Below are 576,716 nucleotides of genomic sequence, written 5' to 3'. Positions count from 1 at the left end.
AAGCTCTCAAGATGATTGGATTCTTATTGGCTGTCAATGTTTTTATCATTCATCAGCTAGAAAAAAATCATTTTGAAAGCGATTCCAATATTATCGTTCCTCCGTGTCGTTTTTTACCATTATAGCTGTGGTGTGGACTTCCATAGAATAATAACAATTATTAAAACATTTATTAGCTGTAGTTATTGTCCTTGGTGTGAACGGGCCTTTAGAGCACCATTCCATTATTTTCAAGTTGGAAATGGGAAAATTCCTTGATCCTAATGTTTCTGGAACAGCATTATAACTGACATGAGTGTAGCCGATTAGCCATATTTTATCGTAAAGAATAGCTGAGGTGGATAGGTCTGCGAATCCCAAGCCTTGACCTCTGACCCCTATCTATTTATTTGAATGTGTCAAAGTATCATAGGCAAGCGAAACACATTTATACTTGGAGTTGAAAAGGAGGGTGTAAATAATCTGCTCCAAGCAATCTCAGGGCATCTGTCACATCAATCTGAACCGGAATCGGGTGAGATGAAATAGGTGGCTATGAATGGAGGATGTTTTATTCTTTTTGTTCTTGTGTTGGAGAGCGGCCTTGAATTATTATGAGATATGAGCACAGACACTTAAGCACATGCTTAAAGTATACACACACACACACACCTGCATTTGATACAAAATAGGGTAATGTGAATATGATTATGTGTGTGTGGGTCTGGTTTTGATTACATTGTGGGGGCCAAATTTAACCGCAAGGATAGTAAAATCTGCATTAAGCCTATTCTAAATAATGACTTAATGATTGTTAAAATATGTTAACTGGTTTCTTTGAATGGTATAGGATGGGGTAGTGTGTATGTGTGGTCTTCGGGTTAGGGTTAGGTGTTGAAAATGACAACAACTCCACCCTGTCTAGAACTCATCTAGGGAGGTTTTTAATAGGGATACTGAGGAAAAGGGCAGGGGCCGACGCATATTAGACTATAACATACTCCTGACTAGGAGATTCTCCCAAATGGGAATCAGGCCCAGAGTAAAAGGCATTCAAATGAAGAGAACTCAGTTCCCAATCCATGGGGCTAATATGGGTAGGTTTAGGAGAACAATTGGTATGGAATTAGATCCAAGCTGATCCAAAAATATAAAAACTAGGGCTGGGAACCAACCGGCTAAGAAATCTAGGTTACCAGCAATCTTGAAGACCTTGATTAGCTTGTTCAGGTGTGTTTTATTGGGGTTGGAACTAAACGCTGCAGGAAAGTGGATCGTGGGGGCCAGAGTTGAGAACCCCTGGTCTAGGGCATGTTATAGTCCAGATTAGAATGTAAAAATGTTTACGTTTAAAAATAAATAGCCTATTAAGTCTTTAAGTATTTGGTGCTCAGATAACCATTGCCAGGACAAAAAATCAAAATGGCTATTTAAAACACTGAAGAATTGCTCAGAAACAGAAAGTACAGCACCAGGGAAATGGCTGCATTTGGTTTCTGCTGTTCCATAAGCGCCATCTGCTGTCAGAGAGTGAATGTGCATTTTAATTCAGCGCACCTCCTTCACTCGTTCTGCCATGTGCTTTTCATCCATGTAGTGTTGGCCTATCTGACCGTCAAGCATATTTCGTCACTAAAGAGAACTGAATTCATGATCACATGCTGTATGTAAGACATACAGGTACATTTGCAACACTTTTTGCTTCAGTTTCTGTAACTCACTGAAAAAAAAAAAGAAAAAAAAAAGAAGAGTGCTCAAACTTTGATACAAGGTACCCACATTTGTTTACTACAAAAAAAAAAAACAAGAGTAAGAGTGTAACAGCCCTCATGAATTGATGTCAAATACATGGTGTGCCTTTGTTATAATGTACCCCGCTGCTGGGGTATGCTGTAACACATGCTGAGGTGAGTTGTAACAATTAGTAAAAGAAGCAAAAACAGAGGCCACACCATGCAATATGCTTCAAAAACAAGTTCATTGAAACAATACAAAAGAACAATACAAAACTACGTCTCTCTTTCTGTGATGATAAAAAAAAAAAAAAAAAGAGTATTGTGATTGTCAAACCTTCTGGTAACTAAACAGAATTTTATTAAGCTAAGTGACAACATGTAACAATGTTTACATGATACAATGAGGCTATTGATTTTATTATTGGTTGACACAAATTTCACGATTTCTTGTGATTTGATTCCGATTTTGATTCAATATCGATTCATTTGGATAAATTACAGTAGATATAGGCCTACATGTTAATTTTTTTCAAGAAAAAAAAAAACTCACCTAATGCTGTAAACATACAGAAAGCCCTGTCAGCTGGTATTATTATTAAAGGTTAAAAATAACAACTCAAATGAAATATGATCCGTTTTTTTATTTTATTATAATAACTACGTAATTATATTTTAATGATATAGCCTAAGTAAAATTATAATAAATATGTAATATAGTGCACATATTTAGTAAAATACTCCTCTCTATAGCTAATTTTTTCTAGCCAACTAACGTGCTACGGTCATTAAAGGGCTTTCCTGAGGTAATAACGTTACATGTAACGTTATGTGACATAGCCTATTAGTTCTCCAGCTGTTTCATTGACCAGGTTTCTGACTGATTAGTCGATATTATGTATGAGGCATATTCATTTTGGTAAGTTTTAATGTATCTTTCAACATAGGCCTGCCTACCTATTGTTCATTCGTGTTTATATACTATTAACTAGTAGTAGAGTAAAAGATAATCGGTTCACCTGCCGCTTGAACTGAGGCGCTACAGCGATCTGTCACGTCCCATTTATACAAGCGCCAAAACGGTATTTTATTATTTGAATTTCGTAATTAAATTGACAGAATCTGAGAGCTGAGAATTTGTTTCATATCAAAAGTAACCAGCTCTGTCTTGTCTGTCGGTGTCAGTGTCCTCTTTGCTTCGCGATTTTTCTCTGCGTGAGAAAATGGATGTATGGCGTGGGAGCCTGTGAAAAGTGTCAATTGCGAGAGTCTCACGCTCAGTGCGTGAGAGTTGACAGCCCTGTGTTTGGTCACGGCAGAAGGTTCTCAAAGTCTTACCCGGTTCAAGGAGCACCTTTCTCACAGCCACTCTGTCCAGCACATTGACAGATGACTGCGAGTTCACCCGACTACTTTGTAAATTTCCAATTCTCACTAAACCCACTTTCTCCTCAGCAGTGACCTGCTATGGTGTCGTACATCATACACTATTTTGCCAAAAGTATTGGGACACCCCTCCAAATCATCGAATTCAGGTGTTCCAATCACTTCCATGGCCACGGTTGTATAAAATCAAGCACCTAGGCATGCAGACTGCTTCTACAAACATTTGTGAAAGAATGGGTCACTCTCAGGAGCTCACTGAATTCAAGTGTAGTACAGTGGTAGGTTGCCACCTGTGCAATAAGTCCATTCGTGAAATTTCTTAGCTGCTAAATATTCCACGGTCAACTGTTAGTGGTATTATAACAAAGTGAAAGCAATTGGGAATAACAGCAACTCAGCAATTAAGTGGTAGGCCACATAAAATCACAGAGTGGGGTCAGCGCATACTGAGGCGCACAGTGGGCAGAAGTTGCCAACTTTCTGCTGTGTCAATAGCTACAGACCTCCAAACTTCATGTGGCCTTCAGATTTGCTCAAGAACAGTGCATAGAGAGCTTCATGGAATGGGTTTCCATGGCCGAGCAGCTGCATCCAAGCCTTGAATTACACTTCTCTGTCTGGCAATCCGATGGACGAGTCTGGGTTTGGCAGTTGCCAGGAGAACAGTACTTGCCTGACTGCATTGTGCCAAGTGTAAATTTTGGTGGAGGGGGGATTATGGTGTGGGGATGGCCCCTTCCTGTTCCAACATGATTGCGCACCAGTCCACAAAGCAAAGTCCATAAAGACATGGCTGAGGCGAGTCCTGACCTCAACCTAATAGAACACCTTTGGGATGAATGAGAGTGGAGACTGCAAGCCAGGCCTTCTCGTCCAACATCATTGCCTGACCTCACAAATGTGCTTCTAGAAGAATGGTCATAAATTCCCATAAACACACTCCTAAACCTTGTGGAAAACCTTCCCAGAAGAGTTTCAAGCTGTTATAGCTCCATATTAAATAGGGATGCACCGAAATGAAAATTCTTGGCCGAAACCGAAAACCGAAAAAGAGGACACCAAGGCCGAAAACCGAAAACCGAAACACCGAAAGAAATTATGCCAATTATTGTTAGTACCATTGCATTTATGGCTATGACTGTGTACTAAGTTTACTAAAATCAAGGCATTGCAATTGCATAAATTAATATTAAAGTTTCAAAGAATAAATCCATTAAAATTTTATGCAAATATTTATTTAGCATTTGCAAAGTATAAAATTAAATGTTTAACTTGACCCCACTCATGTGTACATTAAATAATAATGTAAAAGCCTACTGGCCTGGAGAAAGGTTTAAAAATGAAATGTTCTCTCATAAAAACAAAGTGCATTTAGGTCAATACTGCCATAGCCCAAAATTATATCTGCAGTTATATGCTCATGGACGTGAGTTGCAAAAACCATAAACAGCTCAGGTAAACCTCTGAGAAATGACGGCTGCTCTGCACACACACGCAAAGGTCTCTCGCTCCCTCTCTCTGCCGCGCGCGCTACGTATGCGCGCTCATGCTCGCTCGCGATTCCGGGAGATTTAAACTAATTTGCGGGCATTAGGGAGCCGGTATCAATACGCGGGAGACTCCCGGAACTTCCGGAAGACTTGGGATGTCTGTGTTTTGAAAATCGCTGTCCGTGGGTCACTCTTAGATATATTTAAATACGTCCACACCACAGATATGTAATGTTGCTTCAGACAAGCACGTGCAGGTCGCGGTGTCTGCTGTTTGCGTCATCACAACATTTCGGCCGTATTGTTTCGGTGATAAAAGTCTTTCGGCCGTAAACCGAAAATGCACTTTTGGGCCATTTTCGGCCGAAAAATTTCGGTGGCCGAATATTCGGTGCATCCCTAATATTAAACACTACGGATTAAGAACGGGATGTCATTTAAATGTATCTCTACATCCCAGAAACAGGTTCATGCCTGGGCCCGTCGATTAGATCCAGTGAAATTGGCAGTTGCCATGGCCGAGTTTGCTAGCATGGAAAACTAGGTATAGTGCGACTCTTTAACAGTCCTTGGGCCTCACCCCTAAACATAGTCCTCAACGGCAGTTACTGCTCATGTGGAGATCTCAATGACATCGCCACACCTGACCGATTACAAGTTCCACACATTCAGGATTTTTCAGCCTGGCTGGCTGGGAAAAATATTTTCTTGAAAGTGGACCTTATTTGATAAAACCATCAGGTGCCAGTCTATCATGAGGACATCCCAGTGATAACTCCATTTAGACTTTTTGAATTTTTGTGGATGCCTTTTGGACTCATGGACTCACTTTTGGAAATATAGCACAAACCTTTCAGAGCATGATGGACTCAATCCTACTAGACCTGGAGTTTTTTATTTGTGTACTTGGACAACATCGTAGTTTCCAGTGCCTCCAGGAAAGAGCACCTAGCTCATCTGCGATTACTGTTCGGGTGGGTGCTGTACACAAACAGCTGGTAAATGGTATTTGGCAACACCTTGCATTTTTCAGTTGCCAGCTTCGCTCATGTGAGCAGAAGTACAGCTCAAATGACAGAGAGTTGCTCGCACTGTACCTGGCAGTAAGACACTTTTGTTTCTTTTTAGAAGGATGTGTTTTCACAGCGTTTGTGGGTCATAAACCCTTGGTTCATACTATATCTAAAGTTTCTGAGCCCTGGTCATAATGACAATAACGCCACCTGGCCTTCATATCAGAGATCATGATGGATATCTTGCACATAGACGGAAAAAAACAATATCGTGGCAGATTTCCAGGGCCACTGCGCAAGCAGAATGAGTATGGATTTTGTCCAGTTAGCAGCTGACCAGCAATCCGACCCCGAGGTACAGGCTTACAGAACAGCTATCTCAAGTTTGAAAATAGTTGGCGTCCTTTTTACAAAGCAGGAGTTAAGCCGATGTGTGATGTCTCCGAAAGCAACCCTCGTACTCGTCTCGTCAAAGTTGTGTGGCATGGATCGAAAAAGGATGTTTGAAACTGGGTTTCAGCTTGTGTGTCATGTCAGCGGGCTAAAGTGAAGAGATACATCAAAGCGCCACTGGAAACTTCTATGGTACCAGAGCGATGTTATGACCATGTTAACATCAACCTGGTGGGTCCACTGTTCCCCTCCCCGGGGTTTACTCACCTTCTAACTAATGTGGATCGAACCACCAGGTGGCCGAAAGCAGTATCATTGGCCTCAACGAAAATGGCGGTTGGTGTACGGTCAGGGGGGCAGCATTTCATATTATGTTGAAGCTTCCCCGGGCGCCGCCATTGGCTATCAGACCATCACCTGCTGTTAGCATCCCATTGACTCCCATTCATTTTGGCGTCACTTTGACAGCGAATAACTTTACATCTGAGGCGTTTAAAGACTCCATTTGTCCATTATTTATTTCTAAAGAAACACGAAAATGTATAAAAGGCTCCATTACCTTGTATCTTACGTTATGGCCCCGTAGAAGCAGTTTTTGTAAAAATAGGCTAACGATTGCGTCATACCAACGCGACTCTCTGTCGCACAGTAGAGAGATTACCGTATGGACAGGAGGAGAAGCTCGCTCGCAATCGGGGGGACGTGGAGGCAAAATGGCAAAGTAATTAATCAGAATACTTAGCAAAAGTTTCTCCTGCTCCAGCTCATGGACACCTCCTACTCACACTCTCCGTCTCTGCAAGTTTCGGAAGGGAATGATTCAGATTTCGCTTGGCACAGCTACTAGAAAACAGACGGGTTGCTCACGTCACATCTACGTCGTCAAGCTCAGTGTGAGTCTGCGCAGTACGCTCGACCATCAGGAAGTTTGTGCTTCTAATTGACTTCACTTGCCTCCGTTGAATCCAATGGGGTCGCTGTGTCCAGTTTATATACTGTCTATGTGTACGGTCAGACTCTGCGTGTCCCGGGAGATTTAATTCCAGACAGCACAAAGCCCTGGAGTCTATCTTCTGAATGCTCTGCCCTCTTGGACAGAATTAATGCTTTCAAACCCATTCCTACCTCTAAGCATGGACTGATGGTAGCTTGGATGCCCAAAGGCTCTCAAAGTATCTCTACGGCTGAGTTTGTTTTTATCCATCATGATGCTGGCGCTGGTTCTTAGGAGGGGTCATCCAGCCACCAACAATGGGACAAACTCCAGGGAGAAATCTCAGACTGCTAAGAATAGAATAGAATAGAATATTTATTTGTCATTGTAACAGGTACAACGAAATTAAGTACAGCCCTTGTCAAGTGCCAAACATCTAAAAATACAAAAATACTACTACTACATTAATACTAAAAACACATAGGAGACACAACCATGCAGACATCCACATTTAAAAATTGCACATGGCCCTTTTGACACAGATCAGTGGTGAGGACTATAATTTAGCAGCATTATTTAATGTACTTATGGCTGTTGGATAAAAGCTGTTTTGTAGTCTATTTGTTCTTGTTTTCATGGACCTACCTGACGGCAGTAGTCTGAACAGTGTGTGACCGGGGTGTGATGAGTCCTGTATGATGGTTTTGGCCTTTTTGATGCAGCGGGAGCTGTGAAGTTCTTCCAGAGAGGGGAAGGGGCAACCAGTGATTTTCTGTGCTGCCTTTATGACACCCTGGAGCTTTTTCCTCTGTGCCACAGTGCAGCTTGGAAACCACACAGAGAGACAGTATGACAGAATGCTCTCAATTGAGCAGCGATAGAAGGACACCAGCAGTTTTTTGGGGATGTTGTTCCTCCTGAGAACTCTTAGAAAGTAGAGTCTCTGCTGGGTCTTCTTCACTAGCTCAGTGGTGTGGACGGCGCAGGTCAGGTCCTCCATGATGTTGACTCCCAGGAAGCAGAAGTCAGAGACCCTCTCTACACAGGTTCCGCCTATGAACAGCGGCTGGATAACCATTTTCTTCCTCCTGAAGTCCACAATGAGTTCCTTGGTCTTTGATGTATTGAGGAGCAAGTTGTTAACTCTGCACCACCCCACCAATTTCTCCACCTCGTCTCAGTAATTGGACTCATCCCCCCTTGTGATGAGCCCCACTACTGTGGTATCATCAGCAAATTTGACAAAGGTGTTGCTCTGATGAGCAGGGGTGGGACAGTGGGACTGCTCCAGGTGGGACAGTGCAGCATGGAGGGCTGTAGCCACAACATCCTCAGTCGATCTGTTCGCCCTGTAAGCAAACTGGTGTGGGTCAAAGTTAGAAGGATGAAAAGACATGATGTGACTACGGACCAGTTTCTCAAAGCACTTCATCACCACAGGGGTGAGTGCTACTGGCCGGTAGTCGTTGAGAGTGGCTATATAATTTTTTTGGGCAGGGGGACAATTATGGAGGACTTCAGGCAGGATGGGACAGTGAGCTGGAAGAGTGACTGGTTGAAGATCTTAGTAAAGACCCCCACCAGCTGGTCCACACAGTCCTTTAATACGCGTCCGCAGATGCCATCAGGGCCGGCCGCCTTCCGCGGGTTGATTGCCCGCAGCGTACACCTCACCTCATGCTCTTTTACCATGAGGACGGTGTCGCTGTGAGCTAATGGATGTGGTGTGGCTGACTCTGGTGGCTGAACCTCAAAACAGGCAAAGAAGTGGTTTAACTCCTCCGCCAGTGAGGCATCCCCTTCCACAGCCCCGGCGTTGGTCCTATAATTGGTGATGTGCTGGATTCCCTGCCACACCTGCCTGCTGTTGTTGCTGTCCAAGTGGTCCTCGATCCTCCTCCTGTAGTCAGACTTGGCCTTTCGAATGCCCCTCTTCAGATTAGTACGTGCTGCACTGTAGAGAGCCTCGTCACCTGATCTGAAAGCAGTGTTCCTCGCCTTTAACAGATGCTGGACCTCCCTTGACATCCAGGGCTTCTGGTTGGGGTAGACCTGGATGCGTTTGTGACAATGTGTATGCAGTATTTAATATAACACAGAACACTGTCTGTAAACATATCCAGATCTGGGTGTTCAAAAGTGTCCCAACAGGTCCTGTCAAAGAAGTCCTGCAGCTGCTGGGAGGCTCCATCAGGCCACGTTTTAACAGTCTTTGTGATGATAGGAGTGGTTTTCCTAATGGGGGTGTATGCCGGGACTGACAGCAGTGACAGGTGGTCAGACTGGGCCAGGAGTGGATTGGATGGATTGACCTTGTAGCCCTGCTTGATTTTTGAGTAGACCTTGTCCAATGTATTGGCCCCTCTGGTTGCACACTTTACGTGCTGATGGAATTTTGGGAGCACTGCTTTTAATTCTGCGTGGTTGAAATCCCCCGCAACAATACACACTGCATCAGGATACCTACTCTGCTGATTGCTAACGCTGCCACTTAAAAGTACGAGAGCTGAGTTAGCATTAGCATCCGCTAATGCATTAGCATTAGCATCCATAGTCGGAATATAAACAGCAGTAATCAGGACAACAGTAAACTCTCTAGGGAGATAAATGCGACGACATTTGATAGTCACATACTCCAAATCTGGGGAGCAATGCCTGTCTAATATCACTATGTTAGTTCACCAGCAGTTGTTGACATACACACACAGCCCCCCTCCTCTGCTCTTACCAGAGTTACTTGTCCTGTCCTGGCGCTGTGCTGTGTAGCCTGCTAGCTGGATAGCTAAATCCGGGATGAGTGAGTGGAGGATGCAACTGTTCTTGATGGCATTATTTGTTGCAACCTGAAGCCTCAGTTCATCCATTTTATTAACAAGCAATCTTGCATTGGAGAGGAAGATGCTGGGAAGCAGTGGTTTGTGTGGCTTCCTTCGTAGCCTTGCTAGCACGCCAGCCCTGCAGCCCCGCTTTTGTTTCCTCTCCTTGCGCCGCCTTCTCCGCCTGCCCGCTGGGATGATAATCCATGGAGAACCAGGGCACCTTCGCGATGTCCAGAGGAATGTTGTGTGAGCGGTGAAAATCAGTGGAAATGGTCTGTTTGCTACAAATGCCAAACTTCCATAGATCATGTTGGCTGTAAGTGTTGTTTGTACAATAAAAAGACTGGATACAGAACACCATACACACACACATTCGTAAAAAGTACCAACAGGGAAAGCACTGAGCCGCTGCAACTGTGTGCGCCGCCATCTTGGATATGCCTAAGGAGGTTTAACCTGCTGCAGTCTCACGTTACTGCACTCGTTCAGGAAGACAAGTTTGAGCTCTAAGCAAGCTGATGTTGCCTGTCTGTGAAACCACAACATTTTCATGCTTTTCTCCATCATATTTAAAAATACAGAAAGTGAGGTCAGTCTGTACCAAAACAGTGCCAATGCATGGTAATATCTCAAACACTAGATGGAGCCAAACGGCCTTTTACAGCCAAGTATGGGACCCTTCTACTCATGTTTCATATACATTTAGGTATATGAAATATATTTGGTTTGGAAAATTGGGTCACATGGAAGTAGAAATATATAATCCATAGGCTAATTTTTATGGATTTGGTGCTTCTGCAGATATCTGTTTTCACGCCTTGTTGAATATTTTGCTAATATTGAGTGTTTGTTTATATTTTATTGATGAATAGTTAATTGTCCAGACTGAGAATGTGTATATATATGACTGTGTGCATGTGTGTGTATTCATGATAATAATGCTTATTATTATTATTATCATCATCATCATCATCATTATTATTTTCAGAAGTCAATAATGACACTGAAAAAATGATTGTATAGGCTCGACTGTTTAACGTAACACATTAGCTATATTTCCATGGGTAGATTATGCCTATAGTAATAAAAACACAATCAAACAGAGAGTTTAGCAAAGACTATTTATGAATTTAATCAATCATACACAATAAATAATCATATAAAAGAAGCCAGTAAATGACAGTGATAATTAAAAAGTTTAATAACGCAATAAATAGTTTACTCAGTAAACAGAGTTCTCAATATTATATTTTGGTTTGTTGAGCTGTAGAGATCCCTTTGAAGGTTTCATTTTTAAAATGAATAACACTACCTGAGAGAAAGTTTAACACTTAATACAGCCTCTTTTTTGAATGCATTTATTCAGGAAACATGACTCTCCATTTGTAGTCAGACTGTCAGATCTGCAAGAAGGAGCTCATTCACTGTCAGACTCGTCTTGTGTCTGTACGGTGTCTCGTAGGGCAGCATACTGTGCCATGTTAGGCAATCCTGATGCTACACAACAGCTCAGAGCACTGCGGGAAATGGCCATTTCATTTGCATCAAACCTGTATAGAAAACAGATGCAAGGAATGCAATGAAATATAGTCTGTATTAGACTTAAAGACTTATATTTATATCTAATGCAGCGTGAAATGATCTGTGAGATTTAGTGTTTGTGGAAGTTACCATTCATCTGTCTTCTCATCGTAGCACTCCACTTCAGAGGTGGTGCTGAATCCATTAAAGCCTCCGACAGCAAACAATTGACCATTAACTACCTGGATTTTGAGGAAGGTAAAAAGGAAAATAAATAATGTACAGCTAATGTCTTTAACTTTACATTAATAAATCTTATTATAGATGCAACACTTAATTGAAACATAGTTAGAATGTTTTGATACACATTGATCATTGAAGCCTTCTACAATTTTAGGGTGCAACTTTCCAATTATTCTTAATATGGAACCAAAACAAAATTCCCCCATATTCATTATCATCAAATCATTATTGTAATGTTATTTCATAGTTTCACCAGAGACAGATATTAACTGTCCACATCTCACCTCAATGCCAAAGTTGCTGCGTGGGTTGTACATTGATGCAACATCACTCCAGATGTTAGTCAGCGGATTGTAGGCCTCCCCACACCGCAAACGACTGGCACCATCAAAACCACCAACCTTTAAATAAATACACTTTTTATTTATGTATTCTGTGCATTTGTAAATGCACATCCATGCATTTGCATAAGTGCAACCTTTAAACTGTGATTGTTCCATATTTCTGTATTTGTGTCATGGTTATCATAGTTAATTAAAACTATAACACTGATATGTGCTTAATACTCACAGCATACACTAGATCTGCATAAGCGATCACACCAACACCACTGCGGCGGCTACTCATGGGAGCGATGAGAGTCCACTGGTTCGTTTCAGGGTTGAAGCTCTCAGCAGAGAAGAGACACTCGTTCCCAGTAAAACCACCACAGATATAAATCTGACAAACACAAAAATAGCATGCATGATGTTTGTGCACAATCATCACAGATTGATCAGAAAACCAGTGTTTAAAACACTGTTTAAATTGTATGATATTCCTTTCCATATTAACACTTTTCCTTATGGCATATCTCTATTTCCCCTTTCCTTCATGCTTTACAGGCATTAAGAGTCTCCAGCAGAAGAGTGTGGAATCATGGGTAAGTGCTCTTACCCTGCCCTGCAGTGAGGTGGCACTGGCGTCACTCCTTTGTTCATTCATGGGTGCCATCATTGTCCACTGATTGGTGTTTGGATTGTAGCGCTCTACTGTTTTAAGCCGTTGTTGTCCATCAAAACCACCAATGGCATAAATGAGCCCGTCCAGAACAGCAACACTAATATAGCAGCGGCGTTCATACATGGGGGCCACCTACAACACACCAAATACATCAGTGTGCGAACACACATCAATACACCATCTCATTGGTTCTCTCCTATTAGTTGCAAATAAATACAATAATGCTATTATTATTTTTCTTAATGGTATTTTTTTGACAAAATCTTGATGGTAACTCTGGTGTATTATATTATATTATATTATATTATATTATATTATATTATATTATATTATATTATATTATATTATATTATATTATATTATATAAAGCGACAACAATTGCTGGAACACACAAACAAAAATGTATCATGGTTTTACCACTTTTTAGACATGTAATATGGTAATACAGTGGTATTCTTTGAAGTTATGTGGAGTACAGCACATCATTCAGCACTATGGTCCATATCAAAGTACAATCCGGTACCATCACTGTACCACAATACTGTTTTGTGCTAAATTAAAGTTACATGTTGACCTACAGCATTACTCACCTCGTGCCAAGTCTGAGTGATAAGACTGAATTTCCTCACGCTGTTGACATACTCCACATAGTCAAAACCACCAATACAGTAGACAAACTCATCCAGGACTGCTGTACCATGATAGGCTCTGGGATGCTCATCCTCTTGAGTCACACTGACCCAGCAGTCTGCCTTCACATCATATGCCTCAATCGCATTGGTGGGATTGCCGCTGCTCCATCCTCCGATGGCCAATAGGATCGATGAGGGCAGACGTGGACGTGTCAGTTGACGCATGAGTTCTGAGTTGGTGGGTTCATCCATGTTGAGGTCAAACAAAGTCTTCATTGCATTGATGATAACTGGCATGCAGGCTTCATTCTCCATCACTAGTGCATTGCACTTTACATTATTGATGAAGTAGGCTGATGTTATCAACCCCAATCGAACCTGAAGCACAAGGGAGAGTTTAGACTTTCAGAGACTGTTGCAAGACAGACTAAGCAGTTATATATGTGGAAAAATCCAAAATGGCAAAACCACAAAACAAAATTTCTAACATTTAACTAACATTAAAATAATAGCAGAAAATGTATCTCGATTTTAAGAGTTTTAAGATATTTGTATTAAAAAAAAGACAAAGATCTCTGTTTTACCTTTGGCAGAAGCACGGCAATGTGTTGCCTCCTGTTTTCTGGTGCATGATTAATCCAGTGGAGGACAGCTTCAAAAACCACCTCCTCCTGTTTGACATTCAGCTCATCCTCATCAATGATCTCCTCAAGCTGTTCCAGGGAGAGCTCCAAGAACTCCTCAGATACGTGCAGAACCTCCTCAAAGTGCTGCAGGATGTAGTGCTTTGCTTTACAGCGGAGCTTTGAGCAGGAGTAAAAGTCCTCTGTAAACTTACAGATGCCAATGCAGTTCTCTGGGCATAAATGTGACTCCAAGAACTGACAGCAGGCATCTACAAGACCTGACACTAAGATCATTTCAGCCGCCACCAAGAGCTCCAACACATTCTCTTGAGTAATGAGCACAGATCTTGTGTACGCATACTGGATAATGAGAGGCATGATGTCTCTGGATATTCCTTGAATTTCACAGAAATGTTGTGCTGGGCTGCTCCAGTTGTTGGAGAAAAGAGCCCTGTGAACAAATTTGACAAATAAATACAGGTATTAATAATGAGCATATATAAAATAACTTTTTGTTATTTACATTTTAATTTCAGTCAAATTTACTTAGAAAAACAGATTAGTTTCCTATATTAAATTTGAAATGCTGGGTAAAACTTCATTCATAGCCACTTCCAGAATCAAATTTCAAGAATAGTTTTTCCTACTGTAGATATCATAGTTACACTCATTCATTTTCATGCATTTATATATTTGGACTTAGGCAGTTTCAACAGTATAATGTTAGCAGTGGAAATTATGTATATAATTATAATCATTTATAGGTAATTTGCCCACAATTGCAGTTCAAATGCTTCTTCTCACCTAAAGTAGGAGCTGCAGCCACACATGATGATCTTGTGCACTTGAAATTCTCTGTCATTTGACTTGATGATCATGTCAGTGTGTTCACCCAGTAAACGTGCTTCATCAAACACGTCAAAGGCTGTTGCTCTTATGTTCTCCATGTTCTCTCAGGACTGTAAATGTATTCAGTCTTCTCACCTCAAACTCTGATTAAAGTCACCTCAGGATTTTGTCTTTGTGGGGACTTTTGCTCAGGAGAGTTCTATAGAATGTCTTTGTGACATCATAGATGTAGAGCTTGAATATCTTTTCAGTTTGTGTCTTGGCCACATAATTATTATAGAGTTTTGTTTTATCGATTCCTTTTGAATGAAACATCTTCACAGTAACAAAGATATTAAAATTTATATTAAAAAAAATTAACTCAGTGACAAATAAAATAAAGCATGGGATAATTAGTCATTTGAATATGCAATCATCCATTTTTGACAACATACACACTAGTGAGTTTTTGACAGTAGAACAGATTTTTCTTGCATGGTGTGAATGTGACCCCAAACAAGTTTACCAGAGGCCTGTATGAAGAGGATTGTTCTTCACGGATGTCATATTCCCATTCCATTTCAAGGCCACATCATGAGTGTAATGTCTTGCTTTTTTTGGTTAAATCTGTAAATTCAGAATTACTGCCATTATAAGTAAAATTACAAATAAATGGGCAAGCTGATTTTTTTTTTTTACAACTGGAAATATTCAACAAACAAGACTTTGAACAGTCACTAAGACACTACGGCTGTATCTGAATTTGTCCCTTATACTGTACCAGCAGTTCTCAACTGGTTTGGCCATGGGACCCACATTTTCCCATGGACATTAAGCCGTGACCCAATTATTATTATTATTGTTTGTTTTTTTTTATTAGGAATTTGACCTAATATAGGCTATATGGTATCATCACGATATTGAAATAAGCGTTTTCAAACAATAACAGGTTTTATATATTTTTTTAACAAAAATAACTTATTTATATCCAATAAAGCAATACACACAAAAACTATAAAGTAAACAAATGTTTTAAACTATTTCAAGTGTTATAAAGAATTATAAATAACAATAGGTAACACTTTACATTAATGTAAAGTCAGTTAATGCATTAACCAACATTAACAATGAGCAAAAGCTACATTTGTTACCATGGTTATTCTTTGTTAACATTAGTTTAAAAAAAATACAGCTGATCATTGTTAGTTCATGTTAGCTCTGGTCCATTAAATCCTTCTGAAATTAATATTGTGTTATGAAATGTTGAAATTAACATTAACCAAGATTAACAACTGCTTTAGAAGTATTGTCCATTGTCAGTTTGTTAATAGTGAATTAACTAATAAAGCCTTATTGTAAAGTGTTACCTGTTACAGAATGCAGATCCAGACACAAAGAAATACATTGAAATGTGAGCTTTATTAACAGCACTGAGCAGAATGGAGAATACGGATGAGTATGCAGTTCAAATAGACTTTGAAGAATGAGTAAAGCTTAGTAATGAAGACCTTCCTTGTTTTACAGGTGCAGGAGATCATGGATAGCTGGACGGATGCTGGATGGACGCACACACTGCTTTGTGTTTGGTGAATATGCAGGATAATGATAGGAGAAGAGAGGAACACGCTGGAGAACAGGTAAGCAGTCCACTTCATAGAAACAAGACCGGACAATGATGTGAGACGAGGTGTGTGCTTTTGTAGCTGGCTTGATGATGGTGCAGATGAGGTGCAGGTGTGAGTGTTTCGTACTCTGGTGAAGGTGTGCTGTGTGAATGGCTGATGTGACAGCCTGGCAGATCCGTGACATTACCGAACAATAATAAAGAATCAGACCATTTGCAATCAATGTGTAGTGCAGGGATTCTCAACTCTGGTCCTCGAGGTCTATTTTCCTGCAGAGTTTAGCACCAACCTTGATCAAACTCACCTGTTTATTGATCTTATGGGGACATTTTTTTGGTCCCTACAAGGAAAACAGCTTATAAATCATACTAAATGTGTGTTGTTGTTGTTTTTGTTTGTTTTTTAACCATAAAAATGCAGAATGTTTTCTGTAATGGTAGGTTTCAGATTAGGGGATATAATTTGTACAGTAAAACAAATCATTATTTCTATGGAAAGTCCCCATAAAACATGAAACTCTAAACTCTCCCTTGTGTGTGTGTGTGTGTGTGTGTGTGTGTGTGTGTGTGTGTGCGTGTGTGTGTAAATTAGTCTTTTAACCCTAGAGTGCAGGCTTGGTGGGCCTAAAGACTGCATTTTACCCACACTTTTGCAGTGCGTTTCTGTATTTGGTTGTGTTGTGAATATTTGGAGCACACATGTGTTGTGAAAGTGATGAAGATGTTTTCTTAATTTGCGGGTGTTTTTCTATTTGCATGTGTTTTCTTCAGTTGCAGCGTGTTGAGCTCTCTCGGTCACTGTAGTAAACTCTGTATATTTGTGCAGTGTGCGTATATGACAAAAAATCTATTCTGATTTGAAGCTTGCAACATAAGCGTGCACATCAACTTGATCACTTGTTTAGCATTCATGTAAACACTACATTCAGATTCATCAATCGGAATGGATTCAGGGTGTCATCAACACTCAAAACGTCCCTCAGCAACATTTACTAAGGGACTTACCCTGACTAAAGTTTTTTTAAGGTTGACCAGTAGTCATTCATTTAAGCCATTAATCGACTAAAAGCTTGCCGCAAGGCACCGGTAAAAGTAATGATTATGAATGTGTCAACAACAACAACAAAAAAATAGCAGGGAGATATTTTAATCATTTATTAATAAACTAGTGTTAAACTAGAATAAATCAACTTATTTGGGTTTAATAAAAACTTGAGAGACTCAATGATGACAATTTTAATTTTTGGGGGAATTCTTTCCCCTTAATGTTAATAAAACAACAAAAAACTAAGAAAATCACTCAATGTTCTGAACACTTTAATAATAGCTTCAATTCATGAGTTCACACGTACATTAAATCAGATGTAGTAATTTATGTGTATTTGGCGTGCTGTCCGGGAGAGGCCTCCGAGCTCGGAATTTGGCCCAAACCCAGAGTACTTTGACTGGGATAGAAAACCAGCCAAGAGTGAGGTGCTGGGGTGGTGGAGGGATGCTGTGAAGTCAAATTCAAATTTGTCAAAAAGTCAAATTCACGCTTTCTGCCGTCTTACGTCCGTGCCGGTGACCGTGGTGTCGGTGTCCGTGCCGGAGATGTTGGTGTCCATGTCAGAAACGGTGGTGTCCGTTTCCATCCCAGAGACGGTGGTTTCGGTGTCCGTGCCGGAGACGGTGATGCCCATGCCGGAGACGTTGGTGTCCGTGGTCAGGCGCAATTACTTGCCTTTTGTTATTCTTATTGCTGGTTATTATTGCACTTAAGTGGCGTACTGTCCCGCATTAGTTTTGATTTGAGAAGAACCAGGTATTTAAGTCACCAGAAGAATTGTCAGCAGTCAGCAGTCAACATAGCTGACTTCATTCCAGCCTTTGCAACTCAATCTACTCTCAATATCTTGGGCTTGACTGAGACCTGATTCGTCCAGAAGATGCAGCAACCTCCGCTGTTCTCTCTAACAACTTCTCTTTCTATCACACTCCTCTCCAGTCTGGGAGGGGTGGGGGCACAGCTCTTCTAATTTCTAACAATTGGAAATACTCAACCCACTCTTCTCTATGCAATAAAAATTAATTAGAATTTCATGCTATTACAGTTACAACTCCTATTAAAATCCACACTGTAGTAATTTATCGCCTCCAAGGTCAATTGGGCACCTTTGCTGAGGAGCTGGATGTGCTGCTGTCCTCATTCCCTGAGGATGGCAGTCCACTTGTACTCTTTGGCAATTTTAACATGCATCTAGAGAAGCCTTATACTACAGACCTCCTCTCTCTCCTAGCATAATTTGATCTCAAACGGCTCATCACCACAATTACTTACAAATCAGGCAACCAACTTGACCTAATTTTCACATGCAACTGCATCCCAGACAACATTCTGGTGAAACCTCTGAACATTACTGATCATTTCTTCATTACTTTTAATCTACAACTTACTACGTCTGCACCAACAACCCCTCTACCAGTTACTTTCAGACGAAACCTGTGCTCACTTTCTCCTTCCCATCTTTCCTCTCTTGTGTCATCCTCTCTTCCTTCACCCACACAATTCTCATTTCTTGAAGTGAATACCGCAACGGACACTTAATGTTCAACTTTAACTTCTTGCCTTGACAATATCTGTCTTCTCTCCTCTAGGCCAGCAAGTGCTACTCCCTCTAACCCCAGGTTATCTGATGTTCTTTGTGAACACTGGACCAAACTCAGGGCAGCAGAGATTAAATGGCGCAAATCAAAAGACCCATCTGACCTGAGTATGTATCAGTCTCTGATCTCATCCTTTTCTGTTGAAGGTCATGCTGCTAAATCTTCATATTTCCACAATATGATACACAGTGCTTCAAACACACGCACACTTTTCAAAACATTCAACTCTCTCCTCTGTCCCCCTCTGCCACCACCTCTTTAACTGCTGATGATTATGCTCATTTCTTCACTGACAAAACAACAACCATCAGCAGTCAGTTCTCAGCTCCAGAAATCTTCTCTCCTCCTTCTCTCCCTTCACTGAGGCAGAAGTATCCAAACTTCTCCTCTCCAGTCATACTACCACCTGCCCACTAGATCCCATCCCCTCACACCTTCTACAAGCCATCTCTCCTACACTTTTACCAGCACTCACACAGATCATCAACTCATCTCGCCATACTGGCATGTTCCCTAACGCATTTAAGCAGGCTCGGGTAACCCCACTGCTTAATCTGAGGAGAGTCTCCGCATGAAAGACCCGCGACTGCAGATCAACATGCTACTGCATTTCTCTCCGATACGGTAGGAAATTTTATTCAATTAAATGTGGAGGATTTTATCTTTGACAAGATGATTGACATGTCAGTTTACATGACAGGATGCATGTAACTAAGCGACAGAGAGCAACCAGTAAAGATGCTATTTTAGTAGTAAAAAGTAGTACAAGTATGCGAATTGAGACGCAGCACATATTTAAAATATTTAAAATACAGGAAGTGACGTCAGTCTTAACCAAAACAATGCCAATGCACTGTAATATCTCAAACGCTAGATGGCGCAGCCAAGTATGACTCTTCTACTCATGTTTCATATACATTTAGGTAGATATCTATCTATTTATAAATTACAGAAACGTCTGTCTGTCTGTCTGTCTGTCTGTCTGTCTGTCTGTCTGTCTGTCTGTCTGTGTGTCTGTGTGTGTGTGTGTCTGTTCCTCGCATATCTCTCGAACCGTTAGTCCGATTGACTTCAAACTCGACAGGTGTCTCGCCACGGGCACGAGTAAGTGCAGTGCCAAGTTTGACATTGTTTGGATGAGAAATGCAAAAGATATCGTTAAAAATAGTCTCGCCACGGGCACGAGTAAGTGCAGTGCCAAGTTTGACATTGTTTGGATGAGAAATGCAAAAGATATCGTTAAAAATATCATTTTTAAAAGGTTGTGGTTTAAAAATAAACAGAGAGTTGTATCGGTCAAAGAAGCCCCAAGAAGGTTGTGGTTTAAAAATAAACATTCTGACAATCTGTCAGCTACACTGTTTACTTATGAATATTAGAGTTTGGTTCCAAAACGTGATAAATCCATTTTGATTAATTTGAGTAAAAATGTGTTTTCTTTACCAAGAAAGTGGCAAGATGAAAACCACTATTTTCTGTTTCAAACTTTCACATAGCGTCTTTAGGTTATAATATCATAAAAAATTCAAATCCGGATTTGGATTTTCAAAGATTTATTATAAAAACTGATTATTTTTCCCCAAAAATGCAATAAATTCATGACACTTTTTTCTTCAAAATGCTATCATATTGAAACTGTTGAAATCAGCCGTCGCTAAGAAATATCTCCTGAACTTTTTTGACGGCGATCAGCTCACAAAAACTGATTTTGCACGGGCACTTTGCACTGCTCCCTGAATCGCGACGTGCTTATTCATTTGTGGATGTAAACTGAATCTATAAGTCAGCTATGCTGTTTACTTCTGAATATTATATTTCATTCTGGTGCGCTTAACGTTATCGCTACTGTGTAATAGTAGCCTATGCTATTCACCAGCTAAACATATCCTATTCAATGCGTTCACAGTCTCTTTCACGGGCATCATTTGTAGTTGCCTTTTCACAAACTGTTTGCTCAAGCATAGTGTTTTCTCGGAGTTCACTGTGTGCTTTCTACCATGCACAAATAAAAATGTCACTGAACTTTTGCTGTGTAATTGTAACAATGAGCATTCAATCACACCAAACCAACAATTACTAAAAACACACACAAAAACTGATTTTGCACGGGTATTTTGCACTAGTTAAATATAATTGGCATGAAAAATTGGGTCACATGGATGTAGAAATATTATAACCCATATGCTAATTACGATGGATTTGGTGCTTCTGCAGATCTGTAATTCACACCTTGAATATTTTGCTAATATTAAGTGTTTGTTAATACTTTATTGATAAATAGTGATTGTTCAGACTGAGAATGTATATATGACTGTGTGCATATCTATAATTATAATTATTATTATTTTCAGAAGTCAATAATGACACTGCAAAAATGATTGTATAGGCTCGACTGTTTAACGTAACACAAAAGTTATATTTCCATGTGCAGATTATGCCTATAGTAATAAAAACATAACATAATCAATGCTTCTTTAGCAAAGACTATCTATGAGTTAAATCAATCATACACAATGTATAAACATATAAAAGAAGCCAGTAAATTACAGTAATTCATACAAAGTTTAATAAAGCAATAAATAGTTTACTCAGTAAAAATAATTCTCAATATTATATGTTGGTTTGTTGAGCTGTAGAGATCCCTTGCAAGGTTTCATTTTTTAAATGAACAACACTACCTGAGAGAAAGTTTAACACGTAGAATACAGCCTCTTTTTTGAATGCATTTATTCAGGAAACATGACTCTCCATTTGTAGTCAGACTGTCAGATCTGCAAGAAGGAGCTCATTCACTGTCAGACTCGTCTTGTGTCTGTACGGTGTCTCGTAGGGCAGCATACTGTGCCATGTTAGGCAATCCTGATGCTACACAACAGCTCAGAGCACTGCGGGAAATGGCCATTTCATTTGCATCAAACCTGTATAGAAAACAGATGCAAGGAATGCAATGAAATATAGTCTGTATTAGACTTATAGACTTATATTTATATCTAATGCAGTGTAAAATGATCTGAAAGATTTAGTGTTTGTGAAAGTTACCATTCATCTGTCTTCTCATCGTAGCACTCCACTTCAGAGGTGGTGCTGAATCCATTAAAGCCTCCGACAGCAAACAACTGACCATTAACTACCTGGATTTTGAGGAAGGTAAAAAGGAAAATAAATAATGTACAGCTAATGTCTTTAACTTTACATTAATAAATCTTCTTATAGATGCGACACTTAATTGAAACATAGTTAGAATGTTTTGATACACATTGATCATTGAAGCCTTCTACAATTTTAGGGTGCAACTTTCCAAATATTCTCAATATGGAACCAAAACAAAATTCCCCCATATTCATTATCATCAAATCATTATTGTAATGTTATTTCATAGTTTCACCAGAGACAGATATTAACTGTCCACATCTCACCTCAATGCCAAAGTTGCTGCGTGGGTTGTACATTGATGCAACATCACTCCAGATGTTAGTCAGCGGATTGTAGGCCTCCGCACTCCACAAACGACTGGCACCATCAAAACCACCAACCTTTAAATAAATACACTTTTTATTTATGTATTCTGTGCATTTGTATATGCACATCCATGCATGCATTTGCATAAGTGCAACCTTTAAACTGTGACTGTTCCATATTTCTGTATTTGTGTCATGGTTATCATTTAATTAAAACTATAACACTGATATGTGTGTTTAATACTCACAGCATACACTAGATCTGCATAAGCGATCACACCAACACCACTGCGGCGGCTACTCATGGGAGCGATGAGAGTCCACTGGTTTGTTTCAGGGTTGAAACTCTCAGCAGAGAAGAGACACTCGTTCCCAGTAAAACCACCACAGATATAAATCTGACAAACACAAAAATAACATGCATGATGTTTGTGCACAATCATCACAGATTGATCAGAAAAGCAGTTATTAAAACACTCAGTAAATTTTATGATATTCCTTTCCATATTAACACTTTTCCTTATGGCATATCTCTAGTTCCCCTTTCCTTCATGCTTTACAGGGATTAAGAGTCTCCAGCAGAAGAGTGTGGAATCATGGGTAAGTGCTCTTACCCTGCCCTGCAGTGAGGTGGCACTGGCGTCACTCCTTCGTTCATTCATGGGTGCCATCATTGTCCACTGATTGGTGTTTGGATTGTAGCGCTCTACTGTTTTAAGCCGTTGTTGTCCATCAAAACCACCAATGGCATAAATGAGCCCGTCCAGAACAGCAACACTAATATAGCAGCGGCGTTCATACATGGGGGCCACCTACAACACACCAAATACATCAGTGTGCGAACACACATCAATACACCATCTCATTGGTTCTGTCCTATCAGTTGCAAATAAATACAATAATACTATTATTATTATTTTTCTTAATGGTATTTTTTGACAAAATCATGATGAATTATATCTGGTGTATTATATTATATTATATTATATTATATTATATTATATTATATTATATTATATTATATTATATTATATTATATTATATTATATTATACAAAGCTACAGCAATTGCTGGAACACACACACACAAAAAAAATTATCATGGTTTTACCACTTTTTAGACATGTAATATGGTAATACAGTGGTATTCTTTGAAGTTATGTGGAGTACAGCACATCATTCAGCACTATGGTCCATATCAAAGTACAATACGGTACCATCACTGTACCACAATACTGTTTTGTGCTAAATTAAAGTTACATGTTGACCTACAGCATTACTCACCTCATGCCAAGTCTGAGTGATAAGACTGAATTTCCTCACGCTATTGAAATACTCCACACCATCAAAACCACCAATACAGTACACAAACTCATCCAGGACTGCTGTACCATGATAGGCTCTGGGATGCTCATCCTCTTGAGTCACACTGACCCAGCAGTCTGCCTTCACATCATATGCCTCAATCTCATTGGTGGGATTGCCGCTGCTCCATCCTCCGATGGCCAATAGGATCGATGAGGGCAGACGTGGACGTGTCAGTTGACGCATGAGTTCTGAGTTGGTGGGTTCATCCATGTTGAGGTCAAACAAAGTCTTCATTGCATTAATGATAACTGGCATGCAGGCTTCATTCTCCATCACTAGTGCATTGCACTTTACATTATTGATGAAGTAGGCTGATGTTATCAACCCCAATCGAACCTGAAGCACAAGGGAGAGTTAGACTTTCAGAGACTGTTGCAAGACTGTTACTTAGCAGTTATATATTTGGAAAAATCCAAAATGACAAAACCACAAAACAAAATTTCTAACATTTAACTAACATTAAAATAATAGCAGAAAATGTATCTCGATTTTAAGAGTTTTAAGATATTTGTAATAAAAAAAAAGACTAAAATCTCTGTTTTACCTTTGGCAGAAGCACGGCAATGTGTTGCCTCCTGTTTTCTGGTGCATGATTAATCCAGTGGAGGACAGCTTCAAAAACCACCTCCTCCTGTTTGACATTCAGCTCATCCTCATCAATGATCTCCTCAAGCTGTTCCAGGGAGAGCTCCAAGAACTCCTCAGATACGTGCAGAACCTCCTCAAAGTGCTGCAGGATGTAGTGCTTTGCTTTACAGCGGAGCTTTGAGCAAGAGTAAAAGTCCTCTGTAAACTTACAGATGCCAATGCAGTTCTCTGGGCATAAATGTGACTCCAAGAACTGACAGCAGGCATCTACAAGACCTGACACTAAGATCATTTCAGCCGCCACCAAGAGCTCCAACACATTCTCTTGAGTAATGAGCACAGATCTTGTGTACGCATACTGGATAATGAGAGGCATGATGTCTCTGGATATTCCTTGAATTTCACAGAAATGTTGTGCTGGGCTGCTCCAGTTGTTGGAGAAAAGAGCCCTGTGAACAAATTTGACAAATAAATACAGGTATTAATAATGAGCATATATAAAATAACTTTTTGTTATTTACATTTTAATTTCAGCCTAATTTACTTAGAGAAACAGATTAGTTTCCTATATTAAATTTGAAATGCTGGGTAAAACTTCATTCATAGCCACTTCCAGAATCAAATTTCAAGAATGGTTTTTCCTAGATATCATAGTTACATTCATTTTTCTGGCAATACACTCATTAATTTTCATGCATTTATATATTTGGACTTAGGCAGTTTCAACAGTATAATGTTGGCAGTGGAAATTATGTATATAATTATAATCATTTCTAGGTAATTTGCCCACAATTGCAGTTCAAATGCTTCTTCTCACCTAAAGTAGGAGCTGCAGCCACACATGATGATCTTGTGCACTTGAAATTCTCTGTCATTTGACTTGATGATCATGTCAGTGTGTTCACCCAGTAAACGTGCTTCATCAAACACGTCAAAGGCTGTTGCTCTTATGTTCTCCATGTTCTCTCAGGACTGTAAATGTATTCAGTCTTCTCACCTCAAACTCTGATTAAAGTCACCTCAGGATTTTGTCTTTGTGGGGACTTTTGCTCAGGAGAGTTCTATAGAATGTCTTTGTGACATCATAGATGTAGAGCTTGAATATCTTTTCAGTTTGTGTCTTGGCCACATAATTATTATAGAGTTTTGTTTTATCAATTCCTTTTGAATAAAACATCTTCACAGTAACGAAGATATTAAAATTAATTAAAAAAATTAACTCAGTGACAAATAAAATAAAGCATGGGATAATTAGTCATTTGAATATGCAATCATCCATTTTTGGCAACATACACACTGAGTTTTTGACAGTAGAACAGATTTTTCTTGCATGGTGTGACTGTGACCCCAAACAAGTTTACCAGAGGCCTGTATGAAGAGGATTGTTTTTCACGGATGTCATATTCCCATTCCATTTCAAGGTCACGCAGCATTAGGCCACATCATGAGTGCAATGTCTTGCTTTTTTTGGTTAAATCTGTAAATTCAGAATTACTGCCATTATAAGTAAAATTACAAATAAATGGGCAAGCTGATTTTTTTTTTTTACAACTGGAAATATTCAACAAACAAGGCTTTGAACAGTCACTAAGACACTACGGCTGTATCTGAATTTGTCCCTTATACTGTACCAGCAGTTCTCAACTGGTTTGGCCATGGGACCCACATTTTCCCATGGACATTAAGCCGTGACCCAATTATTATTATTGTTTTTTTTAGGAATTTGACCTAATATAGGCTATATGGTATCATCACGATATTGAAATAAGCATTTTCAAACAATAACAGGTTTTATATATTTTTCTTAAAAAGAACTCTAAATTATATTTAAATCCAATAAAGCAATACACACAAAAACTACATAAAGTAAACAAATGTTTTAAACTGATTCAAGTGTTATAAAGAATTATAAAGAACAATATAGGTAACACTTTACAATAAAGTAAAGTCAGTTAATGCATTAACCAACATTAACAATGAGCAAAAGCTACATTTGTTACCATGGTTATTCTTTGTTAACATTAGTTTAAAAAAAAAACAGCTGCTCATTGTTAGTTCATGTTAGCTCTGGTCCATTTAATCCTTCTGAAATTAATATTGTGTTATTAAATGTTGAAATTAACATTAACCAAGATTAACAACTGCTTTAGAAGTGAACTAGTGAATTAACTAATAAAGCCTTATTGTAAAGTGTTACCTGTTACAGAATGCAGATCCAGACACAAAGAAATACATTGAAATGTGAGCTTTATTAACAGCACTGAGCAGAAGGGAGAATACGGATGAGCATGCAGTTCAAATAGACTTTGAAGAATGAGTAAAGTTTAGTAATGAAGACCTTCCTTGTTTTACAGGTGCAGGAGATCATGGATAGCTGGACAGATGGCTGGATGGATGCACACACCTCTTCATGTCTGGTGAATATGCAGGATGATGACAGGAGAGGAATACTCTGGAGTACCAATGCTGGAGAACAGGTAAGCAGTCCACTCCATAGAAACAAGACCGGACAATGATGTGAGACGAGGTGTGTGCTTTTGTAGCTGGCTTGATGATGGTGCAGATGAGGTGCAGGTGTGAGTGTTTAGTACTCTGGTGAAGGTGTGCTGTGTGAATGGCTGATGTGACAGCCTGGCAGATCCGTGACATTACCGAACAATAATAAAGAATCAGACCATTTGCAATCAATGTGTAGGGCAGGGATTCTCAACTCTGGTTCTTGAGGTCTATTTTCCTGCAGAGTTTAGCACCAACCTTGATCAAACTCACCTGTTTATTGATCTTATGGGGACATTTTTTTGGTCCCTACAAGGAAAGCAGCTTATAAATCATACTAAATGTGTGTGTTTTTTTGTTGTTGTTTTTTTTACGTAAAAATGCAGGACATTTTCTGTGGTGGTAGATTAAAGATTAGGGGATATAATTTGTACAGTAAAACAAATCATTATTTCTATGGAAAATCCCCATAAAACATGAAACCACAACGTGTGTGTGTGTGTATGTGTGTGTGTGTGTGTGTGTGTGTGTGTGTGTGTGTGTGTGTGTGTGTGTGTGTGTGTGTGTGTGTGTGTGTGTGTGTGTGTGTGTGTGTGTGTGTGTGTGTGTGTGTGTGTGTGTAAATGAGTCTACTACAAACTTCCTTAACAGTATTTATGCTTAAAGAACACTCAACAGCATTGTACCAATGTAAAGAACATGTACTGTAGGTCTAACAAAAAACAACGTCAATGTGTGCGTGAGATTGTGTGTCTATGTGTGAATATTCTCAATCAAACAAATGGTGAAAAATCAATACTTTTAACCCTAGAGTGCAGGCTTGGTGGGCCTAGAGACTGCATTTTTCCCACACTTCCTTTGGCTTTAAGTTACCAAATGGTTCCATATAGACAACACAAACGTTTTAACTGTCTGAGGTCTCAGAATCCTCACGACTGGCTTTCAACATTTTCTTCGCAACTGCTCTGACTGTCCTGCCCTTCTTTGAAACCTCAACAGTTCATTTTTATTAAAACACTGGCCGGGACACATCCATCTGCCTTTATTTTCCACTGTCTAGGCATTCAGTAAAATTATAAAAAATAAATCAGCAACCAACATGCAGAACCCAAAGTACTTTGACTGGGATAGAAAACCAGCCAAGAGTGAGGTGCTGGGGTGGTGGAGGGATGCTGTGAAGTCAAATTCAAATTTGTCAAAAAGTCTAATTCACGTTTTCTGCCGTCTTACGTCCGTGCCGGTGACCGTGTCCATGCCGGAGACGGTGGTGTCGGAGTCTGTGCCAGAGACCGTGGTGTCAGTGTCCGTGCCGGACACGGTGGTGTTGGTGTTGGTGTCCGTGCCGGAGATGGTGGTGTCCGTTTCCATCCCGGAGACGGTGGTTTCGGTGTCCGTGCCAGAGACGGTGGTGTCCGTGTATTTGCTTTTTGTTACTCTTATTACTGGTTATTATTGCACTTAAGTGGCGTACTGTCCCGCATTAGTTTTGATTTGAGAAGAACCAGGTATTTAAGTCAGCAGAAGAATTGTCAGCAGTCAGCAGTCAACATAGCTGACTTCATTCCAGCCATTACAACTCAATCTACTCTCAATATCTTGGGCTTGACTGAGACCTGATTCGTCCAGAAGATTCAGCAACCTCCGCTGTTCTCTCTAATAACTTCTCTTTCTATCACACTCCTCTCCAGTCTGGGAGGGGTGGGGGCACAGCTCTTCTAATTTCTCACAATTGGAAATACTCAACCCACTCTTCTCTATGCAATAAAAATGTATTAGAATTTCATGCTATTACAGTTACAACTCCTATTAAAATCCACATTGTAGTAATTTATCGCCTCCAAGGTCAATTGGGCACCTTTGCTGAGGAGCTGGATGTGCTGCTGTCTTCATTCCCTGAGGATGGCAGTCCACTTGTACTCTTTGGCGATTTTAACATGCATCTAGAGAAGCCTTATACTACAGACCTCCTCTCTCTCCTAGCATAATTTGATCTCAAACGGCTCATCACCACAATTACTTACAAATCAGGCAACCAACTTGACCTAATTTTCACATGCAACTGTATCCCAGACAACATTCTGGTGAAACCTCTGCACATTACTGATCATTTCTTCATTACTTTCAGTCTACAACTTATTACGTCTGCACCAACAACCCCTCTACCAGTTACTTTCAGACGAAACCTGTGCTCACTTTCTCCTTCCCATCTTTCCTCTGTTGTGTCATCCTCTCTTCCTTCACCGACACAATTGTCATCTCTTGATGTGAATACCGCAACGGACACTTTATGTTCAACTTTAACTTCTTGCCTTGACAATATCTGTCCTCTCTCCTCTAGGCCAGCAAGTGCTACTCCCTCTAACCCCAGGTTATCTGATGTTCTTTGTGAACACTGGACCAAACTCAGGGCAGCAGAGATTAAATGGCGCAAATCAAAAGACCCATCTGACTGATGTATCAGTCTCTGATCTCATCCTTTTCTGTTGAAGTTCATGCTGCTAAATCTTCATATTTCCACAACATGATACACAGTGCTTCAAACACATGCACACTTTTCAAAACATTCAACTCTCTCCTCTGTCCCCCTCCACCACCACCTCTTTAACTGCTGATGATTTTGCTCATTTCTTCACTGACAAAACAACAACCATCAGCAGTCAGTTCTCAGCTCCAGAAATCTTCTCTCCTCCTTCTCTCCCCTCACTGAGGCAGAAGTATCCAAACTTCTCCTCTCCAGTCATCCTACCACCTGCCCACTAGATCCCATCCCCTCACACCTTCTACAAGCCATCTCTCCTACACTTTTACCAGCACTCACACAGATCATCAACTCATCTCGCCACAGTGGTATGTTCCCTACCGCATTTAAGCAGGCTCGGGTAACCCAACTGCTTAAAAACCCCACATTAAACACGTCACTTGTAGACAGTTACCAGCTGGACATCAACCAATCTGGTTTCAAGAATGGCCGTTCAACCAAGACTGCATTACTGTCGGTCACTGAAGACCTGCGGTTTGCATCAGTTCTCATTCTTGTCAATCTATCTGCTGCCTTTGACACTGTGAATCATCAGATCCTTCTGTCCACCCTCTTATCACTGGGCATCACAGGAACTCCACTTTACTGGGTTGAATCTTATCTCACAGGTATGTCTTTAAGGGTTGCCTGGAGAGAGGAGGTATCCAAATCACATTAACTGATCACAGGGTTTCCTCAGTGTTCAGTTCTTGGACCCATCCTCTTCTCCATTTACACTACATTAAGTTTCTCTTATCACCATTGTTATGCTGATGACACACAGCTCTACCTTTCATTTCAACCAGAAGATCCCACAGAATCTCAAGCTGTCTGGCGAACATCTTGGCATGGACGACAGAACATCACTTGCAGCTCAACCTGGCCAAGACTGAGCTTCTCATTTTCCCTGCCAATCAGTCTCTACAGCACGATTTCACCATCCAGCTAAGTACATCATCTATTACACCATCAAGGTCAGCTAGAAATCTTGGAGTTATCTTTCAGGTCCAACTGACCTTCAAAGACCACATTGCAAAGACAGCTCGGTCATGCAGGTTTGCTCTACACAACATCAGGAAGATCCAGTCTTTCCTAACTGAGCATGCAACACAACTTCTCGTCCAGGCCCTGGTAATTTATTGTCTGGATTACTGTAATGCTCTTCTGCCTGGACTTTGTGGTAGATTTTTCCCTAAACCTAACTATCTATTAGTAGACTATTTGTAGATGAGGAGGTCTCGTCTACAAATCGACGTCCCCGAACGGAGGAGATTCTGCGGAGATTCCCCGAGCAGTTCTCAGGAAATCTCTCCCAAGAAGCAAGGCCGGAGGATTTCAGACAAATTCCATTGAGAATCCCACCAGAAAACACGGACACAACAGTTTTAATAGAATCAAGAAAACAAATAAGACTAACATGTCACCTTCAATATGATTAGTTCAATTGGTTCAAAAGCCCCACCCTTTTCCCTCTGTCACTGGCACAAGCAAACTCTGTTTTTGTGATTACTTTTCTCAAGGTTTGAGAACTGTCATCTGTCTAGTTTCACTTCCCCTAATTGTTTTTTATACACACACACACACACACACACACACACACACACAAAGTCACAAGTTTTCCCCAAAGAGTTTGGAAACATTTAAAAGCATATGAATGTCGTTCCTGCAAGAAAAACAAATGTTAGTTGATTAATTAAAGTTGATTAATTAAAAAATCCATCACAACTTCCATCGTCTGCAATCAAACCTCTACAAATGATCCAGAACGCAGGGCCCACGTCACACCTATTTCGTGATCTCTCTGCACTGGCTAAAACTCGCTGCTCGCATCAAGTTCAAGGAATTGACACTTGCTTTCAGACCACAGGCTCAGTACCTTCCTACTTCCACTCGCTCTTACGAGTCTACATCCCTACCAGAAGCCAACGATCGGTAAATGCGCGGCGACTGGTGGTACCATCACAGAGAGGCACAAAATCAATCTCCAGAACATTTTTGTTCACTGTTCGATGTCCCCCGCTTTCATCTGGAATGCAGAATACCTGACAACATTCAAAAGACAGCTGAGTACTTAACCTCATCATCATAAAAAAATATATGCCTTTACTTTCCTTTAATCCATCCCTATTCTATCTTCTGCTACTTTAAGCAATGTCTAAAACTTTGTATTTTTCTTGCATTTGTTTGCCTCTTCACGATGAATCGCTTGCAGTATTCCTCATTTATAAGTCGCTTTGGATAAAAGCGTCTGCAAAATGAGTAAATGTAAATGTAAATTAATTTATTTAATTCAATTAATGTAAGCTTAGCGTTAAGTTCTGCCAGGAAGACTCAATCAGCGCGTTATGAATTAACTCACTTCTAACCAATCATGTGTTAACACTCTCAGTATAAAAGAATGGTACTTACATCCGTCTGAGTTCGCAGATACTGACGGCGCCAATTACCTCCATCCTCCCCAACCACCTCCAAGATGGTCCTTTCCCTCCATCCTCCCCACCACCACCAGGATGGTCCCTTCCTTTACCTCCAGGGGGTCGGCTGCGCCCCTGCCTTCATCTTCAGGCGGGATTTGCAGATTCCGTTACCCTCGCATTGCTTGCTAAGGACGGGGCCTACGCCAAAGACTATGCTTGCTGAGCTATTAATAAATTTACTCTTGTTATATCATTTTATCTCCCGAGTCTTTCTGGTAGAAATACTTTTCAAACCCATTCCTTCCACTCAGCATGGACTGACGGTAGCTTGGATGCCCAAAGGCTCTCAAAAGCTGAGTTTGTTTTCATCCGTCATGACACTCACCGAAATACTTTGCCGCCCTCGTACGGTGGGCCATTTCAAGTCGTCAAAACGTTCCTGGTCGACATCACAGGCTGTCCAGAATGAGTCACTGCCGATCGACTTAAATCAGCTCATGGAGAGCTAGGTCAGCGATGGTTCCAGTGCTGGTTCCTAGGGGGGGTCGTCCAGCCACCAGCAATGGGACAAACCCCAGCGAGAAATCTCAAACTGTGAAGGAGGTTTAACCTCACGTCACTGCACATGTTCAGGAAGACAAGTTTGAGCACCAAGCAAGCTGATGTTGCTGGTGTTGGTGAATTCTGGCAGGACCTGTAGGGGCAGATATAAGCAACCCACACATCACTGATCCATAATTCACACTTAATTAACACATCATCGACATAGACACACACATGCATATTTGACAGTCCCCTTTAAGAAGCGGGAGAGTTTGAGAGTTTTGTTGATGTGTTGTTTCAACGCAGAAGTTGAGAATAAAAACACAATTGTTTTGGTCTCATGCAGCAATCCTGCCCCTGTGGATTTTTGATGGCTTGAAAAGCTACATCACTGCCATTGTTTATAAGACAACATGTTTATAAAAGCTTTTTGCTAATTGCTAAAAGCTAATTGTCCTAATTGAACTAAGGTCTAATCCTGGCTTAATCTAAGCCCTGTCTTTGAAACCAGCCCTGCATCTCAATGTCCATACTATCCATCCTAAACAGTATGTGAGATTAAAATAAGTGTTGCAAAGCATTGTATGTTGAAAAGACAAGAGTATGCCAGAAGTCCCCGGATGGTCTACTATTTCCGGTGGATTTTTGGAAGTGTGGATCCGTGCTCACCACAACAGCTAATATTGCCCATAATCCAATGCTTTGGAGGAGGATCAAGTTCAGAATTACAAACATAAGTAAAAAGTGTTCAGAAAACTACAAAATATGGCAGATGTGCATGACTGACGGTTAAGTAGAGAGGTTTGGATAAAGGGGTTTGAGTGACTAATAATCAACATTTAAGTTGATGTTATCCGTGTTATATTTCATCTGCAACAACAACGTGAACTTTTATAAAGATCCGTTATTTAGACATTTGGCATCGTTATGCATGAATATGAGGAGAGTCTCCGCATGAAAGACCCGCGACTGCAGATCAACATGCTACTGCATTTCTCTCCGATACAGTAGGAAATTGAATTAAATTAAATGTGGAGGATTTTATCTTTGACAAGATGATTGACATGTCAGTTTACGTGACAGGATGCATGTAACTAAGCGACAGAGAGCAACCAGTAAAGACGCTATTTTAGTAGTAAAAGTAGTAGGCTTACAAGTAGGCGAATAGAGACGCAGCACAGGACATTTTCATGCGTTTCTCCGCCATATTTAAAATACAGGAAGTGACGTCAGTCTTGACCAAAACAATGCCAATGCATTGTAATATCTCAAACGCTAGATGGCGCTAAACAGGCTTTTATAGCCAGGTATGGGACCCTTCTACTCATGTTTCATATACATTTAGGTAGATATTAAATATAATTGGCATGAAAAATTGTGTCACATGGATGTAGAAATATTATAACCCATATGCTAATTATGATGGATTTGGTGCTTCTGCAGATCTGTAATTCACGCCTTGAATATGTCTTGAAAGTTGTGTTAAGACTATCTATGAGTTAAATCAATCATACACAGTGTATAATCCTATAAAAGAAGATAGTAAATTACAGTAATTCATACAAAGTTTAATAAAGCAATAAATAGTTTACTCAGTAAACAGAATTCTCTATATTATATGTTGGTTTGTTGAGCTGTAGAGATCCCTTGCAAGGTTTAATTTTTTAAATGAACAACACTACCTGAGAGAAAGTTTAACACTTAGAATACAGCCTCTTTTTTGAATGCATTTATTCAGGAAACATGACTCTCCATTTGTAGTCAGACTGTCGGATCTGCAAGGAGATCATTCACTGTCAGACTCGTCTTGTGTCTGTACGGTGTCTCGTAGGGCAGCATACTGTGCCATGTTAGGCAATCCTGATGCTACACAACAGCTCAGAGCACTGCGGGAAATGGCCATTTCATTTGCATCAAGCCTGTATAGAAAACAGATGCAAGGAATGCAATGAAATATAGTCTGTATTAGACTTATAGACTTATATTTATATCTAATGCAGTGTAAAATGATCTGTAAGATTTAGCGTTTGTGGAAGTTACCATTCATCTGTCTTCTCATCGTAGCACTCCACTTCAGAGGTGGTGCTGAATCCATTAAAGCCTCCGACAGCAAACAACTGACCATTAACTACCTGGATTTTGAGGAAGGTAAAAAGGAAAATAAATAATGTACAGCTAATGTCTTTAACTTTACATTAATAAATCTTATTATAGATGCAACACTTAATTTAAACAGAATGTTTTGACACACATTGATCATTGAAGCCTTCTACAATTTTAGGGTGCAACTTTCCAATTATTCTCAATATGGAACCAAAGAAAAACAATCCCCCATATTCATTATCATCAAATCATTATTGTAATGTTATTTCATAGTTTCACCAGATACAGATTTTAACTGTCCACATCTCACCTCAATGCCAAAGTTGCTGCGTGGGTTGTACATTGATGCAACATCACTCCAGATGTTAGTCAGCGGATTGTAGGCCTCCGCACTCCGCAAACGACTGGCACCATCAAAACCACCAACCTTTAAATAAATACACTTTTTATTTATGTATTCTGTGCATTTGTATATGCACATCCATGCATGCATTTACATAAGTGCAACCTTTAAACTGTGATTGTTCCATATTTCTGTATTTGTGTCATGGTTATCATAGTTAATTAAAACTATAACACTGATATGTGTGTTTAATACTCACAGCATACACTAGATCTGCATAAGCGATCACACCAACACCACTGCGGCGGCTACTCATGGGAGCGATGAGAGTCCACTGGTTTGTTTCAGGGTTGAAACTCTCAGCAGAGAAGAGACACTCGTTCCCAGTAAAACCACCACAGATATAAATCTGACAAACACAAAAATAACATGCATGATGTTTGTGCACAATCATCACAGATTGATCAGAAAACGTCTCCGTTACGTATGTAACCCTCGTTCCCTGAGTAGGGAACGGAGACGTTACGTCGGATGACGACGAATGGGGTTTCGCTTAGAAATCCTATCATCTTCGAGTATATAAAACGAGCCAATGGCAAGGAAATGCCATGGGTCTGCGGAATTTGCATAGCGTAACTCCGCCCCACCCTGGGAGTATATAAGGAAGTACGCTGGCAACATGCAGATATGTCTTCGCTGAGGAGCCGAGACTGAACTCAGGCGTTTCCAGCGGTACAGCGGAAGTGGCAGGGAGACGTAACGTCTCCGTTCCCTACTCAGGGAACGAGGGTTACATACGTAACCGAGACGTTCCCTTTCGTTGTCACTCCGAGTTACGTCGGATGACGACGAATGGGGTTCCCAGTGTAATCATGCCACCTCTCGACTGTCTTCCAGTGCCCTGTGTAAGTCTGAGCTCCCTGTCGTGAGACTAGCACGGACGAAGGAGTCCTACTTAACACAGGAATACCAAGGTACACTGGGAAGCATATCTCAGTGGAAATATGCAATCATGCCCAACCCGAAGTGGGGGACTTGGAATACACATATGACCCCGAAGGGCTGCATACGGAATAACACTGGGGTGTCCAGCCGCAGGTGGAATATTTCAACCCCAGGGGTGGCAAGGTGGCTTGCCAAGGGAAAGACACATGCTCAAAGAGGCTTACAGTGGAATACACATGTGGGGGTCACCCGGAGGGGGAACCATGCACATGGAGGCACCTGGCCAAGCGCGAAAGCTGCCGGTGGCATAACTCTGGTGTTGACGTCGTCAGTGCTGGAGGAGACTCAGGGCTTATTAGGCTCACCTGAGGAGAATATCGCACGTATCCCGTCCGTGGAGAGGAATGGCGAGCAAGCGAAGACACCTGAGCAGAATCTATTACCGGCTAGTTGAAGCGAGTACATGAGAAGAAACTGGCTCCACTCGGAGATTGTAGAATCTCGCGAATGTGTTAGGTGTCGCCCAGCCTGCAGCTCTGCAGATGTCTGTTAGCGAGGCGCCATACGCTAGAGCCCAAGAGGATGCCACACTCCGAGTGGAGTGGGCCGTCACACCAAGGGGACACGGTCGACCTTGCTGCTGGTATGCCAAAGCAATGGCGTCCACTATCCAGTGAGACAACCTTTGCTTGGAGAGAGCCTTTCCCTTCAGCTTCCCACCATGACAGACAAAGAGCTGGTCTGAGGTCCTGAAACACTGCGTTCTGTCGACGTAGGCACGGAGTGCGCGTACTGGACAGAGCAGTGCCAAGGCTGGGTCTGCCTCCTCCGAGGGCAGCGCTTGCAGGTTCACCACCTGGTCTCGAAAGGGAGTGGTGGGAACCTTGGGCACATATCCAGGCCGGGGTCTCAGGATCACGTGAGAGTTAGCCGGCCCGAATTCCAGGCACGCTTCGTCAACCGAAAATGCCTGCAGGTCCCCTACCCTCTTGATGGAGGCCAATGCAACCAGGAGCGCTGTCTTCATTGACAGGAACTTAAGCTTCACTGATTGCAGAGGCTCAAAGGGAGCACTCTGCAGGGCAGTTAAAACCACTGAGAGGTCCCAAGAGGGTACGAGGGGAGGACGAGGAGGATTCAGTCTCCTGGCTCCCCTCAGGAACCTGACGATCAGGTCGTCCTTTCCCAAGGACTTACCATCAACTGCGTCGTGATGTGCGGCAATGGCGGCAACATACACTTTCAGGGTGGAGGGAGACAGCCTTCGCTCCAACCCTTCTTGCAGGAAGAAAGCACGACACTGATGGGGCATTTCGTGGGTTCTAGATTTTTAGAAGAACACCAGTTGACGAAGAAGTTCCACTTCAACGCATAGACATGTCTCGTGGACGATGCTCTAGCGGAAGTGATGGTAGCCACCACCGCTGGTGGTAGGGTACTCAAACCTGCCTCGTCCCGTCCAGGAGCCACACGTGGAGGTTCCAAAGATCGGGACGAGGGTGCCATAAGGTGCCCCGTCCCTGAGAAAGCAGGTCCTTCCTCAGAGGAATTGGCCAGGGAGGAGCTGTCGCGAGGAGTACTAGTTCTGAGAACCAGGTGCGGTTGGGCCAATACGGGGCAACCAAAATTACCTGCTCCTCGTCCTCCCTGATCTTGCGCAAAGTCTGCGCAAGAAGGCTCACTGGGGGAAACGCATATTTGCGGAGGCCCCACGGCCAGCTGTGCGCCAGTGCATCCGTGCCGAGCGTGCCCTCGGTCAGGTAATAAAACAGGCCGCAGTGGGACGAGTCGTGGGAGGCAAACAGGTCTACCTGTGCGTCCCCGAACTGATCCCAAATCAGCTGAACCGCCTGGGGATGGAGTCGCCAATCTCCAGCGAGAGGCCGAAGCCGAGACAGCTCGTCGGCACCCTGGTTCAGGTCTCCCGGGATATAAATGGCTCGAAGCGACCTCAGATGCTTCTGACTCCATATAAGGAGGTGGCGGGCGAGTTGTGACATATGGCGGGAGCGCAGACCACCTTGACGGTTGATGTACACTACAGTCGCGGTATTGTCCGATCGGACTAGTACGTGTTGACCCCTGAGCAACGCATGGAAGCGGTGCAGGGCCAGGCGTACAGCCAACAACTCGAGGCAATTGACATGCCAAAAGCGCTGGGGTCCTGTCCAGGAGCCCGCGGCAGCATATCCATTGCACATGGCGCCCCAGCCCGTGGTGGAGGCATCTGTTGATACAACAACATGCCTGGAAACTCGTTCCAAGGGCACTCCGGCCCGAAGAAAACTGAGGTTCGACCACGGGGTGAAGGTCTGACGGCAGGTCGGAGTCACTGGGACTCGGAGCGTGCCGTGATGCCATGCCCACCTCGGGACTCGATCGCGAAGCCAAAGCTGAAGTGGTCTCATATGAAGCAACCCGAGCGGCGTGACTGTGGCTGCGGATGCCATATGCCCCAGGAGCCTCTGATATAGTTTCAGTGGAACCACACTCTTGCCCTCGAACTGACGAAGGCAAGTCAGCAGTGACTGCGCGCGCTCGCTCGTAAGCTGCGCGCACATGGCGACCGAGTCGATCTCCATACCGAGAAAAGAGATCCTCTGCACTGGGCAGAATTTGCTCTTCTCCCAGTTGACCCGAAGGCCCAGACGAGCTAGGTGCCGGAGCACTAGGTCCCTGTGTTCGCAAACCTGATCTCGAGAGTGAGCTAGAATCAGCCAGTCGTCGAGGCAATCAACGGTCTGTGTCGAGGAAGAATGGAGACATGGAAGTAGGCGTCCTTCAGGTCGATCACTGCAAACCAATCCTGCGGCCGTATGCACTCGAAAATGCGTTTGGCCGTGAGCATCTTGAACGGCATCCTGTGAAGGGAGCGGTTCAAGACGCGCAAGTCGAGGATTGGTCGTAACCCACCGGATTTCTTCGGTACAATGAAGTAGGGGCTGTAAAAGCCGGACCTCATTTCGGCTGGAGGGACAGTCTCGATCGCACCCTTCGCCAGTAAGGTAGCGACCTCCGCTCTCATAACCAGGGCATTGCCAGCGACCAAAGTGAAGCGGACTCCCCTGAAGCGGGGAGGAGACCGCGCGAACTGAATCGCGTAGCCGAGCCTGATGGTCCTCGCGACCCAGCGGGACAGCCTGGGAAGCTCTAACCAGGCTTCCAGGAACTGTACCAGCGGGGTCATGCGGACCACAGACGTACCCTCGGTGGTGCAGCGAGGCGGAATGACCGGCCCAGGCGTGGGTGGCATAGCGGCCCGGTGCGGGGGCACGGTCATTAGCCGCGTCCTGCCAGAGGAGGCCAGAGGAGGACCAGCGTCCCACGGGGGCGTGCTCTGGCAGGGAACTGGCGACAGAGGGGGACGAGAGTGGCGCGCACTGTCATCCGGACACTCTGTGTGCTCAGAGATGGGGAAGTGAGTTCTTTCTTTAACCACATTAGGGTGCTGCCCGTCGTGGGACGAGCAGCGGGGTGGGGAAAACCAAGGATTCTCCCCCGGCCCTCCACCGGGGGAAGGAGCGGCCCTGCTACCGTCTCCTGGGAAGAACTCAACGCCATCTCTGAGCAGCCCGTCTCAGGAGCGCCGCTTGGCCTGGCGTTTAGCGGGGCACGGGGCGGGAGAGGGCTGTGGCGCCTTCCTACGACGTCCTCCACAACGCGACCCGGATGGAGGCTGCTGCTGGGGCCGTGCGGGAGGGGCGGGAGCCGTAGAAGGGCGCCCTCGGCGGCGAGCAGACTGAGGCACCTGTGCCGACGGCTGGGTGGAGGCAGCAGCTGGCCGTCGGGGCAGGATGTGTTTGAGAGCTTCAGTCTGCTTCTGGGCGGTCGAGAACTGCTGGGCAAAGTCCTCAACCGCACCGCCGAAGAGGCCAGCCTGGGATATGGGAGTGTTGAGGAACCGGGTCCGCTCGGCCTCACGCATATCAGCCAGGTTGAGCCACAGATGTCTCTCCTGGACCACGCAAGTGGACATCACCTGACCCAGGGAGCGTGCGGTCACCTTTGTCGCTCGGAGAGCAAGGTCGGTGGCGGCACGCAGCTCATCAAAGAGTCCTGGGTCAGTCCTCCCCTCGTGCATGTCACGCAACATCTGGGCCTGGTAGACCTGGAGTGTCGCCATGGCATGCAGTGAGGAGGCCGCCAGCCCCGCAGCTCTATAGGCCTTCGCCACAAGGGTGGAAGAGAACCTACAGGCTTTGGAGGGGTGCTTTGGGTTGCCGCGGGAAGAAGCACTCTGAAGACACAGTTGCATCGCAACAGAGCGTTCAACCTGGGGAACCCCAGTGTACCCTTTGGCGGCCGCCTGATCGAGAGGAGGCAGGGCGGAGGAGGTCGCCGAGCGATCACGAGAAGACAATGGTGCCTTCCAGGACCTCGTGACCTCCTCATGCACATCCGGGAAGAAAGGCATTGGGGACGCGCGCTGACGAGGATCAGTGGCGGCACCCAAAAACCAATCATCCAGCCGCGAGCGCACCGGACCAGGTGGCGGGGACCACTGAAGCCCGATGGCCGCGGCTGCCCGGGAAAGCATGGCAGTCATCTCGGGATCAGACTCGGGCAATGCTGGCACACCCGAAGGTGGCAGCACAGCCGAATCCTCACTTCCCAAGGACTCTTGCCCACCCTGTGATGCAGCGATCGACATCGAATCTTCCTCTGGAGCGCCAAATGAGACCCGCGGCAAGTCAGAGGACTGTACGGCGGGCTCATTTGAAACACTCGCGGGTTGCACGGCACTAGAGGACGGTGTGGAGCATGGAATAGTCGGCGCTTTGTCCCACACCGTAATCCTCAGGTCACCCTGGCCGCCAGCCAAAGTACTAGCTCTCACGGAGCCCGTAGATCGGGGTGCGGATGAGGGGACTCTCACATGAAGATCATTGAGTCTAGACCGCAACCGTGCGATGGGCATGTTCCCGCAATGGGAACATGACTCATCCACAAACGCTGCCTTAGCGTGCTCAATACCCAGACACACAAGACAGCGATTGTGCCCATCAGAGTCAGAAATGAGAAGACCGCAACCAGAAGTGCACGGGCGAGGCATCTTTAAAAAGACGTGCCGCGTGCAAGCTCTTTTAGAAAGGAGATTTCTCCACAAATGCTGAAGCGACCAGGGAGAGAACACACAAACACTGGCAAATCACTGCACAGATAAGCAGGGAATGTGCACTCGCTGGAACTCGCTGTCACACCAACACTTGGAGAGAGGCTCGTCTCGAAGAGAAATGAAGAGATGAATCTCAGGATTGGCTGTGGAGTGAAGTACATCAACTTGGCTCCGAAGCGAAAACATATCTGCATGTTGCCAGCGTACTTCCTTATATACTCCCAGGGTGGGGCGGAGTTACGCTATGCAAATTCCGCAGACCCATGGCATTTCCTTGCCATTGGCTCGTTTTATATACTCGAAGATGATAGGATTTCTAAGCGAAACCCCATTCGTCGTCATCCGACGTAACTCGGAGTGACAACGAAAGGGAACCAGTGTTTAAAACACTCAGTAAATTTTATGATATTCCTTTCCATATTAACACTTTTCCTTATGGCATATCTCTATTTCCCCTTTCCTTCATGCAATACAGGCATTAAGAGTCTCCAGCAGAAGAGTGTGGAATCATGGGTAAGTGCTCTTACCCTGCCCTGCAGTGAGGTGGCACTGGCGTCACTCCTTTGTTCATTCATGGGTGCCATCATTGTCCACTGATTGGTGTTTGGATTGTAGCGCTCTACTGTTTTAAGCCGTTGTTGTCCATCAAAACCACCAATGGCATAAATGAGCCCGTCCAGAACAGCAACACTAATATAGCAGCGGCGTTCATACATGGGGGCCACCTACAACACACCAAATACATCAGTGTGCGAACACACATCAATACACCATCTCATTGGTTCTGTCCTATCAGTTGCAAATAAATACAATAATACTATTATTATTTTTCTTAATGGTATTTTTTGACAAAATCATGATGGTAACTCTGGTGTATTATATTATATTATATTATATTATATTATATTATATTATATTATATTATATTATATTATATTATATTATATTATAACAATTGCTGGAACACACAAAAAAAATGTATCAAGTTATGTGGAGTACAGCACATCATTCAGCACTATGGTCCATATCAAAGTACAATACTCACTGTACCACAATACTGTTTTGTGCTAAATTAAAGTTACATGTTGACCTACAGCATTACTCACCTCATGCCAAGTCTGAGTGATAAGACTGAATTTCCTCACGCTGTTGACATACTCCACATGGTCAAAACCACCAATACAGTAGACAAACTCATCCAGGACTGCTGTACCATGATAGGCTCTGGGATGCTCATCCTCTTGAGTCACACTGACCCAGCAGTCTGCCTTCACATCATATGCCTCAATCTCATTGGTGGGATTGACGTCGCTCCATCCTCCGATGGCCAATAGGATCGATGAGGGCAGACGTGGACGTGTCAGTTGATGTATGAGTTCTGAGTTGGTGGGTTCATCCATGTTGAGGTCAAACAAAGTCTTCATTGCATTGATGATAACAGGCATGCAGGCTTCATTCTCCATCATTAGTGCATTGCACTTTACATTATTGATGAAGTAGGCTGATGCTATCAACCCCAATCGAACCTGAAGCACAAGGGAGAGTTAGACTTTCAGAGACTGTTGCAAGACTGTTACTAAGCAGTTATAAGGTGTTCAAAAATGGAAAAGGATTTCCAATGTTAATGCTTGAAACAAGAAAAAAAAAAACTTGTTTGCCCTTTGAATTAAGTTGAATTTTCTTACACCATGCCAGGATTATTGTAGTTAAACTAAAATTAAAACCCTAAAATTAAAATAAAATCAACTTTAACTGAAATAAAATATTTAAAAACGTAATCTTAAATAGTTGTCAAGGCAAGTTTCTCATTTTCATTTTTATTTCATTTCAAACTGAAATAAAATTAGTAAATTCTAGACACATTTAAACAAAAAAGAAATGTAAATGACAAAATCACAACTCAAAATTTTAAATTATAGCAGATGATGTATCTTGATTTAAGAGTTTTAATAAATTTGTAATGAAAAAAAAGACAAAAATCTCTGTTTTACCTTTGGCAGAAGCACGGCAGTGTGTTGCCTCCTGTTTTCTGGTGCATGATTAATCCAGTGGAGGACGGCTTCAAAAACCACCTCCTCCTGTTTGACATTCAGCTCATCCTCATCAATGATCTCCTCAAGCTGTTCCAGGGAGAGCTCCAGGAACTCCTCAGATACGTGCAGAACCTCCTCAAAGTGCTGCAGGATGTAGTGCTTTGCTTTACAGCGGAGCTTTGAGCAAGAGTAAAAGTCCTCTGTAAACTTGCAGATGCCAATGCAGTTCTCTGGGCATAAATGTGACTCCAAGAACTGACAGCAGGCATCTACAAGACCTGACACTAAGATCATTTCAGCCGCCACCAAGAGCTCCAACACATTCTCTTGAGTAATGAGCACAGATCTTGTGTACGCATACTGGATAATGAGAGGCATGATGTCTCTGGATATTCCTTGAATTTCACAGAAATGTTGTGCTGGGCTGCTCCAGTTGTTGGAGAAAAGAGCCCTGTGCACAAAATTTGACAAATAAATACAGGCATTAATAATGAGCATATATAAAATAACTTTTTGTTATTTACATTTTAATTTCAGCCAAATTTACTTAGAGAAACAGATTAGTTTCCTATATTAAATTTGAAATGCTGGGTAAAACTTCATTCATAGCCACTTCCAGAATCAAATTTCAAGAATAGTTTTTCCTAGATATCATAGTTACATTCATTTTTCTGGCAATACACTCATTCATTTTCATGCATTTATATATTTGGACTTAGGCAGTTTCAACAGTATAATGTTGGCAGTGGAAATGATGTATATAATTATATGTCATGGTTCTGCCTTCTTGTCTCTGATTTTTCCCTGGTCTTGAGGCAGGATCATGACAGGCCCATGTTTTATGTGCAGCACATGGCCATTTGTTTGGCCATGTGCTTGCGTTGTCTCGTCACGTAACCCCGCCCCCTTGTTACCCTTGTTGAGTCTTCATTATTACTTCACCAGTGTCACCTGTTGTGTTATCATTAGTTCCCTATTTAATCCCCTTGTGTTTGCTGTCCTGTGCTGGTTCATTGTTAATCAATGTGAGATCTGTCCGTGAGTAAATCTGTTGAGAGTCTTGTCTAAGTAGATGTTTGATCCTGTTTCTGTTATAGTCTAGTTTGTCTAGTGTTAGTCTAGTTAAGTCATCCCTCGTCTGTCTTGCCCTTGTTTTGCCCCCTCGTGGGTTTTGTTTTCCCTGTTTTTCTGTAATAAACCCTTGATGTCTGCAAATGGTCTGCGATTGGGTTCTCTTGTTCTAAACCATAACATTATAATCATTTCTAGGTAATTTGCCCACAATTGCAGTTCAAATGCTTCTTCTCACCTAAAGTAGGAGCTGCAGCCACACATGATGATCTTGTGCACTTGAAATTCTCTGTCATTTGACTTGATGATCATGTCAGTGTGTTCACCCAGTAAACGTGCTTCATCAAACACGTCAAAGGCTGTTGCTCTTATGTTCTCCATGTTCTCTCAGGACTGTAAATGTATTCAGTCTTCTCACCTCAAACTCTGATTAAAGTCACCTCAGGATTTTGTCTTTGTGGGGACTTTTGCTCAGGAGAGTTCTATAGAATGTCTTTGTGACATCATAGTTGTACAGCTTGAATATCTTTTCAGTTTGTGTCTTGGCCACATAATTATTATAGAGTTTTGTTTTATCGATTCCTTTTGAATGAAACATCTTCACAGTAACAAAGATACTACAATTTATAAAAAAAAAAAATTCACTCAGTGACAAAAAAAAAGCATGGGATAATTAGTCATTTGAATATGCAATCATCCATTTTTGACAACATACACACTAGTGAGTTTTTGACAGTAGAACAGATTTTTCTTGCATGGTGTGACTGTGACCCCAAACAAGTTTACCAGAGGCCTGTATGAAGAGGATTGTTTTTCACAGATGTCATATTCCCATTCCATTTCAAGGTCACGCAGCATTAGGCCACATCATGAGTGCAATGTCTTGCTTTTTTGGTTAAATCTGTAAATTCAGAATAACTGCCATTATAAGTAAAATTACAAATAAATGGGCAAGCTGATTTTTTTTTTTTTTTTACAACTGGAAATATTCAACAAACAAGGCTTTGAACAGTCACTAAGACACTATGGCTGTATCTGAATTTGTCCCTTATACTGTACCAGCAGTTCTCAACTGGTTTGGCCATGGGACCCACATTTTCCCATGGACATTAAGCCATGAGGTCTCAGAATCCTCACGACTGGCTTTCTAAATTTTCTTTGCAACTGCTCTGACTGTCCTGCCCTTCTTTGAAACCTCATCAGTTCCTTTTTATTAAAACACTGGCCGGGACACATCCATCTGCCTTCATTTTCCACTGTCTAGGCATTCAGTAAAATTATTAAAAAGAAATCAGCAACCAACATGCAGCATCCCATGCTGGGACTAGCCGTCTTAACTGAAAGCAACTTGCACTGAAACACCGTAAAGGGGTATTATTATGCCCTATTACAAAGTCTTTATGTTGCGAACTTTTGCAGTGCGTTTCTGTATTTGGTTGTGTTGTGAATATTTGGAGCACACATGTGTTGTGAAAGTGATGAAGATGTTTTCTTAATTTGCGGGTGTTTTTCTATTTGCATGTGTTTTCTTCAGTTGCAGCGTGTTGAGCTCTCTCGGTCACCGTAGTAAACTCTGTATATTTGTGCAGTGTGCGTATATGACAAAAAATCTATTCTGATTTGAAGCTTGCAACATAAGCGTGCACATCAACTTGATCACTTGTTTAGCATTCATGTAAACACTACATTCAGATTCATCAATCGGAATGGATTCAGGGTGTCATCAACACTCAAAACGTCCCTCAGCAACATTTACTAAGGGACTTACCCTGACTAAAGTTTTTTTAAGGTTGACCAGTAGTCATTCATTTAAGCCATTAATCGACTAAAAGCTTGCCGCAAGGCACCGGTAAAAGTAATGATTATGAATGTGCCAACAACAACAACAACAAAATAGCAGGGAGATATTTTAATCATTTATTAATAAACTAGTGTTAAACTAGAATAAATAAACTTATTTGGGTTTAATAAAAACTTGAGAGACTCAATGATGACAATTTTCATTTTTGGGGGAACTTTCCCTTTAATGTTAATAAAACAACAAAAAACTAAGAAAATCACTCAATGTTCTGAAAACTTTAATAATAGCTTCAATTCATGAGTTCACACGTACATTAAATCAGATGTAGTAATTTATGTGTATTTGGCATGCTGTCCGGGAGAGGCCTCCGAGCTCGGAATTTGGCCCAAACCCAGAGTACTTTGACTGGGATAGAAAACCAGCCAAGAGTGAGGTGCTGGGGTGGTGGAGGGATGCTGTGAAGTCAAATTCAAATTTGTCAAAAAGTCAAATTCACGCTTTCTGCCGTCTTATGTCCGTGCCGGTGTCCGTGCCGGTGACAGTGTCTGTTCTGGTGTCTGTGCCGGAGACGGTGGTGTCGGAGTCCGTGCTGGAGATGTTGGTGTCCATGTCGGAGACGGTGGTGTCCGTTTACATCCCAGAGACGGTGGTTTCGGTGTCCGTGCCGGAGACGGTGATTTCGGTGTCCGTGCCGGAGACGTTGGTGTCCGTGGTCAGGCGCAATTACTTGCCTTTTGTTACTCTTATCGCTAGTTATTATTGCACTTAAGTGGCGTACTGTCCCGCATTAGTTTTGATTTGAGAAGAACCAGGTATTTAAGTCAGCAGAAGAATTGTCAGCAGTCAGCAGTCAACATAGCTGACTTCATTCCAGCCATTACAACTCAATCTACTCTCAATATCTTGGGCTTGACTGAGACCTGATTCGTCCAGAAGATTCAGCAACCTCCGCTGTTCTCTCTAACAACTTCTCTTTCTATCACACTCCTCTCCAGTCTGGGAGGGGTGGGGGCACAGCTCTTCTAATTACTAACAATTGGAAATACTCAACCCACTCTTCTCTATGCAATAATTCATTTGAATTTCATGCTATTACAGTTACAACTCCTATTAAAATCCACATTGTAGTAATTTATTGCCTCCAAGGTCAATTGGGCACCTTTGCTGAGGAGCTGGATGTTCTGCTGTCTTCATTCCCTGAGGATGGCAGTCCACTTGTACTCTTTGGCGATTTTAACATGCATCTAGAGAAGCCTTATACTACAGACCTCCTCTCTCTCCTAGCATAATTTGATCTCAAACGGCTTATCACCACAATTACTTACAAATCAGGCAACCAACTTGACCTAATTTTCATGCAACTGCATCCCAGACAACATTCTGGTGAAACCTCTGCACATTACTGATCATTTCTTCATTACTTTTAATCTACAACTCACTACGTCTGCACCAACAACCCCTCTACCAGTTACTTTCAGACGAAACCTGTGCTCACTTTCTCCTTCCCATCTTTCCTCTGTTGTGTCATCCTCTCTTCCTTCACCCATACAATTCTCATTTCTTGATGTGAATACCGCAACGGACACTTAATTTTCAACTTTAACTTCTTGCCTTGACAATATCTGTCCTCTCTCCTCTAGGCCAGCAAGTGCTACTCCCTCTAACCCCAGGTTATCTGATGTTCTTTGTGAACACTGGACCAAACTCAGGGCAGCAGAGATTAAATGGCGCAAATCAAAAGACCCATCTGACCTGAGCATGTATCAGTCTCTGATCTCATCCTTTTCTGTTGAAGGTCATGCTGCTAAATCTTCATATTTCCACAATATGATACACAGTGCTTCAAACACACGCACTTTTCAAAACATTCAACTCTCTCCTCTGTCCCCCTCCGCCACCACCTCTTTAACTGCTGATGATTTTGCTAATTTCTTCACTGACAAAACAACAACCATCAGCAGTCAGTTCTCAGCTCCAGAAATCTTCTCTCCTCCTTCTCTCCCCTCACTGAGGCAGAAGTATCCAAACTTCTCCTCTCCAGTCATCTTACCACCTGCCCACTAGATCCCATCCCCTCACACCTTCTACAAGCCATCTCTCCTACACTTTTCCCAGCACTCACACAGATCATCAACTCATCTCGCCATACTGGCATGTTCCCTACCGCATTTAAGCAGGCTCGGGTAACCCCACTGCTTAATATGAGGAGAGTCTCCGCATGAAAGACCCGCGACTGCAGATCAACATGCTACTGCATTTCTCTCCGATACGGTAGGAAATTTAATTAAATTAAATGTGGAGGATTTTATCTTTGACAAGATGATTGACATGTCAGTTTACGTGACAGGACGCATGTAACTAAGCGACAGAGAGCAACCGGTAAAGACGCTATTTTAGTAGTAAAAAGTTGTACAAGTAGGCGAATTGAGACGCAGCACATATTTAAAATATTTAAAATACAGGAAGTGACGTCAGTCTTAACCAAAACAACGCCAATGCACTGTAATATCTCAAACGCTAGATGGCACAGCCAAGTATGGGACTCTCCTACTCATGTTTCATATACATTTAGGTAGATATTAAATATAATTGGCATGAAAAATTGGGTCACATGGATGTAGAAATATTATAACCCATATGCTAATTACGATGGATTTGGTGCTTCTGCAGATCTGTAATTCACACCTTGAATATTTTGCTAATATTAAGTGTTTGTTTATACTTTATTGATAAATAGTGATTGTTCAGACTGAGAATGTATATATGACTGTGTGCATATCTATAATTATAATAATAATTATTTTCAGAAGTCAATAATGACACTGCAAAAATGATTGTATAGGCTCGACTGTTTAACGTAACACAAAAGTTATATTTCCATGTGCAGATTATGCCTATAGTAATAAAAACATAACATAATCAATGCTTCTTTAGCAAAGACTATCTATGAGTTAAATCAATCATACACAATGTATAAACATATAAAAGAAGCCAGTCAATTACAGTAATTCATACAAAGTTTAATAAAGCAATAAATAGTTTACTCAGTAAAAATAATTCTCAATATTATATGTTGGTTTGTTGAGCTGTAGAGATCCCTTGCAAGGTTTCATTTTTTAAATGAATAACACTACCTGAGAGAAATTTTAACACTTAGAATACAGCCTCTTTTTTGAATGCATTTATTCAGGAAACATGACTCTCCATTTGTAGTCAGACTGTCAGATCTGCAAGAAGGAGCTCATTCACTGTCAGACTCGTCTTGTGTCTGTACGGTGTCTCGTAGGGCAGCATACTGTGCCATGTTAGGCAATCCTGATGCTACACAACAGCTCAGAGCACTGCGGGAAATGGCCAGTTCATTTGCATCAAACCTGTATAGAAAACAGATGCAAGGAATGCAATGAAATATAGTCTGTATTAGACTTATAGACTTATATTTATATCTAATGCAGCGTGAAATGATCTGAAAGATTTAGTGTTTGTGGAAGTTACCATTCATCTGTCTTCTCATCATAGCACTCCACTTCAGAGGTGGTGCTGAATCCATTAAAGCCTCCGACAGCAAACAATTGACCATTAACTACCTGGATTTTGAGGAAGGTAAAAAGGAAAATAAATAATGTACAGCTAATGTCTTTAACTTTACATTAATAAATCTTATTATAGATGCGACACTTAATTTAAACATAGTTAGAATGTTTTGACACACATTGATCATTGAAGCCTTCTACAATTTTAGGGTGCAACTTTCCAATTATTCTCAATATGGAACCAAAACAAAATTCCCCCATATTCATTATCATAAAATCATTATTGTATATTTCTGTATTGTATTGTATTGGTATTTCATAGTTTCACCAGTGACAGATATTAACTGTCCACATCTCACCTCAATGCCAAAGTTGCTGCGTGGGTTGTACATTGATGCAACATCACTCCAGATGTTAGTCAGCGGATTGTAGGCCTCCGCACTCCGCAAACGACTGGCACCATCAAAACCACCAACCTTTAAATAAATACACTTTGTATTTATGTATTCTGTGCATTTGTAAATGACATCCATGCATTTGCATAAGTGCAACCTTTAAACTGTGATTGTTCCATATTTCTGTATTTGTGTCATGGTTATCATAGTTAATTAAAACTATAAAACTGATATGTGTGTTTAATACTCACAGCATACACTAGATCTGCAAAAGCGATCACACCAACACCACTGCGGCGGCTACTCATGGGAGCGATGAGAGTCCACTGGTTTGTTTCAGGGTTGAAACTCTCAGCAGAGAAGAGACACTCGTTCCCAGTAAAACCACCACAGATATAAATCTGACAAACACAAAAATAACATGCATGATGTTTGTGCACAATCATCACAGATTGATCAGAAAACCAGTGTTTAAAACACTCTTTAAAATATTTTATGATATTCCTTTCCATATTAACACTTTTCCTTATGGCATATCTCTATTTCCCCTTTCCTTCATGCTTTACAGGCATTAAGAGTCTCCAGCAGAAGAGTGTGGAATCATGGGTAAGTGCTCTTACCCTGCCCTGCAGTGAGGTGGCGCTGGCGTCACTCCTTCGTTCATTCATGGGTGCCATCATTGTCCACTGATTGGTGTTTGGATCGTAGCGCTCTACTGTTTTAAGCCGTTGTTGTCCATCAAAACCACCAATGGCATAAATGAGCCCGTCCAGAACAGCAACACTAATATAGCAGCGGCGTTCATACATGGGGGCCACCTACAACACACCAAATACATCAGTGTGCGAACACACATCAATACACCATCTCATTGGTTCTGTCCTATCAGTTGCAAATAAATACAATAGTACTATTATTATTTTTCTTAATGGTATTTTGTGACAAAATCATGATGGTAACTCTGGTGTATTATATTATATTATATTATATTATATTATATTATATTATATTATATTATATTATATTATATTATATTATATTATATTATATTATATTATACAAAGCTACAACAAATGCTGGAACACACACAAAAAAAAAAATTATCATGGTTTTACCACTTTTTAGACATGTAATATGGTAATACAGTGGTATTCTTTGAAGTTATGTGGAGTACAGCACATCATTCAGCACTATGGTCCATATCAAAGTACAATCCGGTACCATCACTGTACCACAATACTGTTTTGTGCTAAATTAAAGTTACATGTTGACCTACAGCATTACTCACCTCATGCCAAGTCTGAGTGATAAGACTGAATTTCCTCACGCTATTGAAATACTCCACACCATCAAAACCACCAATACAGTAGACAAACTCATCCAGGACTGCTGTACCATGATAGGCTCTGGGATGCTCATCCTCTTGAGTCACACTGACCCAGCAGTCTGCCTTCACATCATATGCCTCAATCTCATTGGTGGGATTGCCGCTGCTCCATCCTCCGATGGCCAATAGGATCGATGAGGGCAGACGTGGACGTGTCAGTTGACGCATGAGTTCTGAGTTGGTGGGTTCATCCATGTTGAAGTCAAACAAAGTCTTCATTGCATTGATGATAACTGGCATGCAGGCTTCATTCTCCATCACTAGTGCATTGCACTTTACATTATTGATGAAGTAGGCTGATGTTATCAACCCCAATCGAACCTGAAGCACAAGGGAGAGTTAGACTTTCAGAGACTGTTGCAAGACTGTTACTAAGCAGTTATGAGGTGTTCAAAAATGGAAAAGGATTTCCAATGTTAATGTTTCATTTCAAACTGAAATAAAATTAGTAAATTATAGACAAAAAAGAAATGTAAATGACAAAATCACAACACTAAATTTTTAATTATAGCAGAAAATGTATCTTGATTTAAGAGTTTTAATAAATTTGTAATGAAAACCAAGACAAAAATCTCTGTTTTACCTTTGGCAGAAGCACGGCAATGTGTTGCCTCCTGTTTTCTGGTGCATGATTAATCCAGTGGAGGACAGCTTCAAAAACCACCTCCTCCTGTTTGACATTCAGCTCATCCTCATCAATGATCTCCTCAAGCTGTTCCAGGGAGAGCTCCAGGAACTCCTCAGATACGTGCAGAACCTCCTCAAAGTGCTGCAGGATGTAGTGCTTTGCTTTACAGCGGAGCTTTGAGCAAGAGTAAAAGTCCTCTGTAAACTTACAGATGCCAATGCAGTTCTCTGGGCATAAATGTGACTCCAAGAACTGACAGCAGGCATCTACAAGACCTGACACTAAGATCATTTCAGCCGCCACCAAGAGCTCCAACACATTCTCTTGAGTAATGAGCACAGATCTTGTGTACGCATACTGGATAATGAGAGGCATGATGTCTCTGGATATTCCTTGAATTTCACAGAAATGTTGTGCTGGGCTGCTCCAGTTGTTGGAGAAAAGAGCCCTGTGAACAAATTTGACAAATAAATACAGGCATTAATAATGAGCATATATAAAATAACTTTTTGTTATTTACATTTTAATTTCAGCCAAATTTACTTAGAGAAACCGATTAGTTTCCTATATTAAATTTGAAATGCTGGGTAAAACTTCATTCATAGCCACTTCCAGAATCAAATTTCAAGAATGTTTTTTCCTAGATATCATAGTTACATTCATTTTTCTGGCAATACACTCATTCATTTTCATGAATTTATATATTTGGACTTATATATTTGGCAGTTTCAACAGTATAATGTTGGCAGTGGAAATTATGTATATAATTATAATCATTTATAGGTAATTTGCCCACAATTGCAGTTCAAATGCTTCTTCTCACCTAAAGTAGGAGCTGCAGCCACACATGATGATCTTGTGCACTTGAAATTCTCTGTCATTTGACTTGATGATCATGTCAGTGTGTTCACCCAGTAAACGTGCTTCATCAAACACGTCAAAGGCTGTTGCTCTTATGTTCTCCATGTTCTCTCAGGACTGTAAATGTATTCAGTCTTCTCACCTCAAACTCTGATTAAAGTCACCTCAGGATTTTGTCTTTGTGGGGACTTTTGCTCAGGAGAGTTCTATAGAATGTCTTTGTGACATCATAGATGTAGAGCTTGAATATCTTTTCAGTTTGTGTCTTGGCCACATAATTATTATAGAGTTTTGTTTTATCGATTCCTTTTGAATGAAACATCTTCACAGTAACAAAGATATTACTTTTATAAAGCAAATAAAATAAAGCATGGGATAATTAGTCATTTGAATATGCAATCATCCATTTTGATTGCACAACATACACACTATGACTTTTTTTTTTTTCTTTTTTTTTTGAAACTGGAAATATTCAACAAACAAGACTTTGAACAGTCACTAAGACACTACAGCTGTATCTGAAATTGTCCCTTATACTGTACTAGCAGTTCTCAACTGGTTTGGCCATGGGACCCACATTTTCCCATGGACATTAAGCCGTGACCCAATTATTATTATTATTGTTTGGTTTTTTTTATTAGGAATTTGACCTAATATAGGCTATATGGTATTATCACGATATTGAAATAAGCGTTTTCAAACAATAACAGGTTTTATATATTTTTATTAAAACAAAAAGAACTTGGATTGAATTGGATATTTAAATCCAATAAAGCAATACACACAAAAAACTACATAAAGTAAACAAATGTTTTAAACTGATTCAAGTGTTATAAAGAATTATAAATAACAATAGGTAACACTTTACAATAAGGTAAAGTCAGTTAATGCATTAACCAACATTAACAATGAGCAAAAGCTACATTTGTTACCATGGTTATTCTTTGTTAACATTAGTTTAAAAAAATACAGCTGATCATTGTTAGTTCATGTTAGCTCTGGTCCATTAAACCCTTCTGAAATTAATAATGTGTTCTCTTACGAGAGGTCTCTCGTACTGCGTAAGATATCTTACGCTAGGGGAAAATCCTTTTCCGCGAGATATTGAAGCCAAAAATTATCCTTAATTTTGTAATAATGCAAAACGCGTTGCAGCAGCAATGCAGACATAGGCGAGACAGCTCGCGCGCCTATTGGCTGCTCTGCGGCAACTGCAGCAGCCTATCGAGCGAGGCCTGGCGTGACGTCAGACCCAATCAGGGCACTTCGCGCCCGCTGCGTCACGTCCCGCCGAAATGGGCGTGGTCTAGGCCTATAAATATCGCTCGCAGGCAGCTATTATCTGATTTTTCATCCTTCAAGCGAAGCACACGCATCGCTGGAGCTGGATTAGAAGCCGCGCCGTCGAGAGAGAGCACCTTCAGCGGGACGAGTCACTGAAGTCGCTGGCCGCGCCGCCTTCCTGCCTTCCTGCTGCGCTTTCCGGCGCTTATATCCTTCTCTTTTATTACACTGTATTTCTGTGTGTGTGTGTCGCCGCCGCGACACACATTTCTAAAAGAGCTAGCGTCTTTTAAAGATGCCTTCCTGCGGCTCGTGCAGAGCCACACTCAGCGACGGGGACCGCCACGTGATCTGCTTTTCCTGCCTGGGTGAGGAACATGCAGCTCTCGCGCTCGCTGACGGCGGATGCCCTCACTGCGAGCTGATGGCAATGGCGACTCTGAGGACTCGCCTAGCCGTCTTCACCGAGACTGCTCCCCCGCCCGCCGCGGCGTCGCGCCGTAAAAAGCGCCGTGCCCAGCGGGCCCCGGAACCCTCCCTCAGCCGCCAAAGCTCGCCGGTTCGCCCGCTTGCTTCCCCGGCTTCTTCTGTTTCGCTTCCTGACGGACAGCGGCCGCCGTCTGCCGCCGCTTCCGTTGATATCGCGGATGAGGAAGCCCTGCTGGGAGAGGATGATTCCTGCTCTGTCCTGGCGTCAGGCAGTGAGGATTGGGCGGGCTCTGAGGACCCCGCACCCCCTGCCCGCACATCGTCAGGCAAGAGAGCTTCCATTGAGACGGAACTCATGCGAGTACTCGCACAGGCCGCGGCGAGCCTCTGCCTCGAGTGGTCTTCGCCTGAGCAGCCCGCTCACAACCGGCTGGATGGATTTTTCCTGCCTGGGGAGCGCGCTTCGCCTGTGTCCAGACCGGCGCCCTTTCTTCCTGAGTTACACGAAGAAGTCGCCAAGTCCTGGAGCGCCCCCTATTCTGCTAGAGTGCGTCCTGCTGTTTCTTTGGCATTCTCCGCCGTTGACGATGCCAAGAACAAAGGATACCTCTCGCTGCCGCCGGTTGAAGAGGCGATAGCGGCCCACTTATGCCCGCCCTCCGCTGGACGGCGCGCTAAGCCGGCCCTACCCTCTAAAGCTTGCCGCACGACGTCAAGCTTGCTCCACCGCGCTTTCTACGCCGCCGGGCAAGCTGCGTCAGCGTTGCACACCATGGCAACGCTCCAGATCTTCCAGGCCGATCTCCTCCGTAAGCTGGACGAGGAAGGACCTGACGCGATCTGCGTGCCGGACTTAAGGAGTGCCACGGACCTCGCTCTTCGTGCTACTAAGTCCGCAGCACAAGCCATTGGACGGACTATGGCTTCTCTCACCGTGTCTGAGAGACATCTCTGCTGACGCTCTCGGAGATGGCCGAGTCTGAACGCACCGCGTTCCTCGACGCCCCGCTTTCCGCTACAGGCCTCTTTGGATCCTCCGTCAAGGATTTCGCGGAGAGATTCGCAGAGGTACAGAAAGCGTCTCAGGCTATGAAGCACTTCCTCCCGAAGCGCTCCAGCTCTGCAGCAGGCCGTGCGAAACCGTCTGCTCAGAGCTCACAGCCACAGCCACCGTCCACTGCCTCCACTTCACAGCGCCGCCAGGCCAGAGGCGCGAGACCGCGCTCCCGCTCATCCGGTCGCCGCCCCGCAGGACGCGGCTCGCGACCTAGGATCACGGTGAAGCCCGAGGCCCCGAAGTCGTCCTAGCACAGCTAGGAAAACGACGGTGTTCCAGTCCCGCTGCGGCCAGACTCACACCAAAGCTATTCGCTCGTCCAGTTCCAGAAAATGTGACTGTTCCAGTGTTTTCTGCAGCCAACAAGTCGGTTCTGTCACCCGCTTGCCTGCACACAAATGCCGTTTTCACGGCTACCCAGATAAATCCCCAAAAGAGTGTATTTTCTGGTGTCCCGGCCACGGCCGATGGTGTTTCGTGTGTAGTAAGAATGCCCACTGCCCAGTGCCCATCCCTACACATAAGCACAGCCTGTCACACAGGGCTCGCGCACATAAAACCGACTCAGATCGGTTGCGCTTCAAACATGGTGAGCGTGCCCACTACCCAGTGCCCACTAACACCACGTTATGCATGTCTCACGGTTTCTGTAAAAACGAAACCAACGTGCACTCGCTTCACGCAAGCGAACGATGCTTTCGGTGTGATAAATGTGCCCGCTGTCCCGCGCCCACATCCACACATAGACATGACAGTTCCCACGGGAACCGCCCAGCCCTCCCCCTCGCGGTTAACCACCGCAGAGGAGTCGAGCGCAGGCAATCTGCCCGCTGTCATCAGCGCGCCCCATGCCTCAAATGTCACGAGCGACACGCTTGTGTTACAGCACACCGAAGCTTCTCCATCGCTGAGCGAGCGGAGCGCGCTTCGTATTCGACCCCTAGCTATCCATGCAGACGCATGGGCAAAGCTACCCGGGGTCTCGAAGTGGGTGCTGAACATTATAGAAAGAGGCTATTCGCTGCAGTTTCGCCGACGCCCTCGCCGCTATGTGGCGCGTGTCGAGACCACGGTAAAAACAGAAGTAGCACATCTACTTCGAGCCGAAGTGACGAAACTATTGAGCAAAGGGGCCATAGAACCTCTCTCTCAAGATCAGAGCGAGGGAGGGCTATACAGCAGATACTTCCTGGTACCGAAAAAAGACGGGGGTCTCAGACCCATACTAGATCTAAGGCAACTGAACAAAGTGCTTGTGAAGCGACAGTTCAGGATGCTCACGACCAGGCAAATCCTTGTGCAGATTCGCCAAGGAGATTGGTTTGTGTCAATAGATCTGAAAGACGCATATTTTCAAATACAGATAGCGTCACGTCACAGGCGATATTTGAGATTCGCCTTCGAGGGCCAGGCATATCAGTACACAGTCCTGCCGTTCGGTTTGTCCCTAGCACCCCGTACATTTACGAAGTGCATGGATGCGGCGCTCGCACCCCTCAGAATGAGAGGCATGCGAGTGCTGAACTATTTGGACGATTGGCTGATTCTAGCGCAATCTCGCGCAGTGCTCATAGAACACACGACCATTTTACTCGATCACCTCGAGGATTTGGGTCTGAGTGTCAATTGGGCAAAGAGCTCCCTGTCACCCAGTCAGAAAATATCTTTCCTGGGCACAGAACTGGACTCACTATCCATGATAGCGCGACTATCACAACAGCGCGCGGTAGACATTCGACGCACAGCGAACTCTTTTCGCTGCGGCGCGTTTGTCCCGCTCAAGAAATTTCAGAAGATGCTAGGTCTCATGGCCTCAGCATCGTCAGTGCTCCAGCTGGGTCTGCTCCGCATGCGCCCGCTGCAGTTTTGGCTGAAAGCGCGAGTCCCACGCGAAGCGTGGGCACCCGGTTTGCTTCGCCTCAGGGTCAATCAGAAATGCGTTACAGCTCTGAAACCCTGGAAAGCGAACGACTGGTACCAATCAGGTGTAAGCCTGGGGACTTCCTCGAGGGTGAAAGTGGTGTCCACGGACGCGTCCACCTCGGGATGGGGAGCGCTGCTCGAGGGCAGACCGTTCTTCGGCCAGTGGTCAGAACGGGAGAAGCTCCTGCACATAAACTGCCTCGAAATGCTGGCAGTAGACAACGCGCTGACGCGTTTTTGTCCCCAAATAAAAGGTCACCACGTCTTGGTCCGTTCGGACAACATGTCTGTGGTGTCCTACATAAATCGCCAGGGCGGCATCAGATCCGAGAAACTGTACAGGCTGGCAGAACGCCTCCTGGTATGGGCTCAGTGCAACCTGCGCTCGCTCAGAGCAGCGCACGTGCCAGGGATCTTGAATTTAGGACCGGACAGACTGTCCAGGAACAATGTTCCGGCAGGCGAATGGTCTCTACACCCACAGACAGTCCAACTGCTGTGGAAGAAATTCGGCAGAGCGGAAGTGGACCTGTTTGCGTCTCAAGAAAACGCTCACTGTCAAGAATTTTTCTCCAAGAGCAGGAGAATTTTTTTTTGCTGGCTCTCGCTTCAGTGAAGCGCATAGGGGATCTGCACACGCTCTCTGTGAGCGCGGCGTGCATGGAGTTTGGGCCCAATGACTCAAAAGTTATACTCAAACCTAAGCACGGTTATGTTCCAAAATCCCTCAACACACCGTTTAGGGCGCAGATTATCTCTCTGTCAGCCCTGCCGGTCCCTGATGAGGAAAGAGACGCGAGCCTCCTTTGCCCAGTCAGGGCATTACGAGCTTATGTGTCTCGCTCGTCTGTTTTCAGACAGACGGAACAGCTCTTTGTTTCGTTTAGCGGACGTTCTAAGGGACTAGCCGCGTCGAAACAGAGCCTATCCAGATGGATAGTTGATGCTATAGCGCTGGCATACGCCTCCAAGGGCATGCAGTGCCCTTTGGGTGTCAGAGCGCACTCCACGAGAGGCATGGCCTCTTCGTGGGCCTGGTCAAGTGGGATTGCCTTGCAAGATATTTGTATGGCGGCAGGCTGGGCCTCCCCGTCTACATTTATAAGGTTTTATGACCTAGAGGTTCCCGCCCTGCAGGCCAGGCTGCTGTCGGTCTAAACTACCAGTATTATCTGACCTGATGCGTTCAGCTCAGAATGCTGCATTTGCTGAGCACAGCTCAGCGTTCGACAGTATAAAGCTGGGCAAACTGTGTAAGACCCACATTTTTCCCCATCAGTTCAGGCCGTACCCCGCCCTGACTGTATGATGAAATTCGCGTCCCATCGACGCTACTTTATGTGGAAAAGTGAGGCTGCACCCCTCCTTCTTCCCGGACTCCCTGTGAGTTCACTGAGTGATTGTGCACTATATGTACCCCGGGCTTTCGCCCTTGGGTCTTTGGTGTCAGATCTCAGCATGCACGGCGTTTTACATTGGGTCCCCTAGCGTAAGATATCTTACGCAGTACGAGAGACCTCTCGTAAGAGAACGTACTCGGTTACTAACGTAACCTCGGTTCTCTCTAGAAGAGGGAACGAGTACTGCGTTTCTTGCCGTGCATGCACACGCTCTGGTTGCTTCGATGATGAAAAACCAGATAATAGCTGCCTGCGAGCGATATTTATAGGCCTAGACCACGCCCATTTCGGCGGGACGTGACGCAGCGGGCGCGAAGTGCCCTGATTGGGTCTGACGTCACGCCAGGCCTCGCTCGATAGGCTGCTGCAGTTGCCGCAGAGCAGCCAATAGGCGCGCGAGCTGTCTCGCCTATGTCTGCATTGCTGCTGCAACGCGTTTTGCATTATTACAAAATTAAGGATAATTTTTGGCTTCAATATCTCGCGGAAAAGGATTTTCCCCTAGCGTAAGATATCTTACGCAGTACTCGTTCCCTCTTCTAGAGAGAACCGAGGTTACGTTAGTAACCGAGTACGTTATTAAATGTTGAAATTAACATTAACCAAGATTAACAACTGCTTTAGAAGTATTGTCCATTGTCAGTTTATGTTAACTAGTGAATTAACTAATAAAGCCTTATTATAAAGTGTTACCTGTTACAGAATGCAGATCCAGACACAAAGAAATACATTGAAATGTGAGCTTTATTAACAACACTGAGCAGAATGGAGAATACGGATGAGTATGCAGTTCAAATAGACTTTGAAGAATGAGTAAAGCTTAGTAATGAAGACCTTCCTTGTTTTACAGGTGCAGGAGATCATAGCTGGACGGATGCTGGATGGAAGCACACACCTCTTTGTGTTTGGTGAGTATGCAGGATAATGATAGGAGAAAAGAGGAAACACAAGGGAGAGGAACACGCTGGAGAGGAATACACTGGCGTACAAATGCTGGAGAACAGGTAAGCAGTCCACTTCATAGAAACAAGACCGGACAATGATGTGAGACGAGGTGTGTGCTTTTGTAGCTGGCTTGATGATGGTGCAGATGAGGTGCAGGTGTGAGTGTTTAGTACTCTGGTGAAGGTGTGCTGTGTGAATGGCTGATGTGACAGCCTGGCAGATCCGTGACATTACCGAACAATAATAAAGAATCAGACCATTTGCAATCAATGTGTAGAGCAGGGATTCTCAACTCTGGTTCTCGAGGTCTATTTTCCTGCAGAGTTTAGCACCAACCTTGATCAAACTCACCTGTTTATTGATCTTATGGGGACATTTTTTTGGTCCCTACAAGGAAAACAGCTTGTAAATCATACTAAATGTGTGTGTTGTTTTTTTGTTTTTTTTTTAAACGTAAAAATGCAGAACATTTTCTGTAATGGTAGATTTAAGATTAGGGGATATAATTTGTACAGTAAAACAAATCATTATTTCTATGGAAAATCCCCATAAAACATGAAAACACAACGTGTGTGTGTGTGTGTGTGTGTGTGTGTGTGTGTGTGTGTGTGTGTGTGTGTGTGTGTGTGTGTGTGTGTGTGTGTGTGTGTGTGTGTGTGTGTGTGTGTGTGTGTGTGTGTGTGTGTAAATTAGTCTACTATAAACTTCCTTAACAGTATTTATGCTTAAAGAACACTCAACAGCATTGTACCAATGTAAAGAACATGTACTGTAGGTCTCACAAAAAACAATGTCAATGTGTGCGTGAATATTCTCAATCAAACAAATGGTGAAAAATCAATACTTTTAACCCTAGAGTGCAGGCTTGGTGGGCCTAGAGACTGCATTTTTCCCACACTTCCTTTGGCTTTAAGTTACCAAATGGCTCCATATAGACAACACAAACGTTTTAACTGTCTGAGGTCTCAGAATCCTCACGACTGGCTTTCGACATTTTCTTCGCAACTGCTCTGACTGTCCTGCCCTTCTTTGAAACCTCATCAGTTCATTTATATTAAAACACTGGCCGGGACACATCCATCTGCCTTTATTTTCCACTGTCTAGGCATTCAGTAAAATTATTAAAAAGAAATCAGCAACCAACATGCAGCATCCCATGCTGGGACTAGCCGTCTTAACTGAAAGCAACTTGCACTGAAACACCTTAAAGGGGTATTATTATGCCCTTTTACAAAGTCTTGATGTTGCGAACTTTTGCAGTGCGTTTCTGTATTTGGTTGTGTTGTGAATATTTGGAGCACACATGTGTTGTGAAAGTGATGAAGATGTTTACATAATTTGCGGGTGTTTTTCTATTTGCATGTGTTTTCTTCAGTTGCAGCGTGTTGAGCTCTCTCGGTCACCGTAGTAAACTCTGTGCGTATGTCAAAAAATCTATTCTGATTTGAAGCTTGCAACATAAGTGTGCACATCAACCTGATCACTTGTTTAGCATTCATGTCCCTCAAAAACGTCCCTCGGCAACATTTACTGAGGCTGCCTCTGACTAAAGTTTTTTTAAGGTTGACCAGTAGTCATTCATTTAAGCCATTAATCGACTAAAATCTTGCCGCAAGGCACCGGTAAAAGTAATGATTAAGAAAAAAATTAATAAATAGCAGTGAGATATTTTAATTATTTATTAATAAACTAGTGTTAAACTAGAAGAAAGAAACTTATTTGGGTTTTAAAAAAAAAACCTGAGAGACTAAATTATGACAATTTTCATTTCTGGGGGGGACCATCCCTTTAATGTTAATAAAACAACAAAAAACTGAGAAAATCACTCACTGTTCTGAAAACTTTAAAAATAGCTTCAAATCACGAATTTATGTGTATTTGGCATGCTGTCCGGGAGAGGGCTCCGAGCTCGGAATATTGTCCGAACCCAGAGTACTCCCCCCTTTTGACTGGGATAGAAAACCAGCCAAGAGTGAGGTGATGGGGTGGTGGAGGGATGCTGTGAAACTGTCATGGTACAGAGGCGAGGGAAGGCTATATTTATACCGACTTCCTCTTGTGCTGATTGGTTGATTACCTGAACATGCTCCTCCCGAACTTTGTTACGTAAAACTTAATTAAGTAACAATGTATAATTTATACAGTGAAGTCTATAGATAGACCGTATGTAGCCCTGCCACTTTTCAGCGCTGCGCTCGTTGTCTTTTGTGTTCCGGTCTGTATTTTCACAGTGATCTTGCGTCTTCTGTGATCTAAAATCTTCCCTATCTACTGGCATTTGTTAAGACATCTGCTTTAAACATTACAATCCTCATGATAACTTTTGTTAACTTTACATTAAGTAAATACACGTCACCAGCTAATTACTCCTCGACAGCGATGCCATAGAGATATACAGAGCGACTGCAAAAACGAAAGTTCAAAGACAATATTCTAAAGACAGCTGCGCGCTTGTTTCTCTGGCGCATAAGGTCTAGTGTTTTATTTTTATATTTGTTCAATTAATTTCTTTCTTGAATGTTTCTGTCAAATACACCTACTGTAGCTGAAAAAATAAAGCACTGTTTATTTCATTATATGTTGTGTAAATGTGTATCTTTGTTCCTATCTTTTAATAACAAAGAAAATAATGACAAAGAATTTGTCGCTATATGATATTTTTGCCATATCGCCCATCCCTATAGTGTCATATTCTTACTGGCTGATCGTCTTGATTGTTCACAGGTGTTTCTTGTTAGTCATTAGTCTTAGGGTATAAATAGCCCTCATGTTTCCATTGTATATTATCTAGTTTTGTTTGTGTAACCGCTGTTGATGAGTCTCATGTAACAAAGTCAAATTAAGTTTTATGCCATCTTATGTCCGTGCCTGTGCTGGTGTCCGTGCCTGTGCCTGTGCCTGTGCTGGTGTCCGTGTCTGTGTCCATTTCCGGAGACCGTGGTGTCCGTGTCTGTGTCGGAGACTGTGGTGTCCGTGTCTGTGCCGGAGACCGTGCCGGAGACCGTGGTGTCTGTGTCGAAGACGGTGGAGTCCATATCCGTGTCGGAGATGGTGGTCCGGCGCGATTACTTGCCTTTTGTTATTCTTATTGCTTGTTGTTATTGCACTTAAGTGGTGTACTGTCCCGCATTATTTTTGATTTGAGAAGAACCAGGTATTTAAGTCAGCAGAAGAATTGTCAGCAGTCAGCAGTCAACATAGCTGACTTCATTCCAGCCTTTGCAACTCAATCTACTCTCAATATCTTGGGCTTGACTGAGACCTGATTCGTCCAGAAGATTCAGCAACCTCCGCTGTTCTCTCTAACAACTTCTCTTTCTATCACACTCCTCTCCAGTCTGGGAGGGGTGGGGGCACAGCTCTTCTAATTACTAACAATTGGAAATACTCAACTCTCTATGCAATAAAAATTTATTTGAATTTCATGCTATTACAGTTACAACTCCTATTAAAATCCACATTGTAGTAATTTATCGCCTCCAAGGTCAATTGGGTACCTTTGCTGAGGAGCTGGATGTGCTGCTGTCTTCATTCCCTGAGGATGGCAGTCCACTTGTACTCTTTGGCAATTTTAACATACATCTAGAGAAGCCTTATACTACAGACCTCTCTCTCCTAGCATAATTTGATCTCAAACGGCTCATCACTACAATTACTTACAAATCAGGCAACCAACTTGACCTAATTTTCACATGCAACTGCATCCCAGACAACATTTTGGTGAAACCTCTGCATATTTCCGATCATTTCTTCATTACTTTTAATCTACAACTTACTTTAAACACAGTGCTTCAAACACACGCACACTTTTCAAAACATTCAACTCTCTCCTCTGTCCCCCTCCACCACCACCTCTTTAACTGCTGATGATTTTGCTAATTTCTTCATTGACAAAACAACAACCATTAGCATGCAGTTCTCAGCTCCAGAAATCTTCTCTCCTCCTTCTCTCCCCTCACTGAGGCAGAAGTATCTAAACTTCTCCTCTCCAGTCATCCTACCACCTGCCCAGTAGATCCCATCCCCTCACACCTTCTACAAGCCATCTCTCCTACACTTTTACCAGCACTCACACAGATCATCAACTCATCTCGCCATACTGGCATGTTCCCTACCGCATTTAAGCAGGCTCGGGTAACCCCACTGCTTAAAAATCCCACATTAAACACGTCACTTGTAGACAGTTACAGACTTGTCTCTCTCCTACCATTAATAGCGAAAACACTTGAACGAGTTGTTTTCAACCAGATATCATCTTTCCTCTCACAGAACAACCTTCTGGACGTCAACCAATCTGGAACTCCACTTCACTGGGTTGAATCTTATCTCACAGGTATGTCTTTCAGTGTTGCCTGGAGAGAAGAGGTATCCAAATCACATCAACTGATCACAGGGTTTCCTCAGTGTTCAGTTCTTGGACCCATCCTCTTCTCCATTTACACTACATTAAGTTTATCTTACCATTACAATGCTGATGACACACAGCTTTAATTTCAACCAGTTGATCCCACAGTATAGCTGCACGAATCTCAAGCTGTCAGGCGGACATCTTGGCATGGATGACAGAACATCACTTGCAGCTCAACCTGGCCAAGACTGAGCTTCTCGTTTTCCGTGCCAATCAGTCTCTACAGAACGATTTCACCATCCAGCTAAGTACATCATCTATTACACCATCAAGGTCAGCTAGAAATCTTGGAGTAATCTTTGAAGTCCAACTGACCTTCAAAGACCACATTGCAAAGACAGCTTGTCATGCAGGTTTGCTCTACACAACATCAGGAAGATCAGGCCTTTCCTAACTGAGCATGCAACACAACTTCTCGTCCAGGCCCTGGTAATTTATTGGCTGGGTTACTGTAATGCTCTTCTGCCTGGACTTCCACCGTGTGCAATCAAACCTCTACAAACAATCCAGAACGCAGGGCCCACGTCACACCTATTTCGTGATCTCTCTGCACTGGCTAAAACTCGCTGCTCGCATCAAGTTCAAGGAATTGACACTTGCTTTTAGACCACAGGCTCAGTACCTTCCTACTTCCACTCGCTCTTACGAGTCTACATCCCTACCAGAAGCCAACGATCGGTAAATGAGCGGCGACTGGTGGTACCATCACAGAGAGGCACAAAATCAATCTCCAGAACATTTTTGTTCACTGTTCGATGTCCCCCGCTTTCATCTGGAATGCAGAATACCTGACAACATTCAAAAGACAGCTGAGTACTTAACCTCATCATCATAAAAAAATATATGCCTTTACTTTCCTTTAATCCATCCCTATTCTATCTTCTGCTACTTTAAGCATTGTCTAAAACTTTGTATTTTTCTTGCATTTGTTTGCCTCTTCACGATGAATCGCTTGCAGTATTCCTCATTTGTAAGTCGCTTTGGATAAAAGCGTCTGCAAAATGAGTAAATGTAAATTAATTAATTTAATTCAATTAATACTTTCAAACCCATTCCTTCCTCTCAGCATGGACTGATGGTAGCTTGGATGCCCAAAGGCCCAAAAGCTGAGTTTGTTTTCATCTGTCATGACGCTCACCGAACTTTGCCGCCCTCGTACGATGGACCGTTTCAAGTCAAGCTGATGTTGCTGGTGTTGGTGAATTCTGGCGGGACCTGTAGGGGCAGATATAAGCAACCCACACATCACTGATCCATAACTCACACATAATTAACACATCATCGACATAGACACACACATACATATTTGACAGTCCCCTTTAAGAAGCGGGAGAGTTTGAGAGTTTTGTTGATGCGTTGTTTCAACGCAGAAGTTGAGAATAAAAACACAATTGTTTTGGTCTCATGCAGCAATCCTGCCCCTGTGAATTTTTTGATGGCTTGAAAAGCTACATCACTGCCATTGTTTATAAGACAACATGTTTATAAAAGCTACTTAATTGTCCTAATTGAACTAAGGTCTAATCCTGGCTTAATCTAAGCCCTGTCTTTGAAACCAGCCCTGCATCTGAATGTACATCCATCCTAAACAGTATGTGAGATTAAAATAAGTGTTGCAAAGCATTGTATGTTGAAAAGAGTATGCCAGAAGTCCCCGGATGGTCTACTATTTCTGGTGGATTTTTGGAAGTGTGGATCCGTGCTCACCATAACAGCTAATATTGCCCATAATTCAATGCTTTGGAGGAGGATCAAGTTCAGAACTACAAACACAGGTAAAAAGTGTTCAGAAAATGTCTCGGTTACATATGGTAACCCTCGTTCCCTGAGGGAGGGAACAGAGACGTACGTCGTGAAAGAATGACAGATAGGAATCCTATCTGTCGGTCACGACGTACGTCGAGAGTGACCTACCGATAAGGGAACTACAAAATATGGCAGATGTGCGTGACCGACGGTTAAGTAGAGAGGTTTGGATAAAGGGGTTTGAGTGACTAATAATCAACATTTAAGTTGATGTTATCCGTGTTATATTTCATCTGCAACAACAACGTGAACTTTTATAAAGATCCGTTATTTAGCCATTTGGCATCGTTATGCATGAATATGAGGAGAGTCTCCGCATGAAAGACCCGCGACTGCAGATCAACATGCTACTGCATTTCTCTCCGATACGGTAGGAAATTGAATTAAATTAAATGTGGAGGATTTTATCTTTGACAAGATATTGACGTCAGTTTACGTGACAGGATGTGTAACTAAGTGACAGAGAGCAACCGGTAAAGACGCTATTTTAGTAGTAAAAAGTAGTACAAGTAGGCGAATTGAGACGCAGCACATATTTAAAAAATAGGAAGTGACATCAGTCTTAACCAAAACAATGCTAATGCACTGTAATATCTCAAACGCTAGATGGCGCTAAACAAGCTTTAACAGCCAAGTATGGGATTCTTCTACTCATGTTTCATATACATTTAGGTAGATATTAAATATAATTGGCATGAAAAATTGGGTCACATGGATGTAGAAATATTACAACCCATATGCTAATTATGATGGATTTGGTGCTTCTGCAGATCTGTAATTCACGCCTTGAATATTTTGCTAATATTAAGTGTTTGTTTATACTTTTATTGATATAGTGATTGTTCAGACTGAGAATGTATATATGAATGTGTGCATGTGTGCATATCTATAATAATAATTATTATTATTTTCAGAAGTCAGTAATGACACTGCAAAAATTACTGTTTAACGTAACACAAAAGTTATATTTCCATGTGTAGATTATGCCTATAGTAATAAAAACATAACATAATCAATGATTCTTTAGCAAAGATTATCTATGAGTTAAATCAATCATACACAATGTATAATCATATAAAAGAAGCCAGTAAATTACAGTAATTCATACAAAGTTTAATAAAGCAAAACAGTTTTTTACAATCAATTTGTTACTATTTTCAGAACCTTGATGTCATTTTTCACAACTCTAGACACAAAACTCACAACCAATGATCAAAATGCACATTTTTCAAAACTCTAACCCTTTCCTCAATTGCTTGGATACAATACACATAAAACTTAGATCATTTGTTCATTCAACAAAATTCACCTGTTCAATATGACACAACTTAACATCAAAGTACTACTATTTCAAAAGGCAATTCACACATTACATGTCTATTAATTTCCTTACAATGATCTAACTATCAATTGATACAACTGCTCAAAATGATAAGTAACTGTTGCTTTACTCTTAATGCATAGTTGTATGGAAACAGACAAACAACTTCCATATTTAAATCATAAAAGTTTCAAGATAACGAGATTCATTGTCACCAATTAGCATGGAGCATGAACCAATTAGACTACATTATCCATGGATGTAGCATTTTATCATAATGCTTCATCAGACACTGTGTCTATGGTCCCAAATACTGTACCACCTTTTCAGACTATTTACAGTATTGACAGTACTGCACTGTATAAATGCAGGCCCTTGTAATAGGTTGTCCAATTCTGCCAAGTTGAGGAGCACTACATTTGATGTTTTACGGTACTGTCTTTTCTTTTCTATTTCAATTATTTTTGCTTTGATTCAAATAAACCTATGTTGTGTTTGTACTGTAGTGTTTTGCATCAATATATTACAAACTTTGTTCAATGATTCCAATGTGTCTGTAGTATTCTCTCTACTGCAGTACTTTTACAGAGATGTATTTACTGTACATGTAATGAAACCTATATCACCTATTTTGTTCTACAATATTTAATGAACAATGACACAGTGAAACTATCGGTTGCTTGTGTGTGGGCGATCTATAGTTATGTTTCAATGGTATTTCACAGTAAATTCGTTTTTTGAACCAATGATTGTGCAAGTGCAAGATTTCTTTAAAGGTGTGAATGCACAATGCAATGTTTTGAACATTAGACAGCCTGTGTTACAAGTGATAACCGTTTTGAGTTTTGTGTCTAGAGTTTTGAAAAATGACATCAAGGTTCTGAAAATAGTAGCAAAGTGATTGTAAAAAACTGTAAATAGTTTACTCAGTAAAAATAATTCTCAATATTATATGTTGGTTTGTTGAGCTGTAGAGATCCCTTGCACGGTTTAATTTTTTTAATGAACAACACTACCTGAGAGAAAGTTTAACACTTAGAATACAGCCTCTTTTTTGAATGCATTTATTCAGGAAACATGACTCTCCATTTGTAGTCAGACTGTCAGATCTGCAAGAAGGAGCTCATTCACTGTGTGTCTCGTAGGGCAGCATACTGTGCCATGTTAGGCAATCCTGATGCTACACAACAGCTCAGAGCACTGCGGGAAATGGCCATTTCATTTGCATCAAGCCTGTATAGAAAACAGATGCAAGGAATGCAATGAAATATAGTCTGTATTAGACTTATAGACTTATATTTATATCTAATGCAGTGTAAAATAGTCTGTAAAATTTAGTGTTTGTGGAAGTTACCATTCATCTGTCTTCTCATCGTAGCACTCCACTTCAGAGGTGGTGCTGAATCCATTAAAGCCTCCGACAGCAAACAATTGACCATTAACTACCTGGATTTTGAGGAAGGTAAAAAGGAAAATAAATAATGTACAGCTAATGTCTTTAACTTTACATTAATAAATCTTTTTATAGATGCACCACTTCAATTAAACATAGTATCATGTACTGTATATGTATATTTAGGATGCAACTTTCCACTTATTGTCAATATGGGACCAAAAAAAAGATACAGTGAAATCTTTCACCAGATACAGATATTAACTGTCCACATCTCACCTCAATGCCAAAGTTGCTGCGTAGGATGGACATTGATGCAACATCACTCCAGATGTTAGTCAGCGGATTGTAGGCCTCCCCACACCGCAAACGACTGGCACCATCAAAACCACCAACCTTTAAATAAATACACTTTTTATTTATGTATTCTGTGCATTTGTATATGCACATCCATGCATGCATTTACAGAAGTGCAACCTTTAAACTGTGATTGTTCCATATTTCTGTATTTGTGTCATGGTTATCATAGTTAATTAAAACTATAACACTGATATGTGCTTAATACTCACAGCATACACTAGATCTGCATAAGCGATCACACCAACACCACTGCGGCGGCTACTCATGGGAGCGATGAGAGTCCACTGGTTTGTTTCAGGGTTGAAACTCTCAGCAGAGAAGAGACACTCGTTCCCAGTAAAACCACCACAGATATAAATCTGACAAACACAAAAATAACATGCATGATGTTTGTGCACAATCATCACAGATTGATCAGAAAAGCAGTTATTAAAACACAGTAAATTTTATGATATTCCTTTCCATATTTAAACTATTCCCATACTATATCTCCATTTCACATTTTTTTCATGCTTCTCCAGCAGAAGAGTGTGGAATCATGGGTAAGTGCTCTTACCCTGCCCTGTAGTGAGGTGGCGCTGGCGTCACTCCTTCGTTCATTCATGGGTGCCATCATTGTCCACTGATTGGTGTTTGGATCGTAGCGCTCTACTGTTTTAAGCCGTTGTTGTCCATCAAAACCACCAATGGCATAAATGAGCCTGTCCAGAACAGCAACACTAATATAGCAGCGGCGTTCATACATGGGGGCCACCTACAACACACCAAATACATCAGTGTGCGAACACACATCAATACACCATCTCATTGGTTCTGTCCTATCAGTTGCAAATAAATACAATAATACAATGACAGTCATGATGGTGACTCTGGTGTATTATATTATATTATATTATATTATATTATATTATATTATATTATATTATATTATATTATATTATAATATATTATATTATATTATATTATATTATATTATATTATATTAATTATATTATATTATATTATATTATATTATATTATATTATATTATATTATATTATATTATATTATATTATTAAGCTACAACAATTTAAACTTTTTAGTAATACAGTGGTATTCTTTGAAGTAATGTACAGCATATCATTCAGCACTATGGTCCATATCAAAATACAATCCGGTACCATCACTGTACCACAATACTGTTTTGTAAACTAAGCTAAATTAAAGTTACATGTTGACCTACAGCATTACTCACCTCATGCCAAGTCTGAGTGATAAGACTGAATTTCCTCACGCTGTTGAAATACTCCACACCATCAAAACCACCAATACAGTAGACAAACTCATCCAGGACTGCTGTACCATGATAGGCTCTGGGATGCTCATCCTCTTGAGTCACACTGACCCAGCAGTCTGCCTTCACATCATATGCCTCAATCTCATTGGTGGGATTGCCGCTGCTCCATCCTCCGATGGCCAATAGGATCGATGAGGGCAGACGTGGACGTGTCAGTTGACGCATGAGTTCTGAGTTGGTGGGTTCATCCATGTTGAGGTCAAACAAAGTCTTCATTGCATTGATGATAACTGGCATGCAGGCTTCATTCTCCATCACTAGTGCATTGCACTTTACATTATTGATGAAGTAGGCTGATGTTATCAACCCCAATCGAACCTGAAGCACAAGGGAGAGTTTAGACTTTCAGAGACTGTTGCAAGACTGTTACTAAGCAGTTATAAGGTGTTCAAAAATGTAAAAGGATTTCCAATGTTAATGTTTCATTTCAAACTGAAATAAAATTAGTAAATTATAGACAAAAAAGAAATGTAAATGACAAAATCACAACACTAAATTTTAAATTATAGCAGAAAATGTATCTTGATTTAAGAGTTTTAATCAATTTGTAATGAAAAAAAAGACAAAAATCTCTGTTTTACCTTTGGCAGAAGCACGGCAATGTGTTGCCTCCTGTTTTCTGGTGCATGATTAATCCAGTGGAGGACAGCTTCAAAAACCACCTCCTCCTGTTTGACATTCAGCTCATCCTCATCAATGATCTCCTCAAGCTGTTCCAGGGAGAGCTCCAGGAACTCCTCAGATACGTGCAGAACCTCCTCAAAGTGCTGCAGGATGTAGTGCTTTGCTTTACAGCGGAGCTTTGAGCAAGAGTAAAAGTCCTCTGTAAACTTGCAGATGCCAATGCAGTTCTCTGGGCATAAATGTGACTCCAAGAACTGACAGCAGGCATCTACAAGACCTGACACTAAGATCATTTCAGCCGCCACCAAGAGCTCCAACACATTCTCTTGAGTAATGAGCACAGATCTTGTGTACGCATACTGGATAATGAGAGGCATGATGTCTCTGGATATTCCTTGAATTTCACAGAAATGTTGTGCTGGGCTGCTCCAGTTGTTGGAGAAAAGAGCCCTGTGAACAATTTTGACAAATAAATACAGGCATTAATAATGAGCATAATATAAAATAACTTTTTGTTATTTACATTTTAATTTCAGCCAAATTTACTTAGAGAAACAAATTAGTTTCCTATATTAAATTTGAAATGCTGGGTAAAACTTCATTCATAGCCACTTCCAGAATCAAATTTCAAAAAAAGTTTTTTCCTAGATATCATAGTTACATTCATTTTTTCTGGCAATACACTCATTCATTTTCATGCATTTATATATTTGGACTTAAATATTTGGCAGTTTCAACAGTATAATGTTGGCAGTGGAAATTATGTATATAATTATAATCATTTCTAGGTAATTTGCACACAATTGCAGTTCAAATGCTTCTTCTCACCTAAAGTAGGAGCTGCAGCCACACATGATGATCTTGTGCACTTGAAATTCTCTGTCATTTGACTTGATGATCATGTCAGTGTGTTCACCCAGTAAACGTGCTTCATCAAACACGTCAAAGGCTGTTGCTCTTATGTTCTCCATGTTCTCTCAGGACTGTAAATGTATTCAGTCTTCTCACCTCAAACTCTGATTAAAGTCACCTCAGGATTTTGTCTTTGTGGGGACTTTTGCTCAGGAGAGTTCTATAGAATGTCTTTGTGACATCATAGATGGAGAGCTTGAATATCTTTTCAGTTTGTGTCTTGGCCACATAATTATTATAGAGTTGTGTTTTATCGATTCCTTTTAAATGAAACATCTTCACAGTAACAAAGATATTAAAATTAATTTAGAAAAACTCAGTGACAAATAAAATAAAGCATGGGATAATTAGTCATTTAAATATGCAATCATCCATTTTTGATTACACAACATACACACTATGAGTTTTTGACCCCAAACAAGTTTACCAGAGGCCTGTATGAAGAGGATTGTTCTTCACGGATGTCATATTCCCATTCCATTTCAAGGTCACGCAGCATTAGGCCACATCATGAGTGCAATGTCTTGCTTTTATTGGTTAAATCTGTAAATTATACTGCCATTGTAAGTAAAATTACAAATAAATGGGCAAGCTGACTTTTTTTTTTCTACAATATTTACAACTGGAAATATTCAACAAACAAGACTTTGAACAGTCACTAAGACACTACAGCTGTATCTGAATTTGTCCCTTATACTGTACCAGCAGTTCTCAACTGGTTTGGCCATGGGACCCACATTTTCCCATGGACATTAAGCCGTGACCCAATTATTATTGTTTTTTGTTTTTTTAGGAATTTTACCTAATATACATGATATTATCACAATATTGAAATAAGCATTTTCAAACAATAACAGGTTCTATATTCTTTTAAAACAAAAATAACTCTAAATTATATTTAAATCCAATAAAGCAATACACACAAAAACTACATAAAGTAAACAAATGTTTTAAACTGATTCAAGTGTTATAAAGAACAATAGGTAACGCTTTACAATAAGGTAAAGTCAGTTAATGCATTAACCAACATTAACAATGAGCAAAAGCTACATTTGTTACCATGGTTATTCTTAGTTAACATAAGTTTTAACAAAAAAAATACAGCTGATCATTGTTAGTTCATGTTAGCTCTGGTCCATTCAATCTTTTGAATTTAATAATGTGTTATTAAATGTTGAAATTAACATTAACCAAGATTAATAACTGCTTTAGAAGTATTGTCCATTGTCAGTTTATGTTAACTAGTGAATTAACTAATAAAGCCTTATTGTAAAGTGTTACCTGTTACAGAATGCAGATCCAGACACAAAGAAATACATTGAAACTTTATTAACAGCACTGAGCAGAATGGAAAATACGGATGAGTATGCAGTTCAAATAGACTTTGAAGAATGAGTAAAGCTTAGTAATGAAGACCTTCCTTGTTCCTGTAGGTGCAGGAGATCATGGATAGCTGGACAGATGGCTGGATGGATGCACACACCTCTTCATGTCTGGTGAATATGCAGGATGATGACAGGAGAGGAATACTCTGGAGTACCAATGCTGGAGAACAGGTAAGCAGTCCACTTCATAGAAACAAGACCGGACAATGATGTGAGACGAGGTGTGTGCTTTTGTAGCTGGCTTGATGATGGTGCAGATGAGGTGCAGGTGTGAGTGTTTAGTACTCTGGTGAAGGTGTGCTGTGTGAATGGCTGATGTGACAGCCTGGCAGATCCGTGACATTACCGAACAATAATAAAGAATCAGACCATTTGCAATCAATGTGTAGGGCAGGGATTCTCAACTCTGGTCCTCGAGGTCTATTTTCCTGCAGAGTTTAGCACCAACCTTGATCAAACTCACCTGTTTATTGATCTTATGGGGACATTTTTTTGGTCCCTACAAGGAAAACAGCTTATAAATCATACTAAATGTGTGTTGTTGTTGTTTTTGTTTGTTTGTTACTCGTTAAAATGCAGAACGTTTTCTGCAGTGGTATAGGTTTCAGATTAGGGGATATAATTTGTACAGTAAAACAAATCATTATTTCTAGGGAAAGTCCCCATAAACATGAAAACACAACGTGTGTGTGTGTGTGTGTGTGTGTGTGTGTGTGTGTGTGTGTGTGTGTGTGTGTGTGTGTGTGTGTGTGTGTGTGTGTGTGTGTGTGTGTGTGTGTGTGTGTGTGTGTGTGTGTGTGTGTGTGTGTGTGTGTGTGTGTGTGTGTGTGTGTGTGTGTGTGTGTGTGTGTGTGTGTGTGTGTGAGAGAGCAATAAAGCCAGAGGTGTCACAAAGAGCAAGAGCAGGGGAGATTGATTTGACGCCCCGGTTGGTGTCCTGCTTTCAATTGTTGGTTTCAGGGTTCAGATGATTCAAAAGCAGGCCAGTGGCTGCTGGGGCATGAAGTAATTGAACAAGCTGAACTCTCACACCTCTCTTTAAGTGATCATCTTTAAATATTTACACATCTAATTCTTCCCTGGTTTTAGGTTTGAGCATTGACATTAATAATATGACACAAAAATGCTGATTATATTAATAAGCATCCATTCAGACTAAATAGATAGTGTTCATTAAATGAAGATGATGATGAATGATGATAATGGCCTCATTAAAGTATGCATCACTGATTAAATCCCTTTCACCAAAAATGAAAGCTTTAGCATAAGTTCTGCCGGGAAGACTCAATTACTACGTCACCTATTGCCTTCACTTCTATCCAATCATATTCTTATGCTCATTGTATAAAAGCTTGGTACTTGTACTTACACATGTTTGAGTTCGCAGATACTGAAGCGACGATTACCCCCATCCTCCCCACCACCACCAGGATGGTCCTGTCCAGTGTCCATACCTCCCAGGGGGGTCGGCTGCGCCCCTGCCTTCGTCTTCAGGCAGGAATTGCAGATCCGATACCCTCGGATTATGCACTACGGACGGGGCCTACGCCAAATGACTTTGTATATTATCAGCTTGCTGAGCTGTCAATAAATGTACGGTTTATTGAAATAATTCTCCCGAGTCTTTCTGGTAGAACTTCTACCATTGATTATCTTTGACATGGTATTTCAGCTTTTCAGACCCAGAAACCACTACTCAAATTCTCAGCCATCTGAAAGATTTCATATAATAACTTTAAGTAAAATATCAACATTATTACAGTATAATTCTTATCAGATCATAAGCAATTTTCTGTAATAATTAGGGCATGGGAAATCATAAATGAAACATTTATTATATCTTGGTTAATTTTTTTTTTTATATATATACTATTGTTCATTGTTGATTCATTTTCATAATGTATATTAGCTACTGTAAGTCTAGACATTTGAAATTTGTATAGGAACTTAGAAATAAGGCAAATGTATAAATTGATAAAATACAAATTTTGTACCCTATGAGTATTGTTTAATAGTATGCCTAAAATGTATTATGATATCGAATTTGTACACCTTACAGTACCTTTGCAGACCCCTAGGGGTCCACAGACACCTAGTAAATCCTGGATTAGAGTTTATCCAGAAAATGTGGATCTAGAAAGGCTTCATCAAAAGTATATTTAGTGTCCAAATGACTGACTGACTGACTGACTGACTGAGATATACAGGTTTGGAAACACATGTAAATGATGAAAAGATTTTTTGGTACCCCTCTAAGTTTATCCAATAGCTCCAAGATATCAACAATATCTTAACAAACATCCACCAGAGAACAGCTGAGTCCATGCTGAGAGAAGGCCCTGATTTATGTTCCAATAAAAACAATTCAGCAAGCAGTGGGAGCTGATCTCAGGTCAGCCTTTTTATTCAACATGTGAATTTTAAATGAAAAAGAGAATTACTAAGCATAATTCATTAATACATTTTTCTTTCTCGCTTGCAAAAAAAAAAATCTCTCTCTGATTTTTCTCTCCATTTTTTTTTGTCTCTCAGATACACGCAAGAACTGTGAGTCAGGCTGTATGAAGTGAGTGTAGGCGGAGGTGAGAGCGTATTGTAAAGGGAAAGACGCTGCAGAAGCTCACTGTATTGTATGCAGCATGGACACCTAATATTCAGTAGAGCAATACAGATTGGTTACTACGCTACCATTTTATGTGTGGACCAAAAGCCACAAAACTCTCATTTTGATTTCACAGGGTATTTTCTTAAGTGTGTTACAGACTGCTCATGTGCACAGTATCACCACAGTCAACCATGACAGCTGCAACAGCACAAAAAAACTACTTTTATTATGACATCACCAATACAAATAACCTCTAAAATGCCAGCAATCACTTTGCCTTCCAAAACAGCACTAAATATAAAACACGACTAAAATGCAGAGATTTGTAGACTTGAATTATTTGACTGCTGCAAAAAAAACATTAGAAAGTTTTATTTTCAGTTCGAACAGAGCTTAATTACAGTCATGAGATGTCATGATGACATTAAAAGCATCTCCAGAACAGATCATCGGAATTTAACAGAGCTGAATGGGAACACTAGAGTCAACAGTTTGTGTGTATGGGAGTGTATGTCTCAAGAATAAACAGCAGCGATTATGCAAGATCCTCAAGGGGAAACTGTCCAGATGTGCCTAACTTGAGACATGAGACTTTTTACTCTCTTTTCTGTCCTTTATATGTATACTTCAGTTCTGTGACATCTGGAAACTCAAAAATATAGAAGCAGTCACCCTCAGATCTTACAAATGTTAAGCACTTAGTTTATGGACCTGCATCCCATCCTGTTTTGATGACAAGAGTTCGGGACAGGGGTCATGAGTGTTATGGAGCACAACATAGTTATGCCTAAATTGTATTTGCCATTTTCATAAGGTCAGAGGTGGAACAATATGCACATGGGACTGAATAATGTCAGCCAAGTCTTTCTTTCCAACTCCATCATCCTAAACGGGTTGTTATAAACAAAATACAAACAGTAATAATTCAAATTCAAGCAAGTTTTCTAAAACTGAAACCTACTATATGTAACTCCCATAAGTAACTTAAGTATCAAGTATCTTCTACACTGACCCTAAAACAACACAATACATACACACACACACCAAGAATGATTCCTTTATCCATACATTTGTAGGGGACATGTATAAGCAGATTCCTCCTATTAATTTAATGGCAAATCTTATTTGTGCCGTTTATAATTGGGAATCACATACCAGGGGTTTTCAACCTTTAGAGACCCAAGGACCATCACCAAGACACTTATCAATTCCAGAGATCCCAGAATAAAAAGAAATAGCATTAAAAATGAATTTAGATGTTTTATATATTTTCTCCATTCACCCCTTGGAGTATTTTCAGGGACCCTTGACATAAACTATTTTGTAAATTTATACAAATTCAAAATTCTAATTTCATCTAGCAATGGAGGACATTCTCATGGCGACCAAACTAAAGCAGGTGTTCATGTGTGTGATGATGTGAAGAATAATGAATCATTGTTTGTCATTTGTTTGCTCAGGTATTGAAGTAATTAGTGTAATTATCCACATTCAAACACAAAAAAGGGGGCAGGATGGCCACAGAGTGCTGGCGTGTGCAGGGTTAAATGATTTACTGAACGCATGGTGGGTGAAAAAGAACAGAACCAGTCATGAGAGATGTCAGATCCGGGAGGCTAAAAGGCAGTTATGACACATATATGGTGTGTTATGTGATATAAAGTGTGCACATGTGTGAGGCTGAAAGTGTAAGAAATAGAAATCATGAAAAAGAGACAACTACAACTTCACTTTGTTTTCTTATTCTATCCTTATCTTTGGGAGTTCTTGCAGACCCCTTGAGAGTTCTTGCTGAGAGTTTGGAGCTAAACCAACTAGTTTCAGAACAATGTGTGTTTGGGGATGAAGTCCTAGTGCTTTTTTATGTGGTGTAGGCCTATTTAAAATCCTGTAGATCATGCAATAGTTGGATGATGTCAACATTTAATAAAAGCTTTAGAATTATTTTTACTCACTCTCAAACAGTTGCAAACAGGCCTAAGGTCAGTTTATATGTGCGACATAAAAATAATAGCCTTTTTATAGGGAATATGAAATATATTACATATACATGTTCGTTATTTATAGATGTTTAAGAGAACAGATGCTATAAAGCTGCCAAACATCCCAGAGTCAGCAAGGTTGTATTAATGTGTGTTTGATGTCTAACATCTGGCTCGTATCTTCACGTTTGTATAAACTAGTCTCCTCTGTGTGTTTGAAAGATAAGGCTCGAGGAGGTCGTGGTGGCCCTGCCAAGGAGCGAGGCTGCGAGCATTAGTGGGCGGACAGGACTAGTCACGTGATCCTTTCACCAAGTTCCCACGCAAAACACTCCTCACACATCCACGCGCGCTCGCGCTTTCGCTGCGCGCTCACGGCCCTGATCGCAACACAGTCCTACGGTTCTTGAGAGAAGAAACTGAGACTTGAGGGGGAAATAGACTTGGATTCATCTGATGTGCTGTTGTTAGGTTTCCTGGCCGAACTGATTTGTAGAGTTATGTTTCCTGCTGCAGCTCAGGGAATAAACTTAAGCTGAGACCGAGAAAAGTGAGTATAGCCATAACTCCTTTATATCTACTACTCATGGACTTGTTTGGATTTGGACAGACGCAAAATATTTGATAAAGTGCGTCTGCACAGCAGCAACTTGGTTATCTTAAAATACAACATGAGTGTTCGATCTTAAAGAATTCTTATCTTTATGAATGTTAAATTAGTGTCAGTTAAATTTCATGTTTAGTTATAGGCTATAACGCAGCAACTACACAATGTTAGTGCATCAAACTTGGTGAACTGCCGACCTAGACAGCATTTCGGAGCATTAAATTCGTGCGTAGTTCTGTGGCAAACTGATTCGTAACGCGCAAATAAACCATTCGTGCGCCCCTTTTGCCCCCCCAAAAAATATGTGTGCGCCTATGACGCCGAAAAATGATGAACATAATGCCAATAAATGCTGTCTAGGTAGCTGCTAGGCAGCTCACTAAGTTTTAAGACAGCTAATTGCTTTTAACCGTTCAGGCTGCGGTCGCGAGACGCGCGTCAATGATGAGGGAGATTCAGGAGCTTTTCTTTGCGTAAAAGACATTAATGCAGATTCAAAACAAGTTATATAAATATAAATTAAATTAAATGTAAACAAAATAAATTCAGATGCAAAAACTTGTGTGGGGGTGCGGGGTAATTTCAGGCTATCAGGGTGGAGGAGGGGGGGGGGGGGGGGGCACTAAAGGTGTGAATTGTTCTCTGTGGGGTGCGTGCAGATATGCATGACTTGTATAGGATGTCAGCTGGAGAGCAGACACACAGGAGTTGTGTGAATGCATGTTTATTTGTATGTGTGTGTACAGACAATTAATTTGTAATCCAAAGTGCCCTGGCCTTTTTGTATTCAAGCAGCAATTGTGAACACTGCTTCAAGTGGATCAGAAAAAAAATAGCCTACCCTATTTTTTTCTCTCCCTCTCTCTCTCTCTCTCTCTCTCTCTCTGAAGCAGAAGGTTGTGTGTTGTGTTTATGTATGAGCGAGGGTGAGTGTGTTGAGATGATTGCGGGCGATGAAGAGAGCGGATTACGCATCCACCCCCCATCCAGTCTAAATGTGAAGAAGGTCTACAGCGAGAGCGCAGAAGAACTCCAGTCCCCAGAGGTTCTGAGGAGCAACGCTATGTCACCTGACCTGAGGCAGGACTTCAACATGATGGAGCAAAGAAAGAGAGTCACACAGATTCTGCATAGTCCAGTAAGACGTCACTCCCACACACACTCGCACCAAAGTGAGAATTTACATGCTCTCTCTCTCTCTCTCTCTCCCTCCCTGTGCATTTTATGGAGCCCACGCTTGTGTTTGATTGCATAACAACCAACAAGTGGAGACCCGTTGCCATTAGTAACCATGCACATATCACCAGAAATGCTGGGAATGAGTGAATTAAATAAAGAACCTGAAGTGATTTCTGTGTATCATGTTTTTGCAGTATATTTTCAGGACAGTTAGTCTAGGCGCGCTTCCTGATGTCTTAGATGAAGCTCATCTCTTATGTGATTATAGCTTTATCTAGTTTTAATTTCTAAGTAATTTAAGTAATTTGCAGTGGTATAATCAACAAAACTGCATGATGATAATGCCCGAAATATACAGCAAATTATTGATGTTAAAATATGTCCATGATTGTTTTAAAACCAACATCATGATTTTAAGTTTAAAGGTAGCCTATATAAAGTGTAGGCCTATATATTTTTATCCTGTAACAAGTAGGTATGTATTTTGTTAAATAATGCTAATACATTTTTTGCCTTACTAGTGAATTTTTAGTAGTACAAATGGTCCTGTGGTGTGACAAAATAATTTGTTATCAAATTAAAAAGCACAGATATTCCATGCAGTCTCTCAATTTATATGAGACCATAAAAGCTGCATGCATGATAGCCTAATTATAAAACGCATAAAATGCTGTTTAAAATAATATTAAATGAAGTATAGCATGTCTCACCGCAGGACATGTCATTGTCAACTTCCCAGAACTATTTCACAGTAAAGGCACTTATGACTGGACCTTCTGTTTACTGAACTTTCTCTTAAAGCCTGTTTTGTTGTCAGTGATTATTCATTACCATGAAATAATAAGCTATGAACAAATCAGAAATGTCCTATATTTAAGGAAAGTATTTCCACACTTAAGCCACACTTTAAATCAATTTCATTGGATACACATACCATACAAAAGTTTAGGCTTGGTTAGATTTATTTTAAGAAGTCTCTCATGCTCATCAAGGCTGCATTTATTTGATCAAAAATACAGTAAAAAACTGTAATATTGTGAAATATTACAGCAATTTAAAATAGCTCAATATATTCCTGTGATTTTAGTCCATTAATCTAGTCTTCAGTGTCACATGATCCTTCAGAAATCATTCTAATAATATGCTGATTTGGTGCTCAAGAAACATTTCTTATTATTATCAAGGTTGATTTTGATTGCTAAAAAATCTTTTTGAGCCCAAACTTTTGATTGGTGGTTTAGAATAAAATATTCAGTAGATATGCAAGCAATGTATGCTAAACCTTTTCTTAGATCTACATCTTAGAAATACAAAGTTCTGTCACAAAACTCTAGATGGTGCAGGCTGATAGGTCCTATAATCTGCTTGTAATCACATCATTCTCAATAGGGCACAGCTGATTGGTTCCTGGTGTATCAGTAGCCAATGAGCTTGCTGCTTAACCCCTTCAAATACTGGTCACAGTATTTTGTAGCTATATGTTTCATGTATGCTATATTGTACGTCTTACTTGCTCACATCAAGCGTGTTGTGTATGTATTAGTCGTAGCAAGTCCCATACTTGCTCTGCAGCAGCAACAATAACCAACAGCAGCAGCAATAACAGCAGCATCAGCAGCATAGTAGATCTATTCCGCCAAGACCAAACATATCAACATTGTCATATCCATTACCATGCTAAACACTCAGAGAGTTGTCTTGACAGAACTAACTTTCTTGAATTTCTCGCAATTACATTTCCAACTGGTCATTTTAGTCACCATATAAAGTCAATATGTATTAAACGGACAGCATATCTATAATTTTAGAAAATGTTTTGCTTAAAAAACGAGTGTTACTTTAACATAATTGCCACTTGGTTTGATATTTGTGTGTTGCAGGACTTTAAGGAGGAGTTGGAGTGTATGGTAAAAGAGCAGTGCTCTAAAGGCAGTAACTCCGGTGGTTTATTTGGTCACATCGCACACCTCATCATCAGCAACACACTTAGCAACACTGGAGTGTACAGTCCCAGCAGTGAGTGCACACACATAAACACTTTTATTAACACTTTATACTTTCCCATTGAAGATATTTTTTTGCCATGGTCAACAGATGGCAGGCATATAATTCTGAAATTATCGCCAGATATTTATTTTTGTTGTGTCGCTGTGTTTGTGTGTTTCCAGGTGCAGGGTCTATCAGTCCGGTGAATGATCTGTGTGGTATGGAGTGGTTTAATTGTTCTAAAGCTGAGAGGCAGGGCCGCTGTAAACTCGCCTGCTTGTATCGACTTCTGGACCTGTACGGACACACCCACTTCCCAAATACATATATAACTGTGAGTACTCACATTCATTACACACTTTTTTCCACCTCAGCACACAAATTGACTGTTCTCTCTGTCATTTTGCATGCAATAAAATTGGATGCTTTTGTTCAGACAACATTGGTTGTCATAGTGATGGCTTAAGTGTCAGAACAATGCAGAGAGAGAAGAGAATAGCTGCCATTGTGGAAAAAATAGACAAAAAACTGTTCATTCTGCCTCTATTCTATCATGACATGTCACCGTGATGCTATAGTCATCGAACAACCAAAGCATCTGATGGATTACTGTGCTTTACACAATCATGCATATGTGCCGTCTCAGTCACCATTCATTTCATAGCGAACGGCACATGTGAGTGCAAATGAGTGAATTGAGAGCTATAGTCACTAGTGCACTTTGTGTAGGATGTCAAACTCATTTGCACCCTTAATGATATACAATTGAAATCTTATTTGCCATTCAGAATTCATTCTGATTCACAAAGCATTTTTTTGCGGTTTATCAGTGTTGGGAAGCTACTCTGAAACTGTGGCTTGACAAGCTACAAGCTACTCATAAGTTAAATTAGTTAAGATACAGTCAGGCTACCCTTCTGAAAAAGTAGTTAGCTACACTACAAGTTACTATCAAAAAGTAGTTAGCTACATTAAAACTACTTTGAATTTTATATTACAAATAGAAATAAATGAATAATTGTTAATGAAGAATGTTTTAAAATATTTGGGGTTTAAAACAATGAAATATAATACAATTATTAATTCAAAGAGTATTGTTTTATTTTGTACACTATCCAAAGACACGCACAATACACAAACTGGCTGTCAAAGTGCAAAATTGCTACAAATGCAAGAACAAAATGTATGCAACATAAACTGGATACACAGGTGTAGTCGAAAATGCTGGTTAAACTCACAGCACATGTAGTGATGGAGCTCATGAGCTGCTTGCATTGAACACAGTGGGCTTCGCTCTGAAACCCGCCGCAACTTATTTAATTAGATCACGGTTTTCCGTTTGATTGACAGATGCTTTGGCAAAGCAATGGCGCAAAACGCGTTTGTGAACTTTTAGGTTCATTACAAAACTGTGATGGGACAGATTAAGCTATTAAGCCACCTATTAAGATTAAGTCATCATAAAATCAAAAATAGACATTTGATATAGAGTGCAGTAAAGCTCTACAATTAATCAACTTAAAAAGCCTATTGTTCAACTGTATGTGCTTGAGGTCTTCAACGTAGACAACGTTTTAATTTTTGGTTTGCATAATTTACATACTATAGTGTAACCTTTATTAGTTGATTCATGTGAAATATCAACACACTACTACTTTCACATAATCATCAGACGATCTCTTCTCAGTGAACTGTAAAGCCACAAGATGTTTGATGAAACAGTAGATAGTGGTAATGCACAATTTTTGTTTGGGATCTAATAAGAATTTTAGATGCTGCGCTGCTTGAATGTATTGTTCATCAAAACGCAAAACAGAATGTAGTTTTTGGTTGCGCTACGTGCTGGAAAAAGTAGGTAGCTACTTGAAAGGCTACACTGTTTTAGAAGCAACTGAACTACTGTCAAGCTAATGAAAAATGTACTTAAGTTAATAGTATCGCTACTTGTAGTTAGCTACTCCCCAACACTGCTTTTTAGATAGTCAGATGTCTGAACATAGTCCGATCCTCATTTTAGCTTATTCTGGCCAAATGCCGCCCACTTAAAAAGGAAGAGGCCACCTGTGCTGTTTTTTACATGCTGTTTAACTGTGGAGCTTGCTGTTTAAGATAACTAGCTTACTTGCTACTAATCCCTCAATCCAATTGCACAAAAGCAGCCAATCAAATTGGAATTGGTGATTTCCAATGCATCTGAAGTTCTTGTCTTTTTCTATTTGATACCAGAATATACTATAATGTTCTCTCTCCCTCTCTCTCTCTCTCTCTCTCTCTCTCTCTATTACAATTTCTCTGTCATTTTCTTCTTCAGTTGCGCATCAACAAAGAGCAAGATCATATTCTTATTCTTCCTAGAGGACTGTCATTCTCCGAGGCCACAGCAGCTAGTCTGGTACATACACCCCCACACATTTTGAACATTTATTTATAAGATTTATAAGGTTGGGAACCATGCACATTAGCAGTTGAATGTAAATTCCATATTGTATATAAAATATGGAAAAATACTGTACAAGAAATGTTCATCTGTTACTTGTATCATGTGTTGTTCACAGGTGAAGGTGAATCTGATTGGTGAGGTGGTTGATCAAGGAGCGACTGCACTCCCTGTGGACGTTTTGGGATTCAAACCACATTCTGCAGTGTATTCTGCCCGACCAGATGCCAAATGTGTTATACATACATACACACCAACTACAGCTGCAGTGAGTATACACGCAAACACACACACACACACACACACACACTCATTTGCATTTCAGGTCTCCCACATTCCCACAAGTCAATGGAACGAAAAGTGTGTTAACTCTTTCCCTGCCATTGATAGAATTTTCCGTCTTTCCATGTTTTCACTGTTATATGATAGGGGGCACTATTATGCGTCTTCGTAAAGAGTAGAGAATCTCCGGATCAAAACACAGGCAAAAAAGTAGCAGAAACAAGCGATAAAAGCATTAAGCATTGCAGTATATTAATTAAAGTCATCCTGCGGCTGAGGCACCCTAGTGCAAGTGTGTCTGACTGCATCCCGCAGTACTACAAACCATGACCACTATTACGCCCCCTATCTCAAGTTATGCCCCCTATAATGAAACAGCTATTCGTGATGTCATCAGAGTCCCTCCCTCTGAAATCACTGATGTCGTCACTACTGCTCTTCTTCTACTTCACATTCCTCGCTTTTTAAGCTTTTTGAAAATCTACAGTACATTTTTATTTTATGGAAAGGGCAGCTTTAGGGTAAGGTATAGGTTTGGTTTTAGCTATTATTACCATGATTCTGGATTCATTTGATCTTTATAAGATTCAAAAGCAATATAAGATTTCATACATAAAACATTAAAAAAATTACTTCAAAAGATGGTTTTAGTTAATGACATCCATGCTCGTTTCTTCGCGGGAGGCGTAACTTGTTGTAGAGGCGTGGTTTGTAGTACTGCAGGACGCAGACAGACCCTTCTCCCCTTGTGGGCCCTGGCACCTTGGTTAAAAACCACTAGCACAGACACAGTATTCACTCTGCCTGTAATATGTCCTTTCTGTGTGTCCTGTAGGTCTCTTCTATGAAATGTGGCATCTTACCCATTTCTCATGAAGCTTTGCTGCTGGGAGAGGTGTCTTATTTTAGCTACCATGGTGATTTAGCTGACGAGCAGGAGAGGATGGAACTTCAGAAAGCTCTGGGTCCCACTGCCAAGGTGACTGTCTGTGAATTCTGCCACTCGTTGGCATGACAACCCTTAGTAATTCACTATAGTACAGCATGGAAAAGCTTAAGCAGGGAAAAATAGAAGGTTATAATCATTGGCACATTAAAAGATTTGTTGATATTTGTTCATTTTTGTTTAGTCAATGCTAATGTTACATTTATAGCCGTTAAATAATATTTAAAGTATCATATTTATAATATTATTTTGTGCATAACTGGGATGCGTTACGGTGGATTCGCAAATCTGATGCAATTCTGCTTGTTTTTAGGTTTTGGTCCTGAGGAATCAAGGTTTTCTGGCATTTGGAGAGACGACAGAGGAAGCTTTTCACTACCTGTTTCACACCCACCAAGCCTGTGAGATACAGGTAAACACACACACACACAATCAAAAGGAAATGTGCATATATGTGGATGAATAAACACATATGAAAATAAACTTTGAAGAAGTGAATACTAAATGGAAAAGGAATATATGTACTGGATCAAAGTACACAGAAAATGGAATGGATTGACAAATCAATTTTTTTTTCTTCTTCTTTTTTCTTTTTCTTTTGTGGAATCGAAGGCCCAGATAATTTCAGCTCAATTCTAACTATCAGTACCTAAATGTTAACAGACAGGCTGCGTCCGAAATCACATACTCTCTTGAGTAGGTACTTATTTTGAATAAGTTATTACTTCACGATCGCTAAATAAGAATGTTATATATACATGTATGTATATATATATACATATATAGATAGATAGATAGATATAGATATAGTATATGTGTGTGTAGCATGAATGTAATCCTGACATACAAAATTTTGCCATGCTGTCATTATCATTACCAGATCCTCAACAGTGGCCTCATCTGGGTACTTTTTGCCTACTCTTTTATGAGTACTGTGAATACGGACATACTACTTTTGTTTTTCACCTACTATGTAGTAGGGAAGTATGTGATTTCGGATGCAGCCCAATGGAGTGGTTAGACTTTCATTCAACATCATCTCTGTCTTTCTGCCTTTGTTTCTCCTCAGGTTAGCGCTCTGCTATGTGCGGGTGGTGTTGATAACCTTTGCGTGTTAGACAGAGCAAGTCTGAAAACAGCTCCTACGAAAAATCCCAGTGGACAAATACCAGACGGACAAATCAGATGGAGGGTTGGAGAGGCAGAATTTGAGTCGCTTATGAGAATGTTAGATAACTTAGTGAGTGGCCTGTGAGCTAATCTATGCCAGATGTGTTTGCAATGTTTAAATGTTGTCTTTTGATGGCATGGAGCATGTATTATTATACATTTAACAGTAAAAAAAAACAATAGTGCCTACTAACATGCCACCTTTTGCATTTTCAGGGTTACAGAACCGGTTACACTTACCGCCATCCCATAGTTAAAGAGAAACCTCGACATCATAACGATGTGGAGATCCCAGCAACCGTCACAGGGGTGGCACTAGAGGAAAAGGATGTCTTTCCACAGAGTCCATTGCACTTCCTGGCACAGAAGCGGGACAGAGAGAGGATACGATGGCTAAACTCTCCGAACAGCTACTTAAAGGTCAATGTACCTGAGGAGTCCTTCAACGGGACATGCAGCCCTCGGTCCAAAACTACGGTATCTTTGAATAGTGTGCTAATTTACAAACATGCCCAAACACAACATGCTAATATTGAGGGTTTCATACAGTTATGCATTAGTACTATTCATAAATTCACTTCAGCAACATAACGAGTCATATTTCAGTGTGGTTAATCATGGATCAGGATCAGTATGGAAGCATGTTTCCACCAAAGACCGGAATGAAAATGAGGCCGTGAGTTATAGAAGTAAAGTGTGTTCAATGGATTTGTACTGTAGTTGAACAACTTTGCCAATTGTTTAGCTGACAAAACATCTTCCCAAATAATCTTTCAGTAGACAAAAACGCCAACAGCTTTGAAAGTTGTGGGTTTTGAAAATCATGTGATCTAATACATTTATATAGTAAATACCATTGTAAAGACTGTAATCTATCGTACACTGCATTGTTTTCATCCACACAAATTCAATATGGTGTCTGGTCTGACTAAGGTCTATTGTGAGATCAATTTTAAAGTAAGAAATAATAACATAATATACACAATTACAAGAAATAGTGACAAATTTGCACTATTACAAATCTTTCTTCTTTTATTATGCCAGGGGAAAATGAGCTTCCATAGATCAGAAACTTTGAAAGAAAAATTAATATGTATGTATGTGTATTAAGCATGTATGTGCTTAATATTCACTGTTTTATTAAATTCATTATTTTCTTTATCTTTTTAGTGGATGAAGTCAGAAAATTCAGGCAGCTGCAAGGACACTCCAATTAGGATTGAGGACCCCAACCAGTTTGTCCCTCTTAATACTAACCCCAGTGAAGTACTGGAAAAAAGAAATAAGGTGAGTGAGTGAGTGTACAGACTGAACAGACTGTGTCCACAGATTGTGTTCACTACACTAAAGCACTGCTTTGTTTGTGGTGGCTTAGATTCGAGAGCAGAACAGAGTAGATCTGATGACATCTGGACCGAAGTCTCAGCTGCTGGCAGACATCGTTATAGACAAGCCTTCTGGACCAGTGCGTAGCTACACTAACACAAATACTAAATAACAACCTTTGAAAGGCCACTAAATAACTTTTTCTTCTGTAATAATACTTTTGACAGGTATGCTTAAAATGACTTTTCTTTCCTTCCTTACAGTATACCAAAAATGTTCCTTCCTTCCTTCCTTCTTTCTTTCTTTCTTTCCAGTACTCATTTCTTTTTTCCTTTCTCCTTCCTTTTTCTTTAGTTCTTCCAGCATACCAACAAATTCTTCCTTCCTTAATACCTTCCTTTCCTCCCTCCCTCCCTCCCTCCGTCCTTCCGTCCTTCCTTCCTTCCTTACATACCAACAATTTCTTTCTTTCTTACTTCTTATTTTTTCTCTCTGATGTAGAAACATGATTTCATAGATAGATGTCAGTATAAAGTCCAAAACCAGTGTCCTTGCAAAACATAAACAAAAATTACATAACAGACACACAAGTGTCAGTCAATCCCTTTGCCATTATTATTTTCAGGCATTCATTTATGAGGATGAGGAACAGGCAGCTGTTCTACCACCCAACCCTTTCAACCAATCAGAGGCAGAACTACAGGAATACACACAAACTGTGGAGAATAAGAGCAGCCAATCAGGTACAAGCACACTCTCCATACAGAGGGTGCTTCTCAATTCTTATTTGTGCATCCTCGCTTCCTTTCCTCGCGTCTCTGTAGGATGTAATACTTGATCACTCGAGCGTCACTTCACAGCATCATCAGCAGCGCTCAAAGGATCTGCCCTTATGTTGTTAAAGTTTGGTTATTTAAGAAATTCATAATAAATAATAATAAAGCAACATACCCTGTTGAAATATGTGAGATGTGTGGTTTATTTAAACTGCAAAGGTAAAGCATAAATTAAAATTATTGTGACCGATGTGAAGGGGGAGGAGAATTGATAATGTGCGGCACGTTTAGTCGGTAAAACTCCTCCGCAAAGGATCCACCTGTGTATCCTCGCTCATAGAAGTTTGAAGTTTTATTCACATACATACACATACATATATTCATATGCACTTGAGATAAAACAAAGAACAAAGAAATGATCATGCATGTGAACTGGTCCCCAAAGAAGCTATCTAAAGCTTATACTAGGGGGCCATGAGAAACAAGGAAAAAAGAAAGATGAAAAACTCCTCATGACTCCTCTGGAAGCCTCCTCGCTCCTCGATCCTCGATCCTCAATTGAGATGTCCTTCAAGATGACTAAGCTCGATCGGTTTCCGGGTCATAGGATGGAGGACGGAGGAGCGAGGAGACGAGGAGGGATATTGAGAAGCACCCAAAGACACAGAATGACACTACCATTCAAAGGCTTAGGGTCAGTTAGAGTTTTGAAAGAAATTAATACTTTTATTCAGTATGGACGCATTAAATGGATTAGAAGTGACAGTAAAGGCATTTATAATCTTAAAAAATATTTATTTTTAAATGCTGTTCTTTTGAACTTTTAATTCATTAAAGAATCCTGAAAAAAATGTCTCCGCTAAAATATTACACAGCACAACTGTTTTCAGCATTAACCATCTCTATTTAGCAAGATTGTAAGGCTTCGCTTAACCTTGTTTGTTAAAATGTGTTTTCTTGACATAAGCTCTTCAGTCAGAGGCCGATGAGGAGTTCACAGACGGAGAAATGACCACATATGACGGCTCCACAGTGTCCCTGTCGATCTCACCTCTCATGAGCCCTGAAAGAGGAGGTCAAGATTCTCTCATATAATCTCATGTAGTTTCGTATAAACTGTTGGCTGGGATTGTATGAGCATATTATCACGCTGGTATTTGATAACCAAATTAGTTGCTGTTTTATGGTTTCCACCTGGATGACCTCATGCTGAAAAGTCTCTTCCTTTCATCCTCAGACTGTCTCTCAGCTCTACTGCAGAGCAGTGACGGCGATGACCTGACGCAGGATGATGACCTCACTCTACAGGTCACGGAGCTCAGCATCACTAAAGAGATGCAGGTCTCCATAACTACCACTGTCGCCAACAACATTTCAGTCACCAGCTCTTCTGATAGTCAGCCAAAGTCACCAAAAAAGAAGAAAAAGAAATTTCGTACTCCTTCCTTCCTGCGAATGACGAAAAAGAAAGAAAGAAGAGAAAAGGAGAAAGGAAAAGACAAAGAGGAGAAAGAGAAGGAGCAAGAAAAGGAGATTGAGGAAGAAAAGGAATGCAAAAAGGACTGAGTGAACGAGTCTGTTAGACACATGCTGTGCAGGGGCTAGTGGGTAAAGTAGTTTCAGGAGGGTCCAATGATAAATGTGATGACTAGCACAGATATGGATATTAGCGTTAAAGCAATGACTTGTATGTATTGTTCTTAAACGGAAAATTTCAGAATACTTTTCTTACAGCCATAAGCCATATTAATAACTAGAGCAAAAAGTCTAAATAGCCTAAGAATATCCACCTACACTTTTATAAACTGTACATAAAAGCACACAATTCTAGTTCTGATCTGCAACTCTAAACTCTGAATTTGAGAAGTATCAGAATCATTTTGATGGCTCTGCATTTTGTTTGTAAATGAATTGATGTTTTGTGCTGATATAATCAGGTGACAGTGAATTGTATGAAAGACTGTGCATCTGGATTCCTGCATATTAGGAATATTAAAGAAATGGGAAGCTGGCCATTCAGTGTGATATGAAGCTTTTTTGATTTGCTGGTTTTATAAATGAAGAGATGTGGTTGATAACATTGTTATTCTGCTTCTAGTTTTATTGACTGATTATATACAGATTATGTTGTACTCACTATATGTTGATTATATTAAGCTGTTATCGCTATACTATCAAATACACCGTTTTTAATCAAAATCTTATGCTGTATTTATGTTAATAGTGACGTATTTTTGTGCTCACAGAGGTATTTGTCTTCCATGGTCAAATACTGCTTTTGTAATTTGCAGTGTCTCATGGTCACATGTGTAAATGTAATGTAACCGCTGTGAAATAAAAGTGTGCTGCAATTTACTATGAAGACATTTTTTTATAACACAGATCTAAGCTGTCATTTGGAAAACAACTTGAATAAAAAGTCAAATTAAAATAAACCACAAATTCTTTTAAGAATGTCAAGAAATCAATGTTTATTCCTCTCAAATATGTAAATATACAAAACTGAAAAGCAAATGTAACAACAAATGGACTGCAGCAGAATGCTTATTAGACACAGAGGTGAAGACAGCAAAACAATCTGTTAATCTGTTCAACAACACCAGTCAAATGTGTATGAGGGCGGCCAGAGCTTTCCATATACATTTGTTCAACACGTCATAAAAACTATAGAGCAGTTTCCATCCTCAGCAGCTCGTGCAGAGACTCGACCTGAGAGCATGAGGAGAACCAGTAAAACTAAACAGGAGCTGTCCTTCACTGAGGACTGATGAACATCCAGAGACTCGGTTCAGTACAGAACAGCTCCAACATCCACATACTAAATACCCACTATTACTGCAAATAAAACAGGGGGGAAATGTGTTACTATATTCATATCATATCCAATCCGATTTGTTTATGACTTCTAAGTGGGTTTCAGTTTGTTTCATTTTTTATGGTGGATGATTACAGATGGTCACAGACACAAGGGAGATCACTGGGGCATTAGATGCCTGACATTATACTTTGAAGTATCATTGTACTGGGTCATGGGTTTATCTGCGATACCACACGTGCCGACGCCAACCTTTCCATTCACACTCTCTGGAGATGCAAATATACTCCTCTTCACCTGCAGAGGAAGATCATACAACATGAACAATACAACAGGGTTTTTTTTAAAAAGAGCATTTAAGAGAACATTGCAAACTTAATGAGGCTTTATTCTTATATACACACCTGTCCTTTCTTATTTTTTGAATAGGCTTTATTGTTAAACTGCTGCCATTTGGACTTCTGAACTTCTCTCTCTTGCTCCAGCTCCTTCATGCGCAGCACCTTCTTCTGGGCCTTTTTCTTCTTATATTCCCTCTGTTCTGCCAGCAGCTCTTTTCTAAGAGAAAACACACAAAAGGAAAGATTCGTAAAAAAAAAAAAAAAATAAAAAATCAATCTAAACTGTTGAAGTGTATAATGTCTGTGCCACTGATGAAAAGTTGTATATAAAAAGTATACATATACACTTTTTAATACACACACACACATACATACATATATATATATATATACGTAAATATTATTTAGATTTACATCATTCAGTTAATAGGAATACATATTTGAAATATACATTTTAAATTGTAGTATTAACAACTGTGCTCATTTACAACTTTTAAATCATATTATACCTTATAAAGATATGTTGCTCTGTTTAGACACTATGGGCCTGTTTAGACCTGGTCACTTCATGCATTTTCTCTGAAAAGACCAGGTGTAAATGCCCTCCGAAACGCTTTTGAGACGGATTTAAATCTGATCACTCAAACCACTTCAGGAGGTGGTTTGAGACGCATTCCAAACTAAACTGGACAAGTGTAAATGCACCTGGTTATTGAAAACACATATGTAAAGTTTACTCCTCCCAAAATGATAACAAAACAAAAAAAACGTGAGAGAGCGTGTTATAGGCTATATGACATGTTATAGCCATATATAAAAGTAAGTCGCAGACGCTCAACACACAATCATCTTCATTAAAAGTGAGACTAAATGATCTTACCAGTGCTGATGCCGCTCTCTCTCCTATTGCGGCCTGATCTTGAAATAAGCTGATGATAAATAAAATGCAGCTCATACATGTTGCATTTGTTGACGTGACCTCCGTTAAACTTGCATATAGAGCGGGAATTGAAGATCGGATTTATATTCGTTTTGTGGAGACATATTTACGAGGCCCAGTGTAAATGAAAAACGTGATAACACATTAGATTAGACAAATGAACAAATCGGAAAAGTAAAAACAACTCAAGTGACCAGGTGTAAACAGGCCCTATATGAAAACAGACTTATAAGTTATATTCACGTCTACTTACTTGGATTTCGGCTTGCCGTCCTTCTCTTCCCTGCTCCTGCCCTCCTCCACTTCTTTGAGCACATGAAGTGGCAAAACCTCTGCGTTGCCGTAGCCAGCGAAGGTGATGGCTGCCGTGCCATTCTCGCTGTCAATCTCTTCAATTTCCGCCTCATACAACCTGCCAATCACACACCACTGTAAGCAGGTGAGTACGGATATTTACACGAATCCCTCTTCCAAATGTAGCCGAACACAATCCCTATATACCTCCCAGTACTGTGTTGGTGTGTGATACTCACTGTCCGTCCTGGCTCCAGGTGGCCATGCAATGGTCTCCGACCCTCCAGCTGTGAGTGGGAGCGACTGTCTCTGAGCTTTTGGTACTGGTCGTACCTTCCACAGGCTGTGATGTCAACAGATCTTTTGTCAACTCAATCACCTCCTATATAGTGACACATAACAGCAATGTTTTGATGAACATACTTGCATAGAAAGGCACTTTTTCTAGTCAGAGGCTATCAAGCGTCAAAAACTGGACCCCTGAAAAACATGACAGACCGCTGAAAGACTGGTCTCATCAATGTAAACACATAATAAAAAAAAGCAGAAGATAATTGTGCCCCAAACCTGGAGATCCTTCTGCAGTTTACGCAGATCTTCATTATCTGGATCTGTAGAGAGCGCCGCCTCCACCTGCTGCAGCTGAGCTTTATAGTTGCTCAATTGCTTTACCAACTCTTCAGACATCTGAAAAATGACATAGCATACCTTTCAATAAAAGAGTGAAAACACACCCACCCTTGCCTTACATATATGACCATCAAATTTATGTTCTCTAGAACAGGAATCCCAAATGTGTGTTATCTGAATCCGACCTAAAACTATTTTTTGGAATTAACGTTACTCCCCAATTTGATCGTTTTAATTATAAATGCTTTCTTTATTTAATACAGTATTAGCATTCGTTCAAATCGCGTCTCACGAAGCCTTGTTTTGACTCAGTTAAACAATACAAAAGCGATGTGGGGAGTCATAAATAGAGCGCAAGGCCGCACGCTCGGCAGAAGACATGTTTATATCTATAAACACAGTATACGCGAATCATCCTTTACCATGCGTCTTACCTTTAAATATTCCCAATATAACAATTATATGAAAAAGTGTTTAATTAATGTGTTAAGTGTCCCATGTACGATGATATTTTCGTGAAAAAAACGGCCGATCCTTCTACGTTTGTATCTCTTCGTGGTATCGTTTTTCGACCTTTTCCCGGATGTGACGCCACAGTCTCGCGTGATAAAACTGTTGTCGCGATGTTGTCGCGCCCTCCTGTGGCAGAGAGGAAAGGTAAGTAAAATGAACACTACTGAAACACTTTTTTCGTTTTTGAAATAAAGTTTGATTTTGAATCTTATTTTATACTTAAGGCTTTTATAGCTCATATAGGCTAGTGAAAATAAGTAGTTCCGCTACCTACTAGAGTGCGGAACTACTTATTTTCACTAATAAGTAGAGTGACTCTAGGAGGACATTTTTTAAAACCTATTATGAAATTCTGATAGTTTCTAGTGTAAATTAATTAGATCTTTATAACAGCAAAGCAGACTACTTACATACAATTTAGGTAAATATCACTCTATATTTCCTAATAATATGTCTTATAAGGATATGTTTAAATTCTTAATAGTTTTATAAAAGCTATAAAAGCTCTAGTTTTCAACTTTTTTTATTATAGTGGAAAAGCATAGGCCTATAATGGAATGCAATACAGAGATGATTGAGCGAAAGCCTGATGTAGGCTATCCTATTCGATGCTTACATTTTAAATGATTATTCTTTTTTCTTCTTCTTCTTCTTTTATGTATGGATAATTAAGAAAACCTATCTGCTTACGTATGTTCGTCCTGAAATATAACTAACATTATTTGTCGTTTTGCAACTTTCTGCATAATAAGTAGGCTACTTTAATAAAACTGTCAGTTCGTAATTTGAACATATAGTAGGCTACCACATTTTATTTAATGTCCAACAAAGGAAAGTCAAAATTGCTGCCTGTGATTGTGAATGTATGTTTGCAGATATGTCTCGAGACCCAGGCGCACCTCTTCAAGGCACCTACATTAGATATCACACTTCTTTACAAAAACAAACATATGCACTACAAAATATGTGCAAATGTACAACTACTAATTACATCGATGGGTTTGGTTTAACGACTACTCAGTAGAGGTAAAAGTTAACTCCAACTCCAGAATTAATAAGTGCTGACTCAAATTGGTCAACTTATTATTACAACCTTACAATAGTCTAAAAACTGAACTAATCAAAGTTACAATATACATTTTCACTGATTACTGCTTTTATTTTTATTTTTTACGGTGAATTTGACTAGTCTTGTGTGCATCAGTACATCAGTTACCAAAAAGAAAACCTTTATTATAACAATAAACAGAAATCAGTATATTTTCTTGTATTTTAATAACACTCAACAACACTTTGGTATAGTGTGTTCGCGCCAAAGTTCAATCGCTCGACTCACGTAGGTTGAGATGATTGGTCTAACGTCTGTCCAATCAGAGCGCGGTGTCTGTCTGTAAACAAAAGATTTCGTCAGTGTTTTCCAAGAGCGCTTTCGTCAGTGTTTTCCCGTATGTTTCTAAGGGCGAGCAACCTTTATATTTTGGTCCACAGACAAACAAACAAAATTTAGGACACAGACATTTAGAAGCAAAATTACAAGCAACAGCAATGTCAACGCAAAAACTTATAACTCAGGAGGAAAGTCTGCACGGTAAGTTGTACAATTTGGCTCGCTCGATTAAACAACGTACTTACATCGACAGCTAATGAAAACAATAAGATTATTAATAGTAACAGTAAATTGTGTAACAGTAAATTATTTATTAACATTCCTGGGTTTAATACCAATGTTCATCATGGTTTTCTTTTATAAATCTGTACAATGCAGAGATTGCAAACAAGGATTTGTGTTCAAATCCGGTCATACTGCCAAGTCAGCAACTACTTGTTTGCTAAAAAAAAACATTTGGTCTATTTTTGTTGATAACGGACAAGAGGCATTTACAATGACCTAATTTTGTACTGATTATGTTAGTATTCATTTACTAACATCCAAACATGTTCATGGTTACATATTTGGAGTTTGAACCCTTTTTGGTTCAGTTACTGTTAGAGTGTTTTTTGTAAAATGTATGAGAAAGACCAAAGCAAACATTCAGCACTTCTAAAAAGGAGAAACTGCTTTCAGTAATCATTTCTAAATACTTTGATGTACTTTTGTCCATCAGACTCATGGGTGGAGCTCCACTTTGATTCATGTAGTGAACATAGTGAGGACACACCATCCCTGTCTGATATCACAGACCTGGAGAAAATGCTTCTGGAAGCACAGCGGGAATCCAGCAGTAGTTCACGGACAAGCTCTCACTGCAGCAGGTGTGTGTACAAACCACTTCAAGAGATCTGTGTGTACAGGCAAGACAAGAACTTGTATGATTATTCTAACCAGTAACCACATGTATTTGCTCCTAGTCCTCGACATGTCCAGACACCTCCACTCATCAGTGCAGCCTCCTTCAACACACAGCCTCCTTCGACACACACCAATGCACAGGTAATTTATTTTTTTACGTTATTTGCATAAGCTTGCATTTAATACGAATTTAAACAAAAATCACAAAACTTGAAGTCAGGAACAGTGGGTTTAAGTGCATTAATTACTTATCATGCCCAGCCATATATGTAAAATCATGAATTCTTGGAGCAACCTCTATTTTTTTATAAGATTCCAATATGATATATACATGCAGGTTTTTCTCACAACCAGACCTCGCTGCAATATGGGCATATGGAGATCTAATTTAACCGACATATGTATGCTGATTCTTATAGCACCACTATAAACATGCAATTTTTGACTGCATTACAGACTTGCAGAGCTTACATGACTAAACTAGATCTTTCACCTGCTCTTTCACTTCCAGGGGGAAGTTGTGCCAGAGAGCAAACAGGAAGTTGAGACTGTCGCAAGGATCTGTGACTGGTCCAGCCGGCCAGAGAATGTACCACCACCAGCACTGATTATTAAACGGCCAAAGCGGAACAGATTGTGCAGCAGAAACTCAGACAAAAACGACAAAGAAATGAACACAAACTTGCTGAAGTTACTGTTACCCTCCCTAGTTTTGACACACATCCTCATGCTTGGGTTGGGGTAAGACACTCGTGAATTTACAAAGTCTGACTTTTTGCTTGCTGCTCTTTTGTTCATTGTTTGACTATTTTTAATCTCTCTCTGCAGGATCTGTATTGGACGGCGCCTCTCCACTCAATGCTCTGTTATCTGAGTCATAGCAGATGAATGCGTGTGTGTCAGAATGTTGTGTGTCAGTGTCACTCTGGGATAGTCTCTAGAAAGATCCCGACAGCCTTTTGCTGGAACACTTTTGTTTTCCTCCTGGAGAAATGCAGGACTATGTAAGAGGACACTGTGAAAATAAGATGAGAGACAGAAACTCTCAGCATTGTTTTTTCTTTGGTTCTCCTGCGGGGATTTTGGCACAGAATTAATAAAGATGCATCCAGTTGTGTATGGATATCAGGAAATATGCCTAATAGATTTCAGCTTTTTGCTTGAAATTAAAAATATTTGTTAAATGCATCAGCATGAATATTGTTTTACTGACCAGGTCACATTGTAGTCCTTCAGCTGACCTGTTTTTGTACAGCATTCCGAATCATTATTTAAAAAAAAAATACAAATGTATGTTTGAGAGAAAATTCAGAGCCATATAAATGCATATTCTGACATATATTCGAATGTGACATGCGATGGAAAAATAATAAACTGTACTGCAAAAATTATAATCATCTTCAAATTTATTTGTTAAAAAAACACTTTCAAATATTTTGCATCCATCCTATCAGGTCAATAAAAATACTTCATTTATTATCGATAATCAGTGAGCTTTTATGTTTTACTCATTGGTGTTATAAGCAAACATTTTCGGGTACAGCAGGAAAAATTTATATATTTTACAGAACATAAACTGTTTCACTTGCTGCCAAACTCCTCTAGAATCGTCTTATATTTTGTACTGGCATTTCTGGGACAGCAGGTGGCGGTATGATCCTGTTTTCTGGGACTTTCAGTCTGTTTGATTCTAGTTTGGAACTAGCTTTCTCTAAAATGTAACAAATTAACGTAATTAATTCAAACAACCGATCAGTGACTGACAATTATATGATTATTGGCAACATCAGGTTTTGTTACTTAAGTATCTTTGTAACTGAAGTACTCCAAAAAATGGATAACTGTACTTATTCAGCATAACAATTCAATCTGAAATATATAATTAAACGTAACTAAAGAAGAAACTGCTTAATGAGAAACCATCAGAACTATTTTAATTATCAATGACATGGCCTATAGAATAAGTAATTGTGTGACAGTACCCTTGATTAAATTATTTTGATTTAAATTATTTTGGGAATATTATGTAGAACAGTTTCTATTTCCACTCATCTCTTGCTGTTTTCTTTTTATGTTTTCCTTTTCACTTAGGCCTATTTATTTTTTATTTAACCAAAGATGGCCTTTTTGTTTTGGAGGGAGAAAAAAAAAAGAGCATATGAAATTGAGGACTTGATGATTTGACATTATGAATAGCATGAGGTTTCATTAATGCCTTTCTTATGTGTTATCATTTAAAAAAAATATATATATTTTTTAAACTAATTAATTATGCTAAATTCGCAATTAGTCACTCTTCAGCATCAAACTATTATTAAATTCATGATGTTCGAAAGTGTATTTGGATTATTTATTCATTCTGAAGATATATTTGTATTAATACTTGAAAATTACATTTTGAATATAGGCTGAGTTATGGATGGCTTAATTAGCCTATATTTAGTGTTTAATGCAAACAAAAAATTACAGTTGTATATAGCCTACACCGTCACGGATGATTTTTTAATGGCATATATATATGGCATAGAATAAAACAAACAATAAAAAAAAAATCCTCCATGATCATCAGTAGCAGGTGAAGAATGAAAGAACCTATGGAAAGAACTCATTCCACGTCATTGATAGGGATGCAGCAGCGCGCGCTGCACGGTTTCCAACTTCCAAAGTGCTTTACAGCGTGACTGTTTTACGTTTCTGCGCGTCACAGCCACGCCCATACAACACATTATTACACCTGACCTAGCGGTTTGGGTTGTCTACAGACGGCAGTCCTGAGGGAGAAGGAACTTTGTTGTCAGCTGTTCTCTTCCATCCCTGTGGACTTGGAGTGATGAAGCAAGAGGTCATGTCTGCTCTGGGCTCAGCTCTCCTCGGGCTGGCAGAGGGCAACCTTTCTGCTCAGAGGTAAGCAGGTGCATCCAATTATCTTCTGTCCATTTCTTAATCCAGTCAACTTTAATGTCATTTTTTTATGTGTAAGATGGATAAAGCTAGCGTACAGCATTCGTAAGCATAATTATGGAAAGTTTTGAATTAAGCTACTTACTTATTTCATTCTATAAAAATTAGGTCCCACTTTATATTAAGTGTCTTTACTATGTACGTAAGTAAAAAAAAAATTGTTAGGTATAATATACTTACTGTGTTCATGTTCTTGCTAATGAGGTGGGATACACTTAAGGTTAGGGACAGGTTTGGTATGAGTAGATTACATGGTATGCATGTAATTACTGCAATTAATTACAAATGCAATTACATGCAGGAATTACTAAAAATATGTAAAAAAGTTATTTGTATAAAATTATTATTTTGTATTTAAAAATATCTGCAAGGCATTTATAGAAGTAGTTAATTAATGACATCTATACACTGTTGACCCTTGCTTTACCACTTAACCCACCCTTAAACCTACCCATAAACTAAACCTGTCCCTAACCTTACCCGTATCCTCATTAGCAGTAAAAGTGTTTTTCAACACAACATGAACAACACAATAAGCACAATGTACCTAACAATTTTTTTTTGATGTAAGTACATAGTAGTTAAAGACACCTAATATAAAGTATACCTAATTTGCTATACATCGTTTGCTTTAATGGCAGCAGCACTCAAGTACTTTATTTTAAACTGCAAATAACTGGTTGCTCTCTTTCCAACAGAGGTGTTGGTCTTGCCCGGGCGCACTTCGAGAAACAGCCGCCCGCCAACCTGCGCAAGTCAAACTTCTTTCACTTCGTGTTGGCTTTATATGACGGTCAAGGTCAGTCTGTGGAGACCGAGCACACTGCATTTGTGGACTTTGTTGAAAAGGAGAAGGTGAGGAGCAGAGGTGGACAGTAACAAAGTACATTTACTTGAGGATTATTTTTTCTGGAAACTTTTTACTTTAACTTCACTACATTTGAAAGACAAATATCATACTTTTTTCTCCACTACATTTCTGTCAAGGTCCTTGAGTAGAAAGTAGTAACGTCAGTCAGGGGAAGATTTTGGTTGCAGGGATTGCATTTTGGTTGCAAATCGGGTTGACGTCTAAGAACCCGACGGAGAGACGTTGGATTTTGTTTGGAAATTAAAGTTGGGTTGACCTCAGATACACAATACAACGTCTGTCCAACGTTGGAGATTAACGTCAATCTGACGCTGGATTCTGACATCAACCTGATTTTCATTTTCAACGTTGGGTTTCATCTTCTAAATGCGAATTTTGTCATTGTTTTGGAGCACACTAGCTTATAGATAACAGTAAGGCTAACATATTCATCCTAGAAGCCAAAAAACGTTAAATAGGACACTATTTGAGGGAACAGCCATTTGGGTATCTGAAACCATTGTGGACGTTATTGAGTGCACTTATTCAATCTCACATTCAATCCCACTACTGGAACTGTGTTCTAGAAATAAATTTGATATTGATATGAGGGTATAGGGACGATTTCAGACACAACCAATAACTGATTAACGTGAATATTATTACTAGTCTTCTCGACTAGATGTCATCCTTTTTTTAACCTTGTAGGATGTTACAGCAGGGTCCCTGAGGAGAAATGTGGAATATATGAAACATTGGGTTTATTGGGTTTGATTAGATTAGAAGTTATGATGCCATGTAAGACAAAGCATATATTTGATTTTTCTGTTTGATTTAGGAGCCAGTAAGTGAAAAAACAAACAATGGAATCCATTACAAACTCCAGTTACTGTACAACAATGGTGAGCAATGCCTGCATTACAAATAGTCTACTATTACTATAGAAATACACTTACTTTGAGCTGTCATTTGTATGTCGTTTTGTACTGATGTTGTGCTATTCATTTTCCTGTCATTTAGGTGTCAGAACAGAGCAAGATCTGTACATCCGTTTGATAGACTCTGTGACCAAACAGGTAAAACAATTTCGGCACTTTCATGTTATTTGCAAGAATGTGGTATGCTTCTTAGCATTGAAAGTTCGCTTCAGTCAAGATTAAATGTTTAATAAAACGTGCTTTGTCCACAGTGCTAAGATGATATTTGAAATACTCATAGATGTTATCATGATACGGTTTATATATTTAATTATGCATAACATTAACCTGCCATTTGCCTACATTACCTCTACTATGTCAGGCAATTATGTTTGAAGGTCAAGATAAAAACCCTGAAATGCGTCGTGTTCTTCTCACTCATGAAACAATGTGCAGGTAACTTTTGTCAAACTGCACTATTACACACTAATAGACAAAATCCCATGCATGCTGCAAACAAACACGTATACTCATAAAATATTCTTTAAAATGTTTGCTTTAATTGCAATATGCAGGTTACTTTAAAAAAAAGTTGATGCAGTGGTAATTGTGTGTGTCTTTATATGTGAATATTACAGCCGATGTTGTGATAAGAAAAGTTGTGGAAACAGGAATGAAACGCCTTCAGACCCCGTCATTATTGACAGGTAGGACAATCAGTTACATTGTATAACATTTTAATTGAGTAATGAAATGTATGTACTGTAATGTGTGTAAGAGAAAAATGAGGGAGAGAAAAAGTTTATTGTTTAATGAGCTATTCATTCCAAAAATTTGGATTTATCAGCATTGCGGATAAAATCACACAGACACTTTTTACTCTTTCATCTCTCCAATTCTCAGTTTCTAAACTTACATCATTCTCTCAGTGATTCTTTTTCTCCATTCCCTGATCCACACATATGGTACCTTCACATGTTTGCAGAGGAAAGGTATTAGTCTTCCAAATTATGCCCTTTTCTTTTTATTTTATACTTAGGTTCTTCCTGAAATTTTTTCTCAAATGTAATCAAAATTGCCTGAAGAACGCAGGGAACCCACGAGACACACGTCGTTTCCAGGTACACACAAAAAGTTCAATAATCATATTACTGATGTCCTTTCTGTGTCTGATAATAGATTGGTAACACTTTACAATAATACTAACATGAACAATGTGCAATATATTTTTACTGCTTTTATTAACCTTTTTTACTGTTAGCTAATACAAATGTTAGTTCAGTGCATTAACTACTGTTAACATACTTAATGTATTAGTAATTGTTGAGATTAACATTAACATTAAGATTAAAAGTATTGTTTTCATCTTAAAAGTATTGTTCATTGAAAGTTCACATTAACTAATGTTGCTGTTAACAAATGAAACCTTATTGTAAAGTGTAACAAAAAAAGAAACATCAAAATATTATTTCGTGTGCTACATTTCCTGCACTACACTAAAATGTCCTGTGCATTGCAGGTGCTGGTCTCTACCACAGTCTCCGTTAAGGGCCACATTCTAGCCATTTCTGATAACATATTTGTCCATAACAATTCTAAGCATGGCAGAAGACGATTTGAGTTAAGTGAAGGTACAGTAATTTTTTTAATAATTTAGCAAAATTACACCATAAGAACAGTGTTGGTGCTGGATCATAGAGAGAGAGAGAGAGAGAGAGAGAGAGAGAGAGGAAATACAGTTAATCAGTACAGTTAAGAACCGATGACAGTTAACAGTTAACAGTTCCTGCACTTGCCTTCCATACTATATTGTACCAAAATACTCTAATTATAGCAACATTTATTTAGCGGCACCTCTACACCGTTATTGAATCAACAGCGTGACACATATGTGACAAGTGTAGTCTGATTCGCGAAAGAATGACTCTTATGAAGTAGTTCAGAAACATACACAGCGACCGGTGTATTTTGATTCTATAATGAATGACTCTGATGAGTCAGTTCCTTTTAGTGAATCAAAAACATATAGAGCAATGAATGTAGTCCGAATTAGAGACAAATGACTCTAATGAATCAGTTCTGAATCAAACGCACACCTAACTATGCAATCATATGGCAATGAGTAGTTAAATATAGTAGTTTATATAGTTAGAAGAAATGTATTTGTATTTGTTGTTTAATATAGGCCTATTGTTTCAAATAGTTAAGGCCAATTATTAGATTGCATTTATGCTGTCTCTGAAAAAAACATAAAAAAGTCTCTTTTTATACACATTTACATTTAAAAAAAAGTTACTGTAACTCTGTATCTGTAATGTGCAATACTGTTACTGAGTGTATTGAGCTAATATATGTGTGTGTGAATGTAGCAGAGATCCCCTGCATCAAGGCCATCAGTCCGAGTGAAGGTTGGACTTCAGGTGGAGCCTCAGTGGTTATTATTGGAGATCAGTTCTTCGATGGTCTGCAGGTGGTTTTCGGAACAGTGCTGGTCTGGAGTGAGGTGTGTAACAGTCTCAAGCTCTGTTGCCAATCAAAGAATTACTATAAATACATTTTTGTGTTTCATCTTTAGCCTCATCATTCCAGTTGTTCTTTTCTTTGGTCAAATCTAACCCATCCATCCGCCACCACAGATCTCCCACAAATCTTTGCGAATTTTGCAAGGTGTGAAATACATTTTTCCCGATGAATTTGATGGGGAAGTTAATCAGAATTTCTATACTTCCTGATTACTTTTTCTGTTTTGTGACAGGTCATCACACCACATGCGATTCGTGTACAGACTCCACCTCGTCACATCCCTGGCGTTGTGGAAGTTACGCTGTCCTACAGATCCAAACGGCTGTGCAGGGGACCTCCAGGTCGTTTTGTTTACACTGGTGAGAATTATGAGTTTGCGAGAATTAAAAAAAGAAGGAAAAAAAACGTTGCAATTTACTGTAACCGAAGTTATACAATATTTTTTAAGAATATGTGAAAGCGTATTATGTTACATAATGCCTTTTTGGACATTTAGAGATTCTCATTTGTTATGTTGCTGGCAGATGTATTAGAATTTAACTGAGAAATTTGTTTCTCTGTTTAAGCTTTAAATGAGCCAACCATTGACTGTGGGTTCCAGCGGCTGCAGAAGGTCATTTCTCATCATCCTGGTGATGTGGAAAGACTTCCAAAAGTGAGCCAGAAATACTAAGTTGACTTCCCATTTCTCAATTTACATTTTATTTCTTCACAAATTCTGTTTTCTGTTTTAAAGGCACACTATTCAGTTTCCGTTTTTTCTCAAACAGTGACCCCTAGAGTCGCTGTGGAGTACTTGTATTTAACGTTACTGTCGTAAATATCACTCACGCAGAGCCGTCTCTGTACTGTTCCGACCGCGCTTTCTTCGTTTCCTTCGCCGACTCTGCCATGATTCACGTCTGAAATGCGTGCTAGTGTCTTCCATAGAGGCTGCTTCATATGTTGTTGATGTATGTGACGTCGTGCCGTAAAGCAAGTCGTAATTCTCGCGAGATTTGTCGGGGCGCCACCTCTCAAACTTGCATTGCTGGTTTTGCCAGTGGCAAATAGCTGTATTTATTTTATTTTATTTTTGATTGACAGGAGGTCTTACTGAAGAGAGCAGCTGATCTGATAGAGACGTTTTATGGAATGCCTCACAACAACCAGGTGAACAGCATTTTTGATATCAACATTAAAAATGTTTTTACTCAGGCTTGCTACCCAAATTAACAAAGGCTTGTTACCCAAATAAACAATAGCGAATAGTAATAAGAACATTTTTTGTCCGAGAGTGTGTCAAAAATACTATGGGTGCATATTAAAAAACATAATTTTTTAATATCTGCTTTTGTAGCCCTGCAAATAAATGTATTTTAATACTTAAAATCTATGCGAGTGCCTGGATGTGGACTTGTGACTCTTGTGACATTAAGAAGGATCCACTTATAATTGTAAACAATATTGATTGCTGCTGAAATCCAGATTGGGAAGTGATGTAATTTCTGTGCTTCTATATGTGCCTGACTATAGGAGATGATTCTGAAGCGTGCATCCGACATAGCCGAGGCACTCCATGGGAGCCCACGAAACCCATCCCACACAAATTCACACAGGATAATGGGTGTAAACTCTTTTAATGGACAGTTAACTGCGAACACAGAGGTTTCACATGATGTAGAACGAGGTATGCAGTATGTGTGCATGTGCGTGTGGTACATATGCCCCACAACAGTGTTTTAATAAATGAATGTCTCTTTCAGTGGGATTCAGTCGGAGTTCAAACACTGGCTTTGTTTTAGGCAGCACATCCCAACAGTCTGATTTCACTAATATCAACACATGCGTGAATGGACACGCACATTCGCACCTTCACTCAAACATGCCAAGGCACACACACTCAAACGCACACCCATCCATGGCCGGGCACACACAAACGCACGGACGCCAAACTTCCTCTTTGCCAAACTTCTCCTTGGCTGCCACACAAGCATTCTTAGATAGTCCCACAGAGGACACACAACACTACATCGGTAAGAACACGTCTTTCTCTTCTATATCAACTGGCTTAATTATTTTTTCTCAAAAAAAGCCAACATTAAAAATGTATCTTAACAAATTTTGCTTTTCTAATTTTGCTTGCATTTCATGACATTATTAAACTGAATCATGGTCAAACTGCATATGTAATGATCATAAGCAATTATTTACACTCCTGAAGACTATATATTTTGGTGGTTTCACATGTTTATTTAATCCTTCCTTGTCTTCTTTCTCTTTCTTGTGGTTCTATAGTGAAGCAAAAAAGTGCATTTGCTCCAGTTCTGAAGATGCAGTCTTCAACAGCAAGTTCAAGTCTTCCCATTTGCACAGTGAGAGCACAACACACATACACAACTCCTCTCTTGTCCACCTCTACATTGTCCCCCTATACACACACACACACACACACTGCCTTAGGGAGTGCATACACATATAAATTTGTGGAGTGTGAACATTTGACAGACTCATGTCTATTCTCTGTCTTTTACAGCCTTGCATGGACTAGTGACACCAGTCGCTCTCTCACATGGACCAACTCAGAAGTGAAGGAATCTCTTTGTGGTGGGGGAACAACAACATCTATTTTGCATTTTGAATGTTTTCTCAGTGCAAGCAATACAAAAACAAGAAACTATATGTTAAATCGTGTTGGTTGTTGATAAAGCAATTTGTTGGTTCTGTGTCTAAACAGTATGCACCTGTCTTAGTGTGTTTGTATTATGTGTGGCCAAGACATTCAATATTTACTTGATATATATGTATTTGATATAATAATGTGAAATATTATTTCAATTGAAAATAACTGTTTTCGTAATTTTTTCCTGTGATGGCAAGGCTGTTTTATTCTTGTGATTTTCAGCATCATTATTACAGTCTTCAGTGTCACATGATGATCCTTCAGTAATCATTCTAATATGCTGATTTGGTGCTCAAAACATTTATTTTTATCTGTGTTGAAAATTATTGTGCTGCTTAATATTTTTGTGGAACAAGTGGTGTTTTCCTGTCACATTTTGTAAATCTTTTGTCCTTGTTGAAAAAAACCTTTGAACGGTATTGTATGAGGAAATCTTTTCCCATCACTCTGTACTTCTTACACTCTTACAAGAACATTTGTCTTCAAAAAACGTATTACTATTTAAGGGAAAGAAAATGGTAAAAACACTGGACATAGATTCATATTTGACTAACTGTTAACAATGACAATAGTTATTTTCTAGTGAAGATTCATTGAAGCCCAGGCTCCACATGGCCCCTATCTCGACAAGTCTATTCTTCATGTCTCATTAAATTCTCATATTTGTTGAGAATTGCTCGTGTCATGGGAGGCAGCTCCGCTTGTTTTCTGTAAGATACTTCACTGAATTCTCAGATAAGCCCTCCATCAACCATCAAGTTTTACTATGAGGAGGAGGCATCAGAAATAAAATCAAATGCTGAATATGGAGTTTGTCTCTCATAAATCTGAGTGTGTCCTCCCTGTGCATTAGGAGGCTGCACACTCATAAAACAACAAAGAACACAATTGTGTGATAACTGTGTCATGACCACAATTATCCACTGTTGTCGATGTTCAAAATCCTTTACAACACAGTGTACACACACACAAGACACATTTGTCTTGTCCTTTATGAAATTATGTGCAAAATGAGAAGTATAAACTGTCTATTGAAATCCCCTTTATTTTAACTAATAAGAGTTGATATATGATTCAAGATTATTGGCTTTTTTCTGTTATTAAGACTTGCTAGACCAACATTATGTCAATTATGGATATTAAATACAGTATCATGCATACCGCTACTGGCCCCCTTTCGGCGGACTGCATCAGTGAGGCTGGCTGAGAGCAATATTGTCCAATCACAGAACTGAGCACAAACATGCTGTGCTGTGATTGGTCAGTTCTCCTGATTTGTTTAGTACATTTTCTAAGCAGGAAGTGAATTTTTTCTGTCATGTTCCAAAGACATAAAAGAAAACCTGTCGTCGTTGTAATCGTGTAGGTATTCTTTTACTGCTCACAACTGCAATAAAAGAATGTCATCTTGCATTAACTGTCGGTGATATTTAACTGTGACATTTTACCTGTGCGCAAAAAACTAACTCACTGTTGATATTTTGTGTGCACGTGCGGGATTATGATGCGTGACCATAGACTGTGTGTGACAGCTGGTTGTCATGGCTGTATGCGTTACACATGACTTTAGTATATATTGCATGTGTTTGACGGCGTTTTGACAACAGATTGCTTGCTGTGTGCAGTTTGTGATGACTGACAGCGGTCATTGTGTGCTGCGTGATGTGATTCTCTGCTCGCCAGTGGGGGAGATCCTGCTGAGCGGCTGTGAGAAGGGAGTCCACACCATTAATATCAAACTGGGAACAGATAAGGAGGAGAGGTAACTTTCACAAACATGCACACAAATTGAGTCAGCAGCACCCAATAACAACATGTAAACCACACTTAAAGTCCAGTTATGGGAACAACGAAGCTCTAAATCAAGTTAAGCAATTTATAAGATGATGTACATTTCTGTTTTAAACCCTCCTGAATGCCTTGCCATATAGACTTATTAAATTCCATTAGTGCAGTTTTTTTACAAACTGAAAAATAAATGTATGAGTCAACATTCTGTGGTGATTAAATGCATGCCACAGGTTCTGTAAATTGATGGTATTATACAACTGGTATTATAATAATAACCTAGGGGATGTCGTTTGTGAATTAAATTCCTTGGTTTTAATTGTTAAAGATGTTCACATACATCGCCTGAAAATAGTCCCCAGCTCAGTAACTTCCAACGTGACCGGGACTAAGTTTGTCTAACCTATTAGACCTATTTTCAGGCGCTGCGTCATATCATTACGCCTGCTGGACTCATGGTACGGCAGCAAAGTTTCTTGATTATTACGTAGGAATGAGAGTATAGTTCCTAGCCATATCAGCCTAGAAAATCGCAACTTTTCATTTTCCGTCGGTCTTAGTACATGATGTAACTACAGAAGAGTCAAGTTTTAAATTGGAAAAATATCGAAATTCTTTGGTCATTTTTTTGAGAGAGATGCTAATGGTCTTGTCCGATTCAATGATCTATGCTAAGCTATGCTAAAAGTGGTACTGCCAGACCCGGAGATCGGTTGAATGGATTAGAAAACGGTAAAACTCAACTATTTAACTCTGGGGGAGTTGTAAAATGAGCCTATTTCCAAAAAAAGTGGAGTATCCCTTTAAGTGAAGTCAAAATTGACAATTCTTATTTTTTTATTGAATTTTGCAGTATTTAATATAAATTATTTATCCGTGCACATCATTATTATTATTTTTAAATTCATGTGCCCTCGCAAAATAACTTTCACCCCACACTTTTTGCCAATAACATCTCTTCTCTTATGACATGTTTACTGGCGTGAGGATGGGACAACCTGTCACTTGCATGAGATCAAAGCAATAGCAAATTACAAAAATCCAATGACCCAATTAATTTTCGATGGTCAAAATCAAGTCCCGTCCTACATTTTTCCTTGTTCGCGATGCCGTTTCACTCAGGTATACGTCACTATAGGGAAGCAACTTCCGTTTCATGCTGACTTTAAGTGTATCCTGTTGTAGTGTACGCCCCGTTGGCCAGTCAGAAATGAGCCCTGAGTTACAGTGCTGTGTTGACTGGCTTCAGTGCTACTTCATGAAACCCGAGTCCATCAGCACTCTTCCTCTGCCTGCCATACACCATCCACAAATGCAGAGCGGTTAGTCACATACGCACATTACCCAACTTCACCTCTGACTCATTTATGCCTGGTTTCACAGGCAAGGCTTAAGCCTAGTCCCAGCCTAAAATGAATGTTTGAGCTGTTTTAACTGAAAGCAACTTGCACTGACATATCTTAAAATATGTCAGTGCCATTGTTTTTTTCTCAAGATGCACACCAGTAATGTTTTTTTTTTCTAAGCACGTTTATAAAAGCTACTTAAATGTCCTAATTGAAGGTCTAATGCTGGCTTAATCTAAGCCCTGTCTGTGAAACCAGACCTTAAAGTAATAACCAGGGCTGCGTTTCTCAAAAACATCTTAAGCCTAAGTAGATCATAGAACCATCGTCTCTATGATCAACTCGGCTCACGATGCTTTTGAGAAACACTGCCACTGTTTTTCACTGCTTTTCTCCCTGTCTCTCTTTATAAGATTCTTTTAAAGCGCATGTGCTGTGGACTCTGTTGAAGGAAGTGGGGCTTGGGAAAACGGTCTCGTACAAGCAGCTTGCTGAAATGATTGGGAATCCAAATGCTGTGCGAGCCGTGGGCTCAGCCATGAAGAAAAACCCTGTGAGTTTTGTTGGAATGATCATCATGACAGATTGATTTATCTCATCTGATGCACAAACTCTGTTGTTCTCTCAGATTCCACTGATAGTGCCGTGCCACCGGGTGCTGCGCAGTTCAGGGGACAGTGGATCATACATGGGAGGAAAGGGAGATGATATTAAAGTTTGGTTGCTCACTCATGAGAAAAAAGCATTGGAGCTCAATGCTTCAAAGAGTGAATAATCCATCGGATGGACCCCAAAATCTTCATGCTGCTTTTTTTTTTTTTTTTATGAAGTCTGAGTTTGAAAAACATTATGACAGATTTTTGATTGTTTGGAGAAATGATATTCCAATTGAGAGGACAAACTCTTTGTTATAATCCATATTGTGTATAGTTTTAGAGGAATCTGTTTGGAATTGTGTTTTTGAGAGCAGGTGGTGTTATGGTTGTCAGTGTTACATTGACATTGTTAAATGTGATTTGAAAAATCATTTTATAAACAAGATGTTTAATCCAAAGGATTACAGAAAATTATTTTAAATAAATTGTCATTTCTTTTTTTATTGTTGCATATTTTGTAATCTTTTATTCCTGAAATTAATATGTGATATTTTTTGCAGCAAGTTATGCTTATATAAGTTATGCTAACTAGAGTTTTATAATAATTTTTTAAGCAAATAAACAGCTCTATAAAGCAAATTAGATGTTTATTAATGGTGGATCAATTATCTACACTACCGGTCAAAAGCGTGAAATATTAAATAAATATTTTTTAATGTTTTTGAAAAAAGTCTCTTATGGCCACCAAAACTATTTGATAAAAAAATACAGTAATATTGTGAAATATTGTTAGAGCTCAAAATAACTGTTTATTTTATTATTATTAAGTTGGCTTGAGAAAGCCAACTTACTGATATTGTACTTAAACTTATTATTAAGTTGGCTTGAGAGAGCCAACATATTGAAATCCTATTTAAACTTATTAAGTTGGCTTGAGAGAGCCAACATATTGAAATCCTATTTAAACTTATTAAGTTGGCTTGAGAGAGCCAACATATTGAAATCCTATTTAAACTTATTATTATTATTATTATTAAGTTGGCTTGAGAAAGCCAACATATTGAAATCCTATTTAAACTTATTAAGTTGGCTTGAGAGAGCCAACATATTGAAATCCTATTTAAACTTATTATTAAGTTGGCTTGAGAGAGCCAACATATTGAAATCCTATTTAAACTTATTATTAAGTTGGCTTGAGAGAGCCAACATATTGAAATCCTATTTAAACTTATTATTATTATTATTATTATTATTATTATTCCGAGACTAAAATTTCTATATGAAACTCGTCCTAGAGCTTTAACTCTACATACTCCAAACTCGGCTCAGACACTCAAACTGTTCTGACTCGCGTTGCTTTATCTTTTCAGACTGATCGGACTTACGGTTTTCCTACAAATGACGATCAAAACTCGGAAAAACTCCCATTGACTTACAATGGGGAGTTCTAAAAAAATTCAAACTCACCAACCGACAAAAATTTAAATCTAAATCCCTTGAAAACTAATTCAAACTGCCATTCTATATATATTAGCCAATGAAACTCATTTAAACTAATAAACTCTAATCTCATACACTTATAAACTAATTAACTTAAATTTAATAGCTAATTAACTAATAAACTCATGAATTCATAGACTTATGAACTCTTAAACTCATAAATTAATAAACTCTGAACTCTAAACTCATTTAAACTTATAAACTCTAAACTCAAAAACTCGTACACTTATAAACTCTAAACTCATAAACTCTGAGTGTGTGTGTGTTTGTGTCTGAGTGAGTGTGTGAGCGAGGTAGTCTGAGTGTGTGTGTGTGTGTGTGTGTGTGTGTGTGTGTGTGTGTGTGTGTTTGTGTGTATCTATCTAACTTATTTATATATCTATCATAAACTTCAAACTACTTTAAACTACTTTAAACTTCAAACCACTTTAAACTTCTTTAGTTTAATGCTTCCAGCTCCCAAGCAACTCCATAGCAACCAAACTTGAGTACCCTAGCAACCGTTTTGCAAGACCTATATCTCTGTATCAGAACATCGTATAGAGATGAGTTTTGGCTCTTTTGACTCATGCTAGCAAACAGCACTTCCAACATGCTACACATGCTAGCAGTGAATAGCTACATGCTAATAGCAATTAGTTAAGTGTTGAATCATGCCAAGATCATGCTAAGAACTCTATAAAAACTCCATAGTAACCATCTGTGACAACTACCAACCAGCTAGTAACACCATATCAACCGCCCTGAATACCATAGCAACCACCCAGAACACCCTAGCAACCGCCTAGCAACCACCCAGAACACCCTAGCAACCACCCAAAATACCTTAGAACACCCTAGCAACACCATAGCAACCACTCAGAACACCCTAGCAACCACCCAAAATACCTTAGAACACCCTAGCAACACCATAGCAACCACTCAGAACACCCTAGCAACTGCCTAACAACCACCCAGAACACCCTAGCAACCACCCAAAATACCTTAGAACACCTTAGCAACACCATAGCAACCACCCAGAACACCCTAGCAACCACCCAAAATACCTTAGAACACCATAGCAACACCATAGCAACCACTAAGAACACCCTAGCAACCACCCAAAATACCTTAGGACACCCTAGCAACACCATAGCAACCACTCAGAACACCCTAGCAACTGCCTAACAACCACCCAGAACACCCTAGCAACCACCCAAAATACCTTAGAACACCCTAGCAACACCATAGCAACCACTCAGAACACCGTAGCAACTGCCTAACAACCACCCAGAACACCCTAGCAACCACTCAAAATACCTTAGAACACCCTAGCAACACCATAGCAACCACTCAGAACACCCTAGCAACCACCCAAAATACCTTAGAACACCCTAGCAACACCATAGCAACCACTCAGAACACCCTAGCAACTGCCTAACAACCACCCAGAACACCCTAGCAACCACCCAAAATACCTTAGAACACCCTAGCAACACCATAGCAACCACCCAGAACACCCTAGCAACCACCCAAAATACCTTAGAACACCATAGCAACACCATAGCAACCACTCAGAACACCCTAGCAACCACCCAAAATACCTTATGACACCCTAGCAACACCATAGCAACCACTCAGAACACCCTAGCAACTGCCTAACAACCACCCAGAACACCCTAGCAACCACCAAAAATACCTTAGAACACCCTAGCAACACCATAGCAACCACTCAGAACACCGTAGCAACTGCCTAACAACCACCCAGAACACCCTAGCAACCACCCAAAATACCTTAGGACACCCTAGCAACTCCATAGCAACCACTCAGAACACCGTAGCAACTGCCTAACAACCACCCAGAACACTCTAGCAATCACCCAAAATACCCTAGCAACCGCCTAGCAACCACCCAGAACACCCTAGCAACCACCCAAAATACCCTAGCAACCGCCTAGCAACCACCCAAAAGACCCTAGCAACCACCCAAAATATCTTAGCAACCACCCAAAACACCCTAGCAACCACCCATAACACCCTAGCAACTGCCTAGCAACCACCCAGAACACCCTAGTAACCACCCAAAATACCCTAGCAACCGCCTAGCAACCACGCAAAAGACCCTAGCAACCACCCAAAAGACCCTAGCAACCACCTAGAACACCCTAGTAACCACCCAAAATACCCTAGCAACACCCTAGCAACCACCCAAAACATCCTAGTAACCACTCATAACACCCTAGCAACCGCCTAGCAACCACCCAGAACACCCTAGCAACCGCCCAAAATACCCTAGCAACACCATAGCATCCACCCATAACATCCTAGCAACCACCTAGCAAAAAAGTTTCTGCTCCAAACTTTCTCAAGCCAACTTAAAGTTTGTCTCGACGAACTTTCGCATCTAGTTATTATTATTATTCCGAGACTAAAATTTCTATATGAAACTCGTCCTAGAGCTTTAACTCTACATACTCCAAACTCGGCTCAGACACTCAAACTGTTCTGACTCGCGTTGCTTTATCTTTTCAGACTGATCGGACTTACGGTTTTCCTACAAATGACGATCAAAACTCGGAAAAACTCCCATTGACTTACAATGGGGAGTTCTAAAAAATTCAAATCCAGATTCAAACTCACCAACCGACAAAAATTTAAATCTAAACACCTTGAAGACTAAACCAAACTGCCATTCTATATATATTAGCCAATGAAACTCATTTAAACTAATAAACTCTAATCTCATACATTTATAAACTAATTAACTTAAATTTAATAGCTAATTAACTAATAAACTCATGAATTCATAGACTTATGAACTCTTAAACTCATAAATTAATAAACTCTGAACTCTAAACTCATTTAAACTTATAAACTCTAAACTCAAAAACTCGTACACATATAAACTCTAAACTCATAAACTCTGAGTGTGTGTGTGTGTGTCTGAGTGAGGTAGTCTGAGTGTGTGTGTGTGTGTGTGTGTGTGTGTGTGTGTGTGTGTGTGTGTGTTTGTGTGTATCTATCTAACTTATTTATATATCTATCATAAACTTCAAACTACTTTAAACTACTTTAAACTTCAAACCACTTTAAACTTCTTTAGTTTAATGCTTCCAGCTCCCAAGCAACTCCATAGCAACCAAACTTGAGTACCCTAGCAACCGTTTTGCAAGACCTATATCTCTGTATCAGAACATCGTATAGAGATGAGTTTTGGCTCTTTTGACTCATGCTAGCAAACAGCACTTCCAACATGCTACACATGCTAGCAGTGAATAGCTACATGCTAATAGCAATTAGTTAAGTGTTGAATCATGCCAAGATCATGCTAAGAACTCTATAAAAACTCCATAGTAACCATCTGTGACAACTACCAACCACCTAGTAACACCATATCAACCGCCCTGAATACCATAGCAACCACCCAGAACACCCTAGCAACCGCCTAGCAACCACCCAGAACACCCTAGCAACCACCCAAAATACCTTAGAACACCCTAGCAACACCCTAGCAACCACTCAGAACACCCTAGCAACCACCCAAAATACCTTAGAACACCCTAGCAACATCCTAGCAACCACTCAGAACACCCTAGCAACTGCCTAACAACCACCCAGAACACCCTAGCAACCACCCAAAATACCTTAGAACACCCTAGCAACACCATAGCAACCACCCAGAACACCCTAGCAACCACCCAAAATACCTTAGAACACCATAGCAACACCATAGCAACCACTCAGAACACCCTAGCAACCACCCAAAATACCTTAGGACACCCTAGCAACACCATAGCAACCACCCAAAACACCCTAGCAACCGCCTAGCAACCACTCAAAAGACCCTAGCAACCACCCAAAAGACCCTAGCAACCGCCTAGCAACCACCCAGAACACCCTAGCAACCACCCAAAAGACCCTAGCAACCGCCTAGCAACCACCCAAAAGACCCTAGCAACCACCCAAAAGACCCTAGCAACCGCCTAGCAACCACCCAAAATATCCTAGCAACCACCCAAAACACCCTAGCAACCGCCTAGCAACCACCCAAAATATCCTAGCAACCACCCAAAACACCCTAGCAACCACCCAAAACACCCTAGCAACCGCCTAGCAACCACCCAAAAGACCCTAGCAACCGCCTAGCAACCACCAAAAAGACCCTAGCAACCACCAAAAATATCCTAGCAACCACCCAGAACACCCTAGCAACCACCTAGCAACCGCCTAGCAACCACACAAAAGACCCTAGCAACCGCCTAGCAACCACCCAAAACACCCTAGCAACCACCCAAAACACCCTAGCAACCACCCAAAATACCCTAGCAACCGCCTAGCAACCACCCAGAATACCTTAGCAACCACCTAGCAACACCATAGCGACTACCCATAACATCCTAACAACCGCCTAGCAAAAAACGTTCTGGTCCAAACTTTCTCAAGCCAACTTAAAGTTTGTCTCGACGAACTTTCGCATCTAGTTATTATTATTATTCCGAGACTAAAATTTCTATATGAAACTCGTCCTAGAGCTTTAACTCTACATACTCCAAACTCGGCTCAGACACTCAAACTGTTCTGACTCGCGTTGCTTTATCTTTTCAGACTGATCGGACTTACGGTTTTCCTACAAATGACGATCAAAACTCGGAAAAACTCCCATTGACTTACAATGGGGAGTTCTAAAAAATTCAAATCCAGATTCAAACTCACCAACCGACAAAAATTTAAATCTAAACACCTTGAAGACTAAACCAAACTGCCGTTCTATATATATTAGCCAATGAAACTCATTTAAACTAATAAACTCTAATCTCATACATTTATAAACTAATTAACTTAAATTTAATAGCTAATTAACTAATAAACTCATGAATTCATAGACTTATGAACTCTTAAACTCATAAATTAATAAACTCTGAACTCTAAACTCATTTAAACTTATAAACTCTAAACTCAAAAACTCGTACACTTATAAACTCTAAACTCATAAACTCTGAGTGTGTGTGTGTGTGTCTGAGTGAGTGTGTGAGCGAGGTAGTCTGAGTGAGTGAGTGTGTGTGTGTGTGTGTGTGTGTGTGTGTGTGTGTGTGTGTGTGTGTGTGTTTGTGTGTGTGTATCTATCTAACTTATTTATATATCTATCATAAACTTCAAACCACTTTAAACTTCTTAAGTTTAATGCTTCCAGCTCCCAAGCAACTCCATAGCAACCAAACTTGAGTACCCTAGCAACTGTTTTGCAAGACCTATATCTCTGTATCAGAACATCGTATAGAGGTGAGTTTCGGCTCTTTTGACTCATGCTAGCAAACAGCACTTCCAACATGCTACACATGCTAGCAGTGAATAGCTACATGCTAATAGCAATTAGTTAAGTGTTAAATCATGCCAAGATCATGCTAAGAACTCTATAAAAACTCCATAGTAACCATCTGTGACAACTACCAACCACCTAGTAACACCATATCAACTGCCCTGAATACCATAGCAACCACCCAGAACACCCTAGCAACCGCCTAGCAACCACCCAGAGCACCCTAGCAACCACCCAAAAGACCCTAGCAACCACCCAAAATATCCTAGCAACCACCCAAAACACCCTAGCAACCGCCTAGCAACCACCCAAAAGACCCTAGCAACCACCTAGCAACCACCCAAAATATCCTAGCAACCACCCAAAACACCCTAGCAACCGCCTAGCAACCACCCAAAAGACCCTAGCAACCACCCAGAACACCCTAGCAAGAGCCTAGCAACCACCCAGAACACCCTAGCAACCACCCAAAAGACCCTAGCAACCACCCAAAAGACCCTAGCAACCACCCAAAAGACCCTAGCAACCACCCAAAACACCCTAGCAACCACCCAAAACACCCTAGCAACCGCCTAGCAACCACCCAAAAGACCCTAGTAACCACCAAAAATATCCTAGCAACCACCCAAAATACCCTAGCAACCGCCTAGCAACCACCCAAAAGACCCTAGCAACCACCGAAAATATCCTAGCAACTGCCTAGCAACTACCCAAAAGACCCTAGCAACCACCCAGAACACCCTAGCAACCACCCAAAAGACCCTAGCAACCACCCAAAATATCCTAGCAACCACCCAAAACACCCTAGCAACGCCTAGCAACCACCCAAAAGACCCTAGCAACCACCGAGAACACCCTAGCAACCACCCAAAATACCCTAGCAACCACCCAAAAGACCCTAGCAACCACCCAAAAGACCCTAGCAACCGCCTAGCAACCACCCAAAATATCCTAGCAACCACCCAAAACACCCTAGCAACCGCCTAGCAACCACCCAAAAGACCCTAGCAACCACCCAAAACATCCTAGCAACCACCCAGCAAACCACCCAAAAGACCCTAGCAACCACCTAGCAACCACCCAAAAGACCCTAGCAACCACCTAAAATATCCTAGCAACCGCCTAGCAACCGCCCAAAAGACCCTAGCAACCATCAGAAATATCCTAGCAACCGCCTAGCAACCACCCAGAATAACCTAGCAACCACCCAAAACAGCCTAGCAACCACCCAGAAAACCCTAGCAACCGCCTAGCAACCACCCAGAATACCCTAGCAACCACCCAAAATACCCTAGCAACCACCCAAAAGACCTTAGCAACCACCCAGGACACCCTAGCAACCACCCAGAACACCCTAGCAACCGCCCAAAATACCAAAGCAACACCATAGCAACCACCCATAACATCCTAGCAACTGCCTAGCAAAAAACGTTCTGCTCCAAACTTTTCTCAAGCCAACTTAAAGTTTGTCTCGACGAACTTTCGCATCTAGTTATTATTATTCTTCTGACCCTAAAAAAATCTATATCAAACTCGTCCTAGAGCTTTAACCCTACATACTCCAAACTCGGCTCAGACACTCAAACTGATCTGACTCGGTATGCTATATCTTTTCAGACTGATCGGACTTACGGTTTTCCTAAAAATGACGATCAAAACTCGAAAAAACTCATTCAAAAACTCCATTGACTTACATTGGGGAGTTCTAAAAAATTCAAACCGACAAAAATTTAAATCTAAACACCTTGAAGACTAAACCAAACTGCCGTTCTATATACTATATGAGCCATTGAGACTAATTTAAACTAATAAACTCTAAACTATAAACACTTATAAACTAATTAACTTATAAACTCATGAATTCATAAACTTATGAACTCTTAAACTCATAAATTAATAAACTCTGAACTCTTAATCTCATTTAAACTTATAAACTCTAAACTGATTTAAACTTATAAACTCAAAACTCAAGAACTCATACACTTATAAACTCATCAATTTATACACTTATAAACTCTAAACTCAGACACACACACTGAGTTTATGAGTGAGTGTGTGAGCGAGTTAGTGTGTGTGTGTGTGTGTGTGTGTGTGTGTGTGTTTGTGTGTGTGTGTGTGTGTGTGTGTGTCTATCTAACTTATTTATCTATCTGTCAAACTTCAAACTACTGTAAACCACTGTAAACTTCAAACCACTATAAACTTCTTAAGTTTAAATCTTCCAGCTCCCAAGCAACTCCATAGCAACCAAACTCGAGTACCCTAGCAACCGTTTTGTAAGACCTATATCTCTGTATCAGAACATCGTATAGAGATGAGGTTTGGCTCTTTTGACTCATGCTAGCAAACAGCACTTCCAACATACTACACATGCTAGCAGTGAATAGCTACATGCTAATAGTGATTAGTTAAGTGTTAAATCATGCCAAGATCATGCTAAGAACTCTATAAAAACTCCATAGTAACCATCTGTGACAACTACCAGCCACCTAGTAACACCATATCAACCGCCCTGAATACCTTAGCAACCGCCTAGCAACACCATAGCAACCACCCATAACACCCTAGCAACCGCCTAGCAACCACCCAGAACAGCCTAGCAACCACCCATAACACCCTAGCAACCACCTAGCAACCACCCTAGCAACCACCCAAAAGACCCTAGCAACCGCCTAGCAACCACCCAAAAGACCCTAGCAACCACCGAAATATCCTAGCAACCGCCTAGCAACCACCCAAAATACCCTAGCAACTACCCAAAATATCCTAGCAACCGCCTAGCAACTACCCAAAAGACCCTAGCAACCACCCAGAACACCCTAGCAACCGCCTAGCAACAACCCAGAACACCCTAGCAACCACCCAAAAGACCCTAGCAACCACCCAAAATATCCTAGCAACCACCCAAAACACCCTAGCAACGCCTAGCAACCACCCAAAAGACCCTAGCAACCACCGAGAACACCCTAGCAACCACCCAAAATACCCTAGCAACCACCCAAAACACCCTAGCAACCACCCAAAACACCCTAGCAACCGCCTAGCAACCACCCAAAAGACCCTAGCAACCACCCAAAATATCCTAGCAACCACCCAAAACACCCTAGCAACCGCCTAGCAACCACCCAAAACACCCTAGCAACCACCCAAAACATCCTAGCAACCACCCAAAAGACCCTAGCAACCACCTAGCAACCACCCAAAAGACCCTAGCAACCACCTAAAATATCCTAGCAACCGCCTAGCAACCACCCAAAAGACCCTAGCAACCATCAGAAATATCCTAGCAACCGCCTAGCAACCACCCAGAATACCCTAGCAACCACCCAAAACAGCCTAGCAACCACCCAGAAAACCCTAGCAACCGCCTAGCAACCACCCAGAATACCCTAGCAACCACCTAGAACACCCTAGCAACCACCCAAAATACCCTAGCAACCACCCAAAAGACCTTAGCAACCACCCAGGACACCCTAGCAACCACCCAGAACACCCTAGCAACCACCCAAAATACCCTAGCAACACCATAGCAACCACCCATAACATCCTAGCAAAAAACGTTCTGCTCCAAACTTTTCTCAAGCCAACTTAAAGTTTGTCTCGACGAACTTTCGCATCTAGTTAAGTTGGCTTGAGAAAGCCAACATATTGAAATCCTATTTAAACTTATTATTATTATTATTATTATTATTCTTCTTACCAAAAAATTACACTCAATCTCCTCCTAGAGCTTTAACTCTACATACTCCAAACTCGGCTCAGACACTCAAACTGTTCTGACTCGAGTTGCTTTATCTTTTCAGACTGATCGGACTTACGGTTTTCCTACAAATGATGATCAAAACTCGGAAAAACTCCCATTGACTTGCATTGGGGAGTTCTAAAAAATTCAAATCCAGATTCAAACTGACCAACCGACAAAAATTCAAATCTAAATACCTTGAAGACTAAACCAAACTGCCGTTCTATATATATTAGCCAATGAAACTCATTTAAACTAATAAACTCTAATCTCATACATTTATAAACTAATTAACTTAAATTTAATAACTAATTAACTAATAAACTCATGAATTCATAGACTTATGAACTCTTAAACTCATAAATTAATAAACTCTGAACTCTAAACTCATTTAAACTTATAAACTCTAAACTCAAAAACTCATACACTTATAAACTCATCAGTTTATACACTTATAAACTCTAAACTCATAAACTCTGAGTGTGTGTGTGTGTGTGTGTCTGAGTGAGTGTGTGAGTGAGGTAGTCTGTGTGAGTGTGTGTGTGTGTGTGTGTGTGTGTGTGTATCTATCTAACTTATTTATCTATCTATCTCTCTGTCATAAACTTCAAACTACTTTAAACTTTAAACCAATTTAAACTTCTTAAGTTTAAAGCTCCCAGCTCCCAAGCAACTCCATAGCAACCAAACTTGAGTACCCTAGCAACCATTTTGCAAGACCTATATCTCTGTATCAGAACATCGTATAGAGATGAGGTTTGGCTCTTTTGACTCATGCTAGCAAACAGCACTTCCAACATGCTACATATGCTAGCAGTGAATAGCTACATGCTAATAGCGATTAGTTAAGTGTTAAATCATGCCAAGATCATGCTAAGAACTCTATAAAAACTCCATAGTAACCATCTGTGACAACTACCAACCACCTAGTAACACCATATCAATCGCCCTGAATACCATAGCAACCCCCCAGAACACCCTAGCAACCGCCTAGCAACCACCCAAAACACCCTAGCAACCCCCCAGAAACCCTAGCAACCGCCTAGCAACCACCCAAAACACCCTAGCAACCACCCAAAACACCCTAGCAACCGCCTAGCAACCACCCAAAAGACCCTAGCAACCACCCAAAACACCCTAGCAACCGCCTAGCAACCACCCAAAAGACCCTAGCAACCACCCAAAATATCCTAGCAACTGCCTAGCAACCACCCAAAAGACCCTAGCAACCACCAGAAATATCCTAGCAACCGCCTAGCAACCACCCAGAATATCCTAGCAACAACCCAAAACAGCCTAGCAACAACCCAGAACACCCTAGCAACCGCCTAGCAACCACCCAAAACACCCTAACAACCACCCAAAACACCCTAGCAACCGCCTAGCAACCACCCAAAAGACCCTAGCAACCACCCAAAACACCCTAGCAACCGCCTAGCAACCACCCAAAAGACCCTAGCAACCACCCAAAATATCCTAGCAACTGCCTAGCAACCACCCAAAAGACCCTAGCAACCACCAGAAATATCCTAGCAACCGCCTAGCAACCACCCAGAATATCCTAGCAACCACCCAAAACAGCCTAGCAACAACCCAGAACACCCTAGCAACCGCCTAGCAACCACCCAGAACACCCTAGCAACCACCCAAAAGACCCTAGCAACCACCCAAAATACCCTAGCAACCGCCTAGCAACCACCCAAAAGACCCTAGCAACCATCCAAAAGACCCTAGCAACCGCCTAGCAACCACCCAAAATATCCTAGCAACCACCCAAAAGACCCTAGCAACCACCCAAAACAGCCTAGCAACCACCCAGAACACCCTAGCCACCACCTAGCAACCTCCCAGAATACCTTAGCAACGCCTAGGAACACCATAGCAACCACCCATAACACCCTTGCAACTGCCTAGCAACCACCCAGAACACCCTAGCAACCACCAAAAACACCTTAGCAACCGCCTAGCAACACCATAGCAACCACCCATAACACCCTAGCAACCGCCTAGCAACCACCCAAAATACCCTAGCAACCACCCAAAATATCCTAGCAACCACCCAAAACACCCTAGCAACCGCCTAGCAACCACCCAAAAGACCCTAGCAACCGCCTAGCAACCACCCAAAAGACCCTAGCAACCACCAAAAATATCCTAGCAACCACCCAGAACACCCTAGCAACCGCCTAGCAACCACACAAAAGACCCTAGCAACCACCCAAAACACCCTAGCAACCACCCAGAACACCCTAGCAACCACCCAAAATACCCTAGCAACCACCTAGCAACCACCCAGAATACCTTAGCAACCGCCTAGCAACACCATAGCGACCATCCATAACATCCTAACAACCGCCTAGCAAAAAACTTTCCGGTCCAAACTTTCTCAAGCCAACTTAAAGTTTGTCTCGACGAACTTTCGCATCTAGTTATTATTATTATTCCGAGACTAAAATTTCTATATGAAACTCGTCCTAGAGCTTTAACTCTACATACTCCAAACTCGGCTCAGACACTCAAACTGTTCTGACTCGCGTTGCTTTATCTTTTCAGACTGATCGGACTTACGGTTTTCCTACAAATGACGATCAAAACTCGGAAAAACTCCCATTGACTTACAATGGGGAGTTCTAAAAAAATTCAAACTCACCAACCGACAAAAATTTAAATCTAAATCCCTTGAAAACTAATTCAAACTGCCATTCTATATATATTAGCCAATGAAACTCATTTAAACTAATAAACTCTAATCTCATACACTTATAAACTAATTAACTTAAATTTAATAGCTAATTAACTAATAAACTCATGAATTCATAGACTTATGAACTCTTAAACTCATAAATTAATAAACTCTGAACTCTAAACTCATTTAAACTTATAAACTCTAAACTCAAAAACTCGTACACTTATAAACTCTAAACTCATAAACTCTGAGTGTGTGTGTGTTTGTGTCTGAGTGAGTGTGTGAGCGAGGTAGTCTGAGTGTGTGTGTGTGTGTGTGTGTGTGTGTTTGTGTGTATCTATCTAACTTATTTATATATCTATCATAAACTTCAAACTACTTTAAACTACTTTAAACTTCAAACCACTTTAAACTTCTTTAGTTTAATGCTTCCAGCTCCCAAGCAACTCCATAGCAACCAAACTTGAGTACCCTAGCAACCGTTTTGCAAGACCTATATCTCTGTATCAGAACATCGTATAGAGATGAGTTTTGGCTCTTTTGACTCATGCTAGCAAACAGCACTTCCAACATGTTACACATGCTAGCAGTGAATAGCTACATGCTAATAGCAATTAGTTAAGTGTTGAATCATGCCAAGATCATGCTAAGAACTCTATAAAAACTCCATAGTAACCATCTGTGACAACTACCAACCAGCTAGTAACACCATATCAACCGCCCTGAATACCATAGCAACCACCCAGAACACCCTAGCAACCGCCTAGCAACCACCCAGAACACCCTAGCAACCACCCAAAATACCTTAGAACACCCTAGCAACACCATAGCAACCACTCAGAACACCCTAGCAACCACCCAAAATACCTTAGAACACCCTAGCAACACCATAGCAACCACTCAGAACACCCTAGCAACTGCCTAACAACCACCCAGAACACCCTAGCAACCACCCAAAATACCTTAGAACACCCTAGCAACACCATAGCAACCACCCAGAACACCCTAGCAACCACCCAAAATACCTTAGAACACCATAGCAACACCATAGCAACCACTAAGAACACCCTAGCAACCACCCAAGATACCTTAGGACACCCTAGCAACACCATAGCAACCACTCAGAACACCCTAGCAACTGCCTAACAACCACCCAGAACACCCTAGCAACCACCCAAAATACCTTAGAACACCCTAGCAACACCATAGCAACCACTCAGAACACCGTAGCAACTGCCTAACAACCACCCAGAACACCCTAGCAACCACTCAAAATACCTTAGAACACCCTAGCAACACCATAGCAACCACTCAGAACACCCTAGCAACCACCCAAAATACCTTAGAACACCCTAGCAACACCATAGCAACCACTCAGAACACCCTAGCAACTGCCTAACAACCACCCAGAACACCCTAGCAACCACCCAAAATACCTTAGAACACCCTAGCAACACCATAGCAACCACCCAGAACACCCTAGCAACCACCCAAAATACCTTAGAACACCATAGCAACACCATAGCAACCACTCAGAACACCCTAGCAACCACCCAAAATACCTTAGGACACCCTAGCAACACCATAGCAACCACTCAGAACACCCTAGCAACTGCCTAACAACCACCCAGAACACCCTAGCAACCACCCAAAATACCTTAGAACACCCTAGCAACACCATAGCAACCACTCAGAACACCGTAGCAACTGCCTAACAACCACCCAGAACACCCTAGCAACCACCCAAAATACCTTAGGACACCCTAGCAACTCCATAGCAACCACTCAGAACACCGTAGCAACTGCCTAACAACCACCCAGAACACTCTAGCAACCACCCAAAATACCCTAGCAACCGCCTAGCAACCACCCAGAACACCCTAGCAACCACCCAAAATACCCTAGCAACCACCTAGCAACCACCCAAAAGACCCTAGCAACCACCCAAAATATCTTAGCAACCACCCAAAACACCCTAGCAACCACCCATAACACCCTAGCAACTGCCTAGCAACCACCCAGAACACCCTAGTAACCACCCAAAATACCCTAGCAACCGCCTAGCAACCACCCAAAAGACCCTAGCAACCACCCAAAAGACCCTAGCAACCGCCTAGCAACCACCCAAAAGACCCTAGCAACCACCAAAAATATCCTAGCAACCACCCAGAACACCCTAGCAACCACCTAGCAACCCCCTAGCAACCACACAAAAGACCCTAGCAACCGCCTAGCAACCACCCAAAACACCCTAGCAACCGCCTAGCAACCACCCAGAATACCTTAGCAACCACGTAGCAACACCATAGCGACCACCCATAACATCCTAACAACCGCCTAGCAAAAAACTTTCCGGTCCAAACTTTCTCAAGCCAACTTAAAGTTTGTCTCGACGAACTTTCGCATCTAGTTATTATTATTATTCTGAGACTAAAATTTCTATATTAAACTCCTCCTAGAGCTTTAACTCTACATACTCCAAACTCGGCTCAGACACTCAAACTTTTCTGACTAAGTGTGCTATCTATTTTCAGACTGATCGGACTTACGGTTTTCCTACAAATGACGATCAAAACTCGGAAAAACTCCCATTGACTTAACATTGGGCATTCTAAAAAAATTCAAACTCACCAACCGACAAAAATTTAAATCTAAATCCCTTGAAAACTAATTCAAACTGCCATTCTATATATATTAGCCAATGAAACTCATTTAAACTAATAAACTCTAATCTCATACACTTATAAACTAATTAACTTAAATTGAATAACTAATTAACTAATAAACTCATGAATTCATAGACTTATGAACTCTTAAACTCATAAATTAATAAATTCTGAACTCTAAACTCATTTAAACTTATAAACTCTAAACTCAAAAACTTGTACACTTATAAACTCTAAACTCATAAACTCTGAGTGTGTGTGTGTGTGTGTGTGTGTGTCTGAGTGAGTGTGTGAGCGAGGTAGTCTGTGTGAGTGTGTGAGTGTGTGTGTGTGTGTGTGTGTGTGTGTGTGTGTTTGTTTGTATCTATCTAACTTATTTATATATCTATCATAAACTTCAAACTACTTTAAACTACTTTAAACTTCAAACCAATTTAAACTTCTTAAGTTTAAAGCTCCCAGCTCCCAAGCAACTCCATAGCAACCAAACTTGAGTACCCTAGCAACCGTTTTGCAAGACCTATATCTCTGTATCAGAACATCGTATAGAGATGAGGTTTGGCTCTTTTGACTCATGCTAGCAAACAGCACTTCCAACATACTACACATGCTAGCAGTAAATAGCTACATGCTAATAGTGATTAGTTAAGTGTTAAATCATGCCAAGATCATGCTAAGAACTCTATAAAAACTCCATAGTAACCATCTGTGACAACTACCAGCCACCTATTAACACCATATCAACCGCCCTGAATACCTTAGCAACCGCCTAGCAACACCATAGCAACCACCCATAACACCCTAGCAACCGCCTATCAACCACCCAGAACAGCCTAGCAATCACCCATAACACCCTAGCAACCGCCTAGCAACCACCCTAGCAACCACCCAGAAGACCCTAGCAACCACCCAAAACATCCTAGCAACCGCCTAGCAACCACCCAAAACACCCTAGCAACCACCCAGAACACCCTAGCAACACCCTAGAAACCACCCAGAATACCCTAGTAACCGCCTAGCAACCACCCAAAACACCCTAGCAACCACCCAAAACACCCTAGCAACCACCCAGAATACCCTAGCAACTGCCTAGCAACCACCCAAAAGACCCTAGCAACCACCCAAAACAGCCTAGCAACCACCCAGAACACCCTAGCCACCACCTAGCAACCACCCAGAATACCTTAGCAACGCCTAGCAACACCATAGCAACCACCCATAACACCCTAGCAACCGCCTAGCAACCACCGAGAATACCCTAGCAACCACCCAGAAACCCTAGCAACCGCCTAGCAACCACCCAAAAGACCCTATCAACCGCCTAGCAACCACCCAGAACACCCTAGCAACCACCCAAAATACCCTAGCAACCACCCAAAAGACCCTAGCAACCGCCTAGCAACCACCCAAAAGACCCTAGCAACCACCCAAAAGACCCTAGCAACCGCCTAGCAACCACCCAAAAGACCCTAGCAACCACCAAAAATATCCTAGCAACCACCCAGAACACCCTAGCAACTGCCTAGCAACCACCCAGAACACCCTAGCAACCACCCAAAATACCCTAGCAACTGCCTAGCAACCACCTAAAAGACCCTAGCAACCACCAAAAATACCCTAGCAACTGCCTAGCAACCACCCAAAAGACCATAGCAACCACCCAAAATACCCTAGCAACCGCCTAGCAACCACCCAACAGACCCTAGCAACCACCCAAAATATCCTAGCAACCGCCTAGCAACCACCCAGAATACCCTAGCAACCACCCAAAACAGCCTAGCAACCACCCAAAATATCCTAGCAACCGCCTAGCAACCACCCAGAACACCCTAGCAACCGCCCAAAAGACCCTAGCAACCACCCAAAATATCCTAGCAACCGCCTAGCAACCACCCAGAACACCCTAGCAACCACCTAAAATACCCTAGCAACCGCCTAGCAACCACCCAGAACACCATAGTAACCACCCAAAATACCCTAGCAACCACCCAAAACATCCTAGTAACCACTCATAACACCCTAGCAACCACCCAGAACACCCTAGCAACCGCCCAAAATACCCTAGCAACACCATAGCAACCACCCATAACATCCTAGCAACCACCTAGCAAAAAAGATTCTGCTCCAAACTTTCTCAAGCCAACTTAAAGTTTGTCTCGACGAACTTTCGCATCTAGTTATTATTATTATTCTGAGACTAAAATTTCTATATTAAACTCCTCCTAGAGCTTTAACTCTACATACTCCAAACTCGGCTCAGACACTCAAACTTTTCTGACTAAGTGTGCTATCTATTTTCAGACTGATCGGACTTACGGTTTTCCTACAAATGACGATCAAAACTCGGAAAAACTCCCATTGACTTAACATTGGGCATTCTAAAAAAATTCAAACTCACCAACCGACAAAAATTTAAATCTAAATCCCTTGAAAACTAATTCAAACTGCCATTCTATATATATTAGCCAATGAAACTCATTTAAACTAATAAACTCTAATCTCATACACTTATAAACTAATTAACTTAAATTGAATAACTAATTAACTAATAAACTCATGAATTCATAGACTTATGAACTCTTAAACTCATAAATTAATAAATTCTGAACTCTAAACTCATTTAAACTTATAAACTCTAAACTCAAAAACTTGTACACTTATAAACTCTAAACTCATAAACTCTGAGTGTGTGTGTGTGTGTGTGTGTGTGTGTGTCTGAGTGAGTGTGTGAGCGAGGTAGTCTGTGTGAGTGTGTGTGTGTGTGTGTGTGTGTGTGTGTGTGTGTGTGTGTGTGTGTGTGTGTTTGTTTGTATCTATCTAACTTATTTATATATCTATCATAAACTTCAAACTACTTTAAACTACTTTAAACTTCAAACCAATTTAAACTTCTTAAGTTTAAAGCTCCCAGCTCCCAAGCAACTCCATAGCAACCAAACTTGAGTACCCTAGCAACCGTTTTGCAAGACCTATATCTCTGTATCAGAACATCGTATAGAGATGAGGTTTGGCTCTTTTGACTCATGCTAGCAAACAGCACTTCCAACATACTACACATGCTAGCAGTAAATAGCTACATGCTAATAGTGATTAGTTAAGTGTTAAATCATGCCAAGATCATGCTAAGAACTCTATAAAAACTCCATAGTAACCATCTGTGACAACTACCAGCCACCTATTAACACCATATCAACCGCCCTGAATACCTTAGCAACCGCCTAGCAACACCATAGCAACCACCCATAACACCCTAGCAACCGCCTATCAACCACCCAGAACAGCCTAGCAATCACCCATAACACCCTAGCAACCACCCTAGCAACCACCCAGAAGACCCTAGCAACCACCCAAAACATCCTAGCAACCGCCTAGCAACCACCCAAAACACCCTAGCAACCACCCAGAACACCCTAGCAACACCCTAGAAACCACCCAGAATACCCTAGCAACCGCCTAGCAACCACCCAAAACACCCTAGCAACCACCCAAAACACCCTAGCAACCACCCAGAATACCCTAGCAACTGCCTAGCAACCACCCAAAAGACCCTAGCAACCACCCAAAACAGCCTAGCAACCACCCAGAACACCCTAGCCACCACCTAGCAACCACCCAGAATACCTTAGCAACGCCTAGCAACACCATAGCAACCACCCATAACACCCTAGCAACCGCCTAGCAACCACCGAGAATACCCTAGCAACCACCCAGAAACCCTAGCAACCGCCTAGCAACCACCCAAAAGACCCTATCAACCGCCTAGCAACCACCCAGAACACCCTAGCAACCACCCAAAATACCCTAGCAACCACCCAAAAGACCCTAGCAACCGCCTAGCAACCACCCAAAAGACCCTAGCAACCACCCAAAAGACCCTAGCAACCGCCTAGCAACCACCCAAAAGACCCTAGCAACCACCAAAAATATCCTAGCAACCACCCAGAACACCCTAGCAACTGCCTAGCAACCACCCAGAACACCCTAGCAACCACCCAAAATACCCTAGCAACTGCCTAGCAACCACCTAAAAGACCCTAGCAACCACCAAAAATACCCTAGCAACTGCCTAGCAACCACCCAAAAGACCATAGCAACCACCCAAAATACCCTAGCAACCGCCTAGCAACCACCCAACAGACCCTAGCAACCACCCAAAATATCCTAGCAACCGCCTAGCAACCACCCAGAATACCCTAGCAACCACCCAAAACAGCCTAGCAACCACCCAAAATATCCTAGCAACCGCCTAGCAACCACCCAGAACACCCTAGCAACCGCCCAAAAGACCCTAGCAACCACCCAAAATATCCTAGCAACCGCCTAGCAACCACCCAGAACACCATAGTAACCACCCAAAATACCCTAGCAACCACCCAAAACATCCTAGTAACCACTCATAACACCCTAGCAACCACCCAGAACACCCTAGCAACCGCCCAAAATACCCTAGCAACACCATAGCAACCACCCATAACATCCTAGCAACCACCTAGCAAAAAAGATTCTGCTCCAAACTTTCTCAAGCCAACTTAAAGTTTGTCTCGACGAACTTTCGCATCTAGTTATTATTATTATTCTTCTGAGACTAAAAAATTCTATATGTAACTCCTCCTAGAGCTTTAACTCTACATACTCCAAACTCGGCTCAGACACTCAAACTTTTCTGACTAAGTGTGCTATCTATTTTCAGACTGATCGGACTTACGGTTTTCCTAAAAATGACGATCAAAACTCGAAAAAACTCATTCAAAAACTCCCATTGACTTACATTGGGGAGTTCTAAAAAATTCAAACCGACAAAAATTTAAATCTAAACACCTTGAAGACTAAACCAAACTGCCGTTCTATATACTATATGAGCCATTGAGACTCATTTAAACAAATAAACTCATCCATCTATCTACTTCAAACTACTTTAAACTATCTATCTATCTCTTTTTAACTAATCCATCTTTCTTTCTAACTTATCCATCTTTCTTTCTAATTAATCTATCTTTCTTTCTAACTAATCCATCTTTCTTTCTTTCTTTCTTTCTTTCTAATCTATCTATCTTTCTTTCTAACTTATTCATCTTTCTTTCTCTCTAATTAATCTATCTTTCTAACTAATCCATCTTTCTTTCTTTCTTTCTTTCTTTCTTTCTTTCTTTCTTTCTTTCTTTCTAACTAACTAATATTTCCTTCATTCTTTCTAACTAATCTATCTTTCTTTCTTTCTTTCTAACTACTCTCTTTCTTTCTTTCTTTCTTTCTTTCTTTCTTTCTTTCTAACTAATCTTTCTTTCTAACCTTTTTATCTTTCTAACCTATCTTTCTTTCTTTCTTTCTAACTAATCTTTCCTTCATTCTTTTCTAACTGATCTTTCTTTCTTTCTTTCTTTCTTACTACTCTTTTTCTTTCTCTTTCTTTCTTTCTTTCTTTCTTTCTTTCTTTCTTTCTTTCTAACTTATCCATCTTTCTTTCTTTCTAATTAATCTATCTTTCTTTCTAACTAATCCATCTTTCTTTCTTTTGTTCTTTCTTTCTTTCTTTCTTTCTTTCTTTCTTTCTTTCTTTCTTTCTAACCTTTTTATCTTTCTAACCTATCTTTCTTTCTTTCTTACTAATCTTTCCTTCATTCTTTCTAACTAATCTTTCTCTTTCTTTCTTTTTCTTTCTTTCTTTCTTTCTTTCTTTCTAACTACTCTTTTTCTTTCTTTCTTTCTCTTTCTTTCTTTCTTTCTTTCTTTCTTTCTTTCTTTCTTTCTTTCTTTCTAACTATCTAATCTTTCCTTCATTCTTTCTAACTAATCTTTCTCTCTTTCTTTCTTTCGAACTAATCTTTCTTTCTAACCTTTTTATCTTTCTAACCTATCTTTCTTTCTTTCTTTGTGTTAAATAATGCCAAGATCATGCTAAGAACTCTATAAAAACTCCATAGTAACCATCTGTGACAACTAACCAACCACTCAAAATACTTTAAACTACTTTTAAATACTTTAAACTTCAAACTACTTTAAACTTCAAACTACTTTAAACTTCAAACTACTTCAAACTAATTTAAACTTCAAACTAATTTAAACTTCAAACTTCTTCAAACTTTCTGGTCCGACTTTATCAAGCCAACTTAAAGTTTGTCTCGACGAACTTTCGCATCTAGTTATTATTATTACCTTTATTTAACCAGAAAAAAAACTCACTGAGATTAAAAATCTCTTTTCCAAGAGTGTCCTGGCCAAGACAGGCAGCAGCACAATTAACAAGGTTGCAGACATAAAAACATATAGGGATGTTCGCCGGAGTCAAATGTGACGTCACGATATGGGCGTGGCCGCGAACTGGTTGGCAGAAAGAACCAACAAGTCACAGCAGTCTACCTGTGTTTTGTCAGCATAATATTAATTATTTGTCCGAAGAAGCTAAAAAGAGATATAATTAAGCTTTTATAACCACCAGGGTTCATGTTCTCTGCCTGATCCATATCACCTGAGTGAGAATTTTTTGTTGTTCTTTGACTAACGAAGTCAGCAAATTCGTTGGATTTACAGCTAAAAAAATGTGGCGGCACATTAGTAAAGAAAGCATCTGTGAAAGCAGCGCAGTTTGAGTGTTTCGGAACGTATGTGATCGGAGAGAAAGATGAGGCCCTTCTCTGACTGCGTTTGAATGTGTGAGTTAAGTATTAAACTGTTGGTGAGATGAGATGAGATAATGCAACGCTGACATAGGCTACAGTACAATGACAGTTGCACAGATGTTGGGAGTTGGGAACCGGTGAGAAAATGTCCGGTAGCCTACCCGGTAACTTTACCAGTAATATTAATTTAGTTCTGCTTAACGGTTCCTGAACGCTGTAACGCTGTAACTTTCCAAGAAGTGGCGCAACTGATTTACAAATATCGCGATAAATATGTACAGGAATTGAGGCAGTAGCCAATGACAGCACTAGGAGTAAAAGCTGCAGGATTGTGTACGAGCATGCGCGTAATTTGCACGGGGGTTACGGGGGTCATGACCCCCTCAAAAATCAGATCCAGCTAATATAACCCCCCCAATATCATCACATCATTCAGATTAAAATAATAATATGAAATATTCAGAATGAATACTTTTATTCGTTTTCTTTATTAATTTCATTTGCCAGCAAGATAGTATCATATTTTAAATAATCTGTCATGTAAAGGCAACCGTTATTTAGATCGTAGTATCACTTTATGGTTCCCATGGAGACGCGTCATTCATTGCTTGTCACACCGCAGCCACAATAGCGCTGAATGACTGATGATCTGCTTTTATTTCCTTTTTTATTCAAAATTTCACAAATTAGCTATAGCCGGAAATATATGATATTCCGATTGTCAAATATGTGCAAGTGGATGTGTTTTGTTGTTCAAACACCTTTATAATGATCGCGTTAGTTGAGCTGTAACGTATAGGCTATGCGCAACGTAGCCTATTTTAGGTAGGCTATCTTATTAAAATACCTAAAATACGTATACATTATTAGGAATTTACCACCTCCGGCTTTTTTTGTTCTTTTTGCATGCAGTTTGCGAAGTGACAAAATGAATCAAAGCACAACTAGTCCACACTTGTATTTTCTCAGTTTCTGAATTTGATGTTATCAGAGGCTCAATGCAAACACTTTTTTTTTTATCTACTTGAGTCTTATTTCATGCAAAGTGATAATATAATTGCACTTTCATTTTCTTTATTTGAAAGTTTTTAATGCTGTTATTTGATGTTAAGTTATTAAAATGTGATGTTAATAAAATACATTTTAACAGTTATTTTTTCATAAGATATTGAACACACAAAAAATCAATTAAGTGGAAGCTGCCACTGCTGGCTACTGCTTAAACACTTAATTTAACTACTGTGTCATTATGGCATAAATAGTCAAGTGAACAGCTGCATTTACGTTAAGTAGCCTAATACAGGAACGGCAAATTAGCATGTTACCTTTTACACAAGAAAATGATTCAATAAATAAATTAATAAATATGCCGCGAGTTTAACCCCCCCAATGGTAGACCCAAAGTTACGCCCTTGTGTACGAGTATACAAATATGTACGAGCACGGGCGTAATTTCCTATGGGGACAGGGGGGACATGTCCCCCCCACTTTTCAAAATCGCGTTTGTGTCCCCCCCACTTTCCAAATCGTTATGATGATTATTTTTATTTTTTTCGCACACCGTCATCGCCACGGAGGAGCAGGACAAAGAAAGCCTGTGCCGATGCGAGCTGCCGCGTCCAGGAACGTCGCGTCCACACTCTAAAAATAGCTCAATGAAAGTTCTAATGAGCAGGGAGCGCTCCTGACACACGCACACGACGCACAGACAGCGCGCCAGAATCGAATTACTGCATAATTCGATTATGCAGGTGCATCCACGCGGGTTCACGCAGGGGCGTAATTCGTGAAATGCACTCCCGCTGGTTGAGCGCGGTAAAGTTCGTTTTGGGTTCGATATTAGCAGGACATTTGTTCTACAGGGTCGGTAGTCTAACAAAGATATCAATAGCAAGATTAGTTTTAACATTATGTGACCATTGTATATCGACATGATGAAAATATTCATTCAAAATCATTCGTGCATTAATGCTGCATAATTGATAATGCTTTGACGCGTTTCCACAGCACACAATGCTTAAGGGAATGTCTGCCAATTCCACCAACTGCGTTAAACGTAGCCTATAATGTCTATTATTTAAAATTACTTTTAACATTTAAAAACAGATGTTTTCAAATTCCAAAGCTTGCAGAAGGTTCCTAATGGCAATACTGACTTAGGCTACAGGTAGCCTTGAGTAAATTAACTTGTCTAAGAAAATGATTCATAAAACGTATAAATATCAGTTGAGCCTATGTTTACTTTCGTCACTGACACAGACGGAAATGAAAAGACTATCAGTCTAAGTTCAGCTTTAGGAGGGGAAGAAATAGGCCAGGATAAGAATACTGAGAGAATAAGAAATATGAAGATGAGGAGAGAGCAGGTATTGACAAATAATCTAATGACAAGGTTTTAAATAGCCTATTTCTTATAATTTTTTGGCCTTCAAAAGTCCTAAATTACACATATGTAGGTCAAAGAAATCCAAATTTTCTCGGGGGAGCATGCCCCCGAACCCCCCTAACTATGGGGGCCTTGAGTCTTGATGCCCAGCAGGGCACAGGAAAATGTTAATCCGGCCCTGGGTAAATATGACATTTATTATGGGTTTAAGTGAGGATTGTTTAAAGTTCACTTAAATTAAGTTGTTATATTTTTGAAGCCTAATAAATATTTAAAATTTGGGGGAAAAAATAATTTTCATCGAGACATCGGCAGCTATATTAATATCAGTGATACAGGCCTTCATTCATAAAAATATGCTATTAAACAATTATTTAAAATATACTGTCTTTATGTTGTTTCTACATTACAGTGGAAATTGAGTCTCACTTTATTTCAATTTTATTTACACACAAAACATTAATAGTGAACATTTTTGACTTTATAAAATGATTCTCTCACGTCTTGGCAATCGGCCCCTATTGAACAATAAAAAAGTAAGACATCTTTTTGTTATACATAGTTTAGTAGCCTACTATTCTTTTTGGCAGAATTTATCATTTTAATCAACTTAATTATTTTCAAAATTATTATTATTAATTATTTTGTATCACCATAGTCCCTAAATGTATGTAAATGCAGGAAATGGGATTCAAATAGAAAAAATGTTCCCCCGTTTTGTGTCCCCCCCACTTCTCAAACCAAAGTTACACCCTTGTACGAGTATCGTACGAATTTGACAACTTGTTAAATCTTGTGAATTATTAAGACTTTCAGACTATGTTTGTACTGATTGGGCTATGGGTTTTGTGAGAAAAGTTTTAAGAAACAACAAATGCTTGATAAAATGTTTGATTTAGGGTTAAAACCAACACATACATACCATTGCGAATATTTGCCTTTGCAGCTGTCCGTCTCCTCCGTTTACTTCTCCTCCAACAATAATGGAACGACTGAGTCCGAAAGGCCCTTTTGGTCTTTTCAGCTGAAAAAAGAGAAAAGAAAATATCATTATGTATAATATATAGGATTATTTAAAGTCCGCGTGAACCGGAAGTTGCAAACGACTTTTCTCCAGTGCTGTGACGTATTTCCCAGTGAAAAGGAATATTGAACAGAGGGCAGGGTTTTACTCTAGTGCTCCTCCTCTCCATCTCTCGCTCATTACAGACTAACGATTTGAGGGGAGTGGTTAAGCGTTTCTCAACCCAAGCCGTCAAGCATACGTCATCAGGGAAGGTCCTCCAATGCAGAGAGGAGGGGCATTTTCAGATTTTGATTAAAGATTACGAAGCCAAAACATTTTTTTCCGTGTTTTAACTTGCACGGATTAATTGTTCACCACAAGACTAGTAATATGCGCTAACAAAGTAAATAGGGTCCATTTTGATTTCAGTTGGACTTTAAAGGGAAAAGTACTGATTTACCTTACAAATATTGGATGTTACATTATAAAGCCTTACAAGCAGGGCAAGTGTTGTGGTTAATATGCATTTACAACAAATATCACTTTAAAACTATCAATACTGAGGTAAAAGCATGGTAAGTTTTGTGATTACTGTCCTTACTAAACCAATCACAGTAAAACTAAGGTTACTGAGGTTTAAAGCATGGTAAGTTTTGTGGTTACTGTCCTTTTACCACACCTATCACAGTAAAACTATGGTTACTGTGGTAAAAGCATGGTAAGTGTTGTGGTTACTGTGCATTTACAATAAGTACCACATTAAAACTACAAATAGTGTGGTAAAAGCATGGTAAGTTTTGTGATTACTGTCCTTTTACCACACCTATCACAGTAAAACTATGGTTACTGTGGTAAAAGCATGGTAAGTGTTGTGGTTACTGTGCATTTACAATAAGTACCACATTAAAACTACAAATAGTGTGGTAAAAGCATGGTAAGTTTTGTGATTACTGTCTTTTTACTACACTTATCACAGTAAAACTAATGTTACTGTGGTAAAAGCATGGTAAGTGTTGTTTTTACAGTGCTTCTACTACAAATACAACTTTGGAACTAATTGTACTATTTTTAATCTGATATGAATATCTAAGCCTATAGCACGTCACGTGACAGGCAGTGTTAATCACCCTGTTTTGAATTAGAAAGCAATGAAACGCAAAGTCTCCGTGGAGATGGCAGATATAATGGCAGATTAATATCGACAAACAGAAAAGACATGATATCACACATTATTAGGACAGCGTATTTAGGTATTTACTTACCAACATCTGACACACGTGAACTGATGCCAAATATCGCGATGTGTTCGGAACGAGACTTCTTCAGCGCGATTTCCTACTGATAAAATATAATTTTAAAAATATCAATAAACAGCAAAGCAATCCAGCTTCCCTGGCAATAAGACCGAAATAATAACATTAAAAAAAATACATAAAAACACATAAGATCTCGTGAAAAAAATGTTGATTAAACAGCTTCTCTGCTGCAGCCGACAGGCAGAAAGAATCGTGCTGTTATCACGAAAGACGCTTCCCATTGAAAATGCAATAGTTTAAAAAAACGTGCTGGTATTACGAAAATAACGAAATAAACGTGTCCGTGGCACGAATCAATAGATTAAATTACGTGACCATATCACGAACTGCCGTGCGTTGTTAAACTCACCGCTGAATGATCACGTGCGTTGTTAAACTTACCGCTGAACGCGCTAAACCTTTGTGGGGACTTTGATATCAGATTGCGAGGGGTTTTAAACATCAAAAACCAGTTGGAGGGCCAGATAAAAATTATCTGGGTGCCGCCATTTGACTCGCCCTGGCATAGATAATATTTTGTAGCCCAATGAGAAAAAAGGGAGTAAATAATTAAAACAAAATGAGCTGCTACGTGTGAAAAGAAACCTGCTTTGGATGTATTATGTTCAGGACAAACGTAATAGCACTGCAATAGATTGGCTATATTAGGTTAAGGACCAACGTAATAGCACTGCTTATATGTTGGCATGTAACGTAATTGCGATTTGCAAAATAGTTTCCTCAGAACGTATTTCATGTGATACAGGGTTGCGATAAATATACCAGCAAATGTGTACCAGACGTTAGTATTTTTTTATTATCAGTGGTGTTCCTCCATAATGTGTCATAATGAAAAATCATTTATTTTCTCAAGCACAATTATCAAAGATTTCCCCTACCAATATCTGAGTGTTTTTATTTTTTTACATAAAGCATTTAATTTCATTCCACAACTTTTCAAATGCATGCTGCATATGGCCGAGGGTCAGATAGTCACGTATTTCAAAAGATATCTTAGTTCCTCTGGATGTCAAACACACAGTTGTGATCTCTTTAATGGGAGGATGAAAGAAGGGCGTCCCTGGTGAGATATCCACAGTCAGTAGTGTGCTACTGCATTATATTGTGTTTGATCATATGTGACATGAGCTGCATCCACTGCCTCAGGCTGTGCTGATCTCTCACTAAGTCTTCACATACGGCATCATGCCACCTTACAGAACAGCAATTTGTGCCTGACAGAAAAACAGTTGGATCGTGCTCAGTGAACACAAACCCTCCCTGTAATTTCACATCATTCAGTGAAGTGTGGGAGCTGTTATCATAACTCTGTAGACTCTGTGTGAAAGGTGTGTCTTAATCTATATCTGTATTAATTTCCTGTGACATTTTCCATGAGAAGGAGTCTGAAACTCTTTTATTTTCTTCTTTTCAGTACATGATCAGAATTTTTTTTTTTTTTTTTTTTACCAGAACTGTTTTGTTTTTGTTGTTAAAACCCTGAGTAATGTGTCATTTTGTACAATAAACATGAAAATGCATGAAATAATATTTTTAAAAAGATTGGGTAACGTGTGTATATATGTAATTTGTATTTATATTAAATTTGTTCCTTTATGCTATACAATAATGTAACAGGACACTAAATTTGAGGAAATTAATAGCAGTATGTTTAAATGAAAAACAAAACATAAAGTCTGTCTTTCTTTGTTTTTAAACGGTTAATTGCCTTTTTTTTTAAGACCAAACTTCTGGGATAGGGAGCCCATATAAACTGCATGAAACTTATAGAAACATTGTGTAAAAATGAAGCAATGTTGGGTGATGCTTTTTTTAAATGTCATGACAGCAGAGATGGAAAGCTAATCTGCTGAGGATAAGACCACATACTAACAAATGAGTTAAAACTGTTAAATCCATGTAAGGTATAAGATTTTACATTTAGATTTAACATTATATTACCATGATACACTTGAACAAGGGAAACCATCTAGGGGAGTATCCGTGTAATTAGTCTACTGTAAGTCATTTGTCAGGGTAAGACGTGATCAAACTGGATTAATGGTTCAGAATGAGAATAAACTCTGATTAAAGTCTAAAGATTCTCTTTTGATTGACAGAATGATGGTGATTTACAATATGATCCCTGTGCTGCATTAGTCCCATGCTGGTGTTTTAATCTTCAAAGCATTTAATGTGTCAGGACACATCATTCATATGGGTTACTTAAAGAAATGCTTCAGACTTTATTTTATTTTTTAAATCTTCATGAGCAGCTTTTTGCTCCACCTCAACTAACCCTCAACTTTGACAACTGATTCTCAGATTTTCAGTTTGTTTCTGTCAAATGTGAACGTATGGTGCTGCATTGCTCTTTACGCTCTCAGGTGATAATGTCTTGCACTTAAATTTGATTAATATGTCTCACACCATTGTGCAGTTTAGAGGCAATGCCAGATCTCACCTCACACATTCACCTCTGACACTCACATATGAATTTCCTTCATTTTATGAACTATGTGGAGCCATCAGTCATCACTAGGCTATCAAAGGTGTCAAGCTGACTCAGTCAGAATCCAAATTTAGAAGACCTTTTGGAGAAGGACTACATGTTCAATTGCTAAAAGGTAAATGTTTTTTTTACCAGCTGCTGAGTCAAAGATTGCTTGCACTTTTATTGAGAATGGTAATTGCTTTACTGAAAGTTAATGCTGAAGTCAGTTAAACAGACAGACTGTTGTGTTTGTTTCTCGCATTAGCCTATAGCCTACTTGATTCAGTTTTCGTAGTTTGCAACGCATGATTCAAACCACAAATCTAATATGCAGTTTTTATCATATTATCGATCAGGTGTCCATAGCCGTTAACAAATGCAACAAGATAACTGATAATGTGGGGAGACCGCGGGGATGCTATATAGACCGTATGTAGCCCCGCCCCTTTTCAGCGTTGCGCTTGTTGTCTTTTGACTTCCGGTCTGTATTTTCACAGCGATCTTGCGTATTTATGAATGAACGGCTCGTTTTAAAATCTTCCCGGTCTACTGACATTTGTTAAGACATCTGCTTTAAACATTACAATCCTCATGATAACTTTCGTTAACTTTACATTAATTAAATCTACTTCAAAAGCTAATTACTCCTGGACAGCAATGCCATAGAAATATACAGAGCTAAACGAAAGTTCAAAGACAATATTCTAAAGATGGCGGCGCCCTCGTTTCTCTGGTGCATAATGGTCTATATCTCTTAAAATTTGATACATGGTAGCTACATTTGTCTGCTTCAAATATAACCCACTTGGGCGTGTACAACACTCACAGATTTTGTGCGTTAATGTCAAACACGTTACCCCACCACTGAGGTGAGTTGTAACACTAACGGGGGATTGATGTAACAAAAGAGAGGTTTGCTGAAATAAGATCCACACAATCTACATTTGCCGAGATGCGCATTATTTCAAAAATGTGCACTAAAAAATCGAATGCGCTCATAATGTTTTTATCTGATAAGAAGACATGCGCATAAACTATGCTGGAAACATATTTAGGCCTAGTACCTATCATAAATCCCTCATTGCGCAACAAAAAAACTCACATGATTTTGTCTTAACAGGGCAGGCATAATTTAGCTTTGAAGTTAGCATGAATGCAAAGCTAGAGAACTGTCTGTACAACACTCCCAGGTCTCCCCCTCAACATTTATGATATATTTATTGGCCACAACACATTTAATAGGCTATAGCAAATATCAGCAAATAACTAATCTCCAAAGTACACAAATTATAAATGTCACAAATCTTTTGTGAAATCACTGTATAAACATGGATACAAGAGCGCCACGACGTGGAAGCACAGTTGGGATGTAAAGCCTTGCCTAAATGTTTGTCTGTATTTTGAGGGGGGAAAAGGCATTTGGTGCTACTCTCGCTTCAGCTCTCAAAACATTTAGCCTAATGTCTAATAATAAATGAGCCAGGGTTGATTTTGAACAAATATGCACCTCTAGTGCAGTATAGGCTTTTTATTAAAACCATGAGGAGGATATTTCATCAGGACTTCATAAAACATGTTGTTCCCATGGAATAACACAAAATTGTATTATCATTGGCTCCAAGGGTTCATCTTCATCTTTTATGCTTTTACATTCTTCCTCGTCTGTTGGGAAATCTCTGTTCTTTTAGAGGGAAACCTTCAGCGTCCACTTCATTCATCTGTAATCACAATAGACGAGAGATCACTGATCAAGTACAGTTTCACACTGGGAAATGAAGCTACTGATGTTTTACAATAAGAAAGAGGAACAGTCATACTCTTACGATGTGTATAGGTGAAAGCTGCTCCATTGGAGTGTCCGCAGGAATAGACAGCAATGTGTCACCACCATCCATCATCTGACAGAGACAGATTTTTACTGTAGTCACACATCTTAATACTTTTAATATTCGTAGGTTTTGATGTCCACCCCGTGTTACTCCCGGTCTCCCATACTTGATGATTTTTTTTTTTTTTTTTTTAAATGACAGCAGACAGAAGAGGATAATCTCACCCTGATTGTTGCCTCCACTTCACCAACACTTCTCTTTCCGCCAGGAAGCCAACCGTATGACCAGTGCTGGCAAAGACTAACCTCCAACACACACACTAGCATTAACAACTGGACCAGCACCCTTCCTTTCCACTCCATGCTAAAACTGAAACAAAAACATTTAATAGGCAAAATTGTAATCTCATGTAAACTTTCATATAAAATATATGAAAATTATTTAGTTGTTGATAGCCCAAAAAAAAATCCAATCCAATTCTTTTGTTTTATAAATCTATTGGAAAAAAATTATTGCTTACTAATATTAATCCAATCCAATCAAATTTTATTTATAAAGCACATTTTAAAATCAACCTGGGTTGACCAAAGTGCTGTACAAGAAAGTAAAAGTAAAAATAAAAACAAGAAAAATGGAAGAATTACAGAAGATTAAAAGTGCTGTTTAATTTAAATTCTGTTTTAACATAAAAATACTGATATATCACTATCTATATTGATATGAGTACAGCTCAAACTTATTGAGTCTGAGGCGAAAAATGTATTGTCAAAGTACAACGTAATGACATTCAACCCCAGTTTCTAACAATTTACGCAACAGCTCAACATAACCATTCAAAACATGCACAGAAATACTAGCCTGTTTTCTCTAGTAAACTATAAATATCTATAAATGGAATTCAAGTCTATTTAAGAGGTGAAAGCAGTGGGTACAAGATACAGCAATTAAATACAAGTTGCTGTAACTTCAAATATAAACAGGTTACAATCTGTCATTTCTTTAAATGAGTTACTTAAATCTTAAGTTTAAAAAACACTACACTGAAAAAAATTATTGTTGGTTGAACTTAAAAAAGTTACCTGGTTGCCATAACATTTTGAGTTCATTGAAATAACAGAAATAAGTTAATACAATGAAGGAGATTAATAAATAAAAATGCGAAATATTATGTTATCTGAACCACATTAATTTGACAAAAGATAAATGTTGTGATAACAAATCATGAAAATCATTTTTTACAGTGATACAGAATTTTAAAGTCTTACCTGTTGTCTTTGTTCAAGATGAAGTGTGTTGTTCTTGGTCTCCTTTATACAGTCCTCTTAAAATGAGTTGCAATGCTCTTTCGTCATTGGGAGTCTTGTGACCACAGGGCAGGTGCAGGTTTCTCTCTAATGCACACTCTAATGCACACTTGGGGCTGGATTTCCAAAATTGATAAAGAGCTTTAAAGGGGACCTAGCTAATGGACCTGTTTAAAGTGTAAGATTTATTAAATAATGTGTTTAAATGGTCCAAAGAGACACTCTGATGGCCAGATCAACACACAGGGGAAAGATGAGACATAAAGGCCAAAAGAGGTATGGCTCTGTCAGAGACACGGACTGAATCATCTGACTGCCAATCAAGCATTTGCTTGGGATTGGTTTTAAATACACCTATAAATTATGTTCCTAACTAACTAACTAACTAACTAACCAGCTGTTACATTTGGTAACTGTTTGCTCACAAACCTTTCCTTGTGTTCTAGTGTCTAACTTTGATATAACCAACCAACCAATTAATAAAATTTTATTTGTATACACTATCATTACAAGATTTGGGTTCAGTTTGAGTTAGAGTTTTTGTTATTATGTTTTTTAAAGAAGGCTATGCTAACCAAGGCTGCACTTATATGATAAAAACACACTAAAAACAGTAATATTGTGAAATTGTGAAAATTTCAGTCTTCAGTGTCACACGATTCTTCAGAAATCATTGTAATATGATGATTTTCTGCTCAAGAAACATTTTTTCTTTTCAGGATTCTTTGATGAACAGAAAGTTCAAAAGAGCATAATTTATTTGTCATAAAAATATTTTGTAATATTATAAATGTTTCACTGTGACTTTTTATCAATTTAATGCATCCTTGCTGAATAGAACTATTATAACTAACGTTACTTAATTTAATTTAGCATTTATGGTATGGTATGGTATGGTATGGTATGGTATGGTATGGTATGGTATGGTATGGTATGGTATGGTATGGTATACTTTATTGTCCCAATGGGAAATTTGTTTTAGGCTCACAAATACAGCCACTGCATCGCCACACATATAAAACAAACACAATACATAAACAGAGAAGAAAAATACACATTTACACTCAAGTAATTGACCTCACGCTACTGTATACACTGAAAAGTGATTTACATCATGCCACTCTTTACACTTGAAAGTAATTGGTATTTATTTATCAGTTTTAACCTTAGAGATGGATTTTGCTAAATTGTTATTTTAGTTTGTTTTACTAAAATAAGAGGAATAAATACATACACTGAATGTAAAATATAACCACATTTATTTATTACACATTCATATTTTGTGTTAACCTCAAAAGGTCAAATGGCTCAAAAGGACCTTTATTTTGAACTGAGGACCAGTATCCTTAACTACGACACTTCCGGGGCGTGTAAGGAAAATCCCGCGAGCTCAGACTCAAAACAAGTCAAGATGTCCACATGACCGTCATTCTCAGCAGTTTTTTATTTATTATCAAGCTATAGTATAATTTATCCGCCGTAAAACAAGAAGAAGAGGAAGAACTAATAAACTCTCACAGGTAATATCCAGACTTGTATCTAACGTTACATGAACAAAAATCTGATGCTGTTGAAACCGTAATAATGTATGGCGTCTGCACGTTACATTAACCTCGAACCAAATCAGTGACGTTATCTGTGCTGCTTCCCTCAGCTTTTATGGTATAATGAGACATGAACATGGATGTTTTGAGAAGACCTGCCATTCCCGAAGACGCGGTCCAGTATCAGCTGTTTCTGGCTCACCCTGACCCATCAGACGCAGAAGCCAATGAGAAATCCCTTAAACAGATCCTGCAGAACATCCTCGCTGAGATCGCCCCTCTTCTGGTGCCGTACATCTGGCAACATCAGCCCTTCAATATAAGATATCACCCTGAGAAAGGTAAGAGTAATACACACATATATGTGTGTGTGTGTGTGTGTGTGTGTGTGTGTGAAAGAGTATAATAGAGTATAATTTCTGCCATTCTTTTTGTGGTAGTCATGAATGTTGGCATTTATAAACAGTTCACTTCTATTTTTTTCATTTTCACTCCATAGGTGATGTGCCCGCACACCTGGGTGGTGTTACTGAGTTTGGTGATAATGTGGAGGATGAATGGTTCATCGTTTATCTGCTAAAAGAGATCACGCGCACCTTTAGTGATGTAGCTGTTGTCGTCTATGATAATGATGGACAGTTTATTCTGATTGAAGCCGCTGAACACCTGCCGAAGTGGCTGGACCCAGACAGCAGTGAAAACAGGGTTTGTATTGGAATAAATACTAGTGCCATGATATTATCATGATTTTTGGACCATGGTATTCTTTGAAGTACATGCAAATGCCACTGATGTGCATCAATATAATAATCATTTTGATGCAGCAATCTGTACGATTTGTTGTATTCCTGTGGACCGCTATTATATATGAGGATGAGTTGAACTCGAATAACATCCAATATTGCAGTAACTTGTTTATTAACTGCAAACAAAAATATGACACTGTCAAAAAAACTACCCAATCCTACATTACGTTAAACGGTAATTGCAGTAAATGACGTCGCCATCATTAAGCAATATTAATTTTCAAGTTTTCAGAAATATTATGATACACTTTATTCACAATTATTTATTCCACATCTTTATAAAAAAATAAGTAACTTGTGGCTCTTACACATTTAGGACCATTGTAGTAACATTTGTTCCCAGCACTGTCACCACAGTTTGTATTAATCACTGATGGATGGTTATCATAATTTGCAGGAAAAAAATATTATACAAATCTCTCTCTCTCTTTTAGAAGTAAGGCTGTTCTTGTTATCGTTGCGTATATATTGCATATATAGTCTGTTCCCCTTGGCTTATGACTTGTAATTGTGTTTCTCAGGTGTTCCTGTACCAGGGAGAGCTGCACATATTACCCAACCGTACACGTTCTGGAGAGGTTGGCTGGCCTAGAGACTCAGTGCCTGCTGTGGGTCAGGCTCTAGAGGTGCTGCACTCACACACTGAGAGCTGTTTAGCCAAACAGCCCATACGCTCCGCTCTGGCCAGGAGGCTGGATGGGTGAGAGTGATGTCATTGTTTAAAATGCCCCTATTATGCTCTTTCAGATATTACCTTTCATGTAGTGTAATATAGCTGTTTGTGAATGTTAAAGGACTGCAAAGTTTCAGAGATCAAAGTGCACGATAAATGGAGAAATTGTCTCCCAAAAGACAGAACCGATTCAGAACTGCCTGAAACAAGCCGTCAGTAATTTCAGCCTCACTTCCTGCACAAACTTGTGTAGGTTTGTAACATTTGCATAATGCCAGTCTATGGTCTTCATTGGCTGCCCCTGAGCAATGTCGACTTTAATCCGCCCTCAAACACTGTAGTTGAAGTTGAGGCCTGGAAGAGTTTGGTTCGTGTTGTCGACAAGTTTTCTGCGTGGGAAAGCAAATCCACTTTGCATCATGCATGCACTTCCAAAGGATGAGGACTCGTGCTCGGATTGATATGGTAAAACCGACTCCATTGTTACTGTTCGTATCACTGTGTATACAAGTGTGGAGGAGGCCTCCGGAGCTAAAATTCGAATATGGTAATGAACGTTACATTTCTGATACACACCGTTTCAGATACTGTGAGAAAAGAGGTGGTGCTGCAATGTACCTTGGATGCATGTAAACCTATTATAGGAGACCTTTAAAAATAGCATGATAGGGGCACTTTCAAATAAGCAATTCAGTTGTTTCTGTTACTCATTTTTACAAACTCAGTTGTTTGTGTATGTGTGCAGGTATCCAGATAAAATCCAGCAGAATTTCCACCGTGCCCACTGTTACGTGCCTGCGGGCATCGCTGTGGTGTTGTCTAGGAGGCCTGACCTCATAGCCCCGGCTGTGTCTGCTTTCTATTTGCGTGACCCTGTTGACCTCCAGGCCTGCCGAACTTTCCGCACCTTTCCTCCTGACACCAGAGTTATGACATCAGTAAGAAGCAGTCAAAATTGTTCTTGTTCTGAATTTATCTTTATGTGGGAAAGTACTTGCTGAATTCTGTCACATACACTCTACCGGTGGGGTCCAAATAAAAAAAATAGATAAAAAATGAATTAATACTTACATACAGCAAGGATGTAAATATTTTTTTTTTATTTTTTTTTTTTATAAATTAATAAAATGTATATATTTATTTATGAGCATTTAATTATGTTCTTTTGAACTGTCTATTCATCAAAAAATCTTGAAATAAAATGTCACAGCTTCCACAAAAGTTAAGCAGCACAACTGTTTTCAAGAAATGTTTCTTTAGCACAAAATCAGCATACTAGAATGATTTCTGAAGGATCATGTGACACTGAAGACTGGAGTAATGATGCTGAAAATTCAGCTTTGCCATCACAGGAATAAATTACTTTTTAACTCCAAACTTTTAAACAGTTATATATTTATTGAGAACTCCTCCAGTTACTACAAACCTGTTCCCTTCCCCCTTTCCTGTAGATGAAGTTTACTCGATGCTTGTACGCACAGCTGCAACAACAGAGTTTTGTTCCAGATCGGCGGAGTGGTTTCACGCTTCCCGCCCGCTCTCATCCCCAGTACAGAGCTCACGAGCTGGGAATGAAACTGGTGAGTGAGTCGTGTACAGAGAAAGCTGACTATTAAAATGCAGGTCTCATTTCATAGAGATTGTGTTTTTCTCCAAAAATTGTGCCATTGGAATGAATTTTTCATATGCTCAGAAATACATTTTGTAACCAGAGTACATGGTGCTAATGTATTCTACCTTCTGTTCATGCCTAAGGCCCATGGCTTTGAAATCATGTGCTCCAAAAGCGGTCAGTCTTCATCAGAGCAAGAGACTTCAGTCAGCAGTAACCCATTATGGAGAGGCTTTTTAGATAGCCTTAAAAAGAATGGATACTTTAAGGTAGGAAAGAGTTTCCGTGTTGAAAATACTTGAAGCAGATAATGCAAAGAGAGATACATTTGATCTGTGTGTGTGGATATAGATTTTGCTGATGTGTTTGACTATTTCTGTGAACCCAGAGTGAACTAGAAGGATCTGCTCGATACAAAGACTTATTGACATCAGCAGAAAGTTTCTTCAGGCAGTCGGTAACCAGCGCTCATCGGTGAGAGTGGCTTTTTTTATTTATAGTTTACTGTCACAGAGTTAATTTTACTTTCTCTGTGTGGCAAAGTAGTTTACATTTCCAAGCATTCCTTTTGCCATTAATTGTAATAATCCAGTGAGATTTTTGTATGCACTAGGAGTCTGACAACAGCTGGTATGATCTGATCTCACCATCATCAAGTCTGTCTGTGATTACATAAAGAAACAGAAAAAACTGAGATGGACTAAATCCAGAAGAACTGCGGGAACGTCTCCAAGACGCTTGAAGAAACCGACCTGCAAAGCTACAGTACTATGAAAAGTTTTAGACACTTGTGTAAAAATGCTGTAAAGTGAAGATTCTTTCAAAAATCATGTAATAAATAGATTTTATTTATCAATTAACTTTTATTAAATATATCAAATCAATGTTTGGTGTGACCACCCTTAGTTACACTTGCACATAGTTTTAACATAGCATAGCTTTGCAGGTCAGTTTCTTCAAGTATCTTGGAGACGTTCCCGCAGTTCTTCTGGATTTAGTTTGACTCAGTTTTTTCTGTTTCTTCATGTAATCGCAGACGGACTCGATGATGGTGAGATCAGATCATATCGGCTGTTGTCAGACTCCTTGTGCATACAAAAATCTCACTGGATTATTACACTTAATGGCAAAAGGAATGCTTGGAAATGTAAACTGATATTTCCTACTGACACACTACAGAAAAATATATAAATAACTGACTTTAAACCTTTTTTTATTTTTTTTATGAAAATACTAGTACATTTTGTTTTATCATTTAACAGAAATAATACATTCAATTGATCAAAATTGGCAATAAAGACTTCTGCATTGTTATAAAATTATTTTGAACTTTCTATTCATCAAATAATCTTTTCAACATTTTTGCCATTAATATAAGTTAGAATAATATAATATGAGTCGCAATAAATTATATATATTTTTTTTTACTGTATTTTGATTAAATGTATCCTTGGTGAACATTAGAAAATCTTACTGAGTCCAAACTTTTAAATAACATTGGCATATATCATTTTAATCTTTCTCAAGCCCTGATATTCATAATCCTGGCGATGAGGTGTTGAAAGTTTTGGAGGGCTCCTCCTTCAGTTTGGAAGACCTCAAAAACCAAGAGGCACATCTACCACCAGAGGACAGTATGTACCAGTTTTTCTCCTATTTAAAAGAGGATTGTTTTCTCTTTGGCCTGCGCATATCGAGTCTTTTCTCTGCTTATGCTGAAAGTGAATCTAGCCTGTGAATTGAGCCTTTCTTAATCGAGCCTTTTCTTAATCAAGTATTGTCCTCTCAATCTCCCCCTGTAGGTGATGCGTGGTTGGACATCTCACCTCAGGAGCTGGAGAGGCTGCTTGAGGAGAAAGGAAGTCGAAGGGTGAGTGATGGCACTCGTAAGACGGCACAGCCTCATGAGGAGGTGCAGGAGGAAGAAGCTGGCTACAGTCTGATAGCTGTAACGCAAGGCATGAAGAACTTCATTAATGCCATGTCTTCTCATGAAGGTGCTGAAATACCCAGGTAATGATACTCCATCTGAATAATTGTCAATACTTCAGTTATTATTATAGTGCCATGATAATAATTTGACTTTCTTTTCCTGAAATTGTGTTTCAGGTCTTGCTTGGTTGAGCCCTTCAGTTTTGATCCAGATGCAGTAACCAGTGCTCTTGATAGATTGCTAGGTGAGTTTGACTTTCTGTGATATTAATGAATCCTAGTGCTCTAAAATCTTTTAGTGGTCGACCGATATATATATTTTGGATATAATTATGTCATTTTTTTTCAATTATCGATACGTTTTTCTGTTTGTCCAGTGTGTCTGGACCAGGACTTTTATTGTGACAGCACTTATATCTATTTGGCCACTTTTGTCACATTTGTGGATATTGTAGATATCCACACATGGATTGTAGCTACATTGTTTACTTCTGAATATTATATTTTATTCTGGTGCGCTTAACGTTATCGCTACTGTGTAATAGTAGCCTATGCTACTCACCAACTAAACATATCCTATTCAATGGGTTCACAGTCTCTTTCACGGCCATCATTTATAGTAGCCTATTCACAAACTGTTTGCTCAAGCATAGCCTGGTCTCAATGCTAATGCAAAGTTATTACTGTGTCATGCGTGCTGAAGTTAGCCATTAATGTTGAATATGCTCTGTTAAATAGTTGTCCTGCCTATTCAACAGGATAGCTCATGTCAGCTATGCAGGCTTAAATTAGGTTAACTCTCCTCTTACCGATCGTGACGGCAAATCCCCATATCCTTACTGTACACCATTCCACTTCATTAACTGTATACTACTGTCTACACTGCACTATATGTCATATACTGTCTATACTGTTCACATTGCACTTTTCTGCATTTTTGCACTTCTGGTTAGACGCTAACTGCCTTTCATTGTCTCTATAATTGTAATCTGCACAATGACAACAAAGTTGAAACTAATGTAAATCTAATCTAATCTAAACTCCTGCCACCTGTGAACAGATACCTGTGAAACATGTCACCTAATATCACTATTATAATATATCACTATTATATGGTTTTGCAACCATGTAGTTCAATTTTCCATATTTATTGTATGTCATTGTCAGTATCAGTATTTGCTTTCTACCAAGCACAAATAAAAAATATCACTGAACTTTTGCTGTGTAATTGTAACAATGAGCACTCAAACACAACCATTACTCAAAACACACACAAAAACTGATTTTGCATGGGCACTGCACTAGTGTATTTCTAATTTATTAAATATTATACAATTTGTTTTAATGGTACTATACGGTTATCTTGACCACACGTGACCACAACCGCTCTTGGTTGGTCGTAACCCCAGTGACGGGTAGGTTTAGGGGCGGGGTTGGGGTAGGTCATCACATGTGGTCCGGATAACCTTATAGTACCGTTTTAATTTAATTACAGAATGTGTTTTTACTATCTTTAAATTAAATAGTCTGATACCGATATTTTTGATGGCCGATATAATACTTATAATTTTATGCTTGAATTATCTATATTACAGAAAATCACTAATAATTAGCACTTCCTGTTTTACAGGAACTAAGGATGATGAGTTAGACTCTGACGACTTTGATGATGATGATGATGACGACGAAGATGACAATGATAATGATGTGGATGAGAATGAAGAAGTGCAGAATGGTGGCTTTCAGGAGCAGGCAGGTTCAGAGGAGCTGGAGAATCTGAAGAAGTACATGGATGAAATGGACCAGGAACTGCAAAGCACAAATATTGGCCAAAGCTTTACACAGAATAACAGAGTAAGTATCCACTGATGTTGTTTATCCTGTGCCCATAACTTTGTAAAAGCTTTTGATTATTTTTATTTTCTGCTTCCTTGTAGGCCAGTAATAAAGCAGATGCATTTAAAAGCTCATCAGCCACCTCGGGCTCAGAGCCTGTTGAGGAAGAAATCCAGCCGCTTGATGTGGATCTCAACCTGGTTACAAATTTACTTGAATCTCTCGCTTCTCAGGCGGGCCTAGCTGGGCCTGCCTCTAATCTACTGCAGAGTCTAGGCATCCACATCCCACCTGACGCAGATCAGCCCTGATAAGCCAAACTGAAATGGAAAAATCAACTCACAGAGACTTATCACACACTTATCATGCACTCAGCGTTCCTTCACCTTGTAAACTTCAGCTGTTGCTCTATCAGCTGACTATATTTAAATTTATGGTGTTCTTTTCCACACCTAGTACTGAATTGTGAATTATTACCTCCAACATTGATATATTCTTCAAAACAGAGCACTTCCATTAAAATTGACTGGGAATTTCTTCCTTCACAAAATCTGAGAAATTGTTTATCATGTTGTTAGTAATTATAATGTATTTGACTCCCTCTTTTTGAATAAAAATAATATTTTCTGAGATGTTTCCAATTACAATTATTGTAATTTTGTTGGATATTAATAAAAACTATTGTTATGCTCTACAACAGAAAATATCAGCTACAGCCAGGGCTAGGCGGTATGACGGTATATATCGTTACCGCGGTAGAAAATGTCAACGGTAACAGATTTTTATTTATTTATTCCGTGTATACCGCAACATGTAAATAAGTGGGCGTGGTTAACTCACGTGCAGCGTGCGTGAGACTGAGTCTGAGACAAATTTGCCAAAGAAACATGGAGAAAACGGATCAAGAGGATCCACGAAGGAATTATGTTTTCTAAAGGGTGGTTGTTAATGTAATATTTTCGGGAAAAAATGCGCAGCAGTCAACTAGAGCAGTGCAGCACCCGTAGGCTACAGTTTAGAGGAGTGCGCGTTCACAACGGGGAAAGCATTAAGCTTACTTGACAACAACAGTTCATAAATCAATATCGTAACGAATAGAAATAACCTTGAATAATGTATAGTTATCTGGATCTTTCCGTCTCGTATATAGTTACTTTTTAAACACGAAAATCGCATTCAGCATGACGCAAGCGCGGTTGTCGTTGTAATGAACAACCTGCTTGTTAAAGCGAATATAATCCTGTATCTGAGGCAAAATGACTAAATATGCAGCGCGAGTTATATATTTCTAACTCAAAACAATTGGCCACTGAACCAGCTGATCAAATCTTCCTTTGATTCGATGATAACAACTTGACACCAGAGAATGTCTAATATGGCGAGAAGTTTCACTCTCACTACACTTCCGGCTTCTGAACTGGTTGCAGTTCCACTCTGATTCCATATGAGGGCGCTCACAGAACGAGTGCAGAATGAATGGAGATCAATGGCGGTATCCACAACTTTCCTGCGAGTCTTAATGGGCGTCGCCATGACACTCGATACTTCCTGTTGCCGGTATCTCAGTTCCGGTTTAGCGTAACGCTCAATGAAGCTTGCACACAAGGGATACTTGCGTCGCGGTACAAACGGGTGAAACTGATTACTGACAAGTAGTAATGCTGACAGATAAGCAATGGCTCCTTGTGGCTCAACGTGTACCGTTGTCAGGTGCACAAACAACACGCGAAAACTGAAGGATTTTATGAATGGGAGTTGTTTCCAACATAAACGGACCCTCTACGCAGAAAGAGTGTTTCTTGTAACTCTACTTAGAAAAAACTGCAGTACAACTGTATATATTTTTAAGTGGTATGTTTATTGTTTTCAATAATGTGAAAATTAATTCGAGAATTAACTTGAATGTGCAGCAATTTGTACAAATAGAGAGTATGTAGGCCTACTATATTTGTTGTAGCCATTAAATAAGAGCATTTAGTTTCATATTTGTTCAAATATTATAATGTAATTTTTTCCATCTATGTTGATTATGAAAAGTGAACACCATGATCATCTTCATCTTTGCAGCAGACACTGACAGAAAACACTAGTTTATTAATAAAAATCAATGCACGCGTGTCACTGGATTTACAAATGCACATCTTGCTTATTGCACGCACACTCGGCACACATTTGATGTCGAAATAACGAGATATTGTGTTGAAATAACATTATTAATAATAAATCTTTAATAATATTTGATTGAATGCCGAATGTTGTGCTTGTTCAATTTAATAAAATTAATACTTTAATTGTGATCATTAAAATAATTGAATATTAAATATTAAGTGGCCAATTTTTGCTCATTTATTAAAAGTATTTATATATATAATATATATAGCACCCCCTCAGCACACGTTAAAAAATTATCTGGCGCCGCCCCTGGTTATAACGGCCAACGTATTAAAAATGATTGGGTCTAAATTGGGCTCGGCTCATGTGTCGGGCCGGGCTCGGACACAACGGGCTCAGGTACGGTCGGGCTTGATTTTTTTGGGCCCGATCTAAGCTCTACTCCTCATTATCCAAGCAAATTGTTTGGGCTTGTTGAGGCTCTCTGTTAGCGGTATCAGAGAATGTCTAATATGGCGAGAAGTTTCACTCTCACTACACTTCCGGCTTCTGAACTGGTTGCAGTTCCACTCTGATTCCATATGAGGGCGCTCACAGGACGAGTGCAGAATGAATGGAGGTCAATGGCGGTATACCCCTCAAAATCCACTTTTCTCAGGATATAATTTTTTGTCTAGTAATTTGAATGTTGTATTCGAAAGGAGATGCAAAGAAATGACACATTGCTGGGTGTTAGATTTTTTAGAGTCACTTATTTGCTTTAAAAAAGTCTTTCAAAATGTCAATGACGTCAGAATGCTGACGTCATTAGCAGAATGCTAGCGTGTTATGGGCAACAACAACTCAACCTGTAAGAAATCAAAACGACATAAGTACTCGTTCATTCAACTTTCGACCTAAAACCCATGTTGAACTTGCAAAACCTACAATCAAATCTGAGATTTCTCAACGGCAATCGGGGGAAAGAGACAAATTTAGCCGTCTAGCCCCATTGACTCCCATTCATTTTGCACTCATGGCGAGCGCCCCCCAGTGGAACTCTGGTGGTACTACAACCACAATTCGGTACAATAGGGCTTAATAGGGAGTGGACAGGCTCTCCGTAGACGGGCTCTGGCGGTATCTTCAGGATAACGTAAACCGGAAGTTCGTTACCGGCTTGTTCTGCGTTGCCATAGCGATCACGGGAAAGGTCAGAGTTCGGGAAAGTCGTGGATACCCCTCAAAATCCACTTTTCTCAGGATATAATTTTTTGTCTAGTAATTTGAATGTTGTATTCGAAAGGAGATGCAAAGAAATTACACATTGCTGGGTGTTAGATTTTTTAGAGTCACTTATTTGCTTTAAAAAAGTCTTTCAAAATGTCAATGACGTCAGAATGCTGACGTCATTAGCAGAATGCTAGCGTGTTATGGGCAACAACAACTCAACCTGTAAGAAATCAAAACGACAAAAGTACTCGTTCATTCAACTTTCGACCTATAACCCATGTTGAACTTGCAAAATCTACAATCAGATCTGAGATTTCTCAACGGCAATCGGGTGAAAGAGACACATTTAGCCATCTAGCCCCATTGACTCCCATTCATTTTGCACTCATGGCGAGCGCCCCCAGTGGAACTCTGGTGGTACTACAACCAAAATTCGGTACAATAGGGCTTAATAGGGAGTGGACAGGCTCTCCGTAGACGGGCTCTGTTGACACTCAAATTAACCGATCGCATTTTACTGATGGAAAAGACGCGCGCACAGTGTTCACCGGGCTATTGTAAAATAATGACGCAGTTACAAGGTGTATACTTTAAACTACTTAGTCAACACTAACAGACAGTAGCTGCTGTTCGGTTTTCATACTGCTGCTCTCCGTTCTAGTCACTTCTGAACTTCTCTTGATTAAAGCTCCTGGTGACGGGTTGCCAGATATCACAAAAAGAGCAAAACAAGCCCCTTAAAAACGCAGTAGGCCTATAATAAGCAGATACTGGGGAACACATTTAAACATAACTAGTATTACTAATATCCTACAAAATTAAAAGTAAGCAACTAATTTATTATGAATAGAATAGTTCAATATAAAATATTCAGATATTATAAACTAGTAATGAAGTTTAATTTAAATTAGATGAAGTAAAGCAATAACATGAGATAGAAAAATTATTCAGCAACACTTTATTTAAAGTTTAATTGCATCTATGAGTTGTATTTAATATCAGTCAGTTGGGGGAAGTTCATCTAAAAGTTGCTTTGTTTACTATATTTAGCTATCAAAATAGTTTACCAAAGAAATAATTTACCAAATAAAAGAAAAAGAATTTCTAAAGAATTTCTTTTCATTTCTAAAGTATTTGGGTTTATTTATTATACAAAGCCCTCTTTGTCGATTTTTAGAGAATAACTACATAATATAAATAACTATATTGTGAAATATATCGTTACCGTGAAATAAACTGAGTCATATCGTGAAACAGAATTTTGGTCATATACCGCCCACCCATCAGCTATCAGTCAGAGAAAGGGAAGGGGAATGTTTCCCTGTGCTTATCTACGCTGATTAACTAAACACACTGCATGCTCGTTTAACATTAACCTAAAGTCTAAACAGATAAATCAATCATTCCTGATTAGAAGCAAAGCCACACAGCACCGATGGTGAACCATTTTAACCTCTTGATTCTCGCTTGGAAAGACTTTGGCCTATGCTGGTAACAACACTAACGAGTTATAGGATTTCTGGTGGTCTACATTTGTGCATTACGTACTGCTTCCGTCATTAAGAAAATATGCAGGAAATGTAATACATAAGATTTATACAAGAAATGACAAGAAAGAATTTTGTTTGCATGTGAGAAAACCTCAATATGTTTTATTTGCTCCATACTTTAACAATAATACTGTAGTCTGTACTGTAAATTAGGAGCTAAATAAATACATGAGTCACTGGTTTTCTATTTAAATAATATATATTACTATATTAGTCTTAAATTGTTGTATTGCTTATGGCTGTGATTTCTACAAACCATGCATTTTTTACCAATGTGAAAGGCTCTGTTGTGAGTGTAAGGTTACTTGTAAGATTAAGCTCTTACTTTAGTATAATATACTTGGGTGAATCTCACAAAGCATGTCAAGAACATACTTAGATCATTTTTCACCTTCAGAATATATAAAAAAAAAGTATATTTTGCATAAAAAAAGGCTTATTTTTAAGACCATTAAGGCTTAGTTAAGCACATTCTCCATTATCATTACCGTAATGCATTCAGATGCTAGTTTGTCATTTTCATTACTAATACAGTAAAGAACATCTTCCTGTCTAACTTTAAAAAACAATAAAAGCACAAAATAAAGGCATAAATTAAAACCAATACAACAATAACTTAATTTTTGCATTGAGGTAATAGGAATGATTTTTTTTTACTATGGAATGGAGGAATTGTGGTGAAACTATCATGCAAATTACATTACAATGCAATAACCCCTAAAGGTCCTAAAAGGGCTTGATTTTCTTTATGCAAAATATAATTTGTTATTTTCATTCTCAGAACTTCCAGCTGACAAATAGAAAATAATGGGTAATTCTAACTCAGAATAATATAGTCTGTACAAAACAAAGCTGGTTTGAGATGTCTAAGAAACCTGTATTTTGTATTTACAATTGAATTCCAGAACTTATTAGCTCCTTCATGAAAACACCTAAGTCGTAGTTTCAGTGCAAGCAAAGAAAGAAGTCGCACGTCAGTGCTTGCTGGTAGTGTAACCATATGAAATTAATTAATTAGAGTTATCTTTACACAAGGTCATCACACCTATAAATTAAGTTTTAATACTGTTATCATCAATCATGTATTTGATTGATCAGGTATTTGATTGGTTATTCTACATAGACTTTTGCTCCTCAGAATGATCTACACTCTGACTGGTCCGTATGTCCTATAGCAAACTGAACAAGGGCAGTACGAGCCCTCTGGTCGCATGCAGCACGGCTGCTGGGAGAGCAGATAAATACAGCGCCGTTACATCCACAAAAAAAAGCTGCACCATACCCAGCAGCAACATCCCGAGCATGTATCCCAGAAACAGCAGACTGTGCCAGTTGCCATCAATCAGTGCCTTTGGGCCGTCAGGGTGCAAAACACACAGGAACCCTAATACGAGGGTACGTGACACTGTCAGAGTGTAGTAAAGGTCAAAGGTTGAGGCATGGCTTCGCTCCGTTTGGGAGACTTTAGCCAGCCAGGCAAGAGACAGGCTGTGGAGGACCAGGCTGAGAGGAGAGTAGACGTACTCCAGCGGCTCCATCACATGCAGTCCTTCACAGGCTGGAAAGAGAAAAATGCGATTAAAAATGGAATTACTGTTTTTAACAATCACAAGGACCCATTTCTCAATCGTGGCATCAAAACTCTTCACACAGTGAGCACAACAGCAATCTGTGTGGGCTAAACTGCGGATAATTTACAGTCATGGCCAAAATGGCAGTGACATAAAAAAAATTGTGTTTCGCAAAGTTTGCTGCTTCAATATTTGTAGTTTTTTTTTTTGTCTTATGTTTCTATGGTATACTGGAAAACAATAAAACTTATGAAATGCTTAAAGGCTTTTAAAACATTCAATGTATGCTGAGTCAACATCTACAGTGTTGCCCCTTCTTCTTCATAACCTCTGCAATTCACTCCAGCATCCTGGATATCAGCTTCTGGGCCAAATCCATTCTCACCTTATTAGTGCTCAGTTAATCACAATTTGTGGACTTAACTCGCCTTTTACGGATTTACTACAGGTTCTCTAGTAAGTCTATAGGATTAAAACCCAGGGAGTTGCCTGGCCACAAATCCAAAATTTCAATGTAATGATCTCCATGCCACTTCATTATCCCTCTTGCATGCATCTGATCACCTTGCACAATAATCTAAGAACTATGTGAATCCGCACCACAACAACTAAAGCAGCAAACTTTGCAAAACACAAAATTGATGTCACTGCCAAAAGTTTTGGCCATGACTGTATCATTGATCAGACACAACCACCATCAAAACTCTATGTACCTACAGAACAATTTGCAAAACTGAGTAAGATATCACATTTTTACATTTCTACGGTAACACCATATTCAAATATTTTCCAAATCTAAAAAATGAAACCATCAAAACAATTTGATGTTAAGATGTTAAGGCCCGTTCACACCAACGACGATAGCTATAACGATAAAGATATCGTTTTAAAAATCGTTCCAAATGTAAAAGAATAGCAGAGTCCACACCATAACTATAACGGCACAGAGGAATGATATTGTTGGAATCACTTTCACAAGGATTTTTTTTTGACATTGACAGCCAATCAGAATCCAACAGACTTTAAAGAGCTCGAGCATTTAAAGCGGCAGATGACATATTTGCAGCGCGTGCTTATAATAAACAGAATGTTATCTTGTGTTGGTGTGGATGCTAATATAGTTTCCATTAGTTACTGTATCTTTATAGTTATCATTCTTGTGCTGAACGAGTCTTTAGTCTCTCCGTTATACAAAAGACAACTTAGGAATCATTTTGTACTGTAATGTAACCATGGACCATGTAACATATATTGCATTTTGGATTTGAAATTCACTGCTGTGCCAAGCGGAAAGTTGGGTAGGAGAGCTATGTGAAGAGTTTTAGGGGGAAAAAAATATTGAGAAATGTGTCCCAGTGAAACGTCCCATATTTGAAGCCATCATACCTGTCACGCTGACGGAGGCGAAGGTGAGAACTGTCAGAAGGCAGGAGACATGGATGGAGCCTGGCATATTCAGTGCAAACAGGTGACCCAAGCTCACACTGACCATTGGGAGGAAGCGAGCGATTAGAGGGTACAGGCCAGAGTGGGAACAGCCTTCAGCCCATACGGCCAGAACACACTGGATGCTCCCGCAAACCGCCGGCACAAACAAACGCTCGGCTAGCCTCAGTGAAAAAGGTTTCAAGTGGATCAGACCCACACCATGCAAAGCTAGCAGCACCATGAGATTCAGAAGTACCTGGAGGGAACAAAGCAGGAGTAAGAGGAAGTTCAATGCACCTAAAAACGACACATAAATGCCAGGAGAGTCATACTGCAAACTTTTCATTGTGTACCTAAAAACACTAAAGCCAATTTTAGAGGAAATGATAAACATAACGGATGATAATGTTACATGAAAAGCAGTAACAGCTGCTGTATCAAACTATTTTAAAGAACATTTTATAAATCATTACATGCCGTTTAATGATCACATTTAATACACTGAATATTGTATTGGTGTATAGTTTAAAAAGGTTTAGGTCATTTTACACACCACAAGTCTACAAACTGTGAATTTATAAGAACTTTAACCAGTCACAGCACACACATCTACACTTTCCTACAGTACAGTGGGGTCCAAAAGTCAGAGATTACATAGCAAATCCCAGAAATAAACAAGGTTTTTAAAAGAAACAAAGACACGTGAATGTAATACAAACTATTTAAAATTCTGCTTTGTTTCTAGGTCACTAATCAAATCATTTGTGACACGGATCATGTGACTTGGCTTACATTCAAATTACTTGTTTCCACGGTCGTAAAGTTTACTTCTTCAAAAGAAGCACTTACTCTAGAGAGTGTGAATTTTCATATACATTTTTTAAATTCAATGTTTTACTCAAATTGTGATACTGATTTAATTTGTAACAAAAAGAGTACTACATTATAAAACTGTGAAAAGCACGCATTTTTTCCAGTAGTCTCAGACTCTGAACCCACTGTAGATATAAATTTTCTGTTGATTTGTCAATTCCCAACATCTTATCTGCAACCTAAATTTATAGCCAGCCATAAATGCAAATAAACAAACACTAAAAGGACTCCTAAAAAGGAGTTTATAGCACGAGTCCAATGATCACATGTAGCACACCTAATGATTCATCCGAGAGCTGCCCAGTGTTGTTCTTTACACCCTACAGATAATCAATACGCACATTCAGATATATTCCTAAAATTTGATGATGATACAGTATATATGCCCATTTCTCATGACTTTAAATAGTGATGGTCCATTTAACATAATCCTTGTTTAATCCTTGTCCCCGTTAATATTAATTGTGTAAAAAACAGCAGCTTAGACATATACTGCAAAATATCAATACATTTTTTTGGTTTAAAATGTACTCCATTCACTTCACTCAGGTTCTTCAAAACTGGCCAGAACTTTCTGCACTGACCTCAAATACATGACTAGAAAGCCTGTAAAATCATCTGATTATTACCTACATAAGGCAACTTTAAAATATGCATGCAGATCATAAAACAGATGTAGAACTGATAAAGATGAACTGATAAAGATGTAGCTGTGTGAGCACAATACCTGTATGAATGCAAGTGGCACCGCATAAGGATAGTGATACTGGGGAATGAAGATCCTGCTTACAAAACTGTGTAGATTATCCGCCAGAGCGTACACAATCACAGCCACCAGGGCCGCGATGCACAGCAGGACTGGCACCAGGGGTTTACACACTTCATACACACAAGCTCTGAGAGCATGTGGCGTATGCATCTGCCACCATGCCGAACTAAAATACAAATGGGCAGACAGTGAAATAAATATGGCTAAATAAATATTATTGTCATTTTTGCACCTTAGAATATCACATTCGAGATACTGATTAAGTAATAGCATAATTTCACAAGCACTGATGATAAAGATGATTTGATGGCCATTATTTGCAAGCAAGTATTCAACAATCAAAAATTTGATCTCACCATCTGGACACCAGATTTTGCCATGGGTCCATACTAGTGGTCCACCCACCCCGGGACCGGTGGAGTGGAATACGGGTTTAGATTTTGACCCCTTTAAGGCATCAGGGGTTGGAGGATGGACGTAAAACTACCTGTACACAAAAGACAAGTAATCAAAAAAAAAAAAAAAAAAAAAATGAATAAAACAATTAAAGGTAAAAATAATAAAGACACAGACAGACCATTATTTAGCCAACCAAAAACATAACCATATGTCATGTTTTGTCCGGTAAATATTGTCATTTTTAAAACGCTTAACTTTTTTATTCAAATTAGTTTAAAATGAAAGCCCTTTAATTCAAAATAATCAAAATACAAAAAAAATGTATAGTCAAATCAAATATCAAATATAATGAAAATAAAATTATCTACGCAAATTAAACAATATATTTTAAAATAAATAAATAAAATATATTATACAGAAAAGATTATTGACGTTAAGATAGACCAACTCACATTGCTTCATGAGACCTTGTCAATCCATTACATATTTCCACCACGGATTGATTGAGATTTGTTTAGTTTCTGTCACGAAACGAGCACGGGTGTATGAGCTGTTGTCACTCTGAGAGTTAAAAATACAAATAAGTTGAACTAACTTCCCTCGATGATAGATTTCCTTTCCGCCGTTAAGTGTTCTATCCTGGATTTAGTTCTTTCCTTTGACTGGCCCCTCTCGTTTGAGTGCGAGCCTACGCTAGGCTCAAAGTAGAGGACAGGCGGTGTTAATGATTGAAACGTCACCTCGCATCGGTAAGCTCGGTAAACACCCTTTTACTGTCAATGGTAAACACTAGTCTCCTGACCCCGACGCGGTGTTGTTGTTGTGTGCTACACTTACAATAATTAATCAAGCAGGTGACTAACAATTTAGACGTGTTATGCATTATTGCTTTGTAAAATACATTGTGCAGTGAGATATAAATATGAAATTCTCTGGAACCTCATAGTTTGATCATGCTGCTATGTACTTAAGACGATTGCCTCTCTTTATTGGACAGATAACGTACACGACAGAATAAGGGAACGTTTGTTTGGCAAACTTTTCTATCTAATGCATTGACAACCCTTCCCCCAACATAAACTTTAGCTACTGGCTGCAAACAATGTAAAAGCATAATTGCACCATGTACAAATATAATCACATGTAATTTTGAATGTTAGCCATGAAAGTAATAATGTAGCCAAATAGTCAAGAAATTTGGAAAAGGTAAAGGTTGACACTGTCACACTGACAGTTTCAAAAGACATGACTTGACTTCATAAACAGCGTTTGCATACGAAGGCCCCTTTTCTGATTTCATAAAGGTCGAAAAAGACAGGACCTGACATTTTAATATGCCTTCCTATCTTTATATTTGAGCAAGGAGCTGAGAGTGACTGAACATGAGTGACTCACCACAGTCTATGATGGGAATAAAAAGTACAGATCATTTCATGTTATGCTTGAGAGTTAATATGGCTTCCTACAATAAAATGTAGACATATAACACAGACAGGGTAAACAAAACATCCATTAAGTCCATGATAAATCACTAATAACAAAACAAACATTTCTGTCTGAATATGTGTGCTCACAATCAGGTATTTTTTGTGGCTAGCAGCTGGATCCACAGAATAAAAGGAGAAATGTACTGAGGGTAAACAAGCACATTAAATCCATGATGTGGGTGAGAATAGAACAGAGAGTCAATGCAATATCACCATGACAACCCAGTACTTATTAATCAGGTCAAATATCAGTAAGAACACCACGTGAGATCATAGTAGCCTACTGATGAATGCCAGTGATGGGTCAATGAACGAAAGGACATTTCCTTAAGCAGGGCCGTCTCTAGGCAGTAGCACCTCAATGCAGTCCACAAGATCCAGGGGGCGGGGTTGGATCCACATCTAAGGGGTGGAGATTGGTAGGTTTAGGGGTGGAGATGGGTAGGGTTTAGGGGTGGGTTTAGGGATCAGGGGGTGGAGATGGGTAGGTTTAGGTATATGTAAGGTGGGATTTCCACCCTGGATTTTGTGTTCTGCAGTGAGGACCATCTCTCTCTAGGTGGGGTGAAATGTGGTGACAATTATATATCCAGCAAAATCCAGCAGTTTTACTATATAGGCCCATGTTGTAGGAATAATTATAATATTTATATTAGTTGTATGCCCTCAGAAGGCCTTCGTTTATCCCCCTGGAGCCAGATGGATTACTTTTGTGAAGGATGCATGCACATTTTGGGACTTGGAGGAGGTGGACCCCATAGCTTCACACTATAACCACTGAAAGATCTAAGACATTTTCTAAAATAACTGAAAATGTGTTCGTCTGAAAAAAGATTGACATATGCATCTCGAACGGCTTGAGGGTGAGTAAATCATGGGTTAAATATCATTTTTGGCCGAACTATCCCTTTAATTAAAAATTCTCATTAGTATTGTAAGAAAACACTCATTTTACCTGGTCAAAAACAGCTCTGTTTTCAGCACGCCGTTTAAGTGCATGTGTCTTTAAATGATAATGAGCTTTGTTGTTCATTATAAACGTGGGATTATGAATTATATTGAGAACGTCGTACATAGAAAACATGCCGTAATGTAAACCTTAGCTGCATTCATCGTGAAGCAATTGCAAAGATTAATATAAAGATTAATATAAAGGTCAATAAAACGTTACACTCACTTCAGTTCTTCTGGAGGTGCAGCAGGAACACGAATAGTTGGTACCGATCCTTTTTTCAGGAGCAGCTTCTTATACTGACTCTCGTTTATAAAGCAGTCTGGTGTGTGAAATGATTCGCGCAAACATGAAAGCATTGACGTTGATCGTGGGGAATATTCCCTTCGAAAACAAAACTCAGCCACTGCGTCTTCAGCGGTTCGGATTTAGGAACATCAAAATGACTGCTGTGTTTGTTATTACACCCAAGAACAGAACACCACAATCGCTTAGACGCCATTCTGCTCATAGACAGTGCTCCAGCGTATCAACAATGACCGCGCGGACTATGATTGACAGCTCGCTCACGAGCGAGGGCGGGTCTGTGTTGAAACGCTGCTGTCAATCAACAATCGTGGGAGGGGCGTCGATTTTGTGACGTCACAAAATCAAACGGCTTGATTTGAGACAGGGGAAAACATAAATTAAAAAAAACACTCGATGGATTTTTATCATTTTATGATGGTTGTGTCAGTACAACCATCAGTACAATCAACTTGTAAAAGTGCATGTACCATTATATGACCCCTTTAAAGACAGGTTGTAGCCTATTTCGCTGGGAATAAGAAAACTACCGACCGACTGATTACGTGGTCAGCATTCCTGTCTTTTTACACTATTGTAGAGTTAAAAAATTGACAGGAGTCACGACGCATTGCATTATGCACCTGACCTGCCGGCTGATGATGTATTTATTACATTAAGAAAACACGAATACAACACACTGCACTTGGATGAATAAATTTATTAGCATTATTTAATAATATTACCAGTTCCATGTTATCTTTATTTAAAATAAATGATTTTCTTTTTTAAATGTGACTGCATTCTTGTCAATTTCTATATGTTTACTTTTTGATTTAAGGATTAAAACAGACTGATGGGGGGAAAAAAACATTATTTTGCTTTTATCGCTATTATTTAACAATTTCTTGCTTTTTGTTAGTTTTTATTAGTTGTAATTTTTATATAAACATTTAACTTTTAAAATAAAGGTTTTACAACAACATCACCATCTTCTGTTATATGTGGGCCTCCATGCTCATCTATTGTACAGTAGGCTATATGATATTGGTGGAGGGTGGTGGGGGCCCACATCAATATTTTTTCGGGGGGCCCGAATCCTCTAGCTATGGCCCTGCCCTTAAGTCATCATTAACTGACCCTCATGTCATTTAAAATATTCTTTAAAAAAAAATAAAAAAAAATCACAGAAAATGTACAACATTTGAGCTGTATGAAAGAGGCTGCATTTATCCGATCAAAATACATTAAAAAATGTAATAGTGTGAAATATTAAAATAATAAATATGCAGAACTGAGGAATTGTTTTCTATTTTAATATCTAAGTGTAAGTCATTGATAACACTTAATTTTTCAGCCATTACTTCAGTCTTAAGTGTCACATGATCCTTCATTCTAATGCTGATTTGGTGCTAAATTACTATATCAACTATATCAAATATTATTGGTGCTCAAATATTAATGATGGTTCTTATTATTATCAATGTTGAAACCCATTTCCGCTGCTTAATATTTTTGTGGAGCCAGTGATGCATTCTTTGATTTATATAGAATTTATTCATATAGAAGAGCAGCATTTGGGTAGATTTGGATGTATCAGAGCAAAGAAATGCTGTAGGGAGTGAGTGTGTATTTTGCCTGCTGTTGGTTTGAGTGTGTGTGTATCAGGATGGTTGTATTCTCTACCTTTTGGCCCATAGAAGAGAGAGAGCGAGAGAGCGCGCGCTTCAGTTCCGAATGACTCCCATCCAAAACCATGGGTATTGTAATTTTGATATTAATATTTGTTAACAAAATGTCAACAAAGCAGACAATGATAAAGAATTGTGAAAAATATCTCAAAATAAATGCAAACTTCACATTATGTGGCTGTAAACTGCATCACTTGTCCTCTGGTGATTCATGAATCTGTGTGAAACTGCTGATTGCATTAGCTAGAATATTATACAGAATACACATCGATTGCTTGCTAGAATTCTCCCCGATTCCTGCACTTCCAGAAAAGGCAAATTTAGAAAAGAGGTTATGTGACCCCACAGCAGGCATCTAACCTCCTGAATGCAGAAGCGGCCCAATCTTCACTGCATGATCCTTGCTTGGACTGGCGCTCTGCAGAGAGGTAACAGATACACACACTTATATACATTCAGGGAAAGAACTGTGAGTGCTGCTGTCTGAGGTCAAGATAAGTGTTGGTAATAGCGTGTGTATACTGTGGCTATTCTACAGGGGCTATTCTGCTTTTCACTCTCGCTACCCCTTCTTGTGCACCCCTTGCATGGTCCTACTGGAGTCAGAGCATCATCAAAAACCTCCACATCACACATGTGCTCAATGCCACAGCCGAAATCTCTGATGCCTTCTCGAGTGTTTTTACGCTATCTTCTTCGGCTACAGCTAAGTGATGGCACGCAGCAGGATCTTCGGCAGACCCTTCCAGAAGCTTCTCGGTTCATCGCTGAGGCTTTGCGGGGGGCACCAGGCGGCCGGGTCTTGTTGCATTCAGTTGCGTTCTAGACGCTGGGACAAGTCTGGCAAGTCAAGTTAAGTGTTTTCCACACCATTCAGATCAGAAAGAAGATCGAAAGCACTTGTTAGATGCACGAAACATCTTTTAGCGTAAGTTAAGTGCCTATTACCAACACAATCCAGTCTTAAGTTAATTAATACATCGTTCAACCGGACATAACTGTTTTATATAAATAGTTGTTTGCGCACGTGATATCAGGAAGCAACGTAATACACATGACGACAGGAGGGTGACGGCGATGCCCAAATCGAGTTACTCCGGGATGGGATTAACTTTACAAGGGTAGATGGAGTAATGCAATTTTCCCACAGGACGTCTGTAATATTAACGGCCAATTCGCACGTGATAAGATAGGCCTATCTCAGTAAAACTAGCAGAAGTGGGAGGGGTAACTCGATTTGCGCATCACCATTTCTAACTTAGCATTTGAAGAGAATGACTTACAGTCATAAAACCAACTGTAAATTGTTCATGTAGGCGTCAGGCATGATGCACACTTTTTAGATATAGGCCTAGTTAATATTAAAAGAAATATGAGATCATGCGGTAGGCCTACTGAAAAAAATAGCAATATTTACACATGATTTGACAGTTTATTTGATTGAATATCAAAAATCTAAAAGGTATGCATCATGCCTGGCATGCACCTACATGACTATGGAATGCCAAAGCTGACTTGGTACTATATGGTTATCCGGACCACACCTGATAGATGCATGATAGATGACCTACCTCTAACCCCGCCCCACCCATCACTGGGGTCTTGATGAGCTACCCCAACCCCGCCCCTAAACCTACCCGTCACTGGTGTGGTCCGGATAACTGTATAGTACAGCTGACTTTATTATAAATAAATATATTTCTATTTCTACATTTCTTTGCCCGTATGCTAATGAGGGAGGCGTGTTTTACCTCAGACATCAGCAATCGAGCTCAGAGTGGCAGTGCTGAAGCTTTGAGGCCACAGTGACACATTTTATTTTACTGATAACAGCCATAGTGCCTTATTATTATAATAACTGAGTAGTTTATCGATTAATATTAAGAACTTGACATATATGATGATGTATACCTATTTAATAAGGTTTGGGTGAAACAACGCCCCTGGAAATCAATTTATAGGGGGAAATATCACCACGATCATGGGCATATTTTTTTACAGTCTATGATACGGACTAGGAAATGTAGAAATTAGCATACGGACAAATAAATGTAGAAATAAATAAATGTAGACATAAAAACATATACATAAATAAATGTGGATATAAATAAAAGTGGAAATAAATAAATGTATAAATAAAAAATAAATAAATGTGTGAAAAAATACAATTATACATAAATAAGGAAATAAAAGTATAAATACTGATTTATTTGTACTTTTTTACATGTCTTTGTATATTTATTTATGTATTTATTTATGTATTTTTGCTTTTTTACATTTCTTCGTATATTTATTTATGTATTTATAATAAAGTCAGCTTTGGCATTCCATACATGACCACTTTACAGTTGGTTTTATGACTGTAAGTCATTCTCTTCAAATGCTATTGAAGTGCGAAACATGTGTACCAGGTCGTATGTAATTTTGGAGACTATGGAAGTTTTTTCCTAACAGAAAAAACTTCCATAGGAGACGGTCCCTAAATGTGCGAATGTCAAATGTGTCAAGCCAACTTTATGCCAGTATTTCACTGGGAATCGCTCAGCGTGAAACTTTGCGCGTTACGTTCATATTATGAGTCCACTTGCCTGTTCCTATATATATATATATATATATATATTTATTTTTTATTACTGTATTATATATATATATATATATATATATTATATATATATATACTCAACACTTAATGGACTAATACAGTAATATATATATATATATATATATATATATATTTATTATTACTGTATTATATATATATATATATATATATATATATATATATATATATATAAAATTATTATTATTTTTTATTTTTTATTTTTTTTATTACTGTATTAGTCCATTAAGTGTTGAGTGTCCTGACCGCAGGGGAATCCTGGAGAATGACGTATTGAGGAAAACACTAGTAGCCTACTGCAGCACATCACTGCAATATAAAGTAAAAAAAAATTAAACAACCGAGATAAATAGCCTACATCTAATCATTTCTGTTTCCAGTACAGAACCTACCTATTGGATGTTGCGCATGCGCGGTCAACACAAAATGAACAAATCACTTTCTGAGACAACTCGGCACGAGTCAAGCCCCGTTCACACCGCCAGCGTCACGCAGCGACAAATTACACCTTGTCCTAACTATAAACACGCGATAAAATGTATCTTTTCCATGTTAATCAGAGTTTTTGTCCTAACCAGCTGCGACGGCGACACGCGACGATTCGAATTTGATCCAAATTTGATTTATGTAGCCTTATCCATTTTCTTGCGAGTGCCGTCAAGATTACTCTCTGGTGCTGTGAACCTAATCCTATTCTCAGGATATTTTTATACCCTACAGTTTATAATCGTTTAAATATTGATTGCAAAGGATGGAAATCGACCCAAATAATCTGTCAAATAGGCCTAGTACTAAATTTTGTGCTTGAATATCACTTTCATATCATATTAAGCGTATTATGAGAAAAGAACGTTTGATTACGGTGCCGTTGTCTGTTTTAGCAAACTACTGCCATGATGTGAGTCTCAGACAGCTGTGTGTGGATCGTGCAAGGCTAAACCGACGAAATGAAAGTCTCAAAATCCAAATGAATCAAACAGGATTGACTCAGAAAGAGTCATGAATGCACGCGTGTCACCTGATCCACAATGCACATCTTACTTGTTGCATGTACATATTCTGACCTATATTAATACAAAATCGAGGTTATATCAACAACTGTCTCTATTTGTACAAAATGCTGCACATCTCATGCATTTCTGGATTTTGCACACACAAGTTGTATTGTGTTAATATGTTGTGACTTTTGTAAATTTGTCAAATAAATGGGTAGTTGTGCACACATTAATAATTACCACCAGGCCTATTCATTTGTAGTTGTTTGTGTGGGTTGTGAAATGCTTAAAAACCACGAAAGGAAAGTCTCAAAATCCAAATGAATAAATGAGATTGACTCAGAAAAGACGTCAATGTCGTCAAACGCGTGTCACCTGATCCACACATGCACATCTTCTTTGTTGCATGCGCAAGTTATGATACACTAATACAAAAGAAAACATTTGTATTCACAATTCACAAATGTCTCTATTTGTACAAATTGCTACACATTCATTCAATTTAGAATTTTGCACACGCAAGTTGAAAGGCATTTGGTTGTAGATAACATATCTGCAACCTTGATCAAGTTCATGGATTATAGTAGGCTAGCCTATCAAAATGATTAACACGTGCAAGCTCTATAATCCATGAACTTGATCAAGGTTGCAGATATGTTATCTACAAACCAAATGCCTTTCAACTTGCGTGTGCAAAATTCAAAATTATCATCCCGCGAAAAAATCATCCCGAGAATAAAGAAACACGAAAATTTCATCATCCAAATGCAATTTTTTTCGTCATATTTTCTCCAAACTAGCAAGATAGACATCCAGATGAGAAAATAAATAACTGAAAAGGATTTTTTTTAATGTGATTTTAATCTTTAAACAGGAACAAAGCGATAGGCCTAAATGCTAATTCCAACATTTTTTATTACTTTTTTTATTTTTTTATTTCTATTTTTTCTTTTAGGATGTGGTGGCTAAAGGTGGCAAAATGTATTTGTGTCTAGTTTAGGTTTTGTTTGCAAGAAAAGACTGTCTTGTTTGTAAATGTATTGTTTTTCAGCTTCTTGAGAGATCTAGTATAACCAAAAAAGGCAATAGAGTCAACTTTAAATCAGTGGAATAAATAATAACTGTAAAGAAAACATTCACAGCGGCAGACTGCAGTGTTGTGCAGTGCCTTAATGATTTACACTGAGGGCTGGGATAAAGAAATAAGTTTGGAATCAGTCTCGCAGGAGCACTCCATAATAATTTTTAGCATGAGTCAAGTTATGTTTGGCTAGTGTTGAGAAGCATCAGTTTTACACGAAAGCATTATAAATAATGTATTAAAAACAATAGTAATAGAAAAGAAATACTAAGGCAACTCTCAAAAGATTATGCTAAAGCAAAAAAAATTATATTTCAAATACATTTCAAATAATACAGAAAATGTTAATTAAAACTTTGAAATTCTCAATATATACATCAGCTATACACAGAGTGCAATAAACTGTATTTATAACAAATGCCTGCTGTTGTGTCTACTGTGTTACAGTTTCACAAACAAACAGAAACATTCTTCAGACTATGTGAAAAATGGTCGCCTCGTTTATAGCCAAGTGTTAATTTGGAAAGCAAAGTCTTAACCCAGAATGTCTCATAAGGTTATTATAAATCAAAAAGAGAGGACGCAACAGAGAAAGACAAGAGTGGAGAGAGGAAGGAGATAGAAACTTCCACTTCTTTTTGCACAGAAAAAAATAAATTCAGTGCATATTCATTAAGGACCACAGCCATAAAATAAAAAGGGCAATAGCCTATAAAAAGTAATCCATACTTGAAGTGTGCCTTGACTGACACCTAATGGCATTGAAATAATAATCACAAGTATATTACCCGTGCTCGTGGGTTCAACAATTTAAAGAAACAAAATAATTTGCTGTTATTAGCCACTGTGTCAGTATAAACTGTATATGTATCAAATCATGTATCTAGTAACATGTAAAATACGCCAACATTCCAATGAAGAAGAAAGTAACATGAGATATAGGAATTGCATTGTGCGCATGCGCGGTTCGAAATTCCACCTGGTTCCATGAGTTTGGGAGTGTGTGAGACTCTGCACGTAGCTCAGCGGAATCCCCTCCGCCAGATGTCGAGGAGAAGAGTGGTGTAGCCTCTCAGATAAAGCCCAGCTGCACACCAGAAGCATCGTAAACACAGAAGAGTCCTCCATCCACTCTGAGCTCCTCATCAGCACCACTAGAGCAACATCTGGATCGATTAACTGTTTCTCTGCGCGTGCGACAGCCTGAAAGGTACGAGGTTATTTGCTTTCCAAGTTTGAATTGTTTTATTTAGTTTTTTTAAAATCAAATTATTTGTTGTTGCAATGACTTTTTAAATCGACAGAGCACATGTAGCTAATATGATGCATTATAGGCTACCTACATGGAAAACTTTTTGATATTATAAACTCCTGATGCGTAAAAAAAGTATCGGGCAGGAATTTATTCAGGCTGAGAAAAAGTGCCGACCGCGACGTGCACGAGGTTATCTTGCACTCAATCTTCAATGTACGCAATAATATAGTCACAATAATAAACTATCTAAATGTGCATTGATTGAATACTTAGGAGAAATACGTTTCAAGCTCATTAAGCACGACTTAAAGTCAGTCTTCGGATCTAATTTGAAATATGACAAAGTCTCCCTAGATATACGTTTTTATTTTCGCTATTACGAGAAATATGTTTTTTTTTTCTAAAGCGGATATCAATGTGGACAAGTCAAAAGCACGTTAAATATTCTGCAACACTGTAACAACAACGTTATTGTTTCTCTGCGTCAAGCACGCGTAATGTCGCAGCGTGCGTCTCGTTGACTGGAACACTGCTGCAGTATTCCGTGTTTAAAAAAAAAGAAAGAAAAAAAAGTCCCACCCGTCCTATTGCGCAGATTTTTTTTAAACTTTTTATTTGGCATCTGTTATCTGTGAACCTTTTGAAGAGTTTGCAGTCGCTTCTCTTGCTCTCGAGGGGGCGGGGCGAAGACGTGGCAGTGCAGTCTGCACCGAATGAACTGCGTTTGGCTTCCATGCTGGACCCTCACGAGCTCACGAACACCACTATATGGTCTTTCCTGTAATTATGCAGGACCTTTTGAACTTTTGACAATCTAATATGTACTCTAAGTAATAATTTCTTTTCGCATATACAAGACAAATATGAAAACAACAACAACAAAACAATGACAGGGTGTCTAAAAAAGGATGGTAGCCTACCTAATGAGAGTGTCTACTCAGTTTGAAATTATTATAACTGATTATGATTATGACAATTACTCCAATTAATTGCTAATACTTATTATGTTATACATGATGTGTCAACATTAGCCAAGAAGCCTTCTGTTGTTCACGTGGTGGTTTAGAAGTTCCTGCAGAGCACATGAGCAAACACAGCGGACCAGGTCCCGTTAGATTGGTGCCTTGAGGGCCTTTTTTTTTTTGCAAATGTGTCAGATGCCTTTTGCATACCATGACACATTTGCAACAAATTAAATTCCGATTTACATTTAACCTTCTAACTTACCCCCCTTAGTGTTTAAGCTTTAGAATGATACTTTGTTTTTATTTATGATGATTATTAAAATATGTGATGGGGAAAAGGCATTAAAAAAGTGCACCAAGTTTCCCTATAGTTAACAGGCTATGATGCAATAGTTTTTACTAATAAAGCAAATAGTGCTTATGATAATGTGTTACACTTGAGTGGATCTCATTGTGTGGAGTTTGTCAGGGCATTTGTCCAATGAGGCGTTCTCTTTGCTCTAAGGCTTACCCCTGGTTGCTGTATTTGTTCTTTTCAACAAACAAACGTGACATCTTGTTTATACACGCTGACACTGGCTTAAACACATAAAAGGGATCTTCCCATAGGCCCAGCGGTATGCTCTTTGTTTGCTCTCTGGATGCCACATTTGTGCCAAAATTCTGAGCCAGCAGTGACCAAATGCAGCCATCTATATTCCATGTATCCAAATGGGAGTGCACTGGGGGTTATGGCAACCATAACCCGATTTTCCAATGTATTTTTTTGCATTTTAAGCATTTTATCTGTTTGTGTGAACACCTCAAAAGACAGAAATAATAAATTCTTCCGATATTGGCAGGAAGATGTGCAATGATGTGCAATGCATTGTTAGATGTATCACATTGACACTGTCTGTTTCTCTCAGGATGGCATTGTCTTGGTTCCTGTTGAGTTTCCTCTTCCGTTCCCTGTACGCCCACAATGATTTCTTCACTTCTATAGGTAAGATGATCTTCCATTGTGTTGTTCTGCCTTGTATCCATTTCTGATTAGGCTATACATCTTGCCAAACATATGAAACATGCAGGAAGCATCTATCTATCTATCTATCTATCTATCTATTCGTTTTTCGTTTGAATCTGAGGGGATTTCATAAGAAGAATTTGTATGCCAATCAATGAACAAAATGGATATACTCCAATAGCAAAAAATTAAATAAATAAAAAATAGTACTTTTACACAACTGCGCTGGACTCCCTTAATGCATAGTGGCTTTTGGGAGAGACCATTTCAAAAATCGCTTTTGATATACCCAAGTAATTCCAACCCATGTACATTTTAGTTTGATGCTGTTATCTATACATGGCAATTTCAGTAAACAATGTGACTATGTTTAACAAAATTGTCATTGAAGCTTTGTGTAATGTTTAGTCTTCCGTTTCAGATTTGACATTTTACTTTTTGATTTGTAGGCCAGATGACAGACCTACTGTACACAGAGAAGGACCTGGTAAAATCACTAAAAGAATACATTAGACAAGAGGAGAACAGACTAGAGCAGGTCAAAGAGTGAGTAAACACACACACACACACACACACACACACACACACACACACACACACACACACACACACACACACACATGTTGTGTTATATGGGGACTATCCATAGACATAATCAATGATGTTTATACTGTACAAACTATATATTCTATCACCTTAGACTAACCCTACCCCTAAACCTACCCATCACAGAAAGCTTTCTGCATTTTTCCATTTTCAAAAAACATCACTTAGTATGAGTTATAAGCTGTTTTCCTCATACTTACTTACTTACTTACTTATGCCCTCCACCCCTCCCGGGGTATGGGCCGCCAAAAGTAGACCTCCAGAGATTTCTGTCCTGGGCCATTTTTTCTAGTTGACTCCAGTTGAAGCCCATCCTTGTGATGTCTGCGTCGAGTTCGCGTCGCCATGTGTTTCTTGGGCGGCCTCGCTTCCGCTTGCCTTGAGGATTCCACCTGAGAGCCTGCCTGGTGATGTTTGTTGGCGGTTTGCGAAGGGTGTGCCCTATCCAACCCCATCTTCTCCTCCAGATTTCTACCTCCACTGGGAGTTGGCATGTCCTTTCCCATAGATTGGTGTTACTGATAGTTTCAGGCCAACGAATGTGGAGAATCCTTCTGAGACAGGTGTTGATGAAGGTTTGGGTTTTACTGTTGGTGGCTTTGGTTGTCCTCCAGGTTTCAGCGCCATACAGCAGTACTGATTTCACGTTGGAGTTGAACAGTCGGATCTTGGTGGTCAAGGTCAGCTCTCTGGAAGCCCAGATGTTCTTGAGCTGGATGAAAGCGCCTCTTGTTTTACCAATCCTTGCCTTGACATCTGCTTCAGTTCCTCCATGCTGGTCGATGATGCTGCCCAGGTAGGTGAATGACTGCACTTCCTCCAGAGGACTTCCGCTCAGTGTGATTGGGTTGATGTTGCTGGAGTTGGTTTTAAAGATCTTGGTCTTCTCTTTGTGGATAATGAGTCCAACTTGTGCTGATGCAGCTGCCAACACATTGGTCTTCTCTTGCATCTGTTGCTGGCTGTGAGAAAGAAGTGCGAGGTCGTCGGCGAAGTCTAAGTCATCGAGTTGATTCCATAAGGTCCACTGAATCCCATTTCTGCGTTCGCTGGTAGAAGTCTTCATGATCCAGTCGATGGCGATGAGGAAAAGGAACGGGGATAACAAGCATCCTTGTCGGACTCCAGTGTTCACCCGGAAGCTGTTGGTGAGCTGTCCTGCGTGGATCACTTGACAGGTCATGCCTTCATATGAGCTCTTTATCAAGTTTACCAACTTGGATGGGATGCCGTAGTATCGGAGGAGCTTCCATAGGACCTCTCGATCCACACTATCAAAAGCCTTCTCGTAGTCGACGAAGTTGATATACAGTGGTGATTTCCACTCCAAGGACTGCTCTACTATGATGCGCAGGGTTACGATCTGGTCTGTACATGATCGGTTCTGCCGGAAACCAGCTTGCTCATCTCGTAGTTGTGGATCGACAGAGTCTTTCATTCGCTCTAAAAGGATCCGATTGAAGACCTTGCCTGGCACTGACAGGAGTGTGATTCCTCTGTAGTTGTTACAATTGCTGAGGTCGCCTTTCTTTGGAAGCTTGATTAGATAACCCTCCTTCCAGTCAGTCGGTATCTCTTCGTTCTCCCAGATCTTCTCAAAGAGTGGGTACAGCATCTCCACTGACGAGTTCAGGTCTGCTTTCAGGGCCTCTGCAGGTATACCATCAGGTCCAGCTGCCTTCCCGTTCTTCAGCAAGGTGATGGCCTTCCTGATCTCTTCTCTGGTTGGCTTGTCATAGTTGATGGGGAGATCTTCGTCCGCTGGGTTGATGTTTGGTGGGTTTGGTGGCGCTGGTCTGTTCAGAAGCTCTTCAAAATATTCAGACCATCTATCCATCTGTTGCGTTAGTCCTGTGATGGCCTTTCCATCCTTACCCTTGACGGGTCGTTCTGGCTTGCTATATTTCCCAGACAGTTTCTTTGTCGTATCGTACAGCTGTTTCATGTTGCCACTGTATGCTGCCTGCTCCGCTTCAGCTGCCAGTCCATTTATGTAATCTTTCTTGTCCTTCCTAATGCTTTTCTTAACTGCTCTGTGGGCTTCTGCGTACTCAACTTGGGCCTTGGTCTTTGCTGTCCTAGTCCTGCTGTTGTTTATTGCCACCTTTTTCTGTTTTCTCTCTTCTATCTTGCCCAAGGTCTCGGCTGTGATCCACTCTTTGTGATGATGTGTTTGTGTTCCGACCACTTCTTGACAGGCTGTTCTCAGTGCCTCTTTTATAATTTGCCAGTTGGCCTGTACACTGCTCCTTTCCACTCCCTCGTGCAGCTCAAGTAGCACCTTAAACTTATTCTTTAACTGAAGTTCAAACTCGTCCCTGACGCTGGTAATCTTTAGGCGGCTGACATCATACTTCACTCTAGACGGTGTTGTTTCCATCCAGTTCCTTTTTAACTTCAGCTGCATGCTGGCTACTACTAGGTGATGGTCGGACCCCACATCTGCTCCTCTTCTAACTCTAACGTCCTGAAGGGATCTTCTGAACTTCTTGCTAATGCAGATGTGGTCAATCTGGTTCTCTGTCATACCGTCCGGTGATACCCAGGTGCTTTTGTGGATCCGCTTATGAGGAAAGACGCTACCTCCGATGACCAGGTTGTTGAGCGCACACAGCTCAGCAAATCTTTCTCCATTTTCGTTCATCACCCCCAGCCCGTGTATCCCCATAACCTGTTCATATCCTGTGTTGTTAGGTCCAACCTTGGCGTTGAAATCTCCCAAAAGAATGACGATGTCTCTGGCTCGGAATGTTTCCACGACTTTCTGCAGTCTGTGATAAAACTCGTCCTTGTCTTTTTCATCGGAGTCGTTGGTTGGAGCGTAACACTGGATGACATTGAGGTTGACCTTCTTCTGTTTGGTTCTGAACGATGCTGTGATGATTCTGGGGCCATGCGCCTCCCATCCTATCAGTGCCCTCTGTGCTTGCCTGGATAGCATAAAGCCTACGCCTTTCGTGTGAGGTGCGTCACTCTCTTCATGTCCGGAGTACAGCAATAGCTCTCCTGTCATAAGTCTCCTTTGTCCAGCTTGCGTCCATCTGGTTTCACTGATGCCCAGTAAGATCAAACCGTTGTTCTTCATTTCGGCAGCTACCTGCTTTGTTTTACCTGTCTCGTACATGGTCCTGACATTCCATGTGCCGATGTGGGTTCTTCTGGTCGAAAGAAGAATCGGCTCGGTGGCTTCCTTTCGGCTTTCACCACCTAGCGTCAAGCATCCCCGGATTGTCGGAGATCTTCCCGCTTCCAGGAAATTAGTCTCTGTTTCTCTATTTGGCGTTTCTGTAGCAGTTAGAGTTTTTCCGGGGTGGGGTTGCTAACCCCACGCCCAACCCTCCTCCTTTTTCATCCGGGCTTGGGACCGGCAATGGCGGAGTTCATGTTTTCCTCATGCGGAACCAAAAAATGTCCCTTGAAGGACAAAGATTTCAGATATTGCCATCTTTGTGGGGATATTTTGTCCCCATAATGTGGGGTTTACCTGGACACACACACGTCTGCATGGGTAGATGTGATTGTCCTTTACTTCACAGATCATTTCATAAAAATGTGTTTCTTTTTTGTAGTCATTTGACAGCTCATTGATAGCTTGTGAATATTTTGTTTCTTTACCTGCATCAGGTGGGCAGACAAACTGGACTCACTGACGAACACAGCCACGGAGGACCCAGAGGGATTCCTGGGGCACCCGGTCAATGCATTCAAACTGATGAAAAGACTCAACAGTGAGTGGGCCGACCTGGAGAGCCTGGTGCTGAAAGACACCACCAATGGTTAGTGACAGTCAAAGTCTGACATAGTAATTATTTATCTATACATAAGATATATTTATATAGTTTCTGTATTTTACTATCTCAAGTGTTGCGTAACATGAAGCTGTTTTTGACCTGATATCTGATTTATTATTCATTTGCTAAGAATGACTGATTTGTATTTACCAATCAAGTCCTTCTTTCTACATGGTTCGGAAACACATAAACGGAATTTTTTGCATAAATAACAGTATTATATGACATACACTACCATTCAAAAGTATGGGGTTGGTATGATTTTTTTTGGAATGTTTTTGAAAGAAGTCTTACGTTCACCGGGGGCTGCATTTATTTGATCAAAAATTATATTGTAAAATTTATTTAAAATAACGGTAAATAAAACAATTTAAAATAATGGTTTTCTATTTTAATATGCTTTAAAAAATAATTTATTCCTGTGATGGCAAAGCTGAATTTTCAGCATCGTTACTCCAGTCTTCAGTGTCACATGATCCTTCAGAAATCCTACTGATAATAATAATTTCTAATTTGGTGCTAAAGAAACATTTCTCATTATTATCAATGTTGAAAACAGTTATGCTGCTTCATGTTTTTGTGGTAACCGTGATCATTTTTTGTCTGTATACTTAAATAGAAATAGAAAGTTCAAAAGAGCAGCATTTATTTAAAATAAAAATCTATTATAACATCAAATATCTTCACTGTCACTTTTGCTCAATTTATTGCATCCTTGCTGAATTAAAATATGAATTACTGTAAAAAAACCCTTAGAACAGTACTGTACTGTTATGAATGATTTTTGTCATACAGTAATAGCATTATTTGCATAAATGTCTCTATATGTGTTATAAACTTCTTAAGCTGTTGTACTCCTCAAGATCAAGCCTCTCCTCTCTGTTCTCTTTTGTAGGGTTTATCTCTAATCTGACTGTCCAGAGACAGTTTTTCCCAACAGACGAGGACCAGACAGGAGCAGCCAAAGCTTTGCTTAGATTACAGGACACATACAAGCTGTCTGCCAAAACCATCTCTAATGGAGACCTGCCTGGTGAGCGACTGTGCATGTCTATGTGTTTATGCATTCCAGACCCTTTGAAAATATTTATCAAGCACATTGCACTACCACGGACTGCGTGAACTCTTTGAGAAGCATCATGCTGTGTCTGTGATAAGTTGGTTTTATATTTCTTTGGAAATTCTTTAAAATGTTCCCGTGGGATAGAGTGATAATGTCTGTGCCATTTCAAAGAAATAGTTGTTTACACCTGGAGGTGATGTGTGTTTCAAATGTCTCCTGTGACTACTTAACCGCAGATGGTTATTTCGAAAGTTAACCCTTGTTGTAGTCGAATGGTTGATTGACAGGTGAGAAGGCTGTCCTTTGGAACAGCAACAAAATAAATATCTTAAAAAAACAACATTGAAATCATATTAGTATCATGATAGTTACCGAATATATGACATCCAATTAAGAGACCATTTGTTTTTGTGCGTCCCTTTACTGGTGTGACCTCAGGTGTTGTGCACAAGAGCCGGATGACGGTGGCAGACTGCTATGAGCTGGGGAAGATTGCATACTCTGAGGCAGATTACTATCACACAGAGCTCTGGATGGCTCAGGCCCTCACACAGCTGGAAGAAGGCGAGGAATCCACCATAGACAAGATCACAGTTTTGGACTACCTCAGTTATGCCATCTACAAGCAGGGTGAACTAGAGCGAGCCCTCGAGCTCACCAAGAGGATGCTGAAGCTGGGTAAAAGAAATCTCAAACTAATCATTTAGTAACATGGTTAAATGCAGTGCTATTTTAGAGTTGTTTGTATATTAAAGAGTATTTATTACGATTTTGAATTAGCTTTTATTTTTATATTTTTAAAGGGATAGTTCACCTTAAAATGAAAATTAAGTCATCATTTACTCACCCTGGTGTTGTTCTATTGCCGAATGCCCTTAATTGCCGTATGCACAAGTATCACAGAATGATCCCATCCGACCCGTGCCGTATATCCCAAGTGTTCTGTGGGTATACGATAAGGTTTAATTAAATCATCTTGATTTCTTTCTTGATTTCCTACAACTTGTGTGCTTTTTCTGGGTGAGAAAGAGTGAACTGTGGCGCTAATAGAGTCTCATGAATGCACACTTCATGCAGCCGTGTAGAGAAGACCAACAGCCAAGGTCAAGAATTTAATTAAATAATACATTCAATTTCAGTTTGTTTTTTCACCAAACTCTGTCATATACCCACAGTACACTTGTAATATACGGCACATCACATGAGATCATTCTGTGATACTTTTGCTTTTTTTATTTTTAAAAGCTTGATGCTGGTCGTTATTCACTGCCATTAAATGGATGAGCGTGAGCTCCTGCTCCCGCCATTTTTTTTTTTTTTTTTTTTTTTTGTGGCCCATAAAAGAAAGAAGGGCATACGGCATTAGAATAACACCAGGGTGAGTAAATAATGACTTATTTTTAATTTTAGGGTGAACTAACCCTTTAAGTGTTAGTAATTATGTTATGTGCATTTTATTAATTTTGTATATTTCTGTTTAGCTTTAATTAATTTTTATTTCAGTTTTCGTTTAGCAATTTTAGTTTTTTAAGATTAAGATGTAATATTTATGTTTTATTTAAGATTTATTTAATTTAATGAAAATGATTTGTAATTGTTTTAGTTATAATTAACAATAACAACACTGGTTAAATGTAATCATTAAATCTTAAAATGAATATACGTTTTTTCACAAACTTACTGTAGCATTTAAAATAATTGAGTTTTATTTTTTAATGTTTATTTTTGATTTATTTAGTATGAAAATAATTATTGGCTTATTGGGAACAGCCAGAATTTCAGTACGTATATATATGTTTTTTAGTTTATTTTGAGTAGCCTACATAGAAAATAGCCTCCCATTCTATAAAATGAATGAATGAATTAATTAATTAATTAATGAATGGAACAACTTGTATGGCTTTGTAAGGAAGGACAATGGTGGAGACAATTAACTCACAAGAAATTATGACTGATGACACTATGATAATGATATTTCTCCAAACTTACAATTGCCTTTGTGTGAATCTCAGACCCAGATCACCACAGGGCCAATGGGAACCTAAAGTACTTTGAGTTCCAGCTGGAGAAGCAGAGAACGGCAGAGGCTGAGAAAAAGGAAGTGGAAGATAAAAAAAGAGAGAAGAAAGTGCTGGACAAACGTGACACTGAGAGGAAACGGTCCAAAGACCCTCTGCCAGAGAGACAGAAATATGAAATGCTGTGCAGAGGAGAGGGAGTAAAACTGGTGAGCAGAAAGATTGTCCACCCCCCTGACTTTTTACATGTTTTAAATTTTCTCTCATATTCTTTCTTTTGCTTACTTTACTAGACCCCACGCAGACAAAGCCGCCTGTTTTGCCGTTACTATAATAGCAACCATAATCCACTGTTGCTTTTGGCTCCAGTGAAGCAGGAAGATGAGTGGGACCGCCCACGTATTGTCCGTTATCATGACATCATCTCTGACAGTGAGATCGAGACAGTGAAGGAGATGGCAAAACCCAGAGTGAGTTGGAGTGAAGTTATGCTGTGGTTTGCAGTTTGAACTTGTGATGTGGTTATTCTTTTAATGTTTTTTTTATGTATTTATTTAAAAAATATATATATTACACATTTTAAATGATAAATAATGTATACATTTTTTGTATAAATCTTCCAGACAGTGACTTGTTTATGTGGACCTTAACCGCATACAACACCTTTTTAGTTTTTAGCTAATATTAGCTCTCAATTTTTGAAGATATTTTTTGTGACTGTTGAATCATAAAAAAGACTTTTTGAAGCTCAAAAGTCAAGTTTAGAAGCATGAAATAATGATATGAATAGTTTTTTAAAAGCTAACAGAAATCAAGAATATAGAAGTAGTCTATTCATTTTATAAGTTTATGAGTTTGAGTAACTTTATCATATAAATGTAGTATTTATGAGTGAGGGGTTGAAAGTGCTTTACAGGAGCCTGTGTGTAATCCATATGTGGCTCCTCAGCTCCGTAGGGCTACTATATCCAATCCCATCACGGGCGTGCTCGAGACCGCCCCCTACAGGATCAGTAAGAGGTAAGGCCATAAGTGTGGGAGTCTAGATAGAACACAGCCAAAAAGACGAACCGTCATGCCTTAAACGATCCCTAGAATCTGAGAACTCCTTAGCAGAAACAATGCAAAACACTGCAAATCATAAATCACAATTGTTAAATTAATTGCTATACATTTTTTTTATATATATTTTTTAAATAACTAAAATATAGAATAAAAACTCACCCGCCACTTTATTAGGTACATCTGTTCAACTGCTCGCTAACTCAAATATCTAATTAGCCAATCGCATGGCAGCAACTCAATGCATGTAGACATAGTCAAGACAATATGCTGAAGTTCAAACTGAGCATCAAGAGTGGGAAAGAAAGGTGATTTAAGTGACTTTGAACGTGGCATGTTTGTTTGTGCCAGACGGTCTGGTCTGAGTATTTCAGAAACTGCTGGTATTTTCACGTACACTTTCACGCTACTTCCAGCGGGATAACGTGCAATGTCACAGTTCAAATCATCTCAAACTGGTTTCTTGAACATGACAATGTGTTCACTATACTCAAATGGCTTCCACAGTCACAAGATCTCAATCCAATAGAACACCTTTGGGACTGCTTGATGCTATCATGTCAATATGGACCAAAATATCTGAGGAATTTTTTCAGCACTTTGTTGAATCTGTGCCACAAAGAATTGTATGAGAGCTGTATGTAAGAAATGTATTTCAATTAATCATAAAATGGCCCTGATATGTCACTAGACATTAAGAAATCATGTTCATTTAAAATACTTATATCACTGACAACTGTAGTCCGGCCAGGATATTGTCATTTAAAAAGTGAAGTTGCAGCCCTCAACTGATGTTGATGTTGTCATCTTGTGTTTTGGCCTGAAGCGCCACCTCCACCTATCTACCAATCACGAAGTCAGTAGTGTTTCGGTATCGGGGTTGCCAGCTCCGCTCTAGTTACCACAGCTACGTAGCAGCCTACGTTCCTGCTGGATCCTGCAGCCTATCTGGCAACCTCGAGTCAGGGGGGAGGGGGAGGGGATCTACCGCTCTACAGTAATTTGAAAGTGATTGCAGTACCAGTTTTGGCCACAATCTTACATACGGCTCCTTTAAGGCAGTTCTGAAGGCAAAAGGGGGTCCTACTCTTTACTTGCGAGTTGAACCTAATAAAGTGGCTGGTGAGTGTATATATTATTATTTTTTTTAAACATTATTTTAGAGCATACTGAAATCTAGAATTTAAAATATTTCATTGCATGTTCACAGGCACTAGCTGTGACTTGTAACTTTGTAAACGCAAAATAGACATTGCATTCATGCTGAGGAGTTTTCCGCCTTGCCGTCTTTTTTCATTGTGATGGATAAAAAGGTAAAAAGACAGAGTAAGCAATGCTACTTTTTCTTTCTGTAGTTGTCATGTGCTCTGTGTAGAGGGCTTGCACAGGGACAGAGTGATTCAAAATTATAATTTGAAACTTTGGGATTTTGTAACTCAAGGATTTATGTTAACAACTTAAAAATTAACTTTAAATTATTAAAAATGTTGCATCACTGCTGGTGTACAGTTCTGTCCCTGTTCTTTACATGGCTTCAGTTCAGAAAATGACACTAAAGTGACTTCTCTTTCTCTCTCTCCCCTTTTTTCCTCTCTTTTATCTGCACTTATTCTGTCCATGTCCTTGTGCTTTTGTGTGTTCTTGCTCCTCTTTCTTTCTCCTCTTTGCTTTGTGTAATGGTGAATAGCTAAAGCGAGCCACTGTGCACGATCCCATTACGGGAAAACTCACCACTGCCCAGTACAGAGTCTCCAAGAGGTAAGGGATCAAAAGTCAAAGGTCAAAACATCCTATCCAAAACCATCATCATCTCTAGAGAGACCCCCGTGAAATGGAGATTCATAATGTGTGGCAAAATTCAAAAATCCAACCTTCACTTGGCCATAGAAATTTTGGTGACTCACTTTCACAGGCAGCAAATGTTAGAGTCTTTCTTCTACTACAGTCCTCTTAATATTAAGACTATCTGAAATGTTTTAGAGTCGATAAATGAACAATTGTGCACACATACAGAATTGCGCCTTAGTCTGAGTCTCTGCATGAGCAGCCGTTTGAGTCTGTGAACTAAAATAATTTTTTTAATAGGCTATACATAGTTATATCGTCTCCCTCATTTTTCCTCCCACACCAGAGTGGTTTAACTTATCCTAGTTATTATGAGTGTGTATGTTTGAGAACGCACGTCCCAGCACAGGCAGACTGGGTGGAGTTACTGGAACACTTGAGGGCTCCTTTCACACCAAAAGCTATGAATGTGTCAGTTTGTGAGTTTAAGACTTCAAACATTATGTTGAGAAGATAAATATATTAAAATAAATGGTATATACACTACCATTCAAAAGTTTGGGTCAGTAACGTTTAAAAAAAGAAATTAATACTTGTATTCTGCATAAACATTAAATTGATCAAAAGTGACAGTGAAGACATTTATACTATTACATATGATTTCTATTTCAAATGTGGTTCTTTTGAACATTCATTCATCTGTGATATTCATTAAAGAATCCTGAAAAAAAAAGTATTGTGGTTTCTACATAAATATTGAGCAGCACTACAGTTTTGAAATGTTTCTGAAACAAATCAGCTTATTAGGGATCATGTGACTCTGAAGACTGAAGAAATGTCTGCTGAAAATTTAGCGTTGCCATCACAGGAATAACTTCAATTTTAAAAGATATTAAAATAGAAAATATTTATTTCAAAATTGTAATATTTCACAATAGTATTGTTTTTTACTGTATTTTTTGGTAAAAAAATGAATAAAAAAAATGAGCATGAGACTTTATAAATGAGCATGAAGCACCCAAACTTTTGAACAGTGCTGTTTATACATATTTTTTTTTAAATCAACGATGTAGGTGTCAATTAGCAATGATTTTAAATGGAAAATTACTATTATGTTAGAAATCATGGTTAAGATTAATGTTGATTTGCAGTAACTGAGGGGCCTCTCTCTCTCTCTCTCTCTGTTTCTCTCTTTCACACACACACACACACTCACTCACTCACTCATAATCCTTGAATGAGATCAGTATTTGCTGAATTCCTTTACTCTGATATTCTCTCTGAGGAATGTGAACTCATTTTGCTGATTGCTGCCCCCGCTTTCTTTTTCATTTCTCTTTCCACCATTTATCGCTTCCCCTGCCGGTTTGTCTTTATCACAATCAGACTTTTTCACATTTATAACTAAATCAAATAAATTCAACTTTAGAAATCTTTTCACTGAAAACAGGATGTGAAAACGTCTGAAAATCATTTATGTGCATGGTGTGGCATGAGGTTGGTTTATCATGTATAATGGAATATTAATTGCTTTTGTATATAGTTGTTTCACTTTTCTTACATTTCTAGTCTTTTTCTCCCCTCATTGTAGTGCTTGGCTGTCTGGATATGAGCATTCTACAATTGAAAGGATTAACCAGCGTATCGAGGATGTTACAGGCCTGGAAATGGACACAGCAGAAGAGCTGCAGGTCAGAGGAACTTTTACACAACCAGCCAATCAGATGCTTTTAGTCAGACGACTCATTCGTGTAACAAGAATCCAGCTGTTGTAATATTGCTCTGTTAAAAAGGTTGTCATACGCAATGTTTTTCATCTCAGGTTGCAAATTATGGAGTTGGTGGTCAGTACGAACCTCATTTTGACTTTGGAAGGGTGAGTTCCTGTGTCTTTCTTTCACAGATAAAAAGACACAGTATAAATCAGCGTAGGATTATTCAGTTGTTAATATACAGTACCATTCAAAAGTTTGGCGTAAAAGTTTTCTAATTCAAATAAATGTTGTTCTTTTGAACTTTCTATTCATCAAAGACCCCTGAAAAAATATGTATCGCAGTTTCTACAAAAATATTAAGGAGCACGACTGTTTTCAACATTGATAATAATAAGAAATGTTTCTTGAGCTCCAAATCAGCATAATAATGATTTCTGAAGGATCATGTGACACTGAAGACTGGAGTAATGTTGCTGAAAATTCAGCTTTGCATCACAGGAATATGGCAAAAATACATTACATTTTAAACAATATTGAAATAGATAAGTTATTTTAAATTGCAATTATATGCACAATATTACTGTATTTTCGATAAAAATAAATGCAGCCTTGGTGAGCATCTTTTTTCAAAAACATTAAACCAGTCTTACAGACCACAGACTTTTGAACAGTGGGGTAAGCTTGTGTCTTGAGTTATTATTATATAAATTTTTTACACTGTGTTCTTATAAACAGAAAGATGAACCAGATGCCTTTAAAGAACTGGGAACAGGAAACAGAATTGCAACTTGGCTCTTTTATGTGAGTAAATTGACTTTGACGTGCAGACACACATATATCAATGTCAATCATAACTATCAACATTTTATGGTCTTTGACATGATTTATCACATATCTGATTTGCTTGTTTGCTTGTAAATATGCTTGTTAAAATATAATATAGCAATATAACATAATAGCAGTGGCGGATGCAAAAAGTCACACTCTAAAAGTGTGGGTGGGCTGGAATAATTCGCATCACTCCTTGTTTATCAAAAAATTTACGGCCAATACGCACTGTAATCTCCCATGACTTTAGCACTGTCAGGTTTCGCAACAAAAGACCTAAAAGCTCATTCAAATCAACAATGCTTTATTGAAAACCAATCACCAAGTCCAGATCCACCAACAGGGCTGAGCCTAAAGGGGTGTCCAGGTGACAAAGAGTGAAACCTATTGATAGATGAAGAGGAATGACTGCTCTGATTGCGGAGTGAGATCACGTAGAAAAAGATCAAATCAAAACCACTGTATCACTAATAGAAATCGCAATATCTGTATCAACAACCAACAGTGTCAGTTGCGCGAGTGGCGCCGAATGCTTGAAAGTTGGCAGCCTTGTATAATTTTAGGATATAGTTCAATTGATCTGACAGGGTGGACGAGCTGTCAATCTGGTCCAGGCCCACCCGTAGCTCCGCCCCTGCATTATAGAAATGTTGTATTATCATGACATTATATTACCTGTTGCAGATGAGTGACGTGTCAGCAGGGGGCGCTACAGTCTTCCCTGATGTAGGCGCAGCAGTGTGGCCTAAAAAGGTGAAAAACCACTAAAAATAAATAATTTTCTTCATGTGTAAACTAGTCAATTCATTTTAATATTCACTCTCTCTTACCTTTCAGGGTACAGCAGTATTCTGGTATAACCTTTTTGCCAGTGGAGAAGGAGATTACAGCACAAGACATGCTGCCTGTCCAGTATTAGTGGGAAACAAATGGGGTGAGTATGTATATGTGCGTGCGTGCGTGTGTGCGTATATATATATGTGTGTGTGTGTATTCTCACTTGTTTAATTTTTTTCTACTCTCTTTTCCTCCAGTATCAAACAAATGGATACATGAACGAGGTCAAGAATTCAGACGACCCTGTGCAGTGTCCGAGATGGAATGATCACTTCTTTTCTTTTCTTATTTCATGTTCAGTGTCAATTTTAGTCAATATGATGTGTGTTTGTACAAGGAGTGAATGACTGCATCAATCTATGCATTTCTTCTGTTGTTCCCTTTTACTCAAATAATAGACCCAGAAATGCTGTGAAGTTTCTGGGCAGGATATTCCCTGACTGTAGAAACTATGAATATGCATAGATCCAATCAAATATTTTATTTTAGTTATTTATTTAGGGTTGAATTTGAACTCCATTATGTTTCTTTTGCTCTTCCTGTCATGTCTAAAACTCCAACAGACCTCTATTTTTTCATTTAAACCACTGAACACTCCATAAACCTTAATATAATTGTTAAAGAAAACACGGCACAGTGCAAGACCAACTTTCTAGACCCCCCAAAAAAGGAAAAGGAAAATAATCTGTTACAAATTTGTTTTTATAAACCCCTGAAACATTTAAAGTACCAAAGAGTATTTTTTTAATTCCTGGGGCCAATGCAAAAAAAATTTGTCTTTGTTTCGTATTTTGTTTTTTATGTGCGTATGGAAATATTTTTAAGTGTGATAGTTTTTTACAGAAATAAAATCTATGACATCATTTTCAGTTGTCTTTTTTTTTTGCCTCGTTTTATAAAATTGTGATGTGTTAGAAATGTACGAGTTTCACAACTCTCACACTCCTGCATTCTTTTTTCTTACACTCTTGCATACTTACATTTACATTTTTCTTCTGATTTTTCTTTTTTCCTCCTCCCTAAAGTAAATAATGCTTTTCTATACAATTCACGATCATACAATACTTAGTTTTGCCACCTCACACAACTTCAACAGCCGACGTTCTTGCATATTGCGCAAACTACAAACCTTATTAGTTACTCCAGTTTTCAGTGTCACATGATCCTTCAGAAATTAATATTTCTTATTATCAATGTTGAAAACAGTTGTGCTGCTTAATATATATATATTTTTTTTACAGGATTCTTTGATGAATGAAAAGTAAAAAAAAACAAGCATTTATTTGAAACAAAAATCTTTACTCTCACTTTTGATAAATTTAATGCATCCTTGTTGAATAAAAGTATGAATTTCTTTTAAAAAAAGAATAGCGTACACTATATCGTTCAAAGGTTCGGGGTCTATTTAACAATGAATCCTGGTAAAACGGTTTACACTGTTCAAATGGTTTACACAAATATATTGATCAGCACAGCTGTTCAGCATTGATAATAATCAGAAGCTTCTTGAGCATCAAATCAGCATATAGTGAATTCTGAAGGATCATGTGACACTGAAGACTGGAATAATGATGCTGAAAATTCAGCTTTAATCACAGGAATAAATTACATTTTACAAAATATTCACGTGGAAAACAGATTTGAAATTATAGTAATAATACTTAACTGTTTTACTGTATTTTTGATCAAACAAAATGCAGTCTTGGTGAGCATTGGACACTTCTTTCAAAGACAAAAAATCTTGTCGAACCCAAACTTCAGAACAGTAGGCTACTGTAAATTACAGTTATGATTGCCTATGTTCCTCCCACTTAAGTTATACCATGGCATATCCTTTCCATATAAACTGTGTCTGTTGTCTAAATAATGTGATTCAACCAAAATAAGCAAAAATTGGGCCCCAATAAGCTCACAAAACTGGACTGTTGATAATAGGCCTACTGAGGATATATCAGAGTTGATCTTTAATGATATAAGAGTAAAAACATAATGATTATGTAATATGCGTTTAGTAGGCTATACATATATTTAGCATAATGCTCCTTTCTAGAGTTCATTATAACAAGCTGGTCACTGAATGGCTTTCCTGAGGTAAATGTAACATTATGTGTACATTGTTTACAAGCTGTTTTACGGACATCTTTCAGCAGTTGAAACACTGACTGAGCAATTACTAATTTCAGTAACTTTCAGTAAGTTGTACTGTATCTTTCAACATACCCTATCTGATGTTCATTCATGTTTATTTCATAATATAACTAGTAGTAGAGAGGAAGAGATGATCAGTTCAACTGCCGCTTGAACTGAGGCGCTACAGTGTTCTGTCAGGCCTCATTAAAGAGCGCCAAACAGTATTTATTGTTTGAATATTGTAATAAAATGTGCCCATTGGCCTCTGTCCATCATGGCCTCCTATCATCTCCATATACAGAGGTGGACAGTAACAAAGTACATTTACTTGAGTACTGTACTTAGCCTAAGTACACTTTTTGAGAATCTGTACTTTACTTGAGTATTATTTTTTCTGGAAACTTTTTACTTTAACTTCACTACATTTGAAAGACAAATATCGTACTTTTTACTCCACTACATTTCTGTCAAGGTCCTTGAGTAGTCAGTCAGTGGATGATTTTGGTTGCAGGGTTTGCTTTTTGGTTGGAAATGAAAGTTGGGCTGACGTCAGAACCCGACTGATGTTGGTTTCTGACGTCAACCCGTCTGTCCAATTTTGGAGATTAACGTCAATCTGACGCTGGATTCTGACATCAACATGATTTTCATTTTCAACGTTGGGTTTCATCTTCTAAATGCGAATTTTGTCATTTTTTTGGAGCACACTAGCTTATAGATAACAGTAAGGCTAACATATTCATACTATAGCCAAAAAACTTTAATATAGGGCACTATTTGAGGGAACAGCCATTTGGGTGTCCGAAACCATTGTGGACGTTATTGAGTGCACTTATTCAATCTCACATTCAATCCCACTACTGGAACTGTGTTCTAGAAATACATCTGATATTCATATGAGGGTAGGTAGGCAGGCATAGATTCAGAGCCATAAGGTACTGTAAGTATTACATACAACAATTCAGCAATAATAAAACAATGCATTGACATTTACTTTTTACTTTTGATACTTAAGTACTTTTTAAAACCGAGTACTTTTGTACTTTTAGGTCTTTACAACTTTTACTTGTAACGGAGTAATATTTGACAAGTAGCAGGCCTATCTGTACTTTCACTCAAGTAAGGAAGTTGTGTTGCCTACTTTGACCACCTCTGCCCATATATAATGATTGGCTTCATCACTCTGTCTCCTCTCCACCAGTAAGCTGGTGTGTGTTGGGCGTTCTGGTGCAGTATGGCTGCCGTCGCATCATCAGGAGGATGCTGCACATTGGTGGTGGTTGAGGAGATTCCCCCTTCCATTTGTAAAGCGCTTTGAGTACCAAGAAAAGCGCAATATGTATGTAACAAATTATGATAATGACAGCATATGGCGAATATATGTACAGACTACACTCATAATATATATCATACTTTTTTAGTGGTCGTAAAGTAATAACTTTTTCAAAATAAGTAGCCTAGTACTTACTCTCAAGAGAGTATGCGATTTCGAACGCTGAAATGTGTGAGAGTTGGCAGCCCTGCTGTACCAGTCATAAGAGTAGGCCCTATAAGTAGACTGTCTGCTTAAAATCATATCTTTGCAGCTACATATCAACTTATTTTACTAACCCGAACCCTTACAGTCTTATATGACTACTCAAATGAGAGTTAGTTGACATGTAGTTGCAAAGTTTCTTATAGAATGAATGTCTAAAGTGGACCATCAGAATAAAGGCTTAACCTAAAGTCAATTCAAAGTGTTTCTGTAAGAGTAGAGCTATATTTTCATCAGACACTCAAGTAAACAAACCTTGCGACTGAATGATTCTACTTTCTACTCACAGACAGAATATATCCGCTTCATGACCGCTGCGAGTGTTATTACATGTACAAATATATAACAAAGTTAGCTGGAATTGAATCTGAACTCCACAAACCCCTGCACGGTATTATCTGCTATTATGGAACGATTAATTAATGGAAATAAATGATGAATAAATGTAGACAGATAGGGACTCTGCTTGGATTTAGGAGAGCTCTGGACACATGTACTCTGTTATCAAGTTAAAGAGACTGGAGAGGCCGATCCTGTCTGTTTAAGGACGGTCCCTGATTCCTGTGTGCATCTATTGGATGCGAGCCCGTCTACGTGGACCTGTCGAAGATTGAGGATTTCCGGTAGCCCGCCCCTCCTTATCGGACGTGAGCTGGATTGTTTCACGGGACCTTGTAATCAACAACCCAAGGGGGGTAACACGTTTTTTTAAGAGCCTATCATGTTTTAAACTTAATAAAGAATTTTCCAGTAGCAGTTTTAACATTAAGTGACATGGCATCTGACGCACAGAAGCCAATGGCACATGTCACTATGCGTATTGGCACATCCGGTGGCACATCCGGTCTTCATTGGCATGTGCCAGTGGATAGTGACATGTGTCACTGACATTATTGGCATGTGCCAGTGGACAGTGGTGGATAGTGACATGTGTCAGTGCACTGACATCGCAACACACTGACACTGACATATGTCACCTGACACCGAGTCGCGGAACATGTCACCGTGTTGCGACACCTCCAGTAGTGACTGACAGATTAATCAAACACCTGACCTAGCCTATAACGTAATTGTGGCACAAAATCCTAAATAAATAGCCTAATTTTGTGATTTTTAAAAAATCAATTAAACGAATTAAAGTGCGATATTGATATTTTTTCAAACGTGTTATTTGTGTCACGTCTGTATTTGATTGGTATATGTGCCACTGAATGTTTTGTAATACCAGTGCTACTTTATGTTGTTTATCTCGCAAAGTCACAAAATGCCCATTCTATGAAAGACACGAAATAAACCTATCATGGGTCACTACGAAAACAGTCGCGTCCATTACTGTAAACCTTTATTTTTGCGCGATGCTGCACAGACGCACGCCAGTAGGTGTCAGTATAAGTGAGTGTAACAGTGGCTAGCGCAAGATTCTTATCTGTGGCTTTAATATTTCAAAAATAATTGTATCTAATTATGTATGTTGTAGGCTACACATTAACTTAGCGATGTTATAAATCATATTTTTTGACAGCATAAAGCAAATTGTTATGCAAGTGGCATATGACGCAATCCATTGGAACATATCACGTTTTAGTGACACATGGCAATATCCACTGGTACAGGCCAGTTGGCCTGTGTCACTAAAACTGACATGTCTCTTATGTTGTGGCACCTCCAGTAGTGACACCTGCAGCTGTCTGCTGGAGTATAATGTAGATTATATAACATATGCACATAGTTAATTTGTACAACAAAAAAATATTTTATTTATTGAATAATTCCATAAAATTATTTTTGAAATATTAAAGGTACTGAGGTAGGTCCTGTTTGTTGAATTTTTAAAATGCACGGAGCACTTTTTTGCACTTGTATAAATAAAGAATATTGCTAGTACCTCGATAAACTCCTTTTCAGATAGGCCTACATAGCCTAACAGACAAATGATTTTTTTACACTTTTTGGAAGGACTTGACATATTAAAGCCACAGATAAGAATCTTGCGCTGGCCACTGTTACACTCACTTATACTGACACCTACTGGCGTGCGTCTGTGCAGCATCGCGCAAAAATAAAGGTTTACAGTAATGGACGCGACTGTATTCGTAGTGACCCATGATAGGTTTATTTCGTGTCTTTCATAGAATGGGCATTTTGTGACTTTGCGAGATAAACAACATAAAGTAGCACTGGTATTACAAAACATTCAGTGGCACATACCAATCAAATACAGACGTGACACAAATAACACGTTTGAAAAAATATCAATATCGCACTTTAATTCGTTTAATTGATATTTTAAATATCACAAAATTAGGCTATTTATTTAGGATTTTGTGCCACAATTACGTTATAGGCTAGGTCAGGTGTTTGATTAATCTGTCAGTCACTACTGGAGGTGTCGCAACACGGTGACATGTTCCGCGACTCGGTGTCAGTCAGGTGACATGTCAGTGTCAGTGTGTTGCGATGTCAGTGCACTGACACATGTCACTATCCACCACTGGCACATGCCAATAATGTCAGTGACACATGCCACTATCCACTGGCACATGCCAATGAAGACCGGATATGCCACCGGATGTGCCAATACGCATAGTGATGTGCCATTGGCTTCTGTGCGTCAGATGCCATGTCACTTAATGTTAATACCGCCTCTCAGAATTTTGTACGTTTCACATACCATCCGAGTGTGTTTGATCTCTGCTTCCCTAGCATTTTGTTCGGTTGTTACAGTACATCCAAGTTCACTCGACTAACTTACATGACGTCATATAGCCTACTCACACTATCAGTGAATCAGCACGAAATAAAATCCTAACAAAGAATTAATGAATAAACGATAACATGAAACATACAATAGCCTACCACTACATAATCTGTATTTTATCTCCGCATCACCAGAGTAACGTTACACTAATGGCGGCACCGATCGTTAAAACTAAATAGAGTAGACATAACATATAACGTTACATCGGAAAACAATTAATGTGAACAGTCTACAATTATGGCGTGCATTTTATTTTATACCTATAAAAGACGATATTAATATGAATAGGCTACACGTTCAAGAATGAAGCGCATCGCGTAGAACTCAGGCTATATGTAATGACGCGATCATGCACGTATAACCAATCAAACACATCCTTCTCCAGCTACAATAATATATTGTATTAATTTAAAGCAACGCCTATTATACAACCCAAAATATTTCCAACAAGCATTTAGATGAAAACAGTAATAATAATAAAATAATCGAATATAAATCTGAAAATAATCTCTTAAAGCATAAACACATGAAAACCACAGAAATACATAAGAAAACTGAAAGAGATAATTATGCAACTTATAATATATATTAGGGCTGTCAAAAGATTAATCGCGATTAATCTTTTGACAGCCCTAATATATATATATATATATAATTATATCATATTATTATAATTATATATATATATATATATATATATATATATATATATATATGGAGATATATATATATATGGAGATATATATATAGGCTATAAAGAAATAAGAAGCTGTTGATTTTGAGAATTATTTAGCTAGCTACCACATGCACCTGGAAAGAAAAAAATTGTCATAAACTTCAGTAGGCTACAAGGGTAAAACAGAAATGTTTATGAACAATCATGGATTAAATATAATTAGTCACTCTTTGTATTTGTATTGCATGTACAGTTTGAATCTAAACAGCCTAGATTTCACGTCACTCACAAACACTTGAGTCAGTTGAGCGCCGTGCTCAATTGTGATGTCATAGAGACCTGTGACAACTGAGTGCAGAGGAATCTTGCATTTTGTAGCGAGTCGGCGAATGATCGTGAGTATGATTTTTATTCAGGGTTTGGAGATTTGAGGCTTTTAATATTTGTATTACTCAAATTAGAATCTACTTAAACAATATAACGTTATTGACTCGATGCAGATACATTAATAGACATGCTATACAGTGGTAATTTGTGTGAAACATTTTGGGGAGGCTAATATGTAAATTGGGTTTGATGTTTTTAATATACTAACGTTAGCTATTTGTTGATATGCTCTTACAGATGGTATCCTCCTATATTCATAATATTTAATGACACATTATTATCTCAATCAACAAAACACATTAAATCAACAAATACAGACTATGACCATTTTAATATTCGTAAATGGAGAGCTCCATAGACGTGTATGTACATCCAAGTACTAAAATACATTTTTTAGAGTATTTTGATAACTAAGACAAACAGTTTCCAGGTCTGTATGTGTTTACTCAACTCATCTTTTCCATTTCTCTGTCTTTCACAGTGTTTTACATATAGAGATTGCACAAAGGCAGTATTGTTCAGTTCTTTAGATCATCATCAAATCCAAATCAATATGAGTATTGAGTCAACCTTTCCCATCGGTTTTCCTGAGAGTGCAGAGCAGTCCTTATGTCCTGAACTCTCTGATGAGCTCACCATGGCCCTTGCTGCAGGGGAGTGGTGGGCAATAATGGAGGTTTCACATCCCATCTCTGAGCAGCCTGAGTATGGGGACCTCACCTCTGGGCTGTGGTGGGGAACAGTGGAGGCAGGAGAAACTCCATGCCCCACATCCCTGAAGTCCATGAAGCAGAACAAGGCAGAGGGAGGACCTGCGCCCACCAGGTCCCAACAGGAATCAACTGTGCATGCCAGTTCTAAGAAGTTGAACCTCACCTCATCCCTGGCCTTCAAGGATGCATCTGAGAAGGTCCTGAACTCAGATACAACACTGAAATCCACAGAACAGCAGAGAAAGTGGAGGCAGAAAAAGCCACAGGAAGCACCAGTGGCTGTCGAGTCCCCACAGAAAGCACCTGTGCCTACTGGGTCTCCACGGGGAGCACCTGTGCCCCAGTCTCTACGGAGACCACCTGTGCCTGCCCCAAAGGTGCTCGCATGTTCCTCACATCGAGCACCCATGCCAGAAAAGGTCCCAGATAGGCGAAAGCTAAATATCTCTGAGCTTCTTAGGCAGGAGCGGCTACAGCAGCAGAAGCCTCAAGCTCCTTCTCTTCAGGCAAAACTGCCTTACAACATATTAAAGAGGCCAAAGATCCCTGAGCCTCTGAGAGGGGAGCTGCTGCAGCAGAGGCCTCAAGCTTCCTCTCCTAGCGGAGCACCCATTCCTGACAAGACCTCAAAGAGGGAAAAACTAGAGGTCCCTGAGCCACTGAGACGAGAGCTACTGCAGCTGAAGCCTCAAGCTTCTCTTCAGGCAAAACTGCCTGACAACATATTAAAGAGGCCAAAGATCCCTGAGCCTCTGAGAGGGGAGCTGCTGCAGCAGAGGCCTCAAGCTTCTTCTCCTCGAGGAGCACCCATTCCTGACAAGACCTCGAAGAGGGAAAAACTAGAGGTCCCTCAGCCACTGAGACGAGAGCTACTGCAGCTGAAGCCTCAAGCTTCTCTTCAGGGAACACTGCCTGACAATATCTCAAAGAGGCCAAAGATCCCTGAGCCTCTGAGAGGGGAGCTGCTGCAGCAGAGGCCTCAAGCTTCTTCTCTTCAGGGAGCACCCGTGCCTAACAAGGCCGCAAACAGGGAAAAACTAAAGATCCTGGAGCCACTGAAGCAGGAGATGCTGCTGCAGAAGCCTGTCTGCTGTGCACAGGGATCACCTGTCCCTGAGAAGGTTCCAGAGAAGAGAAATCTGATCTCTGAGCTACTGAGGAAGGAGCTGGTGCAGAAGAAGCCCCAAGCCAATAAACCTTTGCCTGACAGGACCCCAGTGAGAGCGTCTGAGCATGCCAGGACCCCACAGGGAGCAGCAGTGCCTGCCAGGAATCCACAGGCAGCGGCAGTGCCCTCTGGGGCTCTGATCCCAAAAGGTGCGCTTGTGCATTCGGGGACCTCACAGGGATCACTTGTGCCTGCAGATTCCCCCAAACTGGGAGAAAGCCTCTGGATCCCTAAGCAGCAGAGGCAGAAGCAAAGGGAGCAGCAGGGAGAGCAGAGGCAGCAGAATATCCCAAAGGGAGCTTCTGTGTCTCCTAAGACATCACAGAGTGCACTTGTTCCACCTTGTTCCCCACAGGGAGCATCTGGGTTTCATCTGTTGCAGCAGAAACCAAGTCCCGTTGCTCAGTCCCATCCTGGACCACCCATGTCCAGTCAGAGTAAGAGGCAGTGTCAGTGGAGCACAGAAGCATCTGTAAGTCCCTTCCATCTCTTGTTTTTACTTATTTTCAGATTTATATAAAAAAAATAATTGTAAACTTAACTTCAAATATGCTTCTATGTTTTCTAGGTCCTCTATTCAAATCCTTTATAGTATTTCAAAACTATAGAAAGATATGTGTTTAGATTAAGTCTAACAAGCACTCATTAATGATTATGTTTGTTTCTTCAACAGGACAATGTAGGTGTGTGTCAGCCACCTCCCCAAAATAAAATGAGTGTGGAAATTGACAAGAAGGTGCAGCTGAATCCTAAACTGAGGAGCCAGAATAAGATAAGCACTTCACACCTGGACCAGAGCAGCCTTCAGCCCAGGTCCCAGCTGAACCGGAAGAGAGCATTGGTAAGTTTCCTCCTTTTTTTCAGATTTAAAAATGTTAACACTTTAACTAGTATCATATTCTTTTCAGTTTATAGAACCCTCATATTGAAATTGTAGAAGGGACATGTATTAAGATTTTCTCTAAGAATCACTCATTAAATCTGCAGCGTGAAATTATATGTCTGTTCCTTCATCAGGACAATGCAGGTGTGGACCAGGCACCTCTACAAAAAATGCAGCGCTTGGCAATCAAAGTCAAGGACCAGCAGTTGGAACCAGGCAGCTTGAAGAAAATGTGCCATTTGTGTAGCATATACATACATTTTTGTAGCGTTTTAAATATTTAATAGATATATGTTATATTGTGTTGGTACGTTTTGATTGGAATGCATAATAAAAAATCAAATATAAACTGTGCTTTTGTTTATATATCCAGGACAACACACATTAATTAACAATAATGTTATATAAATGTGCACTTCAAGCCAAAATAGATCATTTTCATCTCCTGTCTCTGAGTTGATTAAATGTTAAAAATAGCTACACACAAAGCCAAAGGACAACATTGTAACAACATACAGTCGTGGTCAAAATTGATGGCACCCCTGATAAATATGACAAAAAATGGCTGTAAAAAATAAATCTGCATTGTTTATCCTTTTGATCTTTCATTCAAAAAAATCACAAAAATCTAAACTTTCATTGAAGTAAAATAATTGAAATTGGGGGGTAAATCACATTATGAAATAAATGTTTTTCTCCAAAACACGCTGGCCATAATTGTTGGCACCCCTAGAATTTTTTATGAGAAAAATATCTCTGAAGTATATATTCCCATTAATATTTACCTTTTTTTAGCACACCAGGGTGACTAGGAACATGAAATTGTCCAGCTATGACTTCTTGTTTCACAGGAGTTTAAATATGAGGAAACACAAAGGCCAAATTCCCTTAATCATCCATCACAATGAGTAAAACCACAGAATATAGTTCTGATGTGCAGCAAAAAATTGTTGAGCTTCACAAAATAGAAAGTGGCTGTAAGAAAATATCTAAAGACCATCAGGGCAATAATTAAGAAGTTATAATCAACTAAAGATGTTACGAATCTGCCTGGAAGAGGACGTGTGTCTATATTGTCTTAATGGATAGTGAGGAGGATGGTTTGAGTGGCCAAAGACTCTCCAAGGATCACAGATGGAGAATTGCAGAGATTAGTTGAGTCTTGGGGGTCAGAAAGCCTAAAAATTTTTTATCAAACAACCCCTACATCCCCACATGTTGTTTGGGAGGGTTTTAAGAAAAATCCTCCTCGCTCCTCCAAGAACAAACTCCAGCATATTCAGTGGTCAGACACGACTGGATCTTCAAAAGGGACCGGATTCTATGGTCAGATGAAACAAAAATAGGGCTTTTTTGGCAGCAAACCCACAAGATGTGTTTGGTGCAAACAGGGATGAAGAGTACCCCATGCCTACGGTTAAATATACTGCTGGATCTTATATGTTGTGGGCCTATTTATTTGCTGGAGGTCCTGGACATCTTGTTCAGATACATAGTATTATGGATTCTAGCAAATACCAACAGATAAAAAAATCAAAACCTGACTGCCTCTGCTAGAAATCTTATAATGGGCCGTGGTTGGATCTTCCATCAGGACAACGGTCCAAAACAAACATCAAAATCAACACAAAAATGGGTAACTGAGCACAAAATGAAGCATCTGCCATGAGCGTCCCAGCTCCCTGACCTGATGAGCGGAGTGAACTGAAGAGAAGAAGCACCAACATGAACTTGTGAATCTGAAGGATCTGGAGAGATTCTGTATGGAGGAATGGTCTCTGATCTCTTGTCAGGTGTTCTCCAAAGTCATCAGGCATTATAGAAGAAAACTCAGATCTGTTATCTTGGCAAAAGGAGGTTGCAAAAAGTATTTAATAACAGGGAGCCAATAATTATGGCCAGCGTGTTTTGGAGAAAAACATTTATTTTAAAATGTGATTTCCCCCCCACTTTCAATTATTTTACTTCAATGAAAGGTTAGATTTTTGTGAATTTTTTTAATGAAAGATCAAAAGGATAAACAATGCAGATTTATTTTTTACAGCCATTTTTTATCATATTTATCAGGGGTGCCATCAGTTTTGACCACGACTGTATATTATTTCTTTTTTCTACAAAAGATTTAATCCCCAAGCTCTTTAAAGTTCTGGCGGTAATATTTAAGAATCATGGGCCATGTGCGTATATATCCACCTGTCTGATTCTTAAACAGAGAATCCTAACAGAGAGAATCTGGACCACGCAGCCATGGCTGTCCTGGAGTACAAAGGCAACCCTTTCCCTCCCCTGTCCCCCATTAAACGTGTCCGTGAACTGAGCTTGGTAAACCAACTTCTGAAAGGATACCGAGAAGAAAAAGCTCAAATGGTCACTGAGAAAAAGGACTTCTAATCTTGCACTGTATTTGTACATTACATTTCATGTCATAAACCAGTATACATTTAATTAAAATATATTTTTTTGTTCCCAATATTGTGTGTGTATGGTTGATGATCTAACATGCCCATGACATTGTTTGAATCAGTATTTTAAAATCAAAATGGACATATCTGTGTAAGATGAGCGTGTCTGTGGTCCTGTAACTGGTCACAAACATGTTTTTATTTTTTTTTGCCATTTTTTATTAGCATTTTGTCTTCACTAATTAATTCCAGATGAACCTGTGGTGTGACAAGCCAATGAAAGTATACATAGAAAGATATTATTTTGTATGAATCTGTTCGTTCTAAAGTTCTTATCTTTGTTTGGGTGTAACCCCCTGCTTTTATTTTCTTGCATCCCAATATGGGTCAACACCCTTGGATATAAAAATTGGTCCAATTTTGATTATAAATATTGTAAAATCTAGGATTCACTTTGATGAATGAAGGGATGTGAGACTGCATGGCTTTAAACTGATTTTCAAGCCCCATGACAATAATTTGTTAGGGAGTTGTGTGTACTTTAGAGTAGTAGGTTTACAATTAGCTACCTTCATTGCTAATCTAACTGCAAAAAGAACCAAACAAGCCATTGTAGTAAACCAGACCATTATAATTTGGCAAAAAGGGTATGCACTGCCAAGTCATTTGACACTATTAAAATGCATTCAGTATGAACAGTGCAACAGAAATGTGCTTAACTGAATCTTTCTGTGCTCCCGAATGTGATGTGCTATTATCTATCATACATTCAAAAAGTGTGTTCTCTCTTCTCTGCTAGGTGTGCACACTCACTGAAGAGATGGGGAAAAAATCAGGGCAAAGCCTTTTAGAATAACCTTTTCTAGTGGCTTCCTGACAAATCAAGTTGCAAATCAAGCGTTTCAGGCCCATTTACGTCTGTTAATACAAAACAAAACAAAAATCACACGAACCTAGCTTTAATAATTCTTCAAGTATGGTTTATCTCTTTAAAAAACAATGTTGAATATAAATATGTCATTATGTACATAACTTATAGGCTAAGATTTAAAACGTGTCAATTTCAGATGGAGATTATAGGATATGTTAATAAATACGACCCACAGCTTGTTCTTTTAAAATAAAACAAACACAGCAGTGATAATGGGCATTTTACAGATAAAACCTTCACATTTTACCTGTACATTTGTCATTCACTCTATTGCATTATGATTGCATTTTCAAGGGTCTCTGGTGGTAATGAAATAAGTGTTTAAAAACAGTAAAGTGCTCCATGCAGTCAATATAAAGTGTTTCTGTAAGAGCTATATTTTCATCACACACTCAAAACAAACCTTGCGACTGAATGATTCTCTACTCAGACAGAATATATCCGCTTCATGACCGCTGCGAGTGTTATTACAAGTAGGCTACAAATATATAACAAAGTTATAGCTGGAATTGAATCTGAACTCCACAAACCCCTGCACGGTATTATCTGCTATTATGGAACGATTAATTAATGGAAATAAATGATATACATTAACAAGTGCAGCTTCATACTTTTCAACACAGCTTTACATTACTGGTAATGTAAACACAAAAATTTCATTCATGTCATGTATGTACATCCAAGTTCACTCGACTAACTTACATGACGTCATTTAGCCTACTCACACTATCAGTGAATCAGCACGAAAAAAAATCCTAACAAAGAATTAATGAATAAAGGATAACATGAAACATACAATACCACTACATAATCTGTATTTTATCTCCGCATCACCAGAGTAACGTTACACTAATGGCGGCACCGATCGTTAACACTAAATAGTTTACATGTTACACATGCGCGTAATTTGCACGGGGGTACAGGGTCATGACCCCCTCAAAAATCCAGATCCAGCTAATATAACCCCCCCAATATCATCACATCATTCAGATTAAAATAATTATGAAATATTCCGAATTAATACTTTTGTTCGTTTTCTTTATTAATTTCATTTGCCAGCAAGAAAGATAGTATCATATTTTTAAAAAATCTGTAATGTACCCCCGCCCACCGCACCGACTACTTGGTATTACCCAACCCGCTTTCTCTACCAAGTTTGTTAACTATTTTGCGCAGTCGCTGGGATGAATGGTTGGAGAAGCATGCTAATAACGGATGGAAAGATGAAAAGGACACTGAAAGGCAGCCAGACAACGATTTTTCATTGTTGGTCGACAGCAGCCAAAAAGAGGAAAAATCCTGACCAAACGGAGGTACCCCTATATTAGCTCGGCGTTTCTCAAAGTGTGGGGCGCGGGCGCGGCCCACTGGTGGGAAATAGAGACATGACAAGTGGGGCGCGACAAACAGGATTTGTGCCCAACTTTTTAATTCCTTTATTTATTGACCATACACTCAAAACAAAACAAAGACACGTTTAAATGTAAGCCTTACTTAACCTTTACACACGGAAGTTTAAAAGTTTTTCAAGGCGACCGTTATTGATATATCACTTTATGGTTCCCATGGAGACGCGTCATTCATTGCTTGTCACACCGCAGCCACAATAGCGCTTAATGACATGATCTGCTTTTATTTACTTTTTTATTCAAAATTTCACAAATTTGTTAGCTATAGCAGGATATATATGATATTCCGATTGTCAAATATGTGCAAGTGGATGTGTTTTGTTGTTCAAACACCTTTATAACGATCGCGTTAGTTTAGCTGTATGCGCAACGTATTTTAGGTAACGTTAGCTGCTATCTTATTAAAATACCTAAAAAAAAAAAAAAACGTACATTATTAGGAATTTACCACCTCCGGCTCAATTTGAGATTATTATTATTTAATTTTTTTATTATTATTATTATTTTGTTCTTTTTGCATGGAGTTTGCAAAGTGACAAAATGAATCAAAGCACAACTAACGTTAGTCCACACTTGTATTTTCTCAGTTTCTGAATTTGATGTTATCAGAGGCTAAATGCAAACACACATTTTTTTTAATCTACTTTTGAGTCTTATTTCATGCAAAGTTATAATATAATTGCACTTTCATTTTCTCTATTTGAAAGTTTTTAATGCTGTTATTTGATGTAAAGTTTTTAAAATGTGATGTTAATAAAATACATTTTAAGAGTTAAACTTAAAGCCTAGTTTATTAACATTTTGTTGGGGTGATTGGGGACAGGTGGGGCTCGGAACCCTTTCCTACCTCCGAAGTGGGGAATGGCAGAGAAAGTTTGAGAAACACTTAATTTAACTACTGTGTCATTATGGCATACATAGTCAAGTGAACAGCTGCATTTACATTAAGTAGCCTAAATCAGTAAAAGTCTCACAATGTATTTCTAATACAGGAACGGCAAATTAGCATGTTACCTTTTACACAAGAAAATTATTCAATAAATTAATTAATTAATAAATATGCCGCGAGTTTAACCCCCCCAATGGTAGACCCAAAGTTACGCCCGTAGACATAACATAACGTTACATCGGAAAGCAATTAATGTGAACAGTCTACAATGATGGCGTGCATTTTATTTTATACCTATAAAAGACGATATTAATATGAATAGGCACTATCAGTGAATCAGCACGAAATAAAATCCTAACAAAGAATTAATGAATAAAGGATAACATGAAACATACAATACCACTACATAATCTGTATTTTATCTCCGCATCACCAGAGTAACGTAACGTTACTAATATAATATAGCCTACATATAACATAATTCGATCTGTGAATTAAATAGGCCTGTAGCCTAATTATGAATTTAGGTAGCTTTACATTTGTTTAAGGAAATGTAAACGGTTATTTGCATGTTAAAATAACGTTTGTGAAGGTTGAGTTTACTGCGGGTGGAGGGAAAACGGGTCATGTGACCCATCAGTACTAATTGACAGTCGCTCCTCTCATTGCTGTCACTGCTCGAGCACTGCGGCCGCGAGACTGGAAACCAACACGAACGAAAGAGAGAGAGAGAGAGAGAGACCCGAGATACTGAAGAGTCTCAGAAGCAAAACTTACGCTCAGAAGCCGAATATCACAAGTTACCCATCAAATAAGAGAATATAACGGTTAAATGATGAATCAGATGGAGCTTTCAGTGCCATATGATAATGGATATGAACCGGAGGACTACATGTTGCAGGAGGATGAATGGGACCGGGATTTACTGCTGGACCCAGCATGGGAAAAACAGCAACGAAAGGTAAGAGAAAGTTTGGTCCCAAAACACCTCAGAATAAAAGTATTCTTTGCACTTTCCTATTAGACTATTATTATTATAATTATTATAATGCTTTACAGATAATAAGTTAAAAATAGGCCTATCACCAAACTTTTAAACAAATTCTACATTGAAGCTTTAAAACATCAAGACTTTGATGTTTTCGTTTTCAGATTATTATTGTTAATAATTTAATTAATATATTTTATATGTGTTTATAAAACGGCGAGTTAACAGTGTTGTCTGCAAAGGAATGCCGTCCCGCTATGGGCTCTGTGGTCTGTTAGTGTCACGGAGGGGTCTGGTCGTCGGGAGCGCGCGCCAGGATGGATGCTGCGGGTAGCCTACAGATTACCGAACTAACAATAGCGGCCCTGTGTGTCTGTTGCTGATACGATTGGAATGCGGACTGTCAACAGATGCTTCCAACACAGGATGACGTCCTTGGGATTAGAATGGATGCAGGGGCTAATTTTAACTCCACGACCAAAAGGCATTATAGTACCCTAATCCGGTGTCCTTGGAGGGGAATTCTTTTGTATTGGCCTAAACAGCACCTTTTCCATTTTGTAGTCTATAATAGTGTTTTTCAGAGAGCCTATATTCTGAATCAACGTGGACAGATAGGCTACTTTTTGACAGGTATAATAGATTTCATATCATGTTTTGGCCTATGATACATGGTGTATATATGAGATTATTTTGACAGTAGGCCTATTGATGGTCAGGGTTGTAAACACATGGGGATTTCTTATCTGGGATTTAGTTTTTTAGGGTCTCTGTGTCTTAAGCAGGTGATCTTAAACCCTCTGCTTTATCTGAACAATCCACAGTTTTAATCCTTTTATTGACTAGATGATCCACATGTGGAATTGCCTGAATTATTAATTCATTCTCTGTACGTTGATTGTCATGGCTGAACACTTTCTGTGTCAAAGTGTTTAATCGGTAATATTCCAAAGTTCCAAAAGTTCCAAACATGTTTGGTGATTGAAAAATGATTAAATTCAACAAAATATCAGACAAACCCATACAGTATTTGTGACAATTTTAGTGTAGCAAAAATATAACAGTGCCTCAGTGGTCTTTTTTATGTATATTGTAGCCTATAATATACAATGTAGCCCATTCAGTTAATAAATAGGAAGGAAGGAAGTCTTAATCTACATTTAAATCCTCAGTTTAACTTGGTTGGTTTAATAAAACGTGGTTGCTTGTCCAGGCATAGTTGGATGATAATAAAATTCATTTAGGCCTTAAATTGAACCTCGTTCACTCAGCAGATCTTTTCTTGTCAAATCAACTTAGATATTTATCAATTCTGAAGCTTAAATGTTAGATGGATACTGTCTAATCACTCTTTCTTATTCTTCCAGAGATCATCATTCCACAGGCATGTTACTGTGGACCCACCCTACAGTTTTACAGAATGAGTGAAATTCTTTCCTCTCCGATTAGATGAAGCAGCAATGCGATAAACAAATGTGTTATATGCAACGCATTCTCACTCGTATCTCTCATCTCAGTGTGAGCTACTTCATCAGGTCTCTTATCAGAAATGGACTCTGTAGAGAGCTAAATTTACACTATTACCTCGCAGGAATGCACTCTGGAGTCCAGTAAAGCTTTCATTGGCCCAGCAATGACTGTGGCAGGACCGAGCATGCTTTCAGGGATTAAAAATACACAATTTGAGTCCAAAAAATGGCCAAAGGGTAGCAGTTGATTTGGGAGTGGGCAGCAGTTCAGCCACATTTTGTTCTATAAAAAAAATCTTTCCAGCATTAATTCTTGCATAATAGCATTTAAGTAGCTTTTATAGACATGACATAGAAAAAAACATTACTGGTGTGCATCTTGAGACAAAACAATGGCAGTGATATATTTTAAGATAAGTGGCTTTCAGTTAAAACAGCTCAAACATGCATTTTAGTCGGGGACTAGGTTAAGCCTTGTCTGTGAAACAGGGGTATAGTAGTAAAAGGCCTGAAGCAGATATTCTGAAGTCATTGTGTGCTCAATAAATGATACTTATAAGGGTCTGTTGGTCCCAAAATATTCCAAAAGCATTAACCTGAGTAGACAAAGTGTTATTCACTCTGGAATTGAGGTGCTGATGTTGATGTCCTGAATTTTAAGCGTTCAAATCCTTTAAAAGTGGTTCTGGAAAGAAGTCATAGGATGATACAGAGGATGATAGCAGCTGGCAGTTTTGAGCTATATAGCTTATTGTACATGTAGTTAAGTGCTGGTTATTTCTGGAGGATGAACTCATCAGTACAACTCAAGTGTAGATACAGTGCAAGTGTGTGTTGGGGAATTTTACAATGCCAATGTTGTTCTTTTGTCTCGTTGATTGTTCTGAGTACACTTCCTGTTCATAATTCAAAGATTATTGATTAAATAACGGAATAACAGAATCTCTGCTATTGACAGTTACATTTTGTTTTCGTTTCACTCGCATATTTTTTATATAGAGTTTGAGAACTAGTTGAAGAACTACCTACTACCTCATCTCTTGGCATAGACGAGTAGTTTCATTGGCACTGTCCTTTGTAGTCACCCATGCAGTGAGGTTTTGACCTGAAAATGGTGTCAAAGGCTTTCACTGTATCACAACAAACCTGGTAAGACTTAACAGTCTTATGATCAAATCTGGTTTACTGCCACACATTTGGCTTAGTGACACTATTCACAGTGTGGTTTTGTGCAAGGATTCTGTTAAAGGTAGCATTTTTGAATGCATAAATGTTGAGTGTAGAATACATATGCTATGCCAAAAGGATGTGTGTGCGAGTTTCTTTGTGTATTTGGAGGATTGTATGTTAAATTACATTGTACTTGTTTCCTAGACGTTCACGGCCTGGTGTAACTCTCACCTGAGAAAAGCTGGGACACAGATCGAGAACATAGAGGAAGACTTCAGGAATGGTCTCAAACTAATGCTGCTGCTTGAAGTCATCTCAGGTAAATTTAATTTAATTCAAGTTAATTTTATAGCGTTTTTACATATTGTTTCAAAGCAGCTTCACAGAAAATGCTATCAATCAGAGATGGGTGTATCAAAGTAATGAAATTGGTTAAGCAGACAGACAATTAAAATGTAAGACAATGATTACTGCATGTGACTGTAAGGATTACAATATAATATTTGACAGTTTTGTATATCGAACCAAAGTAAATATGCTGAACCAAATAGTGATATCCATTATATATATATATATATATCTTTATATTTATACCAAAATTTTTTTGTCAGGTGAGAGGTTACCCAAGCCTGACAGAGGGAAGATGCGTTTTCACAAGATAGCCAATGTTAACAAAGCCCTTGATTTCATCACCAGTAAAGGTGTGAAACTGGTCTCCATTGGAGCAGAAGGTATGCTTTATTTTTTTAACTTGATTGCTGATATTTTTGTAATAAAGTTATTAGGAGATACGGGTTATTAATTCTGAACGTCAAATACATATGTTTAATTTTTTATTTTAACTTACTTCAGCCCTTTATATATTTAAGCAGTGATTTTTCTGTCACATGTTTGCAGAAATTGTGGATGGGAATGTGAAAATGACTCTTGGTATGATTTGGACCATCATCCTTCGCTTCGCCATTCAGGATATATCTGTTGAAGGTAAAGAAAATAAATCACAATCATGAAATGACACAACATCTGCACAAACAACAGCGGTAATACTTTAGTATGGGGAACACATATTCACTATTAACTATGACGTTTGCCTCAATAAACTCCTAATTTACTGCTTATTAATAGTTAGCGAAGTAGTTAAGTTTAGGTATTGGGTAGGATTAAGGGATGTAGAATATGGTCATGCAGAATAAGGCATTAATATGTGCTTTATAAGTTATGATAAACAGCCAATATAGTTATATGCATGCTAATAAGCAACAAGTTAATAGTGAGAATTGTACCCTAAAATAAAGTGTTACCACAACAGCAAAATATTATTATTATTATCTGTGGCACATTTCACAAACTCAAGAATGTTTAAATCAGTTTATGTCAAAGAATAATAATTTGTGTTAATCATGAATAATCATCATCATCTGTAAATTCCAAATCAACAATTTATGGAAAACATTGTATTAAAAAAGCATAGTATTTTTGTGCTATAGTGAATTTAATAACTGTATTTAGTTTAAAATTGTAATTAGCAAAACAGATATTAGTCATATGTGTATGATATAATGATTCCCTAATAATCTTTCAGAAACCTCGGCCAAAGAAGGACTTCTACTTTGGTGTCAGAGGAAGACTGCCCCCTACAGGAATGTCAATGTTCAAAACTTTCATGTCAGGTGAGGCACTTTTTTGGGTGCAAAAATGTTGTTAGGCCATATCAATGTTTTGTATTTAAATATGAGTATCTGATTTGTTCCATTAGATGAAAAAAACAGACACTATTATTTTCAGTTATATGTTTTCAGTTTTTATGTTAATTCAAACTTGACCCTGATTCTCTCTCTGGTGAAGCTGGAAGGATGGATTGGCGCTGTGCGCTCTCATCCACAGGCACAGGCCTGATCTCATTGACTACGCCAAGCTCAACAAGGTCTCAAGTGTGTTCCCAGATTAACATTTGACCCTCTGGACATTTATTCTAACAGTCCAATCCAATCACAACACCACAATATCCTGATGTTCCCTGTCAATGATATTACTGCACAGATCTGTCTAACATTTTTTGGAGAATGAGTGGATTACTTTTGTCTGTTCTTCACTCACACCTAATTTATGGCATGCATGATCAGAAATCCACTGTTTCTTTTGCTTTTGTGGCTTCAATAGCTGGAAAGATGGACTGGCCTTCTGTGCCCTTATTCACAGACACAGACCAGAACTGGTTGACTTTCAGAGCTTGAAGGTATCATACGTGGTTTATAATATTGTTGGATGTGGTTTTTTGTAACAATATGAATTTAATAGATTAGACTCAATCCTGCTGGACATCTAAATTCCTGCAGTTTAGTTCTAACCAAGGAGCTATAATGTACCTGGACAAAGCTGTATGTTAGCATTCCTATTCATTTCAGTGGCAGTTGCTCTGGTTGCGTCTAGAAAAGCACTCTGTACAAAGTTTAGAGAAATGTTGATAATCTTAAAAAAAAAAATTTAAAAAAAAAAAAAAAATGATCCTAGTATTATCCTAATTGTCCATTTGTGTGTGCTATACTGGCTTCTTGTTGTGCTTGTTATAGTATGAAGTTGTTAGCTTAGCTACATGCTAACTCTATTAGTATCTGTGATAGTTTAGCACTTCACATGAAGAGTGCCATCTGTGTACTTTGTGTGATTCTTTAAAAGTTGCTGTCTATCTAGAATGTTTTTCTATTTCCTTTGGATAGTTATAATGATTTGGACTGTTTTTGATTAGCTGGTTCAGGTCTGGTTCAGCTTGTGTTAGCTTAGTTTACTTAGACATAACATACTGTTCAAAAGTTTGGGGTCTGTAAGATTTATGTTTTTGAAAGAAGTTTCTTATGCTCAGCAAGGCTGCATTTGTTAGATCAAAAACAGTAATACTGTGAAATATTAGTACAATTTTAAATAACTGTTTAAACTGTTAAACTGTTTTAACTGTTCTAATATATTTTAAAATGTAATGTATTCCTGTGATGGCAAAGCTGAACTTTCAGCTGCTAATATTCAGTGTCACATCCTTCAGAAATCATTCTAATATGCTGATTTGGTGCTCAATAAATATTTATTCTTATTATTGATGATGAAAACAGTTGTGCTGCTTAATATTTAGTGGAAACCGTGATACATTTCCCCCCTAAGTTTCTTTGATTCACCCTTGTTGAATAAGAGATAATTAATTTCTTTAAAAAAATCTTACTGACCTCAAATTTTTGAATGGTAGTGTGCATACAACTCTTCAGTTGTTATGGTACTCAAGAGGCAATTGGATAAAGCCATTCCATAACTTTTTTCTCAGAGGTCTGTTTGGATTTACAATAATCCTGACCCAGAATAGAACTTGGGAAAGTACTCCACATACCACTAGCACCAGAGCTGTAGTTCTAGTAGCATGTTAGTACAGTGATGATAGTTAGTACAGAACAGGGTGTGAGGTAAAATCAGGATATGAGACATTTTTTCAGACATTTTCTAAGTCTGTGTGAATGAGTGGATGTGTACTATGGTTTTAATTAGTTGGATTGGACCACTGAAGATTAAGGATATATTTAGCTCGTCAGGGCCAGTCAGTTCAACAGTGAGTGACTAAAAGTCCCCTCACACTCACAGACATGCCTATCCCTTTCAGCTGTCACTGACGGCTCCAGGTGAGCTTGAATGGGGTAATCCAGTGTTTAGCATGGACCCCATGGTCCCAGTTTGGACACGAGCATCAGGAGAGTCCAGGACTCTCTGGATCCCCTGCAGCTGCTGATGTCCATGCAATGCAGCTTTTTATTGACACAGAGAACAAAAGCTTGATCTCCAGACCCCTTGTGCAAGACAGTGTTGCATTTCTCAGAAAATCTGACCCTTTCCTTTTGCACTGATATTTTTGCACATATATTGATGCTTTTGTTTTTGAAAGAAGTTTCATATGTTCACCAAGGCTGCATTTATTTGATCAAAAATACAGTAAAAACAGCAATATTGTGAAATATTGTTACCATTTTAAATGGTATTGTTTTCTATTTCAATATTTTTTATTATGTAATAAATTCTTGCGATGGCAAAGCTGAATTTTAAGCAGCCATTACTCTGATCTTTAGTGCCACATGATCCTTCAGAAATCAGATTCTTTAATGAATAGAAAGTTCAAAAGAACAGCATTTATTTGAAATGTGAGTCTTTTGTAACATAAATGTTTTTACTGTCAGTTTTGATCAATTAAATGCATCCAATTGCTAAATACAAGTATGATTTTTTCTTACTGACTCCTAATGTTTGAATTATAGTGTAGCTATTGTAATTTAAAGGAACACGCCACCGTTTTTTTTAAATAGGGCTTATTCACCGTCTTTCCTACATTTAGATAGGTGGGCAAACGCATTTTTGTCTCAGTGCAAGCATTGTTTTAGTTTGGAAGCGCCACTGCTAGCTTAGCTTAGCATAATGAATGGAATCCTTTGTTGCCAGCTAGCATGTCATGAATAAAAGTGATAAAAAAATAAAATAAAAATAAAAAAAAACCAATTACTTCTTGTGGCCTGCGTATTCACATCGAGTACAAATAGCAATGCAGATTAAGACTAGGCGATTTCCTAGGCAGATATTGACTTGGGACTATATTGGGGTGAAGCACAGGCGAAACACTGCTACTTGGGCGCAGAGATATCACACTCACCACCAGTTCATGTTGACTCTCATCCTCACGTCCTCAGGCTGTTGAGCGATCGCAACCTCCTCCTCCTGTCGTTCTATTTCCAAAGCACGCAGCTCCTCTTCTGAAAACTCTGGTTCATAGAGGTATCGTTCTGGATCTTGACTGTCTGAGAAGTCACCCTCCTCGTCTCTCACAAAATCCGCCATGTTCATCGCCATTCACTATGTCTACTGTAGGAAAAATAGCCGGCTACTATTCAGGCTGGTATGTTGACGGAAGTTGGGGGATTTCAGGTGTTGTGTGATATCTCTGCGCCCAAGTAGCAGTGCTTCGCCTGTGCTTCCCCCCAATATAGTCCCAAGTCAATATCTGTCTAGGAAATCGCCTAGTCTTAATCTGCATTGATATTTGTACTCATTGTGAATACGCAGGCCACAAGAAGTAATTCGTACATTTTAAAGTAAAAAAGTAAAAAAAAATTTTTTTATCACTTTTACTCATGACGGCCCTCATTTATCATTCTTGCGTAGAAACGGGCGTATATATTGGCGTAAGATTATGCTTACACTCCTCTCATCGCCTGATTTATGAAGCTGTGCGTACCTTTGAAATCCAGGTGTACGCAATACCTGCCCTTGATAAATGCCGCGGCTGAAAACGAGCGTCATTAGAATAACACGCCCCTATATATTCAAGTCTCCGCTCCCCCCACGCCCTCATTTTACGCCATGGACACACGGAAGACGGCAAAGAAGAGAAACTTCTTTGAGAAAGAGAAAGCGAAACCAGGGAAGTGGAAAGAAACAAAATTGATTTCTAGATTTTTATTATTAATGACGCTTATTGTTATTTAGAAGAAGAATGTCGTTATTATTATTATTTGTATTATTATTATTATTATTATTATTTAAAAGAAGAAGAATATGTCATTTTTATTATTTTGTCAGTCTGAATTATTTTTTGGTCATTGAAAGCCTTTCATTACTGAACCCAGTCCGTGCACACCTGCCGGGCCTAACCCTGGCCTAACCATCGTTTCAAAGAATAGTACAACGGTGAGCGCGTCGAGTATAAACGCCTCGTCCGTTTGGGGACGTGCGCGCGCAGTCTGCGGAGACTCGCGCTGCGGAGCCAGGCGAAAGTAGCTATAAACAAGGCTTGAAACGTCAGGTAAAGCGCACAGGCTCGCAACTTAAGGAATACATATGCCTACAATTCAAATGCTTTGGTAAAGTCACACAAATTAAACACTGAAGTCCATGTTGCACAAAAATAAACACTGAAGTTTATAATTACTATGTTTTTTTTTTTTTTACAGTGGGTCATAATAGATCATATCTTTTAGTTTGTCAGTGCGTTTTGTGGTGTTAGGAATTGTTTTTCTGCGCATTCCCGCACTCAAAACGTGCGTACACCACCTCCTGAGCTGGCGTAGGATTTGAGCGTGCCGTACGCCAACGTCCATATTGATAAATCTCAAAGTCACCGTGGTTTTGGGTGTACGCCAGGTGTACGCTGGAAATTTGGTGTACGCACTTTTGATAAATGAGGGCCACATGCTCTGGCAACAAAGGATTCCATTCATTATGCTAAGCTAAGCTATCGGCGGCGCTGCCAAACTAAAACAATGCATGCACTGAGACAAAAATGTGTTTGCCCATCTCTCTAAATGTAGGAAAGACGGTGAATAAGCCCTATTTCAAAAAACGGTGGAGTGTTCCTTTAAAGTCATTTGTATATTTAAAAGTAAACCAGTATTATAGTATTGTCTATTTTTTGCTTAATTCCTTTTCAGATATCATTTGAAATATTTTGAATGTTTTCCCTCTCCTCTGGTGGCACTTGAATACTGACCCTCACTTTTGCATGGAAAAGGATTTTGATTTATGTTGACTTGATTTAGTTTTTAAGTGATGTCTTATTTCTTATGTTTTTTGGTCAAGAATTATGCCCTTTCTCTCCTTTTGTCTTTCTGTAGGATGATCCACTTGGTAATCTGAATCTGGCATTTGACATTGCTGAAAAACATCTGGACATCCCCAAAATGCTGGATGCAGAGGGTAAACGAATATTCATCAGTACTCCATATTAGAGCTGCACGATTATTCGTTAAAAGATTGCGATATCGATTCAAACACCCACGTGATCACATTCCTAATTGACAACGACTCGCCTGTGTCTATTAAACCTTTGACAAAATCACACTGGAACATTCAAATCTGCATCAGCGCTGCCGCTGACAAAGGTATGAAACAGCTTTACAAACAGTCTTTTCAGCCACACAGTTTCATTATTTCTGTGTTAGAAATATTCATATTGATCACAGAAGTACTGGGATACAAGTTTATTGTTTGGATATAAACACTGATTTCTACAGAAGCGATCAAAATAGAGCAAATCACTTTTGAAAGTAACTTGAGCTTCAAATGACGATTATATCAATTATATCGATTACATCGTTACGCCACCTGTTGGCGACAACTGATACATTTATTTGTTATTGAATCATTCATTAAAGATATGTGTTCAAAAACGCTGATTCATCCAGTAATGTGAAGTATTTATATAATCAGTGAGTCATTGAATCATTCATTCAAACGTTTTTTTTAAATAATCAATTCAGACATTAAACATTTTTTTTTTTTTTTTGTAAAGTTTTTTTTATTGAGCACCAGGGATACAGGGCATGTACAAATACATGAATACAAAAGGCAACAATTGTAGAAACAATGCTCACATTTTCTAATAGTAACAACCCTCCCCTCCCCTCCCCTCCCCTCCCTCGGAACATGGGACATTCATCCAAGGCAAAAAATAATAAATTAAGACAGAAATAATTGAAGTAAAAAAAGTAAAAAAATAAAATAAAAAAAGTAATTAGCAAAGAAGAAGTATACACACAGACTCACTGCAACTAAGGCTGCACACTTCACAGGACATTTGATTCACATGGGTAAATAAATATCAAAGTAACAAGTGAGTAAGCAAGAGGGGCTGCTAATTGATACTAAGTGGGCATAGTCTTAAGTTTGTTCAGGTGTGACAGTACTGGGTTCCAGACATAGAAGAATTTGTCCCTGGACCCTCTCAGTGTGTATTTAATTTTTTCTAATTGTATGAATTGCATTAGGTCACTAAGCCATAAAGATACTTTAGGTGGATTGTTTGACTTCCAGTGTAATAAAATCCTTCTACGTGCAAGCAATGTTGTGAACGCAATTATGTTTTTATAATTTTTCCTTAGTGTAGAGTATCTTCTATCTGTAATACCGAAAATGGCCATTGCAGCGTTAGGTTGGAGGTCGATGTTAAGAGCCTCTGACAAGGTTTTGAAAATCATAGACCAGTAGGTTGTGAGGGCTGGACACAGCCAGAACATATGGGTTAAGTTGGCAGGAGTGTTACGACACCTGTCACAGCTATCATCTATGTTAGGATATATTTTAGCCAATTTCACTTTCGAGTAATGAATGCGGTGTAGAATTTTGAATTGAATTAAGCTCAACTTGGCACAGGAAGTGCTGTCATTTACTCTTAGTAGAGCGTTGTCCCAAATGTCCTCCTCTAATTCTAGTTCCTCCCCTAATTCATTCACCCAGTCTGCTCTAATCTTTGCAAGATTTGTGCTTTTAAGACTGGTTATCTGGCCATATATCCTTGAAATATTTTTTTGGGAATTGACTGCGGGTTCTAACAAATTCTCTAAGCCCGAGGGTGGTGGTGTGTATGGAAAGTTAGAAAAATGATGCTGAAGGAAGTGGCGGATTTGAAAGTAACGAAATAGGCTAGACCGGGGTAGACTAAATCTGTGCGACAAATCATCAAAGTTTGCAAAAAGACATTAAACATTTTAAATAGACTGCAGCAAATAAAATTTTGTCAGAACCTCTAGTAAATTACGTTATTTTGTTTAGTTGTCTGTTCAGAATCGTGGGAGAATCGTGATCTCTGTTTGAAGCAAAAAAATTATAATAATCGTGATTCTCAATTTATCCACAATCGTGCAGCTCTACTCCAAACCATTCCAGCTCAATGTAGAGCTTTCAGCCTGTGAACATTACAAATATCTTCAACAAAAATGTTATGCTGTCAAAAAAAATTGTGACATAAGACATTTGACACTACCTAAATACTATGAAACACTATGAAAATGTATGGCATCTATTCTGAATAAGGTCTATTCGTCACACTAGGAAAAACTACCTAAAATGTATTTTGGTAGGAAACCTTGGGTGCAAATTCTAAATAAGCAACAAGCAACAATTTGCCTACATGTAACTTTAAAATATTATAAAATTTGGCTTTTGCTCTACAGTCCTAGTTAGCAGTGACAGGCCAGATGAGAGGACAGTCATGACGTATATCTCCAGTTACTATCACACGTTTGCAGAGGCTCAGAAGGTACATCTGATCCCTGAGCTTATTCTAGAAATATTAGTTACACCTGAGTGTATGGTCCCTTTAGTCCATATAGGCCTATCCTCATTTTTAGCAGATAAACACGACTTGTGTTTCCTTGTAGTATTTAAATTTTCCTCCGTCGCACACTATTGCCACCATCACTTCATGTAGTTGTTCCTTAGCTCCTCTCCTCTCCCTGCAGACATCCTGAGCACCCCTAAGCCTGATGAGAGAGCTATTATGACATACGTGTCCTGCTTCTACCATGCGTTTGCTGGAGCTGAACAGGTATTGAGTTTTTGTGTGTGCTAGAATGAGAGAATCAGCTATCTTTTCATCTATCTCGCCCTCCGTTCTCACTGTGCTTCTCTCCCTCAGGCTGAAACTGCTGCTAACAGGATCTGTAAGATCCTAGGAGTGAATCAGGAAAATGAGAAGTTGATGGAGGACTATGAAAGCCTGGCTAGTGAGGTTAGGAGACATATCTGATACAGTCCACACTGCCCACAGACACACATTTCTCTCCTCTCCTCAATATTCCTCTACTCTCCAGCTGTTGGAGTGGATCAGACGAACTATTCCCTGGTTGGAGAATCGTGTGGCGGAGAAGACCATGGTAGAGATGCAGCGGAAGCTGGAGGATTTCCGAGATTACCGCAGGATGCACAAACCTCCCAAAGTGCAGGAGAAGTGTCAGCTAGAGATCAGCTTCAACACCCTGCAGACTAAACTTCGCATCAGCAACCGGCCTGCATTTATGCCCTCTGAGGGCAAGATGGTGTCGGTGAGAGATTGACCACACAGACACACACGCACGCATGTTGGGTTTTTGTGTTTTATGGTGACTTTCCATAGACATAATGATTTTTTATACTGTACAAACTTTACATTCTATACCAGGGGTGTCCAAACTCAGGCCTGGAGGGCCACTGTCCTGCAGAGTTTAGCTCCAACCCCAATTAAACACACCTGAACCAGATAATCAGACCTTGATTATCTGGTTCAGGTGTGTTTAATTGGGGTTGGAGCTAAACTCTGCAGGACAGTGGCCCTCCAGGACTGAGTTTGGACACCCCTGTTCTATACCCTAATCCTAATCCTACCCTTACACCTAACCCTTACATAAAACATTCTGCATTTTTACATTGGAAAAAACTATTTAGTATGGTTTATAGCTCTTTTCCTCATGGGGACTGAAATTTTGTCCCCACATCACAAATATCAGGTTTAACTATCCTTGGGGGGACACTTGGTCTCCGCAGCGTAGCAAATACCTGGACTACACACACATGCGTTTACTAGATTTTAATATTTTATTTATTTATTTATTTTTTATATTAATTGGTTTATTTTATTTTTATTTTTCAATTGTAATATGTATTTTATATTTATTTTATGTTCATGCCTGTTATATATTTTTATTTAAATAAATAAATAAATATATTTATTTATTTATTTCAATATTTATTACTTTATTTATTCTTTTATTTGAGGTTTATTTGATGTTTATGTTTGTTATTTTTCATTGTATTTATATATATATTGAAATCTAAGTAACTAGCTTTGGGGGGCATTTTTTCAAGCAAATAAGACAAGCACATCCACATATAAAACTGGGTGTTTGTCTATGTAGGACATAGCGAGTGCGTGGCAGGGACTGGAACAGGCAGAGAAGGGCTATGAGGAATGGTTGCTTACTGAGATCAGGAGACTGGAAAGATTGGACCATCTAGCAGAGAAATTCAGACAGAAAGCAACAAACCATGAGACCTGGGCTTCCGGTTAGTCCTGGACATGAAGTGCTGTCATCAATGAAATATCATCATTCTGTATTGTAAACCACTTTGGATAAACTAAATGATGCTTGATATATGTTTTATGTGCGTTTTGCAATAGGTAAGGAGGAGATATTGAGCCGGAAGGACTACGAGTCAGCATCTTTAATGGAAGTTCGAGCTTTGCTGCGGAAACACGAGGCATTTGAGAGTGACCTTTCCGCTCACCAAGACAGAGTCGAGCAGATCGCTGCGATTGCTCAGGAACTCAAGTATGACTTTTTAGTCTTTTATCCTCTTCAAAAAATACTTACAATTGACTGTTCATTTTAGTGTATACTTTAATCTGTACACTACCATTCATAGGTTTGGGGTCAGTATTATTTTTAAGTAATTGATACTTTGATTCAGCAAGGCTGCATTAAATTGATCAAAAGGAACAGACTTTTACATTAAATTACAATTATTTCATATAAATGTTATTCTTTTGAACTTTCTATTTATCAAAGAGTCGTAACAAAAGGGATTATGCTTTTCACAAAAGTGGCACAGCTGTTTTAAATATTGATAATAAAAAGAAATGTTTCTTGAGCACCAAATCAGCATATTAGACTGATTTCTGAAGGATCATGTGACACTGAAGACTGGAGTAATGATGCTGAAAATTCAGCTTTGCATCACAGGAATAAAGTACATTTGAAACATATTTGAAAATAGAAAACAGTTATTTTAAATTGTTATTATAGCACAATATTACTGTTTTTACTGTATTTTTGATTACTAAATGCAGACATGCTGAGCATAATAGACAAATCTTACCGACCTCAAACTTTTGAAAGGTAGTGTACAAGTACTTTGTTCTTATAACTAACCTGTCACATTCAGTTTCTCGTCACTTTACAGTGTCTGGAAAGCCTCATGTCTCTCACACTGCTTATCCATAGACACACATATAGACGCACCATGCTTTCAGCATACTTTGATGTCTGAATCACTGGCTTTCTATTTTAGCATTCATTATCTCCCTGCAGGCCTGGTTAAAATATGAGTGTGTGCATGTATTTAGTAAGTGACTGACAGCTTCTGACCTTTATGCTGTCTCAATTAGTACAGGGTGATATTACTGATAAACTATGGAGCATACTTATAATGATTAGCATACCAACATTCATCTGGACACAAAAAGCAAACGGAAACTTTTTGAAACGTAATTAGCCAATCATAACAGCAGTCTTAGAGGTTCAGTACCAATTAGAAAAACAGCTAGAATTAGAGAGAGGGTGGAATGGTCATGAAAATTGCAAGAATCCTTAACTAACAAGCGGTCTACAAGGAAAGAAAATGTTACTGAAGTAGAATTTTCCACATCAATCCCAAGTTAGCGAGTACTGCATCTGTTAACCACTAGAGGGGGACAGACCGAATAGCAAATGCAATATTATGGCCTAAAGTTTCTCTCTCACTCTATCTTATTTATCTTAAAGTGAGCTGGACTATCATGATGTTGCATCAGTGAATCAAAGGTGTCAAAGTATTTGTGACCTCTGGGACCAACTGGGCACACTCACCCAGAAACGCAGAGAGGCTTTGGAGGTATGCTGTGTGTGTCCCAACCTGTTTTGTACGACAATATTTTAGATCAATCAAGATATAAAAAAAAATAGAAAAAAGGTTTGAATCTGTGTTTCATTTCTACAGAGGACAGAGAAACTTTTGGAGACGGTGGAACAGTTGTTTCTGGAATATGCAAAGAGATCTGGACCCTTCAATAACTGGATGGAAGGAGCCATGGAAGACTTACAGGATATGTTCATAGTTCACACCATTGAAGAGGTCCAGGTACGCACTCTTAAACAAACAGACTAGGCATTGACTTTTATAGTATTTTGTAGTCATAAATACTCTACCATTCAAAAGTTTGGGGTCGGTAAGAGTCTTAAAGCATCTTTTGCAGCGATTTTTGTGTGAGCATATCAGTGAACACCCCTGATCACTCGGTGAGTTTCACGTCTTTGTAAACGAAAGTTTAATGCGTTTTAGGAAGGATTGTTCCAGTGCACCTATGCAGCCATTGTGGAGGTGGGGGGGAAAGCGAAACAAACCGAAAATTCTCGGGCCAGCAGCATGTGTCCAATTTTTTATCTTAACCGTTCTATTTCATCAGAAACGATCTGTAAACAGGGCTTTAAGTGTAAAATACCGAACTTGTCCTTTAAGTCTTAAGTCACTTATGGTCACCAAGACTGCATTTATTTGTGCAAAACACAGTAAAAATAGTAATATTGTTGAATATCATTACAACTATAATTATAATATAACTATAATATAATAACTATAACTATAATCGATTTTAATTTATTTTAAAATGTAATTTATTCCTGTGATGGCGAAGCTGAATTTTCAGCATTACTCTAGTCTTCAGTGTCACATAATCCTTTAGAAATCATTCTAATATGCTGATTTGGTGCTCAAGAAACATTTCTTATTATTATCAATATTGAAAACAGTTGTGCTGCTTAATATTTTTTTGTGGAAACCATGATATATTGTTTTTGCGGATTCTTTGATGAATAGAAAGTCCAAAAGGATTTATTTTGAAATATATATGTATTTCTAACAATGTGAATCTTTTGGTCACTTTTGCTCAATTTAATGCATCCTTAACAAATAAAACTATTAATTCCTTTCACAAAAATCTTACTTACCCCAAACTTTTATAAAACAAACAAACAAACAAACAAACAAACAAAAATCCATTGTAATCCGTTGTGTGTAGACTCTGATAGCTGCCCATGAGCAGTTTAAGGCCACGCTTCCTGAAGCGGATGCAGAGAGGCAGGCGATCCTTGGCATTCAGCAGGAAGTCCTGAAGATCTCCCAGAGTTATGGCATCCATGGAGATCTTACCAACCCCTACAGAACCATAACTACAGAAGAGATTGCCATCAAATGGGACAAGGTTAAACACACACACCCCTTAGACCTTGGTTCTGTTCCATTACAAAAAATCTACAATCTAATTCTAAGCCATTTTAATCACATTTCTGTAATCTTCAAGCCATGATCATGATCATGATGTGCGTTTGTGCATTCAGGTGAAGAAGCTGGTTCCCCAGCGTGACAGTGCACTGCAGGAGGAGTTAGCGAGACAGCATGGTAACGAAAGGCTCAGACGCCAGTTTGCTGCCCAAGCTAATCTTATTGGACCATGGATACAGACAAGGATGGAGGTGCGTGGCTTAGCTATTACTTGTGCCAATGTCCACAAATAAAACATGTTCTTTGAAATCTATCTATCTATCTGTCTATCTGTCTATCTATCTATCTATCTATCTATCTATCTATCTATCTATCTATCTATCTATCTATCTATCTATCTATCTATCTATCTATCTATCTATCTATCTATCTATCTATCTATCTATCTATCTATCTATCGTTCGTCTGTCTGACAGGAAATTGGTCGTTGTTCTATGGCAATGGAGGGGACTCTGGAGGATCAGATGACCCAGCTGAAGCAGTTTGAGCATGTGATTGTCAGCTACAAACAAAACATAGATAGATTGGAGGGAGACCATCAACTTATCCAGGAGTCACTTATCTTTGACAACAAACATACAAACTACACTATGGAGGTACTCATACACACATTTATTACGCATTCTTTTGCATAATCATAAACACATTTTTAAACCTACAGTACTGAACACTGCTGTTAAACTTTTATGGTCAGTAAGATTTAAAAAAAAAAAACTTTTTTATTCAGCAAGGACACATTAAATTGATCAAAAATTGCAGTAAAGTTACAAAGGATTTCTATTTCAAGTAAATGCTGTTCTTATATTCATCAAAGAATCCTGAAAAAATGTATCAATGGTTTCCACAAAAATGTGCTGCATGTTTGATCAAATGAATGCAGTCTTGATGAGCATAAGAGACTTTCAAAAATATTAAAGATCTTACCAACCACACATTTTTGAACGTATTGTATATAGAAATGATCTATATCTGACACATCACATTTGATTTGTCACTTGATCCTGGTTTTTACAGCAGTATTTCTCTTTCCTCTGCAGCATATTCGTGTTGGCTGGGAACTCCTTTTAACTACGATCGCTCGCACTATTAATGAAATCGAGACTCAAATTCTGACACGTGACGCAAAAGGCATCAGCCAGGAGCAGATGAATGAATTCCGATCCTCTTTCAACCACTTTGATCGGGTGCTGTACTCTGCCTTTACGCTAGTCTAAACACGTGTCTTGTTTGAATGGATGCTATACTAATCGTTATTAAATCATCCTAACTAAACTAAACACTTCACCTCTTAGACTGAGCATTATACAAACATCTGGAAATCTCTTATTTCAACTGAGACAACAATTTTATATTTGCTTTATTTTACACAATCACTTCTTCAGAGGCTTCACAAGGCAAGAGTGGTAATTATCTTTCCATTCACTTTAAGTTGTTCAATAACTGAAACAAATTTAGTGTGAAATGGGAGGTCATTTGCAGTAAAATCAGATTTCAAGATGTAATGTATGACGCAATTTGAGCTAAAAACGTTTTTTTGTTGAAAAAAGCCTCTTATACCTTATGAAGAAATGTTGTGGCGTTTTATCTTTTTATCAATCACCTTTTACTTTTTTTTATTTCTACTAACGTCCTGCTCTCAGGAAGAGAAGGGTAAACTCAGGCCTGATGAGTTTAAAGCATGTCTGATCAGTCTTGGGCATTTAGGAAATGACAAACAGGTATTAACCAACATGACCTCTAACTCTTTACCCCAAAATGTAGTTCTTTGCATAGATTTATATTTGCAAATTAAATGCATTCTCTGGACGGCAGAATATAGTTCTGAATATAGTTCTCTCTTGTGTTTTTTCCTGTGTCTGTGGTTGTGTGCTGTCTCTTTGTGTGTACATCTGTGTGTCTCTGTGTTAGGTGCTGTCTCTTTCCCTACTATACATTGCTTCATTATTCCTACCATGTCGCTGTGCCACCCATGCACCCTCGACCTCTGCCCTTTAACCTTTCCCATGCAGAAGAAGAATAGGGCGATGGATTCTGATGACTTTAGGGCCTGTCTGATCTCGATGGGTTATGATCTGGTAGGCCCTTAAATAAGGTTCATTGCTTACGAACTAATAAACAATTTTCTGTTTCAAATATTTTTATTAGAGCACATTTTCACATCGTTATATTATCTACATCATACACAAGAGTATAATGTATATCCACATAGAAATGTGTGTAGTTAGGACATACTGTCCTCTTTTTGTTTTTAGAACATACAACAATGGTAAAAGAAAAACAGAATCAACAGATAGACATACAGAGTACAGAAAAAAATAAAAAATAAAAATAACCTAAATAAATCCCTCTTTCCCACCCTACCCAGTCTTATCCTTCCGTCTAAATACTACTTTATTATAGTTAGGGGGAAACATTAATTTCCACTGCCAGTTGTGAGAAAGTGAATGAGAGGTGACCACACTTTTTCAAAGTGTGGGAGTTTATCCATAAGAATATATTTTATTCTCTCTAGGTAGAGAGTGTTAGTAAGATCACTAAGCCACATCTTTGTGGTGGGTGTTTCTTTATTTTTCCAATGCATGAGAAGTAGCTTCTTTGCGGTGATGAGACTATAGGACAGGAGGCATTGTTGGTAGTTGTTTAACCTTTTAATATCGTCTGAAATTCCCAAAATAATAATGTGTGGATTAGGCTCCAATTGTATGTTAAGTATCCTAGAAATTAAACTGAAGATATTAAACCAAAAGATCTTAACCTTGGGACACAGGACGAAGCTGTGAAGCAACGTGTCTTCTGCAACAAGGCATCTGTCACATAGAGGGGATATCTCAGGGTATATTTTGTGTAACCTCTCCTTAGAATAGTGAAGACGATGTAGAATCTTAAAGTGAATTAGGCAGTGCCTAGCATTATTAGAATGTTCCAAACTCTTTTCCCATAGAGGGTCTGGGATCACAGTGCCCATTTCTTCCTCCCATTTTGTTTTTATTGAAGTGGAGATCACTGGACTGATAGACTGCAAAGTGTCATAAATATAAGATATCGATTTTTCTGAGCAAGACATGGGCCGGAGGCATCGATCAAGACAAGAGCCTGAGAAGGTCTCATAAACAATTTTCTTAACCAGTATTTTTGTCTTGTTTTCCAGTAAAAATATCTAAGAAACATACATTTATTTTACGGTTATTTAAAATTATTATAATTTTTTATTTTGCACATAATTTTAATTTGAAGGTAAAATGTAATCAAAATGTAAATTTTGTGAGGTTTATGCTTAAATTAGGAAACAACTATTTTGCCAATGATGTCAGAAAAATGAGTATACAATTATGTAATATAAAATAATGTATTAATTAATATAAAATATATTCCATTATTATTTTATACAGTTTTGCTTGTCAAATGCATTTATTTTGTTTCTTAAGGATTTTTAAGATTTACGGATTATATATTTGATTGTAAATATTTTTCAATATTTGTATTTATATAAAATGTATATATATATACAGTGAGGAAAATAAGTATTTGAACACCCTGCTATTTTGCAAGTTCTCCCACTTAGAAATCATGGAGGGGTCTGAAATTGTCATCGTAGGTGCATGTCCACTGTGAGAGACATAATCTAAAAAAAAAATCCAGAAATCACAATGTATGATTTTTTAACTATTTATTTGTATGATACAGCTGCAAATAAGTATTTGAACACCTGAGAAAATCAATGTTAATATTTGGTACAGTAGCCTTTGTTTGCAATTACAGAGGTCAAACGTTTCCTGTAGTTTTTCACCAGGTTTGCACACACTGCAGGAGGGATTTTGGCCCACTCCTCCACACAGATCTTCTCTAGATCAGTCAGGTTTCTGGGCTGTCGCTGAGAAACACGGAGTTTGAGCTCCCTCCAAAGATTCTCTATTGGGTTTAGGTCTGGAGACTGGCTAGGCCACGCCAGAACCTTGATATGCTTCTTACAGAGCCACTCCTTGGTTATCCTGGCTGTGTGCTTCGGGTCATTGTCATGTTGGAAGACCCAGCCTCGACCCATCTTCAATGCTCTAACTGAGGGAATGAGGTTGTTCCCCAAAAAAGACCACATGACTTTCTCCCATGACTCCTCTGGATCATCCAAACGGTCATTGGCAAACTTAAGACGGGCCTTGACGTGCTGGTTTAAGCAGGGGAACCTTCCGTGCCATGCATGATTTCAAACCATGACGTCTTAGTGTATTACCAACAGTAACCTTGGAAACGGTGGTCCCAGCTCTTTTCAGTTCATTGACCAGCTCCTCCCGTGTAGTTCTGGGCTGATTTCTCACCTTTCTTAGGATCATTGAGACCCCACGAGGTGAGATCTTGCATGGAGCCCCAGTCCGAGGGAGATTGACAGTCATGTTTAGCTTCTTCCATTTTCTAATGATTGCTCCAACAGTGGACCTTTTTTCACCAAGCTGCTTAGCAATTTCCCCATAGCCCTTTCCAGCCTTGTGGAGGTGTACAATTTTGTCTCTAGTGTCTTTGGACAGCTCTTTGGTCTTGGCCATGTTAGTAGTTGGATTCTTACTGATTGTATGGGGTGGACAGGTGTCTTTATGCAGCTAACGACCTCAAACAGGTGCATCTAATTTAGGATAATAAATGGAGTAGAGGTGGACATTTTAAAGGCAGACTAACAGATCTTTGAGGGTCAGAATTCTAGCTGATAGACAGGTGTTCAAATACTTATTTGCAGCTGTATCATATATTGTGATTTCTGGATTTTTTTTTATAGATTATGTCTCTCACAGTGGACATGCACATACGATGACAATTTCAGACCCCTCCATGATTTCTAAGTGGGAGAACTTGCAAAATAGCAGGGTGTTCAAATACTTATTTTCCTCACTGTATATATATATAGAGAGAGAGAGAGACCTGATTAGTTTAAAGCATATCTGATCAGTCTTGGGCATATGTGTGTGAGTGAATTTCAACAGACTACAGTGTTGGGGGAGTTTTTAACTGCTAGAATTATATGTATGTGTGTTTTTCAGGGTGAGGTGGAGTTTGCTCGGATCATGATGCTGGTTGATCCAAACACTTCAGGCGTTGTGTCGTTCCAGTCCTTCATTGACTTCATGACCAGAGAGACAGCAGACACAGACACAGCTGAACAGGTCATCGCTTCCTTCAGGATCCTTGCTGCAGACAAGGTGTGTGTGTGTGTGTATGTGGGTTATATTGTTTACTTAACCTCAAAGTTTCTCAGAACAGTCTTTTGTAACTCACATATTCTTTCCATATGTATTATCTGTTGTTTATTGTGTCTTGTACAGCCGTATATTCTGGCAGATGAGTTGAGGAGAGAACTCCCTCCAGACCAGGCCGAGTACTGCATCAGCAGGATGCCCCCATACTCTGGCCCCGGGGCCCTGCCCGGAGCCCTGGACTACACTGCCTTCTCCACTGCCCTCTACGGAGAGAGTGACCTTTAACTCCATCGACACCTCTGACCTTTACAATCCCATCTCACTTGTTAACCAAGTAAATTATTTACCCATCAGATCCACAGCCCCATGAAATGAAAACATGCCAAATAAACTAAATGAACCCAACTTCAATTTTTAATGTCAGTTGATGTATTTTGCTAGACCGTTGATATGAAATGTTTAATAAGCCAATGCAATGGAATGCAGTCTGGAAATGAAAAGAAATTAAGGAAGCTAAAAGAAAGCAATTGAGAGGTTATTTATTTGTGACAAAACCCAAAATTTCACTCTCCTTTATGTGTGCTATTAAGATACACATTCACATGCATGTCACTTATATTACAGCAAAAACAGTTGGTACACTGAAATCAAATAAGATTAATGTTGAGTTTAAATACATTTTACAGTCTTTTTTGTGTGGTAGTGTTAAATCTATACAGTATGAAAGATTTTGCACATTTGAATTATTGAATGAATGAATTAAGAAAGATTCACCCAACCGGCACCATGCTTTCTCAATTTTCTCTATATTACATCTATATGCCTGGTTCAAAAAAGCACATGAATAGTGGCTCAACTCAATTCTTCCACAATATAATTATCACTTGAAACTTTTCTTTAATAGTGCCTGATTTCATATACAGTGTGGTAATAGTTTATATGAAGTAAGAGGAGGTGACTTTTGTCATTCTCAGTAGCGAGTCAGATAGATAAGAGCATCAGCTACTGATTTGGTTTTACATACAATTTTGAATATTGTGGATGCACAAGCATTTTTATCAATTTGGTGATTGCAGAAAGTGTAAAAGTGTCAGTTTACTATAGGGCTTGTCAAATAAGGGTAGTAAAACCAGAAATTACGATAATATACTGAACTTACAGGAAAAAAAAGTACAGTGTGTGAACCTTTAGGAACAATAAACACAGTGCTTAACACAAACAATTGTTTTCTAAATCCCTCTGCTTTTTCCTGCAACTATAATTAGGAAAAGTAATCTAGGATTGATTGTCATTTTCAAAATGTTGGGAGATTAAACGGTTTTATTGTATTGCCATGATTCATGAATGCACCAAATTCCTAAAGGTCACACGAGTTCAGTGTACAGTGACAGTGTACTTGATTGATTTGTGGTCAGTTTGTTAACCTGTCAAAATCAGTTTTAACCAAGTGATTTGTGAATGTTTGGTGTTGAATTATATGATCAAGAAAGCCAAATATGTGTGTTTTACAGTGACATAAATGAAATAAAGCTTACTTATGAAAAGATCAAGTCTCTGTTATTTTTGTTACATACTGAATGTTTTGAATAAAGCATAATTATTTAATATAGGCATACAATACGTAAATATAATATGCTGCATAATTTAGTATGTTTTTACTTATATATTTAGACATAAATATTTATATAAAATGTATATTATATATATATGAAGAGTTCAGATGCAAAAGCCACTATCTGAAATTTTCTTCTAGAATGATAATTTTTATCAAGCTTGTATATTTAAGTTCAGTAATTTCACTTAAATGACAATTAATAGGTCATTTTAATTGCCATTTAAGTGAAATTACTGAACTTAAATATACGAGCTTGATAAAAATTATCATTCTAGAAGAAAATTTCAGATGGCACTTAGAGGCTTTTGCATCTGAACTCTTCATATATTAATATTTATAGATAATTCACATTAATTACAGTACATGTTTTTCTATATGTTTTTACTTTCTTCTTTTCTTTATTTCTTGCTTGGTAGCTTTCTCCATTGTAAATACCAAATATGGAGAAGCCCTTTCTTTCCCACTTTAATTTTATCAGATCTCAGCAGCATTATCTCATGATGGGTGGTATCGTGGTCTCCCTGTCCTGGGATGAGTTCAGCACCTGCAGCTGGGTGAGTGGAGTTCAGTCTTCTGGTTCCTATACACAGATCCCTGACCTAAAGTCCAGCTACATAGTCCCTGAACATGGATATTGGAGAGGCGGAAGATGAAATCCAGTTTCTGCGAACTGTAAGTAAAATGGACAATAGTATAACGCACATTTGAATGCAATTAATTTCTTTATGCTGAACTACATTTGTAACTGACAGAAAAAGGGCTAAATACTAAATTGCAATTGGATTTGTTATTAGATTGATGTTATAGGAACTTAATTAGCTTCTTGGACCATAAATATTACATGTTAGCCGATGGGTTACAGAAGAATATATCTGAGACATTTTTTGGCCATGCACATGGATACACGGACTTACTCCACAGACATCATCAATGTTATTTAATGCAATTTCATACTGATGATATGTTTACGCTTGAGCAATCAATAACTTTGTGTATTAATCATTAATTGTTGTGTCTGTTGTCATATACAGTTATAAAAAATACAATGATGTGATTTACAGTGTTTGAATTCTCATTTGAGAGAGTTTGACCCATATCACTGGTGTCTATTTTTACTTTGTGTTATCAGTAACAGAAGAACTGGAGAGTCTGTTGGATGTGTGAGCTATCCACTCTCAGCTCCATATCTCTAAAACAGAGATAAATGTGCTCTCTCTTTCTTACACAGATACAGTACATGCTTCCACTCATTCACTGTGTCATTTAGTGCATGCATTTGTAACAGTGACATGCAGAAAAATAATTAATTGTTTTAGATTGTGTTAATTAGAGCCTTAATTAAGCCTTAACTTTGTGTGTGTGTGACCCATTTCTGGTCACTGAAACACAAATGACAAGCTGGAGGTGTTGGAATTCTCCATTCACTGAATGATACACAGATATTCAGCCCTTATAAGGCTTCTCTGCACCAGTGCAACATAAAACACTGCTGTTCTACACACTGTAAGATGAGCCATGACATTTAATCTAGCATGGGGCCTTTTATTTGTTTAAAATTTATTTATAATTTTCATTTAACCAGGAAAAATGGGGCTCTCTAATCACAGATATTAAAGATATGTTAATTACTTACATAAAACATGGTAGACAAACAATATTTGGTAACACTTTATTTTAAGGTGACAGTTACACGTAACTTATAGACCTTATGTAGCTCCGCCCCTTTTCAGCGCTGCGCTCATTGTCTTTTGACTTCCGGTCTGTATTTTCACAGCGTTTTGCGTGTTTATTAATGAACGGCTCGTTTTAAAATCTTCCCGGTCGATTTACATTTGTTAAGTCATTTGCTTTAAACATTACAGTCCTCATGATAACTTTCGTTAACTTTACATTAAGTAAATCCACTTAAAAAGCGAATTACTCCTGGACAGAAATGCCATATAAATATACAGAGCGACCGCAAAACGGAAGTTAAAAGACAATATTCCAAAGATGGCGGCGCCCTTGTTTCTCTGGTGCATAAGGTCTATACTTACTATAATAATAACAACAACAACAGTAAATTATGCATCATAAGTAACCAAGCCCTAACCAACCCTAACACTAACCTTAACCCTATGAGTACATGAAGTTAATTTGCTCAGAACTTATTTGTGTAATTTTTACACTGTAACAACATCACCGTAATATAAAGTGTTAATATTTAACAAACAATTTCATTTTGAACAACGTTGCTGATTCATTTCTGATTGTCATTTTTACTTTACTGAGGTTTGTATATTTAGTTTTGGGGTGTAGCTTACTGTACATGCATTTATTCAAAACTTGAATGTTATTTGTTTGTTTTGCAACATGTTCACTTTTTCAGAAGTTAAAATTGAATAATTACAAAGTTAACTTATCATTTTCTAGAAATGTATAGTTGTCTTGACAAAAATGTATTGCCTGAACAAATGAACAATGTAGTGTTACTGAGGACAATTAATAAAATCTCAATGTAAAATCCCCCCCCCCCCTCCTCTCATTTCCATTTCACAGTTTATGGTGCATTTATCCAAGTGTAATTTACATTACAAATATAAAATAAAAGACAGTGGTATAGCTGCAAACATTATTTGTGACTTTATTTCTGTCTCTGTCAAACACTTGAAGGTGTCATAATATGCAATTTTAAGCATTATTCCATCAAAAACCTTTTTCTTTTTCTTTTTTTGTTTAAAGGGTTAGTACACCCTTTTTACAAATTTCTGTCATTCATTACTCACCCTCATGTCATTCCAAACCTGTACGACCTTCATTCATCTTCGGAACACATATTAAGATACTTTTGATGAAATCCCCCACCCCCATAGACTGCAATGTAATCACCACTTTCAAGGCCCAAAAAGGTAGTAAAGGCATTGTAAAAATTGTCCATGTGACAGTGATTCAACCTTAATGTTATGAAGCGACGAGAATACTTTTTGTGCAAAAAAAAAAACACTTTATTCAACAATTTCTTCTCTTCCGTGTCAGAACTCTGACGCTGTTTACGTGAGCACCATGACATGCTAATGTTGCTGATTCAGGAGCTGGCGTTCTGACGCGCTGCACTGTGTTTACTACGTGAGCAGTGTCAAGAGATGACACAGATGAGAAGAAATTGTTGAATAAAGTCGTTTTTTTGCGCACAAAAGTATTCTCCTCTTTTCATAACATAAAAGTTGAACCTTTGTAGTCCTGACTATTTTAACGCTGTCTTTACTGCTTTTCTGGGCCTTGAAATGGTGGTCAGTAATGTGCATGTGTTTTCAGCGGGATGAGCTGGTATTGAGGTGTTGCTCATCAGGCCCTCATCAGAAGAAACTGTGTTTAGCTGCAGAAGGTTTCGGCGACCGGTTGTGTTACCTTGAGTCCACCTCCAACTCAAAGGTGAGATGATCATTTACTTCATATTTTTTAAACTAAGTCACTGCTATGTGTAAGAACAGTCTGTTTATGATCATACGCTTCAAAAACAGCTCCTGCAGTTTCGTGTCGTCTTTCCTCTTGTTAACAGAATGTTCCAGCAGACCTTTCTGTGTGCGTGTTTGTTCTTCACCAATGTCTGTCTGTCCGAGCGCTGCAGGAGATGCTGGCCAACCACGAAGACCAGTGTGCAGGGGTGGGTAATGTGGTGAAAGGGGCTTCAGACAATTCAGAATTCAGCAAACTATGAAAAGTGGATGATTATTCAGTGAAATATGTCACCTGTACACTATCTTTCAAAAGTTTGGGTCGCTATCATTCACAAGTTTCAGAAGTTTTTTGAAAGAAATGACAACTTTTATTTTAGCAAAGATGCAATAAATTGATAAAAAATTAAAGACATTTATAAAGTTACAAAATATTTCTATTTCAAATAAATGCTATTCTTTTGAACTTTCTATTCATCAAAGAATCATGGTTGACTGAAAAAAAAGAATAAGCAGCACAGCTGTTTTCAACACTGATAATAATAAGAAACGTTTCTTGAGCACAAAAACATCATATTATTTAACACCAGAGGTGGACAGTAGGCTAACAAAGTACATTTACTTGAGTACTGTACTTAAGAACACTTGAGTATCTGTACTTTACTTGAGTATTATTTTTTCTGGAAACATTTTACTTTAACTTCACTATACATTTGAAGGACAAAATCATACTTTTTACTCCACTACATTTCTGTCAAGGTCCTTGAGTAGAAAGTAGTAACGTCAGTCAGGGGATGATTTTGGTTGCAGGGTTTGCATTTTGGTTGGAAATGAAAGTCGGGTTAACGTCAGAACCCAATGTCAGATTGATGTCAACATCCAACGTCGGAAAGACATTGGATTTTGGTTGGAAAATAAAGTCGGGTTGACGTCAGAACCCGATGTCAGATTGATGTCAGAACCTGTCAACACGATTTTCATTTTCAACCACAATACAATGTCTGTCCAACGTTGGAGATTAACGTCAATCTGACGCTGGATTCTGACATCAACCTAATTTTCATTTTCAACGTTGGGTTTGGTCTTCTAAATGCTAATTTTATCATTGTTTTGGAGCACACTAGCTTATAGATAACAGTAAGGCTAACATATTCATAAAAGGCAATTTTTAAAAAAAATAGGGCACTATTTGAGGGAACAGCCATTTGGATGTCCGAAACCATTGTGGACGCTATTCAATCCCACTCACCCAATTCCCACCCAATTCACATTCAGTCCCACTACTGGAACTGTGTTCTTGCAATAAATTTGATATTGATATGAGGGTAGGTGGGCAGGCATAGATTCAGAGCCATAAGGTAGGCTACTGTAAGTATTACATACAACAATGCAACAATAATAAAACAATGCATTGACATTTACTTTTGACTTTTGATATAGAGTCAAGGTAGGAGTAGGACTACTTTTAAAAACAAGTATTTCTGTACTTTTCGGTAACATTTGACCAGTAGTATCTGTACTTTCTCTCAAGTAAGGAAGTTGTGCACTTTGTCCATCTGTTTAACACAGGCTCATTGGAAAAACGTACCTGTGGCAACATTTTTACAAAACGAAAAATACATACCAACACGTACATCACTGCAGTTTCTAAAATAAATGAACATAGGCAGTAAAACAGCAAGCACTTTTGAGCGTTTTCACACACAATTATGATTACAGGGCAGATTATTTTCACGCGGCTCCTTGCACAATTATGGTATAACCTCTAAACATTTTTTATTTATTTATTTTACCATTTTTGTGCATGATTTGTAAACGAATATTGTTTGAAGTTTGCATCACTTACCATTTTCAGGTTCCGTAAAAAAACTAAACACGCTTTTTTAGCGCCACTCACTGGACATTTCACTGAAACTGTCGCGAGCGAAACGTGCACGACCCAACGTATTTTGCGTTTTGCAAAAATGTACATATTCGGTTTGAGCCTTATCAGCATGATTTATGAAGGATCATGTGACACGGAAGACTTGAGTAATTGCTGCTGAAAATGTAGCTTTGTCATCACAGGAATAAATTACATTTTTAAAATAGGCCTATATTAAAATGCAGCATGGGTGAGAATAAGATACTTTCTTTCATAAATATTAATAAAGCAACCAAAACGTTTGCACGATAATATACCACAGGTATACAGGTGACATATTTCTCACTCATGCTGTAACTTGTAAGCAAATGTTAAAGTTGTGCCAAAAATATCACAGAGTGTTTTGTTTCAGTCCCGTGAGGCAGCTGGGCGTCGTACTCTGCTCTATGGCCAAGCAGTGCTGTTTCGGCATGTTTACAGTGACATGGTAAGACCAGTCTTTATATTCCTGTTATTAATTAGTGGCTTCCATACTGGTACTATGAAGTGTAAATTTGGAATCTGCTGTCTCCTCTGTCTTGTTTTAGTATCTTTGCTGCATGTCCACATCAGGCCTCTCCTCTGACAAACTGGCTTTTGATGTTGGTTTGCAGGTGGAAACAAAGGGTAATTCATATTCTCTTTTTTTTGCATACTGAATGTTTTAATTAAAGACTAGGGCTGCCATAATATTGATGTTAATGATTTCGTCTTTGTATGGTTTCAGGTGAGGTGTGTTGGTGGACGGTTCACCCTGCCTCTAAACAGAGGTCAGAGGGTGAGAAAGTCAGAGTGGGTGATGATCTCATCTTAGTTAGTATTTCCTCTGAGAGATACTTAGTGAGTGAATCCATCTGTTCGTCCATCTGTTCATCTAATTGTCTGTCTGTATATCAATATTTTTATGCAGTGTGACAACCTGTCGCTCTCTTTCTAGCATGTGTCGTGGAGTAACGGTGAAGTTAATAACAATGGCATTGGCCGGGTGGATGCTGCCTTCCAGCAAACACTGTGGAGTGTGGCCCCTGTTTCTTCTGGGACTGTGGAGACGCAGGGTAGATGACCAATTTCATACTATCAATTTAAACATTTGTGTAGTGTCTGAAGGTCTTAATGGCTGATTTTCATGCTCATTGGCTGAATACATTATCAAGAAATATACACACACACTTTTTTTTTGTTGCCATATATATATATCTATATAGATATATATAGATATATTTGTTTCCAATAAAATTTCTTTACATTTGTCCATTTTTACATTTGCTCATATTGTATTTTATTAAATAAATATAAAAATATATGGGTGTAAATAAAATATTTTATAATGTAATATTTTTGCGGGAGGTTTGTATAAAATTTGTCTTTTTTTATGAATTTAATTTTGATTTGTAGGTCATGTGCGAGGAGGGGACACTGTGCGTCTGCTACATGGACACACAGATGAATGTTTGACCATTCCTGCAGCGGATCACAGACGGGAAGAGCGCAGGTCAGAGAGGTCACCTTACTGATGGGAGACAGATTGGTGACACTTATTACAGCTTTTTCCTTCATTACCATTTTTCCTTTCTTCCTCCAGATCTGTCCATTTCGAGGGAGGCTTGGTATCTCATCAGGCTCGATCTTTATGGAGGCTCGAAATGTTACATGTTGCGTAGGTGTTAGTTAGTTTGCAGATGACAGTTGAAAGTAGATTCCCTCTGTGTTTGTCAGTTTGTATTAGTAACAGATTGTTTGCAGGTGGAGCGGTAGCCACACTCACTGGGGTCAGCCGTTCCGTCTTCGGCACCTTACCACCGGATCATACCTGGGACTGACTCACGATCAGGGACTACAGCTGGTGGAAAGAGAGAGAGCCGATGTTAAAAGTACAGCATTCTCCTTCCGTGCATCAAAGGTTGGATAATATCATCTCTAAACTCAACATAAACCATATTATAATCAATAAATAGTTGTGGTTACATAGTATAATCATATTTTTTGATATATAATACGTTTTTTTGTTGTTGTTGTGGTGTGATATTAAATTGTGATGATTAATGCAAACTTTATTTTTATTGTATTTTTATAGGAAGAGAGCCAGGAGAGCTCACACTTTGTTAAGAGGAGAGATGGCATGGGCGTACCTGAGATCAAATATGGAGACTCTCTCTGTTTCATTCAGCACATTGACTCTGGGCTTTGGCTCACATATCAGACCACTGACACTAAGAGACAGAAGGAAAGTGTGCCACAGAGACAGGTAAACTTGTGTAAATAAATCAAATACGGTCCAAAGTCATACTATATATAGATATATGGATAAGATCACTTGATATTTTTAAGCCTTTCAACAATGTATCTTCTCAACAAGACTGCATTTACTTGGTAACAATTTACAGTAAAAACAGTAATATTTAAAAAAAGATCACAATTTAAAATAACTGTTTTCTATTTGATTATGTTTTAAAATGTCATTTATTCCTGTGATGGCGAAGCTGAATTTTTAGCATCATTACTCCAGTCTTCATTGTCACATAATTCTTCAGAAATCATTCTAATATGCTGATTTGCAGCTCAAGAAAAAAATATTTTTTATCATTATCAATGTTGAAAATATTTAGCTTAATATTTTTGTGGAAACCATGATTTTTTCAGGATTCTTTGATGAATAGAAAGTAAAAAAATAATAAATTATATTGAAATATAAATTTTATAACATTGTAAATGTCTTTCCTGTCAATTTAATGCATCCTTGCTGAATAACTTTTAATTTAATAACTTAATAACTAAATACATTTCTTTAAAAAAAAAATATATATATATATATTTCTATATATATATCTATCTATATATATCTTACTGACAGTTTCAAGTGAGCTCAGGAACTGCAATTAAACAAAGCCAACACCTTTCTTTTTTAATTGTTCTGTCTAATATTTTAATTCTGGTTCAAATGCATGAAGTGAAGTGGTTCTCTCTCGCAGGCTGTTTTGCAAGCAGAAGGACACATGGATGATGGAATCACCCTTTCTCGCTCTCAACAGGAGGAGTCACAAGCTGCTTGTTTAATTCGTAGCTCCGCCCTTCTCTTCTCACAATTCATTAGGTAAATAATACAGTGATAGCTCACAGAATACTGTGTGCTTATCAACTTTGCTGGAGCATTTCGAATTCCAGCTCTTTTAAAATCCTTTATAAGGCACAAAGTGTGTTCAAAGAAGCACATTTATGTTTCATAAGGATTTTCTTTCCTTTCTGAAGGGGACTAGATGATGTCAGTCAGAAGGAAAACATTACTGATTTGGTTCTTCCAATTGAGATGGTCCAACTGACACTGCAGAATTTGCTTGGTTATTTTCAATGTCCTGAAATGGGGCAAGACCACGAGGCCAGACAGCGAGATATTCGAGCACTTAAGAACAGACAAAATCTCTTCCAAGATGAGGTAATACCTGCGGCAAATGAGACAACACATTATATGTAGCCACACACTGCAATAATGTCTGAATTATATACTTTTTTGTTCTGCTTCATTGTGCCTTTCTCAGGGTATAATCACTCTGGTGCTGGACTGCATTGACCACCTGCATGTGTACAATAGTGCCACTCATTTTGAAGAGGCTGCTGGGAAAGAGGCAGGAGAGTCATGGGAAAAGATTTTGAACTCTTTTTATGAGCTGCTAGGTATAGGATGACTTGTTTAGAGATTTATAATGAAGGTTTAGCTTTGATTTACAAAATTTCCATTTCCCTACAGCTGCTCTTATCAGGGGTAATCGGAACAACTGTGCCCAGTTTTCTGGAACTTTGGACTGGCTGGTCAGCAGACTGGAGAGGCTGGAGGCCTCCTCTGGTACATGTCCTGCAGAGTTATTTAGTTTGTGTTTTGACTAGAATGTCTAAGTTGATTTTAGGGTCTAAACATGATCTAAACAGAGTCTCCCCTCATTTGTTACTTGTTTCTCCTTTTTTGTTTTGTTTTTTAGGAATATTGGAAGTGTTACATTGTGTTTTAGTAGAAAGTCCTGAAGCTTTGAATGTTATTAAGGAAAGCCACATCAAATCTATCATCTCACTTCTGGACAAACATGGAAGGAACCATAAGGTAATGTACAGTACCATTTAAAAGTTTGGGGTCTGTAAGATTTTTTTTAAAAGTCTCTTATGCTCACCAAGACTTCATTTGTGACTCTGGATATTTATGTGTTCTGTAATGATTTTACTATTGTTAACATGTTTGTGTGTGTGTTTATTGCATCTGCAGATCTTGGACGTGTTGTGCTCACTCTGTGTGTGTCATGGCATGGCCGTCCGCTCTAATCAGCATTTGATTTGTGATACACTACTGCCAGAAAGAGACCTGTTGCTACAAACAAGACTGGTTAACCAAGTTTTCAGGTGACCTGTTATCAATAAACTTAACTGTTAAGTTTAACTCCTACACATTTAGAGGTTTTTAGCACATCTAAAAATATTATTTTAGTCTGTTATATTGTAGAAATTGACCAAACAGTGAGAATAAATGTTTAAAATAAAATCTCATTGAACATATTTCTCTGTTTAGTGTACGTCCTAACATCTTCCTGTGTGCAAGAGATGACTGCGCCCAGTACAGGAAGTGGTATTATGAGGTTATAGTTGAGAAGGTGGAACCTTTTGTGACAGCAGAGCCTACTCACCTGCGAGTGGGTTGGGCCAGCACTGAAGGGTACCATCCCTCCCCCACAGGGGGTCACGGCTGGGGGTCAAACGGTGTTGGAGACGACCTCTGCTCTTATGGCTTTGATGGACTCCAGCTCTGGACAGGTAAGATGGAAACTAAGCTTGTACACTACCGTTCAAATGTTTGGGGTCAGTAAGACATTTAGCAAGGATGCATTAAATTGCCAAAAAGTGACTGTAAAAATGTTTACATTGTTACAAAAATTATATTCAATATAAATGCTGTTCTTTTGAACTTTTTTATTCATCAAAGAATCCCCCAAAAAATCATCATAATGTCCACAAAAATATTGAGCCGCACAACTGTTTTCAACATTGATAATAACAAGAAATGTTTCCTGAGCACTTGATCAGCATATTAGAATGATTTCGGAAGGATCATGTGACACTGAAGACTGGAGTAATGATGCTGAAAATTCAGCTTTGCATCACAGGATTACATTACATTTACATTTTTTTTTTTTTAAACAGTTATTTTTAATTGTAATAATATTTCACTTCATTGCATTTATTACTGTATATTTATCAAATAAATGTAGTCTAGTGAAATCTAAACACTGTTTGTGTTTTCTTTCCAAGGAGGTGTTGGTCGGAGGGTTACCTCACCCAATCAGCACTTGCTGAGGGATGATGATGTCATTAGTTGCTGTCTTGACCTTAGTGCAACTTGCATCTCCTTTCGGGTCAATGGACAGCCAGTTCAAGGCATGCTGGAGAACTTCAAAGTGGATGGGTTGCTGTTCCCAGTGGTCAGCTTCTCAACTGGAGTGCAGTGAGTTGCCTTCGAATGGTTTTTGATTTTGCGTGTGGTGTTAATTGTAGGTTTGATTGTTCACAATTCACCAAACAATGAACAATTTGTTCTACTTCATTTTATTTTAGATCAACCTAACCATTTAAATGTTGACCTGTAGGACGTACCCTCGATGGCTTAAATAGTTTCTGAATTTATTTTCCCATCAGGGTGCGTGTGCTGTTTGGAGGTCGACAGGGGGAGTTTAGGTTTCTTCCTCCTGCTGGTTTCTCTCCGTGCGCTGAAGCTCTCCTCCCCAAAACTTGCTGCAAGCTGGAACTGTGTCAGGAACTCACACAAAATCACACTGAAAGCCAACGTGACCTCTTAGGCCCTGTAGTACCTATTAGTCCAGTGACCTTTACCCCAATTCCAGTGGATTCCAGCCAGGTACTTTCAATTTTAAGTATTCGCTGGTTATTTAAAATTTAGCATCAGTACAGCAGTTATTTTAAGCCACAATCTGTCTTGCATCAACTTGTATAAGTGTCTGACACCCCTGCGCTCAACTCTGTATCTTGTCAGGTTGAATATCCTCCACAGCTGGAGCAGATCAAGGAAAGATTAGCGGAAAATCTCCATGAACTCTGGCTTATTGACAAAATAGAGCAGGGCTGGAACTATGGACCAGTAAGTATCCAAGGGCATTTTCACATCTTTGTTTCAGAAGAACCTGATCTGTTTTCTCCCTTAGTTCAGTTCGTTGATGCATATGCTCGGATCTACACCAAAACAATCGGTCCCACAATTCATAATGGGAAGTGTGTATGTGTTACATAAAAAGCAGCAGTGTCTGATTCTGTGGTTGAGCACAGTAGTTATCGCAGTTGAAATCCAAACTTCATCTCAAAATTGCACTTCTTCGAAACAGGACATGCTGTCCCAACAAAGGCTTTATTGCCACTCTAACTGGTGTATATGGTATGTGGAATGGAACGTTTAAGCAACGTTTACCTATTGTAACAATTTAAGTCCTTGTTTCGGAACAAAGTAAGCAATCTATAGTTTGGAAACTCCCTAAGTAACATCCATTCAGTTGCTCCTTCTCATTCTGGAGTATATTAAAAACTGCATCTCTTCTCCTAGGTTAAAGATGAGAGCAAAAAAGTACACTCGTGTCTTGTCGAGTTTTCCAGACTTCCAGATCAGGAGCGAATTCATAACCTTCAGTCATCTGAGAACATCCTCAGGTATGCCATGGATTATTGTGCCTAATATACTGTTAATTAGCTCTCCGTTATTAATCATGCTTCCTTTTGTGTTGTGGAAGGACTCTTTTGGCTTTTGGTGTCCATATTGGACTCTCTGATGAACATGCAGAGGAGAATGTGAAATATGTTCGCCTTTCAAATAAGTATATCAAAATAAAATTCCTCACTAAGACAATTACATTTTCCAATTAACAATGCATCAGTGAAAAGAGCTTTTTAAATGAATCCTAATTACATCATCTGTCCAGGTATGAGCTATGGAACGGATATAAACCAGCCCCTGTGGATCAGTCCTGTGTTGTGCTAACAGCTTCTCAGGAAGAGCTGGTGGAAAAACTGGCTGAGAATGAACACAACATCTGGGCCAGAGAGCGTATCAGGCAGGGCTGGAGCTTTGGACCACAGCAGGTGGAAATTAGTCTTTTATTGAAAACAAACAATATAAATGTAATCTTGAGAATTGGAATGCAAATGCCAAATGTGTCTATATGTACAGTAGTACAGTACTTGTAAGTGGTATATCTCCAACTTGGATTTTCCTTCTTTCATTGTATTTGATGCGGAAATACTGTAGCTTTTTACTCTATCTCTTTGTTTAAGGATGTTAAGTGTAAGAGAAGTACCCAACTAGTGCCATTTTCCCTGTTGGATGAAAAGTGCAAACAGGCTGGTAGAGATGCCATGAGGGACACTCTGGGTACCCTTCTTGGGTTTGGATACACTGTAGAGCCGCTGGAGCAAGAACATGGTGGGACCATTTTCCTTTTTGGCAGTATAGTCAGATAAAAAAAATAAAAAAAAGGAAATTAATATTTTTATTCAGCAAAGGTGCATTAAATGGATCAAAAGTTGCAGTAAAGTATTTTACATTATTACAAAACATCTATTCAATTGTTGTTCTTTTGAACTTTTTTTTCATTAAAGATTTGTAAAAAAAAAAAAATCAATTAATTTAATATTTAGCAGCACAGCCATTTTGAACTGTGACAATAATACATGTTCTTAAGCAGCAAATCAGCATATTAGAATGATTTCTGAAAGATCATGTGACACTAGATTAGAGTAATGGCTGCTAAAAAATACATCTTTGCCATCACAGGAATAAATTACATTTTTAAATATATTCAAATAGAAAACAGTTATTTTAAAATGTAATAATATTTCACAATAATACTGTTTTTACTTTATTTGCTCAAATAAATGCAGCCTTGGTGAGCATAAGAGACCGCTTTCAAAAACATTAAAAAAAAATCTTAGTAAAGTAGTAAATCAACATCAACATTTGTTTTATTTTTTTCTCCCATAGCCTCAAATATCAATATTAAATCTGTGGCTGCAGAGAGATTTCGGATTTTCCGCCTGGAGCAGCCCTTTCAAGTGCATTATGGCAAATGGTACTTTGAGTTTGAGGCTGTAACTGATGGACAGATGAGAGTGGGCTGGGCACGACCTGGATGTAAACCTGACGTAGATCTTGGGTCAGATGAACAGGCCTTCGTGTTTGATGGTTCTAAGGTATTTCAATGATAATTTATTATGGCAAAGCACATTTTACTGAGATTGTATACTGACTATATATTGACTGAGTCTGAGATGCCTTTTGGAACAATTAAAGATCATAAAAAAAAAAAAAAAAGATCGGGTAATATAATTTTTGTTCATCTCTCACATGCATGTTTTAGGGGCAGTGGTGGCATGGTGGGGAAGAGCAATTGGGTGGCCGCTGGAAGAGGGGGGATGTAATTGGCTGTTTATTGGACCTGACTACATGCACTATGATGGTTACTCTTAATGGAGAACTACTGCTAAACAGTCGTGGTTCTGAACTGGCTGTAAAAGACTTTAATATGTCTGATGGTATGTTCTCTGTGGTCATTTTCCATTCTGACACGCAATTATCAAAATTATTTGAATAATATATATATTTAAATGTGTATTTTTTTGCTTTGTATAACATAGCCTACATTTCTTGCTGTCTTCTCTTTGATAAATTGTAGGTTTCCTGCCTGTTTGTAGTATAGGGATAAACCAGGTGGGTCGTCTAAATTTTGGTCGTCAGGTTGACTCACTGAGATACTTCGGTGTTTGTGGCCTACAAGAGGGATACCAGCCCTTTGGTCTGAACATGACCAAAGATCTACCTTTGTGGATGAGTTGGAGAGAGCCCTTGTTCATTCCTATACCCGATGACCATCCTAACATACAGGTTCGTTAATTTACATCATTTTTATCATATCAGATTTTATTATATTTCATCATATTTTTGCAGATGAACTGAGCACTTGTTTTTAATTTAATTTCATACTCATTTCATTATTTAATTTCATTATTTCATTATTTCATTATTGTTTTTAATTTAATTTCAATTTCATTTCATTATTTAATTTCATAATTTCATTATTTCATTATTTCATCATATCATTTAATTTAATTTAATCAATTCATTTCATTATTTCTTTTCATTGTTTCATTTCATTATTTCATTATTTCATTTCATTATTTCATTATTTCATTATTTCATCATTTCGTCATTTCATCATTTCATCATTTCATTTCGTTATTTAATTTCATTATTTCTTTCTATTTCATTGGTTAATTGGTTATTTTTTTATCATTTAATTTCATTAGTTAATTTCATTATTTCTTTCTATTTCATTGGTTAATTTCATTTCTTTAATTAATTTACATTTGTAAAATAATATATATATATATATATATATAAACTGTTGAAAATATGTCTTGGACACAAATATATAAAAAATATTTTGTTTTATTCTTTATTTTAAAATGTTATTCATATAATAATAATAATAATAATAATAATAATATTATTATAATACATATAATAATAATGTTTAAATAATGTCATGGACACATATATAAAATATTTATTATTTTATTATTTTCATTCATCAAATGTCCTCTATTTAAGGCAGGACCACCACAACTAAATTTCTTAGGCGTTTTGCAACCTGAATTATTTTATTGTCTCATACAATGTTCTATAATGTTCAAATTGCTACCCAGGTGATTCGTGTTGGAACAGTCGACAACACCCCATGCCTGAAAGTAACACAGAGGTTTTTTGGGAAGCAGGAAAGGGGCACAAGCTCTGTTGGATTTTACCGTCTGAGCATGCCAGTCGAGTGTGCACAGGTTTTCTCCGGCCCTGGCGAGGTCACTGTGCCCCACAGCAGCGGTGTGGTGTGCCAACTCAAAGATCCAGAGGAAGGAGAAGCAGATTCTGACTTTGAGTTACTGATGAAAGCTCACAGATACGCAGGATCCAGAGATGAACTCAATAATCACAAGGACCACAGTCAGGAGAAGCCATCCAGACTCAAACAGCGGTGAGTTCACTTCACTCCTCCTTGTTCACTTTTGCTTCTAGAACACCAAACACAATTGAACTAACATGATTAATCTAAGGAGGAGGAACTATTGACTGAAATTGTCTGTATAACCTGTATAAATTGGTGGCTGCAGGTTTATGTTGAAGAAGAAAACAGAGTTAAACACTAGTCACTCATCAGCTCGTCTGTTGGAGGAAGTGCTGGCCATCGAGAAAGATGAAGACAACCGCCTCGTTCACTGTACTACGGTAGACAATAACCCTTTTCTTATTGATCCATTTGTTTCTGGATCACTGAATGGGACCCTGTGACTTTCAAGAAAGTAGTCTTGAGTTAGAGTATGATAACATAATCTTATCTCATCTTTCTCACTGCAGTATTATTACTCTGTGAGAATCCCCTACAGTCAGGAGCCCTCTTACGTTTGGGTCGGTTGGATAACTTCGAAGTTCAACCATCATGATGTGACCTTTGACTTGGACAGCATTTGCAGTGTCACAGTCACTCTTGGGGATGAGTGGGGCAAAGTTCACGAGAGGTAGGACTCATGGGGCATTTGAAAGATGCTGTATCTTTAAAACTAATTCAAAATATGAATAAACTTTGTGTGTCTAAATTCTGTGTGTATTTGTTAGTGTCAAGCGTAGCAGCTGTTACATGGTGAGTGCAGCAGAGGGCAGTGGTCTGTCCCACAGTCGCAACAGCAGCGGGCTGGAGATTGGCTGTCTGGCTGACACAGCAACAGGGCTCCTGACATTCACTGCTAATGGCAAGGAGCTTGCAACATACTTCCAGGTAAACATCAAAGTCAGAAGTGGTGACATTGCAGTTATTTAGCGTTGCATATTTTACCTATCATTATTGTATCATTTAGGTTAGAGTACATTAGTGTTTTCTAATAATCTTAGCATACACAGTCCAATAAAATATTATGACGCTTGCATTTGGAATAATACCATAATTTCTAGCATATCTTGACTATGTAGTCATGATTTGAGCCAGAAACAAGCAGAAAAGCACTTGCTACATACTATTTATTCCAAAATGGTCCTCATTCATATGTTTAGATATAAGTGTAAATTTTAGTTTGACTTCAGCTATGTCTCTCCATTTGTAGGTGGAACCTGGCACCAAGCTCTTCCCTGCAGTATTTGCTAAACCTACCAGTCCTGATGTCTTCCAGTTTGAGCTGGGACGTATCAAGGTACACCCAATACATCAGTTCTGTTCTCCACGGCCAGACCAAATAAATCTGTGAAAAGGTGCTTCTTTCAGCCTAATGGATGTCCTTGCAAGCTTTAAAATAATTCAATTGCCAGCAATGCCTCCTTTGGCATTAATAAATAAAAACCTTGAATGCAGTATCAGTCTTCTTAAAATGGGCTGCGACACATCCATTTTGGCTGAGCTTGGCTTAAATCAGCACAAGAGTACAGATCAATATCAAATTAGACTTTCTTGTGCACTCTAATAGCTCCATACAAATATACAAAATTAATTAAGATATTATATATTTATATTTTATGTCACTGTGCAGTTATTTGTATTCTTTCCCTTTATTATTAATTTATATTATATTATATGATATTATATTATATCAGAATGCCCAGAAAAAAGTATTTCACTATTGATCTGCACTTAACAAATAAAACATCAAATAACTTTGTATCTATATAGTTTTCCTATAATATTTGCTTCAGTTTATATTTGTAATGTTGCTCACAGAATGTGATGCCACTATCAGCGGGAGTTTTTTGGAGCGAAAGAAGAAATGCAAGACCTCAGTGCCCTCCCAGACTGTGTGTTCAACACTTAACGCCTATGCGGTGGACCCGAGTACCCGACCACTCTCAGCCTGTGGAAGTGACCCGTCTGGAGGAGAGAAATGGCTGGAGAGCTCGCTGCACTCAGATCCGACAGATCATGACCCTGTATATACCTGAGGATAGCAGGTCAGAGGTCACTTTGGAGGTGTCAAGTTGCTGCTAACGTATACATTTAAAAACTTTTTTTTTGCCATTTTTATGTATAGAGCTAGAAATATTACTAAAAAGATTAGAATTTTGTCAATTAGAATTTTAGATGTGACATTTAACTATTTTGTGGCATATTCATTTGAATTGTCTAAATTAAAACTTTCAACCATGACAACTTTCCAATGTTTCCAGTGAATCCGTTTAAAATGCAGTTCTATAAATACACTTTTGTTAAATAAAACTAAAGTGAAAAAATAAACTATACAATTTTTTATTTTATTTTATTTTATTACTTTTATTATTACTTCTCCCTCTTTCAGGTGTGTGGACATTCTGGAACTGTCCGAACTGCGTGATCTCCTGAAGTTCCATGACCACACCCTTCGCCTCTACTCAGCCCTTTCAGCTCATGGAAACACACATGTAAGCCACGCCCTCTGCAGCCATGTGGACCAATCACAACTCTTGTTCGCCTTGCAGTGCTCTAGAATGCCAGGTCACCTGCGGAGAAGTTACTACAACCTCCTCATCAACACCCACCTCGCTGCCCATGCCAGTGCCAGGCAGGCAATGAACCATGAATACATTGTGCCCATAACGGATGCCACGCAGTCTATTACGCTTTTCAGAAATGACAGGAAAGTGCAAAGATTCCCAGGAAGTGACTTCAGCACTTCCTTGCGGCCAAGAATGCGCTTCACATCCCCTTGCTTCATTAGAGCTTATAAAATAGATGTGATGGAAGGAGATAACGATGGGGCTTTGTGGAGTAATTTGCGCCAAGACAGCCCAGAGTTCCCATTGGATGTATTAAAGGCTGTTGTCATTGCAATGCTGAAGGAGGCAGTGATAGCAGTTGGGCAGGGTGTGAGGGATCCTGCAGGGGGCAGCATAGAGCTCCTGCTGGTTCCTCTGCTTGGTTTACTACACACACTCCTGATGATGGGTGTGTATCAGGGGACAGATCTGGAGGCAGTGTTTAGTCTCATCCTGCCAGTCAGATACATGAGAGGAACATGTAAAACAGAGGAGATGGATGAACTTGAAGAGAGTGATGGAGAAAGACAGGAAATAGATTGTAGAGATTGGGAGAATAATGTCTCTCGGCAAAGTCTTCTTCAGATGAAGCTTCCAGAAGCTGTCAAATTACAGGTTGGCACAAATCATTCTTAAATATTCCAAACTTTTGGAATAAAGTTATATATTCATTTTCTTTCTCATCATCAGGTGTGCCACCTTCTGAAGTACTTGTGTGACTGCCAGGTGCGTCACAGAGTAGAAGCTGTGATGTCATTCTCAGGTGACTTTGTTGGTCGCCTCCAAGACAACCAGCGCTTCCGGTACAATGAAGTTATGGATGCACTCAACATGTCTGCTGCCCTCACTGCGCGCAAAACTAAAGAGTTCCGTTCCCCCCCTCAGGAACAGGTCAGAGGTCATAGGATAACTGGATTAGATGCCATACTTCTGTCATCATCTACTCACATTCTTGTCATTCCAAACCTGTATGACTTACTTTCTTCTGAGGAACACAAATGAAGATATTGTGGAAAATGTCCCATAAAAGGAACGTTTTTTTTTTTTTTTTGCGCAGAAGAAAGTCATACAGGCTTGGAACGTCATAAGGTTGAGTTACTTTAGTTAGTTTTATTTTTGTATGAATTATCCTTTTAAAGTCATGTTGTAATGTAAGTAGCGACAGATCTTTTCTTTTGCATCTGAGTGAAATGGATTTTTGAAAAAAAGGAAAAGATTTAGGGTGGGAACATGGTTCTATCCATTAGTTGTTTATTGGATGGAGGCAGATCTGAAGGCAAGCTTTCAGTCAGTTGTAAGAAAGGCACGGGTTTAAACAGACAAAATGCCTGGAGAAATTCAGCATATGTCACCAGAGAGAAGTCTGTCATATCACCTAAAAAAGTTAGCAATTTGATTAAAAATTATGAGGTCCAACCTTAAAAAAATTTAATGATGCATCGATCAAAATAAAATCTATAACATGCATTTTAAAAATTGGGTGAATTTTCATTTCATGCAGATTCATCTGTTCCTAACAAGTTTTTTTTTGCTCTGTTCAGATGAACAGGATGTTGAGCTTCCGCGAGGAGTGTCAGGATTGTCCTTGCCCAGAGGACATCCAAGATTTGATGTGGGAATTCCATCAGGATCTAATGACCCACTGTGGTAGGCAGCCACTTAAGACAACCAATGCCATAATTGTATTGCCATCAGCTGGCATCATGACCTCTCATACGTGAAGCGTCCTATGTGGTTTTTTTTTTTCTTTGTTTAATTCAGGAATTAAGATAGACAGTGATTCAGAGAATGAGAATGAGGATGACCTGTCAATCAGAAATCACCTCCAAGGCCTAGTGGATAAAATAATTCATTTAAAGAGGAGAATGTCTGGCCTGTCTGAGGAGATTTTGAACAAACCGGGTCAGAAACACTACCAGTCTCTTTTGTTATGATTTGTGTTAACATAGCCTCTTGTTTCTATTACTTATAAAACTGTACAGTACAAGTACAGTGATTCTAAGCTAAAACAGACCTCTCTCGTTCTAGTCTCTCTGCAGCAGCTGATATCAGAGACCATGATGCACTGGGCCCAAGAGGGGACGATTGAAGACCCCGATCTGGTGCGTGCTGTTTTCAGCCTGCTACTACAACAGTATGCTGGGCTGGATGGCCAGATGTCTGCTCCACTACAGAAGGCTTACTGTATCAGCCAGGCATCTGTGGAAGACGCTCTTAACCTACAGTGGGCTCTAGCATGCATTCGTTCGTTGCTCACGGCCAGGATGGGCAAAGAAGAAGAGGAACTTATGATTAGAGGACTGGGGTGAGAGACGATGGCTGTTTTTTTAATATTTTTTTTATAGTAAGCAAAACACAAGGCATTAAGCAGCGCCAAATGTTTCACTCTATAATTGTCACTTGACCTTTTCAAATAGCATGAGAGTTGCAACCTTCTTGGTAATTATTATAAAACCCAAAGGAAAGAGAAATATATAAGTTGACCGTTTTAACTATGGCAATATAATACATTTTATTCATCAAGGATGCATTAAGTTAAGCAATGTCTCTATGTTAATTTATTTTTCAAATAAATCAAACAATCCTGTTTTTTTTTCACAGTTTCCACAAAAATGTTAAGCAGCTCTACTGTTTTTACCTCTGGTGATAAAAGTGTCTCCGGAACACCAAATCAGCATATTAGAAAGATTTCTGAGGGATCATGTGACATTGAAGACTGAAATAATGCTTGCTAATTAAGCTTTGTCATCACAGGAATACATTACATTTTAAAATACATTAAAACAGAAAACATTCATTTTAAATTGTTATAAATATATCGCAATATTACTGTTTTTACTGTTTAATCAGATTCTGTTAAATCAAATAAATGCAGTCTAGGTGAGCAGACCTAGAGACTTTTTAAAAAAACATTAAAGAAATCTTACCAACCCCAAACTATGAACGGTAGTGTATTTTCATGATTAAGCACAAATATATATATATATATATATATATATATATATATATATATATTATTATTTGTGTATTTTTTTTATAGCATTTCTAATCGGGCACTAAACTTGATACCCATGAAACATCTTAGCCAATAGAATTAATTTTAACAGTTTTCATCCCCCCTGTTTTTTATGGACTGCTATGTCCAAGCCAATTTATCCTTTATTTGAGACCTAAGTTTTCTCTTGTGTAGTGACATCATGAACAATAAAGTTTTCTACCAGCATCCTAATCTGATGAGAGCTCTGGGGATGCATGAAACCGTCATGGAAGTTATGGTGAACGTCCTTGGTGCTAGAGAATCCAAGGTAATCGTACTAACAGTTACTTTCAGTGATTATCAGCTTACGTGTTCATTATTGTTCAGTAGTCAGATGTCAGTTGCATAATTGAACCTAATCATTAGATTAAGTTGAATGTTTTACTTTATTCACTCCAGTGGGGTCCTCTGATAACTCTGATTCTCTTGCCTCATTAAGGAAATCATGTTCCCTAAGATGGTTGCACACTGCTGTCGTTTCCTGTGTTATTTCTGTCGAATCAGTCGCCATAACCAGAAAGCCATGTTTGATCATCTCAGCTACCTGCTGGACAACAGCAATGTTGGACTTGGTATGTTCATACTGATACTGATCTGGTTTAACCCATAAATAACCTTCAACTTGAACATTTTTACAGAAGTAGACAAAGTAAATGTGATGTTTTTATTTTATTTTATTATCAGCGTCTCCTTCAATGAGAGGATCGACTCCTCTGGATGTGGCGGCCGCTTCTGTCATGGACAACAACGAGCTGGCACTTGCTCTCACAGAAGCGGATCTGGAGAAAGTAAGTCTCACTGACGGATTGCTTTTTCTCTCTCTACATCCCTTCTGACTTTTGGTGATATTGAACTGGTCTGGTCTTTCTGAATGTGTTCGTACAGGTTGTGCAGTATTTGGGAGGTTGTGGTTTGTGTAGTTGTGCTCTGCTGGTCTCCAAAGGATACCCTGATATCGGATGGAATCCTGTAGAGGGAGAACGTTACCTGGACTTCCTGCGCTTTGCAGTATTTTGCAATGGTAATGATTCGGTTTAATCTGGAATCCTGACCTGGTGACACCTAATTGAACGCCTCTGGTTGGTTTTGATTACTTGTTCTCCTCATACAGGTGAGAGTGTTGAGGAGAACGCCTATGTGGTGGTGAGGCTTCTGATTCGCCGACCTGAGTGCTTTGGCCCCGCTCTTCGAGGGGAGGGGGGAAATGGTCTTCTAGCAACCATGGAGGAAGCCATCAGAATTTCCCACCAGCAGGATGGAATCAGTGCACACAGTTCCAACCGGACTCTGTGAGTGTTGCGTTTCAGTTTTATTCGGTCTTTGTTTTTCTCATTCTCGCTCATAGCCATGTCTCATTCTGACCTGCACTCTTAGTGACACGCTTGATGATGAAGATGATGATGTCATCCACATGGGACACGCCATAATGACCTTCTACTCTGCTCTGATCGATCTGTTGGGTCGCTGCGCCCCTGAAACACATGTAAGTGTTTCGGGAAACCCGCAGGGAAAGTTAGATAAGAGCCTCATGATGTGTTTGAAGGAATGAGTTGGAAAGGGCTAATTGGTTTTATCTACTTTTTAAGGCCATGTCAGTTTTCATTAAAGCTTTGAAAGGTTCTTCAAGGTTTGCTAATGGTTGTCTCTGTTGTGTGCGTATGTGGCCTTGCAGCTCATAGAAGCGGGGAAAGGTGAGGCCATCCGATTCAGGGCAATCTTGAGGTCTCTCGTTCCCAGAGAGGATCTGGAGGGCATCATAAATATTCCTTTTAGTTTACCAATTATAAACACAGGTGCGTGTGGGTGTGTTGGTTGACTTGCAAACTTAAGTAAAATATACATTCACGATGTGAAATCATTCTTTTCAAGACTATTGATTTATCTTTCTAAATCTATTTGATTGTTAAAAACTGGGGTTAGTGTAATGAGAGAGCCTGAGCTCCGTTTTTAAATAAACTAAGCATATTTAGGTTGGAGTTGCTGGCAAAGTTATGTAGTCAGTTATTTGAAGTCTAAATGTGATTAATTGGTGGTGGAAAATATTTTGTGCTTGTTATACTCAGATGATGTAGTGATCGAGCCAGACATGTCTCGGATCTTTTGTCCGGATCACAAAGCAGCCATGGTGCTGTTTTTGGACCGAGTCTACGGAGTTCAGGACCAGCAGTTCTTGCTACATTTACTGGAGTATGGTTTCCTGCCGGACCTGCAAGCGGCTGTTAACATGGATAACGTAATTTGAATTTGAATATTGTCATTGTTGTTTTAAACCCATGTTATCATCCCATGAACTCATGTGCTATATTCAAGTCTTTTAAAGTCAAAGTTTAATGTGAGGAACAAACCTGAAATTGAATGCGTTTATTTACTGAAAATCTTACATTTGGGAGTTCTGACTCCCCTAATTAAAGCTTGAACCCTGCAATGTATGCCAAAATAAAGGTTAATGGGGTCTTAAAGGCTTGCAGTCTTAATTCTACATATTCAAGCAGCTCTGTCTGTTCTACATGTTTCAACAGCTCTGCCTGAATGCAGCAGAAAAAGAAAATATCATATAAAGTTCAACCACCCCTAAAACAGGCCATACCATTGGCGTGTGTGTCTGGTAATTGCAAAACTGAAGACATTGACAATACACAGCTCAACATACATAGACAAGAAACCATTAATTGAAATTTAAGTCCAGTAATTTAAGTAACATTGTAATCCATGAATACATTTGCAACATAGTAATTGATGAAATTCACCCCAAGTGTTGTTGTGTATATATATACACTACCGTTCAAAAGATTTGAATGGTTTTGAATGAAGTTACCCAGGCTTCATTTATTTCATCAAAAATGCAGTAAAACACTAATATTGTGAATTTAAAATTGAATTAAAAATGTAAAAAAGGTTTCTCTTTTAATATATTAAAAAAATATACATTTATTTATTTAAATACATATATTTAAAATTGTAAATTATAATTTGCTGAATTTTTAGCAGTCTTCACTGTCACATGATCCTTCAGAAATCATTCTAATTTGCTGATTTAATGCTAAAGAAACATTTTTATTATAATCAATGCTAAAAACAGGTATGCTGCTTAATATTTCTTTGTGGAAACAGTGATGCACTTTGCTTCAGGACTCTTGATGAACAGAAAGTTCAACAGAACACCATTAGTTAGAAATATACATTTTTGGTAACAGTGTAAAAGTCTTCACTGTCTCTTTTGATCAATTTAATACATTCTTGATGAATAAAAGTATTAATTTTGTTTAATTTTTATATATATATCTATATATATCTCTTTCTCTGCAGACGGGGTTAGGTGGAACAGACATGGCCCTGGCCCTCAATCGATACATATGTGTGGCCATGCTGCCACTGCTGAGTAAGTATTCCTCTCTCCTGTGTGACTCCTCATCTCTATGGACCAGGCTGGTGGATGGGCTTTTGGAGGGTGTCTACAGCCTCTCTAAAGCCAGCGGACTGACCAAGGCCCAGAGAGATGCCATACAGGACTGTCTGCTGGCAGTGTGCGGGTGAGGATGTTAGAGATTGTTTATTTTTCTGTTGATCTTATTATTTAGTAAAAGTCATTAATACGATTGACACAATTACAAGAGTGACTGTTTTAAGGATTTCTGCAAATAATAGGCCATTAAATGTGGAGTCACTGTATCTTTGTCTGCCTGTTCTTGCTCTTGTAGGACTGACTTTGAGATCTGTCATTTACTGTAAAAGCAATTTTATATTTTATGGGTTTGTATATTTATAATCCATTCTTATTTTCAACTGCATGTGTGCAACTTCATTTCCACAGAAAACTGAATCCCTCCATGCTGCAATTTCTGCTGCGTAATCTTGTGTATGACGTCCCTCAACTGTCAGAAAACTCCAAGATGCCACTTAAGGTCTAAAGAGAAAACATAAAAAACAAAGCATTCAATCAAAAAATATTTAAAGCCAAATCAGGTATTCATAATTCTACTTACCACTGTGGTCACTTCCTCTCCCAGCTGTTGACCAATCATTATGAGCAGAGCAGGAAGTACTACTGTCTAAATGATGGATGCGGTGGCTATGGCTCCGCCTCAGAGGAAGAACTTCGTCTGACCAGGAGGCTGTTTTGGGGTATATTCAGTGCTCTTGCCAAAAAAGTGAGAAAAGACAGAAAACACTCTTTCATTGCACTCAGTTTATATTACAAATATGCCACGAACCATGTGACAATACAATTCATTGCTCCTAAGTAGTGTCTTATGGATAGAATGTCAGTTCTAACATTTGAATTTCATTTGAATTTTACAGTTAAAATGTTACATTTTCAATCTTTTCCACAGTGTTACGATGCAGACCTGTTCAAACTGGCCCTCGGTTGTCTCAGTGCAGTTGCTGGGGCGATTCCTCCCGACCACCTTGACCCAAGCTGCACCGGCGGACAAGCGAGACACTTAGCGATGGATTCAGAGAGATGGTTTTGTCCTCGACCCCTGGACACCTCAAAGTAAGTCTTTTATTGACTTAAAAGGGCCATGACCCATGCCTAACCAGGGCAAATAAACACGCTTGAGCTTGATCTAATTGACCATGAGCACTGATTTTAGATGTTCACTTTATCTATTTCTGAAAAATGTATTGCATTTATTTGATATGTGATGAATAATAATCTAGTTTTTCCATGCATTTATAGTGTGACAATCCCAGAGAGGCTTGAGTTTGTGGTGAACAAATACGCTGAACATACACATGAGAAATGGTCAATGGACAAGGTAGGTAATAAGTTTCTTTACTTATTACAGGAATTCACTTGATGATAATTAATAGCCATTAATATAGTGAAAACTTTTGGAAATCTGTAGTTTTAAAGTTTGATGGTTCTTTTCCAGTTTGGTAACGGTTGGGTTCATGGAGAACAGCTTTCTGAGAGTGCTAAAGTTCATCCACTCCTAAAACCTTACAGAGCTCTATCTGAGAAGGTAGTTCACCCTCCCTCTTACACAATGCATGCACACACATTACAAACAACAACACCAGATATTCAGTATTTTTATTTTTCAAATAAATTTAAACAGGCAACATGCAGTTTATTTTCTCACATTGAGGTTGCTCTGTATCTTAGGATAAAGAAGGTTATCGAGGGGTCATTAAAGAGACGGTGAAATGCATGCTGTTCTTGGGCTGGACTATTGAGAGGAGCAATGAGGGGGAGTCACAAGGCTTTCACAACCCGGCTAGGAGGATCTCGCAGTCTGGCAAGGTAATGGACAGTGTTGGGAATATTGTAATGCTCTTTATCTAGGCATAAGTGAATCACTGGTTACTCGTCTTCGGCGTGTCCAAAATGCTGCAGCGAGATTCTTAACAAATACCAGAAAACAGGGATCACATAACACCTTTATCGATATCCCTTCACTGGCTACCTGTTAGATACAGAATACAATATAAGGTGTTAATGTTTGTTTTTAAAGCACTACATGATCAAGCCACTGAGTGTATATAAAGGACATGTTAATTCCTTATCAGTCTCAATGTCACCTTCGCTCCTCTCAGAACATGCTTCTAACCGTCCCACGGTCTCGCTTGAGGCGTAGTGGAGATCATGCTTTTTTCTGTTTTCTTTAAAAACCTTGTCAGGCATGGATATTTTTAAAAAGGAATTGAAGACTTATTTATTTTATCAAGCTTTTGCCGTTTGATTAGGTCTTGATTAATGTTTGTATGTATTTTAGAGTTATTGATTACTTATGGACAGCACTTTGGTCCATTCTAATGGTTTTGAAAGTGCTTTATAAATAAAAGCTGAGTTGAATAGTTGATGAAATGAATTAGCCTCAGGCTGAAGGAAATGCAAATTCACACCTGTACACGAAGCTCAAACAAACCTTTCAGCTGTGCTGCTATTTTGGATTGCAGAAGGATAGGTCTCAGGAGAAGAAAGTTCAAATGTGATTTATAACTAAGGTCATTTTTGCTTATTAGTATGGTTGAAATGGATCATCAAATATCAGCAGAAAAGACATTGGTTAGTGAGATTAAATACATAAAGTATATTTTATTATTTAACATTTAATTATTGCAGGTTCGCATAATATTCAGCATTAGCATTTCACTTTCACCTTTGAAGTCTAGAACTACAATAACCATCATGTTTACACAGCGCACACAACGCCTTTGCACTTACTCCCGATTTCTCTCAACACGGGCACAGGAGCGGTGTCAGTCAATAAATGGGAAAACAAAGTAACATGCGTTAATTACTTGAAAAAAGTAATGCAGATATTTTGTTGTAAATTTAAAAGTATGTGTTACTTTACTAGTTACATGAAAAAAGTAATCTGATCACTTAACTCCCGTTGTAATGCGCCACCCCCAACACTGGTAATGGACACCTTCATAGAGGACAGCAAAGCTCTGATGAAGAGTGTGTGGTAGGGATGTGACGGTGAAGGCGGTGAGCTCATGCTGAATTGAGCTGACACATTAGTTTTTAATTGTAGTGTCTGTTCTTTAACTAAATTCTAAATGATTTGTATTACTATAAAAAATAAAAACGGTGTAAGCAATGTGGCTGAATACCTTGTAACACCGCGGTAACACAGACTATCGCACCAAGCCTATTGTGTGGTATTGCGCTTTCTCTGTACTTTTCTATCCATTAATTCGTTTTTTAAATAAGATCTTTTGTCATTGCACCCATAAGCAAACCGGACTATATATAAAAAAAAAGCTTACAAAATCGTAAGCTAAGATATGATAGTAAAAATAGTAAGATATGATTAAATATGTGCATCTTAATAGTGCTGGTCCATGTTTGGAGAAAAAATGAAATATGTTAATAAAAAGCTTACAAAATCCTTCCAATACACGGATTTCTGTATTTTCGGACCTAGAAAAAAGTATGACCCTCGTGAATTTTGTAAATTGAAAAGGATTGCTTCTTTACAGCAGTGCCATCTGCGGGACACCCTTAGCATGTTAGCCAGGGTTCAGTGCGCCAAATACAAATAAAATCTGTGTTGAAACAGTGTTATTCGCCAGATTCCTGGCAACTTTTTTATGAATTTTGGTAATCTATGGTTGTGAGAATGTGATCTAGCTTAGTGCGATCATCAAATCGCAATGGTTATGATATAATTATATAAATGTATAAATATAAAGACTGAAGCGCTGCATGTTTCAGAGTAAAGCACAGCACTGTTCATTTTTAATAAGAATAATTGGGAGGGGAGGTCAGGTTTTCTTTCTTTTTTGTCTTTAGCTCATTACATGCCGGAAATGTGTCTGTCACATTCATTTTTTTACCAGAACAAAATGTCATTTATACAATATGAAAAAATACTAATAATATTATGAATACAATATTGTTTTTAAAATAATATTATGAATAATTATTATTATTATTATTATTATTACATGATTGCTTTTCATTTGTGTAATTTTTTTTGTAATGTGTTCATATCTGTGTTTTAGCGTTTCAGTAGCACACTATTGTGCGTTTTCCCCCCACGACCACCATTCACCAAGGCGAATTATTTTTGCATTGAACTGACAGCTTTTTTGTATTACACACTGGGATTCAGTGATTGGGATTCAGAATAGTATGTGCTCTCCAAGACTGGATTAACAGCTCTTAGGCTTTTAAAAGACATTGCTTATTCAGAGAACATGGGATGCATTCAAAATAGATTCTGCTTGGGTTTGACAAATGCTAATAATCAAACCAGATACATGCATTGTGTTTCTATGAAGAACATAAGTTGTGTTTTGTCTTTTAATAGCTGTCTTTTGAAGGAGCCTCCACGTTCAGTCCAAAGCCTGTGGACACGAGCAGTGTCACTCTTACCTGGGATCAGTATGTAAGCAGCCTCAATGAATTCCACACAATATAAATCATCTTTTATTTTAATAACTTGTATAGTTAAAATAGCTTTTAGAAGAACATTTCTTAGAAGTAATTTTAGAAATGTGTATATTTTATATATATATATATATATATATATATATGCAGTATATATATACACTGCCAGCCGGCTCTGTTCATTAACAGGATTAAAAATAACTGTACTTTCAATCTGGTGTTGAAGGCTATGGCAGAGCGGTTGGCTGAGAATTATCATCACATCTGGGCAGCCAGGAAACGGCAGGAACTGGAGAGTAAAGGTGTGTGTTACAGATGGGCTGCTGTGAGAGATGATACAGTAAATTAAATTAGGGGTTCTGCAGCCACCTGCGTCTTACAGAGAAAAAAGACACTGTGAAATAGCAATGCTGAGGTGAAGAGGTGTGAATGTACACTGTACAGGTATACGTCATTTTAAGAAATTAATACTTTTATTCTGCATGGATGCATTTAATTGACAAATACATTTATAATGTTACAAAAGATTTCTATTTGAAATAAATGCTGTACTTTTTTTACTGTTGAACTTTCTATTTATCAAAAAATCCTAAAAAATTATGTATTATGGTTTCACAAAAATATTAAGCAGCACAACTGTTTTTAATAATAATAATAAGAAATGTTTTTTAGCATCAAATCAGCATATTTCTGAAGGATCACGTGACACTGAAGACTGGAGTAATGATGCTGAAAATTCACAAAATTACTGTTTTCGCTTTATTTTGATCAAATAAATATAGCCTTGGTGAACATTAGAGACTCTCAAAAACATAAAAAAAAAAAGATAGATAGATATTTAATGTATTTCTAATGCAATTCTTAACTTTTGATATCGCTTTTTGTACTCATGTTCTTCAATATTTTATCTACTTTTCAAGTAAAGAATAATGTAGAGTGAGCTAGTTGCAAAATAATCACCAGCGGCTCCCTGAAGGGGTTTATTTAGCTAAACTGACCAGTTGATTGTTGACACTATCCTGCTTATTAAAGAATATTAAATATAAAACAATTACAGAGATTTACACATTAAATAAATAAATGCACATTAAACACTGCTTTATGTAAGAAAAAAGAGACAATGGAATAAAATGGAGACATGAAACTAGTAGAGTGTGTGTTTAAATAAACTGGTTAGCTGTCATTATACACAACAATTTTTGTTCTAGAACAACCAATCATAGTCATATATTTTAGACAGCTGTGTAATAATATGCACTAATTACTAAAGCAGTGCCTTGGACAAGCTACGTGTAGGAATTAATTTAATAACTGTCAGCAGTTTAATTAATTAAAATGTATTGTATTTATTAACTCTTAACAATGGCAATTGTCTCAAAGCCAAATTGGCAGGACTAAAATCCTTTGTGGCTCTTAATTCTGATGCTGTTTTTGTCCAGGAGGGGGCAGTCACCCTCTGCTTGTACCTTATGATGCTCTGAGTGTTAAAGACAAGAACCGAGTCAGAGGAAAAGCTCAAGATGTTCTCAAGTTCTTCCAAATCAATGGGTACTCAGTGAGGAGGTAAGGGTGCCTTCCTGCTACTGGATACTAGAATGAGCATGATGCCTTTGAAGTGTCCATTTCATTTTCACTGACTGGACTCTCACTGCACAGGAACAAAAAGGTGTCAGATGCTGATTCCCCAGCGATTGCAAGCCGCTTCGCTTACGGCCTGCTCCAACAAGCCCTCTGTCTCACTGAGCAAGCCCAGGAGCAGCTACTAGAGCTGGGTTAGACACACACACACACCCCCTCCCTTGTTCTTCTACTCCACTTCTCTTCAATTACTTATTTGCACATCTGTCTTTTTATATAACCGCCCATTAACTACAAGGCCTCACTGATCTGAAAGGGGTGTTAAAATGATACTTTACACAAATCCGAAAGTTCTGTCATCATCCTCATGCCTTTCCAAACCTATATAGCTTTTTTTGTGAAATGCAAAAGCAGTTTTCACACGGCTCTTTTTTATATTAAATTGGATGTGGACAGAATCTGTCAAGATTAAAAAATAAAATAAAATCACTATTAAAGGTAGTCTCCTGAAGCAATATGTTAGCTTTATGTGAGGGACAGACCAATATTTACTTTAAAACGGCTTTCAGATCTCACTAGCATTCATAGAGCCTTCATTGATATTCAAATATAAATGTTATGGAAAATATGTAGAGGTGAGAATCAGTGTTATTGTTAACTAATAGTTTTTGTTCATTGAAATAAAATAAAATATAAATAACAATGTTATTTAAAACAATGATGAACAATTTAATAAAAAAAAGATATATTGGCAAATATATTTTAATATTTATAAATATAAAATAAAATTTAGATTAAGTTGAAGTATTAAAATTACTGAAAATGAAATAAATAGAATAAAAATGACTAGAGCATATAACAAAATTACTAAATAAATGCTATTATAAAATATAAAATACTAAAATTACTATTGCAAATTAGATTTGAGAGCTACTGCAGAGATTTTCAGTGGATACAAATTTTTTTTGGGTGAAGTGTTCCTTAAAGTGATCAGAATTTCTGTTAATTTTAGCTATATGAGCTCATTTGCAGTGGCTGGTCTAAAGCTTGTGAAGAGCTTGCATTGAAATCTGCTCATTTATTTTGTGTTGTGTGTTTTTCAGAGGTTGCTCAAGCTCGAGGGCAGATTAACAGGACTGAGAGAGTTCCTCATGAACAACAAATTAATTTCTTCATTAAGGTCAGTCATCTTTAACGCAGCTCAGACATTTGGAATAGAACTTTACACTGAAATCCATGAGAATCCATCGCAGCATAGCAGCCAAGTCAAACTTATTTAAACAACCAAACAAGCATTAAATGGATTTTAGGATTATTTAAGACACTGCAAATGCCTATTTTGTTTATTGGCTTTGTGTATTTTTTTTTTAAGTGTTAATGAAGCAAATGTCTCAGCTTGTTCAAAGCATTTACTCGTTTTATTTAGTTGAACCGTATAGTGGTCATGGTAGATTTGTGTATTTACAGATAATTATGGCTTTTGTGTTGTTTGTCCAGATGGACATCTCTGTGGGTCATGTCACTGCTGATCTCGGAATTGATTAGATGTCATGTTTTGCTTTGTGTGATAGTATGCATCCCTGTTCTGAGACAATATGCACCCTGCAAGTTAAAGGTGCTCCAAGCGATGTTGGGTGACGTCACTTGTTGACGTTCAAAGTATTGTCAAACTAAAAGGAGGCTAGCTCAACCCTCCCTCCTCCTCATCCCGTCCCCTCCCTTCCATGCTTCCTGAAACAGTCATGAACGCCAGACTGGATTTACCCACCTGTCCAGCAAAAACAGAGCCACCTGAATGTCGGATTGGAAGCCCTTCTGCTGGCGGAGTTCTCGCCACCTTTCGAAGGCTTTTCCGATGTAAATTCGGGACTTTGCGCGTTCCCTCTCCTTTTCCCATTTCTTTGCTATTTGTTCATCGGAACGTTGTCTCTTTGGTCGTGTGTCGGCCATATCAAAATTCAAGTGAATATAATTCTAACGTTAGTCGTTGTCTCTTCATGCTTCTCTTTCCTCCACTCCCCACACCCCCTTCATGTGCATGCACACTAACCCCCCAACCCCCACCCCCAAGTCATTCTTGTCGTTATTGGCTGGAACACTGTTTGTTATGTTTCGCGGTCCAGGTTGGCCCAGTTTGTTTTTGTTGCCGTTTGTGGAGCCTGGGCTGTCTACAGAGACCGCGTTTTTTTTACAGTGTGTTCAGGGGACAGGCAGCTAGCGGATAGTGAGGAGATGTTTGCTGTATGTGACAAAAAATGTTTCAGCCTAAAAAACGCGTGACATCGCTTAGAGCACCCTTTCCCACATGAAGATCAATTATGGCGCTTAGCAGTTCCCTGATCTCCACAACCATCATTCTCATTAATGTGCACTAAAAATCTTCACTTCAAAACCTAACTACAAAAATCTGAAAATGAACATTTCTTCATTCTCTTGTTTTATTCTATATTCATGCCTCTTTTTCTTTTTGTCCCAGGTTGTATTGCCACTGTTAGATCAATATTTCAAAAATCACTATCTCTACTTCCTGTCCACTACAATGTCTTCCCTTAGAGATGGCTGCCAGTCCACAATTAAGGAAAAAGAGATGGTCACCAGGTAATTTGTGACAATAGACTGCCTTGACAAATGTTTATGTGATTATGTGGGTCAGGTTTTTCTTACATCGGTCTCCATGAGTAAAATGACTAAACTTACTAAATAATTAATTAATTAATTAACTAATTAATTTTTGAAACCAAAAAAATGAATAGGACTTTTGTTTAAAATATGTTTAAAACTCACATGAGAGGAATACTCCAGTCATATCAGTAGCTTTATAAAAGCTGCTTTATTTTACATGGAGTGGGTCCCCTCATGGGGGCGGCCATGTTTAGATCACATGATCAGATGAATACTACTCAGTTTATCTTAGTAACCTCCTGTTATTTTGACACTTTAGCTCATGGAACAAATTAATCATGAGTGACTGAGTATAGAATGTTAATGTGCAATGACATCAGTAACTGAATACTAAATAATTTGCTTTGGCATGAAATTGCATCTACACCATTTTTGGTGTCAGTAGAAGTCCAAGGTGACTGTCTATTGGCTAGCGAAACATACACAAAATATTATTTAGTGCACCTTTAAGAAATATCTGAAAATGCAAAATTGTCTAGGGGACAGAAAATATAATAAAATAGAAGTCAATAGAAAATGTGTGTGTGTGTGTGCATACACACATATGGCTGATTGCATGTCTGTGTCTCCATGTTCACCTTTGCTTCTCTGTCATTATATATTTTCAGTTCCATCTATCTTGTTTTTTCCAATTCATTTCCCTCATTCCTTCTCTTACACTTATCCTCTCTCCTGTTATTTCCTAGTTTATTCTGTAAACTCGGAGCTCTAGCCAGACGCAGAATCTCTCTGTTTGGTAAGAGTTTGTGTGGTGCGAATGTCTCCCTTCTTTCTATATTTCTATAAAATATATATATTTTTTTATAAAAATCAACTTTAGCTGGAAACACTTTTAATTAGAAGCAGTTTGTATTCATCTCATGCACTCTCAGCATTATCCACTGCCATTGTTCACCCACCCATCTTGTATTGCTGAGGCAAATGCTTATAGTACATACCTCATTAATTTTATTAACCCACCCTCCATGGAAAACATAAATCAGGAGCTGGTGCTTTTTACTGTCCAGATTGCATTAAGCTCAATGCCATGTTTCCTCTTAGGAAATGATGCCCTTGCTTTGGTGAGCTGCCTACAAATCCTGGCACAGTCCCTGGATGGAAGGTAGTTGATGTTACACTGTGTGTTTGGTGTACTGATATACAAGTGAGTTTTTTAAATTAAATTTACTGTAGGTCCTTCAATATAGGTGAAATTTTTGTCCACTTTGGACAAAATGAGAAATCAGTAAAATGAGAAATTGGACATCATTTGAGGAATCAGTAAATTAATTGAGAAATTAATACATCAGTTAAATAGTAAAATATGTCATGTCTAAACTTGCAATAATAATGTAACACAGTTAGTTGCATTCACATTCAACAACTTTTAATAAAATAAATAAACAAATTAAAAAATGAAAGTAAAGACGGCAGCTCCTCATGGTCGACTGCCGCCACACATAATAAAACAAAACATCAAAATAAAATAGTCCAGGCCTGGCCTCTCTTGATCTTCACTGTCGTCGCCCCCTCCTTTTATGCTTCCGCTCCTCCGTGAGAGAAACGAGAGACCGGTGCGTCGCGCAGGTGTCGCTCATTATAAATCACGCCACTGGCCTCGCGCCGCTCTCTCACAGCCCTCGACCTCAACTAATAGCGAAGGTTTGTATGAGGCTATCAATTTGATCAGACCAATACTAGTTTGGGGGGAATATTTGAAAGTTTTTTTTATATATATATATATATTGAGTATTCAATTTAGCTTGAATATTGTGTGTGTGTATATATATATATATATATATATATATATATATATATATATATATATATATATATATATATATATATACATTATTGATCTAAAGTAAAGATATTTATAATTGAATATGTCTTTACGTCACATGAATAATTCAACTATATTAAAATATAAAATGTTTATTATATGTAATAATATGTGACATAATGTAATATATGTAATGTAATAATATGTAACATTAATATGTAATAATATTCCACAATATTAATATGACTTTATATGCTACTTTATTTCAAAAACATTGAGTAGTGTATATGATAATAAAAAAAATAATCAATCACCATAGTGATCATTCTAATTTGTCTATGATTGTTTGTCTCTAGGACGGTAATGAAAGCCACTAGTGAATCTGTCACGGTGTCGTTGTGGTCGTTCTTTGAAGCCGCGGCAGAAGATCTTGAGCTAACAGTGGAAACTGTGACCTGGGATGAGTATGGACTGAACCGAGGCCAGAGCAGGGGAGACGGTGAGGTCATAACGTACACCACCACTGCCCTAATCCCGGTGCTCACCGCTCTATTCCAGCATGATTCCCAGAGGCAGCATGGAGTGGGACTTATCGGTAAGAGAAAAGGGAAGAGGGTGGAATGGATGGAAGAAATAGCAGCGACTAATTAGATGAATAATGAATAGATTAGTGTGTGCTATGATGAATGAACAGATGGGGGGAAATTAAATGGAGGTTGTGAAAAAGCAGTGGAAAAATATTCACAAAGGTTTTGGGTTGAGCAGATCACTTCCTTTTCTACTTAACACTGTTTTGCCAATTAGAGTGACACTTGTCATCCTGTCTGCACAGGATGCAGTATAATATATTTGGCCCCGTGTTTGACCCCTCTTATGGGTACATTCAGTAATGTTTTGTACTATTTTCCACCATCTAAAGATCTAAAGGAACTGGCTGTGTGAAAACATTCACTGTTTCGCAAGAAGCATTTGGTATTCCTACACTTTCTCTGTGTGACCTGGGAATTTTCTCTTATATTACTTCTATAAACAATTTTGGGACTGCAGCAGTCTTCGCTGCGATCAGAGCCGCTGTGCAGCACGTTTTTTAGAACAGCAGCATCATGTGTTGAATCATTCATACTCTACATTTCTGCTCTGTATGAACTGATTACCATTTCACTAGAAAGAATTTCAGAATTATGAATGAAGCACACATACAGTTAGGATACATTGTAGATTATCAGGCTTTTTTATATATATTGAACTTGGAGTGCTTGGATAAAACACTTGAAGAAAATATTTGTTTTTAAATCTCTGATTTATTTTTTCTTTCAGTGGAGGAAGTGCACTCCTGTTGTTACAGGATTCTCAGCAGTCTCTACGTTCTTGGCACCTGCAGTTGTACCTTTATTGAGAGGTAACCCTCTATCAAGTATTGTTTCACTCAAAATGGAAAATTCTGTCAATATTTGATTTCCCTCATTCCAAACCCATATGCTGTAATTTTCTCATTTGATCACAAAAGGAAATGTTTAAGATAATGCATATTTTTTGTCTTTATTCATGTTTGGTCACCAAAAAAATAAAATAATAATAATCATCAAAAATGGATGATAGCTTTGGGCAAGGAAAGCCCCTTTATCTTCAAATCCCGCTCTGCCATCACAGGAATAAATTATATTTTAAAATATATTGAAATAGAAAACAGTTATTTTAAATTGTAATAATATTTCACAATATTTCTCTTTTTATTGTATTTTTAATTAAATAGTTCCAGGCTTAATAAAAACATTAAAAAAACTCTTTCAAAAACATTAAAGCATCTTACAGACCTCAAACTTTTGAACAGTAATTTAGTAAACGTAAAGTTTGGGGTCTGTGAGATGGTTTAATGTTTTTGAAAGAAGTCTCTTATGCTTATCAAGCCTGAAATTATTTCATTAAAAATACAGTAAAAACTGTAATATTTTGAAATATGATTATAATTTAAAATAACTTTTCTTTGTTAATATATTTAAAAATTTAATGTATTCCTGTGATGTCAAAGCTGAATTTTCGGCATCATTACTCCAGTTTTCACTGTCACATGATCCTCCAGAAATCATTCTAATATGCTGATTTGATTAAGTAACATTTCTTATTAGTTTCAATGTTGAAAACAGTTGTGCTGCTTAATATTTTTGTGGAAATCATGGTACTTTTTTTTTTCGGAATATTTTGATTTAATAGAAAGTTCAAAATAATAGCATGTATTGGAAATATAAATCTTTTGAAAAATTGTAAATGTCTTTACTGTCACTTTTGACACAATTGAATGTGTCATTGGTGAATAAATATTTTAATGATAAAAAATAATAATAATAGTGAAGAAAAAAATGTTTTGGTTGTCCTAACCCTTTAACAAATGTATTTTCTTTAGGACATTGTGTTACTTTGAGTATTTGGCTCTTATCATTTTATTCTGATTATATATTATGAATGCTTTATTAATGTTCGGTTTGTCCTTTTGAAACTTGTGCGCTCCATAGTTATTAGCTCATGTCTAGGTTTGTGATTTATCTGTCAATCAGCCTTTATCTTTGTTTTGATAGGCAGAGGTCAGTCTTTGGGGAGTGTCTGGCTGCATTATCTGCAGCCTTTCCTGTGTGTTTCTTGGAGCTGAGTGACCTTCATTCCCTCTCCGACACCATGAGTAATGAAGAGAGTGAAGGTAAAAAGGCAAGAAAAGTTCAATAGAACACATTATGCTTATGCTGCCGCATTCAGTTTTTCCTCATGGATGTTGGTGTGGTCTTTCTAGCTGAGAGAGCCTATAGGCTCCTCCCCAATTTGCAGGAGGCTTTCTCAGAGATCGAAGAGCTCGCAGGGACGGGGTCCGCTGCCCGCCGTGCCCTTTTAACAAGGGTTACGGAGGTGACGCTTCCACTGCTGTGTAGCTATGTCTCTAGATGGGGGGAGGCTGGTAACCAGGCATCCCAGGAGGGCCACTGTTCCTCTGTCACACCCCAGCACGCTAATGCCCTGCTGGGTCACATCCTCTCCATCATCCACGCCCACCTGGGGACCGCAGACAGTGCTTGGATGAAACGCCTCGCAGGTGAGCTGGTCTCGCTAGAGAAGTGAATTACTAGATTATGATCATCTGAGATTTTAATGTGACATTATTTTAGAAGAAACAAAAACAAGTGCAGGACAAGTCATGTAAACTTTAAGACGAAGTCCAAATTACATTGGAAAGTTGACACAAGTACAAATATAAATGTCAAATTCAATAACAGAGCATTTCTTTTAGTGTTTGGCCAGCCTATCATCAGCAAGGCAGAACCACGCCTCTTGAAGAGCCACTTTCTGCCTCTGATGGACAAGTTAAGGAAGAGGGCGGAGTCTGTGCTGCTGGAGGAGGAGCATTTGAAGACAGAGGGGCGTGGCGATGTCTCGGAACAGGAGTTAGACATCCAGGAAAGGTTTACCGTGTTGGTCCAAGATATCTATGCTTTTTACCCTTTACTCATTCCATTTATAGACCTTCACAGGTGAGAAAGAGTGTAATGTGTAATTTATTATCAATTATTGAAAATCACTCTTGGTTATTGGTTAATCTGCTTAATGTTTGGTATTCATCAGAATGAGTTGGCTTAGAGAGGTGGACCCAGATGCTGAGAAGCTTTTCTCCCTCGTAGCTGAAGTCTTCATTTTTTGGGCTAAATCTCATGTAAGCTGCTCTCAGCCATGTTTATGATATTTAATATTTAATATTTTCCTCTTAAAGGAATGGTTCGGAGTAATTTCAACCCATTGTCCTTTGAACCATGACCTCGAGCCAAACTCCCAGAAGCTTTTTTCCCTTGGTCGAACATTATTAAAGTTAGAGCTTATTTAGAGATATCAGCCAAATGGCTTAGTGCAGGCGCTAATGGATCCAAGGTTGTATCTCGTAAAGTACCCCACTAATAATGCCCAGAATGGTACCAAACTTCTACAGTAGTACAAATATGTTCTGTACTCATAAAACGAGGCATTGGAAAGTTTGTAAGTACATCAGGAGTTTATTTAAATAACACTTGCCTGATGGCTCAAGCTACCGCTAACTCGGACGTCGAGGTCACTTCCGTTATTTGGGAAAAGCCCGTAAAAGTCCTGGCAGAAAGCGTTGCATTAGTAGTGATGTAGTGTAACGACGAATAATTTTTTTAATAATTGACAACTTATTAATTGTTAACTAATAATTGTTGCAAACTGGTACTAAAATATTAGTGCATTCCTGGAACTGGGCGTCGTTACACTACATCCTTATGCATCACTTTCTGCCAGGGCTTTTCCCAAATCACGGAAGTGACCTCGACGTCCGGGTTAGCGGTAGCATAAGCCATCAGGCAAGTGTTATTTAAATAAATTCCTGATGTACTTACAAACTTTCCAATGTCTCATTTTATGAGTACAGAACCTATTTGTACTACTGTAGAAGTTTGGTACCATTCCAGGCATTATTAGTGGGATAATTTACGAGATACAACCTTGGATCCATTAGCGCCTGCACTAAGCCATTCGGCTGATATCTCTAAATAAGCTCTAACTTTAATAATGTTCGACCAAGGGAAAAAAGCTTCTGGGGGGGGGGTGTTTGGCTCGAGGTCATGGCGCAAAGGACCCTAGGTTAAAATTGCACCGAACCATCCCTTTAAAGGGGTCATATCATGAAACCATCACATTTTCTTTTACAGTATATAAGCAAAAGAGTTTAGGTTCATGTCCTGAAAAATGTCTTTAAAAATGGACACATTGCACATTGTGCACATTGTGCACATTGCTCCGTGCATGACATGCAAAAAATTTGATATCATGGTGACCACGAATTAAGAATTTGTTCCCATGATTTATTAATTTTTGGCCACGTTTTATTAATTCCCTTTACTTGAAGGGCTCCCTAAAAATGTCCTGTTCTGAATTCTGCCATCAGAAGATGGCCGTTGCATAAAACATGGTCACTCACATTTACATGTCAATGATGCCTATTTGAACACTAAATTTCAATTCAAATGAAATTGAATAAAAAAAGAAAGAAATGATAATTTCTTGTTTATCTTGGTTGTCCTCAAGGAAAAATAAATAAATGATAATACCCCTTTAAAGTACACCCAGAAATTGAGCATGTCCCCTTAATATCATCAGTCTATAAAATTGTACAATATGAAATGAATATAGTTTTAAAATTTTCATTTGTTGATACTTTTGTACATTTCATACATTTATTACATTCTTTGTTCTTTGTTTTCAAACCCCTTTTCCCCTATAGAATTTCAAATGGGAAGAACAGAATTTTGTTGTTCAAAATGAAATCAACAATATGACATTCCTGGTGAACAGCAGCAAAAGCAGGATGGATAAGGTCTCTTTTCATTTCACTAAAACTGGATTATTTGTTGTGAACAGATGCAGTTTTTCCCTTCATTTAACTCTGTAAATGACCATGTAACATATTTTCCTCTCTAGTTCTTCTCACCTCTGACCAAGTTTGATTTGTCCTCATTTCTTACTCAATTCTTTGAAAATAAATGTATCTTTGCCCTGTTAATCTAGAGGCCCAACAGGGACTTTAATAAACGTCCAAGTCATTATTCAACCCAAATATGCTGGTTCAATAATATTGAATGAATCTAAATTGAATGATTGTCCATTAGGGAGGGGTGTGCAACCAGGAGAGGAGAAAGGTGAAGAGGAAGGGTGATCATTACTCCACACACACCTCTCTCATTGTGGCCGCCCCAAAAAAACTCCTCTCGGTTGCCTTGAATGGATGTTGCCATGGTGTTCAGGACCTAGTCACCCATGCCAAAAGCCGTTTCTCTCAGGTACGCCTATTCATACTGATCAATAATGACAATGTTTACAAAATCACTCTGACTTTTTTCTTGACATCTGAAGCATTCGTCTGTTTCTAGAGGGACACAGAGGATGAGGTCCGGGCATTCATTCGAAGCAACCTGCAACAGGTGAACCAACAGGCAACCTGTGAAAGTGCTGATAACGTCCTGTGACGAAATTATAATTTAAGTCTCCTCACCTCACTTGGTTTAATGTTTCTTTTTTTGCCAGGATCTGTGTGAAAACTTAGTGGATCCCCTCAGTGTTGAGAGGATCTTAAGCATCGCTTGTGTTCTTTTCCACCTGGATCAGGTTAGACTGGGAATAAATAGCTGCAATTGATTGTGAATGATGATTGACGGCACAATGGCAAAGCCAGCATGTTGTGTATCACCATATCAGAATTGCTGTGGACTATCAAATGTCATTTTTGGGTGAATTATTCTTTTAAGGTTGTGCCACAAATACATTCAAACGTGAAACAGTGAAGTTCAGTGGAGAACTCTGACTAATTATTTTGTGTGTCTAATTGTGTGGTTCTGTTCTAGTCATTGATTTACATAAAGTTGTGTTTTCTGTAAGGTGGAGCGCCCTCAGAAGAAAAAGAGGGCAGTGTGGCATACGATGTTGTCTAAGCAGAGGAAACGGGCTGTAGTTGCTTGTTTGAGAATGGTTCCTTTGTACAATCTCCCCAGGTATGCTGCAAAAAGAGTTATGACAAGTCCATTTACTCTTTATATTGCATTATGAATTACCCAAGTAATAAAAGCTGAAAAACTGCAGAAATACTATGTTATTGAACTAACCTAGATAAAGAGGACATTTTGTCATCTTCCTTATGTTTCAATGGGCTGAAAACAATTTGAATGACTTGCTTTTAACGTGAGATTTGTCTCTTTCTGCAGGCACAGAGCAGTGAACCTTTTCCTTCAGGGTTATGAGAGAGTTTGGCTGAAGGCAGAACATGATTCACCTGAGGACAGACTAATTGAGGATTTGGCTGTGAGTGTGCTTCTGATTGGCTGTGTTTCCCAGTTGAGATGTTGAGTCATGATGTTCATGTGTTCGCCAATACAGAAGGCTAATTCACCACAGGTTACCTTGGGAATTTTGTAATGGGTTTTTAGAATTGCAGTTTTCAATTTATGAGTACAATTAATATTACTTATAGAGACTTTCACATGTTGTGTTGCAACATAAATTAGATGTCGGCACACTTAAACCGAGATTGTGTGCTTTAAAAACATGTTGCTAACACATTGAAACTACCACAATGTGAGTTTATGAGCTCATTGAATCTGACAATGTTTTAATCCTTATATAGCACACTTAAAAAAAACCACACAATAAAAACACAGTTTTGAAGCAGTAAATACATTTGTAATTTTACAAAAGATTTTGGTTATACTTTATTTGGATGGTCCACTTTAGACATTCTACTAACTATAAGTAACTTTGCAACTAAATGTCAGCTAACTCTCAGCAGAGTATTAGTAGACTGTTAGGGTAGTTAGGTGTTAAGGTTCAGGTTTAGTTTAGATGTACTTGCAAAGTTACTTATAGTCAGTAGAATGTCTGTTGGGGGAGCATGACAATAGTGTTAGCAGATATTAAGCAGACAGTCTACTAATATTGTAATTTGAGCTAGTTGACATGTAGGTATGTTTTTCTTTATAACTATACATATATTTTTTAAGAAATGGTTATGGTAGGTTTAGAGGTAGGAGTGGGGATTAGCAGCTTAATATCGTGTATTATTATCATAATTATGTATTATTATCATAATATGAATGTAATTTTTCTACACATTTGTGACCATTTCCATTTATGTTCTTTTTAATATATAAATCACATTAGTTACATTACATTACATTAATTATATTCATATATATATATATATATATACCAAGATATGTATATGATATACTATATATCACCAAGAATCGAATCCGAGTTGATGGGACATATTCAGGTGTGCTTGAAGACAACACCTGTTTTGCAGATTTGTACTGTTGTGAGGGATTCTATTCAGGGGTTTGAATAATTTTGAGACTGCAGAAGTCATTAAAAGTTGTAACAACAAAAAAAGTGGAAAAAGTGAAACGCTGTGAATACTTTCCGGATGCACTGTATGTCCCATCAACTCGTATTCGAGTCTTGGTGCTAGTCTGATGTGATCCTCCAGTCATCCTGTCATCGTTGTGATTATATTGATCCATCTCAATGGCAGTCTTCCTCTGCACCTTGTACCCTTGATCTTTTCAATCATAATATCCTTTTCCAGTTATCTTTCCCTTCGAACTGTGTGATGACAGACTATATACAGATATATATTACCCTAAGCTTTTTATACCCAGCAGAAAGCAGCTTATGTGGAGATCCTAAAGGAGGGAGCAGAGCAGAGAAACATCATTGATCCACTCCATCAGCTTATCAATCTCTTCAGTCAAAGTGCCTTGACAGAGAGGAGGTTTGTATGCGTTTGTATATGTGCATGTTGTATATGTGTGATAATTGTAGTGTGTATCAAGGCAAACCAAAACCATTTTAGACATTAGCAAGTATTTCACCTCTGGAAGATGTTCTACATTAAAAGCAAGTAAGCAACCTAACCAACATGTCTCATAAAAGGCACACAAGATATCCGGCTGTTGCTAAGTTTACAAAGCAGGACAAATGTTATGCAGAACACACAAATATTGGTTGAAACGGTGCATTTTTAATTAGAACTGTTTTCTATCAATATATTTTGCTTTGTACTAAAAAGTATATATTTATACCCAATTCTGTTATTTCTCATTGCGTTCTGACATTGCTTGATATGTGAAAGACATATCTAATGATGATTTTGGTCTTTGCATTGGCTCATGCCTGAAAACAATAAAGGGCACAAATCTTAACTCATCTGGTTCACTCTTGTTGTGTGTATGTACAGTAAACTTGAGGAGGATGACCTGTACATGTGCTATGCTGACATCATGTCCAAGGTAAGAAGCACTGCTAGGACTTTCTGAGTAAAGTTTTTCATTTTTGCCACAAAACATGATGCATTCAAGTTGAACTGTAACTCTTTCCAGAGTTGCCAAATTGAGGAAGACCAGGATGAAGATGGCCTGAAATCATTTGAGGTAAGCAATGGAAATAAATAGGGTCTGAGTTGGTATCGATTAAATTTTAGAAGAAAGAGCTGAAATTGGAAAAGCAGAGGATGCTGACATAGTTATGTACTGTACAGTACTCGGGTTAATTAATTATGCTGTCAATGATTGACTTCAGAAATAATAGACTGAGAAACAATTGGTATGTTTTATTTCTTAGTGAATTGATTGAGTAACTAATTATTTGTCTTAGGAAAAAGAGATGGAAAAGCAGAGGCTGCTGTATCAGCAGGCCCGACTTCATGAACGCGGAGCTGCTGAGATGGTCTTACAGAACCTCAGCGCCAGCAGAGGTATCAGTCAAAATGCAGCCTGTTCCTTCATCATCTTCCTGTCTAAGGCAGGGGTTTTCAAACTGTGGTCTGGGGAGCCCCAGAGGGCCACAAGCGGGTCCATAGAAAAAAGAAGAAAAAAAAATCTTAGAGTTTTCAAAGTCACCATGTTTGGATATTATAATTTTTTCAAAACAGTACAGTAATTCTTACATCTATTGCATTTCATTTTATTCTGCTTCCTAAAACTGGCCATGAGATATTTTATTCTGTTAATAACCCTATTTTTACAGTAATATTTGAAATCTGCTTGTTAGCAAGCAAATAAAATATTATTGTAATAATGTAATATTTTAAATATTAAAAGTCTATTATAATGACAAAAATAAAGTGAATTGTTTTTGAATCATCACCATATAAATGGTTCTTATATACATGAAAATATACTCTATAACTAACCACCGTTCAAACGGTTAGGGTCAATGAGATGTTTATGAAAGAAGTATCTCATGCTCACTAAGGCTGGATTTTTTTATTTTTTTTATTTCAACAGTAATATTTTAAAATATCATTACCATCTCAGGAATAAAATATATTATAATAGAAAACAATTTTAAACTGTAAAGTTACGTGATCCTTCAGAAATCATTCTAATCATTCTGTGCTGATTTGGTACTCAAGAAACATTTCTTATCAATTTGAAAACAGTTTTCTCAGGATTGTTTGATGTTAAAAAGAGCATTTATTTGAAATAGAAATATTTTATGACAATATAAATGTATTTGCTCTCACATCCATAAAATGTTAGAAAAAGGGTTCCTCGCATCATATTTATGGGCTCCTTGGCATCAAAAAGATTGAAAACCCCTGGTCTAAGATACAGGTCACCATTCATATCTTAAAGCCAGCTGGCTGTGACTTTTATTATTGTCAGCGCTGTTAAGTTGGATGTGATATTTGAACCAGGTGATATGGGGCCTATGGTAGCAGCCACATTAAAGCTGGGCATTGCAATCCTGAATGGAGGAAACACGTCTGTCCAGCAGGTAGGTTTGAAAATGTCAGGCTGGATTACAGATGATTGGACGATAACCTAAAACCTCAAAGTTTTGACATTTAACACCAAAACCAACTTTTATAAAACAAATTCATGTTCATTCTCTCTGTTGTTAAATTCTTTCTAGAAAATGCTGGATTACCTGCGACAGAAGAGAGATGTTGGCTTCTTTCACAGTCTGGCCGGCCTAATGCAGTCTTGCAGGTTCGGCTGCTTTTTGCTTAATGCATTGTGAGACATTTCCCTGACAGAAAGCAGTTGCTCAAACCACCTAAAAGTGGAGAAGTGCTTTGTTCACTCATTCCTCTCAAGAGAGAGGAACATCCTTTTACATAACTTTCATTCCTTACAATCTGTTCAATTGCTGTAATTGGAAGTGTCTGTTGAGTCTTTGTGTTAATTTGTATTATAAATAAAATAAGAGCATTGTGTGTTTGATGTTGGTGTTATGACTCCGCGTGTCACAGCGTGCTGGATTTGAACGCGTTTGAGAGGCAGATCAAAGCGGAGGGTTTAGGAGTGGGTGCTGAGGACAATTCAGGTACATCACTGACATCCACAACAAAGTGCTTCTTTTAGGAATGCATCTGTCAGAAAAGGCAGAATTTTGTTTTTATTGACATTGATTTGCCTGTATTGCATTTTGCTTTCACCTCCTCTCTCTTTCTCAGGCGACAGAGTAATGGCAGATGAACAGCTGACTTGTGATCTTTTCAGATTCCTGCAGCTTCTTTGTGAAGGGCATAATACTGGTTAGAACAAACTTCTCTTTTTTATTTATTTATAGTGCAAGGTACTTTTGTACCTTTGGTTGCCAAAGTCAGAATGTGAATAAGCCATTTTGCAGATTAATTTCCCTGAAGAGTGTAAACAATGGTCCAGCATATCACAATTTGCCTTGAGCAATGGCAGTATAAGAATTACATTACTGCTGAAAAGTTGTGTTCAGTTTCTTTTGAAAGGAAATAATTTTATTCAGCTAATGTTGAACAAATCGGCCTATTAGAATAATTTCTAAAGGATAATGCTTTTTATTCAAATTAAAATTAGTCTTTAAAAACTAATTTCAAACATGTAAGAGCTTTTAAATCATATGGATTTTAAAATTGGAATGAAACAGAAGTTGCTATGGTCTTTTTTTTTCCTATTATGATGTGTATCTGAGTGAAACAGCTTCTTGAACAAGAAAAAATGGTGCGGGACTTGATTGGATCGTTGGATTGTTATGTTTAAGTACTGTATATCTTTCTAATATCCTTCTCCTTCTGAGACTAAATTTAAACAGCATCTCCTCCTAGAGCTTTAAATCCACTACCATCAAACTCGGGACAGACCTTCAGACTGTTCTGACTCGGGATTGAACTGATCAGACTTCGTTAAACAAACGATCAAAACTGAAAAATCCCATAGACTTTAATTGAGGGTGTCAAAACTTTTATACAATAACTATTATAGAGTATTTAAGCTTCATCCACCAAGTGTCTATCACTAGCAAAGCCTAGCAACTAGCTTAGGACATGCTAGGAACATGCTAATTCATGCTAGCAAGAAAAAAATCATGCTAACGACGTCCTAAAACATGCTAGCAATGAGCTAATTCTTGTTGTTTTGTTATTCAGCAAAAAGGAGCTGAATCCACAACATTATGAAAGGAAAAACAATCTGCACATTCTGAATATGAAATTGATGGTGTTAAATACACATAAAGCATGAGATTATTCATTCTGATTAATGTACTAATCTAAAATCTGACAGCCCTAATTTGCACATATTAATCTTATACAGCATCAATGTTCTGTTCTACTTTTGAACTGAAAATAAGCAATTTCCAATAAGCAATTTTCTGACTGAAATTTCCCCTACAGATTTCCAGAATTACCTGAGGACTCAAACTGGAAACAATACAACGGTCAACATCATCATCTTCACTGTGGATTATCTGCTTAGGGTCCAGGCAAGCCCATGACTCAACCCCAAACACTAGTTTCTTACATTTTTCATTTCACCTGTCTGTAATATACATGAAGAAAAATGCTTGTTTGCTGCTGCTGTTTCAGCACGGAATAAAGAAGGGCCCAAAACAGTGAGACAGAGCTTGTAGCCAAATAATGTTTCCATAAACCATTTGCCGCTGACAGGCCACCTCCATTTCATTTGTCTGATACTGAGAATGATTGATAGCCTCCTATCTGCAGGAGTCCATCAGCGATTTCTACTGGTATTATTCAGGGAAGGATGTGATTGATGAGCGTGGTCAGCACAACTTCTCCAAAGCCATCAGCGTGGCCAAGCAGGTGTTCAACACGCTCACTGAATACATTCAGGTAAATGCACACAAGCAAATGGTTCAGAAGATATGGGGCTTGTGTGAAAAACTGTAAATCTGCTTGGTCAAAATGCAGAGATACTGAAAAATCTTTTGATAACTGTGTGTTATAAGATTTGACATTATTCCTTCCTTTTTAATATTCCATTTCAAATAAATGCCTCACACTATGCCCGTGTCTTCCTTCGTTCACCCCACCACCCTCAGATGTTTCAATATTGTGAAGCAACTCATTTAATTAATCTTTTAATTATCTATTTTAGGGTCCGTGTACAGGTAATCAGCAGAGTTTGGCCCACAGTCGTCTGTGGGATGCTGTTGTTGGCTTCCTCCATGTGTTCGCCCATATGCAGATGAAGCTTTCTCAGGTTAGAGTCTAGACCATAGACAAATTACTTTAAATGTTCACATTTTTTATTGCAAAGTACAAATTTACAAAACTAAAGATAAAAAAAATATTGTTTTATGTCTGCAGGATTCCAGCCAAATAGAGCTGCTGAAGGCTTTGATGGACTTACAAAAAGACATGGTGGTAATGCTGCTTTCCATGCTTGAAGGTAGGAGAAATGTTGAAGGTCTTCTCAATGCTTTTCCATGCACTTCCTCTTCTGCTTGTCATAAGTTTGACATTGTTGATTATCCAATACATTTTAGTATAATAATATTAATGTACTAAGCTTGCTTTCACATTTGGTTGGATTGTTTGGCCCTTTTTTGTTATGTTGGATTTGCCATCAAACATTGGCTCATATAAAAATCGTGCCTCTCCCTACATTTTTGTAAAACCTTATTGGCGAGTATTCATGTAAACACATAGCCTGGGTTTCCCTATGCTGCCTTGAGCGCAGCGCGGTTTTATTCACACTGCTAGGCAGTCTGGATACCATGGACCAGATTTTCCCCTCAGCTAGGGAACCAATCACAGAACGGGGAGGGAGCAGCAAGACGATGACGACATCTATGCGACACACCGAAGCAGTTTGTTTATATCTATGGCTCCAACATGACAGACGTAAAAATATATGCATATTTTTAGGAACACATCTACAAAAATATGCCTGTATTTCAAGTTGATAAAATAATTTAAAATCCACATCAGTTTATTATTTACCACACCCTCCCAGGATCTATAACGTTACCTAGGCTACTTTCACTTTTAAAAATTCATCATAACTGCGCGCGCGCGATCTGCTTGCAGTTGTCGAGATGGATGCTGAGGAGTTGAAGAAAAGAATAGTTAGTGGAGATTGTAAATTTGTCGACAATACGTCATCAAAAAGGCTTTGCTGCAAACATTTTCGTGTTGGATAGCCGCAAATGTGGAACTTCATCCCTGAGGAAGCACGCAGAAACTGTGGTAACAAAGCAGTTCTATCGAACAGTATTTTTCATATTTAACACTGTTAAGTATGTGTGGTGTGCAGGGCGTGTTTGAACCCAGAATTGTCAGATGTAGGCTAGACGAAATTGCGTGGCAGATATAGTGTTGTAGCCGCGTCTGTTATAGGCTACTCAGTTTTGTGGTAACGTTAGCCATGTTCTTCATGTACCGGCCTTTTGACAGCTTCGGCTGAAGTTGTCCTTGTGTTAATTGTCGTGTAATAACTTCTGTATGACCTGGCAATAAACATTTTTGTAAGTGTGTCTATAATGTGATTGTTTGTGATAAACTGATTTTATTTCGGGTGCGGGTCGGGTGTCGGTTCTATTTTAAGCGGGTCGGGTGAAGATTTCAATTAGTGATGCTGTCGGAAAACTGGTCTGGTGCTGTTTTAAGCACTGCGGGTACGGGCGGGTGCGGATTTACAAAATCGGACCCGTGCAGGACTCTGGTGTACACATAAATCTCTGACCCATCGTCGTCTTCGTTGAATATCTGTCGCTCTACATACGTCATCTGGTATAATTGAAACGATTGGCTATGAGCTACGTACAGGTGCATTTGATAGACATTTGTAGCGCCCAATAAACGGCTCTGGGCATTCGTAAACCACGCCTCAAATACGAGAAAATGAACATGTAGTTCCCAGACCACGTCTCAAAGAGAAAGTGGTCTGACGTTAGCCAGGCTAGTAAACACAGTTAGTTATGTCTTAAGTGAAAGTAAACAGTTAGGAAAGAAATCGGATTCGGAGAAATAGGATACATGCATTAGGTATTTTAAAGTGACATCAGCCTTATACAGGTGTACCTGCTACTGTCTGTCAAACAACAAAAGATAAAGAGAAAATCTCTTGACTGAAAAACTTTTGCAGCTTTATTATGAATCAATGTAGGCTATATTTAATTAATGTGAGGACTATGCAGTGTTTTTGATTTACATTTGTAATATGAACAAAAAACCAACATAAAACAGATTCATGTTCATGTGTTTCAGATAAAACTAAATGCATTTTTACCACCACTCACAGGACATTTTATTTGTTTTCGCTTTGGGTAATCACAAGTGTTGCGAAACATGCAAAAAGCAACATAATATAATTTTGCAGTTGAGTCTGCCACATTTTCCCAATGAGTCTGGGTTGAAATTTTTACAGAGCAGCACTTGCACTTGTTTATACCAACTGTGAAACCGTATCACCGTCCATATGAACCACATGACTTTGAAAACCCACTTTTTCCCCCAACCAAATGAACCTGTAGTTTGAAAGAGCCCTAAGTGTCCTACTGACATTTTTGGCACATTGAATGCTCCTTTGTGTTTATAGGAAACGTGGTGAATGGGACCATTGGCAAACAGATGGTAGACATGTTGGTAGAATCGTCCAGCAATGTGGAGATGATCCTCAAATTCTTTGATATGTTCCTCAAACTCAAAGACCTTACATCATCTGAAGCCTTTCGCGAATACGACCCAGATGGCAGAGGACTCATTTCCAAGAAGGACTTCCACAGAGCCATGGAAGGGTTCAAGCGCTACTCTAAATCAGAGACCGAATTTCTGTTATCCTGCGCAGAAACGGCAAAAAGCGATTTGCTGGATTACCCGCACTTTGTGACACGTTTTCACGAACCAGCCAAAGAGATCGGCTTCAACATGGCGGTTCTTCTGACCAATCTGTCCGAGCACATGCCCAATGATGCCCGCTTGCAGAATTTTCTGGAGTTGGCGGACAGCGTTCTTAAGTATTTCCATCCTCACCTGGGAAGGATCGAAATCCTGGGCAGTGGGAAGCGGATCGAAAGAGTCTACTTTGAGATTAGTGAGTCCAGCCGCACTCAGTGGGAGAAACCACAGGTATTAAACATTAATTTGCTAATGTGCTTTTGTAGTCTACTTATGTGTTTCTTATACAAATCTTTGTAATTGCATGTTCTCAATATTCAGGTTAAGGAGAGCAAACGGCAGTTCATCTTCGATGTTGTGAATAAGGGCGGAGAAAAGGAAAAGATGGAGCTGTTTGTCAACTTTTGTGAAGATACAATCTTTGAAATGCAGCTTGCTGCACAAATATCTGGTTCAGAGAGTGGAGAGGAACTGAAAGCAATGGATGACAATGAGGAGAAAGACAAGGTAGAGACGAATGAAAACCTTGTAGAAGACTCAAGATGTTTCTCCATAAGGAACATCAGAAAACACATAAAGGGGATAACCATTAGGAATATTATCTCAGCGATCTTCTCTTTCTTTCAAAACATTCTGCTGTTTATCACTCATGCCTTTTTAGGTCTGGTTTGGTTCTGTCTTTATCTGCTTTACCACATCTTCTTGAGCGGATGGATTATTGATGTGGCTAAAGAGATGAACCTGGCCGACCTTTTAGGTGACCTTCGGGATCCTACCATGGTTGAGGCCATAGGGGTCAGAGAAGGAGCGGTCAGAGAGAATAACGCGTGCCATACACGTGCGTTTTCGTCTCGTGGTAATCTTAGAGGCATGAGTCTAGATCTGTCTGCAGTGTCCAGGGACCCCCAGCTCCTCACAGATATTTTCGGCTTGTGTCTGAAGAAGGAGGGAGGAAAGTACACATTGTCGAGTGGAGACCAACATTCCAGTCTGGATGAATTTCTAAACACCTCCAAATGTCAGGTCAGTAGTCTAGAGTATACCAGTGTCAGCTTACTGTCAAACATGTTGAATTTGATTGTATTTCTTCTACTCATGGTACTAGTTTCTATACATTAAGTTAATTTTGAAAAAAAACGTTTGCCACTAAAGTGGACGTTGGACTATGGTGTTCACTAAATTGACATTTGTGTCCTCTTTGAACATTTTTGTACAAATATTTTGACATTTGTGTGGATATGTGTTTTCAGTAAGCAAATGTTGTGTCCACTTTGAGCATTTATGTCCAAACAGTGATCATTTGAGTCCCTTTAGTCTGTGTCCTGTTTCCATTTATGGTCATTTACTGTATGTCTGCTTTGTTAACAGGGTGAAATCTGTGAGGATTTTCATGAGGTGCAAGAGGAGGAGGACTCAGAGACTGAGAAAGCTTTGTAAGTGCTTCAGATTGGGGAAAGATAAAACTCTGAAAACAGTTTTGACATTTGCTTAAATATAATATATTAATTGGAGAAGACTTTTTGGATCAAAAACATGCACCGTGTCCATGACCTGAGTCTCATCATGAGCATTTTTGAATCAGTTTGAAACACTGCTCTATAGAACCTATATAATTTGTAAAATTTACTGCAATAGCAGAGTGAAAATGTCTTTTATATACTGTACACTACTTTTTTTAAAATATTGGGGTCAGTAAGATTTTTTTGTTGTTGTTGAAAGAATTTCTATTTTAAATAAACAGTTCTTTTGAACTTTCAATTCATCAAAGAATTCTAAAAAACAATGTATCATGGTTTCCATAAAATATTAAGCAGCACAATTGTTTTCAACATCGATAATCATGTGGCACTGAAAACTGGAGTAATGATGCTGAAAATTCAGCTTTGCAGGAACAAATAATATTTCAAAATACTACTATTTTTAGTGTATTTTTGATCAAATAAATGCAGTCTTAGTAAGCATAAGAGATCTTACAGACCCCAATCTTTTGAACGGTAGTGTTTAAACAAATTTGATATTATAAATTAAATGTAGCCAAATGAATCAAATCAAGTTGGTGAGCTTGTGAACCTGAATCAAATCTGGAAATTGCTTAGGCTACTTGTCATGGAGAATGAACATAATAAACAATGTATTTCATAAATAGAGAGCAAGAATACTACACATTCAATGTAACATTAACACAAGATGAAGAATAGAGAAAAATTTGGGGCTTAAATACACAAGGAAAGTAATCAACAGAACAGGGAACAAGTGTGGACTTATAACAATGAATGAATGACTAGAACTCGGGAAAATGGTGACAAGATGTGTGTTCGACTTGAAGCTGCGCTGCGGAGACCGATCAGTGTATTAAACAAAGACTTAAAATTAAACAAGACAGAAACTAGACATGACAGTGACAATACTCAACCATAGTGTGTGAGTAGGTCACCTCATTATTTGAATTTATTATTTATTTATTTTTAAACACTATATATTGCAAGATATAGTTTAAGAAAGCACATACTGTACTGTAGATGCAAATAGGTGAATATAATGCACTCTGCCTCTGCAAAAATAGGTTCTGCACAAAAACTTTTACACTGCTTACGCAGGCATTGAATTGCAGTTACCTGTTAATATTGCCATCTAAATAATTGTGTGCCGCTTGTGAGTGCAAAGTGAAACAAGCCTAAGATATTGCATTTAATTTTGCAGTGATGAGGATAAAAATAAAGGCGAAAAGAAGTCTAAAAGAAGAGTTAGAAAGCTCAGCTCTTCAAAACCAGACAAAAGTGAAATCCAGGTATCAGCTGTTTGGATTATGATCTGCTCTCAGAAGACCAAACTGCTGGTATGTATTCTCTGTCTCTGTTGTTTTCCAGCTGCACAATACAAGCATATTGTACTAACAGATGTTTAGCCATATGGATCTGAACACCCATATTTGAAGTGATGACCTGTAGTAGCTAATGTCTTTTCTCTGCAGAACTGTTTTGCAAGAAATTTCTACAACATGAGATTGTTGGCTCTGTTCCTCACTTTTGCCATCAATTTTATTCTTCTGTTCTACAAGGCGAGTATTGATTTCCCTGCTAAAACATCAGCTTTAATATTGTTGGACAGGCGGCTTGTTTTTATGTTTTTAGGCCACTCAAATAACTGAATACCAGCCTGCCCTGGTTGGGAGACCAGCTAGAACAGTTCAAACCAGCTTATTTCCAGACATGTTTTTGACACCTAAATTTGACCAAAAACAATGATATAAATAAAATTTTTATTCAGGTTTCAGCGACCATTGGTGATGATGAAAATATGGAGATCGCTCTTTGTGACGACAGACCCAAGGGGTCACAGAAATGTTATTTAGAACTAGAAGAGAACAGTGGCTACATGAAAATTATTCTTCGCATCCTGGCTGTCTTGCACACACTCATCTCACTCTGCTGTATCATCGGATACTACTGTCTGAAGGTCTGCGCAAGTAACCCACTATATTTCTTATGGTGAAACTAAACGTATGTCTTTGATATAGTAAATAAATGTCTCTCTTCTGGCTTTTGTTAAAGTTCTCAGATGTACAGTGGGTTCACAAGTCTAAAACCAGTATTGAAAATATTTTTTCATTTTTGTAAAAAATATTTTGCACTTGAGCTGCATGAACCTGATCATCATGTTCTCCAGCAGAATTTGTGCTTCAGTGGAAGCAAGAACATCTGACCGTCTGTACAAAGATTAGTGACCTAGAAATCTGAATCAGAATGATTTAATATTCATTTCGGATTATAATTCTTCCTTTGTTTTTGTTATTTCAAATACAAAAATGTGTTTATTCATTTCCATGTTTAAAAATCTCAGATTTTTGTATATGGTCTCAGGTGAATAAAACTACCTTTTTTCATAATTTGACCCCTGACAGGTTCCTTTAGTAATTTTTAAGCGAGAGAAGGAGCTGGCTCGTAAACTGGAGTTTGACGGACTCTACATCACTGAGCAACCTTCTGAAGATGACATTAAAGGCCAGTGGGACAGAATGGTCATCAATACACCGTAAGAGTTGCATAACTGCCTTATAAAGGCTCACATTATAAGCAATAAAACAATGGCTGACCTTCTATATGAATTTCAAAATTTAACATTGATTGACGAATTATCACTACTACACAGTACAAATGTTGCACCTCTTCAGGAATATTTTCGGTTTTCTTTGCTGTTTTTCAGATCATACCCAAGCAATTATTGGGATAAATTTGTAAAAAGGAAGGTAAGATGAACAAATGAAATATGTTTTCTAAAAGTTACTTTCAAAAACATTTAAGAACATCATAGAAAGTATCTCACAGCTCTAACATTGTGACATACCCCTGGTTTCACAGACAAGGCTTAAGCTAGTCCCAGACTAAAATGCATGTTTGAGCTGTTTTAACTGAAAGCAACTTACACTGACATATCTTAAAATATGTCTGTGCCATTGTTTTGTCTCAAGATGCACACCAGTAATGTTTTTTTTCTGAAGCATTTAAAAAAAAGCTACTAATATGTTACATTTTTCTCATGGTATTTTAACAGATTTTTTAATTTTCTGGAAAAAATTACATCAACTCTAAAAACTTGAATGTCTAAAACTGACATGTCAGTTCTAAAATGTACTTTCAAAACCATTTAAAAACATCATAGTATGAAATTATCTCAAAGCTCTAACATCTGTGACTCATCTGTGACTAACATTTGTGACAGTAATTATAATAATAACTAGATTTTTAATAATAACTAGATTTTCTTTTAATTCTTACATTTGTGCCTGTGGTATTTTAAGAGATTTCTATGTTTTCTGAAAGAAAAAAAATGACGTCACCTCACTGTCATGGTGGTAGGGTGTTGTGGGGCCATTGCTCTGCAGTTGTTAGGGTGTTCCGAGTGGTTTCTAGGTGATTATTTACTGGCCCACCCTTCTCTATGATATTCAGGCTTAATTCCCTCTTTCAGTGTCATTCTATGGGATGCTTTCTTTTTTATCATCTGCCATGTGGAAATCGTAAGGCCAGTGGCTTAGAAAAGCAACAGCAGACCTCTCCACAATAAGACTCATGGTTTGAGATATCATTCGTGTCTGCAGCATGAACCGTGTTGGATGAATTACGTGCCAAATATAATACTTGGGTTCAGCACCAGTAATAATGATCCAATCCCTTGATGTGGTACAGTAAGCTGTGTTATTTGAGCTGCAGGTTCAAACTGTTTTTCTGTTTTTGATTCATTCTGTTATTGCTTTCCGTGCTGCAGGTGATGGCGAAATATGGAGAGCTGTATGGATCAGCACGCGTCAGTGAGCTTCTAGGTTTGGATAAAGCTGCTCTGGACTTCAGCTCAGAGGCTCATGAGAGGAAGAGACCCATACAAAAGGGTGCTATCACTGCCCTGTGAGTTACATCCCTCTGCTTTCATTTAGTATAATAATTTCACCAACCAAACCAGCTTCTATTCAGGGAAATCGCCCAATTAGTTCATCTTCAGACTGGCAATGAAAAAAGGATGTACTGCCGTCACTTTGTGCCAGTTGATGGCAGCAGTGTTCAATGCGATAGGCTTAAAATAAATCAAATTAATCATTCTCATGTTTTCACAGTTTCAGATTAAACACCGTTGATTTGAAATACCAGATTTGGAAGCTGGGAGTTGTTTTCACTGACAATGTAAGATTCTTGACTCTTTGAACACTCAAAGTGTTATAACAGAAGGAATTGGCAATCAGTGAGTGAAATCTAACATGAAATTGTGTTTTGCTTTCTTTCAGTCCTTCCTTTACCTGGCCTGGTATATGTTTGTGTCAGTTCTGGGTCATTATAACAATTTTTTCTTTGCTGCGCACCTGCTAGACATTGCCATGGGCTTCAAAACACTGCGCACCATACTATCGTCTGTTACACATAATGGCAAACAGGTATTACATTTGTGTGTGTGTGTGTGTGTGTGTGTGTGAGCGAGAGAGAGAGAGAGAGAGAGAGAGAGAGAGAGAGAGAGAGAGAGAGAGAGAGAGTGTGTGAGTGAGTGAGTGAGTGAATGTACAGTAGCCCCAAAATGTGTTTAGACCCTCAAGTCATAATTAAAAAAATATGAATGTCATTATAGTTTGTAACAAATAAAAAAATATACTAGACCTAACTGGCCATGTTTTATTTTTATTTTTTATATTGTATGTTTATATACTGGTTTTAAATAACTGTTAACTATTTTAATATATTTTAAAATGTAATTTATTCCTGTTATGCCAAAGCTGAATTTTCAGTTTTCAGTGTCACATGATCCTACAGAAATCATTCTAAAAAGCTGATTTGATGCTCTAGAAACATTTCTTATTTTCATCAATGTTGAAAACAGTTGTGCTGCTTTATATTTTTGTGGAAACAGTGATTTATTTTTCAGGATTCCTTGTATAATTGAATATAATGTTCAAAAGAACAGCATTTATTTGAAATATATATTTTTTGTAGATTATAAATGCCTTTACTGTCACTTTTGATCACTTTAATTGCTGAAAAAAAGTTTTAATTTTATTAATTGAAAAAAATCATACTGACCTCAAACTTTTATTGTGCCACCATTGTGCAATAGTCATCTTGCCATCTTATTGTGCCTTCAGGTTAAAATCACTGCCAGGTGGTTTCTTATTTTCTTGTTGTCATCTAATGCAGTAAGATTCGTGCATTTTTAAGTGTGACGCGGTCCACTTTTTTGGGTCACTGTATTTCAGCGAAGATGAGATGAAAGGCTGTTGTCTGTTTTTCAGCTGGTTTTGACAGTGGGACTGTTGGCCGTGGTCGTGTATCTCTACACCGTGGTTGCCTTTAACTTCTTCCGCAAGTTTTACAACAAGAGCGAGGACGGTGAACCAGTGGACATGAAATGTGATGATATGCTCACAGTGAGTTGCCTCTCTGTCTATTTATCTCTTAGGTTTAGAAATAGTCATGAGTTTGATGTCAAAAACATTAATATCAACTACCGTGCAAATGTTTGGGGTTGGTTAGACATTTTTATGTTTTTGCAAGAAGTCTCTTATGCTCACCAAGACTTCATTTATTTGACAAAAAAAAAAAACATCTCTGGTTACAAATGTAAAGCCATAGTGTCTTGTTCAGCCACAGTGCGAGTTCCCATTTGAAAGGGAACAGTAATATCAGTAGTACTGTGAAATAATATAGCAATTTAAAACAAAGTTTTTCTGTTTTAAAATGTAATTCATTCCTGTGATGGCAAAGCTGAATTTTCAGCATCATACTCCAGTCTTCAGTATCACATGATTCTTCAGAAATCATTCTAGTATGCTAATTTGGTGCTGAAGAATAATTTCTTACTATCAATGTTGAAAACAGTTTTTCTGTTTAATTGTTTTGTGGAAACCATGATACATTTTATATTTTTCTCAGGAATTTTGATCACTTAATTAAAATCTTAATTTAATGCATCCTTAATTAATAAAAAATAGTTCCTATTCAGTATTCAGCACATGTGAAAATGTTAGCCAATCATAGCAGAATCCGTTGACATAATACATATAGGTTATATATATATATATATATATATATATATATATATACATACATACATACAGTGGGGAGAACAAGTATTTGATACACTGCCGATTTTGCAGGTTTTCCCACTTACAAAGCATGTAGAAGTCTGTAATTTTTATCATAGGTACTCTTCAACTGTGAGTGACGGAATCTAAAACAAAAATCCAGAAAATCACATTGTATGATTTTTAAGTAAGTAATTTGCATTTCTTTGCATGACATAAGTATTTGATACATCAGAAAAGCAGACCTTAATATTTGGTACAGAAACCTTTGTTTGCAATTACAGAGATCATACGTTTCCTGTAGTTCTTGACCAGGTTTGCACACACTGCAGCAGGGATTTTGGCCCACTCCTCCATACAGACCTTCTCCAGATCCTTCAGGTTTCGGGGCTGTCGCTGGGCAATACGGACTTTCAACTCCCTCCAAAGATTTTCTATTGGGTTCAGGTCTGGAGACTGGCTGGGCCACTCCAGGACCTTGAGATGCTTCTTACGGAGCCACTCCTTAGTTGCTCTGGCTGTGTGTTTCGGGTCGTTGTCATGCTGGAAGACCCAGCCACGAACCATCTTCAATGCTCTTACTGAGGGAAGGAGGTTGTTGGCCAAGATCTCGCGATACATGGCCCCATCCATCCTCCCCTCAATACGGTGCAGTCGTCCTGTCCCCTTTGCAGAAAAGCATCCCCAAAGAATGATGTTTCCACCTCCATGCTTCACGGTTGGGATGGTGTTCTTGGGGTTGTACTCATCCTTCTTCCTCCAAACACAGCGAGTGGAGTTTAGACCAACAAGCTCTATTTTTGTCTCATCAGACCTCATGACCTTCTCCCATTCCTCCTCTGGATCATCCAGATGGTCATTGGCAAACTTCAGACGGGCCTGGACATGCGCTGGCTTGAGCAGGGGGACCTTGCGTGCGCTGCAGGATTTTAATCCATGACGGCGTAGTGTGTTACTGATGGTTTTCTTTGAGACTGTGGTCCCAGCTCTCTTCAGGTCATTGACCAGGTCCTGCCGTGTAGTTCTGGGCTGATCCCTCACCTTCCTCATGATCATTGATGCCCCACGAGGTGAGATCTTGCATGGTGCCCCAGACCGAGGGAGATTGACCGTCATCTTGAACTTCTTCCATTTTCTAATAATTGCGCCAACAGTTGTTGCCTTCTCACCAAGCTGCTTGCCTATTGTCCTGTAGCCCATCCTAGCCTTGTGCAGGTCTACAATTTTATCCCTGATGTCCTTACACAGCTCTCTGGTCTTGGCCATTGTGGAGAGGTTGGAGTCTGTTTGATTGAGTGTGTGGACAGGTGTCTTTTATACAGGTAACGAGTTCAAACAGGTGCAGTTAATACAGGTAATGAGTGGAGAACAGGAGGGCTTCTTAAAGAAAAACTAACAGGTCTGTGAGAGCCGGAATTCTTACTGGTTGGTAGGTGATCAAATACTTATGTCATGCAATAAAATGCACACATATACACACACATACACACACACACACACACACACACACACACACACACACACACACCTTGTTTAAATCAGAGAAGTGGTGGAAAATGGTTATATAAAACAAATGTATTACTGTTTTGGTGCATGAATAAAGTAAAAAATAAATAATAATCTTTATGTGTGCTTAGTGTTACATGTTCCACATGTACGTTGGCGTGCGAGCCGGAGGAGGGATTGGAGATGAAATCGAAGACCCGGCCGGTGACGAGTTTGAGTTCTATCGTGTAATCTTCGACATCACCTTCTTCTTCTTCGTCATCGTCATCCTCCTTGCCATCATTCAGGGTGAGTGATAGAGAGATTGTGAGAGTCATTTTAGTGAAAGGGCAAAAAACTGAAATGTGCACCGAATTTCAAAAAGGAAAATAAGCCAAAGCTTTTTTTTTATTATTTAGTTTGTCCCCTAACTTGAGTCACGCAGAGCAGCGCTGGAGAGCTTCATTAAAAGATCTCACACTCACATGCTGAGAGGGGTTTATGGGAAGAGATCTGAGGACTGTGTGATGCTAGAAGTGTGTCTGATGTGTGGGGTCAAATAATACTCATGATCCAAATGTTTGACATTTGGCATCTTAATTGTGTTTTTGACTGGTGAATTGCTCTGTTGTCATATCGTTTGAAAGGTCTTATCATTGATGCATTTGGCGAGTTGAGAGACCAGCAGGAGCAGGTTAAAGAGGACATGGAGGTAAGTTTTCATTCAACTTCAGATTTGACTATTTTATCACCACGCTACATCCTGAATCGAATTTATTTTGCCTGTCATCTTGTGTTCCAATTAACACACTGAATTAATTTATCGAAACCCAAACATTTCCTTAGTTATAAATCAGAGCTACATTGCACTTGTGAGTTAATATTTTATTTCTCTGTTAGTAAATATGTCATTATCTCTGCCAGATGGTCTTTGGATTAGACGTTAGTTAAATGCTAATTGATCATCTATAATTAAACAGTGAATGTCGCATGCCATTAAGTCTGTTTTTTGCTGCAGACTAAGTGTTTTATCTGTGGCATTGGGAGCGAGTACTTTGACACGATGCCCCATGGTTTCGAGTCGCACACGCTGCAAGAACACAACCTGGCCAACTATCTGTGAGTACTAGAGAACTGAGAAAAGGTCAGAGGTCACTTTTGCCTAATTTCTGTCATGTTTTTCAGTCACAATTTTATAGGCTGTTGTGAGATTAGTATTCTGGTGGAAAATAAGTATATTGTGCATCTGGTCAGGACAAGAGAGCATGTCATGTGACAAAAAGGTACTGTGGTGGTACCACAATGGCAATGAAACATGATAATAATGAATGATTAACATATTCATATACCTGTATTTACATGGTACTGTACTTCAAGGTTTTCTAAAGAATACCATTGTATTTCCAAAGCACTGTATCCAAAAAAAAACATTAACCTAAAGTTAAATAAACAATGCCAACAAAGTTTAATCTGTTAAAATATGAGTCTTGTTTCTATTTTTATTTGCTGAAAGTGGATAACATTTGTTTTGTGTTCTGTTTGCCCTTTAGGTTCTTTCTGATGTACCTCATAAATAAGGATGTTACAGAACATACTGGACAGGTACAACTTGTATTCACAAATGACATGAATCTTTATTGAAAAAAGATAGATGGATAGTTTCAGAGTGAAAATGTGTACTTAATAATAAAGTATTATGGGAAACCACTGAAAAATGAGTTTGGGGTCTGTGAGATTTTCCAAATAGTTTTTGAAAGAAGTCTCTTATTCTCATCAAGTCTGCATTTATTTGATCAAAATACAACTAATAATAGAAAACATTTTAATGTTTTAAAATACTCTGACTGCTACACTCTTTAACACAACAGGAATCATACGTGTGGAAGATGTTCCAGGAACGCTGCTGGGAGTTCTTTCCTGTTGGAGACTGTTTCCGGAAACAGTATGAGGTTCAACTCAGCTGAAGAATTCCGGTTCAAATTCAGAGTTGTTATCTGAAGTCCTGGCAGGGGTTAGCGTCATCTCTTCACAGGTGTTGGGTCATCTGAAATCTTTGTAAGAGTCTGGATCCACACCGGAGCTGGTGTAATCTCTAGTTACCTCGCAATGGGCTAATTGGCTTTATTTTATTAATATATCATATTGTTGACTTTAAGGCACTAAGTTGATACTGTAATTTTTGATCGTGTGGAGTTTGTAAGTATGTAAAATGTCACTTTGCAATAAATGCAAGTAGTATAAACTAAAACATGGCATTTCGTTTGCTTGAAAACCTACAGAACTTACTTAATGTTCACAGTAAACAATACTGGAAATATTAGAATATAACTAGATTTTTATATTATTGATATATCAAACCTGTAGTGTAACTGCTGTAGACCAATAAGAGTAAGTGCGTGTAAACCTCACTCCCCTGATCTCAAGAGGCACTCAAGCGACTGATAGTGGCTGCGGTCTTTAGCCTCCTCGCTGGAGACTACAGTTCGAATCACGCTCTGAGCGTGTTGAGGAGAATACATTAGAACAAACAGCGCAGGACTATTAATGCAAGAAATTATATTTGAGCTCTTCCAGGGTCTTGTGTGTCTGATATTAATAATTTATGGAGAATCTCACTCCCTCATTTGCGCTACAAAAAATCCTCAGTATTTTTTCTTGTTTTTTAGTAAAAGTATCTAAACATTCTTAAAGTGGTATGTTTGTTACTGCAAGTTTATTTTTGTACCTCATTATAAAACATGAAAAAAAGGTCTGTAGTTTGAATTTCATAACCTTCATTTACTCTTATTGTATGCCCAATGTAAACAAGTCCTTTTCCATCCCTTTCTCTTATCTTTCTCTCTCTCTTCATCCACTCTCAGCCTTCTCACATTCATCTCCTTATTTTCAACAGCCATTCCATCATCTGTGGTTATCATCTCTCTCTCTCTCTCTCTCTCTCTCTCTCTCTCTCTCTCTCTCTCTCTCTCTCTCTCTCTCTCTCTCTCTCTCTCTCTCTCTCTCTCTGTCTCTCTCTCACACTCTCACTCTCACTCTCTCTCTCTCTCTAGTGTGAGAGGTAGCACTCAGATCCTGAGCGTGAAATGAAATTAAACGGCAGCCCACATCACATGCTACTGGTCGAGTTGTCGCTGCTGCAGGGCATAACGCATTGATCTCCAGCCATTCCAGAGGTGCTGTTAAAGCTTTAACACCCGCCTCTACATGAATAATGCGCAGTACCATTGCTAGGACAGAACTGATTACCATTATCTGTAATAGGAGGAAAACCAATGATAGAAAAGCATCAGCAGTAACGCAATGCCCAAGTTTCTATTCACATATATATTATAATTTATATAATTTAAATAATGTATTATTTAATTATGTAATATTATGTATTTGATTTATAGGACTTTGTTTATGATTATGGATAAATTAACAAATTGTTGTAAATTGTGTTATGGGTGGGAGAAGTTGGGGCTCATCCGGGAAGATGTAGCGGAGTACTTGTTCTTAAAGGGATACTCCACTTTTTTCGGAAATATGCTCATTTTACATCTCCCCCAGAGTTAAACAGATGAGTTTTACCGTTTTAGAATCCATTCAGCCGATCTCCGGGTCTGACGGTACCACTTTTAGCATAGCTTAGCACAGATCATTGATTCTGATGAGTCCAGTAGCATTTCTTTCAAAATGACCAAAGAGTTTCAATATTTTTCCTATTTAAAACTTGACTCTTCTGTAGTTAAACCGTGTACTAAGATCGACGGAAAATGAAAAGTTGCGATTTTCTAAGCCTATATGGCTAGGAACTACTCTCATTCCAGCGTAATAATCAAGGAACTGTGTGGCTGTACCATGAGTGCAGCAGGCGTAATGATATGACACAGCGCCTGAAAATAGGTCTAATAGGTTAGACAAACTTAGTCCCGGTCACGTTGGAAGAAGTTACCGAGCTGGGGACTATTTTCAGGCGCTGCGTCATATCATTACGCCTGCTGCACTCATGGTACAGCCACACAGTTCCTTGATTATTACGCTGGAATGAGAGTAGTTCCTAGTCATATAGGCTTAGAAAATCGCAACTTTTCATTTTCCGTCGATCTTAGTACACGGTTTAACTACAGAAGAGTCAAGTTTTAAATAGGAAAAATATTGAAACTCTTTGGTCATTTTGAAAGAAATGCTACTGGACTCATCAGAATCAATGATCTGTGCTAAGCTATGCTAAAAGTGGTACCGTCAGACCCGGAGTTCGGCTGAATGGATTCTAAAACGGTAAAACTCAACTGTTTAACTCTGGGGGAGATGTAAAATGAGCTTATTTCCGAAAAAAGTGGAGTATCCCTTTAAAGATTTTTTTTTATAGGTGAATGAAACGGAAGTTGCGATAGTCTTTTATTTCCTATTGTTTATCCAAGTAAAATGGCTTCTCAAACAAGAAAGATTGTAGGGCACGACTTGATTTTGTCCATCAGGAATTGATTGGATGGTTGTGGTTTGCTGTGGTTGTGAGTGACAGGTTGTTTCCCCCCTTAAGTCAGTAAACACGTCATCAGAGAGGAGATGTTGCTGCAGGAGAGAGGGGAAGTTATTTTCATTAAAGATTATGAGGGCACATGAATTAAAACAATTATGATGTGCACACTGCACAGATAGAATGTCAGTTTTGATGAATGACATTAATATAATGTAATAGTGGGGAGAAGAATGTGGGCATGTTGAGGAGAACAGACAGAGGAGCTGGACTCTGGATCCATTCTTACATTTTACTCAGCAACAGGGTACTAATGCCAGAGCCAGTGTCCAAAGTAACCACATTTAGCATATTTCCAATGAAGAAAAGGTGGTTCTGGGACAGAAAGATGTCCTTCTCAGACTCTACCATCGTGACCTTTGGGATAACCCAACCCTTCCCAGATCATCTGAGAATTGTTGAATCCTTTATGTACTGAATGTCAGGCTGAAAGGTCAATAGATTTTGTCTGGGATTGCAATGCTGCAGAGAACTGTAATTTATGATGTTAAGCTATTAACTTATCAGGCACATAATAGATGAGAACTAATCATTTATTTTATCATTTAAATGTAGGCCTGTATTTTATATATTTTAATTATTTTATTTGCCATACATACATTTTTATTAGATGTACAGTGGCCCGAGAAGTATTTGGACAACCAAACAAGCCAAAAATATATGACATATGGCATTATACAAAATAATAAATATATTGTTATATTGACATTTTTTTAGGTAATCTCAAACCTGCATCAGCCAGATGACCACGGTTTTATTTCAGTATAATTGAGATACTATTGTAGTTTTTATTCATATTTTGAATTGGTGTTTGTATTTTCCATTTAAATGTTTTTTTTTTTAAATATCTATTTGTTTTTAAGTTGTATCTGTTTTTGTTATTTTACATCGTTAAAAATGAAATGAAAAAAAAAAGCGCAAACAATTATTTAAATTATATTTAAATAAAACATCTGAATTGGAAAGAAAATGAGAAATGTTGCTTTGGCAATGTCACAACCACAAAGGCTTTGTAGTAGAAACTCACACGACGAAGATAAACGGCAATGGAAATTTATTTATATAGCACAATTAAATTGTCACACCACTGTATGAACGAGGACACAGAGGTAAGGATAACAAAGGTTTATTTAGACACTGTATGCAGCTCCGGATAGCTTGGAGGCACAGATGGTCAAACTCAGGGAATATAATGTAGAACTTAGGGTTTCTAGAATGCAGGAAACAGATAGAGTCACTCAGGGCATGGAACTGGGATACATGAAGCTTGGCAGGTTGAGACAAACAGGACTGGTCTTGATCTTGAGGGATTCCAGGAAATCACCGGTAAATGAAGCTGGCAGGGAACACACAGAGAGAGTAATGAGAGACTTGAACTTGAGGTATACTTGCAGTATAACAGAGTCGTGGAGAGTAGCGCTGGGGAGTCACGGGTGTCTGAAGACGAGACCGGACAGTGAGCTGTGGTGTGACTGGGGTTTATATCCAGAGTGAAGTGATGAGTTGCAGGTGCAGACAATCAGAATTCGGGTGAGTGAGATCGCGACCAGGTGTGTTGAGTTGACGCTGGCTGAGGTGTGCTGAGTGGATCCGTGACAGTACCCCCTCCTCCACGGCCAGCTCCTGAGGGCCGTATGCCCCGACGACGAGGGCGACCCCTAGGACGAGGGGCTGGACGATCCGGGTGTTCACGGTGAAAGTCCTGGAGGAGCGTGGGGTCTAAGATGTCGTCCCGGTGTACCCAACAGCGCTCCTCTGGTCCGAACCCCTCCCAGTCCACGAGATACTGCAGTTGGCCCCCCCGTCGTCGGGAATCTAGAATGGCGTGGACCTGATACACGGCTTCGTCAATGGGGTCCACTGGAGGAGGAGGGGGTACTTCACCAGCGTCAGCTTCTGTGGAGGGGGGAGAGAGAGGTGCAATGTAAGGTTTCAGCAGTGATACGTGGAAAGTGGGTGCAATCCTGTAGTGACGGGGTAGTGCGAGACGATACGTGACTTCATTGACCTGCCTCAGTATCGCAAACGGACCTATGAACCTGGGACTCAGCTTACGAGAGGGCAGCCGGAGGCGAATGTCCCGGGTGGAGAGCCACACCAGCTGGCCAGGAGTATAATGGGGTGTGGCTCTACGGCGTGCGTCGGCCTGCTGTTGGAACCTCCGGACTGCCCCCTGAAGATGGACATGGGCTGAGTCCCAGACCCTCTCACTCTCGGTGAACCAGTGTTGGACCGCTGGAACGTCCGAGGGTTCACCTGTCCAAGGGAAAAGAGGTGGTTGATACCCTAGAACGCACTGGAACGGTGTCAATCCGGTGGATGTCTGGCGTAGGGAGTTCTGGGCATACTCTGCCCATGGGAGGTACTGGTTCCAGCGGTCCTGAGCTTCATGGCAGTAGGTCCTCAGGTACCTCCCGATCTCCTGGATCTTACGTTCTGCTTGGCCGTTAGACTGTGGGTGGTACCCCGACGTCAAGCTGACCGATACCCCCAGAAGTTTGAAGAAGGATTTCCAGACTCTTGATATGAACTGTGGGCCCCGATCCGAGACAATATCCTCTGGTATACCGAAATGACGGAAGATTTCGGTAAACAACATTTCTGCTGTCTTGAAGGCTGTGGGAAGACCAGATAGGGGAATCAATTTGCAGGACTTGGAAAATCTGTCCACAACCACTAGAATGCAGGTCTTGGAGTCGGATGATGGTAGATCGGTGACGAAATCCACGGCCAGATGGGACCAGGGTCGATTTGGAAGAGGCAGTGGCAGGAGTTTTCCTTCGGGTAGACGTCGGGGTACTTTGGCCATAGCACAAGCGGTGCATCCCTGCACGTATCGGGAGGTATCCTGAGCCATGCTGGGCCACCAGTACCGTTGTTGAAGGAGTGAGAGGGTCTGCTGGCTGCCTGGGTGTCCAGAGCCCGGAGAGGTGTGGACAGAGTCCATGAGAGGAAGACGGAGATTGGTGGGTACGAAAACCTTCCCCTCAGGACCTCCCGGCGGAGCAGGTTCGGCAAGGGTGGCGTCGGCTATGAGTTCGTCGATGTTCCACTGGATGGGGCTGACAAGCATAGTTGGAGGGAGGATGGTTTCGTTGCTCTCTGTGGAGGATTCAGGTTGATATAAACGTGACAGGGCGTCTGCTTTGAGATTCTTGGAACCAGGACGGTAAGTAACCGTGAAGTTAAAGCGTGTGAAGAAGAGAGCCCACCTAGCCTGGCGAGGATTTAATCTCTTGGCCTCCCGGAGATACTCAAGGTTGCGGTGATCTGTGATCACTTGGAACGGATGATTGGCTCCCTCCAACCAGTGTCTCCATTCCTCTAGCGCCAAGTTAATAGCCAGGAGTTCTCGGTTACCGACATCGTAATTCTGCTCCGCCGGGGACATTTTACGTGAAAAGAAGGCGCATGGATGAAGCCGTGGAGGGGTCCCCTGCCGCTGGGAGAGAACTGCTCCAACTCCGTTGGTGGAGGCGTCCACTTCCACTAGAAATGGTAGTTCTGGATCTGGATGACACAGCATAGGAGCAGAACAGAAGGCTTCTTTGAGGTTTACAAAGGCTTGACTCGCCTCTGTAGACCAGGTTAGCTGCTTGGTGCCCTTCTTTACCATGGATGTCACTGGAGCGCAGATTTTACTGTAGTCGCGGATGAACCGGCGATAGAAATTGGCAAAGCCGAGAAAGCGTTGCAGCTCTTTCAGGGTTTGAGGCTTAGGCCAGTTGATTACCGCCTCCACTTTACTTTGATCCATTGAGATGCCGTCTGGACGGATTACATACCCGAGGAAGTGCATGGATTCTCGATGGAATTCGCATTTTTCTAACTTCAGGTATAACTGGTACTCACGAAGGCGTCTTAGCACTTTTTTCACCTGAAGGATGTGTTCGTCGTGGTTGGAGGAGTAGATTAGGATGTCATCAATGTAGATGATCACAAACCGGTGGAGCATATCTCGGAAGATCTCATTCATGAAGCCCTGGAAGATCGCTGGACTGTTGGACAGGCCAAAGGGCATAACCCGATATTCGTAGTGCCCCGCAGGAGTGATGAAGGCCGTTTTCCACTCGTCTCCTTCACGGATACGAACCAGGTTATAAGCACTTCTCAAGTCGAGTTTGGTGAAGATTTTCGCTGAACGGAGTTGCTCCAGGGCAGAGGGCACCAAAGGTAACGGGTATCTGTACTTGACTGTGGCTGCGTTAAGAATGCGATAATCAATACATGGACGGAGTCCTCCGTCCTTTTTCCCAACGAAGAAGAAGCTTGAAGCGGCAGGGGACGTGGATGATCGAATGTATCCTTGGCGTAGAGCTTCCTCCACGTACTCCTCCATGGCCTTCTGCTCCGGGATGGACAATGGATAAATTTTCCCATGCGGTAGTGTGGCCCCAGGCAGCAGGTCGATTGCGCAGTCCCATGGCCGGTGAGGTGGAAGAATGGTGGCGAGTTGCTTACTAAACACGTCCTGGAACGCCCGGTATTCTGGAGGAATCTGAGGAGTTGTATCTGTGGCTGGACTCTCGATGGAGGTTGAACCCAGGATCGCAGGAGAAGTGACCAAGGACGGGGCGGTTGAGTTCTTCTTGATGGGACGTAAACAATGCGATTTGCAGTAATCACTCCATTGGCGTACCTCTCCAGATGTCCAGCAGATGTCAGGCGAGTGCTGGTTAAGCCAAGGGCGTCCCAGGACGATATCAGATGTGGAGCCCTCCAGTACCAGTAATGAACATCTTTCCTGATGTAAGCATCCGATGGAAAGTTGTAACTCGGGGCTGCAGTGAAGAATATTTCTGTTACTGAGGGGTTTTCCCAGAATGGAGTGAATACTCAGTGGGCGACTCAGGCGACGACGGCGGGCTTGTAACCGGCTGAGCAGAGAGGCTGATATGAAATTCCCCGCAGCACCAGAGTCGATCAGAGCTTTCGCTGAAACAGAATGGTTTCGGTAGGTAAGTGATACTGGAGTTTGCTTCAGGTTTGATACAGGAAATGGTAGATCAACTGTACTCACCGCCGAACGACTGGGACGAACGGGACATTCAGCTCGGTAATGTTCAGAATCCCCACAGTAGAAACACAGATTATGGGCACGACGTCGATTACGTTCTGTTGTGGTTAGACGTCCTGAGTCGATCTCCATTGGCTCTGGTACTGGAGGGTTTACGGGCTCGGAGAGGCGAGGAGTTCGTGCAGAGGAATGTTGAAAGCAAGCATTGCGGTGTTGAGCTATGAGTATGGAGCGTTGAATAAGTTTTTCTATCCCGATGGTGTCGTCATAAATGGCCAGTTGTAAACAGATGTCAGAGTTGAGACCTTGTCGATAGGCTGTCATCAAAGCGATCTCATTCCATCCACTGCTTGCAGCGATAGTTCGGAACTTCAGGGCGTAATCTGAAACAGAGGATTTGCCTTGCCGTAGGCGATACAACTGATCATGAATTGATGTGGTATTGGATGCTTGAGAAAATACTATATTGAAATGATCAAGGAACTCATTGAAAGACTGTAATGCCGGTGCATTGGAATCCCAGAGAGCTTGAGCCCAATTCAACGCTCGACCTGTGAGTAGGGAAATTATGAAAGCAATTTTGGCTTTTTCTGAAATGAACTGAACAGCATTTACCTCCATATAAAGCTTGCACTGTAGCAGAAACCCTTTGCACTCTCCGTCGCCCGAATAAATAGCAGGTTTGGCCATGGGACTTACTGAGGCAGGTCGATAGTTCTGAAGAGTATGACTGAATTCCCTTAGCGATTCTTGTAGTGTTGGTTGCGGGGTGACGGCTGCGTGCACAGGGGGCCTCTGAGAGGGTTCGGGGGGTGAAGCGGAGATTCCGGAAGCCGTGGGAGCCTGCATTGTGTGTGGTCCGGTCTTCTGTCACACCACTGTATGAACGAGGACACAGAGGTAAGGATAACAAAGGTTTATTTAGACACTGTATGCAGCTCCGGATAGCTTGGAGGCACAGATGGTCAAACTCAGGGAATATAATGTAGAACTTAGGGTTTCTAGAATGCAGGAAACAGATAGAGTCACTCAGGGCATGGAACTGGGATACATGAAGCTTGGCAGGTTGAGACAAACAGGACTGGTCTTGATCTTGAGGGATTCCAGGAAATCACCGGTAAATGAAGCTGGCAGGGAACACACAGAGAGAGTAATGAGAGACTTGAACTTGAGGTATACTTGCAGTATAACAGAGTCGTGGAGAGTAGCGCTGGGGAGTCACGGGTGTCTGAAGACGAGACCGGACAGTGAGCTGTGGTGTGACTGGGGTTTATATCCAGAGTGAATTGATGAGTTGCAGGTGCAGACAATCAGAATTCGGGTGAGTGAGATCGCGACCAGGTGTGTTGAGTTGACGCTGGCTGAGGTGTGCTGAGTGGATCCGTGACATAAATACAACCCACATTGTCCAATGTGCTTTACAATAACTAAAAACACAAAAACTAACAACAATACAACACCGAACAAATAAAAATGTAAGTAAAATACCATAAAATAAGTGCTTCAACATTTTTAAATAACAATGAAGTACAATGGAAGGGTGCTGAAACATGTATTAAATGCTTTTTCAAACAAAAATGTTTTTAACTTAGATTTATAAACAGATAGGCCAGTCTAATCGAAATGGGCAAGTTATTACAGAGTCTGGGGGCAACAACAGAAAAAGCACGGTCCCCCTACACTTCAATCTTGACTTAGGGATAGACAGGAGTCTCTGATTGGGTGACCGGAGTGATCTAATTGGATGGTGCTCAGTCAATAGGACAGACAGGTAGGGTGGAGCCATACCATTTAAAGATTCGTACACGAGAAGTAAAAGTTTAAAATCCACTCTGTAGCGCAATGGCAACCAGTGAACGTAAGATAGGAGTGATATGATCCCGTTTTTGTGCCTCCGTCAGAAGTCTAGCTGCCGCATTTTGGACTAATTGTAATCGTGACACATTTGAATGACTAATCCCAATGTAAAGAGAATTGCAGTAATCCAGCCTTGAAGAAATAAATGCATGGATTACTTTTTGGGAATTTTTAAAAGAAAGAAATGTCTTTACTTTTGATAGCAGCTGGAAAAAGCAGGATTTCACAACTAAATGTATCTGCCTATCAAATTTCAGAGATTCAAACACCACGCCCACATTTCTCACCCAGGGCTTCACACAAGAGAACAAACCACCAAAATTTTGTTTAGGGGTAATAGAGTATAATAGGGTCCAAATATAATAATTTCCGTTTTACTCATTAAAATTCAGAAAGTTTAAAGACAACCAGGTCTTTACATCAGTCAAACAGGCCATAAGAGTGTCCAGACCATCTGAAAAGCGTTTTAAGGGCAGATATATTTGAGTGTCGTCTGCGTAACAATGGAATGACAGCCCATGTTTTCTAATAATAGAACCAAGTGGAAACATGTACAGGTGCTGGTCATAAAATTAGAATATCATCAAAAAATGTATTTATTTCAAGCATTCAACTTAACAGGTGAAACTAATATATTATATCGAGGGCTTGGAGCCAGAGGGGCGTAAGTGACATTTTGGGGCGAATATGAGGTCTCGATGAGCTCTATCCAATGGTGCCAAAAAGACCTATCTGAGATCAAACTGTATTGAATAAAGCAACAAAACAATAAAGACCTAACACAAAAGTGTGAGTAATGTTTGGAGCCAGAAGGGCGTAAGTCTGCTTGCGCCCTTCTGGCTCTGAAAAATACATGTAGGACATATACTGTAGGACCCACATTTTTGTTCAGAGCCAGAAGGACATAAGTGCGGTTGGTTCCCTAAAACAGCATTCAAAATGGCTGACACAACTGCAGACATAGAACTGTCTGAGGCAGAAAAGATTTTGATGAATATTATGAAACAAACTGATGAATTTTATGAATTTATTGAAGAAGTTGAAGATGAGTCAGAGTTGTTTTTGAATGCATTTCCTCACAAGAAACGCAGAGTTCTACAATGCTCTGACAGTGGACAATGAGTAGAACAGTGAGTACAGTGATTAGAACTAAACAAACTAGTGAACAGAAAAGCAAAGAAGACGCAACATGATTCTTTGGATGTGGTCAATAAATAGACTCACAGAGTAATTGAAATGGTTGAACAAAAAAGAAAAGTGAAATGAGTAAAAAGCATACAAGAGAACTGTCAATTGTATAGAGTATTTTAAAAAAAATGAATGAATGTAATGAAATAAATTGAACAACTCATGAATTGCCAATCAGAAGTGTGTTTAGCAAGTTCATTGACTTTTATTACAGTCTGTACTGTTCAGCAGATGCCCAGAATCGAAAAGTGAAATGAGAAAAAATAATAATAATTAATGAATGAGTTAAATGAAAATTAATTACTTGTTCAAGTGTTATTCAAGTGTTAATTATTCAATCAATTCCCCTTTTGACCAATTATTTTCTGCATTGTTCTGCAAATACGCCCAATATGTCCATAGAAGACTTAGAAATGTTTGGTGCCAAAAAGGCGTATCTGACATTATTGCCATATTTTTGGGATTTTAAAATGTTTTAGAAAATGTTCATTGTGTTAATATGCCATAAGTTTATTACTTAAATACTCATTCATGTAAGTATGCCTGTGGTTGCAATGTTTGTGGTTTAAGGTTAATAATACAGGTGATTAAAGTGTGGTCAAAATTTTGTTTGTAAAGTTTGTCAAAAGCCACTTAAGCCCCTCTGGCTCCAAGCCCTCGATATAGACTCATTACATGCAAAGTGAGATTTCAAGCCTTTATTTGTTATAATTTTGATGATTATGGCTTACAGCTTATGAAACCCACGAAATCAAAATCCCAGAAAATTAGAATATTACATGAAATCACACAGTAATTACACAGTAATACCATGGTCATTGAACCAGGTTTTGGTTCTTTTGGCAGTGCGGGCAGGTGCAAATCCTGCTGGAAAATGAAGGAAGCATGAAGTGCTCTGAAAATGTCCTGGTAGACGGCTGCGTTGACTCTGGATTTAATAAAGCACAGTGGACCAAAGTCCTCTTTTCTGATGAGAGCAAATTTTGCATCTCATTTGGAAACCAAGGTCCCAGAGTCTGGAGGAAGAATGGAGAGGCACACAATCCAAGATGCTTGAAGTCCAGTGTGAAGTTTCCACAGTCTGTGTTGGTTTGGGGAGCCATGTCATCGGCTGGTGTTGGTCCACTGTGCTGTCCACTCAACGCAGCCGTCTACCAGGACATTTTCAGAGCACTTCATGCGTCCTTCAGCAGACAAGCTTTATGGAGATGCTGACTTCATTTTCCAGCAGGATTTGCACCTGCCCACACTGCCAAAAGAACCAAAACCTGGTTCAATGATGGTATTACTGTGTAATTACTGTGTGATTTCATGTAATATTCAAATTTTCTGGGATTTTGATTGACAAAAGCTGTAAGCCATAATCATCAAAATTATAACAAATAAAGGCTTGAAATATCTCACTTTGCATGTAATGAGTCTATATAATATATTAGTTTCACCTGTTAAGTTGAATTCTTGAAATAAACTTTTTGATGATATTCTAATTTTATGACCAGCACCTGTATAAAGAAAAAAAGAATGGGGCCCAAAATGGACCCTTGAGGAACCCCACAAGATAACACAGCATTGCTAGAGGCATGTTCTCCAATCTTCACTGCGATACTTCTGTTGGTAAGATAAGATTTAAACCAGTCTAGTGCACTGCCTGTAATGCCTGCATAATGTTCCAATCGGGCAATAAGAACAGCATGGTCTACTGAATCAAATGCAGCAGTTAAAGCACAAGAACAGCATAGTCGCCAGAATCACAGGTTATTAGTACATAATTAAAAACCTTCAACAAAGTAGTCTCTGTGGAGTGATGTTTTCTAAACCCAGACTGAAAAAATAATAATAAAAAAATAAAAAATCACATTATCAGCTAGGAAGCTTTGCAGTTGTTGTAGGAATATTTCTCCAAAATCTTAAAAGACAAATTGGAGATGGGTCTAAAATTGGCTAACACTGTGGGGTCTAGGTTCTGTTTTTTAAGCAAGGGGTGGACTGATGCGTGTTTTAGCAGATCAGGTATAATACCAGTTTCTTAACATGACCAGGAGAAGAGAACTAACAACATCAAGGACTTTTTTGAGAAAGTCCTCACACATAGATGAAGACACATCAGTGAGCGAGCAGACAGGAGGGTTGATAGTGGCATTGATAATATTAAAAAGAGTTTTCGGTATATGACAGTTCTTATTAATAATTTCAGTAAAATACCTTGATTTGGCTGCTTTTACCGATTTCTGATATTGAGATAGCGAATCTCTTGACATTTCAAAAGAGACCTGAAGTTTGTCCCTTTTCCATTTACGCTCCGCTCTTCTACAAATCTGCCTGTATTGTATCATCTCGTCAAGGCTCAGTTCTTGGTCCGGGAACGGCGAGCATAAGTAATAGATTTTGGAGCATTAAATGCAAAAGGAACAGAAAACAAAATGGACTTATGATCAGAAAAAACATTTTCACACACCTCAAGATTGCAGAGGGAAAAACCCATGAGATAACACTAAGTCAAGTGTATGTCCATGATGATGAGTGGGAACATTGACTTGAAGAGCCAAATCAAAAGGCATTTAATAAGTTAGAAAATTCCTTAGCTAACAGGTCAGCAGCACAACAAATATGAACATTAAAATCTCCTAATATCAATTTGTCATATTTCGGTATGAATTCTCTCAGGAAGTCTGCAAACTCAGTTAAATACTCCTTGTTGTGTTTAGGAGGACGATAAATCACTGCAGTCAAAAGAGGCTCATGAAGCTCCAGCGTAAACAGCTACAATTCAAAGCTGTTATACTCATTCGACGCAATAGAGCGGCAAGAAAACACGTCCTTGTAAATGGAGGCCAATCCTCCACCTCGACCAGTCAAACGAGGAGTATTGAAAAATAAGCAGTTTGACGGTAGCAGTTCAGAAAAAGGACTCCCAGCAGAAAGCCACGTTTCAGTTATAAATAAAAAAATCCAAGTCTAGAGAAGAGAAGAAATCATTAATGATCAAAGTCTTGTTTACCACAGATCTGGTGTTGATCAAGGCCATTTTTAGCCATGGAAGGTGCTCGTTGGTTACCTTAGGCTGCTTTTCCCTAGGAAGCGTGCGAGGATGGTCCGTGCAGACTCCTCCATGGTAAAAGTAAGGAGAGCAGAAACGGAGCAAGTCGGAAACAAGGGTATAATCCAATTGCGTACTGGCTCCAGAGAGCACCATCGGATACCCCAGTGAAGGCTGTGACTCATGATGGAGTGCCAGGAAGAGCTTTAGCTTAACAGCTAAGCCATCCTGTCTTCCGCGGCATCTCCTGCGCTTTCTCACCGGTAGAGAGCACGGCCAATGGCATAGATAGTCAGGTATGGACAACAGTAAGGGAGCGGGAAAAATACGAACCAGTTCTTGCTTGATTAAGCAGTTTGTTTGAAACAGTTTCCAAGTTTAAAAGAGATATTCGATCGTAGGTTAATACTGGTGAAGCACACTGTGTCAAATAAAACGTTAAACAAAAAGAAAGACGACAGGCCACATCCAACGGTGCCATCTTGTCTCGGGATGCGGATCTCACACGCGTCTTAATGGATGTTTATTCTATTCTGTCTATCTATTCTAAATAAACATGAATGGACTTTACTAATAAACTCAATGATAACAACACCTTAACGTGTAAACGTAATGAGAACCGACAACACGATAAACATAACCGGATATTTATACATAGAGTAAGTGAGGAACTAAATCATGAACACCTGAATGTGATTAACAAATGAGTTGCCATAGAAACAAACGAGAACTAATACAGACATGTATTAGCAGAAACTGAACTAAACTGAACATAACCGTGACATAAGCTCCCCCTCCCGGAAGGCGTGTCCTTGCGCCGTAACGGAAATAGTCCAACAGGAGGAAAGAGGGTGGAGGCCGTGGAGCTGGTGAAGGACAGCAGCCTGGAGGAGTTTCTAACCACAGGTGGTGCTGACGGAGGGAGGATCCAGGGCAGAGTCCTGACCGAAGGGGTGAATGGAACCCAGAGACCGATTGGCGGAGGCAAACCTGAGCTGCTGGCTTGCGGGACTAAGGTGGCAAAGTGGACTTGGCTGACCGGGGCGACGATGGAGTGAGTGAGGATGAAAAGGAGGTCGGAGGAAAGGAGGAGCCCGATGATGTTGAAGGGTGTGGGCACCACCGGAATCCCAGAAGTCCGTGGCGGAGTCTGAGCGACGACCGCCGTAGGTCGACCTGGAGACGAGTGAGCCCAGCAGAGTCTCAAAGGCAGACGGAGACAACAAAGGAGCGCAGAGCTGAAGCGAGGTTGATGGGCTGATGGGACGAGATGGGGACTTGGGACTGGAGGCCCGATAGGATGCCTCAACCTCAACTCACGCCGTGCTGGTAGAGGTGAAGCCGGTGAGCCGCACATAGACAGCGGCGAAAGCAGACCCTAGGAGCTGGACAGCAGCAGCAGGGCCGATGGATCCAGGGGACTGGGCTTGACCAGAGGAGAAGGGATCAGGACATCGGAAGGGAGCATCAGAGGATGGAGGCCTCCGGACGGGACCGGAGAATCAAAATGGCTAGATGGGACCAGGGAAGAAGGCAAGGACGCAGGGGTGGGTCTTTGGGTGGGAGTAGGATCTGTGGTCCACAGATCGATCAGGTCCCAGTCTGCTTCTGGCTCTGGGGTGGACTGATCAGCCTGCGTCATCTCTGGCTCTGGGATTCGGACGACCTTGGTAGTGGCCTCGGGCTCCCAAGCGGTGAGGGAGAGGCCGCCATGTTTTGTACCCAAGTACCCCAGAAGACTCGGTTCTCGGGTCGGAGGAGAATCTGCAGCGCCGGTAAGTCCCTATCATTTTCTCTTTGTACTTGTTCTTGAGGGTCGGTTCTTCTGTCACAACCGCAAAGGCTTTGTAGTAGAAACTCACATGACAACAATGAATAAACATGAAATGACTTTACTAATAAACTCAATGATGATAACAACAACACCTTAACATGTAAACGTAATGAGAACCAAAAACAGAATAAACATAATAGGGGATATTTATGGTTTTAGTTTTAGTTTCAGCTAACTATAATAACCCTGATTGCATCTTAATGCATCTCGAGCATGTGTTTTGTTTTCTGTGCCACAAGATCTTATGAGAATTAAAAGGACTTTATAAAACATTCAGTTCTGCTTTTTTCCTGAAGCAGCTGGTGCAGTTCTTCAGCAGAATGAAGAGTCTTCAGTTTTGGGTTCATTATATCAGTGTCAAACTCAAGCACGTCATTACGGCTCCTGACACTTAAGCTGGTTCACAAACACTTCATAAGCCACTCGCTATTTCCAATGATGTTTGCTCCATGACCTACAATTGAATTGTTTTCGCTTTTTGGTTTATCAAAGCAATAGCATGCCGAGGGACATGATGTGTTTGGACTATCAGAACTCATTATAAATTCTTCACGTTGGTAAAATTATGTCTTAATTATGAAGTCGGCTGTAGTGGTAGTTTATCAATAGACACTACACATTAAATTAATTCCTGTGAGTTCATGCATGTTGGAGTATTTGCATGTTTGTGTATTTGTCAGAAGTAAATCCTGAAGGAGACTCGCATCTCGCTTCTCATTTTTCCCTTTTTCTCTGTCTCTTTTGTATCTCTCTCCTGAGTTTTCATTATTCCTCTAAGGATCCATCATCGCAAAATAATTTCTTAGTCAGTCTGCCTAGCTGACCAGAGAGAATACACAGAGAATATACAAATGGACGGAATACAAACATATAGGACAGAAATGAAGCAGCAACACATCACAGACTGGCAGTTATGAGGACAAAATGTCAAGGACATGAACAGTCACATAGAGCAGGAAAGGGAAAAGTTACTGCATTCAAAGGAAAAATAAACTTTGTGCATATAATAAAAAGCTAAATAATCATGTCTTTCAAAGCACTTAAATCTACAACCATAAACAAAAGCACTTGCTATGACTCCTATTTATTTATACAATATAAAAATGGTTCTCGTTCTGCTCTTTTGTGCATTTCATGTCTGTTGTAGTGTGTTTACTGGTCTTGTTTATGGGAAACTTGGCATTGTGCACTAGGAATATTTTTTTGGCTCTAGGACAAATTGCTTGTGATGTTTCTCATTTGTAAGTCACTTTGGATAAAAGTTTTTGTTGAATGAATTTAAATGTATAAATGTAGCAAGTGAGGCAGAGTTAGTGGAAATAACTGGGTACATATCACACCCAACAATCTTAAAATACACACACACACACACACACACACATATATACATATACAAATATATATATATATATATATATATATATATATATATATATATATATATATATATATATATATATATATATATATATATGTGTGTATATATACTGTATATGTAATGTATTATGTGTGTGCATTTTGGTATTTTTAATAATAAAATACATTTCGGCCTTCAAAATCTCATTACTAAATTTGCATTGCACAAACAAGTTGAAGAAACATTTATTATTGTCATTATACAGCATGATCGTATATACTGAATATTACAGAGATCATTAGTTTTTATTTCATATTTATTTTCTTGCTATTTTATTTTATTATTTCATCAGGACAGCTTTTATTGCTCACTAAATCACTCCTAAGGCTCCTCTGTGCCATTTTGTTAGCTGGGGAAAAATGGTTATGACTCAAATTCAAGATGACAACTTTACAAAAAGGCTCCTGCGTACCTTAATGACAAAATGTACCCCTGAACTACACCCCTCTGGCTTTATGCATTAATTTTTTTATAACATCTGTTACTTTATGTTGTATTGAGTTTGTGCCTATATAATTCTTGCAGAACAGAAGTTCTTCCAGAAGCTGCTTCTGAGGCTACATGCACCCTCGTGTTTAATATGCCATCGAATTGACTTTTCATGCTCCTTTGCTGCTTAATATGGCTCTCTGCACTCTGATTTGCACTGAAGCGAGGGAATTTAACTGTCACTTTGAGCTTGACAGTTAAATGGCATCACAAGTTGAAAAATGTACGATTTCGATTTAGTCATTTTGCAGATATCCTTGCTGAAAGTAACATTTAAAAAGTTGATATTGGTAATGGGATGCCAGATGCATTACGGATGAGCTGCATGTCATCCAAAATTCCAAGGTCACATCCGCCTGGCATATTATCACAAAATAAGCAATGAAAAATGAAGTGTTGCATATTATGGACATCTGATGACAAAATACATTCTGCAATCCAAGGAGAAGGACATTGCCTCAACAGAGAGGCTTTTAAACTATGTAAAGTCAACTTTCCTGCTGAAACATGTCACTAGGTTTCAACAAAAACTGATTCAAATATCAGCCACTACATGGCAGAAAAAGTGGATTTGGATTCATTGCAAGAGTCAGGAAGGTCAGTGAATTGATTGGACTTAGATACTTAGACCTTTTTCACAATATCTTCCACAGATGAAAGAAAGCCATGCTGGTTTGGAAGGATGTGAGGGTGAGTAAATGAACTATGATCACCAAGGCTGAATTTATGTGATCAAAAATACAGTAAAAAGAGTACTATTGTGAAATATTACAATTTAAACTATTTTAATCTATTTTAAAATGTAATTTATTCCTGTGTTGGCAAAGCTGAATTTTCAGCAGCCATTACTTTAGTCTTTAGTGTCACATTATCCTTCAGAAATCATTCTAATGATTTGGTGCTTAAGAAATACTTATTTTATTATCAATGTTGAAATCAGCTGCGCTGCTTAATATTTTTGTGAAAAAATTATATTCTATTCTGTAAAAAATGGCATGCATCCATCAGTCCCTTCTTAGCACACCTTTCAATGGTTCTTGAAGTTGTAAAGCATGCGGCTGATGGTTCCTTTGCACCTTCATGTCAAATAGAGAGTTCCCGATATTACCATTTAGATTACAAACCCTGATGCCAACAGCAGACCAGTTAACACACACCTCCTTTTAGAAACATGCTCTTACCTTATAGATTCAGAATTCAGATCGTTCACTCTCGCTAACTGCTAATGGAGTAAAGAAACACAGTTCTCCATAAATGAACCCAAGATAGTCTCTGAATGAGTGTTTTCAGCAGGGGATTTTAGCTTAAAATGTCAAACTTCCAGTTCTCACCCCCAAGCGACTTTAAAAGTGCTGAAATATGCATTGAAAGAAGAGATTTAGTAACCGTTCCTCATGGAATTTGGCTATTTGTAGCAGTTGGAGTATCTCCATTTTCAAAATCATTTCAAACGTTTCCAAACTTTCTAATCTAGATCTTTTAAATCCTTCCAGATTTTATGAAACCCTCTTTAAAAACCCATGTGAATGGAGCTAATCTTCCTGCCTTAAAAATCCGATGATAAGACATCACATGCTGGAGTGTCTGTCAACCATCCACCTGACCAAACCGTCTGTCCATATACTCTTGTGTATATGAGCCAATGACAGCCTTATGTAGTGCATGAGGATTGCGCCAACACCCACATTCCCTTGCCTCTCGTATTGTAATTTCCTTCCCCATGTCATCCTCAAACTGTGCAATTTCACTCTTATATTTTTTCCCCTTTCTACATCTCTGCATCCTAAAAAAACAGCTTGTCTTGTACATCAAATCATTACAACTACAGCCTAAAGCAGTGGTCTGTTGAGGGTCACAGGTGTTTTGTTCACAGATCATGGCAATGTGATCTCATTAGAAATCATAGGCATTTGTTAGAAAAATTGTATACATACATTTTTAAAATGTACATTATTAACATATTGACAGCATTTTAAAATGTAACTATTGTACATACAGTATGAACAACTTTAGAGATGTACAATGAATCCTTGTAGGTTCAGAATATTGCAAAACCTTTGCAGTTCATAGTGATATGAATCAAATTCATGTTTTCTTTTGTACACTCAATTTTGATACTGCATTGGGTCGCCAGAAGATGTCTGGATTCTGAAGCAAAACTAGCAGAGAGCTACTGATTTAAATCACAACATTTTTTAAAATGACCAACCATGATGTACATTTGAAACAGAGATGCTGCAGTGGCCATGTATACTGGTTTCGGTTTCTTTGAAAAGGGTCATGTGTTGATGTCACTCAAGCTCTAGCATTAAATAATTAAAGCCTAATCGATAAAGCAAGATGCAATCTTTTATGTCAGCAGCATTTATTTGTCGCGGCTAGGAGGAGACGCCGTGAGTCTATTACAAAACAGACAATGATGACGATCACAATCTTGACAATCATTGCAAATGATGATGGGTGTTTTCCTATCTCCCGCTTCTCCTCCATCATTTCCAAGCAGTTACAACATTGATCTCCATATGAGTCACGTTTCCGTAAGTGTTTTAAGTGTTTGTTTTGATGAACTCTAACATCATTCTCTGTCACATGCCGGAGAGAAAGGGGTGCTGAAGAGCTTCATAACTTATTTGAAGTGACTTCCGGGATCTCTGAGGTAGAGCTATATGAGAGATACTAAATGACAGAAGCAAGTGCTTGTGTGTGTGTTCCAATGGCTAAGCTCTATAGTTAGCGCTATGCCAAGCAGATAGAGGCCTGTGAGAGGGAGATAAGCAGTCTGAGAGTGAATGCTCCGGTCAGGATGGGTCAACTGCGCTCCAACTCTTGTTGATTTTCACACTGCTCCAGTGACCTCAGAGGAGAGCATTTTAACTGCGGCCCAGTCTCAATCTCTCTCAAACAGACTCACCGGTGCCCTTCAGCAACCCTGAGATGTGTATTTCCATCTCCCAATTTTTTCTTCTCCCCTTATCTAATCTTTTTTGTTACTTTTTCTCTTATAGTTGTACCAAGTTTCAAATTTATTGACTTCATATTTCTGTTCAAAAGGTGGTTTTCGCAGCAATGCCACAGAAGAACAATTTTTGTGTTCCCAAAAGAACCTTTCAGTGAACAGTTCTTAAAAGGAACCAGTTTAACTATCTAAATAACCTTTTCCCACTATAAAAAACATTCTGATTAATGGAAAGATCCCATGGATGTTAAAAGGTTTTCATGGAACCATCGATGCCAATAAAGAACCTTTATTTTTAAGTGTATATAGGTGGAAAACATGTAAAAAGAGTAACATGTCCAAATTCGCAGTATTCATAAAAAAGTTGGCAAAAAGTGGGTGACGTAATACTTTAGGCGAGATTCTGATGTCTGCATTCAATGGACACTTTACTATCCATGAGGATATGGAAGAGGATTTGTGAATGCCAGTGAAGCGATGGAACTGACATTGGTAAGTAACATGACAATGACAGCATGATGAATGTAGTACATCCAGATTACATTCATACTAGTCTCGGCCAAGGACTGCCCAAGAGGTCGTCTTATTGACATGTAAAGCAACCAATCACAGTTTTTGTTTTGTTCAGAGTCATGTTTAGAGGTGTGAAAATGTAAAGTCGATGTCCCTACAATAACAGACCGGCATGTACAAATCTTGGACCTATTTTAAAGAGTCTATGCCGTGAACTTCATATACTTTTGAAAATGCTGATAAGCACCCATTGTCACAGTTGTTAACATGACAGCTTTCTTTTTCCATGAGGGGGTTTGGCATCACGACGGCTTAGTTTCCAGTCAGACTGTTAAAGAACGCAACACATGCGTGTTGTTGCGTTCTTTCCTGTAGAATTTAACCAATCAGATGATGACTTTAAAACAACTGAAGTGTTTCCAATTTTGTGAGCCTTACTGTATGCATCAGACGTTAAGCCAGCTGACAAAAGAGGTAGCTGCTCGGTATCCGATTTCGAACACAGCCCATGACAGCAGTTGACATAGTTGAGTAAAACATACCACAGAAAAAAAAGTTTATGCTAATAGCGCCCATTGTGGCAACACCACAAATGCATGTTTACTTGTGTTCAGAAGCATTTCGGAATGCAACAACACATAAAGTAGCCTATTTTTTAAGCCTAAAATAGTCTACTGAAAGAATTAACAAATGTATCATTTATATGCACTCATTAAAATAACTGATTAAAATTGCACAAGCTTATAAAACTGCTAATTATATTAACACTGTCATCGCATTTCAGCAATTATATAATATAAATTTAGGCTCTGTATGTGAATATTCTTTTTATGTTTTGTTTTGGTCACATTTTCTCTCTGTTTGCTCTGTTCTCGTTTGCCTGAGTTCCTAGTTAGTTTTCCTGTTTGTTAATTCGTTTCCATAGTTCCTAATTCCATGCACTGTACATATTCTCTTTTATTACATTCCCTGTATTTAAGCCTTGAGTTCTTTCAGTTCAGTGTCCAGTATCGTCTAAGTAAACGTGGTTGTTTTATTTCTCCTGCGATCTCCTAAATGTTCATTGTGGATCTACACTGTAAAAAATTTGCTGTAGTTATGCAGCTGTTTGCCTGTAACTTACTGTAGATTTAAATTTATGCTATTTACTGGCAACAGTTTGTTCAAAGTTAAATGAACATTAAACATTAACAAGTCTTTGTCTTTACAGAATAAAACTATAAAATAACAATCTAATGCAAAGCATTCTGGGAACTTTTTCTGTTTTTCCTTCAGATTTTGGTTCCCAGAATGCTTTGCATGAGGCTGTTATTTTAGTTTTATTCTGTAAAGATAAAGACTTGTTAATGTTTAATGTTCATTTAATTTTGAACAAATTGTTGCCAGTAAATAACATCAATTTAAATCTACAGTAAGTTACTGGCAAGTAGCTGCCAGTAATACTGTAATTTCTACAGATTTTTCTAACAGTGTAATAAAGACTGTTTTTGTTCTCTATCTCTGTTCGTTTACAGCCACCGTGACCATCACATATATTAGCCTACATACAGTAATATGCTTTCTTTGGAAATGAAATTCATTATGTCTTTTGAACCTATTCTGCTGTCTTTTTTGCATGTTGTGGTCTAAAGTATTTTACAATCAAAGCGATTACAGTAATACATTTTCAATCGAGCAGAGACTCTCCTCTGGTTGTTCCTTTCATTCTCTTGCAGAGTGCTCAGAATTCCTGATACGCCTGGTTAGTGGATATCCTGAACTTTTGAGAAACCATTTAGGATGAGAGGTGAGTAGTCTGCTAAGGAGATTTGTGAATGATTACAAAAATAACAGATGATGTGCAGGTAGACTTTTATCTTTCTGAGTGGCTAATACCACCTCAGCCAAGTGAATCAGCTGCTTAAATCACTGTAAGCTGTAAAAACATGCACAGATGGGAACATTTGTGAAACTTAAAAGGGGCCAACAGATTCTCAGTAGCGTTATGTGACTGAAATAATAACATTATATTAAGTCTATCTTGGTTAGCTTTCAAAGAAAGCTTAACTATACTAATGAAACAAATTGTCAGGCTACAAAATAGTGAACGAAGATAGCTCTGATTTCTCCCCGTAGTCTACCTTGTTTTGCCAGCACTTCCAGTTCAGAGCTACAAACGAGAACGAGAACCGTTCAAGATGAACTGACTCACTATGACTTCAATTTTGTCTCGCAAAGTTTGCTGCTTGTATTTGTAGATTATTTTTCACAAGTTTTCAATGGTATACTGAAAAAATAAGCAATTCATGAGTTTTAAAGACTTTTAAAGGGGTGAGGAAGGGGGGCACTCTAGGTGTCAGTGCCGAAAGTTGGGATGACGTCAGAACAAAGGACGTTGGATTTTGGTTGGGAAATGAAAGTTGGGTTGACGTCAACATCCAACGTCAGACTGACGTCAGCATCCAGAACATCCGTGTTCATCCAGAACATCCTAATGTCAACACGTCAGAACCCGACGTCAGACTTACTTCAACATGTGATGTTGGACAGATGTTGGATTTTGGTTGAAAAGGACATTTTTAACTCTAGGTGTCAGTGCCAAGGGCTGTTGGCACAGGATTCATGGTTCACCTTTTCCTTCTCCAGACAACTGACTTTCCTGATGTTCCAAACAGTCAGAAGGGTGCTTCATCACAGAAAAAAAACTTTACCCAGTCTTGTGTGTGTCTAATCCTTGTACTTCCTGCAGAATTTAAGTCTTTCCTTGATGTTTTTCTTGGAGATAAGTGGCTTCTACGCTTCCCTTGACACCAGGCCGTTGTCCAAAAGTCTTCACCTCAAAGTGTGTTCAGATGCACTCACCTGCTGCCAATACTGAGCAAGCTCTGCACTAGTGGTGAGACGATTCCATAGCCGACTCCTCAGGAGGAGACAGTCCTGGCAAAACTTTTGGCAATAACTGTTCATAATGAGGACAATTTATGAACTGATTCACTAGAATGAATATGACTTTTCAGCGCTATACATATGAGAAAGAGAAACGTTTGCACAAAGCGATTCACAAAAAAAAAAGTTAGACTTTCCAGCATACGAGAGAGAAGACCATTTAGGACGAACTGAATCGCTGGAATGAATAGGGCTTTCCAGCAAGAAATTACAGAGAATTATCTCAAGTTGACATAGGGTACATTTACATGACAACAATGTGCTAAAAATGGAAAAGTTGTCGAAACAATCCTGTTCATACGGATCTGCGAAAACGATTAAAAACGCTGTATTATGCTGCCAGGACAGTAGTAATGTCACTTTGTAAAGACACTACGTACCATAGACTGAACACGCATGCATGTGCATGACATCACCTCTTTTTACAAATTCGCGTTTTTGTAGTTTACACAGTGACAATAATAGGACTGCTTTCAAAAACTTGCACTTAAAAACCCGTTTTCAAAAGTTTGCATTCTCAGGCCTCCAAAACCCCATTGCCGTTTATTTGAACGTTCAAAAGTTTTCCTTTTTAATTTAAAACGGTGTCATATAAACAGCCCCTGAAACAGCCTATAGCGTTTGGTTGCGCTGCATAGCTAATCAGTGGAGAAGTGACTTGTTACTGGAAAAGCTGAACTATTTTGACAGTTGAACAACATGAACGCCAATTTGAGCCGAGGTCTTCCGATTTGGGGGTATCAGTGTGAAAACACGATGGACGCAATGGATACAGCATCTGTATTGATGGTAATTTGTTGAAATTAAGTTATTATTGTTTTTGTTTTTTTTCGTTCAGACTAAAACTAGCTAAGTTGCATGTACAAAATACAAAAATATTTTACAAATATGAAACAAAATATAATGTTTCTGTGACAGAAATAAAAGCGCTGAATCTATCTGCAAGCAGTTCTTTAATCAAAATAAACTCAGGCACACACTTCTTGGGCTCTTAGAAAACAAAACATGATAAACAGAACAATTATCCTGAAATAAATTCAATTCAATCTGACAAAGAACAACTGAAAATGAGGCCTAAATTAAAAGAGAAACACCAGGGACTAAACAGGGTAGGTAACTAGACACACATCAAAAACCATGGTAACATGAACAAAGACAAAAATACTGACCTTGGAATAAGACAAAACTAACAAGATAACAACTCAAAACCAGAACAGATGTTACAGATTGTCAGATTCAGTTTACAGCACATTTATAAACTGAACAAAAAGCAAAAACACATGCACCTGATGAACATTCCTTATTTAACATTTTGCAAAAATAGTTACAATTTGTTGTGCATTTTTATGGAAAAGGTACATCACCATTTTGCTCCAACCAAATTGATTTTAACACACTTGATGTCGTAATTACGTCAACTTCCCAGGAGGACTTGACTTGAACGCACCATTATTCCCCAATGCTTATTCAACTTGCCTACAAAACTAGCACAAAATGTGTTACAACGCTCTCCTCTGCATTCTTATCAAAAATATTATACCAAATTACAAATTCCACTAAAGTAATGCTCCTTTCCCTAAACACTTCGGCTGTCTCATAGCTTCTCTTTAAAGAGCCTTAAGCTCTCCCACACTGCCTTTACACAATCCTCTCATGTTCTCAGCGTGTCCCTGTGGGCTAAAAAGCTGCTGGCCTGTTACTGATGTCTGTCTGCTGCATTAGTTGAACAGAGACAGGACACAGAGGCTGCAAATCCGATAAGAGTCTGCCATACAACGGGGAATGATATAATGAATCTCATGGAACCATAATGTTGTGTATGTGCATGAAAGTGTGTGTCTTTTCTGCCCCGTTGAAGCAGACTGCAGTCATGGCTGAGAGGGAATCACACTTTGATGTTCACCCCGATGAGTCGATCCTAACAGGAAACCAGATTTATCACTTGATTAAACTTAGCAGAAGGGTGTTGTAAGGCTGATGCAAGGTAGACCGAGATATGCAGAGCTGGTTTGAACGTGTATGTGTGTGTGAGAGAGCGCTTCAAGGTCTGCTTTTTCACATTAGTTACATTGAAAAGTGTGTCCCTGCAATTTCCTGTTTATGTATTCATGCCATGATGAAAGAAAATTCATTTTACCACAGTAATTACAGTCTGATCTTCAAAAAGACAGAGCCGATCATTGTCACTCTCATTTTACCCATGCACTGTCCATTCCAATTAGTTGCATACTACTTCTCCTTGAACAATTACTCCCCATTCATAATTTTCCAGTAATTACTTCAGAATTTAAGAATTTAATTTAATTGAGTTTCATTTTGAACATCCCTGAACATGGTGGAAGATATGCCTCTTGAATGATTTTGTTTATTTGATTAAGTCTCAGGGGAGAAATAAATGGTTGGGTGGTTTCGATTTATTTGGGCTTAAATTTCTGCAGTGCCCTTTGATTGCTCAGTGTAATTAGCTGAAAGTAACGTGTAATTATTTTTTATGTCCTCAGCGCAAAACTTTTACCCAGGCAGCCTTCCACTGGCAGAAGAGAGAAAAATGCATGTTAATTGGAGAATATTGGTTTAATGAAGCAAGCTGTTGAGTTTCCTGTTTGATAGAAACGAAACTAGATGGAGGTAAGTCACCGGCCCTTCTTCCAGGCCGTAAACTATGCATATTTTACATTTGCATTGTTTATTACCCTGAAGTCCATTTGTAATGTTAGTCAAATGATTTCTAACACCAGAAAAATAAAATAAATAAATTACTTAACATACTGCTGGATGTCAACAGTGGTTGCAGGAAAGATGAAAAAGGGCAGGATCTAAGCGCAGCAGTTCTTTTATTAAACACAAACTCAAAATACTCCAAAAACTCTGGACTGGAAAAACACCCAATACAGTAAAACTGCACAGCTTAGAGTGGCCTTTTATTGTGGCCAGCCTAAGGCACACCTGTGCAATAATCATACTGTCTAATCAGCATCTTGATATGCCACACCTGTAAGGTGGATGGATTATCCTGGCAAAGAAGAAGTGGTCGCTAACACAATTTAGACAGATTTGTGAACAATATTTGAGAGAAATAGGCCTTTTGTGTACATAGAAAAAGTCTTTGATCTTTGAGTTCAGCTCATGAAAAATAGGGGCAAAAACCAAACTGTTGCATTTATAATTTTGTTCAGTGTAAATAAAGGTGACTTGACAACACACATGCACAAAACACAAAAGAGCAAGGATAATGTTTCTTCCATGATATGTCCTCTTTATAATTCAGGACAAGTTTTAATTATCAATGATAAAACTTTAGGTGACACACCTGTCACAATACTGAAAATATGCCATAGTGTGGTGTAATCAGGATTTTATTCTTGCATGGATGAGGTGAACATGGATGTGGTGAACAGGAGCTTTTCATCGGCTAAGTGTGAGAGAAAGCTGCTATATAAGGCCTGTCGCATGTTTTTCTTGAGAAGGAGAAAGATTGGAGGAGATTTTATATGCTGGAGGCCTGAGATAGGAGAAGGCTTGCTGTTGAGTGTTAGAATAATCCTGCAAGTGCTGAGGGAATGGAAGCTGACCAGACTGAGGAAAACTGAAGAGATTCTGTCGTTTTTGTCTCACTATCTCAATAATACTGTAATAAGGTTAGTCAGGGAAGAAGGAGGCGGGAAATGGCGAACGTTTTACACACTTTAATCATGTAAAATAACAACAAAACAAAAGTAAATGTGGCAGCCCCTCACGGACGACTGGTGCACACACATAAACAAAACATAACATAAAATAGTCCAGGCCTGGTCCTCTCTCGTCCTTCACTGTCATCGCTCCTCCTTTTATGCTTCTGAAGCTCCTCCGTGAGAAACCCGGGGCCGGTGCGGTGCACAGGTGACGCTCATTATCAATCATGCAACCAACCAACCAGCCTCGTCCTGCTTGCCATAAATACCCTCAGATCAGATTCCTTTCTTCAGCTTTGTTTCTCTTTTCTTTATCACTGCTCAGTTAATTTAAGAGCATAAAAGGATGTAAATGATTCTACATGCCTTTGTGATGTTCTCTTATACCTGCTAAATGCGGTGAGCTGGTTTGTTGTTGGTCTAAGATTGTCTACCAAAAAATATGTAGGCTACGTGGAAGCTCTACTAATTTCTAGAAACCAGCCACCTACAGTTCCAAAAGCAGGCTATCACTCTAAACTTGGTTTAGATGGATTTTCAGCTGGGTGAATTTAAATTCAAGCCATAGATTCCATGAGAAGTGTCTGAATACACCGCAAGCCAATTAAGCCAACATCAATGTTGGCGGGCCGATCTGCCAATGATTAGCTTTATCCCTGCAGCCTAAAGGGATACAGTCTGCACTGAAATGGCCTCAGGAACATCTTATGAGATCACTGAACCTGATGATTTTTTTCTCTTTCACATATTTAGAAGCATTACACAATAGTATATCATATTTGATAATATGTGAGGATGGCATATACATTTATCTTAACTTTATTTTAATTTTGCCAGGATAGGATGTGCTCCCTTTGCAGAGTTCTGGTTCATCTCAAGGTTTTCTCCTTCACATAAAACATCTTAATGATGATTATAAAGTTGTCCAAGCATGGTGTTGGGCAAACGTCTGCTGTGCAAGACAAAAGGATTCTTGACCTGCAGGTTAAAACCCTGAGACATTACAAATCTGTCTGGTTGCCATGAAGAAGGGGATTTAACTAGGGATGGGCAAGAGTAGCCTACTTGAGAGAGTACACAGTCGTCACAGCGACGATTGATCATGAAAATTATGATCGCCTTGACTTTAAAAAATATATTTGTCTATTTTTCTGATAGTTGTTACGGGATTGCAGATGCGCTGCGCAAAAACACCAAGTAAACTAACTCGAGGCCCAGATAGAAGGAAATGAATAGTGGAATAAAGTCATTATTTTTGTTTATTTTTGCGCACAAAGTATTCTGGTCGCTTGATATACAGTACTTAAGATTGAGCCACTGTAGTCACTTGGACTATATTAACGATCTCTTTAATAAATTTTCTGGGCCAGCAAGTTTCGGTCACCTAGAAGTCTATGGAGGAGTGAGACAGCTCTCAGATTTCATCAAAAATATCTTAATTTGTGTTCCGAAGATGAACGAAGGTCTTACGGGGTTGGAACAACATGGGGGTGAGTAATTACTGACAGAATTTTCATTTTTGGGTGAACTAACCCTTTAAGTGCATGATGTGTAGCGCCAATCTGACATATAAATAGCATTATTAATTATTAATGTTGTAACAGTCTTAAAATCATTTCATTATCTACACGACGGACACACCCGGTCCCCCGAGTACTCGTTCCCTGTTTTCAGGGAACAAAGGTTGTAACCTGAGACGTTTTTTTGAGACCTATCAATGATTGAAATGAGAAATTTACAAAAATGCCCTAGATTTAACCACTGATAGATAGATAGATAGATAGATAGATAGATAGATAGATATTCCCATATTTTCTTATGACTGCAATGTCATACAGAATGGCATTTTCACATGTCAGACTGCACTGTGAATGGAGTGAACTGGTGAGAGGAGAGAGGCAGGTTGACAGCTTTAATTGTGATTCTAAATTTGATATAATTAACCAGGCTCGATCAAATTATCCTGATTGGCAGATGGAGAGGGGGTGGATGGGGCATGGAGAGGGGGAAGGAGATGGATGTACCATGCCCTCAAAGTGCATTACCCATTTTTGTTTACACACACATCTGAAGGAAGTTTTACAGAAATGTAGTACAATTTTTATTTATTTTTTTATCTTTGTGAAAGCAGTGTAATTGTCCCCCAAATCCATGCCTTGTCTAATGTGACACTTTCGGTGTCAGAAATGGAATTTTTTTTTTTTTGCATTCATGTACTGGATTTCCTATGCAGTATTTTTAGTCTTGTCCTCTGTTTGAAGGTAGGAAAAAGCGAACGTCCCCTCATTAAATACCACCAGTAAGCCCACATGTCGTATTCTAGCTCATTTTAATGCGACAACAAGAACACTCTGAATGCATCCGCAAAACAATGGCAATTAAAGCGGCAGCAGTTATCCCCGCACTTCATGCAACAAAGACGACAGTTCAAGAACAAGCCAGTGTAATGGTTGGACAGGAGTGGCGACGTGAAAGCTTGCGAGTTGTGAAGTTAATGAGCACAGATTTGTTTGCTTTCACCTTGCTGTTGGGCGTAAATAATGGATGCCACATATTTTTCCTTGTCATTTTTACATTTGCCGTTTCCTCTTTACTGTTTGTCTCTTAGACATTGGTGAGTGTGCATGTGTGAGCCTGTTTGTGACACATTGAAAATGAGAGTCCTCAACCAATGCTGTGAAAAATCCTCTCACGTTAATGAGCAGTCAGCCTCCGCTCTCACTCCGGTTACCCGTCTGCTCTTCCTCTTTTTCATTATTTTCTTCATTTTCTCTTCAGCAATGCTCTGGAGAACAGGAAAAAAATCACTGACCCTCCCCAGACAATTTCAGTATAAACAAATGTTTTTGTACAAAACATTCAATTAGCAATTAGCATATTCAATTAGCACAATCACACTGGAGTTAGTTTGTGACCACTAGTGAAAAAGCTTCTGTTTTTTCATATATTAAAACATGTTTTTATTCTAAATTGTTTTATAACATTTATTTTACGTCTTACCTAGAAATACAATAGCATCTTATTTTTCCTTTTCTTTTTTTAAAGCACCAAGTCATGATTTCTGAAGGATCATGTGACTTAGTAATGGCTTCTTGATTTTAGCTTTGCCATCAGAGATATCAGTTGCATTTTTTTTAAATGTATTAATAATATTTAATTGTAATAATATTTCCACAATATTACTGTTTTTACTGTATTTTTTATTAAAGCTGTAGTCCGTAGTTTTTCCTCTTTGTCGCCATCTCTGTTCAAAATCTGCAATTGCAGTTATTCACGGAATTATCAACTTTACGTGGGTTGTGCCTCGGCACGACACAGGCGGATGAATCCAATGTTTTGAGGAGAAACCTCAAAACATCACTGCGCCGGTGTGGATACTGTCTTTCGGAATCACAGATTCTACTTTTTGGAAGTATGACCAACATAAGAATTTTCACTGGAAAATGTAATCTGAACAAGTAACATCCACTTTTGTTCTGACCAACTAAGAAAATAAAAAGCATTGCAGTAAATCGCACTGAAATCGCGCCAAACCGTGCAAATTATACTTAGTTCTCAAATTGTTAATGTTAACAACATCAGCATTGCGTGACTACTGTACATTTAATGCCCTAATCATTATTACAAGCTTACCGTTTTGAATCGAGCTGAAGCAAGCAGATAGTTTTGAACACTGGCTGGTTATGTACTTGCTCAAAAATTTATTTTGGATAATTTTTAACCCAAAAAAGTTACGGAATGCAGCTTTAAATAAATGCAGCCTTGGTGAGCTTAAGAGACATTTATAATGTTTTATATATTTTATGCGTAGGCTATATAAAGAGATGTGGACAAAAGTGTGGCAAAGAGAGATGTTGAAAGAGTCAGACTAAAAGAACAGAAAATAGAAAGAGAGAGTGAAAATGACCTTAGAAGATAGTGTGTGTGGATGGATGGGAGAAAAAGCCAGACAGAACAAATGACCTCAGCTATAAAAGTATTAGTTAAGGTGAGGGTGTGAAAAAGGTCGGCCAATGAGCTTTTATTTATAGCAACAGGAATATAACTCTATCTCCTGCCTTAGAGCAATGTGTGTGTGTGTGTGTGTGTGTGTGTTGTCTTTGTATCCCATTCTATCTTTGGTTGTTTTCACAGACCACCATCATGTTTCACTGGTCTTTATGTATGTGTTTTCACTCATATCTCTGCTCAAGGATATTAATGACACCCTCATTTCTCAATACCCCCCCCGCACCAGCAGATGTGTAAAACTAAACCTGTCCTCTGACCTCAGCCAATATACGTCACAATCAGAAAACAAACACCAGACAGAGAGCAAATTCATCTCTATTAGGCATTTATATTTAGCACATCCTGATAATAGCCTATACACGCTCAGCGGCTTCCCCTGCAACCGGATATCAGAGGTGTCTTGATTTACTGCTAAACATTGTTTGTCATGGTCAACCACAGTCAGAACGATATAAAGTGCAATTAGGGATATTCAGTTGGTTTATCAGATCAGATTTTAAATGTGTAGACAAAATTGGGAAAATTATGTTTATTCGGTTTGGGTGGTAATTTCCTGTCCCAAATCTGTTTTGGCAAATGTGACACTTAATGACTGTAAATCAAGAAGCAAATATAATTGTTAGAATAGTAAATCTCTCACACATTTAAATATTTAAGCCCATTTGCTGCCATGCAAACAGCTGTTTATTTTCTCAGCTCTGCAAAACATGTTGATTAGATAAACTGATTATGATGTTTCCTTTGGGCTGAAACAAGTGATTCTTGATGCCGGAACACACCATGCATGCAGTGATATTTGAAAGTCTTTGATTGCTTATGCATTTGAGTATCATTGATTGTTTTGATAGAGCCCTTGAGTAGATGCTGATGGTGTCAACAATTGACCTTTTCTATATCTTCCCATCCATTGAGGTATTTATTGAAACGGTGATTTACATTTACACAACGCTTACTCCATTTAATAATCGATTGGACAAAAGGTGTTTTTTTTTCTTCTTTAGATTGAAATAAGTACTTTTTTTTTCAACAAGGATGCATTCAATTGATCAAAAGTGATAGTAAAGAGATACTCTAATGTTACGAAATATTTCTATTTCAAATAAATGCTGTTCTTAACTTTCTATTCATCAAAAAATCCTGGAAAAAAGGTTTCCGGACAACTGTTTTCAACAGTCATAATAATAAAAAATTATTTTGTGAGCACCAAGCTATATTAGAATGATTTCTAGAGGATCGCCTGACACTGAAGACTGGAGTAATGATGCTGAATATTCAACTTTAAATTACATCTTAAAATATATTAAAATGTATTTTAAATTGCAATAATATTTCACAATATTACAGTTTTTATATTTTTGATCAAATAAATGCAGCTTTTGTGAGAATAAGATACTTTTTTCAAAAACATTAAACATTTTGCCGACCCTACATTTTTGACTGGTATAACATGACGTATTTTGAGATTAGGTCAAATTTAAGTTTTTACACAAGCATTTTTAAACTGAAGACGGGATCATCTGTAGAACATTCGGGACTGGAATGTCTAATGCTGGGTACACACCAAAAGATAATCGGGCTGATTTTGGGCCGATTTCCCCCCTTCCGACAATCCTAGCTATGTCCCGATTATCTTGATGGTTCTACAGATTATCTTATCAGATTTTCCCTTGGTGTGAGGTGTGTTAAGAGTGTCCGAACCTGATCGGAAGAACGTCGGAGCCGCCCCGATCGCGACTCGTAAATATTCAACATGTTTAATATTTACGATCAGAAATCCTGATGTGTGGGGGGAACCCCGAGGACAAACGTGCGTACGCTCTGGAGATTATCACGTGAAACGAAACAATATCCAATCAGAAAGCGAGATGATGGAAGACGGAAGCATAACAAACGCAGTCAAAGCACAAAGTGAAATTGATGTAGACAGCAGAGATGGAGGATCAGCTTGATGATTTGTGGCAACAGCACAAATGTTTATACAACGTGTCGTGTAAAACCTTTCCAAACACTATCATCGCAATTTTTTCCTGCATATCGTCCGCCATGCTTATTCTGAGGTCTCGCGAGATTTTGCAGTCGAGACTCTGGTTGAAAATCTGTTTGTGTGTGGTGTGCTGTCTTTGTCACATCAAGGCACACCTAACAGGAGCAAAACGGTTAAATCTAGGATTTTTTTTGTCCTCATGTTTGTGGTCTATCACATTTTGAAAAAATTATAAGATGTAAAAAATCTTTTGGTGTGTACCCAGCATTAGTCTATGCAAATTTAGAGGACAGTTGTGAAAAAAATAATAATAATTGCTTCATCACAGTCTCCAATTGAGACCACTGTGTGTACATATTTGAGTGCATTAAGGCACTGGCACCTTGAATGATTCTCTGGATTTGGCATTTACGATTAAACCCAGGCCAGAACTGATCAAAAGTGATTGTTATTTTGAAGTTTGCAGGTGGGTCCACAAGACATTAATGGGCATTTTACATCCAAAGTCTTCACTTCCAATATGGATTCTCCCATTTTTGATTCAATTAACTTCCTTGATTACATTTCTGTATTTTTTTTTAAAGCTTGGCCTGTTCTAATCTCTATTGCCTCCACAGTTCAAACAGCACCAAGCTTTTCCAGCCAATCCAATTATTTTCTTGTTTTGGTTTGCAGCTGATGTGTCAGTGATGAAGGTAGTTTCATCCTGACTATTTCCATATAAATAGAGATCTTCAGCACCAGAGTCACAGTCCTTTTGTAGGTTTGTGCAACCAGAATGATTTCTTTGTTATATAAAAAAAAAAAACCTTGTGAAGACTTGACTGCCTCTCTGTTCTCATTCAGCGTGTATCAGATGGTGACGGGATAAAAGCAAGATATTTTTGTGCAATTTCAAACACACATTATTGTTTTATAAAAACTCCATAATGCTTTAAAAATCTATATGGAAAAATTAGAAAAACTAGTTTCGCTGACCTACTGGGGTTGCGTGCATCCCTTAATTATTAGCTCACAGAACGACTCTTTATCATTTGCACTGCAGTTGATTTATAATCGGTAGTGAGTGATATACTAAAATATACAGCGACACACAATCTTTCTTGTCTCTCTCATGCAGACACACACTTCTGTAGCAGCGCAAAACAGAGTGGAACAAAGCATTTCGTTTCTGACTCCCTATCCTGCAAAACAAACCCTGATTGCAATTAACTCCTGCCTGGGCGGAAACCACACAGAAAGACAACAGCAACATGCTCAGTGTAATCAAATAGGATTGTGCTAACCACAAATCTGGGGCCCAGGTTTCATTTGAAAAAAACAACAAACAAAAAACGAGAGTGCCAGTCAATTTCTTTCTTTCTTTAGCATGTGATGTTTTGAGAATCAGCTCTTTGGAATACTTAATTCTGATTAATCAGTCACGCCAATCCAGCTGTCAGATATTTGCTAATAGAGTGCAACAATCTCATTCATTCTCTCCATAGGGGATTAGGGGCCTAGGCTATTACATTTGGTTTGAAACTTACAACCTTTAAAAAAATATGGTCTAAATAGTATGAATGAAATTTGGATGTACTAGGCTACATCCGCCATGTTGTCATTGTCATGTGACCGATGGCGCTACTCTCGTGGCTTTATGGGATAGAAAAGTGAATGTGTACTTCTGAATCTCTGCGAAAATAGTAGGCAATACGGATTATTTTGGCCTACTCTGTTGTCGAATAACTTATAAACCTTTAAAGACATGCAGACCTACTCAGGGCTGGACTGGGACAAAAAATCGGCCCTGGCATTTTGGCCCAGACTGGCCCACTACATACGATCATAAACACCACCCATCTTTGCACGCCCTTGAATATGTATACCAACTTCTATTCCTTAAAACGACTAAAGCCATGTAATGAGTACTGATTGTTTTAATAAAAAAAAAAAAAAATTGTTATTTCATCTGTTAAGTCTCACTTGTTCCTCAGTTAGAGTTAACAGATGAAATAACAACAACAACAAAAAATCATTTATTAAAACAATCTTCTAAAAACTCATTTTCTCCGGCAGAACATTTTGAGCATTTTAATGTGAAATTCATCAATCTGGTGCACTTTGAGAGTTCAAAATTAAAAGTTACTCATTACAATTCTAGTAAAATGCAGTAATTGTCAAATATGTAGATGTGGACATAATGCGTAACTGACATATCTCATGAAGTGTTTTGAAAGTAGTTTTGCTTACCGCAGACTCTACACTTTCTCATCTCTCTCCTTATCCTCCTAACTATCATCATCAGCCACAGGAGCTGATGAAGGTCCTGCTGTTGCAGAAAATATATCTGTTATTTTGACACATTTTACAGCGTCTGCTTGAAGGGACTGTTTCTTTTTTTTCACGCTATTTCTCTGCACATTCCTTGCGTTTCATCTCCATCTCTCTGACTGTTGTGACGGTCACGGTTGTGACAGATACACACTGACACTGCAAGCTCGCTCAGAGTCCAAAGGGGAAGGTGTGATGTGATTGGCTCAGCCCAGTGTCAATCAAAAAAAAAAAAAAAATTGGGCCGCCGATCTACGTGTTTCATGGGGCGGTCTGTCAGAAAAAAAGAAAAGAAGAAAAACCTGACACTGACTTTTTTTTTAACCAATTCATTACACAGGCACGAAGACCCCAGCGCCGCCAATTAAGCAAAACTAAACGAATGGGCCGCCGATGTACAAGTTTTATGGGCCGTTAAGACAAAAAAAAAAAAAAAAGAAGAAAAAGTATGAGATCTATCGGCCCAAAAAGCACGTCGGCCCATGGACCTACTGTAAGAGAAAGGTTTGTCAATAATTGCCCTATACTTTTTGTTGCATTTAAGTACACAGTTTTGTACCTTGTCCGATTTAAATACATTTTTGCTTAAAATGTTAAAGGGATACTCCACTTTTTTCGGAAATATGCTCATTTTACAACTCCCCCAGAGTTAAACAGATGAGTTTTACCGTTTTAGAGTCCATTCAGCCGAACTCCGGGACTCACTTTTAGCATAGCTTAGCATAGATCATTGATTCAGACGAGTCCAGTAGCATTTCTTTCAAAATGACCAAAGAGTTTCAATATTTTTCCTATTTAAAACTTGACTCTTCTGTAGTTAAACCGTGTAACGTTACTAAGATCGACGGAAAATGAAAAGTTGCGATTTTCTAAGCCTATATGGCTAGGAACTACTCTCATTCCGGCGTAATAATCAAGGAACTGTGCGGCCGTACCATGGGTGCAGCAGGCGTAGTGATATGACGCAGCGCCTGAAAATAGGTCTAATAGGTTAGACAAACTTAGTCCCGGTCACGTTGGAAGAAGTTACCGAGCTGGGGACTATTTTTAGGCGCTGCGTCATATCATATATGATATGATATGACGTCACTAGCCATATATTGTGATTCTCTAAACTCTTTCCCGCCATTAACGAAATGTTCCGTCTTTCCGTATTTTTTACGGGAAGGGGGCGCTATGATACATCTTCTGAAAGAGTACAGAATCTCTGGATCAAAACACAAGCGAAGAAGCAGAAACAAGCGAAATAATGTAAGTGCATAGGTATGTAAAATAACGCAATCATCAACATTAAACAGCATCAAAACTGCCTAATGTTACTGAATGAAAAGTTGACCCAGGACGAGTTATAGGACTGTACAAGCATAGGAATCCATTTATTTATTGATTATCATTCTGAATCCGATCTGAATGTAGTCAAAATCGCTATTTCATTTATCGATTTTTAGTGAAAAGTAGCCTACCTCAGACGACAGTTTTAATATTGTTGCAGTATTTGTCTTGTTGCTAAGCCGATTGTTTTGTACGTTGTAATTAAGTTTTTTTTTTTTTAATGTTAAGCTGTAAGATAATATACGTGAACGTATTAAATAATTTGAACTCAGTGATTTCATATTATCCACATATTTATTTATTTGGAAAGGATCCTAGCTTGTAATAAGCAGGATTATATTCAGTCAGCTCTAGTCAACACCGAATGAAAGAAGTGGATGAGTTGTTCAGGATCACTTTGCGAGGTCGTCTCCCTCTATCTGGATACACTGATTGGTGAGTCTATATTTTATGTTTTACCAAACACCAAATCTAATAATAACGCTTTCTGTTTTCATGGTGATTTTGTTTTACCTGTGACTGACCTAGGCGTACTCTTCTTTACTGATCTTCCTCTCTATTATACTATTACTACTGTTTATGAAGACTCTGACCATACGAAAACATCATCATTACGGTAGCACAAGGGGCTCTTTGAGACACTAATCAGATCAGAAGCCTCTCCCACTCCATCAGTTATGCCTTATTCTCCATTACAAAGAGAATTAGCCTGCTTCTGCAGTTACCCAATGCCTTTACAGAATACTAATATGAGTCCAACACACAAACCCAGATGTACGCCCAGGAAGGTGAGACAGGACAAGACGTACATACACACACACACACAAGCATTCATGCAAGCAGACAAACATCCACCTGCTCACAGCTTGTCCTACGCTTTTAAACTCTTCTGTCCAAATGAGCTCTTCAGCTTCCTTCTGCATGATCCTGCCTGGATGTCCTTCCCAGAATTCATTGAGGCAGATAAACGGAACACCGCAGAGATACTTTTGAAGTTAATGTGAATATACTTTTTCCTCTTTCAAGATGTGGAGCAAAATCTATCCTTTATGCACGAGGAGCAGGATGAACCATTACCCATAGTCCACTGCGGCGAGTCTGTGCAGAAGCAACTGAATCTCTTTGATATTTTAGAGAGGCTCTGACATGAAGCAGGAAATTATAAGGACTTGGTTATGCCTGTGTTTGTGTGTCCGCATATATATGCATGTGCATGCATGTCTTCATGTTTGTGTGCATGTGCTTGTTCATGCTGTAGGTGAGTCCTGAAAATGGAAATTACTCTATCAAACATCTGTTGAGCAGATGCCACACATATTCAATAACCACTGAGAATTTCATCACATGAAAATGACAAAATCATCCATCTCTCGTGTTCTGCGGGATTAGTACTTCAGACACAAGTGGTCTTAATGGGCTACTGCATTAAAGAAAGGTTTAATGGCCTTCAATTCAGATCGTATGAAAACACTCTATGCCTTTGAAGGTGAATTGTCATTTAGTGTGAGGAATTTTATGTATTTTTTGGAGAAAAGTTCAACAGAAGTCATCAATATTTTGGTTGGTTTAGCCAGATGTGAAAGACTACAAACTACAAACTGAATGTGAATATTTAGCTTTTTTTGACTACTTTTAGGAGTACACTGGAATATTTAGTAAATGGCGTGGATTAAAAGCCATAAAACTCAAGTTTTCATGAGGTCTTTAAATTACTGATATTTTAACAGATGCAGAAATTTTGATGGAAAAATATATATTTTATAATAATAATTACACAGCAGTGATATTAATTTGTTGAGGGATCAAAAGTGAGAATAAAGATGATTGCACTAAGATATCTCTCATTGATCTGAATCATCTAATTGACCCAGATATCCACACTCAATGTCCAGAAAGTCACAGATAGAGAAGCTAATTAAATTTTCCTTTGCTTTAGAGATGTTTCTTACAGCTGCAAGTGATAATGCACAGTTGCACATTTTAATTACAATAATTCATGATGAAAACAGTTTATGATCAAAATATTGTTGATAAAACTATTGACCATAAGGTCAGAAACGGCTTGTAGGAGGCTTGACAGAGAGGCAGAAATGGACATTGTTAAGAGGATGATGTTAGTAGGACATCACAATGTGAGTGCGGAACTCAAAGTTACTGGGAGTTACTGTGCTTGTAAACAGCTTGTCCAGTGAGATCGTGATTATTCAGACTACCGAAATCAGGCAGGATGGCTCCAACAAACCTCTACAGACTGTGTAAGTGACCACAGGTGTGATGCCTCATTCTAATTTCTATCATTTCTGTGAGTGTGTGAGATTCTAGTCATTAATCATTCTGATTATTTCCCCAGTGAGACAGAGCACTTCATCAAACAACTTTTCTGCTGTACTCTGATGCAACCCAATTTCAATGAGCAACTTTCCTTTTCTTAAGGTATAATACAACTTCTTCAATTCTTCAATTCTTCACACTGAGAAAGAGAGAGAGAGAGAGAGAGAGAGAGAGAGAGAGAGAGAGAGAGAGAGAGAGAAAAGAGAAAGTTATTGCAAGTAAAATAACTGCAGATCAAAGCAGATCCCTTTCATCATTCATTTTGGAGAAATTCTATTCACTGCCTTATACACAAGGCGTATGACTTAACTGTGAAGATTTACTGGTATAGGTCAGTGGCTTCTACCCTTCTATGATTTTGATAATTTTCGATTCAAGGGCAATAATTTAACAAATAATGAAACATTATTAATTATTTTTAAGGACACTGTATAACATATTTAATTATGTGTGATCATTGACAATTTAAATAGTCATGAACCCAAATTATTGCATGTATGCATTTGATAGACTCTTTTGTTTAAGCGGCAGGGTATTCAAGCTACACATTTTTCAATATGTGTCTTCCATAGGAATCAAACGTGTGACCTTGGCACTGCTATGATCTATCAGTTGAGAAACAGAAACACTATAAAGCAAGGGGGAAAGAACTAGAGTGAGCGGACGGGCAGAAGGAATTGGACATCACCTGTCCTGCAGCCAGTGAGGATACTTCGCTTGCTTGTGAGTAAAACAGAAGCTAATTAAGTAGAAGTGTCAATAGCAGGAAGTGAAGCTGGGCCTTCCTGTTTGTACAGCAGTTAGTTCCCACTAAGTCTTCCGTCCACCTCAAGGGCTACTCCTGATGAATTGAGCTTGACGCAATGATCTATGGCCTAATTAATTGCAAACTATATTTATTGTGCGTCTGTGTTCTATGGGAACAGGTGGCAAGTGGTCTGTTCTATATGTAGATTTTTCTCTCCCTGTGGAGACGGTGTGGTAGTGGTTAAGTTGTCTAGGAAACAAGTTTATTGATATGTACTTAAAGTTACACTGTAAGTCATTTATGACAACAGTGTTTGCCAAGCTAATACTCTGTAGGTGGTGAAAAGACATTTTATTTCCTGGAAAGAAACCATATTCTGACATAATTAGTCCCAAAGAGCTAGACAGGTAAAGAGAGTGAAAAGTCAGACTATGACAACTGTCCTGAGTTTGATTCTTTTCATTTCTACTTTATTTTCACATTAATAATCCCAATGCTTCTTCCTTCTTTTTCTCCACATTGTTGCTCACACCCCTCTTCCTCTATATCTTTCTTTGACTTTCTCCCTGAGGTGAATAATCATTAGGGTTGTGGACAGTGGAATTGACTTTGAATCTTTATCTAAGCAGCAGAGCGTCCCCTTCTCTTTCCAGACCTTCTCTTTCTGAAATGAACAAAAACATTGTGCCTTGGACGGTTGTGATCAATGTCACTGACTCACAAATGACAAATGGATTATGTATAAAATAGTAAATTCTTAAAGGTACACTATGCAACTTTTTTTGTTCAAAATGAACTAAATTTAAATAACGACGCAGTACATCATCAATCCTTCTTCCAAAATGATATTTTCTTTGTCTTACCCTTCACTATGGTAAGCCTATAATAAATGTTTATAATTTAGACCTGTTAGAATGGTTTTCGTGGAAAATTGCGTACATTCGTCACTCGCCCGTTTGTGTCTCATCTTGGTGTGGGAGTGGCATAGGTTAGTTGTCACAATGAGCGAGAAAGGTTGAGATGAAGCAGCTAAATCTAGAGAGTCTGCTGGCAAAAATAGAAGCGCGACAGAGCTCGTAATAAAACGAGAGTCAACATTAGCTTGGCTTTTCGGAAATGGTGAGAACTGAGAGATCACGTGACGCGTGGATGGCGTTTTCATTACTCAACAGGTGAATATGATATTTTATTGAACGGATAGGCTAAATTGCCATAGGTACTGTTAGCTCTCTAAAAAGATTATTGTAAAGCATTATCTATTGTGAAGTTTCATATTCATCTGCACAGCTCGTAAAACCCAAACACAATGCATGCAGTTTTGTTTTTAAACGCTAGAGGGCCAAAAGTGTGCCTTTAAGATGGAAAATTTACAGGGAACAAAACAATAAATCCAGATATATAATCCAGTTACAGCTCCTGCATGGTCTTTATTTGGGAGTTTAGACTAACATATTTTTATGGTGTTGCAGCAGATCACATCAAACAATTATAACCCATAGTACACTAATCACAGTAAGTCATTACCTTCTCCATAAGCTCTTGTTTGCATTCAATTTCCTTCTTAGAGTATTTATTTGCATTAAATTAGGGGTAAGCCTGCTGCACATTTGTGTAAACACTACATTGTAGACTAGTTACAATGTAGGGGTCCATATGTTATGATCTTTAACATGCTCTGAACAAAACAAATATTTGTTTAATTGGGCATTATTAAGACAATCTCTTACAGCTGTTCTTTAAGCATGCAGGGTAATTAGTTTTTATTTGTCAGAACTGAAACAAACTAATTTAAAATCTTATTATACAGTAGCCTTAGATGAAAATAAATAAATACAGCATAATTATTGGAATGCACTGGCTTGAACAAAAAAGCTATGATTAAAATATTAAAAGAGAAAAAATGTAAAGATAAAATGCAAAACTATATGAATTATTATATTTAATCTGTTAGAATAACACTGGTTTCAATCTATCGTTAATGACCATCCTCTTTTTTCAGAACTAAAGTACTTTTCATAAATGTCGGATTGGGGCAAGTTGTCACACGTTTTAAATGTTATCCGTTATAGCTAATACTTGTTGGCCAAAAACAGTTGTACAAAGTATTAAGTAATTTCCCTTTTTACATGTTGTTTACATGCTGTTTGATTAATCATTCTGTATTTCATAACTAATTTCTAATAAAAAGTTTGCTGAAAAGTCTTTAATGCCAGGTTGCATTTTAACCACATACAGCGTGATAACATGCCCCACAGAGGTCAGTGTTTGTGAAACTTTTTTTTTTTTTTTTTTTTTTTTTAGGGTACAAATGATAACAAGTGAAATTTTAAATATTGATTTTACTTCATTAGGCAGAAATTGACCTTCAAACAATAATCCTAATCTGAAAAATATTGTGTCCCCTATAGGCTAAATGCTGTAGAGCAAATGCTAGTAAGAAATGAAGGCAACTTTTATCATAACTTTGCAAGGATGTTTTTGCTATTGTAAAAACTAGTATTGTCTTTCTTGCAGACGATTCTCTTCACCAGTTCTGTGCAGTTTGGTGCGGTCTGAATGGCTCTTATAAATGAACGCTCTGCCACCTGCTGGTGCGTCACTGACACTCTAGCCAATCACGCTCACGCGCCGGGAGAAGCCTTCCTCTCGTGCGCTCTGGGAGATCCAGTGGCCTGGCAATTAGTGACCAGAGCGATACGGGGAACCGATACACAAATATCCGGACGGCCGAGGACAAGCCGGGCATTTCTGGAGAGGAGCCATGCGCTTTTAGTGGATCTACCAAAAAGCAGAGGACTGAAAAGAACAAGTTATTTCCACTGAGCATCTTTACCTTTCAGTGAACTCCAGCTTGTATGGTAAGCAACGTCAAGAATTACATTAAATTAGTAGCGTATTGTATTAATCAATTAAAATGCATGCATAGTAAAGCATATTAATACTATACATGCATTGTAAAGATATTGTATTTTGTAGTTACAGAATTGTTTCTGTATTTACAAAATTGAGTTAAATTCATTGTTCGAATGTATTCTTGTAACTTATTGAATACATTTTATTATATAAACAATATACTGAATTTGATTTGGCTTTTTCCTCATTTACAAAAACAGTGCTGAACCGTAGCGTCACTATTGCAAGCTGTTTAGCCTACATTTCTCAGGAGTGAGACTTAGCGTCAATAGTTTTTAAATCACGAAGCTTTTCAGTTAAAAACTATTTTCTTGATTAAGTAGCGGGTTGCGTTGGCAAACACTAAAATGTTTCGCTGAAAATATTACACGAATCAAATCACGATCTGTTTGCTGTCGGCTGTTTGGAATCAGGATTAGCGATGCCCTAATCGCGAATGAATCTTTGGAATCGGTTCTTTCCAATGAATCAATCAAACTGGTTTCCAAAATCGGTCTGAATCATTTGGACGGCTCACTCGCGCACTGAACCGTTTGACAGTATTTTATTGAACACAGAAGAACGTGACTGCTAAATAAATCAGGTATTTGCCTACAGTTCATTGAAATCAAACCTGCAAACCACGCATCGTTTTGCAGCGATATTAACACCTGCAATGCACACGTCAACGACTCTCTACTGCAGGTAAATACATTTCCCAAACGAACGATCGTTAAAACAGTACACGAAAGCACTGAAACTAGCAAAAAGAACCATTGCATTACATTTTATTAAGTACATTGGTACTTTAAATACGAATAGTTAGCCTGACTATAAGTTTAATATTCTGACACCATCACTGCATTATGGTGTTTTTTTTGTTGTTGTTGTTGGGGTATTTAAAATGTTTAAAAATACGAAGTAATAGTAATATCTTTGAGCTTGCCCAACACTGTGCAAAACCATTTTAGAATTTGATTGATGCACGTCGCATCTTTCGTTATTTTAAATCTTTTAACCTATGTAGTTGAATTGTTTTGACATTTTGTTCGCTTTATTGTCATTTGCCTTTGTGACCAGGGCACGCGCAACTGTTGATGTACGATCTCGCGGGGGAGACATGATGAGTGATGTGTTATAACTCGTGCCAGACGTTTCCATCCGCACATGATTTGTTTGTTTCTGGAAATCCGAAAGCGTGAAAGGGATAACTATAATAGCTCTGAAACCTCCCTTAAATGCTGAAAGTTCGCACGCGCCTTTGCGCACAGGGTCGCGAGCTTTTAGAAGATGAAACTGATGGAAACGGAGGGCGGGGGTGCAGTGAAGGAATGTTCTGTCATAATGAGATGTCGGTCAATGCATACTCCCTTTAGTATAGAGGACAGTCAGTCTGCACTCTCCATTTTGCATAAGGTAAATATATTGAACTTCATTTGATTCATGTTCTATGAATATTTGTTCATGACTTTGATCTTCACTGTTTTACTGGATAACTTTTTTTAGTGTAGCATTTGTAAAGTAGCCTTATTTCTGTAAGTCTATTCAAAAAGTCAGTGCAGTCTTTATGTTGTATACAGTCATTCTACGTATGTATAAACATGTCTTGTAAGTCTTGCCTACGAAACAAGCTACTGAACATTTCCAGGTTTTTTTTTTTTTTTTTGCAGAAAATGTTTTTATTTAATATGCTGACCTGTGACCACTGTAGGGGCATGTTGTCACTCTCTGGGGTCAGGTGTCACAATAGGAGCCTGCCATATTAATCCATCCACCCATCCATCCATTACACACACACACACACACACACATACACAGTCTGTGTGTGTATATATATATATATATATATAAAATAAAAAGTGTGAATATGTGTTATAAATAATAAAATAATAAAAATATGTGTGTGTATCTATCGTGTATATATAGTATACACACACACATATACTGTATACACACACACACACACATATATATATATATATATATATATATTACAATTTTGTAGCTCAGATCTCAAAAGGTAACATACACAATCATTAAACCATTGTTTTTCCCTACATAATGTGTAATCAATAAACTGTATGAAATGACTGCATATAAAACACATTTAGCAACTTTCCCTTTGACATTTAGGGAAAAATCCCCAGTGTGACAAACTAGCCCCGGTCTGTCCTAAATATAATATAGATGCCTGGCATTATTTATGTAAGGCAATTACTTTTGACATTGTTTTGTAGAAAAGCCTTTCATTCAATAATGCAAAGGCCAATAACCATTGCGCACAAAATGTTTTATGCATTTTGACTCGGCCAGTGCTTTTAACTCACAGTTGTCCTCGGACAGACAGTATGCTCATGTCAAATAGTGATAAGAGCGCCTCATGTTTAATGTATTGGGTCTTATCTGTGCTGTTCGGCCTTTAACAGTGTGGAAACAGCAGCAAAGAACATAGTGTCCATTCCTGTCTTTGGGAAAAGAGTTTCAGATTGTGTGCGTCTATGTCTGCGTGAGAGAACTATAGCTAGAGGATCAGATTAAAGGAAGAAGCGAAGAGAGATTCCGTGGAGTGTGTAATGCCCTTATATGAAAGGATTTAAAACACCTCCTAAGAAGTGAAGTGATCCTTGAAAAATTAGGCCGACCTGTCTTTCGGAGTCTATTTCTCCTCATTCTTTCTCTTTCATTGTACTTTCCCTGTCCCTCCTCAGTCTCATGCCTCCACATATGCTCTTCCCTGTCTGTCACTTTCTCTCTCACACAAATGCTGCGCAATATGCTTTCACAGTCATGTGAGTCTCTGTGTTAGATTTGACTGACACATGCAAAATAAATATAATATTGTGACAAATATCTATCCATCTACCCATCTGTCTTACCTGTCTGTCGGTCTGTAAATGTTTCTGAAACCGAGTTAGACGTAACACAGGAAGAACAAACAAACATTGTCTTTCCGCTTGTCAGTCATGCCTCATTAACTTGTTATCATTAGGCAACCATAATTTAGTAATGGCTGTATGCTTCACCAGCCTGCTAAGGTTATTAAAAGATACACCTCTGAAAGTACATCACTCCTGGTCAGAGTTGGGTGTCCTGATTGTTTATTTGTCTAGAGGGGAGTCAAAATTCTTGTCAACTCCACAGTGCTAAAATTATTTTAAGATCAAAATATTACTGATTAACTTTATGTGTTGATTTCATGATTATGTTAGTAGAATGCCATTATCCTTCATGAAAGTCTTCTGGCTGAATGAAGTAAATTAATGGATTAAGCTAATCAAGGTGTAACAAGGCCATCCAGGGTCACTTTGATGTGCAATAAATCAAAAGTGAACACATTTCATTGGTATTCCATGGTAGCAGTGTGTGTTTGGCCCTTCTTGGCTTCTGTAGTCTAAGTCTTCCCACACCCCCCCAATGTCAAATGACTGAATGCGGTGCCTCAAGCAAACTCTGATGTGCTGGACTGCATGTCCTCTCCTTGGAATGTGATTAGATTTCTGTCATGCTTTAAAGGCATTTCCAAAAATACGGGGATAATTATGTTTACAAAACCTCGTCCAGAGCATTGGTTGACAGAATTACGGATCTATCTATACTGAATGTTGCCTCTGGCTGTTAATACTAGTGCTGATATCTAGCCTGAAGGCTATATGAAAATGTTGGTGGGTTTGTAGTCTATCACTCACCATAGTACCTGGTGTGCTTTAATGGTCAGATCCATCTGTTAAAGGGGTGGTTGATTATGATTTAAGTTTTCTAATTTTAGTTAGTGTATAATGTTGCTGTTTGATCATAAACAACATCTGCAAAGTAACAATGTTCAAAGCAAAGGAAGATATTTGCTTTTAAAGAAATAATTTTTTAAGGGACTACACGACATTCCTCCCGGGTTAGTGACATCATAAACCCTAAAATTTACATAAACCCTGCCCCCGGGAACACGCAGTGTGAGGAAGAGTTGGTATAGTAGAGCACATTTGGGAGTCAACAGAGACATATTTTACATATTGTAAAAAGGGGCATTATACCACTCCTTTAAATATCCAAAGCATCTGGACTGACTCACCTTTGTTTTCGAACTTTTGATGCTACCCTGCAGTGCTGTTTACTGTTACATAACATTTAATATTGCTAATTCTCTTTATCATTATAATGGATCATTGCACATGGAAACAAGCACATTAGTCACAAGCCTGTTTCCTTTTCAACTCCCCCATGTAAGCGATTCCCCAGAATATGCTGGAGTTCACTGCTTAAAACAGGCTGCTCATTTGACAAGCAACTCGATTTTTTTTTTTTTTTTTTTTTTTGATGTATTGATATAATTTAGTCTTGATAGTCATCTCTGTTTTTAATTGCTTAATAGAACTTTGGATTCACTTTGGTTGGACTTTTTGATTAAATGGTGGTGCAGTGTACAAATCTGAAGAAATTACGCAAAGGAGGTTTTCATTTATCTTCCACCTGTGTCACCAAATATTTTTGAGTTCACACTGCAAGGAAGTTGAGTTTTACATTGTCTAGTTTTCTCCAGACACTGTTTAATGAGTTTGGACTTGCACTTTGAATGGTTGAACCTGGTTGTACTAATCTGTCGCTTATGGTGGCGCTGAGGCAGTAACTCTGACACAATCCCCATTAGCACTCTGGATTGCTGGTTTATAATCCCTCTTATTAAGTGTTCTTCTGACAAATGTAATCCAGACGTGATCCAGGAGCAACAGTAGCTTTTCGTCTCTAAGCTGATTTACTTCTATACGAAGTGGTTGTGGACTCTGAATTTAGTTAGCTCAATAAATAAAGGCTATGATTTAATTTAAAGTTACAGTAATACAGCATTGAAGGATAGCAAAGTGAAAAGCAAAGTGGCTTCAGAATTCATCTGTAATGTTTTTGAATCTCTTGAGGTTTTCTAACACAAGTGGTCACATTGACACAAAAGCAATCAATCAGGGCTGTCAATCAAGCTGATTCTGCAGACACAATGATTGACCTCCTGTGGGCTTGTTGTTTATAGGGGGGGCTTCCTTTAGTCTGTTATTGGTCTTAGATGAACACTCCTTTAAAAGCTGCTTTAGTAACTGCTTTTCACTTGTTTTGCGGTTAGGGGTGCCATGCACACTGTCTATTATTGATGCAAATAATAATTAAGTAAAGCGCTCCCTTTATTATCACCAAAGCTGTCAATGACTTCAGTTCAGTGGGAGCTCACCCTTGCAAAAACTCCCGTTTTAATCAGTAAAGATGTCTATGCTGCAGAGCTGCACGATTCTGGATTAATTGAGAATCACGACGATTTTTTTAATGTCAAGCAGAGATCACGATTCTGAACAGACAACTAAACAAAATATCGTAATTTACTAGAGGTTCTGACAAAAAGATAATTGCTGCTGTCTTCAACGTACCTTCTGATGTTCATTTGTGTTTATTTACTATTAACTAGTAGTAAAGATGATCGGTTCACGTGCCACTTGAATTGAGGCACTACAGCGATCTTTCACGTCAAAACTGTATTGTTTGAATTTTGTAATAAAATTGACAGAATTTGAAAGCTGGGACTTTGTTTCATATCAAAAGTAACTTGGTCTGTCGGTGTCAGTGTCCTCTTTGCTTCGCAATTTTTCACTGCGTGTGGCGTAAGAGCGTGAGAACAGTGTCAATTGCGTGAGGTATTCGCAAGAAAGAAAAGGTCTGGCGTTTTGAGCTGTATTAAGTGGATTCTGAGTAACTTGAATGACTATGATTGACAGTTGCGTTCACGTGTTCAACAGATATGACTACATTGCTAATGCTCAACACTTAAAAGAAAAAAAGAAAAAAAAGAATTGTAAATAGAATCCTTTGGCACACTCCACAGAGCGCTCAAATAAATACACAACGGTACTGCTGAAAAGCTCATTACTTTTGACAACACTCATTTATTTGTTGTTTTAATTTTGCGCTGGCCATAATGGGCGCAGTGATCTTGAACACATACTGATGCCTAGTGGTGATGATGCAGCATCATGCAAAGACAAAAGCATGACTCATTTAGTCTGTAAAAGTAGGCTTACATGATATTTACATGTCAGCCCCCATCTGTCAACCAACTGTGTGTCAGATATTGTTAGGCTATTAACTGTAGTCTCCTTCTCATATGATAATCTTTTATTTTTCAAAAGTATGGTTAATTTCTTCATATGTAAAACATTTTAATAAGCAACATTTGCTTTTTAATAAGCAAACATTATTGAGAGCAACATTATCCAAACCACAGAAAAAAAGACTTAAAATACCACAATAGCCCACCACAGAAAAAGTCCAGCTTGATCATTGTTCTCCCACGAAGAGAGTTGCTATGGCCATTAACATATTGAACAGCAGGGCTGTCAAAAGTCATCCATTGTAAGACCGACAATCGGTGGAAAAATTGGTTAGTAAGCTGCTCGCCTTATAGGACTAGAACCCCCAAGTATGAGTTGAAATTCAGAAGCCTCCAAAAACGCAAACAAAGCAAAGTGAGACAAGGTCCAGGCGTGTATTGTCAATTATAAATATGCTGTAATTACATCAGACATCTCAACTCAGACGCCATTCTGCAGCTGGGGAATTATTTACATCTTCCCTTCAGATAAACCTGCAACGAAATGCACTCGCTCTAAATAGAACCCCTCAGCATCAAGCTAAAATATACTTTCGACGTATGTCTTATTATATAAGTAACTCATGTCTTTTTAGGCTGAATCCTGCATGACAGAGGCGGACCAGCCAACACTGAAATTAAGAGGAAATTGACAGATTTTGCTTCTAATATATTATTTACTCTTCAGACTGTAGTGTTATATCCCTGAGGGCTCCCAGATGTGAATCGAGCTTTGTAAGCAACCCGACAGAGAAAGTCGCCTCTCTCTCTGTGCGAGGTTGTGAGGTGGAGGAACACTCTAGAAAGCATGAAAGCCTTTCGCCAAGATGGCCTCCACGGGGGACCCTTGGGGAAAAATGCCTAGTGAATAAAGGAATGAACATTGACAAGGTGTCTTTCCTGCGAACTGGAAGAGTTTTGTGGAGGTCTAACCTATCTCAATTGATGTCACCCCAGAGCACTTATCACAGGTTGCTCCTTTTTTGGGGAAAATGTTACATTGACATCTTTTTCTTTACATTTTCTTGTACTATTTTTTTAACACTTAAAGGGTTTTTTTTGCGGTCTAGTTTTTTTTGTACTCTTGAAATCCTGTTGCTTGTGTTGGATCCTGCTCAGACTTTTTGTTCTTTTTTTAAATCCCCACCAAATCAATGGTCTCTGTCAAACTTGTAGTTTTTCAACAAAAACAGTTGGTCCTACTGTTTAATCAGGTTAAAACCTTTATCAAACAGATATTGTAAGTCTTTGCTATAGCTATATTAATGTTACACCTGTTGAACTGGTTCTTCCTGGTACTATTGAAATTTTAGATGTATGTATATTTCTATTGTATGTTAAAGTTGTTAATAGTCAAGTAGAGAGGAGGATCCTCTGCCTCTGGAATTAATGCTCCTGCGAGGAATCATTTATTTATTTGCTGTGTATCTATTCTCACTGTCTCTCTCCACACGCACACACTTTCTGTGTCCTCTCATCTTTCAGTGGTTAGTCTGTGGCTGCTAAGTAGAGTTTTGAAACCAGAGGTCACCTGGGAATCATCTGTGATTGGACCACACATGCCTTCTAGTCTCTTCTGATCATCAGGAAGATGTGTGTAGGAATACCTTATTGCCGTACTACTCTTGCTATTTTTGCTGTAGTATGCATAGCTCTACAACAGAGCATGCTATGTGTGGGATACTGTATTTCACAATGCATGGAACAAATTAACCAGAAGTAATGTGATTTTTAACTAACTAATTAACTAAATTATTTATTGCAAGAAAATGTTTTAATTATATTATAGAAGATTACCCATGCCCAAATTTGTTTGAGAGATTTTAAGTGTAAAATTGATTTATATAAAAAAAAAAATTCTCTTTCTGCTGTGTTTCATGTCACAGCTCAGGGTAGTCAATAATAAAAGGCTTTTCCTTATAACAATTTTTTTCTGAAGGGAAAAGGGGACACTTGAACTGAGTTTATATGATGACATAGCATACTACTGTTTAAACTGTCTTTAGCACAGTATGCACTAAACAGTAGTATTCTGTTCGGAACGCATAGACTCCGTTTCCGTTTGTCCGTTTCCCATTCTTTTAATTTTTAAATGTGTTTGCTGTTTACGTGATGATTTCTTTTGTTCTTTCCTTCCTTTCACCCCCTTCTGTGATCATAATTACGCTTTTGGGATTCACATGTAGCAGCCGGAAGACAAAGTAATATTTGAATCTGTTCATTAACTTTTAATTATTTGTCATTATTTATTTATATTTAGTTTTTTTTGTATTGTATTGGAGATTGGTGGCATTTTTTAGTATGGCAATATTTAAGCCTTGAAGCCTTTTTGTGGTCAGGAGAGCAATTAACCTTTTTTTTTAGTTGTCGCTTTTTTTTTCTAGCAGCTTTGCATTGGGTGAAATGCAGCTCATATAAAATGCAGCTCATGAGGTATAGTGACCTTAGGTCTTCCATGGTTGATTATTAACTTATAAGAAGCCATGATTTTAGCAAATGCAATTAATGCACGATAAATTATATTTAGGGATATTAAAAAAGAGATAAAGTATGATGAGTCAGATCCTTCAATTTGGAAATATTCCAAAGCCCTGTCTTTGTAATTTCCCAGGAATCATGGTGAGTGCTCACTAATACACCATTATAATAGGATATCTGGATGGTTTGGATTCCATTTTCAATAGAGGCAAAACAACATCAGAATATTCTCTTGCTAGGTGATTTTCAGGGCTCAAGGACTCAAAACATGAAACGTCCTGGTTGCCTAGACACAGATTAATCTTTGCCCTGGATTATTCTGTCAAAAAGACTTTGAGAATTCAGAATGTTTTAATCCAAGAAAAGAGTTATTCTGTGTCCAGGGAACTGACTTGAACTGACCCTGTCTCACAGCTGAAATGATGGGCCTTTTAAGTGCACGCTTTCCATTGGCACAAATATCGTGCTTCTATTTCTTTTGTGCTAAAAAATATATGGTTATAATATGGTTATTTGCATACAGATTTAAAAAAAATACATTGAATACGTTCATTTAAAGTTAATGGTAAAAACCTCTAGTGATAAAATAAGACCGTTTTTTGCATTACATTTAATGCATTTGGTTTTAGTTTTTAGGGTTTTATTTTTACTTCGACAGTGGAGAATTATAGATTAATTTTGGAATTAATTAACACAATAAATGTCTAATTTTACCCCTGGTTTCACAGACAGGGCTTAAGACTAGTCCTAGACTAAAATGTAAGTCTGAGCTGTTTCCACTGAAATAAACTTGCACTGACTGATCTTAAAAATATATCAGTGCCTTTTTAGTTTTAAGATGCACATCGGTAATGTTTTTTTCTAAGCATGTTTATAAAAATTACTTAAATGTCCTAATTGATCTATGGTCTAATCCTGGCTTAGTCTAAGCCCTGTCTGTGAAACCGGGCCTTAGAGTCTTACTGATTATGGAGCATCCCGTTTTGTTTTGACTTGAATCAGATACACTCAGAACCCAAACAGGCTTGAGTAAGTCTTTTTTTTTTTCACGTGCTAATGAAAACATGGTAAATGAGATCAAAGGAAATCATTATTTCAATGAAGTTCTAGAACGTAAGATCTGTTATATTGGCTGAGATATCCAGAAACAGTTCATTTTTGATTTGTTCATACTGAATGTGGTTCACGTATAGGTATTTCCTCTGGACTATCTCCCTGCCACATCATTAGTGAAAGGTTTATTAAGGTCATTAAAACAAAATATGACTTTCCAGTTAATCAATCTGGGCAAGTCTGCTCTCTCTCTCTCTGTGATTTTAGCGTCGTACTACAGTCTTAATCTTCACCTTAATGAATGCTGTGCCATTATTCGCCAACTCTTCTCCTCTCCTCCTACTCACTGAGATGAACAAACATGGAGTGATTGAAGTGTTTAGACATGATGTCTCCAAATCAACACCGATAATGTTGGCACAGTGGGAGTCTTCACCAATTCAACATCATTGCTGCCCATTTCATTTACCCTCTGTTGTATAGTTTGTTACTCCATTGCATTTCTTGAGGTCATCAGTGGCCCTATTCAAGTATTCCTATTTCAACTTCTGATTTATTTTTTAAAAGTCAGTTGCTGTTTCTCATCTGCACAAGCGCTGACAGAATGTAAAACACCATTTTTTTAAACAACCTAAATTAAATTCAAATTAATTCACAAAAGATTTCGCAATTCATTGAGCCATTTATTTTCAATAATCGGGATGCAAAACATCAGGATTTGCATATAGTCAAAACTGATTGTGAATTTGTTTTCTTGAATATAAATTGTACGATAACTTGCATGTGACCATAGTTGGGAAGTTAAACTACTGGAAGATTGAATTTGATTAATATACATATTTGTAAATAAGATTTGCGAGTTTAAAATTGCATTGGCTGTTTTATTCTTGATGAAGTAAATCGTCTTTCAAAGTCGTGATGAAAGAAGTGCTAAAAATATGAGGATTAAGACATTGCCGTGTTATTACTCTTACCAGGTTATTCTTTGTACAGCAGAATAAAACTAGTAGACAACATTATTTCTTCAACCGTTCTCTTCACACAGTTCAACGCTAAATAAATACATGTGATTGTTAAAAACCGGATAATTTATTGTAATTATATAATTCTGGCTATCTGTGAACCATCTTTGATCATTATTTGCTTTACATTTGGCTAACATCTTAAAAATGGGTTATTAACCATTTTTTCCTCCTTTTTTTTCTTCTATTGACAATGAGGCACTATTTCAGCAAAATTTTTAAAACTGATTATATGTAATTCCAAAATAAATAAAGTGTGACTAAATATTATTTGCCAGGTAATGAACCTCAGATTCAATGTATGAAATGCATCGCTCAGCTCCAGAGCGCTGCTAACTAAGCTATAAACTTGCTTTAGTGGTCAGACACATACACTGCCTCAGCTAATGTGCTGTAAGTTCATTCTGTTACATCAACTCCCTCATGACCCCCACGCACCTCTCAGAGTGGGCTCGGAGGGAACCGCAGGCCGATTCATCTGTCCAAAAGAAGAATGAGGGGTCAGTTTTTGCTGTTGATGCTGGATACCATGACCAGGGCATCTGTGACTTACATTTCAGCGTGTTTTATGAATGTCACTTTATTTGAGGCAAGACTCTTAGGTCAGTCTTTCCACTTAATCTCTTTCCCTCACTTTCTCTCTCCAGCTTCCTTCCTCCCTCCCTTTCCCCCCTTATGATTTTCCCCAGTTTGCAATGAGTTTGATGTTATGTCTGGCAGAAGACTGCATAAATTCATTTTCCACCATCACAAGCTCGCTGAGTGCTTATGCAGGAGTTAATGAGCCATTCATTTAGTGCTGTCTCCAGCAGACCACAACCATCTCGAGCAAATTAGACTTTCGTTCTGCTTCAAGACGACGCAAGGAAAACACAACACAAAGATTTAGTCTAGGCCTCGGTGGAGGGTTCGAGCAAGCAGAGTTAGCCTGACAAATATGGGGCAGAAAACCCAAAGATTAAGCTTTTTTTTTTTTTTTTTTATTATGCAGCTTTTGTGCAATTTAACATAATTATTACACTAACGTGACTTTGAAGGCTTGTTTCAAGCAAGCAGATAAAGCAGTAAGCCCCGCGAAGCCGTGATTTAACTAATGGGTTAGTTAAATCACGCTCCGTGTCGTGCCTAACAACGTCGTGCCTAACCCTTAACGGTTCTAAATTCAGTGTAAAACAAGGCTTCAAGGGGCTTATTGCCTTTATAAAACAGTTACTCCATAAAAATATTAATTTTAATATTTATTTTATTCATAAAATAAACATCAGCAACAAAAATGATAACGTTATAACCATAGACTGTAAAAGGTTATAACACATATTCCTCCGCCAAGCAATGTTATGTAGTTCCAAAGAGGTTGCCAAGCAACACATGCAGCAACAAAGAATCACAAACGGCAGTTGCGCAGTAATACTAATGTAATGCGGTCACAGGTGTATGTTTGTTGAGTAATTTACAACAGCTTCGAACGCCGCTCAACGTTACGTTATGTTTCACATTGTTTTTAAACATTTCAGAAACCACATCGGAACAAATGCAAAAATGTTCAGTCAGTTTCGTCCAAAGAGGCCCAGTTCTTGCGTAGTTTAGGACAAACCAAGACAACACACATCATGCCTGTGAAGAAGTACAGACGTATATGTTGCAAAAGGCCACTCTAGACATACTTGTATGTTTCTTCACATTTCTGACAGATATATGAAGGAATCTGCTGTAATAGTTGTCAATCAAATTCAAACCTGTCTGCACCAGATGACTGATGCTCTTTCTTTCGGTCTCTCTCTCCATTGCTTTTGCTTTCTGTATGTCCAGCTTTTATTCTCTGCTTGACACACTTTTCTTATCTTTGTATCTTGTTTCTTTTGTTTTGTCTCTTTGTTTTAATTTATCTCTCTTCTCCACTGTCCTCTCTGTGATCAGATACTCGCTTAATTAGTTTGATGGTCCTGCTCTCTGAAGTCCATCCAGAGTCAACTCGAGACCACACTGAACAGCATGTTCGTGGTGCTTCACAAAGACTCAATCTCTCCATATAAAGGAGTATTCAGAGGAATCTTGCAGTATAAATGAGTGAACTTGATATGTTATAAAACATCTGCAACTCTGTCATTTCACACAGACGAATGCTTCAGCACAAGGCATTTACATGTCAATGATGACCGTTGGCTGATAAGAAACAGGCCACTTGCCCAGTGAGGTAATACGAAGAAAGCAGCATAATTACTGTGTTGCACATTATCATTTCAGTTCGATCTTAAACCACTTATTTGGTGCGTTTCAGCACACATTGTGCTGTGACCCTGTCACAATTTAATGCAAATTTTGTTAAAAAAAAAAAGTGTTATTGAAAGAATGTGGGAGTTAAAAACTGTATTTAACACACCAGAAAACCCACACACCGATGTGTGTACCGGAGCATAGTGATGTTGCCCATTTCACATGCAATAGGGAGTTTCTTAAAGTAACAGTGAGTGAAAGTTGGCTGTTTGATTGCAAGAGCCAGAGAGATTTGGTCAAATATCACCATGAAAAACTAAATAATGGCTGTTATTTAAAATCAGGATATCAGGGAAAAAAGTTTGGTATGATACAATCCCACACGTTCCTCTATCCTGACTAGGAATGAGAGCCACTGCTCTAAAAGCTTAACTTTTTAGAGATTCTGAAGATTTCTGGCTTTTAAAAAGGTCACAAAAGCACAATAAATGTATCGTAAAAGTTGTAAATTTGACTCATATTCCAAGTCTTCTGAAATAGGGTTGCGCGATATGCTCCATTTTCATATCGTCCTATCGTCAGCCTGTGAGATCGGCGATACACGATATTATCGTGAGGGGGCGGGGCTTACTTATTTGATTATTAACTTGCTTATTTACTCATCAATTTGCTTGTTTTATTACTTCGTTTTAAATGAGAATCTTTTTTCTATTTTGCTAGCAAAGGTGGAGTGTTTATTAATAGGCTAAATCAGGTTATTTCCTGGTATAGTGAGAAAAAAAAAAAAGATCCTAATCATTCTTGTATCTGACTCGGAGTATTTCAACATGTCAGCGGGAAATTTACGGACACACATTATCCTCTCATGCCGTTACAGATCTGCAGCATTTTGACTGTTTGACGAGATGTGAACACGTTTTAATTTCTTGATTCAAGAAAGAGTCGGAGTCTGCGATATATGTCCTCCTACCAGTGCTCTCTCTGTCTGGATGCACTTCACATGCGCACCGCACTTCAATAACGCAGGTGTTTTAAATGCCAGGAGAAATCAGAGGCAAAAATCTAAAAGTCGATCGGTTATACGCCGACTTAAACTTATGACTTGACTCTGATAAAGGAAAACGGGTTAATCCGTTTACATGACCACATGCATTGTCAGTTTATTCAGCATAATCGAGTTAATAACGTGCATGTAAACGCGCTCAATCCCTGAAAACGAAAGCAGAAACGGACTGAGCTTTCGCTGCATTAACAGCACGTTCTCTCAGAGTCGACGGTGGATAACGGTACAGCAACTATCTTAATTTACTGGCTGAATATTTCTCTTGTGGACTTACATTATTGACAGCGAAAAAATTAGAAGAATATTTCTTGTTAAACAAGTTTGAAGTTGCTTGTGATTTTCACAGATGGCAGAGTTTCACAGATGCTTCGTGAACTAAAGACTTTTATTAGGCCTAGGCGGCCTATATCATTTTATTGATATTATTATTATAATTAATATTTTGTAATTGTATTGTTTTTAGTGTTATTCGTGTCATTAAATATTTTGTTAATGTGCTATGGAAACAAAATACTGACGAACAACGATGCCGCGTCTTCATCTAGGCTCTGTATAAAAATTATGCGTCTGTTAAAGCACTCTTGACAATTTGTGAATGGATCACCTTGCAATGAAATTTCATTGTGGGATGTAGTTTTTGTTTTGTCTGTTTTAAAAACATTTTCTTTGAGGAGTCCTCATACGCGCGTGATATGGCGCAAGTGTGGTTATGTGGTGATGTCGTTATGAATTTAGGCAAGGCAAATATAATTGTAGTTCCTAATTAATTTAATAACTATACTAGCTTCATAATAATAATAATGATTTAATACATTAATGGAAAAACGAGCCAATTATCGTATTGATATCGGCAAAGGCATCTGCCATCGGCGATATCTCTGTCTATCGTCGATACACGATACTATCGTCTATCGGCACAACCCTATTCTGAAATCATATGCTTTCTGTGATGAACAGAGCAAAATCTGTTTCATTTTTGTTTAATTTCAAAAAGCTTCATTTTTACCTTTCATACCAGAAATATATCAACAGCATGAAGAGCAGAAATGACATTTCTCCATGTTAGTGGTGGAGGTTTTTGAAACTTGCACAGTGAAACATGAAACAGTAATGCTTGTCAATTTTGTCATAACATCATACGATGACATGACATTTATATTGTGAGAAAACAGTCTTCAAAGTCTTAATTCACTTAGCTCTGCATATTTGCACAAGTCACTGTTTAATTGGTTCATACACATAAATATACATGAACACATTTTTTCTGTGCAATGTTGCAGGATTATGGATTATTACATAGAAAGGATGCCGTGAGAAAATCCTGTGTCTGGTCACTTGAGTGATTCGTTTGTTTAGTAAAAGATGAGCTTCAACACAGGGCACTAAATAATTATCTTTTTATGATTTCTGTTTTATTAGCCTTATATCCTCTTCTAAACATCTAAATATTCAGATTAAAGGCATTCCTTTATCAAATGTTTGCTAGTTTTGTGATATCAGCCTAAAATGATATACAAAGTAGAGTTATCTTTGAGAAAGTGGGACACTGCAGGTTCTGGGACTGAAATTTGTTGTGTGTCTGTATTTTTAGGCATTAATTTTTGTTTACATTATGTATTTAACTAATATGGCAAAATAAACTTGAAATTACATGTTTAAAGGGATAGTTGACCGAAAAGGGAAAATGTCATAATTTACTCATTTCTATATTCAAATTTTGTACCTTTTTTTTTCTTTTTTTCGGAACACAAAATAAGATATTCTGAAGATTTTAGGCTTCAAAAAGTTCACAAAATCACCAGTAGCGTTTTTTTTTTGTGTGACAAAACTGGTTATTATTGAAAACATGACATCCTCATTCATGATTAGCACAGTAGGGACGTCCGAACGAATTCTTTTTAATCAGATTTTTTCAATGAATGCGTTGATCCAGTTCACAAAACTGATCTGAATGATTTATTCAAGAATTAGACTTATCCGATCCGATTGAGTGAACTGCACACAGCAGTTAACAGCTCGCTGAAGGGGAAGATTATCAGTCAATAGTGACTTAAATTTTGGTCTGTTTCTCACACAAAGGTATCATATGACTTCAGAAGTGTTGGAACATATGGTACAAATCAAATGGACTACTTTTATGATACTTTAATGGTGCTTTTACATCCTTTTTGAAGTGTGAGAGCTTCAATTATAATATTTCAGATTTTTTATTTGATTTTTGAATGAGCTATCCCTTTAAACGTGAACTTCTAGTGTGAAAATATGACAAAGAACAGTAGTTTCCTGTCATTTATATTGACTACAGCAATGAATGTTTTGATAATGGTTGGTTTAGCTCATATATTGAGGCACATACCTATATTTCTATACACACACACACACACACGGACGAGTTTATGGTTCAGTGAGGCATGATATACACTTTAATAAGTGTCAGAAACAGTTTACTTCTGAGCGCTTTGGCTCAAAGTTAATACAGTCTAGCAAATATCATCCTGGCAGACATTAGTAGCCTTATCTCTTACACACACGATCACCTTTCTCTGTCTATGTATGGAACGCCCTCATGTCTGTGTATATACATTCTCCCTACATGTTTAAAATACTAATGAACTTCCAAACACTTCCCCCACTTTCCCATCATGGGTCATTATAAGACTTGGCTTTCAGTCCATCACAGGAAAACACCTTAAATAAACATTTGGTTATCGCTCTCTTTTTGTTGTTTTATGTAGTTTTTCCATTCTATGCATTAACAATTACACCATATGTATATTAATACATTTTTTTTTAAACAAAGCAATCAATTAATACTTTTATTCCGAATGAATTTATTAAATTGGTCAAAATAGACATTCAAGTCTTTTATAATGTTACAAAAGATTTCTATTTCAAATAAATGCTGTTCTTTTGAACTTTGTTCATCAAAGAATTTTTTTCCAATACGTTGCTCAAGAAATGTTTCTTGAGCAGCAAATCAGCATATTAGAATGATTTCTGAAGGATCATGTGACACTGAAGACTGGAGTAATGATGCTGAAAATTCAGCTTCGACATCACAGGAATAAATTACATTTTAAAATGTATTAAATACAAAACAGTTATTTTTTTTATTGTAATAATATTTAACGATATCAATGTTTTACTGTATTTTAAACAAATAAAAGACAAAAATCATTGAAAATCTTACCGCCCCCATTTGGAAACTTTTCTTAATTTCATTCTCGTTCCCTTCAATTTCATAGGTGTCCTAGCAGATTAACAACTGATGTATTTCATCATATTATCAATATGATAATATCAATAATATCAATATTATCAAACATATTCCACAAAATTTGACAAGATTTGAAGACTGACAAGATTTTTCTTCATTTTGAACAATAATTTATTGTTGTACATCTTGAAATGTAACAAACCTATTTTATTTTATTTTATTTAAGTACGTTTCTGTCATGACTCTCGAAGTGTTTGGCATGGTAATGGATATGAAAATATCTGCATTTCCATTACCCTTCAAATTGCGCAAATTGAAAATTGAAAATACGCCCAATGGAAAGGCGTCAATTTCACAAAAACTCCCATATATCACAAACAAGTTTTTACGCTCGCATGAGGTGGTTTTTGAGGCAATTCGAAAAATTTATATTTCGCAAAACTTCAATGGAAACCATTTTTTCGAAGGTCACCTGCCGTACGTAATAGTCAATCATTCTTTAAAGAAGGCACTGTATGTTTGGACAGAAGACAAGACAGAGTTCTTTATTAAACTTATAAAAGACAAAAGAATTACGGGAATTCTGGATTTTAAACAAAGAAATGCAACAAAATTATTAAGACCTTGAAGTAGAGAAGAGGGAGAAACACCCAGAAGCACTTCATACGTGGCCGCTCCCAAATATAAGGGGCTTTACTTGCCAATAATGCTTGGATAACACACCTATGTCTCCTTCGATTAAAAATAATGGCTAGTGCGGTGGCTATGATATACGTAAACCCACCAACATCCGTTGGCATGATTTCTGGAATGACTTATCGTGAGAGGAAAAAATTACGTTTTAGTCGCATAACATTGGTTAATGGAAACGCTGTCATTTCCCAATAGTTTTTTATCGACATTTAGAAAATATCGCAAAAGTTTTGTGCCAATCTGTAATGGCAACCAGGCTAATGTTAATATGTTGATAATGGCTAATGACTAATCTGCTGCAGAGTAAGTACAGGACTTGCTACTGCCAATACATACTATACACGACACGTTGTTGTGAGCAAGACATGCTGCTGCTGTACGATATAGCATACAGGAATTACCCGTAGAAGATATATACAGGTGGAGGGTTTCTAAAAGTGCGTTGCAACTGCGACAGCAAAGCTGACCAAGTATTTGAAAGTTCAGCAGCAAGCTCATTGGCTACTGATACTGCAGGAATAGGGTGGTCCTTATCAAGTCCAATTATTTTTATTTTTTTTTGCAAAATGTTAAGCCCCTTTCACACAGCGCATTGAACCCGGGAAATTGCCGGCAAATTGCCGGAACGCCTTCTGTGTGAACGCAAACATGACCCGGGTTTAATGCCGGGATCGATGCCGGGTTGGGGACCTAGTAACATTGCCGTGTTCAGTCCCGGAACGCGCGCTGTGTGAACAAAAGCCGTAATAATGCCGTGTCGTAGTGATGACGCTGAAGCCGGGATCGTTCGCCAGCTGTGAAACGGTACGAAATGCGCAATTTTATGATCGAATCAGAGAAATAAATGCACAAGTGTGGTTTCTCGAGAGAGAAATCGCAGCTCATAAGCAACTGAAGACGCTGCTGAGACATTACAAGTCACATCGATGTCACGTGTCTTTCCGGGACATACACGGGTTGTGTGTGAACGCGCTCTCTGATTCCGGAAAATCACTGGCAGTGTGAATGAACCAAAATCAAATGAACCCGGGTCACTTTATCCGTGTATTTTCCGGAATCTCTGTGTGAAAGGGGCTTATGTGTCTTAACCTCTTAAACTGTTCCTTTTAACTTCAAAATTAGAAATATGCAAAAATGTTGACAAAAAAAATGATATTTAGAGATAGCTCAATCATGTGGAAGATTGCCTATGTTAAGCTGTGCGGCGTTATTGTGATATGCAAGTAATATTAAAAGTTGCTGCAAATGAACTACATTTTATTGAAATCAGAGCAACACTGACATGACAACAATGACAACAATCTCAAAAAAAGCACAAAGTTTTCAACAATCCCTCATTTCTGATGCTCAGCAGCCAGTGTTGACTTTTTGCAGTCTGGATAGATCTGTCGGTGATCTTCCACCACATGAAGGAGAAACTGCAATTGTTCTTCAGAGTGTGTGAGATAGCCATTGTATTCTTGAATCAGAGCCACTCCTCTCTCGGCGTGATCATTGACTACTTTCATTGCATGTATGGTTGCCTGTGCCTCCTGATAATCTGTTAACTGAGATATGTATCTAAAATACATATTTAGGAATATATGGTGCATTAGATGCTTTTATGGAGATTTTTTTGGAATTTTACTAGCCAGGTACAATACCAACTCAAATGATCTGTTTTTACAAAAATCATCAAAATCTCAGAGAGTTTAAAGCTATTGAGCTACCAGTAATTATTATGTTACTGCCATAAAAATTGGCATGCTGTATTTTCTTATATAAAGGAACAATTTGAAGGGTTAAGAGCATGACAATTGGAAACTTTAAAAATAAGGACCACACTATGCAGGAACCAATCAGCTGTGCCCTTTAGAGAATAATGTGATTGCAAGCAGTTTGAGGTAAGGATTTATCAGCCTGCGCTATCAGCCTGAGTTTCATGACAGACCTTTGTATTTCTTTAAATGCCACTTTGTTATATAATGTAAATAGTGTTTTAGCCCCTATGTTTTCATTTGGGTATCCAAGACATGACTAGCAACACTTATGAGCAATAATATATGAATTGACTGACATATTAAACAAATAGGTGGTGGCTGATTCACTATAGCAACTTCAAGAATCCCAAATCATTAGATTTCCCAGTGAATGGATGGATGGGTTTTTCCTGAAATTTTCCCCTTCATTCCTTCCTCTGGTTCCCCTCATAACCCATGAGGTCTCACAGTATGGAGTAAACTATCTGTCGAATCCACTTAGAGTTTATTAAGGACACACATACCCCATTGTGAGTTAACTCTAATTACTGGAGCTTGATTTGTAGCAGTTAGGAGTTTACCGGTAAGGTCATTGGTAAGATGTGTAGAGATGTGAGAGGATTCATTTAGTTTTATGAACATAGCTTTTCACAAATGGTTTCTGCTCTATTGTTTATTGTCAATTTCTTCAATGAACACAGTAACGGGTGATATAACTCTACAGATTGATCATTGTTTTGAGAAATAATGATTCAGTTCTCTGAAATAACAGAAGCTAGTCTTAAAGCGTTGTTTTGTGTTCAATATGCTCTTTTCATGCTGTCAAGTACTTTAGAAAACAATTTTGACATCCCTCAGTTTGTAAAAATGCCATCTAGGGTAATGCACGCACAAAGGAAGCCTTTAGGGCAATTCATTGCACTATGAAAATGTTAAAATACACAGAATGGTCTTATGGTAGGCTACATGATACTAGTGTGATGAAATTGCATACTAACCTCATCTGTGCAATGTTATATTCAGTTCATCAGTAACTCCTCCCATAATCACACAGATCCATGCAAAAATACCACAAAGGAACTGCTTGTATCAAGCAAAACTCACAGGGAAAACGCATAACCATATAGCACACATCTGTATGAAAGTGTTTAAATCTGCACATTTCTACTCTGGTGGTTTCAGGGTGATTGTTTAAGTCATTTGGCTTCTGTTCAATGACTGCTTACTGATTTATTAAGCTGATGAATGTACTTTTGGGTGCATTTAAAAAAAAAAACACCCCAGTGCTGATTTGGCATCAGTAATGTGATGTCATCAGGGACTGCGGTTAGCAGATATTGCTGTAGTATTACCTCATTTAACTCATGCCTGAATCGGATGTCAGACTTGCAAAAACTCTTATGCATGACTCACCAAGAAACGTTTGATTTATGGCTTAGATATGCAGGTGAGATGGTCAATGACATCTAGAGATTTTAAGTTTTTCATATTATGGGATGTCTCTATGTGCTTCTTGAATACAGTTGTCATTAATCCAAACGCATTGCAGCATTCAGCGCGTTATTATTTCTGAGTGCTGGTCTTGTGCTGAGAGCAGCTTGTGGGACCTGGACTGTGAGTAAGCAAACAGAGCCTGTTTCACATTTTTATGTGCCGTTTATTTAGGGCTGTCAACAGTCTGTCATTCTGACAAGCACATTCAGTGGAAGGATAATAAATTCAGCGGGAGAAATGCATGAAAAGATTCAAGGGTTGTGGAAGTAGCCAGTTTTTTTTTTTTTTTGCATATTCAGTGCATCCACTTTAGAGTGAATTTCATTATATATTTTTATTATATTTATTATTTAAACATATAATACTAATTCGTTTTTTTATTTGTTTCTGTGCATAGATAATGCTAATGCATTAATTTAAAACTGTTTACATTTAAAAAGTTTGAATAAAAAAATCTATCAAAATAGAGCCCAATGTTCCGTGATAATATGAAGGAATTTTCCATATTAATTGTTCACAGGTCTTTTTCCCATATTTTGATTTACGCATTGTATTGTGTTGTGTTTTAGGGTTAAAGGAAAAATCTGTAAACTGGCAGAAAATTACCAGTACCTTTTCCATTTTTCTACTTATTTAAAAAATATATATAATTTCATTATATTATATCCAACAAGTTAATCAAATGAATCACAATTTATTGCATGTATCCATATTTGCTGATAAAAGCTCACAAATAAAGATAGACGTTACATTTTTACCGCAGATACATTTCAGTATAACTTTTTTTTGCACTAACCCAATAAATTGACAGGCCTTGTTAAAATTAAACTCAATCAGTAATATTTATTCATACTTAATACGGAGCAAAAGCAAGGCTTTACCATAGTGTTTGAATTGAATGTTCATTTATACTTAACATGAAGTACTGGAAAATATGAACATTTTTCACTCAATTCAGAAAGGCAGCTGAAAGTAGGCACACGTCATTGTGTCTGTGTTTCCTCTCGTCTCTCATAAGGAGAAATCTCTGTTTGATTTATCCTGTTTGAAACAGACGGTGACACTTATATCATCTGTCTTATTGCTATGGTCCCTCCAGGAGCAGAAATCTAAACACAGCGCGGTATACACCCCTGCCTGCCGTGAACAGCACTGTCAGATGCAGGAAATGTTCTCCAGAAAACCTGTCTACACTCCCGTGAGCTCTGCTCTCAAGGGAACATATCAAGGGGCTTCTAGGGTAATATTCATGGCTGACTGAAAATAGGACTCTTTTTATAATAAACTTTGGGAAGTATAGTGAAAATTAATGTAAGGTCGTCATCAGCAAGTTGTAGGTGGCATGTTTATGGACTGAGGTAACCCCAGGTCGTGTGAAGCTGTTTGCCTGTGCTTAGACTCATTCTCCTCAGAGTGTAGACAGCTTGAACTCTAGCTGCCGGAGCTTCAGTTCCCATCTGGCAGACTTTACCTGTTTTCCATTCCAAGTCTGAAGACTCATGACCTACTAGTGTCTTCTCGATGCCCTATTAGTCAAACGCCACTCACATATAAACCACCTGTCCACTAGCATTACCACAAACTCAGTCACAGTGGATGGGAGGTCCTGATTATTATCCAAATAGATGGATGTAACAGTGTCGCCTTTGAGCTTTATCAAAGGGTTGTCACATTTTTATATAAATGCATTTTTTAAACATTTTTTCAAAATAAATTCATAAATATTTTAATTCTTAAATTATAGATTAATTAAAAAATAAAGGTATTGTCATTTCAGAAATAAAGATATTTTCTCATGCAGCAAACAATGTAAAAATGCAGTTTCCCTCAGCCTCTGAAGTTTGGATTTGCATGAGGAATCCTAGATTAGAGCCTAGATTTTACAGGCTTCATTATCCTGGAGAAGCAATCAGAAGTTCCAATCAGCTTCTACATTCATATACACTGTATACACATCAGGCCTGCCAGAAGATGGCTAAGCTTACCCCAGACTTACACTCTGCTTATGCCATTTGACCAAACAAGGAAGACTTCTGCACCCTTTTCTCGTCCATCACTGGAACATGCACATAAACAATAGTTGTTTTTAACACATGTCATGCTTTTATGGACCAGAACTGCTTTGTGTTTGTTATGATAATGCATTACACAGATTCCACCATGATTGTTTTGTCATTTACTCATGAATGGAACATTGAACAAAATAATTCATGTAACATACTCAGTGATTTGAGCCTTGTTTCGTTTGGCACATGTTCTGGGTTGTGAAAGGGTCAGTAGAATGAGCTTTGACAACCAAAAAAGGCCAGACACATGTCCACATTTAACACATTTAACATTTAGTAATAAATCCTAGCAGACACCGTCTAAGTACACCATCATAATGGATTCTTGAGCTTTCTGTGGTTTTGAGTCCAGTAAATTTGACAGACTTGTAGGTTTGGGTAATAATTTGTAAGTGTTCCTTGTAGTCACTGTAGTCGTCATTTAGATGAATTAACTGCTGTAATATTATTGATATCTCGTCCATTTTACAGTGTTGTAACAGCTGTGATAAGATTTTAACTCAAAGCAGTTTTTCCACACTAAAACAAAAAATGCTGTGTCATGCAGCAACCAATCAGACCAGCTTGTGGACAAGTCCTTGTATGGTTTTCCTTGTGGAACCTGAGGGATTTGCCAGATAGTAGCCTATCCAATGTTTTCAATTATCCAATATCAGTCAATTTCTCCTTGTCCATTTTTTTTATGTTGAATATAAATGAGGTGTTCGATTTCAGTCGACGTTTTGATTTGTGATAGTAAAGAAAAACAAGCACTGCATTACCAGTGACTGTTGGGACTAGGGCTGTAGCTATCGATTATTTTAGTAATCGAGTATTCTACTGATTATTCCATCAATTAATCAAGTAATCGGATAAATTGGGGTAATAAAAATAGATCCAAGTGAACAACAGCCTTTAAAATGACTTAAAAATACAAATAGGTAACACTTTACAATATGGTTAATTAGTTAACATTAGTTAACTACCTTAGTTAACATACTAAGAATGAACAATACTTCATACAGTACTATGTATGTTCAATACTTAGTGTAACCAGGCCATTGGCGCTCTCCGCGGAAATTTTTTTTAACGTAATGTAGGCAGGGCCGGCTCTGTAAGTCTGGGGGCCCTAAGCAGGATAATTTTGGGGCTCTTCCTTGCAGTAACACTACTTCAGCGAACAATCATTAGCCAAATGTGTATTTAAAATGTTTAGTTATAAAATATATACATAAATCTAATAAAAACTCTAGGTAACACTTTTTAACTACATTTTACAGTAAAAAAAAAAAAAAAGTGTCATTGTTACATGTAGTTCATACAAAAATAATTTTACAGTAAAACTGCTTAAAATGTGGATTTTGTTAGAGTAGTAGCTCTACTATAATGGGATAATGTCCACTTTAACGCACACTCTGAGGTTGCCGAGAAACAGCGCCGTGAATTGTGCAGAAAATGCAATAGCCGGCTCTTTGTGCATTGTGTAATTTGCCAAGTTCAAAAATTCATGCAAAAATAATTCTACAGTAAAAACTGCTTAAAATTTGGATTTCGTTAGAGTAGTAGCTCTACTATAATGGGTTTTTTTTTCTTTCTCTCCAGGGAAGACAACAATTTCTACACGTTTGGTTGACTGAGATTATTACTCGTGACAATAAAACAAAATATATGTATATGAGAATGTGTAGCCTATACAACATAACTAAATTAACGATCTCATACATATTTTCTAATTTCACTAAACATTTCATTAAGTTTCGTGAACATTTTTATTAAACATGGACCTTTATGTTCATTAAAAATACTTTTTATGCTATTGTATGCTCATTTTTTAAATGTAAGCAACTAATTTAGACGTGCAAACTGGGTGCCGGTGTGGTGAGAAGTTCGAGCTCGGCCAGATTCGGCTCGAAGTCGGATGCGGATGTGGAGCTGCGCGCGCTGTTACAAAAAAAGCAATGAACACCGCCAAGCGAAATGTGGTCTTGTGCACCCAACACGCACGACCGCCCACACCGCAATGATGTCATTTTTGCCGTGCACACCTTCGCGCTCGTGCGGAGTGCGGACGCGACGAGTATACCTAGCTTTAAACCGCAGCAACACCGGCGAGTACCATCTGTAGTTAGGGGGCCCCCTAGTGGCGGCGGGGCCCTAAGCACCCGCTTAGTTCGCTTATAGGGAGAGCCGGCTCTGAATGTAGGCTACATAAGTTATGTTTATATTAGCATCTATCGCGTCTAGTTGGACGCTTGAACATTTTGAATCCACTTGCGCGTCCAAAGCGAGCATTTGAAGTGAAATAGACGTGTTCGAGTGTTCGAGGCGAAATTCGCTTCTTGTGGGTGGGGCAAGTGCTTGTCCACCACAACATGCACATTTATTAAGTTTAGACCTTGACCAACTTTTTCAAATGGCAGGTTTAATGATAAAGGTAAAATGATAAAATCATACATTATTAGTAGTCCTATTATTAATATAACATGGTAAACAATCCCATATTTGGAGTTTTTCTTCATCTCATTCAGAAATCATAGTTAGCATAGCTGAACAATTCCTTCTTTGATGTCCTGAATAATTCTATAGGTCTGTGCCATTTCTTTGTTCAGGTTATTACTGTAAAATAATCTGTAATTTATTTTTGTTTTGATGATAAATGGAGCCAGCCTCCAAAACCTGTCCTGTGAATTTTTTTTTTTTTTTCTCTCTTCTCTCACACAACACTGTCCAGACACAAACTATGTTCTTATACACTAAAGTATATAGGAATAAATAGAATTCAATACAAATGAATATGTCTCATATATTGAAATCAAGTTTTTGTGATAAAAGATTTGCTTTGTTTTTACTTCACCATGTGACAGCAGCAAGCAGGCTCCTGATTGGTTAACGCGGCGCGAACAGACGCCAAAGTTCAGATTTTTCAACTCGGGCGTCAGACGCAATTCTTCAAACGCGTGAATGCACAAAAAGCACCAAATAAAATGACTCGCGCCAGACGATTCGACTCTTTCCCGCGACCTCGCGTCTGATGCGCCGCGTTAAACGCCGCAGGACCTCCAGACGCGCGTTAACGCGTCTTTACATTGACTTAACATGGAAATCACTCGCTCCAGACGCTCAATTCGCGTTCGGTGTGAACGCAGCATTAGAAAACGGTGTTATAATGCAGTTCGTGGATTCTCGTCTGTGGAATGCGCCACTTCCGGTATTTTGCCTGTTACTCGACACGGGTAAATTGCAATCGAGGATTTTTTTCGATAAACGATGAATCGTTACAGCCTTAGGCCACATTTACACATAGCCGGGTATTTAGAGAAACGAATATTTCTCCCCCTCCGTTTTCAAAAATAACATCGTGCACACAACATCGTTTTCAAAAAAGTTGTCGTTTACATCAACCCGCATAAATACGCCGTCGAGCAACATCATAATTATGCCAAACCTATGGGCGGCAGTGTAGGGAGAAGGATAAAGCCATGCAAGCCAATCAGAATCCTCAAAATCGACAACAACGAATAGCACGAGCGACTTCCAGTTCCTTTCAAAACAACAGACATGGCGCGAGATTCGTTTGTGTGGACAGACAGCGAAGCAAATGCAAACAGGCCAAAAACGTTTGCACAAAAGTAAAAATGAGTACCACCTTAACAGCATCCATGATCAAATAGTAGCCAAACAAACTCTAAACATAGGGCGCTCACATGACGTAAGCATTTTCTGGCGCATAATGTGACGTTTGAGAACCTAAAACCCCGTTTCTCCCAGTTGACACGGCAACACATAACCAGCGTTTTCAGAAATCTCCACTTTGGCCGGAGTTTTTAGAAATAATCGGTTTCTTGGATAAAAACAGCGTTTTCGTGTAAATGACAGGCCAAAACGCAGGGAAATATCTGCGTTTTCCCATCGTGTAAACGGGGCCTTAGTTGGGACATTTCAGGATCAGAATGTACTAAAGCTTCTAATAAAATTTTTATGAACCCTTATTTTCATTAAGATTGTTGAATGAGCTACATTTATGACCTTTTGTTCCTCCTTATATTCAAACAAATACAGCAATCTCATGGGAAAGGTAGGCTACATTTGAACCCAGCAGGTTTAAGTGATAATCTGCATTATATGAAATCTATGAAATTTCAGAAATAACACCTGCATTAGATTAAAGATGAATTGATGTTTTATACAAAGCCTTTTAGTCATTACCCTGGTTATGAAAGGATATTTGCCAAGCTCTGACAAGAAATGTGTTTTGATGGAACATTCCAGGTCTTTCAGAAAATGTTGTGCATGCACGGTGTGCGCTTTGTTTAATTCGAATGATAGGAGAACAGGTGGTTTTATCTCAGTGAAGGATTTATGGATGTATGTTTGTACTCTCTCAATGACCTTTTACCTCAAACATACTTTTTACATCAAAAACATGTTCCTGTAAAAATAATACTATAAACGTAATCTAATGCAGTGACATTCGTACATCTTTAGGTGGGACTTTATGTGTCTAAATGCACATTTGCGCCCAGTGCACATTTACATCACAAGCAGACGCTTCTGAGAGGCTCCCAGTACAAAACAGCATCTCTCACCTGACATTAGAACATTAAAAGTGATGCTTTGTCTTGTAGTGTAAATAACAAGGACACACAGGACACTCTAAATAATGAGGTGAATTTGAAATAAATCTGCTATCCTATAAGTGTCACAGATTCTCGTCTTGTTTCATTCGTTCGCTGGTTCGGTTTGTGGTGTCATGCTCAGTTTGTTGGGTTCCATGCTGCAGCAGATTTTTGTTCATGTCTGACATGAACAGGAATTGTGTGTCCAAAGTAATTTGTCAAACACCCTGTTGTGTTCCGGGTTCATCTCATGAAAATGTAAGTACAATCTGTGTTCCGTTGGAAGGATGAAATTAATTCTGTCGTGCCTTGATCAACTCATTTGTTTCTTCTTGCTCATAATTCACTAAAAGGCTCTACGTTCTGCCTCTGATGCTGCAGATTTTACACATGCCAAAGAGTAGTTAAAAGAGGTTAAAGAATGAGAATAGTGTGCAATATTTGTTGACTTGTCAATCAATAAAAAAAGTTAAATGGATTTAAGTGGAAATTATTTTAGAATTTGAATCAGTTACTTAATTTTCAAGACAATTAATAACTATGATGCAAATTGGGTTGAAATGAGAGATTGATCTGCAGTGTGATAAAACTAGCGTCGGTGTATTGAGTACAGCGGATGGAAATAAACAGAAACATCCTAATTTACATAACGAGTCCAAAACATATACACGCAGTTTTACAGACTTTAAGCCTAGTCCCAGACTAAAGTGCATGTTTGAGCTGTTTTAACTGAAAGCAACTTGCAGTGATGTACAGTATCTTAAAATATGTCAGTGGCGTGCCTTTGTTTTGTCTCAAGATGCACACCAGTAATGTTTTTTTTTCTTAGGCTTGTTTATAAAAATGATTTAAATGCCCTAAATGAACTAAGGCCTAATCCTTTCTTAATCTAAGGTCTATCTGTGAAACCAGGTCATAGAATCGGTGAATCTGTTAAGTTAGTAGGCCTACTTGTTACTCCCCAACACTGTTTCTGTCTGCACTGTTGTTGCATTGTTGCTCTAAGTACATATAGGCTCCAACATGGCTGTTGGATCATGATTCTTGTCAGCTGTCTGTGGATTTTCCAAAAAAATCAAAGTGCTATTTAATGGTAGGACATTTCCATTTTTGTGTTCCACTGCTCAGTGGTTTTCTATGTAAACATACGCTTGATGAACGTCTTTGACATTTCGCTACATCTTGCTGCTCGTTCAGCGTGCGTGAGCTCTGTGTTCAACTAAAATAACTTATTTTTTACACGTAGCACATCTCATCTGTCAGTTTCAAAACATCGGGCCGTTCCGATTTGATTACATTCCTCAGCTCTGTGTCTCGCGTTTTTAAATGCAAAAACAGTTGTCACGGTCCTTTGAAAGCAGAAATAAGGCATGACTGATGGCATGTGTAAGTCATGTTAAATAGAAAATAGACAAGACAAAGTTCTTTGGTCTGCACAGGTTTACTCGCAGTGTGTTGCTGCTTACATTATTACAAAACAGAAAGAGGATAGCAATTCATTATTTCTGGCACATCATAATCAATTTAATTTGTGGGCACTGGGCATTATTTAGACAGCCGTATGAATGTGACTCCGAATGATAAGGCCATACGTACCCACAGAGGGTTCTTCTGTCATTATGGAGGAACTGTCTTTGTTGGGTTGTATAAATTATTTCCAGTAGTTCTTTTTCAGCTCTGTGGTGGTCTATTGTTTGGCTCAGATGGGGTCTTAAACAAGAGGGAGATACTCATACATTTTGCATGCTAAGAGACTTTCTGTTTTCCCTCGTTCTCGATCTTTATTATTCAAAAGCATTTCATTGTTAAAGAAATTTCTCATTATCAGGGCCATTGTGAACGTCTTGTTCTGAGACAGTGCTTTTGATTTATGGGGATTAAAAAAAAAAGCACTTGGTGGATTTTTATCATTATAGGGTGGTTGTGTACACACACTGCCAACTCATATTTATGTTCAAACACCATGTAAAAGTGAATTTTACATAATAGGTGCCCTTTAAAAATCTAAATACAAAATAATCACATAGCCTAGCTTTAGAAATAACCTGGCAGATAAGCAGCTGCTAATATACAGCATGAATGAATCTAAAAAATAACAAAAAAAGTCAGCTCTTCCCCTATGATTCTACAAAAGCAAGCAATGAAGGTGAAAAAGAGATCTCCTAAATTGGTGAAGTCCATGCTACACAAAATTATTAAAAAATCTGTAAAATTCAAAGTGGAAACCTTTGCTCTACTCGAAATTTTTGCTCTATTTTTTTTTTTCATTTTATTAGCACTTCTTGGGAAACCAAGATATGGCAGCTGGCATACTTAATGAATAGTCCTCCTAAAGAGTCATTCTCACCAGCCATTCCTTCACTTTTGATCATACTGATAAACAAATGATACCTATACCACCTAATGAGCAATTTCTGTCTAATACTAAATAGCATATTACATTTCCCTGATATCATATCCCTTTATCACATCTCGTTGTAAGATACAGTGGGGTCGTATACTATATATATCTCCTTTTTTTTTAAACCAAAATGATGCTTGATCGGTAAACCACTCTGAAAACGACCTGGTATTTATGCTTGATGAACGTTGATTTAACTGACTGCATAATCTGCCCACAAATTTACATAGCAAATCATAGTATTTGAGGCTTAGGGGTCTCTGATTTGGAGTCTTTATGCAATCACAAGCTGTTTTACTGCAATGTCAGAAGTTACAATAGATACAATTATTAGTAAGCTTATAGTAAGCAATCCCTATGTCACTGATTTTAGCAGATCCTAGTTTGAGACCAGCAGGTTTAGGGATTGATATGGATTTTTTTTTGGTGGAAAGATGCAGTATGGTTTAAGATTAAGGCACTGGCATCAGTGAATCTAATATGATTTTGTTTATATGAAATGTTTATATGTGAATAAAGCCTAAATGAAGTCTGTCATCATATAAATTGATTGTTTCTCTTCAGAAGACTTGGCTTAACCACTTGATTCATATGGATTTATTTTACACTTTCTTCATGAATGTTTTGAACTGTTGGAGTTTTGGGTGAATAGACTTTCAATGGATATATATATATATATATATATATAGAAAAATATCTTCATTTTGGTTTTGAAGATGAACGATAGTCTTATGGGTTTGGAACGACATGAGCGTGAGTAATTGATGACAGAATCAATAAAAAAATGGTGCTTTTGATAAAACTTGGCTTTCTATATTCTGACATATACTGACATTATAACAATAGCTGCAAATATCCTTTAAGTATTATTTAATTTTGATAAAAAGAGGATAATATATTAAGGATGGGATATCTAAAATTGTAATATCTTGGATATTTAGTTTAATGCTAAGTTTCTCAAAATTCAATATCATAAAGCAAACTTTGCTGAATCTTGTGCTAGTTCCTTGGAAGCACTCATTGTATCAGTCTGGTACCTTGTAAACACTTCAAAGTGATAAAATTGTGCACTGACACCTGACAATTTTGTAGAAGCCAGACATTCATAATATTGATACGTGATTTTGTCAGATAATGCCGTTTATGCATGTACTGTAGTATGCATCAGACAGTCAGTGAATGGTTTGTGGTCATGTTGTGAAATGGCTGCAACTATAGGATCACAATGACTTCAAGAGTAACATTGCTGCTTTTAGTGGCCTTTTGCAACAACAAACATGTTTTGGTAATCTTTCAAACTGCTCTGAGACACTGTAGCCCTTGACGACTCCTGTAGCTTCAGCGGTTTCAAGATGAAATCCAACAGAAGCCTGTGACATATTTGTTTATAAGCTTTGGATGGAGCAAGTTATTTCAGATGTGTTGAAGTTCTAAATTCTTGTCAAGTGTTGAGCAAGTGGCAGCTAAAATTACAATGTTTTTTATGGATCAAAGATGAGTTATTCATTTGTTGATGCGAATGTCTCAATACAGATAAGAGAGTGGTACTTCAGACTTTGATTCTTCTTGGGATCAAATAGGTCTGACTATGTTTGTTTGTGTGCCCGCAGGTCCGAGGCAGTATGAACCAGACTGATGTTTTGTCTCCATGCCAACTGAAGCTTCAGGTCGAGGTACACCTAAACCCTCCTGTCAGAAGGTGACCTCTCTGCCCCAATCCAGTCTCTACAGGGTGAGTGACCACATCATTGCACATACACAGTGACAGCATTGTTGAAATGCATTTTTGTTTTGTTCCCTTCTTTATTTTTAAGCTAACTTTTTCTTGCTTAAGTTTATTCTTCTGTTATGAAATTGCAGCATATGTGAGCTTTTTCAAATGGTAGTGCAATGAATTTGATGGGGAATAATGATAATGAATAACTCATTCTGATGCCTGTTTGAGTTCAGACAGCTCACTTTGTGCTGATTATTACGGAAAGGCCATTAAAGGTCATATAAGTTTGATTAAAGGAAATGTCAGTGAGAGAGACTTTTTGTAGAATAATTCAATCTTCATGTTTTTTAAACCTCTCTTTGAGTCTCCCAGTGTGTCTTTCCATGTATATTTATGTAGAGAAATGCATTGGTTTGTCATAATTACTCGTAATAAGTCCTTTTGTCATAAGTATACTTGTAAATTGTACACAACGTATATATTTGGACAAAAATTGAGCTACATTAAAAAAAACCCTGAATATATATATATATATATATATATATATATATATATATATTCTTTTTTTTAGAATGCAATGACATTTTAAAGAAAATAAACTCTTCAGCAAACACATTTTTCAAAAGAAAGTTGGTTATAAAACAGATTTAAATGGTAAAACAATAGATACAGTGTATAAAACAAATGCACTTAGAAACTTTTCAGAAAAGATTTTTTTTGTCAAACTGATCATGTTCATAGTTAATATGAACTACATCTGTGGGAAGTTGAGGGAAACATACTTCATACACTACTGTTGAAAATTTTGTGGAATGCAAGATTATGTTTGAAAAAAGTATGTTGTGCTCAGCATGGCTGCATTTATTTAATCAAAATGCAGTCAAAACAGTAATATTGTGATATATTGTCACAGTTTAAAACAACTATTTTGTTATTTGTTTTCTATTTTCTATTTTAATTTTCAAATGTAATTTATTCCTGTGATGGCAAAACTATTACTCCAGTCTTCTTCAGTGTCCCATGATTCTTCAGAAATTTTTTTAATATGCTGATTTGGTGCATGCTCATAAAAATGTTCTTATTATAAATGTTGAAAACAGTTGTGCTGCTCAATTATTATTTTTTTTTTTTTGTGAAACCATGATACGTTTTCACATCATTAAACTGTAAATGTTTTGCTATCCCTTTTCATCAATTTAATGCATCCCTGCTGAATAAAAGCACTCATACTTTTGACACCAGTTGTTTAGAGTAACAGAAATTTTAAATGGATCAGAAACGGAATTTGTTTCGAGAAAAGCTTAAGCTTAATTTGTTTGCACTTCTGCTTAGTTTGATGTTTTGTTATAAAATGCAATGGCATTCATGCATTTGTAGGCATGACTAAAGTGTCCAAATACTTTTTGAGGCCACTGTTGCCTTTCTTTGTATCTGTACCTGGTTCTAATATGTTCAGGAAAAGCATACGTAACATTAATGTGTAATTGTATTAAAATGCGCAGTACACTTTCAGAACAAAAAGGTATAAAAGCTGTCACTGGGGTGGGACCTTTTCAAAAGGAAATATATGTACCACTTAGGTACTAATATACATGGTAGGTTTTAAGCTATATTCACCCTTTAGGGCTCAATAAGGTACAAAGGTGTACCTATTGAAAGGGAACTGCCCGCCCCAGTGACAGCTTTTGTACCTTCTTATTTTACCTGAGAGTCAGAAAGGTGTCTCTCTCTCTCTCTCTCTCTCTCTCTCTCTCTCTCTCTCTCTCTCTCTCTCTCTCTCTCTCTCTGCCTTTCTGCGTGGGTGTGCTGTAGCAGCTTGACACTGAAATCTTTGGAGCTTAATTATGGTCCTGTCACACCGGGAGAATGAAACATTTCGATCTCTCCTCGCGTAATCATTGAACATGAACATCAAAATCGACCCATCATTAATACCTTCTGAGGTGCATGACTTTACATAGAGTGACATATGTGTGTGTTGGATGACAGAAATAGCTGAGATTTATGATGTATTGATGGGTATGGATTGCTCATTATTAAAATAATACCATTGTGCTACCTAAATAGTACAGTGAAAAATATCATGACATTAAAAGATGACCATATTCATATACCATGGTATTTAAATGCTATTCAATGGTACTTGGTGGTCTTCTAGAATAGGTTTTCATGCTTGAATGTTAAAAACATAATTTTTCACATATTTTACATTGTTGTCGCAGCTCAGCCTGTCTGTTACGCTCTGTTTAGCTCCGGTCTCTATGAAACCCCTCCTTCTGAAAAGCGCAACATGCTCTGATTGGTCGGCTGGACCAATGTGCTGTGATTGGTCAACCACTTCGAGTGTGTTTATGTCTCACTCCTTAACATAACCGCAAGTTTCAACACACTACTAATGCAACTCAACCAGGCTTTGCCACTTTTTTTTGCGTATGCCTTAGGCAGGAATTATTTAAACGGGGAATATCGTGACCTGTGCGTTCCCAGAAGAAAACTCAAGACTACAATGGAGGCGTTTCAGGGAGTTCAGAAACTGATATAGAGAATAACTCCCGTTGGAGTGGACTTTGTGCTTTGTATCTTTGCAGACCTTTTTCATGCTTAAACAGCAATATTACACACTAAAGAAAGTTGAAAATGTAAAAAAGCATAATAGGACGGACCCCTTTAAAAAAAGTATTACATTCAAAATGTCTGTTTTGACCATTAGGCTATACTGTTAGCAAAGCTAGTTAAGTTTATTATGGTATAGTGTCAGGGTATGCAGGCTTGGATTTAAACTGTGTTTCTTTGTCTTTTTTTTTTCAGTTGATGTGTGTTGGACATATTTACTTGATGCACTCAAACAGTAAATCAGGGCTTTTTATAAACAGTAACTGAGGCCATAATGGTGTCACATCCTGCCAAATGATCAGCTTTGTCTTGTCATGCAAGGGGAGAATTAGATGGTATTAGACCAAATTTTTTTTAATATTTTGTGGTTGGTTAGTCTGGATGAAATGACATCCATTGACATTGTAGGCAGCTTCCTGTTTTTTTTCTCAGTCAGCTTTTAGATGTTTGCACAACATGATTAGGGCATGGAATAATGGGACACTTTTTCAACATCTCTAATCTTCCTCTGGTGACCCACTGAAAGAATCAGCCAGATTATTCTGCTCATATTGGTTAGATCCAAATCAGTTTTTGAGAGGCTGTGTTATGTACACATTTGATTTGGATGATTTGCTTATTTACGAATTTAAATGACCAGCACAGTCTGTCAAAATGCATTCAGTGTAGTGTCACTCAAACAGAAATGACATGCGATCAATGCAGAATATGAATTTATTTATAAGCAATGAAGTCAGTCATGTTCTGTAGCAACTAGTCAGGCTCTGCTTTTGTTGTCTGTTGTTTGTTTTTTAGGTAGGGCAGAGCGATATGTGTGTGTGTGTGTGTGTGTATATATATATATATATATATATATATATATATATATATGAAAAAATATATATATATATATGAAAAATATATATTTTTTGTGGCCAATATAGTATCAATTTGTCTTGGGAATGACAGATAGCCAGAGGGATTTTGATCCATTCCTCTTCTAAGAACAGTGGCCAGGTCACTGTGTGATGTTGGTGAAGGAAAACATCTTCTTGCTCTTCCAAAATATCCCAAAGTGGCTCAAAAATATTTAGATGGTCCTCCACATATATCCACATGGTCCTCCAGAATGGTTCGGTAGTCCTTGGCAGTGACGCGCCAATCAAGCACAGTACGGAATGCCATGATATTTCAGCCCAAACCATCACTGATCCACCCCTGTGCTAGGGATGCACCGACCCACATTGTTTCACTTCCGATCCGATCCCGATACCTGAATTTGGATATCGGCCGATACGGATATTATTCCGAGACCAGAGCTGTGTTTGCTTTAATATTATTGTTTATTTTATATGATGCTGAAATAAACTTCTCTCAACAGGCAAGTATGATATGTACGTATGTATGCACGTATGTCCCAAAAGGCAACTTGAGGTAAGTATAAGGTCAGAAAAGGAAGTCAGAAAAACAGGAAATCCTGTTAACAGGTAAAATCCCATTCTGAAAACAAATATGCAACTGTAAGGGTTTCAAATTGATTGTCATGTCAATATTTATTACATTCCCAAAATGTAAAATACTTGAGTCTTGAAATATAAGAAAAGTGCAAGTGTAAACATCTTACACACACACTATCTGAAGGATGATCCTCGCTCCGATGCAGTAACTCTCTCGATGAATGCTCGATCAACATCAGCCATCTTGCAAACAGACAAGCGGATTTCGCCTCAGACGCGCGTCAATTTTGCTTCAAACTTTTGCTTTTTATACCGATACTGGATCGGATCGGCCCCATCCCTACCCTGTGCTTCATACTGGGCACACAACAGTCGGGGGTGGTAAGCCTCTTTGGGGCTTCTCCACCCCGTAACTCCACACAGCATATCAGAATGATTTCTGAAGGATCATGTGACACTGAAGACTGAAAATGCAGCTTTGCCATCACAGAAATAAATGTCATTTTAAAATATATAAAAATTTAAACCAGTTATTTTCGCTGCTTCTTCAAAGTTGCCCCATGCTTCAAACGGATAAAACGGACGTGTATCAGGTTTTCTGTTGGATTAAGGTTTTAGGACAGAACTCCATTTGAGAGTGATGTAAATGGGTCTCATTTGCCTCCAGTTACTGATAGCACAGAACAACACCCCCCAGCATTGCTCTTCATATCTGAAAAGAAGCTCTGCCACCTGACCTCCCCCACACCTCCCCCGCACCTGTCTGGGTTCTCCAGGTGTGTGTGTTGGTCCATCCTCTATTAGGGATTAATTAACACTCTGTAAGGGGAAGACTGGAGGAAGGTTGAGTGTTCAATGCAGAGGGAAAGATGGATTGCGAAGAGGGGAGAAGTGAAATAGAGTAAAAAAGAAAGAGGCCGGTGAGCCGCTGATGGGTGAGAGTCTGTGATGGGATTTAATTGCCTGCTTGTACAGGCTGCAGGGTATTGTACCTGCCTGTCACACTAACACACTCACCGTAGAGTAAAGTTTTAAGTGTGTGAGGGTGCACATTTGAGCATGCTATCTGCAAACATGATACATGGAAGTCAACTTAATAGTATTTATTGATTAGTTGTTTTAAATTAGTTTTCCATTTAATTTTAGTTTTAGTCATTTTATTATGTGCTTTTGTCATATGTATTAGTTTTTCAGTGTTAGCCATTTTAGTACTTCAACTTTTCAGTTTTTTATGCAGAAAGAGTTCGTTTTTCATTGAATATGTGTATTTTATTTTATTTCAGTAAAACATATATTTTTAATAGGTTTAGTTAACAATAACAACATTTGACTGAGAAACACAAGAAGACATGGTAGAAAACTGTCTGTGATTTGGATTTTTGGGTGAACTATACCTTTTAAAAACTCTACTTTATACTTTCATAATTTGTTAATTTAGAAACATGAGTAGCTAATTATCATATATACTCTGTATATTGTGTTTTATTCATTGTGATTCTCCATGTTACATTGTTCCTCTGACTATCCGTGTTAAACAGCTGCCATCTGAATTCAGATTTTTCTGAGAAGCTGAAAACTCATTTGACTCTCTCTGGTTGATTGGGTTCAGTCATAAGCAACTTTATCACATAAATGCATGCATAATTCCATAGTTGTGCCCCCCTGGCCCAAGGCCACATTCACTATTAAACCGCATTCTTCTCAGCCAATCACATCACAGCATCCTCCTAAGCATGACAAGGGAAAAGTTTATCCCCAAAGACATTGCATTGCTGAACACACGAACACACACATGCTGTCGCTACGACCACCACAGCTCCATAAAAAGTGATCACCACTGTTGAAATTGGTAATTATGGAAAGAGGGGAATAATTTTGGTTTATCTATGTCAGTCACGCTTGCTACACTCTGTCTTTTGGCTTCAACGGGAACTGCAGTGTAGAGCGTATGCCAGGAATGCATTTCTAACAGAGCGGGAATAATCACATTGAACTGCCGGCCTGCATGAGTAAATAGCATGGGCACAGTGTGCTGAAAAATTGTGTTTACTTGACGCCACTAAATGCCTCCAAACGCTTGGATTATCCGGCGGTAATTCTGCCACTGGCAAAGATCAAGTCTCATTTATCAGTGATAAATGGTGCTGTATTGTATATCATGATAGACCAGATTTTTACATTTTTGGAATAAAATTATTGATGCAATTTTAGTTTTATTTTATGATTGCTTTAGGTGATTGTTGACTGGCATAAGTCATAAGAGCCTAGCCAAAGGGTACGTTTACATGACAGCGATATGCTTAAAACGGAGAAGTTTTTCCTTTGAGTTGTCTACGTACAGAAGACACCATTGTCAAAACGATCCTCATTCACACGGATTCGCGAAAACGACAAAAAACCCTGTATTCTGCTGCCAGGTCATTAGATGGCGATGAAACACTATAGACTGAACACGTAATATTCATGTGCATGATGTTATTGTCTTCGGAGATTCGCATTTTTGTTGTTTATATGGAGACTGTTTTCAAAAACTTGCACTTTGAAACCCGGTTTTAAAAGTTTGTGTAACCCTGTTACTGAATGATTTTCACCCTTTTGGCTCTTACTTGTAAGGAAGACAGATATATATACAATACTGCTTTACATGAAAGAAAGGTCAGACGTCAACGTTGTGCAACATCAGAGACATCCAGCAAACCTTGAACCGCTCATTTGAATATTCTGTCCACGGACGACTCAAGGAATGGATGGTAGGAAGCGAAGTTGGATTATTCATTAAATGAGAGACAGACAGATAATGGTGCGTGGGTGCATGTGTATCATAATTGAAGTTTCTTGAGGCATAGAATAGGAGGATCTGCTCTGAATAAGCTCGTTTTGCCTCCAGAAGTAAATTCCTCATCTTCACAGGTGCTTTCACCTGCACCTGTTATCTTTTTATCCACTTGGATGAATCTCAATGTCCATGTGTCTCTCTCTTTTCTCTATTCACTCTCTCTCAGTTTGTCCGGACCAGCATTGTGCACACACTTTGGCAGGTGTTGTAGTGCAGGTGAGAAGATTGTGCGTGTGAACTGCGTCATAAAATCTTTGACAGAAGACCGAATCTCCCCCTAGATGCTTGCCCTTTAGATCATCTCAGATGTGAGATAGCAGGATTTCACAGATCACAGACAATTGAGATTTATGTGACAATTCTTGAGCGGACGCTGCAGTTAGAGTTAGTTGAAATGGATCGAAGAGTTCATCCGGCATCAGTTGGTTCGTTTCATTCTTGGGGTAAAGGAACCAGTCAGTTGAGCTGATGTGGATCATTGCATTGATCCATGCTTGTCAATTCTCCTGCTTCACATCAAACTGCATTTCAGATACAGTGACTTTAATGCTTTGTATTTAAAATCATCTAAAAGTCATTTATTTGTCTTTAAAGACCCCATAAGATGGGGTTTCTTCTTGAAACAGGAAATTGGTGCAAACAAATGTCACAACCCAACAAAGCCACTTCCTTCATAACCTACTGGCAAAGGAAATGTGATAAGTACATTTAAATAAAAAGAATGAGTGCTGTTACAATTATAAGGTTTTATTTATAATTTAGGGAAGTTTTTATTTCAGAGAATATTTGATTGTACAAAAGTTTGTATAAAGAGTCAATCATAAAAATGTTTTTGTCAATTTTTCCAGGAAGAGAAACACTGTCAATTTTAAATATGTATTTTGTTTTTATATTTATTTTCTCATTTTTGGGAGTAGGCTACATTAGCATGTAGATGCCCTCAAAGCCATGGCATTGTCACAAAAGGTTTTTTCTTTTCTTTTAAATGTATGTATTTTCGATGAGGATTTAACGGGGTCTTTAATTTGTCAGATCATACTGTTGAAATGTTTGGGTCGGCAAGATTTTTTAATTGATTTTGAAAGAAGTCTCTTGTGCTCACTAAGGCTGCATTTATTTGAACAAAAATACATATTGTGAAATATTATTATAAACCAGTGTTTTATATTGGTATATATTTTAGAATGTAATTTATATCATTCATTATTATGTTGCTGCCCTTTTTAGCCATAACTTGCGTATGTATATTTTGTATATTTTTTTTATGTGTAACTGCCTTCAGGTCTTATAATGCAAACCCTGCATCGGTGCCATCTGACAGACGAAGGATCCCTGTCCTTGTAATATAATATTAATAGCAGAAACTACCATATTCTTGACAACTGAGACAGTGATAGTTACAACTGCTGAAAGAGACCGTTTCAGGTCACTGCTTGAGAATGAAATGCCTTTACTCTGTGCAAATATGACAGAGGTTCACTGAGAAAAACGTACTCGATCCATGTCCTCCATCAGTTTAGAGAAAGATGGAGTTTCTCTTAATGTATACAAGAGGACAGAAGGGCAGAGATGATGGCACATAGACAGGATCCAACACTGAATTGAAAAACTTTGGTGTTTCTTTCTTTTCTTGGTAATATGGTGCAGTGAGCTGGTAAATCCTTGAAGGTTTTGGCACTTGTATTACATAATCACAAATTTTTTTCTTATCTTGAAGTAGTAATCTGAATTAATGCGAGTAAATCTTACCCTGGCTGGCAATTGATTTTATTCCATTTTCGTCAATAATTCTGTGCTGAATGACTCATTCTCTCATTTCAGTTTCATATGAAATTAGTTCCTAAATGGTCTTCCCCACCACAGCCACTCATGAACAGATGCTTTCTCCCCCCTGGAATTCAATCACGTTGTATTGTGCTTTATTTTTCAACCTGGGTTTGGCTTGAGTGCAACTTGTGTCTGTAATGAGTAGGGCTGGGAGAAAAAACGATACACCTAGCTATCGCGATTTTTCTTTTTACGATTCTAAAATCGATTTTTTTATTCCAGAATCAATATTAATTCGAATTCAATTGCTTTATTTTTGTCCTTGCTTGTAGATGAGGTTTACAGAAGTTAGCCACTTTCGTTCCAACAGAGGATGAAATGTGTCGTTATATATGAGTGTTGAGTGACGTAATATCCCAAGTGGACGCGTGGAAGAGACGTGAGACTGAAAGCACTGAAAAGCCCTCGCGCTACTCATTTGCTGAGAGAGAGATACGACAATAGAGCTGCACGATTCGTCTTTAAAAGACTGTGATCTCGATTCAAACACCCACGCGATCTTTCAATTCGTCTGTCTATTAAACTTTGACAAAATCATATCGCAACATTCAAAGCTGTGTTGGCGCTGCCGCTGACCCGGAGAGAGTTGTCATGAAACAGCTTCACAAACAGTCTTTTTAACCTCATAGTATCATTATTTCTGTGATGCAATAGTTACAATTATCATAGAAGTACTTGGATAAAAGTTTAAAGTTCAAATATGAACACTGGTGCCTACGATAGAAACTTGGTGCTTAAAATAACGCATTTATCGATTACATTGTTTCGCCACTAAGTGACGACAAGTGACTGTTAAAAAATGTATTTGTTTTTTAATCATTTATTCAAGAGAATGTAGTATTGTATGATGCTTCTTGAAATAAAAGTCAGAAAGATGTGATGATTTGTTTTTGTAAATATGACTCATACATCATGTACAGTCTGTATAAGTGTATGATTTAACTTTTCCCGATGGTCTAGTGTTAAAAATATCGCAACCTTGTTGTCATAGAGAAATGGGCTCGTTGTAATTAGCCTAATGACAGAAAGGAAGAGACCACAGTGAAAGCCAGTCAATTATTGCATTATGCTAATATGAACTAAGACCATAATGGCAACTAGCATGGAAAAGAATTATCACTATTTCCTTCCAAATAACTCTGACTGACATTAAATGTCTCCCTGCCATAATGACTGCTCTTCACTTCATTAATCCTGACCAAATCAACATTCTCTTTCCCTTCTTAATCAAGGCCTTATTAAGTTCAGGTAATTCTGTAGACATAGAGTCAAGCAAAAACCAATTTAACAAGGTGCAAATGCACTCTAATAGCATATAGTAGGCTATTTATTTTTTTATTATTGTAAGTCATAGGCTAATTATTTTTTTCTGCGTAAATACATCTCCTGTATATGTAAATGCGAGTCAAAATAGACTGCACGGTATTTGCATAACTCTTTGCAAAACACTATTTGTCTGCAACAATTATTGTTGTACTGAATTTCAAAAGGATGTTTGTAATATTTTCAATTGATCATGGCTGCAGTAATTAATGAAATGATGATCAAGTAATGAAGAAGAGCATTATTACCAGGCATATATCCAGATGGTCCACGTGTGTCTGGACGTCTTAGGCTACATTCAGACTGTCAGTCCAAATCCGTTTAAAGCTACATCCATATGTGGTTTGAAATCCTATTCAAATCGCATTACTGGAAATTCGTTTCAGCCTGACCGCTCTAATCAGATCTTTCGTGTGGTTTATGTTACTTTCTCATGGCATGTAAAACGCAAACATCAGACGTTATAGGAAACATGCTGAAAGTCGCTGCTGAAACAAGACTGTGTTTTTCCAAAGTGCCGGATAAGCAGAAAATGACAATATAACGGAGACATGTTTGTAAACCGTAGGAGGCGACAGCATCCGGTTCTGCCGCTGCCTCAGAAGACGCAGTAGATCAGCGCGGAGGCTAAACATTTCCATGTTGTAAAATTTAAACAAGACAACATCTCTATTGCAAACCCCTCCATGTTGCGGTTGTATTTTGCGTATTCACGCAACTTCATTTCCATAGAAACCAATGCAGATATTCCAGAAAACGAAAGAGCTGCATGGACACACAAATCAGATCTGAACAGTTGCAATACACAGTGTGGATGTCAATAATTTTAGATCAGATTCCAATCGGATACACAAATAATCGGATTTGGACTTACAGTGTGAACGTAGACTTTGGCTACATCTACATTTGAAAACGGATACATTTGAAAACAGCGTTTTCGTTTTAAAATTAAGTTTCTAGTCCTCAATGAAATGTCAGAAAACACTTACATCTTACTGCACATGTGTGAAATGTAATAACTCACTGAGATGATACAGAGAGCATGAATTTATTAGCCAAATTTCCAACCACTTACTTGCACTCAATCGCTATTCCTTGTATGGTCTAAAACAAAGTTTCATGTTTTTGCCGCAGGACAGCAATTGCTAGTCATCTTTGCATGAATGTAATATGAAGACTACAATGTAACATTTAGCAGGGACATACCATTATAAACGGATATAACAGATATATATATATATATATATATATATATGGGTATGTACAATATGCAACACATGACTAAACATGCATCATCATTTTTCAAAAACCTCAGTTCACACTACAGCGCAAAAACAGCTTTTTCAAATTCTTCAAAAAGTTACATTTTTGCAGGACAAAAAAACTCAGTGGGGACGGGAGGCCAAGATCTAGAGAAAAAGATGGGTTTTCAAATGTTTTTGGATTACTTTAGACGTAGCCTTTGGGGAGCTGCACCATGCAAATAGTTTTTTGACTTTGGCAGTGCCTTTGCGCAATTGCGCTGATTTGCATTTAATTTCTTTTAATGAATTGGGCAATAAAACAATCCAGACATTGTGGATCAAACATCTATAATTCATTATTTGTGAATTTTCTCTATGTTGTTAAGCAAAAGATTTTTATATGTGACAGTTATCAACTATGTAGCTCATAGTTGATAACTGTCACATGAATGTTTTTCATGCATCATTTGAGGAAGCATAAATAATGGATGCAGGAGATGGAGGTTGCATATTGTGAAGAGGGTAATTCACTGAGAAGATGTTTAATGTGATGAAAAGACCCTCTTCAGGGGACCCATCATTTCACATTCATCTTAAATTTCCAAGAACCCCACATATGTATGTTTTTACTCATGATGACTTTGCTCGGAATGAGCATAATCACTCTGTGCCTTAAAAATGTTTATTATAGGTTAGTCAGACATTCGTCTTTGTGAGAGCTGTGTGACTTTTGAAAAACAGTTGTCGTTGGAAAAATAGTCATTTGAGAAAATGTATCAGTAGTGGCACAGTATCTAGAGGGATGAATTGTGGATCTGCGCTGCAATCTAAAATGGGAGATCATTGCACCGTAAGTCATATGATGTAAATAACAGCCCCCCAAAGGTGTGTTATGACTCTGCAATAACAGGTCATTATGCAGTATCATCATCATCATCATCATCATCATCATCAATATTACTCAACTTTTGTTTTTGTTCAAAATTGGAACTTTCTGATGAAAACTAATGCTTTTCATTTACAGTGCTACCCTTTGGAGGGAAACCCTTTAAAAAATCCTGAAGATCTGAATTGATGATTCTGGCTTTAATTAGTATAGCCTGTTTTAGTGATCTGATCAATTCTTTACAGGCTATGCTAATCTATGCCAGAATTAGCAATGCATGTGGGATGGACTTACTCTTCGCTTATAGGCATCACTTTGTATTAATAAGTGGTGGGCACGGTGGCACCAGAACAAGTTTTGAAGTGTGTGTGTGCTTTTGGATGTGCTGAGTATGACATTACATAATGATTATGGTTTAACATTAATTATGTCATCCTCAAATATTTTAACATGAACTTTTGCTGTTTTGCTAAATAGTCTGTGTGATTCATTGATACCAAGATCATTACATTAGTGAAATGTAAATAAAACTGAAATGTAAATAATTAGTAATATATGTTTTATACTTATATATTAAATTAAGAAAGTTGTATTGTTTGGAACAACATATGGGTGAGTAAAATATGACAGAATTTTCCTTTTTGGGCGAACTAGCCTTATAAGGATTTTGTTTCTTTCTTGCTCACTGCACATTTTACACCACAAGATAATAAAAGCAAGCGTTTACACCTCACTTACTGAGCAACTATATTCCATACGTTCTGAGAGCCTTGATCTGGTTTATTGTAGGTGTTTGTGTGATTGCCAAAGCAGAATTGTACAATACCACAAATAAGAAGAACAAAGCCAAAATGCAAAGACCGTTTCCCAAGAAAGATGTCCAATCCAGTCTACTCATCACCTTGTCGGTTTCCCAAGATTAGATAGTTTTGTCCTCTGACCAGAAACATAACACAAAGAAGACCTCATACAGACAAGAGCTGTGTGTCATCACCTGTCTGATTGTAATCTCCATGCAGTCCTGACTCAATGTTATAGGGCGGCAGAGAACGTTAAAAACTAAATTGGGTCAGCCTTCAGTCCTGATCTAAGAACATTCTTCGTTAACCTGGGGGGGTCAAAGGTCATCAGTTGGTGAATGGCCTTTGGAAACTAATTTAACACAACACTGCACCTTTGGAGAAGTCATTGTCAGGTGTTTGAATTATTTCTACGTATAGTCGGTCAGCATCTCTGGCGTCCCTCCAAACTCGTGTCATGCTCCTGTGCACTTGGACATGTTCCCTACATGTATGTGGACTGGAGTGCGTTTACGTTCTCTGATGTACTTCAAAAAGGCTTTGTTAAAATTTAAAAGAAAAACAATGGCAAGACTCAAATACGCTTTAAAGTTTCGTTATTCTTTCTTCTTAGGAGCAAAATAATGCATTATTTGTACTGTAAATATGTTCACTCTGCCTTTTTATTCCTCTTTTGTAATCTCTCTCGACCAGACTTTTCTACGCATTTGCTTTGCTCACAACGCTCAGGTGAAATCGCCTTGGGAAAAGGTGCCATCGTCCTAATTACTTACCCATGTTTTGTCCTTTTGCGCGATTGACAGGTGATATTAGTAGAAGTCCCTCTGTGTGCCTGAACCCCTGTTGGCTTCACAGTCTCATCACATTTCAGATCTAGGCAGGGCTCCTGATCTCAGATCAGCATGAAATGTCCACCTCTGCCCGGTCCCAGATTGGCATTTGAGTGGCAGAGCAAAAGGCTGTGAGTGTCTGTAGGCAGCTGGTACACACCCCTGGCATCCAGGTCCATGAATGTTAATGTAGCGCTGTAAAGCCCACGGGTACCAGATCTCTTCACAGTGGGAACACCTGAATTTACATACCCTGTCAGTCACTTTATTGCCTACTTAAAGGGATAGAGACCTAAGCTGGCGTGGGCTGCTGAAAGAGCAATAACTGTTGTATTTACCTGGGTTTTTCTGGAGTTTTTTTTAAAGCGAATTTGCATTTCGCTCCAGGGCTTATGTTGTTAAAGAAGGCTAATATCATCAGAAATTGAATTTCATTGAACTTTTGAGATAAAAGAGTTCACCTAATATTAACCTAATATTAGCTCTCGGGGTCCCCCTACAGTTGGGAAAGAGTATTGTCTTCAACTACTGTCGTAAAATCTGTCATGGTTACACCAGGGGATATACGTGCATTTGTTGACAAGCCGATATCCCCGAACTCTGCAGAAGGAGTTCTCACGTCTTGGGCAGACTGCCTGCGTTGTGTGTGAAATGTCTTCATCCCAGGTATAGTGGCATATATTTCAGCATGTCATATGAATATAATTTAGACAATATAGACAGACACGCGAGAAGCGACACGTTCAGAATTAATAAACTTTTAATAAACTACAGAACAATGCGAGCGGGAAGCAGCGCGCCTCACACGGCAGGACTTAAATGCTCAGAGAACGGACACTCACTGCACTAGTGATATAAAACACATCTTCCCCATGAACAACACAAAGTAAATACATTCGCACGTAACACACACACACACACAGGTCTGTTAACTTAAGCAATACTTTTAATAAGGTAGTCTAATATTTTTCTGACTAACAAATTATTGACACAGTAAAGGGTAGATTTAAATAAAGAAAAAACTAAATTTAAATAAAGAAAAAACTAAATTTAAATAAAGAAAAAAACAAAATTCAAATAAAAAAAACCGAAATTAAGTTAAATTAAAAACGAGATTAATTTAGAAGCTTAATACATTTTGTTTCTATTATTCTATTTTCCATAATGTCAAAGACGGAGAAAATAGGCAGAGTTGTGTTTTATAACATATTTCGTTTTATTGTTGACGAAAAGAGGCAGAGTTGAATTTTATACCATATTTCGTTTTATTGTTGGCTAAAATATCATAGTCATAGTCGTATCATTAACATAGTCAGGCTATGGCAGACGGGTCATTCAACCTATTGTAAGTCGATGTACCATCACAAGGGTCTTGGAAAATATATTATGAAGGTTGAAAAAATACATAGTGTTGCTTTAACTTCTTTCCATTTTTTTAAACAGAACTGCAAAACAGCTCTTTTCAAAATCCTCGGATTTCTAAAGAAACCTGAGAACATTAGCACCTTTTCAGTTTTTAGAAATGGCCAGTCATGAGGATTTTAGTACTGAAAAAGTAGTAGAAATTATTATCCTTAAACACTAATGATAAGAGTAAAATATGGGAACGTTTGTCAAACATTGTGCTGTTCCTGGCTTCATATCTACTCTGCGTATCCATTTTAATGATCCAAACACTAATGATAAAGTTTCAGCCATTTTTTTCAGCCATTTTAGGGGTGAGATAAGCTGGACATGTTTATGAAAAACTAAATTACTTTGTCACAAAAAAACTTTAACTAGCATTGCAAGTGGACCACAGTGGGGGAAAAAAAAGTATAATTTAATTCCTTAAGGAACTGAAATTAAGACCTCATCATTCATGTTTTATCAGTTGTCTGGCACACTATGACTGGCTTTTCAGCTTCAAAGAACCTATCAACATCTTTTCCTCCTGGTTTATACTTCATATTCTGATAATGAAATCGTATCAGTTTTCCTAGTTCATAAAATAATTCCCCAAATTTCTTTTCAGCATTCATGAAGTTGTTAGTGTTTGAGTTTAAACATGTGGCAACTCTTATTCTCTCAGCAGCCAGGTCTCTCTGCAGTCCATTTTATCCTGCTGGAACTGTTTATGCATTCAGAACTAATTAAGGGTTTAATACAGGGACCCATTTATTTGCAATATAAATTCATTTATTTTCCTTCTCAACACCTTCAAAATGTTTTTGCACTAATTTTTTTCCTGGCAGACTGTTAGTAGATGTCCTGGTGTCTTGATTGGTATACTTTTCTTTAAAAGTTGTGATGAAATGTCTTGCTGTGTGAAGTCTGGACGTCTGTTTGGACTGTTATGAGCAGATGAGATTTGAGCTATTGGAGCAGATTAGCCTTATGGCTCTCTGTGTGTGCCTGATTAAAATTGAGATAAGCTAACAGTGTGAACTGTGTGAAGTACACCTGATGATGGCAAAGTTTGATGCACAAAGCAGGACAAATGAAGAGGAATTTGTATTTTATTGGCTTCCACAGTTTGACTTTGGCTTTGTTAGAAATTGAAAATAAATTAAATTGAATTAAAAATTGAAAATAGCGTTTTTTCACCATTGACTCACCTTCATGTCATTCTAAATGTGTGTGACTTTTTTGAGAACTGACTAATGTTTAGGAGGTTCTTTTTCATTTCATTTTTTACAAACAAATAGGCCGATTCCAGTACCGGTTTCCATATTTATTTATTTTAGCAAATTTATTTGTTATTTTATTTGCTCTGTTACAGGCCAAACTGGCCTTAAACAAAAAAGTGTCTGTAGTCATTTAAAATTAGAGGCAACCACTTTGTGCATTTTATTCACAATCCAAACAAAGATTTTACACATATGTTGCAAGAGCAGTTGTTTTTTATTGAAATTAGATTGTATATTTTCAAGATTTAAAGCAAAAACAGAATGGTCTGACTTTAGCTTTGTGAAATTGTGCTATCCTAGCCTATCCTAAAAGTGGCCCATTGTCACATTCAGTTTAGCTTGTCTGTTTCATTTCCATGGACTCATAGTTTGCCTATGGTTTCCTTTTTCTTTTGTTCTCATTTCCCTGCCACTTTTTTTTTCACCATGGTTATTGATTTAACAAGCACATGCCCAGCTCAGAATTGCCTGTGCCTGCAGTGTTCCCACCCAGCCTCCCTCTCCTGCCTCCTCTTCCTGAATCAGTCAGTTCCTATGCCCAGTCTTCGCTGTCTCCCGTCTGCCCCTCGGCTCCTCTTCCTCTCCCTCCCCTCAGTGGTGTGGATCCATCTTGGCCTGCTGTTATCCAGCTCCACCTGGGCGAGTGTATCCCCTAGCTCCATCTCCAGCTGCTGATCTCGTCACTCCACCTCGGCTCGTCGCCCTGACTCCGCCGCCTTGGTTTCTCCCTCCCTCGGCTCCACCTGGGACCATCAGCCTTACGGCTTCACCAGGCTCCCTCGTTCTTCCGGCTCCACCTTGGTCGGACGTCACCATCTTTGTGCCACGGACTTCCAAGTCATCCACAATGCTCTGTCTCTCCACTCTTTCAGCTGTGTCTGGCTCCACCCTCCCTCCTGTTCCACTGCAGCCCTCGGTCGCTCTGGCTTCACTTCAGCCCTCTGGTACCCTTTTCCACCTCGGGGGATCATTGCTACGGCTCTGTGGTGGCCTCGGAAGACTACAGTGTAATTTTGTCCCATCAGCTCTCCGTCTGCGCCCAGGGCTCCATCTCCATTGTCATCATCTCTGTCAGACATCCCCCGGGTGTGGTCAGCCAAGTTTCCATCATGGCTCCTCCCTCCTTCCCGATGTCCAACGATGGACATCGTTCCTTGGTTTTGTAGAAAGCCTTTCTTTAAAGTGAATTTCGTTTTGTATAAATTGTATCTTAATTAAAAAAATATAAGCAAATATAGCAGACAGTATAATCATGACATGGAGGCGCCGGCGCCATACGCTGAGTTTCGGTTAATTTATGATGAGATGCGCTCCAGTTCATGTGCAATGCAAGTCATAGAAACATGAGACATGAGAACAGACATGAGAAATATAGGCTATCTATTGAAAGCTTGAAATGTCTTTAAACGAATCAATTCAAAACAAAAAGAAATAGGCTACTCTCTGATTATGTAATCCATTATGTGCATTTCTCTCTATAGGCGCATTCACTACGGAGATGGCGATCGTCAACTTCATCTTTGCAGCCGACACTGACACAGAAAACACTAGTTTATTAATAAAAATCATATATATAATTGCGCAGCTCCCCCTGTCAATGATCTACTGTAGCACCTCCTCAGCATCTGCGTTGAAAATTCTCTGGCGCCGCCCCTGGAAACAGACTGAAGTAATTTTTTGCTGAATCTTCTCAGCTGTAGTTATTTTATACAAACATTGCTCATAATTTCTCTTAAAAACACTTTCAGCACTTATCTCAGCTTAATAAGGTTGCTTGTTCAGCTCTGACTGTAAACCTTGCTAACCTGAGCAGTGTTGACAGACCCTAGACTAGAGTTTATCAGAAGTGAATGAAGGAGAGAACGTTCTAGCTGTGAGTGCATCCTTCAGCACTTTGAGTAATGGCTTGTAATTTCCAAGGGCAGAGTCATTACAGTAGTCCTGGTTGTCTGGGTTTTATAGACCCAGGAATAACCCCACACAAGATGGAGGAAGTCTCCCATCAGCAAAAGCTGTGCTGTGATAGTCAGCATTTGTGCAGCATTTGACATCTCCAATGTCTTCAGGAAGTCTATGTGTGTGCGAACATAGATGCCCAAATCCCACAGCTAACTGTTAGTTTGTTTGGTTGTAGAGTTTATGGCAGCGAATTGATCACATTATAGCCCATGACTTATTTAAGGAAATGTAAGGAAGGAAAACAGATAATATATTATAAAATAATTGAATCAATTTATTTGATTTGTTTTGATTCTGAATGTTCACCATTTCTGAAATTTTTAAGTAAACTCACAGGTTAAGGTGTGCTCACATTTACCATTCTTCAGCAAAATTTAGCAATTTTGTATGTGCAACGCAATGTCAAAATAAACATCTAAAGCTACTCTGCCAGCAACGGTCCATTAGGTGAAATTCGTCATTGCACCAATTCCCATTAAAATAAATGGATTTTGTATGCCAAATTTCACAGAACAACGTTAAATGTCCTGCACAGCCATTATATTGAATTCATAGGAAATTATCTACATTTTTAGCTTAAACTTGCCACAACTTTATCTGACCTACATTTTAAAGTGGCCAAAGTTCATTTCATTTGAGTGTTTTTGAAATACATTATATCACAATAATAGGCCAAAGTGAATAGAATTAATTTAAATAATGACCTCCTTGAACTGTTATGATTGTTGGCAGCTTAAACTCCATACACTTTACACTTTACATATGCAGAAAATGGAATGCCATTTTTCTTTTAAACTTTATTAAATGTGATGAGAATCTATCCCAGATAAACTCCATATGGTTTTATGATCCAATCATGATCAGATCACAATGCGTCTTGTATGCATTTCACCTATGATCTGATCACTGAAAATGCATAAAGGTCAGTATAAAGAGGAATATACAGGAATAATCTGCTTGTTGATATCTAGTTAACCTGCTAATGAGTGCCTTTCAAAAATGTGATGCCAAACTTTGGCAAATCCTTTTCCCCCCTACAAAGTGTTCTGTACTGTTTGTGTTTCTAATTGACCATGCAAGAGTTTCTTGTTCTTACTAACTTCGAACTGGAGAGTTCATCTTACAGTATGTGTTTTTCTCTCAATTAAGGGCCAAATAAGGAGAAGAAAAATACAGCTGGTTAATGTTGGGGAGGAGAGAGAGAGTGAGTGATCGTCTGTTATAGTGGACCACAGAGATTCTGTGTGTGCCAGACTCTTTGGCTTTCCATCGTCATACAGCCTGATAAATACTTCACACCTGCAGTGAATACTGCACAGAGTCAATCATCAGTCTTTTAAGAAGGAACAAAACAGAAAGTTTCTGCTGCAGCCTCTGCTTTCATTTATTTGAAAAGGAATCAGATCCCTTTCATAAGTCAGTGTGAAGTGTAAATAGGACGAGAAGGGAAACCTTTAAAGAACATTCTAGAGGCATGACATGACACGTTATAAAGCATTATATCTCCATTCTTGGAAAGTGTGGAAAGTGTGAAAATCTGAAACGTAACAGGAAATGTGAAATTGACCAGCAAATACTGGCCAAACACCTGACAAATACTTTGAGTGGATAAGAACCAATTGTGCCTGAGTAATGGAGCATTTCCAGGCATTCTTGTGCTTTGCAGGAACAAAGACCAAATTCTAGAGTTTGTTGCCACTATCAAAAACTAATTTCATATTGGTCTATATTTTGTTTCATTAATTTGTATTAATAATTATGTAACAATTACAGTTTAAAGTCCTCTAATACTGTTGTTTTGGCATACTGTAATGAAAAACTTGTGATATCAACCAGTTCCTATTGAAATTAGACAAGCTCGACAAAAATAAAAGCAGATAAAGATTTTTTTTTTGTAAATTATTTGTAATTTTCTTGAATTTAATTACAATAATAGTTATAATAATTATTATTATTATACACAACAATAATAATATAATAAAAATCATTCACATTTTTTAAAAGCAGATGTTAAGCACATTTTTTGTAACATTTTTAGTAAAGTATTAATACAGTAACTGTATTTTTTATAGTAATTGTAATTTGTGCTTTGAGCTGCATTTTATGCATGGAAGGTGCTAAAGAAATAAAATGATTACAAATTATGTAAAATGACTAGCCATGATTAACTGTTTTATGTGATCTAAATCTTAAATCACTGATACAACAATAATAGATCAGTGTACAGTAACTTGATTGTATGAACAACTTACGTCTGTGTTTCGGATTTCTGTCCAAAGATAATGAGTTGGTTACCGATCATTTTACAGTTTGCGTAGAAGCCAGCAAATCCGATTTCTGCCAGATCTTGGCATTGTAAAACAGCAGCCGCTGTTTCTGACAAATGTGAGGATAACACAAAAATCACAGATTTTTGGGGAACTGCAATGAAGGATAAGGTTGCAGCCCCCACTAAATAGGGTCTAGCAATGTCTATGACCTTATGTGTTTATTTTTGAGGATGCATGTGTATTTTTGAGGACATATTTGCACCTCATTGAATTCATCCCTTAATGTACTAAGCATGAAAAATGTCATCTTCTGTCACCTGTAGGTTGGGTGCCTGTCCTCTAAAAAAAGCATTGTGGGTAATTTAGAATCCATGGCAGTAAATGTCGGGCATGGTCATATGTCACTGGGCAAAGAGCGTGGTTATAAAACACTTACAAGTGTAGAGACACACAGCATTGCTGCTTAGTAACCCCGTTTGTTGTTTGAATTTTTCCATTCAGAAGGAATGGCTAAAGTCAGCGCTGGCAATCAATCATGCCTGGTAATATAACAGTCTCTTAAAAGTCTTTTCATTGCTGTTTCTCCTTTATACAGATTGCCACAATCTGTCAGTTTGTCGGAGAACTGTTCCTGCACAGTTATACTGTACCTCCTTGAAACCTTTAGTGAATCAGACTAGTTGCTGTGAACCAGGCAATAATGGTTACATACTGATGCAGCTTTCATTTATTTTTCATCTAATTTCACACTTCCACTGTTATTTGAGACTGCTTCGAAATAGTCCAACATGAGATCTGAGCAGGGGAGGAGAAAATAATTGTTATTACAAAAATAAACAGCGACACCCGTGGGTAAAGTTACAGCAGGAGGCTTGCCTCCCCTGAGCCCATTGACTTTTAACAGACCCCCTAATGTGTGCGGTGGGTAATTGAGAATGAATCACGTGAGAGGAGACAATAGCCGCGTTTCCATTACCCTTCAAATTGCGCAAATTGAAATTGCGAATTGGAAATACGCTCAATGGAAACACGTCAATTTCGCAAAACCTCCCATTTATCGCAAAAAAGTTTTCACGCTCGCATGAGGTGGTTTTTCAGGCAATTCGAAAAGGAATATTTCGCAAAACTGCAATGGAAACAGTTTTTGCGCATTTACAGGTCACCTGACTTTGAAGGCGCGGTGTGTTTGGACAGAATACCAGACAGAGTTCTTTGTTAAATTCATAAAAGACAAAAGAGTTACAGAAATACTGGATTCTAAACCTCATAGAGGTGCCACAATCAAGACCTCGGAGCAGAAATGAGCGAGAAACACCCAGAAACACCTCATATGTGCTGCAAGTAAGGGTCTTTCCTTGCCATTAATGCTTGGATAACAAGCCTATGTTTCCTTCCATTAATAATAATAATGTCTAGTGCGGTACCACGTCCGTTGCCATGGTACGTGGTACCAACGTCCGTTGCCATGATCTTTGGAATGACTTATCGCAAGAGGAAAAATTACTCTGAAGTCGCATAACATCGGTTAATGGAAACGCTGTCATTTCGCAATAGTTTTTTATCGATATAAAAAAAAAATCGCAAAAGTTTTGCGCCAATCTGTAATGGAAATGCGCCTAATGTCTCCATCGCGCTACAGTTGGATATGATTGGTTCGTGCGATAAATCCATCCTCTAGTTTTCATGCACGTTCTCAAATCGGCCTTAATGAAGACAATGGTACCATTAATGGGAAGACTAATTAAAAAGTAAAGAAACAACTATTAGATATCCATTTAGATATCAACACTTTGTCACGTCAAAAAAAAAAGTCACGTGTACAAGCTTGATGACTGCTGAAATAAGTTGACTATTAAAAAGAAAAGCAGAACATTAGTTAACAAAAAAAAAGTAAATAGCTACTGCCTTTAGTTATTATGTGTATTAGTTTGCAATAAATGTAAAACGGTGTAAAAACACTAACTTGATTAAATCTATACTGGTTTTTAGTTAGTGTAAAAATACACAATAGAATTGTATTTGGTCACTCTCTTTTATGTAATGTTTATTTAACCAGGAAAATTAAGTGTAACAGGGACATACATTTACATCCCTCCGCTGGATCACACCTAGTATAAATGACTTTGCTATCATCATATTCAATTCTTTCCTCAGTTCTTCATTGCATATTGATTGTGTCCGACAGTGATTAATGACAGTTAATTTGCTTAGTGACATGTGTATATCATTCCTTTTGGTTCTTGTAATTTACATCTCCTCGACAGTCTCTTAAGCTATTAATCTCAAGTCTATGAGCCATTTCTATGACCCCACTTTTTAGCTCAGACTCATATTAATAAATCAGATGCTCACGTCTAAACCGTGGCTCTGGATATTGATGGATCACCCATCATGATGTATGGTAGTAGTATGTGCCTGCCTGGCTGAAGTAGATGTGTGTTTGCTTGGGTCCCAGTGTCATTTTTACTGATGGCTTGTGAGCGTTTCATCTCTGGCACCCTACCAGACGGCATATGAAACAGAGCATGTTGTGGAGCACTCTGAGAGCGGAGAGAAACATCTCCAACGGAGCCGATGATTGTGTCCCTGAAAACCGTATGTCCAATGTGGTGTTGAATGGAGGCCTGAAAGGATTCCAGATAGGCTTTAATCTTGCTTTCACTAAAGTCTTTAAAGGCTTTAGACATACATTTCAAGTTGTTTGCTAGTGCTGTTATAAAAAAAAAAAAAAAACAAGCACAAAATCTGAAATCCTCTGAACTCTGAGGGGGTAGTCTTATCATGACATAGTTTATACATGTATACACACATATATCATATGAAGGTTTAGGGTTGGTAAGATTTTTAAATAAATGTTTTACAAGAGATCTCTTGTATGCTCAACAAGGCTTCACTTACTTGATCAATAATACAATAAACAGTATTTTTTTATTCCTGTAATGGCAAAGCTGAATTTTCAGCATTATTACTCCAGTCTTCATCCGGCTGCGTCTGTGATCCTTCAGAAATCATTCTAATATGCTGATTTGTTAAGATTATTATTATCATTGTTGAAAATGGTTGTGCTGCTTTACTCAGCACAGTCTTTACTGTCACTTTTGAACAATTTAGGGCCAGATTTACTAACAGCTTGCACCACCGCAAACCCTCTTTTGGCATTAAAAACTACTGTCAGGATTTACTAAAGACTAGTTTAAAGACTAAATTAGCGCCGAAAAGGCGTGGACAGTTATTTTTGCACCTTACCTTATTGCATATGCAGTTGGAGTTTCCCTTTCAGACACAAAATTTATGGGAGGAGAGTATTTAAACGAATCATGCAAGGTGATTTACTAACGTTTGAAAAAACAAAACCGCCCCAAAAAAGCATGTCTCAAACCAGACGCTAATTGGTAGATTGTATTGATCATTATGGAAACGATCCGGCTGCGTCTGTGTTCTTTAATTTGCGTGTTGTCAGAACTTTACACTCCCATCAGTACTTTTTTGGAATTGTGCTCTCACGCTAATTTGCCCTGTTTAGTAAATCTGGCCCGTAATGTATCCTTGCTGATTAAAAGTTTTTTTGGGGGGAGGGGGGGGACCCTAACCCTAACCCTAACCCTAACCCTAACCCTAACCCTAACCCTAAGTTTTGTGAAAAGTTTTTTTTTTTCTGTGGCAACCACACATATTTTATAAATATAGTATATTTATAGTACTATTTTTCAATAATTGAAAACATTAATAAATATTTTATATATTGGTTTGAAGCACCACAGGACAGTGCTTTATCTTTTTGACTGTTCGTGACTTTTGCACTGTTTTGAGGGACAGCTAGCATTAGCATTCTTTGCTGGTGCTAAACCTCACAGGCTAATCACACCTAATCATAATTCTGTGATGGTCTCAATGTTAATTTGCCTCATTACTTGACACAACTGTCTCACTTCCATTAGAGGCACTCTAGGCGTCTGCCAGCATGTCACAGTGTCTCATTAGATTTCAATGCTGTCTGCTTAATCTATCAATCTTGTTCATCAATAGCCCTTCTTCACTGCAGGTGGATGAGCAGAGGTCAGAGGCTGGTGTTGTGTCAAATATCATTTCATTAGAAATGTTTGCATATTTATTATTTTGGGTCAGTGTCCAATAGGAATATGGGAACGAGATGTGGACATTCCTGTCGGCTGCTGAGCTGCTAAAAAGCACAGCTTGTAGTTAAAAATTGTCACACTTTAGGGTCCAATTCTCACTATTAACTAACAATTAACTACAACTTTTGCCTCAATAAACTCCTAATTAATAGTTAATAAAGTAGTTGTTAAGTTTAGGTATTGGGTAGATTTAAGGGATGTAGAATATGGATATGCAGAATAAGGCATTAATATATACTTTATAAGTACTAATAAACAGCCAATATCCAAGTAATACGCATGCTAATAAGCAAGTTAATAGTGAGAATTGGACGTTGTTACCAAAAATGATTTTGGATGAAGTGGTTTTTGCATCAAAATATGGATTTTGTTGTCTTTGCAGCTCTTTTGGCTTTGTTGTACTTCTTAAGCAAATCTCAAAATGAATATCCATATTTCATACTGTACATTATAGGTGTATAATACCTACATTCATTTATATTACTTAATTTTTTTTGTGTGTGTGTTTTATTTAGACAAAATATTATAGAATTTTAATATTGGCCATAGTATTATCTTTAATATTGGCTTATCGTTATCACTCAGAATTTTAGTATCATTACATATCCTATTTGACAGACAAATTGCTTGGAAACTTGCCATGCTGTGCTTGGTTAACTAGCTTTGACCAGCTAATGGCCATAAATTACCAATGTTTAGCCATCTAAAACCACTGGATGCAGGTATAAGCTGGATTTCCCAAGCTTTTAGGTTGAGCTGCACAATTAATCGTTAAAATATCCTGATCTCGATTCAAACACCCATGCGATCTTATTCTTAATGACAACGATTCACCTGTGTTTATTAAACCTTTGACAATTCCAATAAAAGTTTGTAGTTTGGATATAAACACTGATGTCAATGGTAGCTATCAAAATAGAGTAAATCACCTTTTGAAAAGTAACTTGATGCTTCAAACGAAGATTGTAACAATTACATCGTTACACCAGTAGGTGGCGACAATGGACTGTTAAATAATGTATTTGTCATCGAATCATTCATTCAAGAGATTATTTGAAAACATGATTCATCCAGAAATGAAACAAGTAAAGACTTGAAGTGGCGCTGCACATGCCGATCGATGTATGACATCAAAGTACCGCAAGAGAAATTCAAAGGAATATGGAGCCGTCTGCCCTCTAATCACGTTTGCGGTACTTTGATGTCATAGATCGGTCAGTCTGCGCAGTGCCGCTTCGAGTCGAATACACCTTTTATGAGGGGGTCATTGAATCATTCATTCAAACCAATTTAAAAAAAAATGCAAATTAAATATTTTTTTAAATACACTGCAGCAATTCAGAATCAAGGGAGAGCCATGATCTCTGTAAAAAAAAAATAAAAAAAACAACCTTATTGTCAGTTTATTCAGAATTGTGCAGCTCTACTTTGAAGAAGACAAGCCAGTTAGTACTATACACTGACAATGGCCAGTTTGATGTTTTCTTATGTCAGTTACACATACTCTAATGAGTACTTAAGAAAAATAATATTCTATTATTAATAATGTCTCTCTCCTGAATCTGTTGAACAAGAAACAGATATTTTAGAAGTGTGTGTGTTCACCTTCAATAAGTCCGGTTGGCTCTGAATATTGTCAATGTTAAAGAAAAGGATTTGGAAGGATGAAACCTCATATTCTATTATTTATATGCTTCATTCACCGTATAATAAGGAAATCCTTTGAAGGAATGTGTCTGAGGAGGAACCGTTCCATACAGTTTTTGAAGACCGCAGCATATTTTTCTCTCTCTCTCGCTCTGTAGCGAACACTTGCTGGTTCTCTTTGTGCTGACAGGAAACAACTGATTTGGATTCTTGTTAATGAACAGTGATGGAAAGAAAAAGACAGCGTGAAAGAGGAATCAGGCACTTCATAATGTTAGGTTTAATGGAAACGCAATGTTTCACTAATTAAAAAAGGAAATTGATGCAGAAGATGTGTAATGTACATTTGGGTTCAGGTTTCCCATTTGAGTTTGTGTAGGGAGTTCAGGGTGAATCGCAATGAGCTGTCACCATATTTCAGACCATCATGAAGCCTTTGCCTTGTGTTTTTTTTTTAGATTCATTTGAGAGTGTGGGCCTAGAGAGAGTAAAAAGAAAGAAAATCTGAATGCATTTAAATTAATACAGTACCGTTCAAAACTTTGGGATGAATACAATTCTTTTTATACATATATATAACTTTCAGGCCTCACACAGCAACTCTGCCTCAGCCAATCACTGCCCTGTCATAATGAACATCTTAACCAACCCTGAGGTGTCTTGAGTAATTGCTTGACACATGATGATCTGTAAGGGTAATATCAAACACAGCATCTATGTCACATCCAGATGGTTTTTCTCTAGCACCTACCATAAACACCATCCCTCCCTTCACAGTCAGCCGATATTTCTGCAATGATTAATGATTACTGCCCTGCAGGAACAAGCTATCATCTAAGGAAAATGGATGGTCTGGTTGTTAAAGAATATGAAAATACATTAAAATATGCATTAGCACACTGTCAGGCAAAGACTTCGCCTGCAGCCACAAGCTGTGTAAAAATGTGTGTTTTTGCTCCATGTAGGGACAAAGTTTGATATACTTGTGGAGTTTTTTTTTGGAGCTCGACAGGTCGTGGTGACTATCAACTGTGGTTGTATGGAAAAGATCTATGCTGAGCAAACAATGACAGAATTTTCATTTTTGATTGGACTTTTCCTTTAATTGCAGAATTTGAGATGCATTATATTAGGAAATATATAATTGAATTTGGGCTCGTTACCTTTCTATTCTCTTTAACCTCTGATTTAAAATTACATTTCAATGAGTTAAGAAAGTTTTGGACTTTGAAGACTTTGCCATGAAGGTACAAGATCCTTGGCTCCCCCGCTGGCTCTGAGGTCTTCACACTCTCCATTCCTAAAACCCTCATTAAAACGTTTATACATGACTGCACACATCTCACCACCTACGCATTTCAAATAAAGATCAATCGATTGGAAGAACCACATGAAGCTTTATATAGTTTTAAACATTCATTTATGATTGGGTGGTACTGTATTTATATGCGTCTGCCATTTCATTTTTATAAAATATATATTACTGGTCAAAAGTCTGGGGTTGGCAAGATTTTTTGAATATATTTTTTAAAATATTTTATAAAATATTTTTAAGTCTATTATGCTCACCGAGGCTCAAAAATACAACAAAACAGTAATATTGTTAAATATGTAAGGAATAATTGACAACGGGCCGTTTAATTATTCGAAAAATAATGCACACCCGAGGTGGTATTATGACCATGACGCGAAGCAGAGAGACCTTGGGTGTGCATTATTTTTCATTAATTCAACGGCCCAGAGTCAATTATCCCGCTTATACTACGGTTACCACACCTCAAAACATTATTCAGATGATATATTTCAAGACATTTGTCAGGTTTTTGTCCTTAAATATCTCTTGTGTAGGACTAATTTCTTACGCATCTAATGCCTTCAGCCACTGATAGCAGACCAATAAAGTTATGAATGCAGTTATTAAAGAGAGAGAGAGAGAGAGAGAGAGAGAGATTAAGCGTGTATTACCTGAATCTGCGTCTCTCAACAGTGTTCGGCAGCAGCGTCTCTACTAATAGCGAAACTGTAAGATTATCTGCTCCAAGAACAGCGCCGTTATTACCTTGCTTGTGAAAGATTCATGTAGCTTTTAAGTTGTTAAACTATTTTACAGATAAAATCGTCAGAGCAGCGCTGACAGCACGTTTCTTTGCAAGTGTGTGTTTCCGTACTGCATGTGTGTGCGTTTTGAGAGAAAGCTATTACCCCTTTAAGTAATAGGCATATATATTTAAAGATAAAGATGAAAAACCTTTCAATTGATTTCTAGTTTTTTCTTGTCCAAGTCCATTAAAAATTTGACTTTTGCCAGATTCATATTTTCTTCAGCTTTTAATATAAGCTGATAAGCTAGCAATTTATGAATAAATATCGCAGGCATTTCTGATGTGTCCATATTGTTTTAATTCTTTATTTTTTATAGATTTTTCTTGGTCTTTAATGTCATCCTCCTCCTGGAAATGACTTTTTTTTTTTTATGGGAAAACAGCAGCATAAATACAAGTATTAATAATAAACGTAGCAATTCCAATAGGGTCCTCACACCATCGGTGCTCAGGCCCTAAAAATGGATTTAATGTATTCTGTGATGTTTGTAGTGTTAGTTGATTATCACTTTAAAATATTCTATCCTGTTAGATAACGTGCAGAAATCTTTAAAATCACAAATAAAAAATGAATAAATAAAGATTATTAAAAAACGATCCAAATCGTCCTCACTTAATCCCTCACTAAGAAATGACTAACTTCCATCCTGTTCGGTTTCATGTAATTAGGTAGAAATGATATAAACATTTGCTTGCCATTGTATAAATAATCAAGTTTAAATGAATAAAGTTTGTGTCTGAGCCTGAAGACCTGAATGGTCTGCTATACCCTTTTATGGAAATACTTCCCTAAATTACAACACATGCGTATTAGTTTATAACAGGGGCGTAGAATTTAGTAGGGACGCTAGGGACGTGTCCCTACCAATATCCAGTGACACTGATATATCCTTAGCAATAATTTCGATCAAAACTTAAAATATATTTATATTGATGTCCCCGTCCCCACCAATTTCAAAATCAAACCTACGCCACTGGTTTATAAGTCAAAGCATTTATAAGTCAAAGAGTTCACAAGGTACTGCCGAACAGGAATAGCCCAAGTACTCTGTGTTACCTTCGCCACTCAAGTCTGCAATTTATTCAGTTATTGCGGTTGTTCACGTTCTTTCCTCCTATGAGCGGCTGGTTGGGACTTCACGGGTGCAGAAGTCCCATCTGACCGGAGAGCTCGTCCATCAAAAAGCCCTTGGAGTCTCCTTTTTACTGTAGGTTGCTGTGTAAGGTATGCTGTTATCCAGTTAGCAGTTCCCTTGGCCACTGAGGTCATGTTTATTTCATATTCATAAGGATTGATGGCTGCAGTGTGCACTTAATTTCCCAAAAGCTCTGGTGCTGAAGAACTGTAATAATGTAGGGGCAAAGGCCAAGTATTCGAACCTCATTCAATCTGACATTGTATATATGATTTAACCTTAACCCTGTCAACAGTATTACAGTTAGAAAGTTCATATCAGTAGATCAACAGCACAAGATCAGTTTAAATCTCTGTGATTTTTCCATTATTACAATACGTACCTATGCGACCACGAACTGAATGAAAGACCTCTCTGGCGAGTCAATGTGGCGTGAGTTTAAGAGGTAAAGAGGGGGGACACTTCAGGGCTGATTTGGAAATGAGGTTTTAAATGGCACGGACACAGTTGACCCTTCTCTTCTGCTGTAGAATTGCGGTGCTCTTAGATGATCAGAGCCACTAAACTTAATTAGCCAATTCAGACACATGCCCATGACTGAAATCCTCACCCTCACACAGTGAAGGAGACTGAAAGAAGAAAGAAACTAGAGGTGAGAACTGCAGCCATATGTATGTATAGGTGTCAAAAGAGACAATTTTGATATGCGAAAGTGTAAAGTGATGGACAGTTCTTAACTGTTTTGATAATTGTTTAATCTGTTAATCATTCAATAAAATGTTGCTGTTTTGTGATAGGCCTTAAATGAGCCACCAGATTATTTCAGATGGTCAGAATATAAAATAAAATAGTGTGTGCACAAAACTTTATTAACATAATAAGTAAACCGCAAGGAACATATTAGGATAATTATATATTTAAATATACTCATACTCAACAAGGCTGCGCAATAATAGTATTTTTATATAGCTCCTCACACATTTCTTTGACTTTGTATCAAACATCTGAAGAGCTAATCAGAATTTTACAAAGTAGCATGAGACATTATAATTAGATTTCTTTTAAGGTCAAAATCTAAAGGAGATAATAATGATAGTCAGATTACACAAAGAAAAAAAACATAGGTAATTTCCACTAAGATCTGTGTGCTTGATTAAAAAAGAAAATTTGCAGTCCTTATATTTTCTTGTAATAATTTGTTGCGCATATAGATGAAACCATTATGTTTTAGCTCATGCTTTAAAGCACTCCAACTACAAATCTTTTACGTTGCATGTGTGGTTTAAGCTCTTCCACAATGGTGTAATTGATGCTCTTAAATTGCTGAGCATCAGCCTTGTTTAAATCCTTCTCTTTTACACTACGCTGCTCTATTATTCATTGCCCAACCTGATGACAGGGCGTCACACTAAACCTGACACACCTCATGTTACATTTGCATGGAGCCAAACTCATTAGATACCACCTTTTTGACCCGTTAAAGGTCAGGCGAGCAGAAATAAGCATGCGGACCAAACAGAGCATGTTTTAGAAACGCTTATTAAAGGAATGTGACATTTCATACTGTGATTGGGGTTGTAGTGTCTTTTCTGGTTAGCGTTGGACTTAAAGGGATGGAAAAAAAAATATGGCTGTGTTTTAAAGGGGGAAAATATTACGCCAAACTGACCTTGTTTTTTCACCGCTTTTTTTTTATAAGGTTATGTTAAAACAAACCACTCTTATGCACGCTGTGAGCATGCACTGGTTTGAAATGTCAGCCACTTTTACTTACACATGAACTGTTGCCTAATGAGATTTTAATACTTGATGGCTGAACAATGCAAGGTGCTAATTGCGAGAAGAAATGTAATGCTCTCTGTCAAATTTTATGGATGATTGCATTGGCAACAGCCAATCAATTCACTCTACATCTTTTTTTTTTTCAGACACCATCGCAAGTCTTATTTATAGGGATCGACACTTCCTGTTTGTTTGACAGCTGAAGGACACGGATGTCAACGCGACGCTAAAGACAGATCGTGATTGAGACATTTTAAGACCTTATTGTGGGAACAAATTACATTAGCATGTTTTATTCAGAGCTTTCGCTTGTTCTTTCAGAGGGCGCACGGGTTACATTGAGGGAGGGGGGAGGGGGAGGGGAAGGGAGTCAAATAGTGAATTATTAATTTGGTCCTAATAATAGAAGCATGCCTGTTCTGGAGAATTAAGCCAATTTGCAAGTCGGATCATGCCTCCTTTCTGTTTCGAGTGACATCTGTGAATTTATTGTTCTTTAACTGTGTTTCGTCTTCATATCTGTCTGTCTCAGCCTTTGATATTACAGATTAATCTGTGCATTTTGCTGTCGGTGCCGTTACACAGAAGCATTGATATGAGGTGACTGGCCTGAGATGGCTTTGATCATTGCTGTAATCAGCTATGCTTTTCTCAGTCCAAATGTTTTTTAACAAATCCACCTCAACTCCCACTCTATTTACTTGTTATACAGATGTCCCTCTCTGGTTTTATCTTATCTTCTTCTTTCACCTCTCTGGGTGGGAACCAAAGATGATCAATAGATGCTGTGCATGGAAGAACTCTTCCACATGATTGGCGGAATGAGAACTCATACATTTTGTTTGCTTGTAGCTACAGGTAGCTCGCGTCACGCTGTAATTCTTCTGGTTCAGTTTGGAAATGACTAATATCAGCTTCCTCCGTTGCATCTGAAGGTTGAACTGACAGACCGGGGACTCTCGTGCATGATGTACGCAGAGAGAGGAAATTGTCACTCACCTGGTGTAAAGGCAGGACTTCATCCTGTATAATTTCCTCCCTCCGTTTCCCCTCTCTGTGTCTACAATTTATATTATCAGACGATGTGTATATTGCACTAAAACGTGAAATCTTTATTGCCAGATGTTGTTTTGATCTTTATGTGAAGTGAAATAGTGACATTTTTCTTTTTCATTCTTCATTCATCTCAGTTGCAAAACCTTTTCTTTAATTTAAAACTTTGGCGGACATGAAAACTGAGAATTATTTTCATGGTATAGCCGATATTACAATTCTATACTATTTTGTCCTAATAAATAAAGAAAACACACATACACATACGAACAACTAAAAACTTTTAGAAAGATATTTGTCATTAACAGATGCTAAAAAGCATACAACTTGGACTCTATATGATGCAATGAGGTTATTTTCATTGTGAAACAGCCTACGCAATAACACAAGATAGTTTGATTTCAAAAGCGTTTAACTGGTATGTTACAATTATGTAACAGGTGAGATACTTTATCAGGTAATGATGATGCTGGCTGTTTTAAGTATCAATATGAAGATTGATTGGCGTCTGAGTATCGATGCAGTATCCCCACGCAAAATATTGTGATACTATGCTGTCATGATTTTTTTCCCCAACCCTAGTTGGCAGATGTAATCTAAATGTAAAGATTGGAGAAAAGATCATGCACACTTGCATATACTGATATGATACCTATATATATTGTGCATCCCTAACTTTAAAGTGACGAAAAATTCCTGCTTCATATATTGCCTGCAACAAATTCTTTAAAATAGCTTTTAATGGAGAAGGAGGCTTTTGTACCAGTAGGGGCCAACTGGGTCCCGCTAACCAACCAAACCTTGCCATGAACAGGCCTTGTGATTGTATTGTTTGGGTTATGGATCTGATGATGTGAAATTTAAGATGTCCTTAATTCTCTTGGTCCCTTAATGAGGAACAGTGGTAAATGAAAGTAAATGAAACATTGCATGTCATCAGCATTGTGGAATGCTTTTGGATACCATGAAAACAGAAATCTAATTTCTGAAATAGAAATTTAATTGAGTGGTGATGGAGACTGATGCTTTTTTTGTCATGTTGCTACGGTGCGGTTTTATATAAAGACCATTCTTAGTGTTCCTTGTTTATTATTTTTCATTAACTTGAGGCATAAATTCCATCTTTGCACGATTGTGTATGTTTTAGGTGTCTAGACCCATCCAAACCAAGAGTTGATTATGCCAAGTTCCTGTACAGTGCTTCCCTCCCCTCTAACTTTTCGTCCCAGGATGCCTGTTTTTGCAGCAGATCGTACAAGGTCACACCTCATGTACAACCTCATGCATTGCACACCCTCAAAACATGCCTGCACACAGTGAACAAAGCTGATTCTAATGGAAAATGCCTTGATTTCTTAGCCACATGGTATGTTACCGTTACTTAAACGGTTTTCTTTGAAATCATCTCTGTCACTTTTCAAACTAGTAGTAGTAAAAGAAAAATGCTATGGAGACAATTTAAGAGGAAAAGGTTTTTTAAATGACATACCTGAGGCTTCTGGGTTTTGTCTGCGCTCTGTAGTATTTATGATGTGTCTCCGGCAATTACCTGTCTATGGTCCATGCAGTTTTCCACAGGAAGAAACATTTAGATTAGCAATCGTTATACACTCAGTTAAATGTGATTTGTTGTGAATGTGCTGCTGCTTTGATCAGCCTGAATGGTTCACTGCTCTGTACTTTAGCTCCTCTACTGAAACTGGAAAGAATCTCTTTCTGCAACATATGCTTTAATAGAGGGATTCATTATTGCAGCTGAGCCAAATCTCATTAGGAGGAATAATACATCTTTATTTCAGGCTTAAAAAAAGAAGTAAGAAATAGTTACATAAGAAACTTTCAGCAATTATTTATTTTAGCAGTTATCTTTTAGTTCTTTAGAAGTGGAAAAACCACAGTATTCTTAGTTAATATTGGTTTAACATCAGCAATTTGTACTTAGTTTGGTTTGTGAACTATCTACTTGATCCAAGTTGGATCTCATTAATCTCATTGGAACACACATTTCAAAGTAGAATAACTGGCAGTAGCTTTTTTTTTTTTTTTTTTTGAGAAATGAGTATGTGAACTTAGCATGTTGAATCCTGAATCTCTGGAAAACATATTATAGTATTTTTATGCTTTAGTACAGATTTCTTTTTTTTTTTACTTGTGGTTGTTTTTAAGTATGTCTTCTGTGATCTCCTGTGTATTCTTTGGGGATTTATTAAAGACTGTTTTGTTCCCTATTCCTTTCGTTGTGTGCTTTATTACAGCTGCCGATCGTGAATCGTGATCATGAATCGGAATACACAGAGATAATTAACGTAACTAGAAACACAAGCATAACTCAATCAAAAACCATGGAGACAAACTAGCAAAGGGAACACAGTGAAAATAAAACCAAAACTGTGAAACATGTTACACACAACACGCGGACCATATTTTATAAGTTAAATAAGTCATGCTTGACTACAAGGCGCACCGGGTCAAAATTTCATTGTTGAGAGAAAAAACTGATAAATCACACCAGGTGTATAAGTTCCATTTTATTTTTATTTTTATTATACCGATAAATGCAATATGTTTAAAGACAGTAAAAAACACAATAAAAATGTATTCCCCTCACTTATGTTAGTTCCCCTCACTCAACAACATATCCTATAAATTTAACAGTATTCAGAACAGAACAAGAATGAAAATATATGTATAAAAACAAAGTATTACATTCATTATACACAACATTTTTTCATAAACACTAATTTATTTGAAGCAAAATGCGACTTATGTTCCAGAAAATATAGTAGGCTACATATTTATTTAATTAATTTAATTAATTATTTATTTTATTGGCATATTGCAATTTTAAATTTACAATTACATTTTCAGCCCTAAATGAAGCCAAACCATTTGGAAATTAAAGAGAGAACTGCAAATTTGTATTGTTTTCACCCCCCCCTCAAACGTCTTTGAAAGACGCCATGCCCTTCTTCTGTACCCATCCCCTCCCTATTCAACTGTTTCCCTGACAAAATTATTGATCCGTCACAAATTGGCTCGTTGTGCCTGAGCCTCAACTCCGGTGTCTGGGCTGATTGACACCGATTGGCTTGCTCAGTTCAAGAGCTTTTCCATTTTCAGGTCTGCCAGTGCCTTGGGGGCTTGGGGAGTGACATATCATTTTTCTGGAGTCAGATTTCTTTGAGTTGCAAGTCCCACACAAAGTAGAGCACAAGTCCTTAAACTTGGCTTAAAAATTGCAGACTAGTTGACACTGCATTTGAGCTGTGGATGAAGGTTTTTTATTCGCTAGAGGACAGAATTCAGTGTCATTAGGATTACTGTGGGATTGGAATTTCTGCAAAGTTTGGATGCCATATCCTTCATCATTATCGGAAGGTTAACAGCCTCTGCCAAATGTCTCACAAATTAAGTCCTGATAGGCATATGTCTGCACCCTGTTATTGTATTTGGCAGTTGTGTATTTCTCATCAGACTGTAATCGCAACGTAATCAGGTGGAACATAATTCCGCCGGAATGATTTCTAGCTTCCAATTGTTTATGGTTTTATTCTTGGTGAATTATTTCTTTGTGCCATGGCATGCCCTTCCTGCTCTACTTTGCAAACTGTCTTCACTCGGATGTTATTAAACATTTTCATTACTAAGGCATTTCTTGAGACATGGGACAAAATATGTCCCACAACTTTTAACTGCTGTAAGTTTTTAAAAAATATCAACATTTTCACTTTGAAATTAATTATGATCACTGAAATGTTATTTCATAGGTGAGTTTTGTAACATTATAATGGCTTTACTGTCATTGTTCATTAATTGAATGCATCTTTGCAAATTTCTTTTAAAAATATTATACCGACCCCAAACTTTTTTGTGTGTGTGTGTGTGTGCGTGCGTGCATGCGTGCTTACGTGCGTGCGTGTGTATGTGTGTATTTATATTACGGTTATTTTTATTATATTAATATAATTTTTCCCCCTCGTTTTGGAAACCTGTTTTATAGTACTATAATCGATAAGGTTTTGACTGACACTCCATTCCTATATTAGCATAGAAAAAGGACATGATTATATGATGGTAATGTTTGACTCTGAAATGCTTTGATGATTTAAAGGGTTAGTTCACCCAAAAATGAAAATTCTGTCAGTAATTACTCACCCTCATTTAGGGCTGCATCTAACGATAATTTTTGTTGTCGATTAATCTATCGATTATTTCTTCGATTGGTCGACTAATCTAACGATTATTTTTCAGATTAATCTAATGATTAATTTTTGTGATTAGCTGATTTATCCATTGGCAAACTTTACAATAAATAATACGTACAACTTCTACCATAAGTATTTCAAACTTTTATTAATTCGTTTTCTGAAAAATACTTTGAAATTTCCCAGTATAAAAAAATAAAGTGCCAGAATTAAAATGCAAACAACACTTTAGTGCATCATGTAACATTAATGCCACATAAATTCTGCCAAACACTGTGCAAAAAATACATTAATATGAAGGGATTGAGTAGTTTAAAGGAGCAAAGTCCAACATAAGCACTGCCTAATACAGTGCAAAGAACACCTGAAAATGTTACCTTTAGTTTAAAGGAGCAAAGTCCAATATAAACACTGCCTAATACAGTGCAAACAATACATTAATATGAAGGCATCAAGTAGTTTAAAGGAGTTTAAAAAAAAAAAAAAAAAAAAGATTTTGATGCACGTCATTCATATTAAATCGTATATTCCAACCCATACCCGCTACAATTTAAGCATGCAGACGCAGTTAAGATAATTTGATGTAGCCTATTCCACTTAATACACAATAAAACAATATACAGTAAGATTAGTTAACAACGTAGCTCCTGGTGTTCTTCTAAAATGAGGGCGAGCCACAAATCCATGAGTACAGTTTACAAACCGAATTTGTTTATGAATTTGTGGGTACAGATTGCAAAAACTGAAGGCACGGTTTACAAATCTGAGAGCGCGGATTAAAAACTCGTGGGCACGATTTGTTAAACCAAGGGAACAGTTTGAGAATTTGTGAGTACGGTTTATAAACTGAGCAGACAAATTGCAAAACCGTCGCCACGGATTGTTTTTATTTTCTCCCACAGGTGACTTCCCGGGCTCTGTGAAAAAAAGGCAGATAATCTAACAAAAATTCTGCATATCAATGTACATCAGCAAGATCTCAAATAGCATTGCAATGGAGGAATGTTAACATGTTTACATGCTCTGAAGTCAAGCTTGCTCTTTTTTTAGTCACAACATTGCTGGCAACTGAGAAAAGGCATTCAGATGGGGTTGAAGTTGCAGGCATAGACAAGTAACACTTTGCCAGCATGGCCAAGGTGGGAAATCTTGCTTCATTTTCTTTCCACCATTTTAATGGATTTTCATCCTTTGGGATGGCCTGCTCACCAAAGTACACAAGTATCTCATTCCTCACTGCTTCGCTGTGAGAATCTTGATCTTGGACGTGACCAGTGTCGTCTTCACCGTTACTGTACTCATCTGAATCCGAACAAAGCAAAGTATCCAGCAGAGAAACTGGCCTCCTCTCTGAAAGTGTTGTATCTGCACTGACTGAGTCATCCTGTTCCCCACCTTGATGTTGATGTGTTTGCTCCCTCTCTGTTCTTTTCTCTTCCAGTGCAAGACCTTGAACTTTGAGGTGAACTTTTAAAATGTCCTCTGCTTGCAGGAATTTTAGTTTGCGGAATCTGGGGTCAAGGGCTGCTGCAATAATACATACATTTTCTCCATCATCTCTGATTTTAGTTTCCCACTCCCATCTTGATGTCATCTCCTGTGCAGCAACACCTTGGAAAGCCTTGACAGCTGCGTTCTCAAAAAATGTGCTCTTTATGGACTTCTGTAGGCCCTTCACCAGCGGAGGTAGAGCGGAAACAGTCACATAGGACTCTCCACTCAGGAAGACAGTGGCACACTCAAAAGGCCTCAGGACTTGTTCCACTTCCTCAAGTAGGCTCCACTGATCACTTTTTAAATCCAGGAAGCGCTTCCCTTGTGGTGTGACATCAGGATCTGAAAGCATTGCTGTCACAGGCCACCTCTGTTCAAGCAGGCGGCTGATCATGTGCAAAGTACTGTTCCATCTTATGGATACATCTTGTATTAACGTATGCTCAGGGGTACCCATTTGTTGCTGCTTTGCTTTCAGCCTTGTGCTGGCCAGCTCACTTTTTTTTAAATGTTCCACAAGGCTCTTCGCAGCCCTCAGTGCCCTGCTGATCTGGGGATCCTTTAGAGCATGGTTGACAACCAACTGTAATGTATGACCAGCACACCTGAGAAGCAATCCCATGCTTTTCTTCCAAAATCCGTATAGCAGCAACAACATTCGCAGCATTATCATGTACAACCACCATTACATTGGTCATGGATATCTCAAACTTCTCAGCTGCTTTTTCCACCCAGGTAGCAATATTTTCAGCTGTATGCCGATCTTCAAGTGGCATGGTGGTCAAGTTAAATAAAGTAAGCTCCCAGTCTTCATTAATGAAGTGGCAGGTGACACCCAAGTATGCCTCTGTGGCAATACTGGTCCATGCATCTGTGGTGAGAGTGATTTTGGTTTTTACTTCTTTGAGTGAAGCTTTCACTCTCTCAAAATTCTCCTCATATTTCTTCTCCATCAACTTAGTGAAGTGGAACCTGGAGGGAAGTGTGTATCCTGGGTAGAACCCGTTGATCATCTCAAGAAAGCCCTGACCCTCTACAATAGAAAGAGGTCTCATATCCTTTACAATCATGTTTAGAATGCTATCGGTAAGTCCGGCGGCCATGTTACGTCCTTTTTATGGAAGAAATCTTGCACGCAGCTTTGCCTCTTCCTGAGAAATAAAACAAGCACAACAATAACATCATTAACATTTTTAAACATGAAATCTATGAATGCTAACAATATATCAGCTTTATTTTGAAGAGGGTAGTGCATCTGTATATTATTTTAACATGAAATCTATGAATGATGACAAAAAAAAATAAAAAAATTTTCAAAAAGGGTAATTATGTCATTTTATTATGAAATATGCAAACAGGAAGCATTTGAAACTTTATTTTGAACTAATGGTACTATTTCATAAAATGTAAGATGTATACAGTAACAGGCCTATTTAGGAAATGTGTTGTTTACTATAGTCTGTTATTAATTACTGTAGTGGGAGTATGATTTACTCAATTAACTTGTCCGAAAATGCACTTGTGTTTATCTGCAAAAAGGTTCACATACACTAGATTACAGCCTAGGCTACTGTTAATGTAAATATAACGTTAGTCGTTTGTTTTTAAAGTCTACATTAGAGACCTGCGCAGGACGGATTTCTCCCTTATTAATAATCCCTAAAAAGCTGACATCTCAGTTCATTGCGAGCTCACAAATCTCTGTTATTATCAATGAAACTGACTACACATTGAATCTTTCATAATATCTACACTTTGTTTGCTATAATCAGATGATTTGCCAGTGTGCAGAATTCAGCACTGAATAAAAAGTCAATTTTGAGCAGTGAGGGGATTCTATCTTAAATGCATCTGATTGGCCATTGCGTTCAAGAAATCAACACATATGTCTGTGATTGGCTACATTGTTCAACGCTGCAAACATGTTATAAATAGATAGAGACTCTGGCCTGTAAATCGTTTCTATTTTGTTTTAGTTGTTCTTGTTGCTTTTGTGCAACAGATGAATGACAATTTATTCGTTTTTAGATGTTCAATTAATAGATATTTACATTTTGAGGGAGTCCCGCAAATCGTTTTATTCTCCCGCAACCAGCACACACACAAGTGCATTACCACCCGTGCCCGCACTCGGCCATCAGAACTATATTCCCGCGCCGCACCCTGTTGCGTTGGGTCCCGCGGGAGTGCAGGTCTCTCGTCTACATGTGCATACACAACTTTTAAAAACTGGCAAATGCACTGAAAGCTTCGTTGACAGATTCAAGTTGAAGTTATAAATTAAAGTCCATTTTGTCGCCAAATGGGGCAATAAATTAAATCTGCACCGTTAGCAATTAACATTATTACCTAGCACACAAGCTGTAATAGCCGACATGCTTCAGTTCTAAATAGACATCGATGCGTTTTTGACCGAAACACAGCAGGTATGACCGCAACAACAACTCCAAAAACTCACTGTAATAATTAGGCCGACTACTTACCCAGCTGGCTCGTCATTTTGAGTTCGCAGAGTCACAGGATGTTTCCTTTTAAGATGCTCGTTCATAGCAGTTGTGCTGCCATGGTATGCCATTTCAGCTTTGCATAGTGAACAAAGCACCTTTCTGTTCGGCCGTTGTTTGAATTATTCCCATACTTTGGATGATCGTGGTCTGGCTTTATGTGATAAAGCCAGATTGTCATTTTCACCATGAGCGGGAGCAGAAGCCGCCATTACTCAAAATTTAAACGTAATTAATTAATGTGACGCGTCGACGCATTTCATGCGTGTCGACGTATTTTCATAGTCAACGTAATCGATGACGTCGACGCGTCGTTGCGGCCCTATGTTGTTCCAACCCCGTAAGACTTTTGTTCATCTTCAGAACACAAATTAAGATATTTTTGATGAAATCTGAGACCTGGATCACTCCTTCATAGGCTTCTAGGCAATTTCATTCTGCCGGTCCAGAAAAGTTAGTAAAAACATTGTTCAAATAGTCCAAGTGACTACAGTGGCTCAACCTTAAGTTTATCAAGCAACGAGAATACTTTTTGTGGAAGCGCTGTAAAATCTGTCAGGAGATTTGGGGGCAGATTGAAGCGCTGGTTATAGCGCTCGAGGGTGCTAAGGCGTGTGAGCTCGGGGAATTGCCGCTGACTGGACTGGAGTTGATTGTGGGAAGGGACGGAGTAGGAAGTGGGTGATGGATGAATCTGAGCGTGGGTTTGGAGAGGAAGGTAGGCCAAAACGCAAGAAAAACTCTGCGTTCGGGCCAATTACCAAGATCAGAGCCCTCTCCCTGGACAGCACGCCAAATACGTTTACCAATTTAATCTATCCGACTTATTTGTAGTGTAAACTCGTGAAAAAATAAACCAGATGATGAGGATATGGATATCTCTGTAAGGAAGGAAACATATAATGTATTTATTTCCATGGTAAAGGAGGGAGCATCTTTTTCTGATTGGAGTCCTATCCAACTAACGAAATGTGTACATAAGGAGATAGGGGAAGTAATGAGTGCGAAAAAATTGAAGAATGGTCACTGTTGGTAGAATGTATTGATGAGGAACAACAGAAGAAAGCAGTTAAGATAAGAAAGATGAATGGCCAGGGAGTGAGAGGTGTAATAGCCTGTGACAAGGAACTGATCAGAGGAGTTATAACTGGGATCCCAGTTAAAGGTTCATTTGAAGAGCTGGGTTGGGCGATGTCCCCTAAATTGGCAGTTGACGATGTTTACAGTAAAACATCGCGATGGACGATGATATCGTGGGGTGGGGTTAATTTATAATATTATTATTGAAAACGTGCTTTTTTTTTCAATAAAATTCAACAGTAGTAATTATTAGGTCCATAGAAAACTAAAAACAAACATATATTCAGCAAACAATAAATAAGTTGCAATATGGAATTAATTGTGCAGGGCTTTCACTGTGAGGTTGAGTTACCAACTGATGAGCATAAATCCTCTTCGTGTGCGTGAGAGAGAGAGAGAGAATGCACACATCTACTGTGTTTATGGGAATACTCGACTTGGCATTTTTATATATTTCTGTGTTTATTTGGCCGTTTAGGCGCGCAACCGAAGACAAAGGCTACTATGCTTGTCCGTGTTGCGCTTGGAGCGCGCGCACAGCATTCTGTCAGTACAATTCAGTTCTCTTTCGCGACTTATCGCGCTTTTAATATTTCTTTTCAATATAAAGCACATCCTGCTCTTTTCTTTCTCGTTCATTCATGTTTCATTATTAAAAACTTTAAACAGAATCGTCAACTGAAATCTGCGCGGATTATCAAAACTACGACACATTTATAGGACATAAAGGGTCTCTGCGGCAAAAGTGAAAGTACCCGCGGCCAGCGGGTGAAATGTTTCGAAATGTCGTTTTGCACAGCAAAGCACCCGTTTCAATAAAAGGATATATTAAAGTTTATATAGCCTACTTTTACATTTTCGCTGCTGTTCTAAAATGGTTTTCGCCAGCTTGAATCCCAGTGCAGGAGCTGTAGGTTACCACCGAAACATAAGTGGTTAGTTGATTGATGTGGTGACTCGTGACACTCACGAACAGCACTGAACACGCACTTTTGCCGGTACAACTTGAATATTATTATTATCATAAACTTTTCATTAACTTCGGCAGGCTGTAGGCTACAACAAGGGAATTCTAATTGGCTGCTTTTTCTGCAGAGAGCCGATCTCTGTTGATGTGTCTTAATTTTTTTATTTTAAGGTGAGAGACCTTGCGAGCCACATGATTTTTGCCAAAGAGCCAGGTGTGGCTCGCGAGCCATAGGTTTCCAACCACTGGTGTACACGAATCAATAGATTAAATTACGTGACCATTTCACGAACTGCCGTGAGCCTGGGCTGGTCTGACAGGGTGGGGGGCGTGGCATCACGATGGTGGCTCTCCATCACAACCCTATGGGAAACATAAAAAATTTGAAAAAAAAAAAGAAGCTAAGCGTCTGAAAATGAAAAGGGATGGTGTTTTGAGTGATAGTCTGTCAATATTGCTAACGTTTGATGAAAATCGACTCCCTGAGAAGGTATTTATTGGGTTCATGAGCTATAATGTCAGGGTATACATCCCTCCTCCATTGAGGTGTTTCAATTGCCAAAGGTATGGGCATGTGGCTGCTGTGTGCAAGATTAGGAAGATTAGGTGTAGTAAATGTGGAGGAGAACATAAGTACGGTGAATGCGAAGAAGGGACAACTCAAAAATGTTGCAATTGTGGTGGCGAACACAGTGCAGCGTATGGAGGATGTGAGGTTTATAAACGCATGAGAGAAGTTCAGAAGATGAAAGCAGAGCAAGGAATGTCCTATGCAGAAGCAGTGAAGCAAATCCCTAAGCTAGTCCCTGAGGCAAAGAAGGTTAAAAGCAAAATGGAAGGAGAGTGTACAGCATGTAAAGAAATTAAAGAAGACACACTGTTTGTAAAGAAACTGGATTTTGTGCTTTTTATGGCAGATGTTATTAATGGAGCTGCTCAAATAAATAGTAGAACAGATAGGATCAGGATCATAGTTAAATCAGCCAAAAAGTTATTGAATGTGCAAGGGTTGGAATGGGGGAATGTCGTAGATTATCTTAATGAATCAGAAGCTAATACTGTCGAGGAGTCATCTCAAGATCAGTCATGTTAAGGATAATTTTAATGGTATTAAATATCATCCAATGGAATGCAAGGAGTTTGATTTCTAATGGACAAGAATTTAAGAAATATGTTTAAGATCATGTTTAAGGTGAAACCAAATGTTATATTTATACAAGAATCTTGGCTGATCCCAAGGCTAGACTTTGGTATAAAGGGATATGTCAATAAGAAGGGACGGGGACTCTGGTAATGGTGGAGGGGTAGTTACATTCATTCAGAGGGGGCTGCAGTTCAGAGAAGTAAGGAAAGGAGATGATTTGGAGTATATTATTGTTGAAGTCTGGTCTAATACTGGTAAAATCTGGATTATTTGTATAATCTATGTAGACAGTTGGAAATGAGACAACTTGAAGAAATTTGGAAGGATCTGTCTGGAAAAATAATTTGGTGTGGGGATTTTAATGCACATAGCACACTGTGGGGTGATAGGGATGATGGTAATGGGATTGTCCTAGAAGAGTTTATTGAGGAGGAGGGATTAGTCTGTCTAAATGATGGATCTGCCACTAGGGTAGACCTTTCTAGAGGAACAGAGTCAGCAATAGATTTGACCATAGTTTCCAGGAATGTAGCTGATAAGTGTGGGTGGGAAGTTCTTGAGGATACTACAATTGGGAGTGACCACTACCCCATTAGAGTTCAGGTTGGGGTGGAGTTGCAAAAAGACGGTGAAATGAGAGGAGGGAGATGGATATTAGAAAAAGCTGATTGGGAGAAGTTTAGAGAATTCAGTGATGAGTGGTTGTCAATTGTTGAAGGAAGTATGAGTGCTGAAGAGCTATGTAGGGAAATTAGCTCTCAAGTATAGTGGATGCAGCAGGGGCAGCTATTCCAAAGTCAGAACCCAGGCCTTTAAATAGGATAGTACCTTGGTGGTCAAAAGAGTGTCAGGAGGCAGTTAAAGAAAGGAATAGAACGTTCAGGAAATTGAAGAAGTCCCATCATTTTCAGTGATTGATTGAGTACAAGAGAACACAAGCTCTGGTGAGAAGAGCTGTCAGGAAGGCAAAAAATGAATACTGGAGGAGATTTTGTGAGACTGTGGGTCGTACTACCCCTATAGAGAGGATTTGGGGTATGATCAAGAAAATGAAAGGAATAGACAGAAACTATGGTTACCCCATGCTCATAGATGGAGAGGATATTGTGGTTATGAGTAAGGATAAAGCAGAAGTGATTCCTAAAACATTAGCTAGAGTGCATAGTTCTGATAATCGAAAAGAAAGGAAGGGAAGAGACAATTTTAAGATATTCTAATGCAGATGAGAGCATGAATGAGGAAGGAGGCAGAATTAATGTATTTTTCACTAAATATTGCCCTGAGAAAGTTGGAAAGGGTGAGTAAACAATGATAGAATTTTCATTTTTGGGTGAACTATCCCTTTAAGGCACTTTTACGTTTTCTCATTGGTTTCTCACGATTCGGACATCCAGGAAATGCACACTTTAGAACCATTTTAAACACTACATCGAGACCCATCTGCGTCATCTTCTCAGTTCTCGCGTATGCGTCGTGGCGCTCTCGTAAACTCAGTCAGAGGCCAACAAAGAAGAAAATGAATAGTTGAATAAAGTCGTTATTTATTTATTTATTTTTGCGCACAAAAAGTATTCTCGTTGTTTGATAAACTTAAGGTTGAGCCACTGTAGTCACTTGGACTATTTTACAGATGTTGGAGCTATTATTTTGTTGCAAAAAATACTGACAGTACTGAACATCACTTAATATTAATACCTTTCGTTTGTTGAACTGTTGTATAAAATCAATGTCACACTTGCAATCGTGTGGATATTTGTATAATGTGATCAACATTAAGCAAGGGTATGTTTTTGTATCGAAGAGAGTTTTAGGGCCCGTCCACACGGAGACGCGTTTCGCTGTATACGTATACATTTTTTATCGTATTGGCGTTTCGTCCACACGGATCCGGCGGTTTGGGAGACTGAAACCGCTATTTTTTGAAACCGGGTCCCAAAGTGGATAAATCTGAAAACGACACCCTTGCGGTTTCGTGTGTACAGCCAATCCGTATATTTTGTGAAACGATGATGTCATCACATCACGTGTCGTCTGTCACGAGTAACAGCAACAACAATAATGGCGGACTTATATGATTGTATTCGTGCTGCAGAAGCTACTAAGCCTACTAGCTTTATTACAGCAAAATCTTTTTCTTCTCTGCAACTGTGGTGAGCAAAAAGCGATAATCTTTGTCTTCTTCTTCTTGGTTCGTATATACAGCGCGCAAGGATATGCGCATGCTCAAAGTCTTCTTCTCCGTGTATAGTGTATCTCTGTGGCAGAATTACAGCGCCCCATACTGGTCTGGCATATATACTACACCGTTTTCAGTCGGTTTCAGTGGTTTCGTGTGTACGCAGATATTTCTTGAGACGACGCCGTGTTTACGGAATTTTTTTTTAGAACGAGGAAAAAAAAATATCGGATCGGGAACGCACCGGCTTCGTGTGGACGTGGCCTTAATCTTAAATCGATCTCTATGCACAGTCTGTGTCTATATTTGTTCTTCGTGCTAGTAAGTGCTAAATCCCCACTTTTACAAAGGTACAGTACATTGTCGAGAACGGCGGTATAGCAGAATAATCTGCACACAACCTATCATATATGCACGCTGCTTGTGTAGATGCAGTCAGTTTTGACCTCAAAAGTAGGGCTGGGCAAAACAATTTTTTTCGATTAATCGTTTTTTAAAATGTGGTTAATTCAACATCGATTCTCAAAGACCACGAATCGATTTTTTTCCATATTTATTTATCTATCACCCAAAAGCCAGTATTAGTTTTCCTACTCTGTTCATAGGCTTGCAGCCTCCATGTTACAGCTAATGCTGTGAGATTTTATATTTGTTTTATCTTAAACATAAAATAACCTGATCCTGTTTAATCAAGGCATGCGACTTTCAGCATCAATTTTTCATCTTGCATCAAAATCCTGTCTATTCATTGTATGCATTTGAAATATAGAGTTGGGTTCTGTTTAAATGTACCCAAGTGTACCTAAAATAAAAAGAGTTTAATATACAGGTTTGTGTTTCTTAATTTATTTTGATTAATTAACCACTTGTACACTTATGTTCACTGTAATTTGTTATAAATATAGGATTTGTATTAAATCTATATTTATTGAGTCAAATCGAGAATCGAAACGGGAATCAAAATCGAATTTAGAATCAAAATCGAAAATTGAATCGAGAATCGAAATCGAATCGAATTGAGAGCTTGCGAATCGAATTGCGAAGCCAGCCCTACTCAAAAGATGTTGTAATTTGATCGGATGTCATATGTACCTGCTAGAAATACATGCTCAGTTTTAATGTTATTTTAAGGTGGGGTAGAATTAAATGAACAGCAAAACTCAGCATTTTGTTCACATACCCCGTTCTGTCACCTCACGTACCCCCCAGGAGTATGCGTACCCCAGTTTGAGAACCACTGCTTTAGGTAAAACAATGAGGTGGCCCCTTCTGAATCATTTAATGTATGGCATCACATCATTTAATATTCAGCACCATTTGACTGTGCATTTTCTTTCGAAGCATTTCAAAGATTTTTCTTAAGTGCTGCTAAAAATGTCCAGAAATAAATTTGCTGCTTTTCTGATTGACAAGAGTTTATTAGCCTTACTGTTAGTCTTTTGGTCCAGATAGTATGGTTGTCAGTCAATGATTGTCATCTTTTGAATGAAACCCATTTATTGTATGGGACAGCTCAGCTAGGCATTATCATACCTGTCCAGGTCCTCATGAATTTAAAGGTTTCCTTGATGCTTTTTCTTTTATATATACTGTATATGGACCACCCATATATTGTTCTTAGACAGCTATCAGTTCGCAGCAATATATGCCTTATGTTTAAATGCTATAAGCCACGGCTGCTGCTGCTAAAAAACTGGTGTAAGGTATTTTATTTTGTTGGGAATGTGTTGGGAATTCAGGACCACAAACCACAGTAATGTAACACTATCAGCTCCCTGTCAGGCACTCAAGATAACTCCACCATCTCCCCATGGAAGCCCCTGCTAGTTATCATCACATTACAGTAGTGAGAGAAATACATAATAGCCTTAAGATAATGCTCTCCACGGGGAAGAGCAGGCATAAAAACACATTTTAAGTAGCCGAGAGTTCATTTGGTCAGGTTTGTAGATTTAAGGTATCTCAGGCGAGCACTTCAGAGACGTATTATTATTGCTGGTTTGGGATCAGAGCTCTGTACCTCTCGCAGTCCACATTAAATTTGCGTACAATTTAATATTAAATTGATTCACACTTTAGGGGAAACTCTGATGTGCATGTTCTCTGTAATAGAAACACCTTCTGTATTTTTCTCTGGCTCTCATTCTCTCCGTTTTTCTTTCTCCTTAGAGTATTTGGCAGGCTGTTGCATTCTTAGCCATTACATCTGCAGTAATGTAATGTAAGCGTAGCATTGTGCCACATCGATGTTTAGGAAGTTACTTTGTTGTAAAATATTTAGTTAAATGCTACAGTTTCAGAGCATTGACATCAATTAATCATTTATTTACATGAACCTTGCCAATTAACCTTCCCAATGCTATAAATGAGAGATCGAAAACAGTTCAGACAAGCATGTTTTATTGTTTTCTTAGCTTGCTCGACTGTAAAGCATGCTATAAAAAAATGAAATAACTTTTGATTAGTTATTCTCCAGAACTGCTACATTAGTGCACTTTTGAGTTTGGTGATTTAATATTTACTTGATATAGTCATCAGATATTTTGGTGATATTTTAAGCGTCTCTCTGGAACAAAAATATGCAGCAAAGAGAATGATGTACTGTGTGTTATTGTAGTGACACGCTTGGTTTTGAGTGCCTGTCAGTGGTTCACTTCTGCTCTTTGTTCAATATAATATGTGCACTTCTCTTAGCATCTAACTGTGCTGAAATGATGCATATGGTACACGCTCACCATTCTTAAAGATTACACTAATAGTACCACTGCCAGATTTAAAGGTGAAATGTGTAATTTATGCGCCACACAATGTTGCAAAAATAATTATTGCTCTTAAACAGGAACACGCCCGCCATTTGCCATTGGCCGGACAAACTGGTAGCTTCACCTTTATCTTGTGCTATTGGCTGAGGATGGTGTTGCTGTGTCAGTCTGGCCTGGATCTTGGAACAAACAGCAATGTTTTGAAAGCACCACTGATCTACAGTGTTTACAGTTATCTGGGAAATCAGCCTAGGAATGGCGTACTTGTGTCTCTGCTAGTAGGAGAAAATATTTGGCATCAAAGATATTATACTCTTCTCTTTTAATAAAATCTGAAACCTAGATTTCATTGAGCCATCTCACGAGTCTGGATTTCATTATTTCTCCATTTAAAACTGCTTCATTTTCGTTTTCGTTTTAGTGTCAGAAACTGCTGTTTTTTCTGTAACCTCTTCAGTGTCTGTTAATGAGATGGCACCAACTGAACCATTTGGAAATTATAAACAGGGAAATCATCTCAAAAGTGACAAAGTGACTGGAATTCATTAATTTTTCGAAGAGAGTTGATGATTTGAGGTGACGAGTGACAGTGACTGCTGGCAATGTGAGAAAGTTGAGCAGACTTTATGTAAATGTGCAGTGATCCGCCTCATGATACTGTAGTCGACTGGGAACACTGTTACGATTGGTGGTGCTGAGAAATGCTCACGGCGAGGAAGAACGTTGGAACGTCGAGACTCAAAACACATCTGTTTAGCTATGCATTGACTGTTTATACTGTATTTTATTTTATTTTTCTAAACTGTTTTAATTATTCTTCTTTCTTTTTATTATTTTAATTTCTTCTATGTAAAGCACTTTGAATTGCCATTGTGTATGAAATGTGCTATATAAATAAACTTGCCTTGCCTTGCCTTGGAAGGAAGACTTTAATCATCAAACATATTGGACCAAGGAAAAACGCAGGAGAAACGCAACCAAACATCAACGAGAACCACCAGATACTGAGGGAGAACACAGGGAATACAGTGGGTACGGAAAGTATTCAGACCCCCTTGCATTTTTCACTCTTTGTTATATTGCAGCCATTTGCTAAAATCATTTAAGTTCTTTTTTTTTCCTCATTATTGTACACACAGCACCCCACATTGACAGAAAAACACAGAATTGTTGACATTTGTGCACATTTATTAAAAAAGAAAAACTGAAATATCACATGGTCCTAAGTATTCAGACCCTTTGCTGTGACACTCATATTGTCATGTTGTGAGAACGAGGAAGCAATAGCAGATGCAATAAACTCTTTATTAGTGTAATTGATGAAACATACAGAGCAACAAACACTGGCGGGTGGCGCAGGGACCTCGATGGTCAAACACGGGTGAGTCTTGGCTGGTGCAGAAGTGCAGTGATGGTGATGGTGAAATCCGGCGTGAACGACGAACAGAACAGCGAACAGGAATCCAGGAACAACACCACACGAGCACAGAACGGGAACAGGAACACAGGATCAGGACACCAGACAGCACAAGACTTCAACAACGATCTGACAATGGAGAGGAGAAAACGGTGAGTATTTAAGGAAGTGATGATGAGTCGCAGCTGGCGCCGATGATGATTGCAGATTGATGAATGAGCGTGATTGCTCCGGCCACACCCACAGATCCACGCGACACACACACACAAATAACAAACGCACGAGACAAAAAGAAAGCAATGCATTCATGAACTGTGACACATATATTTAACTCAGGTGCTGTCCATTTCTTCTGATCATCCTTGATATGGTTCTACACCTTCATTTGAGTCCAGCTGTGTTTGATTATACTGATTGGACTTGATTAGGAAAGCCACACACCTGTCTATATAAGACCTTACAGCTCACAGTGCATGTCAGAGCAAATGAGAATCATGAGGTCAAAGGAACTGCCTGAAGAGCTCAGAGACAGAATTGTGGCAAGGCACAGATCTGGCCAAGGTTACAAAAAAATTTCTGCTGCACTTAAGGTTCCTAAGAGCACAGTGGCCTCCATAATCCTTAAATGGAAGACGTTTGGGACGACCAGAACCCTTCCTAGAGCTGGCCGTCCGGCCAAACTGAGCTATCGGGGGAGAAGAGCCTTGGTGAGAGAGGTAAAGAAGAACCCAAAGATCACTGTGGCTGAGCTCCAGAGATGCAGTCGGGAGATGGGAGAAAGTTGTAGTAAGTCAACCATCACTGCAGCCATCCACCAGTCGGGGCTTTATGGCAGAGTGGCCCGACGGAAGCCTCTCCTCAGTGCAAGACACATGAAAGCACACCTGAAGGACTCCAAGATGGTGATAAATAAGATTCTCTGGTCTGATGAGACCAAGATAGAACTTTTTGGCCTTAATTCTAAGCGGTATGTGTGGAGAAAACCAGGCACTGCTCATCACCTGTCCAATACAGTCTCAACAGTGAAGCATGGTGGTGGCAGCATCATGCTGTGGGGGTGTTTTTCAGCTGCAGGGACAGGACGACTGGTTGCAATCGAGGGAAAGATGAATGCGGCCAAGTACAGGGATATCCTGGACGAAAACCTTCTCCAGAGTGCTCTGGACCTCAGACTGGGCCGAAGGTTCACCTTCCAACAAGACAATGACCCTAAGCACACAGCTAAAATAACGAAGGAGTGGCTTCACAACAACTCCGTGACTGTTCTTGAATGGCCCAGCCAGAGCCCTGACTTAAACCCAATTGAGCATCTCTGGAGAGACCTGAAAATGGCTGTCCACCAACGATTACCATCCAACCTGACAGAACTGGAGAGGATCTGCAAGGAGGAATGGCAGAGGATACCCAAATCCAGGTGTGAAAAACTTGTTGCATCTTTCCCAAAAAGACTCAAGGCTGTATTAGATCAAAAGGGTCCTTCTACTAAATACTGAGCAAAGGGTCTGAATACTTAGGACCATGTGATATTTCAGTTTTTCTTTTTTAATAAATGTGCAAAAATGTCAACAATTCTGTGTTTTTCTGTCAATATGGGGTGCTGTGTGTACAATAATGAGAAAAAAAAAGAAGAACTTAAATGATTTTAGCAAATGGCTGCAATATAACAAAGAGTGAAAAATGTAAGGGGGTCTGAATACTTTCCGTACCCACTGTATATACATGGGGCAGACAAAGAGAACTAATGAGATAATTAATGACACACAGCTGAACCAAATGAACTAATGACGACGGTGATGATGGAAACAAGGAGTAGCGGGAAGCTGAACACAATGAACACAGAATGAAGAATGGACCAAAAACAAACTGACATGTAACAAATGCCTGCTCGCCGACAAAAGTAGAGCGACGTGACAACCTCTCTATAAATGCACTTTAAGAAAGTGTACACTTTGACACATTATAAGCCACATTTATAGTATTATGAAATACTATATTTGTTGTATTATGAAATATGATGACAACACATTCTGTAATTAGCATATAACATCAGGGCCCATATTCATAAAAAATCTTAATGCAAAGAGTTGCTCCTAGTGACAAAATTCTAAGAAAATTCTTAGAAATGTGGGCGTTTACTCTTAAAATTAAATAAAAATCCTAGTAAAGAAAAAAGTAATTCAGAAAGCATCTTAACCCTTAAAAGATGACTTAAGGTCAAAATTGTTAGGAGTACGGACGAGGACTTTTAAGAGGCTTAAGAGTTTCTTTAGAAGAGGAGAAAATGGCAGGAAGATGAAGGAGAAGAAATGTGTTGCAGACAAAGGATGACAGTGAGATCGTGCAGGGATCATGTTTGTGACAGATCTTATTAGAGACACGCTAACATCTCCGACACAGCGCAGAAATGCCATAGTGCCAGAAATGAAAGTAATCGCTACATTAAGATATTTGGCCACTGGGAAAATGCAACAATGCAGCAGTGATGATTTGGGTCTGTCACAACCTTCTGTAAGCAGAGTGATCACACAAACAATTACAGCACTTCCAGAACCTCTTACTGTGTCGCAGTTCATTTCGTTTCCACTGGACATTCCCACCTTGCAGGCTCAAAAAACTGCATTTATGAATATAGCAGGCTTTCCTGGTGCGCACAATCAGGGGGAATGAACCGTTAATAATTTGCGCTATAAGCTCCGACGTCTGCTTCTTAACCCGTGCTGTGACACCCGGCCCAAATTTTCCTTTAAGGATGGCCTTGTGTTCATCCACTAACTGGGCTAACAGTAAACACTGTTCCTCTGTCCAGTCGGGCTTTCTCCTCCTCCTTGTTTTTGATTCCATGTTTGCTACATTAAAACCAACATTCAAACCACCACTTAAATAGACATGCCAGCAATCAGTGTAATTGGAAAGAGTGGAACAATTTGTATCATTATAAGCCAACCTTATAGGAAATTAACAGAATGGTAAATAAAAAAAAGGATTTATATACATATATTGTGTGTGTGTGTGTGTGTGTGTGTGTGTGAGTAGACCCTATACTTAAGATTGCTCTTTTTTTTCCTTCTTGGACAACCAATCACAGTCTTCAAAAGATTGTGTCATACGTAGCAACGGAGTCAGCCCCGCCTCCTCACTAAGATGAAAGTTCTTGTCTTTTCTTTGCTCAGAGTTGCTCTCAGATCGGTCCCGAATTTCTCTTAAGCTAAGACTCCTACGTAGAAGTTTTTAAGCTAAATTAGGAGTTTTCTGAGATAATTCTTAGAAGCTTTAAGAATATGGGCCCAGGTTTCTTTCACAAATTGGACAACTTCATTTTATTAATAATCATTTAAAGTCAACATGAATTGTCATTAACAAACCTTTTGACCTCGGTAAGTTGACATTTACGAGTGAAACAGAACTTTATTGAAATTTATTGAATGGTAAAAAGTAGATGTTAATTAACAGAATAGCACTAGTTTGAATCTAAAAATCAAGCTTTTAATGTTGTTTATATGTCTATGTGTTTGTTTGTTTTTTCAAGGAAAATTTTGTAAAAAATGTAATTTTGGTGATCAAAGATGAGTTTTAAGGGATACAATAATTGACTACAGGGGGACTTTAGCATTGTCCAATAACCCACGCAGTCTAAGTAAAAGCAAGGAAGATTATTATGTTTGTTATCTTATTGAAGTTATTTGTTTGATTAAAGATTACACAGACTATTTTTTTATTTGGAATAACATGATTAATCATTCACAGAATGAGCAAGAACATTCAGTAATTGAGTAAATGACATCAGTTTTTGTTTCAAGAAAAAGAAATCACTTTTCTTTGTTCGTTTTCATGTCTAAGTAATGTATAGTATGCTGGCCTCGCTTGTGACACCCCACCAAGCCACTAAGTGCCTACCATTAATACAACAGCACAACTAATCTATCACCAGCATTCTTGCCTTCCACGCTTTCAGGAAATTCTACATGTTCCACTGGCATGCGGTTTTGCAGGTCAATATTAATCATCAATAGTGTGTACATAGTACCTTTTTATTCCTTCTCCTTTCACTTCTGACAAAACATGCATACGAGAAACTGTGAGAAAGTAAACATACAGTTTCAGACGGCCAGGTATTGGTGATTACGGATCTGTCCCTGATAAGACCCTCATCTGAATAATGTGCAACTATTTACTTTGCTGTTTCTAAATTAAAAGAGCTCTTAAATATTCATGGCACCTAAGGCATCTTGTTTGCCAATATACTGTACGCTCTGTGTCCACATCGCTTGCAGATAAATTGTGTACGCTGCAGGAGAAGAAAACTTGACTGTTTTCCCAGATGTTATGTTTTTCGAGCAGACTAAATTCCAAGCGTGTCCTCATGGTGTCATTGTAATGAATACAGAATGAATTTCTCCCAGGATCTGTTCCAGTATGACCAGAAATCAGAGTTTGTTTTTTCCCTCTTATTTTTTTTATTAGTTATTTATTGGCATACAGCACCGTCAAGCAATTACAAGGCACTGCCCTTTGAAGGTGAAAATATAAAAGGAATATTTAATGCAATTTTGGCTGTAGGGTTATGGTCAAATGCAAGGGAAAAGGGAACATTCATTTTGCTTCAACCCAGGAGTCAATGAAATATACAGAGACATATCCAGAGGAGATGAGTTTGCTTCTGTGGAAAATAATTGCACTGAACTCACAGGGAATGATACATCCTCGCAAGGAATCAAATGTGAGTTGTTTTCCTTTGCGGTAGCTCTCAAGTAGAATGCTGTATGTTTACTTCATTCATCAGATAAAAGGACATAGGATAGCACTTGACTACATTCACCCTTAAATATGCAGGAACATAAATGTACAACAAAATAAAACACAATAGGACTTCATTCATTCATTCATTCATTCATTCATTTAAAATTTTACATTTATACATAGTTTTACAGTTCGCATTGCCCATGATTATATTATATTATACCACAGTTCTTTCTGGTTCTCGAATCTAATTGGCTTTATAATTAGATCTAATTAGATTCCTATATATATATATATATATCAAGTCAAGTCAAGTTTATTTATATAGCGCTTTTCACAATACAGATTGTATCAAAGCAGCTTCACAGTATTAAATTAAAATAATACATCAATGTTTGTTTCTAGTGGAAAACGTCCACGTTTGGTAATGCTGATCAATATTATTGTTGATTGATTAATTAAATTAAATATCCCCAAATATCCCCAACTGAGCAAGCCAAAGGCAACAGTGGCAAGGAACCGAAAAACATATATATATATATATATATATATATATATAACAAATACAAGCCTGTGGCAACATTCAATGCACTATTAAATACTATTGTCCTACGTTATAATGCATTATTTGTTAAAAAAAATGTAAATAAAAATACCCTGAGAATGGCTTACTACGCATCGGGCGTATGTCTAAAAATGGACATCCTGTCACTGTCACACAATCATTTATTTATCGCTAGCTATTTTTGTCGACTGACTCCGATGGCCAACTTACGTTATTATTACTAATTATATAATGACCAAATACAACCAGAAACAAATGTTCAGTGTTGCTTGTGAAAGGTAATTCCCCGAGACCTGTTTTCAATTGTGCGGCGATTTGTACAGCCCCAAGCAGCACACGAAGCAGGCATTTTTATCATTTCCCGTTATGAGAGTTATGGGAAAGTTGCCCTCCGCAATATAGCGGCGCCGTTGACGTACGATCCAGCGGCCAATAGGGCGTCTATGTATTGATTATGTCTATGGTCAGAACAAGGAAGTTGTTTTAGAGCTGTCATGGGAAATCTTTTAAAGGGACAAAGGCAAAAATGCAGGTAATACACTCGTTTAGTCGATTTCTCTCTCATAATATCACAATACTCTACATAATACAATAAGCTTCAATTAAGCGACTCAACTTTCCTTCATTACTAGTTCTAGAGTGGCGTTTTAGAATTAGTAACTGAGGGTTAGGCTCAACTGTTAAACTGTCAACTTGAGATTTGAATTTGTGACAGAAGGAAGTAATTCTTCACGAAAGAGGATTTTTAAAAACACTCCATTGTTGTTTATTTATTTACTCACTTGTGATGTTGAACTGTTGTATAAACGCAAAATCACACTCGTAGCCGTGCGATATGGCTGTATATATCAGCACGCTGTGGTCAGTACTCGTGTAACCATTGAGGACATCTTTATTTCGGCCAGTCCTTCTGGAATTTGTTGCTGGCTCTTCTGTACAGTAGTGGTTAAACATGAAATATAATTTGTTTTGGGTAAATCAAACAGCCAATCTTTGTAAGCTACATTATTACGCCATTAGATGGCGGCAAAGACTTTTGAGTGAGTCAGTAGCACAGACTTTTATATTGAAAGGGACTGAAACAAGGACATTATTTTTTACTTTAAACAGCTTATAAGATGCAACCGACAAATACATTGACTAGCGCTGTAATCAGAAAACCCCTTAACTGTTAAAAGGATTCTAAGACAAAGACATCACTTTCCTCAAAGACATTCTAGCTGATTTTTTATTCTGGATATAAGATTGACCTGAAGAATATCAGATGCAGGTAATGCACTCGCTTAGTCGATCTCTCTCTCATAATACTCTACTCTACATAATACAGTAAGCTTCAATGAAGCAAATCCGCATACTGTATCATATTACATATTATATTTTGTTATATTCCTGTTGTATAATATTTTAAAGGGAAAAATAACATCCAATTGGGATAATTTGGCAAAGCAAATATTAAAAAAATCTTTAACACAAAACATATTATTTGTGAGAATCATTTGAACTGATTTTATGTGTTGAACTTTTTGTGTTTTATCAACTCTGTAACAAACTAAGATCAGAAGGATACTTCTCCCTCAAAATATGATTACAAGTGGTCACAGGAGATGCGTTTGAGATGCATGTTATTACCAGGTGTAAACAGCAATGTGTTTCGGCTGACCACTTGTGATTGCCTAAGGTGGATGTTAATATCAGGTGTAAACAGGACCACAGTCATCCCATCCATCAGAACAATGCATTCATGACCAATACACATGTGTATGATCATTTCCGTTCTAACATGCTGTTGATTTAAGCTGCATCAATGGGCGTCCCTGAGCTACAGTAAGACCTCTCTTACTCCCAGCTTGAGCATTCCTCTCCCGCTGTTGTGTTTACACTGGAGACTGAGCGTGCTTCTTTTCTCAGACAGGTTTGTGCAAGAGTCCTGCCTCAGGATGCCATGTAAGGCCTGATTATCACTGTGCAACATACGGATATGGAGAGAATAGGCACACATGGTGGAGGAAGTTTACAGAACGGCATGGTCAGAATGTGTTTAAGAAAATGATGATTGTTATGACGGCAGTTGTATTTAAATGTTATTACAAATATATCTCGTAATGGTTTAAAATACTTAATTTTAGAAGACTTTTCCTTGTCAGAATAATAATTAAAAAAGTGTGTTTGTTTTATGTACAGTATGTGTGTGTATTCATATATATATTAATACTTTTGTTCAGCAAGGACGCATTCAATTGATTAAATATGACAGTGTCTATTTCGAATAAAGACTGTTCTTTCTCTTCATCTACCGAGCCCCTAATATGAGATGGTTTTGCGTTCCCCCGCAAATGTTTGAGTTCCACCGAGAAACTTTGCATTCCCTTTGCAAAAAGTTTGCGTTCCCCTGAGAAAATTAGCGTTCGCTCTCAAAACTTTTGTGTTCTTTGCGAGTGAACGCAAATTTTCTTGGGAAACGCTAACATTTTGCGAGAGAACGCAAAGTTTTGCGGCAGAATGCAAACATTTGTGGGGGAACCCAAAACCATCTCACATTTTTTTTCCACCACCATGTCCGAGGAAGGGCCATAGGAAACCGAGAGAGCCACGGTCCACATAACTATCACGCAAGTGTATTTACCTGCCGCTGACAATGTGATGAAAGGGTAGTTTGATTTCTAACATTATTCTCTCAACAGATATTTACATCGATAGTCTGGCGTTATAATTTATTTGCTTTTGGTGTACTGTGGAGTGTGTAAAACTGTTTTTAATGGCAGGCTAACGCGTGCACCGTTGACTCGCGCTAGCCTAGCATAGGCGAACTATCCAAAAGTAAGGACTGGATGAATTTTTTTGAAAACTGTCTGATGAATAACAACCAGGCTCACTTAAAAATGAGGTCCGATGTCGAAAATCCTGAACCACCCCTTTAAGGCTGGGACTCACCAAGTTGAGTTTTTTAGTTTTTTCACCAAGCCTAGTTTTTTGGTGTGTTCCGCACCGTTGGCTGTAGTCGGACGCCGTCTGGGTGTTTTGGGCCGATTCAGCATGTTGAACTCCATATTGCCGGACGGTCGGTGAGAGAGAGAACTCTGATTGACTGTTCAGCTTAGCGAACGAGTAACAAATAAAAGCGAAAGCGAGCAAAGTCAAGACGGTACAGACGGAAGGCTGTTATAATTTCACGTCATCTTACCTGAGCATTCGAATGCAAGAATATTTTCATAACATTAGCCGACTGGAATGAAGAAAGTGATCAGCGTGATTGATATTCAAAATGGTAAGCAAGCGCTGCTTTGTTTACGGTTTGTATATCTGCAGTCCTAGTTTCGGTTTCCCTTTTTGAATGACGAAAATAGACTGATACCTGCTGATATAGAAAGATATTTACTTACACCCAGGTGCAGACACACATTCTGGTTGACAGTCGCCTTTAGTCCTTTTGGTGTGTTCAAGCGCAGGTTTTTGTCCAAGAAGCTTGGTGTGTCTCGGGCTTTAGGAGCTCCGTAATTATCAAAGAATCCTGAAAAATATATACAGTATATTTCATGGTTACCACAAAAATATTAAGTTTTTTCAACCTTGATAATAAGAAATGTTTCTTGAGCACCAAATCATCACATTATAATGATTTCTGAAGGATCATGTGACACTGAAGACTGGAGTAATGATGCTGAAAATTCAGCTTTGCATCACATTGACAGGAATAAATAGAACACAGCTATTTTAAATTGTAATAAAAATTCACAGTACTGTGTTTAGCATTCACTAGCTACTCATTCCGGTTTAACAAGGTGCTGAATGTGTTGATGTAATGCTTTGTGGAAATTTTAAATGATGGTCATTCTTTCAGTGCAAACAAGACAATTATTGAAAAAAAGTTTCATTTTCAAGGAAGTTTGTATACTTTTCTTTTGATCTGGGAAGGAATAGCTGATCAAATGATGGAGTAGAGCATTATAACCAGGCATATTTCCGAATACGTGTAAACGAGCGCACTTTCAGTATTTTAAAGTGCTAATTGTAACTAGGTGGAAATTCTTTTATTTTTGTGCCACTGCAGGAAATGGATTCAGTTGCATGGTGGGCTCTATTTTACCCCTACTTAAACTCTCTTCTGAGGAATCACAGAAATCCCATGAGCCTTTGAAATGGTCTGCTTTGCAACCACACACTGAAGAGATTTTAGTAAATCTAGCCTTCTCACACCAAGCTATACATGCAGGTATGTTTTTTCAGTCGAGCATGCACTTAAACATACATGTCTATTCATGCTCTCAGTTGCATACTGTTCTTTTTAATTATTTTACGCACTCTCAAGCACAACACAAAGGGTGGCATATGTTTCCACAGCTTAACATTGTTATAGACCGGTTATGCACTGGCGTTTTATGACCAACAAAGTATATGCACAACAGGCTATAAGCTAGTGTATTACAGCAATTCCTTTTAGATTCATTAAAGTAGCTATGTGCCAGCACAGTTAGTAAGAACAGTAGATGTAAGTTATTAGGTTTGTAACCCTGTGCTGCAGTGACCGTGTTTATCTTTATCTCTGCCAGTGTAAGCATTCCTTTGGGTGCTCCTGGAGGCTGGGTAATACTCAGAAGCACAGCCCTGGTGCTTCAATAAAAGGCTGTTGAACTGCATGTGGTCTGCCCTTCAAGGAGAAGAAAGAGAGGTTACAAAGACCTGTTGAGCCTGCTATTTACTGCATCTAAATATCTAGCAGATTATCTTTTTTTATGGATCCGAGCATGTGGTTTTTCTTTTAGCATGATATCTAGTGTCTGGCAGTCAGTAATGATACTACTATCTTTTATCAGAGTAGTTCTTTTTTTCCCAACATATCTCAGATTATAATTAACAAACATATGTATTGCTTTGTACACACAAATTGATCTCAATTTTCCTCCTGAACCAAAACAACGATCTTATGCTTCGTTCACGTCATGTTGTAACCGTAATTGTGAGATGGCAACCCGTGACGTCCTCAGACTCTGATTTATGCATTTCTATGGCAACACTATCAACACCGAAATTAAACTGCAGCAGTCAGGTGGTACAAGTCAGAGCTCTGTAAGTTGTTTACGTTCATTATTATTGTAACGTTATGTGCTTTGAGACATGAGGTAATTTATTGACGTCTAAATTATTGATTATATGGGACTTGCTACTGCCAATACATACACGACACATTGATGTGAGCAAGTAAGACATGCTGCTGCTTTACAATATAGCATACATGAATTACCCTGTAGCATATCTATAGCTGGGGAAGGTGAAGGGTGTCTTAAAGTGTTTTGCACTGCTAAGGCAAATGATACCCAAGTATTGGAAGGTTGAGCAGAAAGCTCATTGGCTACTGATACAGCAGGAACCAGTCAGCTGTGCTTTATAGACGAATTATATGATTGCAAGCAGATTTAGTTAGCCTGTGACATCTAGAGTTTCATGACAGAACTTTGTATTTAAGATGAAATTAAATTATATTATTTAGTCATTTTATTATATAATTCTATATATTATATTATTATTATATTATATTCATGTTAAGATGAAATATAACTTACCACAATTATATTTCTGCACAGAGAAAGCGCTTTTTGTGTGCGTATAGTTTCAGTTGTTCCTAAATAGATTTCCTAGAATAAATTTTAGTTTTTGGGTGGTTTTTGGTGAATCTTGATTTGTTCGTGACAACGTTTGTACACAGATTTCACGCACAAATTTGTGCGTACATATGCTAAGTGAATGAGATCCAATCTTTGTCTGGGATTAAAACACTTGATGGTATGAAAATTTTCCAAAAAACATGCATTCCCTAATGTGGATCCTTTTGTAGTAGATCAGTTCCAGCTTTTCGAAGCAGACGAATTAAATCCTAGCCAAAGAGAGAGAGAGAGAGAGAGAGAGAGTGAGAGATGCGCTTCTGCCCCGGGGATGTGGATCTTGTCAGAGTCTATGATGGATTCTTTGGCCTGCCTGAGATTAAGGTATTACTTACCCGCGGTTTCAGGGGTGGGTCGATACAGATGCACTGTCGATGACTGGATAAAGGAAAGTCTTTTCTGTTCTACCAGTCTTATATGATCACTTTTTATTTGGTTGCAGCCTTGGTGTGTAGCACGTACAGTATCTCACCTTATCATCCGCTCAAATTCGTGTTGTCAGGTTGTTGTACATGCAGAGGTGAAGGGTGTAAATTAGCCCATCATGCTGATGAAATAATCTAACCCTACAGAAGACCCCGTGTCTAATATCGAGTGCTGATGTAACTGATTTTATTCTGACCGGCATTTTCATCTAGACCGTAATAAGGTCACCAAATTGCTTTGGCTTCACAGAAAAACTGTTTACCACTAGCGATGTATACAAGCATCTCTCAGGTGATCTGGCTCGGAGGCAGGAATGAGGTGTTTATATTGAGAACAGACGAGCAGAGAATTTCAGCTTCCTGATAACCAACCAACCAGAACATTTGACCAAAAAATAGGTAGTAAACACTACTAGAAATGCCAGGAACAGGTAATAAACACTACTAGTAAGGTGAATAAGGGCAGTGTGATTGAGGGAAACGGGAAACCAAAAACCAGATAGACACGACAGAACCAGAGTATCAGCAGCACAATTATAGTAAATACATTCACTAAAATTAGCTACATTGAAACTGAACTAAGTACCAATTATTAAACAATATAAACAAATGTTCAACCACTGGTGAAAATGATTCTATTTTTATTTATTTTTTATAAATTGTATTATCAGTGTAAGAATTAAAAGTTGAATATAATTTTTTTGGGAATATCTTATTTTCTTGTTTCTTTTCTCTCTCTTGCTTTAATGACAGAAACACTTGAGCTGCATGAACTACAAAAGTTTGCATAAAACCTGATGATCATGTTCTTCAGCATGATTTTAAATTATCCAAAGAGCATCTTGAGCTTCAGTGGAAGAAAGTACATCTAACTGTCTGTACAGTGTCACAAATTGAATTATTTGGTTAATCATCTAGAAATAGTGCAGAATCTAAAATAATTCTTATATAATAATAGCTGATATTATTGTTTATTGTATTAATAGTTTTAAATAATATATATATATATATATATAAACCATTTGCTGAAATTACACACATCACCTTCAAATGGACTGAAAAGGAATATGGGTAGAATGCCAGATAGCAGCAGTGAAAAGGAAGTGGCTCAGGGACGAATCCCTCACCAACACTTTTAATCATAAGAGATCAGTAAATAATCTGTAAAACAGCAGTCTCTAATGCTTCACTGATCTCCGCTGAGTTTATTATTGAGATATTAAGAGATAATTATGGCTTCGCTTCTATAATTATACCAATGCCGGTGATTCATTCCAATTCCAATCAGGCATATTGATCAAAGTTCTTCATGCGTTCGCCGCTGACATTTCTGTCGGCTAAAGGTCGTGTGAGGTAATCACGGATCTCCCTCAAACTCTGGAAAAGAACGTGTTGACATTTAATCATCATTCTTCAGAAATCCTCATTCACAGCACATGCCTTACACCGAAATACACGACACACACACACACCTCTTACTACACACGCTCTCCTCACACTTAACTACCTCACCAGGGGGGAACAGCACCAGACATGCCATTCTGTTTTACTGATAAGTGTGTTTTCCCACAGAAGATGTGAAAACAAAAGCAGCCGTTGCGGTTTTCAGGCCGTTATCTTTACAGACGCATTTCACTTCTGAATATTAAGCATTGCTTGTGTCTTTATGGCATCATCAGACTTGCAAATAATTATTTAAATGCGGAGAGGAGTGTTTTTTTTACACACAAAAACTATGTTTGATGTACAGTATGTGTTTGAAGCCATGCATGTAAACTCCAGATGTTCATTTGATTCTCAGGCCTGTCATCAAAGGCTGTGTGTGTGTGTGTGTGTGAGTGAGTGAGTGCATGCTGTTGTGCTTTTTTACGTATGCTCTGTGTGTGCGGGAAAAAAAAGGAGGGCTACATTTTTTCAAATCTATTTCTCTTATCCTGCCCTCTGACATTTACTTTTGAATCATGTTACAGTTTAATTTTTCCAAGAATTTCACAGTTGACATTAACTATAGGTGTATGTTTATGTGTATACAGTTGGTTCTAACTGCATTTGTCATTGTGTGCCCCTCACGCTTCCCTCCACATCCACCATGGTCACCATGACAACAGCCCGTTCATCAGCTGCTGTTTGCGGATCAACCGAAATGAAGACAATTCCCAAATTCCATGACTTAATGGTATTACGACTATGCGTGTCACTAGTTTTGTACAAAATATGTTTGCAATCCTCCATCTGAGCTTGTGTGTTTCAGGTCATAGCACAAATCTAATAGGATAAAAGCACAGAGCTGAACGCAGGAGAGCAGGGGCCCGAATCAGAGCCCAATGCCAATTAGATTTTTCTCTGACTCCATCTTTTGTTATTTGATTCCCTCTCTGCCATTGATATCTCACTCAGATGAATGGGCAAGTAGCCTGTATTTAACATCTAACTCCCTTCGAGGTTTTATTTATTGCATTGGATGCTGTGTGTTTGAGTCTTTACGTGCAAAGCCTGTGTTTTGCAGGACTTGTATCGAGTCTGATATTTCTTTTAGATATGAATCAAATCATCATTCTCAACGCTCTACACATCTCCTCTAAACCTTGTGTGTTCATTTATGAGTTTCAAAAGTTTTTCAGGTCAGCAAGCAAGGATGGATCAAATCGACTTGAAGTGACAGTTATGGCATTTATAATGTTAGAAAAAAGATTTCTGTTTCAAATGAATTATGTTCTCTTTAGTCATCAAATAATCCTGAAAAAAATCTATCATGGTTTCCACAAAAATGTTAAGCAGCACAACTGTTTTCAACATGGATGATAATAAGAAATGTTTCAAAAGTCGGAACTGAATCTGCTTTCTGATTAGTTAAAAACAGTTATTTCCTCTCGCAATGAGAGGCAATTTTAAACACAGAGATGTCTCTCATTGTTTATTTTCATGTATTAAAAACTGATGTATTTTATAGAGATTATTTAAGCAAAATGTTTTCTACTGAATGAATTTTTTCAGACAACATTGATTTTTAACAAACCAGATTATGTGACAGCTTTATTCCCTCAGTTTTGAACACAGTATCTATATATGTATTCTTGCTCTGCCTAATGGAAAGTAATTATCCCTTCGTTTCCGCTGTAGTAGAACTGCGATTGAATCCAATAGCTAATTACCTCTGAGTCTTTGGTCTGTGTGTGTGTGTGTGTGTAACAGTGGTCATATCCATTTGTTCATTTCACTGTTTTAAATATTCAAGCCCATATATGGTATCTTAGCGACAATGTGATTACCGTATGATTATGTGATCAGGCTGTTGTTCCAGCTTGCATCTCGCCTACTTTTCACTCTCTTTCCCCTTGCGTCCCACTGCCGGATCAAGATGAAAAAAGAGTTTCTGAGAGAGAGACAGATGTTCTCGGTTCAAAGTCATCTCTTTCCTTTTAAAGTTTATGATGACTATATTTAGTAACGTAGGCCTGTTCTGCTGAATGATGCTTTATTATTGTCATCCTTCCTTTCAGAGCAGTGGTCAGCAACCTTTTTGACTTATTCCTGAAGTTAGATCGTCACTTCGTAAGGTCTTTTTTCAGAAAGAAGATGTGTGTATTTGTGTGAAAGAACTACGTATCATTTTCATCTGAATAGATGAGACGTACGGCCGTCTTTGGCCATGAGCCAGTTACATTCTATTCTCTGCCTCTATCAATGAGATTAACTGTGCATTTGTATGAGGCTGTCAAGGAACGGTGAGAGAGGACTCAAGTGCAGAATGAGTTTTAAAACAGTTTATTGAGACACACAGCAGGCGGGACAAGAGATGGTGGGAGAGGAGGTTAACACAATTCAACTGAAGGCAAGACATGAAGCATAAAGACCAACTTGACTTGAATTTGACATTGACTTGACCCACACAACAGGAAACTTGTGCAGGAACAACATACGACAAAATCCAGAACTTGGAACAGTGGGCAAGAAAGCAAATGAGGCAATGAGTAACACAACACACTCAATTACAACGAACTGGCAAAACATGAGGAAAAGAGAACACAATAAATAGTAATCAGAGAACACGAGGAACAGGTGAGCACACTCAGAACATGAAGACTTAACAAGGGCTTAAACAAGGGGGCATGGTAACATTAAACAAGGAGGCTGGACGATAGGAACACGTGGCCAACACAAACAGAGAGAGCCATGTGCTCAAGCGCAAAACAAACAAGGAAACATTGAAACAAGACAGACAAAACTGACAGATGAGAACCCTGACATGAGGCATTTTGGGAAAGCTCTGCAACAACTTCCTCCACCTCGTCCATCTTTCTCAATGTTAACATTTTCTCCTGCGGTTTGTGTGCCTGCTAGCTCAGAGACTGTGTTTCACAGAAGGTTCTGCTTTTCACTGGAACATAATAGCTATTTTGAAAATGTTCTTTAGGAACACTGCACCGTTTGATCTGCTAGTTATCAGTACATGCAGATGTTGTGCTTTAGCAAATGAACTCATTTTAGCACACATTGTATTCTGATTTAATGGAATGTAATTAGTGTAGATTGACGGCGGTTAACATTTCTGTGAAAATAGCGCAGTAATTTTGTTGAAATTTTATAATAACCTTGGTGTTATATGTCTATTATCTCTTTGAATGATGACCTAGACCAGTGTGTCCAGAACCTTTTTTTGTGTGTACCTCCACATCCCCATCAGTCTGTGGTACCATTTCATTGATGTGAAAACATCAAAAAATGCATCCCTTTTGACTTGTACACAATATTATTTAACATTATCATTAATAGTATTAAAATGGTCATTATTACAATGATTCACTTTTTTCTCCATTAATATGAGGTACCTGAGCTTGTTTGTGTTAAAAAAATAAATAAACGGATTTAATCCACTCCACATAGGACAAAGGTAATTTTCATTTTTGTACAGTGGAATTGAAATTCCATAGAACCAAGATTTAAATTTTAACTTTAAATAGTAACACTTTATTTGAGTCTTTTTTTAAAAACAGGTCCTTAATTTTGTATGGTACAATATATTACATTTTTTATCAGATGTATTCCCATAAAAATAAAGGATTTCTTCAAGATTCACGAACTTGAGGCTTAATGAAATTAGTTGTTTGAATTAATGTTTTTTTTGTTTTTTCACTGAAAGAACATATGGATTAATATTTAATTTTTTTCCCCCAAAATGAGCTGCTGCTTCCAACATCCACATAGTAAGATTCACAGAATATATGCTGTATTTGAAAATGGATTTCTTTCCAAGTTTTATGAAAGGATAGATCTGTTGATTTAATAGATCAACATCGCCCTCTAGTGTAGATATAAAGAAGCAGTAATCTTACATCATTTAGGAAGTACTCCTACTTTGTATAGAGAGCAGTTTCACTGCAAAGATTTGACTTAAGTGTGAGATGAATAAATATGAACTGAATATTTTCTCTTCTTGCTCAGAATATGCCCAGGCTGCACGATGGACTCCAACAACACAGAGTTGGGCCTGTACTCGGCATCCGACGCCCTGGGAGTGGGAATCTACCCGGAATCCACTCTGTGGCCACTGCTCCAGAACACAAGCCTCATCAACCTCAGTGCTGTTTTCAAGCTCAATGGAAGTAGTGTTGAGGTTGAAGGTCAATCCTATGATCCTCTGGGCGGCCACTCACTCTGGCAGGTCATTCTCATCGTTATCTTTACAGGACTGCTGTCCCTTATTACTATTATCGGCAACATCTTGGTCATGGTGTCATTTAAAGTCAACCGGCAGCTTAAAACAGTTAACAACTACTTCCTACTGAGTTTAGCCGTTGCAGATCTCATCATTGGGGTCATCTCTATGAACTTGTACACTGCCTACATCATCATGGGCCAGTGGGCAATGGGAAACTGGGCGTGCGACTTCTGGCTAGCCATAGACTATGTAGCCAGCAACGCATCTGTCATGAATTTGCTGGTCATTAGCTTTGACCGCTATTTCTCCATTACGAGGCCTTTGACGTACCGTGCCAAACGTACCACCAGGCGGGCAGGAGTGATGATCGGCCTGGCATGGTTTGTGTCGCTCATACTTTGGGCACCTGCCATTTTGTTTTGGCAGTATTTTGTTGGAGAAAGGACCGTTCCACCGGATAAATGCTACATTCAGTTTCTCTCCGAGCCCATTATAACATTTTGCACCGCAATGGCGGCCTTCTACCTGCCGGTGACAATAATGAGTGTTCTGTATTGGCGAATATACAAAGAGACGGAGAACCGTTCTCGGGAACTTGCAGGATTACAAGGCTCGAATGCACGGTTTGTGGGTGTTGAACGACCGCGTTTCCACCTCCGCGCTACTGGGGGGAGCTCTAGAAGCTGCAGCAGCTTCGAACTGGGCCAACCTGGCCACAAACAAAGCTCCTTTCATGGTCTGAGCAGCCGATTCCACTGCTGGGGGTGGAAGTCGGGTGGCAGGGATAAAGGTGGCCCGCACCGGGAGGCGGATCAGAGCAGCAGTGACAGCTGGAACAACAACGACACTGGACTTTCAGCCGACCACTCGGCCTCATCTGACGAGGACGAGAGCGCGCCATCCACCACACGGGCAATCTTCTCCATTGTTCTCAATCTGCCTGGCATGAGGGCAGCTGTAAGCTCCCAGGTTACTTCTTGTGAGGATTTGGACACGGAGGAAGATCCGTTACAGTCGCCTGAAGAGAAGGACGGCAGGGGTGGCAGCATCTCCTGCTCCGTCACCAACGGCAACAAGCGTTTTGTCGCAAGTATGGGTAGAGTTCCTTCAATGTCCTCCATACAGCCTTCAATAGATCCAAGCGCAGATGGTGGGAACACCACCATCAAATCTGCCTCAGCGCCCATAACTTTCAAAGAGGCAGCTCTTGCAAAGCGTTTCGCAGTTCGCGCAAGGACTCAAATCACCAAGCGGAAGCGAATGTCGCTAATAAAAGAAAAGAAAGCGGCACAAACTCTAAGCGCCATCCTTTTCGCCTTCATTATTACGTGGACGCCTTATAACATCATGGTGCTGGTAAACACTTTCTGCAATGGTTGCATACCTGAGAACCTCTGGGCGTTAGGCTATTGGCTATGCTATGTTAACAGTACAGTAAATCCTATGTGCTATGCACTTTGCAACAAGACTTTTCGTACCACTTTTAAGATGATCCTGCTATGTCGCTGGGATCAGAAAAAAAGCAAGCCAAGCTTTCCACAAAGACAGGCTGTGAGGTTTCACAGAAGCATACCAACAGACTCAACATAGCAACTCAGTGGTGAGGCTAAATTGCTAATGCTAAAATGTAAGTTGCAAGGGGAGATTCCTCAAGTATCTGTACTATATACTGAAGCGTTAATGTGTGAGTGTCAATGTGGATGTGTAGTTCAGTCTCTTAGGATCCCTGGTCACTAAATTTGAACATTAAGGCACTGTGGTTTAGTGTACAAAGAGCTTCACACCTGAGCATGTGCAATTGCCATAAGTACTTCCTGTGACTTTTATACTTTATGCCTTTCAAACGGCAGTGCCAACTTTCAGGAGTTCAGCAGCAACGTATAGAAAAGTACATTTAAAATGGAAACTGTGTATCTTGAACCTCAGTTGATCGGATCCGATACTCTCAGTTAATTGTTTGAATATTTTAGGGTTGAATATTAGATATCTCATTCTTGTCAATGAATAGAAACTAAAATGTGATTTTTTTATTTTATTTTTTCAATAAGGCAATGTATATCAAAGTATTTACAGTAAATAATAATAAGATATTTCTTTTTGTAAGTGAAATTTGCTGATTTCTGTGAAAGCGTCCCACACAGAGGTTCAGTATCTTTGCTGTCTTGGTAAGTGTAAGTGTTCTTCTGCAACACGTGAGCCACAGTTGAACACTTTGTAGGTTTTTCTCTCCTGTTGAGATTTTTGGTTATTCATAAACAGCACTTCCGTAAGCTGCTCTTGTATAAAGCGTGGTTGTTTACATTTGTTTTGCTACAAGTATTTCAATAGCTATTATGTACGTTTTCAGTGCACATTGAATATGTTTGTATATGTTTGGAATGCCTTATGTTTGAACTTTGAGATTGTGCACTGATTATACTGGGCTAGCTGTGAAATCATTTATGAAACCTAAAGAATGTTTTTAACTCTGTTTAATCAACATTCAGATTTTGACAGTAGTGTGTTGGGATGTAATTCCATTTACAACCAAACTGTTTGCTTTATCATCACCTTATTTTGGAGTGCCAGGTTTTAACATAACAAGCCAAATTGGTTAGCCACAGTAGCTGCGTATTTGCTTAATAAAAAGCACACCAAATTTAGACCTATCAATCAAACATGCATGTTTTCTTCAACTATGGGCTCTGTTGGCCCTGTGGAGAAAATCAAATATTTTAAAACACACACATATTTTTTAATTTACCCACTAACAATGTCCAACCGTGGACTTACAGTACATGCATTTTCATGTTTCTAAAACATAATGTTTAATTAAAACACAATGTCATTTCCATCACATCTCAACTGATGTTTCAACTGATGTTTTTAATTACCATCTGCGATGGAAGTCACATTTTAAACATTTATGAAATAAAGGGTCTTCTCTTTTTCTTGCTGAGGGTAATTTCGTAGCTTTTTATGTATCCTAAAAATACACAATTAAATAACATTCTTCACACTTTTTGTCAAAATTAATTGGAAAAAATGAAATAATCTTTGGAAATGACACAAATTTTACACTTACCATTCATTTCCTACCCTGGTGTTTCGCGGAATTACGAATAATTGCCTGATTTGTAACTTAGCTGTCATTTGTATTAGAGTAATGAAACTAACTTTTTGATATGTTTTTATGTTTTACATTGCAAAAAAGGCTGTAAGTTTTGTAAGGCCTTGTAAGATCAAAGTTAAAATTGAGCTTCTGTGCGGTGTTGTTTGTGACTGTGTTCGCGTTTTGTTCCAAATTGGCTGTGTATACAGGTCAAAGTTTAATGATAGAGTTACTGTCAAATTTGTAATAACTGTTGAATGTTTCAAAAATACAGCCCAGTTTAAAATGCGTTTTTATCCTCAGATTGTTTCTCAAAATAAATGTAACATTTTAAAAATGCATCATTGCTCTTAGTAAATACACAACATGTTTGTGGAAACTTGTTTGTTGGTTTGTTTTTTTAAGCCATAAAGACCTAACACTGTCTGTTTATGAAAGAAGATGCACCAATTGCTATTGGCGGCATGTAATAGGAAAAGAAGCCATGTGATGACAGTACTCATGTGATCTAGGAAGAGGAGCAGCACAGCCAATGTCACAAACACTTACATGATCCCTCAATTTACTGGAGACTCTATCGAGGCAAGTATGCATTTTCTTTCGGTACTTCTCTTTTTATGCTTTTCTGTCTTGTTAGATTAATTCACAGCAACAGGTTTCATTCTTGATATCGGGTTAGATCATTTCGGATTAGCAGGGAATTTCTAGACTAATCGTACAGCAGTAAAACTGAGCTCGTACACTGACTGATTTGAGGAATTAATCTGAGAGAGATGTATCAATATGTAATAAGGCTTATCAATAGGTTCATGCCTTATTGATGAAAAGGTTTCATTTTTAGTGAACATTGTAATTTTTTTTATTATTTTTTTTGTGAAAATTGTGTGTACTACTTAACTATGATCTATGAAATTTTGTTCAGTACTTTTTTTATTTGAAAATGTCACATTTTCTCCAGGCACAGATACAAGCTATGTTCTGGATTAAAATGAATATCGTATAAATCTGTTGATAGCTAACAGGAAAGTGTCTGATACTACAAGGCTGGAGGACAACACTGATTTCAGGCCTGCTGGCCACAGTCGTACATCAGTTTATGAGATCAGCCTGTAAGCTCACATGACGCTGCTCTGGCGCACTCACACACACACAGATGAAATTCCTGTGCTATTTTCAGACATTCAGTGTGCAGATTTACATGGACTATATATAAAAAAAAAATCATAATTACATTTTTTGTTTATTATTATTACATAAGTGAAATGCTTAATGAATGAGGTTTTGACATTTTGAAAACGTTTTCAACTTTTTGTAATGATTTTGTTTATGTAAAGCAAAGATTTACCAGTATATTAGGAGTTACTGTGTGTTTTATAATCAGTACTTTGTGCTTTTTTAAAGAAATAGTCGACTTCAAAATGAAAATTCTGTCATCATTTACTCACCCTCAAGTTGTTTCAAACCTGTAGGAATTTCTTACTTCTGCTGAACACAAAGGAAGATATTTTGAAGAATGTCGGTAACCAGACAGTTAATGAGCCCCATTGACTTCCATAGTAGGAAAAAAAATACTATGGAAGTTAATAAGGGTACATCAACTGTTTGGTTACCGACATTCTTCTGTAAGACTGGAAAAACTGGAAGATAGGGCAACTCTCTGAGAGAACAAAGGAAATTAACATTTGAACTCACTCTTGTGCACCATTCGAGATGCAAGTCTCACCTCAGAATCATCCTAATCTACATCTCTTTCCCTCTTCCCCCATTCCTTCTCTCTCATGCTGAGATCACCAAAATTCACCCAAGAATCTATATGGTTTAATGTGAATAATTATCATACAGTATTACACGTTTGGTATCATTTGAAATGTCTCAGTTCGACTGGTACAAAGGTCTCATTCCCAAAGAAGTAAACCAAAAGGTAATAAGGTATTTAAGAGTTTAGAGATAACTCGCACACAGAGGAGGGTGTGTCTTCCAGGCAAATGGCCTCCTGCTCTCAAAGGTGTAAACTCAATGCAAATTCCCATTGTTAGCAAATGTTTCCATGTAAATCAACCTCTGTCCCCAGTAAGTCTGGGATGGTGATTAATGCAAATTCCCACTGTGAACCCATGTTTACATTTGAAAAGAGGTTTCTGCCTTGGTCTAAGTATTTAGGGAGATGCAGAAGAAGGCTTATGGTGAGTTGTAGCTCAAATTAACCCGTGATGCTGAGATTGGCCAAGACTCTCAGCATCATGTATTTTCTGATGTCAGGTGTCTATTTTGTTTTCCCAAATAGATTAAACGGATTTGTATGTTCACGCAAGTTTTAATATTAAGACTAATATTTGGCATCAATTCAAGTGTACTTGGGAAACCACGGCATGGCCAATCCAAAGCTATTATAAGAGACGTAATGTTGGTCAGCTTATATCTATAATAGTGGCCATACCTCTACTGAAGTAAATGTTTCAGTTAAATTCAAGTGTATGCAATTCCATGGGGGCTAGTGATCAAAACTGATGAGCTTGTGTGCGTGAGACCTGCGTTAAACAGAAGGCGTGAGGACCTCTGAGCGACATAGTTTCCTAATCTGGAAAGGGCTTAAATATACATAAAGAGTTAAAAAGAATAATCAAACGTTTGCTCACTTTTAATGATGCTCAGATATCATTAAACCCCTTTTCATTTATGGAGTCAGATGAAATAACTAGGTAATACATATGAGAAAATGTATTTCATTTAATCTTGTTGTGTTGCGTAAAAGGAAAGACAGTAACGTGCAAAAACCTTCACCCGTATTATTGGAGACCACCATTTGGACCGATAAACGGGCTTACACTTCAAAATATATTTTATGTTCAGCAGAAGAAACTTGATGACAGAATTTTCATTTTGAAGTGAACTAATCCTTTAATTTGCTTTTCTAATGCAAAACAAACACAAACTTCTTACTTTACCTATTGTATGGGTGATATACAATAATATAACGTGCTACATTTAAAAGTAAATCCTAAATTCTGCTCTTTACAAGAGAAACTGTCTTTTTTTTTCTTTTTTCTTTTTTTTACTTTGTTTTGCTCAGTTTTAATCTATTTGTTTCCTCCTCCCAGGTCAAAATAGCAAGAAACAAGATGCAAAACATTCAGACGATAGAGATGCAGCTACCTGTCCTGCGAGAGAGTTTCCACTCCTCTCCCTTCAGAGAGAGAGTGAAAGAACGGAGGAAGAGCAGCCTAACAAATCTTATCAGAAGACAACAGCAACAGTTATTACGCCAGCAACAACAATCAGAATTGCATCAGAAGCAGCAGCTGTCCCCAACCTCACAGCACCACACTGGACATGCTCAGTTGGTCCGCTCCTCCAGTAGCCCGGCGGAGCAAATAGATGAGCAAGAGAAAGTGAAAGAGATTGGGAGGCAGGGGGAGCTGTCTCTCAGACAGTCCGCAGCTACAGCGTCACAGCCAGCATCATCACGGCAGCTGCTCTCGGCGGTGAAGAGAGAGAGAGAGGGATTAGGAAAGGAGGGGGAGAAAGTGCAAGGGAGCGCGGAGAGGGATATAGGAGAGAAGAGAGAGCAGCAGAGAGAACTAGAAAGTCAGTCTGAGCACACACATTCCCAGCATGGCCTGATTGCTAAAGGTGTTCGCCTTCTGAGGAACATGGGAAACCAGGAGGCCAAGCAAAAGAAGCCTACCATCACAACTGGAGTGGAAGGTGCTGGGAATTGGGCGAGCACTGAGGACCGAGACCATGAGCATCTCAAGAAGATTAAGAAAAGTAAATTACCGAGCGACTCGGGCAAGAAGAAATCCAAATCGGAGGGCTCCAAAAGTTCTGTATTTTCCAGCATCCGTATCCGCAAGGGCCTATCCCGGAAAGTGTTATCCAAAGAGGATGTACTGGATGGTGGGATTAGGATTAAGAGCGTGGATGCCAACGACAGCAGCAATGGTGGAATATCAGGTGATGAGCTGGAGGGTCTCACTCCAGACAGTAAGCAACTCGTATCAGAAAGCAGGCAGTCGAGCCTGGACATGACTGAAGATGATGTTAAGAGAGAGACTGAGGGATCGGGGTCAGATACAGACCTCTACAGCTACCACTCAGCCACAGAGGCTCAGGATCTGCTGTTGGATATTCAGAGGACCATCAGACAACAGCAGCAAATGGAGGGAGTTGCTGAGGGGCAAAACTGTAGCGATGCGGTCAGGGAAGGACAAGTAGAGTCTGAAGGCCAAGTCACTCCGTGTCTTACTAGTAGAAGCTTTGCTTGTGTGGGTGAACCAGAGAAGGTAGGAGGAGTATCTTCTGACAGCAAAGAACAAGATCTTAAATGCAGTAGGGAAACAGTTGGAGGAGTGATTATGACATTAAAGGTTGAGCAAGGTGGCGAAGTGACTGATATTGCAAATAAAGCTGTACACTTGACCAATTTGGCCAATGACTATAGCATTCAGGATACTTTTACTGAGACAAGTAGTGTCCAGGATATCTTAGCTGTTACCAGATCAACCAGTAACAACAGTATTCAGAATACTACAGAAACATCCACCTCCTACGAGAGCGCTGAGGAGATCTTGGAGAGTTCATCTTTATCATCTCCTCTTGAAGAGTACCATTATGGCAACAATAGCCTGACCCAAAGCCTAGAAGTTGGTCTCAATGCAAATAATCAGACAAGCTCAACATCCAAAATCAGTCGGGTCATTTTCATACCACAGAAGAGCATTAGTAGTGTAGAGCTGAACGTAGAGGGTGATGGTGGTGTAGAGGAGGTAGAGCGAGGGTGTTCCAACCAACAAAGAAGGAAAAGCAGTGCCGCGGCTATCACACAGTGGGCATCCGAGAACTTTTTAGGCTCGGGGTCAGGACCACGTAGAACTTCCAGTGCAAACCTCGGGGTTAAACCTTATCCCACGATACACACTTCTTACGTTAAAACAACCACCAGACAGCTCACTTCACCCATAATATCTCCTTCCCCAAGCCCTATGTGTCCTCGCAGGGTTGTCTCAGAGTTAGGCTCAGGTCAAGGGTCATCCAGAGCAGGGAGCTGGAGAGCACGGAGACAGCGGTCCTGTAGCATTGCCGGTCCAGTGGGTTGCCATGATGAATGGTGTGAATCCATACATGTTCAATCAGAGCTTATTGAGAGTGGCCTCCAGACCGTCAGTTCGAGGTACACACTGTCCGCCTTTCCAGATGTGTTTTCAGGTGAGTCAGTGTGTGTTATGAGTTCACACTCATAGTCAAAGAGACCTGATTTTAATTTTAGAATACATTACATGAAACTTGCCCAGAGACTGCCCATCATACACTTCACAATTGTTTGTTAAAATGGTCAACTCTAACAGAGTCGACTGTTTTCACAGACAATCACATATTGTATGATAGGCACTGACTCCTGATATTTTAGCTTTAGACTCTGATTTTATCTAGAGGACATCAAACATGCTTGATGTTTTAAGCTGACTTTCAAACATACATTTTTCACACATCTCCTAGAAATCAGGAGCATGTTTCTGTATAAGTTTGTTGTGTACGGAATGACTTAAAAGCCAGGTAGGGTGTGATCCTCAGTCATAGTGCATGATGCCCAGTTCTTCTAAAACCATTTACAAAGTTCCCATGTGTTTTAAAATCTGTTCAGTGTTTCATGCACATTTATTGTACATTACATTTAATGTACAATGTTTAAATGTAGTGTGTTTCAGCCCTTAGTCAGATGCTGTTTAAAGCGAGATCCATGTTCCTTGATCAATATCCTTATTGGTCCTGGAACAGCATTCATATCAACCAGTCCTATTTTATGGTTAGGTTTAGGGCTGGGTTTGGGTCTTGAATTCATATGAACATTATAATTATCCTCTGATTTTAGGTGTAGGGTTAGGGTCAGTGTTAGAGAAAGGATTTGTACTATGTTTGTTTGACAGGAATGCTATGCCCAGACCCCCCCCCAAAAAAGATGTTGGAATATATTTTCACACCACATGGGAGGTAAAAATGTTGTCACAGACATTTGTGTTTTCAAATCAGTGACTCTCTGAACTATTAATGTGTATAATTCCATGTCATAGGAGAAGACAATATAACAGTTGCCTGGGCATGATGTAAATCTCTTTTTCTTTTTCTGTTCTTTATTCTGGTTCATTCCCCTCAATGCTCAGTGAGCAGTCAAAAAACATAAAACATGGCTCTTAAATATGTATGCTACACACACACAATCCCACAGAAACACACACAGACACACATTAGCTGCTGGCTAGGAAAGCACTGGCTTCTGCCTCATTGAATCAGAGTGCCACAGGAAGTTACTCAAATACACACTTGTACGAAAGCACACGCACACTGTTTTTAAGTGGTTTAGGCATAGAGAATGCTCTTGACAAACTATTCATGAAGGTTACACCAGGACAGATCAGATACAAAGGAATAGAAAAAGATTTTTTAAAAAGGTGAGATATGAACACTTCAAAGGGGGCATTTTTCATTTTTTCACCTGTTAACTTCCTGTCTAGATACAAAGCTAGCATCCATATCTGAATGTGTTTACAAAGCCTTGAAGATATTGAAGCATCAAATGCTAACTGTGCCAAAGGCTACATGCCTTTGAAACTCAAAAGCACGATTGTGCACAATAAAGCATTGTGCACAATCTGAATATTATGCTGAACCTGCTGTTTACAAGAGTAAATATGTTTCATAATCTGATTTGAAAATTTGTATTCTCATTAAAATGTTGACATATTCACTAAATGCTACAGTATACATAAATTCATTTTTAAACAGACTCATATATTTATTTTCATAACGATAGTCTTGCATGCTTTTTTTATATAGTGCGCTCAACACTTGCTGCTGACTGCCTCAAACAAAACGTGAAGATTTGAACCTACTTCAAATAATTTGCTTGATAACATTTTTGTTATTCTTTTAAAGCATTTTCAGGCTGCTAACTTTGTTTATAGATGAGACAGCCGAGCCATGACATCAGAATTTAGTTCATCCACAGTCTTTTGTTATTTGCTCAATAGACGATACATGATGATTATCTAAAAAAAAACACCCCCCAACACACACACACCTTTTTTTTTTTTTTTTTTTTGCTGCTTATTGATGTTGCACAAAATCAGCCTCTCTACCAGGGTGTGATATGAGACTACAGGATGAGCTATTGAGTTTGTGTCCACCTGATATATTAGAGAGAGGAAGTTCACGTGTAGTTTTGTGCTTGGAGTGGATAAATATTCCTTTTAGGAACATGCACACACACAAACACATGCTTCAGTTCACCAAATAAAATGGCACAATTTCTGCTTTATTTGTTTGTCTGACTTAAAGCGTCAGTCCCCAAACACTCTAGTCAGGGTCAGTGGGGTAAAAAAATTTGATTCAATGAGCAGTCTACAGTATAACAGAAGAACTTAAAGGTGCACTAAGCGATGTTGGGTGACGTCACTTCTTGTTGACGTTCGAAGTATTGTCAAACAAAACGGAGACTAGCTCGACCCTCCCTCCTCCTCATCCCGTCCCCTCCGGCCGGATTTCGGCCTAAAAAAACGTGTGACATCGCTTAGAGCACCTTTAACAGTTACACACAAATGCAGTATTTTCACACTCTAAAAAATGCTGGGTTGTGTTAACTCAATGTTGGGTCAAATATGGACTAACCCAACGTTGGGTTGAAAATTCAATTTAAAAATGGAAAAACCCAGCCGTTGGTTTACATTTTTAATGTAACCAATGCAATTTGTCCATTTTTAAATTGCATTTTTGTCCATTTTTGATTTTGTCCAAAATGCAATTTGTCCATTTTTAAAGTGCATTTTTTAACCCAACGTTGGGTTAGTCCATATTTGACCCAAAATTGGGTTAACACAACCCAGCAGTTTTTAGAGTGCACCTTCTATATTACTTTCAATATGAATCTTCTCTATTTCACTCTTTTACAGGTCGTTCTCTGTTGGAGAGGTGTTTGGTACAGTGGGGTTGTTCTGAAGATGACACACAGGATGCTGAGAGATTCTGTTCCCGTATTCTGGCTTTGGGGATTCTACAGCCCTTTAGTGACTGCATCAGGGAACTGCCGACAGGAAGTGATGTCACAGATAAGCCCAATTTCAATGTATGGCCATCCAATTCTTTTCTCTTGCTTTATAAGGACATTCTTCCACATTTTATCATACAAATTTCACAAAAACATCCTTATTATTGTTTTTGATTAAAGCATCTGACATTCTGACATGTATTATTTGCCTGCAATGACATCAGTTGTGGGATCTCTATACATACATGCCTTAATATTTCTATTATGAAACATAAACCACATTTAAATACAGGTTTTCAAGCGCTGAAATGGCTTAAATGCATATGTAGAAAGTGGTGGAGAGTCTTGTGCATTTTTCTTGCTGCCAGTAGTGCAAGTGAGGCATGGACTGAAATGAATTCACACAGGTCCATTTGACCCACTTGAAGTGATATTTAATGTATAATTTATTCCAAATCACCTTTTTTCACAGTGTACCAGATGTCTTTTCAGGCCAATGTGTTGTCCACTTGTTCATGTTGACTTGTTATGAAAAATTATGTTACATTGGTTTAAGTTTAGGTTTAAAAAATAAATTAGAACATTTTGATTATGCCATATTTAAATGAAAGGGATAGTTCACCCCAAAATGAAAATTCTGTCATCATTTACTCACCCTTATGTAGTTCCAAACCTGTATGAGTTTCTTTCTTCTGTTGAACAAAAGAAAGATATTTTGAAGAATGTTGGTAACATGTTGACTTCAATAGTAGGAAAAAAAATACTATAGAAGTCAATGGCTACTGTCAACTGTCTAGTTGCCAGTATTCTGTAAAATATCTTCTTTTGTGTTCAGCAGAAGAAAGAAATTCATACGTGATGGGTGAGTAAATGATGACACAATTAAAATTTTTGGGTGAACTACCCTGATTTTAATGATGATTTTGACTAAATATATTAACACAATGTTCAAAACAGAATCCATACATCGTTCAGCGCAGGTTTTGTCTGTGAGCTCAGTACTGAATTGCATTAGTAAGAAGCAGAAAAGCTGTTGATGAGTGTTACTAAAAATGTGCCAGATTTCACACATCTTATATCACTTTGTTGAACAACCCACAGAGTTGATTCTGCCTGAACAGATGTGAGATGAGTAGGGTAACTTTGTGCCATTGTTTGAGACAGAGGAAGAGAGGCTCATTATGTATTTATTATCATGGCATGTTGAGATTCTCAGTTGAATGCTGTAATACAGTACTGTATGTGAGAGTAATATGCTAGAACATTGCAGCAATGTTGTCATGTTTCTTTGCTCGGCCACCCCATGTGACCTGAATAGAACGAATCTCTCTCTTTACTCTTTTGCTCCGCCAGTCAAAGCAGATTTGTGTCTGAACAGATGAACATTTAACACCGCTTCTCCGACTTGCCCTTCCCCCTTTCTATTTCACCACACACATATAAACACCTCCTAACCCGCTTTAGCAGTATGAACACACATTCATGTTGTGAGTGTATATTTATAGATGTGTACGACACTCTTTCACAAATATGCGTAAAAATGTGCATCCGGTGCTTTTGCACACTTAAATAGACACATCTGCATGCATAAACCATCTGACCAGGTTACATAAGATGAGTCACATGCCCTCTGTTGCTGCTCTATCTTTGTATTCATCTCTCTATATAGCAAACATATTCATTATCCATTTACCATCTATCCAGCTGCCTATTTGTGTATTTTTATACCTATATTCCTCAATATTTAGCTTTCACCTATCTAAATGCAGTGGAATCGCTTTAGTTACAGTAAGTTTTTGAGCAAAAACAATATCATAGGCTTCAGTGTTTGGCTCAAGCTATTCAGCCTACTCAGGCTGGCAGCCAAATAAACCTTAATGTTTCTTAAGGGCAGTGGAAATTAGACCTTTTCATTTTATTGTGTAAATGAGAATGTAAATGAGGAGGTTTTGTATTAATAATCATCTACTAATGAAACATTCAATTCTCATTATGCATCATTTACCAAATTTGAATTAAGTAAAAATATGTTTCTGTTCCAAAGTATCGTTCCAAAGACTCTTAAACACTTAAACACACTCCTCTGGTAATTAATTTAATCACCACTTTTTATTGTATTATACTTATCCCAGAGCAATGTTATTTCTCTGAATCTGTTCAGACAAGTGTTTCTCTTGACCCTTGTCCAATCGGCAGTCATCGTGTTTTAAATTCTCCTTTTCCATGTAATGGAACCCATTTCAATATTTTCTGTTCTGTTTCGTTCTGGCCTGTTGTACACCTTTCCAATATGGTGAGATACTGTACAAACACTCCATCCGAGTGGATCGCAGTTGAACTCCAGCTGAAACTGATTTGTTTAGAGCTGGTTCTTGATCTGAGAAGTTGACAACTGAAAATCTGTGCACTATTTGCATGATGTTCCAAATTCATATGCCTTTATTTCTTCTGTGGAACACAAAAACTGAATGTTTGCAAAATGTTCATGCTGTTTTCTGTAATATAATGAAAGCTGATGGTGACCAGGGGCTGTCAAGCTTAAAAAAGGACAAAAGATATTTATATCTATTATAATTAAAATAGGCTATAAAACTTGTGCACTTTATTTCATGTAATTTGAAGCCATACAGTAGCTTTGTGTGAGGAACAGTCTGAAATCTAGGATTAATTTAAATTTTGTGTTTCAGTGCATGAGAAAAAAAAAAAGAAAAAAAAAAAACTGCTTGGACATTTAGACAGAATCTTCCTTTTTGGGTGAACTGTCCCTTTAACACACACTGCTGCACAGTGACTGAAATAACCTAACAATAACCCTGTTGTGCTGGTAGATGGCAGAGCATGACTTAATACTGTGATTTCACTTGCTGTGATTTCAAAAGGACAGCATTAATGCCACTATTCACTTTAATGACCGTCTGACTGTTGTATATAGCCTTGACAGATTTCATCAATAAATTCACAGGTATGATGTAATAGATGCATGTTTCTATAGCCAACAGCCATTTCTGTCAGGACCACTATTGTCAAATATGATTGACAGTTAGCATACAGTTTGGATTGGCGGTATGGTTCTGTTCTGGGCAAGAACTCCCTGTGCATACATGCAGTCTAGCATGGATAAGAGCAGGGAGAGCAGCAATAACCCCCCTTAGGGTAAACAGAACAGAACCAACATGAATGGATTGCATTAATTAATTTTAATGCACGACATAATTAGAGAATTTTAGTCTGATTCAATGGGAATCAGAATGCCAAATCCTGACTGACGAGAGGAGGAGCTGGGGATGGAGGAGGGTAATTTGCTCCTGAGAAACACGATAGCTGCTGATAACACTGAAGGAGCTATACAGTGATAGGCGTCGTATTCCTATAGGTAGACATGGATCAGCTGATGCGAGCTTGACTAACGTGACCTGCCAGAACTGACGCTAAGCTTGATGTTTGTGTATCAGGTAGTGTTGTAGTATTCCAGACCGGTATTGGACTTGTCTCATTCAAGACCAGTCAAGACCACAACTGCAGAGATATCACTAAATTTCTGGTGCATTGTCTGATTTATTTGTTAACTTAATAATTAATGTTCCTGGAAGTAAAACTTCTTGTTTAAAACGCAATCAATAACTTATTTCTAATTCGATTTATTTTGTTTGTGTCAAAGATTTCACCAAAATTAATAAAAATGCCCCAAAAAATTCAAGATATGATTGCAAAAAAGTAATTGTATGAGATCTTGTTTTTTATATTATAACATATGCTATAATTAAGAAATATCACAAGAGCAAGCGAGCGGTTTTTATACAATTTTATACAAATGTTCAATAACAAAGAAGTTAATATTAGGCAATTTATATTTTACATTTTTTTTCTCTTTTCTTCAGCTATGAAAATAGTTCCAGACAAATCCATAGCAGAGCTGTTGTGCGTTTCTGAGCAACATACAGCGGTGTTTCATTACTGAATGAATCCACTTCTTTGAACGAATCGGTTGACTAAATTATTCTGTGACTCACTCATTAAGTGATTTGCTGCCATCTACTGCCTGTTTTAGTTTCATATTTAAAAGTAGCATTTTATTTTTCCATCATATTTGTATATTCAAACATTTTTTTTTTTACATTAATATCAACATTATTTATGCAGTTGTAATTATACAAATTCAGATGCACCTTCTGTGCCACCACTGCATTGCAAAGATTCATTTTGTTAGTGATTTAATTAAATAAAAGACATTTCTCAGGCAGTTAATGTGGACTTTTTATATCTATCTATCTATCTATCTATCTATCTATCTATCTATCTATCTATCTATCTATCTATCTATCTATCTATCTATCTATCTATCTATCTATCTATCTATCTATCTATCTATCTATCTCTGTCTCTCCATCCATCCATCCATTATATTTCCTTAGAGAAATAGCATACCAATTTTTTTTTTTTTTTTACAATTTAGATATATTGTTTAAAATTAAGAATTATCTTTTTTATTTTATTTTATGTATAATGCACTATTTATGTATGGACACTTTCTGATTTGGGACCACTGTATAAACACACATGCATGCCAATAAATGTATTAACCAGTAAAATGCGTTTTATAAAACAGTCAAGCCTCTAATACTTATACCCAGCTTGTAAGGTTTACCTTTAAATGGTGTAATCATGCAGTGCAACTCTGCGGCACGTCTTGATCGAATGACATGTTCACTGCATGCTTGCGCAACCCCCCACTGATGTGAATGGACAGCCTTGAACAGCCTTTCAATTTGTATGTGTGAACATGCTGGCAGTGTCAGCCAGACAAATGCCATGTATTTTTTCTGCTCTGGTCAGTGGTGTTTATCTTTTCATTCAGTTTTCCAGCAGAGGTCGCCCTTCACACAGTACTGCCACATAATCATACCTTTTTCTTGCTGTCTAATCAGGAAAGCAGTCCCAGGAACAGAAGGCTATTTTTAGATTCCTGTATGCCGTTTAAAACATTTCTTGCCATAATCAGCTCTTTTAACGCCAGCTCTCTCATTCGTTTGCACACTTACAGAATGAGCAGCTGTATACCTGGGCTCCAGTGGGACAGAATGAGATCAGAACACCTGGGCGGCTCCAAACAATGTGGCCTCCGACCCCCACTTCTGTACAGGTGCGAGTGTGTCTTCCAATATGGTTTTGTATGCCCAAAATAAGGATTGTGCGGTCATTATTCCCATTATTATTAATGTATTTGATAAACACACATTAATATGTAATGTGTAATGATTACCATATTCAAATTCTAGGATATAATATTTTCGGTACAATACTTCGCTAAAATACTTCAAAGAAAGCCATGGTATTGCTATCTTACATCAAAAAATATATAGTTGACCATGGTGCCATGTCCAAAGTTAATATCATGCTGCTACTCTTACATGGTACATATGGTACATAAAACACCACCCCAGTACTTTTTATAAGGGTAACAAAAAACTTTGGACATTTTGGTGGTACTATGATGTTTTTTAACTTGGTTCCGTGGTAATACCATGTTTTTTGGACATGTAATATGATCAAATATATTTGTATTATTTGAAGTGCCTTTGAGTATCATGTGAAATCATGTATTAATATGGTAATTATTCAGTGACATGATAAGTATCAACGTACCTTGGTATTAAATTCCATTACTGTACCATAGTACATTTTTGCAAGAGCTATGTGTAATCAAACACACATTTGCTTTTGTCTATTGTCCGTGTATGTTAATGTGTGCAAACTCTCAAATAGTTTAAAATATTTCCCCAACAGGTTCGACACCCTCATGTTACTCATAATGTATTCACTAGCCATACGTGTCTTTAACGTTGCTAGAGACCTTCTGTAAACAGCATCCTAACAGCATCTTATCCTGATCTAAACATCTGTCCAGCAGGCGCAGTGCCTCCCATTGCGTTTTAAGATCCACCATGTTTGATTTTTGAAATGATAAATGACCACTTGCATTCCAATGTTCAAAGCACACACACGCAACACCTTATATTACAGTTTATTCCTCATGTTTCTTGTAGGAATATTCCTGAATGTGATTCGAAATGCAGATCTTTTGGGGGAATATGTCTTTTTTAATTACATCAATACTTGTAATACTTAATATAATGTATATAATGCCCTGGTACACGTGACCATATCAAATCACACGAAGGAACTTCTCTGACTACTAATGACTCTAGAATTCCTAAGGGGCTTGAAGGTCTGGAGCCAAAATTGACCAAAGCTCCTTGGCTGTGGAAAAGGGTTTTGTGAATGAAAGCGTCTCCCCAAACCCATGTCAGTCTGACAGGGCCCAACATGTAACCAGACTCCATGTGTGTGATATGTTCTCCGCCCCCCCCCCCCCCCCCCCCCCCAATCCTTCACACAGACCCACACAAACTCTTTGAAGCCGTTTGAAGCTGTGTAAAAGAAAGGCACAAACCCTTCCCTCCTCATTCCCAGAGACTCTGCGGCTCGCCTTTTAGGAGTCCTCAGAGACGACTTCTGGAGTCTAGACTTGTTGGACTTCCTTGACCCTCGCTGCCAGATTGTATGTGTGTCTCTGTATGTTGTGTGTGTTTATCACCATGTTTGTGTGTTCGCCAAGTGCATCCCTTGTGTGTTGTGTGCCGATTTTTACACGCTGGCTGTGGTTGTTCATTCATTTCCCTGGGTCCAGGAAGCACCGCTACGTTTTCCATGATCAGCCAAAGTGCTTTTATTGACTTGTGGGATGCCACATGCGTGCCTGGTCTTTGCTATTAAGAAACACGGCCCCTTACTTACAAACACACACTCACTCATACCATTCCTCAAAAGACGTAGTCTCGGAGGAGAAACTAACATCCGCTAAAACAAGGCACTAACTCATGCTTGTACGATTGCATGTGACAGGAGGTGTCTGTGTTTTTCATTCCATGCTGCTGTTTCTTTTTAAAGATGTGAAGTCTCTTTTTTCTGTATCCTGCTCTCCACAGGATGGATCCACGGGGCAATCTGGGATTGTTCCAGAAGGGACTTCCGTTTCCATTCAGGAGCTAGAGCGAACAATTGAAGAATTACTTACGAAAATATCAGATATGGAAAAAGACAACAATGAATTGGATGGCGCAAAGCTTGGAACAAGGGATCAAGAAGTGGGTGATAATCAAACCATCAAACAGTCTAAAGTAAATGGACAAGGAGTTCTGCGCCACGTGAAAGCCATTCAGACCTCACCTGTCGAGGAAGCCTTTAAAATTCCAGTGCCTTTTTCAGACCAATCACAGACTCCCAAATTAAGTGACAGCGCCACTTCACCAATTGGACTGCCCTATTCCTGCAGCTGCCAAAGAAAACCACCCCTACTTCCTGTTGTTTCAGGTGTATCGACATCAATTCCTCCACCCCCTCCACCTCCACTCCCAGGTATTGTTCCACCCCCTCCTCCGCCTCCACTTGTTGGTATGGTTCCGCCCCCTCCTCCACTCCCAGGTATGTCTCCACCCCCTCCACCTCGACTCCCAGGAATGGCTCCGCCCCCTCCACCACCTCCACTTCCTGGTATTGTTCCACTATCTCCACTTGTGGGCATGGCTCCACCCCCTCCTCCCCTCCCAGGCATGGCTCCACCCCCTCCCCCTCCACCTCCTGGCTGTGGACCTCCACCTCCCCCTCCTCCACCTGGTTTTGGGCCCCCACCACCCTTTGGTCCCCCTCCACCCTTCATGGGGTTTGTGCCGCCCAGCATGGCTCAGGAGTCCGCCCCCCTGAAAGCTGTCATCGAGCCTCCAAGACCCATGAAACCACTCTACTGGACCCGGATTCAGCTACATGCCAAAAAGTAAACTTATGCCTCATTGACTGATGCTACACGAATTTGCAATATGTATTTTGAATGTTTGTGTTTCACCTTATTTACATTCAGCCAAGGTTTAATTATGATCACACATTCAATAAGACAAACTGATTTTTTTTTTTTTTTCCTTGCACATAGGGATACCAAAAGTGCTCTGGTGTGGGAGAAGGTTCAAGAGCCATCCGTAAACTTTGACGAATTTGTGGAGAAGTTTTCCAAAAGCGCAGTTAAGGAAAAGAAGAAACCTATCTCAGATACCATAACTAAATCAAAGGCCAAACAGGTAAGAAGACTTTTCTACACCCACACTGATTGAAATCACTGGAGCCCAACAAATAGGCCATACCCTAGTGGACCTTAGTATGCCCACTTCGTCTCAGATCCCGGGACAACATTCCCGGTTGTCTGCCCCTGAAGATAGCTCTGCCCACACCTCACCACACACAAAACCATTAACAGTGATTTCACACGCACAGCTTGTGAATCAGAGCCTTACAGACGTTCAGTAAATGTTATAAGCTCTACTTAATGTTCCATCAACCAAAGTGTGACTGTGAGACTCTTTGATAAGTCTGTTTACCATCAGAAACGATCCAGGCATCTACCACATCTGAAGCTAATCTCTCTCTCTCTCTCTTCCGCTCTGGTAGTGGTGTGAAAATTAGTCATTGGTGAGAGTTTTGTGGGTCCTTCGTCTGGAGTCGAACAGATTTCTGATAACAACACACAGCTCCACAACAAGCTCATTACTAACTGCATCACAAAAAAAAAAAAAAACTATTTTATTTAATTGTCCTGCAGCTGTGTTCGTCAACTATGAATTAAGCACAGATATTTAGTGTTGTTATCATGAAGATAATTTCCAAATATATATACCATCCTTAATAAAGAGGAATGTGGCGCTACCATGGTATAGTAATTGTAACAAATGGTAGTACTGTCATACTTGAAATATACCATGGTGCTGAAATTCATGTACCATGGTGTTTACAGTACATAGTACTACATGGTACTTTCAAGAATACCAAGGTAGTACGTTTGTGCATGTTTTTGTACATGTACTATGGCACTAGAATGGTTTTTCTTTGAAGTATCCTGTAGTGCCACTAAAATACTGTGGTATATGAATAAGGTAATCATTCCAAAATCATTGGTATTGCCATCCAATATCATCTTTGTGCCATGGTACCACCACTTTTTTATATAAATGTGGGTAAACAAGGTTTTTATGAACACGTTTTGAGAATACTCAGTGGTATTGCCTACAAATAGGATAAATGACAAACTGGATGTTTAACCATGTAAATATTGAGAAATTCATAAGACTTTTGAAAGTGTTCTGTTTGCTCTTTCTCTCTCTCCCTCTCCCTCTCTCCTCTCTCTTGCTCTCTCTCCCTCTCTCTCTCTATCTCTCTCTCTCGCTCTCTCTCTGTGGTCTGTAAGGATCTGAGGAATGGGAGGGGGGGGGGGGGGGGGGGGGGGTCTGTATTGAGTTAAAACCCACAACCCTCAAACCACCAGCCAACCCAGCGACTCCAGTCAGCCTAGTGTGGTCATGCCACACTTTATATGTGTGTGTGTGTGTAAGAGAAAGAGAGAGTGGGTGTGTGTAGCATTGTTCACAGTAGAGTTGCTTTAGGCCTATGGTTACAGTTTGCTCATATCAGTCAAAATTACAGTGCTAATCTAATCAAATGCCCACCTTTCACATGAATTAGATATATCAATTAAAAACAGATGCCCGGAGCTCCATTTGAGCCCACATTATCATGTTAATTTTATGAATCATATTCATTTTACGGCCCATTACTTTGGCAGGAGTTATCTAGTTCTTTAGCTGGTAGTTACTGTACGACCGCCGAACCTCCATCCTCCCTCATACAGCGACATCCCCGGTTCCCTCCAAGACAGTGCTAAAGTATGGAATCAATTCTCATTGGTTGGTAAGCGTCTGGTTTGAGATCCAACTCATCACAGGCATGAGTGTGTTTCCCACATCATTAACGTAGCACACCACTCTGCAGTCGGGCTGTATTTAGTGGTCATGAGCCCCGTGGTGATAATGGTAGCCAGTGGCTTCCTGATGATCACACTGAGCCGCCATCACTTACTTTCAAGTGTGGCCTGTACTAGAAGGTTTTCATGGCTCCAAATTCTTTCCAACAATCAGAATTAACATGTTGTTAACGGACGGCAATGAAAGAAGACATGTTTACGACGGCACTCAATGTACACGTGTTAATGCACAGAAGACGCTAAAGCTACAGTGATCTAGCAGAGGGCAGAGCTCAGGGAATGTTTTCTCTTTCAAAAAACAGTGAAAATTTATACAGAGTATGTGAGGTATTCCATGCATCCACACGCATCCACTTGTTTAGAAATGCCTGATTTGAAGGGGCCGTCTGAAAGTGTCAAAATCTAACTCGGTTTAATTGGACCAGACAGGTCTGTCATTTGCATAATGACTGTGGTGTTCTTTGGCAGAGCCAGAAACGGGAGAAAGTAAAGTTCTTTTGATATATGTGGATGCTATGCATGAAAGAATGAGACAGGACCTCTCCATAATGCCATATGAGGAAACAGTCATAAATACTCATACTCATACTTTGGCTTTGTTTTTGGTTTCCTTTTTAGGCCAAAGTACCTCTCTGTGCTATTCAATTTATGAGGGCAGCCAGATGAAATACTGTGTTTATGGAATTTTTGGTATTATAGTATAATGTGGCTGATGTTTTACTACAGTAATGAAATAATACCCTCTGTCTCTCTCAGGTTGTCAAGCTGCTGAATAACAAACGTTCTCAGGCAGTGGGGATTCTAATGTCCAGTCTTCATTTGGATATGAAAGATATCCAGAATGGTGAGCAACCCAAAGAAGTGTTCTTTGCACTTAGTATGCCCATTGTTAATGTTACGTGTGTGTACAGTATGTGCGCACACTTGTTCTGCTGTTGACTACTTGTCATGTTTCTGAAAAAAGCAGTTTTATATATGTATATTAGGTGTGTGTGCTTTTGGCTAAACCTCCTGAGATTGTGCTCAGCCTCCTGCCAGCATGTGACCTCTCTAAGGGGGGAAATATGATGTCACAGCCAATTAAGACGCATTGTTCGGTGATGTTTATACAGTTACTGATTGTGTTTGAAAGCTGGAGAGAGAGAGGGTTGGTTGCGTCTTAGGGTTCAAGAATAGGTTGATACTGTAGATCTTAATGAACATGATGATTAGAGTCGCATCCTCTTTCTCATTCTGTTCTGTTCTTTTACTGTAGTTACAGTTTGAATCTGTTTTTGCATAAACCCTCAATGTCCTATTTCTCTGCTTAAGATATTTCCGAATCTGTCTCTGGAGTCTTTTTCTCTCTAATTCGTCTCTTTATACCTCGCTTATTGTTGTCATCACTCTGTCTGCTCATTCATCCCCTTGAATGGGCTATAAAGGAAATAATGCAATTTCTTCTCATCACATGTTCGGGAATGTCAGTCCTGTCTCGCAGCGCCCAGATAACTCTTGATTGTGGATTTTTATGTGGTGAAGGAGTTACTGAAATAGAATACAAAGTAAAAAGGCCAAATACTAAGACAATTAATTAGTAAAAGTAGGAAAAGGTTGATTATTTTACACATATATCTTCAAACTGTCTACACTTATCTTTTGTTCCTTTTCTCATCCAGATGATGATCTGTGCATTTCTTCTTTGGATTAAAATGAATAAGATTACCTATGAAAAGCAAAGAGACAGTGATATTAATTATATTTTTTCAGTTGATCTTTGTACAGGTTACATCCATATGACAGTATGGTCACACACTGTGAAACTAGTCTTTTTGAGTTAGTCAATGAATTCTTTACTCAAACCATTCATTCGGATCCACTGGTTTATTCAGGAACGCCACTGTTGTTTGGATACGTTCAACGGTCGATTCTGATTTGATTTTGGAGTCGGTGCAAAAATGGACCCATGTGTGGTTACTTTTTAGTCCTGGATGGATAAATAGTGTATTCTTCAGCAACATAGTCTAAACAACGTGATTTTTTTTTTTTTTTTTTTGTCATTCATTGGTTAACAGGCGGCAGACGAGCTGAATTCTGTTTTCTTTCAGTAAAATTTTTCCATGCATAATTTCCCTCCAGTCTAATCCACTGTAACAACAACCCTTTTTTAAATTCTATTTTTCTTTCTTCGTTTTAATGAATCAGCAAGGCTGGATGCAGTTTTAAAAACCACATCACATTATGTGAACGGATACCTAATATTTTACACACACACACATATGCACACATCCTTTAAACCGGCGGTATTTGAAGAAATTTTTACTGGCTCTTTGAGAATTTATGGGCACAGTCCCCATCTATTATGCAGCTCAGTACCCACAATTCAGCACTGGTCGAGTCTCATTGGGTCTCGCTGCAATTCCGCCCAATGCAGAGGCCAGTATGTTTGGCCAGAGTAAACCACCAAATAGAAACAAACAGTTTCTCTGACGGAGCTATTTACCCAGAATCAATACATTCCTCAACATCACGCTTCACCACACTGACCTGGATCAGGCCCTTTGAGGAACTAGGAAAGAATGTCGTGAGTTGGTTTAATTGCAGAGTTTAAAGGTTCATGCAAAGTTATGAGGCATTTTTTACAGTCAGTAGAAATGTTACCCGTCTGTCTCTCTTTTCTTTAATTATTCAATTATCAGCCATCAAACAACATAAAAAAAAAAAAAACTCTTCTCAAGATTACGACTTGTTAGGGAACCTAAACCTAATCTGGTGCAACTCCTCTGTGGATTTCCACTGAATCGCTCCCTTTGTGTCAACTTTCTTGTTTCCCTCAGCTGGTTTTCATAAGATCTCATGTTTGAGCCCTTCGCAAGCTGAAAAACACTCCTGCATGCCTGACTAGAACACAGGCTGCTCTTGCACCAACACACTTGGTGACAAGCCTTTGATTTCTACCCATAACAGTCTCAGAGTTTCACAAGTCAGCTCGGTGTTTATGCGTATGTGAGATTGGATTCCTCAACGTGTGACGCCGACCCCCTCCGGACCTTTTGTTTGTTATGTTTCTTTAGTGACTCACACACTTGTTCTGCAGTGCCGTCTGTTTGGGTCTTCTAAGCTATGTCACAGGACATTGTTTTGTGGAAACATTCTGAATCATGGCAGCGATCACAAAGAAAGCAACAAGGAAACATATGTGTATGATCATGTCCTTATATAAAATCCTTCTCTTCTCTTTGTTAGCCAAACATTGTACTGTTTTATAGTTAGTGGTGTTTAGAGAGAGAAGGTGGTATGTGTCTGTACAGCTGAAGAATGGCAAACATGGTGGCATTCGCTCGACGTTTGGAAGATAGTAATTATGGACGTTTGGCACGAACTGAATTTTGTAAACCTGTTAAGTACTAAGAAGCTGCTTTAAATGTCTGGCTTATGAAATATGTAACAAGAACAGAAATGTAGAGTAGCATATCTAGAGGTATAAACCTGAGCTAGCATTGTTCACTTAAACAAGGCATTTAATCCAAGGTTGCTCCAGGGGGATTCCTCATGTAATAGGTGTTATTTGTATAAGAACGTCAGCTAAGTGATGAGCTGTGTAACAGTAAAAGTGCACGAATTTCAGGCGATTATAGTCATCGTGGTGTAAAACGTATAATTGCGTTTATAGTTTAGAAATGTGAGAATTGTTTCACAGATACTCCTACTACAATTTCCACGGAGCCGTTCTGGTTATATCCTAATTAAAGTAAATGGGGCAAGATATTATTATTATTATTAATATTATTATTATGTGTGACACCAACCCCCTCCAGACGATTACTTGATCTGCAGTGCATGCTATTTAATATATTTATTAAATTATATTACATTTAATAATAATAGTATAATATTTAAATGTATATTAGTATTAACAAACAAATTCTAAGCATGTCTTAATTTACCCCCTATGATTTGTTTTTTTCAGTGACTCACACTCACTTGTTCTGCAGCATAAAACAGTATAAGTACTACAATTTCAATAAAAATTCTTATTTAATATTGATAAACACATGCTAAACACGTCTTACTTTAGCATAAATCTCTGTTTTATAATAATAATAATAATTTTAGTTATAATAATTGTATTATTTGTATTGTTATTTGTGTCATGCCCACAAATATACAAATAGGGTATTCTTGGTGGTTGCTAGGTGGTTGCTAGGGTGTTCTGGGTGGTTGCTATGGTGTTGCTAGGCAGTTGCTATGGTATTCTGGGTGGATGCTAGGGCATTGCTAGGGTGTTCTGGGTGGTTGCTAGGCAGTTGCTAGTTGTTCTGACCCTCCGTACGATTTGTTTGTTTCTTCAGTGACTCTGTAATAATCTCTCAATAATAACTATTAATAATAATAACTATAAACACACTTTTATAACTGATCACTTTTTTTTTTTCAGCTAATAAATTTAGAAAGCTTTCATAACCATTTCTTCCTCAGATTTTAAATCAAGACCACCACACTAAACTACTGCATCAGTGTTTTGGGAAGCACAGACCACATCCCTGGACTTCAAGAGACAAATTCTTTGTTTGGAGACTTTGTTGTGGGGGTGTGGGGATTACGCTGTTGTTGTTTGTGTATGTGGCGATTGGGGTGTAGATCTGGTGGGAGTTGGTGTTGTCAGGTTGATGACAGGTTAAATTACTGAGTCATGGATTGAGCATACTTTTTTCACTCTCTTTTCTTGTCTCTCTCCCTCTTTCATGTGTTCCCTCTTCCAGTCTCTTCTAAGGCTGCAGTTGTTCTCTTTGATATCTTTCTCCCATAACAGGAGGAATGCTTTTGCTGTCTGTCTCCATTTTATACATCTGAGCATTGGCCAGATATGGATGTTTTTGTTATTTTTTCTTGTGTGGTTTCTGGAACGCGCCAATGATCAATTTCTCAATTCCCCAAATGACTGAACACACAAAAGTTAGCCCATAACAGCTCTATTTAGCACAGACAAAAAGTGTTCAGTCAAGCCAGCTCAGTAACAGCCCTGCTAGAGATTCAAATGCTTTTATTATGTAAAAAGAACTCTGGAAAATAAATGTTTGATGCTGAGTAAACACATTTTGGTTGTTAAATCATATAATCGACCGTGCCGAACTGTATAGTTTGGGTTTGGTACGATTTTTTAATGCTAATGAAAGAAGTCTCTTATGCTTACTAAGGCTGAATTTATTTAATCAAACTTACAGTAAAAACACAATACAGCAATAGTGAAATCTTTTTTTTTTTTTTTTTATAATTACAATGTAATTTATTCCTGTGGTGGTAAAGCTGAATTTTCAGTATCATTCCTCCAGTCTTTAGACATGATCCTTCAGAAATCATTCTAATGTCTGTTTTGGTGCTCAATAAGCATTTATTATTATCAATGTTGAAAACAACGTTGTGCTGCTTAATATTTTTGTAGAGACCGTGACTATTTAATAAATAGACATTTCGAAAGAACAGCATTTATTTGAAATGGAAATCTTTTGTAACATTAAAAATGTCTTCACTGTCACTTTTCATAAATTTAATCCATCCTTGCTAAATAAAAGTCTTCATTTATTTCAAGAAAATGTATTAGTGTAAAATAAAAAAATAAATGATAAAATGATAAAAATAATTATATTAAGTAAATTAATATATTGTTTTTATATATTAGATATTAAATTAATTGTTTGTTTATAAATTGTGGAACTTGTTGTTTTGATTTATGGACATATTATGGTTATGGATTTTTGAAAGTATATGAATTACTTTTATTTTGATATTACTGAAAGAAAAAAGGAAAAAAAGTGTTTTGGTATTTTAGTTCTTTGGAAAATAAATTCTTTTCAATTCCCAGACAGTTGTCGATCAGTATTCCTCATAGTGTTCCTCTGTCTGAAAAATCATTTGAATAGATCTGTATTCTTGATTGGTCAAGTCAGTGATGGATTCTCTCATTTTTCATCTCTCTTTCTCTCTCTGACAGCCATCTTGAACATGGACTGCACAGTGGTGGATCTGGAGACGCTCCAGGCGCTGTATGAAAACGTAAGCCCACAACATGACAGGACGTGACAGTCCAGATAAGCAGATGTGATGAATCCTGGCGATCCTTATGAAGTATGAATTCCATAAGTGATCATTTATCATATCATTAAACTCTTAAACCTCTCAGAACTGGACAGGATATACCCTGAGATCTTGGAGCTCTGCCTTGACGCGGTCCACTCCAAAAGAGAGCTGCGGAAATGTGTGTTAAATACCAAAACAAACATGCAGGCCACAAACACCGCTGGAATGAGTAAGGTTTACCATGGAGCCAGGGTGCGTGTCACTGTCTGAGGGAAAGAGAGAGAGAGGAAACAAGACGACTGTTTAAAGACAGACATGCAGACATGGAACTGACAACAGGAAGACAAATGGAGAGGATGAGGTTTTCCCTCGCAAGAATAAAAAAAAGGACAGTTCAGGAAAAAAAAGATTTAGCAAAAGAATTGCAGCTTATGTAACTTTTTGGCAGTTGCAATTACGTCAGTTTGACGTGGCGGTATAAATCAGACCTCTTTCTTGGAAGATCCATGAATCGCTCTTAGATGATTGGCTGCTACCAAATACTGATTTTCTTTAATTCTTTAAGTGTGTGTTGGCGCTGATGAGTTTGCACTCCATGATTCGCCATGTGTATTGCAGCAACGGTCATAAATCTTGCTGTCAACACAAGAGGTCCTTTACATGTTTTCTGTGTGTGAGTGTGTGTGAGTGTGAGCTGCACTTCATTCTAACGAGATAAAGATCGGGCGACGGGAGTCGTAGCCACACATCATGACACCATAACATTTCTCACACAAGTCTGATGATATTTTGGCACTATTCTTGCTGTTTTGCTCTGTGTATCATTTTGGGAATATGGCTTTCATTCACATGTCATTGCATCATACGTATCTTACTAATATTTCGGCACACACGTGATTCGCAGATTAGTTTGCAGTGTTGGTTAAGTTACTCTAAAAATGTTATTAATTACTAGCTACTAATTATATCTTCAAGAGTGTAATTAGATTACGGTACTATTTACACTCTCTTTAAAAAGTTAGTTGTAAGAAGGCTATATACTATGTACAGTGAGGAAAATAAGTATTTGAACACCCTGCTATTTTGCAAGTTCTCCCACTTAGAAATCATGGAGGGGTCTGAAATTGTCATCGTAGGTGCATGTCCACTGTGAGAGACATAATCAAAACAAAAAAAAAAATCCAGAAATCACAATGTATGATTTTTTAACTATTTATTTGTATGATACAGCTGCAAATAAGTATTTGAACACCTGAGAAAATCAATGTTAATAGTTGGTACAGTAGCCTTTGTTTGCAATTACAGAGGTCAAACGTTTCCTGTAGTTTTTCACCAGGTTTGCACACACTGCAGGAGGGATTTTGGCCCACTCCTCCACACAGATCTTCTCTAGATCAGTCAGGTTTCTGGGCTGTCGCTGAGAAACACGGAGTTTGAGCTCCCTCCAAAGATTCTCTATTGGGTTTAGGTCTGGAGACTGGCTAGGCCACGCCAGAACCTTGATATGCTTCTTACAGAGCCACTCCTTGGTTATCCTGGCTGTGTGCTTCGGGTCATTGTCATGTTGGAAGACCCAGCCTCGACCCATCTTCAATGCTCTAACTGAGGGAAGGAGGTTGTTCCCCAAAATCTTGCAATACATGGCCCCGGTCATCCTCTCCTTAATACAGTGCAGTCGCCCTGTCCCATGTGCAGAAAAACACCCCCAAAGCATGATGCTACCACCCCCATGCTTCACAGTAGGGATGGTGTTCTTGGGATGGTACTCATCATTCTTCTTCCTCCAAACACGTTTAGTGGAATTATGACCAAAAAGTTCTATTTTGGTCTCATCTGACCACATGACTTTCTCCCATGACTCCTCTGGATCATCCAAATGGTCATTGGCAAACTTAGGACGGGCCTTGACATGAGCAGGGGAACCTTCCGTGCCATGCATGATTTCAAACCATGACGTCTTAGTGTATTACCAACAGTAACCTTGGAAACGGTGGTCCCAGCTCTTTTCAGGTCATTGACCAGCTCCTCCCGTGTAGTTCTGGGCTGATTTCTCACCTTTCTTAGGATCATTGAGACCCCACGAGGTGAGATCTTGCATGGAGCCCCAGTCCGAGGGAGATTGACAGTCATGTTTAGCTTCTTCCATTTTCTAATGATTGCTCCAACAGTGGACCTTTTTTCACCAAGCTGCTTGGCAATTTCCCCGTAGCCCTTTCCAGCCTTGTGGAGGTGTACAATTTTGTCTCCAGTGTCTTTGGACAGCTCTTTGGTCTAGGCCATGTTAGTAGTTGGATTCTTACTGATTGTATGGGGTGGACAGGTGTCTTTATGCAGCTAACGACCTCAAACAGGTGCATCTAATTTAGGATAATAAATGGAGTGGAGGTGGACATTTTAAAGGCAGACTAACAGGTCTTTGAGGGTCAGAATTCTAGCTGATAGACAGGTGTTCAAATACTTATTTGCAGCTGTCTCATACAAATAAATAGTTAAAAAATCATATATTGTGATTTCTGGATTTTATTTTTTAGATTATGTCTCTCACAGTGGACATGCACCTACGATGACAATTTCAGACCCCTCCATGATTTCCAAGTGGGAGAACTTGCAAAATAGCAGGGTGTTAGCAAATACTTATTATATAAATACTTATAAAAAAAAAATAGCAAATACTTATTTTCCTCACTGTAACTTTTTTTTTTAAATCTATTTTATAATCAAATTTGATAAATATCTAATAATATCTTTATTTAAAAAAACAAAAAAAGAATCTTCCAAACCATGTATTTACTTTACCCAACTACACTTTGATAAACCTATAATAATGTTGGGATGGATTTTGTGGGAAATGGCACAATTGTCATTTGTCAACGTGTCACGTAACATCCGAACAGAGCGTAAAGTAGTTCCGGCTGTGTGTAATGTGAAGCTAAAAATGGCAAGCCTCCGTGGAATCACTGGTTGTAAAAATCTGCTCTGATATGATGTCCTGTATTCATGTGTACACCAGTGGCACTAACACGTGCATCCACGCAGAGCCGAAGCACGACCAAAACAATGTTCTTCCACAAGACACATGCGCTTTTATTTTTAACCACTAGAGGGCCAAAAGTCTCATAGTGTAGCACTGACAAATAATAATGAAGTTATGTGTTTGTGTAGAATTGTGTATATGTGTAGTAACTTTGTGCTGAAAACTATCTTTTCTTCCATCACTCTGTTTTTCCTCCAACCCACCCACCCACCCGTTCCCGCTGTAGCTTGAGGCAGTGTTGCTGAGTTTAAATGTTGAGGTTGTTTCTCTTTAGTGTGCGAGACTCCACGCTGTCTCTGACTCCTTCAACCAAAACCACAGAACACCCCCTCACACACACACACACACACACAGTATATCCCCACTTTCCTCTTTCCTGCTTTTTCTTTCTATTCTCTTTTTCACTATCTGACTCAAGCACAGTCTGAAGTGTGGATCACTCTTTGTATGTTGGGTTCTTAATCAAAGGTCACAAAACAACACACACAGCAGAGAGCATTTTCCCACATTACAGTTTATATCACTATTATGATGAAATGTTCTATTACAAGTATATAAATGTATTTTCCCATTTTAAAAATCACATTTTCCCTCTCTCAATGTACTTTCATTCTATTCTTTTGTCAACCTCACAGAGAGCTCAAAAAGAAGAGATGGATCAGATTGAGAAACATATCAAGTCTTCAAAAAACAAAGAAAATGCAAAACCACTGGACAAGCCTGAACAGTATGTATCCATCAGTCTATCCATCCATCCTTCCGCTTATTCTCCTTATTCATTCCTTAGTCATTCATTTGCCTCCCTGTCGCTTTGTGTTTGTCTGTCACTGTCAGGTTTCTGCTGCAGTTGTCAGAGGTTCCTCAGTTCTCAGAGAGGGTTTTCTGTATTCTCTTCCAGTCCAGCTTCACGGAGTGTGTTACATCAGTTCAGCGTAAACTAGAAACACTGCTAAGAGTCTGTACGGTGAGAAAGAGCTTGAAGCACACAAGTCAGATTGCACTTACATATATTTCAAGTTGAAAGGTCAGATAGAAAGTTGTGAAGAAAACACATGTGCTTCATCATCTTTCTCTTCTCTGTTTACAGGCTCTACAGTCAGGTCAAGCCGTCCTGCAAGTTCTAGGCTTGGTTCTAGCATTCGGGAACATTATGAACGGGGGCAACCGAAGCAGAGGACAGGCAGACGGATTTACCCTTGACATCCTGCCCAAGTTAAAAGATGTCAAGAGCAGTGTGAGTAAATATGAGATCACTGTCATCAGTGTAAATACACAGGTCACCCCCAAATACTGTCATCACTTACTCACCCTGATGTCATTCCAAACGTGTGTATGACTTGCTTCTGTGGTACACAAAAGAAGAATGTTTCTGTCTGTTTTTGCCCATACGATGAAAATCAATAGGGTCTTAACATTGGATCCCATTGACTTTCATTGTATGGAAAAAAAAAAATATATGTATATCAAGCGTAGCTTTAGTTCTGGCAGGTCACGTTAGTCAAGCTCGCATCAGCTGACCCTCATATATATATAAGCTCCTTCAATATTATCAGCAGCTATCGCGTTTCTCAGGAACTAATTTCCCTCCTCCATCCCCAGCTCCTCCTCTCGCCCAGTCAGGATTTGGCATTCTGATTCGCCTTGAATCAGAATAAATTCTCAAATTATGTTGTACTTTAAAATCCTGAATTAAATATATTTGCAAATTTTCATGTTGGTTCTGTTCTGTTGTGTTATTGCTGCTCTCTCTGCTCTTATCCATGCTAGGCTGCATGGATGCGCAGGGAGCTCTCGCCCAGAACGGAACCATACCACCAATCCAAACTGTATTCTAATTGTCAATTGTATTTGACGGTAGTGGTCCTGACAGAAATATACTGTAATATATTATATATACAGTGGTGGCCAAAATTTGTAGAGCACTTGGCATATTTCAGTTGTTATTTTCCAAGAGGACAATGACCCTAAACATTCTTCTAACTATTGCCGGAACTACCTGCGACAGAAGGGACATTAAAAATGATGGACTGGCACCGTCAAAGTCCGGACCTCAACCCCATCGAGCAAATTTGGGGCGAGTTGGAAAATAAACTGGACAGATCTATTGTACAGTCAAAGGATAGCCTTTGGCTTCAGTTGCAGAAGGCATGGGATAACATTAGTGTTGAAGTTCTCAGGAAATATGTTGACACTAAAAGGCGGACATACCAAATATTAAAGTTAAAAGTGGATAAAAACAGTACGACTCACTTCATCGGATATTTGTTGTGCTCAGAGCAACATTATGAAATGAAATCATGTTTTGGAGGCAAAAAAAGGTCAATATTTTCAGATCTGTCAGGTGTTCTAATAATTTTGGCCACCACTATATATAAAAGTAATTCAGTCATACAGGAAATGAGGATGAGTCAATGATGAAGGAATTTTAATCTTAGGTGAACTATCCCTTTAAGTTACAATTTTGCTGGTTAACATCATGGCTGTGCAGATCCACCAGCTAGACCAGCACAGAACCAGCATAAACCCTAGTATGAACATGCATGGAAATTCCCATAGTGTAGTTTGGTGGTCTCCTGACCCCACTGACTAGGTCATAAACAGACCTTTTTGACAATATCACTCACAATAAGCAGTCTATACAGTCGTGTCAAGTACTGCTAGCCTATATCCACATCGCATGTGTTCTGTGTGTCTGCACACATGTGCACGTGAGCGAGCGCCTTTGCAGGCCACCAGGTCTGGCCTCTTCTTCACAACCGCTTTGAGCTAAACGAGTGTATACAATCCCAAAACATGAAAAATGATTATTCTCCTGTGTTTATTTCCATCTCTCTTCTCCTTCTCTCGCTCCATCAGGATAATTCTCAGAGCCTCCTGTCCTACATAGTTGCTTACTATCTGCGACATTTTGATGAGGTAGGTTTGGCCAGCTGTTTATTTCATTGGCTCGACTAACAGACCCCCAGGTCCCTTAGAATCACCCTTCATGTTAGACAAAAATGTGGCTTTGTTTTTGGTTTCATCACTTTGATTTGCCTTTCTTTCCCTTCACCATATAGACAAAGGGCCGCTCTGAACGAGCAGAGCCCTTTGATTGCTTGATGCCCTTTTTGGACGCAGATTAAAAGGGCTGTATTGTAAATACCGTCAGCAGTCAGTCCAGATGTTGTGATTACAAGGCCATGTCCAAATTGACAAAATATGATCCACAGGTTGTTGAAGTGCTTCTAGTGCTCAGGCAAATAACAAGGAGAACGCATATGTGTGCATGTCATGCGAGCGGCTCTGATCTCTGACAGACGGAGCGCTATTGAGATTGATTTGTTGTGTTTGATGTTTTTATTGTTTTTGGAATCAAAATTATCTTTACACACCAAACTGTTTGAACAGAATTCACATTCAATTATTTTTCATATCAACCAACGGTACAGATATGATCTCATAAACACAACATCTGTATGATTGGGCTTTTTTCCCATTGTTTGTGTGTCAGGATGCAGGTAAAGAAACATGCGTGTACCCACTTCCAGAGCCTCAGGATCTGTTTCAGGCGTCGCAGATGAAGTTTGAGGATTTTCAACGTGACCTCCGTAAGCTACGGAAAGATCTGAATGGTGAGATGTGGACATGCGCAAAGTAAATAAATGAATACACACGTGCTTTTACACACACTTCCATGCAAACACATGTGGACACACAACACATGGACATACAGACAAACAAGAACTCACATACAAGTGTGCATATACAAAAACATACAGACATGTTTAGTTTGTATACATCAGCACCAGTGACCCGTGTTCTCCTTTAGAAGGCTCATTGATTTTCAAATGGCTGTTTTTATTGAACCCCCAGCTGGCTGCCACAATGATCAATACTGCAAATGTGGTTTGTTAAAGGGATACTTCACCGCAGGAAAGATGAATGTGTATTTAAATTGGGTCATTTATGTAGTAGAAATGTGAAATTATTTTAGAAGTTGGTGCCTTCTAGACTGAGAAAAGCCAGAAAATGTATTTTTGGCTCATGTTGATGAAAGACAACAACTCCCAGAATGCACTTGCTTCGCTGCCCTACAAGGCCACTCCCAAGCCACGCCTACCGGTTACAGAAGGCAGGAAGAAATTATACAACTAGGCTACTAGTTGACTCGAAACTGAAAAGACGCCGTTTTATCGTGAGATCCCACCCCCTATGGGCGGGTTGAAAACATGCGGAACTAGCTCCTACTACTGGCTGTAGTCTCTAGCCTCTGTCTAAAAAAGCCTCCGATGACGCAAAATTACGATTTTTGCATCATCAGAGGTTTTTTTTTTCAGACAAAAAATACAGAAATCTCTCGTCTCAGGGGGACAGGTTTTCTACTGATTTTCTACTGATACAAAGCTTAATGCTAATCGGTGAAGTATCCCTTTAAAGTAAATAAATGAGAGAGGGGTAATTTTCAGCACTTTTCCTAGGGGTCGTACCTGTTAACTCCAGGTTTCTGCAGGTTTATACACTACAGTTAAAAAAAATAAAAATAATAATAATTCTGTTAGGATGTGTTAAATGTGTTTGATAGTTTGAGTTTTATATAACATTTAGACATTCTGGTAACAGAAATGAAAAGTTAGTGATTACAATATAAATCAGCTCAAGATTTTGATCAAGATATTTGTTTAAATAAACAAATTAATTAATTAACGCATATATTCAGTAAATGTATAAATAAATTTCAGACCCTCTTTTGTACTCTATTTTTAGGAAATGCTATGTGTTCTGGTGCTTTTGAAAAGAAACTAGCGGGCTTAAACTGCCTATTAAGAAGTGTCTGCTTTGCTCCCTGACCAGTAAAGCAATTTACCAGGGTCTTCAGGAGGTTAGTGAGATTGGTTCAGCTTTGCGCCACAAGTCAAAGGTTGTACGACCCAGCTTAAGTGCACGACGGAGTGTGAATGAGGTGTAAGAATCCGATTACATGCTCAAAGCTGAGTTTAAATCCCTGCAAACATTTTCATTGCCAACCCAAAAACACACACACACACACACACACACACACAGATGTGGAAATACTCACATTCCACTGTTGGCATGTTTGGCTTGTTGGCTTGAAAAAACACTGGTGGATGTTGATGTGGTAAAAATAGAACACTGCCCTACATCAAAAACACATTTACAATCAATCATTAATCCGGAGTGAGATTGCCTACCACACAAATACTAACGTCCGAGCATTTTGAGTTGCACTTGAGCCATTCAAACATATCAGATGGATTTGCATTTGGCTCGTGGAAATTTCAATTGAAGGATGGTCGCTTTGATGCATTGCTATACATCCTATTAACTTCGCCCCTGCTGTTAGCCATGTTTTTGCATGCCTTAGCTCGAATCCCTAGTCAGCGATTTGCATTGTTAATCTTTCAAAAGCTTATTAGTTAGGCCCACTATACATGTGGTTGATAAATTGTAAATGTACTTTTCCAGAGCTTGTATGCTTAGCTAAATGGTTTTGGCGTACACCTGCTGAACAGATCAAGCCTACATTTGTTTAACGCAGGCAAATATTTCTCCTCTGGCAATGTTCTGTGCTTCTCTGAATCCTTAACAGTTCACGTCCCTGAAATCTCCCCGCGGCCCAATAAGCATGGCTTCTCTCTTACACCAGGTTCATACAATAAATGGATCATCACTACATTAGCAAGCTAAGCTAAGCGCTAAAGCAGATGTGACACTGACAGCTGGAAGGGGCACAGAGTTATGCAGGCGGCCCGGCAGGTCTTCGCTTTCACAAAGCCCATGATCCAGCTGGCTGGGACATTAGCATGTGTGTGTTTGCATTGCGCTGATTGGCATGCAAGGCTGTGATCCATCACCGAATGTAGTGATGGAGTGTGACACGGTGAAGCCGTTCGGGGCTGATGTAAGACTCTAGGTGTACAGCGAACTGAAGCAAAGAAAAGGTTCATGAAATGGGATTCATTAGCATCTGTTAGCACAGGTCACAAATAGCAAATTTTTCATTATACTGATACATCTGTGAAGTGCAGGAAGATGAAGCAGAATGATTGAATGTAACAAGCTTCCTGCTAATAAAAGTCAGTGGTAGCTGCTTTAAATGATAGTTTGTTGCTGGTCTTAGCAGTTTAATCGGTGAAGAGTTGTCCAGAGAATTTTGGCCATATGTTGAGGCCATTGCTGTGCTCACTGCTGACAAAAATATGTTCTAAGAACGTTTTACTAAGTTTCCATTAAGCTATGAAAACTTTATTTCTGAATTTTCTCTAGATGTAAAAAAAAAAAAATCCAGTTTTAATGTTTTTTTAAAAAAAAACTTGGTTTTGCAAACATTAAGGCAACTTTACATGTAATCATTTTGCAAACATTTTGGGAATGTTACTTTTTACTGTTACTGAAACAAGTAGTAACAGAAAAAAAAAGTTAGATGAAAGTCCAACTAAACGTTCCATGAACAATATATAAATAATGTTATGTTAACGGTTTGAGAACTTAATTTAAGACCATGTAACTTTGAACAAACTTTCTGGAAGAAAATTTGTTTATAACTTTAAGAGAAACTTTCCAGAACGTTAGCCAGAGTTCTGAGAACGTTCCCTTTTAGCTGGGCATGTCTTTTTTTCTTCTTTTTTTTTTAACAAGGTTGACTACTGTATAGAACAGTTTGTATACAAAGACTTGAGGTCATCAGTGCAATCCTAAAATGTGTTTTATGAGAGTTATTTAAGTGGCTAGTAGTTGTGTAGCCTAACAAAAGATGTTTTCAATGTTTAAAATAAGCTGTTCTTCAGTTCCATGATTGGTTTTGTTTGTTTCTTTCTCACATCTGTCTTCCTGCTCTACTTTATTTTACAGCCTGTTCAGCAGAAACAGAAAAGGTGTGTAATGTCTCGTCTGAGGAGCACCTGCAGCCCTTTAAGGACAAAATGGAAGAATTTCTCACTGGAGGTAAAAAATACATAGCAAACATTGGCCCTATTCAGACGGCTATCGTTTTGCATGAGATTGTGCCATTTGAATCGGAAATGTCAAGATTTTTTCTTTTAGCATCTCACGGATTTAAACAAGAAACCAAAGTAATGTTAGCACTCAGAAATGTATTATTGTAGTGAATTCCTGCAGTGATTCCAGAGACAGCATTTATTTTTAAAAACAGTCCTCGTTTTCAGGGAGTGCATTCCAAAAGCAGTTCATGATACAGTTTTCAGCGTCTCAAAGCAGTTTGGTTCATTTACTGTGATTTGGCTTGCTATATGTATATATTAGGACGTATATATTTGTATTTTAATTTAACAGCTGTACTATAAAATAAAAATATTTTATTAAATACTCATTTTTTTATTTACTGTACAATAGTAGCAATAGATTTCTTAATTTGTATATATTTTTTATTAAAAAAAAAATCATATTATTAATAATATTTATAGTCATATTGAATGGGAATGTGGCCTATGAAAACTCAAGTGGAAATATATTTCATCTCTAAAAGGATCACACTCAAAAGTCTTCAGAGTAACAGGTAAGGTCACACTTTAGTTTAGGGTCCAGTTCTCACTATTAACTATGACTTTTGCCTCAGTAAACTCCTAATTACTGCTAATTAATAGTTAGTAAAGTAGTTAAGTTTAGGTATTGGGTAGGATTAAGGGATGTAGAAAATGGTCATGCAGAATAAGGCATTAATATGTGCTTTATACAGGGTTCCCACGGGTCCTTGAAATCCTTGAAAGTTTATGAATACATAGGTACAGATCCTTGAAAGTGCTTGAATTTATGTTGTGCAAGAAGTTTTGTGGAAAAAAACCTCCGGTCCGCTAATGTGTTATTTCGCCAACACTTTGTGGCCTATGCATGTTACTAGCAGGGTTTTTCCTGCATAGAGAATTACGAGGCGGCCGTCTCCGTCAAATTTCGTGCCGCTTCCGGCTGTTATATCCGTGGATACTGCAGATAATCCGTGGCTCAGACGGGCCAAGTTATAAAAAATAACAAATTAATTGCGGGTATAAATCATTAAAAGACTCTGAACTCTCATTTCACGGTAAAACGCAACGAACGTCACTTTTACTTTAGTTTTCAACAACGTAGGCCTATTTCTCTTCAGGGAAAAGCAATCAAGGAGTGCCTAGAGCACCTTCTAGTGGTATATATAAAACACAAAGGAAAAACCCTACATAAGATTGCTTTATAACTTAACAGCTTTAACTAAAAATATACACAAGCTTAACATAATTATTCTGATGAGAGTGTTTTCCAACAATGTAATTGTAACGAAGTTCGTTGTTATGGGAAGAAGGCCATATGTGATATTCTTCAGTGTGATATGTTACCATATCATCATGCTTAACACTGAGAATTCTAATAATTGTAATGTGATGATCAGGTGCAGATATCTAAATCAGAGAATATCTGAGGTTTGAGCAGTTGGCAATCGGATGATTGATGTTTAACAGCGGATTCAGGTGACGTTAGAGCTGGTCTGCACATCTCTAGCGCACGAGCCCTAGAGTCCCCTTTAAAGTTCAGGTAGCCTTCAAGTCAATGCACAGACTTTTTCTTTGTTCAATTTGCACACTGAACATGGGTTGGAGCTCTTCATTTTGAACTCTCAAAGTGCACCAGATTAATGAATTTGTCTTTAAAATGTACAAAATGTTCAGTAGGGCATACTGACATTGCAATATTTTGTTTTTCATTGCCAGTATAAATAAAGTGAAATGACTCCCTCGTCTGAATACGTTAGTTTTATTACAGAGGAGCCATGCAAATGGTCTTTTACAGACATCCCCCTGGGAAACAATTAAAGTGTTTTGTGAATAATGCTGGGATGGATGTACAGTGACCATGTTGTGAGAGGACAGATGAGGTGCTGAGAAATAAATGTGACTGAGGCTCTGTGACGGCCTCTGGGAGCCAACAAGGATTCTGGGAAATACATCTGACCTAACCTAGACCCGATCACTCCAGCATTATTTGTGTAAAGCGAGTGACAAGAAAAGCGAGAGTCCTTCATTTCATTATTTTCACTAATTTCATCCACGTTCCGCCCCGACGTGTTAATCTCTGATTCAACCCTTTCAGTATTTTGTTTCTCTGATGAAGAAGAGCTGGCGATTGTGTTTTATTATGGTTTCTCTCCATCTTGTTTATTTGCCTTCTCTATTCTCCATCCCGGCGTCGATCCTTCTCTATTTGATATGGTTTCTGTTCTCTTGTTTATTTCCTCCAAGCGTGTCTGAGTCAACCTGCCTGATCTGTCTGTAGCACTGAAGGCACTTTATTCTCGTCAATGTTTCACTGGCCTCTTTTCGTCTTTCACAATCCAATCATTTCAATTGCCATGGCGTAACCTCCTTTTTCCATCGCCCAACTTGGAGTTAGCTGGAACGTCTCTCTATAACTGTCTTGCTATTTTTCATTCTCTGCTTCAATACAGGCTTTAGTAAATGCTAAATATGTTGCTGTCTCTCTTTCTTTGTATTCAAATTGGTCCTAGTAACAAAACCCACATGTGCTCTGGCGGCAGGGGTAGCAGGGTGGGGTCCTCGCTGAACGTCCCCCTTCTCATCTCTACCCCTTTGATCTGGAGACTCATGGGTCTCCTTCGCTGAGCTCTTAGATGGGTGACATGACCACAGAAGGACCCCCTTCAACCCTCCATACTGCCTCTAGTTAGCGAAACAGACAGAACGGGGATCGGGGGAAAAAAGACCGGGTCTTATTTTTTGTTATTTGTATGATTTTGAAACTCCAGGAGAGTAACAGTCTCTGGCTCCAGCGCTTCAACCACTACTGTTTATTTTTCAGAGCATGAAATTAACTACAGAAAGGAGGAGAGGAAGAAAAAACTGAGTGAGACAAGCGTGCGTATATGTGTATGAGCGATAGAGACTGTCTCTGTGCTGTTTGGTCTACGCTCGTTCTACTGATACCATGTTTAATTCTGTACCATTTCCGCTGCCCTGGGCACTGAGAAGCAATGTGATAATGCATTTAAAGGTACAGCAGGTACAGCGGATTTGCACAGCACAATTATACAATAGCTACCAGATGAGCCATTTTAGTACAATTAGACCATGCTTCCTTACAAAAGAAGTACTGGGAGTAGCATGGTACAGTTATGGTGTGAGACGGCAAGTTATTTGATGGTTCCTTGTGCAAAAAAGCATGGTAAGAAAAATGGATCCATGCTAAAGTTGTCCATGCAAAGCTCGCAATGAAAATGTGGTGTGGGTTGTTGCCAGGGTGTTGCTATGTGGTTTCTAAATTGTTACCAAGTGGTTGATATAATAGAGATTCTGCGTAGTTGCAGGATGTTGTTATGTGGTTGTTAGATGCTTCTGAGGTGGTTGTTAGGGCTTTCTAGTTGATCTGGGTAGTTGCTATGTGGTTTCTAAGGGGTAACCAAGTGGTTGATATGATAGGGATTTCTACATAGTTGCAGGATGTTGTTATGTGGTTGTTAGATGCTTTGGATGTGGTTGTTAGGGTTTTCTAGTTGGTCTGGGTAGTTGCCAGGGTGTTGCTATGTGGTTTCTAAGGGGTTACCAAGTGGTTGATATGATAGGGATTTCTACTTAGTTGCAGGATGTTGTTATGTGGTTGTTAGATGTGGCTATTAGGGGTTTCTAGATGGTCTGGGTAGTTGCCAGGGTGTTGCAATGTGGTGTCTAGGGTATTCTTATTTGCTAGGGTACTTTTAGGTGTTTGCTAGAGTATTCTGGATAATTGCTTATGGCCCAAGTCTGTATAATATTCTGGTACCCAGATATGGCTCGAGTCCCTTCTTCAGTGTACATGTAGTTCTAATAAATCGTTTACCTGTTTAATTTTCTTTATTTCTTTAGTTATTTTGTTCTTTCGTCAACAAGCCAATTTCAGGTATCTTTTTTGTTTTATGTCCATAGCACAAACGGTGTTGGAACAGTTACACACCAAAATGTAACACTTTGAATGTGTCTGATCATTCAGTATCTCCAACCCCAAGTATGAGCAGTAGTAATAGTTATAATTGCCTTAACGATCACCACTACCAATAAAAAAAAAAAAAACGTTTTTTGAAGCACAAATGCAATATTTTAAGTCAGTTTAATGAATTGTAAATCTCATGTCGGGGACCAGAAGAGGTGGGAACTGAAGTGATCTGTGTTTTGGGGATTCTCTGGTTCCACAGAATTGCAGTGGTGAGTGGTATGAAAATGCGTAAGAACCCTGGGCTCGTCACTCAATTTATTAGTGGATCCCAGGAGACTCTCCAAGCAGAAGTAAATGAAGTGTCATTGGCATTACAGCGGTAACGCCTTCAGAGACCAGCTTCTCCATCTGCAGTCAAACTATACCTCATGAAATGCTGAGAATATTTGCAAATCTGATTTTACATCGATTTGCTCCTTGAAATTTGATGTCAGCAGATTACAACTGGCTTATGTGTAATCAAATTCTGGAGGGTTTATGTTTGTCATAAAGATCACAACCTGCAAGGACCTATACATACATGAATGTGCACAATCTCACGTAAATCAGCTCTCACTTTGACTGAAATAAAATCATGTTGGGAGTATGTTTGTTTAAAACTGGAACAAATCTCTGATAATCTTCTTATGATAACCTGTCATTCAGTGACAAGCAGTACATTTGAAAAGTATAAAACAATACACAGTGTCACATTTACAATGTCTCTGTCCAATTTTTATTCCCATAGCCAAAGCAGAGCTGGAGCTCCAGGAAAAACAGCTCGCTGACACGCAGAGGATGTAAGTTATCATACTAAGTTTATCATGCCAAGTGTCTTGTTCACTTATTACTGTGTCATATTGGTTGTCTCTTCTGAGTGTGTGTGTGTGTGTGTGTGTTATGTTCATGTATTAACATCCACCTCTCTGTCGCTCTCTTTTTCAAACTCTGTTTTTCCCGTACTTCTCGTGCTAATAGTGCAATCCACTGAGATTGATTGACAGTTAGTAGATTGTCTCCTTTAAAAAGTTCCAGTTTTAAAACCTTGGATCTTAGAGTGGGGGAAAAAAAAAAGAGCAAATTTGACACGTCAATTAATTTTAAAGGACTCTGTGTTCATTGTCTGAAAATTGCAGTTTCTTCCAAGTACTAGACTTACGCATACCAAAAGATTGCTGTGGGCGAAAAGAAATTACACTTGTCATTCTTTATGTAAGAGCATTATTTTTATAAGCTAAAATTTCACATTTCACATGCTTGAAGTAAGCTGATCAATTTCACAATTCCTCAGTGTAAACTTTCTAATCTTATTTTGTAATATTTTGTTCATAGTGTCATGCTTTTCTTTGTATGCTTTCCAGTTTTGTGGAGCTGAGCGTGTTTTTCTCGGTCAAGCCTAAGGCGGGAGAGAAAGAGGTTTCACCGAGCACATTCTTCACAGCGTGGCACGAGTTTTCGTCAGATTTCAAGGAGCTGTGGAAGAGAGAGAACAAATACCTACTGCAGGAGCGGTGAGGAATATTATGCCTCTTTTGTCGTTGTGTTTGCTTTATTGCTTCACTGTAATATATTGAATTTCATTGGTGTATTATTTTAGATTGAAAGCTGCCGAAGAGACCTTCAAACAAGCGCGAGAGAAGGCTAACTACAACGTAAAACCTAAACATGCATCAGGAATAGTAAGTCTTTCAAAATCCCTCGATTCACATTACAAACAATGAATAACACACACTAACAGTGTACATTTTTATTGCAACCAGGATCTTACTCTGTTTTTTCTCTCACTCAGAAAGCCAAGCTGGGACAGAAGATGTGAATTTCTGCTGTGCCGAATCCAACAAAACTCATTGTTTCCCCTGTTATTTAATTCCTCCTCCTCCTCCTCCTTTTTTTTTTTTTTTTACTTTACAGTTACTTCAGCATAAACGTAATAGCCGTGAGACAATTTAAAGGCTTTACATTATTTTAGTACATGGACAGAATATTATCTATTTATTTATAAACTTTAGCTATAAAATGAAACAAATGCTTACAAAAGCAGTTTAGTAGAATCAACAATCAAGCCCACACAGATTCTGCACATTTATTTTCATATTTTATGCCATGATAGTGCTGAAAGATCTACCCTCTATGTATTTAAATATCATAAAATATGTACTTCACACATATTTGCAGGAGAAAGCCACAATATTTAATAAACTAGAACAGATTTCATGCTGGTCGACCAATGAAGAAATGCTGACATTGTTGTCACTGATATTTAAGAAAATGGAATAACTGAATACATAAAGAAATGGCAATCTCCAGATATAATGTTTGACTTTGACCTGTGTAAAGTCTTAAACACAGTGTCTTGGTTCATATAGGAGGAGAAAGAGCCATCAGAAGAAACCAACCTATTCTTTAACTGGAGCGTCCATAGTTTCCTCTACATGTGTTTACCTACTTCAACCTATGAAATTTACTCAGCGTTGAATGATTTGTAGTGAATTTCTGTTACGACTGAACTGTGAGGTGTTTAATGAACAGTTGTTGAAAACATATGCAAATGCCATTCATTATTGTGTGTACAGCTGTTATCAGTAGTTCACTGTGTGCAATAACCTTTCAGATTTACCAAAATGTATTTTCAATTAAAGCTGACAGCTTTGTATTTCATGTGATCATTTCTTTGTTATTTATGTATGTGCTACATGATTAAGAAATGAAATGGAGCAGCTGCATATGAATTATGTGATGTCATTTCCTTGTGAAGGAATTTGTAGAAGATAATTACAAACAACACAGAGACGCATAAAATTCAGAAAAGCAACAGTCGTATTGTAATGTGAAATAATAGATTTATTTTTTAGAAGATGTTCATTATATATTTTACATATATATATATATATATTCATAGATTTTCTATGGTTGATTTGTCATAAATTCCTTTATCTACACATTTTTGCTATTTTGTTAAATATTGTCATTAATGAGTGTGTCTGTTAGACTTTAAGGTATCTCAGTTTATGTTGTGCACATTGTGAATTATCATAACAACGGCAAGGCTCAAACTCTTTACAGGCTTGATCAAAGTCAGCCCATATTGGATGAACCGAAACCAACGGCATCATTCCATTGGATGCAGCAAAGCCAATGGCAGCACCAAGTCAAAATATAGTTTTTCCACCACTGATTTCCTGCTAGGTCAAAATATAGTGAACCCCCTCTAATTTCCCGTCGATAAGGTCCACAGTCCCCCAGCATTCTTGTATGTCTTAAGCTGTCCTTCATTATTGCTGATCCATACAACAGCTGAGTAGGTAAAACAAGATGGTGAAGATATGCTGGTCAAACAGTTTCCACTGTTCTCAAGAAGAAGGCCAAGGTTGCATCCCAAACCGCATACTTCCCTACTAAATAGTAGGCGAAAAACAGTATGAGACAATAGAAGTATGTGCGAATTCACAGTACTCAAAAATGAGTAGGCAAAAAGTCCCTGGATGAGGCGAGATTCTGAAGTGTGTGTATACGATGGATTTAGGAATGACAGTGAAGCAAAGCAACTGATGCTGGTAGGTCACAGCAATGTACTACGTACAGATTATATTCATACTCCACACATACCATACAGAACATACTCATTAAGTGGCCGTGAACTAGCTAATTACTTATTCAAAATAATACCTACTCAAGAGAGTATGCTATTTTGGACGGAGCTTAATAGAGTGCAACAATGCCCATCCATTTTTTCGGCCTCATTTATAAAATAAAAACCATCCTACATTTGACCTTGCGATCATTTTTCAAATGTGCGTACGTGTGATTCAGAGAACGAAATGAACGTACGCCACCCTTTTAGATGTGAAATTTATAAATCGCAAATGATTTCAGATGGTTTCAGATATCTGCCTTGTAAACGCCACCTAATTAATGTCATTAACATGTTGTGAATTGGCGAGCGACAAGAAGCCGTAGCTACGTCGTAGGTTTGTGTAGCACTCATAGCCTGACGTGTACCTCTCCAAAAATTTAACAACGCGTTAATTACAGTATATGCAGACCGCAAGCACTGTGATTGGTCTGCTGGTCTTCCTCAGTTCCAAAAAAAATATTCTGCCATAGCATTGCATTCCCTCGTACGCATTTCCGCTTGCGGATTATAAATGATCTGTTTTTCAATATTTAACAACTCAAGCTGCAACAAAAGTCGCTGTCATCACTGCTGCTGCTTCTCCGACAACATACACAACAAGCTGCTTCTTCTACGGCTTTTGCCTTGATGCTGTGGTTACACCATCAACATGCCAGTGGACACTGCCTACTAGCAGTCTGCATGTGTAACTGCACACGACGCGTATAAATGAAAACTGACACATAGCCTACAGCGTAATGGCGTAGGTCCGACGCATAAGTATAAGTACCTCTACGCTGTAGGCTACGCGTCAGTTTTCATTTATACTTCTGCGTCGTTGTCCGCGTTGACGTGCAGTTACACATGCAGACTGCTAGTAGGCAGTGTCCACTGGCATGTTGATGGTGTAACCCAGAGGGAGCGTGTGAAACCTGAGGGAGGGGGTCTAGCAGACCAATCACCCTATGGATAAAATGAATAGGATTTTTACTTCCGGAACCCAACTGTTGCACTCTATAGAGAATCAGCATTGCTGAGGTAAGGCAGGAGAACGCTGGGATACAGACGCTCCATCCGTTTTGAAAAAGAAAACTTTCAAGAGGTCAAAGGTCAAACATTGTTAATTTAACACAAGAATGTTATTTACTGTTTCAGTCTTGTATGTAGTTGAACTCTCAGGTTCTTTATATTTGTCAAAAAAGAAGAAAAATCCAGCATTGTTTCCATTGCTGTGCTGCTCGGCAGCTATTAAGCATTCCCGTAGAGCATAATGCGGTACAGTCCAGACATAATGAAGGTGGCCAGTCTTCTGATTAGCTGTTGTCTTTGGCACGATTCACACATTGATTGTTGGGGCGGCCCCAGTTTTTCCAAAAAAGAACACCCTAAAGCATTGTTTCGTATGTGCGCCTTCTCAGTCTGCAGCATTGACATTAACAGACACACATTTGCACTGCTTGATCCGTTGCACTTTCCGTTGCCGGTATGGCGGCTGCAGCCCAGGGCAGTGAAGTCGTACGGTGACCGTGGTTATCCGGCTTGGCCGGCAGAACGCACAGGACTGGAATGAAGTGTGGTGGTCTGGCGTGGACGCTGTTTTTCGACTTCGATGTGAAGCTTGAGACGTCAGGTGGCGTGGGATGTAGAAAGAGTTACACTGGCCGTAGCAGAACCGGTTGATGACAGTTCGGCTCAGACAACCCTCCAAGCTCACCGTTTGACGTAAGGGCTGTGTTTTGCACCAGTCGCTCTTCAGGTACTTCCTCTCAGTGACTACCAAGGCCTCGCGACTCGACGACAGCATGTCGTGTTTACCCTTCTGTCGTTGTGCTGATGTGTGCTGGGGCAATGACGCTAGTGTGTGGGATGGTGATGACAAATCATTGCCTTTTAGCTTGTATGGGGAGGGGATGGAACCTTGAGGACGGGGCTTCTTGGTCTCCGTAGACACAAAAAGGGTCCATGCCAAAATGGCAGGTATTGCCAGCTTCCAGAACATCCTGAGGAAAGATTAAAAATAGGGAAATCTTTAGTGCCTCGGGTACTGATTCAAATGTATACATTGTCAAATGAATGGTCAGTCATTAGCTATATATCGATAAATGTTTAATTGTAAACTGTACATGTTTAAACCTATCATTTACTCAGAAATCAGACAACACTGGTTAATTGGTTTGATTTCAATTAACATAAGTAGAAAGCCGATAATAATCAGTACTTTGGCTATTACTAAGAAATATGAATATCATTCACCACTATGGCAACCCCAAAAAATTCTATTATTAAAATCTCTCTTTTACTAATTTTACTCTAAAGACACATTAGGTAACAATTGACCAAAATAAACTAACCCGATGCTAAGCTTGCTGGGAAAGAGGAATCCCCCTGCCCAAATTCAATCTCACTACTTCACACGCTAAAGCAGTGACTCATAAGAGTCATTTGTTCGGGAGTCGGTCTGTTCACGCTGTATGTTTTTGATTCGCTAATAAGAATATGCTCATAAGAGTCATTTCGGTAACACTTTATTTTGATGGTCCCTTTTGAACATTCTGTTGACTATATAAGTAACTTTGCAATTACATTTCAACTAACTTTCGTTAGAGTAGCCTATTAGTAGACTGTCTGCTTAGACTAATATCTGCAAACTCTTGTAATGTGATGCTCCTCCAACAGACTACTGACTATAAGTAAATATACAAGTAGCCTACATTTCAACTTATTCTAACCCTAACCCTGCAGTCTAATAATACTCTACTAACACGAGTTAGTAGACATGTAGGTGCAACGTTACTTAGTCAACAGAATGAGTTAAAGAGACCATCAAAATAAAGTGAAACCGTAATTTCTGCAGGAATCAGCATCTGGTTCGAGTCATAATGTTCAGAGTATCGGTGTTGCAGCGTCACTGAAGTAGTGCAAACCAGTAAAGTGAGAACACGGACACTACAACGGTCGTGATATGACGTCAGAATAAATTTAACATAACCTATAACAAATAATAATAAAAACAAAAAGTAAAAATATACAATCGACAAAAAAAAGACGATGATTCAGGCAAGAGGTCAAGTCGTGGCAAGTACATGGCATGAACGCACTCTTAAGGTGATGATACACAGGGCAACTTTTTGAGCAATGTTGCCGTCAACAGGCAACCAGATGAGACACAGGGCCCACGACCGATCTAAATTATCCAGATAGAAATGTATTGCCCATTTTCAATGGGAAAGTGCCCAAGCAACAATCGCTCTGCAAGATTGCCCAGCAACATTGTTTAAAAAGTTGCCCTGTGTATCATCACCTTTAGATAAAGGGGTTTAAGTGATTAATAATCAGTATCTAACCTGGTGAAAAAATTCATATTCATTGTTATCCTCATTATTTTCATCTGCAACAGCATTGTGAACGGTAGGAAATTCAATTAAACTTAATGTGGAGGATGTGACAAAATGATTGACAGGGCAGTTTAAACGGTTACAGCACTGAAAAAAATTATTTGTTGAATTTAATCCATTTTTTTATCGTAAGTGGTTGCACACAATTGATTTTAGCTACATTTAAACAAATGCATTAAGTTAAACTAAAATTGATTAAGTTCAACTTAATGCATTTGTTTAAATGTAGCTAAAATCAATTATGTGCAGCCACTTACGATACATTTTTTCATTAAATTCAACTAATCATTTTTTTCAGTGAGGCTGCACATAACTAAGCGACAAAGCAGTCCGTTAAAGATGCGATATGATGAAGCTTCTGCTACACACAAATGAGTAGGCAAATTGGAATGAACATAAGACACCACAAATGATTAATATGAGTTATTAGCATGGCATATCCGTAGTTGTGTCATGATATAACCATACAACCATGGTGATAACATGGCACTTTCTGGTTAAAAAGACCAGCAAGTGCAGTTTTACAGCAGTTTGTTTATTCTTAAAAAGCAGAGTGGTTCTTATGTAATGCTGATAAAGTTAAACCTGGTCTTTGGTCTGAATCCTCAGTCATGTTTATCGTGGTGCCCTCTGTCAGTTTTGCTTAAGATAACCCTCTGATAACCTCTGATATTTCAGATACTTTACAACCACTGGCATTGTCTGTTTCATTCATGCTCTCTCTCTCCCTTCTCTCATAGCCAGCATCCGCTTTCATCTTGTCTGCTGGGTAGATTGAGAATAAAGCACAGTTGTATTTCATTTAAAAGACACTGTCTTTCAATAGATTTGTTTTTATGTCCCAAAGGCTTTTTTTTTTTTTATAAGGATGTTTTTCTGGACAGACCAACCAAAAGAGCTCACAGAAAGTCTGGAGCTGAACAACACCAGAAAGCTATTATGACTATTACATGCTTTTCACATGATAAAAAAACAACAACCAAGAGTTAAGCAACATTCAAGTCAAGAAAACGTGTGAATCTTTCTCCAAAAGATAGAAAACACACATGCACAGACATAACACAATCCTGCTCAGTCAGGTTTATCTTTAAACATTAACTTTCTTTAAAAAAGTACTTTTGATTCCATTTAAGGAATCGTTCATCCAAAAATTTAAATTCATAATTTACTCACCCTTGCGTCATTCCAAATCTGTATGACTTTCTTTTCTCCACAAAGGACTAAAGCTTTTAGACTTCAAAGAACCGTATTTAAAGTCTTCTGAAGCTAAAATATATCTTTGTGTGAGAAAGGCTTTGTGTTCAGACTAAATTTTAAGTTGTTATTCACTGAAAATTTCGACATCTTTGCATATTCATGAAAGTTCGAGAGCGGGATGACTGAATCATGAACAAATTGTTCTTTTGAGTCAAATCTTTTTTGTGAATCATTAATATGGTTCATTCTAAAATGGAACTGATATGAGTCTCAAGTCCAATTCTCTAACTGGAATTTCAGTCCATTTCTCACAGAAAGCTATCAGATGACTTCAAAAGACATCAAATAAAGCACAAGTCATATAGACCACTCTCATGATGTTTTATGGTGCTTTTGCTCCTTTTTAAAGCTTGAAAGCTTCAGTCCCTATTCATTGTAACTGCATGGAAAAGAGTGACCAGCACAGTCTTCAGAATTTCTTTTTTTAAAACAGCATGAGGATGAGGATGAAATTGTAATATTTTGGGTGAACTGTCCCTTTAAGCTCTATAAATCTGGGTTACTGGGGAGAATTGGCTACAGTTAACCGTGACGCACAGGCGGCAGAAAGGAATGGATTAATCATCCGTATCTCCCTCCGTCAGTGTCGCTGGCTGCCATTAATGCTGTTTACTTTTACACCAGTCCCAGAATGCTCATGCAAATAAACAGGGCAGAACCATCAAAAGGGAACGCTACAGAAGCCATGAGGTTACAAGGAAGTGGCCTTTATGTCTCTGCTGAGGCAGGGTTAAATAATGAAGGCTTTGCTTATGCCGGTGGTGAGATATGCAGGGGACATGTAAACAGTGGGGAGAGCACCATGTGAACGTTATTAGATCAGGATGTGGAAAGTTTAGCAGTCTTGGGTTTCTCTCCTTCAGATGACCACAGGCTGACTAGAGGTTTGGTTTACTGGTAGCTCAAGATTATGTGTGAAGAAATAGGGAATGCTGGGATGTGATAGTGACTCAAAAGGCTGTGACATACTGTACATGCACAAACATCACAGAGCTCAATTGTCCATACCTGATTTCAGATCTGTGGGAGTGAAAGTGAAACACACACACACACACACACACACACACACACAAACACACACACGCACAGACGTTCACAGACAGAGGGGCGATAAATCTCCCCTGAGAAAAATTGTGGTTTGGAGATAATGACAGTGTCTAGTTGGAACTTACGCAAGTAAATAAACACAAAACCTTCTATCTCTCTCCCATCTGTCTGTGTATGTGAGAAAGTCAGCGACAGATCATCCACACTGTAAAAAAAAACTGTGTGGATTTACAGCATAAACCAATGCAGTTGCTGTACTTTCACTGCCATTGTTATCGCTAGTATTTCTACACTATGTAATTGAACTGTATACTGTGACTTTACAGTCATATACTGTAGCAGAATTGCTGGTAGCTTTTGTTTATTTATGTAGTAGTACGATATCCGCATAGCTTAAGAGTCAATTAATTAAGTAAGAATTAATTAAAGAAATTAATTAATATTAAAAACATAATAAAAAATATTACTGTGAAAAACGTACAGTAACTTTTTACAGTATTTTGAGCCATTTTCCCATCCATTCTCCAAACCGCTTATTCTCTATAGGGTCATGGGAGGGCTGGAGCCACAGGAGGGAAAATCACTCTGGACAGATGGCCAGTCCATCACAGGGCTCACACACACACACACACACAAGCACACACACACACACACACACAACCAAACCGCAAGTACCAGCATCTCTCATTGAGCATAAGCCAGCATGTTCTCCCAGACAGCCAGTGATACCAGCATTTGACCAACCACTGTCAAAACCCACAGCGAGCCTTCCCTCACACTTCCACAACATCTCCAACCCAAAACAACAGTCGCACGAAGCCACAAGTCAAACCCTGAAGCTCTCTCTCTATCTCACACCCATACACACATTAAACACCACCGCATGCATAAACACTAACTGGCGCCACAAAATTATGAATTTGACAGGAGTTATCATCACAGCAATTATGTACCTCCCTCTGCCACAAGAAAATCTCTTTACAACATACTTATGCAATTTATACACGCACACACAGAGCTGAAGTGTGTTTCCAAAAATAAGGATTGCATTTGAACAGATTTCCCCAAACATGCCCCCATCTGCCATTGGTTGTTCAAACAGAACAATGTTTTGATTGTCTCTTTTGAGGGGAATTAACCTACACTTGGCTCACTTTAGTTGTATCTGCATATTAAAGAAAAATTCAAAAAACAATTCTGTCATCATTTACTCGCCCTCAAGTTCCTTACGTTGATGGGCCCCATTGAGAAAATACTATGGGAGTCAATGGGGACCATCAACTGTTTTGTTGCTGACATTCTTTAAAATATCTTCTTTTGTGTTCAGCAGAAGACAGAAATTCATACAGGTTTAGAACAACTTGAGGGTGAGTAAATGTAGACAGAATTTTTTCCTTTTGGGCGAACATACCTTTAAGCTAGGATAGAAGAAAGTATTTTACTTAAACTTTACAAAAAATTAAACACTTCAGCTTGAAATTAGCATTACACACAGTTCTGAGTCAAGAAAAGCTTTAACATGTCAAATTAATTTATTCAAATCCAGCCCTCCTGCCACCAAACAAAAAATGTGCAGATATAATTTCTGATTAAAGAAATACTGTAATGCAATTTAAACAACTCAACACTACACCTGCCCTAAGCCCAGTGTAAAACCATTTATACTCAGGTGTTTTCCAGAGACATGCTTAATTTGAATAATTTCACTTGAACATACTGTACAAATGTCTGCAATTTTTAAGTGTATTTTTTCCTGGAAAGATGACAAATTTAGTGACCGGTGGGCACATATCTCTATATAGAAACTATTGCAAAGAATGAGATAATAAGAGGTTTTGCCCACCAGTCACTAAAGTTGTGAGGTGCGTTCCTGAGTAAACACCTTGAAATGGCAGCATGAATTAAACTCCACCACATGACAAGCTGTCAAACGTTGCCTCTAATATTATTTCCACTTTCAGTTGTTTTTAAAACATCTATATATAGTCACCCCAGAAATATTTACAGATGGGGGGGAAAGAAAGAAAGAAAGAAAGAAAGAAAGAAAGAAAGAAAGAAAGAAAGAAAGAAAGAAAGAAAGAAAGAAAGAAAGAAAGAAAGAAAGAAAGAAAGAAAGAAAGAAAAACTTTTATTATAAAATCAATTTTCTTTCTCTCTCACATGATGGTGATTCCTCTCGCCATATGCAAGAGACTTGGAATGGATTTTTTTGGCAATGATTTTTCCAGGGTAGGTTGCCATGTCTTTCCCCAACCCTCCCCATTACATGGCTTGGCATTCACACCTACGGACAATTTAGCGTTTCCAATTCACCAACACTGCATGTTTTTGGATTGTGGGGGAAGCCGAAGCACCCGGAGGAAACACACAGACACAGGGAGAACATGCGAACTCCACACAGAAAGGACTCCTGGCTCAGCCGGGACATGAACCGAGGACCTTCTCGCTGCGAGGCGAAAGTTAACTCAACAGTTAACCGTCTTCTACAAAGTATTCGTTCCACACCACAACAACAGAAAATAAATTGCCGAAAACATGAATGCCACCTGTGAATCATACTGTTTACCAGCGACCAAAGAAAACAATAAGTAATACAAAAAAGGTTTCTAAACTCCAGATGAATCTAGAGTTCAGCTAAAGCACAGGCTAAGGGTGCAGTATAAAGTGCTTCCATGGTGTGATTTTGTCACCATGTGGTAAATGGGTATATCTAGATCACTGAGAGTAGATGGAATATCTGTGGTTTAGGACTGTCGGGTCAGACTCATGTTACAATACATAGCTGAGGTTTAAAGTGTGGTTGAGCAGTTCAACCATATCGATGACTGAACTCTCTGATGGCTGTCGTCACATAATGCTTTGAGTCTGACTTCAGCTCCCTCAAATACATGCGCAACACACAGTCAAGTGTATTTCCCATTCACATCTACTGCTGTTAATGTATGATAATTACGATTACAAGAATCTTAACCCAACCCTTATTACAATATCAAAAACCTCCCCTAATATTAACCGTTTTATAACCCTATCCAACCCCCAATTGTACTCTAGCCCTCAAGGCACACACATTGCCATCATTCTTGATAGTATTGGTTTATCAAGGATTGGTGGGGATTTAGAAGGTCACTGGGAAACTCAAAGGCTGTCAGGCTCAAATCCGCTTGGTTTAATGCGCTCTGAGGGGCAGGCACCACTTTGAACTGAGTTGCGGCTGATCCTTTTCCACGGCCTTCTTTATAATGCCAATCATGCATTTCAGTCGCAAACACACATGCATGAGCAGGACTGAAGCCAAAACTGTCACACATCCTCACACGCTCTCTCATGCACACGTCCTCATCAATAAACATACAGTACACTGTCAGACTCACTCAATCCCTGCTCTTCAAGGTGAACAGTATCGGTTTCATTACATTATGGTTAGATGATCTGCATTATGAAGAACTACATACAAAATAATACAACATGAGTAGTCGATTAAGGAATTGGTTCTAAAAAGCACCAGGTTTCTTAGGATTGTTACAGTAGCAGAACCCTCCAATTAGAACTCCTGTTTTTAAGGTTCTATGAAGAACTTTAGAACCATTCCAGCACTCTTAAAAAGGTTCTTTATTGGAATCTATAGTTCCACAACGAACCTTTAACATCCATGGAACCTTTCCAGGCCCTTTATAATGGAAAAAGGTTCTTCAGATGATTAAAATTCACCCTAAGAAGAAAAAATAATATTTTTAAAGACTGTTTACAGAAAGGTTCATTGTGGAAACCAGAATGGTTCTTTTATGGCATGGCTGCAAAAACTCCCTTTTGGAAACTATTTAAAAACTTTTTTTTTTTAGATATAATTCTAAATAGAACTAATAAAATCATAAAAGAATCTTCTTTTTAGAGTGTACCTGTAGATCTGGAGTCCAGAGTCACGCTTTACCGCCGTGAAGAGGTCACTCAGAGGTCAAAGGTCGAGCAGCAGGGCAAGAGATCGGCCAAGGCTCAGAGCTCCAGACGTAGAGAATCAGCGTGGATATCCATCGGAAGTACTGAACGTTTCTCGAAGTGTTCCTGAAGATCGTGCCGTGTGCCGTTTGAGTCAAGCTCTGCAGAGGCCAAACTGAAGCAGTCACGCTTTATGGCTCATAGTTCCCCAGTTTCACTGATTTATATGGCATCCAGCTCGCATTCTGTTTCACTGAGTCCTTCCCGGTGAATCTTTGCATCATATTCTCACTGATTTACTGTCACATCCCAGTGGCTCTCCAAAGAGAAGTGTGTGAGTGTGAAGAGAGCAGAAAGAAAATCATCAGTTGCACACAAGTTACAGAAAAATTCATCTACACCTCTCTCTCTCTCCCTCCCTCTCTTTTGGTCTAGCATTCTCTGATACCTCCCCCAGAAGTCCACTGTTAATCAACCAGTCCTGAAAACATATTGTCTCTCTCTCTCTCTCTCTCTTCAGTTTCTCTGCCTCTCTCGCTCCCTCAACTGCAGTTTGCATCCCTGGTTTAACCCCGTCCCTCTTGACTGCTGCAGTTAACATGCTCACAGTTGCAGTTTTACCGTGAAAAATCTCTTTAAATATAGAAAATACATCGCTAAACCAACGAGTTTGATCCAGATGATCATTTTATATATATTTATATTGGTTCAATCAAAAAAAGTGTGGGCTCGGTTTCTGGAACATTTGGGAAATTTTCACTGTGGCTTTATTGAGGTCCTGCCTAAAGTTTTTTTTCTCGAGTGTCTTTCCAAATACAAAATGGTTTTATAAACAAGTTTTGACAGCACATCAAGACAAGGCAAAGCAGATGTGTTATGTGGCCTAAAAAGACAAAAGCTTTTAGATGCAAAACCATTAATCTTTCACTCCACAGTTTATCATTTTTAAGTTGAAATGTGTGTATCCATAAATCTCCATTTGGCTTGGAAGGTTACACAGTACTGACTGTTCTTCCTTTGGTTTTCTTTGCTTATTCTGTCATTCGTTCTCTCATTCTGTTGTTTGTGTGGTTTTGAACTCATCTCTACTTGACCACAATAAGAATAACCTCCCTCTCTTTTATTTTTCTCCCAATCACACAAACACACACAATCCACAGTGCGAAGAACATATGAAAACACCCAAAAAGACATTGTACACAATGATCAGACACAAATATAGACTGTTTTGGTTGAAACTAAAGAAGCTGAAGTGCTCAGATGTCATGTTAAATTCCTCATTGTATTGATAGCAGCAAACTAGATGGTTCTGCTCAAAGCTGACTGTTAGTGTTGGATAGGTTAGTTTGGACCTCAAGATTTAGTGCTGTTCTCACCAAACTGACCAAATAATCAAATACAAACAGTAACTCGAAGACTCTTCAGGAAAATGACCTGGTGGATGGAGTCATTGCCCTCTAGTGGTTAAAAAAGCAACAGCAATCAGCTTATTATGAATGTGGGTAGTTGACAATGTGCAGGCATGTATTTTCACAGAAATAAGATTGGATTAATCTTTTTTTTTTTGAAATGTATAAAAAAAAAGTTAACTGAAAAGGTAATGTAGTATATGGCAAGCCGTTTTAACATTCAATCCTTAAAACCTACACTGTAAAAAATGATTTTTTGGTGAGGTAAATACTACTGAAAAAAAAACAAGTTCAGTTTAGTTCAGGCAAGAATTTAAAAAACGAAGTAAATTCCATATCAGTACTTAATTCAAGCGAGTAGAAATGAAAGAGTAAATATCAACTCAATTAAATTAAGTAAAAATTACTCAGCTTTTCTGATACTGGGGTTCCCATGCACTGGACCTTGAATAATTAATGAGGTTAATTTTTCACTGGTTTCCAGCTGTATTTACACTGTTTTATCATTGCTTTTGTTGTCAGGATTAGTAACTTGCCATTTTGTGACATTTCGAGTACATTTTCTGCTCAAAATGACACATTCAAACACAAAAACGATCCATCAAATGTTACCATCATTGTGTATTGTCTACCAAGTATTGAGGTCTTTGCATTCACATGATGCTTAACATCTGACAAGCTATAGTATAAATTACTTAGATAATTTAAGTAAAGCACATACTATAAATGACTGGTATAATTCAATATTATTGTTTGAGTGAACTGTAATGCAAAGGAAATTTCAACTAATTAATATATTAATCAACCTTTTACTAGCCAAGTTACAGTTACTTATTTTCTTTGTTACTTTCACTTAACTAGGTTAAGTAAAGTTTACTTAATTCCATATTCCAAGTAAATTTTACTCATAGTATATGAAGTCATACAAACTGCAAGTATGATCATTACATTTAAAATTGTTTTAAATACTGTTTTATTTATATGCAGATCAAAGTAACTAAAATGCAAATGATCAGAATACCATAAACTAATTTGATTTTATTATGGTGTTATCCTGCTCCATAACCGGTATGTACGCATGCATGTAAATAATTAAAGCCCCACCAAGTGACACCTAAATTCAGGACGTATTGTAGTGAATTCTGCAGTAATACTGTTTGCTTTTAGCCCTGTATTAGACCGGAAAGTGACTTTGCCAATGGAATGAGCACATGATGCAATCAAGACTCAAATCTGCGTTCCTATGGGAGCACTACAGCTCAAACCTGTCAAGAGTAAATGCTCTACCACCGCGTAACAGCTCTGACATCGCCATTGACAGCTATACAGGTGGCACCGAGAAACAGAAATCACTGCATGGCTTTCAGACAACGAATTGACTTTAATACATTTTCAAGTAAAAGTGTTTACATATGGTATAAAAAATAAAGGAGGGAGCCAACAAAGATGAACAGACGAGACAGATTGCAAGACCAGTCGCTTTCAGATATATCCCATGCGACTTCACATGTGCGATAAGCAAACGTGTGCTAAATCCTTTATAGTGCAATAAAATCAATGCAAAAAGAGATGAAATGTGAGTAGGAAGAGATCATCTCTGTGTCTAAAGCTTCTCGATTTTACACAATGTGCCTACGCTGTTATATTTAACTGTGGTTTTTATTATTTTACATTTTCTGGTTTTGACATCATTTGATCAGTCTACAGTTGGAGACAGTCCTGACAGACAAAAGAGGAGAGGAGAAGATCATTTTCCTCTTTTGAAAGACATTGCTGCATTTCCCAAATATTTGAAGTCCACGTCTAACTGTCTTAAAGACTGAAACTAGCAAGTAGCAAGTAGAAACTGATGTAAAAATTCAGTCTCTTGGACATGCACGTGATTTGGTCCGTTGTCCAGGGTATCTGGAATCAGACGACAGAGATGAAGATGACAGCGTCCTCATCCTCGGTGGATTGTTTGAGGCTCAGCAAGATTGGACGACAGCAGGCAGCCTCTTCGATATCAGAGATTTCCCCTGAAACACGAGACAAAAAGGGGAAGACAAATGATTTTATATGGTATTGGGCAGTGACAACAGCCAACATATCAATATTTAAGCATGCTAAACAGAAAATGACCCCTTTTAGAAAAATTATATTATAGGGATAGTTCACCCCCCCAAAAAAACAATGCCATCATACTCGTCATCACGCTGTTCCAAACTTTCTAGTGTGAGGTCATTTGTTATTCACTAAAAGTTTTGTTTTCTACAGTAGCTCTCAAATATTGAATAGAAAATATATTAAATTAAATAAAAAATTGTATTACAATTATTTCATATTTGAATGTACTCTCCCATTTAAAAGTTTGGCATTGGTAAGTTTTTGTAAAATGTTTTTGAAAGAAGTCTCACCAAGGCTGCAAAAATACAATTAAACAGTAATATTGTGAAATATTATATTATTATTTTAGACAACTGTCTGCCATTTTAATATATTTGAAAATGTATTCCTGTGATCATCAACATCATTCCTCCAGTCTTCAGGGTCACATGATCCTTCAGAAATCATTATAATATGCTGATTTGCTGCTCAAGAAATATTTCTGATTATTATCAATGTTGAAAACAGTTGTGCTGCTTAATATTTTTGTGGAAACCGTGATATATGTTATTGTCAGGATTCTAGATTCAAGTTCAAAAGAATAGAATTTACTTCACAGACATTTTTTGGAACAATGTAAAAGTCTTTACTGTCACTTTTGAACAATGAGTTAATGATGTTTAATAAAATTATTTCGTAAAAAAAAAATTTTTTTTTTAGTTTTAATTTAGTTTGTACAGTATAAAACAGCAATATCGATGACTTGTATGATGCTTTGTAATATTTTTGTAGCTCAGCCTCGCCATTCACCTTCATTGTATGGAAAAAAAACGTTTGTCTCCATTTGTGTTGAATGGAAGAAAATAAATCAATGTTTTTTGGGTGATCTTTTCCTTCAACAGAAACATCAGATGTATCCCAGACTACTCAAGTGTTGTTTACACTAATGCGTTTTCGTTTCAAAACAGCTTTTTAAAGGGTTAGTTCACCCAAAAATGAAAATCTGTAATTACTCACCCTCATGTTGTTCCAACCCCTTAAGACTTCCGTTGATCTTCGGAACACAAATTAAGATATTTTTGACGAAATCTGAGGGCTGGCTCACTCCTTTATAAGCTTCTATGTAATTTCATCTGCCAGCCCAGAAAAGTTAGTAAAAATATCTGTAAAATAGTCCAAGTGACTACAAGTTTATCAAGCGACGAGAATACTTTTTGTGCAAAAAAATAAAATAATGACTTTATTCAACTATTCATTTTCCTCTGTGTGGGCCTCTGAGTGAGTTCACGTAATGTAACAGCGCAGCGCTTCTTGGTTGTACGTCAGAACGTAGGCTCACTATTGGCCGACGCTTGTCATGTGTGTGATGCGTGTGACGTCATCAAAAATATCTTAATTTGGGTTCCGAGGATGAGCGAAAGTGTTACAGGGTTGGAACAACATGAGGGCGAGTAATAACTGACAGAATTTAGATTTTTGGGTGAATTAACCCTTTAAAATGAAGACCATACTGGCGTTTCCATAGCCTGACTACGTCAGACTTCTTACTTCCGCTCAATTTCATTTCGCTTCTGTACTCAGTCTGAGAGGCGGGCTGAGAGCCGTGACGTAGACACTGATTGGACCGTGGATGCGTAGATTTACTTCACATAATCTGCAAAAGTCGTTCACAGCCATGTTCACTCCGGTATTTCGCTCGATGGTTTTGTTTTCGCATCATACATGTGTTTACAGTGGAAGTTAGATGCGCCTGAGCATGCGCATAACACGCGCCATAACCAAACGTTATGTGATTGGCTTACGGGAACCAATGATTTTAAACTTCAGACAAGCGCCTCTCCGCGAGAAAGAAAACGCTTTTCAATTATGCCATGCCAGACTCTGTCTACGAAGCAAAGCGAAGTAGCAGAGTTTGGTATTACCAGGCTAGCGTTTCCATTGCATTTCAGAAAAAAAATCTGTTCACGCAACACGACTAAAACCACATGATCATTCATGCACACTTGGCATGTGCGTAGTGTAAACAGCTGCCAATTGCTCTAATAATAGCTTGCTTCTTGCGCATGTAGGCAGCTGCAGTATTATTAAATGCAGAGTTTAACTGCACAATGGCTGCTAAAAAGCACAACAAAGTCAGCAAAGCTTGCAGTTCAATCTCAGTGTTATTGTTAACACGGTCGTCGAGGCTGGTCTATTACAGAGCCATTGAGAGAGACAGCTCTGGTTTGTTATCGTTGTGTTCTGGTAGCGTAATTTGGGAAGCCACACTTTCCTTTACAAGAATCTCCGTTTTGGTCTGTTCACACTGAAATGCAACCCCAGAGTTTTCAAACTAGAATCAAAAGATTCCAAAAGTCTCAGTTTTTGAAGGTCGAAAACTCCGGAGTAGTGTAGATGCCAGGCGTAACCGTAGCAAAAGTTATGCATATTAAAACGAAAACGCACTAGTGTAAACAGGGCCTTAGACAGATACGAACAGGAGCAACACACACACAGGTCAAGGAGAAGCAGGGTTACCTGGAAGAAATGCCTTCCTTCAAAACAAGTTCTTACTTTTCTGTGGACAAGATAGAGAAAAGTGAACAGGTACACATTTTGGCAGCTGTTGCAACAGAAGACCAAAATGCAAAGTCATGCAAACCCACAGCTAAACACTTCATTTAAAGATGACACAAATAACAAGAAGAGAAGAGCTTGCTTAACCCTGTAGGAAAACATGAATTAACATGACATCACAAGGTTTGGGGGAGGGGGCGGGATAAAGAACCAAACAAGCTTCATCTGACCAGAGCTGCTGTCTGATTGGTCAGGTAAGCCATCACTGAGGGGGCGGGGCCACTACCACTTACCACATTACGAGTGAACTTTTCAAATGAGGTTCTGCGATCCTGTATGCTTCCCGACTTCAGTCAACAAGATAAAGAGTGAAAAAAGGGACTACAGCATGGTGTGTCTGAATGAGTATGTGTATATCAAATAGAATCAGGCTAATATATCCGTCTATTTGTGTCAATTCAAATGTATCAGATTTAACACTTAGTTATTTCCACAGATTGTCTCTTTCTGGAGCTTTTGCACCACTAATTCATTTTTTATACTGTGGTTTCTAATAAATATAATATTCCCCCAAATAATAATACTTCCCTTTTACTGCTGGTATTAATAAAACATCATTATTATTGCACCAAACTAATTCACATCATGCTATCATAACCTCAATCCCAAAATACACATTTTGGTATTCCAGGAAGCATGTTCTTGGATTCAAAAACAGCCGGAAGAGAGTGACACTGTAGAACAGAATGCAGGGACTAATGTTTTTTTAAAGTTGAGCTATTTTTCAAGCAGGTCCCTATAAACCTACAGATCATAGATTTATGTTTCTGTCGTGGTACGTGCATTACACATAAGCAACAAATGCCTTAAAACATTTTAACATTCTCATTACTCAGTAATTAATTATAACCTACTGTACAGTTTTTCAAGGGTGGGCTACTGTCATTTTTCCGTTCAATGGTGCGCTTGATGAATGAATTACATAAAAGTTATTCGTGTCACGTGAACAAAAGCACATTCCTTCCATGAGTGTTATTGTCGCGAATCGCGCTCTCGCTGACATAGCCTATAGGCTACTACCTGATGATCAGTAGCGGTTCACTAAGTAAAATTCAATAAATACCTATATACAATAAGCAACTATTAAATAATAAAATAACTAGATAACTTGCTGACTAAAATCAGCTTGAAAATCCTAGGCTACCTCATGAAACAAATGTGAATCCGTAATTTCTTTACAATTTAAAAGTACGCGGTGTTATTTCATCAGTCAATTATGAAAGTCTGGTGGATGAAAGCTTCTGGCAACATTAAATTCGGGAGACTAGAGAATTCACGAGTGCACAGGACAAAGTTTGAGAGCGCACACGTAAAATCTGAGCGAGAGCAGAATCATGAGATCGCTGTATTTGTTTTGTGCTCGAGTGAAAAAGATCTGCCTGCGAGCGGAGATCTTCATTACATGGATGCGTTCTTGCATTACAATAATGTCTCTCAATGTTTGTCATTAAAATAAAGCCATGGAAACGGCCTCAAATTAACTATAAAAACGAGAGGAAAGTCATGGCTAAAAGCTGCAATCATTTTTTTTTATTGGCTAAAATGAATGGAGACTATCTCGTGTTTTTCTGTGGGTGTTCGACCATTTCCGTGGGGGCTCGGGGACCGGCGCCTATTCTACTGATAACATGTTCAATGCAATGCAAATAAAACAAACAAACAAACCTAAAATCTACATTCACTGATTTATGAATCTGACACAAAGATATACAGCAAATACTTCTATATAATATGAGATTAATTTCACATACAATATGATTCAAAAGTTTGGGGTCAGTTCGATTTTTTTTAATTATTACTATTATTATTTGAAATAAATTAATACATTTATTCCACAAAGATGCATTGAATTGATCAAAATTGACAGTAAAGTCATCAATAATGTTACAAAACATTTCTATTTCAAATAAATGCTGTTCTTTTAAACTTTCTATTCGTCAGTGAATCCTGAAAAAATTGTTTTCAACATTCATAAAAATCATTTTTTCTTGGTTAACAAATCAGCATATTAGAATGATTTCTGAAGGACAGGAATAATGACTGCTAAAAATTCAGCTTTGCCATCACATTAATAAAATTTAATATTAAAATAGAAAACAGCTATTTTAAATAATAGTAATACAATTTCGAATATTGCTGTTTTTACAGTATTTTTGATCAAATAAATTAGACTTAAAAAATCGTACCGACCCAAACTTTTGAACGGTAGTACATTTACCAATCAGGGCATGTAGATGCAGTCAGAGTATTCAAGATGAGTTATTCTATCCTGTCAAATTGCTTAAAACATTTTACCTTTTTCTTAGCCTGCAGAAGTTCCTGGTAGGCACTGGATCTAATGAAACGACTGTAAGAGTCACTCTTCATCAGCTTATAGATGTGTTCCTGGGAGACACACATTTACATGTTTATATGGCTTGTTTTCATTTAAAAAAATGTGAAAATGAAAATCACTGTAGCTGCTAAAAACACATAATCCTCACCTGTGCATCTTCAAAAGCGTATCGTCCAGGGTCTTTGATGTTCTGTGTGGTTTTGTCGTAGCTCTTCGAGTCAACGTTGATGGCACTGGGGGCTCCAGGAGCCAAAAACTCCTCCCAGATCTCCTGCACCCGTGTTGGCACCTCACGGATCGGCCTCCTCTTTAACTCCTGCGCTGCCAACCAGAATCTGAGTTTTGGATAACAAAAGAGAATCAATTTGCAGTATAAAAAGACAATGCATGCGGCAAAAGTAGTTGCGTTACTCTTCAACCGCCAGCAGGGGGCATGAAAAGGAAGTGTAGGTTTACCTGAGGTTTTCTGAGCTGAATTCAGACTCCAGGAACTTGAGAAACTGCTCTCGCCCAATGGGATCTTTCAACACTTCGTCGATTCTAAAACCCCAACGTCTAACTCTAGTCTGACCAGGTTCCTTACTGTTCCAACACACACAAAAACACATTATACATACACACTGATTTGTAAAAACAATAATAATATTTAGTGTGTATTTTTGAAACAGACCTGGCCTCCATCTCCCAGAACGTTGTGTCATCTGATATCCAGGGGTTGGAGGGATCAGAAGTGGACAGGAACGGATCATAGTCTGAATACTGCTCAGTATAACTCAGCAAACTACAAGACCATCAAAAACAGAGTTAGGGATAAAAGAGAGGAAGAAAAAGGCCACTTAAGGGCGCTATCTATTAGTAAAACAAGCATGCCAAAACACTGTGATATATTCAGGTGCCAGAACATACTAGTTATATGACTCATTTTCCAGTTGAACTATTCAATAAGAAAACATTGGTGTTGGGGAATGTTTCTTTTTGATTGTATTATTCATTATCAAAAGCAAGTAATTACCATGAACCTTGTGTGTGTGTAATGCCTACTTGTTTATTTAATCATTTATTTAATAACTGACTTGATTTTTTTTATCACAGGAATTCACGCCCGCAAATTGTGAACCATTGTCCATTATTTTGAGAGCAATTGTTGATAAAGAAAAATGTCATGCCCAATATTGGAAATATTTCCATTTTAAACCATAAATATGACTTGTTGATATCACAAAAGCAATATGCAAACTTTGTGCAAAAGTTCTGTCGGTGAAGAAGTCTCAAACCCTAGACATTTATTCACTACATAAAGTGAAAGTAAAAACTGACTGAGCTTTTGACATCTGACGCTGCATTAACGGTGCATACTCTCTCAGAGACAATAAGAGCTGCATCTACTTCAATATGTGCTGATAACGGTATTATAGGCACATCGTTTTTTTGATCATTTTGCCTGTGTTAATGCCAACTGTATAAAATGTGCCACATGTGTGAATAATTTTATTATTTCACCCCTATTTCCTTTCAAAATAAATCTATTTTGCACTAGGTACATAAAATAGTTCCACTCAGGACCTTAAGGACAAAAATGTCCCCACTGAAACTCATTAAAAGTGCCATTAAACTATAAAATGATGTAATCTTTGTTAATAGGCTTTCATTCTGTTGGCAAGGCTTCAAAAATGTTAAAAAAAATTACCAGATGGTGCCATTTTCTCAGGTTTGGCCTATAAAGCAAATACTTGCTTTATTCCTGTTTTCTGCTTCTGCATATTATTGAGCCAATTGGAAAAATTATGCAGCCATAATTTTGTGGGTGTTTTGGTATGAATGTCAGAGTGTGGTTTGTATGTGTGCAATAAAAAAAATTGTGTGTGTGTGCTTGTAATATTTGAGAGAAAAATTCTACTGGAAATCACAAATCCAACCACTGTGTGCACCAGTGGAGTTTTGCTAACATCTAATATGGAAAATATGGCACTGCGCCCAGACAAAATCTTACTGAAAGCAAATTTTTTGAGATATCAACCTCAAATTTGGGACACGATTTATGGCTTTGATTTTCTAGTTCAACATGTTTCATAAAATATATGTTTTATAAAAAAATGTGTTCATAAATCACTTTCATAAACTTAAACCTCTATAACCTTTTTTTTGGTTTCACTTTTTAACCTTTTTTCATGTCAACAATAATCCGCCAAGGGTCTTTAAAATGAGACCAAACTTAAGTCTGTAGACATTTTTTTATGACAGTTTTTTGACAAATATATTTTGTCCTCCATGGACCTATGTGTAACTTTTTTTTAACTGACGCATTAATTGGAAATGCCAAATCCTCTTGATATGCTGACAGCTGATGCTTTGATGACATCTATGGATATCGTCGATACACAATATCATCGTCTATCGGTGCAACCTGGTATGGTGGCAAATCAGGTCCTCTCTTGAAATCGGGTCTCTGTTAGGACCCCAAGCGAACCCATTGGCTCAAATTACTTTTATTAAAAAAAGTTGGATGAGAAAATAATTTTACAAAATGTGACATTAAAAAGTGTATAAATCACTTGTTTTTCTAAAATAACACTGTCCAACAGCGACACCCGCGGGTAAAGTTACAGCGGGAGGCTTGCCTCCCCTGAGCCCATTGACTTTTAACAGACCCCCTAAAGCGTATAGTGGGTTTGGTGGGGGGTAATTGAGAATGAATAGGGGAAAGTCACGTGAGATGAGGCAATGCCTCCATCATGATAGGATTGGATATGACTTATAATTGGTTTGTCAGATAAATCTTGCCGTGTACGTTTGCGAATTGGTCACACACACACATATAGAGGCTTTTCTGAAATGTTTAATATGCAGTCGTGTTATTGCAGGAAAATCCGCAGCACATATCTGAATGTGTTATGCTTATCAGTGACTTTATACACAAGGCAACATTACAATGATTGTGAAAACAAATATATCCTTGATCCCAGGTTTCCAAGTTAAAATTGATTATTTGCCAGTTGGATATTATAGTGTGCATTAAACGCACGCTACTTCCTCAAACACTGATGCACATTTTATATTTTGGACCATCATTTATTGTTGCAAAGTGAGTTTAATTTCACGCTGCACTAAAATCTTAGTGCTTCAAGATGTTGTGGCATCCTAATAGAGCCATTGATCTCACAGAGGAAGAAAATTTGAGGACGAGAAACAGAAACGTGTTTGTCAGCATGAGCAATATCTACACAGACTATTAAAGTGATCGATAAGAAAATGTTTAAGCACTGTAGAATAATGAAGACCTGTGGATCGATCACAGCACAGATGTTCTCTCTCTCTCACTCTCTGACTTACCTCTCTGCAACTTTGGACATTTTCAATCGATGCCGGTCTAACTGTGCTTGCCGAAACTTGATCTGGAAGGACAAAAGTGGTAATAGTCAGGGTGAGTGTATGTGGGTATGTGTGTGTGTGTGTGTGTAAACAGGTGGCAAATACAGCCATTAATTAACTAAAATTTGCAGTTTTCCATACAGCTGCTGGAAAAAAAAAACAGCTGATCAGGCTGATCAGTTCTGAAAGTTTGAAAAAGCGTTGGTCACTTTTTTATAGAGCCCTGCACATATGCCATGCAGAAGAAAAAAAATGGATCTTGTGGCCATGATTTAGGAATTTGTTCCCATAACTAATTAATTCATGGCCACATGTTAATTCATTCCCCCATTTTACTTAAACGGTGGTTACATTGTTCTAATTTGATTCCTAATTTTAATTTAGTTAAATTATGGTCACAATTTAATTAAAACAAGGAACTGAATTAGTATAACGGGGCCAGTATTTAATGACACAAAGTGAACAAATTAATTTGTCATGGGAACGAATTCTTAATTCACAGCCATGAAATCCAACTGGCTAGCCAGATAAACACCAGCTTGGCTAGGCTGGGAGTCCAGCTAGAGTAGAGTATCTCAAACCAAGTGGAATATTGGTTAAACAAAAATGTTTAATTGAAATACTCTGCCTATAAACACACAGGACCAAGCAGGCGTTACCTGTTCCTGAAGCTCTTCCTCGGTTGGTTGCTTGGCCTCAGCGGCTGGTGTGTGGGTCGGGCTATGGCTGCGAATGTCATTCTGAAGGCCATACACAGACTGTGGAAACCATCAGAATAATTTACAACCATATTTACATAAATTTAAATCAGTAATTAGAGAAGAGATTTCTGTGTGTTTGCATCAGTGATTGGGGATTTCACATGGACAGCTGCGCGACTGTTGAGGTGAGCTGTTCTTGATTGGTAAAGTGTTGGATTTTGTTAGGCTGTCTGATTCGTGGATTGATTCAAGTCTGATTTGGTATTCTGATTGGCTCAGTGGTTGATTGATTCATTTGTCAAATGCAAAGGTTCCATAATATAATGAGTGGGATAACTGCTTTAGTGATTAGTCACATGGTTTAGGAGATTAAAAGCTGAAGTACTTTGCACATTGGTGTTATTGCATCACCTTTCTTGTTTTGTGAGGGTTCTTCATTCTGGATGATTTCTTTATGTCCACTTCTGTTGTGTTCACACACCCTGGCTGAAACACACACACACACACACACACACACGGTCAATATAACTGTCAATTCTCTAGATGACCTATAATTTATGGTTGCCAGGCATCCATGTTGCTTCGACCACCTGATGCTTTGCACATCATAGAAATATATACATAGATTCTTCATTAGCGACTATACGTAAGCCAGTTGCCGTATTGTAACGGTCAAAGCTGGTCCGTGAACATTCGAGATCAAGTTGACTGTGCGTCTGCAACCGTAGTTATACACATGTATGAATATCTTGATCTGCAATAGACTTCAGTAGATGATTTTACAAGACGAAAGCGTCAGCTAACATGGCATTAAAAAGTTTTCATAGTAAAAGTAAAAACATTAGAAAGTACCATAGTATTGAGTTAATAAATTTAAACACATAAACCAACACATTCTCTGTCCCACATCCCTGTGAATTTCTTCAGGAATTGAAATCTCTGCGGTTTTACAACCAGAAGCTGCACAATGTTGTGGCATCATTGATTCTTACTGTGACTGACGACATGCTGACCGTTCCAAGATGGCCGACATGTCTGTAGCAGTCGAATATTGCATCTACGTACATATCTTTGGTGCACCTTACCTGTATACTCCCTCCTGTTTAAGGAAACTGAAGTGATATTTTAAAAGGCATGGAACTGTCAGTCAAACAGTTTCCTGTGGGTTGGACTATTTTAGCTCACAAAGGACCCAATGTTTCTACACTCAAATATAGGATGAACTTTAGGTCCAAGCCTCCAATGTATGTTGAGAGAGAGAAAACAGCCTCAAGACACAAGAGTTCTGTAATAAACCCCATTTGAACCCACACTGGCTATATATGGACATGATCTGCAGCATCTCACTATTGCATGTCAGCTTGAAAGATCAAGCCAAGTTAGCATGAAATTGCTAATGAGAAGGATCAGCTCAATGTAATTGAGGGAGAAATTGCTGCTTCCTTCAAAACAAACAGCTTAAATACACACAAGGCATAAAGCAATACACACCAGGTGATTCACACATAGACACTCAAAAACACATAGAATGGTACAATAATAATAATACTATAAAATATATATTCTTCAAAAACTATTTAAGAAAAATCTAATGAAATGCATTGTAACTACAGTTACTACTGCGGAACTGTTATTAGTAATACAATCCTAGTAAATCATAGGCTCTTCGCTTTCTCGGTTAGATCAATATAATAATGGTTATATACTGTGTACAAACATACATAAATATTTATGTATGTGCATTACAGTTTTTGAAATTAGTATTAGCCTGAATATATGTAGATACTATTATAGTTAAAATAAAAAAATACATTAATTATTAACAATAAATAGTACAATAAAATAAAATAAATTAATAATAAATTAATAAACATATTAAAATATAATATAGGATATATCAAACAGATATATAATATATAATATAGATCAAGTAAGAACATCTCTTTAGGGGACACCTGCACATTTTCACTTTTTACTTTGTAGAATATTGTCTAAGGAAATCGATGATATATGATTGTTAGAATGTGTGTTTTAGTTTTAGGGCTAGCCAGCAATTTTGCAAGCTCAGAGGTTATTCCATCAGCCCAGAGGTGCTTTAACACGGTTGTGTCATTCCTCTGTGAGGGAACAACTTCAAACACTTGAGAACAACAAAGAATAATTCTGAAAAGGAAAAGAGAATAGCTGCATTGTTCTTACATGGACTTGCCTGCTTTTACACACACATTCACTCACCACTGGTCTGTGCACATCCCAGAAAGCTCTCTCCTGACTGTCCAGTATTTTCCTCTCAATTTTGTCTCTTTTCTTATCGACTCTGTACAGACAGAACACAGAAGCCGAAGCAATTAAAGCATTTAACTTCCAAAAGAAAAGACAAACATGCAATGAACCGTACAACAAAGCTGAAAAGTCATAAACTTGCCTGTTTTGGCACTCAGAGGCACTATAGTGCTCACAGAATTGCCTTGAATTTCAATTTAAGCAGCAGAAGTGACTTATAAGACAAGTTCTGTCCAATCCAAAAACAATTTTGCAGTGCAAATTATGTCCAAGAGACTTTTAAAATCCATTAGCACAGACAACATAAGAAAACCCACAGATTAACAGATATTTCAAGAGATCCAGCGATTAATATTTGAATTCTTGCTGTGTAAAGAGTCACTTTCCTATGGAAGCTTGTTTCCGCCACAGAATAAAACATTTTAAGAGATAATTGCGACTTTTTATCTCACAATTGCGAGTTTACATCTCGCAATTCTGACTTTATTTCTCAGAATTTTGAGATCTAAAAGTCAGAATTGCGTGAAATAAAGTCGCAATTGCGTGTTATAAAGTCAGAATTGCGTGAAATAAAGTCGCAATTGCGTGTTATAAAGTCAGAATTGCGAGATATAAAGTCAGAATTGCGAGATATAAAGTCACAATTGCGTCTTATAAAGTCAGAATTCTGACTTTTTTTCTCGCAATTGCGACTTTACATCACGCAATTCTGACTTTATAATACGCAATTGGGAGATATAAAGTCAGAATTGCATGATATAAAGTCGCAATTGCGTGTTATAAAGTCAGAATTGTGAGATAAACTATTCTGAGGTAAAAAAAAAAAAAAAAGTCCGTCTTTTTTTCCCCCTTTAGAATTGGACTTTATATCTCACAATTGTGTTTATATCTCACAATTCTGAGAAAATATGTCAGAATTGCGAGATATAAAGTCGCAATTGCGTGTTATAAAGTCAGAATTGCGTGATATAAAGTCGCAATTGCGAGAAAAAAAGTCTGAATTCTGACTTTATAACACGCAATTGCGACTTTATATCTCGCAATTCTGACTTTATAACACGCAATTCAGACTTTATTTCACGCAATTCTGACTTTATATCTCGCAATTCTGACTTTATAACACGCAATTGCGACTTTATTTCACGCAATTCTGACTTTGTATCTCGCAATTCTGAGATAAAAAGTCGCAATTATCATTTAATTTTTTTTATTTTGTGGCGGAAACAAGCTTCCATACTTTCCTGTCTTCTGACTGGGTGGCATGCTTTTACAAATGCACAAAGAAAAATAGCCAATAAAGATTGGGAAAGACCAGAACTGACCACACTCTGAAAGATACATACTTTGCTTGAGCCTCTGCTTGCATAAATATAAACTCCCATTTCCTGGCGAATGCCCGCTGTAGTCGCGCTAAACTCTCCTGGAAGAGAAAAAAAAATAGCATTTTTAAACAAAGTTTAAAAAAACAAAGACTTTTTGGAGATATAGAAGCCATTTATTTAACTTAAAGAGTGTTTTCAAATGTATTTAACTTAAAGAGAGGGGGGGGGGGGGGGGGGGGGTCTACTAGAATATGTTTTCATGCTTGATTTTTCAAAAAACTAATTATTTTTCACATATTTTACATTATTGCTGCACCTCTTTTCCCAGTCTGTCTGTAACTCTCTGTTTACAAGTCTGTAACTCTTCCTGTCTCTACTAAGCCCCGCCTTCTGAAAAGTGCAATGTGCTTTGATTGGTTGATTAGCTGGACCAGTGTTTTGTTTTTGGTCAAACACTTCAAGTGTGCTTGACGAGGTCATGGTGCAAAGGACCCTAGGTTGATTTTACTCCGAACCATCCCTTTAATAATAGAAAAAGGAAGAGGAGGCACAATGATTACATGTTTACAGTTCTCAGTTCAATATGAGAAAGACGTTGGTGGATCGGCACAGGCCTACTGGAGAGCTTACATGGATTATTCAAACAAAGCCTGACATTTAAAACCCAGCTTGGATTAGACATACTTTCTTTTTAAAGATTGTCATTACCTTATTATCTTCTTAATATCTTCTATCTAATAATGTCTGAAGTACAAAGCATGAGATAAGCATTGTTACAATTAAGAGAGAGAGAGAAGGGAGAAGAAAAAAAAAATAGGAGATTACTTACAGCTTCATAATCAGCAAGTTCCAGACGTGCTTTGTTCTGCATTGTTCTTTTGCACAAGTACACAGCTATAGAGAGACACCAAGAAGTGTGTGAGAAACACTGCTCGCACGTCCTCAAACCTCAGCAGCCCTCTGGGCTTTCAAATGAGTTGTACTAAAATATTTAGTAAACATTTAACATATTTCACACCAGCTTGTACCTAATCGCACCTGAGCGTTGCTTTGTTCTAATTGCTGAATTCATAACAAGCATAATTTACCGAACCCAAGGCACACTCATGCACACAACCATAATACAGGGGAATATCAATTGTGTTCATAGGTATTTCTTCATAAAGTATAATAACATACAAAAATGACATGAACTTTCTTTAAACCTCAAAAATATTCATAAATATTTGTACATCCACTAGATCTATTAGCTCTATTATTCCCTGCTGGTAGATGTCGTAACTACACAAAGCATCTTTCTCTATTGACAATCATTCAAAAGTAGTTGTGTATTGTGAAAAATTAACCTTTTTGCAAGCAACATCCAGTATACCAAAAAATTTGCTGTCAGTACGATTTTTTAAAAACGAAATTAATACATTTATTTAGCAAGGATGCGGTAAATTGATAAAAAGTGACAGTAACGAAATGTATAATATTATAAAAGAATTTAAGAAAAGTTGTTCTCGTGGAACTCAAAGATTTATGGTTTCCACAAAAATATTAAGAAGCACAACCATTTTCAACATTTAAAATAAATACATTTCAAAAAAATGTAAAACTGTTACTGTTTGTGTTTTGTTTTACTGTATTTTTGATCAAATAAATGCAGCCTAGGTGAGAATTAGGCTACGTTCCAACAGCAGGTAAATGTGGCCCAAATCTGATTTTTTTTGCTCACATGTAACTCAGATTGTTTTTTCTCATAACAGTGTGAACGGCACAAACCACATGGAACCACATCTTTTCAATTCCGATTTGTGCCACTTCCATATGTGGTCCTAAATCCGCAGATGTTTTGCAGTGCGACCTCAGTCTGAACAGTCATATCAGAATTCATGTGACTTTTACGTCACTCTAGAGAGCAACAGTCGTCACAATTCAGCCTTATGGGAGTCCCTTCAAAGATTTTACACTCCCGAAGTTATCAAGACATTTGTGAAAGGTAGTCAGTGGAAGCACAGTGATGTGTCAGAACTTATAAGTATTACAGTGACAGCTCTATATACAAGCAAAACATGAGGGCTTGTATCATAAATGTTAAAAAAATGTATTCATTTTTTATATTGCCTGTGCATGAATTCGCTGGCTTTTGCGGCAGATCACACTATAAATAAACACGTAATCACTTACTTTAATGTCCTCCATGTTTACTTCCATATTACAGCTGACGGCGTGCTGCGTGACGTCTTTTTATCATTCTTTTGCGCATGCGGGTCAGTTAAGGACCATGGGTTTCCATGTTTTATGGGGACTTACTGTGCAAACTGTATATTATATCTCCTAACCCTAAACCTCCTCATAACAGAAAACTGTCCCACAAGGATAAGGATTTCGGATATTAACATCTTTATGGAGATATTTTGTCCCCATAACATTGGGTTTACCAGGACCACACACACACACACACACTCATATAGACTGGTCTCAGTAAGATACAGATAACAGATCTCGCACAAAAACTCACCGTAGTCAGTGTTCTCGGGCTCCCAGCAATTTGAGGGCCAGAAATACGGAGTCTAACAGAAGAAAGAGCACACTATGAACTACATTACTCATAATGCAGTGTAATATGAAAACTGGCACAGTTCGTATACAAAAGAAACCAAGACGATTGCAGTTGTTTATAAAGAAAATGTAGTTACATTTAACATTGATTACAGTGATTATTGTATATTTACATTAGAAAGTACTGATTAACAACTTAATGTGTAATTATTTGATGGAGCAATCAGTATGCGAGCTTGCAACTACATGTTATTAGTCTACTATGTAATTAACTTCAATAACATGCACTATATTTTGTATGGGTGCTATATTTTAAAGCGTTTCCAAAAAGTTCCGTTTCTATTTTGTTTCTCAAATGAGCAAAACGACTGACCTGAAATCTGTAGAACGTGCCATCGTCTTTAAGAGTGAGCACATGGTCAGAGATGGGGAAGAAGTAGCCGTGAGCCGCCATCAGTGTGCCCAGATGAAGAGCCTCCACTAGAGAAACAATTATTAGTGTTATTAGGGGTCCAGATATGAAAGGGCAGCCCAAACGTTTATGCCAAGATAATCATTATTATTTATCCTGCGCTGAAACTAAACAGAACAAACGGTTTGAAGCTGTAGGTTTTTCGTGCAAAACAAAATACTTTTAGGTAATCCTCAAACAAAGAGATGAGAATTATTTTAGTATTAAAATAAAGGTGCTCTATGGTCTAGGGTATATCATAGTTCATTAACCAAGTGCTGGCAACAAAGCCTTTATTATTTCATGGCTACACTCAAAACAAAACTCTCCTATGCGTTTCGGCGCATGTCTTCCGCAGGGAGCCATGAAATAATAAAGGCTTTTTAATTGAAAAGAGTGCAATGGTATTCCCAGAACTTTGTTGATGATGATTTTAGATATGTTTTTCATTCCAGAAAATATTCCAATCTATAAGAAGTTTCTTTCCCCATTCTAATTGAATAATCTACTTTGAAATTTAAATGATACTCTAAGGTAACTAGGTTATGGTGGGAGTCTACAAGAGGAAGCATGGAAATAACATTCTACTGCAACATATTCAGTATGTTGCAGAAGAAAGTTATTTCCATGCTCCCTTCCTACAGCACCACACACTCCTCTGCAAAACCCGTACCAGAGAAAGTTAAGCGTCAATAAATAATTATCTATTAAACTTTTACAATACAGTATTTACAGTGAGTGTGCATGTTAGAGTATGTGTCTGTGCTGATTGCAAATTAATATCCCTTTGCTTTCAAGGGAGCAATATGCTTTTTGCAGATGTTGTTGTTTTGATGAGGGCTTCCCACCAGGCATGTTCATGAGGTAAATTCCACTAATCAGCAATGTATAAGAACTGAACAGAGAAAGAGAGAGAGAGAGACAGAACTTTTTTTTTTTAAAGTTCTCGTTTTATCTCTCCGTGGTTCCAGTCTATTGAATATACTGAGAGATTCAGTGCACTTATCTGGTTGCTCTTTTCCTGTCTGAGAAGAGCCCCCATATTACACACTAACTCTCACATACCTGTCATATTTGTCAGAGGGAATCTAAAGCAGAGTGATATTCATCCTACTCAGAAACAAATCCAATCTCATTGCTGTGTTTCCTTCCTTACTAAAACCATATCCACCTTCACAATACCTCTATTTAGGTTTAGACTTGAAAGCACCAAATGCAATCAAAATTGGCTTTGATGAGTAAATAAAACATTAGTCGGCCAGTAAGTTTATTAGGAATTGCAACAATCAATGGGTTAAGAACAAATGTATTGTCCAAAAAAAAAGAAGCAAATATACATATATATTTTTTAAGGGGAGACAACCCAGGTGAATAGGAAAAAAAAATTAACTAATAGATATCAGCATGAAACTTCCCCAGTTTATTACTGACATTAAGACAATTATCTTTTGTATTACAAGTTTTAGAATATTTATGTATAAATATGTAAATTAGGTAGTATCTCATTAAATATGCACTCATTTGCATATATTTCCAGAAGAGAAATCTGAACATTGGATAAAGCCAGATTCAAAATTCTTGTTTCATTTTGCTGACATATTAGAGTCAAAGGTTTTTACAGAGGGGATTCTGGATATCTCTTTTTATCACTCCATTAATCAGAAAAAACTGTCAACAGCCATAAAAAAAATGTATTTCCGTCCCGTTTTTAGGTATAAAATGTTGTATAAATCAGAATCTGAATGATATATGAACAAACCGCTCAGTAAAAACCTTAAGAATATAGACAGGAATACAACTGGAAAGTTTGGTGTATGGAAGTGCTGCTGAAGTGGAGATTTCTGGCTCTGAGAAATGGCTTCTGGCTCATTTTGAGAAAAATTTACATCAGCCAATGAGATTTCGCTTTTAGAGTTAAATGCCCGATTGTACTTTCACGATTGGTTGCAGATAAAAAAGGAAATGACCATATTTGGATCCGACAACATTGTACAGGAGAGAGAGAGAGAGCTTTCCAACGGTATATGTGATGACAGGGTGCAGACAGCGATCCCGGAGCAGCATGTTGATTAAGAACGCCAACTTTTGTCGAATTTAGGAGAAATCTACAGGCGCAAATAGACAAAGTGTAGTAAAATAAAGACCTAAATGTGTATTTTGGACATTTTTTTCACCACAAGTCTGAAAGACATGTCATTGAAGACAAATAGCCAAAAATCTCAAAATTGACCAGTAAAAAAAAAAAAAAAAAAAAACGTGTCTCCCCTTTATTAAAATAAATTCAACTATTAGTCATTTGAATGAATTGCAGTTTAAAGTTCAGCTTTTATTTTATAAGAATAGCTTTACTATTAACTAAATAGTTAAATTACTCTTGTATTGCTTGCTTCACAGGCTACAGTTTCAAAGTAGCTTTCCCATTCTTGTTTTTAAAGAAGTAGATGCAAGTAAAATGATTTCTTTAATTAAAGGAGTAACAGGAGATGCTGACATTAGCTGTTTGCCAACTTACAGTATAATTATGATTATGCAAATCCTGAATCTATTACCTTGTGTGCTGAAGATATGATTTTGACTTTTAGAAAAGAGTGCATGTGAATTAATCAAAATAAAAGAAGTAGATTTTCAATTTATGCACATCACAGCTGCAGCACTGTCAGTGATGTCATTAAAGAAAAGACTGCATCACCTTGATCCTCGATACATAGATTTTTCAGCATCCACTGGACAATGTCTGAGCCTGGAAAAGAAGTGAAGATTATTATTTAAAATGTTGATCTAAATTCTATCACTCAAAATTCAGCAGAATATTGTTTCATGGTTAGTAAGAAATGTTCTCCATCCACCTGCCATAAACTCATAATCAGTGGAAATATTTGCCAAACTACAGATGATAATAATAAAAATAGTCTTTGTATCAACAGCTGAATAGTCTACTCTACAGTATAGTCCATTCAATATTTTCAGTCTGACATTTTTCTAGCTAAACTTGATCTTTTATTTTTTTTCTCCATTGCATCCATACATTTCATTCACCATTTTCTGTAATTACATTCAAGGCTTGATATTAACACCTGCCAACCCGCCAAATGCAAGTGGATTTCAGCAGTGGAGTGTAACGCAGTCACTCCTACTAGCCACTTTGGCGGGTTGAAAATGATATATAATAGGCTATATACATTTTTCAATGGTAGTCTTTTGAAAAGGCATCTGAAATAATAAACTAAGTGCATGCATTGTGTTGTCAAAAATATAGATTTTTCCATACATTTCGATAATGAAATATCTGAAACGCTTCCAATACTACGAGTTGACAAACAAACCCGCTTCCCCTCAATTACACGTTTCAGTTGCTCCAGGTGAATATTGTTGGTGTTACAGAGCTTGAATTTTGGCATTTGATTTGCACGTATTGCGCACAACTTTACTCATTCCCGCAGATTTTATGCTCACAGCCAAAGTGCACGCACATAAAACCACCTCACAGTATTTATATTTCGTTTTTTTCTGTTGCTTTTTGCACTTAAACAGTCAAATACACACAAAATAATGTCAAAATGAGAGTATCTTTGCGAGTATTCATGTAAACAGTAGACAGTTGAGAAAGTAAACACGTGTAACAGTATAATGGATCCGTGTATCAGGTCTTAAAGTGACAGCAGCTTAATATACCTGCTGCGAAATTATGAGATAATATTACAAATATCTATATGGCAGTTTTTCACCATGGTATCAATGTCAAAATTGTTGCCAGTGAAAATGCTGAGTGGCCAGTAACTTTGGAAATCACAAGCCACAGTGGCTGGTGAGCAAATAAGTTAATGCCACCAAGCCCTGGCTCTCTATCTCTAAGCAGCAGAACTGTATAAATTCTGCTAAAGTTAAGTACAGGGGTTCTGGATGCTCCAAAGAGGATCTCAGTCTCAGCAAAGCTTCGCTGGAATATTTAGTGGATTAACAGAAAATCATAATCTTTACCTCTGCACGCATAAACCCCTATTTGTCCTCTTTCTGTCTGACTCTCAAAGCAACCAAGAAGTCAACTACTTCCTGCATATTCACCTAAAATAAATTAATGCCTACAGTGCGGTACGCATATCTTTATAATAATTCCTGTAAAACTCTCAGGGCAAAAAAAATTATGTCGCAGCACTGTCTTGTACTGTAATTATTTCAAAATTAAAAACACTTTATCCAATCCTATCTTAATATTCAGAGACAATTCTAAGAACATAACTGGTAGGTTGACATGATACTTTGGGGATATTGGCTCAACTAATGGCATGAGACAGGGGTGGGGATATATATGTTTAATCAGGAACCCTTTAAAAAACTTCATCATTAAGTATTAATGACCATTTTCCACAGCAAAATTAGTTTTTTAAACAATTTTGTTCAGTGTTTCATTTTCAACCTGGTCGCTGCTAAATTAATAGACCGTGAACAGTTTCTTCTGAGAAATATCTTTCCGAGATAACCCTTACTGACCAATCAAATCCAGTATTCCCAAATTATGCACAGAGACCCTATTGCACAGCCAATCAGCAGAGAGAGGTGTGTCCCTAGAGACAGCAGAAGCCCAGAGCGTGAGAGACTTTTTAAAGCATAGAGAGGCAGAGACTGGGGTGTTAGAGCTTGAAGCTGGCCTTTTAATGAATCCTCGGAGGGACCGCAGTCAGAGGAACCAAAGAACATCCTTCTGAGAATTTCTCTCTCGCTTTCTCCTTCCTAATCCTGCCCTTCTAAAATGGATTACGGCATATAAGGAAGTATAACATTTGCACTGCTTTTACAGCCTCTGATATGTAAATATAGTGCAATTATTATCCAATCCAATAAACAGTGGACCACAGACAAAATACCATAAACAATAATTTCAACTTTTTTGTGAAAATTAACTGCAAAATGATGGTCTGTAGTAATTAACAGCATGCCACTGATGTGGTCGATAAACATTAGCTTGAAAATAATTCGGAATATTCCATTAGCTGCATTTATAATTGCTGTTTCAGGATGAATAAACATAATGAGCCAGTCCCATAGACAAACAGTTCAAAGCCTGTTGTTTATACCCAGAATGCACTGTGCTTCCCCACCAGAGCAACGCAGGCCAGAGACCTTTGATAGAGATCAGGCTATCACCAGAGATACTGGTGCTGCACTACAGAGTTCTGGCAGAGTTCTCATTGTGTTGGTCTTCAGGCTCGCTGTGGGGCACTGGCTCCTGCTGAATTCTGCTTTCTCAGCGCCAACTTGGAACCGCAGTGTATTTAAAACAGGTGTAAAGGGAATTACCAGAGAAGACACTGGGAATCTTGGACAGGAAACTCTTCACTGTACGGATAGGTATGCCGTTTTTTTCATCCTGCATCCTGGCAATCACATCCTCCATCTAAGCAAGAGAGAGAAAGAGATGCAAGTCAATAAAAACATATGTGCATTTGATGCAGCTGCAACATGGGATAAAAACAAGAATACAAATCAGTGTCAATATTCCATGAGTTGAAAAACATGATTTTTTTAAAATAATGTTTTTATTGCAAATGCATCTATGAAGAACACAAGCAAACATATTTCTATCTTTTGAATTTCTTCAAAATCCCTACATTTTCTTTATTTACAATTTTCTAGAATAAACAAACAAATATTAAAGTGGTCTCAGACTTTTGGACTCCACTGTAATGTAATATAATGTATTATAATATAATACAATGCAATATAATAAATCTTTGTTAGATTTAAACACTCTGGAGAGACAATCAGGACTCAAACATGGTGAATAATACAGCCATTCACAGTAGAGTGTGAGGCCACAGAACTTACTATATAACTATGTAACAATAACAGCCCACGGGACGCTTGTCTTAAGGATCAACTCAGCCTTCAGCAAATGAAGTCATTGGAAATAACAACCCTATTTATTAGATGATGAGAAACCTGGGGCAGAGCGGGACCGATCATGTCACCTGCTCATTGATCCGCTGACATTTGGACTGTTGTTAGAGAAGCTTCGAGTTAACAAGGCTAGCAGCTCAAAGCGTCGCCAGGGAACTCGCACTCTGGACATGTGACCAAGTGCTCTACAGCTGCCAGTGACATCACTCCAGCATAAGACCACATCGAAATCAGGTTAACAACATGCGCCCTGGAGACACGATACATATGGAGGTGTTTGTATATGTATATGCAGAACATGTTGTGAAAGTATATGAGCTTGTACCTGTGAGTGTTTAGATAGCCTGAGAGAGAGTAAGAGACAATTGCCTCAAGGGGAGGCCCAGTTAACATGCAGAATTACATCAGTGGGCGCTGCACTGATGCAGAGTGTTCCTTCAGGCTGTGATGCCTTTGGAGAGAATCCTAACAGAAAATGTTGTTAAATTTCCCTGAAAACCATTATTATGACTCCAGAAATAGCTTCTTTTTAATATCCAGAGATGAAATGCTTTTAGGTGGCAGTTACTAGCTACCTACAGCGCATACGCACTCACTGCGGGAAAGAGAATCAAACATACACTTTGTCGACAATGCAGACCAGGCTGGTGGGCAAACACTGAAGTGCTAATTTAAGGTAATGAGGGATCGGAGCATTCCACTCACACTGACGACTGTAATAGAAACATTTTAGAGAGAGAGACAGAGAGAGAGAGAGAGATAAAGATGAGCATATCTCAGTCAGCTGTATGGTGCAATGATGTGTGATGATATGAAGTCCCAAAAGCCTCACTGGCATCAGTCGTAGTAGTACTGCAGCCAATCTGTGGCTAAGAATTCTTATTAAGCCGACACTGAGATTCATGGGTAAATTTAAATCAATGGCTTGAGCTCCTTGTTTTAACAAAAATATTCTACAGTGTGGATGTGGTAGGTATACCAACAACCAGCAAAATTAATTGTAACACAATATTAGGCCACGATTGATAGGGGCTCTAATGGTTAGAGTCAGACTGGTAACCCAAAGATTGCGGGTTCAATTCTCAATACCAGCAGGAAATGACTGAGCAAGGCACCTAACCCCCAATCGCTTCCCGGGCGCTGCAGCAAATGGCTGCCCACTGCCCCTGGAGTGTGTGTCCATGGTTTGCAGTGTGTGTTTGTGGGTACTGGGTAGTTTGTTCACTATTCATTTCTCCTAATGTGTGTGCACTAACTTGGATGGGTTAAATGCAAAGGACAAGTTCTGAGTATGGATTACCATTTCTGGCCTTCACGTCATGTCACTTTTTTTAAACCACATATACAAATATCTGCTCTATAAAAATCTATAAAATAATGCAAGATAATAAAAAAATATTATATCATTCTATTCTAGTATATATATATTACCGTTCAAAAAGGTCAGTTAGATTTCGTTTTTTAAGAACTGAATAATACTTTTATTAAAGAATGCATTAAATTGATCAAAACTGACAGTGAAGACATTTATAATGTTACAAAAGATTTCTTTTTCAGATAAATGCTGTTCTTTTGAGCTTCCTATTCATAATTTTTTTTTAAAAAATCCTGGAAAAAATATAATGGTTTTTACTGTATTTGTGATCAATAAATGCAGCCTTGGGGAACATAGCAGACTTAAATTATATATAAAAAAAATCTTACAGACTCCAAACTTTTGACCTGAAGTCTTTATACTGTATATATAGCATTAGATAGACTATTACAAAAGCGTATTTTTTTAATAGTTAATAAATGAGGTGCACTGACTGTAGCAGCAGGTGGGCTGTGAATTCAAACATGAGCCTCAGCCTTAAAAAAAATCCATAATTATGCAATATACATATGGATCAGTGTGCATGATCAATTGACAGCCCTAATATAATAAGCAGCATACCTGGAACATTTACACAGACACTTCTCTCAAAACAAAATGTCCTGTGGCGATATATCTCCAGGGATCAAACATCTGTGCCCACCACACATCTGTGGCTGCAGCCAATCACAGAACAGACTGATAAAAGCCAAGAAGATCAGTTGCCCAGAAGAGAGATATCAAACAGTGAAGTAAACAGACATTAAACACACTACTAAAGCCAGAGGCTAAAATACGGACTAAAATAAATTCACCTCAGAATATGAATTAAATGGTTTTAATCCCAACTATAAATGTGTTATTTTTGGTTTTGGATTTGAGCAGGTCATCGCCACTGAGCCTGTAATATCCAGTACATCCCAATTCACACACTTGGAAATGATGGCCAACTCAATTATTCATTTACTAAATGACTAAGCTTTGTCACTGACTCATGGCAGACTGTGTCCTGCCCTCAATCCTGACACATCTTCGATATATCAACAGTCTTTGCATACCAAAGTAGTTGCCTTTAGAGCTGCTGCCTCCTCATCTCCTATATGAAGACATTCAACATTTATTTTGGATCTAATCTAAACTGCACAGCAATAGCTTGGTTTGGCTTCAAACTCCTCAGTGGAAATTTTCTTTCATGCTTTCAGTGGAAAACAAGAGATAAGGGCAGAGATTTAATTTACGTTCCAGTTTAAATATCTTATTACAGACGATATTAAAATTAGTTTCAGGTATCGGATAGTAATACCATGTTACCCAATTTGTTTATGACAAATTGCTTGTGATGTTCCTCATTTGTCACTTGGGATAAAAGCATCAGCTAAATAAATAAACGCAAGTATAAATGTTACTGAATGATTCCCATATTCATGGTAAGTCCAAAAACTATGATATTCCCATGTTATGTCCAAAAAAGGTGGTATTAATATGGTATTTGTGCAAAAAAATAAAATAAAATTGCCACAATACACTACTGTTATTAAATTAAGAAATGGTTTTATTCAGCAAGCAAGCACACATTAAATTGATCAAGAGACAGTTAAGACTTTTACATTATAAAAAAAATAAAAATAAAAAATAATGTAGAAAATGTGTCACGATTATGGACTTCCTTTATTTCCTATTGTCCTGCTCTGTTTAGTTCCGGTTTCCTTGGTTCCTGATTACCTCGTTTAAATTGTAAAAATATTTCACAATATTTTATATCGAATAAATACAGCCATGTTGAGCATAAGAGACTTACTAAATGAACATAAAAAATCTTACTGACCCCAAACTTTTGAATGGTAGCCTAGTGTAAATGTAAATGTACCATGGTATGTTTTGTTAAGAGTCCGCTAATATGCTAATGAAGTTAGTGTGGCAACAGGAGACATGGAATAATCTTTCAGATACAAAGCAAAGCATCTCTATTAACACAGCAGTTATATCAAATAGGGATCACATCAAAGCGTCCTTATTCATCAAGCACAAGTGTGCACTTACAAAAAAACAAAAAAACAAAAGACTCCCTCCAAAATCTTCCACACCAGCTAATTAACAGAGACAGACACAAAGAAAAACACTCACACACACAATGACACCACCTCTATGTTTAACCCTGCGACTCTGAGCTCTGAAAACACACTTCTCTCTCTGTGTGTGTAGCAGACAGCTGGAGTTCAGACTGCTGGTGAGTGTCTTTTGATGATTATTTTGCATCAGAGGAGAGAGGAAGTGTTAGTGGTCGGACGCAGACAAGGTTGTTGCAGGAATGACTTGAATTTTAGATCTCTTCTGCTCATTCCCCCTCATCCCCTGTCTCTCATTTTATAGCCACCCCCCCCCCACCCACCCCCCCTGTTTCCTAGGCAACCGGGGAGATGATGACATCACATACAAATGTCAGCCAAGGAAGAGACAGAAAGAGAATGATTTTGATGTCTTTAAGTGTATGTTTAAAAAAGAGAAAATCAGAGAAACGGAAAACAGACAAGAAAAATGATACGGTTGTTGTGACAGATGTTGTCACTCACTTTAGGATGGCAATGAGTCAAACTGTAGCGTACACGCACTACCAATCAAAAGTTTTGGGTCAGATTTTAAAAAAAAGAAAAAAAAAGAAGAAACTTTTATTCAACAAGGACACATTAAATTGATCAAATGTAACAAGAAAATGTATGTAAACAAAGAAATGTATAAGGTTACAAATTATTTCAAATAAACGCTGTTATTTTGAACTTTATATTCATCAAAAAATATTTTGTTACAATATTACTGTTTTACTGTATTTTTTTTTTACTGTATCTATCGTGTTATCAATGTCATTAACTTTCCCAAAAGGACCCTGATCTTTTTACCAAAAACTTTTAAACTTAAAGGTATAGCGGAGGATTTTCCCGAATTTTAGCAAATCTAACTCTAACCCTAACGCTTTTAGCGCACGCCAGCGTGTGAAATATTCCCCCAAAAACACTCTGGTCTTGTTTCTTTCTTCAGAGGCCTTTCTCTTCTTGTCATACAATTCGTAGACACTTTTTCTCTTGCGACCCTCAGACATTTTGAAAAAACCCAGTGAGAACAGGCGAGCTTCAATGAATGGCTGAAACCGTAGCTCACCACACACATACACCCGAAAGTGCGCATGCGCAGAAAGCGAAAACTACCTAGGGACGAGCACGTACGACGGCCTTACGTAAACATATCACCAGAATGATTGACAACTAGGAGGACCAATAGTCTTGATGATCCACCCGGAAAAAGAAAATCCTCCGCAATACCTTTAACTTTTTTACTTTTAAAAAGGTCTTTGGCTAAAGGTCATTTGTGGTTAAAAGGATAGCAAGTTTCTATATGTAAAAAAATAAAAAAATAACAAATATTATGTATATGACCTTGAAAAAATTAATACAATGAAAAAGCACTCCTGAAGATTCTTTTGCTTTAAAAATGAATGAAATTCCATTGCTGGATGATACATCAGCTCTGATATGTTGATCACCTTTAACCAGGTGGAAGTGTCAAGGTGCAACTAACATAAAAGAAATTCTCCGCAAGAAACATGCAATATTGTGTTCTTAAAGGTACACTGTGTAGGAATTTCTCCCATCTAGCGGTGAAATTGTATTTTGCATTCAAACGAATAGTGCTCTCTAGCGCCTCGCTTTTTCAAATGCGTGTTGCAACTACGGTAGCCGTTATGTAACAAGAAGCTATGACAACATGTCTTCCAATAGCACTTCATCGAATTTTCTTTCGGGTGATGAGGTTCGTTATTTCGTTTTTTTCTCCTGTGGCTCGGCATAAGTATGATCCTGCATTGTGAAGTACCGTGCAGTGAAGCCTTTAAAATTTGTCAGGGCAGTAACAAGCGCCTCTCACTGATCTCCTTGTTCGTTTCAGCTGGTTTCAGTCACGTGACGCTGGCTCTGAACGAAAACACGTTGTGTAAACGCGCTGAGGTAGGCTAGTGCTTTTTGTCCCTCTCTGCTATAGTTTTTCAAAATGGTGGAACGACATGGAAGCCTCCTTGGACTTACCGTCCAATGTAAATAAAGATAAGAAATTCTTCGCTTACGAGGATAAGTCAGATCATTGGCAGAGGTAATTTTACACCAATGAGGACATAATTATGAATAAAGACATTGATTTTAGCTAATAAAATACTCAAACTACAGTGTACCTTTAACCAAAGACTGTGATAGAGAGGCCAAAATTCTGTAGTAGTGCAGCTGTAATATATCAAGCAAGATTAATACAGGATTAATTTGCCAATCCTCAACTTCAAACAAAATCTAGTTTGTTATTTATTGCGCAGAATCCCCATCAGAGCAGTTCAAACTTAAAGTTCCACTTAAATCCCCAGCTGTTACTACAGGCAAAGCGCCTCACCAGACCAAGCGGAACAGAATGAGTCAGGAGCCGTTCACTAAGGACAACGCAAAATGGAGAGCAACAGAAGGCAGGGGACTTTCAAATTCGACCTACTTTAAAACATCTTAAAAACACAGCGCATTCTCTCACTGAACTCACTTAATGTCTGCCTCGAAAAGATCAAATTTCAGTGATATGGAAATGAACAAAACAAAATATTGAGCAACTTTTTGCTAAATCTTTTGAATGATTTATTTGTCTGCCACAGTTGAGTGTAACGTGAAAATGTCTGAAATATATTTAAGATGAAATAAAAAAAACAAAAAAACACACACCCTATACTGTATATTTGGCCTTCCAGCACCCGTCTAAAGACTAAAGAGACTAAAGAGACTAAAGACCAAAGGTATGAGTGCCCTTTCACAGAAAAAGCACATGAATATTCAATACAGCATTACACATAATTGAATATTCAACATCAGAGAGAGCACTGCTCAGTTATTCACTGAGAACATGATGTGGTTCTTCTCAGCATAGGAGAGCACACTATCTGCTAAGAGAGATGACACACACACACACACACACACACACACACACACACACACCTAAAGTTTCCAACTGATTGAGTGGCTTTGAAGTCTTGCTCCAGTCCTGCTTGCACACACACACGCTGATTCACTCGCTTACACACCAACACATGCCGTACGATCACATAAAAAGGCCACACATTCTGTCATGAGAACACAAATGTGCACAAAACAAACAAACACTTACTATCAAAGGGGTAGGAGGATATTATTCAGTGTTAAACTCGCCTGTGAGCTGAAATCAGACTGTTTATATGACATTATCCTTCCAATGTAGCGTCGCACAACCCTCTCGTTCTCACGTACACATGCACAAATGTGTGCACAAAAACAAGTGAAACACAGCCATGCTCATGGCATACACACATACGCGCTTTCCACTTTCTGCACGCACAAGAGTGTTTTTGTAAAATTTTTAGAAAAAAGACAGTCCCAAAAGCTGCAGTGCATTCTCCATTATGCATAATATAAATCATATTTAGTAAGCTAATGCTTCTCCCCCCTACACACACAGCTTGAGGATGCCCTTTAAAGGGTCCCACTGTATAACTCTTTCTCCCACACACACACACACACTCCTGTCAGGGATTTTTTCATAACACGTCTTTCTCTTTGTGCTATAAAAATGCTGAACAGGTAAATGGTGGTTTCACTTATATTTGACTTTTTTTTCAAAACTACCATGGTTCTACCGTGGTATTTTGCACATAGAACCATAGTAATACCTTGATATTCTTTGTTGTACCTTGCAGTATGATTTAAATCCCATGGTAAATCAATTTCACCATGTTATATATCAAAGTACCATGGTATTTACTTATTCCAATTAATACCAGCAATGTGTCTTGGTACTACCAGAGATTCGGAGATGTACTACAAATTTTTTTTTAAATGTCAGATGGTTGAAGTACCCTAGACTAGAGTAAAATTTTTTTTTGAAATAGGTAATTTTAGAAAAATTGTATTTGAATAAATTGTATATAAATACCATGGTATTATTTGACAATCACTGTTGTTTTCCTCAACAACATCCCTCTTTTTGCTCTAAAATGCCAAACAGTTAAATGGCAAAGTGTCACTTAAAAGCAATACCATGGTATTAACTTTGGACATTGTACAATGGCAGTACCTAATTTAAGGACATGTACTTAACATGTTATTTTCTATATGTAAGATGGCAATAATAACCTTAATTCCAACAAAAAGTACCATGGTATTGCAATTTGGCAATCATTCAGTACCATGGTATCCATAAAATATCATGGTGTTAACATCTGGTACCATCACCGATCACCCTATGAAGTTTTTTCCCATAACGTCCTCATCTTTGTGTTCCAATAATAATGAAAAGGTAAAATGCAATGTGCAACTTATAAAACATGGTAATCTATGTTGGATTTACATGTTTTATGGGGACTTTCCAAAGACATAATGATGTTTATACTGTACAAATTGTATATTCTATTCACTTACCCTAAACCTACCCATCACAGAAAACTTTCTGCATTTTTACATTTTCAAAAAAACTAATCTAATATGATTTAAAAGCAGTTTTCCTTATGAAGACCAAAAAGAATTCCCACAAGGTCAAGGATTTCTGGTATTGCCATCTTCGTGGGGACATTTTGTCCCTGGCAATACCTGAACAGCACGCACGCACACACACACTAAATAAAAAAATACAGCAATACAAACCAAGATGCAATTCTCAACAATTAGCCTTTTTTCACTCTCCATCACTTTATTTCTTCATCTGTACTTTTCGCACACCTCCTCATTTTGACTGTATTGGTGTAAGCAGTGTAGCGCAAAAATTCCTGCCCCTGGCCTCAATCTAATAATTGGTTATAACAGGTTTTATGTAATATGTTTGGCTGATATAATCATCATCTTTGGGGGTGGAATTGTGCGTTAAGGAATTAAGGCCAAGCGCAGACAGACTTGAAGGGCAGCCCTATTCATCCTTTCTTCGCTCTCTGTTTTGCGTATTTTTGTGTAAAGCGTGCTTGTGAATTTTTGTTTGTCTGTGATTGCATGTGTGTGTGTCTGTTTCCATGAGAGCATGTGTGGGAGGGATTTTAGTGGGTGTTCTGACTCAGCTGTGGAAGAATACGATTCCGCAGAAAATGAATCCGACCACCCACCTGCTGCTTTTTACCAAACATTTTTACACACACACACACACATTAATTTAGAATGCTGAAATAAATATGTCCCATAATAACCTACTTTCGTGTAATTCTCCACTGCACTTTAGCTGACATTGAACATTTGAGAATGATCATGACAAGACCTCTAAAAAAACTCTATACCACATAGCACTGGACTCTGGAACATTGGCTGCGTCCGAAAGCTTAAAAAAATGCTGCCTTCGGAAGATACAGTACATTCCAAGGTAGGAAGGCGTCAAGGCACGTCCGAATCCAATGTTAGCTTCACTTCCTGTCTCCTGAGATTCCCTTCAAGGCAGCATAGATGTCTCATTCGCTGCATTTGATATCCCACAATCCTGTGCTTTCCATTCTATGACAGTTGAGCTAAAAATAAAGATGGCGTGTGAAAGTTGCGGTTGGTGGCCAGTTTGTGTGTAAATGTATGTTTTTGACCAACGTTTACCACATCTGATGTCATTTCTAGAAAGAAATTACTATTGTAGTAATCAAATATTTCCTTAGTTATCACCAAAGCTCTCTCTATTTTGCTGTAGATCAGTTAAGGGGTCCTATTATGCTTTTTCACTTTTTCAACTTTAGTTAGTGTGTAATGTTGCTGTTTGAGCATTAAAAAGATGTCCTCTACAAAGAGAGATATTTTATATAACAGAATCCACTTTCCAAGAACTACAATGAACGACTCGTTTGGACTACAACGTGTTTTATCCAGATCTTATGAAGTCCCAATGTTACTCATTTAAATAATCTCCGTCCACAGAATAAGGGGACAAGGCCTGGTTGAGAGAATCAGGAGAGGTTGTCACTATGTCAAAGAGACACTGTTTTTTCCAACCCGTTTCCAAAACTCATTATTTTGACCTTTCTATAAGGCTGATCAAATTTATTTTAAACACTGTTCCTAAACATGATGAAATGTATAAGAAAAAGAAAGAAAGAAAGAAAGAAAGAAAGAAAGAAAGAAAGAAAGAAAGAAAGAAAGAAAGAAAGAAAGAAAGAAAGAAAGAAAGAAAGAAAGAAAGAAAGAAAGAAAGAAAGAAAGAAAGAAAGAAAGAAAGAAAGAAAGAAAGAAAAAAATAAACATACCACTCTGAAACTTCCTGTAAATTCTGTGCTTGCAAAGTCCATGCATGAAATCCATTCTGGATCCTCTTGTTTGTTAACATTCTTAAAGATGCATTGTGTAATATTTAGGAGGAACTGTTAAAAGAAATGCAATATTATATACATAACTATGTTTTCAGTGGTGTATAAAGACCTTACATAATGAACCATTATGTTTTTATTTCCTTAGAATGAGCCATTTATATCTTCATACTCCGCGGATCCCCTTACATTGAAATTACATTGAACTGCCATTTTGCACCGACATGTTTCTACAGTAGCCCTGAATGGACAAAACCGTTTTGTCACTATTGTTGTTCTTTGTGCAAAGAAGCTAGCTAAAGTCAGCAAATAAAATACTGACACAATGATGAAATAAATGGAGCAATTCCAAGAGGGTCCTCACACCATCGGTGCTCGGGCCCTAACAAGTACCAATAATATTCGCAATAACATATCGTTTTGCTGAATAATTAAGTCAACCTAATTTCTTAATTTATCTTTGTAAAGAAACCTCATTGCTTAACTGGCTACTCTCTGCTATCTCAGACAATGACATTTTTCCTGGCGGCCACCATAACTTCTGTTGGTTGCAATTCGCAACCTCACCAGTAGATGCCGCTAAAAATTACACAGTGCACCTTTAAGTCTGAACCGGGCTTGAATTGGTTTGAAATTGACGCCATCCTTAATCCTTTTTCATCTGAGTAGAGCTTGTGGTTATGATAAGGGGCGTGACATTTCCTGAATACGCGCTAAGCGATGCCAATCACAACACACTGGGTAACCAATCACAGCACATTTCGTATTTCGGAAGGAGGGGCTTCATCGAAACCGGAAATAAATGGCGCGTTCGGGCTAAACTGGGAAGAGAGGTGCTGTGATAATGTAAAATATGTGATTCTGCCCACAAAGTCCTTTGGCAGTGAGGCAACAAGTCAGCTGCCTACATTTTTGGACGAAGCCAATGAACATTGGATTAGGTCTATTAAAGAAGTTATCAATTTAATTTGCATGAATACAATAAAATAATAAAATACAATTTTGCTTTCTATTGGCTGTAAATCTGCATGGAAACCATAGCTTTACATCATACATGAGTAGAAAAAAGAGACAGTGTCAGCTTAATAATTAAAAGACAATAATTTTACATATTCAAATTTTCAAAATTCAAAAAAAAAAAAAAATCTGGACTTTCGGTTAAAATGTTTCTCTATATGACAAACAAGGTAAATACAGAGAGAAGAAGAGCAGATAAACAATGCCAGCCATTTGTAACCAACTGCCACTGAACCGTTGACGTGTCCCCTTAAGTAAAACAACATTCAGGACATGTAAAAAAAAAAGAAAGAAAGAATACATGCTAGATAGAGAGAGGTATGCAAACGCAAGGAAATAACAAGAGGAAAGAAGAGAAGGATAAACAGAAGAAAAACAGACAACATTTTTAATGAAAAGCAGGAGTGAGTGAGCACTATTTTTAGCCAAGAACCTCTGGCCCTTTGTGTCCACACGTGTGTCCTGAATAACAACAAAGCGTTTAGAGACTTTGTCCTCACCAGCCGGATTGCATTGTGATGAGCTTCTTGCTTACACCAACTGAGAATGATTATTATGTGGAAAATTACATTTATTAATGTACTGGAACATCTGTACAGCAACATTCAACATCTTAGCATTAATAAATGATAGTAGTTACAAAACAAAGATCTTGACCACTTACTGTAAAAGCAAAAGAACGACTTTCAAAAGATTACTTTCATCCAGCGCTTGTTGAAAAGAAGGGAGACCGGATGAAATGCATACAAATTACCTGCTCTCTGTTAGGCTGTTCCGGAGGAGTTTAATAAACCACAACACCGTGTTATTAAACACTATGACCATCCACTGGCCTTGAGTCAAATCCTGTGCACTGCACACATTTAGCAAAGCCACACAGTGTGTAGCAGATGCACAAAAGCATACAAATGAACAGGCCCTAAAGAAATCCAACAGTATCGTGATTTTCTAGATCCGCCTGCAGTAACTGCAATGAGTCAAATGTAATGAGTCAAGTCACTTAAGGCAGGGGTTGTTAAACTAGCATCGGGGAACACCAAGGGGGCCACAAAGGGATAAGCAGAAAAGTTCAAAGAAAATTAGATACAAAAGAAAAGAAACAAAACCAAAATAAATAAATAAAAATAAAATACAGAATCCGGTGGTCAGTGGATGAGTAAAAAACAAAATAAAACAAAATGAAACAAAACAAAACCAAAATAAATCAATAAAATAAAATACAGCATCCAGTGGTCAGCAGAAAAGTTCAGAACAAAACTAAATGAAATAAAACTAAAAAACTAAAAACAAAACAAAACAAAACAAAACAAATTAAATTAAATTAAATTAAATTAAATTAAATTAAATTAAATTAAATTAAATTAAATTAAATTAAATTAAATTAAATAAAACATCCAGTGGCCAGCGGAAAAGTTCAAAACAAAACAAAAAAACACTAAATTAAACACAGCATCCGGCGGTCAGCGGAAAAGTTCAGAACAAAACTAAATGAAATAAAACAAAAAAAAACAAAAAACAAAAAAAAACAAAACAAAACAATTTAAATTAAATAAAACATCCAGTGGCCAGCGGAAAAGTTCAAAACAAAACAAAACAAAACAAAACAAAAAACCACTTAATTAAACACAGCATCCGGTGGTCAGCGGAAAAGTTCAAAATGAAACGAAACGAAACAAAATAAAATGTAAAATTTTCATCTTTAATTTCACTGTGCAACTGGTCAGATATCTGGATAAAAAATACATAGGTTTAAGTGTCTCTTCAAGTTTATACATCATTGGTATACATCATTACTAAGTAATTTCACAATGCCAAAAAAAAACCTAATGGTCCAAAATATTTTAGCTAATTTAATTTAATTTTACTTTCCTATAATTTGGGGGTTAAATATAACCCAGGCATATTCTTGATTCAGACTTTTTCAAATGCACTTTCTGTTCTCTTTATTAAACAAATAAAGTTCTGTTCAAATTTATTCAACTTTGACTATAATCGTCCCCTTGGAATTATAAGGTTCTATCTGACATTTTTGTCAAAATTTAGTTATTCACATATTCTTATTCTGTGACCACTTCTTTACATTATGTGATGTTGTTTTTTAAGTTGTGTACATTTTGGAACTTTTTATTTAGAAAATAAAAAGGTTCTTTCTACACAGTCGAATGCAAAAACTTTAAAACTCAATATCTCAAAACTGCTCAGAAGGGGACGTTAATTGTTAAAAGCCAGAGTAAAGCATGCCTGCTGTTTCTCAACAAAGGTGTCAGAGAGACTGAGCAAAAAAGTCCAGAAAAGACTGGCAGTTAGCGGATGCTCCAGCAGCCCCAAATCGATAGAAGGGGGGCAAGGTAAGATGATGAGATTTCCTCAGGTTACTCAGGGATCCTCATCACAGAACAAGCTGTATCAATGCAGACAGGCAGGGCTTGGAGGACATTTACATTACTGTGGACTATAGACTGTGGAACCTGGAAGAAAGTTTAGGTCTGTGGAGAAACTATAGAACAATCAATTGAAGCAATAAGCGCCCCCTCGCCTCTTTCCTCCGCTGTCTGTTTCTTTTTCCCTTTCTCTTGCTCTCGCCAGCTTACTCTCTGGAGGCCTGTGTGTGATGTATGTGGCAGCGTTCATTGTAATGTTGAGAGAGGTACCCTCAAAGCAACCTAACCGATAATGAAACACTCCGCTAGCGTTTCCTCCCCTGGAAGACACCATATGTGCAAGTGGTTTCCATTCTAAATGTTATCTTCGCTATTATGGTAGCAGGCACAGAAAAATAATACATAAGATTTGAAATACGGCATGCAACGGTGGAAAAGTCATGTGTTCCCTCAGAACATGAGCCAACACCTTAGACAAATTCCAGCGACCTAAAAGAGCTTTGACTAGAGACAAAGAAGTCAAATTAAAATGCTGAAAATTTGAATGTGCAAATTTTCAAAACGGAAGAAAAAAGAGCCACCCGAGAAAGAAAGAAACGGCATAATTAGATGTGAAAAGACAATTAATGCAACTTGTAAGATTTACAGATCACGTGTGCACTTGATGTTTCCAGTATTTAAGATTGAAGGATTGCTTCTTCCTGCATTGTATTAGTTTATTCAATTTGTGCATTTTTTTTAATAATAGGACATACAGATATTGGACTGGCACTAAACTATGACAATAAACAGGCACTGGTAAAACATTTACCAATCAATATACATTTTGATGAAAAAACAAACAAACAAACCAAAAAGTTTAATAGACGGCACATTTTTGAATGTCCGTCAATGGAGAAGGATGTTTTTGGTCCAAATGGTGTAGGTATGGCTTCTAAAGGCATTGCAAATGAGTAAAACATTGACTGACCAATTGGTTTTCATAAGACACAAAAATCCACACATTGGCACATTGAAGCTGGACTAGCAGAGCAGCACTTCAGTTACTTTGCAACAGTTTTGTCTCAAACCAACATTTAAGCTGATGCTGACTTTTATCTTCGCTTTGAAATTATTAGAGACTCTCATAACCTTAGATTGAAAGGTGCACAGAGAAATCAACTGTGAATTTAATTAATCCAAACCCCAGTCAGCAGTGCAATAACGTGCTAACGGCTCTGCACACTCAAGTGGCAGTGAGTCACTTCATCTCCTGCGTGACAACTCAGATTTTCTTCATGTTTAACTGCCAAAACAGGTAGAGTCCATCATAGGCGGAATCTGAGAAAACAGTGACACATACAGGAAATGGCAGAGAGAGAAAAAGAAATATGAGAGCTCAAACTCAAAAGAAAAGACAGTGAGATGATGGAAAAGCCAGATTGTTCCAAAGGAAAAGATAAAAGGCTAAAATTAAGGAAAGAGGGAGGAGAGATGGATCAAAGTACGAGGAAGGAAATGATAAAGAACAAGGATAATGGATACAGACTAGAAATGTCAATGCGATTGCCTTTTGTTTTATATCATCTTCACTTTGCCTTTAATGCTTTAAAATACAATAAAATCATTGAACAGTCAGAGCTTGGTACACATAGGAGCTGTAGTGCTCATGATGTCCATGAGCAGGTTTTGTTCTAGCCTGTATCTTACCTGATCCCACACCAATACCTTCTACCTCTCAATATATTCCTGTCACTGACTCGACACTGTACTTACCAATAAAAGCCTTTATAAAAACAGTCCCTCCAGGATTTCGCGATTTTTGTGTGTGATTTTTGCAATCAAAATGACTGATTTTGTGGTGGTCATTTCCAGAAATTTGTGAAAAAATCTGCGATTTTTATATTTTATAATTAGGACATCACATTTACCATAATAGTATTATGTCAGATGCACAATAGTCATACATGACACAAATCACAAACAAAATGCATAAAGCTTGTTTATTTTGGTCTAATCAAATTCTCATCAAATTAGCTTTTAAAACAACCTATGGGCAATTTTTCTACCTGACCTATGTAAATATTAACAGCTGGTGTAGTAATTTATACTGTAGAACTGTGTGTAAATCCTGAGTTGAGGGGTCCTGCAGTAGGCAACCAGTTACTTATAGTGCAGCGTTTTGCATGGTGTCCCCACTGCGTATAGCTACGCAATACGAAGTGACCGTTCGAAAGGGAACTACTCAGTTACTATCGTAACCTCAGTTCCCTGAGAGTAGGGAACGAGTATTGCGTAGCCGGCCACACTATAGTAACCTGGCAAGTTGTCGCTTCAGTCGTTAAACCTGCTAAAGTGGCGTTTTTCGGGGACTAATATCATAGACAGTAAAAGAATAATATAGGCTAAGGCCGCGCCCCCTTGGCGGGCTCTGACGTGTAATGGCGTGATGCTAGCTCATTGGCGCACACGTCAGAGGCGCCCGCGCTATTGGATGTGCAGTTGCCGCAGCACAGCCAATGAGTGAGCCAGACACTCACTGTGCTAGCTGTGCAGCTGCAAAATGCGTTTTACATTATAGGCTTCAGTAAATCGAGGAAAAGGAGTTTCCCCTTTTCCCGCAACATCTGTATCCACGTAAAAATGCATTGAAACTTTAATTAAACTAGAGATATTTCAATTGGGTGATTATAATTTAATGTTTTGTGAGGTCTTTTTCATTTTTGTGATTATTTTGCGGTTAAATTAGGAATTATGCAGGATCGCAAAAAAATGCGACATTTTGTTGATTTTGCGTTGTATTCAGCGATCGCGGAATCGGGAAAAACTGGAGGGACTGTAAAAAGCCCATAAACATTATCTAAAAAAAAGAATTGAACAACATTTTATTTTTTTAATGGTTTTTGATACTTACACCACTGGTCAAAGTTTGGAATAATTAATTTTTGAATGTTTTTGAAAGAAGTCTCTTATGCTCACTTAAGGCCAAAGTATAGTGTACGCGTACTGTACGTGCACCGCATACATTTTTTTTGCAGTAATTAGTTTATCCAAAAGGTGGCAACCATGCCCTGGTGCGTCGATTCACAAGGTAGTCAAAGAAAAACTACACAAACAGAACATACCAGAACATGCAAGCTACAGCGACAATGGAGGCCTACATAGACGAGAGATTGTGCGAAGAGGTTAGAAAGTAGCTATGTAAATATCCATGCTAGAGTTGTACAAATGAGGGTTCATTTGTACAACTCTAGCATGAAGGAATACGAATATATTTCCATGGGTTGCAACTCGTGGCGAGAGATTGCTCAAAACTGCGCATGCGTCGAACGCCTGAGTATGTGTACGAGTCAAATGAAGTATAGATGTGTTTGACCGTACGCGTAAAAAAAAGAAGATGTATACTCTCTGCTTAAGGCTGTATTTATTTCACCAAAAATACAATAAAAACTGAAATATTGTGATTTTGTGATTTATTTCAATTAAAAATAACTGTTTTCTATTTTAATAAAAAAATTTAAATGTAATTTATTCCTGTGAAGGCAAAGTTGACTTTTCAGCAGCTAATACTCCAGTCTTCAGTGTCACATGAACGTAATGTGCTGATTTGGTGCTCAAGAGTTTTTGCTGCTTGATATTTTTGTGAGCGTAAGATTGGGATTTTATGAGGAGTAGAATAGGGTTCATCTGCAGGGAATGAACTAATAAAATATATGCCTTGAATGCAATGTAAATCGCTTTTTTCACAATAAAAAAAGGTGTCTGCCCAATGCATAAATGTCAAATGTAAATGTAAATATAGAATATAATAGAATCTTGTATTGCCACATACTGTAGCTGAACTGGTGGAAGGTACAGCTGTACAACGTGCATGAGACAATGTATGAATGTGCAATACTATATATTCCATATATATATATATATATATAAATAATACTACGTTATATATGCTACAGAAATATGGACAACTGCGTATAAAGATTGTTAAAAGCAAATGTAAAAACTAAATAATCATAACACTGTGCATAGTCTATCAAAACTCATGTCTTCTGTTGTTGACACTATAGCCAATTATGCAAATATCAAGATGAAAATACAACCTACACCACATTAAACACAGGTTCACTTGCAGCAAGGATAAGGTGAATCATTGGCTGCCGAGAGCATAAAACCACTGAGATTCAAGAGGCATTTGGAAAGCAAACTACTTAACCAATAAGATAAACAAATTTGGTGTTGAAACAACATATGGCATCCCATGTAGAATCTGTGTTTTGAAGCAAAACCGGTTGAGAACGGCAGTTAATGCAAATCAAGGCTCGTGATCTCAGCATGTAGCTAGAAAAAAATTTATTAGCAGCAGCGATGGCAGTGAGATCAGATGGAGAGGGCAGAATGAAAAACATGAATGAAGAATAGAGTGAATAGAGGAAGGGAGTGCAGGTGAATGGAGACTTCGGTTTCATATAAGAGCTTTAATATGTGAGAAAAAAGGACTGAATGTCTCGGTGGAGGTGATAAGAAAGAAAAGGAAGGGAGGGATGCACAACAGGCTGAACAACCTGATACATGCGTGTTCAAGACGAGCTGGCCAATGAGCTTGCGAGTATACGCCTCATTTTCTAAATGCTGAGGGGGAAAAAAACTGTATGTTATATAACGATTGCTAAAGCATTCGGAAATGAGAACATCATATGCAGCATACACTGGTAAAGCCTATGGAGAATACTTGTGCCTATGCAAAGAACAAATCTTATTTATTTGATTACTTTGAATGAATAAATCGCTTTGGTGCATTGAAAATGAACCAAGTTGCTTTAAATCGCTCCCTGTTGTGGTTAACCTACAGGTCACTTTTTCAACCACTTCACAAGATGAATGTGATTGAGTACTATAGTCCTAATTGCCTGCTGGAAGAAGACTTATACAATCTAAATGACACCTTAGGGACTAATAGCTCTCATATAGCAATCTAAACATTACTTAAATGCATGTGTGTCTGTAAGTGTATATCATATATTAAACCTCTATTCATGTTTTAATAAGAGTGTAAGTCTATCTATAACAGCAATGCTTAATTAAAACCATTTATGATATTTCACGGTTGGATTTCACAGACCAATAAATAAATACATTTTAATTTTACATATAATTACTAGCCTGGTTGACACCAGACCCTTCTTAGTCGAAACTGAGAGTGGGTCTGGGGAAGGTTCATTCACAGCCCATTTCCAAAGGGGCGTCACCAACGGACGTCGCTCAAATGCCTCTGGGAGCAAATGGATAGACCTAAAACCAATCAGAGCGATCGTCATCGTGTAAAGCCCGCCTCAACGTTTGTGATTGGTGCCTCGATTTGGAAAAATTAGAAATGGGCTTGAATGGGCTCTTGGCCAGACGGACTTGCAGAGCAAATCTCAAATTTGCCGGAAGTTCGTCAGGGTTTTCCCAGGCTATATAATTACACTTGTCATGAAACATCCAGATAAAGGTTTAACATAATAATTTACATTTAATTACATTTAAACTTCCCTTTTCGACTGACATCGCCAAGCCTACTTAATTTGATAATATGAAGACAATTTTTCACAATCTAGATCCTGTTTCACTCATAAAAACATCACATCACGGAAGTTAAGTAGTTTGCAAACACACCTTGACTTTAAGAACATCCACCAAAGACGACGAAAGCTTTGCTTAATGATTATCACTTTGGATCAAGCTGCCACAAATCTATTCAAATAAACAAATGTCTGTTTGCCTCCTGAGGGCTACAACAACAGATGAGACTTAATTGACTGACATGCCTATCTGATTGTCTCTCTGTTAAGAAGCAAACACTCATGTATAGATATTGAAGTATTCTGGCTGGCTGACATTCTCGTCAATATGGCATGGATCCTTTATGTTGTCAGACCTTCAAGCTGACAGCACTAGTAGGGCACTTGCTGACATCTATGACCCTTATTGGCATTCATTACACACAATCCAAAACAATTCAGCTCAGTTCAAACAAACAGATCAGTACTATCAATGAAACAGGTCTATACCCACTTTCACAATGATTAAGGGCAAGGGAACATAATTGAAGAAGAAATGTTGAAGATTCTGCACCAGGTAACAAATCGAATTTGCATATTTGTGACATTGTGACAATACAAATGGTCAGATGTTCCCAAATCCCCAAAGCATACATACAATGTCAATTTAATGCATTTTCATTAATGCAGCCACTCTAGCTACTGAATTAATGATAGCAATATGCAAATACGGAATCCATAAGAAACTCATAAGCTGATCATTTATGGCAGACATCTTCACCTCACAGCAACTGATTGCCAGCCAACAATTTTCCCCTCTCAAGCTGCATGTTTCCCAACTTATTGATGATCTCACCACTCTAAATCCACTCCACTCCGCTGTCAATCCCTCAAGTCTCCTGCTTAGCTCCCATAGAGAAAGAAATAGAAGCCTCACTCTTGCTCTGCCCACTCCTCTCCAGTGGACAAGTATGGCTAGTCAGAGGATAATCATCATGGCAATTGAATAAATAAAACATCATTTTTAAACCCTATGTTTTTCTGAATTCCAGATAGAAATTTGTTGAAAGTAGGGCTGTGTATTGGCAAGGAGCTCACGATACGATACATATCACGATACATGTGTCACGATACAATATATCACGATATATTGCGATACGATACATATTGCGATATACTGCGATAACGTTTTTTTTAAAACAAAAATATAAAAAATAATAGAGGTGAAAATACAACTTGCTGTGTATCACCTGAGGTATTCTGGTATGTGTAGCACACATATAGATAACTCAGCAGAAAAATAATAACTTCGATTCCAATTTTTTTCAAAAGCTATTTGCATTGCACAGTGTCACTGAACAGTGAACACACTGAAATGTATGAAGTGCATATTGTGTTACTGAACACTTAAAATGTAGATGCCACAATTTATAAAACTGAAATAGTCAATAAATAGTCAACTGAAATATAACAATATAATTGATCTGCCTGCATTAAAGGTATAGTGGAGGATTTTCCCGAATTTTAGAAAAGAACCGCCCTCTCCACTTTTTGAAAAATGCACATGCATTTGAAACTCACCGAGTGGTCAGGGGTGTTCACTGATATGCTCACACAAAAATCGCTGCAAAAGATGCTTTCCAACAGGTGTTTTACCATTCGTTGTAAAACTGTGGATCTATTTTTCCAAACGTCTCACACCCGTACATTCTTCCGTTGAGAGCTTGAATAATAGACACTCCAGCCCAGTTGGTGGCGATAATGCAAAAACTACGATAAAACCTGTTGGAAAGCATCTTTTGCAGCGATTTTTGTGTGAGCATATCAGTGAACACCCCTGACCACTCGGGGAGTTTCACGTCTTTGTAAACGAAAGTTTAATGCGTTTTATGAAGGATTGTTCCAGTGCACCTATACACCCATTCTAGAGGTTTTGGGGAAAGCGAAAGAAACCTAAAATTCTCGGGACAGCAGCATGTGTCCAAATTTTAATCTTAACCGTTCTATTTCATCAGAAACGATCTGTAAACAGGGCTTTAAGTGTAAAATACCGAACTTGTCCTTTAAGTGATAGCCTAACGCAAGTTGGTTGTTTCCTGAACATTTTTGTGTGGCCTAGCAAAGCTTACAAACGGCATTTGTTTCATCTTGTTCATTACTCCCTGACTTATTTTAAAAACAAAAGTACACCCACACGTTGGCTCTGCAAGCTGGAGGCGCTCTTAAATTTTCCGCCATGCTCGCTCCCACATACTTCTGAGACATTGGCCATGTGAATGTACGTATGGGCAATGTAGACAGCGAGTCAGCGATCTACAGAAACTGAGGAGGTTGTTTGACACTGGGATTTGATGAAATGCTAACGTCATTTTAAATCAGTTTAAAACATGATTATTTTTTTTAAGTATCGATACTACTAGAGGTTGGAATATCGATACACTAGCGTGAAAAAAAATTAAATAAATCGCGATAGTTAGCTGTATCGATATTTTTGCACAGCCCTATTCGAAAGATTCATTGAATTTTCATAGACTTAAAACAGGTCAACAGGGATGTGCAAAACTACATATAGTCAACTGCCTGAACAACTAGTTGGCGCTTAACAGCAAGATGCTGGAATGTGTACATAAAATAACAATTAAAAAAAAAAAACACAGACTTAATCCCAGAACATTCAGCCCTTCAATTTGATAACTGACAAATATACAACAAATATATAGGGTAAATCTACAATATATTTTACTGCACAGCAGTGTCTTTGTCAAATGAACCTGAGATGGATCATGCAAAATAACGAGAACATCGCTCACAGCAAACAATTTGAAGACTGGCAGTCAGGGCCTGAAGTTAACTTTTTTGACCACCAGCCACTGTGGCAGGTCCACTGTGGCACTGTTTTTGGCCTCATAAAAGGTGAAAAAAAAGGAATTGCACAAACATTTGTTCTTTAACTTGTAACAAGAATACACATTTAAGTGCTGTCAAGTTATTAACGAGATCCATACAAGTAATAATAACTCTTAGAATACAGATATAGACCTAGTGCAGCTCGTATGTAAACAAATCACACGCGGCTGTGTTGATGGCTGGGCAGCTGTTAGTTACAGCGTTCAGGAACCGTTAAGCAGAACTAAATTAATATTGTTATTACTGGTAAAGTTACCGGGTAGGCAACCGGACATTTGGACACAACATCTGTGCAACTGTCATTGTACTGTAGCCTATGTCAGCGTTGCATTCTCATCTCATCTCACCAACAGTTTAATACAACTCACACATTCAAACGTAGTCAGAGAAGGGCCTCATCTTTCTCTCCGATCACATAACGTTACGTTCCGAAACACTCAAACTGCGCTGCTTTCACAGATGCTTTCTTTACTCCAGTAATGTGCCGCCACATTTTTAGCTAAAATCCAACGAAACATACAACTTCGTTTGAATGTCAAAGAACAACAGTTGCCCTTTAGTTTCTGTTGCTATGTCCGACAAGCTACACCGCGCTCACGCCAAACCATGATCTCACGCAATGAAAAACACATCGCGCAGCAGAGAGGACAATGACAACACACTGAGAGACAAGACAGTGGTTACTGTTGATATTATACAAAGTCTCAACGTTAAAATTTTGTCATTTTTAAAGAAATTTAGACAATACCGTTTTGTGGCTCTGTAATGTATCTTGACAGATCGCTGTGGTGCCTCAAGTTAAAGCTGCTCGTGAACCTATCATCTCTTCCTTCTAGTTAATTTATAGCATCAAATAAACATGAATGAACATAAGAAGGAATGTAGTTTTAACTGCGGAAAGATGTCAGTAGGTTTACTCATTACACTCCGTTTTTTCAAGTTCAAATCCTCCAACGTTGAACTCTCCTGACTGCTTTGTCGGACAAAAAAAAGGCGGATTCGGCGGATTATGATTGGCCAGATCGCCTGTCAATCAAACTCCCCGCGAAGGGTCGATTCTCATGGTAGATTGACAGTGTTACCCGCCAATTGCAGAATTCACCCGCATTTGGCGTGTGGTCGGGTGTTAATTTCAGGCCCTGCTGGCAGTAATTGTCTTGAACTTTATTGAAGGCGCTAGACTAGCGCTAGGTGCTAGGAAAAGTGCTGCTGTAATGGCTGTAGTGGCAGGGCTTTCAATTTAATTTACAACTTCTCAGAGAGAGTTAACTGTCATCAGGGAATCAATGCATTTGGCGGAACCCTCTGCAAAAAGTTGCATATCTAAAGTCATCCCCTTTAAAGCACAGCTGCTAAAATATTAAAGCTAAGTCAATTTTGCTAATTGACTAATCAAATTTATCGGCTTGTCGACCATCCTAACCCATTAGCAAGAGTATGACATAGACTAATTTGAGCAAATTGTGCTTCAATCCGTCACAGCAAAATAAATATAAATATCTACTTTGACAAAGTTCTATTTCTATACTGCAAAAAACATGACTTTTGGATGCATAAATATTGCATAAAAAATATGTATAACCTACCGTTTAAAAGTTTGGGGTCAGTAAGAATTATTATTATTTTTACTTTTACATTTATTAATCAAAAAGTTCTGAAAGAAAATATATATATATGACGGTTTGCACCGTAATATTAAGCAGCACAACCGTTTTCAACATTGATATTAAGAAATGTTTCTACCAAATCAGCATAATCAAATGATTTCTGAAGGATCATGTGACATGATCATGAGACTGGGAGTAACGGCTGGTGAAAATTCAGGCAACCTTGGTGAGTGTAAGAGACATCTTTCAAAAATGTAAAAACATCTTACTTTGAACGGTATATTGTATATGTATTTTTGAAAGCATAAATACTGTATTAAAAAATATGTATACATATACACACATATCATGTTTGGATCTGAGACGGGAGTTGCATCAAACAAATGCGTGCACACACACTCACAAACAGTAGGCTACATAGAACAGTCAAAAGAACATGCTTAGAGCCAGATTTACTAACAGCTTACGTCAGCGCAAACCCTCTTTTGGCGTTAAAAAACTACTTTCAGAATTTACTAAAGACACGCAGTGAATATTTTTTTATTTTTGCACCTGACCTTATTGCATATGCATTTGTTGGAGTTTCCCTTTCAGACGCAAAATTTATGGGAGGAGAGTATTTAAACAAATCATGCAAAGTGATTTACTAAGGTTTACACCAGTCAATTGCGCCATTATTTACCGCCCCAAAAAAGCATGCCTCAAACCAGACGCTAATTGGTATATTGTATTGATCATTATGGAAATGATCCGGCTGTGTCTGTGTTCTTTAATTTGGCCGTCGTCAGAAAATCATGCTCAGAACTTTCCACTCCCATCTAGGCTTTTTTGTAATTGCGCTCTCACGCTAATTTGCCCTGTTTGGTAAATCTGGCCTAAAATGTGATGATAAGAGAAGATGGCACCTCCGCTTAAGTGTCAGTCACGCAACATGGTTTTGAGTCTAAAAATTCATCCGGAAGACAATTCCTCATTTCCATCTCATTCCCCACTACAACCCCCACCAACAGCACATATGTTACCACCAAACCACGCTGACGTAACAGCCGGAAGACAGGCGTACGCAGAGCGTTAAGATAGCACATGATGAGTCATAAGTCTGTCACCGATGGCAACTCCACTTCACCAATGAAGGATGTACATTCCTTAAATCAAGAAGAAGGGATTAGAAAAGACAAGCCATTCAACACTCGATTGAGTCAATCCTGTTTTCTCATACTGCATATAGAGGCCCTTTGCAGGGGTTGGCTGAGATACTGTAGAAGTCACTCAACATAGGGTGTACAGCGGGATAAAAAAAAGAGGCATGCTGGTCTGGATATGAATTATGCATGAGAAGAAGGCAGAAGTGGAGATGGTCATGTTGGAACAGATTGGTGTCTCCATCAGTGAAGAGAGATTTTTTTTACATTATATTTTATATTATATTCAGGAGCAGTTTGTGTGACTGAGCATCTTCAACACAGTGTGATAGCTGGAAACTCTAAAGATCCTTCAGCTTCCTTTAATGCGAGAAATTTATGCTGCCCTTGAGCTATAAACAATAGCTGAAGAAGTGTCTTACTGGAGTACTACAAAATGCATGTGTGTACACGTTTACATTTATGAGCATATACGTTTGCCTGGATGAGTGACTCAGTTTTTAGCAATGTGTGCTTCTCAAATGCTGTGTGCTTGTGGAAGCCCTTGACAGCTATTATATACACTCACATATTCCTTAAATGACTCTGAACAGACTCTGTACTTCAACACTACATGTTCCTTGAGCTTTTTAGACAATAGGAATGTAAATGAGATTTTAGAAATGTCAGAAATGTGACTATTAAAATGATTCAAATTAAAACTATTAAAATAAAGAAAATGCTGATGTCACTGTATGCATACAGGTGGCCTATTGTGTTAAAAAAATAATACTACACTTACTAATATTACATTTACTAATAGAATTTCACAGAGGTCCACTCACTTTAACATTTCTGAACTCGCCATTGGCTTGAACAGTCAAATACACACAAAATGCCAGTCTTTGCGAGTATCTTTGTAGTCGTTTATATCTTAAATGAATGTAAACAGTTGAGAAAAAACACGTGTAACAGTATATTAGATCCATGCATTTGATCTTAAAGTAACAGCAGCCTAATAAACCTGATGCTGTCTGTGTCATTAATATTAATCAACAACAAAAGAGAGAAAATCTCTCGCTGCTCTTGACAATAGGGCTGCTAGATTAATCGCAATTAACCCTAAGTCGCGTTTAAACCGATCTGTCTTGGTGCGATTATGAAATCGATTTAGGCATAATGAGGAAGGTTATTGCCAGACAAATTCATCGGATTAAGAGAGGAGCTACTAAAATGCCATTACAAAAGCAGCAAACAGGTATTTGAAGCTGCTGGTGCCTCTGGAGTCCCGAGAACCTCAAGGTGTAGGATCCTCCAGAGGCCTGCAGTTGTGCATAAACCTACTATTCGACCACCCCTAACCAATGCTCACAAGCAGAAACAGTTGCAGCGGGCCCAGAAATACATGAAGACTAATTTTCAAACAGTCTTGTTTACTGATGAGTGCCGTGCAACCCTGGATGGTCCAGATGGACGGAGTAGTGGATGGTTGGTGGATGGCCACCATGTCCCAACAAGGCTGCGACATCAGCAAGGAGGTGGAGGAGTCATGTTTTGGGCCGGAATCATTGGGAGAGAGCTGGTAGGCCTCTTTAGGGTCCCTGAAGGTGTGAAAATGACCTCTGCAAAGTATATAGAGTTTCTGACTGACCACTTTCTTCCATGGTACAAAAAGAAGAACCGTGCCTTCCATAGCAAAATCATCTTCATGCATGACAATGCACCATCTCATGCTGCAAACAGTACCTCTGTGTCATTGGCTGCTATGGGTATAAAAGGAGAGAAACTCATGGTGTGGCCCCCATCCTCCCCTGACCTCAACCCTATTGAGAACCTTTGGAGCATCCTCAAGCAAAAGATCTATGAGGGTGGGAGGCAGTTCGCATCAAAACAGCAGCTCTGGGAGGCTATTCTGACATCCTATTTTCAAAGAAATTCAAGCAGAAACTCTCCATGAACTCACAAGTTCAATGGATGCAAGAATTGTGAAGGTGATATCAAAGAAGGAGTCCTATGTTAACATGTAATTTGCCCTGTTAAGATGTGTTTGGTTGAAATAACTTTTGATTTCAGTAAATATGACCTCCTAATGCTGCAAATTCAACAAATGACCATTTTCAGTTCTTTAAAACCTATACAATGTTTTCAAACTCTGTTGTGCATAATAATTTGGAACAGAGCATTTTTATTTTTGAAAAAAATACTGTTTTCGTTGGGTGGTTTGTTCAATGAAATTCGACTTATACCCTATCGGTTGGTGACTTGAAAATTAAGCTGACTGTCATTTGCAAAATCAGTGTAAAATATAATTTGCATAATAATTTGCAATGCGGTGTAAACTAATGTGAAAGTATGCTCTGCTCATCCAGCACGAGTTGCCGTCGCAATCAGTGCAGCACGAATCGCAGTTCACTGATCGCGTGACGATGGCAGAGGATTTGTTGCGCAACATAGACTAAACGTCTGAAATGTCTTATCTTGTGGAATGCGCTCAGCACCGCTGCTCCCTATACACATAACGCGCGATCACGAATTTGAATTTGAAAGTGAAAGTAAAACACAAGCCCCCTGATGCGCATTGCGCACAAATTAGGCTGCATACATACAATAGTCTGTCTCCCAATACCCATCTCTGGACTGTTTATTTGCGGCTATGGTCTCTGTTTGCACTAAAGTGGTTCAATATTGAGAGAGTACTGTAACGTCTTAAGGACAACAGACAAGGGAGGCTCCGTTTCTGAACTTATAATCGGAACACAAGAACAACTGTAGAGACAAACGCACCAGCCTCGTTTCTCTCTACCCGGCTTTTTCCCTATAACTGCCGGTGCAAAATAAAACAGAAATTTCACAACAATTATATAGAGTCTGTGTGCTAACTTTGATTATGGTTGCACTTGCACTTATTGTTTGCACTTAATAAGACTAAGAGAAAACTGTTATTTATTTTTGTTATTTATACTGTTTTTATTTCTCTGTTCAATTTATGTAAAGGAGTTCAGTTAGGAGGTCACACACAGCCTCAATCAGAAGTTCTGAAAGCTCTTAAATGTACATTAAGGTGAGACTAAGAGACTAATGTGAAATCATACAGGAGAAAAGCCAGTCAGTAAAAACATTTTACAGTGCACTGTAAAACTTTACTGTAAATTTACAGCGAATTTCCTACAGAATTGTACTGTATTTCCATAATACAGTATTTGGCTGTATATTTTACAGAACAGCTGTAAATATACAGCACATTTCTGTTTTCAACCCGATAAATTCGTAATACAGTATCATACTGTAAAAGCACTGCATTGTGGGATTGATTTCTTTCGCGCTCAATTCAGTTCAAATGTGACGCGAGCAGACAGTAGCTACTACAGGCAAACTTGATTTGTCAGCGGGATTCAACTGAACAGAATAATCATTCCTGTTATCAAGATAAACAGTGTCTGCGAATCTGTGAGCAATTTTTAAGCTTTTGTGAGCTTCGGTTCGTGTTTCAAACATTAGTTGCCTGTGACGCAGCAGAAAATGGGAGACATTAACTTTACATGAAGACGGATGGAAGAATTTGTCATCTGAATAACCTGCGCCTGTGACGATTAGTGGGATTTAGAGTTTGAGAAGATGGAAAATTGTTCAACTGAGTGATACGGTAAGCCAATATATATATATTTTTTTTTGCGTTCGCATTTCTAACATACGTTGATTTCACGAATGCTTATTTGGTTTGATTTTTCGAACGCGGTTTTCTGCCGCGGCCGCGCAAACAATTAACTCTGTTCCACCTGTTTACCAAGTAACGTTAACGTTAACTTCGATATTTCACATAATAGGCAACATATACCATGTTATTTGCATGACCTGCTTTTGATATATATATTTTTCGTTTCAGGCTTTGTAATCTGATGACGGTCCAGTGCTAATGTAAGTACTTTTAAGTAGTGTTACAGTTATAGTCTATGTGGTAAAAAAAAAAAAAAATGCTATCAAATGCTGTCAGTTCTGTGATCGTGCTTTTGAATCGTTGTCATAATTTTGCTAGCACAAGAAAATCCATGTTCCTAATGCTGTTTTCAAATGTAGTATTCCTGATTGCCATGCCATGGTCCTACAACTAACAATTCAAAGAGAAGTTAGACGGTGTTATCCTTCAAGCAGATAAGTAGAGATTATTCAACAAATCTCATTAATCTGTAATATTTTTTATGTTTTGGTTCTGTTGATCATGGCTGTGCTGTCCTTTTTAAAAATTGTTTCAGGAATTTGCATCGCTGATGTCCAGCAATCTACACTTGCCAGAGAGTCCACGCCTTATTTCCTGGTATGTAAACATTGGGTAGTTTAAACCTAACATGAAAAGCCATCATTTACTCACAACACTGCAAAATATATTTTTCTTAATTAGTGTTTTTTTCTTGTTTCCAGTCCAGATATATAAAATTCTTACATGAAGAAGCATTTAATAGACAAGTAAAAATTGTCTTGTTTTCTGAAAGAATATGTCAAAATTTAGTGAGTTTATGCTTAAAACAAGCAAAATAATATGGCAGTGCGTTTTAACGTTCTAACCCTAATCAATTTACATTTTTAGGTGAAAATTTTAATTTATAGAACTATGAATAGATAGACAACAAAATCGAACCACAGTGGAACCCACAATAGTTATTTTAATTATTAATATTATTTATTAATTCATTGTATTATTATTTTTTCAATTACAGGTCAATCTCTAAGCAACCAGTGCTGGACATTACGTTTGGAAGGTCAAGGTGTGTGTGGAAAGGATCACAGCCTAACTTCATCATGGCCTGGCAGCACTGTTTGCCTCCTCCTATAACTTCAGCTTGCAGTACCAGAAAGAGGCAGCACCTTGAGTTTGTTCAGAGGTTAGTCATTAGCATATTTGCCATTCATATAAATATTAGACTGAATTGTGACTTGTCTTGACAGTATTTATTATGTTGACTACTGGTATGAACAATATGGCCCTGGTTTCCATACTGGGCTTAGCTTAAGGCAGGTCTAGGCCTTAATAAAATTAGGGTATTTAAGCAGCTTTTATAAAAATGTCTAAAAAAAAAAAAAAAAAACATTACTGGTGTGCATCTTGAGACAAAACAGTGACAGTCACATATTTCAGATATGTCAGTGCAAGTTGTTTTCAGTTGAAGGATTAGTGAAAATTCTGTCATTAATTACTCACCCTCATGTCGTTCCAAACCTGTAAGACCTTCATTCATCTTCAGAACACAAATGAAGATATTTTTGATGAAATCTGAGAGGTTTCTGAACCAGCCATAGACAGAAACATCTTTGTAACTTTCAAGGCCCAGAAAGCTAGTAAAAACATTGTTTAAATAATCCATGTAACTACAGTGGTGCAACCTTAATATTATGAAGCGATGAGAATACCTTTTGTGCACAAAAAAACCCAAAATAACGACATTATTCAACAATCTCTACTCTTTCACGTCATTCTCCTACGCTGTTGACGTAGTGTAAACAGTGTCAAGTCACCTTCATTTATATAGCGCTTTTAACAATATAGATTGTTTCAAAGCAGCTTTACAGTGATAATAGGAAATTACAGTAACATAGATTGTTTTGGCTTTACAGCAGCTCTAGAATAAAGTTATTAGATCGACTATTTTTGACTGTCAAAATGCAGGCGGACACAGTTTCCGTGAGTTGTTCAAAATCTTTCTTTTTAGTAAACTCTGTGTACACAAACAATGTTCTCAATGCTGGAGTTCATGTGTAGAGTCTCTGGTGATACTGAGAGCACAGTTTCATGTTGTGTCGAGCCTTATTAGTGTTTTAAAAAATAGCGATTTTTGATGCTATCATAGTTGTGCCACAAGCACTCCCATTCAAAAGGCAATTTGACCGAAAACGAAAATACGGTCAAACTTAAGTGGCGTTTCCATCCTAATTATGCTTTTAAACGAAGGTTTGCCTCGGGTAGATTAACAAAAAGACCCTAGGTTGCATTTTGGCAAGAGTTATCCTTTAATACACTCCGGCCCACTCATCCTCACAAAACAGTGTTGGAGAATGACATGTAAAAGAAGAGATTATTCAACAATGTCGTTATTTTGGGGTTATTTTGCACACAAAAAGTATTCTCGTCACTTCATAATATTAAGGTTGAACCACTGTAGTTATATGTACTATTTACCAATGTTTTTACCACCTTTCTTGGCTTTGACAGTTGCAATGACATTGATGTCAATGGAGGGACAGAAACCGCCCAGATTTCATCAAAAATATATTAATTTGTGTTCCGAAGATGAACGGAAGTCTTAAGGATGAGCAATTTTCATTTTTGGGTGCAAACATGCATTTTAGTCTGGTAAATGTCATGTTTAACATTATCATGTAGTCATGTATGCAATAAACATTGCAAGGCTTGCAATTAAAGTTAAATTATTTCTGTCACAAAGGTTTGGGCTGGATTATGGCAATGTGTGCTCTATAAACAGAGTCTATGGCTGCCTTTCCACTGATACTCTGATGGGACCTGATGAGGGGATGATATTAAAAGTTGTAGAATAAAACTTTAAATCTGGCAACCCCACTTCCAAAAGTTTAGTTAGTTGACAGTGCACATGTAAACAGACACATTGAGTTGATGTATTTTAACCAGGGCAGAAAAAATATCAGTTATTGATCACAACATCCAACATTGCATTTTTTTCATGTTGTTCAGTTTTATCCAAACAGTTTAGTCGTTAAAACCGATATCTGGTTTTTATTTACACATCTTTTGTGCTGTCTCTCTTTGTCAAAATATATAAACTCAGTCCATAATATTTCATTGTTTTTTTTTCCTTTCTTTTCTGCCTTTTAGACGATTTCCTGACATCAATCCTGAACGTGGATCAAAAACAAAGAAAGGACAAGTAACTTCAAAGAAAACTGGCCAAGTTGTGCAAAAAAAGAACACTGTAAGCCTACAGGTGTCCTCACTTCTGCGAAAACTTGAAGACTTTGAATGGGATTTCGTTTGCACTTGTATGGACTTCAAAACAGAAACAGCAATTCACTGCCATTATAAAGCTTGGAAGAGCCAGGACATTTTTTAATAGAACTCCGATTGTATTCGTCTGAAAGAAGAATGTCATGTAGATCTAGGATGACTTGAGGGTGAGTAAATCATGGGCTAATTTAAATTTTTGGGTGAATTATCCCTTTAATTAAGTGCTAAGTGTTACCTGTTTGTTGTTAAGTGTTAAAATTGCATTTTATGTTTAAAATAAATTCAGCCAACATGTTCACAGAAGGCAATTTTCTGATCTTTGCTTTTAACCAAAATAAATGTTTTAAAACCCAGAAAATGTTGTTTTCTTTTTCATAGTGTGACTACTATACAATTTATTGCTGTAGACAAGTTTAATATTGTAAAATTATGTGGTATATACTGTATTTGGTAATTACAGTGGAGTACTGTAAATGCTGTTTACTGTACTAGTGCTGTAAAAATACAGTATGTGGCTGGCAACCCAGCTGCCAGTATTTTACTGTAAATTTACAGTACAACGTTTTACAGTACAATACTGTAAATGCTGTTTACAGTACTAGTTCTGTAAAAATACAGTATGTGGCTGGCAACCCAGCTGCCAGTATTTTACTGTAAATTTACAGTGAAAAGTTTTACAGTGTGCTTGTAAATTGTTTTGTTTCAATGCATTTGATAATTCATACTCATAAAGTAGACCTGAAATGATGCGTTAGAAGATTATTAGTTAAAACATTGCAAAATGCACCTGCATACTATTTTTCCAGTCATGAATTTTGTCATTGAGGATTTCTGAAAATTTTGGCAAAAATCTCATCTCTTCTCGTTCTCGTTCTCGTGAACCCAGTCTCATGTCTCGTCTCGTCTCGTGAAATAAGTGTCTCGTCACACCCTACTATGCAGTGTTTCTAGTGCTCTAGTTTTTCAGGTAGGTTCATTTCATTTGTATCTTTGTTTTATTGTAATTTTTTTGTCCTATTGCCTGCAATAGATTTCTTTGTTCTTTTTTTTAAATCATTTACTGTTTACTTGTCTTCAGTAAGCTTGAGTTTTTTTTACTTATGTTAGTTAGGCTAATATTACTCATATCGTAATATGAGATTCTGATCATATCGCTGCCCCCTACCCTGTTGAATAAAAGAATTATTCATTTCTTTCAAAAGAATAAAAAAAATCGTAAACTGTGCCCAAACTTTTGACCTGTAATTTAGCTACACAAAGATATAATTTGTCTATTCTCAGCTGTTTACCTTCAACTGTACTTATGGTTGGTCAACAGACATACAAAATCAGTGTTTTTAGTTGTCACAGCTACACTTTAGCAATGCAATACAGTGTGAAACAGCAGATGCATGTAGAAGTGTGTGGCTAACAAGCCAAAGGCAGTACTTCAGGGACATGTGACTCATCTATTTCTCCAACACCTCTGGATGCTATATAACAGACACTAGGTACACTTCCTGATTTAGTATTCTGTCTCCCCCTCTCTCTGTCTTTGCATCTGTCTCTTTCTCATTCTGTCTGTCTCTTCCTCACAGTAAGAACAGAGTAGGACAACTCAAGAATGTACAGGTCTATGCAACAAAACAGAAAGGGAGATAAAACGGCCATCATCTACACAGGATCTTTATTGCATTATTTATTTCACCATTGTGTTCGATGTTGAACAAAGGGGACGTGCATGAAGATGTACGATGGTAAAAACTTTAAGATGCTGAATAAATTAAAGAGTGTCCATGCTAAAGAAGTGTTAATGCTTTCATCAAGTCACATTAAAATTATAATCAATTGCAAGAATTGCAAGTATTGAAAGAAGTCCCACAAGGCTCAGGTTTAGGTCCTATGACATTTACTACTTTATAATGTTGTCAGGTCATGCTGTGCACTGTATTGCAAATATATTTAATGGTATTCACATTTAAAAAGTGTTTTGAAAGCTTATTCAAATTCGATTTTTAATCTGGGAACAAACTGCTGGCACCTTGCTAGATAATATTCTACACTTCAAACTAAATGTAGACAACTAATGATAATTTAACATCAGCTGAGGAATTAATCAAGTAGACAACTGAGAATTACATTTATAGAGTTCAACAGCACTACAATTGTGATTTATTCACATGGAACAGTAGCTGCAATTTTTTCATGATTACTGGTGGCCACTTTTGGTCACTTTATAATTTAACATTTCCAAGCCAATTTTACACCAAATTCCTCGTTATATTTCCCACTGTTCCCAAAGAGATGCAAACTCATGGGTGGGCAACCAAGCGTGCAAATTCCATCTGTTCATACTGAATTGGAACAAAATTATGCACCATACTCCTGCAGTAACACAATATATTTTATATTATCAGTGAGTGTTTTTTTTACTGGTGTTTTATTTACTTCTGTGTTTATGTAAGTGTACTATTTTTATCCTGTAATATTTATAATTTTTTATGGAGCACATGGCAACAGTGGACCATTGGTGATAAATAAATAATGAGCAAATAAGTACATCATGTCAGAAAGTGGTTCACATACTACTTAAAATCGCTTTCTGTTCTTGACATGCCAAATGTCACATTAGAATCATTCATTTAATATTTAATTTAATTTTAAAATCACCATCATATGAAGGACTAAAAATGAAGAGAAAGAAAAATAAATAAATAAAAGTAGAAATAAATAAATAAATGCATTTTTAGTCCTTCATACCATCAAACCAAATTTTTATTTATAAATCATTTAACTGTGCACAAGTAAATGTGTGCACATAAATAAACTACAGTTACTCCCAAGATCGAACATTTTCAAGAACTTTTGGGAAACAGTCCGTAATTCTACGGCGATTCATATATGGCCGTTTTTGCAATGCACTTATGGTTGTGATGCTTTCGGGAAAAGCGTCCCTGTTCTGCCTAGGGTCCTTCATAAATCTATTCAGCTATTTGAGATCTGTAAGAAAAGCCTGTGATAAGGGGCTGGCCAGTAGTTATTAGTTCTGAATTGGGTGAGTTAATGTCTTCTGATGTGAAGGAAAGAGCCACAGTATCTCTGACTGCAGAGTACCTTTTCTCCCTGCACCTCCACGGCACAGCACACCTAATAGGACTGAAGCAGCATGGAGGAAATGTGAAAATCAACTGAAGGGTGAAGGAAATGAATTGAAAGAAGGAAGAAAAAAATTGAGTCCTGCAAGAGGATGTCTCTGATAGATGAATGATTCACTGTCTCCAAACTATATCTGACTGTCATGTTCTGACAACATATTTCAGCCGCACCTGAGGGAACAGATTGAAATTGAACATGCTCAGGAGAGACAGGAGGGCAAGCTGGTACAGGACATAGGAAATACTAGTTGTGTTTGCACAGGACAGGAGTTTGGGTCTTGGGTCAAGGTTTGGCTGGTTAGCACGGCCTTGTTAGCCCCTGCCAGTAGATGTCATAGCTACACTAATATGGCAGCAAACAGCATCTTTCTACACAAATCTTGATCCATAGATGTTGAATCGATTCATTGAAACAAAACTAACAAAGTTTAGATCAGAGATGCTTTTGACACTTAAAAAAAAAAATCATGCAAAAAAAATAAATAAATTATCACAATGTTAATTATTTTTATTTCACTATGCAAAATCATCACAAATATATCATGAATATTCAGTATATCGCCCATTCCTAATGTCGACCTAGAAACTTGAATGATGAATTCATCTCAGGGAAGCACTCAGATGCCTCATTTAAGCAGGCTACTAATTAATGACACAACGACTGACCATGATGGAAACTGTAATTTGCCACACAAGTCTTTAAATGATGTGATAATGGCTTTGTGAAAAATTCATGTTTCTTTTCTGAGACTCCACAGGGCGAGTGGTAACATTAGGGGCTCTCAGCCACAATGATAGACTTCAGTTCCCAATCAGCAACACAAATGACTTTGGCTGTGATGAGCAAATTACCAATCATCAGAAAGATGGAGAGTAAGAAAGGTCGAAAAAGTTTCAATGTCCGGCTCAACGTTTTTTTCTTCTTTTTCATCCCTGTTGCTTCACAAGAAAATGCCCTCCAGTGTCATAGTCACAAGGGGAAGTTGTCACAAAGGCAAAAGTTGTGAAAACTTTTCTCCGAACCTCAACTTTAATATCTTCACATTTTTATATAACGATTGGTGACACGACTTAACACAATAAAACCATTCTGCTATACATTAAAACAAGGGTCAGCTATATAATGAAGGTTGATTTTAAGGTTGAATTGTATTAGCAGCACAAGGGTATTTTAATGTTGTAAACACTTGTTAGCCAAAATAATGTTTACACACTGCTGTGAAGCCAATAAATAGCCTGCCGTTAAATTAATATGCTATTTAATAAATCATTCCCATTGTAACAATTGGGCACGTTGTTACAAAAGGCCAGTGTGTGGTAGACAAACTCTTCTTTTTTTCTGGGCAATAACAGTTGAAATGCAGCTTTTTGTAGCCAAGATTTTCGTCTACACAGAAACTGGCTTTTCAAACAAGTCAAGTCAAGTCAAGTCAAGTATATTTGTATAGCGCTTTTCACAATACAGATTGTATCAAAGCAGCTTCACAGTAAATACAATTACATTACATTAATTGTATTGTAAATACATTACATTAATTGTAAATACATTTAATTACATTAAAATAATACAACAAGGTTTGTTTCTAGTGGAATTTATTGATAAAATCAAATTAGATATCCCCAGAATATCCCCAACTGAGCAAGCCAAAGGCAACAGTGGCAAGGAACCGAAAAACTCCATCAAGTGACCTACTGGTGTCCTAAAACTCCATCAGGTGACCCAATGGAGAAAAAAAAACCTTGGGAGAACCCAGGCTCAGTCGGGGGCCAGTTCTCCTCTGGCGTTTATTAACTAGAGGCCGGATTGTAATTTGAACTGTAAGATTAAAAATATTATATGAATGCCTGGCTGAAGAGATGCGACTTTAATCTAGTTTTAAACTGGGAGAGCGAGTCTGAGCAACGAACACTATCAGGAAGACTATTCCAGAGTTTTGGAGCTAAATGTGAAAATGCTCTCCCTCCTTTGGTGGTTCTGGATATCCTAGGTATGACCAAAAGCCTTGAATTAAGTGATCTTAAAGAGCGCGATGGATTATAGGGCGATAGAAGATCCGTTAAATAGACTGGAGCTAAGCCGTTTAGGGCTTTATAAGTAAGTAGCAATACCTTGTAATTAATACGGAACTTTATAGGTAACCAATGTAGTGATGATAAAATCGGTGTTATATGATCATAAACAACTAGCTCATACATTCTTTTCCCCAAAACTGTGCTCAGAACAAAGCTCATCATACTAGTTTTGTTCAAAAGTCAATAACTTTCATAAAGCAACCAAAAGCAATCCAAATAATTATTCGAAAGTCCTACCTTTCTGTAAACCAGCATGTTTGGCGAGTCGTCCGTCTCTCCGTTGCTATTTGGATGGAGGCTGTTGTTCTTCGCCATGGTTCAAAAACTCTGCAGAACAGCTACTCCAGTGGATATACACCTGATAGAGAGAAACAAGGCACACAACAAACAATGATACACCTAAATCTTGAATGATATGATACAAAAAAAACAAAAAATGATTAAAGTATTTATGATAGTGCAACAATGCAGGACTAAAGATCAGTTGACAATGTCTTGGTGATAATCCCCACCTGATTGTGTCAATTCTGATGCTTTACCAACGATGTTACCCAAGCTGCACGGCTATCATTTGGATTGCAATTATATTTGGATATCTTAAAACCATTTGTTAGAGGATTTTTCACTCTCAAGGTTAAAATGAACAGATTATACGTAAACGCTAAAATAAAAAACACTGATGACAGCAGGTCACAGATCAAACACACTTCTCAGTTTTGCAGGAACGGTGGGACAGCCAATTATGTGCAAACACTGTTCCACCTCGCGCTGCATCCGTATGTCATGCATGTGAAGGCTTAACGGTGTGTCTTATCTTGCTTCAGACCGCCAGAAAATGGAGCAGGGAGCTAATTTTCGTGTAACCAAAAACGCACAGTCTTGCACAGACACTCGATTCTTTCAGAACCACAGACAGCTCCTCAGGCGGAACTGCAGACCCTTGCACGAGTCCTCAGAAACCTGGCATCACCAACAAAATGCACAACACAATCACAAAAGCATCACTTATGTTCACTCTCACCTCAAACACGCCCCGTCTCCCCTGATATATGGATCCGCGATCCCAGAGTGGAGCAAGCTCGTGCAGTTCGTCAGCTATCAGACGTATCATTTATTGGAAATATTAGTGATCCTTTGCTTGATGCTGACGCGTTATCGCGCGCAGGGTTTCTGCTGAAGGACGGGGCACGCACGCGCCAGCGACAAGGGCACGCGCATCCAACCTTGAACCAATCCTGGAGCCTACACAAAAAGAGGAGGGAGTGCTTTTCTTTGAGGGATTTGGCATTTGTGTTTTGTAAATAATTCATAATATTTAAATAGCCCATTAAATAACATAATAAAGGCTAGCGATAATATTCCTAATAAATTGTTATGTTGCTTCGTTATTAAATTAAGAGACATAAACTTTCAATTATTCTATTAAACACTGGTAATCTGTAGGGAAAATCTGTTGGAGAGTGAGAATGTCTGTATGGAAATGACTGTCTGTCTCCAGGTGGCATTACCTGAAACTGACAAGGCATTTAATCACAAACGCAAACTGAGACTCTTGCCCAAAATGTGTATTAAAAAAAAAAAAAAAAAATGCACTATTAAAAAAAATAGGGCTGAGACTGAAAACATTCTCTGACCCTGAAAGTGGAACCCTGAGCATTCTGGTTCTTTTCATTTGGACTTCAGTAAACAAAAAATGTGCAAAATATTAATACGTGTGTAATGTGCACTAGAGATTTTTAAGGAGCTATAGGTTCATCCTGACCTGAAATATTTTTGAAAATTAAAAATGGCCAAGCGTCCTACACTGAACCTCTTGAGATGGAATGACCCTAAGAATGAGCCCCTCGCCATTATTGTTCTCTATGACAGGGTAAAAGGCCCCTTGAATGTAATTTTCTCCTAACACTACATTGCAACAAGGCCACTACAGTATTTTACACCTAGTAGCCTAACACAACACAATGTTGCAATGGATGTGCAAAGTGAGTTTCCTTAAGGGTGGTCTTTAGACTCAGAGTACCAAAATCAAGAATTCATACATTTTTCATTTCTATTCTTAGTGTGGATCAAATGATCACAGATGGGCGCAGACGTCTACAAAAGAAAGGTTAAAGTCATCATTAATCACTCTGCTACTCCCTCGTGCATTTTAACAATCTAATGCACACTGCAAAATCGACTTGAGGGTAATTTGAGTGAACCTAAAACAAATGTGGCAGAAACTATGCAGCTGTTGTACATTGTTACTATTATTTAATTAATTAATTAATTAAGAGACATTACTGCATTTACAGTTACCATCTATTAGGGGTGTGAGATATAGTCTATGATATTATCGTGATTGCTGTTTTAACAATGTGTGATCTGACATTATCACGTACTCTATGTCCCTCTCTTTACAAAAGCACAGAGAGTGCACACATACACTACGTGATGTAGTCCAGTAGGTTAGACAAGTGTGCTTGCGCATTTAGAGTGCAACCTTTCACATTTATAATGCCCCCAATTTTTTTCTCTCCAAATATCAGCACGATTACAAATGCGATGTTGATTTTATACAGCAGTTCAATAAACAATAAGTTAATATTAAGTGACTTACATTTTAGACACAGTATTGCCTGGTTTTGCTTTTTTTCACCAATGGAAACAGTCCCAAAGCCACAGTACTGTTTTGTGTCTCGTTACTGAATGAACAAATCGTTTGAATGAATGATTCAATGACTCATTAAAATGCTTTGTCAAATGAATTGGTTGAAACTCAATGGCTGCGTTTGAAATCGCATACTCTCTTGAGTAAGTAGTTACATCACGACCACTATAAAAGTATGTTCTATATAGTATGAATGTAATCTGGACATTCTACATTCTCCATGTTGTCATTATCATGTGACCTACCAGAGTGACAGTGTTACGTCGCTTTACTGCCATTCATAAATCCTCTCCTGTGGCCTCATGGGATAGTAAAGTGTCCATTGTATGCACACTTCAGAATCTTGCCAGAAGTAATAGATCATCCAGGTACTTTTTGCCTACTCTTTTATGAGTACTGTGAATTCGGACATACTTATTTTGTCACATACTGTTTTTCGCTGACTATATAGTAGGGAAGTATGCGGTTTCGGACGCAGCCGATGTTCTCATTCATTTACAGTGACTTGCTTCCACTTGGCAGTTTTAATTTCACATTTAAAGTATCTTTTCATTTTTAAATAATTTCAAAATATCAATATTCAACATTTTATTTTTAAAACATTATTTATGCATTTGTAACTGCAGGTTAAATACATTCATGTCCCTCTGAGCTGCATTAAAAAGACTGTGTAAATGCATCCAAATAAATGCAAGTGGTGCTCACTGCAGAGCCAGATGACGTCCAGCTCCACCTCACTTGATGGCAGGAGTTAAGGTAGGGTTGTGGTTGGATATTTCCTCTCTGCATTGCAAAAAATAATTTTGTTGATATTGATTTCATTTGATTGGTAACAGCCATATTGTGTCTTATTGTTCTAATTGAATTTATTGATTAAATGTAAGAATTTGACATGCACAGAAGATGATGCATACATTTAATTAGGTTAAAAAATGGCTTTATAAAGGTAAAATGCCCATAAAAGGTAAAAATCAATATAAACTTAACTTATTGAAAAAAAATAATAATTTCTGTCACTACTGCAAACTGACCGCCGCACAAAATATGAAGAATATCAAAAGCTTTGAGAGTCAGCTGTCAACGGCAGTCCTAAACCTGCCATGTACCAACACAATAAACACTTTTAGCAAAATATTGTATAATTATTATTGATAAAATCCCAGAAAATATTAAGATATCATTTGTTTTTGTCAATATCACACACCCCTACCATCTATATAACTAACCTACATTATTGCTACCATAAATATATGATTTCTCATCTCAAAAATCATATGATTGTTTGTCAGGCCCCGAATATTAGGTGCTTTTAATTGTAAATTACCTACAGTGCAGTTCCACTCAGATAACCTGGAGATTTGTTGCTTTGTCCTATTAATTATGACCATTGAGGTCATCTATATGTTAGTGTAGCCTACTTCTTAAAATGCCAAAATTATATTTTAGAACATGTACCATGGATCAAAAATCTGTATGTCTTATCTTACACTTGGGTGCATCCAAGTTTTGTCCATTAAACTGCTCTCTAGAATGAGAACGTTCCCTCCCCAACAACCCTGAGCAAAAGCAAATCAGCTGAAGAATGAACCTGTTTTGAACCTGCATTCAGAATACATCCCATCCATCAAACTACTACACGACAATACGTTCATTAAATACATAAAAATATCTATCCATCCATCGAAGAATATTTTAACATCTTCAAATAAAAATGTTTTAAAAAATTACCTGCCACAAACTCAATCATTCTCATCCTAGTACGCAACCAGCGCGCAACTACAAGCCTGCTCTGCACTGCTCCGCCCTGTGACCCTGTTTGGAGTCAGTGGTCCAATCAGCAAACGCAGAAGGCGGAACAAACCAGTGGCTCCGTCCAATCAGTGGCCAGTCGAGCCATCAATCAAACGTGACATCGTTCCTAGTCCGAAAGGACATGAGAAGAACGAAGAAGAAAAACATTACATACTCGATTAACACAACGGGACATAATGTAGGGAGATAACAACAGCTAAAACTAGTGTTTATTTGTCAAATAACGATGTCATCGTGTAGACTTGTTGAAATCAGAACGTATGCGTTAAAAACAGGAACTCAATGTTTGAGTTTTAGCGGTTGGAGAAGCGAGACAAAAGTTATTGTTAGTTATAGTTTACTTGAATAATTTATACATCTGGACAGGACCTGCAGCGAATCTCATTACTTGAAAGTGCAACAGGTTGGAAGATGGTGTCGTGGATTATATCTAGGGTCATCGTGTGAGTATTTATTAAAAAGATTTGCTTTGTTTCTGAGCTTACATGTAACAGTTAGCTGCTGACTCTGCATTTAGATATTGATCAAATCTATGCACACTGTACTGTCTGCCTCTATATATGTTATCATTCAAAATAGTATTATAAATCCATAAAACAATCTTAATGTTCTTGTTTATTGTCGTGTATTTGCTTTTGGTCATGAGTAAAAAAAAAAGAAAAAGAAAAAAAAATACTCAACATGCTTCAGTTAAAAAAACGTTTTGTCTCCAATATAATAATGTTGCAGTTGCAACACTGCAGTATTTTCATGTAACGTTAGCCTATTTTTTTTTTTCCACAATCAACAAAGTTCCCACAGGAAATTTAAGTCTGATTTTCAGGCCCAGAAAGGTAATGGAAATCAATTCAATTTTAAACGGTCATGAAAATGTTTACTTTTTCTAGGTGTGGTCAGATCTGAAGTATTTTATCAGCTAGAGATTAGAGATATTACTATTTGTGAGTGTGCAAAATCCTAATACAGTCATCACAAAAGATTGGAAAAGTAGTGGAAAAATCATTACAATTCACGGGTAAGAAATTGTAGGAACCCCTTCAAACATGATAAAAATTCACAAATTCAGCAGAAAAAGACATCAGTCTTGCTGCCATAGTGGAGTAGAACAGGAAATCCATTATGTTTTTGGCTGGAGACCTGCTTTGGTTAATGTCCCTGTCTGCAAAGGAAGGAGGAACTGCTGGTTTCCTGCTGGACCTTAATGTTACATTAGGTGTGTCCCTCTCTTTACGGAAAGGTCAGCACAGGAAAGCACATTCTGTGCCTCATCTCACTAGGAGCATCTCACTGTTTGCTGTGGGTTTGGTTATCTTTAGTGTACTGGCAATGTAAGAGATAAGGTCTCTGGTCGTCACTGATAGAAATACATCTTATATTAGGTTATAGTCAGTTTCAAAGTCTAAAGGTCTTTTGAAATGCCTTTTGTGTTCTTACTGTTAGTTAACATGATGAATTATTTGCTGATGACAAACAAGGCCTAGCTGTTTTTAGAGATGTGCAGTAACATCACGCGCATTTCTTTTTTTACCTTCTTTTTTTTTTTTACCCTCACAAGTTCTCCCAGCGAACAGCGTAATAGGAAATGCATGACTAAACCATTGTGACTGTAATGTGTTCTCACAGCATTCGACGTTTAAACACTTTCTTCTGTCTAGTAGGGACTCTAGTCTTCTGACAAGGCAGGGCTCTGTTTGGAAAAGATGACTTGGTGATGCTTAAGTTGTTTAATTACAAATTATCATTTTTGTTTTGAGTTAAGAAATTACCTCTACTCTTGACTTCAGCACTTATTTTGCTTTATGGTAGAGATGTTTTAGAGTGGAGAAACGGTTACGCAATAAATGGAATCCATCCAACAGTCCCTCAACACACACGCACACACACCCATGAATGCACATAACTTTAGACGGTATCAGGCAGTGCTGTCGTTCCCATAGCTACTGGAAAATACATGGTCCAGGGAAAGACAGGCCGGTTACAGTGAAGGCCGTGGATTTACTGTGTGTTTACTGAAGTGAGGTGTTCAGCATCTCTTTGGGTGGAAAAAAAAAACACATGCTCTTTTTTTTTTTTTTTTTTTTAATCTCATCCTCACTATTCATAGTTTTAAGTCATGTGACTGCCACAGAGACCTAGAGGGCAAACCGTCCATAGAACTGCAGCACTTGCCTGTCAGTTTTCCATCTGTTTCAAGCCACACATATTTAGATCAACTCTCAAAAGAAGAAAAACTAAAATATGTGAACAAAATGCAAGTTTTGGGCACTTGTGAATCATGATCCAGATACAGCACCTGCTGCAGTATTTAAATATCTAAAAACAGCAGGACATTCTAAAACGCATAGCATGAAAAAAAAAAAGAAAGATATTTAAAGATCAAAAATGGCATTTTCTTTATAATGGTTTTCTATGGAAAAAATCTTAATGGGAAATTGCACGTGGCGTTTATACTCTGGGTTCATCTTTTTGCCAGTATATAGTATGCATCATTGATAAGGTGTATATTTAATTTGGTCATTTTAATATCACTGTCTTACTACATTAGTACTTATCTGGTAAAAAAAATAACTGGCAAGCAATGGAGAAAAGCCCTCGAGGTGGGCGTTCCTAAAGGTGTGTCATCATGCGAAAACCATGAATAAATAGATATTTGTAGAATTAACAGAGCATTTTGAGTGATCAGTGTTTCATTTTTAATATTTGATTGGCATGTAACCAAAGGTAAAGGCTGTATTTGCCATTTGGGTGGGCATCCAAATGAATGTTAGGCTAAATATTAGTGATATTTCATACAAAATTGTGCATAGGGATATTCAAATTCTAGTTCTACACTATTTTGTCTAAATAAAAAATAAAAAATAAACACCAAGGACAAAGATGCTATAAGTGAATTTAGGCACCACGACAATAGGAAAAAAAGATATCAGCTTCAAGATTTGCTTAAGACAGTGTTATAAAATTTTTACTGTTTTAAAATAAAGTATTAATTTTAAAGATTATGTGAATATTAGATGATGGCAAAGGTAAACCAAATGTCCAAAAAAACGATATAGATCAATCCATATAAAATATGTCCCTAATTGTAAAGAGTGTTACTGTCAGCTTGAACCTTTATTTGTTTGCCTGCCTATAACAGGCATTTTAGAATACAGTAGTCTCAATTGCATGCCTGTTTGTGTTTTCTCACAGTCTTGTGTTTGGAACGCTGTATCCTGCATACTACTCCTTTAAAGCTGTCAAATCCAAGAACGTCAAAGAATATGTGAGTATTCAATACTTTGAACAAACAAGACAAAGTCATATGCATATCATTATCCAGCGATGTTCTACTGACTCTTAATATTTGAGTTCAGAGAATGTTAACAGCTAGAGTAGATGGAGAGCTCCAGCTGTATTGTTTGTATATCCCAGTAACACTTAGTATCTGGCAGTTGCTGTCAGTAACTAAACCCTGAGCTGTTTAGCAATTTAATCCTATCCTTCCGCCGTGCATCCCCACTTTATGGTCTCTTCCAGCTACTTCCATTTCTCTCCTTACAAAATATAATGTAGTATGGTATATAGTGATGGTGATACCATAGTATTTTGATATGTACCATATAGTAATTTATTAATATTCATATATTGTACTATTTAAAGGTACACTATGTCACTTTTTGTTTAAAATGTACAAAATGTATGTAATGAGCGAGTAGCCTACATCATGAATGTACCATGTTTTGCCTTATCCTGAATCACTATGATACGCCTATAATAAGTGTTTATATTCAGACTATTTTAGACTGAGCGGGACAACAACCGCTGCGAACTATCTGCGTGATTCGTCATAAACATAAACTGAGAGAAGTAGCTCCGCTACGTGGCAAGACGCATACAGTTTTATTTATTAACCGCTAGAGCGCCAAAAGTTGAACCTTTAAACGGTCCTCTGTGGTGTGTTTTTGTATTATCTCTTCTATACCTTCAACAAACATTTTGTGTTTGTGGTTTTACAGGTGCGATGGATGATGTACTGGATTGTGTTTGCACTTTACACAGTGGTGGAGACCATCACAGACCTTTCTTTGGCTTGGTAAATACTGTACATCACACTGTCTGAAAAGAGACAAATGATTGCTATTGGATTGCATGGAGTAATTGTGCATCAAGTGGTTTTATTAACATTTTGCAATTCTTCTCTATTGTGTGGCTTTTCACTGTCTAGCCTTTGTGGTGTATGAAAAGGGCTTTTATCTGTTGCACTTGCAGATTTTGAGCTCCGTTTATTTTCCTCAGGCCACTTAGGGGAACCAGTCTGTTAGGTTCAGTTTCAGTTCAGTTAAATTGTAATGCATTTCATTAGTTTCGTGACATTTAAAAAAAAAAAAAAAAAAAAAAAAAAAACCTTCAGCTGTGCTTTTACTGGCTCGGGTCTTCCTAAATTAGATCAGCTTTATTTGTATGGATAGCTCAGGATAAAACTGCACAGAGTACTCTATAGTAAAGGGTACTAAAAAACATTGCACTAAAAATTCTAAAACATAAATAAATAACAATAATTAAAAAAATTAATATAATATCACTTTAATTTGGCATCTATTAACAGAGTTTCATTATGTCAATCAACCAAGGCTGTTTATTTGTTGCTTAAAGGGACAGTTCACCTTTAAAATATTTAGAAAATTCTGTCATCATTTACTCACCCAAATGCCGTTTCTAACCCGTAAGACACAAATGAAGATTTTTTTTAATGAAATCTGAGCGATTTCTGTCCCTCTATTGACAGTCCTACCACTCCAAAAAACCATACAGAGATTGAAAAACGAATCCATATGAATTGAGCATTTTAGTCCAAATATTCTGACGAGAGACGATCGCTTTATTTGTATTCATTCACATATAAATATTCATCAACACACATATCAGATATGGTAAATGGAAGCTCAAGCATGCTTGCTTGACTTGCAAGAACCAATGAGGTTTGTTCTCGTGTGTTACGCAGCATGTTTGAGCTTTCACGAGAACCATTTAGTAGGGCTTGTGCGATTAATCGTAATTGATTTTGATTTTGGCTTCCAACGATTATGAAAACAAGATAATTGACGTAAAGCGATTATTATGTGGCTGCCACATTCCATCCAGCAGACTTTCCCTTCCTTCACAGCGGTGCACTTTCGTTCCTAAAACCCCAAACTTGACATCCAAAACAGCCAAATAAGCGAGTGTTATAAAATGCAGTCTACTGTTGCTAAACTGCGGGATGTGCTTTATATTAAACAGTGTTATTAATAGCATATTAAGCCACAAAAGAGATACTGTTCCCTAGGCGGCCTCCTGTGTGCGCGCTCCGAGACGGGGCGGAACGCGCGTAAGCAAAGTATACTGTGGGCTTCAGATACAGCCTACACACAAATATGCCGAAATGCCAGTTCTCTGTGAGAACCAATGAGGTTCATTCTCGTGTGCTGTTACGCAGGTTTGGTTGAGCTTCTGTTTAGTTTCGCTGATCAATGTTTATATGTGAATATTATAAAAGCCTAAATTCAATCTGTTAATCTTATTAAGTGATCGAGTCTCTTCAGAAAATTTGGAATAAACCGCTCAATTCATATGGATTAGTTTTATTATCTCTTAATGATCTTTTTGTTTTGAAGTGTCAAAGTGGTAGTTGCGTAGACTATCAGTGGAGGGACAGAAATCTCTCAGATTTCATTAAAATACCTTCATTCTTCAGTCTTACGGGTTTGGAATGACATGAGGGTGAGCAATTGACAATTTTTTTATTTTTTGGGGTGAACTTACCCTTTAAGGTATTTTAGAGATCGTAGAGAAAGTTTAACTCAGACTCATTCTTTTTGTCTTCCGTCATCCCTCTATTTTCACGCTAATTGCACTTGACTATGTTTTAGGTTTCCAGTTTACTACGAACTGAAAATGGCTTTCGTCTTTTGGTTGCTGTCTCCCTACACCAGAGGAGCCAGTGTCCTCTACAGGAAGTTCCTACACCCTATGCTGGCATCCAAGGAAAAGGTAATGACCCTAACACATCATCAGGTTCCCTGGGAATAGGCATTCACTGAGAGTGAACACACAGTCATACTGAAATGTATTATGGAGTCAGTAGGATTACATAATCAATGATTACGTAAATAACGTTAAGAGAAAAACAGATGGATTGGGTTAGTTGGGTGTCTCGATTATGTGATCATTGTAAACTATGATTTAAACTTCCTTTATATCTGCATATCTCGTTCCCTCTGTAATTGTTTGTTGTCAAAGTCCTAGTTGGAGGTTAAGGGTGAATTTAAATGATATATTTATTGATTTTTTTTTACATTATGTTTCACAGGATATTGATGACTATATTGTCCAGGCCAGAGAGAAGAGTTATGAGACGATGGTGAATTTCGGGCGTCAGGGTCTCACTATCGCGGCTACTGCTGCTGTTACTGCTGCTGTAAAGGTATCACACAGACACATGTGCTCATCCATACACTCATGCACTGTTTATACTGGGCATTTGAGCTAAGCTAACTAACTAAGCTGATTTAGACAGCTAACAGCTTTCATTCCATGTAAACAGAGACATTGTTTTGCATTGATACATTACTTCATGTTTTACAGACATTTCTGATATGCTGTTTTAAGCTCTTGTTGCTTATAAAAAGAATTTCTAGGAAAGGGTATACCAGATTTTTTTAAATATTAAGGAACTTGTTTTTGTTAGTTAAATTTAAAAAAGAAATACAGTTAAAAACCATAATATTTATGAAATATTATTACAATTTAAAATAACTAATAATTTATTTCAAAATGTAATTTATTAATGTGATGGCAAATCAGAATATTTTCAGCATCATTACTCCAATCTTCAGTGCCACATGATCCTTCAGAAATCATTCTAATATGCTGACTTGCTGCTTCTTATTATTATTATCAATGTTAAAAAAGTTATTTTTTTCAGGATTCTTTGATGATTAAAAAACAGCAGCTTTTGTTACAATATAAATGTATTTACTGTCACCTTTGCTCAATTTAATGAATCCATGCTGAATAAAAGTGTTAATTTCTTTAAAAAAAATCTTTTTTGAACATAGTAGTGTATATACACTGAACAAAACTATAAACGCAACACTTTTGTTTTTGCCCCTATTTTTCATGAGCTGAACTCAAAGATCTAAGACTTTTTCTGTGTACACAAAAGGCCTATTTCTCTCAAATATTGTTCACAAATCTGTCTAAATCTGTGTTAGTGAGCACTTCTCCTTTGCCAAGATAATCCATCCACCTCACAGGTGTGGTATATCAAGATGCTGATTAGACAGCATGATTATTGCACAGGTGTGCCTTAGGCTGGCCACAATAAAAGGCCACTCTAAGATGTGCAGTTTTATCACACAGCACAATGCCACAGATGTCGCAGGTTTTGAGGGAGCGTGCAGTTGGCATGCTGACTGCAGGAATGTCCACCAGAGCTGTTGCCCGTGAATTGAATGTTCATTTCTCTACCATAAGCCGTCTCCAAAGGCGTTTCAGAGAATTTGGCAGTACAGGCCTTTTGTGTACATAGAATTGAGTTCAGCTCATGAAAAATGGGCAAAAACAAAACTGTTGCGTTTATAATTTTGTTCAGTGTACTTCTGTTAAAATAGTTTCAGGTCAATATTATTTTTTTCTGTTATATATTATTTATATATTAAGACAGATACTGCATGGAAATGAAAACAAGAGTGAATATTAAATGTGCTCTTCACTATTGCCTCTCTTGTTCTCTCATTTTCTTTTTCTTTTTTCAAATTTAATGTCTGGCCATGTCTGATTCTTAAAAGAAAATCCCCAACACTAGTGCTCTTCTGTTTTTTATTGTTTTTTTAGTAGTGGTGCTTGCTAAAGTCCACTGCTCATATCTAGAGACAAAACTATCTAGGGTTGGGCTCTTTTGACTTTTGACACCCTAGCAACCGCATAGCAATACACTAAAATCACTGCATAGCAACACCCTGGTAACCATCTGCCACATTATGCAGTTGCTAATGTTGTTCTAATCACCACTCACGTTTTCTTCAAAAAAATGTAAAAATCTAGTACAAATCTTCCTGTTTCCTTTCTCTTTCTGTCTACATGCTAAATTAATCTCCAGCAGTAGCTTCTGCACCTGTCCCAGGTAACTTGCTTTCTTTTTCGATCTGCTGTAACCTGTCACCAGCACATCATTAGACCATTATTAACTGGTCGATGCCTTCAGATAAGTTAAATAAAAAATTGTGTATAATAAAAGCAATCACAAATGAAGGCTTTTTGGTTCTTGAATTGTGTTAAATCAATGCCCTGTATACCATAGATCATGCATAGTGACAAAGCTGATCACATGACTTGTGTCACAGGGACAGGGTGCCATCAGTGAACGTCTGAGGAGTTTCAGTATTCCAGACCTGACGCAGGTCCCCTCTGAGCAGTCAGCCTTCTCCAGCCCCAGCCGACGACGGGCCCTTCAGCCTGCTGACCCTAGCTCTGTCGATTCTGGTGAGCACACGCTCTAATGACATCATTTATGATTATATAATGATAAATGATTGATTATGTAATTATGAAAAATTACCACATACTGATTTAACTAAAGAAACAAATGAGCTGTAAGAGTCAAAATTAGCATTTTAAGACCTCAAGGGGAGATGAACCCTAGTGGAGCACATTGTCTGTCATCATTATTATAATTATAACAGTATGTCTCCCTCTAGTGGTAGAACAAGGATTGAAAAATAATCCTTATAGAAACTGATGGAAAGTCTAGCTGTTCAAACAATTCAATTGAATTCACATTTATTTGTATAGCGCTTTTCACAATACATAACGTTTCAAAGCAGCTTTACAGAAAATGCATGTTTGTTTCTTTCTGCATTACAATTTAGAGTAATCTGTTATCAGGTGACTGTCCAAGTAAAAAGGCAAGTTTGCTTATATAGCACATTTCATACACTATGGTCCTTTACACAGAAAGGAATTAAACATTTTTCACTATATTCCAATACTTTTCTTGGTGCGTTTACATCCTCTTTGAGGCTTGATAGCTTTAATATCTATTTGTTGTGATTGTATTGAAAATTTTCTTTTCTTTTTTCATTCCACAAATTCACAAAATGGGTTTAGAGCGACATCAGACATTATCATTTAGACAGTAAATTATAGAATTTTCATTTTTTGGGTAAACTAATCCTTCAAGGTTCAGTTCCTCTTGTTTGAGATCTTTATTGCTTCCTCTGTGCATCTGCTCCAGCAGAGCCATATAAACGAGCAGGGGAGGGGCATGAGGAGGAAACAGATGGAGTATTCTCTGAAGACGAGGCGTCAGTCCAGAAGGGCCTGCGCAGATCTCAGAGTGTCAAACTCACCCGTGCCAAAGCAGCACGCAAAGAGGTACGTTTCTACATGCAAACATTTTCTGTTCAATTCTATTATAATTAGTGCTGTCAGATCCATTAATCGCGATTAATCGATTCGACAGCACTAATTATAATCTAAAGCTCAATACAAAATACAAACATTTTCCCTGGGGGGTCTCAGATATTAAAACCCCACTTGTTGTATTTACTGAAGATTAACTATGTGTATTGGTGTTGTATTGTTTTTTTTAAAGCCTCGCTATGGCTCTCTGAAGCTGAAACCCCGAAGGCGGCAATTGGTTACATCATCCACTTTTGACCATCCTTGATTGTCCAATACAAACTCACAGACGGGATCAGCATCAAAACTGCAGTCTAATCCTCGGTTTAAAAATGCTCAAGTTTAATTCTAAACTTTTGTCATGCAATTCTGCAAGATAATGCTCTTTCAAAGCAGCACTAAACACTACAAACTACAAAAAGACTTAGCATGAACAATGACATTTACATTCATTCTTTTAGTAGATGCTTTATCCAAAGTGACTTACACATGAGGAATACTACAATACAAGCGACAATGATGCAGAGTGATGAATGATCTTGCATGCAGCATTATTTGTTCCGAAAAAATACCAAAGTCTAGTATGAGTACAGGAAGACTAAGAATGTACTAAAAATCGTATTTAAAAATGGATCCGAGCGCATCTGATCTGTAACTTGACCTGAACCTGCCTCTGTAGAGACATCTCTGGTTACGCAGAGTAGCACGGGTATCATGGTGTCCTCGGTCTCCCTCTACAGGGGCAGGTGTCAAAGGTTACTGTAGCGTGCACCTTTCAGCTTGCTTTAGCAGTAATGAAATGGAGCAGACTAAAAATGAGTGTGCATGTTATAGCAGGTTTTTGTGTATGCATACAGTAGGTGTTTCAGCATGTTAATGTTTACAATTTCCTTAGTTCACCCGGAATAAAAATGATGTCATCGTTTATTAATCCTCATTCTAAACCCATGTGCATTTTGTCAATGGAATGCAAAAGAAATATTTTTGGAGAATATATTTTTTCCGTATAATTAAAGTGAAAGGGGATTCAGTCTGTTAAGCAAGCTCCAAAATGAAACCTAAAGCACAACAGAAGTGTCATAAAAGGGGTCCATTTGACTAAATCAGGTTTCTTAGACTGTGAGCTGTCCTGTGTCAGATGGGTTTGGCTCAACTATGGTCAGATTCACTCAAAAAATAATGTTGAACCCATTTTTCTCAATTTCAGTGTTGGTACAGCATTTTATCTTTGCTCTGAATTTAACTGTTATTCACTCATAATAATTTTCTTTTCTGAAATTCTGAAACAGACTACAAAAAATTCAGAATTGCAGGTTAACACCAAACCGTTTCATTTCAGAACTTCAGTGTAGCGGAAGATTTTCAGTGAATTTTTTATTATATTGAAAAAAATAATAACCAGGATATTATTCAAAACGTCCCTTTTTATGATCAAAAGAAGCCTTACTGTATAGCTTTGGAATGTCATGAGGATTGGCAAATGATTTTTTCCTGCTTTTTTGGGTGAACTATTCCTTTAACTTTTAAATCTGTTTTGAAATATTATAAGAGTTTGTTTTCAGTCTTAACAGTATTTTTAAAAGATGTTTCCAAATACATTTCTTAAGTTTGAATGTCTTCTTTTTACATTTTGTGCAATCTATTTTTAGTGATGTACATTCATTTTAATCATGCTTGTTTCTGTATTTAGTCAGTCGCTTTAAATTTAAATAACAAAATGCACTGATCAGCATAACATTTGACCAAAACACTCCAGATTTATCTTTGCGAAGCATGACAGGAGAGTGAATCTGATGCTAGTTGACAGAAGTAAGTTAAACATTGTGGTTTGTACATGTGTGAACAGTGGCAATGATCTGTCCGTTTTTTAACATGTTTGCGTTATGTGTTGGACAGTTAATTGTAAATGTGTGGGAAAAGCCTGAGCATTGGGAGGGGAGGGGAGGGGGGGGGGGTGTCTTAGTTTGTTGTTAGTATGTTTTGTGTGATGGAGAAAACTTGTTGATTAGATTTGTGTCCATGAGCTCTTTTGAATGTGTTAGTAAATCCTGGACCTAAAAGGTTTAAAACTAAGTTTATTTTCTTTGACCTTGGGACAAGTCATGGAAAACCTGGAAATACCTGGGAATTTTAAAAGGCATGGACAAGTCATGGAAACATCAAGGAATTATTATTATTTTTTGCTCTAAGCTATTTTATGGACTAGATATTGCGTTTTATGAATGCCACATGTAAGCGTGAAACATCAGTATGTCGGATGAGGGTCTCTTTGGAGACAAGACTAATAAAAAACTAAATATATTTTTGTAAACTAGTATGTGTAATCTTTTATATCCAGTAACAAAAAAGATCTGCGTCAACAATCTCTATAATTTTTTTAAATATTATCCTGTACTTGGGAACAACTAGAAAGGTCATGAAACACTCATTGTATTGAACAAAAGAATGGGAACACTGTGTACAGTTTAAGACATACAGTCACCAATTAGTTATAAGTTAATCTAAATCGTTATCTTCCTCTAGGTCTGAAAGGCTGTAAAATAAATGCTTTATAGATTACCCTATGTTAATTCCTTAATGGCACCCAGTTAACAGTCTGTCATACTGCAATTTCTCCAATGACCACTAGAAGCAGTCAGGCTCTGTTTTTCAAAGTCTCCCCTTGAATTGGACAGCACAGTAAGGAACACTTGTAGTTAGTTTAGGAAACCTTTGCAAAGGCATATAAAAAAATATATATTAAAAAAAGGGTTAACCCCTTCAAACCCACATCGACTTTCTCTATAATAAGAAGTGATAAGAATCTTATTACTTCAGCTTCAAACATGCAAAACAGAACAGAGAAAATTAGTGATTTGCATCACTTTTAGATTAAAGCATCTGAAAGCCGTCATAACTGTTGTGAGTATGTGTTTAACCTTTATGGGGAGCCACCCGAATTAAATATATTTACACCTTTAGGCTATAAAGAGGAAAGAGGTTAATGACACACAAACCAGCTCCCAGTGTTGAGTTTGGTCTTGAACTGCAAACACCACATTTATTACAGTTTTGCTTTTTCACTAAGACATGACAGTGATGGACTTGCTCAATGCTGTACATGTTCTTGATAAATGCAAATAGCGAGGCAGGTTTTAGTTTGCGTGTCACTGTATCTGTGTGGTCCAACGGCAGTTGTTTCATTGTGGTCTCTATCACAGGACGTGTCCAAGTCTTTCAGCACTTTAGTGTGGAGACGTCCTGTGTCTAGGATGCCATCGGAGAGAAGAGGGGAAGAGAAGAGGAAAAGGATGGGAGAATTAAGAGAGGGAATGAAAGAGAAATGGGTTTCTGTCAGGAGGTCGAGTTTGTTTGTGGAGACATCAGTGAAAGAGTAAAGCTACCTGTTGGTCCACAACCATGATTGAAACACACTTTTATTTTCTTTAGTCTTGGAGACAAGTTTATGGTGGAAGGCAGGGATTAAAGGTAGAAACATGCAGTTTATTCTTTTATTTGATTAAATTATTCCATACATAAATGATATTTGAGCTGTAAAGTTGTCCAAATCACATTTTAATCACTGGGACTTTCTTTTCTATGCGGGTAAACTTTTTCTTAAATTATTTTATTAACTTTTTTAACTTTTATTATTTTTAAACAAAAATTAAACATTTGTGTTAATTGACATAAAGTAAAATCAAATACAATACAATATAAGTATTATTTGGACAATTTAAACTATAAACAAAAATGAGAAAAATCTAACTAAAAATAAGTTTCAGTTGTAGCAATAAATACTAACCAGAAAAAAAAGTAAAATTAAACTGAGCTACAACTAGAACTGAAATGAAAAATAAATTAAACCTATGAATAGTAGTGTATTAAAAAAAAAATTACCTCCTAAAATTACTACTCAATTAAACTAAGATTAAAATGAAAACTAAAAACATAAAAGCCAATTCAAATTATTATTAAAAACTATAATATATAAATAATAGTAAAATAGCAGTACGATTTAATTGATTGAGCATTTACTTGATTGTGATTTAATTAGAGTAGTTACATAGCCTAAGTATAATGTTTCATTCAGTCTTGTTGCTTTACTTTAAAACAGTGTATTTGTTATTGTTATTTATTGTTAACCTTTAATGTCTTGCCTCATAGGCTTATAGGCTATTGTAAGTGCATTACCGTAAACACAAGTTCTGCTTGTTTTTAAAAATGTCACAGATGCTGTCGACACAGCTTGACTTGTGTTGAACCCGGAACATGCCTTAAAGGCCCATTAGACATTTGCGGTGATCTTTATCAATTGTTGTTTCAGTTTTACATTGAGTGATATTTTAGAGCTTACAGTAATAGAGGTGAGACTGTGTATTGACATTAGCGTGTGTTTGTTTTATGAGTGATAATGTCCCCTGTGGTGCTTTCCCAATGTTGTGTTGAAGTGACATCACCGATGAACAGGTGAAGTTTGTTTAGAATCATTGTTTCAGGCTTAGAAGAGTAGCATTTGTGTCTCTAAAGTGTAATATATTACACTTGTGCTCACCAAGGCTGCATTTATTTGATCAAAAATACAATAATATTGTGAAAGATTATAAGAATTTATAATAACTTTTTTTATTTTAGTATATTTCAAAATGTAATTTATTCCTATGATGGCAAAGCTGAATTTTCAGCCAATCTTCAGTGTCACATGATCCTTCAGAAATCATTCTAATGTGGTGATTTGATGTTCAACATACAATTCTTATTATTATCAATGTTCAGAACAGTTGTGCTACTTAATATTTTGGTATGTGATACTTTTTTTTTTTTTTTTGAGGATTCATTTGATGAATAGAAAGTTCAAAAGAAAGACATTTATTTGAAATAGAAATCTTTTGTGTCCTTGCCGAATAAAAGTCTCACTTAACATATGAATGGTAGGCAACTCGTATACTGCTTTATTTCATTAGGTAGGCTAAAAGATTCATACAATTTTCTTTCTTTCTCTCTCTCTCTCTCTCTCTCTCTCTCTCTCTCTCTCTCTCTCGACCTTGTGGTTTCTTCAGCATTCCTTGAATCTCATTCCTTTCCTTAGTCTCTCTTTGAGTTTTTCAGCCACTCACCCACTCTTTCTTTCTTTCTCTCTCTCACTCTCTCCCGCTCTCCCGCTGGGTCAGATTGCTCTCTGCCCTCATCTCTCCTCAGCCTGTCCCCAATAATCCTGCCCTCAATACCCGAAGCCCCAGACCCTTCTGCCCCGGTCCAGACCTCCATCACCCAGCCACTATCGGGTTCCTCTTTCTGCCTTTTCAGGATCTGACACCTCTTGCCCCCTTTGCAATTCCCAACCATCTCTCTAAGACTCCAGCGCCACTCCACCTGGAGTGGGTTAGCACTGTAAGAGGCAGGCAGCAAGTGTGAAGACAAGACGATAATGGAAAAAGGTTGAATGTTTCCTTTCCAAGTACAGTGCCTTTAAACATATTTACCGTCTTGGACTTTTTCACTTTTTATTGACTGAGTTTGAGCAGTTATGAAAGGAAAAAGCTATTTGGATTGAAACTGAAATAAGTTCGTATAACTGTATCAAGACACATTGTATAATCCATTTATTCACTTTTTGGGCAGAGACCTGTCAAAAATCTCTAGAGGTTACAAAGATTAAAGTTTGGTCTCTTATTAAAGAAGACACTTGGTAGATTATTGCAACAGTGATAAAGGTAAAAACTGAAAGTGAACAAAGTTATAGAAGTTTAAGTGTATTGTTATGAAAACTGCACAATTAGAATTTTATGTGAAATATATATTTTCCAATACATGTTTTACTCTAAAACTGGAAGAAAAACAAAGCCATCGATCTAAACAAGTTGTGTTCCAAATAAATTTGAAGTTTGAAGTTCTGTAAGATTGTGTTTGGGTGCAGTACCACTAGATGAAATAAATTTCCCATTCCCATTCATTTCAATTCGAGCGCAAGTGTGATGATAATTATAATATTTTTTTCAGGATAATTTAACCTTTTCGAATCATATCCAACTCCATATATATATATATATATATTGACTATTCAGACTGTAATTGTTTTTTGCTTGCACAATATATCCAGAGATTGGTAATCATAATAATGGCACATATTTATGTAGGTTCAATCTTGAGGAAACTGGGAAAGAGTAAAACATGCACTTTTACTGGTTTAATTAAGTTGTTGCAACACCTGATGTAACATCCTGTCACACAAAGAATGGTGAAAGAAAACATGAAATCTGATCTGATCTGATCTTTGAAAGGATAAAAATAATTTTATTGCATGTCAAACCAACTATGAAGGTGAAAAGTTCATGCATGTTTTTTTCCTATACAGGTTTGAGTCAGAAAGTCTCATCATGGCTTTATTTTTTACATAAAAGAACAGTTTTGTTATTAGTGTCAAAAAGGTCAATTGAAATCCTCTGTGGTTTTAAAGTTGTAAAACAATAAGTTGTAAAAACAATAATTGCAAGCGAGTGTATACTTTTTATAGTCACCATACATCCACATTTATCCAGAAGAGCAAGTATTGTGTTTGAATAGGTGCCTTACAGATCACTGGGGTGGCGTCCCATGGACGAGTTCATTTTTCAGAAATAATGTGTCCTGGGATGTATTTGGAAGAGAACACTACCATCAAGGATATTCTTGGAGCCTTGAAAGGCACATATGTATATTTAGTGTACGTGTGGGTTTTGGTGGCTCCTGTCTTGTAAACCTTGGTGATCAGAAGGGACTCTGAGAAAGTCGTGCTGTGTTTTTTGGCAAAGATTTGTGTCTATTGCAGTACTATATATGTGTTTATGAGTGCCGTGACATTTTGATTACTTTTGACCTAATCACCTGCATTACATTAGGTAAAATCAATCAAATATGAACAAATTACTCTCATTGTGTGAATAACAATCATGTAGTAACTAATCTGATTATGACCATTTTAAAACGTAATTACAAGTACTTCATTTTTGGAATTTGATTATGTAATCTAGATGAAATATAATCAGATACTACACGGCATATTTAGCTCCCTTTACACCAGTGGGCGTTAATTCCTGCATGTAGCGTTCAAACCACGGTTTGTTCACAACAATAATTAAACCCTTTGCGAGAGGATATGCATATAACAAGCTTGGTGCCCCCGAGTGCAACGAGGTCAGTGGCTGATCTTTTGTAGCAACACTAATGAGAATGCAAGTAAACAAAATGCGCTTCCGTCGTCACGATGACCTAATGAGAGGCATGGTATGGTGGGAAAACCCAGCACCTGTGCGAGCACGCAAGTGACACTACGCTGTAGCCCATACGCAAATGCGAACCCACCAACCGGTGCCCGCTTCATTCAGCGGAGCAGCGACGGGGTGATGAAAGAAAGAGTGGGGTGAAAGAACAAGCTTAATAACCAGAACATGCAATCAGCGCTAGAGTTCACTCGCAGACAATAGCCGGGGCATGGACCTCATTGGGGTTACCCGAAAGGGCCCAGTGGACAATTGGGTCATTTACATCAGATTGCTTGACAAGTCCCCGCAGGGCAGAGGAGAGTTCAAAAACCAGAGCAAAATCGAGAAGTTTGTCGCTGAATCTGTCGGAAAGGGCCTGTCAGGAGCGATTAGCACGCCCTCCAAGCGCCCAAATGATCAAAAGGTCCTGTCCCTTACACACACACACACACACACACACACACACACAGGCCCCCGCCACTGCAGGTTTAATCTGAATTTGCATGGCTCTGTGTCTCAGTTTTCCTCAGGCATGATATAATTACTGCGATGAGCACTGCCCCATTGGCTCAGTGCTGTCTGGAGTTGTTTTGCGAGCTAGCTGAGCTTGGAGAGTGCAGTCGGTCAAAGAGCTGGTGAAGATTGTCTGTTAATGGTGATTTAGTGTTAATGGTGATTCTATGGCATTTTTTCTGTCTCTCATGCTCTATTGCTGTGCCCTATAAGCTCTGTAATGTAAGGTGAAAGGAGCAACTAGCTGTTGAGCTGAACTTGCAATTGAACTTGCCAGGGTGTGCATGTGGGTATTGTTAGAGAAAATTAAAACTAGGTCCTAAGTACTTCTTTCAAAAGTTTTTACATTTCGTCTTAAGGCATCTTTAGATGCACTGTCTCTTCTCGCTGTCTCTTAATTTTGTTAATTAATTAATTATGGCATCAGAGACAGTATTGAATTAAAAAATGTAAGCTCATGATACATGTTTCTGTCGCATATCATGTAGAAATGTGGTTTTTATTTTATTTTATTTTTATTACCCCAAACATCGAAAGAATGAAAATATGAGATTATTATTTTAATTGTAACCTTATTTTAATTCAATTAAAACAATCAAGCACTCCCTAATTCTCATTACTATAACACCCGGTCCAGACACACTGATGCTGCTTTTTTATTTTATTATTAAAATCTTTATAAATTTAAGTACAGTTTGAGTTTCAGTAAGATTTTTTAAATAAAATAAATTAATGTTTAATTAGCAAGAACAGATTAAATTGATCAAAAGTGACAGATAAGATATTTATTATTTTACAAATGATTTATATTTCAAATAAACGCTGTTCTTTTGGAGTTTCTATTTATCAATGAATCCAAACATTTTAAGCATCACAACATTGATGACAATATGAAATATTTCTTGAGCAGCAAATCATCATATTAGATTGATTTTTGAAGGATTATATGACACTGAAGACTGGAGTAATAAAAGCTGAAAATGCAGCTTTGCCATCACAGGAATAAATTACATTTTAAAATAGTTAAAATTGTAAATTGTTTAAATTGTAAGAATATTTCACAAAATTAGTTTTTATTAAATTTAAATGTATTTTTGTAGGGGGGTTATTCACATTCAATGAAGCTAATTTTGAGGATTTCGATGGTTTCGTTTTTGAATTTTGACAGTTTTAATTACTGCTTAAAATGCCTGATTGTGCCACCATTGCAGTTTGTTAGCCTGTTAAAACATAACACAATGCCACATTTAAAGGGATAGTTCACACAAAAAAATGTTGTTTTAAACCTGTATGAGTTTATTTCCTCTGTTGAACACAAAAGAAGATATTTAAAAAAATAATGTTGGTAACCAGACAGTTGACTGTAGCCATTGACTTCAATAGTAGGGAAAAAAAAAATACTATGGAAGTCAATGGGATCCATCAACTGTCTAGTTACCAGCATTCTTTAAAATGTCTTCTTTTGTGTTCAACAGAGGAAAGAAACTCATACATGTTTAGAACAACATAAGGGTGAGTAAATGATGACAAAATGTTCATTTTTGGGTGAACAATCCCTTTAAGTGCTATCAAATCAATCACTAAGGCCAAAGTCCTGGCTTAGTAGATGTACAGCATCATTTAATCCAAATGTATTTGTTTAAACAAGAAAAACATTTAGCTAATGTTATTGTTTTTGACAATGATCCGGTACAACGATGCTTATTTGGCATGTTTTCTCACCCCTTCAGGCATAATTTGTCCATTAAGCATTGACAAAGCTACTATTATTCAGCACCTTGATCGACTCCATCCGTAAACAACTGACGTCAAAAGGCCAGACCCTGAGATTACAGTAACGGTTGATTTTGGCTTGGGAGTGAGAGTTCGTCCACATAGGGAACATGCCGATCTCTCACTGAAAGACCCCTTTCATCACTGTCTGTTAAATCTATTGTGGCAGATCAGAGAAGAGTGCAGCTATTCCAACAGGGCTCAATTGACCTTGTGCCTTCCCCAGAAGCTGTCACGTTGCCACACTGTAATGGAGGCAATTAGCCGCACTGTCTCTAGAGCTGTGTGTCTGTTACCTTCACAGTCAAATCTGCCACGCACACATCCATCCAAACACTCGGGGACCTGTGGACACATCTAATGGATGAAGGAAGTAAAGTTCACACTAGCAGAGTAACCACTGGTGTAGTTCATCACATTAACTATGGACATGATCCACTAACATTTGTCTTAAAGTGGCTTTTTTACATTTTCAACTTTCTTTAGTGTGTAATGTTGCTGTCTGAGCATGAAAAAGGTCTGCAAAGTTACAAAGCATAAAGTCTACGCCAAAGGGAGTTATTCTCTATATCACTAAGCACTGTTTCTGAACTCCCTGAAACGCCTCCATTGTAGTCTTTTCTTCTGGGAACGTACTTGTCACAATGTCCAAGGCACACCTAAAATAAAGGGGACGAGGCCTGGTTGAGACGCTGTGTTTTCAACCCCAGATCGAATGCGTTTATGTTAAGGGCCGTGACATTTCCAAACCACGCTCAAAGCGGTTTACCAATCAACACACACTGATCCAGCCGACCAATCAGAGCACATTCTGCTTTTCCGAAGGAGGGGCTTCATAGAGACAGGAACCCAGCAAGCAATTTTGCGTTTAAAAGACATATAATAGCCGTCCAAACACAGCCCCAGACGTCTAGGCTGAAACAAGGCAAAATTTGGGCTGTCAGTGAAATTGCAATAGACGTCTAAACCATTGCCCAAGAATACACTAGACATCAATTAGATTACAAAGAAATGAAATGAGTGAAGAAATGAAACCAAACACCTTGTAATCACTGTTTACTTTGCATCTCACAAGTTATTTTGGCATAAATGACATGTAACCAATTTCAAGGCTATTTTGGCTAGAAGTGGGTTACTCATCATAGCCGGACTATATCGGGTCTATAGTTAACCTAGACGGTGAAATGGCGGCTCTAACTGGACAGAGCATTATTGACAGACTGGGAAAAGAGGTGCTGTAATAATATAAAATAATAAGGTGTTTTTTGAACAATCAAGCATGAAACCTATTCTAGACTTTGTAAAAGGGCATAACAGGTCCTCTTTAATTTTGAACAATATATCTTAAACTTCTTTTTGTGAAGTATTTTGTTTAAAATGTGTGCTTGTGCTGTGTGTTTTATCTAGTGAAATGGCATTCATGCATTAAGCCTGGATTAAGTGATCACACACTTTTTGGACAGTTTCAGATTATGTAAAAGTAAATGCAAATATAGTTTTAGTCTACAGGAATAGAGGGGATTTAAGGACAAGTCCTTGTTAAAATTCTTGGCCAGAAATGAAGGAAATTCCTATCATACTTTAAAACATGGGTGGGGCATGTGTCATTGGGTAATGTGGTTTGCTATTCACAAATGACTGTGCAATACCTACTGACTAGTTTTTAAAACACAAACATCCACACCTTAACACAGTTCATCATGAAAGCTCTAGTTCACAGTCGTTCGTAGCAGAATTCAGCTTTGAACGGTGTCTTGTCAGTTTAAACACGTTGAAACATTCTTGTATGAGTCTGTACACATAATTGACACAATGACACGATGCCTCAATCTAAAACCCTTCTCACATCAAAGAGGAGACCAAGGGCTGAATCACTCCATTATTTAAAAGGTTGCCATTCACACACTTCCTCTTTATAAAAAAAAAGAAAAGAAAAAAAAAGCAATTTATTCCTGTGATGCAAAGCTGAATTTTCAGCATCATTTCTCCAGGCTTCAGTGTCACATGGTCCTTCAGAAATCATTATAATATGCTGAGTTGGTGCTCAAGAAATATTTCTTATCATTATCAATGTTCAAAACAATTTTGTGAAAAAAAGATCAAAAGGACAGCATTTACTTGAAATAGAGTTTTGTTTGTAATCGTCCTTGCAGAATGTATTAATTTCTTTTGAAAATGTAATTGTAGTGTACGCACACACACTCTGCTCTTAGTTGTATTACAGGGTTCAAAGTATTTTGAGGCATAAATCATTTTCTAAATGTAAATTTCATTTTCCCTTCATCTGAACTTTTAAACTGACCCTTTTATGATAATATCAAAGGGCAAATAAGGTTGAAATCTCCCTGTTCCTCTTTTTAATAAAGTTTATGGTTGTGTACTGTGTATGGTTTACAGCTGGAAGGCAGAATTCTTTGGGACTTTCCAAGTTCTGTCAAAGGCAGTTTCAAACAAATCTGAGGTGAATCTCAGAGCACAAATGTGCTATAATTCTGCTTTTTGAGCACTAGTACAATACATAACTAAACTTCTGTACTGAAGCTATATCATCAGAGGTCAGCATGATTATTATTCCCATCTAAGCTTTTCTTGTGAGGATGCGAAAAATACAAAAATATATCTTTTAATCATAAAACTAGCTTATACTGAACATGTTTCAAGGTAACAATGTGAATATATTTATCTAAAAATATCAAATGACAGCTCACCCTGTTTCTCATGGTCAGATGTGTAGATTAGTAGTACCATAAGAAATACTAAAAAGTTCATTATAAAAAGAAAAGAACTTCGGTCTATTTGACCCGATTCTCAAAGAGGCGAGGAGGCCTCAGACAGTTGTAATAAAGTTGACCCTGTCCTTGTTTTCTATTGTACTCTAGCGGGTCAGTGGGCCACATAATCTCTGGCTTTGATTTAGGCTTCAAGCTCAACGTAGCAGGGCTAGACTGGAGTTTAGCAGTTGGAGACTTGCTTGTTCTTGTTCTTTCTCTCTCTCTTTCCTTTTGTGCAGACATAAGCCCATAGGATGGAGCAAGTGTAATCCTGTGTTCTTAAGACCAGCGCACGGCCGTGCTGTTAATGAGAGTGACCGCACACTCACCCTGAGCAGCAAAAACATACTGGGCTCAAGTATTCAAAGGCCATCGGAGGGGAACCTGTTTATACCATTCTGTTTGGTGACTATAATACTTTACGTGTGAGTTTTCTGGTCATATACTTTTATTGTATTTTTTTAAATGACCATTTTAATGACCAGAACTGAAATACAAGCATCCCAGTTTAGGTTGTTTAAATTAAAAAAAATTAACTCAGAGAGTTTATAATGTCATTCTAAACCTATTTTGTTGGTATTTTTTTAACCGTAAAATGAAAGTCAGTGGTATCCAATGATGATTTGAACCCCATTGACTTTAACTGTATGGACAAAAACAGTTGCAACATCGTATACAAAAGTCTTTATTTGTGTTCCACTGTATAAAGAAAGTCATACAGGTTCGGAACAGTATGAGTAAATTATACCACAATTTTCATTTTTGGGTGAACTACATTATTACACAAATAAAATGTATTCATTTTGATGGTCCCTTTTGAACATTCTGTTGACTATAAGTAACTTTGCAACTACATGTCAACTAACTCTCATTAGAGTATTAGTGGACTGTCTGCTTAATATCTGCTAACTCTTGTTATGTGATGCTCCTCCAACAGACATTCTACTAACTATAAGTAAATGTACAAGTACATTTCAACTTATTCTAACCCTAACCATCAAAATGAAGTGAAACCTCTTTATTGGCATCTATGGTGAAGAACCTTTAACGTGCACGGAACATTTCTATTCCACAAAAAGTCCTTTAGTGGAAAAAGGCTCTTTAGATTCTTTTAAAATGTTCTTCACACTAAGAAAAAAATGAACTGCGTCCGAAATCGCATACTGTCTGAGTAGGTACTACATTTGAATCTGAATTTATTTTGCGACCGTTAAAAAGTACATTCTATATAGAATGAATGTGGGCTGGGCAGAATTAAATTCTGACGTACTACAATCGCCATGATGTTACCGTCACGTGACCTACCAGCATCAGATGCGTCACTTCACTGCCATTCATAAATCTTCAGAATCTCTTTTTTTTTTTTTTTTACATTATGAATACTATGCGAAGTTTTTATTATTATTATTATTTTTCATACTATATAGTAGGGAAGTATAGGACACAGCAATGGTTCTTTTAAGAATTGTTTACCAAAAGGTTCTTTTGGTGACCAAAAATGGTTCTTCTGTGCCATCGCTACAAAAACTCTCATTTTGAACCTTTATTTTTAAGAATGAATTCCTTTAAGTTCTCTTGTGAGTGTCAATCCTAGTCTCTTTCTCATTCCATCTCGATAACTGGATGAACCTCAAATGTGTTTTAATTAGACCTGCAGATGGAGAAACTAAGAGACAGACAGACAGAGGCAGAGACAGCAAGACTGCTTTATCAACAGCCCTTCAGGCAGTGTGTGTCTTTCACACAAGTAAAGGAAAAATCCCCTCTGATCTCACTTCCATCATTTCCTTGTTCTCTCTCAGCACCTATTTTCTATCTCTCTCCCCCGTCACTCTCTCCTTCACCACCAGGCCGTGAATCTCTTTCAATTTACCACATAATTTTACAGAATGAATGTTTCCCTGCCTTAGAAACAGCATGCAATAGGTCAGACATGTAATGCTCATCCAAACTGAGCATTACTGTATTTATGTCTTTGCAAATTAAGTTGCAGGATTATTGCATGTATAAATATGCTTTTCAGGAACATTGGCAAAAATGTACGAAATTTGATCAGTCCAATCTAGTGTCCTTTCTTAAATCAAGGTATACTCCATTTAAAACTGAACTAAAGACACTTTATTTTGCAGAATGCCAATATATGTAAAATTTCTATTCATTTAATTCAGTAATTAGTGGGTGGGTGTGTGTGTGTGTGTGGTCCTGGTAAACCCTACGCTTTGGGACAAAATAACCCCACAAAATGGCAATATCCAAAATCCTTGTCCTTGTGGTGACACTTTTTGGTCTTCATGAGGAAAACAGCTTATAATCATATTACATGGTGTTTTTTGAAAATGTAAAAATGCAGAAAGTTTTCTGTGATGGGTAGGTTTATGGTTAGTGAATAGAATATACAGTTTGTACAGTATAAACATCATTATGTCTATGGAAAGTCCCCATAAAACATGGAAACTCAAAGTGTGTGTGTGTGCGTGTGTGTGTGCGCGTGCGCCCTCGTCCAAGAAGTCTTAGATTTCAGTTAGATTTGACACATACCAACTTGTGACCCTCGGCTGGTCCCTCATTCAACTTTTCTGGTCTTTCCTTCCTTTCCATTCTTTCTGTCATTCACTCCTGTTATTCATCTCCTGTCTCCTTCCTTCTTTTCCTTTAAACTTCAGTCTCTAACACACTCTTTCTCTCTCATATGGGCTTTTTCCCAATGTAAATAATTCCTCAGTGTCTCTCCAGAGTTGACAGGTTGAGAGACGTGCGAATGAGGTGATGAACTCTTGCTTAACGCTTAGCGAGTCTGATCCAACAGAGGTCAAAGGAGGCTTCAGTGCAGATTCAATTTAGATTACGACCACAGGCAGCTATTGTTTTAACCTGAAATAGAATCTGAGACGTCTAATGGAAAAACAGACAGAAGTTCAAGGCTATATATCTATTGTGACACAAAGTAATTCATTGTTTCACAAGTGTTTAATATAAGCAACACTGATAAAGTACTTCTGAGTTGCCAAGTATTTGGATATTACTGAAGCCCAATTTATGCTTCGGCGTCGAACCCTCGCCGTAGCTACATCGTAGGCTGTGTGTAGCACGCGTACCCTGACGTGCACCTCTCCAAAAATTTAACAACGCGTCAATTCTACGCGGACCACAAGCGCTGTGATTGGTCTGCTAGAAACCCTCCCTCAGGTTTCACACGCTCCCTCTGCATGTGTAATTGCGCGTCAACGCGGACAAGGACTTCCTATTTTAAAGCAAATCTGAAAAAGTAATAAACTGATTGATTGGGGTATTTCTAAGGGTTTTATAAGCTCATAATCATCTTGCAACCACCCAGAACACCCTAACCATTTTTCACCCTATTTATTTGAATTTGCTCATCAAATAAAAGTGTGCTAACTGAATAAAATTATGGGTTTAATGATTTAATAAAATAAATAATAAAATTTGTACATTTGCTGAAGAAAATTGTGTTCTGGGTGATTGCTAGGATGATTTCATTCCATGCAGTTGCTAAGGTGTTCTGAGTGGTTTATAGGTGGTTGCTTCAACAGATCCCAATTCCAAATCCAAGAATGCTTCATTGTAAGTTTATTTACACTAATATAAAGGGTTAGTTCACCCAAAAATTCAATTCTGTCATTAATTACTCACCCTCATCTTCCAAACCTGTAAGACTTTCATTCATCTTCAGAACACAAATTAAGATACTTTTGATGAAATCCAAGAGCTTTCTAACCCCTCCCCACAGACTGCAATGTAATCACCACTTTGAAGGCCCAGAAAGGTAGGAAAGACATTGTTAAAATAGTCCATGTGACTACAGTGGTTCAACCTTAATGTTATTAAGCGACGAGAATACTTTTTGTAAAAAAAAAGAAAAAAAAAAAAGACTTTGTTCAACAATTTCTTCTCTTGTGAA

At 38.3% G+C, this 576,716-nt stretch overlaps 21 protein-coding genes and 1 long non-coding RNA gene across 36 annotated transcripts; 12 read left to right on the top strand and 10 right to left on the bottom strand.

Annotated features, from left to right (window-relative positions):
- Window positions 1–11,164: 11,164 nt before the first annotated feature.
- Window positions 11,165–14,718, bottom strand: LOC311281333 (kelch-like protein 10; the record flags this gene model as incomplete). Its single annotated transcript, XM_084394176.1, has 8 exons — window positions 11,165–11,297; window positions 11,419–11,510; window positions 11,796–11,912; window positions 12,082–12,231; window positions 12,448–12,645; window positions 13,104–13,523; window positions 13,730–14,222; window positions 14,576–14,718. 8 exons carry the CDS (start codon window positions 14,716–14,718, stop codon window positions 11,165–11,167), a joined length of 1,746 nt encoding a protein of 581 aa, XP_084250302.1.
- Window positions 14,719–21,654: 6,936 nt separating this feature from the next.
- LOC311281332 (kelch-like protein 10) lies at window positions 21,655–25,242 on the bottom strand (the record flags this gene model as incomplete). Its single annotated transcript, XM_084394175.1, has 8 exons — window positions 21,655–21,787; window positions 21,909–22,000; window positions 22,286–22,402; window positions 22,576–22,725; window positions 22,942–23,139; window positions 23,611–24,030; window positions 24,239–24,731; window positions 25,100–25,242. 8 exons carry the CDS (start codon window positions 25,240–25,242, stop codon window positions 21,655–21,657), a joined length of 1,746 nt encoding a protein of 581 aa, XP_084250301.1.
- An 8,800-nt stretch (window positions 25,243–34,042) lies between these two features.
- On the bottom strand, window positions 34,043–44,248 carry LOC311281331 (kelch-like protein 10; the record flags this gene model as incomplete). The annotated part of the gene is made up of 8 exons (XM_084394174.1): window positions 34,043–34,175; window positions 34,297–34,388; window positions 34,670–34,786; window positions 34,962–35,111; window positions 41,291–41,488; window positions 41,870–42,289; window positions 42,755–43,247; window positions 44,106–44,248. The coding sequence occupies 8 exons, from the start codon at window positions 44,246–44,248 to the stop codon at window positions 34,043–34,045; spliced, it is 1,746 nt and encodes a 581-aa protein (XP_084250300.1).
- A 4,661-nt stretch (window positions 44,249–48,909) lies between these two features.
- LOC311281330 (kelch-like protein 10) lies at window positions 48,910–52,577 on the bottom strand (the record flags this gene model as incomplete). The annotated part of the gene is made up of 8 exons (XM_084394173.1): window positions 48,910–49,042; window positions 49,164–49,255; window positions 49,561–49,677; window positions 49,848–49,997; window positions 50,217–50,414; window positions 50,885–51,304; window positions 51,567–52,059; window positions 52,435–52,577. 8 exons carry the CDS (start codon window positions 52,575–52,577, stop codon window positions 48,910–48,912), a joined length of 1,746 nt encoding a protein of 581 aa, XP_084250299.1.
- A 15,595-nt stretch (window positions 52,578–68,172) lies between these two features.
- Window positions 68,173–71,729, bottom strand: LOC311281329 (kelch-like protein 10; the record flags this gene model as incomplete). The annotated part of the gene is made up of 8 exons (XM_084394172.1): window positions 68,173–68,278; window positions 68,400–68,491; window positions 68,718–68,834; window positions 69,008–69,157; window positions 69,355–69,552; window positions 70,033–70,452; window positions 70,716–71,208; window positions 71,587–71,729. 8 exons carry the CDS (start codon window positions 71,727–71,729, stop codon window positions 68,173–68,175), a joined length of 1,719 nt encoding a protein of 572 aa, XP_084250298.1.
- A 6,234-nt stretch (window positions 71,730–77,963) lies between these two features.
- On the top strand, window positions 77,964–90,707 carry add3b (adducin 3 (gamma) b). Of its 2 annotated transcripts, none has more exons than XM_084393956.1 (15): window positions 77,964–78,192; window positions 79,143–79,387; window positions 81,309–81,444; window positions 81,597–81,748; window positions 83,726–83,806; window positions 83,970–84,119; window positions 84,969–85,112; window positions 85,393–85,491; window positions 86,149–86,319; window positions 86,466–86,726; window positions 87,420–87,536; window positions 87,625–87,714; window positions 88,201–88,318; window positions 89,319–89,426; window positions 89,589–90,707. In XM_084393956.1, the coding sequence occupies exons 2-15, from the start codon at window positions 79,166–79,168 to the stop codon at window positions 89,915–89,917; spliced, it is 2,178 nt and encodes a 725-aa protein (XP_084250082.1). In that variant the 5' UTR covers window positions 77,964–78,192; window positions 79,143–79,165; the 3' UTR covers window positions 89,918–90,707. The 2 variants fall into 2 exon arrangements, with proteins under 2 accessions (XP_084250082.1, XP_084250083.1); XM_084393957.1 differs by having other exon boundaries at window positions 77,988–78,192; window positions 79,140–79,387.
- Window positions 90,708–90,793: 86 nt separating this feature from the next.
- Window positions 90,794–94,004, bottom strand: smndc1 (survival motor neuron domain containing 1). The gene is made up of 6 exons (XM_084393653.1): window positions 93,806–94,004; window positions 93,309–93,428; window positions 92,981–93,123; window positions 92,701–92,859; window positions 91,571–91,724; window positions 90,794–91,463 (listed from the first exon to the last, which is right to left on the bottom strand). The coding sequence occupies exons 2-6, from the start codon at window positions 93,426–93,428 to the stop codon at window positions 91,326–91,328; spliced, it is 714 nt and encodes a 237-aa protein (XP_084249779.1). The 5' UTR covers window positions 93,806–94,004; the 3' UTR covers window positions 90,794–91,325.
- A 755-nt stretch (window positions 94,005–94,759) lies between these two features.
- On the top strand, window positions 94,760–97,651 carry bnip4 (BCL2 interacting protein 4). Its single transcript, XM_084393652.1, has 5 exons — window positions 94,760–95,472; window positions 95,990–96,137; window positions 96,234–96,315; window positions 96,686–96,915; window positions 97,003–97,651. Exons 1-5 carry the CDS (start codon window positions 95,430–95,432, stop codon window positions 97,046–97,048), a joined length of 549 nt encoding a protein of 182 aa, XP_084249778.1. The 5' UTR covers window positions 94,760–95,429; the 3' UTR covers window positions 97,049–97,651.
- A 1,287-nt stretch (window positions 97,652–98,938) lies between these two features.
- Window positions 98,939–105,963, top strand: LOC311281133 (transcription factor COE3-like). The gene is made up of 16 exons (XM_084393848.1): window positions 98,939–99,078; window positions 99,834–99,990; window positions 100,824–100,887; window positions 101,006–101,061; window positions 101,285–101,358; window positions 101,541–101,609; window positions 101,942–102,023; window positions 102,422–102,533; window positions 103,272–103,405; window positions 103,658–103,784; window positions 103,992–104,080; window positions 104,512–104,577; window positions 104,941–105,094; window positions 105,171–105,440; window positions 105,703–105,779; window positions 105,941–105,963. Exons 1-16 carry the CDS (start codon window positions 99,005–99,007, stop codon window positions 105,953–105,955), a joined length of 1,620 nt encoding a protein of 539 aa, XP_084249974.1. The 5' UTR covers window positions 98,939–99,004; the 3' UTR covers window positions 105,956–105,963.
- A 1,396-nt stretch (window positions 105,964–107,359) lies between these two features.
- Window positions 107,360–110,456, top strand: LOC311280935 (methylated-DNA--protein-cysteine methyltransferase-like). Its single transcript, XM_084393473.1, has 5 exons — window positions 107,360–107,449; window positions 107,713–107,849; window positions 109,061–109,197; window positions 109,635–109,774; window positions 109,850–110,456. The coding sequence occupies exons 2-5, from the start codon at window positions 107,719–107,721 to the stop codon at window positions 109,994–109,996; spliced, it is 555 nt and encodes a 184-aa protein (XP_084249599.1). The 5' UTR covers window positions 107,360–107,449; window positions 107,713–107,718; the 3' UTR covers window positions 109,997–110,456.
- Window positions 110,457–141,127: 30,671 nt separating this feature from the next.
- On the bottom strand, window positions 141,128–142,666 carry gnrh3 (gonadotropin-releasing hormone 3). Its single transcript, XM_084392609.1, has 4 exons — window positions 142,600–142,666; window positions 141,559–141,703; window positions 141,329–141,403; window positions 141,128–141,223 (listed from the first exon to the last, which is right to left on the bottom strand). Exons 2-4 carry the CDS (start codon window positions 141,694–141,696, stop codon window positions 141,152–141,154), a joined length of 285 nt encoding a protein of 94 aa, XP_084248735.1. The 5' UTR covers window positions 141,697–141,703; window positions 142,600–142,666; the 3' UTR covers window positions 141,128–141,151.
- Window positions 142,667–143,992: 1,326 nt separating this feature from the next.
- On the top strand, window positions 143,993–151,671 carry ecd (ecdysoneless homolog). The gene is made up of 13 exons (XM_084393356.1): window positions 143,993–144,158; window positions 144,293–144,523; window positions 144,682–144,887; window positions 145,510–145,688; window positions 146,407–146,599; window positions 147,113–147,241; window positions 147,417–147,542; window positions 147,662–147,747; window positions 148,801–148,907; window positions 149,076–149,286; window positions 149,383–149,450; window positions 150,836–151,059; window positions 151,143–151,671. The coding sequence occupies exons 2-13, from the start codon at window positions 144,313–144,315 to the stop codon at window positions 151,350–151,352; spliced, it is 1,950 nt and encodes a 649-aa protein (XP_084249482.1). The 5' UTR covers window positions 143,993–144,158; window positions 144,293–144,312; the 3' UTR covers window positions 151,353–151,671.
- A 4,807-nt stretch (window positions 151,672–156,478) lies between these two features.
- LOC311280729 (solute carrier family 35 member D3) lies at window positions 156,479–161,633 on the bottom strand. Its single transcript, XM_084393125.1, has 5 exons — window positions 161,408–161,633; window positions 160,913–161,043; window positions 160,515–160,722; window positions 158,873–159,170; window positions 156,479–157,473 (listed from the first exon to the last, which is right to left on the bottom strand). The coding sequence occupies exons 2-5, from the start codon at window positions 160,942–160,944 to the stop codon at window positions 157,085–157,087; spliced, it is 927 nt and encodes a 308-aa protein (XP_084249251.1). The 5' UTR covers window positions 160,945–161,043; window positions 161,408–161,633; the 3' UTR covers window positions 156,479–157,084.
- A 9,422-nt stretch (window positions 161,634–171,055) lies between these two features.
- On the top strand, window positions 171,056–187,859 carry p4ha1b (prolyl 4-hydroxylase, alpha polypeptide I b). 2 transcript variants are annotated; one of them, XM_084393217.1, is made up of 15 exons: window positions 171,056–171,276; window positions 173,195–173,271; window positions 173,742–173,838; window positions 177,523–177,674; window positions 178,585–178,722; window positions 179,191–179,430; window positions 180,765–180,979; window positions 181,064–181,240; window positions 181,720–181,790; window positions 185,209–185,308; window positions 185,440–185,493; window positions 186,068–186,133; window positions 186,845–186,913; window positions 186,998–187,094; window positions 187,195–187,859. In XM_084393217.1, the coding sequence occupies exons 2-15, from the start codon at window positions 173,196–173,198 to the stop codon at window positions 187,263–187,265; spliced, it is 1,623 nt and encodes a 540-aa protein (XP_084249343.1). In that variant the 5' UTR covers window positions 171,056–171,276; window position 173,195; the 3' UTR covers window positions 187,266–187,859. The 2 variants fall into 2 exon arrangements, with proteins under 2 accessions (XP_084249343.1, XP_084249342.1); XM_084393216.1 differs by lacking the exon at window positions 171,056–171,276 and having other exon boundaries at window positions 173,031–173,271.
- A 15,647-nt stretch (window positions 187,860–203,506) lies between these two features.
- actn2b (actinin, alpha 2b) lies at window positions 203,507–227,107 on the top strand. Of its 7 annotated transcripts, none has more exons than XM_084392874.1 (21): window positions 203,507–203,841; window positions 206,712–206,826; window positions 207,119–207,238; window positions 207,405–207,491; window positions 208,090–208,177; window positions 208,353–208,431; window positions 213,140–213,221; window positions 215,765–215,850; window positions 215,941–216,033; window positions 216,116–216,346; window positions 217,196–217,343; window positions 217,459–217,609; window positions 218,822–218,930; window positions 219,036–219,176; window positions 220,114–220,296; window positions 220,433–220,567; window positions 220,793–220,972; window positions 221,414–221,560; window positions 222,386–222,451; window positions 225,404–225,562; window positions 225,686–227,107. In XM_084392874.1, exons 1-21 carry the CDS (start codon window positions 203,713–203,715, stop codon window positions 225,842–225,844), a joined length of 2,688 nt encoding a protein of 895 aa, XP_084249000.1. In that variant the 5' UTR covers window positions 203,507–203,712; the 3' UTR covers window positions 225,845–227,107. The 7 variants fall into 7 exon arrangements, with proteins under 7 accessions (XP_084249000.1, XP_084249005.1, XP_084249004.1 ...); XM_084392879.1 differs by lacking the exon at window positions 208,353–208,431 and adding an exon at window positions 208,668–208,743 and having other exon boundaries at window positions 203,551–203,841; XM_084392878.1 differs by lacking the exon at window positions 208,353–208,431 and adding an exon at window positions 208,668–208,743 and having other exon boundaries at window positions 203,551–203,841; window positions 222,017–222,451.
- A 590-nt stretch (window positions 227,108–227,697) lies between these two features.
- On the top strand, window positions 227,698–288,950 carry ryr2b (ryanodine receptor 2b (cardiac)). Its single transcript, XM_084392668.1, has 103 exons — window positions 227,698–227,846; window positions 230,469–230,585; window positions 230,713–230,817; window positions 232,885–232,959; window positions 233,060–233,138; window positions 233,239–233,351; window positions 233,449–233,566; window positions 233,907–234,003; window positions 234,094–234,168; window positions 234,255–234,411; window positions 234,586–234,756; window positions 235,481–235,602; window positions 235,758–235,941; window positions 236,045–236,180; window positions 236,254–236,349; window positions 236,483–236,601; window positions 236,761–236,894; window positions 237,061–237,302; window positions 237,798–237,990; window positions 238,182–238,401; window positions 238,537–238,641; window positions 239,098–239,201; window positions 239,282–239,365; window positions 239,471–239,630; window positions 239,823–239,970; window positions 240,529–240,737; window positions 240,905–241,079; window positions 241,220–241,428; window positions 242,250–242,572; window positions 242,709–242,823; window positions 242,953–243,113; window positions 243,211–243,370; window positions 243,693–243,779; window positions 244,301–244,527; window positions 244,872–245,703; window positions 245,779–245,979; window positions 246,630–246,735; window positions 246,850–246,990; window positions 247,117–247,393; window positions 248,279–248,393; window positions 248,565–248,697; window positions 248,810–248,913; window positions 249,011–249,146; window positions 249,237–249,414; window positions 249,500–249,608; window positions 249,798–249,918; window positions 250,189–250,358; window positions 251,432–251,655; window positions 251,937–252,027; window positions 252,133–252,273; window positions 252,457–252,620; window positions 252,807–252,885; window positions 253,003–253,092; window positions 253,236–253,373; window positions 255,895–255,972; window positions 256,201–256,276; window positions 257,414–257,537; window positions 257,631–257,746; window positions 258,656–258,732; window positions 260,029–260,150; window positions 260,921–260,970; window positions 261,276–261,336; window positions 262,353–262,591; window positions 263,314–263,395; window positions 264,570–264,688; window positions 264,779–265,075; window positions 265,271–265,511; window positions 265,603–265,690; window positions 267,272–267,364; window positions 267,657–267,827; window positions 267,918–267,968; window positions 268,072–268,152; window positions 268,423–268,535; window positions 268,746–268,842; window positions 270,201–270,310; window positions 270,776–270,827; window positions 270,918–270,968; window positions 271,192–271,291; window positions 272,237–272,316; window positions 272,455–272,531; window positions 272,795–272,868; window positions 272,999–273,079; window positions 274,193–274,281; window positions 274,523–274,651; window positions 274,917–275,021; window positions 275,129–275,210; window positions 277,362–277,891; window positions 277,982–278,683; window positions 279,029–279,093; window positions 280,361–280,496; window positions 280,632–280,718; window positions 280,928–281,116; window positions 281,562–281,692; window positions 281,864–281,906; window positions 282,926–283,062; window positions 283,269–283,335; window positions 283,437–283,583; window positions 284,430–284,564; window positions 286,859–287,015; window positions 287,354–287,418; window positions 287,725–287,825; window positions 288,257–288,308; window positions 288,575–288,950. Exons 1-103 carry the CDS (start codon window positions 227,802–227,804, stop codon window positions 288,668–288,670), a joined length of 14,661 nt encoding a protein of 4,886 aa, XP_084248794.1. The 5' UTR covers window positions 227,698–227,801; the 3' UTR covers window positions 288,671–288,950.
- Window positions 288,951–331,531: 42,581 nt separating this feature from the next.
- chrm3a (cholinergic receptor, muscarinic 3a) lies at window positions 331,532–434,398 on the top strand. Of its 3 annotated transcripts, none has more exons than XM_084393199.1 (3): window positions 331,532–331,706; window positions 363,507–363,628; window positions 430,738–434,398. In XM_084393199.1, exon 3 carries the CDS (start codon window positions 430,757–430,759, stop codon window positions 432,542–432,544), a length of 1,788 nt encoding a protein of 595 aa, XP_084249325.1. In that variant the 5' UTR covers window positions 331,532–331,706; window positions 363,507–363,628; window positions 430,738–430,756; the 3' UTR covers window positions 432,545–434,398. The 3 variants fall into 3 exon arrangements, with proteins under 3 accessions (XP_084249325.1, XP_084249326.1, XP_084249327.1); XM_084393200.1 differs by lacking the exon at window positions 331,532–331,706 and adding an exon at window positions 332,412–332,445; XM_084393201.1 differs by lacking the exons at window positions 331,532–331,706; window positions 363,507–363,628 and adding an exon at window positions 423,295–423,423.
- Window positions 434,399–437,164: 2,766 nt separating this feature from the next.
- fmn2a (formin 2a) lies at window positions 437,165–474,647 on the top strand (the record flags this gene model as incomplete). Its single annotated transcript, XM_084392772.1, has 17 exons — window positions 437,165–439,250; window positions 441,989–442,161; window positions 447,125–447,223; window positions 449,070–449,914; window positions 450,068–450,212; window positions 452,702–452,789; window positions 457,917–457,978; window positions 461,672–461,763; window positions 461,871–462,000; window positions 462,124–462,270; window positions 463,893–463,952; window positions 464,530–464,650; window positions 467,889–467,981; window positions 472,735–472,786; window positions 473,348–473,497; window positions 473,584–473,665; window positions 473,776–474,647. 17 exons carry the CDS (start codon window positions 437,165–437,167, stop codon window positions 473,800–473,802), a joined length of 4,452 nt encoding a protein of 1,483 aa, XP_084248898.1. The 3' UTR covers window positions 473,803–474,647.
- A 2,238-nt stretch (window positions 474,648–476,885) lies between these two features.
- On the bottom strand, window positions 476,886–485,332 carry grem2a (gremlin 2, DAN family BMP antagonist a). Its single transcript, XM_084392773.1, has 2 exons — window positions 485,195–485,332; window positions 476,886–477,599 (listed from the first exon to the last, which is right to left on the bottom strand). The coding sequence occupies exon 2, from the start codon at window positions 477,596–477,598 to the stop codon at window positions 477,014–477,016; it is 585 nt and encodes a 194-aa protein (XP_084248899.1). The 5' UTR covers window position 477,599; window positions 485,195–485,332; the 3' UTR covers window positions 476,886–477,013.
- Window positions 485,333–487,579: 2,247 nt separating this feature from the next.
- On the bottom strand, window positions 487,580–551,100 carry rgs7a (regulator of G protein signaling 7a). Of its 4 annotated transcripts, XM_084393354.1 has the most exons (20): window positions 551,017–551,100; window positions 549,994–550,071; window positions 547,660–547,880; window positions 546,876–546,996; window positions 509,645–509,741; window positions 507,039–507,089; window positions 504,272–504,378; window positions 503,858–503,909; window positions 502,181–502,245; window positions 501,373–501,449; window positions 499,982–500,063; window positions 498,158–498,232; window positions 497,705–497,803; window positions 497,007–497,068; window positions 494,347–494,457; window positions 494,133–494,258; window positions 493,825–494,011; window positions 493,637–493,726; window positions 491,243–491,282; window positions 487,777–488,658 (listed from the first exon to the last, which is right to left on the bottom strand). In XM_084393354.1, exons 4-19 carry the CDS (start codon window positions 546,951–546,953, stop codon window positions 491,262–491,264), a joined length of 1,380 nt encoding a protein of 459 aa, XP_084249480.1. In that variant the 5' UTR covers window positions 546,954–546,996; window positions 547,660–547,880; window positions 549,994–550,071; window positions 551,017–551,100; the 3' UTR covers window positions 487,777–488,658; window positions 491,243–491,261. The 4 variants fall into 4 exon arrangements, with proteins under 4 accessions (XP_084249479.1, XP_084249478.1, XP_084249480.1 ...); XM_084393353.1 differs by lacking the exon at window positions 491,243–491,282 and having other exon boundaries at window positions 487,580–488,658; XM_084393355.1 differs by lacking the exon at window positions 549,994–550,071.
- On the top strand, window positions 537,709–541,734 carry LOC311280873. The gene is made up of 5 exons (XR_014625744.1): window positions 537,709–538,104; window positions 538,345–538,376; window positions 538,536–538,773; window positions 539,174–539,338; window positions 541,303–541,734. It is a non-coding gene; the product is annotated as an uncharacterized lncRNA (long non-coding RNA).
- Window positions 551,101–551,202: 102 nt separating the features above from the next.
- Window positions 551,203–562,820, top strand: reep3a (receptor accessory protein 3a). Of its 2 annotated transcripts, none has more exons than XM_084393124.1 (8): window positions 551,203–551,543; window positions 554,290–554,362; window positions 555,096–555,172; window positions 556,989–557,109; window positions 557,429–557,542; window positions 559,464–559,602; window positions 560,357–560,493; window positions 560,714–562,131. In XM_084393124.1, the coding sequence occupies exons 1-8, from the start codon at window positions 551,512–551,514 to the stop codon at window positions 560,786–560,788; spliced, it is 768 nt and encodes a 255-aa protein (XP_084249250.1). In that variant the 5' UTR covers window positions 551,203–551,511; the 3' UTR covers window positions 560,789–562,131. The 2 variants fall into 2 exon arrangements, with proteins under 2 accessions (XP_084249250.1, XP_084249249.1); XM_084393123.1 differs by having other exon boundaries at window positions 551,214–551,543; window positions 560,354–560,493; window positions 560,714–562,820.
- The last annotated feature ends 13,896 nt before the right edge of the window (window positions 562,821–576,716 follow it).

The sequence above is a fragment of the Rutilus rutilus genome (assembly GCF_951802725.1).
Source record: "Rutilus rutilus genome assembly, chromosome: 21".
Classification (NCBI taxonomy): Eukaryota; Metazoa; Chordata; class Actinopteri; order Cypriniformes; family Leuciscidae; genus Rutilus; species Rutilus rutilus.
Note: the sequence above shows the minus strand (reverse complement) of the source record. Positions and strands in the feature narration are given on the sequence as shown.

Coding starts and splice junctions, on each gene's coding strand:
- bnip4 (XM_084393652.1), top strand. CDS start 95,430: ATGTCAACGCAAAAACTTATAACTCAGGAGGAAAGTCTGCACG. Junction 96,138..96,233: donor ACAAGCTCTCACTGCAGCAG/GTGTGTGTACAA, acceptor ATTTGCTCCTAG/TCCTCGACATGTCCAGACAC. Junction 96,316..96,685: donor CGACACACACCAATGCACAG/GTAATTTATTTT, acceptor TTTCACTTCCAG/GGGGAAGTTGTGCCAGAGAG.
- reep3a (XM_084393123.1), top strand. CDS start 551,512: ATGGTGTCGTGGATTATATCTAGGGTCATCGT. Junction 551,544..554,289: donor ATTATATCTAGGGTCATCGT/GTGAGTATTTAT, acceptor GTTTTCTCACAG/TCTTGTGTTTGGAACGCTGT. Junction 560,494..560,713: donor CCAAAGCAGCACGCAAAGAG/GTACGTTTCTAC, acceptor TTTTTTTTAAAG/CCTCGCTATGGCTCTCTGAA.
- grem2a (XM_084392773.1), bottom strand. CDS start 477,598: ATGTTCTGGAAGCTGGCAATACCTGCCATTTTGGCATGGACCCTTTTT.
- chrm3a (XM_084393199.1), top strand. CDS start 430,757: ATGGACTCCAACAACACAGAGTTGGGCCTGTACTCGGCATCCGACGCC.
- ryr2b (XM_084392668.1), top strand. CDS start 227,802: ATGGATATTGGAGAGGCGGAAGATGAAATCCAGTTTCTGCGAACT. Junction 230,586..230,712: donor AGTCCACCTCCAACTCAAAG/GTGAGATGATCA, acceptor TCTTGTTAACAG/AATGTTCCAGCAGACCTTTC. Junction 241,080..241,219: donor AGACTTTAATATGTCTGATG/GTATGTTCTCTG, acceptor GATAAATTGTAG/GTTTCCTGCCTGTTTGTAGT.
- LOC311280729 (XM_084393125.1), bottom strand. CDS start 160,944: ATGGACCCATGGCAAAATCTGGTGTCCAGATG. Junction 159,171..160,514: donor TGCCACTTGCATTCATACAG/GTATTGTGCTCA, acceptor TGTTCCCTCCAG/GTACTTCTGAATCTCATGGT. Junction 157,474..158,872: donor CGCCTCCGTCAGCGTGACAG/GTATGATGGCTT, acceptor TTCTCTTTCCAG/CCTGTGAAGGACTGCATGTG.
- rgs7a (XM_084393353.1), bottom strand. CDS start 546,953: ATGGCGAAGAACAACAGCCTCCATCCAAATAGCAACGGAGAGACGGAC. Junction 494,259..494,346: donor TTCTGGGAGATGGAGGCCAG/GTCTGTTTCAAA, acceptor GTGTTGGAACAG/TAAGGAACCTGGTCAGACTA. Junction 493,727..493,824: donor ACGCTTTTGAAGATGCACAG/GTGAGGATTATG, acceptor TGTGTCTCCCAG/GAACACATCTATAAGCTGAT.
- LOC311281133 (XM_084393848.1), top strand. CDS start 99,005: ATGAAGCAAGAGGTCATGTCTGCTCTGGGCTCAGCTCTCCTCGGGCTG. Junction 101,062..101,284: donor TAGACTCTGTGACCAAACAG/GTAAAACAATTT, acceptor CTACTATGTCAG/GCAATTATGTTTGAAGGTCA. Junction 105,441..105,702: donor GGACACACAACACTACATCG/GTAAGAACACGT, acceptor GTGGTTCTATAG/TGAAGCAAAAAAGTGCATTT.
- smndc1 (XM_084393653.1), bottom strand. CDS start 93,428: ATGTCTGAAGAGTTGGTAAAGCAATTGAGCAACTATAAAGCTCAGCTG. Junction 93,124..93,308: donor AACTGCAGAAGGATCTCCAG/GTTTGGGGCACA, acceptor GTCACTATATAG/GAGGTGATTGAGTTGACAAA. Junction 92,860..92,980: donor ACCTGGAGCCAGGACGGACA/GTGAGTATCACA, acceptor TGTGATTGGCAG/GTTGTATGAGGCGGAAATTG.
- ecd (XM_084393356.1), top strand. CDS start 144,313: ATGAACATGGATGTTTTGAGAAGACCTGCCATTCCCGAAGACGCGGTC. Junction 147,748..148,800: donor TCGGTAACCAGCGCTCATCG/GTGAGAGTGGCT, acceptor ATCTTTCTCAAG/CCCTGATATTCATAATCCTG. Junction 151,060..151,142: donor GCTTTACACAGAATAACAGA/GTAAGTATCCAC, acceptor GCTTCCTTGTAG/GCCAGTAATAAAGCAGATGC.
- add3b (XM_084393956.1), top strand. CDS start 79,166: ATGAGCGAGGGTGAGTGTGTTGAGATGATTGCGGGCGATGAAGAGAGC. Junction 79,388..81,308: donor CACAGATTCTGCATAGTCCA/GTAAGACGTCAC, acceptor TGTGTGTTGCAG/GACTTTAAGGAGGAGTTGGA. Junction 88,319..89,318: donor GAATAAGAGCAGCCAATCAG/GTACAAGCACAC, acceptor TCTTGACATAAG/CTCTTCAGTCAGAGGCCGAT.
- p4ha1b (XM_084393216.1), top strand. CDS start 173,133: ATGTGCAATGATGTGCAATGCATTGTTAGATGTATCACATTGACACTG. Junction 177,675..178,584: donor GCTGAAAGACACCACCAATG/GTTAGTGACAGT, acceptor TCTCTTTTGTAG/GGTTTATCTCTAATCTGACT. Junction 185,309..185,439: donor ACACAGCAGAAGAGCTGCAG/GTCAGAGGAACT, acceptor TTTTCATCTCAG/GTTGCAAATTATGGAGTTGG.
- gnrh3 (XM_084392609.1), bottom strand. CDS start 141,696: ATGGAGTGGAAAGGAAGGGTGCTGGTCCAGTTGTTAATGCTAGTGTGT. Junction 141,404..141,558: donor AAGTGGAGGCAACAATCAGG/GTGAGATTATCC, acceptor TGTCTCTGTCAG/ATGATGGATGGTGGTGACAC. Junction 141,224..141,328: donor AGCTTTCACCTATACACATC/GTAAGAGTATGA, acceptor TTGTGATTACAG/ATGAATGAAGTGGACGCTGA.
- LOC311280935 (XM_084393473.1), top strand. CDS start 107,719: ATGACTGACAGCGGTCATTGTGTGCTGCGTGATGTGATTCTCTGCTCG. Junction 107,850..109,060: donor GGAACAGATAAGGAGGAGAG/GTAACTTTCACA, acceptor ATCCTGTTGTAG/TGTACGCCCCGTTGGCCAGT. Junction 109,198..109,634: donor CCATCCACAAATGCAGAGCG/GTTAGTCACATA, acceptor TCTCTTTATAAG/ATTCTTTTAAAGCGCATGTG.
- actn2b (XM_084392877.1), top strand. CDS start 203,713: ATGATGAATCAGATGGAGCTTTCAGTGCCATATGATAATGGATATGAA. Junction 213,222..215,764: donor CAAAATGCTGGATGCAGAGG/GTAAACGAATAT, acceptor CTCTCCCTGCAG/ACATCCTGAGCACCCCTAAG. Junction 217,344..217,458: donor CCATGAGACCTGGGCTTCCG/GTTAGTCCTGGA, acceptor GTTTTGCAATAG/GTAAGGAGGAGATATTGAGC.